At 42.4% G+C, this 528,044-nt stretch overlaps 6 protein-coding genes, 1 non-coding gene and 1 pseudogene across 17 annotated transcripts; 6 read left to right on the forward strand and 2 right to left on the reverse strand.

Moving 5' to 3' along the window:
• The first annotated feature begins 10,823 nt into the window (after window positions 1-10,823).
• Window positions 10,824-11,377, forward strand: LOC103114949 (large ribosomal subunit protein uL11-like; annotated as a pseudogene).
• A 23,746-nt stretch (window positions 11,378-35,123) lies between these two features.
• Window positions 35,124-60,265, forward strand: CHRNA1 (cholinergic receptor nicotinic alpha 1 subunit). The gene is made up of 9 exons (XM_007537522.2): window positions 35,124-35,255; window positions 43,393-43,538; window positions 43,645-43,689; window positions 45,027-45,136; window positions 48,097-48,292; window positions 51,678-51,915; window positions 56,598-56,821; window positions 59,021-59,260; window positions 59,888-60,265. Exons 1-9 carry the CDS (start codon window positions 35,213-35,215, stop codon window positions 60,017-60,019), a joined length of 1,374 nt encoding a protein of 457 aa, XP_007537584.1. The 5' UTR covers window positions 35,124-35,212; the 3' UTR covers window positions 60,020-60,265.
• Window positions 60,266-81,660: 21,395 nt separating this feature from the next.
• Window positions 81,661-384,595, reverse strand: SCRN3 (secernin 3). 2 transcript variants are annotated; one of them, XM_007537527.3, is made up of 9 exons: window positions 384,446-384,595; window positions 381,439-381,474; window positions 380,419-380,587; window positions 377,803-377,984; window positions 376,833-377,032; window positions 373,312-373,524; window positions 366,816-366,978; window positions 366,246-366,426; window positions 361,266-362,793 (listed from the first exon to the last, which is right to left on the reverse strand). In XM_007537527.3, exons 3-9 carry the CDS (start codon window positions 380,572-380,574, stop codon window positions 362,623-362,625), a joined length of 1,266 nt encoding a protein of 421 aa, XP_007537589.2. In that variant the 5' UTR covers window positions 380,575-380,587; window positions 381,439-381,474; window positions 384,446-384,595; the 3' UTR covers window positions 361,266-362,622. The 2 variants fall into 2 exon arrangements, 1 of the variants encoding a protein (XP_007537589.2); XR_009545926.1 differs by lacking the exons at window positions 380,419-380,587; window positions 381,439-381,474; window positions 384,446-384,595 and adding an exon at window positions 81,661-81,698 and having other exon boundaries at window positions 361,489-362,793; window positions 377,803-378,140.
• On the forward strand, window positions 82,817-233,899 carry WIPF1 (WAS/WASL interacting protein family member 1). Of its 8 annotated transcripts, none has more exons than XM_060177681.1 (10): window positions 82,818-82,989; window positions 143,539-143,626; window positions 144,225-144,292; window positions 202,284-202,372; window positions 203,934-204,063; window positions 211,782-211,943; window positions 214,997-215,764; window positions 222,420-222,632; window positions 223,615-223,728; window positions 230,368-233,253. In XM_060177681.1, the coding sequence occupies exons 4-10, from the start codon at window positions 202,322-202,324 to the stop codon at window positions 230,421-230,423; spliced, it is 1,494 nt and encodes a 497-aa protein (XP_060033664.1). In that variant the 5' UTR covers window positions 82,818-82,989; window positions 143,539-143,626; window positions 144,225-144,292; window positions 202,284-202,321; the 3' UTR covers window positions 230,424-233,253. The 8 variants fall into 8 exon arrangements, with proteins under 8 accessions (XP_060033669.1, XP_060033664.1, XP_060033667.1 ...); XM_060177684.1 differs by lacking the exons at window positions 143,539-143,626; window positions 144,225-144,292 and adding exons at window positions 184,542-184,642; window positions 200,411-200,546; XM_060177680.1 differs by lacking the exon at window positions 144,225-144,292.
• Window positions 262,735-262,836, forward strand: LOC132534509 (U6 spliceosomal RNA). Its single transcript, XR_009546217.1, has one exon. It is a non-coding gene; the product is annotated as a U6 spliceosomal RNA (small nuclear RNA).
• On the forward strand, window positions 299,731-358,092 carry GPR155 (G protein-coupled receptor 155). Of its 3 annotated transcripts, none has more exons than XM_060177679.1 (17): window positions 299,731-299,943; window positions 305,560-305,711; window positions 306,007-306,500; window positions 316,499-316,898; window positions 321,675-321,840; window positions 323,527-323,682; window positions 325,246-325,329; window positions 326,579-326,696; window positions 333,615-333,699; window positions 333,789-333,879; window positions 336,676-336,889; window positions 340,145-340,249; window positions 343,312-343,448; window positions 345,770-345,865; window positions 349,812-349,876; window positions 352,709-352,846; window positions 356,163-358,092. In XM_060177679.1, the coding sequence occupies exons 3-17, from the start codon at window positions 306,038-306,040 to the stop codon at window positions 356,452-356,454; spliced, it is 2,610 nt and encodes an 869-aa protein (XP_060033662.1). In that variant the 5' UTR covers window positions 299,731-299,943; window positions 305,560-305,711; window positions 306,007-306,037; the 3' UTR covers window positions 356,455-358,092. The 3 variants fall into 3 exon arrangements, with proteins under 3 accessions (XP_060033662.1, XP_007537586.1, XP_016049999.1); XM_016194513.2 differs by having other exon boundaries at window positions 299,732-299,943; window positions 305,560-305,757; XM_007537524.3 differs by lacking the exon at window positions 305,560-305,711.
• Window positions 384,596-384,671: 76 nt separating the features above from the next.
• CIR1 (corepressor interacting with RBPJ, CIR1) lies at window positions 384,672-428,267 on the forward strand. The gene is made up of 10 exons (XM_060177694.1): window positions 384,672-384,835; window positions 389,125-389,219; window positions 393,176-393,249; window positions 395,893-395,903; window positions 395,990-396,054; window positions 396,536-396,584; window positions 397,064-397,181; window positions 423,097-423,203; window positions 424,587-424,672; window positions 427,242-428,267. The coding sequence occupies exons 1-10, from the start codon at window positions 384,764-384,766 to the stop codon at window positions 427,912-427,914; spliced, it is 1,350 nt and encodes a 449-aa protein (XP_060033677.1). The 5' UTR covers window positions 384,672-384,763; the 3' UTR covers window positions 427,915-428,267.
• A 13,238-nt stretch (window positions 428,268-441,505) lies between these two features.
• Window positions 441,506-444,476, reverse strand: SP9 (Sp9 transcription factor). The gene is made up of 2 exons (XM_007527221.3): window positions 444,336-444,476; window positions 441,506-443,248 (listed from the first exon to the last, which is right to left on the reverse strand). Exons 1-2 carry the CDS (start codon window positions 444,354-444,356, stop codon window positions 441,806-441,808), a joined length of 1,464 nt encoding a protein of 487 aa, XP_007527283.2. The 5' UTR covers window positions 444,357-444,476; the 3' UTR covers window positions 441,506-441,805.
• Between the last annotated feature and the right edge of the window lie 83,568 nt (window positions 444,477-528,044).

Here is a 528,044-nt window from a genome sequence, read left to right on the forward strand (position 1 = left end):
TGGGTATTTGTATGTGGGATGCCACCTGGATCACTGGAGGCACTAGAAAGATTGTGATAAGGAAAGATTGAGGAGTAAGGGACTGGGATAGTCAGCATGTGGCTTCATGATCAATGAGATGCAGTCTCTTCTCTCTGTAGCACAGAGAAGACACTTAAGAGTGAACCCAGCATTCCAAGGCCCTCACAAGAGCCTAGATCTGGACAAGCGGCCTAGAGACTCCTGGACATTGTGTTGACCATGGAGAGGATGGTGGGAGCACAGACACCAGCTCACTCCACAGGGAACATACAGCTCCTCTAGCTGGCTATAAGGACAGAAACAGAATTGTATTTATTTCCTATATGATTTGTTTTGGAATCTGATTCCAGGTCTTGTAGCTGTGGACTCAGGCTTCTGGTTTATTATTATTTTTAAGGTTTATTTATTTATTCCCTTTTGTTGCTCTTGTTGCTTTATTGTTGTTGTTAGTGATGTCATTGTTGGATAGGACAGAGAGAAATGGAGAGAGGAGAGGAAGACAGAGAGGGGGAGAGAAAGACAGACACCTACAGACCTGCTTCACTGCTTGTGAAGTGACTCCCCTGCAGGTGGGGAGCCGGGGGCTCGAACGGGATCCTTACACCAGTCTTTGCGCTTTGTGTCACGTGCACTTAACCCACTGTACTACCACCCTACTCCCTTCTGGTTTATTTTGTGCTTTTTAGGATCCCCTCAGGATCTGACCTGGGTGGACAGTCAGCAAGCTATCCAGAACACTCTTGCTGCTTCTTTGAGGGGCAGCATCCATGCTCTGAGAGCGTCATGTGACCGCAATGAAGGAGCAAGGGTTGCAGAGTCCCTATATTATTATTTGCCCTGTGGGTCTGGCTGTGGACTGAACCCTCATGCCTCCGTTGTTCCAAGTTCACACTCCAATCTCCCCTGTAATTTGAGTCCTCTCATGATAACTCTGTGCTTTCTCTTTCTGCTGAAACCAGCCGATGTTGGTCTAGATTGCTCACCAGCTGATTCTCCAGGACTCGGGGGTTTCTGCCTGCCTTCCTTCCTTCCCACTGCTTCCTGCCAGCCCTCGACCACAGTAGACTCCACATAGCTCATTACAGTAAGATGAAATGGCAGGGTGGGGGGTGGGGGTGGGGCTGCAAATCTGGCACTAGTCTCTACTCTCCTTCCTTTTTAGCCAATTTCCTCTAATCCTGCAGCTTCTTCAGACCCATCAGCTGAGCAGATTGAGGGATAATATATCTGTAGGCACTTGAGGACACCTGAAAGAGCAAGGCCACTAATCAGGGTAAAATGTGACATCCTGAGAAGCCCTGTGTACCAGCCTCATGGTGGCTTCCAATCAGTGAATTGAAGCCCAGCTGCTCTAGTCATTAGGTTATATCTAAATGGGACTTTCATTACTAAAAGCGAGGTGTCCAGAGTGCCTCTTCCAGCATTGCAATCTGCATCACAATGATTAATAATCACCATAATCCCATTATAACAATGAAAAAAAAAACTAGGCAAGAACTTCCTTTTGTGCTTGCCCATTTGTGCTATTTTCTCTCTCTCTCTCTCTCTCTCTCTCTCTCTCTCTCTCTCTCTCTCCACATTTTTCTAGCACCTGCCTAGCAGTTATTTAAGCTGTCAAAGTGGGCCAGAGTATCTCTCTATGCCTAGAAATCACTTGTTAGCTGCTGCTCTTGGGAGAATCAGAACATGATTTCTTAGCCCTTGGCAGAAGGGTCAGATAAAAGAAGCAAAGCATTTCTTCAGTCCACTCAGTGGAAAAGGGGTGATGGAGGAGGCCATGCGGCTATTCTTGAGTTAGGAGCCCATGATTCCCTTTGGGTCTCTCCACCCTTGGAATAAAACTGCATTGCTCCTAGACTTAGGAGACTTGAGTAGACAGAAACCTGTTTCTATGAATCCTGGAGGGCCGTGTACTTCCCACATAAAGGGGGAGGGCTCTGAAATCGATGGAACATGTGGGCTCCAGCTCTCTGTGTCCTCAGATCCCACCTTCCTGATGACTTCCAGATGTGTCACCATGCCAGGGGTCTGATTAGCTGTAGAACGTGCTAGTCCCATGTTTCCAGGATTCATCCAAGTTAACTCACCTGCTAATTGGGTTTGTATCTGGCAGCCAGGACATTAAAAAAAAAGGCTTTGTAGTTAATTATATGCTCCTGGAACACACAGGAAAGGGTTGTCCTGTCCACACGGAGGTGGTCTTTACCTTAATGAGCTGCCTCAACACAGAGGCACAAAAGGCCATTATTGTCCCTGAGTACCTGTCTTATGTGGCTCTGTTGAACAAGACAATGAGCTCTACCTGGGCACTTCAAAAGCTGCTTTGCTGCACTCCTTGCCTGCTTCACAGGGGATGCATACAAATGCCATCAGGTGTTAGATATACTCTTTAAAAACAGTCCCCAAGGAAATGAAATGTACAAATGCTGTCCCTGAGGTCGAATGACAGAGGGTTTGGTTTAATTGCACTGAAGCCAGGGAGGGGATGGGATACGGAGATCTGGTGGTGGGAACTGTGTGGAGTTGTACCCCTCTTATCCTATGGTTTTGTCGGTGTTTCCTTTTTATAAATAAGTAATTAAAAAAAAGGAAATGGACACTTCCTGTTCTTCTGGGCAGTGATGCAGCCACTGACACACACCCGGAGGAAGAGAAATAGAATTCTTTCTGCAAGGCTCTTTGGAGGGAGGTGGGGGGAAAGGAATACAGAACAAATCATTTTTTTTCAAATGTTCTAACATCCTGAGTGTGGGCGGAAGCAACGTTACTTATGCCTTGTGGAAAAGATGGCGTGTTTATAGAAGTATCATCTGGCTGGCGAGGCTGACAGCAGGAAGGGCAGGCAGTCATGCAGGGCACAGCTTTAACTTTTTTTCCTTTGTCTTCGAGGGTCAGTCTCTACCAGTTTTTCATAACACTAGGGGGTTTTCCAGACCTCTGCCCTGAGGACCTCAGAGTCACTTCCTATTCACAGGAAAATGGAAAGGCAGGGAAAACTCCCCATTCGTCGTTCATCGTTTTGAAACAGGCCACCAGAGACTGGGAGTAGTCAGGGAGGAAATGGGCTCTCTCTGGAGCAGAGTCTTCTGAGTAGTGAGGGGGCTCCAGTGGGAACGACCTTCTGAGGAGTGAGCTCTAGTCCCAGGTGCTGGCAAGGGTGAACCAGGCTGAGGTCAGTCCTGGTGAGGCGACGCCCAGCCTGGCCCAGACCCACCAGCCCCCAGCTGCACTGCGTCTACCCCCAGCAACCCCGTGACCAGCCCATGAATGTGATACAGTGTGGCCCAACCACTTCTGCTCTGGGAACTGGAGCTGCTTATTTCCTGCCTTTTATCCCGATGTGTTGGTGATGAATATGTCAAAATAAGCAAACCACAGCACCGTCACTGGGGCAGGGCAGTGACTAGGGGTAGAGGTGGGGGTAGGGGTGGGAGGGGGTGCAGGGAGGGCTCTGAGAGTAGCCAGTGGGCCACCAGAGCAAAGAGCCTGGGGCTATGTCTGGTAGCAGGCACCATCTGCCCAGGCCTGGTCAAGTCAGCCCTTTTGCTGGTCGGGGATGGGGATGTTGTTCAGATAAGGTGCACAGCCTGTGTGGGGACATATGCTGCGGTTGTCACAGCCAGACTGCGAATTCTGGGTTCTTCCTGGGGCTGTGCTGGGAAAGCTTCATGCAGAATTTTATCATTAGCCAGAGAGCATCGGGCCCGCCCTTGATCTCCTGCCAGGGTGGATTTTTTTGGAGGCAAGCCTGGCTTTGAAAAGGCAAATTTAGAGAGCACAAAAGACAGACCACAAACACACTAAGTATAAAGTTTGCTTGATGAAACTGTTTTTTTTTTTTTTTTTTTTTTTAAAAAACCAAAACAACCATATTGGAATGTGTGTTCTCAAACTAACTGTCCTTGTATCATTGCCTTATAGTGGTAGGAAGAAAGAAACCAGGCGGAGGGTTACTGAGGTAAGAGAAGCCTCAGGGGACGGTACAGATAAAGGTAGTCCTAGGGGCCCATTAGGACCAGAGCCACCCGGGTGCTCAGTTTTCTCTATAATCCCAGCTTTCATTCTCTCTCCAGAGCTTCAGCCTCCTCCCCCATCTTTGCCACCACTACCACCACCTTGCACTGGCCAAACTGTTCTGTTTCTTTAGTGCCTCATCCCCAAAGAAACGGATCTCTCACCTTGATGCCAGGCTCCCTGTAATGATTCAGGACACATAGGGCCTCCAGAAGCTCCCTAGTGTTTCCCTTGGACCCCTGACCAAAACTTTTCATTCTCCAAAAATTGCATTGTTAGAGTCTTCCTTAGAATGATCCTGACTGGGAGTTGGGAGGTAGCACAGCGGGTTAAGCGCATGTGGCGCAAAGTGCAAGGACCCGCATAAGGATCCCAGTTCCAGCCCCCCACCTGCGGGGAAGTCGCTTCACAGGCAGTGAAGCAGGTCTGCAGGTGTCTATTTTTCTCTCCTCCTCTCTATCTTCCCCTCCTCTCTCCATTTCTTTCTCCAACAACGATGACATCAATAACAACAACAAAGAATGATGGTGCACCTGGCTGAATGCACGTTTCAATGTGCAAGAACCTGGGTTCAAGCCCCCAGGCCCCCACCTGCATGGGGAAAGCTTTGCAAGTGGTGAAGCAGGGCTGCAGGTCTCTCTCTCTCTCTCTCTCTCTCTCTCTTTCTCTTCCCTTCCCTCTCGATTTCTGACTGTCTCTATCCAATAAATAAATAAAGATAATACAAAAATATTAAAAAACAAAAGAATGATCTTAACCTGATTTCCTTGTTCTCCCTTTCTTAGCTCCCTAGCTTAGCTCCTCTTGTTTTTTCCCTTTGCAAGCCATCTGTAAGGAAGCAGATGATCTGTCTCCACCTCAGGAATGAATTTCCTTGTGCAAAGCATCAGTCCTTGTACACTGTGGTGCAGGAGAGAGCTCTGGCTCAGGGCAAACAGGGAACATACAAGTACTGTGGGACCAGAAGGGCAGGGTGTTTGCCAAGAGCCAGAACCTACATGTTCGCTCTTATCATCCCAATAAATGCACAAGATCCTTCTTAACCAACAAGCCAATTCACCATTCAAATAGAAACAAGCACAGAAGTACAATCCTCCACACCTGCCAATTATTCTTCTCTAAGAAGCACAAGCCAATGATCTGTCTTGGAGAAATTATATTTATAAGAGGCAGAGCTGGAAGGGCTGAGAAGGGTCTCATATCCTTCAGCTTTAGTCCAGAATGAATTACATTCAGGTTGGGTCTGGCCTGGCTGGAGTCAGACGACCACAGTCACTTCTCAGTTGAGTGACCTTGTGGTGCAGGGTCTCCAAAGTGCATTCTGCAGAACCTCCTGCTTCCCCACAGGACTTTAGAGAGGAAGAAGGAAAGGCCTGGAGTCATGCTCTGAGCCCTGTCTAGCGACAGTCTCGTGCTCAGTAGTCTTTCACCTGAGCGCCCATGTTTCTATTGGGGGATGGGGAGGTGGATGTAGAAGGATGGAGCCAAGGCTGTAGTACAAGTTGAGGAAGCCAGGAGGACCCCTGGTGCCCACCCCACTTTTTCAGCCTTCAGGAGGCCCAGCCCCAACCAAAGCTGACATTGTCTTTCTTTTTACTTATATGCTATTTATTTATTTAGATACAGATAGCGAGAAATTGAGAAGGGAGGGAGAGATAGGGAGGGAGAAAGACACCTACAACAAGCTATTGCCTTGCAGGTGGGGACCAGAAGGAGGGAGAAAGCGAGACACCTCCAGCCCTGCTTCTCCACTCAAGAAGCTTTCACCTTGTGGTCTGGAAGGTGGCGCAGTAAGGCTTTGGAGTTTGATCCCTGGAAGCACATGTGCCAGAGTGATGTCTGGTGATGTCTTTCTCTCTTCTCCTATCTTTCTCATAAATAAATAAATCTTAAAAAGAAGAAGGAGAAGGAGAAGGAGAAGGAGAAGGAGAAGGAGAAGGAGAAGGAGAAGGAGAAGGAGAAGAAGAAGAAGAAGCTCTCCCCTTGAAGGTCGAGCCCAGGGGCTTGAATGCAGGACCATGAACATCATAACATGTGCACCTAACTGGGTGCATCACCACCTAGTCCCACCATCATTGTCTTCTCTTTCTTTCTTTCTTTCTTTCTTTCTTTCTTTCTTTCTTTCTTTCTTTCTTTCTCTCTTTCTTGCCTCCAAGGGTTATTGCTGAGGCTTGGCACCAGCACTACAAATCTGCTTTTGGAGGCATCCCCCATTTTATTGGATAGGACAGAAAGCAATTGAGAGGGAGGGGTAGACAGAGAGGGAGAGAGAAAGACACCTGCAGACCTGTTTCATCACTTGTAAAGCAGCCCCCTGCAGGTAGGGAGCAGGGGCTTGAACTCAGATCTTTGTGTGGGCCCTTGTGCTTTGTACTATGTGTGCTTATCCCAGTGCACCACTCTCCAGCTCCCCATTGTCTTTCTTTCTTTTTAAAAACATTATCTTTATTTATTTGATAAAGACAGCTAGAAATCAAGAAGAAGAGGGAGATAGGGAGGGAGAGAGAGAGAGAGACACCTGCAGCCCTGTTTTACCGTTTGTGAAGCTTCTTCCCTGCAGGTAGGGGCCAGGGGCTTGAACCTGAGTCTTTGCACACTGTAACATGTGGGCTCACCCAGGTGTGCCACCAAAGGGCCCCACTCCCTATTGTCTTTCTTAAAATGAAAAAATAAGCAAAATAAATTTGAATTTCACCAAGACAACTTCAAATACTTAAAAAAAAAAACAGAGAAAAGCAGTGAAGACCACCCTGCACACAACTGGCACAGGCATTTTGTGAGTCCGTAGAAAGCAAACCACTTTATACCTTTGATTGGCATTTTGCACAGATTGGGAGAGAGGATAAAGTCACTGCAGGGTGTCCAGCTAGGAGCCAGATGTCTGGCAGTGTATGGAATTACCCTTGATTCTGGCAGGAAACGCGTCCTCAGAAATGCATTGCCTCCAATGAGAGGTAGGACTGGAAGTGTGGGCTGTCTCTTCACACTGCACTGCTGTCCTCTGGAGCTGTGCTTCTTGTAGTCATGACACTCTAGTGGCAGAAAGGGAGAGATGCCCACACTACAAACAACTCTGAGCAGCAACGAACAGTCTTTTCTCTGAGGCCCTGCAATTTACAAATGTATGTGCATTTTGCATTTGTACTTATACAAAAAAAACACGTCTTAATTTCTGCATTGACTGAATGCTGTCAGTGGTCCGAGAGTGAACCACAGGAAGAGAGTTGAAGCCTGGAGCAGGATGAGGGTCAGAGGCAAAGAGTCCCTTACACTGTTCTGATGGGGCCTTGCTGAGCAGAGCTGTGCTGCCCAGTGTGAATGCAGCTTGTAAAGGCCAGGGGGTGTCCTGAGGGGCTGCTAAAGGGTGGTCCCCATTAAAGGTAGGCACTTGAGCACCAGAGCCTGGAAAGTGCCATGGTCAGGCCTAAAAGAGTAATTGGGACAGTTATTTAATATTTTTTATGGTCACCTGGGTTGTTGCTGGGGTTCAGTGCCTGCATGACAAATCTGCCACTCCCAGCAGTCATTGCTGTTTCGGTTTTGTTTTGACAGAGAGGGATAGAAACTGAGAGGGAAAAGAGAAAAAGCACTCTAGCACTGCTTCACCTCTCGTGAAGCTTCCCCGCGCACAGGAGGGCTGGAGGTGAGGTGTGAACCTCGGTCCTTGCAAATAGTAATGCATGTGCCTTTCCTGGGGCACCAACGCTCAGGTCTTTGGGACAGTTTTTGGAGGGTGTTGTGCCCAGCGCAGGCTTCACTGGGGATGGAGGGAATGGCTCTGTCCTTGTCCAACTGGCCCAGGTTTCTCAGCATCTCTCCTCACAGGATGGATCCCCTCCCCTTGATCTGGAGTTTTCATCTCCTTCCTTCTAACCCTCCAGCAGGAGCTGGAGCAGTTTTTATTTTGGTGGGAGGTGGGGGGAGCTGCCCCACCTGCAGGTCAGGTGGACTGTGTTCCATCACTCACCTGGGAGTTGTTATCATGATTTTCTTTTTTTAAAATATTTATTTATTCCCTTTTGTTGCCCTTGTTGTTTTATTGTTGTAGTTATTATTGTTGTTGTCGTTGTTGGATAGGACAGAGAGAAATGGAGAGAGGAGGGGAAGACAGAGAGGAGGAGAGAAAGACAGACACCTGCAGACCTGCTTCACCGCCTGTGAAGCGACTCCCCTGCAGGTGGGGAGCTGGGGTTCGAACCGGGATCCTTATGCCGGTCCTTGTGCTTTGCGCCACCTGCGCTTAACCCGCTGCGCTACAGCCCGAGTCCCCGATTTTCTTTTTTGGTTGGAAGGGTTGTTTGCTTCTTTTTCTCCTCAGAGTCACTAGCTGGTGTCTGGCTTAATCTCTGGCAGCTAAATGGTGGTTATTTTATCACCAGATATACTAGTCAACATTTGCTTTTCAGTCATAAGATATCTAATGCATAATTTTGCCTGTATCACAGCAATAAAGACTTGGTAGTACATTAAGTCAATGGATAAATTGATTTTTTTTCCCCTCAGAGTCTTCATCTTCAAGCAGAGTTGCAGCTCCAAGTAGATATACCACATATATATATATATATATATATATACATATATATATATATATATATATATATATATATATTTTTTTTTTTACTCCAGGGTTATCACTGGGACTCTGTGCCTGCACTATGAATCCACGGCTCCTGGAGGCTATTTTTCCCCATTTGTTGCTCTGGTTGTTTATCACTGTTGTTGTGATGGTTATTATTATTGTTGTTATTGCTGTCATTGTTGTTGGATAGTACAGAGAGAAATGGAGTGAGGAGGGGAAGACAGAGAGAGGGAGAGAAAGATAGACACCTGCTTCAGACCTGCTTCACTGCCTGTGAAGCGACTCCCCTACAGGTGGGGAGCCGGGGGCTCGAACTGGGATCCTTATACCGGTCCTTGCGCTTTGCACCATGTGCGCTTAACCCGCTGCACTACCGCCCAGCCCCCGATGTACCATCTCTTTAAAGGAGCTCCAGATAATTCCGACGTGCCCAGAATTGTAAGCCTAAATCAGGGTCACTGGAGCATTGAGTTGAGGCTCACAGAAGGGACATACAGATACTGGTAACTTAAACAGTGCTGGTAACCGCCACATACTGGACTAGTGCACATACAGAGTGTGATGGATGCAGTAGTGCGTACATGCGATTCATGTTTGTCTGGTCAGTCATTGAAAGTGCTTAGCTAGCCGTCTGGGCTTAGCTGGCCCATCACTTACCTAAAGGGGGGATAAGACTTCATAAATATTCAAGCACATCTATACTCTTTCCCCACTGAACTGCAGAATACCAAATAGTTCTGTCAGTTGTGCTGTAATAGACAAGCCCCATCTCCTAGTCTGTAATTAACAAAGTGGTCCCAAGTCCAAATTACATAGTACTTAAGAAAATGAGTCTGTAAACAGGCTCCTAGCTGGTGGCTGATTTACCCTGCACATGGCAGATCCTCACTGAAGGACACAGCGCGTGCGTGTGACTTCCTCGTCTTGGGACTAAGCTAGAGCAAGCTTTGTCTCGTGAACAGTAAAGTGTCCTCACAGCTAGCCTAAGGATCTGTCAGAAACCCTTTTGGAATTCTCCTTCTTCTTCTTCTTCTTCTTCTTCTTCTTCTTCTTCTTCTTCTTCTTCTTCTTCTTCTTCTTCTTCTTCTCCTTCTCCTTCTCCTTCTCCTTCTCCTTCTCCTTCTCCTTCTTCCTCTTCCTCTTCCTCTTCCTCTTCTCCTCCTCCTCCCTCTCCCCTTCCCCCTCCTCCTCCTCCTCCTCCTCCTCCTTCTCCTTCTCCTTCTCCTTCTCCTTCTTCTCCTTATTATTATTATTTATTGGATAGAGACAGTCAGAAATCAAGTGGGAAGGGGGAGGTAGAGAGGGTGAGAGACACCTGCAGTTCTGCTTCACCACTCGCAAAGCTCTCCCCCTGCAGGTGGAGAGCGGGGGCTCGAACCTGTGTCCTTGCACATTGTAACAAGTGTGTTCAACCTGGTGCGCCACCTACCGGCCCTGCCCTTTTGGAATTCTTTTTCATCTTTACTAAAAGGATACAGAAAGCTTTACTTTGGAAAAGGCCAAAGTACTGCCGGAATTACTACTTCCTTGATACTTGGTCACTCTTTAGTTTGGGGGGTGTGCAAGACTTTGCTAAAATCATGTATTAACCATCAGGGGATAACTAACACCACTAAATCTTAAAGTGCAGGGGGTGGGGTGGGGGAAATTACATTGAAAAATGCCAATGATATTTTTAAATTTCTTGCATTGTCTCCTTGAGAACCATGACAATTTTTTTTGTTGGTGTTGCTCCAGAGTTACTGCTGGGGTTCCGTGCCTGCACTATGAATCCAATGCTCCTGGCGGCCATTTTATCTTTTTTATTGGATAGGACAGAGAGAAATTGAGAGAGAAGCGAGGGAGAGAGACAGAGAGACATCTGCAGACCTGTTTCACGATTTCCCTACCTCCCCTCTGCAGGTAGGGAGCCAGGGGGCTCCAACCCGGGTCCTGGCCTGGGTCCTTGTGCATAATGGTATGTAACCAGGTGCGCCACCCCACCTACCTCCCCCCCAAAAAAAATACGTTTATTTTTGACAGACTATTAGTTGGAAGGATTATTGCTCATCGTTTTCATTGTGCAATGAGTACAATAAGTATGCAGACAGACACGAGTGTTCTAAGGCTATCTAGAGTCGCTGAGTGGATTGCATTTCAAGGACCAATGCACTTAGTTCCACTGTAAGATACTAGAATACCTTTCGGTTTCAGGCTCGGAGGAGGTCAAGGTTTAACTTTTTTTGGTCGTCCCGAATCTGGGTTCATCTGACACCAGATGTCTCCACCATGCCACCAAAGTTCAACCCCAACGAGATCAAAGTCATGTACCTGAGATGCACTGGAGTAAAAGCCAGCGCCACTTCTGCCCTGGCCCCCAAGATCGGGCCGCTTGGTTTGTCTCCAAAAAAAGTTGGTGGATGACATTGCCAAGGCTACTGGTGATTGGAAGGGTCTGAGGATCACAGTAAAACTCACAATCCAGGACAGGCCTAGAATGAGGTGGTGCCCTCTGCCTCAGCCCTCATCATTAAAGCTCTCAAGGAACCACCAAGAGACAGAAAGAAGCAGAAAAATATTAAGCACAGTGGAAACATCACTTTTGATGAAATTGTCAATATTGCCCGACAAATGAGGCACCGGCCTTTAGCTAGAGAACACTCTGGAAGCATCAGAGAAATCCTGGGGACTGCTCCATCTGTGGGTCGCAATGTTGATGGCCGCCGTCCTCATGACATCATAGATGATGTCAACAGTGATGCTGTGGAATGCCCAGCTAGTTAAGAATTACAAAGGAAGATGCTTCAATAAAGGATCATTTGAAAAAAAAAGATACTAGAATACTTCTGTTCTTAAAAATTACATGAAAGATGTAAAATAATGTTTAAGTTACCACTTTACTAATACAACGTTTTACTAAGACAGCTTTGGGAAGACCATTAAAACATTAAGTTATCTGGATCTCTGCTGAGATAGATACTATGAAATACTGTAATATTAGTGCAGTTTTTTTTCTAAAATGAGTTTTTTTTATTGATTTTATTTTTGATAACTTCTGTCACTGTGTCAACAGGAGGATATTCACAGTCCAAATTAAAACTAATTAAAAGTTATTTAGGGAACACGAGTGAATAACAATGTTTAACAGCACCTCTCAGAATAGAAACTCAAGCAGCTGACAAGATGGAAACTGAAAAAAAAAAAAAAACACCTCAGGGGTTTGATTATTATTCCAAGTCATAGCAAAGACTGAAGTTTGCTTATGTAATTAATATAAAACCCAAGGACCTACAGGGTCCACTCCTGACACTGGCCCAAACAAACTGAAAAACCTATTTGAAAATAATTCAGGACTGGGGAGATATCTCAGCCCGTTAGAGCACAGAATTTATGTGTCTCAAGGCCTCACAGGCCACAGGTTCAATATTTTGTGCCACTTTATGCCAGAGCTGAACTCTGTGTGTGTGTGTGTGTCTTTTCTCTCTCCCTCCTTCTGTCTCCCTCTCTCTCATTTTCTCTCCCAGTCTCCTTTCCTATTCTCTCTCAGAAACAAATTCTTAAAAAAATAAAACAATTGAAATCTTTTTTTTCTCTTTTGAGAAAATGACAAAGGTAGGAGTCATTATTCAATAAATCTCCTTTAAAAATAGTTTGCGGGAGTCAGGAGGTAGTGCAGTGGGTTAAGCACACGTGGCGCAAAGCACAAGGACCGGCGTAAGGATCCCTGTTCGAGCCCCCGGCTCCCCACCTGCAGGGGAGTCGCTTCACAGGCGGTGAAGCAGGTCTGCAGGTGTCTATCTTTCTCTCCCCCTCTTTGTCTTCTCCTCCTCACTCCATTTCTTTCTGTCCTATCCAACAACAATGACATCAATAACAACAACAATAATAACTGCAACAATAAAAAAAAGAACAAGGGCAACAAAAAGGGAATAGTAAATAAATAGATATGTTTTAAAATTTTAAAAATGCTGTTTGGACTTATCTCTTTGACTAGTTTTCTCTCTCTTTCTTCTATTTACCCTGATGCTCTGGACACTCTTCCCGAGGACTCACCCTCTCCTCTCTTTTCTCTGCCTTCTGGGTTCCACATTTGCCTGTCAACTTGTCCTCCAGGCTTCCTTAGCATTTCCTCAGGCTGTTATCACCTGGACTCTGCATCTCTACGTGACAAAGAAGAGCCAACACATATTCTGTTACAGAGGGTGGGAGTAGGAAACTTTAGATTTTTGCATGAGATTCATTTTTCTTGATTTGTATCTGTATCAGAGAATTGGAGATGCTGGATGCAGAGGAATTTTGCTGTGAAAGCATTTCCTGAATTAATCAAGTGGTGAGACCCTGAAGCTGCAGGCGCCAAGGATTTTTTTCTTCAGAACTTAAAAACTACAAGAAGGATGAAAAATAACATCTGAGTAATCACTTCACTGATACAAGTAATGCTCTGATGAAAATCATTAAAAAACAAAATTGAAACATTTAAATTTTCTGTGTCTCTGTTGAGAGGGAGAGACTATTAAATCCTGTAATGTCGGCTAGGAGTATGGATCGACCTGTCAATGCCCATGTTCAGCGGGGAAGCAATTAAAGACTCAGACCTTCCACCTTCTGCACCCCATAATGACCCTGGGTCCACATTCCCAGAGGGATAAAGAATAGGAAAGCTATCTGGGGAGGGGATGGGATACGGAGCTCTGGTGATGGGAACTGTGTGGAGTTGTACCCCTTTTATCTTATGGTTTTGTCAGTCTTTCCTTTTTATAAATAAAATAAAAATTATTAATTAATTAAAATATTAAAAAATTAAAAAATCCTGTAATGTCAGCAACAAGGTTTTGTTTTTTCTCGAGTGAGATTTCTATTCACTTTATGAACCTTATTAAGGTTGCTTGTCATCAAGGTTCTCAGTGAGTTCTAGAGTGAGTCAGCTGTGTCAGAACGCATCCGAGACAAGACAGCTTGCAGCGATTTGCGTGCTGTTTTCTCCCTTTTCCTAGATCACTCACACATTCTCTCTCTCTCTCTCCTTATTTTTTTTTCCCTTTTGTTGCCTTTGTTGTTTTATTGCTGTTGTTGTTGGATAGGACAGAGAGTAATGGAGAGAGGAGGGGAAGACAGAGGGGGGAGAGAAAGACAGACACCTGCAGACCTGCTTCACCACTTGTGAAGCGACTCCCCTGCAGGTGGGGAGCTGGGTAATCAAACCAGGATCCTTACCCCGTCCTTGCTGCTTGGCGCCATTTGCGCTTAACCTGCTGCACTACCGCCCGACCCCCCCCCCCCCCATTCTCTCTCTCTTTTTCATGTAAGCTTTCCTTTTTGAGGAGGATATTTGTATACGATTTGCTTTCTTTGGAATCAAGGTGTCATTGCTTTAGATGAAGCAGAGTTGGGAAGAAGCACCACCCTTCCGGCCAGCACTCCTTCCCCACCTGTCCTCCTTTCCATCACAGGAGTCACCTTTGGGGTTTCTTGGGACACAACCTGAATTATGAGTGTAGCAAACCAAGCATCATATTTGGAATCAGAAATATCAGACCCCTATCCTGGTAAGCTCTTCTACTTTATGGCTTAAGTGAATTTGAACACACTCTATTATGTAACACCCACTCAGCTAGGTTAGACAGCAAAAACTCTCCAAATTCTGACTTCCTTCTCCTCCATGAGCTCTAAGAGGGAAAGAGAGAGGAGAGAGTAAATCTGGATGAAGGCAAATCCATCTCTGCCCTTGGGAAAAAATAGTACCAAGATGGTGGGTGAGCAGCAATCTGTTTCACATGGAAAACAAAGGCATTTATGTAATGCAGTGATTGTGGGTGTACACATTACTATCTGAACTGTATGACACTGGGCTTGGGTGAGTATAATAAAGTATCTGACCACTCCTGTCAGACAGAAACAAGGACAAAAGCAGGTGACTTGGTGTGAACAAGATTAATCTCAGAGCTTGAAGAATTCTGGATTTTTCAAATGGTTTTCGTTTGTCACTTGGGTTCAAGAATTCCAGGAAACTCTAAGCCTGAAAAATGGAAAAGCAACGTTGGACTTTTTCAGTGGCTGATTGCTGACCTCCTTCTTGGCTTCTTCTGAGAGGAGACTGCTCTACCGGCCCGTGGGGAGGAGCCTGAGCAGCCCCACCGCAACCCCCAGGAAGGGCAGTTTTCGGGGAGACAGTGTGGCCCCACGGGCTCCTGCAGGCAGTACTCCAGCTCTGAAAACTGCCCCACGGCTCTGTGGCCATTTCAGTGACTAACTGTTGCCACCTGCTGGCCGCTGGGTGAAACGGTTCAGAGGGAGATAGGGTTCTGGAAGAATTTCTTAAACATGAACGCGGGTTGAGGGTTTTCTCAAGCCAAGTGACCTGGGGGAGACCCACAATTATCTCACTTCACTCAGTAAGTCAGACTAGGAAGTGGACTTTTAGATAAAGCAGCACCCTTCATTCATGTAGCATTTAGTTAATTACAAGCACTTTTTATAGGGTAAGAGCAGGTATTGTGAAAGGAGAGATCATCATAGTTACACCTTACTGAATCCCTAAATAGCATTATCCAGTGTGACTTTCTCCCTTATTTTTTACTAGTCATTTAATAATGATTAGCAAGACTTTAAGATAACAGGGGGTACAGTTCCACACAGTTCCCACCACCAGAGTTCCCCTCCATTGGAAGCTCCCCTCTTCTCTTTCGCTCTGGGAGTATGAACCAAAGATCTTTATGGGGTGCAGAAGGCGGGAGGTATGGCTTCTGTAATTGCTTCTCCACTGGACATGGGCGTTGGCAGGTCAATCCATAACTCCAGCCTGTTTCTATCTTTCCCTAGTTCTACCCTTTTTTTTTTTAAATTTAGCAGTACATTTATTCATGAACAATTATTATCTAGAGTGGCTACTCTAAGACCAGCTCTGGGCCCAAAGCTGAAACAATAGCAGTGAACAAAAACAGGCCCAACCTCTGCCCATGGTATCGAGTGGGAGGGACAGGTGTTGACCAGACAGCCATATAAATAAAGTTAACCGTCCAAAATTATGATAGACATATGAAAATCTGTAACTGCTACAAAAGCAGACTTAAACAACCTTGATCAATTTTAAAATGGAGATTTGGGTTGTTGGATATGTGTTAAACTTGTTTTTAAACATCTTTTTAGACTCAGCACTTACTCTTTTGTGAGCTTATCCTCAGGTGACAACAACAACCACACACATATACACACAAAATAAAGCAAAGAAAAAAAAAACTATGGACTAGGGCTAAAGAGAAAGTTCCTTGGGTAGGGCAACCCTGGTTTGAGGCCCAGTACTGTACAGGAGATGGAACTAAAGGAAGTTCCAGTGCTGCTGTGGTCTCTAAACACACACACACACACACACACACACACACACACACACTCACGAAAAAGTTATAGTGGAATAAAGTATGAACGATATATATATATATATATATATTCACTATAGTGGGATAAAGTACGAACAAGGTGCCAGCTCTCTCTCAAAAAAATTGATTGATTTTAAATAAGTAATGATGTCCTCTGCATAATAGTTTTTAAAGGTAAGAGACAAAACAGGAGACTATTCAAATGTCCAGTGACAGGGGTCAGCCAAATATACTGTGATATACTAAGAAAAAAAATAGACTACATGTTAAAAATGAAAATACGGGAGTCGGGCGGTAGCGTAGCGGGTTAAGCGCACTTGGCGCCAAGTGCAAGGACTGGCGTAAGGATCCTGGTTCGAGCCCCTGGCTCCCCACCTGCAGGGGAGTCACTTCACAACTGGTGAAACAGGTCTGCAGGTGTCTATCTTTCTCTCTCCCCTCTCTGTCTTCCCCTCCTCTCTCCATTTCTCTCTGTCCTATCCAACAATGATGACATCAACAACAATGGCAACAAAAGGGAATAAATAAACATAAAAAAATGAAAATATACATCCATGTTATGTGGCTAGGACCATATTTATTGTATACTTTTCAAGTTATAGAAAATTATATATAGTATAGCCCATTTTGAAAACAAAACCCATTTGTATAGGCGCTTTCTTCCAGTTCTGAACAGCATAATCTATTTTTGCATCATTTGTGTCATTTCTGTTGGGTCATTATGATCATCGTGCAAATATACTATTTTTCCCATCCAGAAAAAAAAATACAAAGCAACAACAATAAAAAGTATTATTGCTTTTACTTTTCCTGCCAGCTACCAGTCATTTCTTTTTTTTTACTCCTAATGATAAAATCCTTCTAGTTCTTCCCCCCTTTTATCTTACTTTAATTATATTTTAAAATATAGCTTTTATTCATGACTGAATAATAACTTGCAAGGTTGTATGGCTACAAGGGTAGTTCCACACTGCAACCAACACCAAAGTTCTGTGTCCCTTTAACCCCAACAACTCTTACAAGTGCTAGAGGCAGTTTGGTGGTTTTTTTTTTTTGCAAGTTCATGTTTTCAGTTTTTTAAAAAATATATTTTAATTTATTTGTTATTGGATAGAGATAGAAATTGAGAGGGGAGATAGAGAGGAAGTGAGACAGAGACACACCTGAAGCTTCACCACTCATGGACCAGGACCAGGACCATGGAGAGGGGATTGAACCCGGGTCCTTGAGCACTGTAGTGCGTGCACTTAACCAGGTGTGCCAGTTTTCAGCTCTTTATATTCCACGTGTAAGTGAAAACTTACACAGGGCTGCAGGTGTGTCTCTGTCTCACTTCCTCTCTATCTCCCCTCTCAATTTCTATCTCTATCCAATAACAAATAAATTAAAATATTTTTTTAAAAAAACTGAAAACTGGTAGTTGTCTTACATCTCCTTACTTCACTAAGTAGAATCACCTCCAGTTCCATCTACTTCGATCAGAAGGACACAATACTATCTTTTTAAATTACAGAGTAGTAGTTCATTGAGGTTAACCCCCCTTGTAGATTCCTCTCTACTTCACTGCTGCTTCCTCCTCAGTCACAACTTCGTCAGTCAACTTAGCCTAGACGTCTGCCCTTAACTTCTAAGTCCAATAGTCCAATCCTGCTCAGATTTCTAGTAGGCCTTTTTTTTTTCTGATGATTTTTTTAAAAAAAAATTCATTTATAAAAAGGAAACACTAGGGAGTCAGGCGGTAGCGCAGCTGGTTAAGCGCAGGTGGTGCAGAGCACAAGGACCGGCGGAAGGATCCCGGTTCCATCCTGCCGCTCCCCACCTGCAGAGGAGTCGCTTCATAGGCGGTGAAGCAGGTCTGCAGGTGTCTATCTTTCTCTCTCCCTCTCTGTCTTCCCCTCCTCTCTCCATTTCTCTCTGTCCTATCCAACAACAACAATAATAAAAAACAAGGGCAACAAAAGGGAATAAATAAATACATATTAAAAATTTTTTTTAAAAAGGAAACACTGGCAAAACCATAGGATAAGAGGGGTACAACTCCACACAATTTCCATCACCAGACCGCCATATCCCATCCCCTTCCCTGATAGCTTTCCTATTCTTTAACCCTCTGAGAGTATGGATCTAGGATCACTATGGGGTGCAGAAGGTGGAAGGTCTGGCTTCTGTAATTGCTTCCCCACTGAACATGGGCATTGACAGATTGATCCATACTCCCAGCCTGTCTCTCTCTTTCCCTCATGGGGCAGGGCTCTGGGCAAGCGGGGCTTCAGGACACATTGGTAGGGTTGTCTGCCCAGGGAGGTCTGGTTGGCATTATGTTAGCATCTGGAACCTGGTGGCTGAAAAGAGAGTTAACATATAAAGCCAAACAAATTGTTGAGTAATCATGAACTCAAAGGCTGGAATATTGCAGACGAAGATTTAGAGCCTCTGTTTTGATAATAGCTAGTTATATTCCAAAGGGCCCATGACTATCCTAGTATTTTCCTGAGCCTGACATCTGATATGCAGGTGGATCTAGTAGCCCTTTCAAGCTCACCGTGTCCCTCAGGGAACACATAATCAACACCCCCCCCTCCATTAGATTCACTCCACCCAGATCTTCCTTGAGTTGCTTGCTGGCACCAACACCTTTCCTAATACTCAACCCCAGATGCTACAGATTATCTTTAATCACCATCCTTTCTCTTGCATCCAAAGCCAGGCCTTCAGGAAGTCTTGTTAGTCCTAGTGTCAAAATGTATGTCCCAATTTCAACTACTTCTCATCACCTTGATGCAACCACTCTGGTCCTATAGCTCACTGGATCAATGCAGCTGTCTCCCCTTCAGCGTCTTGTCACCACAGGAGCCCAATTTGTCCTTTTCTTTCTTTCTTCTTAAAAATTTTTTTTCTTAGTGATCAATATTGATTTACAAAATTACATGCCAACAGGGGTATAATTGCACACCGTTCCCACCGCCAGAGTTCAGAATCCCAAGTCCCTCCATTACAAACCACTGCAGTTCTCCCAAGGTTGCAGACACAGGTAACTGTCACCTCTACAACTATCTGTCTACATTAGCACATAATTGCCCCCTTTTTCTTCCATGTCCAGTCCTCTCTTTCCCTCCAAGTCACACATAACCTTATTACTACATCCAAATATCTCTCCCCTTTTTGTCCTCTCTTTCTGGAACCTCATGGAGCTGGAGTTCAGAGCTGCCTTACCCTCTTCCTCCTATACTGGGTATTGAATTTGAAATGTAATACTTGAAAGTACAGTGCTTTATCCATCGTGTTACCTCACAAGTCACAATACTGACGGTGGAGCTGGGGACTGAACCTGGCACCTCAGAGACTCAGGCAGAAAGTCTCTTTGCAGAACCATTGTGCTCTCTCCCCAGCACTATTTGTTTTATTTTTATGAGATCCTGGTGAAAGAGGTTGACAGGAAGAGAGAGAGAGCCCAGAGCCTTGCTCAGCTCTGGCTGATAGTGGTGCTGGGAATTGAACCTGGGACCTCAGAGCTTCAGGCAGGAGAGTCTCTTTATAGAACCATCATGGCTGTCTCCCCCACTCCTACTTATTTATTTATTTAACAGAGACAGAAATTGAGAGGGGAGGGGAAGATAGATAGATAGAGAGATAGAGAGAGACAGAGAGACCTCTAAAGACCTACTTCACCACTTGTGAAGCTTTCCCCCTGCAGGTGGGGACTGGGGACTTGAACCTGGGTCCTTGAGCACTGTAACCTGTGCATTTCTCCCTCACTTGGAGTATGGATCAAAGTTTTTTGGGGGGATGCAGAAGGTAGGAGTTCTCCAGATTTTCCCTTTTCCAACATGTCAGGTCATGTCACTCCTCTGTTCATACAAAGCAAAAGTCTACAAAGTGTGTTATGTCCCCTCTTTGCCCTGTTACTGTCTAATCTTCTCTACCCCATCTCTCTGCTCTAGCCTGACTGACACCCTTGCTCTGTCTTGAGCACATCAGTCAGTCCCATTTCTGCTGGAGACATTCACTACTCTCCACTCTGTCTGAAGTCCTCACACCACAGATATCGAGAACTCCCTCAGTTCTTTGCCCCACACATCTCTCCTCAATGAACCCCACTGATCATGTTCATAATTTCAGTCCCTCTGCAGGTGTCCTTATCTGCCTTCTCCATTCTACTTTTCCTTTCCCATAGAATTTTGCACCTTAAATCCTAAGCAGTTTACTTGTATCCCAAATGCGTGAAACTCTGGTTGGCACAGAGCAAGACCCAGTGGAAAAATCTAGGAAATGAATGCAAAAATATACATATATGTACAGGGGAATTCATTTATAATAGCTATCAAAATCATCATGTCATATAGTTTAAATAGTTTATAATTTGGTTTCTTAATCATACTTTAATAAAACTAAAAAAACGATTGCCAGGCTAGCATCGCCGGAGAGAGAAGAGACCAGGAACTCGTGGCGGAGTGGAATGCAAATCGTTACTCATGCAGATGCCCCAGAGTCAGGTGTAAGCATAACGGGTTTAGGCCACGTGGAGCTAGCAAAATGGCCCCCTCTTGCTATGCACTCCAGCCCTTCTCCAGGTAGGGATGCGGAAGAGAAAGAGAGAGAGAGAGAGCAAAACCAGGAACAGCAGCAGATTTTATAGGGTAAAAACGGAAGTGACAAGTCAGGACGGAATTGGCTAGGGAAGAGGGTGGAGAAAAGAAAAAGGCATTCTGGGAACTTCCTTAGTTGTGGTTGCTATAGTTTTAGCTGGCTGGCGGGAATTAGCAATGCCCTAAGGGGATAACGTGGTGGCAGAGGAATCATTTTTAAAACAAGGCAGAAGACTGATAAGTAAATAATAATACTCACATGGAAATATGGTGCTTTGTGGGTCCTGCCTAACTCAACCACATCTGCACAATTTCCCAACAAACGATAATCTAATGAAATATCATTTTTCTACCTGTGGTTAATCCATGAAAAATTTTAGAACCAATGGGATTTTTTTTTTACTTCAAGTAACATAAAATGGGAAAACAAATTAATAAATAAATACATGGTAAGTGACTAAATGATATAAACTGGACCATTAACCAGGGGGTGTTTCTAAATAAAAGAATAATGAGTAGACATTTTTATTTATAGCAATCTATTTTTCAGTTTTTCTAAAAGAAATTTACTTACTTCAACAGACTTAAAAAAGAACATTGGATTACTCCTAAGCATTAATGCATTCTAATATTTTATTCTACAGTGTCAACTGCTCTCCTATAGAAGAGATGTGACAACATGGTAGCAAAGAAAAGAGAGAGCTGGGAAGACATCATAGTGGCTATGCAAACAAGTCTTTCATGCCTGTGACTCCAAGGTTCCAGGATCAATCCCTAGCACCATCATAAAAAAGTTTCCCCTCAGTTAGAGGGTTACAGATGTTAGCGTGGAGAAGAGTTACGTCAGATGAGGTGAAAACCAAGACACGAGTGGGCACTAAGAAGGACTAAAACCACCCCATGATCAGACTCTTGTTCTGCTCTCTGAGAAGAGGTCCCTTGCCCCTTGCTCTCTGTGATCCAGGCTAAGGTTCCTGGCGGGTTCTTCCTTGTAGGTTCACCTGCATGGCCACATCTAAATGGGCAGTGGAGAAAAGACTCTTCAGGAGACCATGCAAAAATTGTAGCCCGTTTTCTGCTGGTGCATGTTTGGGCACACAAGGACTGTTTTAAGACGTGAACAACAGAGGTTTTTGTTGTCTATCAGTTCCTTCAAATATGCTAATGTGGCTTTTTTTTTTAGTTATTTCCAGTACGCAAACATAGAGTTCCTTACTGAACAAAATTCTCTAAAGACACACACACACACACACACACACACACACACACACACAACCTCTTTTTGTAACTCTCTCTTCTTCCCTCCTTCAGTTTAACAGCAATCATCTTGAAGCCATCTGGGGGAAAAATAGATTTAAGAGTTGAAGAAAGCACCCTTGACCTGAACCTTCTCTTTCTTTCTTCCTTCCTTCCACTCATTCTCTCTCTCTCTCTCTCTCTCTCTCTCTCTGTTTCTCTTTCACCACATCTCCAGGATTATCACTGGGGCTCAGAACCAGCACTACAAATCCACTGCTCCCGTAGGCCACCCCCCCCATATTATTGGATATACAGTGAGAAATTGAGAGTGGAGGGGAGTCAGAGAGCAGGAGAGAAAGATAGACACCTGCAGAACTGCTTCACCGCTTGTGAAGTGATCCCACTGTAGGTGGATAGCCTGGGCTCGAACCTGGATCCTTGCGCGGGCCCTTGCACTTAGTACTATTGTGCTTAACCAGGTGCACTGCCACTCACCTGATCCTTTTCTATGATAATGAAACCTATTTTATTTTATTTTATTTTATTTTATTTTATTTTATTTTATTTTATTTTATTTTACTTCCAGGGTTAATGCTGGGAATCTACACTATGAATCCACTGCTCCTGGAGGCTATGTTTTCCCATTTTTGTGCCCTTGTTGTTTATCGTCATTGTTGTTATTATTATTGTCAGTATTTTTTGCCTTCAGGGTTATTGCTAGGGCTCAGTGCCTGCACCGTGAATCCACTGCTCCTAGAGGCCATTTTTCCCCCTTTTGTTGCCCTTGTTGTTGTAGCCTTGTTGTGATTATTATTGTTGTTGTTGATGTCGTTCATTGTTGGATAGGACAGAAAGAAATCGAAAGAGGAGGGGAAGACAGAGAGGTGGAGAGAAACACAGACACCTGCAGACCTGCTTCACCGCTTGTGAAGCAACCTCCCTGCAGGTGGGGAGCCGGGGGCTCAAACAGGGGGATTCCCTATGCCAGTCCTTGTGCTTTGCACCAAGTGTGCTTAACCTGCTGTGCTACCACCCAGACCCGGATGAAACTCTCTCTCTCTCTCTCTCTCTCTCTCTCTCTCTTTCTCTCTCTCTCTCTCTCTCTTTTGCCTCCAGCGTTATTGCTGGGGCTCGGTGCCTGCACCATGAATCCACTGCTCCTGAAGGCCATTTTACCCCCTTTTGTTGCCCTTGTTGTAGCTTTGTTTTGGTTATTATTTTTGTTGTTTCTGTCAGTATTGTTGGATAGGACAGAGAGAAATGGAGAGAGGAAGGGAGATAGAGAGGGGGAGAGAAAGATAGATACCTGCAGACCTGCTTCACCGCCTGTGAAGTGACTCCCCTTCAGATGTGGAGCCGGGGGCTCGAACTGGGATCCTTACACCGGTCCTTGCGCTTTCGCCACATGCGCTTAACCCATTGCGCTACCGCTGGATTCCCTGAAACTCTTTTTAATGAGAGGTTTTAACAGAATTTTGTTTCTTCTTCCATTTTGTCACTTACTCTTTAGGGTTCCAGATATTTTGATTCATTCTATGCTCTTTCAATTTTGCTCTTGCAATTCTCACCTAAGCTTGATTCTCCCTTGTACTGCATACTAAGCAAAGAAAATAAGAGCCAACGTGCACTAGCTTTGGTCTTCCTAAACTTTTCTAGAGCCACTAGCCAACGTTTTGTTTTCACACATGAAGAAAGCTCGGTGGAAGAGCTCCAGGAAGTCATTCTAGGACCAGGATGTCAAAATCAAAAGTGCCCTTGTGTATTTATTTGGTTTCTAAAATTGTGTTAGCTATCATATCCATTCTGGCCAGTCAGCATGAGTGAGCTTTGGAGGGAGGTGTGTGACTATCTTAAACTTTCTCGTGTTTCATTTTCTTGAATATGGTCACATGGCTGAGACCATGGCAGGTGCAAAGTTCAAGGTGGAGGGATGCGTTTCCTGGCTGGGCAGTCATCGTGCTATATGCCATGGAAGGAATAGAATCCATTTGTTCGTGAAGAAGAGATCTCTCACAGATTAAAGAGGTGGGAAGTCCAAGTTCACCCCATTATTTGAATGTAACAGAATACTGTTACTAGCTGTGATTTCTTAGGTTATATTGTGGGGCTGGGGACACCATTATCATTAATTTATATAGAAAAGTTTATGAGTATTTTTAGACACCCCTACCCCCCCAAAAAAAAACCCTACCAAACTGTACAGGAACATCCTAAGTCTAGATACTGAGAAAGACAGTGTACAGATGTGCTGGTTTTTTCCTACCCCCTAACCCTACGCCAGGTAAATTGTTTGGTCACACTGTAAGGCAGGGGGCTGGCGTTGCCAGGATTTTGTTCTGGGGCTTCAGATGAGGGCCCTTCCTTTCATGATTAGGGCTAAAGCAAGGAAAAGATTAGCAGGGCACCTTTAAATAACTGCTTTCTTCCTTTTGGACAAAAGGGAAAAAAATTCTCAGAGTAAGGAACTACTAATTGCTAGCTTTTAGGACTGTTTTCATGCAGACACTGAAAAGCTGAAGCACTCTGTTCTCGGCTTCCCTGAGTGAGAGTAGGCAGAGGAAGTCGATGTTAGGACGCAGGAACCTAGAACAGCTCCTGGCACAGTGGGACACTTTTTCCACTAATTATTCTTCATTTGAAACAACTACATGGGAGGTGAGTGGTTTACTCCAGCTAGTGGCCCACTGCAGGGAGAACACTGGCTGACACATAGACAGGGGTGAGAGCACTGCTCTAGAAGCCAGCAAAACCAGTTTATACAAAAAGCCACTTTTGCCAAAAACCAAATCCAATCAAATATAGAAAACTCCCCTGTTGTTAAAATTCGGACGGCTCCAGCTGGCCGGGCTAGCTTCACGGGCGGGTAACAGAGACGACCAGACACACGGCTGGGCAGGGAAGCTGTATTTCTTTATTCAGGAACAACGATTCACAAACTAAGACAAACTAATCACCAAACAGAACTCTGCTGTCTCTTTGCGGCGGCACAAGCACTCTTTCTTTTTCTCTCGAACTCAGGAACCCTCTCCCTTACTCTCGAACTCAGAAACTCTCGCACCCTCGCACTCTCCAACTCCGGAACTCAGGAACTCTGTCACTGGGGAACTCAGGAACTCTCGGACTCCGGAACCCTCTCCCAGGGTCCCTTGGGGCGGGGCCAAGCAGGCCCGCGAAATTAACAGGATTCATCCAATTCTCTTGGAGGGGGAGGGCTAGAACAAGCCAATGTAAAGCATACGACAATCTACGGCCATACCACCCTGAACCCCGCCCCTTCCATCCCGGTTTCAGCTCCGCCTGCGTTCCTGAACCCTGCCCCTTCCGTCCCGGTTTCAGCTTCCGTTTCAGCTCCGCCTGAGGCGCCTGCGTTCCTGAACCCCGCCCCTGCCCCTGCTGTCCCAGTTTCAGCTCCGCCTGCAGCTTCCATTTTCCTGACCCCACCCCCGGCCCCTGCTGCCGTGGTTTCAGCTCCGCCTGAGGCTTCCTCGTCCCTGACCCCGCCCCCTGCTGATACATCACCATTAAGAGATCTAGTGGCTGAGATACGAGAGCTAAAGGATATTTTTTCAGCATTTAAGGATTTTAAACCATGTGCAGTCCACCCCGGGAGCTCCGTCCCCGTAGATATGCGTTTAGTCTCCCCTGCAGCCACTACAGCAGTTTCTACTGAACTTTCCACTTCTGTAGCTCCCTCTCCCGCGCCACCGGACCAAATCCACACATTCCCGGTAAACTTGGCCCCTTCTAAACAAAACCCTCAGCCGTGGCAGCCATATTCCTCGAAAGAACTTGGAATGCTCAGGCAAGCAGTCAGGGAGGACGGTATGCACTCTCCATGGACCAAGTCCGTTTTGAGAAGCTTTTACCAGCATTTAAATACACCACAAGACTGGAAAGATCTGGCTCGTGCTGCACTCCCAGACCCTCTCTATCTTCAGTGGCAGGCATGTTTCCGCGATGAGTGCTCTAGGCAATCGCAGGAAAATAGTAACAAACAGATAGAATGGAATTCTGATGCTTTGTTTGGAGCAGGAGCTTATGAATCTGGAGCTCAGCAGGCAGAAGCCAGGTTTCCAACTGGTTATTTTGAACAGATACGCATCTGTGCAACACAAGCATGGGAAAGGGTGACTACACCTGATGTAGATCCATCAGCTCCCATTAACTCTTTTCACCAAGGCTCTGATGAGTCATTGGCGAGCTTCATCTCAAGGGTGAAGAGAAGCTTAGAGAGAAAGGTTTATAATCCTGACGTCCGCACACTACTCCTGCGCTCTATTGTCTGGGAAGGCATGACACCACAATTCCGTCAGGTATGCCTTAATCTTAAACACCTACACCCAGATAATTGGATTCTAGCGACACAGGAGCTTACATCAGGCAATTATGGGACACCCGCTACGACGCAGGTCTATGCAGTTGCCCCACGTAAGCAAAACGGGGCCTGCTTTCAGTGCGGTTGCCAAGGACATTGGCGTAACCAATGTCCTGATAAGTTGCGACCACGCCTCCAGTCAGGGAAACCACGCCTCCAGCCAGAGCAACCCCGCTTTCAGTCAGGGAGCCAGAGACCACATACTGTTTGTCCAAAATGTCGTAAGGGGTTTCATTGGAAGAGAGATTGTTGGTCCCAATTTCATAAAGATGGTTCGCCCCTGAATGGTACAAATTCGGGGCCTGAGATTTTGTGGACCACTCCTGTTTTAGAACAAAGTCACCCTTCTATGACAGTAAAGATTGGCAATATTCCTTTTAAATTTTTGATTGACACGGGGGCAGCAAAGACGATTTTAAGGCAAGAAGAGGTTCCCCAAGATTGGGAACTCATCCCTGGACCCAGTTTACATGGAATAGGAGGGATGACAAGAGCATTTTGCACACGAGACTCGCTTATGTGGGAAGACCCAGAAGGTTCTACTGGACACTTCCGCCCTTTGGTAGCTAATATTAGCACCAACTTACTGGGCAGGGATCTTCTGGAATGTCTTAATGTTAGGATATCCACAGACGCCTCTGCAGAGCGTAAAACTCATTCCCGCGATACCAGGTCTATTCAGCACCCCCAATACTAAATGCCACTGTTCGTAGCCAAACACCCCGCTTAAGCTGGCTTTCTAATGAGCCTGTCTGGGTGGAACAGTGGCCTTTACCTAGGGATAAGCTAAAAATTTTAAAAGAGCTCGTCCGAGAGCAGTTGTCCTTGGGACACATTCGTCATTCTCGAAGCCCATGGAATACTCCTGTCTTTGTGATTAAAAAGCGCTCGGGAAAATGGCGCCTCCTTCAAGATCTCCGTGCAGTAAATAAAACCATGCAGGTCTGGGGCTCCCCCCAAAGGGGTTTGCCTCTTGCTTCTGCAATTCCCACGGGAATTCCAATCATAGCTATTGATATACAAGATTGTTTTTTCTCTATCCCCTTGCATCCGCGAGATTGTAAACGTTTTGCCTTCTCTGTTCCGTCTATTAATAATGCCAGCCCCGCTGACAGATTTGAATGGGTGGTGCTGCCCCAGGGTATGGCCAATAGTCCTACAATTTGTCAGGAGGCTGTTAAATCTGCCCTTGTCCCATATATTCATAAGGGCCTTAATATTTTTCATTATACAGATGATATTTTAATATGGGGAAAATCAGATACAGATCTCTATGCCTTACGTGATTTTCTCATTCCTGCATTAAAGAAAAGCGGCCTTAATGTAGCCCCTGAGAAGATACAGCTAATCCCTCCAATATCCTTCCTAGGTTCAGAGATTTCTCTAACGCAAATTCGTCCCTTAAAACCTAATGTTACCTTCCCTTCTAACCTTACTCTTGCTTCTTTACAAAGTTTTCTAGGAAATTTAAATTGGCTTAGGCAGTATCTCTATCTGCCCACAAGCTGCCTCCAACCACTGTTTGACCTGTTGAAAGGAAACAAACAGCCCTCTTCAAAACGTAAGTTAACTCCCGAGGCCTCCTTGGCACTGGAAAGGGTTAACCAGGCCCTCCAGGACATGCACCTTGTTCGATTCTCCCCCTCCTCTCCAGTAAACCTTCTAATCTTCAACTCCACCCCCACAGTAGTAGGGGCACTGTGGCAAGACCATGGGGTTCTCGAATGGCTTCACACGCCAGTAGGAGGAGCTCCAAGACTCCTCACTGAGATAGATGCGTTAGCATTCATGGTTCGCCAAGGGAGAAATAGGTCTGTGCAGGTCTTAGGGAAAGAACCGGATTTAATCATTCTGCCCTTTTCTCTCACAGATACAGAGTGGCTTATACGCCATCATTCCCGCTTTGCCATAAGCTTCGTGGGGTTTCCAGGACAAATAGATAACCATTTTCCTTCTAATAAATTGATAGCTTCTTTACCTCTTCTGCCTCTACTAGCACCTAAACTTTTCTCTCGGGATCCCATTCCCTCTGCTCCTACAATCTTTACTGATGGCGGAAAAAGGGGAGCTGCTGCCCTTATATATTACCCAGACAAACAATCTCCTAAACCTCTCTTTACTGAGCTTCCTGATAATTCCCCTCAGTACAAAGAACTTTATGCTGTTTTTCTTGCACTAAAAGCTGTACCAGAATCCTTCAACCTTTTTTCTGACAGTGTGTATACTGTTAACTTACTTCCATGGCTTGCTCGTTCGTATGTGAAAATTGATGACAACCCACTTTCCCCTCTCTTGATTCAAATCGCCTCTATGCTCTGTTCTCGAACCCAACCACTGTATATTCAACACCTTCGTTCCCACAGCCCTCTTCCTGGTTCCCTGTCCGAAGGGAATGCCGCAGTTGACCGCCTTGCCTCCACAGGAACTTTCCCAGTCTCTGTCTCTGATCCTGCTAATTTTCACTCTCTAACCCATGTTAATCTTAAAGGCCTTCAAGCTCGATTCCCTGATGTTCCTGTACCACAGTTAAAACATATCCTTGCTACATGCTCTTCTTGTGCAAATCTCATAAAGACACCTGCTATCCAGACCCTTGGGGTTAACCCCCGAGGTTTAAAAGCTAATGCTATTTGGCAAATTGATGTCACCCACATACCAAACTTTGGCAAACAAAAATATGTGTTTGTCTCAATTGATACCTTTTCTAAATTTATGTGGGCTACAGCTCAGACAGGAGAAAGTGCTAAAAAGCTTGTAAGCCATATGCTCTCTTGTTTTGCCGTTATGGGGGTCCCATTACTTTTGAAAACAGACAATGCACCTATGTTTTCAAGCAAACAATTTAAAGATTTTTGTTCCCTCTGGAATATTACTCATACCACGGGCATTCCCTACAATCCACAGGGACAAGGCATTGTCGAAAGGGCCCATCAAACACTGAAGGCTCAACTAAATAAAGATAAAGGAGGAACATATCCCCCCAATATCCAGCTAGCAAAAGCCTTAACTACGTTAAATCTCTTTAATATTTACAATAACTCAGCCTTACCCCCTATTATTCTTCACTGGCAAACACCATCTACCCTCCCATCTATTAAGGTGAAATGGAGAGACCCACTCGATAAAGTTTGGAAAGGGCCTGACCCATTATTGACCATGGGAAGGGGTTTCGCATGCATTTTCCCTCAAAATTTCTCTAAACCTGTCTGGGTTCCTGCCCGCCATGTCCGACAATACCCGCAGGATGGCGCTGTTATTCCTGAAGAACAAGAAATACTACAAGAGGACCAGATGCAGGATACATCCCAGGACCCGTAATACGACATGGCAGAACCTGCAAATCTGGCTCACAGAGACCTCTCTCCTACCCTTTCCCTGTATGTCTTATGTTATAACTGGCCAGTTGTTTTTGTGAATGAGTGTGTTAAATGACAAAATTTTTTTTTCTTTTTTTTTGCATGACCCATCTGCTTGGAGTACTCTAAAAGGTTATTGGCCTTATATAAAAATGCTGGACGCAGCCAAAGTTTCTGGAGACGTCCAGAAACATTCCAAAAAATTTTTTTTCTTTCTCCCTCTTTTGAATTTTATATATAGTATTGGTATATATGTAAGTGTTTAGTCTTAAACTGTGTGACTAATGACAGATTTAAAATTGTTTTTAAATAATGTGTTTTTATAACAAAAGTTCTTTTTCCTCCAGTTTGTTATAACTAAATGTTTATGGGTATGTCTCAAGTTTGGTAACACTAACTTAACGGTCAGAAGTGTAACCCTACAGCTACACTTTTACCAGACAAGGTAAATATTAATTGTTAAGGTAACTTACTATTTAGGTAAAAGTCTAAATGTTCAACGTGACTATTCATTCCCAAAACTAAACTATATAAATTTTATATACAGGACACCTTTGAAGGGCCCCCAAAGGTGCCCTGTAAACTATCTTGTGGAAATTAATCCACAACAGATCTGGCATCAATCTGGCACTGTAAACGTTAAAATCATTGTCACGAATATGCGTTAACTCTCTAAGCAATTTGAGTCTGTTTAAAATACATATTTTAGCTAAAATTGGTCTCAAGATCCTGCGGTAGAGGCTGCTACAGGAGGTCACATTAGATGACCTTTTAATAAATCATAAAGAGATTCTAAACCAATTATAATCATCGAGGTACCAACTATAACAAACCTATAACTTGTTACCAGTTCAAATTAACCACGAGAAGCAGATTGTTTGTGTTTCTTTCACAGGAATCCCGGAAAAACCATCTGAACCCCTGCACACCCTGACGTCACTCACTAGATGGCACGACTACCGTGGCACACCCCCCGAAACCCTAGATGTCACTCAACGTGATCTGAAGAACCTGATACACGAATTCCAAGGACAGAACTTTCTTCATGCCTGGTTACCGTTCCTGCTTCTGACCTGCTTGTTACGTGTTGGCAGTTCCAGCTAGCTATCTACAAAAGAGCAACATTCCAGCGGCTGACCTCCCTCATGCAGCGTTGCATCCCCTGCCAATTCCTCCCCTAGCCATCTACTTCGGACTGAGACTTGTATCGGACTTTCTGACATACCCTATATACATTTTACACAATTTTGAAGCAGCTTATTTCCCTTCACGCTGCTGGTTTTTCATAGACTAATCCTGAGTAATTCATAGACTTTACAGACTGTTGCCTTGAGGACTATACAATGCCAAATAGCCCCTCTGTTTGGTGGGTCATGCCTCCTGCCGCCCCCTCATTATGTACCCTTGCCCTTTTCCCCACTCAAGCAGGGAATGTTCCTTTACACACCAATCCTTCCCTTCACACCCCACTGACTTTTACTTCTCCCCTTCGTGTCCCTTCCTATTTTGTTATGTCATTTAGGCTTATGTCCAAAAGGTTTCTGCCCCATGATAGTCTTTTATAGACTTTGTACATCTTATGCAATTACTAGATAGAAAGATAGAAAAGATGTAGAGATACTGTGAAGAGATGGTTGAGCAGGCTGCGCTTAAACCTATGAGATGAGTCTCTCCAGGTAAGTCTCTCTCTCTGAAGAGGGGTTGAGCACAGGAGGACATTTAAATCTCACAAGGTTGGCAGCCATTTAAGCCTTCCCTCCTCCACAGAAAGTCCTACATCTTCCCACCTGAGCATGGCATTCCTCTAAAACATTTAAGCATGCTCCATTTTTCTTTACTGTGTCCATTTAGATATAAAGGGATAGGAGGAGATGTTGCTGAGGACTTATTCTGATGCAGTCTCCGCCCCCAGGTTTTTCTATGCCCCGCTAAATCCTAGAGTGCCCCCTTTCAACCAATCCTGGCTCCGCCCCCAGGTTTTCCTATGCCTCGCTAAATCCTAGAGTGCCCCCTTTCAACCAATCCTGGCCCTACACGTCACCCCTGGTTGTCGCCCAATAAAAAGCCCCCTCACCCCTCCCCTCGCTCTCTCTGGGCTCTCGGCTCTCCCTCTCTGAGGTCTCGCTCCCTGCTCTCCCCCTGTGGTCGGCCATTGCTGGCTGGCTCCACGTGGTCTGAACCAAACCTCCCCCCCATCCTATAATAAAGATCTGTGTACCCCTTTGCTCTGGACGTCCGCTCTCTTCTCCGCGGTGCAGCCCGACACCAGACCACCTCAACAACACTCCCCAGCAGCAGTGTTTGCACCAAACCAAACTTTTCTCAAATGCATGTAGTCACAAGAACCCGCTGCTTTCACTCAACAGTGAACCAGAGGGCCAAACAGAGGTGCACCTGGTCAGGCACAGGTGGCCATGTGCAAGGACCTGGGTTAGAGACCCCAGCCCCACCTGCAGGGGGAAGTTCCACAAATGGTGAAGCCAGTACTGCAGGTATTTCTCTGTCTATCTCCTTTTTCCCTCTCAATTCTTCTTCTCCTATCAAAGATTAAAAAGAAAAAGGGGGAGCTATGGCTTTTGGAAGCAGTGGATTTGTCTTACAGGCACTGAGCCCCAGCTTGGTGGCAATTTAAAACTTAAGCCTGGTGGCAATTTAAAACTTAAGCCTGGTGGCAATTTAAAACTTAAAAAAATTTTTTTAAAAATATTTATTTATTTTCTTTTGTTGCCCTTGTTTTATTGTTGTAGTGATTGTTGTTGTTGTTATTGATGTTGTTGTTGTTGGATAGGGCAGAAAGAAATGGAGAGAGGAGGGGAAGACAGAGGGGAGAGAAAGATAGACACCTGCAGCCCTGCTTCACCGCCTGTGAAGCGACTCCCCTGCAGGTGGGGAGCTGGAGGCTCGAAAGAGGATCTTAACCCTGGTCCTTGCGCTTTGCGCCACATGCGCTTAACCTACTCCGCTACCACCTGACTCCCTATTTAAAATATTTTTTTAAATTAAAAAATAAAAGCGTGAACTAGAGTGAAGGAACTGTGTAGAATATGGGCTTTTGTGATTTAGGATAAATCAGTATCTTTTTTTAAATTTTGTGTTTATTCTTTTCTAAAGTACACTTGGTTTAGCCTTTCTTTTTCCTTGCTTGTTGACTCTTTGCCACTTTTTAAAAATTTAATTTATCTATAAAATAAAAAATAGAAAATATTGACAAAACCATAGGATAAGAGGGGTAAAATTCCATACATTTCCCACCACCAGAGTTCCATATCCCATCCCCTCCCCTGGAAGCTTTCCTATTCTTTATCCCTCTGGGAGTATGGACCCGGGATCATTATGGGGTGTAGAAGGTGGAAGGGCTGGCTTCTGTAATTGCTTCTCTGCTGAATATGGGTGTTGGCAGATTGATTCATATTCCCAGCCCGTTTCTGTCTTTCCCTAGTGGGCAGGGCTCTGGAGAGATAGGGTTCTGGGGTACACTGGCAAGGTTGTCTGCCCGGGGGGAGTTAGGTTGGAGTCGTGGCAGTATCTGCAACTTGGTGTCTAAAAAAGCATTAAGATATAAAGCAGAATAAATTGTTTAATATTCTGGAACCTAGAGGCAAGAAAGAATATAATAGATGAGATTTGGGGTTTCCATTTTGGAATAAGTTAGTAGGTCTATTTTAGGTCTATTCCAAGGGGCCCATGACTTTACTAATTTTTGCCTGACCCTGACAGCTAACATGCAGGTGGGCCAAAGGTATTATGTGGGGAGGCAGTATCAGGGAACTCTTTATAGTTTTTACAGTGTCTATGAAAAAAAAAGTTGTTTCCTATATTATTTCTTTCTTTTCTATGCTTTCATAAGTGTAGTTTTCTTTTAAAAAACATTTTAATTATCTTTATTTATTGGATAAAGAAAACCAGGAATTGAGAGGGAAGGGGGTGATAGGGAGAAAGACAGAGAGACACCTGCAGCCCTGCTTCACCACTCGTGATGCTTTCCCCCTGCAGGTGGGGACCGGGGGCTCAAACCTGGGTCCTAGTGCTCTGTAACATGTGCGCTCAACGAGGTGCTACCCTGCCCCTATAAGTGTAGTTTTCTTTATCTTCAGAAAATAGTTCTTGGAGTGAGAGTCGACCCAATTATTTTTCAGAATTCAGTGTTGATGGTTAACCCTGAACTCCAGTGAGTAAAGAACTAGCACCTTGAAATCTTTTGGAAAAGCGATTCTGATTTATTTTCCTGTACTCAGTTTGAATCTGTGCTATGTTCTTCTTACAGCTCTGGGACATTGATACTTGATTCATTTTATTTTTCAGTCCTAAACCATGCTCTCAATTCTGTTTAATAAAGAAAGATATATTTTGCCTGAACTTAAAAAATTTTTTTTTAGTGATTTAATGATAATTAGCAAGATTGTAAGACAACAGGGGTGCAATTCCATACAGTTTCCGCCACCAGAGTTCTGTGTCTCACCCCCTCTATTGGAAGCTCTCCTATTCTTTATCCCTCTGGGAGCATGGACCAGAATTCTTTTTAGGATGCAGAAGGCAGGAGGTCTGTCTTCTATAATTGCTTCTCTGCTGGACATGGGCATTGGCAGGTCACTCCATACCCCAGCCTGGTAAATCAGTATCTTATGCGAACAGTGGACTAGCTACTCAGCCCAAATGACACTGATCAAATCAGTTCACATATATGAAAGTCAAGTGTTCACAGAAGCAGTGACTCACCATTCAAAGGAAGACTCGTTCTACTGTAGGAGTTTGCTTGTTTGGATTGGTTTTTGTTACTTGTTTGGTGGAGTTAGGACACCTTACATGCACAATCACACCACTTTGGGGTTAATTTATTATTATAATTAATTATTTTTAAAATCAGGGCACTGCTCAGCTCTGGCTTATGGTGGTGTAAGGTGGACTGAATTTGGGACTTTGGATCCTCAGGCTTTTTGCATAACCATTATGCTATCCACCCCCATTTTTTGTTTTTTATTTCCTATAGAGACAGAAAAATAGCAGTACCCCAACACAAGAGCTCCCCCCAATGCTGTGATACACATCCTACTTGGTAAAATATCTTCTAGTCCTTTTTGTTTTCTTTTTTCTTTTTTTCTTTTTTTGTCCCCAGGGTTATCTCCGGGGCTCCGTGCTGGCATTATGAATCCACTGCTCCTGGCAGCCATCTTTTTTCCATTGTTGTTGTTGCTGTTATTGTTGTTGTTGGATAGGACAGAGAGAAATTGAGAGAGGAAGGGAAGACAGAGAGGGGGAGAGAAAGACAGACACCCACAGACCTGCTTCACCATTTGCGAAGCAACCCTTCTGCAGGTGGGGAGCCAGGGACTAGAACTGGGATGCTTGCACTTTGCGCTATGTGCACTTAACCCAGTGCTACGCTTTTTTAAAAAATTCAGATCTGACTTGTGCACTTAAACACAATGCAACTCACATGTGTTAAGGGACAGCAACTGTGTAGAGGGAAGTGCTCTGTAATAATGTAAGGTTCTCAGCAACTCCCTGGGCTTCAAGGACTCCGGGTAGCCCAGCTGTCATTGCCAGGAACAGGTGGTGTAAGACAATAGCTCAGCTGAGCAAGAATCAGCCTCCCAAATCCTCTGGTAGCCAAGCCTCCAGCCAAACAGTTCCGGCCTGCAAGCAGCACAGGCCACCACTCTGCCACCAGTCCATACCAGTGCCCACAGCCCATGGAGCCCCGGCTGCTGCTCCTGCTTGTGGAGCTCTGCTTAGGTAAGTGATGGGATTGGGGGATTCTTCTTTGAGGCAAAACTTCCAGAAACTCCCACATTAGTGTCTTGCTTCTTTGATGAGTGGGAACCCAAACAACATCAGGGTGTCATCTGCCAAAAGCTGCTCTGTTAGTTTCTCATCCATGATGGCTTGACTGGGCTTGTGAGTGAAGAGATTTCTTTTTGTGTTATCCACAGATTGGAGCTAAGTAATGGGGCAGGTGACCCCGTAGGTAGATCATAGGACTTGCACATCTGAAGCCTCAGGCTTTGATCCTCAACACCACATATGCTGGGCCAGTGATGCTCAGTTCTCTCTCTCTCTCTCTCTCTCTTTCTCTCTCTTTCTCTGTCTCTCTCTCTCTTCCTCTCCTTCCCTGACTCAATAAATAAATATATATGTATATATATATTTAAAAATAGAAAAGGAAATACAAAGCAGAATTTGGACTGGGTTTGGTGTATTACACCAAAGTAAAGGATTCTGGGGTTGGGGGAGAGTTCAGATCCTGGAACATGATGACAGAGGGGGATTTAGAGGGGGTTGAATTGTTACGTGGAAAACTGAGAAATGTTACACATGTACAAACTACTGTATTTGATTTTTATGACTGTATTTTATTGTTGACTGTAAACCATTCATCCCCCCAAATTAAAAAAAAAAGGGAAATACAACTGAAAAAAGAAAAAGAAGCTGATAAATTTTTATCCCTCCATCATGGATCAAGCTCTCCCATAGAATCAACATTAGTATTCCTACCATCACCTTGGGGCTGATTTCATATATAAATAGTTCTCTGGAGTTAGAACAGTTATAATCACAATGTGATTAATACATTAACTTATTGTTTTAGAGAATTCTGATCACAAGAGGATGATTGACAGCTACATGTGGTAGAGGGAGAAACTTATTAATAATTGTAACTAAACTACCCATAAGAGATGACACATTTTATAATGTGTTAACTTTCAAAAGTTAAAAAAAGTTCTTATAAAGTCATGCTACTTAAAAAAATATTTATTTATTTATTCCCTTTTGTTGCCCTTGTTGTTTTATTGTTGTAGTTATTATTGTTGTTATTGATGTCGTTGTTGTTGGATAGGACAGAGAGAAATGGAGAGAGGAGGGGAAGACAGAGAGGGGGAGAGAAAGACAGACACCTGCAGACCTGCTTCACCACCTGTGAAGCGACTCCCCTGCAGGTGGGGAGCTGGGGACTCAAACTGGGACCCTTACACTGGTCCTTGTGCTTTGCACCACATGCCCATAACCCGACTCCCACTACTTCTTTTTTTAAGAGCATTGCCACATGTAGGTAGAATGGGTTTAAGTTGAAAGTATAAAGTCTTTGCACAGCCCTTGGCCTGCATTCATCTCTGGAATGTGTCCCCACACCGCAGCTGAAACACTATTCTGAATCCCAGGCTTCCGGTAGAGGGAAACAGGAGATGCTTGCTGATTGCTTCATGTGAAGGTTTACTAGTGACATCATTCCAACTAAGAAAAACAGGCCACTGACATTCTGCGGTTTCTCCTTTCTAAATTGCTCTGGCAAACACCAAACCTACTAGGCAAAAGAGACAAAGAGCATTATTATTAGCTTTTCTCAATAGCAGAGTTGTAGGAAATAGCCCAAACTCAGATGAATTCTAGCCTGTGAGATTTGGACATGATGTAAGCCAAGCTGGCCTGGTAGTGGTGCTGGTGTGTGTGTGTCTGTGCTTATGTTTGCAAACACTGCACTCAATAAAAATCCTCCAGTGATTCACATATCCAAATCCTTAAAAGCTCTCAGTACATCTAGGACCGCAACAAATATGTGCCTAGCTATTTTTAAACCATAGTGTCTTTCTAGATAGAACTTAGAGTTGCTGGCATTAATTCATATGGACTGTTGATAGACATTTAGAACTGGATGAAGCAATCTAATTTCTTCAGGTTTTTTTTCCTATATAGAAATGGCCATTTATTGATCTGCCCAAAGTCACTGAATTTTGGAATGTGGTCAATTGGAAGCACTATTTTTATGTGCACAGTCAGAAAGTGCAGCCTTAAATGGCCAAAAGCAGTAAGAGACGCAGCACCAGCTGGAGATCAGCATGTCCTGAGGTGTCTCTAACAGTACAAGACTCCTTTTGCTTTACCTGGTGGGGTAATCCTCCTTGGACCAGATTAGACTAGTGTGATGTAACAAGAACACCGAGAGGCTGATTCCCTTACTAAGAATCAGTCCTTTGTGGGCAAATTTATCATTCATACCAAGACACTTTTTTTCCACGTTAACACAGAATTATCTTTGCTCTATTTATATAGTGTCTTAAAAAAAATGTTGCCAGGGTTATCACAGGGGCTTGGTGCCTGCATGATGAATCCGCTGCTCCTAGCAGTTTTCTTCCTTCCTTCCTCCCTCCCTCCCTCCCTCCCTCCCTCCCTCCCTCCCTCTCTCCCTTCCTTCTTTCCTTTCTTTCTTTCTTTCTTTCTTTCTTTTTTTCTTTCTTTCTTTCAATATTTCTTTTATAGAGACAGAGAGAAATTGAGAGGGATAGGGGAGGTAGGGAGAAAGAGAGAGAGGGACAGAGAGAGAGAGAGGAAGAGAGAGAGAGAGAGAGAAAGAGAGACTTGTAGCACTGCTTCACTGCTTGTGAAGCTTCTTTTCTGCAGGTGGCAGTTGGGGGTTTGAACCCTGGTCCTTGCATATGGCAATGTGTGTGCTCTGCTGGGTCTGCCACTGCCTGACCCCTATGTAGTATCTTTTATTGTGACTTTTTCTTTGATTCCATTCCCAGAATCCCAAGTGCTTCATTGCTTTCTTTCTTTCTTTCTTTCTTTCTTTCTTTCTTTCTTTCTTTCTTTCTTTCTTTCTTTTATTTCTTTAATGGGGATTAATGGTTTACAGTTGACAGTAAATACAGTAGTTTGTACATGCATAACATTTCCCAGTTTTCCACATAACAATACACCCCCACTAGGTCCTCTGCCATCATGTTCCAGGACCTGAACCCTCCCCCCAACCCACCCCTCATTGCTACCTTTCTAACAGAGTATCAAGTCCAGAATAATGTATGTAAAGGACAAATGTTAATCTGTATGATGGTAGAAAGACTGGTTCAAGTTTGCCTCTGAATATCTCAGAGCTCTTAAAACAATGCTTTACACAAAGTGAATGTTTTACAAATATATTTTTTAATTTTACTAGTGATTAAATATTGATTTATAAAATTACATATCAACAGGGTTATAATTCCATACTGTTCCCACCACCAGAGTTTTGAATCCCTGGTCCCTCCATTGCAAGCCACAGCAGATCTCCTAAGGTTGTAGACAAGGGTTAACTGTCATCTCTACAGCTATCTGAATTTGTACATAACTGCCCCCTTTTCTTCCAGGGCCAGTCCTTTCTTCCCCTCCAAGGCACTCATGACCCTCTTACTACATCCAAACGTCCCTCCCTTTTTCTTCCTCTCTCTCCGGGTCCTGATGGAGCTGCAGTTCAGAGCCCTCTTTTCCTCTTCCTCCTATCATTTCTCCCCTACTGGAATTATGGATTGAAGTTGTTTCGGGGTGCAGAAGGTAGGAGCTCTGACTTTTATAATTGCTTCTCTGCTGGATGTGGGCATTGGCAGGTGGATCCATACCCCTGGCCAGTTTCCATCCCTTCCTAGTCGGGTAGAGCTCTGGAGAGGTGAGGTTCCTGGACACATTGGTGAGGTCTGCATGCTCAGTGAAGTCAGGATGAAATAATAATAGGTTATATACATATCTTGCCACCTTACCTAGATTTTGGGAGCAAAAAATACAAGGAATTTCAATAAGCCCAATTTAAGAAATAGAGATCTCTTTGGATATTGCTTAGAAATTCATTATGGAAGGAACAAAGCCCCCTTTTTACTGCAACTTGGTGTCTGGGAGATGGCAGGATATAAAACAAGACAAAATGGTTAACGAACAGGAACCAAAAATAGGAACAGAGCAGATGAGGTTAGGGATCATAGGGTAGAAGAAATCTAGGAAGTCCATTTTAGGCATGTTTCTAGGGGCCCACGGCTCTGGTAGTTTTTGCTTGAATTTGACAGCTAACGTGAAGTTGGATATATTGTTGAGAAAATAGTGTCAGAGTAGAGAAAAAGGCTAGAAAGTTGGATTAGGTCAAAGAGTAGCTCCCATTCTTGAAAAAATTCTATGAATAAAATTAACTATTTATCACCATCTACCTGACCCAGGGCCCATATATATCTTTGTATTTATATCTTTATACCTTGTGAATAAAGACTACCAGTAAGACTTTGCTAAAAAGAGACTTTGTTATTATTTATTAAACATTTGCTAGTCTGCATGTTGGCTAATTTCCTCCCTGTCATTTTAAGAAAACATTTACTGCGATTCATTGAAACCATGAGGAACTGGTCCAGCTCTTCAGATTATATTGGAATTAGAAAGAGACTCATTGAATTCTGACTTCAAGCCCTGTAAATTCGTACCACCTTACCTAGATTTGGGGAGGAAAAAATTCAAGGAATTCCAATAAGCTCAATTTAAGAAATAGAGACCTCCTTGGAAATTGCTTAGAAATTCATTACGGAAGGAACAAAGCCCCCTTATTACTGAAGAGGGTGGGGAGGAGGAAGTGAATGTCAGTGGAATGCTGACAGTGTCTGAGTTCACAATCCTCTTTAGTGGAACATTGGCTTGGCCTGCATAGTTTCCCTGCTACATAATGCCAACCATCTGCTTTGTCCATTGCTTTATAGTAGGTTCTTCGCTTCAAGCTGGGAGAAAAACCCAGACATTGAAAATTAAGCATCTCAGAGTAATGCTAAAGTAATAGTTTCAAACTTAGTGGCCAGGGCACTCAGTTCTTCATGCCTGGTGCTGATTGCCCGTTGGGTTGCATGTGGCCCAGCACAGAAGAGCATTCAGGACAGGCCGCTCTGGTCCAAAGACTCAGTGCGTCAACTGTAATGAGTGGATCTCTGAGCAGCACATTCCCTTGAGGAGTCCTGGAGTGCAGCTGGGTTCAGGGACACACTTGCGGAAGCTCCGCATGGCTGTGTAACTTAAATGCTCCTGGACTCTTTGGGGTTAAGAAAACTGGAAACTTGTTATGAAGAGGTAGGCTAGGTCAGGCGTTGCCTACATAGAGTCCAAGGAGGCAATAATGAAAATATTTAAGCTAGACTGAAAGTTTCAAAACTCTGAATGGAAATGATACATTTGCCTTCCCAAAGATGGTAAGGCAATGAGGCCCTGGTATCAGTCTGCCTCCTTTATCCATCTCTAACTAGCTGGGGAACCTAACTAGCCATGGATACATTTCTTAACTATCTAAACCTCAATTTTCACATTTCTACTTTAGAAATAAAGATCTACCTGGTAGGATTGGTATACAGCTTCAAAAAGCTAATATGAATACAGGATCTTTAATAATATGGAATAATCATATGGAATATGGAATAATGGAAACACACATTTGGACTCATGGCATAATACTGGTTGCTTCAAACTGATCCAAAGTTCTGGCTGAGAAATAATAATTTGAAAGCATAGGTGTAGAGCTTCAATGCTGGTTCCAACTTTTATGAAACCTGGGTAAGTCATTTAACTTCTGTCTCAAGTCCCCCATCTGTAAAGTGAGGGCAAAAATAAGACCACTGGGCAGGGGTAGAGAGCATAATGGTTATGCAAACGGACTCTCATGTTTGAGGCTCCAAAGTCCCAGGTTCAGTCCCCCGCACCACCATAAACCAGTGCTCTGGTAAATAAATAAATAAATAAATAAATAAGACCACCATACACAGTTATGAGGACTGAAGTTGCCAGCCTAGCTATAAAACACATGGAAAGAGTGTCTGACACACAACAAGTTGGCTGTTAGCTATTATTTTTCACCATTAATAAAAACAGTAAAAGTATATTTTACTTAACTATTTTGGGGGGCAGACTCTCCCAAACTTACATTCCAAAAATAAAGATAATAAAAGTAATAATGTGTCATAGAGGTTAACATTCTCAGGGAAAAAAGGGAAGGCACCTTACCAATTCAGTTTTTAAAGTTATCTTGGCCCAGGGTAAAGGGATGGTGGTCTTAGTAAATAACCCCACGGAAGTGGGAGATCTGGTTACCGGAGTCAGGGTAAACAGATCCTGTATCTACTTCCTCTCCCAAACCTGAGCAGTCAATCTCCAGTCCACTGAAGGCTTGAATTACAAAGATCCTCCCTAAGGCACTTGTTGGAATCTGGAACACATTTTCTCATACGAATCATGGTGCCTGACCTTGTGCAGTTTCCAGGACAGTGCACAGCATATTTATAACATTATGGTTTAGAACAAGAGGGCAGAGCAGAATGACAGAGTTCTAACCTGAACTTTGCCCCAGTTGCATGGCCTTGGAAGGATAATCTGACCTCTAGATCCTCTGGGGAGAATGCCTTCCTGCTTACTTGCCTCAGTGGAGAGCTGGTAAGGATCACATGACATTGGACATAAGAGGGCCTTGGGCTCTGAGTATTGGATGGTATTATTCTCTACCCTGAGTGAAATGTAGTAAGTTCTCAGGACTCCATCATGCTCCATCTAGGATTTCCAAACTCAATTTTTTTCTGTTTTAGCAACTTAACTCTGGGACATAGACACAAAAGCAATATTTTTTTTAAAAAAATCATGATAAAATATAAATTATGGGAGTCAGGTGGTAGCACAGTGGGATAAGCGCACATGGTACAAAGCACAAGGACCGGCGTAAGGACCCTGATTTGAGCCCCTGGCTCCCCACCTGCAGGGGAGTTGCTTCACAGGTGGTGAAGCAGGTCTGCAGGTGTCTTTCTCTCCCCCTCTCTGTCTTCCCCTCCTCTCTACTGTTCTCTCTGTTCTATCCAACTACAACACCATCAATAACAATAATAATAACTACAACAATAAAACAACTAGGGCATCAAAAGGGAAAATAAATAAATATTTTTAATAAAATATATATATAAATTATATGAAAATACCACTGTCGAGTTCTACAATTGGTGTTTTATATATCTTTTAAAAAAATATTTATTCCCTTTTGTTGCCCTTGTTGTTTTTTATTGTTGTAGTTATTATTATTATTCTCAGATAAGGGAAATAGCACCTGACCTGCTTAGTGTTCTTCAGATTCTCTTCCCTCTCAGTGATGACAGCGTCTTTTTATCTATTTATTTATTTATTTATTTATTTTTATTGTTCTTGGCATCATGAGCTCTGAGACCAGCCCAGCTGATCTCTTATTACTCTGTGACCAGACTGAAATTCTGAGGCCAACTTTTAAAAATTTATTTATTTATTTATTTTTATTTAAAAAAGGAGACTGGCCAACTTTTATGTGAGTCTTTTTTTTCTTTTTAAAATTGTTTATTGTATTGATTTTTCTCTTTTGTTGCCCCTGTTTTTTCATGGTTGTTGTAGTTATTCTTGTTGTTATTGATGTCATCTTTGTTAGATAAGACAGAGAGAAATAGAGAGAGGAGAGGACAGAGAGAGGGAGAGAAGGATAGACACCTGCAGACCTGCTTCACTGCCTGTGAAGTGACTCCCCTGCAGATGGGGAGCTGAGGGCTCGAACCGGGATCTTTACACTGGTCCTTGTGCTTTGTGCCATGTGCACTTAACCCGCTGTGCTACCACTCGACTCTCCTTTCTTTTTTCTTATGTGCCCATTCTTAGCAAACTTCATCCAGAAGCTGTATTAAGGAATGTCATCTGTGGTCCGGGAGGTGGCGCTGTGATAAGGCTTTGGACTCTCAAGCATGAGGTCCTGAGTTCGATCCCCGGCAGCACATGTGCCAGACTGATGTCTGCTTCTTTCTCTCTCCTATCTTTCTCATTAATAAATAAATAAAATCTTTTAAAAAAAAAAAGGAATGTCATCTGTCTGAAATACAAGTGTCCTGGTAACTTGGTATGTTCCACTGATGCCTGAGAAGGGGCCACATAACAGCTGTTCCTGGAAAGGGATTTAAGGCATAAATAATGGCATTTGGGAGCCCTTCACGAGGAGAACTGCATGTCTCCCACTGACCTTCCACTGGCTGGCCACACCAGTTACTCACGTAAGTGCTTGTGGAAGGTGGGGAAGAGCCTCTGACAGCACGAGTGCTATTTTCTCTCTCAGCTGGCCTCATCCTTGGCTCTGAACATGAGACCCGTCTGGTAGCCAAGTTGTTTGAAGACTACAACAGTGTGGTACGGCCTGTGGAGGACCACCGCCAGGCTGTGGAGGTCACTGTGGGCCTGCAGTTGATCCAGCTCATTAATGTGGTGAGCAAAAGCATTCTAGCCTCCCCTCGTCCCTGCACCTCTCACCTGAAGTGTCCCTACCCTACACTCCCCTCTCTGCCTCCTAAACTCCTAACCTTTTTTTCAGGATGAAGTAAACCAGATTGTGACAACCAACGTTCGTCTCAAACAGGTAACCCAGCTAGACATCTCTGTGTTGCCATCTTGTTTTTATTCACCTTAAATTTTAACCTAGACCCAGAAGAAATCTTTTGTGTAACAGGGATATACACCACAATGTTGAAAGTAGATGTTCTGTGGTGGTGGGATCATGTTTGTTTGCTCATTTGTTTTTGATGATGTGCACTGTCTGTGTGTTAGGTTGTTAGCTAAAATGTGGCCATCAAGAGCAGTGTAGTGTGTCACAGTCCTTGGGGCCAAAAGTTCAAAACCAAGGTGTGGATGGAGTTGGCTCCTTCTAGGGACGGTGAGGAGGAATCTGTGCAGGCCCCACGCTTTTGTGTAGTTGTCTGTCTTCATGTCCACAGGCATTCTCCATTAACTGACGTATCACCGTCCTCAAACATTCTCTTCTTAAAAGGACATGCCAGTAGTCGTACTGGATTAAATCACCACTAAATGACTGTGTTTTAGCTTAATTACCTCTGTAAAGACCTTATCCTCAGGGATCCGGTAGTGGCACACCCTGTACAGCCTATAGAGTGTGTACATTGCCAAGCCAAAAGGCCCTGGGTTCAAGCAAACTCCACCAGCCCCACCTACAGAGGGAAGTTTCACAAGCAGCGAAGCTGTGCTTTAGGTGCGTGTTTCCTCTCTCTCTTTCTACCTCCTCCTTCCAATTTCTTTCTGACCTATTAAACTAGAACGAGAGAGAGAGAGAGACAGAGAGAGAAGGCTGCTGGGAGCAGTGGATTCACTGTGTCGGAAACCAGCCCCAGTGATAACCTTGGTGGTAATAGAGGAAATAGAAAAAAGAAAAGGCCCTACCTTCAAATACTGTAACACTGTTACATACTAGAGATTAGGATTGGGTCTGCCACATATGAAGTTGAGGAGATACAACTCACCATAACACTGTGTTCATCACATTTGCTATATTGGGCAAAAACAGCTTTTACAAAGCAGAAAAAACATAAATAAATTTTTTTAAATGTTGCCTGCTTGAAAGTCAGTATTTACAACAGGGTCACTCTCCTTTGCAGGCCTGGGCAATGTGGCGTGGGACTCCTGTAGCCAATTTGGAAGTGTCTGTTTTCTTGACTAATGCAAGTACTTAGAATAGTACCTGCTGTCTGTCAAAAAAAAAAAAAAAGTCAGTGCTATAAAAGCTTTTTGTTGAATGTTATTGCTTACCAAAGTGAAAGCTGAATTCTGAATCAAACTTTTCCTACTGGAGCACAATTTTTGTCAAAATCTGAATCACCATGCCTGTCACAGTTCTTGATAAGCCAAGATTATTATTTTTTGTAGTGTTTTGATATTTTCTTTAATAGAACGTCTTCATTCTAGCAATGGGTAGATTACAACCTAAAATGGAATCCAGATGACTATGGCGGCGTGAAAAAAATCCACATCCCCTCTGAAAAGATCTGGCGACCAGACCTTGTTCTCTATAACAAGTAAGCAAAACAGACAGGCTGGGAAGGGGTACATCTGAGGGGAGGGGGAGACCAGGGGCCCTCACAGAGGGGCTGCCATGCTCAGTATGCTTCTCACCGCTGTTAACATTAAACAACCCCTAAAAACCAAGAGCCAAGTTGACAAGAGGTGCCATATGGCGACTTATGTTATGAATAGAAACAATTATCAGAGCCAAACTGAGTCAGGGCTGATGGGTGAGGAACATTGAGTTCCCAGGAGCTCCTGAAATATATATATATATCTCCCAACTATCCAAGGAAGCCCAACTTTTTATAACCAAGCTCCTCAGCCAAAGATGTCTTTCCCACCAATAGGTGGAAACGCTCAGCTTGTTGGATACGAATGCTTATGGCTTCTCAGGACATGGTGTGGTGCTGATGGCCTGGGTGCCTGCAGAGCCCCTCCACCGGGCTCGGTGACAAGACTGCATGTTGTGAGATGATAATGTGATTCAAGACGCTCTGCTTTAATGACACATTTCATTATCCTACGCCCTTCATTTGTCAGGGAATGTGCATTTCAAAGAGCATCCTTCCCAGGCAGGAGCATTTGCCACCAGCCTGGAGGCCTGGCCAGCTGACACCAGGCAGTGCAAGCGGGGCCTGGGGCCTGCAGGCTGTGCTGCGTATGGAACAGACTCACCGGAAGGCGTTGAGGGTCTGCGAAAGGAAATGATACTCTGTCAGGCCCACCCTCCCCCAACTCTGATTCTCTTCCAATATTTTCCAGTTATGCCTGGGATATGACTTTGAGCCAAATTATCCATTTAAAATTTTTTAAAAATTATTATTTATTTCCTTTTGTTGCCCTTGTTGTTTTATTGCTGTAGTTACTGATCTCGTCATTGTTAGATAGGACAGAGAAATGGAGAGAGGAGGGGAAAACAGAGGGAGAGAGAAAGATAGACACCTGCAGACTTGTTTCACCACTTGTGAAGCAACTCCCTGCAGGTGGGGAGAGGGGGCTTGAACCAGGATCCTTACTGGTCCTTGAGCTTCGCGCCATGTGTACTTAACCCACTGCACTACTGCCCGACTCCCTTCCAATCATTTTTATGACCTTTTCAGATAAATATGCTGATAAAACAGAGCATCTTGTGTTAAGTTTCTCTTCTAGTAAAAGCCTGAGGTGACCAAAGAAGAGACTCCTACCCTTTTGACAGATTCACCAGACAGTGCTGGCTGCAGAGAAAAATTCATTTTACCTGCTTAAAAGGAGAAACTTGGTCCTTGGAGCTTTGGATCTTTGAGGCTCTTTTATTATATTTTAAAAATTAATTAATTTGGGAGTCGGGCGGTGGCGCAGCAGGTTAAGCGCACGTGGCGCAAATCACCAAGACCTGCGTAAGGATCCCAGTTCGAGCCCCCGGCTCCCCACCTGCAGCGGAGTCGCTTCACAAGTGGTGAAGCAGGTCTGCAGGTGTCTGTCTTTCTCTCCTCCTCTCTGTCTTCTCCTCCTCTCTCCATTTCTCTCTGTCCTATCCAACAACAATGACACTAATAACCACAACAATGTTAAACAACAAGGGCAACAAAAAGGAAAATAAATAAATAAAAACTTAATTAAAAAATTAATTAATTTATTAACTTTGTATTTGATAGGATAGACAAATTGAGAAATAGATAAGATAGACAGACATACAGATACCTACAGCTTCCCCACTGCAGGTAGGGAACAGGGACTTGGGACCAGGAACTTGAACCCAGGTCCTTACATGATAATGTGTGCATTCAACTGGGTGCACCACTGCCCAAGCCCTCATTGGGGCTCTTTTGTGAAGGTCCACAGCCATATATTTATCTGGACAGAGCCCCATCTCCATTTCCAGGAGAACAATATTAATGAGAAGGAAATGTCTTCATTTGTGAAGTGATCAGCAGTACATGGCCTCTGACCTTCCTTGAAAGTCCACTGACTGAGCCAGACCCCAGTCCACCTGCCAGACACCTATTGCAATGCCCTGCTCTCTCTCAGTCAAGGACACAGTTGTTTATGGGACTGTCCACTGAATACTGCAGAGTTGGCTTGTTACTATGTACTATGCTTTGGGAAGCTGTTCCTGAGAAATTATTGCCAGCATTTTGAAAACTGGGAAATTACATATTAAAGTCTGGGTTTTTAAAAATAACCTTCTTAGTACAATTCTACATTCAAAAATATGGAAAAATTGGATTAAAAAAAACAAACTAGATTCTGGGAGCTGGATGGTGGTACACTTAGTTGAGTGCATATATTACAATGTGCAGGGACCTGGGTTCAAGCCTCTGGTCTCTCCCTACAGGGGAATGCTTCATAAGCAGTGAGATAATATTGCAGGAGTCAGTCTCTCTCTCTCTCTCTCCATCTCTCTCTCTCTCTCCCTTCACACAGGTTCACACCTTCACTCATTCCTATCCACCTGGCCTCAGTGGCATCTGAGCTTGTGAACCCATCCCACTGAGTTTTAAATAATTCTCTGAAAGAGAGCAGACCCTTCTTGAGCTGGTTATCCCAGTACTGAACCTCTGGAGGTGTTTTCAATTAAACTTCTGGGTTTTAAACAGAAAAGCTAATCATCCCGGGTCTCCCCACTTCCAGAAAATCTTCAAAGTATATTAGAGCATGGAATAGATAGAAATTAAGATGACAAATACCACTGAGGATAAGAAAGATAAAAAAAAATCAGATACAATGGTGGTTGATGTCTTGAAAAAGTAGATTCCCAGGTATTCTGATTTAGCATCAAATGGTGCTCAGGAATCTATGTTTTAAATAAGCACCCCAATAAATATTATTGTAAGACAAACCTGAGAAACATTTCTATGGGTTTAAAAAAAGTTATTACTTGAAAGAAAGCATCTATAATTAGCACCCGAATAATGAACAACAGCTGTCTGCACTTAACAGCCCTGAGCTGAACCCAAGGCTCATCCTCATTCCTCTTTTGTTCCAATTGTAGTGCAGATGGTGACTTTGCCATTGTCAAGTTCACCAAAGTGCTTCTGGACTACACTGGCCACATCACGTGGACACCTCCCGCCATCTTCAAAAGCTACTGTGAGATCATCGTCACCCACTTTCCCTTTGATGAACAGAACTGCAGCATGAAGCTGGGCACCTGGACCTATGATGGCTCTGTGGTGGCCATCAACCCGGTAGGTGGTGAGCTCACCTGGGGAGGTTGGAGCCAAAAAGACGCGATTCGGGTCTCCAATTCTGCCCCTCAAGAATCAGTCCGAGACTCTCAACATGGGTGGGACATGTGGGTATTATCTGATGGTTCTTGATGAGTTGGCAAGTTAATTTCTTTAATTTTTCTTTTCTTTAAAAGTATTTTATTCTTTCTTTCTTTTATTTTTTTTAACAGTTTTTTATTATTACCTTTATTTACTGGATAGAGACATCCAGAAATCAAGAGGGAGGGGGTGATAGGGAGAGAGACAGAGAGACACCTGCAGCCCTGCTTCACCACTCGTAAAGCTTTCCCCCTGCAGGTGGGGACTGAGGGCTTGAACCCCAGCACATTGTAATACATGCGCTAAACCAGGTGCGCCACAACCTGGCCCCCTTTCTTTTCCTTTTTCTTTCTTTCTTTCTTTCTTTCTTTCTTCCTTTCTTTCTTTCTTTCTTTCTTTCTTTCTTTCTTTCTTTCTTTTTTTCTTTCTTCCTTCCTTCCTTCCTTCCTTTCTTCCTTCCCTCCCTCCCTCCCTCCTTTCTTTCTTTCTTTCTTTCTTTCTTTCTTTCTTTCTTTCTTTCTTTCTTTCTCTCTTTCTCTCTTTCTTTCTTGTTTTTTACCAGAGCACTACCCAGCTCTGTTTTATGATGGTGTGGGGGATTGAATCTGGGACTTCAGACCCTCAGGCATTAGAATCTATATGCATACCATTATGCTTTCTACCCCTACATATTTTATTGATGTTTTAAAAATATTTATTTGCTTCCTTTTTGTTGCCCTTGTTGTTTTTATTGTTGTTGTAGTTATTGTTGTTATTGATGTCATCATTGTTGGATAGGACAGAGAGAAATGGAGAGAAGGGGGAAGACAGAGAGGGAGAGAGAAAGATAGACACCTGCAGACCTGCTTCACTGCCTGTGAAGCGACTCCCCTGCAGGTGGGGAGCCAGAGGCTCAAACCAAGATCCTTACCCTGGTCTTTGCACTTCGCGCCATGTGTGCTTAACCCACTGCATTACTGCCCAACTCCCTATTTTATTGATTTTTTAATGAGAGAGATGGAGAGAGAAAGATAACACAGAGAGACCAGAGCACCGCTCATCTCTGGATTATGGTGGTATTAGGGATTGAACCTGGGACCTCAGAGTCTCAGACAGGAAAATCTTTTGCAGTACCATTATGCTGTCTCTATAGCCCCTCTCCCTTCCTCCTTCCCTCCCTCCCTTCCTTCCTTCCAGATCCTTTCTTTATCCTTATTCCTTTCCATTTTAAACATGATGTGTCTTGGTGTCTTTAAGTCTGGGTTAATTCTGTTTGGGACCCTCTGGGCTTCCTGAACCTTTATGTCTTTTATGTTGTCTAGACTAGAGAAGTTCTCAGCTATTATGTCCTGAAGAATGCTTTCTTCCCCTCCTTCTCTTTCTTCCTCTGGTAAGACAATAATGCGTATATTATTTCTTTTGAAGTCATCCCACAGGTCTCTGTTGTTGTTTTCAGAATCTCTTAATCTCTTTTTGAGATATCTTCCTTCTTTTTTAGTTGTCTCTAATTTGTCCTCGATCTTGCTAATTCTGTCTTCAGCCTCATTTATTCTATTCTCTCTGCCCTCTACTGTTCTCTGGAGTTCATTTGTTTTGTTATCCTGTTCTGATACTGTTTTAGCTTGTTCAGCCAGTTGTGTTCTTAGCTCAGCTATTTCAGCTTTCAGCTCTCTAATAACCTTGAGGTAATTAGTGTTTTCTTCCAGGGTCACATTGGTTGTTTCTGCATTTCTGATGACAATTCTTTCAAACTCTTTACTCACTACTGTGATTATTTTCTTAACTAGTGTTTGGATGTTGACCTCATTATTTTGTGCTTCACCCTTTGAGGTGCTGTTAGCTGGACTCTTGTCCTGGTTCATTTCTCCAGTATTTCTTCTTGTTGGTTTAACCATTTTATATACTATGTTATGAGGTCCGTTTCTCAGTACTTTTCAAATTACTGATCACTCTTGCCTGGATTGACTTGTGTCTAAGTAAGGTAATGAAAGAGTTCACAGTTGTGGAAATTGACAGTTGTTTCAATAGTATTTCAATCCCTGAGTTGGAGCTCAGTGGCTAAAAGCCTCTTTTGTTCTTTTTCTTCCCTGTAGGCTATGGGAGCCTGAGGGCTTTTAAACTATAAGTAGACATCTTAGCTTAATCACTGACTTCTGACCAAGAGATAAAGCAGGGTGGGGCAGAGATAATCCAGTGGTTATGCAAAGAGACTCTCATAGCCCCACTGCTAGGCCACTGAGGTGTAGATCTTCTCCTGAGTTTCCTGGTTAGTTCTCTGTCCTCTGGTGTTAGCACAGGGCCTCCCTGCTGCTGCTCCAGATTCTGAGGGCAGTAGCAATGGAGACTCACACTTGCATTTGGTGAGTCTCAGGGGAGTCCTCTCCTCCCTTCAGCTGTCCCCTTGTTGGTGAAACAGACTGGAGGTGGTGTCTCAACTGGTAATCTGCTGGACTGTTACCAGCCACTTAATCTCTCCCTAGGCTCCTCTCTGTCCATGAACCATATGTGTTTTCACTCACCAGTGACTTCTGGGTTCCTGAAGTCGTTCTAGTCCTGTTTTGTTGCAGTCCCAGGTAGTCTCTTTTGGTATTCCTAGTTGACCCAGGAGAGGAGAGGAGAGAAACACAACTGCTGCTGCTGCTCTGTAGCCCTACCTCCGGAAGCCCTCCTTCCTTCCTTCCTTCCTCCCTTCCTCCCTTCCTCCCTCCTTCCCTTTCTCTCTTTCTTTTCTTTTTCCTTTTTTTTTCAATCACTGGGGCTTCACATGTCCAGGCATGTGAAATGTCCATGACATTTTCTGATATATATGGAGAGAAAGAAAGAGACAGAAAGAGAGAAACAGAGAGAGAGAAGATAAGGCAGCACAGCACACAGCATCCCAGTGTGGTGGGTGCTGGTCTCAAGCCTGGGTCATGTGCAGAGCAAAGCAAGCACCCTCCCAGGTGAGCTGATTTGCCAGCCCTGGGGAGGGTTCCTGATACTGGGCATCTGAGAACCACCTGCTGCTTAAATGAATTCCCTATGCCTAGGCTCAGCTCCAAGAATTCTGATTTAATCATTCTAGGGTGTGGCTAGAACACCAATTTGTTTTAAAACTCCCAGGTGACTTGAAGGTGTAGTAAAGAGGGAAAGAGAGTCCCCACAGTCCAACTCCCCTTGTTTAAAGAGAAAGAAGCCAAGACCCATACACAGAAGTGGCCTAAAAATCCCTCCTGATGTGTGATGGACTGTGGAGGGGTAGCTGCTTTATCAGAGCTGGTTCTGAAAGCCTGCGCCTTCTCTGGGTATCCTGGCTATGACCTAAAGGTTCATTCCATTGACTCAGGAAAATGACCAGCCGGATCTGAGCAACTTCATGGAGAGTGGGGAGTGGGTCATCAAGGAGGCCCGGGGCTGGAAGCACCGGGTGATCTATGCCTGCTGCCCCTCCACTCCCTACCTGGACATCACCTACCACTTCGTCATGCAGCGCCTGCCGCTCTACTTCATCGTCAATGTCATCATCCCCTGCCTGCTCTTCTCCTTCTTAACTGGCCTGGTGTTCTACCTGCCCACAGACTCAGGTGGGTGCGTTTGCCGTGGCTATTGCTGACACTGATGCTGCTATTTTGAAGAAAGCCAGGAATGATCATAGGCTGATAAATGCAGACAGATAGACTCCAGTCACCATGGTCAGGAGGATGCCTGGACAGTGGGGAAAGTCACTGAGGGTCCACTTGCAGGTGGGCTGACTACGCAGCAAGTAGATGTCAACATGACCCTGAAGATGCACGTACAGAGCTCCTTCTTAGTTAAAAGTGAATAACTGCCCAAACCTATTTGCTATGTGCTTAGTATTTACAAAGCGGTAGGTTGGGGCCAAGCAGTGGAGCACCTGGTTGAGCGCGCACATTACACTGCACAAAAACCCAGGTTCAAGCCCCTGGTCTCCTAGGGAGTCGGGCTGTAGCGCAGTGGGTTAAGTGCACATGGCGCAAAGCACAAGGCCCGGAGTAAGGATCCCAGTTCGAGCCCCGGCTCCCCACCTGCAAGGGAGTTGCTTTACAGGTGGTGAAGCAGGTCTGCAGGTATCTATCTTTCTTTCCCCCTCTGTCTTCCCCTCCTCTCCCCATTTCTCTCTGTCCTATCCAACAAAGACGACATCAATAACAACAACAATAATAACTACAAAAACAATGAAAAACAACAAGGGCAACAAAAGGGAAAATAAACATTAAAAAAATTTTAAAAATATTCAAGCCCCTGGTCCCCACCTGCAGGGGGAAAGCTTCATAAGTGGTGAAGCAGGTCTGCAGGTGTCTGTCTTTCTCTCCATCTCTCTCACCCCTCCCCTCTCAATTTCTCTCTGTCTCTATCCAATAATCAATAAAAAATAAAAGGTGTTGGGTTAAGGCATGGATGAGAGACATTCCTCATGCCACTGTCACTGTGAAATCTCTTGCTTTATACTTTATTTTTTTGACCAGTTCGGATCCTGCCTTTTTTGCTCACTGTTTGCCATTGGGAAATAGCTTCTGAATCTCAGCTTTCCAGATGGCAGTGGCTTTACAGACAAGGCCACAATCGCCAAGTGGCAGTTCTTTCTTACACATCAGCCTGAACAAATTATACACTTCCTACTGAGTAATCACATCTGTGACATAATTTTACCAAATACCAACAGTCGAGAGAAGAGGGGTAAAGGGTACACATGTCTGCCAGCACTTTTACTGCTCAGAAATAATTTATGGCAGTTACAAGTAAGGAAAAGCAGAGTATGCAGATGGCCCTCAGGCTTATGACAGGTAACACTGTTATTAAACTAAAAAGTTTAAAGCCCACAAAAGTCAAAGCACAACTTTCCAACAAGGGAAAAATAAGAGCCTATGCATTCACACATTCAACATCTCTGTTGAGCAAGTAGCAGGAGCAAGAGAATAAAACAGAATTTGCCCCTGTGAAATGTATGTGCTGGTGATTGTGCTTATTTTCAAACAAAGGTTCACAAATGCAAATGTATGTTCTAATCAAATGGAACTTCTTAAAGAGAGAAAGTGCTAGAACTTCTAAGTTCTTGTGTTGCACCAAAGATCTTGGTGTGTGTGTGTGTGTGTGTGTGTGTGTGTGTGTGTGTGTGTGTGTGTGTGTGCTGGGGGGGGCGGGGATAGGAGGAAGTGAAGAGGTTGGTACATGGTGGAGGGAAAGGCTCTAAGTTGGGAATGAATATGTTTTGCAGAGACCTGTCACAGGTGAGAAGATACTGTATCCATGTGTCAGCAACTAACTACACTGTAAATGATCACCCTCCTTAATTTTTAAAAAAATGTTTTTTTATATTTATTTATTTTCCCTTTCGTTGCCCTTTTTTTTAATTGTTATTGTAGTTATTGTTGTTATTGATGTCGTCGTCGTTGTTAGGACAGAGAGAAATGGAGAGAGGAGGGGAAGACAGAGAGGGGAGAGAAAGATACCGCCTGTGAAGCGACTCCCCTGCAGGTGGGGAGCCTGGCGCTCCAACCGGGATCCTTAAGATGGTCGTTGTGCTTTGCGCCACGTGTGCTTAACCCGCTGTGCTACCACCCAACTCCCAGAAAAAAATTGTTTCTAAAGGGCTGGGGTAAACAGCTCAACTTGCGGAGCACAAAGCGAGTGTGCCGGAGACTCCAAGGTCCCAGTTTCAAACCCTTGTGCCACCATGATCCAGAGCTGAGCAGTGCTCTCCTCTCTCTCTCTCTCTTTTATTAGATTAATCTTTAAAAATTTGAAAAAAAAAAGAATATATTATTTCTCAAGAAAAGAACTTGTAACTTCTTTAAACTCTGATACAGGAATTCAACATGTAAGAAATCATATGAGCTTGCCTTTGAAGATATGCATGTGTTCTTCTGATGTGTGGAGCAAGTTTTTTTTTCTTTTTCTTTTCTTCTTTCTTTTTACCAGAGCACTACTCAGCTCTGGTTTATAGTGGTGTGGGGGATTGAACCTGGGACTTTGGAGCCTCAGACATGAGAGTCTGTTTGCATAACCATTATGCTATCTACACCCACCAGCATTGTTTTTTTTAATTTAATGTCAAATATTCCCATTCTTTCCTGTGCTGGGGAACACCATAGTTACTCAAAGTAACCTTTTTGGTTCTATAGTCTTTAACAAGGTATCTTGTTAAAACAACCAGATGCCTTAGCACCTTAAAAGAAAGAGAGAGAGAGAGAGAGAGAGAGAGAGAGAGAGCACACAAAATACTGTATCCTTAAAAAGTAGACTAGTGGGAGCTGGGCGGTGGCACAGCAGGTTAAACGCACATGGTGCTAAGCGCAAAAACCAGCATAAGGATCTGGGTTCGAGCCCCTGGCTCCCCACCTGCAGGGGGTTCGCTTCACAGGCGGTGAAGCAGGTTTGCAGTTGTCTTTCTCTCCCCTTCTGTCTTCCCTTCCTCTCTTGATTTCTCTCTGTCCTATCCAACAACAATGACAGCAATAACAACAATAATAACAACAACAATGACAATAAACAACAAGGGCAACAAAAGGGAAATAATTAAAAAGTAATAAAAAAGTAGACTAGTGAGACTACTTGATATATGTTAGCTATTATTATCATTATTAACCAAGAAATTTGATATATAACTAAATTGATATTTTGTATTCATAATTCTCTTTATTGGTTGTTGAAGACTTTCCTACCCACCAGCTGTCACTGACAATTTCTTGCTTACCTCCCTATACTCCTAGCACCAAAAGGAGCAGCATGGGGGAGGGCCCACAATTGAAAAGCAGGCAGCACAAGGGTTTCCAGAAAACAAAGGGAGACGGAATGTCCTTTCCAAAGATTCTCTAGCACACCCAAAGGTAGACCGCATGCAAGGAACACAGTCCGAGTGGCATTCGGCTCCTGCCCTTTTCTCTGCCATAGCAGGACCGTCCTGGGAAACCGCTCACCTGGAGATGAATAGGCCTGAAGAAGGAGGTGGGGGTAAGGGACACTTGATACCTTTATATGAAAAGAATATGTCACCCTCTCACATGAAAAAGGAAGTAATATGAAATCATTAACTTTATCCTTGCCCAGTTTTGGTCTTTTTAGCTTGCTCACTCCTAAGTTATATCTCCAGCAACAAATACGATACTATGAATTTGAGGTGTTTTTTTTTTCCTTTTAGGTTTAAGATATTCTGCTGTGACAGAAAAACTACTGTGAGGTCTAAGCTTGCCACCCAGAACCCCTCTTGGTTTCCTGGTTTCTACCAAGAAGAGGAAGTCGGGAACATGAGCTAACAACATAGCTATTTCTTCCTTGGCAACCTCTGGTGGAAATGCCTGATGAGGCCTCTCATCAGCAGCAGAGTTAAGATGTCAGGATCTGGGGTAGACAGCATAATGGTTATGCAAAGAGACTCTACTCTCATGCCTGAGGCTCCTAAGTCCCACGTTCAATCCTCGGCACCACCATAAGCCAGAGCTGAACAGTGCCCTGGTTTAAAAAAAAAATCCCCAGAGTGATGCTTTTACGACATGTCAGTCCCATTCTGCTCACCCTTGGGTACTGGTGGTATATTGGTTTCCTCCCGACTGCCACAACAAAGCACCACAGGTTGCATGACCTAAGTCACAGACAGTGATTTTTCTCACAGTTCTGAAGGTTGGAAGATCTCTTCAGGGCTAGTTTCTTCTGAGGCCTCTTGGCTTAAAGATGGCTGGCTCTCTGCTCCACTCTCCAACGGTCTTCCCTAAATGTATGTGTGTTATAATCTTTCCTTATTTAAGGGCACCAATCATACTGGATGGAGGTCCACCCCAAGATCCTGTTTCAATCTAGTTACATTTTAAAGACTCTGTCTCTAAATACCATTGACCTTTGAAGAACCCAGAGTTGAGATACCAGCAGTTGAACTAGTTTTATTTATTTATTTATTTATATTCATTACCACAGCACTGCTCAGCTCTGGTTTATGATGGTGCCAAGGACTGAACCTGGGACTCTAGAACCTCAGCTATGAAAGTCTTCTTGCATAACCATTATGCTAATTCTCTGGTAGACCCCTGCAGTTGAAACCACCAGCATCCAAGGCTGTCTGACTCCATAAAGATAAGACCCAATGGACAGGAAAAATATCTGTACATAAGTATAACTAGACTCATGAAGTTCAAAACTAGGGTCAGTTGTACAGTCACCGTGGTACTGAGGCTTAGTTCTTCAACATATAATGATCAAAAAGGGAGCAAGTCAGCCTCTGACAGGCGCTCTGTTCCCTCCTCAATTTGTCCAGGGGAGAAGATGACCCTGAGTATCTCTGTCCTTCTGTCCTTAACTGTGTTCCTTCTGGTCATTGTGGAGCTGATCCCGTCCACCTCCAGTGCCGTGCCCTTGATTGGGAAGTACATGCTGTTCACCATGGTGTTTGTCATCGCCTCCATCATCATCACTGTGATTATCATCAACACGCACCACCGCTCCCCCAGCACCCATGTCATGCCTGAGTGGGTGAGGAAGGTGAGCGACTGAGGGCTGGCAAACTTAGCACAGGCCTTTCATTCCCTGCAGGACTTCCTCATGTCTCCCCTTCCATATGGTCAGCGGAATTCTAACACTGTGTGTACTTAAGAACCAGAAATTCTGAGCTGCAGGAAGGAGGTTGTTTTTTTTTTATTGTTATTATCTTTATTTATTGGCTAGAGACAGCCAGAAATTGAGAGAGGAGAGACAGAGAGACATGTGCAGCCCTGCTTCACCACTCACAAAGCTTTCCCCCTGCAGGTGGGGGCCAGGGGCTCGAACCCAGGTCCTGGTGCATGGTTAACATGTGTGCTCAACCAGGTCTCCAGGAAGGAGTTTTCACTTTCTTTTTAGGGAGAAGTAACTCTTTTTCCCCCCAGAGAAAATATCTACAATTTAAGTTAAAAGAGTATGTAGGGGGCCGGGTGGTGGTGCACCTGGTTGAGTGCACGTTACAGTGCAGAGGACCTGGGTTCGAGCCCCTGGCCCCCACCTGCAGGGGGAAAGCTTCGCAAGTGGTGAAGCAGGGCTGCAGATGTCTCTCTGTCTCTCTCCCTCTCTATCACTACCTTCCCTTTTGATTTCTGGCTGTATCTATCCACATAAATAATTAAAGATAATTATTTTTAAAAAAGAGTAACTATGTAGCACTTTGGTTATGTTGTAATACACTGAGAACAAGAAGCTTGGTACACCAAAGAGTTGGTCTCAAGTTGCTATTATTTACTACTATTTTTTAACTTATTGAGTCTTTTTCATAAATCAAAGAAATCAAATTGCCAGAAAGATGTTGGGGTCAAGAAGTCCCCCCCGAAAACTAGATTGAAAACTACTATAAATCTTACTGGAATTCACTGTGAGTTCAAAGGATACTTTTAAGCAAATGAGACCAGAGGTTTTCAGGACAGCACACTGATACTCAAGGAATATGACTTAAGTACCTTTTAATTCCTTAAGGGGCTATTGTTAGGTTTGGTGACCATTCTGGTACTATCTGAATAAGAGAAGCATGATATTCCAGCCTATCTGTCATCTATATTTGTATAAATTACCTATAATAAACTGAGATTTCTGAATTTAACAAAACAAAACAAAACAAAACACAGAGACACTAAAACCTAGTCTTTTGTGCAGAATGGAAAAGTTCTACTACTGCTTGCAGTGTATTCTTCTTAAAGGAGGAACAGTCCCTGTTTCTACAAAGACAGTTAAGAGATGCCTGAGAAGGGGCCTGCTGTGACGCACTCAGTTGAGCTCACATGTTAGAATGCACATGGACCTGGGGTCAAACGCCCAGCCCCCACCTGCAGCAGAGAAGCCTCACCAGTGGTGAAGAATGCTGAAGGTGTCTCTCTTTCTCTGCCCTTCTCTAGCTTCCCCTTCCCTCTCAGTTTCTCTCTGTCTCTATCTGATAAATAAAACATTAGAAAAAGAGAGATTCCTGGTAATACATAAATAGCATTTCTTCAGGAACAACAAATGGAAAAAAATAAAATACCAGGATAGCTTGTGTACTGGAAGGTTATGTATATTTTTATATATTTAAGAGAAAGTGCCCTTCCTTGACGCTGAGTGTTGGCACATAGTACTAAGCAGAAAGACCTGGGTTCAAGCCCCCAGCTCTCTACCTACAGGGGGAATCTTCACAAGCAGTGAAGCAGGTCTACAGGTATCTTTCTCTCCCCTGCTCTATCTCCCCCTCCTATCTCAATTTCTCTCTGTCCTAGCCAATAAAATGGAAAAGATGGCCACCAGGAGCAGTGGATTTGTAGTGCCAGCACTGAGCCCCAGTGATTACCCTGGAGGCAAAGTAGAAGAAGAAAAATAAACAAAAGAGGGGGGGGGGTTGTCCTTGCTTTTGCTATGAGATCAGGACCCGTGGCATTCAAAGAAGCTGATGCCTAGCTTTAGCTGTTTTGGTGAGTCCAATGGCTGCACACAGGCCCCCTCCAGTGGAGAACTGCTTACATTACAGAATCATCCCTGTTAACCATAGGCCATGTATGACAGGCCACAGGGTATGTATGAAGGAGTCTGTTAGGAAATCTAATAAAGTCCTTTTTGTTTTATGGACATAGAGGCTGAGACCCAGGGAAGCTGAATGACTAGTCTAAGGACACACTGCTAATTCCACAGCTGAGTTTGATGTTTGCCCTGCTGACAGTAATCATTACACATTAATCTCTTTTCCGTTAGGTTTTTATTGAAACTATACCCAATATCATGTTCTTCTCCACAATGAAAAGACCATCCAGAGAAAAACAAAACAAAAAGATTTTTACAGAAGACATTGATATTTCTGATATTTCTGGAAAGCCGGGCCCTCCGCCCATGGGCTTCCATTCTCCTCTGATCAAACACCCTGATGTGAAAAGTGCTATCGAGGGCGTCAAATACATCGCGGAGACTATGAAGTCAGACCAGGAGTCCAACAATGTAAGCTTTGTGGCTTGAAATCCATACCCTCAAGGCAGGGCAGATAGCATAGTGATTATGCAAAGAGACTCCCCTGCCTGAAGCTCTGAAGTCCCAAGTTCATTCCCCCACACCACCATAGTCCAGGCCTGAGTGGTGCTCTGGTATATATATATGAAAAAAAAAAAAGAAGTACACACCCTCTGGGTTTAAATGATCAAATGCTTAAGTACCAACAGGTAAATTTGGTATGTTGGCATTCAGGAAGCAGCTACTGATTTAAAATGTGTCTTGGTGAAAGCTTAGTAAGTCATCACAAAATGAATAGTCTGCTTAAAAAATTTTGACAAATCAGGGGGGGGGGCAGTGAAGGCATGACTTGTACCTCTGTGTACAAACTCTGAGGATCTAGGTTTGATTCTTAGCATCACATAACAAGAAAAACAAAATCAAAATAGAATATTATAAATAATGGACCAGCGCTCGAGTCTCTTTCAGTAATGTATGTGTGTGTGTGTGTCACTAAAAATAAAGATCATATTACTAGCCAAGGCATGTCAACAGAGTTGTCCTACAGATGATGTATAGCATGGACATCAAGAATTGAAAGGTCCATGGCAAGGAATCTGACGCTTCCCTCTCTCCCAGGCGGCAGAGGAATGGAAGTACGTGGCAATGGTGATGGACCACATCCTCCTTGGAGTCTTCATGCTTGTCTGCATCATTGGAACCCTGGCTGTGTTTGCGGGTCGGCTGATCGAATTAAATCAACAGGGGTAAGGAGGGAGCTGAGCTGAGCAGAGCTCTGCCCCGGGACCAGGCAAAGTAGGGAAAGGTGACAGAAATAACAATTTTAAACACACACTCGTTGATCAAACATTTCATTTTCTGTCCAAGGACAATGATTTTTGTTTACATATGGTTATGGAAGTCCTCAAGGTGTTTTCACAGTGCTTTCCCTTCAACCCTGTGTGTCTTGTGGAGAGTGAGTCCCTTTCAGTCAATAAAACTGGGTTGCTAGAAGAACTCTTTTTTCCATGGTATCTGGAAGAGTTTTTTTTTTTTTTTTTAAAGCAAAGGATATATCCTTTGCTTAAAAGCCAGTTTTGCATCTATTAGGAAGGTATCATCATCCAGTCCCTAAAAAATAAAGCTTTTGATTCAGAGAAAAAGAAAGCAATAGAAAGGCAAGAGGAGGGCCAGGCAGATAGCACAGTGGTTTGTGCAACACAGCTTCACACACACCGAGGTCCCGTCTTCTATCCCTGACACCATCATCAGTCAGAGCTGATTTGTGTTTTGGTATCTGTCTCTCTATCATCATTCTATTAAAAAAAAATGGTAAGTTGCAAAATGATCACCAAAATGCAAACTGCACCCCAAGACCCATGTTTCAAAGCAGATTTGCAGAGCAGGGAGAAGAGTATTGTCCAGTCTAATCCAGTCCCTTGACTTCGAAGGAAAAGTTCCTAGCTGTCCTGGGTGTGAGGGCTAGACACTGGGTGCCATTTCATGTAAATGGTGTTATCTCATTCTCATAGTTTGCTCAGTGTCCCTCATTTTCAAACAAGAAAACTGAACTTGAGAGAAGTACACTTTATTGTCCAAGCTAGTAAGTGGAAGAGGTGATATTGTGACGTAGACTAGAACGGGGTTCAGACCAGCTCTAGGTTGGCTCAGCTCTGCTCACTGGTTTTCACAGCCATCCCTGACTTTGTCTTGGTCATTCCAGAGCTCTGTGCAGTGTTTACATTTAGAAGTCCTGCTTTAGTGCCAACCATTTTTCTGTCTTTCCAACTAAATTCGACATAGGCCTTATCCTAACCATGTTTTTTATTTTTTTGGCATTTTTTTTTAAATTTTTTATTTAAGAAAAGATTAGTGAACAAAAGCATAAGGTAGGAGGGGTACAACTCCACACAATTCCCACCACCCAATCCCCATAACCCATCCCCTCCCATGGTAGCTTTCCCATTCTCTATCCCTCTGGGAGCATGGACCCAGGGTCGTTGAGGGTTGCAGAAGGTAGAAGGTCTGGCTTCTGTAATTGCTTCCCCGCTGAACATGGGCGTTGACTGGTCGGTCCATACTCCCAGTCTGCCTCTCTCTTTCCCTAGTAGGGTGTGTCTCTGGGGAAGCTGAGCTCCAGGACATATTGGTGGGGTCTTCAATCCAGGGAAGCCTAGCCAGCATCCTGGTGGCATCTGGAACCTGGTGATTGAAAAGAGAGTTAACATATGAAGCCAAACAATTTGTTGAGCAATCATGGATCCCAAGCTTGGAATAGTGGAGAGGAAGTGTTAGGGAGGTACTCACTGCAAACTCTAGTGTAATCCTGCTTTCAGGTATATATTTTGCAGTAGTATTTATGGATACGTGTGCACATAAGCTCTCTCTCACAGAAACTGGTGTATATCTAGGTTATGGGACTTCGTTAGAAAGTGAACTACCTGAGATGAAATTAGAGTGTACTATTAAAGGAAAGGTCTCACCCGAGTAATGAAGCTGAAGGGTTGTCATTCCACATGTGAAGTCTCTGGATACAGTCTGAGGTGAAGCATGTTGAGATGGCAATCGTTGCTCCTAACCATGTTTGAGGTTCAAAATCTATAAGTGAAATCAGAAATATATGCACATAGCACTGCCATCTCTAAAGTTCTGGACAAAGTAATCATAGAAACCTTCACAGCAGGCTGCGGGGAGGTAGCTTAATGGTTATACAAAAAGACTTTCATGCCTGAGATTCCAAAGCCCCAGGTTTAATACCTACCACCCACCCCACCACCCACCTCCATAAAGCAGAACTGAGCAGTTCTCTGGTCTCTGTATTTTTCTACCTCTCTCTTTTTGTCTTACTAGAATAAGAGAAATAATATAGACATTTTAAAAACCTTAACAATAACCATGTAGTTCACCTTAGAACTAGCAAATGTGCAGCTCTGGGCTCATAAATGACCTTAGGCTCACCAGAGCATACCTGGTCAGGAGTGCAAGGCTCGGCAGCCTGTCTGAAACCAGGTGGTTTCCATCTACTTCCTTGCTGGAGTTCCCTGCCACACACCTAGTCTTCATTTCAGAATAAACTTAAGGGAAAGCAGTTTGGTGGTTCCTCAGAAAGCTACACATAGAAAGAGCTTATGATCTCACAATTCTACTGCGAGGTAGATACCCAAAGCAACTGGAAGCAGAGACTACAACAGACACTAGAATGTCAGTATTTACTGTACAGATACACAAGTAATTAAAAGGTGTGAAGAGCTCAAGTATCTCCCCTTGGATAAGCAAAACGCAGTGTGTCATACAATGGGGTATTATTCAGCCATAAGGAGGAATTAAATTCTAATATATGCAGGGCCAGGGAGAGAGAGCATATGGGTTATGCAAAAAGCCTTTCATGCCTGAAGTTCCGAGGTCCCACGTTCAATCCACAGCACCACCATAAGCCGGTGGCTCCATGTGTCTGGAGGACATGGTTGGGCTGGTCTGGGCTGGGCTGGGCCGTAACGCGGTGCTCCTGGGTGGGGAGCGACCAAGTCCAGGCAGGGAGCAGGTGGGAGCCTGCACTCAGAAGAATCTGCAGCACGTGGGCTGTGTGGCATCTGCGACTGAGCTCAGGAGGTTTCTAAGCACAAGGCTCAGGTTTGTTGAGATCAGCTGTAGCCCCCAGCAGTCAAGAGGACGTCTTAGAGGACGAACACGAGTGCGGCAGGTACGGCACTCCTGATTCTCAGCCTCCAGTAGCACCTGTCGTCCTCCTCACCTCACGCTCATCTAACTTCCTTCTCTAAGCTGGCACGGGGTCTAAAGGCACCCAGGCTGTAGGCATTAGGGGTGTGGTCAGGTCCAGAGAGAGGCCGTCCAGGGGGCTCCCCTGGAGTTCTGAACTGGACGTGGAAGGGGCTCATACTTGCAGCTCTGCAAGCCAACACCCACTGCACTCAACTCCTCCACTGCAGGGGGGCCCCTCAGGATAACTGCCAGGTGCAGGCTACTCGGCCTACCTCAGTTCATAGGTTCAGGCACTCAGTATCTACCACAAAGCCGAGGGCAAGCCCAGGCGAGGCTGGCAGGGACAAATCTGGCTCAGGATCTTGTCCCCAGCCTCAATGAGGCAGCCGAAGAGGAAGGCGCCACCTCTGCTGGAGCCCAAAACTATGCCCAGGACCCATCCTCATGAGGCTACTGAGTTCCAACCAAGTGATCATAGGCTGCCTTCACACCATCCTCTGTGTCTTGAGTTTCCCTCAAGCATCATCCATCATGTCTCTGCTGGGACCATGAGCTTTCTTTTGAAATGGTGTCAGTGCAGAGGGGGGCCACCCAAGGCTGCCTTAACAACTTGCTGCTAACAGGACATCGTTCTGTCACAGCCTGGAGGCCTGGAGTCTGACTACAGATTGAACTGTGTTTGCAAATGCACATGCTGAGGCCATAACCCCGGCGTGACAGTATTTGGGAGGTGAGTAAGTTAGAAGAGGTTGTACAGTGGTGCTTCACCGTGGGATCAGCAGCCTCTTAAGAAAAGATCATGAGAGAGTCGGGCGGTAGCGCAGCGGGTTAAGAGCAGGTGGCGCAAAGCACAAGGACCGGCGTAAGGATTCCAGTTCAAGCCCCAGCTTCCCACCTGTAGGGAGTCACCTCACAGGTGGTGAAGCAGGTCTGCAGGTGTCTTTCTCTCCCCCTCTCTGTCTTCGCCTCCTCTCTCCATTTCTCTCTGTCCTATCCAACAACGAAGACATCAATAACAACAATAACTACAACAATAAAACAACAAGGGCAACAAAAGGGACTAAATAAATAAATATTTAAAAAAAATAGAATGTGGGGCTTTTGGTGGACACTTGGTCTTGAGAGCAGAGTGCTCATAGAGGAGATGACGACTCCGGAGAGCTCCTCAGCCCTTGGGCACAGGAAGGAGCCTGCAGTATGTAGCTCTTCCCAGTACAGAAACGAAGGACAGCTGCTAGGTAGTTCTGCTCACATGTGGACTATAAAAGACTCAACCAAATACATTTGAAAACAACAACAACAAAAACCCCAATTGCAACCACACTGACTCTCAGACGCTGTGAGAACTAAGGTGGTTATGAGGGGGTGGGGCATATAACTTGGGTGGAGGGTACAGTTAATTACTCATACATAGGTGTGAAAATAAACATCAGTTAAGTTAGTAACAAAAGAAGATGAAAGATGAACTACAGATTGCTTAATATTTATTGAATTTGGTTGTGAATTGGGGAGATATGCTTTTACTTCAAGATCTCCCTTTATTTCACTCTCAAATGACTGATTCTCAAACACACTAATCACCTTATACTGATACCTCTCACAGACTGTGTGCTCTAGGAGGATACATTTGGCCTAGTAAGAAGGTGAGTATTCCTGTGGGGACACCTATCATTCACAAGAGGACCTGTGGGGTCACTTGAGAGTTGTGGGAGGACATGTACTCTGTGGGTCTCATCTCCGGGCAGGTCGATGCATGGGAGCTCCACACGCTAGGGAAAGCCCTGTCATGTTAGCCACTACAAGGACCAGCCTCAGTCAGAGATGAGGAAAGTGTTCACAGGTGTCCAGAAGTTTGGGGTCACACTTTGAGGGGAGGCTATTGGGGTTGGAGAAGTGTTCCCCTGCTCCCCCCAAGGGGAGAAGGCTTATCACTCTGCTAGGCATTCCTCTGAGCTTCATTCATTCCAAGTCCAGACTGATCTCCCACTCACTGATGCAGGCCATGAGTGTTTTCAGAAGAGTTCCGACCTGACGTCCAGGCTTCCTGCTGAATGTTTCTTCTCCCTGCCCCAAGCAGGAGGAGAGCTACAGCTGGAGTAGACCGCCGAGCAGGCACAGCTCTGCTTTGTTGTCTGTCTTCCTAGTTGTAACTCCTGTTAATAATAAGCCTGTCTATCATGTTTGCTGCACTTTATGAAGAATAAAAAATTCACATACTGAAAAAAAAATCTACACCTTGTAGCCTACTGAGGGTTGCTTTTAGATGTTAACAATGCATACTGTATTGAACAGAAATGGCATCTCTGAAAAATGGTGTGTTCAAGTTCAAGGTTCAAATTTGGTAAATCCAAGACTGGTAAAATGCACAGCACCATTGAACTTGGAGAGAGAGAAAAAAATTGTTGAGAGTCATCTAGTAAAGCAGGAAATCCTTTAAAATCATACAATTACTTGTTAATTTTTTCACAAGTTCTGTGGTTCTAAATGCCAGGTGTTTGTTCAGTTTTGGCTACTGCATAGTCTATTCTTTACCTCTCTAGGTAAAAGAAGTTATACCTCCAGGGTTTGAAGGTGTGGTTTCAGCCAGTATCTTAATTGAACCATGAACCTTACTAAGCTGTGGGTACTTAGAAATGACTGATTACTAAGACTGGTTACCCATACACACTAAGGCTCCAAGACAGTTTTTATGAACAAAGTTTCCACACCTGGTCTAGGGTATCTGTTTTTATTTATTTATTTATTTACTCCCTTTTGTTGCCCTTGTTGTTTTATTGTTTGTTGTAGTTATTATTGTTGTCTTCATTGTTGAATAGGACAGAGAGAAGTGGGGAGAGGAGGGGAAGACAGAGAGTGGGAGAAAAAGATAGATACCTGCAGCCCTGCTTCACCACTTGTGAACCGACTTCCCTGCAGATGGGGAGCCAGGGGCTCGAACAAGGATCCTTACTCCCCTGACTCCCTAGGATATGTTTTTCAGACATTTTAAATTTACCTTTCCCCTACTAACCATATAGTTTAGGAGAAGCTCCTGCTTAGAAAATAATGTGCCATGAATACTAATTTTCTTCTATTCTGATAGCATAGTTTTGGTTAGTGGGTTACTTTCTGAAAATATGGTTTAAGGAGAAATAGTCAAACCTAGAAAATATGGTTTTAGTTAAATAAACTAGGCAGCAGCTCTCTCTTGTGTTGAAAATTAAGTACTGCAGCCATTGACTACAATGTGGGAAGGCATCCCTTAACACACATGAAAGCTATTCACACTCACAGTTGTTAAAGTATTGAGTGTCATTTGTTGTATCCAAGCTGGTATTAGGTTTATGGGGTCTGGCCTCAAGTAAGGGAGGAAATAGTCCTAGGGTTTTAGTGTGGTCTAAGTTAACCTTAAGTTTTATTGCATTTACTTGTTTGATGATTCTAATAAAGGTCGCTATAGAGACAATAATTGTTTTTTAGTTGATATGTGTGTGTATATATATATATATATATTATCTCTTGGCCAATTGTATATAGTGTTTCTTCTAAAGATTATTGGGGCTGGAGGACTTCTGGAGGCAGGGCTACAGAGCAGCAGCAGCAGCTGTGTTTCTCTCCTCTCCTCTCCTCTCCTCTCCTCTCCTCTCCTCTCCTCTCCTCTCCTCTCCTTGCCTCTCCCTGGTCAACTAGGAACACCAAAGGAGGCCACCTGGGAGCACAACAAGACAGGGCTAGAATGACTTCAGGAACCCACCAAATCACTGGTGACTGCAAACACCTGTGGCTCGTGGACAGAGAGGAGCCTAGGGAGAGATTAAGTGGCTGGTAACAGTCCAGCAGTTTACCAGTTGAGACACCACCTCCAGTCTGTTTCACCAACAAGGGGACAGCTGAAGGGAGGAGAGGACTCCCCTGAGACTCACCAAATGCAAGTGTGAGTCTCCACTGCTACTGCCCTCAGAATCTGGAGCAGCAGCAGGGAGGCCCTGTGCTGACACCAAAGGACAGAGAACTAACCAGGAAACTCAGGAGAAGATCTACACCTCAGTGGCCTAGCAGTGGGGCTATGAGAGTCTCTTTGCATAACCACTGGATTATCTCTGCCCCACCCTGCTTTATCTCTTGGTCAGGAGTCAGTGATTAAGCTAAGAAGCCTACTTACAGTTTAAAAGCCCTCAGGTTCCCATAGCCTACAGGGAAGAAAAAGAACAAAAGAGGCTTTTAGCCACTGAGCTCCAACTCAGGGATTAAAATACTATTGAAACAACTGTCAATTTCCACAACTGTGAACTCTTTCATTACCTTACTTAGACACAAGTCAATCCAGGCAAGAGTGATAAGTAATTTGAAAAGTACTGAGAAAGGGACCTCATAACATAGTATATAAAATGGTTAAACCAACAAGAAGAAATACTGGAGAAATGAACCAGGACAAGAGTCCAGCTAACAGCACCTCAAAGGGTGAAGCACAAAATAATGAGGTCAATATCCAAACACTAGTTAAGAAAATAATCACAGGAGTGAGTAAAGAGTTTGAAAGAATTGCCATCAGAAATGCAGAAACAACCAATGTGACCCTGGAAGAAAACACTAATTACCTCAAGGTTATTAGAGAGCTGAAAGCTGAAATAGCTGAGCTAAGAACACAATTGGCTAAACCAGCTAAAACAGTATCAGAACAGGGTAACAAAACAGATGAACTCCAGAAAACAGTATAGGGAAGAGAGAATAAATAAATGAGACTGAAGACAGAATTAGCAAGATCAAGGACAAATTAGAGACAACTAAAAAAGAAAGAAGAGATTAAGAGATTCTGAAAACAACAACAGAGACCTGTGGGATGACTTCAAAAGATATATATGCATTATTGGCTTACCAGAGGAAGAAAGAGAGAGAGGGGAAGAAAGCATTCTTCAGGACATAATAATGGAGAGAAGAGGGGAAGACAGAGAGGGGGAGAGAAAGATAGACACCTGCAGATCTGCTTCACTGCCTGTGAAGTGACTCCCCTACAGGTGGGGAGCTGGGGGCTCGAACCACGATCCTTACCCTGTCTGTGCTTCGCACTATGTGTGCTTAACCCACTATGCTACCGCCCGACCCCCCAACACAGTATTTTCTATCTAGTCACACACCTACACATTCCTGTGGCAAGTAAAACACTAGATGCTACACAGATTTGCTGGTGAATTAGAGGAGGCCATACCTCAGGGAGTTTTGGGTTGAATGGGAAATCAGGTGAGTCGTCTGTGATGGGGTGAGATGGGTTTCCTCACTTGTCCCCACCGGCCTTCTCTCTCTCCTTTGCCTTAATGCTTTAGGTCCCATCCTCCTTAGCACCTGAGTTCTCACGCTGGGAGTTCGTGTGCAAGTTGGTGGGGTAGCAGGAAGTATGGAGCTCCTCCCATGGGACAGAGACACACCCGCAGAGGTGCCTCTGAACAGCACCAGTCTCAGCCCCCACTGCACAGCTCACCTCCCACACACACCCAGTGCACTGCCTTTGCATCTCTAAGAGCAAGGCACAGTCATTGTTCCCATTTGAACAGAAGGAAAACAGAGACTGAAACATTCGGATGACATCCAGGATCTCACAGGCAGACTTCCCTCCAGAGAGGAAATAGGCTATGCGCCAGGTCATCTAGCTCCATGTGCAAGGCACAGGGGCCCTAATCTGGGGCTGGGGAACAGAGAACAGGCACTGACTAGCCGTTACCAAGGTTGGCAGCATCCTGGTTACTGGGCATGGATTAAACTCATTTATCACTGCCACAATCCTATGAGGCAGGGTTTCCAGACAATAAAAGATGCACAGAGAGGTTAAAGAGCTTGCCCAGAATGACACTAGAAGTGGCAGACATGCCTTTGCTTCTGTGCTAATGCTTCCCGAACTTCAGTGTGCACAGGACTCACTGGGGATCGTGTTTGGCTACAGGCTCTGGCACAGTAGGTCTGTCTGTCTACCTGTAGGCCCCTAACAGCACTGCTAATAAGCTCCCACATGATGCCCTGGTCGCTACTCCGAGGATCACATTTCGAGTAACAAGGCTCCATGCTGACTTGTGTCCTGGTAGTCCAGTATCTTTTAAGCCTCAGCTACGCTTTTCCAAATGACTCGTGTGTTAGCAGTAATACTTTTAGGTAACTGTTACTGATCGCTTACCCTGTTTAAGGTCCCATATTACAAATTTTACATAGATCATCTCATTCTTTAAATAAGGTAGAATATCTTCAAATGCACTGCTTTAGCCTGACCTCAGCTACCCCAAAAACCATGTTGGTTTCCTGACCAGGGCAACATCAGGATCCTCTCCAGCTCACCTGTGACTCCCTCACCTGGGAGCCCCTGATGTTGGCATCCATACTCCCTTTGTTCCTCACCTTCATGGAAAGGAACTGAATTCGTTGTAGTATTGTAAATGTTTTCAGACATATTCTATAGTAGTTCTTTCTGTCTAGCGGATTTCTTATCAGATTTGCATATTTAATAATGACTCTGGCTATGGGAGATCTTATAATGGTTATGCAAAAAGACTTTCTTGCCTGAGGCTCTCAAGTCTCGGATTGAATCGTCAGCACCACCACAAACTGGAGCTGAGCAATATTCTGGTAATAAATAAATCAAACAATAATATATAAAATATTAATATGGGGGAAGGTGATGGTGCACTTGGTTAAGTGCACACATTACAACCTGACGACGCAGATTCAGACCCCTGATCTCCACCTGCAGAGGAAAAGCTTCAGAAGTGGTGAAGCAGGACTGCAGGTGTCTCTCTCTCTCTCTATCTCCCCACCCCTCTCCATCTCTCTCTGTGTCTATCAAAATAATAAATGAACAAATAAAGAAAATATTAAAATAGAATATTAATATTATAAAAAAAGGTAGAATACAATTATCATCCCTTCTTTACATATGGGAAGACTGAGGCCTGGACAGTTACCCAGATTTGCTTCAGGTTACAGAACCTGCAGAGCTGGTCTCATTTATTCTCATAACATGTCTCTGAAGAGGAAGTGCAGCATTTCTAGTTCATTTTATGTGTGGAAAACACAAAAGTGTAACACATTCAGCATTTAAAGCAAGACCTGGAATCCATCTGTTTCTCATAATACAAAACCCAAATGCCCTTTCCCTTTCCCTCCCCCTCTCTAATCATGAGCAAACTATTCCAGTAAGAAATTTCTTCCTGCAGACAGATCTGAAGGAGTCCTTATCCAATACATCATCCTCCCTCCCCCGCCCCTGAGGCTGCTTGAACAAACTCTCCATGCTTAGCTCTCTCTCCCTCTCTCTCTCTCTTCAAAGCCCATTATGCTGCTTAGAATCCCAGGAGGCCTGCAGCATCTCTGGGAAGCCTCTGGAGCTCCAGGAAAGGCCTCTCTGTCACCAACCAGAGAGCATCCTCCAGGGTGATTTATTGCAAATTCAGGCCGCAGCAGGGGGCAGGTCCAGCAAGCTCAAGACCTGATGTGAATTTGCAGTGAGTCCAGACAAACACTTCAGGAGCAGGTTGTCTCTGGTCCTTTTTGTCTCCCCCCTTTCTCTTTGAGACTGTGCCCCTCCCTTCTTTAGAGTGCACTCTTCTCTCCTTAGCTCAAGCTAGCTTTGTAGGGGTTCTCACATTCTAAACTGGGGCCTTGTAATATTTAAACAACAGCATTAATGGAACCACGCACGGGGATGGAAGACTTAGAGAGCTAGAAGATGCCTACCTTTTGGGAGTTTGCAGGTGGAGGTGGATAACACATAGATCTAGATTGACTTCCAGTAGAGTGAAATATCTTCTCACAACAAAGGCACCTTAGGAACCCAGGGGGCTTATATGAGGAGGTAATATCACAGGTGGATTTCCCAAGAGTGGATAAATGTTCTAATAGCACACACACACACACACACACACACACACACACACACACACACACACACACATTCTAAACAGACCAAATGCCTCCATCTTAAGACCTGATGCCATAAAATATGTAGGAGAAAATAGCCTATTCATTCCTCAGCATTAGTCTTAGAAATGTGTTTGGGGTCATGGTAGCAACTGCAACTTGGTGGCTGAAAAGCATTAAGATGTAAAGCTGAACAAATTGTTTAATAATCAGGAACCTAAAGGTAAGAGTATAGCAGATGAATTTGGGGTCTCCATTTTGGAAAAAGCTAAGAAGTCTATTTTGAGTATATTCCAAGGGGCCCATGAGAGTAGCTCCCAAATATGGGAAAAAAACATAATTAAGACCTACCTTACTAGGGAAAAATAGAAACAGGCTGGGGGCATGGATTGACCTGCCAACACCCATGTCCAGCAGAGAAGTAATTACAAAAGCCAAACCTTCTATCTTCTGCACTCCATAATAATCCTGGGTCCATGCTCCCAGAGAGATAAAGAATAGGAACCTTTCGGGGGAGTTGGGCTGTAGCACAGCGGGTTAAGCGCAGGTGGCGCAAAGCACAAGGACCGGCATAAGGATCCCAGTTCGAACCCCGGCTCCCCACCTGCAGGGGAGTCGCTTCACAGGCGGTGAAGCAGGTCTGCAGGTGTCTGTCTTTCTCTCCTCCTCTCTGTCTTCCCCTCCCTCTCTCCATTTCTCTCTGTCCTATCCAACAATGACAACAACAATAATAACTACAACAATAAAACAACAAGGGCAACAAAAGGGAATAAATAAATAAAATAAATATTAAAAAAAAAAGAATAGGAACCTTCCAATAGAGGGGAGGGGATATGGAACTATGGTGGTGGGAATTGTGTGGAGTTGTGGCCCTACTGTCCCACAATCTTGTTGATCATTATTAAATTAAACAAGAAGAAGAAATGCACTTGGGGACTCCAACAGTAAGGGAGATAAGAACAAAAATAAGTGAGCAGGACACCAAACCAAATAGATCCTGTACAGTGAGAGAAACTGCTGTCAAAGTAAGAAGATAAACTATGAATGGGAAAATGTGCAAGTCACACACTGGAAAGAGGTTAATATCCAAAATATATTTAATAATTGCTAACACAGGCAGGGATAGATAGTGTAATGGTTATGTAAAGAAACTCTCATGCCTCAAGATCCCAAGTTACAGGTTCAATCCTCTGCACTACCATAATCCAGAGCTGAGCAGTGATCTGGTTAAAAAAAAAAAAGCTAAAACTTAGGTACCAAGAAAAAGGAGAAGTAGGGAGACAGTATAATCATTACATAAAAAGACTTTGATGCTTGAGGTTCTGAAGTTCCTGTTTAACCTCTAGCATCACCATAAGCCAGAGCTGAGCAGTGTGCTGATAAAATCTTCTTCTTCTTCTAGCGTTTGCCCTTCTTCCGTAGCCAGTGAACAGCGTCAGGTTGAGCCTGATGTAGAGTTTCGAGACCTCCTTTGAATCTGGAGAGGTGGCAGTCGTTGACTATGTGGGTCATAGTCTGTCTGTAGCCACAGGGGCAGTTCGGGTCGTCATGAACAGATAATCTGAATAAACACTTCTCCAGAGAAGATATGAAGACTGGGTCAGAGGCAGCCAGTGGGAAAGTCATTCAAAGCAGAAGCAGCAGCAGAAGCCATGGAAAGCAAAACAATGGGGGTTGGGTGGTAGCGCAACGGGTTAAGCACACATGGCGCAAAGCGCAAGCACCGGCTTCCAGTTAGAGCCCCCGGCTCCCCACCTGCAGGGGAGTCGCTTCACAGGCGGTGAAGCAGGTCTGCAGGTGTCAGTCTTTCTCTCCCCCTCCCTGTCTTCCCCTCCTCTCTCCATTTCTCTCTGTCCTATCCAACAGCGAACAGCATCAGCAACAACAATAATAACAAGGCTACAACAACAAGGGCAACAAAAGAGGGAAAAAAAAGATAGATTGGTCTCTAGGAGCAGTGTGTTCATGGTGCAGGCACTGAATAACCCAGCAATAACCCTGGAGGCAGAAAAAAAAAAGAAAACAAAAGAAAATACAACACAGAGTCATGAAACACACCACACATACACGCACACGCACACACACACGTGAAGAAGCAGTCCTGTACTGGTGGGTATAAAATGGCAATGAAGTGGCAAAGCTAGAATGAAAGAAAAAGTAGAGATGATGCCAAGGAAATCCAAGAATGTCATCTCAAGGGGCCTGCACTTGCTTCTCTAGACAGTGATTCTCAAATGATGTGTCAGGGTCCATTATGGAAAATCCAGTAAATCTGAAATCCCACCCTATAGCTTTCAGAGCCCTTTCATCAGAGTACTTTTTTTAATTGGGGGATTAATGGTTTACAGTGAGGATAGCTATTGGTACATTGTGTAAAATTTCTCAGTTTTCTATACATCACTCTCACCCCCAGCCTAAGTCCTCTTCCACCATCATGTACCAGAATCTGAAAGTCCCACTCCCACCAGAGTTCTTATTTTTTTTTAAATTTTTTATATTCATTAATTTTCCTTTTTGTTGCCCTTGTTGTTGTTATTGATGTCGTCATTGTTGGATAGGACAGAGAGAAATGGAGAGAGGAGGGGAAGACGGGGGGGGGGGGAGAGAAAGATAGACACCTGCAGACCTGCTTCACCACCTCTGAAGCGACTCCCCTGCAGGTGGGGAGCCGGGGGCTCGAACTGGAATCCTTCTGCTGGTCCTTGTGCTTCGCTCCACGTGTGCTTAGCCTGCTGTGCTACCGCCCGACTCCCCCACCAGAGTTCTTTACTTTGGTGCAATACACCATACCCAGCCCAAGTTCTACTTTGTCTTTCCCCTTCTGTTCTTATTTCTCAACCTCTTGTCTCTGAATGGGGTCATCCCATATTCACCCTTCTCTTTCTGACTTATCTCACTTCACATGATTTCTTCAAGCTCCATCCAAGATGAGGTAAAGAAGGTGAATTCACCATTTAAAATAGCTGAGTAGTATTCCATTGTGTATATAGACCACAACTTGCTCAGCCACTCATCTATTGTTGGACACCTGGGTTGCTTCCAGGTTTTGGCTATTGGAAATTGTGCTGCTATACACAGATCTTTTTGGATGGTGTATTTGGTTCTTCCTTAGAATCATCAGAGTATTTCTGCCCATGTCTGCTTTACATGACTGATTCTCCACATAACATTGTGTAGAGAAAGTTCTGTCATCACAAGACAAGTGAAATCACTGCTGTACCTAATGAGACATCATCTCAGACAAACTCAGGGTTTGGGGGATTGAAAAGAGAGAGAAAGACTGCACTCTAATTGGTGGCTGCTCAGAAACCACTCCCCACCCCCATCCTGGTGAAAAATGGCTATTGCATTTCCTAATTTGGTTCTCAGATGAGTGAGGAAGCAGGAGCCGCCTCTGTCCACCCCAGTCTGGCCCCACTGACTGCATACCAGCCCTGGTGGCTACCCAGCCCTTTGGTGCCATCCGTGGAGGCTTGCCACTCCAGGTGATCCTTGATATGAAGCTGGAGAGTACAGGAACTAGCAGATCCCTCCTCTTGAAAACTGATTTCGCTGCCTAAACTGAGCTTGTTGATAAACTTTATCTACTTTAAAGCTTTTGGAGACTTCTCTGTGCTATCATTACTCTCCTCCTTTATTTATATCCCCTTTAAGCCAATCTTGGCTCCCCTCCCTTTTTAAATTTTTTTTTATTGTTGTTGTAGTTATTATTGTTGTCGTTACTGACACTGTTGTTGTTGGATAGGACAGAGAGAAATGGAGAGAGGAGGGAAAGACAGAGGGGGGGAGAGAAAGATAGACACCTGCAGACCTGCTTCACTACCTGTGAGCGACCTCCTGCAGGTGGGGAGCTGGGAGCTCCAACCGGGATCCTTAGGCCGGTCCTTGCGTTTCCACGTGTGCTTAACCCACTGCGCTACAGCTGACCCCCTTGAATTTTTTTTACTCTTTCTTTCTCTCTCTCTCTTTCTTTCTTTTTTTATTGTATAGATATAGCCAGAAGTTGAGAGGAAGGAAGAGATAGAGGGAGAGAGACACCTGCAACACGGCTTCACCACTTGAGAAGCTTTCCCCTTATAGATGGGGCCGGGAGGCTTGACCCCGTGCCCTTGTGCCTTGTAATGTGCACTCAAGCAGATGCACCACCACCCAGCCCCTTTCTTGGATGTTCATGTGCTGAAGGTTTGCTTCCCTGGCCTGACTCTCTGTTGGCCAGGCCATAAACACCATAGCATGTTATTTTCTTCATGCAAAGCAAATCCCTAAGTCCTTAAGCATGGCTGCTACTCTGGCAGAAGCTCTACTTCCAGCCGCCTCGCAAGAGCTGCCTCCACCCCCAGGAGGCCACTCTTCAGCGATGCACCATCCAGCGCCCATCCAAGGGTGTTTATCAAGATACCTCAAGGGACTTGTGAGCCTTATGAAGTTTACTTTTTCTATGGGCAACTTCATATATATCATAATAGTAAAAACACTTGATTGTGCATCCCTCCTAATAGACTGATATTGATTTACTAATAAATGTAATCAAGCTTTGCTATAATAATCTATATACCATAATAATCTACATTATTAAGCACACAAAATATGTTTGCTTTTAATTAAAAATGCAATAAGATATTCTAAGAAAATTATAATTCAATATGCTTCATTAAGTTTTTTTTTAATTAATAGACTTTATTTGGAGGGCAGCTCTAGATAATTGACAGGTCAATAATGAAATATTCCTATTAACTAAAGTTCATAGTTTACATTAGGATTCATTTTTTTTGTGTGTTGTACAGTCTAAGATCACAATGATATACAGAATAATTTTATTGCTCTAAAAATTCCCAGTGCACCTCTACCTATCCCTCTTCCCTCTCTCAAACTCTAGGACCCACTGATATTTTTTACTGCTTCATTAATTTTTAAAACCTTGATTTAACTCTGTGGTAAAGTAGATTTAAAGATCCCTCATTTTCTCCTCCAAACCTGAGGACCCACTGATCTTTTTATTGCTTTGTAGTTTTTTTTTTTTAAAAAAAAAACATCAGTTTAATTGTCTGTGGTAAAACTGGACTTGAAGATACCATTCTAAGTTCACTACTTGGTTGTGAACCACATGGCTGGCACAAAAGAAAGGGTCTCACAAAGGTTAGTGGCTGCAGATGGGGAAGGCAAGCTCAGAAACTTACACTTTTTTTTAAGCCCATGCACCTTTTATGTAAAGGCCATTATTGAAATTTGACTGGAAAATTTCTTTCTTTCCTGAGGCCAATCGTTTATTCTTGCAAGCTTACGAGAAGCATATGAATTTTGTAATTTTAACAAAGGACTCAGATGCCTCTATTTCTTCTAAAGTACTTTAGAAAGGCTTAATCAGATCTAATATTGCTCTCCAAGTTTTTAAAGTATAACAGCACACCTTGGAGATATTGTAGGTTTAGTTTCACAGCCATGCAATAAAGCAACACCACAGTAAAGAGAGTCACGTGATTTTTTAACAGCTTCCCAGTGTATATAAAATTGATATTTATACGAAGCCTTAGTCTGTTTCTATTAAGAGTGCAGTAGCAGTTATGCCTAAAAACAGTTCACTATATATGGTTTAATCAAGCGACACAGACATGAAGTAAGCACATGATGCTAAGAATGTGCTAACAGACTTGCTCAATGCAGACTTGCCACAGATATTTAATTAGCTAAAGAAAAAAGCCTATCTGTGAAGCACAATAAAGTTGAGTGTAGTAAAATGAGGTATGCTGATGGGGCCCAAAGATAGCTCAGCTGCTATGCGTTGCCATGAGTGCTCTCCAGGTGCAGCCCTGGCACCGTATGGGAGTGCCAAGCCTATGGGTAGCTACAATGCCATGATGTCTCTCTCACTCTGATTATATATCTGAGCTTTTTTTTTTTTTTAATGAATAAAAAGGTGAGTCCAGGATCAGTAAAAGTGAGTATGTGCAAGGTCCTGGTATTGAAATGAGAAGTGAGGAGGGCCAGGTGGTGACGCACCTGGTTGAGCGCACGTTACAATGCACAAGGACCCGGGTTTGAGCCCCCCCCACCCTGTCCCCATCTGCAGGGAGAAAGCTTTGAGAGTGGCAAAGCAGTTCTGCAGGTGTCTCTCTGTCTCTTTCCCTCTCTGTCTCTCCCTTCCCTCTCAATTTCTGGCTGTCTCTATCCAATAAGTAAAGATAATAAGGGGGTGGGCAGTGACGCACTGGGTTAAGCACACATAGTACAAAGTGTAAGGACATGCGCAAGGATCCCAGTTTGAGTCCCTGACTCTCACCTGCAGGGGGGTCACTTCACAAGCAATGAAGCAGGTCTGCAGGTGTCTTTCTCTCCTTCTCTCTGACTCCCCTTCCCCTCTCAATTTTCCCTGTCCTATCCAAAAAAAATTTTTTTTTAAATGGCCAGTGGAACAGTGGATTCGTAGTGCAGGCACTGAGCCCCAGCGATAACCCTGGAAGCAAAAAAAAAAAAAAAAGAAAGAAAGAAAGAAAAAAATGAAGATGATAAATTAAAAAAAATTTTTTTAAATGAAGAAACTTTTAAGATGAAGAAATGAGGTGTACTTGTCCAGATATATGATTTAAAAAATAAATAGTAGCTTTGTTTGTTAAACAAAACATAGGATAATGGTAATATTTCTAAACACCCGTGTTGAAAAACACTTTTACCATTGTACAAATTTCTTTTCAAAGGCCATTTCCCATTGTGAAAACATCACTTTCATTAAAGGGACAGATTAAGAGGGTTTATTCTTTTATAAACTATTGAATACACAGCACACAATCCTTTATCATTACATGAAAAAAAACAGAAATCTTAGAATACCTGTCTTTTTGAAAAAGAAGGTAGCATAACTTTGAAGTGAAGTTAATTTTTTTTAACATTTTGTCTATTAATATATTTAACTTTTGCACTTTTGGAAGTTTTATTGTAGAGGATTAAGTTCATCAATCTCTTGGATTCACTACACATTCAGTACACTCAGGAAATCTTAGCAAGTGCCCTGGCTGTCTTTTAAAGGGTGATCCTTCAGGGTTGGGAAGTTAGCTCACCGAGTAGAACACCTGCCTCACTGTGCCCAAGCTCCCAGGTTCCAGCATGGGACAGTTATGGGAACACCACAGGAGTGCTGTGGGTGAGGAAGTGATACCATTGTGTCTCTAATTTCTCAGTATGTGTCTCCCTTAAAAGGGGGGAGGTAGAATTGAGAGCCCAGAAGTGAGCCCCCACACCTATAGACATCTAATCTTTGACAAAGGTGCTCAGACTATTAAATGGCAAAAGATGAGTCTCTTCAACAAATGGTGTTGGAAAAAATGGGTTGAAACATTAAGAAGAATGAAACTGAACCACTCTACTTCACCAAATACAAAAGTAAATTCCAAATGGATCAAGGACTTGGATGTTAGACCAGAAACTATCAGATACTTAGAGGAAAATCTTGGCAGAACTCTTTTCCACATAAATTTTAAAGACATCTTCAATGAAACGAATCCAATTACAAAGAAGACTGAGGCAAGCATAAACCTATGGGACTACATAAAATAAAAAAAGCTTCTGCACAGCAAAAGAAACCACTACCCAAACCAAGAGACCCCTCATAAAATGGAGAAGATCTTTACGTGCCATACATCAGACTAGAGGCTAATAACCAAAATAAATAAAGAGCTTGTCAAACTCAACAACAAGAAAACAAATAACCCCATCCAAAAATGGGGAGAGGACATGGACAGAATATTCATCACAGAAGAGATCCAAAAGGCCGAGAAACACATGAAAAAATGCTCCAAGTCTTTGATTGTCAGAGAAATGTAAACAAAGACAATAATGAGATACCACTTTACTCCTGTGAGAATGCCATACATCAGAAAAGGTAGCAGCAACAAATGCTGGAGAGGTTGTGGGGTCAAAGGAACCCTCCTGCACTGCTGGTGGGAATGTCAATTCTTCCAACCTCTGTGTGAGCAGTCTGGAGAACTCTCAGAAGGCTAGAAATGGACCTACCCTATGATCCTGCAATTCCTCTCCTGGGGATATATCCTAAGGAACCCAACACACCCATCCAAAAAGATCTGTGTATACCTATGTTCATAGCAGAACAATTTATAAAAGCCAAAACCTGGAAGCAACCCAGGTGTCCAACAACAGATGAGTGGCTGAGCAAGTTGTGATATATATATATATATATATATACAAAATGGAATAACACTCAGCTATTAAAAACAGTGATTACACCATTTTTAGCCCATCTTGGATGGAGCTTGAAGAAATCATGTTAAGTGAAATAAGTCAGAAAACAGAAGGGTGAATATGGGATGATCTCACTCACAGGCAGAAGCTGAAAAACAAGATCACAAGAGAAAACACAAGTAGAACCTGAACTGGAGTTGGTGTATTGCACCAAAGTAAAAGACTCTGGGGTGGGTTGTGGGGGGAGATTACAGGTCCTGGAAAAGGATGACAGAGGACCTAGTGGGGGTTGTATTGTTATGTGGAAAACTGAGAAATGTTATGCATGTACAAACTATTGTATTCACTGTCAAATGTAAAACATTAATCCCCCAATAAAAGAAATAAATAAAATAAAAAGAAAAAAGGGGAGGGAGTAAAGGGCTGCAGCACATCAGATTATGTTTAAACAGGCCTTTCTACTTGCTAGATGGGATTTATGAATCATTAGAATAGTCAGTTAGATCTTCAAATATATTTGGAGGCAGCACAACAGTTTATGCAACAGATTCATGCCCAAGGCTATGTGGTCCCAGGTTCAATTCCTGGCACCACCATATGCCAGAGCATCTGGTTAAAAAAGAAAAAAATCTCTCTCTCTCTCTCTCTATATATATATACATATATATATATAGGTTGTATGTCATGTACTATGTATTGTATATTACATTAATTATATAATTTTTATATATTAATAGACATATTTGACTCTTTTAGATTGATTTTTTTTAAAAAACAGATTCAGTGCTGTTTAAGGTGGAATCTGAACTTCCTAAGATCTGCTAGTAAATGTCTACAGGTGGGGAAACTCTAACTTCTTAGAGGAGTTTATGATAATGAAGTTGTCTGGGAGGTCTGCACCAGGAGCCTTGCAGCTACTCTAGTCACCAGCTGAGGAGTGCCTGTTTAGGGGCTGAGGAAGCAGTATAGTAGCAGTGTACCTGACTTTTTTTTCTTCACCTTTGTGAAAAAAATTTTTTTTTCTTTACTGGAGGTATTAATGGTTTGTAGTCAACAGTAAAATAGAGTAGTAGGTACATGTGTAACATTTCTCAGTTTTCCACATAACACTCTAACCCCCCACCTAGGTCCTCCTCCGCCATCATGTTCCAGGACCTGAACCCTCCCCCCAGCTCCTTTACTCGGTGCAACACACCAAGGTGCACCAGACTTTTACACCTAAGCCCCAGAGGCTCCAGCTTCAATCCCTGGCACCACTGTATGGCTGAGATGAGCAGTGCTCTGGTCTGCCCCCACCCCTAAATAAAACAAATGAATCTTTTAAAATAAATGTTTAGTAGTCAGGGAAGTGGCATAGTGGTAGAATGCAGGAGTTGAATGCATAATACCCTGAGTTTAACCCCTGGTTAAACAATGGTGCTCTGGTTCTCTCTCTCTCACATATACTAATAAATCAATAGTTTTTAAAAATGATGTTTTGGGTGTGTGAGATAGCATAATGGTTATGCAAAAAGACTTCCATATCTGAGGGTCTGTAGTCTCAGGTTTAATTCCCCACACCACCGCAACCAGAGCTGAGCAGTACTCTGGTAAATAAATAATTTACTAAATAAAAGATATTTTAGCAGTTTCTTCATATAACATTAAATAAAACCCAGCTTTCTCTCCCCTCCTTACATCTCCCAATTGCCATTTCAGCAGGTAAACATAAAAACAACTTTTCTAAATCACCCAGTAATCCACCCAGTGCCCCATGAATGCAGAGACTGAAGAGGCAAGGCCCACTGTGAGTCCCAGGGTTCAGTCCACTTCCTGCTATGATAGAGAGTTTTCACCCTCTCTTAAGAGTGAGGTTCTTGGAATGCATAAACTCAAGAGAGTTCTTATCCTAACAAATATTTGCTCAATTCCTCATAAGGTTCCAAGAGCTCTGCTGGACTTGGGGAGTCAAAGAAAGTAAAGACTCCCTTTCTATTTTCATGCTACTACTCTGTTCATTACTAGAGGGATTAGCACATTAAATTCTAATCAAAATTCTGGAAGGTGAGAACTAATGTTGTCCCAGTTTGAAGCACACAAAGAGTCTTAGTGAGCTAGAAAGGAAACCAGGAAACTCCTGGTTACTGCCTATACCATGCTGTAAGTGCTACTGACACCTTTCAAATCTAGAATAAGATATATACACACAACATATATATTTACTTACCTTTATTTTAAATAAAATATATCATGCATATTAACATATAAATGGTCTTAAAAGAAAGGCTAACATATAATAAACCTTAAAAAGATGTGGTACATAGTGGCAGAACTCTGGACTTGCAAGCAAACCGTCGCGAGTTTCATCCCTGTCATTGAATGTGACAGCACGGTGCTCTGGTTCTCTCTCCCTCTCTTTCACACAGGTTAATAAATATTTTTTTATATTTATTTTATTTATTTATTCCCTTTTGTTACCCTTGTTTTATTGTTGTAGTTATTATTGTTGTTGTCGTTGTTGGATAGGACAGAGAGAAATGGAGAGAGGAGGGGAAGACAGAGAGGGGGAGAGAAAGATAGACACCTGCAGACCTGCTTCACCGCCTGTGAAGCGACGCCCCTGCAGGTGGGGAGCCGGGGTTCGAACCGGGATCGTTATGCCGGTCCTTGTGCTTTGCGCCACCTGCGCTTAGCCCGCTGCGCTACAGCCCGACACCCCAGGTTAATAAATATTTTTGGAAAATCATGTTGAGCAGTATCTTCAGGAACATTTACAAAGTAAGTATTCTGCCGAGAAAGGAGGTGGGGGAGCTGGTGGCGGCACACCCTGTTGAGCACACGTGCAAAGACCTGGGTTCAAGGCGGTGAGTGCTCATTTTCAGAGCTGGTCAGAACCTGGTAAAGAGTTAGCTAGGTCTCAGCTGTTTTCAAATGTCTGTGATTCATTCTACAGTATTTAGGGAGGGTGGGTAGTAAGTGATAACTCATCTTGTCAACAGGAAAACTAGTCAGAGGACCCCAACCGATTGGCTGGAAGCACTGGCATCTTTCCATGGGAAAAGCAACAGTACTGTAGTCTCTACAGTGTGAGCAGGGGGACAGATGAATGCGGCCCTCGGGCCTCTGTGGGTCCCCACTCCATTGTCAAAGTGTCACTTTAGAAACGGACTCTCAATTCTAGGTGTCTCAACGTTGGATTTGGTTTTTGGAGAACAGAGGAAAAGGAGTGGGGTGGCTGGAGAGAACTGCAGACTTTGGCGTGTGAAAACAGAAGTCGACACTCAAAGTCCACAAGACCTTAGAAAACACTTCCAGGACGCCGGGTGGTGGCGCATCTGGTTGAGCCCACATGTTACAGTGCGCAAGGACCCAGGTTCTTAGCCCCGGTCTCCACCCGTAGAGGGAAAGCTTCACGGGTGGTGAAGCAAGGCTGCAGGTGTCTCTCGGTCTCCTTCTGTATCTCCCCCATCTCTCTTGATATCTGGCTGTCTCTAACCCATAAATAAGTAAAGATAATTTTTAAAAATTAAAAAATAAAACAAGAAAGAAAGAAAGGAATAGAAAAGAAAAGGGAAGAAACCACTTCCAGTGCCCGCTCCTCTGCAAACGCCTGTCCTGGGCCTCTGAGTGTCCCCGGGGACGGGGGCGAAAGCACGCACCACCCCAGCACCCTACCTACCCGCTCCCGCCAAGCTCCTCCGCGGGCTGGAGGCGTGAGGGGCGCAGCGCCTCGCAACCAGGGCGCAGCGCTCAGGGCCTCCAACATGTGGCGGGGCCTGGGGGGGGGGGACCGGGAGCCGAGGGGGAGGGTTTACATCGCGGCAAAGTTCCCGGATGGTCGCAGCCTCCCGGCGCTGGGAGCTTTTCCTGCCCTGTCGGCTCAGCCCTACAGACTCCGGAGAAGTTTCCCAGGGGGGGAAAAAAAAATGCCCGGCGCGCCGCGGGGCCCTGGAGTCGCCTGGAGCCGCTGCGTGGTAAGGGACGCGCCACGGGGTCCCGGGGTCTCAAGGCAGCGCCCGTGGGGACCCCCGAGCCCTCCCGGGTCTGCGGGGAGGGGCTGGGCTGCGCGGGGCTCCGGGAGCCGCTTGGCATCGCGCGGGGGCGGCGGGGCTGCGGGCGCGCGGCCTGGGGAGCGGCTCTTCTCGGCCTGGCTGCCCGCGCGCCCTGCCCGCCCTGGCGGCCGCCGGCCTGGGGAGCAGCCGCTGCCCGCGCGCGGGACTCCGGATGCGGGCGCCTCCGGGGCAGGGCGCGCTCCTGGGCTTTGCGGGTGCCGGGCCGCCGGGTAGCTCGGGACCCGCTCCAGCCCAACTTCCCCGCCCCGCAGCAGGACTCGCGGGTTTGCGCAGGGCCCGCATCCATATCCGCTGCTCGAGTGCTTGGGGGGGCTTTTCGGGCATCCTCGGGGCCGCTCGGTGCGCTGGAACCGCCTGCCTCCCTGGTCGGAGGGGACCTTGCCTGGTTTTCAGCCCGGCTTCGAAATCTCCCTCCAGGTGCCCTCCTGGCTCCTGGCGCCTGCATCAATACAGTGCCAGCCTTTCTCGTTTGCATTGACCTGAGCTGACTTGCAGTTAGGTCAGCGCTTTCCCTAAGGGCCTCTCCCTAACTTTCCTAACAGTTTCATTTCACTCTCTCTTCTACTCCCCCCCCCCCCGTTTCTTTCTAATAAGAATGTTTTACTTTAAAAACAATAATAAAGGACAGTTAAATAAAGTGGCAAATGTAACAGGAACCAGTTGGTCCAGTGTGACCTAAATCTTTTAACTCCTGACGTTTGAACTCTGAGGTTAGCAAAGGGTCTGTCTGTGTGAAGAGAAGAACCTGACTAAGTCTCCTGGCCCTGCTGGTCCCTCCGGGGTCACTGGCTCCTGGCCTTACCTCACTTCTTTGGGAAACACCTCCAGTTGTTAGCATTGCTTAGATGGACTTGGTTCCTTTCTCTGATTTCATTTCTTTTCATGATTCCCTCACTATTCTAACCTGGGCCTGTCATTTTTCGTCATTGTTTCCTGGGTCATCTCTTGACCCCACCCTCGCTGGCTGCAGGTGGCTGGCCCAAGACTTCAGGCCATGCAGCTGGACACAGCCTTGCCCTAAGCAGCTTTTATTTTGTCAGTTTCTCAAGGCTGTGTTAAAATAATACCTTTTATTTATTTATTTTTTTTATTTTTGGCCACTGGCGTATTTTTCCTCTTCAAAAATGCCTTTCCAAGGAATGTTCAAGTTCAGTGTGTATAAATCATCTTTTGACTTTGTCGAGGCAAGGGAATTCTGCATAGAAAAGCAGCATGTAATAAATACCTCTTTCCCATCCCACAGTACTGCCTTTTACTCTTGCTGTGACTGTTTACTTGTTTGTCATCTCCACAAGGTGGAGTTTCTCCAGGACCAAATCCCTGGGCACTTGTAGGAGCACTTGCCGAATGACAGTGACAGACTAGATTGTGTTTATCAAGATACAATAATATCATTTTCTTCGTTGGGAGTCACCCAGCCTCTGTTATAACTTTAGTTCTTGAGAAGCACATACACTCTTCCTAGGTTGTGGAATGTAGAGCACAGGGATTTGTAAGCATGCTCAGATCGGATCTTTGGGATCGGATCTTTAGAGACCATGAGATGACTTCCATCTGGAGAGACTCCTGCCTTCTTTCATCTGTTTGCTCATTTCACTGGTTAAGTATCTTGGGTGTGTTCAGTCACTCTCTGGCGCCACGAAGCATGCTCTGCAAGTAGAACCTCACTTTTATCTCAGTAGAACTTGGGTAAATAGCCTTTATTTTTTCTTTCATTCGTGGGCTTGAAAATCCGGTGGCATAATAGAGTGTGAAAAAGACTACACCGAACGTTAGAGAGCCACACAGATACCCTGCTGGGCAGGGTAATAAAGAGCTAAAGTGTCAGGAGAGAGAGAGAGAAATGAAGAGGTGTGTGGGCTACCTTTCAAAAGACAATGTCTCAGGTATTCTGGTTAGGGACAAGACCCCCTTTGTGGAAAGAATTTATTGGGTCTTTGCCACTACCCTTGATATTTCACCTTAGGGTATTCCTAGGGATGGTTATACTTTTAGAGATATAAATGGTTTATACAGTGCACACCAGGAGAACAAACCCTAAATGAAAGGACATTTTTACGTGCTTCTGTCTGTCCTCCCCTGTCTTTTCTGCCATCAGGGTCATCGCTGGGTCTTGGTACCTACATGATGAATCCACAACTCCTGGTGATCATTCCCTCCCTCCCTCCTTCTTTTTTGTTTTTTAGAACAGAGAAATTGAGAGGGCAAGGGGAGATCAGGTGGGGGAGAGATAAAGAGCTAGAGAAATAGATAACTGCAGCACTACCTCACTGCTTGTGAAATTCCCCCCCTGCAGGTGGAGACCAGGTGTTTGAACCTAGACCCTTGCATATGGCGGTGTGTGTGCTCAGCTGGGTGCGCCACTGCCTGGCTGTTACCCCTTCATTTCTTATTATATTTTTTATTACTGATTTAATATTGATATACAAATTTACAAGATAACAGAGGTACAATTCCACACCATTCCTACCACCAGAGTTCTGTGTCCCCATTCCCTCCAATGGAAACTGCAGTGGTTCTCCCAATGCCACAGACAGTGCTTGACTGTTATTTTTATAACTGTCTGTCTGTCTATCTATATTTTTGCCTATTTTTTCCTATGGTCTAGCCTTCTTTGCCTTTCTAAGTCACACCTATACTTATTACCACTTCTGAATGTCTTTCTTTTTTCCTCTTCTCTCTCTGGGTCCCGATGGAACTGGGTTTCAGAGCCCTCTGGTCATCTTCCCCTCACATTTCTCCTTCATTCTGGGAGTATTAACCAAAAATCGTTTTGTGGGAGTTCTGACTTTTGTAACTGCTTCAACTCTGGACATGGATGTTGGTCAATCCATATCCCCAGCTTGTTTCTGTCTTCCCCTAGTTAGTCGGGCTCTGGACAGATGAGGTACTGGGACACATGGTGAGGTCATCTGCCCAGGGAAGTCAGGATGGAAGCATAGAAGCATCAGCAACTCGTTGTCTAAAAAGCAGTTAAGATATGAAGCAGGAAAAAAAAAAGATATGAAGCAGGACAAAATGTTTAATAAGCAGGAACCAGAAAGCAGGAATAGAGCAGATGAGAACAGAGATTTTAGGATAGTAAGAAACTAAGAAGTCTGTTTTAGGTATGTTCCTAAAGGCCCACCCATAATTTAGTAATCTTTGCTTGAGCTTAACAGTTAACATGGGGGTGGACTAAAAATTTTGTCTGGGGAGATGCAGTCAGAGTTGAGAATAGAACTAGAAAGCTGGATTAGGGCAAGGAGTAGCTCCCAAACTTGAAGCAAATATATAAATACAATTGACTGTTTACCACATCAGTACTCATTCATTTTTAAGTATCTCCTACTTGGGATTCTGTCCCCTAGAATGATCTTTCTGAGACCTGCAAGAGTAGGTAGCATAATGGTTATGCAAAAAGACTCTCATGAGGCTCCATAGTCCCAGGTTCGCTCCCCATACCACCATAAACCAGGGCTGAGCAGTGTTCTGGTTAAAAGAAAGGAAAAAAAAAAAAGGAATGGTATCTACTATGGAGAAGCCTTTTTGCTGCTATGTCCCAGCAAGCCACGGTTATGTTCTGATGCCAAAGATGTGGACTTATGCCTTGCTCATAGCTGCAAACCACATATGTGAAACACATCACAGTTGGGATCAAGTCAGATACTTTTCCGGAGTGTCTCTGCCAGGGGGTCAATGCTGTGCCCCCTGTTGGGATGCAGGGTGGGGGGTTGGAGAGTGTCAGGAGAATTAGCTCAGAAATCAATAGAGTTTGTTTATGAATGCTTATCTTCTAGCAGAGATGAGCCCGGTTTCAAATAGCAGGAATCCACAACAAATGTGGTCAGTGAGGTTATTATTTTTTTGAAAGGTACAGATGAAATGCAAGGAATTGAGAGGTGAGTAAAATTACTTCCAGCTGGAGGCAGTCAGTTCTTGAGTCAATTGTTGTCAGTTTAGCAAATGTTTATTAAGTGTCTACTATGTGCGAGACTGAGGAAGATTGATGTATTCCACCTTTCCTGCTCTGGTTGAGTTACCTCAGGTTCCCTTCTCCCTGTGAAAAATGAATATTTCCTCCCTGGGCTTGTTGTATTGCCAGTCCTGACTGTTATCAGCTCCTTACTTTGTAGGGATTATGATGAGGTCAAAATAATTAACTATGTCATTTGTATGCTCTTGAATAATAAAAACTCTGGGCCGCCCAGAGTCCTCAGAACACCTTCCATTAATGAGCAATGCTTTTTTTGCTAGCCACCTTGGTTCATATTGAAGTATGTTGGTTCTTAGCTGTGGGTGCAACTAGAAGTTTATAGAAGCCTGATTCTGTAACTCTGGGTGAGGCCCAGGAAAAGGTCTTTTAAAAATTATTTTTTTTCCTTTTGTTGCTGTTGTTGTGGTTATTATTGTTGTTGTTATTAATGTTGTTCTTGCCTGATAGGACAGAAAGAAATGGAGAGAGGAGGGGAAGACAGAGAGGGAGAGAAAGACACCTGCAGACCTGCTTCACTGCTTGTGAAGTGACCCCCCCCCCACCCTGCAGGTGGGGAGCTGAGGGCTCAAACAGGGATCCTTCCTTCAGTCCTTGTCTGTAGTTAGTTTTTCACACTGGCCATTTTATCTATTCTCATAGCAACTGAGGAATCTCACTGAGAAGAATCTCAGTATTGGGGGATTTATTATTTATAAATCACCATCATAAATCAGAATTGAGTAGTCCTCTGGTAAAACTAGCAAAACAAAACATGTTTCTTAAGAGTAGCCAAGACGCTGTGTTCGTCACTAGTGGTTGAGTCCTCTGGCTTCTCAGTAAGTTCCCATAACTGTTTACTTGGGCTGCACCTGTGGAAACCCACTCTTTTTTTATCTGTATTTATTTATTGGGTAGACACAACCAGAAATTGAGAGGGAAGATGTTTATAGAGAGGGAGAGAGACAGAGAGACACCTGCAGCCCTGCTTCACCATTCGTGAAGCTTCCCCCTGCAGGTGGGGACCGGGGACTCAAACCTGGTTCTCTGCACACTGTAATATGTGCGCTCAACCAGGTGAGCCACCACCTGGCCCCTGGAAATCCACTTTTCTGAAGTATATGTAGCTCTTCTCCCTCATAAGGTTGTAAAGGAGAGAGAGAGAGAGAACGAGACCACAGCACCATACCTTCTTCCAATTTAGTGGGGTCAGGTGGAACCTGGGTTACACACATGGGAAAGCAACGCACAATCCATGTGACCGATTGGGCCTGTCCTGAACATGTTATTGTTTCAGGAAACCCCCCTCACTTCCCAACTGAATTAATTTTAAAAGTAGGGAGCCTTCAAACCTTGGAGAAGATCTTGAGAAAACATCTACTCTGGCTATTCTTTTTCTAAAAATGTGAACCGTGAGATTGTTATCTTGACCATAATAATCTTGTGTTACGGAGATGGATATTTAAATAATGGATGCAGATGAGCCTGAGATGGATGGGGCTGTCGGAAAAATCATGATGTATTTGCTATGCAAAAATGCGCCATGGCTTTTCTGACAACCCAATCAAAGCAAGGAAAGAGCGGGTTTTCTGGAATCGACCCAAATCCCATAAGCAATATATATATATTGGGTGGGGGAGAGAAGAATGTATTCCAGGAAGTGCATAACGGTGAATGAGCAAGAAGAAACTCTCAGGGAAAATAGAAGGACTGAGCCTACAGTCTTCCCCATTACTCTGCAGGAGGTTGATGGGCCCGATGGCAGGCTTTCAGATGGCCCTGAAATTTCTAAGTCAGTTTTTGAGGGCCTAAGAAATACTTGAAAGCTTTTCAAAACCTTTTTGTAAGTAAGCTGGACCCACTCTTATCAATTAGAACCTCAACTGGATTTCTGTGGATGGCTTAAGAAATAACCAGGGAGTCGGGTGGTACCTCAGCGGATTAAGCGCAGGTGGCGCAAAGTGCAAGGACCAGAGTAAGGGTCCCGCTTCGAGTCCCCGGCTCCCCACCTGCAGGGGGGTCGCTTTGGAAGCGTTGAAGCAGGTCTGCAGGTGTCTTTCTCTCCTCCTCTCTGTCTTCCCCTCCTCTCTCCATTTCTCTCTGTCCTATCCAACAACGACGGCATCAATAACAACAATAATAACTACAACAACAATAACAACAAGGGCAACAAAAAGGAAAATAAATAAATAAATATAGAAAAACTCGTGAGAACTATGGTGGTTATCTCTGGGAGGGTAGGCACACAGAACTTTGGTGACGGGTGTGGTGTGGAGCTATACATCATCATCTAACAATCTTGTAGCATGCCATTAATAACAAATAAAAATTATTTATATAACCAAAGTTTTGGTTTAAATATTTTTTGTGAATAACTACAACAATAAAAAACAACAAGGGCAACAAAAGGGAAAATAAATAAATGTAAAAAAATTTTTAAAAAACTAAATCTTTAAGTAAGTGGTACTTTTTCTGTAAGAAATATTATTTCATTAACATTTTATACATTATTAATGAGTAATAATATTTATTAGGGTATTATTAACATGTTACTTTACCAAACATGACACCTTGTGCAGTTTGCATTTTGAGCTATAGTAAAAATTCCAAACACATCTTTTTTTGTGGGCGGGATTCACGTTTTAGAGTCAACTGTAAATACAGTTGTTGGTACATGTGTAAAATTTCTCAGTTTTCTGTAAAACACTCTAACTTCCTGCCTAGGTCCTCCTCCGCCATCATGCACCGGGACATGAAAGTCCCCCCACACACACACACATACACACTAAGAATCCTTTGCTTTGGGAATACCTAAACCCAGTCCTAGTTCTGCTTTGTGTTTCCTCTTGTGTTCTTAATTCTGAACTTATGACCATGATTGAGATCATCCCATATTCATGCTTCTCTTTCTGGTTTATCTCACTTAACATAATTCCTTCAAGCTCCTTCCAAGATGAGACGAAGAAGGTGAATTCATCATTTTTAATAGCTGCATATTATTCCATTGTACACACACACACACACACACACACACACACACACACACACACACACACACACCATAGCTTTCTAAGCCATTCAGCTGTTGTTGGGCATCTGGGTTGCTTCCAGGTTTCAGTTATTATGAATTGTGCTGCTATGAACATAGGTGTACACATTTCTTTTTGGTTGGGTGTTATGGAATCCTTGGGGTATATCCCTAGGAGAGGAACTACTGGGTCATATGGAAGGTCCATGCTTAGCCTTGTGAGAGTTCTCCAGACTGCCCTCCACAGGGCTTGGACCAATTTACATTCCCACCAGCAGTGCAGAAGGGTTCCTTCTAGATTTCTTTTGGCATTGTTTTATGGTGATCAAGGTCATATGCTACTAAGAAACAAACCTGGGGTCAGATGATAGTGAAGAGCTTCTAGTCTACTCCTCTTGTCACTTCACCATTCTGTCTTTAATAGAGTACTCAGTGCTAAAGGGATTCAGGTCAGTGAGCTAGCTGATCTTGCATCTTAACCTAGAAGTGCTTTAATTTTCAAGTATCTAGCATATCTCTTGAGGATGGATGAACATCTAAAGCCAGGGGTAGAGTGAAAATGAAAAGGGAATATATTCCCTCAGGCATCAGCATATGAAGGTTTCAACATACAAGTGCAAATTTCAACGCTAAAATCATGATACATGGAGGCAGGAAAGGTGCCACTTCTCCCTGTCACTGTCCATTTCTAACTCCCTAGGCCACTCACTGACTAAAACCTAAAGCAGCTCCCTGCCAAGGTCAACTCCACATCAGAGCCAACCAGGCACTGGGAGTCCACCCAGCCTAGCTCTAGCACTCTGCCTAGCTGGATTGAAATTAACCTTTTTTCTTAATATTTACTTATTTATTTATTCCCTTTTGTTGTCCTTGTTTTTTATTGTTGTAGTTATTATCGTTGTCATCGTTGTTGGATAGGACAGAGAAAAATGGAGAGAGGAGGGGAAGACAGAGAGGGGGAGAGAAAGACACCTGCAGACCTGCTTCACTGCCTGTGAAGCAACTCCCCTGCAGGTGGAGAGCCGGGGGCTCGAACCGGGATCTTTACACTGGTTCCTGTGCTTTGTGCCACCTGCGCTTAACCCACTGCGCTACTGCCCAACTCCCTAACCTGTGTTTTTAAGTAGTAGAGAATTCAGAACCCCTCAGGACTGGGGCACACATGGAGACCCAAAGTTGAAAGATTTCCCTATTCTCATCAGCTCTTCTGTGCTATTATATATTACATTCTCTGTGAAGACTAACTACATGCAGCCCCTGGGGACTTGGGGGTTTTGCATAAGGACCCAACATTTGAAGGAATTCTGGTCACATCACTTCAGAGCTTCAGCCTTGGTCTCTCTTGGGGACTTGTGCCTTCTTTCTGGTTTAGCATGGCTTCCTTAAAGTCAGTGTGTTCTGTCCAGGGGATTTTCTTAGCATCAGCCCTAGAAGTCTGGAAGAATATGCAAACTCCTCTTTCAAGAGACACTGAAGTGAACAATTAAATCTCATTCTAGTCTTTAGAGGATACAAGTCCAATGAGGCTTCCTAATCTTTAAATACTAACATTAAAAACACAGGCTAAAAGTTTTTTGTTTTTTTTTCCTCCAGGGTTATTGCTGGGCTCGGTGCCTGCACCATGAATCCACCGTTTCTGGAGGCCATTTTTCCCCCCTTTTGTTGCCCTTGTTGCTGCAGCCTCGTCGTGGTTATTATCATTGCCATTGTTGATGTCATTTGTTGCTGGACAGGACAGAGAGAAATGGAGAGAAGAGGGGAAGACAGAGAGGGGGAGAGAAAGAGAGACACCTGCAGACCTGCTTCACCGCCTGTGAAGCGACTCCGGGATCCTTACGCCGGTCCTTGTGCCCTGCGCCACATGCGCTTAACCCACTGCGCCACCGCCCGACCCCCAGGCTAAAAGTTTTTGATGACAGATAAGAACTCAGAGTGTCTTCATTTTTAGTTTTAATTTCTGCTGTGCAGATATGTTTTCCCCCCATCTGTGTCAGGTTAGTCACAAAGCACTGCTATTATTCTGAGCTATACAGTGTTGGCCCAAACTACTCAAACGCTAGAAATTTTGTTGATTGATTTGGTTATTCTGTTCATATAAACGGATCCAGTTGTACAGCTGTTTCTGATTAGCCGATGTACTGCTGAAGTTATGTACAAATAATTTTATAATGAACTCAGCAACTACAAAGATAGAAGTGGAATTTGGTCTCACCTCCCAGAAAAACAAACAGGAGCAACAAGGGAATGGGGCTTTCAACAATGCTTAGGGTTCAAATTCCTATCTGTTGTGATTCACTTTTTCCTCTTTACGTAATTCAGTATGACTTATAACTAGTGATCTCAAAGAACCTTTGTCTTCAGGCTTTTGCGTTCAAAAAGGAAACACAGTTAGCTTTGTAAGTTTGAAACTCCTTTAAAATTTCCCATCTTTGTCTTTTATAGGTTCCCATTTTTCTCATTAAGACATTTATATTTCCTCGGACTACTTCTTAGATAAGAGAAAATTAGGATTGAAAGGTGTCTGTTTCCTGTAAGTAGAAATCAAGAATTTCTGACTCACTTCAGTGCAGAACAATTATGCTCTGTGAGCCAAGGCACAGGTTTTTTATTTTCTAGTTCTAGAAGACAAACCATATGCTCACAAGAAAATGAAGTAAAGTCAAGGCATGCAGAACTCAAATGAGTGGATTTTTTTTTCAAAAAGGTAAAGAAAGTGACATGTGGTCCCTAAAGAAATTATTTTAAACAAGACAGGAAAAAAATATGAGAAAGTTCATACTTCTAAAATGAATTGTGCTGGCAAAGAGATGAGGAAGCCTATTTTCAAACAGTGGTGATGGGTTGGTGAATCGCTATACCTTTTGGAAAGTAATACCACCTTGGGGACTCTAAAAGAAATAAAGGCTTCTGTTTGTTAGCATGTTCAAATGCAGAGAGACAGACGCGTGCGTGCATGGATCCTCAGAGAATTGTTGCAGTAGGGGGCCGGGCTGTGATGCACCGACCAGTTAAGCTCACACAGTGCTAAGCACAAGGACCTGTGCTAGGATCTGGGTTGGAGCCTCCGGCTCCCCACCTGCAGGGGGGTTGTTTCACGAGTGGTGAAGCAGGGCTGCAGGTGTCTCTCTCCCTCTCAATCTCCCCCTCCTGTCTCAATTTCTCTCTGTCCTATTCAATAAAATGAAAAAAAAATGGCCACCAGGAACAGTGGATTTATTTATAGTGCTGGCACAGAGCCCCAGCAATAAACTGGAGGCAGAAAGAGGGAGAAGGAGAGGGAGAGGGAGAGAGAATTGTTGCAGTAGCATAGAACAGAAGTTAAGTAAGTGGTTTATATTAAATAGACTATGGAAAATTAAGCAGCCATTTTATAAATGAGATTTTTAATTTGGAGAGATTGTCTCTGATGTTGTGTTCTGTTGGGGGGGGAGGAAGCTTGTGCCTAGCAAGACGGCATCCACACCCCACATTTTTTAATCATTATATACAATAGCTAAGTTATTATCACGACCTAAGTGTCCATCAGATATAGACGATGTGGTGTTTATATCTAGTGGAATATTGTTCTACCGGGAGAAAAAAGGAAATCCTGCTTTCTGCAATAACATGGATGAAGCTTGAGAGTGTTATATGACATGCTTTACATGTGCAGTGTGAAAAAGTTGCATTCACAGAAACAGTTGATAGCAGTTACCAGGAAATTGGGAAGGGAACTAGACTAGGGAGGTGTTGGGGGATAGGGGTTACAAACGTACAGTTAGAAAATAAGTCACTTCTAGGGATCTAATGCACTGCACTGTGGTTACAGTTAAGAATCTACTTGAGGGGGTCGGGCGGTGGCGCAGTGGGTTAAGCGCATGTGGCGCAAAGCGCAGGGACCGGCGTAAGGATCCCGGTTCGATCCCCCGGCTCCCCACCTGCAGGGGAGTCGCTTCACAGGCGGTGAAGCAGGTCTGCAGGTGTCTATCTTTCTCTCCTCTTCTCTGTCTTCCCCTCCTCTCTCCATTTCTCTCTGTCCTATCCAACAACGAATTGTGTCAACAAGGGCAATAATAATAACCACAAGGAAGCTACAACAAGGGCAACAAAAAGGGGAAAAAATGGCCTCCAGGAGCGGTGGATTCATGGTGCAGGCACCGAGCCCAGCAATGACCCTGGAGGAGGAAAAAACAACAACAACAAAAAAAGAATCTACTTGAAAGTTGCTGAGAGAATAGATGTTCTTACAAAAAAAATAGGGATGATAATTATGTAGTAGAATAATGGAGATCTTAGCTAAGGCTACAGCAATAGTCATACCACAAAGCATAAGTACAGCTAATCAGCACATTGTACACCTTAAGCTTATACAGTGTTTTTATGGAGCTGTTATAGTTAGTCTCTGTTATTATGGAGCGAGAAGGAATTCTGTTAAGTGAGCTAAGTCAGAAAGACAAAGATGAGTATGGGATGATCCCACTCATCAACAGAAGTCGAGAAAGAAGAATAGAAAGGGAAAGTCAAAGCAGGATCTGACTGAGTTTGGAGTAGGGCAGCAAAGTAAAAATCTCTGGGTGGAGGGTGAGGGTGGGTGCTCAGCTTCACTGGGGGGGGAGGATGAGACAGAGTCTTTTGGTGGTGGTTCTTTTTTTTTTTTTTAAAGTAGTCGGGCAGTAGCGCATCTGGTTAAGCTCACGTGGTACAAAGTGCAAGGACTGGCCTAAGTATCCCGGTTCGAGTCCCGGTCTCCCCACCTGCAGGGGAGTCGCCTCACAGGCGGTGAAGCAGGTCTGCAGGTGTCTGTCTTTCTCTCCCCCTCTCTGTCTTCCCCTCCTCTCTCCATTTCTCTCTGTCCTATCCAACAACGATGACATCAATAACAACAACAATAATAATTACAACAACAATGAAAAACAAGAGCAACAAAAGGGAATAAATAAATATTAAAAAAATAAACTATTAGAAAAGAAGAAGAAAGAGTAATCTATAAGATGAGACGACTGAGCATAGAATGTGTTCAGTGCCTGTGAAGGGACAGACTTACCATCTTCAAATAAGGCACTATCTAAACAATGCAGTTTGTTGTTTTTGGTGGTGGTGGTGTGTGCGTATATGTGTGTGTGTAACTAGGGCCTTACGCATGTGTGATTTCACTGATTTGGCCACATTTTTCATTCATTCAGATAGAGGAGGAGACACTACAACATCAAAACTTCTTCTGTTTCTTCTTTTTTAAAAATTTACTTGTTGGGGGTCGGGTGGTGGTGCAGTGGGTTAAGTGCACGTGGGTTAAGCGCAAGGACCGGTGTAAGGATCCCGGTTCAAGCCCCCGGCTCCCCACCTGCTGGGGAGCCGCTTCACAGGCGGTGAAGCAGGTCTACAGGTGTCTGTCTTTCTCTCCCCCTCTGTCTTCCCCTCCTCTCTCCATTTCTCTCTGTCCTATCCAACAACGAATTGCGTCAACAAGGGCAATAATAATAGCCACAACGAAGCTACAACAAGGGCAACAAAAGGGGGAAAAATGGCCTCCAGGAGCGGTGGATTCATGGCGCAGGCACCGAGCCCAGCAATAACCCTGGAGGAAAAAAAATGTACTTTTTATTTAATTATTGTTTTTTTGCCTCCAGGGCTATTGCTGGGGCTCAGTGCTTGCAGTACAAACCCACTGCTCCTGGTGACCTTTTTTCCCCACTGGATAAGACAGAGAGAAATTGAGAGAGTAGGGGGTGCTGCAGCTTTTGTGCCTTTGCCTGTGCAGTTTGTGCGTAGAGGTCACTGTTCACTCTGGCGCTCAGATGCCACAGTGTAGGCCGGTGACTGTCAGTGTTGGCTTTAGAGGATATGTGCCTGTGCTGTCGGTCATGCTGGTGGTCAGTGAGAGGCCGCCGGTGGAGCTTTGCCCTGGGGGTTCTGCCTGTACCCTTGGTTGGTAGTTGTGACCATTGCTGATTGAGTCTCTTATCCTCTCTCTCTCTCTCCTTTCTTTCTTTCCTTCTTTCTTTCTTCCTTCCTTCCTTCCTTCCTTCCTTCCTTCCTTCTTTCTTTCTTTCTTTCTTTCTTTCTTCCTTTCTTTCGTTTTTCCTTCCTACTTTCCTACCTTCCTTCCTTCCTTCTTCCTCCCTCCCTCCCACCCTTCCTTCTTTCCTTTCTTTCATGCTACCAGGATTATTTCTGGGGCTTGGTTCCTACACGAGAAATCCACTGCTCCTGGCGGCCATTTCTCTTTCATCCTCCCTCTCTCCCTTCCTCCCCCACCTCTCTCTTTCCTTCTTTCTTCCTCTCCTCTCCTCTCCTCTCCTCTCCTCTCCTCTCCTCTCCTCTCCTCTCCTCTCCTCTCCTCTCCTCTTCTCTCTCTCTCTCTTAAATAGAGACAGAGAAATTGAGAGGGAAAGAGAAAGAGAGGCACCTGCAACACTGCTTCACCACTTGTGAAACTTCCTTCCGACAGGTGGGGATCAGCGGCTTGAGCCCGAGTCCTTGTACATGGTAACATGGGCACTCTACCTGATGCACCATCGCCTGGGACCCTTAGTTTGTGTTTCTTACCCCTAGATTGAAGAACAACACATTGCTATTTTTTGCTGAGGCAGACCGTCTTGGATGGTATTCAAATTGTGCTCTGCTCTTGCTTCTTGAGATTGATGCTAACTTGCAGGGCTTCCGGTCGTAGATGGAACAATTCTGTACTGGCACACTGGTAGATGGTGTGCCTGTGGACTTTCTGCTTTACAGGGGCCAGTTCTTTCTATCTGCAACTTTGAACTTGAGGACAAGTGCGCAAGAGAATCCCCCAATCATATTGTAATCTGGAGAAAATGCTGAGTTTCAGTTCAGATCAAGAGAGAATGAATCCCCATAATGCTTCTTAGCTCTGACCGTAGCGATACAGAAGGGAGGAGGGAAAGAGAAAAGACTATAGTAGTGGAGAGAGTACGGATTTCAGCAGAGATCACAGGGGAAAGTGTCTGATGGTTCTGACTTGTAGGGAGAGGCATCTAGTAGTGAGATGGGAAGGCAGGCAGTGAGGGGACAGGGATCTTTTTTTTTTTTCTGCTCTGTTACAATTTTTTTTTTATTTAAGAAAGGATAAATTAACAAAACCGTAGGGTAGGAGGGGTACAACTCCACACAATTCCCACCACCCAATCTCCATATCCCATCCCCTCCCCTGATAGCTTTCCCATTCTCTATCCCTCTGGGAGCATGGATGGACCCAGGGTCGATGTGGGTTGCAGAAGGTGGAAGGTCTGGCTTCTGTAATTGCTTCCCCGCTGAACATGGACGTTGACTGGTCGGTCCATACTCCCAGTCTGCCTCTCTCTTTCCCTAGTAGGGATCTTAACTCTTTCTCCTTCTTCTTCTTCTTCTAGCGTTTGCCCTTCTTCTGTAGCCAGTCAACAGCGTCAGGTTGAGCCTGATGTACAGTTTCGAGACCTCCTTTGAATCTGGAGAGGTGGTAGTCATTGACTATGTGGGTCATAGTCTGTCTGTAGCCGCAGGGGCAGTTCGGGTCGTCTCTGGTTCCCCAGCGATGGAACATAGCAGCGCACTGGCCATGGCCTGTTCGATAGCGATTGAGGAGGGCCCAATCATAACTCTTTCTCCTCAGAAGCAAGAAATCCTGTGTTGATGGGCTGCAGGGTGAGGGCCCAGGAAATAATGGAAACTTGGTGGGCTGGACTAAGCTGTGGTCTCCCTTTAGAAACAAATCAACTCTTTTAACATAATACTAAAGTGGGGGTGGGAGTGGTAGGGGTTGATAGCATAATGGTTATGCAAAGAGACTCTCACACCTGAGGCTCTCAAGTCCTGGGTTCAACATCCCTCCACTCTCTACTCCCCCTCCCCCCAACACCACCAGAAACCAGAGCTGATCAGTGCTCTGGTAAAATAAACAAATAAATAAAATTAATTAATTAAATATAACGGGGATGCAGGAGATAGCATAATGGTTATGCAAAAAGACTCTCATGCCTGAGGCTCCAAGGGCTCAGGTTCAATCCCCACCATAAACCATAAATCAGAGCTGAGCAGTGATCTGGTAAAAACAAAACAAACAAGCAAAATAAATAAAGAACACAAACTAAAATGGAAATAAAAAGCCCCCATTCTCATGTTAGCTCACATAAGTTAGGGATGAGGTATTCCTCTTCAAAATTCTAGTAATCATCTTTGGGCAAGTAATAATAGCGTGTAACATAGATATTGTTTACTGTGTGTTCAGATAATGCTCTGCGTGGTCTCCGTGTTACTCTGAGTCTGAGTAACAACTTCAGAAGGCAGGCACTGTGATCTTCATTTTACAGAGGTGGAGTTTGAGGCTAATTTCCTTACCCAAGTTCACAGATTCACAAAGTAAAACAGTTATTCACAAAGTAAATAACTGTTTACCCAAAGTAAGTAACTCTGAGCCTGACTACCCCATCTGCCTCATCAGTAAAGGCCATTGAATTGTAACAGGCCTAGGTGGCCTCAGTTTTGTTTTTTTAAACAGGTGGTTTACCATCAATGCTGTGCTCTGGAGAAGTAACCTGGGCTTTCTGTTCCCGTTGCCCCGCAGGCTTGTAGGTCAGTGCCACCAGCTCCTATGGCAAGGACAGCCAGAGCTGTCCACCAGCACAGCGGTGAATGCCAGGCCAGCAGTTGCTCTGAGAGTCTGCCAGTTATCGCCCGATAGGCATTCCAGACACACATTCTTCCCTCTGCCCCATTTTTTTACTTGTGATTAATAGTGGGATACAAGATTGGGAGGCTGCTGTGTATAGTTCCACACTACTCACACCACCAGTGTTTTGTGTTCTCAAACCTCCCACCTCCCAAAGAGAACCACCATAGTTCTCACAAGTCTTAGAAACACTTTGCTCGCTTCTGGCTGGTTGGTTTGTTTGCAAGTTCATGCACGTCAGTTCTCTAGATTCCACACATGAGTGAGACCATCTCATAGTTCAGATATACATTCTAAATGACCCCTCTAAGCCTTAGTGTCTCTAATGAGAAAGAAAAATAATTCTCGAGTGTCACAAATGCTGCCTGACGCACTGAGGTCATCAACTGGTGCCATATTATATCCCCAAGAATAAATGAGCAAAGGGCTGGGCGGTGGTACACCTGGTTGAGTGCACATGTTGCAGTGCGCAAGGGCCCAGGTTCAAGCCCCCTGCTCCCCACCTGCAGGAGGGAAGCTTCACAAGTGGTGAGGCAGGGCTGCAGGTGTCTCTGTCTCTCTCCCTCTCTCTCTCCCCCTTCTTGATTTCTCTGTCTCTATCCAATAAGTAAATAAATTAAAAAAAAAGAAAATACAGATTTTTTAAAAAGAATAAGTGAATAACATGTTTCATTCAAACTGTGGGGAAAGAGTATAGTGCTAAACTGTAAATGCAGCACTTTTTGGGGGGGGTCTGGGGAGTCATGCGGCAGCCGTGAGGCTCTGGGTTCTATCCCTAGCACCACATGGGAGCCACAAGGAAATCTGCATAGAGGCGGAGGGGTGCTTTGCCCTCTCTCTCTCTCTCTGTCACTCGCTTTCTCTGTTTTTATCTCTCTCCTTCTCCCCATCTGGTTCTCTCTCACTTATCCTAAAAATGGAAAAAGAGTTGGCCAGGGGGAGTTGGGCGGTAGTGCAGCAGGTTAAGCACACATGGCGCAAAGTGCAAGGACCGGAGTAAGGATCCTGGTTCGAGCCCCCGGCTCCCCACCTGCAGGGGAGTTCTTCACAGGCGGTGAAGCAGGCCTGCAGGTGTCTATCTTTCTCTCCCCCTCTCTGTCTTCCCCTCCTCTCTCCATTTCTCTCTGTCCTATCCAACAACAACGACATCAATAACAACAGTAATAGCTACAACAATAAAACAACAAGGGCAACAAAAGGGAATAAATAAATAAATATTTTTTAAAAAGTTGCCCAGGAAAAGTGATTTCGTGGTAATGTACTTGTGTGAAGCCTTGTGTTTGATCTTCAGCACTGCAAGAATCGTAGACCCTTTGTTGAGAATGTTCGAGCTGGGAAGCAAAGTGAAGATGACCATTTTGCTCAGCCTTTCATTTGGGAGATGAAGGAACAGAAGCCTAGAAAGTGAGCTGACTTACTGCAGGGCAGCTGCTAGTGGCAGCGGAATTGAGATGAGCATCCAGGCCTGCTGGATTCCAGTGCTAGTTATTTTTTTTCTGCCCTTCTTAAGACTGCATGACATTATCCCATAAGTGGGGCTGGGCGGTGACACTTAGTTGAGCACATACAGCACAAGGACCCAGGCTCAGCCCCCTGCTCTCCACTTGCTTTGGGGAAGCTTCACAAGCAGTTAAGCAGGGCTGCAGATGTCTTTCTGCTTCTCTCCCCCTCTGTCTCCTCCCCACCCCACCCTATCAGTTTCTCTCTGTCCTATCAAACAAAATAGAAAAAAGGAAAAAAAAATGGCCACCAGGAGCAGTGAGTTCATAGTGTCAACACCAAGCCCCAGTGATAACCCTGATGACAAATTATATATAAAGTGAAACATAGAGTGGTCTGTTTCTGGGCAGGACCATGACTTTGCCTTTAAAGATGTGACGGCGTAAATGGAAGCCACTTTCAGTACAGCACACATTATTCTCAGTGAGGGCAAGGAGAGGCAGTGTGCAAATGGCAGCTGCTCCTGGGGCGTTTGCAGTCTTGACCCTGCCGCCTAGACCATCTCTGGTAGAAGCAGATGCGTCCCTTCTACCGTGCTCAAGTCAGCTGTTTTGGTTCAGAGCAGAGTTTATCAAGCAAGAGGAAAACGACTACTTCCTTTGTTCAAAGAAAAGTGTATTTCAAAACCCAGCTATTCAGAGCAGCTGTCAAACAGTCTGACCCCAGCCAAGTCATGGCTGTGTTGGCCTTGGAGTCAGAGAGGCCTGCAAACTGCAGGGATCTTGCTTATTGCTGTGGTAGAGAATGTTAAACCCTTCCTGGGAGAGGTCCTGGCAGCCTGCAGGGGCCTCCCTGGGAGTTCTGCATCTTCAGCAACCACAACGGGAGGCAAGACTCCCTAAGACTGGGGCCAGAACCATTGGGACTGCTCAGACATTTCTGTGGGCAAGGACAGCTTCAGATGACCTTAGTACCTATAGATCTATGACCCAGGTTCGCCACAAGCAAAAATGGAGAAGTCAGCTCTATCAGACAGAGGCAGAATCAGGGTTGAGAGAGCTTTCAGAGCTGTGTAGCCCACCTCTAGACTGCCAAAGGGGTGGTGGCATAGCAGGTTGAGTGCACATGCTACAGTGTTCAAGGGCCCAGATTCAAGGTGGCCCCTGGTCCTTACCTGCAGGGAGGAAGAAGCTTCATGAACTGTGAAGCAGTGCTGCAAGTGTCTCTCTCCCTCTCTGGCTCTCCCTTCTCTCTCAGTTTCTCTGTCTCTATTCAAAATAAGTAAATAAAACTAAAATTTAAAAGAAAGAATATATAAAAATAAATAAATAAACTGTCTTAATGTTGGGATCAGAGGAGGCTGCAAAATAACTGGAACTGATTTCAGCGCTGGTCTGGTGATCTCACCCACAGTAAGAGAACTTGGGGGAAAGCCAAATCGGAAAGGCAGAGAAGAAACTTAAGGGGCAGAGTGCACCTGGTTAAGGGCACACATTATAGTGAGCAAAGATGTGGGTTCAAGCCCCTGGTCCCCACCTGCAGGGGGAAAGATTCACTAGTGGAGACCAGTACTGCAGGTGTCTCTGTCTCTCTCACTCTCTAGCTCCCCCTTCCCTCTCAATTTCTCTGTCTCTAACAATAATAAACAAATAACATTTTAAAAACTTGTAAAAAAAATTTAAGTGGCCTTTCCCACAACTCCTGCAAAGACTTTGAATATTCTTGCCCAAAATACCCTTTCTAGATTATCAAGGGAGAGTGGTACTTCCTCTTCCTCTCCCTTCAGGTCCCCAAGCACTGTCATCTCTGATGGTGATTTCTCTTTTTAATTTTTATCTATTTACTATTGGATAGAGACAAAGAGAAATTGAGAGAGGAGGGGGAGATAGAGAGATACCAGCACCCTTGGGAAACTCTCCCCCTGCAGGTGGGGACAGGGGCTTGAACCCAGGTCCTTGTGCACTGCAATGTGTGCGCTCAACTGGGTACGCTACCACCTGGCCCCTCTAGTGGCGATTTCTCTGCTGGCAATATATATGGTCTTTATTTATTTATTTATTTATTTTGCCTCCGGGGTTACTGCTGGGGCTTGGTGCCTGCACCACAAATCCTCTGCTCTTGGAGGCCAATTTTCCTTTTTTATTTTTGTTGCCCTTGTTGTTGCACTTGTTTTTATTGTTATTGTTGTTATGATTGTTGGATAGGACAGAGAGAAATGGAGAGAGGAGGGGAAGACAGAGAGGGGGAGAGATAGACACCTGCAGAACCTGCTTCATCACCTGTGAAGCGACTCCCCTGCAGGTGGGGAGCTGGGGCTCGAGCCAGGATCCTTATACCAGTCCTTGCGCTTTGCGCCATGTGCACTTAACCTGCTGCTCTACCGCCTGACTCCAGGGAAAGTATCTTAACAAAATGTGGGACTGTGTGCCTGAGGCTCCTGGTTAGATCCCCAGCAATCATGATGTGTACCAGAGTGCTGTTCTCACTTCTCTCTTTGAATCTCTCTCTCCCTCTCCCTCTCCACTCTCTGTCTCCTCTCAAACATAATAACTGAAATGAAAAAAAAAAAGCTATTGGAACAACAATAAATAAATAAATAAGAAACAATCCAACTCTGTTTTCTCTCTTTCTAATTGCCACAAAGGTTGTTGCTGGAATTCGGTGCCTATACAGTGAATCCACTGCTCCAGGCAGTTTTTTTCCTTCCTTCCTTTCTTCCTTCCTTCCTTCCTTCCTTCCTTCCTTCCTTCCTTCCTTCCTCTCTTTCTTTCTTTCTTTTTTTGATAGGACAGAGAGAAATTGAGAGGGGAGAGGGAATAGAGGAGAGAGATAGAAAGAGACCTGCAAGCAGCACTGCTTTACCACTTGTGAAGCTTCCCCCTGCAGGTATGGATTGGGGCCTTGAACCCAGATCCTTGAAAATGATAATGCGTACACTCACCTGGGTGTGTCTCCATCCAGCCTCCCAACTCTGCTCTTAAATCCAATCTGCAAACCTCTGAGAAGGCTTAGAGAGCAATGTGTTGCTCGCCAGCCCCAGGGGCTTTCTTTCTTTCTTTAACTTAGAAAAACTACTTATATAAGAGAGAGAGGGAGAGGGAGAGGGAGAGGGAGAGGGAGAGGGAGAGGGAGAGGGAGAGGGAGAGGGAGAGGGAGAGAGCTACCAGAATACTACTCAGGTTTAATTCCTGGTGGTGCCAGGAATTAAACCTGGGACCTCTGGGGCCTTAGGCATATGGACCTGATGTGCTGCTACTACCCATGGAACCTTTCCAACTTCAGATCCATAGGTCATTGTTGTTGGTCAGAGGCCAACAGGTTACCTTCATGTTTTATTTGCCTTTTAATTTTTGACCAGAGATATACTCAGCCTTGGTGAAATCTAGGATTGAACCTGGGACCTCAAGTATGGAATCTTTATATATATAATATTTAAATGTATTTTTAATTTTTTTTTTGGTTTTTTGCTTTTCTGATGTGAACCTGGAACCCTTCTAGAACTAATAATAAACCAAAGGCAGTGGAAGAAATGGACGGTTTCCTAGATACCTATGAACTTCCAAAATTAAGTAAAGAGGAACTAGATAACATGAACAGGCCCATCACAGCTAATGAAATTGAAACAGTTATAAAAAACCTTCCCAAAAATAAAAGTCTCAGACCAGATGGTTTTACAAATGAATTCTATAAAACCTTCAAAGAAGAAATAATACCTCTACTTTTAAAAGTGTTCCAGAAGATTGAAGGCACTGGAATACTCCCTGCCAGCTTCTATGAAGCCAACATCACCCTGATACCAAAAGCAGACAGGGACACAACCAAAAGAGAAAACTACAGACCAATATCTCTGATGAACATAGATGCGAAAATACTGAACAAAATTTTAGCCAACTGGATCCAGCAGTCTATTAAAAAGATTGCTCATCATGGCCAAGTGGGGTTTATCCCGGAGATGCAAGGTTGGTTTATCATACATAAATCAATCAACGTGATCCACAACATCAACAAAAGCGAGACCAAAAACCACATGATCGTATAAGTAGATGCAGAGAAAGCCTTTGACAAAATGCAACGTCCCTTTATGATCAAAACACTATAAAAAATGGGAATAGATGGAAAATTCCTGAAGATAGTGGAGTCTATAAATAACAAACCTACAGCCAACATCATACTCAATGGTGAAAACCTGGAAGCATTTCCCCTCACATCAGGTACTAGACAGGGCTGCCCACTATCACCATTATTGTTCAACACAGTGTTGGAAGTTCTTGCCATAGCAATCAGGCAGGAGCAAGGAATTAAAGGCATACAGATTGGAAGAGAAGAAGTCAAACTCTCCCTATTTGCAGATGACATGATAGTATACAAAGAAAAACCTAAGGAATCCAGCAAGAAGCTTTTGGAAATCATCAGGCAATACAGTAAGGTGTCAGGCTACAAAATTAACATTCAAAAGTCAGTGGCATTCCTCTGTGCAAACACTAAGTTAGAAGAAGTTGAAATTCAGACCTCAATTCCTTTTACTATACCAACAAAAACAATAAAATATCTAGGAGTAAACCTAATCAAAGAAGTGAAAGACTTGTATACTGAAAATTATGAGTCACTACTCAAGGAAATTGAAAAAGACACAAAGAAGTGGAAAGATATTCCATGTTCATGGGTTGGAAGAATTAACATCATCAAAATGAATATACTACCCAGAGCCATATTCAGATTCAATGCTATCCCCATCAAGATCCCAGCCACATTTTTTTTTTTTAGGAGAATAGAACAAATGCTACAAATGTTTCTCTGGAACCAGAAAAGACCTAGATTTGCCAAAAACAATCTTGAGAAGAAAGAACAGAACTGGAGGCATCACACTTCCAGATCTCAGATTGTATTATAGGGCCATTGTCATCCAAACTGCTTGGTACTAAACATGAATAGACACACTGATCAGTGGAATAGAATTGAGAGCCCAGAAGTAAGCCTCCACACCTATGGACATCTAATCTTTGACAAAGGTGCCCAGACTATGAAATGAGGAAAGCAGAGTCTCTTCAACAAATGGTGTTGGAAAAAATGGTTGAAACATGTAGAAGAATGAAACTGAACCACTCTATTTCACCAAATACAAAAGTAAATTCCAAGTGGATCAAGGACCTGGATGTTAGACCACAAACTATCAGGTACTTAGAGGAAAATCTTGGCAGAACTCTTTTCCACATAAATTTTAAAGACATCTTCAATGAAATGAATCCAGTTACAAAGAAGACTAAAACAAGCATAAACCTATGGGACTGCATAAAATAAAAAAGCTTCTGCACAGCAAAAGAAACCACTACCCAAACCAAGAGACCCCTCACAGAATGGGAGAAGATCTTTACATGCCATACATCAGACAAAAGGCTAATAACCAAAGTAAATAAAGAGTTTGTCAAACTCAACAACAAGAAAACAAATAACCCCATCAAAAATAGAGAGAGGACATGGACAGAATATTCACCACAGAAGAGATCCAAAAGGCTGAGAAACACATGAAAAAATGCTCCAAGTCTTTGATTGTCAGAGAAATGCAAATAAAGACAACAATGAGATACCACTTCACTCCTGTGAGAATGTCATACATCAGAAAAGGTAGCAGCAACAAATGCTGGAGAGGTTGTGGGGTCAAAGGAACCCTCCTGCACTCCTGGTGAGAATATCAATTGGTCCAACCACTGTGGAGAACAGTCTAGAGAACTCTGAGAAGGCTAGAAATGGACCTACCCTATGACCCTGCAATTCCTCTCCTGGGGATATATCCTAAGGAACCCAACACACACATCCAAAAAGATCTGTGTACACATATGTTCTTAGCAGCACAATTTGTAATAGCCAAAACCTGGAAGCAACCCAGATGTCCAACAACAGATGAGTGGCTGAGCAAGTTGTGGTATATATACACAGTGAAATACTACTCAGCTATAAAAAATGGTGACTTCACCATTTTCAGCCGATCTTGGATGGGCCTTGAAAAATTCATGTTAAGTGAAATAAGTCCGAAACAGAAGAATGAATATGGGATGATCTCACTCTCAGGCAGAAGTTGAAAAACAAGATGAGAAGAGAAAACACAAGTAGAACCTGAACTGGAATTGGTGTATTGCACCAAAGTAAAAGACTCTGGGGTGGGTGGGTGGAGAGAATACAGATCCAAGAAGGATGACAGAGGACATAGTGGGGTTGTATTGTTATATGGATAATCTGGGAAATGTTATGCATGTACAAACTATTGTATTTACTGTCGAATGTAAAAAATTAATTCCCCAATAAAGAAATAAAAAAAAATTTTGAAAAAAAAAAAAAAACCAAAACAACCCAAAGGCAGAAGTAGGATTCAAACTGAAAACTTTCTGAGCCACATGTCTGTGGTCTCCCTGCTTTGTCTTGGTCAAAATGGTGTTTTAGAAGCATGCCTTGCCTTTTGAGACCCCAAAGCTACATCCAGGTTCCTTCCTCACTGCTATTTCTCTCCCTCCTTCAGCCTAGATGGTAATGGCAAACTGCTTCCAGTTCTCCCTGGGGAACCATCAAGGAGTTTGGAAGTGAGCGCTGGGCTGTGTGCAGATGGGGCCCCCTCTTCTATATTTTCTGTCCCAGACCAAAGGCAAACTAATGAACTCTAATGAAACCATCCCTGCCCTCCTTGCTTGGAGGAACTAGAGGGCAGGGTGTGCTGTAACTCACCCTGTTACGTAAGTCAAGGCAGAGGGTTCCGTCTTTTCTTCCTTGAGGTCCATCAGAAGGGTCTGAGGTAGAAGTATTGCACGAATAAATTCAGTCCTTGTGGGGAGACCACAGACAAGGAACTATGTACAGGAAAAACAAGATAGTGGGTCTGGGATATTTTTAAGAGAGAAGATTTCAGTGTAAGAAACTACAGGTGGTTAAAGACTCAAAAAGAAACATGCTCTGAGTAGAGCCCTGTTTTTACATTTGATTTACAGACGCAAAGGATGATGGCATCTGGGCAATGTTTGAAAAAGAGGTACACAAGTTAAAAATGCATTGGGCTGGCAAAATAGCTGCTTTGCCATGTGCTTGATTCAGGTTGAACCTGGCCCTCACCACATTAAAGGATCCTTCATTGCTGTGATGTCTCTGTCATAATAATGATGATGATAATAATAACATTATTATTATAGTGATAAGGCATTCTCTAATTTAGTGTTTTGAAACTTTTCTTGACCATGATCCCACAGTAAGAAGTATATATTTTCATTGAGATCCTTTATAAGGGGGGTCAGGCGGTGATACACCGGGTTAAAAACACATATTACAGTGTGTAAGATCTGGGTTCAAGCCCCTGGTCCCTACCTGCAGGGGGAAAGTTTCACAAGTGGTGAAGCAGTGCTGCAGATGTCTCTGTCTCTCTCCCTCTCTTTGTCTCCCATGCTCTCAATTTCTCTTTGTCTCTATCCAATAATAAAATATATAATTTAAAAAAAAATATTGAGGCCCATTATAAATAAGCAGGAACAAGTTTTATAAATTTCCATTCTTACGAATTGTGATACATTTTCTTTGATTCACTTTTTAAAGTTATCTTTATTGGATAGCGACAGCCAGAAATCTTGGAGTTCACCACTTGCAAAGCTTTCCCCCTGTAGGTGGGAACTGGGGGCTCAAACTGTAACAGGTGCACTCAACCAGGTGTATCACCACCTGGCCCCATAATACTATTTTTTCTTTTTTTTGCCTCCACGGTTATCACTGGGGCTCAGTGCCTGCACTAATGAATCCACTGCTCCTGGTGGCTTTTTTTTCATTTTATTGGCTAGAACAGAGAGAAATTGAGAGAGGAGGGGGAGATAGAAATTCGAGAGAGAGAAAGATAGACTCCTGCAGACCTGTTCCACAGCTTGTGAAGTGACCTCCCCTGCAGGTGGGGAGTCTGGGGTTCGAGCTGGGATCTTTCTCAAATACCAAGCATAATTTCTTTCTGTCCTATCCAATAAAATGGAAAAAATGGCCTCCAGGAGCAGTGGATTCATAGTGTCAGCCAAAGCTCCAACAATAACCTTGGAGACAAAAAAAAATAGAGTATACACTAAGTTCAGGCAGTTCAAGAAGATGAGATTCAGCTTTCTATCTCACAAGCTTCTGTATAGTAGGTAGATTTCTATAGAGAGAAGGTATTTGCAGATCACTCTCTATTAGATCCTGACTGGAGTCTTTGTTTCAAGTTTGGGAGCAGCCCACCACTAATAGGGCATTGGGACTGCAAAGGGTCTTGGGGCCATGGAGATCCTGCCTGAGTCCTAGTGCAGAGAGAGGGGAAGGAGCTCCTCTCCTCCCTCTGAGCTGGGTTTTCTATAAGGTTCTGGTCCCAAGTACTGGCCTTTGACTCCAAGGCATGTCAGTGCAGACTTGCCTGCTACTATAATCGGGAACTTCTCTCAAACAATTCTTGGGCTGAGAAGCAGGGACTTGCAGAGAGGAGGAGGAAATACTATGCACAGCTTGAGAAAAATATTCAGATAGCATGGTTTCCCTCTAAATAAGAAGGTCCCTCTGTAGGACCTTCACTTTGGTGGTGGGTGTGATGTGGAACTCTAAGTCACACCTTCTGAAGAACATAAGAACTTATGCAAAGGCAACGGCCCTAAAAGTGACGCATTTAACATCAGGTAGATCGCTCTCTGTAGTAGACATTTGTTCAGGTTTTACATAGGCCAACATTAAAGAAAACAGCTAAGGGTGACTGGGAACTGAGAGCTGTTTACACTTTCAAAAGGATGCCCTGGCATATAGCCACAAAGAACGGTCAGTGCTTTGCTTCTGCTGTAGCTAGTTGTTGAGCTCTGGGGTGTGTGATTCACTCATTCATAGGATGACTCACCCACCTAGCAGTTTCTGTCTTGGTTTTAGTAATTTGTTTAGCTATTTATACTTATTTAAGATAATAAATTTTCTCGGGGGAGCCAGATGGTAGTGCAGTGGGTTAGGCGCACATGGCAGAAAGCGCAAGGACAGGCTTAAGGATCCTGGTCCGAGCCCCCGGCTCCCCACCTGCAGGGGAGTCGCTCCTCCCTGTCTCCCCCTCCTCTCTCGATTTTTCTCTGTCCTATCCAATTGCAACAACAACAGCAATAACAACAATGATAACAATGATAAATAACAAGGGCAACAAAAGGGAAAAAATGGCCTCCAGGAGCAGCGGATTCATAGTGCAGGCACCGGCACCGAGCCCCAGTGATAACCGTGGAGGCAAAAAAAAAAAAAAAGGCCAAAGGCCAAAGAGCATTCAGAATAAGGCAGGAAGCCCTAGGTTCTAGCTCCAGCTCTGTCACTAGTCTGAGTGACCTTGGACCTCAGCTTCATCTTCCTTAAACTGGGGAAGTTGGAGATGTTGCCTCTGACTTCCTTCAGCACAAACACTCTGTGGCTCTCTCGAGCCTGAGAAGCGGTTTCTAGCAGGAAAGAGAGGCTGCTCAGAACTTCCTTCTCAGGCAGCCAGTGAGTCCACTCTTTCCTGTGCCCACATATGGAAGCAATTTCTAGATTCTTCAACGGACTTGTGCTGCTGAGCTCAACTGAAATCGAGGAGCTGGATGGTGATAAGTGGGAAAAAGAGGGAAAACATAACCAAACAAAGTTGCATGCGTCTTCCTACCACCATGCACTTTCATATCTGGAGTCACCCATGCAATGTGCATTTCCATGCTTTGTCCGTGGTGAGCCAGTGGGTCTGAGCACCAATAAAATCCTGATGGAAATAAAATAAGTGCCGAGGAGTACTGAGCTCATTGCTTCTCCTCTGAGATCCAGGGTCACTTCGCCTTTCTGCCTGGAAGCTTGGAGGGTGGGTCTTGGGTGGGTGGGGATAGGGGACATAGAATCCAGAATTTCCTTTTCTTTCCTTCAGGTTTTTTTTTTTTTTTTTTTTTTTTGCCTCCAGGGTTATCTCTGGGGCTTGGAATCCATTGCTCCTGGAGGCTATTTTTCCCATTTTCTTGCCCTTGTTGTTGTTATTCTTATTGCTGTTGTTGTTGTTGGATAGGACAGAGAGAAATGGAGGGAGGAGGGGAAGACAGAGAAGGAGAGAAAAAGATACATACATGCAGACCTGCTTCACCACTCATGAAGCAACCCCCCTGCAGGTGGGGAGACGGGGACTCGAACTGGGTTCCTTAAGCCAGTCCTTGCACTTGGTACGCTTAACCCACTGCACTACCGCTCGGCCCCCAAATTCAGAATTTTCTTCTTCCACTTATTGTGATCTTTCTCTGATCTGTTAAAATGAAGGCAATTAATGGCTGCCTTCAAGATTCTTTGTAAAATTCAACTGGGAACATGGCCGGCAACTCTGAGGAGGAACACGTTTTATTTTATTTCTTTGCTGCCAAGTGAACCCTTTACTGACATTCCTTTTTTGAACTCCTCAGAGGTTTGGGTGACAGTTGAGGAGTGACCCCTCTACTGGGCGCACCAGGGACATTCCTGTCAGCATTTGGATCACAAGAGTGTCTTTCTTTTTCTAGAACTCAATCATAGTCACAAAACGCAACTGTGACCCTGTCTCCTAGAAATGGGCCTTATTTCCTCCTACCCTCTCTTTACTTCAAACCTTAATTCTTGGGAAAGGCTACTGAAAAGGACATGTTTCTACTTTTGGTTCCCCTTTCAGTTTGTCTCTAAACTTCTTTCCTACCTCAGTCCCCCACTGATATTAAAATTTAAAAACTAGTTTGTAAAGGAGAGATATCCTTCCGACAGCTGAAATCTTGAGTCATGAGGGTCCTATAAATATTTGTCCACACTTATTAAAGCTACTGCTTCAATGTACTCATAAAAAACTGAAGTAGTCCTTCAAAATACTTTCTGGGAAAAAAAGAAATCTCTGGAAATTCAGACAGTAGGGAGGTGATGCATGCCAAGAGTCTCTTAGTAGAGGCCACATTCTTTTGTTCTGTGCAGAGCTTTCTGCTCTAAGCAGTGCTCTTACTCTCTTTAGAGAAGGCATGTTTAGAACTCTGGTTTGTTTCATCTAAGTTGCTGCTGTGAATGGCTAGAAATCAAAAATGACATGAAGATAGAAATACTTATCGGAACCTCACACTTCCAGTCTCCCTATTTCAGGATGCTCAGATTAGCTCTGCCTGGGTACAGTTATGTTTGCAGTTCCAGATATAGATTTCTGCCCTTCGTGGCTGGTTTTTTTTTTTTTTTTTTTTGCCTCCAAGTTATCACTGGGGCTTGGTGCCTGCACTACAAATCCACTGCTCCTGGAGGCTGTTTTTCATATTTTTTTTTATAGGATAAAACAAAGAGAAATTGAGAGAGGAGGGAGAAAAAGATAGATAGGCACCTGCAAACTAGCTTCACTGCTTGTGAAGCTGTAGGAAGCTTGTGAAGCTGTGGAAGCCGTGGGCTCGAACCAGGATCCTTTTGCGGGTCCTTGTACTTCCTACTATGTGTGCTTAACCTGGTGCGCTACCACGTGGCCGCCCTTCTCTTGTTTGTCTTAAATCAGCTGGACTTTGCCATTTTACAGAAGCATAATTAGGAAGGTTGATTCTTTTTAGCATTTTATTTATATTTAATCAGAGACAGAGAGAGAGAGAAACCAGAGCACTGCTCAGCTGGTGTATGGTAGTGCTGGGCATTAAACTTGGGACCTCAGAGCCTCAGACATGGCAGTTTTCTGCATAACCATTATGCTGCCTCCCTAGCTCTAGGAAAGTTTATTTGAAACCCCCATCTCTGTGGGACTCTGCTAGGTGCCTTTCACACTGCCTTGAGAAACATCGGCTCAAGTAAAGGGTTCCTGAATACAGGCCTACCCTCCCATCAAGGCTCAAGTATTAGGCCCAAGTTGGGTGCTGTATGGCCTCTCTCTGCTGAGCAAATGGAGGACAGTTTACTCTCTTCCTTCCCTCAGGGACGCTCCTGCCTCGGACAGAACCCCAGATCCCAGGCTCATGCTGGCCAACAGAATTGAACCCACCTGTTCAAGGTCGTCACCCCTCAACCTCCCCCCTTCTGCATTCTGGTTTTGCCTCGTGTGGCACTTTGGGACTTAAGACTGTGCCTGTCTCTGTGGCATTTATGCTCTAGAGGAGGAAAATCAGGAAACAACTACTTAGAATATTAATTGATGCTTGGATAATTAATATTTTGCTTAGATGCTCCGGCAAGTTAACTAGTAGCAACAAGAGCCACAAGCAAGACCGACAGGGTGGTGTTTGAGGGCTACGTGTGTGACAAAGCGGGATCCCTCTGGGGCGAGCTATCTCGCTAGCCCTAGCGTGCATTTCCTAACGCTGAAGAGACATGTCACTGCTGTGGTTTCCCCATGGTGATCCATACGGAATGTCTTAATTTTGCTACAGTATGATCTAACTTTATCAGCGTATGACAGGCCTATAAATACTTGAAAATAGCTGTCACATTTCTCTTAGTTCCAAACCCATCCACCAACTTCTCAGGAGCCAGTTCTACTCTAGATCTCCTTTTTCCTCCCAGGAAAAGCACAAAGAATGCTTTGTAGTTTCCCATCTGACTCCAGACACTTGTGAGAAGTGAGGGAACACTATTAATTATTATGCTGGGACAACAGGCCCACACGGAGGCTGTCCCAGGCAGACCAGGATGTGGTTCACCCTCGCCCTAGGCCACAGTAGAAATGCCCCCCACTTGGAATGCCTTGTGAAGACTGTGCTCAAGTTGATTGTAAGAAAGTTCAGCTAAATATACACAGATAACGTCATCGTTGGGAAATTGGCTTCTCAGAGCCTGTTGTTAGTCAAACATGGTCCAGTGGAAAAATGCTGGATGGAAAAATGAGTCCCACAGTTGCAAATACGACCTTGAACTTGTCTCCTTGCACCTGAGTTCTCAGTTTTGTCATCTGCAGGGCAGAAATTGAGTCTGGAAGAGCCTTCCTGTTCAAAAACTGCTCCTTGTGCTCAGGCTGCTGAAATACAACTCGGAGCTTTTTATTCCATTTCCATCGCTTCTGCAGCTCATCTCCCAGAATGACTGGAGGTAGATTTTTTTTTAAAGCTGCTCTCTTTCTAGTCTGCTTCTAGAATGCCAGCAAAATTTTGCCAAACACTAAATGATTTTGTTAAATACTGCCTTTCTTCCGAGACAGCCATGGATTTTAATCATACAAGCTGAAAACTGGACCTTCGTTGTTGAAAAGAGTTGTTAACTTACTGATAATTTTCTGTCTTAAATGCAGTTATCCTTTGGGACCAGCAATTAGCTCATCTTTTAGTAGAGTAAGCACTTTGTCGTGCCATAAATTCAAGCCCCAGCTCCACATGAACACCGTGAATGGCAATGAGAGGAGCTCCATGGATGGTGGAGTGCTGTGGTAGTGTCTCTCCTCTTTCCTTCCTTTCCCTCCCTCAGATAAAAAAATTTAAAAATTGTATCCTGCCTTAGATGGTGTTCTGTGAGCATCCCCCCTCCAACCTCCTCCAGGACATGGTGTAAAACAGCCGTCCTGCAGGCGGAAATCGTTTGGTCTGGCCCTACCAAGGCAGCCAGAACTTTTTTCATAGCAACATTAAGGGCTAATTTATAAGTTGATAAGTTTGCATGGTCCTAGAATGATGTCACAAATAGCCAAATGGCCTTTGGTGAAAGAAAAAAAAAAAAAAAGGATTCCACCCAGTATAAACGATCCCAGACTTTTCCAAGACCCCATAAACTGTTTTGCCTATTTCAAGGACATAGCATGCTTGGGGAATTCTGTAGTTTTGTTCTACATGAACTTGGTTCATTGCCTCAACTTTCCTGTAGTTCTGAATCACTTGATAAAACAATTGTGGGTTTCGAGCCCCTGGCTCCCCACCTACAGGGGAGTCACTTTACAAGCGGTGAAGCTGGTCTGCAGGTGTCTGCTTTTCTCTCCCCCTCTCTGTCTTCCCCTCCTCTCTCCACTTCTCTCTGTCCTATCCAACAACAACGACATCAATAGTAACTACAACAATAAAACAAGGGTAACAAAAGGGAATAAGTAAATATTAAAAAAAAAAAAAAAAACACTGTGGGGCTTGTGTCAGCTGCAGGGGCACTCACGTCTTTGCCTGGATTAGCTCCTTCCTCCCTGTCCTCCCCTAACCCTTGACGCTCACTTTCAGTTCTTGATGGTCTCTTTTCTTCTTTTCCTTTTTTTTCCCTCTTGCCACACAGGTTATCAGTGGGACTCAGGACCTGCTTAATGGTGCACCACTCCTGTTGGCCATTTTTTTCCCTCTCTGCCCACCTTTTATTTGGTACGACAGAGAGAAATTGAGAGAGGTGGGGGAGATAGAGAGGGAGAGACAAAGAGAGACACCTGCAGCCCTGCTTTACCATTTGTGAAGCTCCCACTCCCCGCAGGTAGGGACCCGTGTCTTGAATTCGGGTCATTGTACATGGAAACCTGTGTACCCAACCAGGTACACCACTGCCCAACTCCTTGATGACCTTTTTTTTTGTTTTTTGTTTTGTTTTGCCTTGCTTGCAGAATCCTAGTCCCACCCCTACCACTAATGGAATCACCTGCCCTTTCTTGATATTACTCCTCTGGCTTCATCATCCCCATAGTAATAAGCATTATTCAAATACCCACCAACTAAAATCATGTCTAATGACTGGCACGGTAGGAGAATGAGTCCCCGTCTTTGCTGCAAGGCACCTGTGTTGCTTCTTTCCTTGTATGGGAGATGATGTACTAGAACAAGATAATCTCCTAGGTTCCTTCATTTGCAAACATGTATTGCTCCTGTGCCAGCCTGTTGTCTGCCCTGCAAGGTAAACATGGGGCACTCTGATGAATTTCACTGTCTGTGTATCCTGTCCTCTCTATTCAGTGCTTCCATCAAAAGCTACCCATGAAAGAGGAAAAGTTAGAGAACAAGTTTTCCCATTCTCAGATGGGCTGGGTCCCAGGAATTGGTAATAAGTGATACATATTCACAGAGCACCCTCATTAAAGGAAAGAAAAAAAAGAATGAGAAATATTTTCCATTAAAAAAACATCTAGATTCCACTCTCAGAGCAGTGTTTTAAAAGGGCTCATTCTCAGTTTTACCAGATGACAGGACATTGACCTTTGTAGCCAAGGGCAGTTTCTCTCACTGTCTAGAGCTTTGCAAACACAGGAAACTGATATTTCACTTGCTAAAGATGCAGCACACACACTACCAGATCTTTCCTAAAGTTACTTCTTTACTATGTTAGCTCCTACCGCCTCAGATTAATTGAGCTTAGCTTTAAAAGAGATAGGATATATTTCAGATGAGATCGGGCGTGTTCAGGGTGGTGTGGCCGTAGACAATAGATTTCAAAAAGTACATTGGTAATGGTACGTATAAGAGATCGCTCAGAAAACTGAAAACACTAGTCTTGAGTATAAACTACTAGAAAATAGTTTTGACCTTTGAAAGACCTTTACAAAAGGCAGATGTCTTGCTTAGACTACATAGTTCTTATATAACAAATCTTTTTTTCTTTCTGAAAGAGCAGTAATTATTAGAAGCAGGAGTCCAAGGTCCTATCAAGCCACTATAAATTTAGCAGTCTTGCTCCTCATTCTGCTGATTACTTAAAAAAATAATAATTTATCTATATTCGAGGTTATGTTAGTGTGTGTGTGTGTGTGTGTGTGTGTGTGTGTGTGTCCAGGGGGAAGAGAGAGAGAGAGGGAGGGAGAGAGAGAGAGAGAGAGGGAGGGGAGACTGATTAGATGTCTGGACTAAAAGTTTAGCAACTTCTATTTCTACTAGTCATTTTAATCTACTAGTCACATTTGACAGTTCTGTTTGATGGGTGATTTTCACATTCAGCTTTTGGTGCTTAGTTCAGTGTTTCAGCACACTCTCCCCTCCCCCTGTCCCCAGTGCATCAGGTTTGCAGTGCCCACATCCACAGCTGTGGATCTAAACTGCTGTTGAGTAAGAGGAAATGGAACAGCAGGATGGGCTGGCCACAGGCTAGTTTCCATCCGTGTGTTAATGATCACATTGCCTCCTAGGCTGAACTCCTTCATTTTCATGACTGATTAAGACATTTGTTTGTTTTTTTTTTTTCCTTTGAAAAGAAAATAAAAGGAAAATCTTTTCATTGGAAAATGTCTTGAAACCAAAGAACATGACAAAGGCAACTATGATGTGTTGCAAATGAAAGCTGGTGGTGGTGTGTTCTCTTCTGTTTCTTTTTGAGTTTTGTTGCTGTTTTCTTGGGTCTGCCTGTGAGAAGCGTTGCCTTTCCTTGGCATGAAACTTCCTGCTGAGAAATAATTCCATCTTCCATTGTAATCACTTATTTAGTTGATCGCAGTATCATGTTGCTGTGTAAGAAGCATCACAAAGATTAATAGCTTAAAACAATAGTTACTTTACTTGTTCACAACGCTGCAGCCAGGGCTGATCTCCACCAGGCATTGTTCTTGTCTGTGAGCAGTCTGGATCTGCACTCAGGACGGCTTAGCTGAGGCAGGACTTAGCTAAAACATAGGGATGGTTGAGTTTCTCTCTTTCTCCATGTTGTGTGTGTTTCTGTCTCTCTCTCCAAATGGCTTTTCTGTGTAGTCTTTCCTAATGGTCTTGTCAGCAAGGTCACTGGACTTAAAAAATACTATTATTATTTTTAGTATCACCTTATTGGGGGTTAATGGTTTATAGTACAGTTATTGACACATAAGTACAGTTTCTCATCTCACCATGATAGGTGTCTACAAAACACTGTCACCCCCAACTGCACCATGCACCAGGACCCCAAACCCCCCCAGAAACAAAGAACATGGCAGAGGAAAAGTATGATATGTTATCAATGGAAGCTGGTGGTGTACGCTCCTCTGTTTATTTTTAATTCTGTTTCTGTTTTCTTGGATCTGCCTATGAGAAGTGGTGCCTTTTCTTTGCGTGAAACTTTATTCTGAAAAATAATTCCATCTTCCTGTTTATTCATCTATTTAGTCCCCTTCCCTTTCCTCCTTCCCCAGAATCCTTTGCTTTGGTGAAATATACCAAACCCAGTCCAAGTCTTACTTTGTGTTTCCCCTTTCTGTTCTTGCTTCTTAAGTTCTGCCTGCAAGTAAGATCATCCCATATCCATCCTTCTCTTTCTAGTTTATCTCATTTAACACGATTCTTTCAAGCTGCATCCAAAATGAGGCAAAGGAGTTTATTTCATCATTCTTAACAGCTGAGTAGTATTTCATTGCACATATAACTTTCTTAGCCACTCATCTGTTGTTGGTTACTTCCAAGTTTGGCCTATTAAAAATTGTGCTGCTATGAACATAGGTATACATTTTTTATTATGATAAATATAGAGAAAAATAGGGTGTAGAGAGAGGGAGAGAGAGCCAGCCCGAGAGAGAGAACCCTGCAGCCTGTTCCACTGCTTGTGAAGCTTCCCCTTTGCGGGTGGAGACTGGGAGTTTTAACAGTTGCACTACTGCCCAACCCCAGTCACTAGGCTTTTTTACACAGTAGCTGAAATCATAAAGCAGAAGCCTCCGAGTCTTCTTGAAGCTCAGGCCCCAAACCACCAGTCGTTTTGATAACTTTCTGTTGGCTAGAACAAATCACAAGATGGGGGGAGACTACGTAAGAGGTTCACTGGAGACCACCAATAAACTAGACTGCCTCACAGTCGTTCTTTTGAATCCATATAACTGTTTTTATTTTAAAAACGAATTGTGTGTATATGTATTTATTTGTGAGAAAGAGAACCAGAGCATCACTCTAGTAGATGCAATGTTGAGTAGTCAAACTTGGAACCTCATATATGCCACCACCTGGGCCACCCCCACAGTCATTATTCAGTCAACTGATACTCACTGAGTGAATGCTGTATGACAGAAAGTGATCAGACAGTGATGGCCCCTTACCTCATGGAGCTACAGCCTGTGGGAAACACCGGGAAGCAGGACGCAGGAAATGACTATTCACTGTACTGTGTGATGGGATGGAAGGAGTGCAAGGTGCTGTAAGAGGACGTTAGAAAGGATACTTAACCCAGGGCTGGACTGCATGGCTGCTTTATCCTGAAGAGGGGGTGAAACAGATTGCTGGCACAAGAACAGAATGTTTGTAGGCAGGAGACAGAAGTGTAGAGCTTCTGTAGAGCTGAGCAAAAGTCTGAGTGGCTAGAGAATAGAGTGCATGATTAGAACTAGATGGGTGTGCTTAGATGAGGGCAGAGGGGAGTCAAATCTACTGGGCTTTGCCACATGTTGAAGGCCTGGTAAACCATGGTGAGATTAGATTTAATGTGGTCTGGGAGGTGGCGCAGTGGATAAGGCTTTGGATTCTCAGGCATGAGGTCCTGAGTTCAATCCCTGACAACACATGTATCAGAGTGATGTCTGGCTCTTTCTCTCTCTCCTCCTATCCCTCTCATTAGTAAATAAATAAATAAAAAATTTAAAAGATTAGATTTGATATCAGATGTAATAGAAGGAGGATTTTTTAAAATCGTTTTATTGGGGGGAGGTTAGTGGCTTAGAGTACAGTTGTTGACACGAGTCTGATGTCTCATCTTCCCTTGATAGGTGTCTGTAAAACACTCTCACCCCAACTTAGGCGCTTTTCCACCATTGTGCACCAGGACGCCAAAGCCCTTTGCTTTGGTGCAGTTTACCAAAGCCAGAACTTGAAGCAGATCTGCCTTTCCAAAAGATGCAGCAGGCTGAGAATGAAAGGACTTGAACCTGAAGACTCCCACTCTCTGAAACTGTTTTGGGACCGACAAGAGAGAGTGGTAAGTGGTTACAGACATAGGGCTCAAGGAATGGATTCCAGAGCTGCTGGAAGGTAGACCTCTACAAGTATTAGTTATGGGCGTGAGAAGCAAGAGGCCCTCATGTTTGTAGCCAGTCACAGTCTCCAGTAAGTAACCCCAGAAGAGACGCAAAGCTGAATGATACCAGGGTGGCATTGGAAGTACCAGAGATGGAGCTAGCTGGAACATTCAGGCTTGACTCACTTGGGTTTTAGTCCCCTACAACCCCTTTTCAGATTGTATCTTGTGAGATTCTTAGGTGCTTCCTAACTTCTGCTTACTTCCCACCACTCTCATATCTCTGCTCCTTTTTGCCTCTCCCCTGCCCTCCCATGGAGAAGAGAAGAATGATCAGATCCAGCTCAGGTCTACCCAGGAATGCCAATTTTCTGAACCTTTCACTTGGAGGGTCATCATTTCCAGACAATGGTGATGGGAAATTATAGCGTTTGGGATTGTAGAGAGGAACTTGGATCATAGAGTTGAGAAGTAGAAGGACGAAGGGATTTTGGAAGAAATTAGGGGAAAAAAATAAGAAGAGAAAAAAAAACATCTATGCCAGGTAGAGGAAATTTAAGACATGAGTGAAGACATAAAAAGGGCAAGGAAGATGAATCATCTGAGGAGAAAAAAGGAATGGACAGACCAAAAAGGGCAGAGAGGGAAAAAATGACTTGGTAGGCTATGAGATCTGTCTTGGAGGACTCTAGAATCTTAGTGGTTTGTTATTTTTTTTAATGACTCCTTTAAAAAATCTGCATTTTAAAAATTAGGTGACATAAGCCATGTGTGTATGTGTGTGTGTGTGTGAGTGTGTGTGTGTTTTTAAGGTCAATGCCCAGAAAAAGGGGACTTTAAAATAAGCTTTTTAACAAAATGTATAATAAAGGAAATGAACAGTTAATACATCTAGGTAATGCTACCTCTAGTCCTTTTGTGAAGGAAATAAATGAACCCCAGGTAAAGAAAGAGACGATTTAAAGTTAATTTTTAAAGCAAGTCATCTATTCTCAGTCTGACAGAGAAGTATCTGTAGCCTGCAGGAACAGAGGGAGCATGTTCCCGTGATCAATTTTTAATAAACATAAAAGGTATCATGAATTATGCATGGGGCAGTGGCAGAAAGCCTCAGACAATGAAGGGTAAATAATTTAGATGGTTGCAGCCTGCCTCTGCCATACGCTTGACGTAGGAGAGCACTGTTTGAGTTTTCTCTTCAAGGAAATAGAGGAGGATTTTAAAAGAGGGGTGGGTTGAAAACAGTTTTTGAAAGGGGAAAATCCAGTGGCATCAGAGTGAGTGCTGAGCAGAGAAGTGCTGACTGCCATGGTCTCGGAGCAGCTGCTGTCTGGTGAACACCTGAGCAGTATCTGAAGCGTGGATGGTGGGCAGTGGTGGAGGCATCGTCCACTTTTCAGAAGACTGAGACTTGAGACTTTTTTCGGGTATCATAGAAGCTTTGTGAAGGTTCAGAGTTACACAGACCTCTTTTTCATATATAACCTTTTTTTTTTCTTTTATTATCACCAGGGTTATCACGGGTTTGGTACCTGCATGAAGAATCCATTGCTTCCGGCAGCCTTTTTTTTTTTTTTTGACAGAGAGAGGTTGAATGAGGAGAGGGAAATAGGGACACACACACACACACACACACACACACACACACACAGACACACACACAGACACACACGTGCATGCACGCACACACCCCCCTACCTGCTGTACTGCTTCATCAGTTGTTAAGCTTCCCCCGGGAGGTGGGGACTGGAGGCTTGAACCCAGGTCCTTGTGTATGGTAACATGTACACTCTACTAGGTGTGCCACCACCCACCTCCCTCTCATGTAGGTTTAAACTCATAGGATTCTGGAGCCAGAGGCACTCTCCGTATATATCCACTACTTCTGGTCAACTTCCACTTCTACTCCCAAGTTAAAATAGCTGGGTGGGATGCAACCAGAGAAGTGTTGACAAAAGACATTTCCCTTCCTGGTGGGCCACTCATGTATAGTAAGAGGAGCCACATTGATCAAAAGCAAGTAGAATATGCAGTGACTAAGAACATAGGTGTTGGGGCCAAACGTATCTAGATGAGGGCCTATTTTCTCTTACTTACTAACTTTCTCACCTTTGGCAGATCATTTAACCTGCCAAAGACTAATTTCCTTTATTTGCAAGATGGGTCCAGCTATACTCGTCCCAGAAGACTATGGTGCAGTAAGTGAGATACAAATGTCAAAGCTTAGCTCAATACTTGAAACACAGTGCTCAATATATATTTATCATTACACAGCCATATAGTGAACGTTTCTTTTCTAGCCACAGAATGCAAAATAGACAAACAGAACTAAGACCAACCAACCTACCCACCAATCAACCAATCAACAAACAACAACAACACCTAGCTGGCAATTCAGGCCCCAGCAGCACATGGGACTGCCGTGACACTGGGGGAAGAAGCTCTAATGTCTTCCCTGCGCTTTCTCTCTGAGATGAAAAGAATGGGAGCAGTGAAATAGTGGTGCCTGTGTATGAAGCCCTGGAGACAGACTCTCTCTCTCTCCCCCCACCCCAATCAAAGATCATAAACTGTGGTCTAAGAATGGACGCTAGAAAACGCAATTTAAAAAATATTCAGAATCCTAAAAGTATAGGTACATGGACTCCAGTTACTCCAGTCTTCAATATTCCCCTTGTCTTATTTCAGACTTTCATTCCTCTAGCTGCCTAACTCTGCTAAGAGTTTGAGTTTGCTACCTCAAGCTAAATACTTAATTCTATAAGCTTAAAATAGTTTCACCTAAGCTTCCTAGCTTTTTAAATGCTTTAATTTAACTTGGGACATTGGATTGCTACATAGTCTTAATGAAGCCAGAGGGAAATTGTTATTATTATTATTATTTTGCCTAATTTGGTGATTTTGATTGAATTAAAGGCTGGTCATGCCAACAGACCTTCTTCCAGTTGTTTACTTTGTCAGTGCCCCACACTGATATTGGTCTAACATCCATGCAGGTACTATGTTGTCCTGAATTATGACCTTTCACAATTCAGGGGCAGATTATCTGGAAATGAAATTGTGGTCATTTGTGGCTGATAGTCTGTAAACACAATGTTTTTTGTACCAGGAAAAGGAAGTGTTTTAGAAATGGTTTATTGAAAACTGCATTTTAAAACATGGCTGTCAAAATAGGGGGCGGGGGTTAGAAACTGGTGATTGAGTGTGAAAGCCACCATGGACGTACATGTGGAGAGAACTAGGCAGTTGACTCTCCTTGGTCTGCCTGGCTTCCATAGTTTGTAAATCACAACAGATGTGTTGATAACGATCACATTTGTAAGGTCACTTTCCCCAGTAGGGCCAGATAGACCTTTCTCAGTATGTCCAGAGGAGACCTCTTCCAATAACTGCTAACTTGGTTTTGTTATTATTAATTAATTAATTAATTAATTTTTATATTTTGATTAGTGATTAATGATTTTCAAGATTATTAGATAATAAAGGTATAATTCAACACCACTCCCACCACCAAGGTTTTGTGCCCTCGCTCCAGCAGTAACCATGGTTCTCCCAGGGTCACAGATATGGGCTGACTATATATAGACTTTTTCAAGTTTATGTGTTTTACTTCTCTCTATTCCACATAGGAGTAAAATAATGCACTCGCTGTTCATCACTTCCTTACTTAGCTTCACTAAGCATAATTATTGCCAGTTCCATTCATTTCATCCCAAAGGACACAGTATCATCTTTTTAATTGCTAAGTAGTACTCTGCTGCGTATGTACCCCATGATTTATTATTTTTCCCCTTTTGTTGCCCTTGTTTTATTATTGTTGTTGTTATTATTGATGTCATCATTGTTGGATAGGGCAGAGAGAAATGGAGAGAGGAGGGGAAGACAGAGGGGGAGAGAAAGATAGACACCTGCAGACCTGCTTCACCACCTGTGAAGCGACTCCCCTGCAGGTGGGGAGCCGGGGGCTTAAACCAGGATCCATAAGCCAGTCCTTGAACTTGGCACCGTGTGCGCTTAACCCACTGTGCTACTGCCTGATCCCTGATTTATTATTATTTTTTTAAATACTTATAAGACTGAAATGAGTGATTTTTTAATTTTACTCCCAACCCCCTTACTCTAAGTATTCCTCATAGGGTTGGATTTTTTTCCTAGATATTTTAAACTTTTAATCAGTAAAATAGAAAAGCATACACCAGAGAAATGTGGACCATTCAGGCAAAGATGAATGACCCTATGTGGAAGCTGATGCCCATTTTTATTTACTTCTAGAGCCTCACCTTCACAGCCTTGCTAAGCCACACCTTCACCGGTTATAACTTCTGAGTGTGCTCCTTTTTTTCCTTTTCCCACTTGGGTAAGGGGAACATGGCCTGACTTCCTCAGGTGTTCTCCAAATTATCTTCCCTCTCAGTGATGGGTCAAAAACAAAGGTTCGTGGTCACAAAAGTTCTGGGTCCCAGTGGAACTGGAGTTCTGAGCCCGCTGTTTTTGTTTCTTTTTTTCTTTTTTCTGTTTCCCCCCCCCCTACATTTACTCCTCTGGGAGTATGGGCCAAAAAAATTTGGGGGTGAAGAAGGAAGGAGTTCTGCCTTATCTGTAACTGCTTCTCTGCTGGATACGGATGTTGGCTGGTTGATCCATACCCCATAGCCTATCTCTTCTCTGTCTTTCCCTAGGACAGTAGGACTCTGGAGAGATGAGGTTCTGGGACACATTAGTGAGGTCATCTGCCCATTGAGGTCAGGATAGAATTGTAGTTGCATCAGTAACTTAACTTGGTGGCTGAGAGGCAGTTAAGTAAAGCAGGACAAAATGTTTAATAAAAAGGGGCAAAAGAGTAGGATTAGAGCTGATGAGAATAGGCACACTAGGGTGGAAAGAAGTTGGGATGCCTATTTTAGGTATGTTTCTGGGAGCCCAGGACTTCAGTTAGCTTTGTTTGAGCTTAATAGCTAAGATGAAAGTGGACTAAAAATATTACCTGAGAGTATGTATGGTGTTAGAGTGGTGAATGGAACTTGAGAGCTAGATTAGAGCAGAGAGTGGCTCCCATACCTGAAAAAAAACCAAAAAAACAATTAACTGTTTGCCACAACGATCTGACTTGGGGCCTATGTATGTTCATACTTAGCACATGAGCCTGTCTAATTTCCAGGTCCCTGTCAGTCTGAGCTCATAGTCCATGGTCATAGCTGGAGAAATTCTAGGCTGCACACATTATAAAACCAGTCCTCCTCAAGTGGCAGAGTAGGATAAGACAGCCACCCTTCAGAGAGTGAGGCAGTCCTTACCAGTGCTGGTTTGTAGTGAGGGTAAGGTCCTAGGGAGGCCCACAAAAGAGCTAATGAGGACACTCTTCATGGAAGTGATGGCAAACAGAGTTCTAGGCCCATAGTATCTATAGGGAAATCTAGGTATTCCCTGACTAGGCCCAAGGCGGCCTGGGATTGGCCAGAATGTGAGATACCCTCTTATCCCTTTCTAAATTTTGTAGTCCCTTCTTTGTTTGACAACCATAAACTTTCTCCCAGTTATTAAGGCTTTGAAAACCACTTGTCATAGCCAAGCTAGTATTAGATTTATAGAGTCTGGTCTGGAGTTAGGAAAGAAATAGATCTAGATTATTTTAGTGGGATGTAAATTAATCTCAATTTTTTTGTCATTACTTGTTTGATAACTTGGCCAATTGTATATACAGTGCTTCTTCTAAAGATTGGCAAGGGGATAACAATAATGCTGAAGCCCTGCAGGATGAGATTAAAAAATGGAAGAGCAAACCTCATTTATTATCTCTTGTATAATTAGTTGAATAGCTAGAGTGTATGAGGGAAGTGAGATAGGTGTAGGAGAGGAAGATGTCTACAGATAAGTGATAAATGTTTAATTGAAGAATTTATGATGCCTTCTTTAGGCCATTCTACTAGGCTGCCAAGCTAATTAAGTCTAATTACAAAAGGACTACTAAGCACTTTTACTTTAAAGGATAGAATTGCCCACAATTACAGAGACATGTACCATGGGCACTAGCATACATCAAGGACTTTTTTTTTTTTGCCTCCAGGGTTATCACTGGGGCTCAGTGCCTGCACCACAAATCCACTGCTCCTGGAGGCCATTTTTTTTCCATTTTGTTGCCCTTGTTGTGCTTGTTTTATTTGTTATTGTTATTGTTGTCAAAGCTGTTGTTGTGGGATAGGACAGAGAGAAATGGAGAGAGGAGGAGGGACAGAGAGAAAGAAAGACAGACACCTGCAGGCCTGCATCACCGCCTTTGAAGCGACTTCCCTGCAGGTGGGGAGCTGGGGGCTCGAACCGGGATCCTTACGCTGGTCCTTGCGCTTTGTGCCATATGCGCTTAATCCACTGCACTACCACCCAGCCCCTACATCTAGGACTTCTAACAATAACTGTTAATTTGTATAGGGAACTGAAGGTCAGTCAGTTGACCTTTGTAATACCCTAACTCCTAAGTAACACTTCTTCTTCTAGCGTTTGCCCTTCTTCCGTAGCCAGTCAACAGCGTCAGGTTGAGCCTGATGTAAAGTTTCGACTGGTAATGTTACTTAGGACTTCAGATTATTTTAAGAACAGCAAAGACCCTAAAGCCTAAAAAAGAGGCTTTTGTCTTTGTCCTTTGTTCCTTTTCTAATCAAAGATGCAATCAATTCTCCCTCTTTTTTTTGTGACCTAGAAGAATATCCTCTTCATTGTATCCCCAGCTGTATGCTAATCAGTGAACTTCTCTACTAGAGAAATTCATCATTTTACTCTCAGAGTAGAAGTCAAACATTCATTATCATATGAAGTCTGTCTCTGTCTCTCTGTCTCTCCTCTCTCTCCTCAATGTCCCAGGCCTCCCACACATGTCCTACAGGTCTAGTTTGTGCATTTCTGTTTTAGAATCTATAACAATATACATTCTCCTTACAGATGTCATTAAATTTATTTTTCTTTTGCTAAAGTCAGTAATACATTGTTATAGATATGTCTGTGCTCTGGTAAACAGTTCCGGTTGAGTTTTTGTTTGTTTGTTTGTTTGTTTTGTTTGCATCCAGAATTATTGTTAGGGCTTGGTGCTGGCACTAAAAAATCCACTGCTCCTCCTCCATCCTTGGTCTGGGGACTCTGTTACTGATTCTCTGTGTTGTTGAGAGTTGGGACTCCAGTCTAACTGAGGCTGTCAGTCAAGGTGAAAATTCAGTAGGAAGGAACTGCAACAGGGTACTGCCAATGCTCCAAAATGAAATTTACCATAGACTTCAAGATGTCACATGGATCCTGTGCTCGAAGGAGTTCTGTTCATCCTAGGCTACTGGGGATCCACCCTGGGGATCCTGTGCTCGAAGGAATTCCATTCACCTTAGGCTACTGGGGATCCACCCTGGGGCAAGATAGAGACTTTCTGTAGGGATGGGGGTAGTGGGTAGGTATTAACAGGAAACCTCAGAGGTGATACATTTTCTTTGCAAATAAACACAGAAGTCAAGAAACTCCCAAACCCTGCCTCAGGCACAGGGGTGTCATAGTGTGAGGATGAGAATGGGTCCTAGGTCATCAGCACTGTGTTCTCAGCCTCTTGTTTGTTGCTGTTGCTTACTCTGAGGCCAGAGGCATCTCGTGATGTGATCATCACCCTTATCAAAACACAGAAATAAATGTTTATTAAAAAATCAGGGGGTTGGGCAGTAGCGCAGTGGGTTAAGCACAAGGACAGGAGTAGGGATCCTGATTTGAGCCCCTAGTTCCCCACCTGAAGGGGTGTCGCTTCACAGACTGTGAAGCGGGTCTGCAGGTGTCTATCTCTCCCCCTCTGTCTTCCTCACCTCTCTCCATTTCTGTCTGTCCTGTCCAACAACAGTTACAGCAGCAACGATAATAACAATGACGACAACGATAAACAACCAGGGCAACAAAAGGGAAACAACAGCCTCCAGGAGCGGTGGATTCAAAGTGCAGGCACCGAGTCCTAGCGATAACCCTGGGGGCAAATAAAATAAAATAAAACAAAATAAAATAAAAATAAAAATCAAGTGCTCCTGCTGACCATTTCCCCTCCATTTATCAGATAGGACAGAAAGAAAGTGAGGGAGAGATAGAGACGGAGAGAGAAAGAAAGACACTTGAAGACCTAATTCACCGCTTGTGAAGCGTCCCCCTGCACGTGGAGAGCTGGGGTCTTGAACCCCAATCCCTGCACTTAGGACTACATGCACTTCACCAGGTGCACCACTGCCCAGCCCCAAGCCCATGTTTGCATCACACATAAATGAAGAAACCTTCTAGTGGGCAGATTTCCAGCCCAGGTGTTACAGCCTCCAGGTTGTCAGTGGTCCTAAGACCAGAGGTGTCATGGAACAGATTTTTCTCTACTGTGACTGGCATTTCTGAACTCCCAACCCAAACCATCTATGAGAATAGTGAAATGGTGGCTTTGTACAGACAAGTTTTGGGGTTTATTACACAGAGAACTCATTCAACAAGATTGCCCTTGGTATATATTATTGGGTAGTTACTATATAACACAGTTCTGGGTTTGTAAGATTTTGACTGTAAGTACCACCTATTCTCACCAAAATGTGTCACGTACTAATAGTTTCTCTCCCCATGAGGTAAACATGGTACAGTTAGCTAATCAGTTAAGAGGGTTTTTTCCCCCTTTTTCTCTTTCTTTTTGCCTCCAGGGTTATCGCTGGGACTCAGTGCTTAAACTACAAATCCACTGCTCCTGGAGGCCGTCTTTTCCCACTGTCATTGCTGTTATTGTTGTTGTTGCTGTTGTTGTTGTTGTTGGATAGGACAGAGAGAAGTTGAGAGGAGGGGAAGATAGAGAGGAAGAGAGAAAGATAGACACCTGCAGACCTGCTTCACAACCTGTGAAGCAACTCCCACTGCAGGTGGGGACCCAGGGGCTTGAACCAGGATCATTGCACTGGTCCTTGGCTTTGTGCTATATGTGTTTAACCTGGTGTGCTACCACCTGGCCCCCCAGTTAATAGGTTTTTATTGAACTTGGACATAGGGTGAAAGGCAATAAATCAAGCTTTTCTGTGATTCTATAGACTTCTTGAAATGGTGTGGTATTAAGTTCAGCTTAGTTACCACCTCTAAAATAGAAAAACATCTTGTTGATATTGTTGAACTAGACAGTGCATTAAAAAGTACTTAAGAATTAAAAAAACAATATACCAACACCGTTGATACAATCACTTAATGTGATAATTCTCTCAGGTTAATGGATAATAGGAAGAGTTTGGACTCTCCAAACATTGACAGAGCACTGGAACCAGTGCAGGAAGACTAGATTTATTAGACCCCAAGGGTATTTAGGTCTTTAGAAGCAGATGAACTGTCATATTGGCCTTAGAATTTCTATTTGCAACTAGTCTAGTGGTCTCTTTATGAACAGATAAGTCAGATATAATTTTGAAAACTAGTGTGTGGCAAGCTGGAGAACATACCTTTCTTGAGAAGCTGTGTGGAGAAGTCTACTCTTTCAGTCTCTGGTCTTTCAGCCCAGCAAGCAACATAGAAAGTCATTTCTTCTCGGGAGTCGGGCGGTAGCGCAGCAGGTTAAGTGCACTAAGCACACGTGGTGCAAAGCGCAGAGACCAGCCTAAGGATCCTGGTTCGAGCCCCTGGCTCCCCACCTGCAGAGGCAGAGTCGCTTCACAGGCGGTGAAGCAGGTCTGCAGGTGTCTTTCTCTTCTCCTCTCTGTCTTCCCCATCTCTCTCCACTTCTCTCTGTCATATCTAACAACAATGACATCAATAACTACAACAACAATAAAAAACAACAACAAGGACAACAAAAGGGAAAATAAATAAATATTTTTTAAAAAGTCACTTCTCCAGAGAAGCAGAATAGCTTACTTGGATGGTGCATTGCGTTTCTCTGTGTAAGCCCAGGTTTCAGCCCACCCCACTGAAGGAAGCTTCCGTACTGTGCTCTCTTTCATGCTCTCCCTCTGCCCGCCTCCCTTTCTTTTGCTATCCTAAAAAATGAGAAAGTAAGAAAGAAGAGAAAAGGAAAGAAAAGTCACCTCCCTGTGGATCAAACTTCACATCCTCAGCTTAAGAGATAACAACTCCGTAGCACGTGTGATGCTAATTAATTGGACACTGTACACCATACCCTTCTCATCAGTATCATTCAAGTTGTGTGGAGATCACAGACAGGTTCTCACAACACACACCTGTTTGGGTATCTTCTGCCGATCTTCCCATGAGCACAGTGAACCAAAACAAGGGTCCTTAGTGCCAGGCTGACTGAAGGTAGATTGAGTGCTTTCTGTTTGTCAGAGACTTTCCATATTGCATGGATGCCTCTCTCTATTATAGATATCATTTATGTTTCTTCTACAGAAAACTGCAAAGGCTTCATGCTTTTTGAGAAGAACAGTCAGCATGGTATTTTGGTTCTGTGAAAGTAAAAGAACCCAGAAACACTCCTGATAAGTGAACATTGTAGGAAGAACAAAGAGAGTTTTATATCCAGTTTAAGCCTTAAGATCTAGAAGCCACTGGACAGATTATCTGAATCTGAGTCAGCATTTTTTATACCTTTGAAGCCCCTCATCTTTGTTGTGTATATGTAGAGTGGAGATCATTTATGAAACTGGTGAGCTGGACTGGGTTTAGTAACAAGAGATGCCATTGTCCCCTGTTGTTGGGAAGCAGTCATCTTTCATTTGTCGACTAAATCCTTTCAAGGTGCCAGACCCCTTTCGCTCCACAAGAAGATGAGGGTCAACATAGAGCAGGAGGCTGCCTCTACAGTGGAGTTAAGGAGTAGAGGTGGGGCTCTGCCTGCAGCATCTGGAAGGAAGGAAGGAAGGAAGGAAGGAAGGAAGGAAGGAAGGAAGGAAGGAAGCAACCCTGAGCCAAGGCCAAGATTGGCACTGCCAGAAACAGAGCACCTCTCTCCGAGGTGCTTATTGCCATTAGTGCTGAAAGAATTCAAGATTCTTACTTCATCACCTTGGCAAAAGGAGAACCTGAGGGTGGGACTGCCCAGAGGGAGCAGTGTTTTATAACTGAACCTTAGTTCACCACAACAGTGGTTTCTGAACTCTTCTAGTTGGGGCGTGGGGTGGGGTTGGGGGACTAGGCTGAGATAAGGACTCTTGGTTGCAAAAACAAAAGTAACATACACAGATGTTGATTTTTAAAGTTGCATACTTGAAATCCACACAGTGTAAATCAATATTACTTTAACAGCAACAACAAAAATGATACTTGGAAAGAAAGACTTGAGAAGGCCAGGCAGTCACTCTCTGCATTAAGCGCATACAGTGCAAAGTGCAGACACCCCCAGAATGATTCTGGTTCAAGCCCCCGGCTCCCCACCTGCAGGGGAGTCACTTCACAAGCAGTGAAGCAGGTCTGCAGGTGTCTGTCTGTCTTTCCCTCTCTCTGTCTTACCCTCCCTCTCAATTTCTCCATTATATTCTACAACAATAGCGAAGTAGAAAGGGTAGCCGCCAAGAACAGGGGATTCATAGTGCGGGCACCAAGCCCCAGTGATAGCTCTGCAGGAAAAAAAATCATAAAAAGCTAAAAAAAGAAAGAAAGAAAGAGAAAAGAGAAGAAAGAAAGAAAGAAAGAAAGAAAGAAAGAAAGAAAGAAAGAAGAAAAAGAAAGAAAGCTTGAGAGCTTGGCAGCTGGCTCGCTGGTGGAGCACACATGTTGCATTCAAGGACCCGAGTTCAAGCTCTGTGCCAACACGTGAGGGCACCAGCAGGACAGTACACAGTGCTACAGCGTCTCTCCTTCTCTTGCAGTCTCTGTCTCTCCTTCTTGACCTCATTCCATTTCTTATCCTTTAGCTGGAGAAGAGGAAAGAAAACCACCACAAGGAGGAGAAGAATCATGCAGGCACTAAGTCCCAGTGATAACACTGGGGGCAAAATAAACAAAGGAAAATAAAAGAAAGGCTTATCTGAGCCTGTGTAGTTGAGTGAAATTAGGGTTTACAGCTGTAATGTAGACAGCACATCTACGGGAATAACTTTTTTAAAAAACATTTCTTTGCTTATATTTATTTATTTTTATATTTATTTTATTTATTTATTCCCTTTTGTTGCCCTTGTTGTTTTATTGTTGTAGTTATTATTGTTGTTGTTGTTGTTGGATAGGACAGAGAGAAATGGAGAGAGGAGGGGAAGACAGAGAGGAGGAGAGAAAGATAGACACCTGCAGACCTGCTTCACCGCCTGTGAAGCGACTCCCCTGCAGGTGGGGAGCTGGGGTTTGAACCGGGATCCTTATGCCGGTCCTTGTGCTTTGTGCCACCTGCGCTTAACCCGCTGCGCTATAGCCCGACTCCCTGCTTATTTATTAATGAAAGAGAGACAGAGAAAGATACAGAGTGCAAGACCAGAGCACTGCTCACCTCTGGCTTATAGTGGTGCTGGGGATTGAACCTGGGACCTCAAAGCTTAGGATATGAAAGTCTTTTGCATAACCATTATGCTGTCTTCTTGGCGCCTGAAATAACTCTTGATTGTTATTTCCTTTGTTGACCAACAGGATAAAATGACTGGTTGTCTTTTATGTGTCCTGTGTGGTATAGGGGCTTGAACCAGGGCCTCTGGCATGAAAAATCTTGTGCCCTCTCCAGTGAGATAGCTCTGCAGCCCTACATACAGTACTTTGAATGTGGTGTCATATTCAGTACTCTTGAAATCATTCTCACATTATGGTGGAGAAAACAGGCACCGGGAGTCGGGCTGTAGCGCAGCGGGTTAAGCGCAGGTGGCGCAAAGCGCAAGGACCGGCATAAGGATCCCGGTTCAAACCCCGGCTCCCCACCTGCAGGGGAGTCGCTTCACAGGCGGTGAAGCAGGTCTGCAGGTGTCTATCTTTCTCTCCTCCTCTGTCTTCCCCTCCTCTCTCCATTTCTCTCTGTCCTATCCAACAACGACAACAACAATAAAACAATAAGGGCAACAAAAGGTTATAAATAAATAAAATTAAACAAAAAAAGAAAAAAAAAGAAAACAGGCACCTAAAAGAATAAAGCAATTCACTGTGACTAGTAAGTTAAGAACCCTAGTATTTTAAAGGATTTATTTATTTATGTATGTATTTTATTGTTGTAGTTATTCTTGTTGTTGTTGGATAGGACAGAGAGAAATGGAGAGAGGAGGGGAAGACAGAGATGGGGAGAGAAAGACAGACACCTGCAGACCTGCTTCACCGCTTGTGAAGCGACTCCCTTGCAGGTAGGGCGCCGGGGGTTTGAACTGGCATCCTTATGCCGGTCCTTGCGAAAAGGACTTGTTTATTTTATGAGAGAGAAGAGGCTTTGTCACCTGGATCAAACCCCAGAGCTCAGGCATGCTTTAAATGCACTCTATCCACTGAGCCACCTCCCTGGTCCCCTAGACCTCAGGTTTGAACCCAGGTGGCTTGATGACAGAATTCTTCCTTTAGAAGTGACATGAATTTGTTTACCAAGTCTATCCTACTTTGTGTGCTCTTAATGATAGGAAGTAATAGAATAGAAAGATTGTACAAGGTATTCTATTGGTTCCATGCCTCATATGTGTTCAAAGAAAACACAAATCCTGAATAGAGTCACAAAATTCGAAAAATACCTGTCATGATCTTTCCTGAAATCCTAGGTACACTTTTGAATTGTCTGCGTTGTCTTGTGCCCCTGTGCCTCTGGAGTTCTGTATTTATGAAACTTCTCAGAACTCATCTAGGTTCATGGTAATTTTTTCTGTATGTCCCTAACCTTTCTATGAACTAGTCTCTGTATGAACAAGGAGCGGTTTGCTTTATGTTTGCATCAACAACAAAATTGGCTGGGAGTTTAACTATTTGAAATTTAACTTCATGATAATGGAAATAGTCACGTTGGCTGTTGCCATCAAGCCCAAAGAGTGGTTCTATTTAGGTGAGGCTCTGACTTTGAGGACAGCTGGTCAGAGGGTTGGTGATTCAGGCCAAGATTACATCACAATAGTATATATAAAAAAAAAGGTGTACCAGAATGTAATACATCAGAAAGAACTTTTTCACCTCTTACCTTCTTTCCCTTAGCTGCACCAAGAGCACAGAGATGCACTGTGGTGTATCTAATTTTGCGTAGCTAATGAGGAAAGCATTTGGTGTGACATCAGGCTCCAGAAATCCTGCAGGGTCAATGCAGAAACAATTACTCTGGGGTCTGCTCTGGGCTGTTTGACCTACATTGTGAAGTCCTGCCAAGGGCGCGTCTCTATCCAGTTCCTCTCTAAGTAAACGATGTGTGTGTGGTATGCATGGATCTGAGTTTCTCTCCAGTAGACAAGCAGACATTTTGGTGTATGCTAGAAATGACATTAGCTTTGAAGTCGGAATCATAGGGTTCAAATCTCAGTTCTACATATATTCCTGTTGAAACAAATTCCTTTCAGGCTTAGGAAGTGAGTTTCTCGGTATGTGTTGTAGGTAGGAATGATTGCACATACTTAACTCATAAAATGTTAATGCATTGCCCGAGATCCCAGTCCATTCCCCATTGCCCTAGAGAAGGCCTCAGAGCTCTAGTGTCTTTTCCTCTTGTCCTCTGTCTCTCTGTCCTTTTCTCTTTTTATCTCTGGAAGTAAGCCTGGAGTGTTAAAGCCCCAGTGACAACAAAACTAGTGTTTATGAGAGTAAATTTATTTATTTTTTGCCCAGAATTATCGCTGGGGCTCTGTGCCTGCACTATGAATCCACTGTTTCTGAAGGCCATTTTCCCCCTTTTGTTGCCCTTGTTATTGTTGTTGTTATTATTGCTGTTGTTGTTGTCGGATAGGACAGAGAGAAATTGAGAACGGAAGAGAAGACAGAGAGAGGGAGAGAAAGTCACCTGCAGACCGGCTTCACCGCTTGTGAAGCAACCCCCTTCAGGTGGGGAGCCGGGGGCTCAAACCGGGATCCTTGCACCGGTCCTTGCGCTTCACACTATGTGTGCTTAACCCGCTGCACTACTGCCCGGCCCCCTAAATTAAATTTTGAAAAAATTATTTTATCACTTATTTATAGTTCAAACCATGAGAAGAGTCTAATAAATCGAGTTACTGGCAGTTACCTTTATCCCTGTTTCTTTTCTCCTACTCCCCCAGGATTTTTTATGGAAAATCAAGTATGGAATTAATTATAATGCTAACCTTCTTTTAAAGACATATATAAACACATCAATGATATCTGCTTACTTTATGACAAAATTTTTTAAGTGGAAATGGGGACCACATGGTAGCACCCTTTATTGAGCACACACGTTATCATGTGAGAGAACTTGAGTTCTGCCTGCATGGGGGAAACTTCATCTGCAGTAAAGCAGCACAGAGGCGGCTCTCTTTCCTTCTCTGTCTTTCTGTCTTGCCCTTTATCAAAATTAAAGACGAAACACAGATGGTTGGCAGGAGTGGTGGATGTGTCATGTCAGGATCAAGCCCTGGAAATAACCCCGCTGGCAAAAATGGGGGGGTGGGAAAGAGATAAACTCAGTTTTAGGGGGAGAAGTGTGGATTCTGGTTTGTGCTATCATGTTGTTGTTGTTTTTTTTTAAATACATTTTTATGTAGCTCTTTTTGATAGAGACAGAGAGAAATTGAGAGGGAAAGGGGAGACAGACAGACACCTGAAGCACTACTTACTCATGAAACTTTGCTCCTGCATGTGGGGACTGGGGCTTTAAACCCTCATCCTTATGTACTAGACTGTGTGTGCTCTACCAGATGTGCCCTCCCTCCCTCCCTCCCACTTTCCTTCCGTTCGTCCCTTTCTTCCTGATGGAGACAGAAAAAAATTGAGAGGAGAGCAGGGAGAAAGAGAGGGAGGGAAAAACTTCACCACTCATGAAGTTTTCCTCTGGCAGGTGGAGATTGAAGGCCGGAACCTGTACATGTGGGCTCTGTCAGGTGCACCGTCACCGGGCCGAGTCGGGCTTCTTAACTAGGCAGTAGGAGGCTCGGAATTCTAGCCCCTGAGCCAGTCTAACAAGATAGTTTTCTCATTTTGATTCCACAACTCTTTAAATGATATGGTTACATTCCTGTGGTCATATTGTTTAGTTCTTATCTAATTCTAGACTAGATTCCTTCCTTGAGGATGACTTCCAGATGGAAGTGAGGGGGCAGGCAACACACCTCAGCAACAACCTCCCTTCTACAGGTCTCCAAAGTCACTGCACATCTTGGAGTCCAGAATCTGCTGACGCCTTCCCCAAGATGTTCCTGATTATATCCGGGTCACGTGATCCCTGGCCGTTTTTGCTGGCATTTCCTCACGTGATTTGTGAGAGCTCTAACCAGTCCTCCATATGGGATAGTGTGGGTGGAGACCCGGTACCATATTCTTTTAAAAAATTTAATTAATTAATTAATTTTATTTTTATACTATCATATTCTTTTAAAAGGCAACTATACTCAACCACTATCCCACCAACATGGTCATAAGAGAGTTTCTGATGCTTGTGTAGATTCAACATCCACAAGCAAAATTTAGTATTGTTATTAAGATGAACTTACTATTAAACTTAATAGTGGACAGACTTTACCACTTAACGTGGCTCTACTCTGCAGCTCTGTAGTATTTACCACGAAAGATCCCATGTATCTAATCTCTCAAAATTTTAAAAAATTCTGTTTAATAGGACAGAGAGAAATTCAGAGAGTGAAGGGGAGCTCAAAAGGGAGCAAGACAGACACCTACAGACCCTCTTCACCACTCGTGAAATTCCCCCACCTCTAGATGGGAAGCAGGGGGGTGGGTTGGAGGTGGGGTGTGGGGTGGCTCGAACCGGACCTTGTGTATGGTAACGTGTGAGCTCAACTGGGTGTGTCACAACCCGCCCCTACAGTGACTTTTTAAAAAATATTTATTTATTTATTCCTTTTTGTCACCCTTGTTTTTTTTCTTTTAATTGTACTTATTGTTGTTATTGATGTCGTCGTTGCTGGATAGGATACAGAGAAATGGAGAGAGGAGGGGAAGACAGAGAGGGGGAGAGAAGGATAGACACCTGCAGACTTGCTTCACCACCTGTGAAGCGACTAGCCCCTGCAGGTGGGGAGCCGGAGGCTTGAACCGAGATCCTTACGCGGGTCCTTGTGCCCTGTGCCACGTGCGCTTAATCCGCTGCTACCTCCGACTTCCTGCAGTGACTTTTTAAGGCAGCTGGAGATCTAGCCCTTACTGCATGGTGTTCTTCCTCCAAAACCTTTGGATAACCTCAGATCTGCAATCCAAGTCTAAAAGTTTTTGTTTTTTATTTTTTAATTATCTTCACTTATTTACTAGATAGAGATAGATAAATTGATAGGGGAGTGGGAGATAGAGAGGAAGAGAGACAGACACCTGAAGCCCTGCTTCACCACTTGTAAGGGGAACCCTACAGGTAGGGAGGGGCCTTGAGCCCAGGTCCTTGCACACTGTAGTGTGTGAGCTCAACCAGGTGCACCACTGCCAGGCCCCTAAAAGATCATTTTTATTATGAATTTTTCTGCTGTTTTGGCTTACTTCTTTTTAAAAAAATACAATTTTTATTATTGGATAGAGACAGAGTGAAATTGAAGGGGGAAGGAGAGATAGAGAGGGAGACAGACACTGGCAGACCTGCTTCACCACTCATGAAGCCTTCCCCCTGCAGGTGGGGACCAGGGGCTTGAACCTGTGTCCTTGAGCACTGTAACGTGTGCACTTAACCAGGTGCGCCACTGCCTGGCCCCGTCTTGTCTTATTTCTATATCCCATGAGTTAGATCATCCAACAGTTTGCATTTACCTAGCCCCTCTACCATTTCTTATAGATCCAGTTTAGAAGTAATGAATCCCTTTAACTCATGTTTGTCTACAGCACTTGTTGCTCCTTCCAGTCTGAGAGGTAGCCTACCTGAGTAGAGTATTCTTGGTTGGAAGTCCTTTGCTTTCAAAACTCTGAAGATATGCCAGCGTTAGTCTTTTCCTTGCAAGAGTATAGTATGACACCGTGGGGTGGGAGAACTGTACAAAACCTTGACAAGTACTACCTCTGTTTGCTGTTGATGGCCAACCACCATAGTACTAAATCATGTCAGTATAGATGGTCAATAGGATGTGATTAGAAAGCTATTTACTGGGGGCTGGGCCAGTAGCGCAGCGGATTAAGCGCACATGGTGCAAAGCACAAGGACCGGCGTAAGGATCCCGGTTGGAGCCCCCAGTTCCCCACTTGCAGTGGGGTCGCTTCACAAGCAGTGAAGCAGGTCTGCAGGTGTTTATCATTCTCTCCCCCTCTCTGTCTTCCCTTCATCTCTTGATATCTCTCTGTCCTATGCATCAACAATAATAACAACAATAATAGCAATGATAAACAACAAGACAACAAAAGGGGAAAAAAATAGCCTCCTGGAGCAGTGGATCTGTAATGTCGTGCAGGCACCGAGCCCCAGCAATAACCTTGGAGGGGAAAAAAAAAACTATTTTACTTGTGTGCTAGCTTCCTCATTAGAAAAGTAGCATACTCCTCAAAATAGTCAATTTCATTAAAAATTAGGAAAGTCTAAGTAACTGTTATAGCCATGAAGATGTAAAGAGATATGATGAGTGAATGTGAAGTGGGATCTCAGTTGGGATCCTGGGGAGGAAAATAAGCACACTGGCTAAAAACTAAAAAATGTGAATACATTTCTAAGTATTACTTAATAACTACCTTGGTACTGGTCTAGAAATCATTAGTTCTATACCTTACTAGGTGTGAATATTTTTTGGGAGGCCAGGTGGCAGTGCACCCGGTTGAGCACACATGTTACAATGAGCAAGGACCCAGGTTCAATCCCCTGGTCCCCACCTGCAGGGGGAAAGCTTTGCAAGTGCTGAAGCAGGGCTGCAGGCGTCTCTCTTCCTCTTGATCTCTCCCTTCCCTCTCAATTCCTGGTTGTCTCTAACAAATAAATAAAGATAAAAATAGAGATTTTTTTCCCCTTTTTTTTGTTTAACAGAGTTTTACAAAATTATGAGATTGGAGATCAGGAGGTGATACACCCAGTAGGGCACACATTACAGTGTGCAAGGCCCAGGTTCAGGCCCCCGCTTCCCACCTGCAGGGTGAGAGGTTCACAAGTAGTGAAGTAGTGCTACAGATGTCTCTCTTTCCCTCTCTGTCTCTCAATTTCTTTCTGTCTGTATAAAAAAAATAACTTACATCTGAAGCTTATAAAAAAAGTTACAGAAATTATAAATTTCAGGGGTATCATTTCATACACTTACATAATCAGTGAAGTCACCACCTCTTCAGCCAAAGTCTTTTTCCCACTTCCTTTCCATAACCACCATCATTCAAGAAGGAGTTTGGTTACCTTTTATTTATTTATTTTTTCACAAGTTGCTTTGTTGTAGCCATCTATATTCTATTCATGAGTGAAACTATCCAGTAGTTGTTTTTCAATTCTTATGAATTTAGCGTAATCGCCTTTCATTCCATTCATTTAGTTCCAGATGCTACAATCTCATCTTTTTTAACTGCAGAAGAGAATTCTGCAACTTCTTTATCCGCTTATCTGTCATCGGACATTTAGGTTACTTCCGTATTTTGACTGTTGTAAATACTGCAGCTGTGAACATAGGGGCACATATATACTTTTGAATTAGTGCTCCCCTGTCCCTGTCCTTTGGATATTTGCCTGGCAGTTGTGTAGCTGGGTGATAAGATATTTCCATGTCTATTTGTTTAAGGACTCTCCATATTGTTTTCCACAGGGCCGCTCCCTGCATTCCAACCTGCAGTAGTGTATCAGGGTCCCTTTCCCCCTCCACATCTTCACCAGCTTAGTGTGAGATTTAAATTGGAAAGACCGGATGCAAAAGGTTTGGGACTCGGTACTATTTTCTTGATTTTTGGGTGGTGGTGGTGGTGGTAAATTTACCACACTTTAATGCCTAAGTGTGAGGGTGGGAGAAACAGAAAAATACAGACAGGAAACTAATAGATATTAAAGAAAAATATACAGCATTTTGGTAAGACCTTTAAAAATTCCACACAGAGCATGACTTAGACAGAGTATATGTACCTGCTTAGTTGAAAGCTGGGACTGGCAGCTTAACCGAGAATGTGACACTTCTAAGTACGTTCAAATGGAGTCAACATTATTTATCATCTATGGAGTATTTTGTTTTTCCAAGATGGTGGAATTTTACCATTGTTTCTACGTTAGAGCAAACTCAATGCTTTTAGCCACTTTGGCCCAGATGGTTAATCTAGCTGTACAATTCAATCAGAAAAACCAGCCCTCCACTGTCAGAAACAGTAAAGCGATTGTGCTTGTTTTCAAAGCCAGAAATGCTATCATGTGGTGAGACTTCAGAGTTTTACTGTTGTCCAAAGTCATGACTCGCAGGACTTTGCTTCCTTATTTGGTGTTCTCACATGGAAAACTTCACTGGGAAATTATAGGGTGATATTTCCAAGACTTGGAACAGCGAGTTTATCTACAGTTACCTTTAAAAACATGTACACACAAAATCCCTTGACAAGCATTTTTGAAAAAGTATGACTGAGGTAGCCGAACAGAAGGAACTCAGGGGTTTCTGCACAGACTGCACGGTGTTCCCCGGGTCCAGGATATCACTCTCCTCCTCCTCCACTGCACGGTGTTCCTGGGTCCAGTTTAACACTCTCCTCCTCCTCCACTGCACGGTGTTCCCGGGTCCAGTTTAACACTCTCCTCCTCCTCCACTGCACGGTGTTCCCGGGTCCAGTTTAACACTCTCCTCCTCCTCCACTGCACGGTGTTCCCGGGTCCAGGATATCACTCTCCTCCTCCTCCACTGCACGGTGTTCCCCGGGTCCAGGATATCACTCTCCTCCTCCTCCACTGCACGGTGTTCCCGGGTCCAGTTTAACACTCTCCTCCTCCTCCACTGCACGGTGTTCCCCGGGTCCAGGATATCACTCTCCTCCTCCTCCACTGCACGGTGTTCCCGGGTCCAGTTTAACACTCTCCTCCTCCTCCACTGCACGGTGTTCCCGGGTCCAGGATATCACTCTCCTCCTCCTCCACTGCACGGTGTTGCCCGGGTCCAGTTTAACACTCTCCTCCTCCTCCACTGCACGGTGTTCCCCAGGTCCAGTTTAACACTCTCCTCCTCCTCCACTGCACGGTGTTCCCCGGGTCCAGGATATCACTCTCCTCCTCCTCCACTGCACGGTGTTCCCGGGTCCAGTTTAACACTCTCCTCCTCCTCCTCCACTGCACGGTGTTCCCCGGGTCCAGGATAACACTCTCCTCCTCCTCCACTGCACGGTGTTCCCCGGGTCCAGGATATCACTCTCCTCCTCCTCCACTGCACGGTGTTCCCCGGGTCCAGGATATCACTCTCCTCCTCCTCCACTGCACGGTGTCCCCGGGTCCAGTTTAACACTCTCCTCCTCCTCCACTGCACGGTGTTCCCGGGTCCAGTTTAACACTCTCCTCCTCCTCCACTGCACGGTGTTCCCCGGGTCCAGGATATCACTCTCCTCCTCCTCCACTGCACGGTGTTCCCCGGGTCCAGGATAACACTCTCCTCCTCCTCCACTGCACGGTGTTCCCCGGGTCCAGGATATCACTCTCCTCCTCCTCCACTGCACGGTGTCCCCGGGTCCAGTTTAACACTCTCCTCCTCCTCCACTGCACGGTGTTCCCGGGTCCAGGATAACACTCTCCTCCTCCTCCACTGCACGGTGTCCCCGGGTCCAGTTTAACACTCTCCTCCTCCTCCACTGCACGGTGTTCCCCGGGTCCAGGATATCACTCTCCTCCTCCTCCACTGCACGGTGTTCCCCGGGTCCAGGATATCACTCTCCTCCTCCTCCACTGCACGGTGTTCCTGGGTCCAGTTTAACACTCTCCTCCTCCTCCACTGCACGGTGTTCCCGGGTCCAGTTTAACACTCTCCTCCTCCTCCACTGCACGGTGTTCCCGGGTCCAGTTTAACACTCTCCTCCTCCTCCACTGCACGGTGTTCCCGGGTCCAGGATATCACTCTCCTCCTCCTCCACTGCACGGTGTTCCCCGGGTCCAGGATATCACTCTCCTCCTCCTCCACTGCACGGTGTTCCCGGGTCCAGTTTAACACTCTCCTCCTCCTCCACTGCACGGTGTTCCCCGGGTCCAGGATATCACTCTCCTCCTCCTCCACTGCACGGTGTTCCCGGGTCCAGTTTAACACTCTCCTCCTCCTCCACTGCACGGTGTTCCCGGGTCCAGGATATCACTCTCCTCCTCCTCCACTGCACGGTGTTGCCCGGGTCCAGTTTAACACTCTCCTCCTCCTCCACTGCACGGTGTTCCCCAGGTCCAGTTTAACACTCTCCTCCTCCTCCACTGCACGGTGTTCCCCGGGTCCAGGATATCACTCTCCTCCTCCTCCACTGCACGGTGTTCCCGGGTCCAGTTTAACACTCTCCTCCTCCTCCACTGCACGGTGTTCCCGGGTCCAGTTTAACACTCTCCTCCTCCTCCACTGCACGGTGTTCCCGGGTCCAGTTTAACACTCTCCTCCTCCTCCTCCACTGCACGGTGTTCCCCGGGTCCAGGATAACACTCTCCTCCTCCTCCACTGCACGGTGTTCCCCGGGTCCAGGATATCACTCTCCTCCTCCTCCACTGCACGGTGTTCCCCGGGTCCAGGATATCACTCTCCTCCTCCTCCACTGCACGGTGTTCCCGGGTCCAGTTTAACACTCTCCTCCTCCTCCACTGCACGGTGTTCCCGGGTCCAGGATATCACTCTCCTCCTCCTCCACTGCACGGTGTTGCCCGGGTCCAGTTTAACACTCTCCTCCTCCTCCACTGCACGGTGTTCCCCAGGTCCAGTTTAACACTCTCCTCCTCCTCCACTGCACGGTGTTCCCCGGGTCCAGGATATCACTCTCCTCCTCCTCCACTGCACGGTGTTCCCGGGTCCAGTTTAACACTCTCCTCCTCCTCCACTGCACGGTGTTCCCGGGTCCAGTTTAACACTCTCCTCCTCCTCCACTGCACGGTGTTCCCGGGTCCAGTTTAACACTCTCCTCCTCCTCCTCCACTGCACGGTGTTCCCCGGGTCCAGGATAACACTCTCCTCCTCCTCCACTGCACGGTGTTCCCCGGGTCCAGGATATCACTCTCCTCCTCCTCCACTGCACGGTGTTCCCCGGGTCCAGGATATCACTCTCCTCCTCCTCCGCTGCACGGTGTTCCCGGGTCCAGTTTAACACTCTCCTCCTCCTCCACTGCACGGTGTTCCCGGGTCCAGGATATCACTCTCCTCCTCCTCCACTGCACGGTGTTGCCCGGGTCCAGTTTAACACTCTCCTCCTCCTCCACTGCACGGTGTTCCCCAGGTCCAGTTTAACACTCTCCTCCTCCTCCACTGCACGGTGTTCCCCGGGTCCAGGATATCACTCTCCTCCTCCTCCACTGCACGGTGTTCCCGGGTCCAGTTTAACACTCTCCTCCTCCTCCACTGCACGGTGTTCCCGGGTCCAGTTTAACACTCTCCTCCTCCTCCACTGCACGGTGTTCCCGGGTCCAGTTTAACACTCTCCTCCTCCTCCTCCACTGCACGGTGTTCCCCGGGTCCAGGATAACACTCTCCTCCTCCTCCACTGCACGGTGTTCCCCGGGTCCAGGATATCACTCTCCTCCTCCTCCACTGCACGGTGTCCCCGGGTCCAGTTTAACACTCTCCTCCTCCTCCACTGCACGGTGTTCCCGGGTCCAGTTTAACACTCTCCTCCTCCTCCACTGCACGGTGTTCCCCGGGTCCAGGATATCACTCTCCTCCTCCTCCACTGCACGGTGTTCCCCGGGTCCAGGATAACACTCTCCTCCTCCTCCACTGCACGGTGTTCCCCGGGTCCAGGATATCACTCTCCTCCTCCTCCACTGCACGGTGTCCCCGGGTCCAGTTTAACACTCTCCTCCTCCTCCACTGCACGGTGTTCCCGGGTCCAGGATAACACTCTCCTCCTCCTCCACTGCACGGTGTCCCCGGGTCCAGTTTAACACTCTCCTCCTCCTCCACTGCACGGTGTTCCCCGGGTCCAGGATATCACTCTCCTCCTCCTCCACTGCACGGTGTTCCCCGGGTCCAGGATATCACTCTCCTCCTCCACCTCACTTTCCACGTACGCAAATCCCAGTACATCTGGACCTGTGGAGAGTCAAGGGATGTAGGAAGAGACAAGCACTGACCACAGGAACAAGCAAGCTGGCAGTGTGGCATGCTGGCTTCTGCTTAGCCCTGCCTGAGCATTTCTTCACCCTGCTCCCCCCCCCCCCCCAAACCCAGTTGGAGGCATAGAGAGTATGTCCAAGCTCTCTCCTTGGTGCTTCTGTGAGGGCAGTTTTAGGCACCCGTAGCCAGGTGTCCCATACCCCCAGGAGCCTGTCACCAACCCGCAGGAAGATATTAGCCCTTTAAGAGGAAACCAAAAGGATGACATACTGGAGGCTAGCAAGAGGAAAATGCCTGCCAGCTATTAAGTAAGTCCTGAGAGGCACAGAGTACTGTGACTTTGTTCTCTGAACCAAGAATTAGGGCACACCGTCTGACAGCAGGACAAAATAGACTCGATGTGAGCTTGAGATTGTCTCAGGAAATTCAGGTGAATGGCCCTTGTCACTTGCAGGATCCAGTGACGTGAACTGAGCCGTGGGAGTTGTTTGTGGTGACACCCTCCAGAGAGGAGCCTGGAGACAGGACCCCTGGGCTCTGCAGTGAGTACTTGCCCTTTCTCAGCTTCTTCCTCAATCCTACCAGAGATTCTTGGGGCTCAGAGGTCTCACCTTTTCCTCCCCCCACTTTTTGTTGCCCTTGTTGTTTTATCATTATTGTTATCGCTGTCGTTGTTGTTGGATAGGACAGATAGAAATTGAGGGAGATGGGGAATACAGAGAGGAGGAAAGAAAGACAAACACCTACAGACCTGCTTCACCGCCTGTAAAGTAACCTCCCTGCAGGTGGGGAGCTGGGGGTTGAACCGGGATCTTGCCGTTCCTTGTGCTTCATGCCATGTGCGCTTAATCCGCTGCACTACCGCCAGGCCCCCTTCACCTTTTCTTCTTTGCCTCCTTCTCTCTTAGTGGAATCAGAGGTGCCAGAGTTGAGGCCCCACCCCTACAAGCTTATTTCTCCACCTGTGCCCCAGGGACACCCCCAGGGACCCTCGGGGGAGACAAGCATTTCTGGAGACACAGAGCCAGCCCAGAATGAAGCAAGCAGAGAGGCAATCTTATCACATGCTTCCAACCAGTTAGAGAGGCCAGTCGTAGAAGGTGCAGTGAGGAAGTATAATGTCACATGTAATGCTTACAGGAAACTGGTTAGAAGATAGCAGGGGAACTTCAGAATTTGTTCGTTTCCAGAGGATTAAAACGACACAGGTCAGTGCTTTTTGCCCCCTTGGGAAAAAATTTTTTTTTCTCATAGAATGAATACCTAACAGGCTTTGTTTCTTAAACTGTCTTTGACTGGTTTTGTAAGGTGAAGAAATTACTCTGGCTTTGAATGTTAACAGCCGGTTTCTAGCTGGTAACCACACGTTGTTAGAGGAACAAACATCGAGCCATTATTGTGAAAATGAAATTCTCAGAATCTCTTGCTTCCCTGTTGAGAACTTTTCTTCCTTTAAAAGAAAACAAACTTTTAGATGACATTAAATAACTCTTTTCATGGAATTCAGGAAGGCTGAGCCTTCTTTACCTACTCACATAAATCTGAAATGGGACAGACAGTTCAGCTTGTGCTTGCAGTCCTGGGTGGGTGTTCAAACGGGGACAGAAAATACAGAAATATTGTGTGTAGAACATACTGCAAGGCTGCACACAAAAGTTGGCTGCTTTTATGTCCTTTTTGTCTGGTAAAACAAATCCTTGGCTTGTATTTCCTATTCAAAGAATATGTCTTTATAAATTCTCATTTCCTTTTCTATTTGATTTTTTTTTCTACCGCCCCCCTCCTTCCTTTCTGTTTCTCTCGTTTCTCTCTTTTTATTTCTCCTTCTTTTACAAACACAAGATGGGAATAGAGAAGGGAGTTTGAATGTGGGATGAGGAGGTCTCTGTCTGCACAGAGTTTATGGAGAAGCTGGCAAAGCCTGCACAGGCCTTTGGGTCTGAGTGTCGCTGGGGCTTTGTGTTCTTTGCCTGTGCTTCCTGGCCAGAGGTAGATTTGCAGAGTCCAGAGAAGGGGGGGGGGGTGTTGATTAAATGGTTCGAATCCAGAGCCCACAAACAGACAAAAGATGATTCATCCTGGGATCAATAGTATGATAAAAGTCAGTAAAAGGCCATTACAGTGAACTGCTGCTTTCAGGTCTGTATGTTAAAGGGAAATATCTCAAATCTGAGTTAGAGGAAGTAACTACAGACTTAAGCTGTTATTAAGCACCAGGACAGGCCAGCCACAGAGGTTGCCAAGCCCCTTTTCTGGATGTTTTGAAAAGCATGCTAGATTTCTGTGGCTGTGCTAACATGGGAATAAAGGCAGGGAGAGTGGTGAGAATGCAGGACTGAGAGTACCTCACTGAAGCTTCATTCCATCCTGCACAGTTCTACAAAGCTTCTGCGCTGAGAAGCAAAACAACAATGGGGCGAGAGGGTGAGTGGACTCACGTGCTGTTTCTATCTCAGTCTCCAAAATAACCAGAACAGCGAGGAAAATGGAAAGTCATTGTGGATTATACCCTGAGATGGCCACATCTCCTTTCTTCCTTCCCTCCTTCCTTCCTTCCTTCGTTCTTTTCTTTTTTTGCTGCCATGTTGTGCAAGAAAAAGGAGAGGAAGCTACCAGAATTAAGGGAGGGTTCTAAGCTGGAGAAGAGTGCAGCTCTGGTGGCTTCTGCAACCCTGTGCTAATTCTGGCAAAGACAGCCCACATTTCTATTGGGGGTGGGGTGGGGCGGGGGAGACTGGGCTTTATTGCTCTTTCGAGAGTTTTGCACAAACAGATGCTGGAGGAGACACTCAGGGGAAGTGCAGTGGGAAGATAGCTACGCTTGGCAATAGGAACAGCCTGGAGCACCAGGAGTCTTGCAATTGAGCCTGGACTAGACACAAGGGCTTCCCAAGAAGCCTTTCTTTCAGTTTTGTTTTGTTTTGTTATTTGGTCAGAGAGCTTTGGATCAGGAATCTTTGCATTCTACTATTCTACTGTAGTAGCAGAAGATTTTTTTATTTTGTTAACAGTACTTTCCAAATTTCATTTTTGTAAATGATTCTCTTTTCTCTTTCTTTCTTTCTTTCTTTTTATTTATTTATTTTTTAAACTCAGAGCACTGCTTAGCTCTGGCCTATAGTGGTACAAAGGATTGAATTTGGGACTTTGGAGCCTCAGGCATGAGAGTCTTTTGCATAACCGTTATACTATCTACCACCACTTGTAAGTGATTCTTATAAAATGTTTCCATTTCTTCTGGGGGCATGTTTGCTCCCACTAACCATCCCTTACCCTCTGCTCCAGCCTCCCACCTTCACTGTGTTGTTTTGTGCTAGGATGCTTCAAAAAGGCTTATGAAGTGTCACTCCAATGCAGTACTTTTGCTCCCCAAATCTGGAAGTGGTTCTGAACAAAAGAGGAAGGTGCAGAATGACAGAAAATGGCCAGCTGTGTTAAGAGGGTGACAAGCACCTGGAATATTAATCTGTAATTTTTAGACAGGATAATTCCTGCCAAGGAACTCCATGTTCAGTTTAAAGATGGAAAGTAAAAAGAGAAGAGTGGTCACCTTTTATGGAAAAAGTGGTCAGTCTTGTGAGGGAAGCACTGACTGGGCTGAGAAAATAAGGAAAGAAAAGGAGGGCTGACTTTGAAAAATCTTTCTACCCCAGGACCCTGGTGTGTAGGCAGACCTCCTGCAGAGTAATAAAAAATCCACAGATATTTGGATTCTCTGGAGACAAAATGGTGAGAGGTACAGAACATTCATACTAGTAGGGGAAATAAAAATTCTGTGGGGGTGGGGGTAGATAGCATGATGGTTATGCAAAGAGATTCTCATGCCTGAGGCTCCAAAGTCCTAGGTTCATTCCCCCACACCACCATAAGCCAGAGCTGAGAGGTGCTCTGACACTTCCAGGGACTGCCTGTATGCTTGGTAGATTTTTCACTCTGCGTTTCAGTTTCCTTCCATCACTTCGTCAGTTTTAAAGTGGGTGCTGTAATAATAATAATAATAATAATAATAATCTCAACTTACTTCTCCCCCCCAAACATCAGAAAGTAGTAACAGCTGCATCTGTTTGTTTGTTTATAAAGGAACAGAAACAGTTTTTCCTTGAAAAGAATGGATCCTTGTTATGATACAATAAGTTGAACTTCAGAGGCACTTCTCCCAATGTCAGACCCACCAAAAGACACCTATATACCACCAAGATTGTGATATCTTTTGCCACAATATTAATTAGAAGTCACTACTCTAAGACTGTTGAATTAGTTACCAGTGTATCTTTTTCACTTAACCACCATCAGGGACCCACCCAGTCTTTCTAATACTTTCCAGTATGATTTTGTCTTCCTTTCTACTCTTGCTTATTCCTAGAATTTAAATAATATGTCCTATTTTAAATTTACTCCTTTTGTTGGTTTTTAGCCCTATTACGTTTTCAAAACAGTACTTTGTAGAGTAGTTTACATGTTTGCACACATGCGCAGACACACACATATACACATGCATAGATGGAAATTCTTTACAGCATATGCTTCCTTGATTAAAAAGTCAATAAAGTATTTCATGGAACTTCTAATGACTGGAAATACGCTGCTAATTTCAGACTAAGATTTATGTATGTATTGTACCAATAAATTGATTTGATGGGTTTGCTACTGAATTGCTACCTTTTTGGTAAGTCACTAATCTGTTAAATAATAATTTAGAACATCTCCTTTCATTTCTAGACCATCTATGGAAACACTTGGTCTACTAGAAAGACTTTATAGATCTGTAGAGTAACCCTGAGTCCTGGAAACTGGGTGTGGGGCCAACAGAGGGGCTACCCGAAAGGTCCCTGCTGCACAGATGTCTGAACAATGAGAGAGCTGTTGAGGGATGTTTTCGCCCCACCTTTTTTCACTATGGTGGAGTCACTTTCATAGGAAAGTCTCAGTTCCAAAAATCACTGAACTAAATGAACATTCTTTATCAACTACCAGCAGGGCTTTGCCGGAAGCTCTTGGAAAGCAGACAACACATACCATAATTCTTTCTCTCCTTCCGTCTTCTTTCTATCCCTCTCACTCCTCATAACATTTCAGACCAGAACTCACTTGCATAGACAGCACACTCATCTTCTAAGCTGTTAATTCTTTCTTCCAAACATTTAATGGCATTCCCTGCAAAACAAGGACAAATCAAGGCTGGGAGTTACCAGAATAAAGATGTTTGACAGATTTAATCTAAGGAAAAATAATTTGAAAAAAATAACGCTGTTATAGATAAGTCTTGATAAATCAGAAATGGTGCATTTATTATTATTTTTTTAATGTTAAGTAAATTTTTGGGGTGGGGGGGCAGCAGAAAGAAGGGTAATTTAAAAAAAAAAGAAGGCCAGATGATAATTTACTCTACAAAAAACAAAAATGTTAGGTCATTCAGAAACTTTTTTTTTTCCATTCTATTTCAGTGCCAGAAGCCTCTGGTCTTGGGAAAAGTTTAGGAAAGAGGCTTTTAGATACTGCTGTCATTATCTAGCACCTGAATTAGCAAATAAAAATTACAACCCTGGATTTTTAGCTATCACTGAAACCTTCAAAGATTCTAATCATCTTTTCATCTTCAGATTGGAAATTGAGGCCCAGCAAGATTAGATGATTTGTCAGTGGTTAGAATAGCTCTTTGGTGATGACAGAAGACATAGATCAAAGCTTTTGACTCCAGGAGCAATTTTGTGAGGTCCTCCAGGGCTTTAAATCAGGATATAAGTACCCCTCTGGGATCTGCTGTGTCCAGGTACATGCCCAGCGAGAGTAGAAGAGACTCAGTTTATGAACTCCCAAGACTGCAGCTAAGTGCCTTCTGCTTAATTCCTGGAGACTGCATAGCAATATGGGAACAGGTTTGTAAGCATACACCTACCTGAAGATGCAGCGAATGAGAAGGTCTTTATGAGGCAAAAAAGGAACACTTGCCCGTGCTTGCTTGGGATTGCCCAGTAAGAGAGTCTTGAATCTTATGGGCATGGATATTGATTGAGAGGGTTATAAAGTATGGATAAAGACCAGGGGTCACCAGGGCCCAGCTTAAGAAGCTACCAAGCACACCCTCTTTACCTCTCCTTCTAAAATCTCTGAAATACTCCATTAGCTTCCCAGACACCATTCTCCAGAATGGGTACATTCTGGACAGTGGATGTGATCCCTGGAAAGGTACATCCTCTGTAAACTCTGGGGTGTACCCATCAGCCTTTTAATGAACTTGTAATGTGGGTCAGTCATTGTAAATCTAATCCCTCTAGTTCTCAGGTAAAAGAGAGGTTCTGTTGAATAGGAAAGCTTTCAAGGGAGGTGATGGGATACAGACCTCTAGTGGTGGAAATTGTGTGGAATCGTACCCCTTTTATCCTTCGGTCTTGTTGATATTTTTAATTTTACAAATAAATTCATAACAATAAAAAGGGAGGTTCTAGAACCTCTCTTGACAATATCCCTGTGCGTGAAGTATAGTAATCAACCCCTCCCTGGAAATGTCACTCTGGATGGTCTCTCCTAACAAAAAGCATCTCATTACCACCTGCCTGCTCTGTGTCTGTCCTCTTCAAAATGCCACAAACATTACAGAAAGAAAAAAGAAAGGAAAGAGAGGAAAGGAAATCAAATATGTGGGTCCAGCTACTGGAAATCACAAGGCTTTATTTATTTATTGGATACTGTGTACTTTGTAAGTTTGTGGGATTTGGTTCCTTTTTGTTTTGTTTGTTTTTTGCCATTTGTGAAGCATTATTCTCTAAATTCAGAAATATTTTTAGCACCCTCTGTGTGCAATAACAATAAACTAAATAGTATATTGCATAGTGATTTGCAAGAACAAATAGTAGTTAATACCAAAGAAAAGGAAGCAGAGTTGCGTAAGGAAGGTCAGGGCAGAGGTAGTTGTATGGATTTAAGTGGGTGGCTAGGATGACGGTCATGGTGAAGGTACCATTTGAGCAAATGTTTGGGAGAGATGATATGCTTCACCTGTGGATACCTGGGGAGACGCACAGGGCCTTGAGGCACAGGTACACCTGGCATGTTCAAGGATAACAGGACCAGGGTGAGGACCAGGAGATAGCTCACCCAATAAAGTGCGTGCTTTACCATGTGCAAGGACCTGGGCTCAAGGCCACCAGCCACCACATGGGAGCACTTGAATGGAGAAAGCTTCACAAGCAGTGGAGTGGTGTTGTGGTATCTCTCCTCTCAGTGTCTCCTTCCCCCTCTCTATATCTTTATGGTTCTGACCCTACATCTAAAAAAAAAAGTCAGCTAGAAAACAGAGCAGTAATGCAGATGTGGAGCACTAAAGATAACCCCGGTGACAAAACAGGCAAAAATAACAACAAACAAACAAAACAAAAAGTAAGAGCCAATGCTAGTAGAATAAAGGATGTGACAAGGAGAGTAGTAGGATATGATATCCTGGAGGCTCTAGAAAAGTGTTGTGGGACCTTTGGGAGGACTCTGATCTAAGGAGAGACAGTGATGTGATTTTATGGTTTTAAGGGGTCTTCTGGTTATTGCACTGAGAACAACCTACAGGAGAGCAGGTGTAGCAGAGACCATTGTAGCACCTCGGTGAGAGATCAGAGTCCCTGGGAACAGTGTGGCAGCACTACAGGGGATGAGAAGTAACCCAAGCCTGTAATTTGAAGGTCAAGCTACTAAGACTAACTATTGGTTTGAATAACATTAACAAGAGAGAGACGTCAAAGAAAACACCAAGGATTTCAGCCTAAGCAAAGAAAGAATAGAAATGCCATCAAGTTGAGGTGGGGAAGGCTACAAACTGAGCAAGTCAGGATGGAGAGGAGGTAGGTGGAGGTGAGTTTGCGATATATTGATTTCATTCATATGTGGAAATGCAGAGAATTGAAACACATGAACTTGAAAAAATAAAAAAGAGTCAACCCATATCTAAGACCTTGGTAAAACTAAGGTTATCTTGGTAAAACTTGGTGGTTATCACTTGGGTGGAGAGGGAGAGATAGAATTCTGGCGGTGGGAATATACCCCTAATTGTTGCTGAGGAGTTATTCTGATGCAGTCTCCGCCCCCAGGTTTTACTACGCCCTGCGAAATCCTAGCAATGCCCCCTTCAACCAATCCTGGCCCTACACGTCACCCCTGGTTGTCGCCCAATAAAATGCCCCCTTACTCCCCCCCCTCTGGGCTCTCAGCTCTCCCTCTCTGAGATCTCGCCCCCTGCTCTCCCCCGTGGTCAGGTAGTGGGGACGGCCATTGCCGGCTGGCTCCACGTGGTCTGAACCAAACCCCCCCCATCCTATAATAAAGACTTGTGTACCCCTTTGCTCTGGACGTCCACTCTCTTCTCCCCGGTGCAGCCCGACACCAGACCACCACAACAACACCTAATAGTTTACAATATCTGGTGGTGGTGGTGGTGGTATAGGACTATACCCTTACTACCTTACAATCTTATAAATCACTATTACATCACAAATTAAAAAAAAAGAAATTGAGGTATCTTTAGGGAACCAGTGTGATGGTGAGCAGACAGTTGAATGCGCGTCCTGAATGCGGAAGTCAGACTCCCAGAAGAAGTCATCTCTTGATGGTCTTCATGGCTGAATGGCTGAGTCTTCTTTCCCAGTGCATATGTCGCTCCCAAAACCTCTATGAAAACAACATGTAATGGGAATCTTAACAGGGGTCGAACTCATTTCTGGGGCTAAAATCAGAGATACCATTTTCACTTAGGTAAATAAGAGTGAAAGCCTCAAAATTTTAGATATTATTGTTTACGGATTAAGCCTCAGTGATTCCACAAATTCTTATTTTGAGGGAAAAAACTGTAGTAAGTGGGAAAAACCAAAACAGATCAAACTTTGCTGTGTGTGTGTATCAAAACAATTGAAGAATATGGCTTTATCTTTTTAGTGTCTATGTAATTGTCTTGATAATTGAAGTTGCATTTACTACAACTAGTTGTACAAATACTAATGGATCAATATACACGACTTTGTTGGGGGAGTAGGCATAATATTATCTTCATTCAATAGGGAGAACTCTGAGTTTTGTGGTTGAATCTAAGGCTGTGCAAAACTCATATACTGACCACTGAATTCACTTTATGTCTGCTTTTTAGTCAAATTGAGCAAACCTAAGTATCTACTTAAAAATACCTAAATTGGGGGGAGTGCGGTGATGGCTGAGAAGCACCTGCCTGGCTGAGTTCCATTCCCAGCACCATATGAGAGCATCGAAGACAAAACTGAGTAGAACTCCAGGCGTGATGGAGCAGAGCTTTACACTTGCATGGTCCCTCATTCATTTAAAAAAAAAAAATGCCACTAGAGAAAGATAGAAACAGGCAGGGGTTATAGATCGACCTGCCAATGCCCATGTCCTGTGGAGAAGCAATTACGGAAGCCAGACATTCCACCTTTTGCACTCCATAAGGAATTTTGATCCATACTCCCAGAGTGATAAATGTTCAGGGAAAGCAGGGCCATAGAAAAAAAAAGGGGCAAATATATGTGACTGTAGATAGATAGTGATAGAAATAATAGCCAACCCATATCTGTGATCCAGTTTCTCATGGAGGGAATGGGGACTCAGAACTCCTGTGGTGGGAACAGTGTGGCGTTACATATACCCCTATTATCTTACAATTTTGTGAATCAATATGAGATCACTAATAAAAATTTTGAATGGAGATTGGGAGTCAGTAAGGTGATTTTGTGGTAGAGCACATGCATGAGACCCCGAGTCTGACCTCTGGCACTACATGCAATTAACATTTTTAAATTGTTTTATTTTATGTACATTTTATGTGCTTTTGTGTAGCTTTGTAGAATATATATTTTGTGCATTATATATCCTTTTAAAAATAAATAGATAAGATACCTAAATTGGTGCACTATATACTACTGAGAGATTCTCCCCATATTGAAATTAAAGTTGTAATTTTCAATCCTGTGCTCAGTTTTTAAGAGCATTTATCAGGCTTGCCTTGCCTTATAAGATCCTCAGTAAGTATGAATTATATAATTCCATAAAAATACTAAAGCATTACCATATAATTCCATTAGCAGTGTGTGTGATGTGGTGTGTGTGGGGTGTGTGTGTGTGTGTGTGTGTGTGTGTGTGTGTGTGTGTTACGAACCACCATGTCCTGACTCCTGAGATTGGCCCAAGATTGGAGATAGGTAACTGGGAGTCCCAGATTTGATTCTCAGAGAGGGAGGGGCCATCTCAAGGGTGAGGGTCCTCAGTTCTCTCTGAGGAGGGCTTGTAGGCAGTGACCAGAGTGCAGAAGATGACAAGGTTTGGGGCCTATGGAGTACCTAACAGCGTACCACAAGTCAGAGGTGTATTACCAAGATTGCCTGTAGTTAGGCTCCATTGATAAATTAGAGTTGCTCTCTACTCCTCACCTTCCCCTTAGTGGGGGTACTGCTCCTTTGGGGTACTGCTCCCTTTGGAATAGCCCGCAGCAGCTGGCCTACCACTACAGCTGAGCACTTTCTATAGCCTGGGCTGCCATTCTGACGCCCATCTTTCACCAACTCGGCTTATTGCAGTGTAAATGCATACACTGCTTTGATATGTCAGAGTCACGACAACTGTGATACATACGACAAGCAACCTTCAAGTGTGGCTGAGTCACTGGACTGCAGTCCCAGAGCCAGAAGTCAGACCCAGGACTATTTGTATTAAGGCCTCCTCTGCTCTACTTCCTAGAAGCATGAGGCAAAGTGACATGTTCCTGAGCATTTAAGTAAGATAATACAGATGAGGAGGCTATGCAGAATGATCTCTTGAATGATAAACCTAAAAACCACAGAGCTCCATTCAGAAACTTCAGGTAGTTGCTAAGCCTTCCTTGAAATGAGAGGGTAGATGAAAAAGTCTCTTGTTTAGCTTCTGTATTGTAGTAGGATTACTTGGATGCTCTGTAACCTGGGGCTGCATATGTGCCCCTCCAGCAAACCCACAAGGAAACTGAGCCTCTTTGCATAGAAGTCAGCTGTCCCAGGATGCCACTAAAGCAGCTGGTAGTCAGGACACCGCAGCCAGGCAGCCAGGCAGTCCACAGAGAACTGAATGGGGTGGCATGGGATGGGGTGGGGGGCTCTGAGAGCCTTGGAAATGGTCCAGGACCTCTGTGTGCTGCTCTAGGTTCAGAGCTCAGAAAGGGGAGCTGTAGCGTGGCAGGGTCAGCTCCCACAGAGGTAACCCTCCTGGGGGATCTTCAGAGGAGCAGCTCCTGTCATACAGTTTGATAAGGAGTCTTACTAACACTGTTGGAACCATGTAGGTTGCCAAAATACTGAGATGCTTCAAAACGACTGGGTGAATCATTATCAGCTTCAGTCACCCATGTAAACCCTTGGAACCCTCGTAATCTCTGCCATAATTCAATGCCAGGCCGAAGGATTAGTGCCTGGCTTCGCCTGGGGTACTTCTGGACACTGCCCAGCATCAGACATAGTTCTGCTGGGTTACTCTGCCTGCACCTTGCTGGCTGTTAAATATTTTGAATACCATCCCATCTCACCTTCAGTGAGATTGAACACTGCAGGCAGGTGCTGATCAATTACCTACCATGGTTAGGCTGAAAGTGTGGTCAGAGAGAGCGAATAGGCTCCTGGAAATATGATCTGATTCACATTTCCAGACAGCTTCAAGTCTTAGAGATTTGAATTTTGAGGGAATTAAGCATCTTTTTTTTTTATCTTGCTCTCTACACTGTCCTCTTGGCATTAGAATAATGGTAACTACTTAGAAAGATGGGATGTTTACTTCTGTAGATCAGTTAGCAACAATCTGTGCAGAGGTGAAAGGTTCGTTTTTAGGTGAGCTCCAGTAGTGCCAAACACTTGCCATTTGCAGCTGTAGGAAGTTTTCAAGTTGATTTGTTTATTATCTGGACAAGCAATATCACATGATTTTAAGAAAGGGGGGGGATTGTTCACAAACACAGTAAGTGTCCACAGTGGTGTATTCCAGGGACCTGTGAGGAGTCCCTGTGGAGGCCTGGTTCCCATCCACAGAGAATCAGAATGGCTTTGAGATGCTGTAAGGTCTGCTGAGCCCTGTTAACACAGACGATGAACTGGATGAAGGGAAACGGCATCTTAATTTCTAATTGAATTCTATCCTATTGAGCATAGCCAACAAACTGTGGCATTATCCTCACTAGATGCCACACAGCGTTACTTCTTGCCCACAGCCTCCTAATGCTGAGGTGGGACAAAAAGTGGGCATAAGTTCTAATGCCTAGAAGAATTTCATGTCGGTGTCCAAAGTGTGGTTCAGTGCATAGCCTTGTATAATTCAGTGCAATGCCCCCATGAAATGTGACTAGGCCAAATTAAGACTTCAAGGAGCTTAACATTGGGAACTGTCATTTCTAGACTTGTTTTGCTCTCAAGAATGCTCAGTGGCCCTTCTGCAATTTCACTTAGGACTTTAGATTTTTAAATATGTGCACGGTTCTGGCCCATTGAAGAAACCAAATGGAATTATTTTCTAAAATGGTAATATTCAGTGTTGGCAAGAATATGGGAAATGAAGACTGTCCCAGTTTATGAAATGAGAGGAAATGTAAACTTTTCTAGTGGAGTAGTTGTCCTGTATCAAGAGAGTGTAAGTGGCCAGTTATCTGATCTAGAAAATGTGTTCTATCACATGAGAATACAAAAATTTGCATTTAGGGATATTGCTGTGGGAACATTTATGAAATGAAAATGTGTGTGTGTGTGTGTGTGTGTGTAATGAGAGAGAAGGGAGGGAGAGATGTGGGCTAGAAGGAAATATTCCCAAAAGTCAGCAAATGCATATTTCTTTCCAGAAAGATTATCTGCAATTTACTTTAAACCTGTGTCCACCATTTTCCACAGTAGATTTATACTACTATTATAGTTTATGAAAATAGTTGTTTAAAATGTATTAAAGATCCATCAAATGTAAAGATGGGTATTGTGTGGGGTGAAAAGGTGAGAAAAGATAACGTATAGTGCCTTGGAGCTCCCGCACTGTAGACATATAGATACAGATGGCACTTGAGGGGGTTTCAGCCCAGTGGTTTCATTTTACTACTGTTAGAGTTACTGCAGATGGGAATGCAGTGTAGGTGCCGTAAATCACCATGTGAACTGAATCTCAAGATGGATCATCTCATCTTTTATGTCCGCCAGCTAACTGAGTCAGCTGTTGTTTGGGGCTTTGAGTATTTTGTTTTTGGGGTTTTTCCCCCCTCTCATTTCTTGTGTGTTACTAAGTGACTAGCATTCCCATCATTCTCATCTCATCTGAAACAGACTAGGGAGTTAGTATGATGGTTATGCAAAAAGTCTTTTATGCCTGAGGCTCCAAAAGACTCAGGTTTAAACCCCAACACCACCATAAGTCCGAGCTGAGTAGTGCTCTGGTTAAAAAACAAAACTAAAAAAACAAACAAACAAACAAAAAAACCTTCTGAGACAAGAGAAACTGACCGCCTTGTTTGAGCAGATGTTTTGATGTTCAGCCAATTCACATTCATGTGTTCTCCAGCCTTCAAGCTGGCCACTCAGGGGCCATGGTTAGGTTGGGCCCAGCTGTAGTTAGTCTGACATAAAGATGTAGGCACAGAGGAAACTCTTGTAATTAATTGAATTTTAAAATATTCCCAAAAGAGGAGTGGTAGAGTATAAAAGGGTAAAAAGAAAGAAAAAAAAAGACCTTGGTGAAGGGGCAGGATGATATATGGCACTGTTTCCACCTAGCAGATGGCTTAAGTTTCTAAGGCCCACCAGTTACTGTGAAGGCCTGCAAAGGAAACTGTGTGACTAAGAACTGTGGCAATGAAATGAAACCTCAGAGGCCTTTATTGAATCTTGGCCTTTCTAGGTCGTGCCCTTTCCACCTCAGCCTCAGTTCACCTTGCGGCCATCTTTCCCCAATTCTTTTTATGCCCTACACTGGTCAAGAAAACAGCATGGTCCACAAACTGCACAGAGCTGGGCCCTTTAATTCTTTATAGCCAGATGATACCTTTTGAGAAAGCTCTTACGGAGGACACTAACTTTGCATGGTGTGCATTCTCACAGACCACACTGAGTCCTGTTGCTGTACTGCCACAGACCCACATCTCTTGAGCACTGTCTGCATCTTTCTGGGGATCAGAACAGCTCCACCCCCTCCTCCCCCAGAAGTCACTGGTAGCCACTAAGACCACCCTGGTACTTGGGTCAAGTTGGATGGAAATGGTTGTTTTCCCTAATGCATATAGCTCTGTGCAGTACAGACAACAGGAAATAGGTAGGTGGGGTGTGGTGGTCACTGCTGACAGGCCATTTAAGATCAGTGTTCTTTCAGGGTCGTCTCTCTGTTCTTTGATTCTTTGTTCCTTTGATTTGGTATTTCTTCTGGCCAGAGAGTAGCACTGGAAACAGTGAACAGACAGCATTGTAGTCCTTGTTACTCATTACTTTTTTCCCCCAGAGAAACCCCTAAGGTTATGTTGGATTTTATGAACTGCAGAGGATTTCTGTCCGATGTACTCTCTAGAAAGACCAATAGCAGGCTGGGAGGTAGCTTGTTGTTAATATTCTGAGGCTCCAGCCGGCCGGGCTAGCTTCACGGGCGGGTAACAGAGACAACCAGAGACATACAGCTGGGTAGGGAAGCTGTATTTCTTTATTCAGAAACAACGATTCATAAACTAACCCAAACTAATCACCAAACAGAACTCTGCTGCCTCTTTCCCCCCGCGGCGGCGCCAAGCACTCTCGAACTCTGCAACTCTGGAACTCTCTCGGGGTTCCCTGGGGTGGGGACAAGTGGCCCGCGAAACTAGCAGGACTGAACCAATTTTCTTAGCAGGGGGAGAGCTAGAACAACCCAATGTAAAGCATACAACAGTAGCTTGTGATAGAAAACAAGACTTCCGTGGCTGAGACCTCAGACACCCACCACCACCACCACCACCACCACCACCCATGTACAGCCTGTATATGTCGGAGCTGAGCAGTATTCTAATCTCTTAGTCTATACCTTTCTCTCCCTCTACCTGCCTCATAAAAATGGATAAATAAATCTTTAGGGGGAAGAAAGAAAGATAAATGGCAAAAACTGCAAAGTTTGTCACTAACCCTAGGAGTTGGCTACTAAGATGAGACAAAAATCTCTGCTTCTTGTGCCCAGCCTGGATATTATGCCAACTATTGGAGAAAAGTCTCACTGAAAACATTTTAATTGTCTCCACATGTGATCCAGTCCTGGCCATTTTGAACTAAAACTCTCAATTGAAGATTCATGACACAAATTTCTTTTCTTATATTTTCTTTTATAATTTCTACTAATGGTTTGACAATGGGTTACAAAATATTACAACACAAATTTCTGGTAGTAAAGATCAACCATTCTTTCCTGTCTAAGTCAGTAAACAATTAAAAATATAGGCCTCTAGCTATGAGATGAATTTCCTTAAGTGATTAAAACCAAAGGGCTTTTTGACTTTCATGTCTTTCTTTCTTCCTCTCTTTTTTTAAAATTTTTAAAAATTATCTTTACTAAATAATGCATAGAGATGGCCAGAAATTGAGAGGAAAGGGGAAATAGGGAGAGAGACACCTGCAGCACTGCTTCACCACTTGTGAAGCTTTCCCTCAGCAAATGGGGACTGGGAGCTTGAACCCAGATCCTCATGCATTGTAACATGTGCATTCAGCCAGGTGCGCCACCACCCGGCCCCCCTTTCTTTCTTTTCTTTTCTTTTGTTTTCTTTTACTTTATTATTATTATAGCTTTTTTAGTTTCTTTGCCTCACTTATTAATAAACATCAAAATTGTAATACATAACCAGGACTGGAGAAAAAAAACTTGAAGACTTTTACTGACACATTGAAAGATATTTTCAAATGGGCAATTTTAAAAGGACAAACTATCTTGAATAAAATAAATTTTGTCAGAAAAAAATTTTTTTTGATGGCAGTCAAAGTCAAACATACCACTTTCTTTGTCACTGATATGTTAATTTGAAGAATTTTTTTTAAATGCTCTGAACTCATGGGCTGGAGAGATAGCTCACCATGCAGGGTGCATATACTGTGTGCAACCTAACCTAGTTTTGACTGTGGTATCTTGCACTGTGATCTTTGCAGCTTTCTTTCTCTATGACTCGTTATTTGAATGAAAAAGTGGCCCTGTAACAGTGAATGAGCTCATACATGGCTCCATCAACAAAAAAAAAAATGCCCCCAAACTGAAATTTTCATAATGGTCATTTTAAAGATTATATAATAGATTCTGTTTCCCTCTTAACTCTTTAAGAAGAGAACTCCTTTTTGGTTCACACTCCCAGAAGGATAAAGAATAAGAAAGTTTCAAGGGAGTCGGGCAGTAGCGCAGCAGGTTAAGCACACGTGGCACAAAGCACAAGCACCAGCGTAAGGATCCCGGTTCAAGCCTTCTGCTCCCCACCTGCAGGGGAGTCGCTTCACAGGCGGTGAAGTAAGTCTGCAGGTGTCTCTCTTCCTCTCTATCTCCCCCTTCTTTCTCAATTTCTCTCTCTCTCTATCCAATAACAAATAAAAAAAATTTTAAAAAAGAGAAGAAAGTTTCCAGTGGAGGGGATGGGACACATGGAACTCTGGTGGTGGGAACTGTTTGAAAGTATATCCTTGTTAACTTATAATCTTATTAATCATTATTAAATTACTAATAATTTCTTTAAAAAAAAGAACAACACTGCTAGGAGGAATGCACATGGAAAGACCTCAGTGATTGGGGAGACTGTGTTAGAGGCTCACAGTTAATTTCTGATCTACTAGTGGCTTCAGGAAGGGACATCAGACTTGTAGTTCGGAGCCCACCTGTCTCAAGGAGAAAAAGATGTGAAATCCGCTTACATACATGTGATACTGTGTCTGATGCCTGTGGAGAAACCTGCCCTTTCCTGAGAGAGAGAGAGAGAGAGAGAGAGAGAGAGAATATGAGAGAGAGAGAGAATATGAGAGAGAGAGAGAGACGGTAACTGCTGATCATTAGTTTTCCTGCACATGTATATAGCTATGGCCAAGGTAAATGGGTCTCGGGTTTATTTTGAGTTGAAATGAGCTGAGCTGGTGTTTCCTCTGAACCATTTACAGATGCTTTTTGAACTATCTTTGTGTTTGAGGGACTTTTTTTTTTTTCTTGGTATCAGCACACCACTTCCTCAGAGTTGTTGCTTTGAAAGAGTTTTGCAGAAGGAGACATTCCTGCTGGTGTCCAGCCTTGCCAAGCAAAGCAATGATTATTGGGTGGGAGCAAAAATTTACTAGTGTGTTTCATGTTTGTGTATGATTTCATGAGAGGATCTCTCCTCCACCTGCTTTGGTAAATAGGTGGACTGTCATCTGTGCTCCCCTGTAGAAAGCTACATTTTTTGAATATCAGGCATTGCTCTCCCATTTGAATGACACTTAGTTTTGGCTAAACTGGTATCCTCAGATGACCCTCCCTTTGGCTAAGAATTCCATGGAACTCTTTTTGGATGTGGATTTCCACTTAGTCTTCGATAGTTCCAAATTTTCTAGCCTGGTAAATTTTAGAAACCACAAGGTTGAGTGAAACCATTCTTAGCTTTCCTTTATTACACTTTAAATATTTGAGCAGTGAACAATCTCTGAATACTTTTAAATGTCAATACACAAACACAGAAAGGCTTTTACATGCTTTGTAAATATTATTCCTCTTTTCCAGGCTGAGGGTAGATAGCATAATGGTTATGCAAACAGACTGTCATGCCTGAGGCCCTAAAGTCCCAGGTTCAGTCTCCCGCACCACCATAAGCCAGAGCTGAACAGTGCTCCGGTAAAAAAAAAAAAAATATATATATATATATATATATATACATATATATATTATTTCTCTTTTCCAGAAGTTAATAATTTTTTGTCATGAAAATAGTAGTGTCTTCTAGTCTCTCAAGAGTAAATTCTAAACCTGTAACTATGTTAATGCCAATGGAAGCAGAATTAGAGATTTAAAATATATAGCCACAAGGAGTTTATAGTGGCTTTTATATTCCCACATTTATATGTTAAAATTTTATTTCTATCAGATTTTGATTTTACATTCTTTAAAACATAGTTACATTTATGTGGAGTAGGAGAAGTGATACTTAGAGAAAATCACTACTGAGCTGACCTGGTCATTTCACGAGATTTATTTTTATAAAACCTACACTCTACCAAATAATAATGAATACCAATTCTCTAAGAAATACTTCCATGCTAGCATTTACCTTATTTTTATTTAGCATTTCAGAATAATGTCTGTACTTCTTTTTTTTTTTTGACTTTATCAATATTTTACTGCCAACCGAAGGGGAGAAAGAAGGTGGATACAGAACTGTTCTATATCTGAATCTAAATCTCTTGACAATGTAGATAAACCCAAAATATTAATCAATATTTTACACAATAATAAAATGAATTGCTGTGATCTGGTGTTAGCTTCCCTTTCGGTCTAGATTATCTTTTTTTTTTCCCTTCTGATTTTTTTTTATTGGGGAATTAATGTTTTACATTCAACAGTAAGTACAATAGTTTGTACATGCATAACATTCCCCAGTTTTCCATATAACAATACAACCCCCACTAGATCCTCTGAATCCTTCTTGGACCTGTATTCTCCCCACCCACCCACCCCAGAGTCTTTTACTTTGGTGCAATACACCAATTCCATTTCAGGTTCTACTTGTGTTTTCTTCTCTGATCTTGTTTTTCAACTTCGGCCTGAGAGTGAGATCATCCCATATTCATCCTTCTGTTTCTGACTTATTTTACTCAACATGATTTTTTCAAGGTCCATCAAGATCAGATGTACTTCTAAATCCTTTTTCAGGTCAATGCATCCATGCCACAGATAGCAATATATAATAAATCACAAGGGGACTGTATGCTGCTGTTGTTTTACATTGTCTGAACTTCTACCTACTGTTTGCACCTAAAAAGTTGTGGTGTTTTTTGTTTGTTTGCTTGTTTGTTTTGCCTGTAGAGTTATTGCTGGGGCTCGGTGCCTGCACCATGAATCCACTGCTCCTGGAGGCCATTCCCCCCCACCCCCCTTATTGCCCTGCACTACTAATCCACTGCTCCTGGAGGCTATTTTTTCCCATTTTGTTGCCCTTGTTGTTGCTGTTATTGTTGTCATTATTATTGTTGTCATTGCTGTTATTGGATAGGACAAGAGAGAAATGGAGAGAGTAGGGGAGACAGAGGGGGAGAGAAAGATGGACATCTGCAGACCTGCTTCACCACCTATGAAGCGACTCCCCTGCAGGCAGGGAGCCCTGGGCTTGAACCGGGATCCTTACATGGGTCCTTGCACTACTACCCAACCCCCTCTAAAAAGATTTTTTTTTAGGAGACTGGGAGATAGCACACAGGTTATTATGCACAAGGACCCTGGTTTGAGCCCCCAGCTGCCACACAGAAGCAACACTGAAAGGGGGAAGAAGCTTCCTAAGTGGTTAAGCAGTGGTGTATTGCCTCTCCTCTCTCCGCCTCTTTCTCTCCCTCTCTCTCTCTCTCTCTCATTCTTGGCCTAAAAATAAATGAAGAAGAGTCTTCTAGGAGAGGTAGAATTTGCAGGCACAAAATCCCGGGGGGGGGGGGGGGGACCTGGTAGAAAAGGGAGAGAGGAGGGAGGGGAGGGAGAGGCTGTCATCTTTGTGTATCTCCTACTATTTCAAAGAAATTTGCAGCTCTTTTCAGATTGAAGGGAGTTCAGAAGAAATGAGTAGTAGAGAATATTGGAAGCATGCCTCCACAGAGTATTTTGCACTAGATAGGAGTCAGTGTCAGATGAACAGAAAGTTCCATGTACAGAGGTCTTTTATTTTTGTAAAATAAGATTTCACATCAGTGATCTTCATGTTGGTTTTTCCATGAATTCCATGCCAACAAAAGCTAGATATTCCAAGTGTTTTCAGTGTGGTATTCAATTTTTGCTGACGCTTTATTTGGTTCTTGGCTCTGCAATCTTTCACGTCAGAGTGTCATCATCTTTTGGTGGCTGAATCTAAACATAATGGGATCATGGTTTTTGTTCTCACTTGGTCACAGGTATCAGATCTTGCTTTGTGGCCTGGTTTCTCTGAGTTGATTTTGTGCTATCTCTGAAAACATTCACAGGTATTCATTCGTGGTTCCCTTTGTTTACTCCTCAACCACGAGAATAAAGCAGCTTTAAAGAATAAAGGCAATCTTTCATCCGTTGATTGAATGAGATTCCCCAGAGGACTTTTGGATATTTCCTTAGTAAACTGAGGGGTGAAATCCTGCTTTCTGCAAGGAAGAATTTGGAGACAAGGTACTCCCCCATCCTCTTAGTTCTTAGAACTTTAACACATCTAGTGATAACCACCTTCTCAGGTGATGTGAAAACAAGACAGTGAACATATCATTAGTGTGTTAATCTCCATTTCTCCATAACTCTTAGGACAAACTATGTTTTTGTTCTGGGGCAATTTTTTCCCCTGAATTTATATTCATTGATTCTGGCCATCTTTGAGATTATACAAAAATGTAGGCTCATCTGTGAACAACAGTGGAACAGCACAAATTGTGTGGCTCAGTGCTAGCTTTTTGAAATAGGCCTAAACTGATATGAAAACTAGTTGTGGGATTTATATAAAATAGAGAATCTAGGGGGCTGAGCAGTAGCTCACGGGGTTAAGCAAGCACAGTGCGAAGTGCCAGGACCAGCACAAGGATCTTGATTCGAGCCCCCAGCTCCTCACCTGCGGGGGGGGGGGGGGGGTGGTGGTGTCTCTTCACAGGCGGTGAAGCAGGCCTGCAGGTGTCTATCTTTCTTTACTCCCTCTCTGTCTTCCCTTCCCCTCTCAATTTTTCTCTGTTCTCTCCAACAACAGCAGCAACAACAACAATGGAAAAGTTGGCTGCCAGGAGAAGTGGATTCATAATGTAGGCACAAAGCCCAAGAGATAGCCCTGGAGACAAGAAAAAGAAAGAAAGAAAGAAAGAAAGAAAGAAAGAAAGAAAGAAAGAAAGAAAGAAAGGAAAGAAAGCCTGAAATTTCTCATACTCAGCTTTTCCAATATAGCATAGAGAACAAATTCTTCATTGTAAATAAATGGACTTTTTTTTTTAGCCATAGCACTACTCAGCTCTGGATTATGGTTATTCAAGGGATTTAACCTGGGACTTTGGAGCCTCAGGCATAAAAAACCTTTTGCAAAACTATTATACTATCTACCTCACCCAGATAATTTTTTTTTTTTGCCTCCAGGGTCACTACTGGGGCTCGGTGACTGTGCTATGAATCCACTGCTCCTGGAGGCCATTTTTTTCCCTTTTATTGCCCTTGTTGTTTATCATTGTTGTTGTTATTATTGGTGTTATTGCTGTCATTGTTGTTGGATAGGACAGAGGGAAATGGAGAGAGGAGCAAAAGACAAAGAGGGGAAAGAAAGATAGACACCTGCAGACCTACTTCACTGCTTGTGAAGCGACCACACTGCAGATGGGGAGCTGGGGGCTCGAACCAGGATCCTTAAGCCGGTCCTTGCACTTTGTGCCACGTGCGCTTAGCCCACTGCACCACCACCTGGTCCCCCAAATAAATTCTTCATTGCATTGAATTATTCCTCTGTGAGCCAGAAGAGCCACTTTGTCTGCTACATCTTCTTCTCTGCTGAGTAGCACTAGCTGTGGAAAAGCTTAGTCACTTAAGAGTAGCACCGACGACTGATGGTATCAGATGACTCAGGTGTGCCAGATACTTCATCCCAAAGCATATGCCTTTCTCACTGAGATAGATAGATAGATAGATAAAATAAATATTTTTATTTTATCATTTTTAGATAGAGACTGAGAAATGGGGAGGGAAGGGAGAGAAAGAGACCTATAGCATTGCTTCATGGCTCATGAAGCCTCCCCCTCTGCAGGTGGGGAGCAGGGACTTGAACGCAGGTCCTTACACATGGTGATGTGTGTGCTTAACAAGGTGCACTACCAGCCAGCCCCGGTGTAGACCGTGTAAATGGTCTCAAGAGAGAACAGTAGACCTGAGGGTTGTTGACTTGAAAAAAAAGGAAAGAAGAAGACCAGAGGCTGTCACTTTAGCCCAGGTCCTCAGGTGAATGAAGTGAATAAATTATATTCAAAGTTTTCAATTATAAAAAAGTTGTTCCAAGTTAGATTTTACTTTTTCCAAAATATTGTCATAGTGGCTAATGAAGATGGCAAAGATGAAGGAAGCCTAGATATGCATTAGCTCTGTTTGAAGTGCTCCTTAGTTCCTGGGAACTCTAGTCTTGTGAAAGATGGACTAAGGTGACTCAGGCTCTAATGCGTTATTTGCTGTACTGAAGACGTTAGAGGTTTGCACATCTCTGCATGTGTGTATCAGAAATCAGAGCATTCCCACTTCCACTTTGAGGCAGGAAGGGCTGTAGCAAGCTGTTCTTAGACAACTTTACTCCCTCTTCCCAATTGGGGATAGAAACTATTTATTGTTATTGCAATAATCTTGGCTTACAAGACTGTATTTTTATATTTGTCTGTAACAGTGTTTACTTTTAAAATTATTATTAGTGACTTAGTAGTGGTCTGTAAGATTGCACAGTATAGTTCTACACTGCCAAAATTAGATTGCCCCCTTCCCAACAATAAGCACCGTAGTCCTCACAAAGTCTTAGAGATAGTTTGGCTACTTCTGTTTTTCCCAAGTTCATGTATTTCAGTTCTCTCTCCTTGCCCCCGTGTGTGTGTGTGTGTGTGTGTGTGTGTGCGTGTGCATGTGCGTGTGTGTGTGTGTGCGTGTGCGCGTGTGTGTGTGTGCGCGTGTGCGCGTGTGCGCGTGTGCGCGCGCGCCTTGGCCTCCAGGGTTATCACTGGGTCTGGATGCCTCCACTATGAATCCACCACTCCTGGTGGCCATTTTCCCCTTTTTGTTCCCCCCCCTTCTTTCTAATTTTTATTAGATAGTAGAGAGAGAATTTGAGAGATGACAGGGAGATAGAGAGAGGGAGAGAAAGATAAATACTGGCAGACCTGCTTTACCGCTTGTGAAGTGGATCCCTTGCAAGTGGGGAGTTGGGGTTAGAACTGGATCCCAGCGCTTGATAATATGTGTACTTAACCAGGTGCACCACCACCCTCCCCCCATTTCAATTCTCTGTATTTCAGTTATGAGCAAAACCATCTGGTAGCTGTGAGACTGTTTTAAGTGAACCATTTACCTCTCTTCAAGTTGTGTGTTGCCATACCATGTCTACCATCACCAAAGAGTAATTTTATTATTATTTATTATTATTATTATTATTATTATTACACAGCTGGGGCCTTGTGTATATACGATTCCATTGCCCTCAAACTGTCTTTTTCATTCCTTTTGTTATGGATAGAAAGAGTCACCACAGTGCTCCATGGATCTCTTACTGGTTTTACTGGTATTTTTCATGGTGTTCTCTTGTGCTGTCCAGCTTTGAACCCCGGTTCTTTTGCTCTGCCAAATGAACTATCTCGAGGTGCAGATTTCTTAAAGATTTTTTTTTTCACTCTCCCAGAGGGGTAAATGTTAGGGGAAGATAACCAAAGGGCTCTGAACTCCAATTCTCTCAGGAACCAGAGAGAGAAAAGAAAAAAAGAACAAGAAGAAAAGGAAGGACATTTGGAAGTAGTAGGTGTGACTTAGAAAGGAAGAGAAGGCAGGACCATAGGGAAAAAATGGGCAAATACACATGTTGATAGTTATAGAAATCCGTACCTGTGATCTTGGGAGAACTGCTGCCGTTTCCAATGGAGAGAATGGGGACACAGAACTCATTCTGGTGGTGGGAAAGGTGTGGAGTTACACCCTGTTGTCTTCTATTTTGTAAATCAATATTAAATCACTAATAAAAATTTTAAAAAGAAATACTTGCAAACATACCTAAGCTTGTAAAACAACAACAGCAGCAACAACAAAATATTTCTAAATAAATGCAGTGGTTCATCATTAAATAAATAATAAATTAATAAATAGTCACCAAAAGGGTCAAGTAGTGGCACAGCTGGTTGAGGGGACGTTACCATGCTCATGGACCCAGGTTCAAGCCCCGAGCCCCTACCTGCAGGGGAAGCTTCATGAACAGTGAATCAATGCTATCAATTTCTCTCTCCCTGTCTTCCCTTCCCCTCTCAATTTCTCTCCAACTAAATTTAATAAAAAACCAAACAAATAAATGTCAAAGATTATTTTATATCACTAGACTCTAGTCTTTCCTTTGTTTCTTCTACGTTTAAACCTAAATATTACCTAAAAGCTCCAAGTTTCATAAACAAACAAACAAAAATTCTGGCTTCGTGGCAGCTGGGTGTGTAACAGTGACCACTTCTGTGTATTTTTAAAGCCAATATTCAGATATATTCAAGGACTATCTCTATTCTCCACAGATAAACACAGCAGAAAAGGGAAGCACTAAGTAGGAGTTGGACTGGATTTTGTGTGTTACATCAAAGTAAACACTGGGGGTGGAGTGGGAGGGACTTTCAGGTCCTGGTGCCTGACGGTGGAGGGAGAGCTAGCCTGGTGGTGAGAGTGTTTTGCAGAAAATTGAGAAATTTGACATTTTGTAATGGCCCTACCTTCTCTTTTTTTCCAAGTCACACCTACTACTTAAGAGTGTCTTTCCTGGGAGTCGGGCTGTAGCGCAGCGGGTTAAGCGCAGGTGGCGCAAAGCACAAGGACCGGCATAAGGATCCCGGTTCGAGCCCCGGCTCCCCACCTTGCAGGGGAGTCACTTCACAGGTGGTGAAGCAGGTCTGCAGGTGTCTGTCTTTCTCTCCTCCTCTCTGTCTTCCCCTCCTCTCTCCATTTCTCTCTGTCCTATCCAACAACGACGACAACAACAACAATAATAACTACAACAATAAAACAACAAGGGCAACAAAAGGGAATAAATAAAATTTAAAAAAAATTTTTTTAAAGTGTCTTTCCTCTCTCTCTCTCTCTCTCTCCTGATGGAATTGGAGTTCTGAGCCCTTTGGTCATCTCCCCTTAGCTTTTCTTTCTCACTTTCTGGGAATATGGACCAAAATTCTTTATGGGGAGGCAGAAGGAGGGAAGGTAGTTTTATCTGAAATAATTTTCTCTTTTTCTCTAATAACCTTGTTCTACTCTCATTCTGTCCATGAAAACTCTGCCTTTTGTTCAAGCCCTTGTAGAACCTTTCTACTCACCAGTCCCTGGTTCTTGCACCTGGTGAGACGTGTGCTTATAGCTGGGTGCGGCACTACCTGGACCCCACAATTTAAATATTTAACAAAAATATCTACATAGGTAATAAAATGTCCATCAGTAAAATGGGAAGCTATTGACACAGTTAATTCCCCCAATAAAGAAATATTTAATAATAGGAGGAATTGTGAAAAAGGTATATAAAACTTTGTGTGTGTGTGTGTGTGTGTGTGTACATTCACACACATACATATATACCCAAACTATGATTTCATTTCAGATGCGTACACATAGAGAAGATTGAAAGGAAATTCCAAAATATCAGCTAACTTTTTTCTGAGTACAGCTGAGTCATTTACAAAACATTTATATAATCTAAGTATTTTCATGTATGGCTCTTTAATTTTTTTTTTAAAAGTTATTTTTAAATGCAGGAAAAAAGTTAAGTACTTTCATCTCTGAGGTAGGGGAGGGAGATTGTCACCATGGTGGCAGGTAGGTGTGATAATGCAAGTTGCAAAGTGGTGAAATGGTTCAGCTAAAAATGCAGATGTAGTTTGGAGCCTGCAATATAGTCAGTCTGTAGAGCATGCAGCTTACCATGCACAGCCCAGGCTCCAGCCCGGCACCACATGGGGACACCATGGAACAGGCCTGGGGTGGGATGCAGGGGCTGGAGGGGGCAGACACTCCATCAAGGGTAGAACAGTGATGTGGGATCTCTTCCCGTGTGTGTGTGTGTGTGTGTGTGTGTGTGTGTGTGTGTGTATGTGTGTGTCTGTTACAGAATATTTTTTTTTTTAATTTACCGGTTGAACAGTAGAACTGTGCATGTGCAAGGCCCCAGAGCTGAAAGAAACTACACACACACACACACACACACACACACACACACACACGGGCTTATAAGTCAATGTTACGTTGATAAGAAAAAGGAAGTTAACCTCATACTGTGTGATCTTAATACATGTTATTTCCCCCCCCCCCAGCCAAATATCTATCTCAACAAAAAGTCTACTAATTTATCATCACTTGGGTCAGCAATCCTGTTCTCTTTTAAAAGAAAAGGCAGCGACTTGAGGGGGAGATAGGGAGAGAAACAGAGAGACACCTGTAGCACTGCTTCACCACTCGCAAAGCTTTCTACCTGCAGGTGGAGACTGGGGGCTCAAACCCAGGTCTTTGCGCATTGTAACATGTGCGCTCAACCAGGTGTGCCACCTCCCAGCCATAGAGCTGAATTTTTTAAAAAATATTTATTTATTCCCTTTTGTTGCCCTTATTGTTTTTCTTTTATTGTTGTAGTTATTATTGTTGTTATTGATGTCGTCGTTGTTGGATAAGACAGAGAGAAATGGAGAGGAGGGGAAGACAGAGGGGGGAGAGAAAGAGAGACACCTGTAGACCTGCTTCACCACATGTGAAGCGACTCCCCTGCAGGTGGGGAGTTGGGGGCTCGAACCAGGATCCTTACGCCCCAGAGCTGAAGTTTTAAGGTAGTCACATTATGAGTTAAGTAGATATGTGGTCTGAGCTGCCAGCACACCCTTAAATATGTTTTGACAATGCTTCTAAAGTTGAATGACTACCTTCTCCAAGAGCTCTGGAGCCTAAAAGTGAGTCTGAACTAGGCCTTCCTTTGGCATTGATCTTTTTAAAGTTCCTCTGTATAAGGCAGGATGACCTGGGCTGAAACTGGACACTGGCACTGCACAAAATGAGATAAATCTTTTTTTTCCCTTTCATCCTATCATCACCTCAGATATGAATGTAGGATCTGTGAGGGTGGAGAATGGTGTCTGTTTGAACACTATAGCTTCCTCAGTGCCCCAGATTGCAGTCAGCACATAATAATATGCTCTATCTTTCTTTAATGGACCACCACCGTGCAGAGCAAAGACACACACGATGAGCAAATAGAAAGTTATAGAGAATATTTTTATTTCTGATAGCTAATCTTCTTTGTGTTTTTCCTTTTGGCTGAAAAGAACACAGATTTGGAGGTGGGATGGGGCTGTATCAGGGGATGGTAGTAATGCCAGATACTTGAAGTCTTAACTGAAGAGACAAACATGGAAGGAGGAAGCTGCGGTGAGGTGGGAGTGAAAAGGGGGTAGCGTGCGGTCAGGGAGAAAGGGACGTGGCTGGATGCGGACAAGGCTGCTACAGAGGTGGAGGTTATGCCAGACAACTGGTTCTTGACCTTGGCCCTGGTACCCAGACAACTACGGATTTCTGTAGCTTAGACACAACTGCCATCCAGAAGCCAAAGTAGCATCCAAGTTAAGGCTTGTTTACATGTAGTTTCTTTTTATTTTGGCTTTCTGTTTGCTTTTTAAGATAGTGTTAGTGCTGTGGCAGGGAGGAATCACTCAGACTTTTAAAAGAAGGAAGGAAAGAAGGAAGGAAGGGAGGGAAGGAGGGAGGGAGGGAGGGAGAAAGGAAGGAAGGATGGATGGAAACAAGGAAGGAGGAAGGAAAGAAAGAAGGAAGGAAGGAAGGAAAGAAAAAGAAAGAAAGAAAGAAAGAAAGAAAGAAAGAAAGAAAGAAAACTGTCCACTTCCTGAGGTTGACCTACCAAACGTAACACGTCTTGATCATGTTGTTATGCCTCAGTGTTTGTGGTGTGTTAGTCTCAAACCCATCAATATTTAAATATTGTCACAGAGTTGAGAACTGCTCAATTCTGTTTATTAGTGGTGCCTGGAATCAAATCCAGGACCTACCTCATGTAAGGCCTGTGTGTTATTGCTGTGTTATCTTCCTTGCTATAAAGTTACTTTTTTTTTTTAAAATAGAAGCCAGCAACTGATATTATGTCTGAATGGTTCTGAAACAGAAAGAAGTGGTCCAATACTGAATTGAGAAGCATCTGAATAATATTAATTAATAATAATAATATTAATTAATTAAATAATAAGAATATTTAATATGAGCAAAGTGAAAAACATTAAGACGGAAAATGGTGGTGGGAGTGATTGTGTCCTTTCCTGATCCTGTTGCTCCTGCCTTCTCTTGCGAAGTTGAGGGAACAGTGCCCATGCCTAGGACACATTAGGAAGCTCTTTTCACTGCCTTGCCTGTGGCCTGGAAGAGTAGCCAGTCCACTGGAGACAACTAGAAAGTGTTTTTCCAAGTCTGTTTTCCCCATCAGCCATTCAGAGAATCAAAAGAGTCATCATTAAAGTATGCCAGTCTCTTGCCCTTATTCAGCTTTTGCAGTCTGTGCTTTGATAAGGTTAGCTTTGGAGTGAGTGAGAGAACTGTAATAGGAAGTAAGTGAGGAGGGTATCTAAGTCTAAGTAGACACTATTTCATTATGAACTTGATACTGACTCACTACAGACTATTATGTATTGTTGCTTTCAGGTATATTCTCTATCTTACGGGATCTGGTCTATATCTAGGTTTTGGGACTTTGTTAGAATGTGAACCTCCTGGAATGGAACTAGAGAAAGGAAAGGTCTCACCCGAGTAATGAGGGTGAGGGGTTGACATTCCATGCCTGATATCTCTGGACACAGTCTGAAGTGAAGCATGCTGAGGTGATACTCGTTGCATTGATTAAGTTGGGATCGGCAGATGCAATATCATTTGATATGACTTGAGAGAAGCATGCAGGAAAGTGAGTCCCACTCCAGAGGTTCCAGGACTGGGGGAAATACAGGCTCTATAGAGGAAGTGGGAGGTTCCTGCTGTCTTAGGGCTTAAGAAGACAATAGATAGTTATTGTCGTAATCACATTGTTTGGCAATCGAGTTAACTTTGAAAAAACCCTGTTAGGATTTGCTGTATCATACACACCATCACCATATTTTATGTCCTTTGACATTATTTGTATATAGCTGTGCCACCGGTTGCTTCTGTTCTTCCTGGACTAAGCTTTTAAGAGAGTCAACTTACCCAAGACTCAGCCTTTGTATTAAAAAGACTCAGTCTGTGCTTTAAAAAGTTTGAGACATTCAATCAGTTTTTCCTCTCTCAGAGTACTTAAATAGTGATTTATATGACTACAAATTAGTAGGAGTGTACATAAACACCATTCCCACCACCAAAAGACTGTGTCCCACTCCCCCATGAAGCTGAACATCCACCCTCCTCCTCACCCAGGCTTTTTACTTTGGTGCCCTACTCCATTTATTTTCTTTGCCTTGTTTGCCTCTGAGGTTACCACTGGGGCTTGGTGCCTGCATTATGAATCCACTGCTCCTGGTGGCCATTTTTTCCATTTTATTGGACAAGACAGAGAAAAATTGAGAGAGGAGAGAGAGAGAAAGGTATAGTCAGACACCGCAGACCTGCTTGCCACTTGTAAAGCATCCCTCCTGCAGGTGGGAAGCTGGGGTCTTGAACCCAGACCCTTTGAGGGTCCTTACCCCTAGTAGTACTTACTATGTGAGCTTAGCTGGGTGTACCACCACCAGGACTCCTAATAATATTTCATTTCCATGACAGTTGCATTGCCAGGAAATTCTGGCCTTACACAACAGTGCAGTAATTACTTTGAGTTCATAGGGACTTAAGGTTTAGGTCTAGGTAACTATCAGCAGGCTGTATGTGATGATTCTTTACTGCATGGGGTAGTCAGCATGCTGCAGACTGAGAGATGGTCTTCAAAAGAGCATGACTACAACAACTGTTTAGCACAAAAGTTCTTTTTATAAATTGTTATCTATGACCACCTGTGGCCAGTAATTTTGTTTTCTTTAGGTCAGCTCCTTGCAGTGCTTGCTAATCCTCCAGCAGAGACCCTCAGACTCTCGTCCTCCTCTCCTTATTTCGGCAATGGGGAGATTTGAGCTCTGAAGCCCAGCCCAGGGGTGGAGGAGACAGTTCTGTGTCAGGTTTAACAGATGGGAGAAGGGTGAAGGGGGCTGTGCTGCTGCCTGACGGCCACTGTTGGCAGCACGCCCTTTTGCAAAAGAATAAATGCCTTGGGGGTCGGGCAGTAGCGCAGTGAGTTAAGTGCACATGGCTCAAAGCGCAAGGACTGGCATAAGGATGCGGGTTCGAGCCCCTGGTTCCCCACCTGCAGGGGAGATGCTTCACAGGTGGTGAAGCAGGTCTGCAGGTGTCTAGCTTTCTCTCCCCATCTCTGTCTTCCCCTCATTTCTCTCCATTTCTCTCTGTCCTATCCAACAACAACATCAACAACAACAACAACAATAATAATAACTTCAACAACAAAACAACAAGGGCAACAAAAGGGAAAATAAATAATAAAAAACAAAAATTAATTTAAAAATTAAAAAAAAGAATAAATGCCTTGCTTCAAACTCCTTATTTTTTGCCTTGATATATAATTTTAATTGGCCATCATTTACAACAAGTTCATCTAGCATCCCTGGCCCCCAGGTCTGACTGACTCCCAGGAGGGAGCACCCATTTTGCAACATAAATGCGCGAATTTTCTGTCTGCATGGAGAGTGCTTGGGTCTGTCTCTCCTCCAGGAAGAAGCTGTACCAGTGGGACTGGCTTGTATGCTATCAGAGACCCTCTCCCGGGGGGAGTTTTGGGTCACTGAGTGCTTCCTGCAGTGCTCAGATGGGCAGTCAAGTACAAAAGTACAGGGCTGAATGCCCCAGGGAGGGGCTTTGATTTCCACAAGATTCTGTTTTTTGTGGGGAATGCCAAGTAACCGCATAGCAGGGGAGAATTCTGACTTAGCAGCAGTGTGACTACTGCTAAGTAGTAATTGTAAAGATCCCATCCTGGGCTTTATATCGAATGATAAGTCACAAAGGCCATACAGTTTATCTTCAAGCCCGTAGCTTCTCCGTATGTGTGTCTACAGTTACCTACATGGCAGGATGTAGACTTGGGGCTTTCCACTCGTCTGCCCCATGAGTAGTAAGAAACTTCTCTGTATTTTTCACGGGGGTTCCCCCTGGGAACCTCTTATATTGGATATTGCTAACCAGCTGGGAAATCTTGGTATTTTCAGTGACCTAAGGCAGTGCTTTCATAAAAAAGCGTGAAGGGTCTTTCCATATGTGAAAAGCATTTTCCCTTCAAAGAAGTTAAGACGAGTGATGTTCCAACCACAGAATTTATTGTTGTTGTTATTTTCTAAACAAAACACTGCTGAACTGTGGTCCAGGAGGTGGTGCAGTGGATAAATCACTGGACTCTCAAGCATGAGGTCCTAAGTTCAGTCCCTGGGAGCAGATGTACCAGAGTGATGTCTGGTTCTTCCTCTTCTCTCCACCTATCTTCTTCATGAATAAATAAATAAAGTACTTTTAAAAATAATAAATAAAAGCACTGCTAAACTGTCAGTGTGGAAAGACAATGTTCTCCATTGTGTCCTCAGCAGCTATTGTCCTGAGCATTTTTTTTTTTTTTGCCTCCAGGGTTATTGCTGGGGCTCAGTACCTGCCACATGAATCCACTGCTCCTGGAGGCCATTTTTCCCATTTTGTTGTCCTTGTTGTTGTTATTGTTACTGTTGCCTTTGTTGGGTAGCACAGAGAGAAATTCAGAGAGGAGGGGAAGACAGAGAGGGGAAGAGGAAGACACCTGCAGACCTTATTCATCACCCATGAAGCGACTTCCCTGCAGGTGGGGAGCCGGGGGCTCAAACTGCTATCCTTAGGCCAGCCCTTGTGCCTTTGGTGCCATGCGCACTTAACCTGCTGCACTACCGCCCAGCCTCCTGTCCTGAGCTTTTTTTTGGAAGCCTAAGTGACAGGCTGATTGTACATGAATATATGGACCCACTATGGTAATGTTTTTATTATTGCTACTTATTATTGGATAGAGACAGAAATTGAGAGAGGTTGGGAAGATAGAAAGGAGAGAGACACCCACAGCTCTACTTTACCACTCGTGAAGTTTTCCCCCTGTAGGTGGGGACCGGGTGCTTAAACCTGGGTCCTTGTGCCTGCACCATACTATGTGCGCTTAACCAGGTATGCCACCACCTGGCCCCGCAATGTCCTTTCTAGATGGTCCCAATATCTTTTTTTTGTTTTCCTCTCCCTAGATGTGATTTTCATTTACCCTTTCCAAGCAAGTCACTGTTGTGTCACTTTAATAGAGAACCTGACTCATCTCTGACACTAGCAGATAGCCTCACTTGAGAAAGAAAGCTGACAGGGGCCAGGATAGAATCCAATTAATTCAGGTCCACATCCGGCCCTCAGTTGATGCTCCATGTAGTCTTTCCAGTCAGTGTTGAACAGTGTCTCATGCGCCAATGGTTAGATGATGTTGAAAAGCCAGTGTACAGTGGCAGAGGAAGTTCAGGAGGGGATTTTATAATTAAACTTTAGGAAAGGAGAGCACTAGACATTGGTCTCTAGTTTCTAACATATTTTATAACCTACTAAGCAAAGCCAACGTGTGCAGGTAGTGGAATAAGAATGTTGCTGGTCAACCCATGCTGACCTCTCTGGAGAGTTCTTCCTTATCTGTTGTCATGCAAAACTGTATCTTAGAGCGGGGCTGCTCCTTTCCCCAGGCATACACTTTCTGTTCCCCTGGTGTTAGTGGTCTAGAAGGTTGCTTTAGGCTTTGAGGTATCATAAGCTGTTTGGGACCAGTCTTGAATTTATTCTTTAGTACACATTTCGTAGCCTTCTTCAAGCCCTGAGCCCCCATGAACTAATAACCAAAAATGCAAGGCTGTGTCTTGGAATGTGAAATCAGACTGGGACAGGTGAACCTAGCAAGTGAACCTCTTTCACCTCAAACCATTGTAATTTCAATCATCTTTTTTTAAAAAAAAAATTTATTTATTTGCTAGAGACAGCCAGAAATCAAGAGGGAAGGGGATGAGAGGGAGAGAGACAGAGAGACACCTGCAGCACTGCTTCACCACTCGTGAAGCTTTCTCCCTGCAGGTGGGGGGCCGATGGCTCAAACCTAGGTCCTTGTGCACTGTAACACGTGCCCACTGTAATTTCTATCTTGGTCTCTTGACATGATACAGTTTGATCAGGTGCAGTCAGGTATGGTCCACGTAGTATGGCTGTAGACTGTCTTGGCTTAATTTAAAACAATAACCTGAAGTGATATAACCCCTGATACTTTACTCCTTACTGTTGAAAACAATCCCAGTGTCATCCCAAAGAGAATAACACAATATCTTTGAAGGGAAAATTGGAAATCAAGCTTCTTCTATGTTCCAAACTCATATCCTGCTAAAGTTCTTACCTTCGGACCCTATTTTGACTTCAGCATAATTGAGAGAATTTGTTTGTTGTCTTCATTCCTCAAGTCTCTAGATAACTTGCATCAAATTGAAGATTATTGGCAAAAACCAGGAGGGGCCTCTTTAAAAAGATGCATTCCCCCTCCATTTCAGCCCAAGCTGATCTCTTCTCTGTGGCTCTTGTTGCAAGCTACCAAAAATAGCAACAGGGGTCTGGCGGGTGGCGCACCCTGTTAAGTGCACATAGTTCAAGGATGGTGCAAGCTAACTCCCCATCTGCGGGGTGAGGGGGGATGCTTCACAAGCAGCAAAGAAAGTCTGCAGGTGTCTTTCTCTCACCCAGTCTATTTCCCCTCTCTCACAATTTCTCTCTGTCCTGTCAAATAAAATGGGAAAGAAAATGGCCACCAGGAGCAGTAGGTTCAGAGTGCTGAGTGCCGGCAGCAAGCCCCAGTGAAAACCCTGAAAAAAAAAAAAAACACACACGGCTCTCTCCAACATTTACTCTATTTTTCCCCTCCTGAAAACCAGTAGGTGGCAGCATAAGCAACAGTGTTGCTGTCATGTAATGTGGATTGCCTGCACAGCCTTCAAAGCAATCCTCAGTCAGAGCTAGTCACCATCAACACTCACTTTTAGTACCAGTTCCTACATCACCTAAAGGATGTTCATATTGCTAGCGATAGACTAGTCAGACCAGCTTAAATCAAATGGGAAATGCAGTTGCTAAAGTAAATTCCAAGTCCAAAAATGGGTTCAAGACTCAACCAACAATGTCAATAGTTGGTTTCTCGGACTGAGGACATAGAACAGTGGTTATGCAGAAAGACCTTCGTGCCTGAGGTCCCAAAGATTCCAGGTTCAATCCCCAGCACCACCAAAATCCAGTTTAGTGTTGTCCTCTGGTAAATCGAAGGGGGATGAGAGAGAGAGAGAGAGAGAGAGAGATTCTCCACTCCCAACTTTCCACTTTGTTGAGCTCAGTTTCAGATTCTGCCGTCAAAGGCTAAGTGCAGCATTTTCAGCTTCTCCATGCTCACAGCCAACTCTGTCCTCATATCCCAGCAAGAGTTCTCCCTTCTGCTGTAAGTTCCTTTGGTTCTGATGAAATCACAGGCCATCACCAATAAAGGCTCTGGGGCAAAAATGAATGTGATATTCTGCTTAGTCCTTAATCATATGCCATTTCTGTACCCGGAGTAGGAATAAATGTTCCTGGACCCACTGAATCTAAGAAAGGAAGGATAATTCTCTAAGCAAGAAGCAAAGGGCATCATTATAAGTGAGATAATGTCAAAATAGATGAAATATAGTTCAGATTTTTTTCCCAAGATTATGCCAATTTATGTTAAGAGGCCATAGGATAATGTTTGTTTTAATTTCTCTGTGTTTCTGAGATTGTGTTCAAAGGAACAGCCTCCTATGTAACTGTACAAATAATATATGGAGAGTGAGTAATGCTTTTGTTATTTAGATCACATACTTTCCCTTTTTTTTTTAGCCATTTTGAAAGTAATATTCCTTTTACAATGAATGTACATTTTAATCTGGTACTGCTTCTTCTCCAGTCCACCCCCAAGAGAAAACTGGTAGGAGCATTTTGCTACTGAGCAAGGTGTTATAGATTGAGGAGCTAGGCTATAGTATATATATATTTTTCCTCCAGGACTGTCTCTGGGGCTTGGTGCCTGCACTAGGAATCCACTGCTCCTGGCAGCCATCTTTTTTCCATTGTCGTTGTTGCTGTTATTATTGTTGTTGCTGCTGTTGTTGTTGGATAGGACAGAGAGAAATCAAGAGAGGAAGGGAAGACAGAGAGGGGAGAGAAAGATAGACACCTGCAGACCTGCTTCACCGCCTGTGAAGCGACCTCCCTGCAGGTGGGGAGTCGGGGCCTTCAACTGGGATCCTTGAGCCAGTCCTTGCGCTTCCTACTATGTGTGTTCAACCTGGTGCACCACCACCCAGCCCCCTGTAGTATTCTTTCTTTTTCCCCTGTAGTATTCTTAAACATCTTTCCACTAACAGTGGAAAATACCGTTTAACAGGTAGTCACAAAAACACAATTTGAAAAACCAGAATAATTTTTTTTTAAAATTCTCATATTCAAACAGGTTTCTGTACCGATCTGGGGTCTCTACAAAACTCCATGACACATCGGTTGTGATTCTGTCCTTGTATTCCAAGACGAGTAAGAGCCATACTATTCTCTGTGATGACCTTCTATCCACTCTCGGTTTTCTACTTCTGGAGCTAAATATGTAGGATCTGTACTTATTGACTTGAAAACCTATTGATCATGGTTTTATTTTACTCTATCATAAATCTGGGATGGATCTATATATTGAAAGAGGGAGATTTAAAATTTAAAATTTAAAATTCTCTTAGAAGTCCAGAATTGTGATTGTCTTATTTGGGTTTGTAATCTACTTATCTTCTACCTTTTATATTATAAATCATGAAGACAAAAGCAATATAAGCATTGCCCTCTTCTCCCACTCATTATAGCCTCCGATGGTGTTTACAGAATGAAGTTAACTTTTCCTTCCGAACCTAAAATGAGATTCAGTATCCTTACTATAATAGTAAGGATACTGAATCGTGGAGACTAGTTTCTGACACCAGCTCTGCTGCTGCTAGCCTTGTACATGGCAGGTCATTTAACCTGTCTACTGTCCCTTTCTTCATCTTTTGTCTGATCCATCCTTAAGTAGTCTCTCTCTCTCTCTCTTACTCTCTTCTCTTCTCTTCTCTTCTCTTCTTTCTTTATTGGAGAGCTAATGGACTATAGCACAGTTGTTGACACCTGGGTACAATTTCTCATCTCCCTGTGATAGTTGTCTGCAGAACACTTTCACCCCCCAACTTAGGACCTTTTCCACCAACATGCATGAGTACCCCAAACCCCCCCCCCCCAACATCAACACCACCATCCTCCCTTCCTTTCTCTTCTTTCCCAGAGTCCTTTGCTGCAGTACACCAAACCCAGTTCAGGTTTCACTTTGTGTTTTCCCATTCTTTCATAAACTAACACTGATCTGGGAATACCTCTTTACAGACGAAGCCAGAAAGCACTTCGACACTCAACACCTGTGGCATCCATTGCAGAGGTGGCTCCAAACACTCTGAGGCCAGAAATGCTATTGACCCTGCCCTCCCCACCCCACAGGATCTCACCCTTGTTGCCATCTTGTCCTGCCTTATTCCCTTATCTTTTTATTTCCTATTCTTTCTTGACTGTGATTCAGCTTTTAATTTTTTTATTATCTGCATTTATTTGATAGAGACAACCAGATATTGAGAGGGAAGGGGGGAATAGAGAGGAAGAGAGACAGAGAGACACCTGCAGCACTGCTTCACCACTCATGAAGCTTTCCTTCGGCAGGTGGGGCCTGGGGGCTCGAACCCAGGCCCTTGTGCATTGTAGTATGTGTGCTCAACTAGGTGCACCACCAGCCGGCCCCTGATTCAACTTTCATAGCCTATTTTTTTTTCTCCCCACTTGCCAATGTCTCCAGCCACTTACATTACAGAAGAACCTTGCATTCTCGTCTGTGGCATCCTCCCCCTGGTAGAGTTATGCCTACCCAAGAAAAAGGCTGAATCCATTCTTCCTATTTAGTGTCTTGGGGGAATGGTCTTCAGCTCTTAAGGAAATGTTAAGCTTTTAAGAAAGGCTTTTTTGGAGGTAAGGATAGTATAGAGTGTACCAGGGAACAAACCCAGGGCCTTGTTGGTGCAAAGCAGGCACTCTCCTACTTAACTATCTCCCCAGCCCTGATTTCCTTTTTTTTAAAATTTTAAAAAAATTTTAATCTTTATTTATTTGATAGAGACAGCCAGAAATTGAGAGGAAGGGGAAGACAGAGAGAGGAGACAGAGAGACACCTGCAGCACTGCTTCACCACTTGTGAAGCTTTCCCCCTGCTGGTGGGGACCAGGGGCTCGAACCCGGGTCATTGCACACTATAACACGTGTGCTCAACCTGGTGCGTCACTATCTCCCCCCTTCCCCATTTCCTTTTTTATTCAACAAACAGAATTTGTTACTGAGTCTCTGCCTGGTGTCAGATATTGTGCAGGAAACAAAGTCCTAGCATTCTCTGAAGTATTCGATTCATGTAGGGCGACATACAGATAAATCCTAAGTAAATAATTAAATGGAAAAAAAAACCAAGTGGGAACATGTGATGTGCATAAAAGAAAACAGAAGCAGAGGGGGTCGGGTGGTGGCGCAGTGGGTTAAGCGCATGTGGCACAAAGCACAAGGACCGGCGTAAGGATCCCGGTTCAAGCCCCCGGCTCCCCACCTGCAGGGGAGTCGCTTCACAGGTGGTGAAGCAGGTCTGCAGGTGTCTATCTTTGTCTCCCCCTCTCTGTCTTCGCCTCCTCTCTCCATTTCTCTCTGTCCTATCCAACAGCGAATAGTGTCAACAATGGCAATAATAATAACCACAACGAGGCTACAACAACAAGGGCAACAAAAGGGGGAAAAGATGGCCTCCAGGAGCGGTGGATTCATGGTGCAGGCACCGAGCCCAGCAATAACCCTGGAGGGAAAAAAAAAAAAAAGAAAAAAGAAAAAAGAAGCAGAGATGGGGCATGAGGGAAGGCCTTGTTGCTGACAGCTAAGGGATGAGAAGGAAGCAAGAAATGAGTGCACCAAAGGAGAGAGTTTATAAGCCTAGGGCCTCAGATGCAAATGAGCTTTGTGCATTTAAGGAACAGAAAGGGGCAGAAGTTAAATTAGCGAGAGGGGGTGTTATTTGAAATGAGATCAGAGGGCTAGGGTGGGGTCAGAGATGTGGTTCCTTGTGGGCCTCGGCAAAGACTTTGGACTTTTAAAAAATGAAATGAAAAGCTGTTGAGGGAAGGGGTATTAAGCAGGTGGGGAGCATTATCTGCTTTGTATTCTGTGCTGCATGGCTGATATCTCATCAATGAACTCAAATGTGACTAGTTTGCAAGTTGTCATTAAAAATGCAAAGGACCCCAATGCAAGACAGCTGGCTATTCCCTGCAAGGCTCTGGCACGCCAGTCTTCTGAGGGAGTCAATACTACCTTTGAACTGAGTTTTCCCTAGTGGGTAGGAACCATGAACTGGGGGATTAGGGGTGTCTTACTTAGACATTTCAAATTAATTCTGTAAATACTGGCACTAACAAGTGGCTCACATTATCACACACATGGCACTGAGTGTGAGCCCCAGGTCACCCTATGGAAATCCCTGCAGGGGTGAGACTTCAAGAGCCGTGTTGCAGTGTCTCCCTGTCTCTCTACAAGAGAACAAATGGCTGCCAGAAGCAGGGGAGTTGTACAGGCACTGAGCCCCAGCAATAACTCTAATGGTAAAAGGGAAAAAAGAAAACAATACTTAAAGAAGTCATCATATTACCCACATTCTCTTTTTAGACACAACTATAGTTAGACTCCCCACCCCCCAAAGATTCACTCAGGCATTCATTTGCTGGTTGATCAAGTTTTGTTTGCCTGATAGTTACCAAAGGAGGGGGAGATGATAATTATAGTCAACAGGCCTCCACTTCAGCCCAGCCCTGCCTGGATTTATTCATATGTTGAGTGTCCCTTGGACTGCAGGCTTTGTGTTAGGCAAGAGAAAAACAAACCATGCCTTCAAATGTCTTCAGGTAAAGTAGAAGTCTGTCAGTCATTAATTCTCCAAAATTCCATTGCCAGGAATCCTGTCTTGACCTAGCCTCATGAAACTATACTTACTCAGTTAGTGTCACACCTAAAGGAATTTAGAGTTTGAACGCCCTGCGTGCAGGAAGTGACTTAGTAGTGCCTAGAGCACTGGACTTAAAAGCATGAGGTCTCAAGCTTGATCCCCAGCATTGTATGTGCCAGAGTGATATTCTAGTTCATTCTCTCCCTCCTCCTTCTCCCTCTCCCTCTCTTCCTCTCTCCCCCCTCTCTCAATAATAAATAGGTGTAAAAATAATAGTAAAAGAAAAACCACAGACTGTCAGTTACCCCACTATCTCTCAGTAGGAGCTTTCCCAGTGTTTTGACTGACACTGCCCTAGGTATCATAGGAAATTTCACATTTGTGGTTCTGTACATGAATCTTATAGAGCCTTCAGCCCACTGTCTCCCAGCCCCAACTAAAAATGCCACCACACTTTTCTTATGGCTCCTGGGCTAAGAAACACTACTCTACCCAATCCTATCATTTTACAGGTGAGGAAATGTTAAGCAAATTATAGTCATTTTGTACCTGTTTCCTAAAAACCACCAAAATTAGAACTCAAAATTCAGTTAAGTTTGTTTTGGAAATGTGCCTCTGCTTTTCATTCATTCAAGTTAACACTATTTCTCAGAGTCAAGTGGGCAGTTGCAAATGCTCTTGTGAATAAAACAACAGAGAGCATTTCAGATTGTTTACATATAAAGAAGTTTCTGCCTCTTGTGATCCTTTAATAAGAATTCAGACGGCCCTGTGGCAGGTGTGAAAGCGCATCATGTGGACCTCCCTCCCAGGCCTGGTCCCAGCAGTACTGCACTGGGAGAAACTTCAGGGTTACAATATCGTTCCTTCTTTCCCTTTGTCTCTGTTTCCTGTCTGTCTGAAAAAAGTCAGCCCAGAGCAGTAAAGTGCCAGTGATGATGCAAGTAATCATCATAGTAATAGTTGTTTTTACTATTCAGGCGTCTAGGGAGGCATCTCGGTGGGTAGTGTGAAGGCCTTGTATGTGTGTGTGAGGCCTCAGGCTTGATCCTGGCACTGAATATGTCAGAGCTGAGCAGTGCTCTTGTCTTTCATAAAAATGAACATTTAGAGAGTCGGTGGTAACAGCGGGTTAAGCATACGTGGCGCGAAGCACAAGGACCAGTGGAAGAATCCCAGTTCGAGCCCTGGCTCCTCACCTGCAGGAGAGTTCCTTCACAAGCAGTGAAGCAGGTCTGCAGGTGTCTTCCCCCCCCCTACTTCCACTCCTCTCTCCATTTCTCTCTGTGCTAACAACAATGACATCAATAACGACAACAATAACTACAACAACAATAAAAAAAACAAGAGCAAAAAAAGGGAAAATAAATTTTGAAATAACAAATCCAATTCCTTTTGTACTCATGTTTTCTGTGACTTATTTGTTGACAGGGGTTGTTTGCTTGCTTATTTGTTTTTATCTGATCACTTCTAAGTTCCATCTTATGGTGGTACTAGGGATTGAACTTGGGACTTTTGGTGCTTTGGGCATGAAAAGGATTTTATGTATGCACTACACTGTCTCTTCCCATCCCCTATGTGGTTTTATTTTTTTTAATTATCTTTATTTATTTATTGGATAGAAACAGCCAGAAATCAAGAGGGAAGGGGGAGAAAGAGAGAGAGAGAGAGACACCTACAACACTGCTTCACCACTTGCAAAGCTTTTCCCCCTGCACGTGGGGCTTGATTGGGGGCTTGAACCTGGATCCTTTGTGCATTGTAACATATGAGCCCAACCAGGTGCATCACTACCGGACCCCTTCTGTGGTTTTGTTAAGCTTCTTCTGGGAAAGTTAGTTTACCCATTAAGTATGGAGAACAGAAATGAGACATTTCAGGCGTAGAAAACTCTAGACCTCCAGCTAGCTGGAACTATATTTAATTTATCCTGACTTGGACACAAAATTACGTTTCAGACACCAGGCCAGCTCTTTTCACTTGCATGTGTAACTTTCTCCCTACACACTTGAATGCTCTGTAGACGAGGAAGAATGATTTACTCTAACCATTAGTGTTGTTGAGTCCTTTTGAGTAACTTTTCCCCTAATACTAAATAGTACAGTCTTTATGGAGAGTGATACTTTCAAATAGAGTTTCTCTGAATGAATCCCAGGTTCTGTGTTGGACTGTTAATTGGATGGAGGTGCCTCATCTTGTTACTTTATCAGGCAGCTTTGCTTGCTTCTCAAGTAAAACCAATCTAGTTTCTTTTTCTGCAACAAAGGAGGAAGGAACAAACAACAAATTAATCAGACAGGAAGTGAATAACCACAGAAAGACGTCTGCCTGTGACTCAGTATGTTACATTCAACAAGGGGCCAGAACTTGTACAAAATGGCTATACAAAAACGACCTCACCTTTCCCTTAGGAGATGATGCCTTTTTCAGGGATGGTTTTCTCTCAGGCTCCTATCTCGCTTGCCCTGTCTCCTGTATCCCTGAACATGCCTTCCACCAGTATCTTTTAACGGTAAGAAAACTTGCATTCAAACTAAATGTATTTTCTTTATCATTGACAAAGAGGAACTAAATGGCTTTTAATGAATTTACAAGATAAATTTAATTTTTGATAGAGAACTGACCATAGGACCTGTTGTGATGGTACCGAATACTAGTCTACCATTGTGGTGACTATGGGTGGTTCGTAACTTGAGTTTAGAGCTGAAATGTTAAGTACGATTTCAGTAGGATTTCTTTCTGACCACCAGGCTAGTTTGAAATCCACAGGATTTTTTTTTTTGGCCCCACTTTAATGGGGCATTCTTTCAGTGTATGGTGCAGTTGCTCTGTAGTGACCAGCAACAGTGAATGCTTTTGAAGTTTAAAGAGAGCCATTGGAGGCGTCTGTGGAAAGTACTGAGGAACTACATGATTGCCGTATTCTCTTCAGTGACTGCAGACATGTTAGTTGTATTCAAATCCCAAACCAAACCATTTTCTAAGCAATCTTTTAGAAAGACAGTTTGTCTTTTAGGCTTATCCTAACTCAACATCCTGAGAATACAGTGAATGACTGCTATTGCTAATCAAATTCTGTGGCATTTGTTAAAACTCTGTTGAACATGATTACAGTTTTGGTATAAAATACTGTAATTTAAAATGTTCACACTGTGTACCCAGAGACCTACAGAACAAGATTAAGAAAATGTTTGGTGTCAATTTTTTTTTCCTTCTGGGATACATATTTTTTAAAAAATCGATTTACATTCTCATTTCCATGTAGGGAATTTTTTTTTTAATTTTGAAAAATTGAGAGAGTAGGCCAGGTATATAGTTCCGACTATCAGAGAATCAGCTTCCATGTCCAGTGCTCCGGAAGCCCGAAGTTTGATTCCTGGCACACACTTCTATAGGAGTTGAGTGGTGCTCTGCTCCTTTCTCTCTCTCTCCCCCTCATTTCTCGTAATAAGTAGATAAATGTTAGAAAAGAAATTTGAATTAAGAAGGCACATACATGATGATGGCTCTAACTTGAGAATGAGAGTGTTTTGCAGACACTGATCTTGGTGAGGTGGAAAGTTGTGACCATGTGCCATGTGACTGTAGACCATTAACCTCCCAAGAAAAAAAAGAACATGAACAACATTAGCCAGTACGGACGGGTTCTTGTAAATAATTCCATGGTTTAGTGTTTACAGTCAAAAATGGAAAAGTGGTAAAAAAAAAAAAAAAAAAAAAAGGAAAGGTGTAACCGCTTGGTAGGGGAAGAGAGGCAAAACGCAGGAGAAAGAGTAAGGCAGGAGAAAGAGTAAGGCAGGAGAAAGAGTAAGGCAGGAGAAAGAGTAAGACAGGAGGGTGGGGCTAGATGGCATAAAGGTTATGCAAAGAGACTTATTCCTAAAGCTTCAAAATCCCAGGTTCAATCCCCTACACCACCATTAGCCGAAGCAGAGCAGTGCTCTGTTTAAAAAAAAAAAAAAAAAAGAGTAAGGTAGGATAGTGGGAAAGGGAGGTGAGAATGGCCAGAGAATGAAGGTGTCTTTGTGTGGCTATCTTTAACTGTTCACTTAGACAGTGGGTTTTAAACACTGTGTGTTAGGTTCATAATGCTGTTTCTGAACCAGAACATCATCTAGTCAAAACTTGTACTTAGAATCTAAAGAGGTTAAATGATCCATCAAAAATCACAATCAAGTTTTCAAATGCTCTTTGAAAAGTTCACTTGTGGGTTAATTGTTCACAGCTCTTCACTTACTCTAATGTCTAAAGCTTTATGGATTATACGTACTCTGGGTGAACTCAATATTCAAAGAACTCTTTATGGTGAAACTTACTGCCTGGAGCCTAGCAACAAATTCACTGATGAAATCTAATTCTAGATCTGGCCAATGACTGGAACTTTCCCCAACCTCTTACATATTAAAATGTAAAAGGAAGTGAACTGCCTAATTTCTGGACCTTTCAAATGTTATGCCCTTTTGAGGCTCCCTTAGCGCGAATACACCATTTACTTTAGAAGTCTATGACTTTTTGATTTTGATATGTTCCTCTTCTAAGGTTTTGCTGATTTTGAGTTTTCCAAATTGTCACATAGTTACTTCTTATAAGGAAACATATTTGCTCTGGACTAACATAAATACCTTTATCTGTGTTTTGTGACCCTTACGCCTGAAGATTAAAACTGAAAGAAAAAATGATCAACTAGGAAATATATTAATTAGTAAGCTTTTAGAAAGAAAAACTAAATGCACTTGATGCACGCAACTCCTCATGACTCACTTGTAGTAAGAGGTTTGCATGAGTGTACACATGTGGGTTAAGGTTTAAATCAGCTCCTGGCTTGTTTGTTTGTTTTTGTTTCTCTGGCTGTATAGGGGAAAGACAATACCACTTTTGAGCACTTATGAAATGTAAGGCTCTTTGTTTTAGTTTATTTCTTGCCTTTTAAAAGGTGGCTAGTATTTGGAAGCAGGTGGTGGCTCACCTCATTGAGCACACACATTACCATATGCAAAGACTGGGGTTCAAGACCTGGGTCCCCATCTGCAGGGGGAAGGCACTATAAGCGCTGAAGCAGGTCTACAGGTATCTCTGTCTCTCACCCTCTTTTTCACCCCTCCCCATCTCAATTGCTTACTATCCTAGCAACTAAAGTAAATAAAGAAAAACTTTTTTTAAATGACTAATGTTTATTTTTTTATATTTTTAAAAATTTTAAATACGTCTTAAAATTATTTATTATTGGATAAAGAGAGAGAAATTGAGAGGGACAGGGCAGATAGGTAAAGAGACAGAGAGACACCTGCAGCCCTCCTTCACCACTCATGAAGCTTTCCCCCTGCAGGTGGAGACCAGGGGATTGAACCCGGGTCCTTGCACACCATAGTATATGCACTTTCTTACCCAGGTGCTCCACCACCCGGCTCCAGTGTTTAGTTTTTAAAAATCATTTCCTAAGTGTGCTGTAGATGCAAGAAGTGCGGTACTCTTGCTGTCCTGGGAATCTGAATTATACAAGTGCTTAATTTGAAATGACACAGTAACAGTAAATATCTTTGAAGCAAAGAATCTTACTATGATATTTTCCTTTCTAGGTCTTATGACCATTTTAAATGTAAGTTTGATGACATTTCTCCTTATGTTGCCCAGCTACACTTTCAGTGAAAAAGTGTATAAAATTTAGCAAGTATGTAGGCATAAGTGTCAAGTATATTCTTGTATGTGAGCGTGTGTGTGAATGTGAGTGTGCGTGTGTATGAGAGTGTGTGTGTGTGTGTGTGTGTGAGTGAGTGTGTGTGAGTGAGTGTGTGTGTGTGTGTGTGTGTGAGTGAGTGTGTGTGTGTGTGTACATGTGCCCAGTGAACAATGGGCAGATCTTAATCCACTCAGGAACCTAAATGTGTTACTGAGGATTTAGGAAAGCTTTAGTTTTGAGATTTGAGAGTATTTGAAAGAGATGGGAAGGACCTCCAGGGGTGCAGTCAGTTAGCGCGTGGTACTTATGTGAAAGAGATGGGAAGGGGCCAGGTGGTGGCGCATCTGGTTGAGTGCACATGGTACAGTGCACAAGGACCCAGGTTCGAGCCCCGAATCCCCACCTGCAGGGGACTTTGCAAGTGGTGAAGCAGGGCTGCAGGTGTCTCTCTCCCTCTCTATCACCTCCTCCCCTCTTGATTTCTGCCTGTCTCTATCCAGTAAGTAAAATAAAGGTAATAAAAAAATGTTACTAAGAAAGCAGAAAAGAAAGAGATGGGAAGTAGTTGGTGGACAGGTACCACTTTTTAATTATGCAAATCACTTTTTAAAAAATAGTTTCCTTTCCCTTTCCTGCCATTAAAGATATGTAAGCCATCCGGTTCATTCAGTTTATTACTTACTTATTTATTTATTTACATTACTAGGGTTATACTGGGACTTGGTACCTACACAATCCCACCATACCGAGTGGCCTTTTATTTTTTTTTCCAGTTGTTTCTTTCTGCTTTGGTAGAGAGTGAGAGAAAGAGAGAGGAGAGAAACAGAGAGAGACACCTGCAGCACTGCTCCACCACTCTTGAAGCTTTACCCCTACAGGTAAGAACCCAGTAGTTGAACCCTGTACTTGAACCCAGGTGCTCAGGCCTAGTAACGTATGCATTCCTTCCAAGTGCATCACCACATTACCCTGGTTTCCACACTTTTAAGAGGATTTAGATGTCTATGAATTTCCATTAATTCTTAAATATGTATTTACTTATGAAGGAGGAGGGGGTTAATGAGAACACCAGGGTATCACAATGACAAAGGCAAGGCTGGTGGTTGAACTCAGGACCTCATACACTCAAGTCCAGCACTGTGTCCACTGCATCACCTCCCAAGTTATTATATTTGCATTAATTTTTAATTAAATATTATAGTAGATTTTAAAAATAATTGACTTCCTACAAGAATAATTGCAACCTACAAGATACTTTGCTTAAGCTATAATCCTCAGTGATGGCCAGCCCAGAAAAGAGCATGTAAATTTAAGAAATGAAGAGATTCTTTAAGCAGTAAGCTGGTCTTCCAAGATGGACCCAGAGGGAGATGAACAATGAGAACTAGGTGAGGCCATTTCTCTCAAGAAGGAAACTTGGTTTCTCTGCTCTGCTCTTTCCTACTTCTTGGGCTGAACAAGCCTTTTCTGGTTTTACTGTTTGATTTATTGCTTCATCGTCTGCGGCCTTCTGAGCTTGGGTCCAAGAAGCAATAACAGAAAGAAAAAGAAAAAAAAAGAAAAAGAAAAAATCTTTCTGCAAAGGTATTAAAAGTTTCTAAAATGGCCAAAGGTCTTGCTGGGGACAGTGGGGGTGGGGTGGGGTGGGGTGCTGTGACTGGTAACAACTGCAGCTGTGAAAGATTGTGTTAGAGAGGCAGGATGGCTGTGGTTTACTGTGAGCATTTTACAGGAAGTTGAAGAACAAAGGCAACTTCGACTTAATTAGTTGTAATGATTTTCAGACCTTCAATACATTCTAGTAAGTTTGCATTATGAAGGAGTCTCTCTAAAGAATCAGGTGTAATTATAAGTGGGAATCCCTGATCTACAAGTTTTTTAAAGTTCAGGCTTTGGGCAGCGATTGAAGTTGGCTAGGTGATTTTATTTTTATGGTGTAACTTGGAGTAGATTAACTACCTTTATAATGAGTGTCTTTGCAGTAATTTTTATGATTGTCATAACTCAATATGAATCCAAGAGCTTTTTCTTATAAAAAATTTTGAGAAGTATGCATTATAAATTCCCTCAGTTAATATTTATTGGCCAAATGTTGTGGAGTGTGTACGTGTATGGAAAGAGTTCTATATACTTATAAATAAAACTAGAAGGAAATACATCAAAATGTTGACAAGAATTGTCTCTGCTTAGTATTAGCCCCTGGTCCTTTTTCACCTAGAATTTAATTATCATCAAATTCTTCCTTCAGTGGTTAAATACAACTGTTGTATTTTATTTTCATCTTGGTGCATTTTTATTTTGTTTTTTTTTTAATATATTACATTTGGAGGTTAGATAAAAAGTCTTAAGCTAAGATCGTGCAAGAAATGCCCACAATAACAATGAATGAAGAACATCATATTCAAAGTAAAATATAATTAAAGTAAATAAAAAGCAGACCAGAAAAAAAAGGAAGTAAAAAAAAACTTTGGATCTATGGGGGCTGAGTGGTGGTGCACCTGATTGAGCGCACATGTTACAATGAGCAAGGACCCAGGTTCGAGCCCCTGGTCCCCACCTGCAAGGGGAAAGCTTTGCAAGTGGTGAAGCAGGGCTGCAGGTGTCTGTCTGTCTCTCTCCATCTCTATCACCCCCTTCCCTCTTGATTTCTGGCTGTCTCTATCAAATAAATAAATAAAGATAAAAAAAAAACAAGTTGGATCTGTCCAGTGGGTATGATTTCTATGCTACCACACCTCCCCGCTACTACTATACACAAAGAGCATATAAAATACTACTCGACTGAGTCAGTAATTTAAAAAAATACATTTCTCTTCGTTTATTTTATGTATAATAGTATCGAAGGATGACTGTTGTTATGTAGCAAAAAGCTTATGTTTTTGTACAATCCAAAATGGTGAAAAAATAATAACTGGGCAAAATTTACTTCTTACTTTCTCTAGCCTTGTGTTTTCTAGGTCACCCCACCCCCAGGGTTAGGCAGCCTTCTGATGCTTAGAATAATGATTTCATAGAAGAACATTGGAAATTTCTTCCCCTTTTTGTCATTCTGTTGTATGGACCTCATGCAGAATGATGTAAGATGCATTTTGAAGTCGGAGTTAAGCAGCTTGATTCAGTAACTCAGTAAGTCCGTTCTGTTGATTCTGATGAGGTGGGTCATTTGACATTCAGAGATAATTCTGTTTTCGTAGATGAGCACATTGGGAAAGAAACCATGAGGCTCGTGGGGCATGTCCCAACTGAACTGTGGGCTTTTGGAGAACCTCGTCTGTCAATCCTCGGCCCGACTGCGTCTGCTGAAGGCTGGGGAGTGGGCGAAGCAGAGGCAGGGCCAAATGGTGGCATACCCAGTTGAGCACACACATTACCATGAACAAGGAGCAAGGTTCAAGCCTCCTGCCCTCACCTGCAAGGTGGGGGTGTGGTGGGGGGGGTGGGGGGAAGCAGCTTCATGAGAGTGGAGCAGTGCTGCAAGCCTCCCCCCCCCTCTCTTTCTCCCTCCCTCCCTCCCTCCCTCCCTCTTTGTTTCTCTCTCCATCAAGGAATAAAAGAAAAAGCGTCACCAGAATTGGTGGAGTCCCAGCAATAACCCTGGTGGGGAAAACAAAATTAGTAAGTGGCTTTGGGCTACAAGAAATCCTGGCTGCTCTAGGGGCCGTGTGCAAGGCTCTCTGCCTGCTGTTGACTTAATATCATTGTAGTAAAAACAATGAGGAAGTTTCAGACTTGGCAGAACTCTTTTCCGCATAAATTTTAAAGACATCTTCAGTGAAACTAATCCAATTACAAAGAAGACTAAGGCAAGCATAAACCTATGGGACTACATCAAATTAAAAAGCTTCTGCATACCCATATTGGGAGACAGAATAGTGGTTATGCAAAAGACTTTCATGCCTGAGGCTCTGAGGTCCCAGGTTCAATCCCCAAACACCACCATAAACCAGAATTAAGCAAAAAGCTTCTGCACAGCTAAAGAAACCACTACCCAAACCAAGAGACCCCTCACAGAATGGGAGAAGATCTTTACATGCCATACATCAGACAAGAGACTAATAACCAAAATATATAAAGACCTTGCCAAACTCAACAACAAGAAAACAAATAACCCCACCCAAAAATGGGGAGAGGACATGGACAGAGTATTCACCACAGACGAGATCCAAAAGTCCGAGAAACACATGAAAAAAAATGCTCCAAGTCTTTGATTGTCAGAGAAATGCAAATAAAGACAACAGTGATATACCACGTCACTCCTGTGAGAATGTCATACATCAGAAAAGGTAGCAGCAACAAATGCTGGAGAGGTTGTGGGGTCAAAGGAACCCTCCTGCACTGCAGGTGGGAATGTCAGTTGGTCCAACCTCTGTGGAGAACAGTCTGGAGAACTCTCAGAAGGCTAGAAATGGACCTACCCTATGATCCTACAATTCCTCTTCTGGAGATATATCCTAAGGAATCCAACATATCCATCCAAAAAGATCTGTGTACATATATGTTCTTAGCAGCACAATTTGTAATAGCCAAAACCTGGAAGCAACCCAGGTGTCCAACAACAGATGAGTGGCTGAGCAAATTGTGGTCTATATACACAACAGAATACTACTCAGCTATCAAAAATGGTGACTTCACCATTTTCAGCCCATCTTGGATGGAGCTTGAAGAAATCATGTTAAGAGAAATAAGTCAGAAACAGAAGGATAAGTATGGGATGATCTCACTCTCAGGCAGAAGTTGAAAAACAAGATCAGAAGAGAAAACACAAGTAGAACCTGAACTGGAATTGGCATATTGCACCAAAGTAAAAGACGCTGGGGTGGGTGGGTGGGAGAATACAGGTCCAAAAAGGATGACAGAGGACCTAGTGGGGGTTGTATTGTTATTTAGAAAACTGGGAAATGTTATGCATGTACAAACTATTGTATTTACTGTCGAATGTAAAACATTAATTCCCCAATAAAGAAATTTCAAAAGTTAAAAAAATAATAACATTTATCGGGAACTGGTTGGAGGTGCACTTGGTTAAGCACACATGTTAGACTGCACAAGGATCTGGGTTCGACCTTCCAGTCCCCAGCTTCAGGGGGAAAGCTTTGCAAGTGGTGAAGCAGTACTGCAGGTGTCTCTCTTGTCTCTCTCCCTCTCTTTACTATTTTTTCAGTCATGTTCCCCTGTGGAGATTTTTTTTTTTTAGCCTCCAATAAAAAATTCTGGTCACACCATGCTAGGGATGCAGTCCAACAGTCTTGCCATTGCCTCTTGAAATAAAGGGCTTCAAATACAGTCATGGTCTGAGAGACTGACAGTTAATTCGAATTTCAGTATGATTTGGGAGGCACACAATTCAACCCATAACACTGTGTGAGAAAGCAAAAGCCTTGTCTGGATCCCTAGTTTTCTTCGTGCCCCAATAAAGTCAACATAAAGGGCAGAAGGGGTAGATAGCATAATGGTTATGCAAAGAGACTCATGCCTGAGACTCCAAAGTCCCAGGTTCAATCCTCCACACCGCCAAAAGCTAGAGCTGAGCAATGCTCTGGTTAAAAAAAAAAGAGTTGACGCACAAGTGAACATTCTAGAAACATTTGTTTTTTCCTTATGATGAAATGTATTTAAACATCAAAAGTATTATTTTTTAAAAATATATTTTTTATTTATTGGATAGAGAAAGAGACATTGAGAGGGAATGGGGACATAGGAAGAGGGTAAGAGAGACACCTGCAGTCTTTCTTTACTGCTTGTGAAGTTTTCCCTTGCAGGTGGGGAGTAGGGGCTTGAACCCAGGTTCTTACTCATTGTAACACATGCACTCTACTTAATGTGTCACCTCCTGGCTCTGTGAAATCGTTCTTAAGTGAGTTCTTTTTTATTTTATGTAAATATTTAATTTGTTTATTTTAATGAGAGAAATACAGAGAGGAAAAGAGAGACCAGAGCACTAATCAGCTTTGACTGATGGTGGTGCAGGTGATTGAACTGGGGACCTCAAAGCCTCAGGCATGAAAGCCTTTTGCATAACCATTATGCTATCTCCCCCGCTCAAATGAGTTCTTTTTTAAGTATTTTATTTTTATTTATTTATTGGATATAGACAGAGAATGAGCTGGAAAGGGAGAAAGATGGAAAAAGAGATATCAGCAACATTGCTGCACAGCTCATGAAACCTGCCCCCTGCAGGTGTGTGCGAGGGGTTTGAACCCAGGTCCTTGCACACAGTAACAGCTGCACTCAACTGAGTGTGCCACTGTCCGGCCACTTAAATGATTTCTTGAAAGTGTGTATAAGTCCCCAAGCCTCCAGTTCCAGGAGCTGACCTAGGATAGAGCATTCTGAAGCAGCACACAACCGATCTTCACACAAAAGATGACAATCCACACTTTAGGGACACCTCCTTGCTCTAGTGTCCCTCCGGGTCATTGCCATGATTTCCTGCTGTGCTTCCATCTCCCGCAGGGAAAAAAAAATGAAGAGCAAGGCTACACCCTTAGGCTCCCTGGTCCCTGCTTTGTAGGCTCTGCCCATAGGAACTCTGGGCAAAGCTGGTCTCTCTCCTTCCTGATATTGGGGCGGCAGCACTCAAGACACAGCAAGACTTATCACCACCCAGCAGGAAAACACACTCGAGCAATTCCCAGGCCACACGCCGTATCATTTCATTGTCCCCACAATGTCCCATAGGACAAATAGGAAAGGAGCCTCTGAGAGGTTGGGTGCTACTTCTGAGCTACTAGGTGGCACAGCAAAGATGCAAAGTCAATTCTGACCCAGATCTCTTGTTCTCACACGGCCTCTCCTCTTTTTCATGCCACTGACTATATTTAAATGCATAAAGCAAAATACAGAGGGTTGCAAAGGACATTAATTAGTAGCACTGAAATAGATACAACAAAATCCAGCAATGGTCTATATTTGGCTATTATTTCAAAAGACATCTGCAACTATGGTACTATGGTGTGAAAGTATCCTGGGGAGACTATAGGGGGAACTGGCTTATGGCCTGCACTCATAGTTGAAGGAAATGATAAATGTTATTCTTTTCATTTTTAAGTGTGCGTGTGTGTGTGTGTGAGAAAGAGAGAGAGAGAGAGAGAGAGAGAGAGAGCGAGAGAGAGAGAGTAAGAACCAGAGTATTACTCTGCCACATGCAATGCTGTGAATCAAGCCAAGACCTCGTTATTATAAGCCCAGCAGTCTATAGCCTCTATGCTACGTCAGGCCATAGAAATGCTAAGGTTTTCTTTTTATTGTTGTAGTTATTATTGTTGTTGTTATTGATGTCGTTGTTGCTGGACAGGACAGAGAGAAATGGAGAGAGGAGGGGAAGACAAGAGCAGGGAGAGAAAGATAGACACCTGCAGACCTGCTTCACTGCTTGTGAAGTGACCCCTCCTGTAGGTGGGGAGCTGGGGGCTCGAAACGGTATCCTTACACCCGTCTTTGCACTTTGCGCCATGTGCGCTTAACCTACTGTGTTACCACCTGACTCCCAGAAATGCTAAGTTTAAGTGGAGCTTAAGGGAAATAACTATGTACCTTTTCCCCACCCAAGTTAATAAGTCCATGTATTACTTTACATCATTTTAAAATCATTTTTCTGGAGGTTAATGGTTTACAGTACAGTTGTTGACACAAGGGTAAAATTTCTCATCTCACCATGGTAGGTGTCTGCAAAACGCTCTCACCCCCAACTTAGACCCTCTCCCACCATCATGTATGAGGTATGTACATCATCATGTACTCCAAAGCCCCACCACCAATCTCTTTCTTATTCCTCCTCTCCCAGAGTCTTTTGCTTTGGTGCTTTCTCAGTGATTTGTAAGATCAGTTTTTAAGAGATTCTTATTGCATTATAATAATATACGTTTCAGTTATGCATCATTGAAAGTCAGCTTGTATAACCCTATGAATTCCTTTTTAAAACCATTTTATTGGAGGGAGAGTTAATAATCCCATGAATTCTATCCACAGATGCTGCAGGTAAAAGAATCCAGATTAGGAAAGCCTGGCTCAAGGCTCTCTACTCTGCTGTCAGGGCCTTTCAAGAAGGTCTAGTTCTAACTCTGAACTCTACTGTGGGTTATTAACGCCATGAGAGAAGGGACACCCTCTCTCCCAAGACTTTTGGTTCTACTTCTCTGGGGAAGTCAGGCACTGCCAGAAAGGCATTTCCCAGTACTTAATATTAACAAAGTTTCTTGACCTAGGACTAATTATTTGCCCCAAACTCAGGGTTATTTATTTATTTATTTTATTTTTTAGAATGACACTGATTTTTTTTTTCCAAAGGCTAGTATATGACTCCTTGGTGTGATACCTGGTTCTTTCATCCTACAAACATTTAGTGAGGGGGTTGGGTGGTGGCATACCTTGTTAAATGCATGTGTCACAGTGCATAAGGACCCAGGTTCGAGCCCCTGGCCCCCACCTGTAGGTGGAAAGTTTTGCGAGTGGTAGAGCAGGACTGCAGATGTCTCTCTTTCTCTCTCCCTCTCTATCTCCTTCTACCCTCTAGATTTCTGCCTATCTCTATCCAATAAATAAAAATAATAAAAATTTAAAAATACATAAAATTTAAAAAAAATTAATGGGAACCCTACTTTGTCACTATACTCAGAATACCTAGTGGAATTTACAGTCTAGAGAGAAGCTAGCAAGAAGTGCCCTTGGGTTAAGAGAATCCTTGTCAAATAAAATTTTTAAAAAGATATCAAGTTGTGGGGCCAAGCAGTGGCGCACCTGACCTGGTTCAGCGCACATATTACAGTACGCAAGGACCCAGGTTCAAGACCCTCATCTCCACTTGCAGGGGGAAAGCTTCAAAAGAGGTAAAGCAGGTTGCAGGTGTCTCTCTGTCTCTCTCCCTGTATACCTCATCCTTGCCTCTCAGTTTCTCTCTATCTCTATCCAGTAATTTATAAATAAATGTATAATTTTTAAAAACTTTAATGAAAAAAGAGAGAATCCTTGTCTAAAGCAGTCTATTATTGGAAAAAAAAAAATCCCTGTAAAAGCTTGCTGATAAGTTGAGCAGGGAGTGAAGTGCAATCCATTGGAAGAGCAGGGATAGAAAGGACTTGAGTTGAATTGTGGGTTTTTTAGTAAGTGACTTAATTGCTCTCTAGCTCAAAGTTCTCCTCTGAAGAGTCTGCGGACTCATGTTAGCTTGCAATGTCAGAAGAGCAAAGATGATTTAAGTAAAATGCTTTGGACCCAACTGATTGTAATGAACAGGAATGCTTTAGCCGTGAAACTTTTAAGTTTTAATTTTCTTTCTCACTTTCTTTTTTTTTCTTCTTTCCTTTCCTTTCTCCTTTCCTTTCCTCCCTTCTTTCTTGCTTTCTTGAAGTCAGAACACTCTTTTGTCCTATGTGATTCCAGGGATCAAAACTGACACTTCAAACATTAAAAAAAAAAAATGTGTTTTCCTGCTGAGCCACCTACATAACCACTTAGACATCTTAATTCTTGTGTGTGACAAGTCTGGTCATTTCCTTCTAACTTTTCCATCCCATTTCTGTTCACAGAAAGCAAGCCATCTAACAAATATTTTCCTAGAAAGTAGTTTGGGAGTATACTTTTCTATATCAACTAGTAATAGTTTAATTAAATTAATATTTGCAACTATTAAAAATCAATTCGTGTAGCTATGAGGACATTGAGAATAAAAGAAAATTCTGCTGTTTGAAATTCAGTGTATGTGTCCCATAGAAACAATGCGCACAGGCCTAAGATTCTAGCTCTAAAAGGCTACTTGTAGAATTTTAATGTATGTGAGTCCACTAAGAATTTCTTTAAGTGTTAAAACAGAGGGACTGGAAAATAGCTCAGGCATCAGAGTGCACCTGTTACCATGCAAAGAGCCTTTGTTTGAGCCCCCGGCTACCACGAGAACACCATGCAAAGTGGTGTCTCTCCTTTCTTTGTCTCTCTCCCTCTGTCTCTTAACCTCTGTCTGGAGAACAAAATTAACTGGGAGCTATAGAATCATAGACATATAGAGCACTATAGAACCCTAGGTGACAAAAAAGGGGAGGGGGAAGTCAAAACAGGGCTGGCAAAGTGGCTTAGTGGTAGAGGGCATGCCTTCCCAACTTGAGGCCCCGGGTTCGATCCCTAGCATCACTTGGAAGCATCCAAGGATAAAAATGAGTAGGACATGGGAAGGAGACTTTTGTGTCTCCTCCTTTCTCTCTGTCAATATATAGATAGAGAGAAATCATATATCATATATATTAAATATTTACTACATATATATTATATGTGATATATTATAATGTTACATATATGTGATAAAATTGGGCCAAGGAGGGGGTCTGGCAGTATTCAGCAGGTTAAGGGAACATGGCTCAAAGCACAAGGACCGGCGTAAGGATCCTAGTTCAAGCCCCCGGCTTCCCACCTGCAAGTTGATTCACAAGCAGTGAAGTGGGCTTGCAGATGTCTTATCTTTTTCTCTCCCTCTCTGTCCTCTCGTCCTCTCTTGATTTCTTTCTGTCCTATCCAACAGCAACGACAACAATAACAATAATAAAAACAACAACAACGATAAACAACAAGGCAACAAAAGGAAAAAATAGCCTCCAGGAGCAGTGGATTTGAGTGCAGGCACCTAGCCCCAGCAATAACCCTGGAGGCAAAACATAAAATAAAATATTTTTTTTTTAAAAAAATTGGGCCAAGGAAGCATCTCTCTACACTGGATCACAGTAAGTCCCCGGGTTTGTTCCCCCAGCACCAGATTAAAAAAATCCAGTGTGCCACAGACTTTCATGCCTGTACCTTAGAAGTTCCAGACTCAGTCCCTGCACCACCATAAGCCAGAGCTGAGCAGTGCTCTGGTTTTTGTTTGGGTTTTTTTATTTAATTTTTATTTATAAAAAGGAAACACTGACAAAGACCATAGGCTAAGAGGGGTACAACTCCACACAATTCCCACCACCAGAACTCCATATCCCCTCCCCTGATAGCTTTCCTATTCTCTATCCCTCTGGGAGTATGGACCCAAGGTCATTGTGGGATGCAGAAGGTGGAAGGTCTGGCTTCTATAATTGCTTCCCCGCTGAACATGGGCGTTGACAGGTCGATCCATAATCCCAGCCTGCCTGTCTTTTTCCCTAGTGGGGCAGGGCTCTGGGGAAGCGGAGCTCCAGGACACATTGGTGGGGTCATCTGCCCAGGGAAGTCCAGTTTGCATCATGTTAGCATCTGGAACCTGGTGGCTGAAAAGAGAGTTAACATATAGAGCCAAACAAATTGTTGACTAATCATGAACCTAAAAGCGGGAATAGGTCAAATGAAGAGTTGGGGGGAGGTCTCAGTTTTGTAGATAGTAGTCCTATTTTAGTTATATTCCAGAGCCCATGACTATGGGGCCGGGTGGTGGCGCACTTGGTTGAGAGCACATGTTGCAAAGAGCCCATGACTACACTAGGTTTTTGTTTATTTGTTTGTTTTTCTGAGCCTGACATCTATCTGATGTGCTGGTAGATCCAAGTTATTGTCTGGGCAGATGATGTCATGGCTGCATAAAGGACCAGAAAGCTGCATCAGGGAAGAGAGTAGCTCCCTAATACGGGAAAGGGGTATAAATATTGTTGGTGGTAAACCCCATCGATTTGATTTGGTCTGGGACCCATATTCAGCATAGGAGCCTATGTGACCTCTGCATCCCTGTAGATCTGAGCTCACATTCTGTGGTCATGTGTAGGAACGTTTCAAGCTGCCCCAATTTCAGGGCCCATCTTCCTCAGGTGTAGCACAGAGTATGTTGTCCTTCAGAGGATGTTCCTTCAGAGGATGGAACATTCTCTACCATTGTTGATCCTTGTTGGAGGCAAGGTCCTATGGGGGCCCACAAAGGGGTCTGTTGTGTTGTTCCTGATAGAAATGACCGACCGGTAACAATGGTTTTATTTTATTTTTTAAATATTTATTTATTTATTCCTTTTTGCTGTCCCTAGTTGTTTTATTGTTGTAGCCATTGTTAGATAGGACAGAGAAAACTGGAGAGAAGAGGGAAAGACAGAAAGGGGGAGAGAAAGATAGACCCCTGCAGACCTGCTTCACCGCTTGTGAAGGGACTCCCCAGCAGGTGGGGAGCCAGGGGCTCGAACCGGGATCCTTATACCGGTCCCTGCGCTTTGCGCCATATGCGCTTAACCTGCTGCGCTACCTCCTGATTCCCAACAATGGTTTTAAAAACAATTCAGATGAAGCAGAATAAAACAAAGTCATCGTAGGGAGAAGGGTCTAGATTTGATGTTTCTGACAGCTCCTGGAAATTGCTGCCTATGCTGCTGCTAATCACACTTGAAATAGCAAGAACTGGGTGGGAGATGCTGTGGCTCCTTGCAGGGGAGAACTTGCATTGTCTCCTGCTGAGACACGGGAGTTCTGATGAGACACAGGAGTGAAACTTTGAGACTTGCAGGAAAGAAGAGCCAGGTGGTCACTGTTGTCATGGGTGGGCACTTCCTAGCCGTTGCCATAATTACTTTGGCCCCTGACATCCACTGATCTGCTCCATTCACTGCTACTGCCCAGTGGATTACTTGCTCTGCTACCCAGCCACAGAGTCTGACCTCCCTTCTGTTCCATTAAAAGGGCAAAACTGGGAGTCGGACGGTGGCGCAGCGGGTTAAGCGCACGTGGCACGAAGCACAAGGACCAGCTTAAGGATCCCGGTTTGAGCCCCCGGGTCCCCACCTGCAGGGAGGTTGCTTCATAGGTGGTGAAGCAGGTCTGCAGGTGTCTTTCTCCCTCTCTGCCTTCCCCTCCTCTCTCTATTTCTCTCTGTCCTATCCAATAACAATGGCAGCAATAACAACAACAATAATGACGACGATGATAAACAGCAAGGGCAACAAAAGGGAAAAAAATAAAAAGGCAAAAATAGGGATTCGGTTGGTAGCTCAGTAGGTTAAGCGCACGTGGCGCGAAGCACAAGGACTGTCGTAAGGATATCAGTTCGAGTCCCTGGCTCCCCACCTGCAGGGGAGTCACTTCACAGGCGGTGAAGCAGGTCTGCAGGTGTCTATCTTTGTCTCCCCCTCTCTGTCTTGCCCTCCTCTCTCCATTTCTCTGTCCTAACAACGACGACATCAGTAACAACAACAATAATAAGTACAACAACAATTTTTAAAAAAGAGCAAAATTCATGTGGCTTAGGAGGTGCGTTAGTAGTAGCAGGCAGGACTTCCATGCATGAGCCCTCAAGTATAGTCCCTGATACCACATGTGCCTGAGTGATATTCTCTCTCTCTCTCTGCCTATCTATCTATCTATCTATCTATCTCCCCCTTCCCTCTCAATGTCTGGCTGTCCCTATCCATAAAGAAATAAATACAATTTTAAAAAGGAAAAGAAAATCATTTCAGGTAAAACTACCTTCCTTCCTTCTGCACCCCCGATCTAATTTAAGTCCATACTCCTAAAGGGGGGAAGTATTAGGGGAAGATGACTGGAGGGCTCTGAACCCCAGTTCATTCAGGTCCCTGAGAGAGAAGAGAAAAAGAAAGGACACTCAGAAGCAGCCACAGGTGTAAGCGCGACTTAGAAAGGAAAAGAAGTTAGGACCAGGGAGCCGGGTGGTGGCGCACCCAGTTAAGCGCACATATTACCAAGCACAAGGATCTCAGTTCCAGCCCCGGCTCCCCACCTGCAGGGGGTCCACTTCATGATGCGGTGAAGCAGGTCTGCAGGTGTCTATGTTTCTCTCCCTCTCTCTACCTCCCTGTCCTCTCTCAGATTATGTTTCAGATTAGGGTTACTTTTGGAAAAAACTGAAACTGCTTTTAGTTTAGGTATTAAGTCCTAATACCTAATACTTAATACCTAACGTATTAAGTCCCCACCACCACCACCACCACCACCTCAGAATGAATGGCTTCATCACAGACCTGTTTTTAAAACTGTGTTTCCATATCCATCTCCTCCTCTGGAGGACTGTGAGGACTTTGGAAGCAAGAACTGAAATAGATCATACACTCTGCTCCTCCTGTGCTTACCCAGTGTTAGAAATTTCCTGAGACATGAAAACCAGCAACTGTTGAGTGGATTGAGGTGGGAGAGAAGAAAGGATGTTGTCATGAAAATGAGTGAGGAAGAGAAAACACTTGGGCTTCAGATTCTGCTAGGAAACATTTCAAGAAGTGCTGTGATTATGTCTTCTGGTTCACTCAACTGGCGGTGGTCCAGAATGCACCATCCCCTCTCTCCACCTGAAGGCTGGGGAGTGGAGTTGCCTGGCTTGCCATGTGCAGTTTTTTCCTAGTCACTTCTGAGCACTGTGGCTCGGAAGCATCCTCTGCTCCGGCCCTTCCTCCTGAATATTGTTAGCATCCACAATTGCTAGAGTCCATTTTTATCTTATGTGAATAAACGCCATTTTGATGTTTGGCAGGGGTGGAGGATTAGGAATAGAGTGTTACTAAGAAGTTTAACATATGGCCATGCCTTGTCTCTTTTGTTTTTACAGACTTATCAGCAAGACTGTTGAAAGTATAACTGTCCAAGATGCCTGTCCCACCACCCCCAGCACCCCCACCTCCACCAACATTTGCTCTGGTAAGTGTTCCTCACCAGCTGTTATCTGTGCATAGAGCAGCCGAGTGAAGCGGCACCAGGACTTCTGTATTTGTCATAACTGTGCGTATCCTAATCTTCCACCCCTGCCAGACATCCTTCTGTAAATTATCTTTATTTATTGGATAGAGACAGCCAGATATCAAGAGAGAAGATAATGATAGAGAGGGAGAGAGACAGAGAGACACCTGCAGCTCTGCTTCACCACTCATAAAGCTTTCCCCCTACTGGTGAGGGCTGAGGGCTCGAACCTGGGTCCTTGTGCATTGTAACACGTGTATTCAACAAGGTGCACCGCCACCCAGCCCCGAAATGTCATTAATTTATATAAAACATTTTTAATATATAATGACCTAGAAATAATCTACAGTCGTACCAAATAGGTATGTTTTACTTCTGGATACCAAGGGAGACCTTATATTTAAAAACACCTTTTAAAAGGATCTTATATTTAAAAACCTTAAAGATCTTATATTTTAAAAGGCCTTATATTTAAAAACATACCCAACCATTTTAAAATGTCCCCTTTGTGCAGACTGCAAATCTATATGGATTAAACCCAGGGATTGACTATCTGAAACACCTTAGACCAAAAGACAGTAAGATAACTTCTTGGTGTAATGGACATGTTCTTTATCTTGCTGTGGCCATGGTCATATGACTGTTTATGTAAAAACTGATCGAACTATACACTGAAAGGGTGATTTTTATTGTGTGTAAGTTACACCTTGAATCTGCTTAAAGAAAAAGTATCTGACACTATAGACAGAAGGAATTTGTTTTCCGACACACTGTTGGGTTTTTAAAAAAATATATTGCTAGGGAGTCAGGCGGTAGCTCAGCGGGTTAACACACATGGTGCAAAGCGCAAGGACCAGTATAAGGGTCCCGGTTTAAGTCCCCAGCTCCCCGCCTGCAGGGGGGGTGGTTCACAGGTGGTGAAGCAGGTCTGCAGGTGTCTGTCTTTCTCTCCCCCTCTTTGTCTTCCCCTCCTCTCTCCATTTCTCTTTGTCCTATCCAACAACAAAGACATCAGTAACAACAACAATAGTAACAACAACAACAATTTTTAAAAGGGCAACAAAAGGGAAAACAAATAAATATAAAAAATATTGCTAAGCCTTTTTGCTAGAGATGATTCTCTCCTTGAAGAAGGTTTACTCCAAAAAAGAGAAGTGCTTCATTGCACATTCTGGAAAATGGAGCCACCTGGTACCCCACAGGAGACCTTCAGGTTTAAAATTACCTTTTCATTTCTTAGCTGTCCAACCCAAGACTTGGCTCCAGGCAGACTGTGACCTGAGTTTTCAGAGACTTTTATCAAGGACTGACTCTTCCTATATTAAAAATGAGTGTAGTTTACATCTGCTCGAGAGTGCCTGGGTCTTAAAAAGAAAAACACTGCGCCTAAAACTTGTGGAGAATTTACCACCTATCACCAAGCTTCCCATACTGAATCTGTCCCAACCTGAATATTGTAGTCATGCATTATTTTAACTCAAGAGGCAATACAAATCTGACTGTCTTTTTTTTTTCCCCTCAGGCCAATACAGAAAAACCTTCCTTGAATAAGTCAGAGCAGGCTGGGAGAAATGCCCTTCTCTCTGACATCAGCAAAGGAAAGAAACTAAAGAAGACAGTTACCAATGATAGAAGTGCACCAATATTGGACAGTAAGTAAAGAAAAAAAAAGTCTTTTGTTATTGTTGTTGTTGAGATCAATGGTTAATGGCCTAACAATCAGTCCTACCCATCTCACAAAAAAAAAAAAAAAGTGTTTTGCTCACAACAGCTGCAAAGCTACCAGAGTAAGAGACTGTAGCACTCAGTGTGGGCCACAGCTCCCCCTTTAACACTGCGGGCAGCCACTATAATAGTGCTTTGTCCCACACACACACAGCAGTAATTCTCTGAATTATTGACAACACTTTCTGGAAATTAACCCCTGGCTCCTTGCACTCCAGAGAAAGCAGCGGCATGAAATACAAAAAGAACTGTAGCCTTAGAATCAAAGGACTGGGGGCGGAGTCCTGACACATCCACATACTAATCCCCGCCCAACCTTAGCGTTTCACTTGCCATATGAAGACGCTCAGACCTGTCTACAATCCCCACAGATTTGTTATGAGTCTTCAAATGAGACAGTGTTTCTGGGTGGTTTCCTGGAATCTATAGCTCCAGTGTAAGTTGTGGCTATTAGGAGATTGGCGAGAGGAAATGAGATCATTGCTTTGCTATCTACCCACTATAAGTCTGAGATATTTTCTGGACTAAGTCAGGGTATACAGACATAAACAAGTACCCACAGCACTGGGCTACTTATTTAAATTTACATCAGAGTAAAAAAAATTGCCCAAGACTACAATCTACTGGTAGTTAATAATCAGACCTGGAGATGGCTTCCCGACATTTCTAGACCTTTCCACTGCTGGTCAGATGTCCTCAGAATTCATTCTAGATTCCTTTTGGACTCAACTGGAAATAGACCAACCCCCAAGTCACCACAGTGAGTTTTGTAAACTGTATATGGATGGAAAAGAAAAAAAAATGTTTTTGTCATCTCCAGAACTTCACTATTCTGGACCAACTTTTCACACAGAAAGAGCTAAACAGAGAGGTAGAGTGGGGCAGGGAACCTTCTAGACACCAAGTTGCAGATGTTATCATGAGTCCATCCTGACCACCGCTGTGTCCTGGAACCTCGTCTTTCCAAAGCTCTGCCCCACTAGGGAAAGACAGAAACAGGCTGGGGGTATGGATCCATCTGTCAATGCCCATGTCCAGTGGAGAAACAATTACAGAAGCCAGAACTCCTACTTTCAGCACCCTGAAAACTATTTTGATCCATACTCACAGTGGGGAAGAAGTGCTAAGAGAAAGAAGGCTCTGAACTCCCCCTGTAGGTGGGGGCCGGGGATGCGAACCCAGGTCCTTGCGCATTGTAATAATGTGCACTCAACCAGGTGCGCCACCACCTGGCACAGACATGTAATTTTGTAAATCAATATTAAATCACTAATAAAAATTTTAACTAGATAAGTAAATAAATATTTAAAAGAGAAAAAAGGGGGGCAGGGATGGAGTGGTGGTGGTTGGATGGGAGGGAAAAAATCACAGCACCAAGGCTCCCTTCAACATAGCGTTCCGTGTAATGGGGACAGGCTGGAAGCTGGGCAGCACATAGGACGGCACGCCATGCTGACCAAGTGAGCTGTGTTTTTCTGGCCTGGCAAGTCAAATCTGAACCAAAAAGATTAGAAATTCTTAGCAGGAATTTCTGAGAAAAGTGCCTAATGCATAGAGAAGGGAGAAAGATCAGAGTTAGGCAAAAAGCCTTGATAAGAGAGGGGAATGGAGCAGAAAGCCAAGACAAAGGCCTTTGAATGTTGCTGTTATTAAGCAAGAAACAACCTCAAAAAGGAACTGTGGAATAGTTGACTCTTGACCTGACACAGTCTTACTCTTAGGTCAAAAGGCCCGCAAAACTGATGTGGTTATTGTATAATCCCTTAGTGTTCCTGGTCAATGTCGCAAGACTCTTCGGTGAAAACCCAGCACAGTCACTTCTTTTTTTTTTAACTTCTTTATTGGGGGATTAATATTTTACATTCGACAGTAAATACAATAGCTTGTACGTGCATAACATTTCTCAGTTTTCCACATAACAATACAATCCCCACTAGGTCCTCTGTCATCCTTTTCCAAGACCTGTACTCTCCCCCCACCCACCCCAGAGTCTTTTACTTTGGTGCAATACACCAACTCCAGTTCAGGTTCTACTTGTGTTTTCTCTTCTGATCTTGTTTTTCAACTTCTGCCCGAGAGTGAGATCATCCCATATTCATCCTTTCGTTTCTGACTTACTTCACTTAACATGATTTCTTCAAGCTCCATCCAAGATGGGCTGAAAATGGTGAAGTCACCATTTTTAATAGCTGAGTAGTATTCCATCGTGTATATATACCACAACTTGCTCAGGCACTCATCTGTTGTTGGACACTTGGGTTGCTTCCAGGTTTTGGCTATTACGAATTGCAGCACAGTCATTTCTATTTGGAGAACCTTCGTTCATGACACACCATATGGAGCCAGAGGAGCTCTAAAACCTATTGACCACTAGGATAGTTTAGTGACTCTCTTGATTAGAGAGGGAGAGTAGGGCTCAGCAGGGTTGGATCTGAATTGCCCACTGATGCTAACGGAGACTAGACAATTTGGGGCCTATGACTGAATCCATTAGTAGAAATTCATGTTCTTCAAAGCCCACTTCTCTTTCCATTAAGTGGAAACAAAGGTTACTGGCCCCCCCTTCCTACTGCTCAGTAATGTTGAATTCTGTAATGCCACCCTGTCCATATCATTGTTGCCCATGCATTGAGACACCTATGCAGGCAGTCTTTACTTAGTGACCAATTTCTGTTCATGAAACCTATTGATAAATAGATCTGTCAGTAAATGACTAGCTGCCCCTTATCTTACGCACTGATGAAGTCATCTGCCCAGGGAAGTCAGGTTGGTGTCACAGTAGCATCTGCAACTTGGTGGCTGAAAAGCATTAAGATATAGAGCAGAACAAATTGTTTAGTAATCGGGAACCTAAAGGTAAGACTATAGCAGATGAGATTTGGGGTCTTCATGTTGGAAAAAGCTCGGAAGTCTATTTTAGTTATATTTCAAGTGACCCGTGACGTTACTAATTTTTGTTTGAGCCCAGCAGCTAGCATGCAGGTGGACTGAAAGTATTGCCTAGGAATATGGTGTCAGAGTTAGAAATAGGACTAGAAATCTGGATCAGGGCAGAGAGTAGCTCTCAAATATGGAAAAAGTATATAAATACCATTAACTGTAAACCCCATTGATCTGACCTGGGACCCATGTCTATCCATACTTAGCACATGAGTCTGTGCAACCTCTGCATCCCCACCTGTCTGAACTCACATGCCATGGTCATAGCTAGGAACATTCTAGGCTGCACTCATTTCAGGACCAGTCTTCCTGCAGTGGCAGAGTATGTTGACCCAGCCTCCCTTCAGAGAGTGGGGCAGTTTTTCCACTGTTGTTCTACATTGAGAGCAAAGTCCTGTAGAGGCCCACAAGAGGACTTATGATGTTGTTCCTGATGGAGATGACTAGTGATGGTGAAGAGAGGGATCTGTTAGAGGTCTAGGCCCATCATATCTGCATTGGAATCCAAGGATCCCCTGTCTAGGGCCCCGGATGATGGGGTGACTTGGTAGTAACCAAAAGGACCATCATTAAAGTGTATGGATCTCTTGCCCTCAGCCAGCTTTTAAGAAGATAATAATCTTGATTCTCATGCAGATATGAAACAGGTTTGTCAGAGATTTTACTGAGCTTGCTAAATAATAAAGGAACCAGTATTATATTATCAGTCCAGTGGTCTGGGAGGTGGTGTAGTGGATAAAGCATTGGAATCTCAAGCATGAGTTCCCAAGTTCGATACCTGGCAGTACACGTACCAGAGATGTCTGGTTCTTTCTCTCTGTCCTCCTATCTTTCTCATGAATAAATAAATAAAATATTAAAACAAAAACACTCATATATTTCAGTCCAAAGGAGCATTAAAAGAACTACATTATATGTAGGCAAATAAGTATTAAAATGTAATTACAGACTAGTGTAAAACACATCAATAATTAATCAAATTTCACTGAACACCTAACTTTTATTTCTATAGATAAATACCATTTGCGTTTTTGTCATTTATTTACGACTTATGATATTAAAAAAATGAAATCCATCTAAAAGGGGATTAGATAATATATGTTTTAAGTTATAATAGATTCATGGTCTAAATGCAATGCAATGCTTTAAACAAACTTATGCTTTCAAAGATTATTTAGTAACATGGAAAATGCTAACGAAGTGTTAAGTTTTCTTAAAAAACAGGCTAAAATTTGCTTTAAAAATTCAATCTTAATTTTTTAAAAGGTACAAATATAATGAAGAAAAAAGACACCCAAACATTGATTTAATCAAAGCATTAAATTTAGGGCATGTTTTATTTTTTTTATATTTACTAATTTTTATCTTCTCACTTTTTAAAATGCTTCATTTTAAAATTTTTATTTATAAAATGGAAATATTGACAAGACTATAGGATAAGAGGGATACATTTCCACACAGTGCCCTCCCTCATAGCTCCATATCCAATTCCCTCCCTTAACAGCTTCCCTATTCTTCATCCCTCTGGGAGTATGGACCCAGGATCATTGTGGGGTGCAGAAGGTGGAAGGTCTGGCTTTTGTAATTGCTTTTCCGCTGAACATGGGCATTTGCAGGTCAGTCCATACTCCCAGCCTGTCTCTCTTTCCCTAGTGGGGCAGGGATCTAAGGAGGCGGTGCTCCAAGACACATGGCGGGATTGTCTGCCCAGGGAAGTCAGGTGGGCATCATGGTAGCATCTGGAACCTGGTGGCTGAAAGAGTTAACATATGGGAGTCGGGCAGTAGTGTGACCGGTTAAGTGCACATGGCACAAAGCACAAGGACCTGTGCAAGAAACAATGTAAGGATCCCGGTTGAGCCCCCGGCTTCCCACCTGCAGGGAAGTCGCTTCACAAGCAGTGAAGCAGGTCTGCAGGTGTCTCTCTTTCTCTCCCCCTCTCTGTCTTCCCCTCCTCTCTCCATTTCTTTGTCCTATCCAACAACGACGACATCAATAACAACAATAATTACAACAACAATAAAAACAACAAGGGCAACAAAAAGAGAAAATAAATAAATAAATATTTTAAAATTTTATTTAAAAAAGAGTAAACATATAAAGCAGAACAAATTGTTGACTAACCATGAGCCTAAAGGCAAGAATATTGCAGATGAAGACTTGGGATCTGTTTTGAAAAAAGCTAGTAGGTCTATTTTAGGTATATTTCAAGGGGCCTATGACTTTACTAGTTTTTACCTGCGCCTGACATCTAAGATGCAGGTGAACCCAGGTTATTTCCTGGAGAGATGGTGTCATAGTTGGAAAAGGGACCAGAAAGCTGGATCAGGGAAGAGAGTAGCTCCCAAATATGGGGAAAGTATATACATATTATTAACTGTAAACCGCATCGATTTGATCTGGGGCCCATATTCATCACAGGAACCTGTGTAACCTCTGCATCCCTGTAGGTCTGAGCTCTCATCCCATGGTCACAGCTAGGAACATTCCAGGCTGCACTAATTTCAGGATCCATCTTCCTCAGGAAGTAGGCAGAGTATTTTGTCCTACCTTCCTTAGGAGAATAGAACATTCCCTACCATTATTAATCCACATTGAGGGCAAGGTCCTATAGGGTCCCACAAAGGGGTCCATTATGTTGTTCATGATGGAGGTGACCAGTGACAGTGGAGAGAGGGATCTGTTAGAGCTCTAGGCCCATCATGTCTGTGTGGGAATCCCCGACTAGGGCTCCAGGTGATGGGGGGGCCTGGTAGTGACCAAAGAGTCATCATGAAAGTATGTCTGTCTCTTGCCCTTACTCAGTTTTTTGTGGTCCTTACTTTGTCTGACAAGATTAACTTTGGAGTGACTAATGAATGTGTAGTAGGAGGTAGGTGAGGAGGGTATCTAGGTCTAAGTAGAAACTCTGTCTTTTTAGGTCTTTTTACTTGATTACTTCATTTATTGACTCGCTGCAAATTATTGTGTACTTTTGCTTTAAAGTATATATATATTTGCCCTAATTTATGGTTACATGTACATATGCCCTATCTCCTGGGCCCTGGCCTATATCTAGGTTTTGAGGTTTTGTTAAGAAGTGTACCGCCCAATATGAAATTAAGGAGTCCTATGAGCTAGGAAATGTCTCATCAGAGTAATGAAGCTGAAGGGTTGATATTACACGCCTGATGTCTTTGGACATTGATTAGGTTTGGATCAGCGGATGCAGTGTCAGTTGGTATGACCTGAAAGAAGCATGCAGGAAAGTGAACCCTGTCCTAGAGGTTCCAGGACTGGGAGATGTATGGGCTTTATAGAGAAAGGAGAAGATTCCTGCTTAGGATTTAAGAAGGCAATAGATAGTCATTACTATAACCAAATTATTTGGCAATTGGGTTAACTTTGAAAATCCCATGGTTAGGATTTGCTGTGTCGTGTAAGACCTCACCATAATTTATGTCCTTTTATGCTATTTATATAGAGCTGTAGAGCTGTATTTTATAAAGGAACACCACCAGTTGCTCCCCCTGTTCTAAGATTTTAGGAGATTTAATATTTCAAAGAACAAGTTATTATTAGAAATGTATTAACAATCTGAGCCCACTGTTAAAATTCAATCTGATTACTAATTTGAAGTCTTGAGTGCTTAGACTGAAGGAACATATACTCAGCCTATGGTCTTTGCATCAAAAATTTGAGACATTCAATACATTTTCCCCCTCTCATATTAATTAAATATTTATTTATTTAAGACTGTAAATTAATAGGAGTGTATATTAACACCATTCCCACCACCAAATGTCTGTGTCCCTCCCTCCCCCCCCCCCAAGTGAAGCTGAACATCTACCCTCACCCCCCACGCAGAGATTTTTACTTTGGTGCTATACTCCAAAATCTTCGGGGTTTTTTTTTTTTTCTAAATGAGCGAGATTGGCTTATGGCAGTGCTGGGGGTTGAACCTGGGACCTCAGAACCACAGGTATGAGTGCTATTTTTCATAACCTTATGCTGTCTTCCCAGCCCTCTTCTCACTTTTTACTGCATTTCTTCTACCCTTGGCACTGGGGTACAAAATAGATATTTACTCTTATGGTAATTCCCAAAGGGGAAGTCATAGGGACAAGCAAGTCCTGGGGAAATGGCTTGACTTGCTTACCTGCGGCCCCTTGTTCAGCCCCCGCACTGCATGTGTGCCTGGCTTCTCTCTCTCCCTTTCACTGTCTCTTCTCTCTCAGTCACCATCTCTCTCTCCCTTTCACTGTCTCTTCTCTCTCAGTCACCATCTCTCTCTCCCTCTCCTTTTCTCTTCTTTCTTAAGAAAGAAAGAAAGAAATCTCTTATATAAGAGAACCATTCCCCATTCTTCCACAACTGAGCCTATGATAGATAGCTCATGAGTGAGAAGAAGAAGCTCTCTTTACCTGAGTAGGGATGGGGAAAGCCTTATGATCTTGCCTTTTGCCAAAGCCCCAGTTGCCCAGCATAGGGTCAGGGTCAGCCAGGTCCTTGCTTTATTGTTATTGTGTAGTTGCTGGACTGGGGAGGAGCTCTAGTGGCCCCTCTTCCTTCCTTCCTTCCTTCCTTCCTTCCTTCCTTCCTTCCTTCCTTCCTTCCTTCCTTCCTTCATTTCTACTTCTTCGTCTCCTCTCCCTCCTCCTCCTCCTGTTTTCTTGTTTTGTTTTTCGTGGCATTTCTTTGCACTACTGTTTTCTTCCCTCCACAGAGCCTAAAGGAGCTGGCGCAGGTGGTGGAGGAGGTGGCAGCAGTGGTGGCGGTGGTGGTGGAGGCGGCAGTGGAAGTTTTGGAGGGGGAGGACCTCCTGGTCTGGGAGGACTGTTCCAGGCTGGAATGCCGAAGCTAAGGTCCACGGCCAACCGGGATAATGGTAAGGAGTTTCTCTCTCATCACCAAGATAGAAGTTAGTAGGGTTTATTTTTTTTTATTTTTTAATTAATTTATTTATTATTGGATAGAGACAGAGAGAAACTGAGAGGGAAGTGGGAGAGAGAGAGGGAGAGAGACAGAGAGACACCTGTAGCCCTGCTTCACCACTCATGAAGCTTTCCCCCTGCAGGTGGGGACCAGGAGCTTGAACCCGGGTCCTTGCGCACTGTAATGTGTGCGCTTAACCAGATGCACTGCCACCTGGCCCCAGTTAGTGGGTTTTAGACCTGGGGGTCCTTTCTAAGGCACTGAGATCTTTATTTATTTTTTTAATATTTATTATTTTTTAATTGAATAGGATAGATAGACACCTGCAGCACTGCTTCACCACTGCTTCATGAAGCTCCCCCTCTGCAGGTAGAGGCCAGGGACTTGAACCCAGGTCCTTGTACATGGTAATGTGTGCACTCAACTGGGTACACTACCACCTGGTGGCTCTACACGGAGCCCTTTAAAACACTTGGTTTCTGGAAATGTTAATGTTTTTTAGACGAGACTCTAATTAACATCTAAAAAAATAGAAAGAAAGACCCAGGATCTGACAGTTGAATTGAGTTAGTGTTTGCTCAGTGTCCTTAGGGTAACTTGTGCTTTTTTATACTTGTATAAAGGGTGAGCTACAGGGGGAAGAACAGGATGGAGCAAGTGGAACTTTCCACCCCTGCCTGGTGACCTGGCAAATGGAGTTTTCTTTGTGAGGTGGCCTGAGCCAGCTGTGCAGTATAGTTCATTTGTGTGAGCTAATTTTCAAACACAGTATGGAACATGTCAAATAGAACGTAACTACAAACTTCACTAGGCCTAAAAAAAAAAAAAGGGTTCTTTGCACGAAAGGCAGTAGGCTTTCAAGTATTCCCTGTAGTGAGTGAGTGATGGAATGAATCCTACAGGATTGTATCTGAATCTGACTTGAGAGGGAAGAGTTGAATGTGGTCATGAGTAAACAAGAAACCTCTCATGAGACTATCTCCAGACTACTACAGAAGCTCAAGGAATTCTACTATAAAACAGTTTGAATGTTTATGGCATTCAAATTTTATTTCTAGTTCTGTGATCATTTTGAATGGCTACTGGGATATTCTCACGTTCATATGGTGATAGCCACTGAATTTTTAGGGTTACCTGACCATTTTATCATTAGATAATGAAAGTCTAGAAAGACTCAATAATATGAAGACAGTCCATCTTGCCAGATCTGCATTTGAATTTATTTTTCAAAACAGCCAAAAGAATCTGAAATACCAGACAAATGCATACACTTTATACCTTAATAATAGGAGAAATATAGAAACATTTTAACAATAGAAGAGATGAAGGCAAAGACAAATGGAAGTAAAATAATAAGGTGAAGATGGAGTTTGTGTGCACAAAATGGTGTGCTCAATATTTCTGTGTCATGGTGTACATAATAGATGCCATACATGGGATGCATATGCGGATAGTAACAGTATCTTTAATATGAACTTGGCAACTGTAACTTATCATCAGTTGGTGACACAATACTAAAGTCAATATTCTTTAAATTCTTCTAGTGTTCATGTTACTTCACCTTAAAAATCCATCCAAGTATATCTCACAGTGGCTTGTATAAAATCTGAGGCCCTGGGGCCAGGCAGCGGTGCACTTGGTAGAATGCACACATTATGGTGCACAAGAACTTGGGTTCAAGCCCCTCATCCCCACCTACAAGGGAGAAGCTTCACAAGCCATGAAACAGTGTTGCGTGGTGCAATAAATAATGCATTGGATTCTCAACCATAACGTCCCAAGTTCAATCCCGGCAGCACATATGGCAGTGATGGCTGTTTCTTTCTCTCTCTCCTCCTATCTTTCTCATAAATAAAGAAATTCTTAAAAAAAAAAAAAAAAAAAAAAGAGGGGCTAGGCGGTAGCACAGCGGGTTAAGCGCACATGGCACAAAGCGCAAGGACCAGCCTAAGGATCCCTGTTCGAGCCCCCAGTGCCCCACCTGCAGGGAGGGGTTCACTTTTCAAGTGGTAAAGCAGGTCTGCAGGTGTCTATCTTTCTCTTCTCCTCTCTGTCTTCCCCTCCTCTCTCGATTTCTGTCTGTCCTGTCCAACAACAACAACAGCTATAACAACAGTAACAACCATAACAAGGGCAAAAAAATGGGAAAAATAACCTCCAAGCCCCAGCTATAACCCTAGAAGCAAAAAAAAAGGAAGAAAGAAAGAAAAGAAACTGTGTTTCTCTCTCTCTCTCTCCCATATCCCCATTTCCTCTCATTTTCTCTGTCTCTACCCAAAATAAATATCAATAAATAAACTAAAAAGAATTTTTTTAATCTGCACCCCCTCTTCTGGTCTACAAGGTTCTTTTAAGAACTGCTCTTTCTAGCCACTCAGGCTGCATTTCCCAGGGACCTCTTGCATACTCAACATGCCCCAGATTCACGGGCCTGTTTTCCAACTTGAAGCTCCTTCTCCTCTCAAGGCCTTTGAGATAGATGCCAGAAGTACTTTATTCCTAATACTTCTGTCTGCTCTCAGTTCGGATGTTACAGAAGAGCTATCCCCTCCAGAAAGAAAGAAAGAAAGTGAAGACTCCAGGACCATACGGAAAAAAAAAAAAAAGGTCAAAAATCTATAGATAGATACATAGCTAGTTATAGATATAAAGCCAACCCTCATCTGTGACCTTGGGAGAACCACTGTAGTTTCCAGTGGAGGGAATGGGGACACAGAGCTCTGCTGGTGGGAGCGGTGTGGAATTAGACCCCTGCTATCTTACAAGTTTATGAATCAATACTAAATCACTGATCAAAATATAAATAAAGAGCTGGGGGCATGGTAAATGGAGAGTGGGGATGTCCTCCTTTGCCTCCAGGGGAGTCTGCCTAAACCTAATGCCTGGACATTAGCTAACCTGTACTTTATAGCGTCTAAGAAAGCACTTCTGTGCCTGGAAATATGCTCAAGTTCTCCTGTCGCCTTTAACCTTCCTAATTTTCTGACGTTTCTCTCTATTCTTCAGATTCTGGAGGAGGCCGACCCCCAGTATTGCCGCCAGGAGGAAGATCTACATCGGCCAAGCCTTTCTCACCCCCAGGTGGCCCAGGGAGGTTCCCTGTGCCTTCTGCGGGCCACAGAAGTGGGCCCCCAGAGCCTCAGAGGAACCGAATGCCTCCCCTAAGACCTGATGTGGGCTCAAAGCCTGACTGTGTCCCCCCTCCAGTACCTAGTACACCAAGACCTATTCAATCAAGTCTGCACAACCGGGGGACCCCACCAGTGCCAGGGGTTCCCAGGCAGCCCAACCCTGGACCTACGCCTCCCCCTTTTCCTGGAAACAGAGGTGCTGCTTTTGGAGGAGGCTCCATCCGCCAGAGCCCCTCAGGCTCCTCCTCTGCCTTCTCCAACAGGCCTCCCCTTCCCCCTACCCCCAGCAGGTCCTTGGATGACAAGCCCCCACCTCCGCCTCCCCCCATGGGCAACAGGCCCGCCATCCACAGGGAGGCCTTTCCTCTCCCTCCCCCTCAGAACAGCAAGCCCCCAGTACCTTCCACTCCCAGACCTTCCTCCTCACAGGCCCCGCCACCCCCGCCACCACCCAGCAGGCCTGGCCCCCCACCCCTGCCTCCAGGTTCCAGTGCCAGTGACGAAATCCCAAGGCTGCCACAGCGGAATTTGTCTCTCTCTTCCTCGGCACCTCTCATACCTGCGTCCGGACGCTCTGGCCCTCTTCCTCCCCCGCCCAGTGAAAGACCCCCTCCTCCAGTGAGGGACCCGCCGGGCAGATCAGGTTTGGCAACGCTTGGGGTGGGCTGTCTCTCTCTAACACTGGTTTCTTTTGATGCCATAACTTAGGCCTCCTTATTACAGAAAAACACAGAAAAACAGACATAAAAACTATGTATGGTCCTATTACCATCACCATACCGAAATAATTGCTGATAACGTTTTTCATATATTTTTTAAATTACATATATGTATACATATTCCCAAAAGCGGTATTGCTACATGTATTGTGGGGCAGTTTACTTTCTATCTGATAGCATCTCGTTAACATTTTCTTATTCTGCAACCATTTTATTTTTTCAATTATTTATTTATTTTGGATGGAGAAAATGAGAGGGGAGGGGGAGATTAAAAGGGAGATAAACAGACACAGCACTGTTTCATTACTTGTGAAGCCTCCCCCCTTTAGGTGGGGACTGGAGGCTTGAACCCAGGTCCTTATGCATTGTAATATGTACACTCAACCAGGCACATCACCACCCAGCTCCCAACCTAACTTTTTATGATTAATATTAATTCCTAATCCCTTACTTGACTGTATAAAATCATCTCCATATTTTTTCTGTTGCATATAATATATACATTCTTGTAGCTTGATGTTTATACACATCCATCCTTAATACTTATTTCCTTGGGGTGAATTTCTAGAGTATTGGGTACACACTGTAATAGTGAACTATGAATGACCTAAGCATGCAACTTGACCTCTGGAAAATTCTCCTGTATTTACATTCCCACCCAGAGCACATGAAGATCTCAGAGGGTCACCTGTATTTTGAGAGGTTGTTTGGTTTCATTTGTTATGGAGAGTGAACTTGAGAATTTAACAAATCTGGAGTTAAATCCTGACTTTTCCACACATTAACCTTATGACTATTTTTTTTTTTTTTTGCCTCCAGGGTTATCACTGGGGCTCGGTGCCTGCACTATGAATCCACTGCTCCTGGTGGTCATTTTTTTTTCACTTCATTGGTTTTTTGTTGTTGTTGTTGTTGGGTAGGACAGAGAGAAATTGAGAGAGGAGAGGAAGACAGAGGGGGTGAGAAAGACGGACATTTGCAGACCTGCTTCGCCACTTGTGAAGCGACCCCCCCTGCAGGTGGGGAGCCAGGGACTGGAACCCGGAGCCTTGCTTATTGTAGCATGTGCACTCAACCAAGTATGCTACCACCTGGCCCCCTGAGTTGGGTATTTTGTTTTTTTATTGTTTGTTCATAAGCTTTATTTTTTGCAAGCCATCTGTTTTCCAAATAGACCATATTCTTGGCCTTAAACATTCTTCTTAATGTTCTTTCCAACAATGTTCCCCATTAGTTATCTACAAGATTAATAAAGATCTCTGAAATGAAAACACTAATTTAATCTTTGTATATATAATTTAAATTGCTATTGATTATGAAAGATGCATTGGAAAATATTTAAATTTTTAAATATATACTCTTTTTGGAGACTTTTAACACTCAGTCTAATGAGTGTTTCCATCAGTAAGATAGCTTGCTTGATGAATAGCTTATTTGTTTCATTGAGTATTCACATTTCCTCTGTTTCATAATATATTCTTTACTTATTATGATAACATTCCTTATATGATATGGAAATGAAATACTCAACTAGCAATATGCAAGGTATAGAAAATATTTTCCATTGTTACAATTTAAAAAGCAACTTTTTCTTTTTTCTTTTTTTAAATATCTTTTTTAATTCTTATTTATAAAAAGGAAACACTGACAAAAACCATAGGATAAGAGGGGTACAACTCCACACAGTTCCCACCACCAGAACTCGGCATCCCATCCCCTCCCCTGATACCTTTCCTGTTCTTTATCCCTCTGGGAGTATGGACCCAGGGTCATCATGGGATGCAGAAGGTGGAAGGTCTGGCTTCTGTAATTGCTTCCCCGCTGAACATGGGCGTTGGCCGGTCAATCCATAATCCCAGCCTGCCTCTCTTTCCCTAGTGGGGCGGAGCTCTGGGGAAGCAAGGTTTTTTAACCTTCCAACACCTCTGAGGCCTTATCTACTATCTCTGTACCTCTCATGGCTGTGCTAAGAGTTAAATGAGACAAATGTGTACAGTGGTTCTCTTGTTTCCTGGCATGAGGTGGCAACCACTAAATGATTTTTGTATTAGACTGACAATGAGAAAATAGAAAATATCTTCTTCTATTATGCCAACTGAGGTTTAGAGTAGGGAACTAGAAGGTTGGAGTTAGAAATATGAGTTTTTGGGCTGGAGAGGTAGCACAGGGAGTGGGACAATGAACCTAGAGGTATAAGGTCTCAAGACTGGTCCCTGGCATCTTATGTCCCATGTTGATGCTCTGGCTCTCTCCTTCTCTCTCTGTCTCTGTCTCTGTCTCTCTCTCTCTCTCTTCCTCTCTCTCAGTAATAAATAAAATAAAGCAATATTTAAAAATAAATAAGAATATTTACTTAAATAGAGATTGCTATTACCCAGTCACATAATATGAGCCTCAAAATACTGGGCATTTTGTTTGCCACATAGAGACAGTGGTGGCTATACCAGTAAAGTTAAGCCCACAGTCTATGAGAAACTTTTCCCTACAGTAAGTCTACTCCTACTGCCTGGGGCTCCAGTAGTGACAAGCAGATGGCGCTCTAAGTAAACCTTGCCAGGTCAGACACTGAAGACTCAGTGGGAAGCCAACCAAGACTGGGCATGCTTCCCTCCTCCATGTGAGACTGAGCCAAATCTTCTAGGCAGGGGTGGCTGCAGTGGGCAGTTTGTGTTTACATCGAATGTCAGTGTCTTCCAAGTGGAACACATGGCTAAATATCAGGAATGACGCCTAATGCTATTTTGATTTGCATGGGACTAGTGGAGATTCTTAGTTTGTTTTTGTTTTTGTTTTTTTTGTTTTTTAAAGTTACTCATGAGCGAGAATGCCCCTTGCATTGGGGACAAGCAAGATATATAGATATATCTCCAAAAAAAAGGAGGAAGAAGAGGAGAGAAGGAGGGACAAAGGATTTGTTAAGATATATTTTGGAGGGTGCTAGAAATTGAGCCAAGACCTCATACGTGTAAGCTGTGTGCTCTACCACAGAGCTAATCCCTAATGCTCATTCTTTCCAAGGAACTTAAATTGTTCTTATTATACCACAACATTGCATTAAAAGAGAAAAATAGGCACCGGGCAGTGGTGCACCCAGTAGAGTGTGCATATTACCCACCATGAGGACCCAGGTTCAAGCCCAGTCCCCACCTGCAGAGATGAAGCTTCTGGAACAGTGTAGTAATGACACAGGTGTCTCTTTTTCTCCCCACCTCCATCCACCCCCTTTCCTCTCAATTTCTCTGTCTCTACCCAAAAGGTAAAAATAATAATAGTAATAAAGAGAAGTATATAAATAAAAGAAAAAAACAGTTTTGAGAACTTACTATTTCATTTACTTGAGACTATTTATTGCTGGCACCAATGCTGTGAGAAGGGTGAGACTCTGGTACTGTTTAGTAGATGACCCCAGGTTCTGTGGTGCTTGCTCAGCGTGTAAACCTACACCAACATTTAGCCAGGTACAGTCACAGTGGTGAGGTGTTTGTCACTCCCTGTTACTGCGCCTCCCCAGAGAGGAAGAAACAAGAGGGACACCGTCTATCCTTGGGATGACTGATACTGGGTCTCCTGAGGCCCCTAGGCATCACAGAAACACGGTTACGTACTTGGCAACAATACTGTCATTTCAAAGAATTCAGTGCATCGTTCTAGCATATTTGGTGCCAGGGTTCGAATCCTCCAGGCTTCACACTTACAAGTCCTGCACTCTTATTACTGTGCCGTCACCAAAGCCATGTGCTTTTGTTTTAATTTTTTTTTTTTATTTTTAGAGACAGATCGAGATAGAAAGAGGAGAGAAAGAGGAAGAGAGAAAGAATATGGTGGGAAGCCGAGATTGAACCCAGGTCCTCACACATGGTACTGAATATGCTCATCTGCCTGGCCCCTGCGGCCATTTCTTAAACCAGAGCACTGCTCAGCTCTGGCTGATGTTGATGCAGGGCATTGAATGTGGGACCTTGGAGCCTCAGACATCAAAGTCTTTTTGCATAACTACTGTGCTATCTCCAGCCTCATACTTTGTTTTTTTAAGATTTATTTCTCAGAAAGAGAGTGAAAGAACAAAGCACCAGTGCTGGCCATGTAGTGCTGGGGGTCGCACCTGGGGCCTTAAGCATATAAGCCCTGAATTTACTGCTGAGTCACTTCCCTGGCTGTAAAATATTTTTTATATTTTTTATTTATTTTTCCTTTTGTTGCCCTTGTTTTTACTGTTGCTGTAGTTATTGTTGTTGTTGTTGATGTTGTCGTTGTTAGACAGGACAGAGAGAAATGGAGAGAGGAGGGGAAGACAGAGAGGGGGAGAGAAAGATAGACACCTGCAGACCTGCTTCACCGCCTGTGAAGGGAACCCCCTGCAGGTGGGGAGCTGGGGGCTCAAACCAGGATCCTTTGTTGATCCTTGCACTTTGAGCCACGTGCCCTTAACCCATTGCACTACCACCTGACTCCCTTTTTTTAAAAAATATTTTTATATTACAGAATTGCATGTCGATGGGGGTTTGAATCCACGTCATTCCTACCACCAGAGTTCTGAATCTTCACTCTCTCTATTGCAATCCACCACTGTTCCCCTAAAGTTTTAAACATGGGCCAACCATCTTCTCTACAACTATCTGTCCACATTTATACATAGTCGCCCCTTCTTTTCCTGATTCACTCCTCTCTTTCCCTCTAAGCCACTCATGACATCCTAACTCCCTCCAGATGTCCGTCTCCTTTTCCTTCACTCTCTCCGGGGCTGATGGAGCTGGAGTTCAGAGCCCGCTCATCTTCATCCTTTCGCTTCTCCCCCACGGGGAATATGGATCAAGGCTGTTTATGGAGAGCAGGAGGTAGGAGGTCTGGCTTCTGTAGCTGCTTCTCCACTGAGCATGGGCGTTGACAGGTCGATCCATACCCCCAGCCTGTTTCTCTCTTTCCCTAGTGAACCCGAGCTCTGGCGATGCGAGGGTCCAGGACACATTGGTGAGGTCATCTGCCCAGAGAAGTCAGGGTGGAGTCATGGTAGCATCTGCAGCCTGGTGTCTGGAAGGTGGCAGGACCTGAGGCTGTGGGTTTTTTTCAGCTGTAGATTAAGTGTCCAGTTCCATCTCTTGTTGTGTTCAATAGGTGGGTGTATCAGGGAGAGTGAAGGTCTGATTGCAGTTACTCCATAAACCCCGCCTCCCGGAAGTCCCAAAATACAAGTCTTTTCTATTTAATTCTTTTTTACCTATGCTTATTTGTTTATTATTGAATAGAAACAGAGAGAAATTGAGAGGAGAGGGATAGATAGAGAAGGAGAGAGACAGAGACACCTGCAGCCCTGCTTCACCATTTGTGAAGCTTTCTCCCTGCAGGTGGGGACCAGGGGCTTGAACCTGGGTCCTTGCGCACTGTAATACGAGCACTCAACCAGTGCGCAACCACTTGGCCCCAAATATAAGTCTTAAGGGGAGTGGAGGGAGCAAGATAGCTTACCTCATAGGGTGTCTCCTTTACCATGTGCACAGCCCAGATTTGAGCCCAGCTCCTATTGCACTGGAGGAAGCTTCAGTGCTGTGGCATTTTGTCCTGTCTCCCCATCTCTCTGTCTCTGTCTGTATCTAAAAAAGTTGGCCATACCAATAAAGTCCTGATAACGACAACGACAACAAAAATTTCAGTCCTTCTAAAGACCTGAAATAACCTCACAATATTCTCTTCTTTTTATTTTTTTTCCTTTCTATTTTATTTGCTAGGAAAGAGAGAAATTGAGAGGGAGAGGGAAAGACAGGGAGGAAGACAGGTGGCACCTTCAGACCTGCTTCCCCACTCGTGATGCTTCCCACCCCTGCAGGTGGGGAGCAGGGACTCAAACCTGCACCCTTGTGTGTGGTGATGTGTGTGCTCAAGTGAGTGTGCCACTAACCAGCCCCTAAAATTACTTTTTCAAGCATTATTTTACATGTCACGTCACAGTGATTAGTTCAATAGCCATTTTAAAGGACTATAAAGAATATTAGAGCTAAATTTTCAGTTTGAGCAGTTTACCACTCCTTCTCAACTGTGTCTTCTCCAATCTCAGTACTAATTCAAAAAGAAAACAGCCACGTAATATGAACATGTATCTATTCCACAGATGTGTATGTACATATGTTTGTATTTCTCAGTTCAATCTAGAAAGTCTCCACCATTCCTCTATATTGTTTCTTAGCGACCACATACTCAACTGGATAATCTGACTCAGAGGTGGGACCTAAGAAACAAAGCAAAGAATAAGACAGGGTCAAACATCAGTGTACTGTGGGCTATGCTGGCAGTTCCAGGGGCTCTGTAGGGAGTTGAATGGATGGAGAAATAAGAAGGGCTTGGGTACCCAATGCATCATGGTAGGGGAAGATGATAAAGGATCAGGTGTGCAGGCACCAAGACTGAAGATATGTAGAACTGTATCCTTGTGACAAAAATCCTGTAAACCGACACTTCCTCAATGAAGTGAGAAATAAAAAGCATGTATTCAGAAGGCACTCAATGACTGCACATGGTGACAACTGTGATAACAGTAATGTAGAACGTAAGGCATCGCAGTAAGCACCATCTCTTCTTTTGCCCCAGGCCCTCTTCCACCACCTCCTCCAATAAACAGAAACGGCAGCACGTCTCGGGCCCTGCCTGCCACCCCTCAGTTGCCGTCTAGGAGTGGACTAGACAGTCCCCGAGGTGGACCCCGGCCTCCTCTTCCTCCTGACAGGCCAGGTGCTGGGGTGCCTCCCCCACCTCCACCAACAACATCAATTAGAAATGGCTTCCAAGACTCTTCATGTGAAGGTAAGAATGGTATGGGCCCAGCTGCCTAGAAACACAGGCTACAGAGCAGCAAGTGATTGGCACGCTTATATTCATGTTTGCAGTGACATTTCTTTGGTTATTTGATCCTCGTTATTCTTACTCTACAATGGTACTGATCCAACTATCTAACCAGGTTAACTTCCACTATGATTCCAAATTAAAATTAGTAATCCCTCCCCCATTTTCTACTACCCCAAAATGTGGGACAGTAATCCAGGATTTATCTTTCTTGGTGTCTTATTGTTTGTTTGAATTTCATCTTGGCTAATTTTCCAGAGATTCCAGAATTCTGGAAAAAAAAATTTTTTTTGTAGTTTGTCTTCTTTATTGGTTTAATTTTTAAATATTGAACTCAACTTTGAAACATTGGTATGGATAATTGTTTTACTTTGTAAGATTTATCTCTTTGAGAGAAAGAGAGACCCCTCAACTGTAGCAGATGATGGTAGAGGGGCTGAAGCTGGGATTCACTCTCCGGGGCCTCAGGCATGCAAGCTGAGTGTACAAGTTCTGCTCTGTCTCCCTAGCCCCATAACCTGGCTCCTATTACCCGCCTCTCCACACAGTTTCTGTAGGTGAGAAGCCCCATTGTCTGCAGATATATATTCAGCAGTTCTGCCTCTGCTGTCAGTTTCAGAAAATTCCAGTTATTGTGGGGTCCACTAATAGGAAGAACCTGCTTCAGATCTTAGTCTCCATCTCCTGAAAGACTCAGCCTATGGCCTAGTCACTTTAATCAGAATCACGTGGACCTCTCTTTGGTGTTATTTACAGACCAGGATACTGTTTCCTTGTGTTAATCGGTGAGATCTGTAGCACTTTCAGCTTTTATCTAAACTCCTCGCATTAAACTAGAAGTGATCTCTGTGGTTTTTCTGTCTGTATTTCCTCTTGTGCCTTTTACTACGTAAGTCTTCATAGCAGATGGTTATTAAAGATACTGTTTGTTTCTCTCCCTCAGATGAGTGGGAAAGCAGATTCTTCTTCCATCCAATTTCTGATTTACCACCTCCAGAGCCATATGTGCCAACAACCAAAATTTATCCCAGTAAATTGGCAAGAAATGAAAGCCGAAGTGAGTATTTCTGCAAGGGCTTTGTTGGTACATGTTTGAATAATCTGGGATATGTACAACTAAAGAGCATATAGGAAAATCAGGGTTCCTACACTTACGTCTATAACAGTACTCTTTGTAATAACCCAGACATGGAAGCAACCCAAATATCCAGCCACAGTGTGTTGGTTAAGAAAGCTGTTCAGTGCACAAGGACCCAGGTTCAAGCCCCTGGTCCCCACCTGCAAGGGGAAAGCTTCACAAGTGGTGAAGCAGGGCCACAGGTGTCTCTCTGTTTCTCTCTCCCTCTCTACCTCCCCCTCCCCTCTCAATTTCTCTCTGTTTCTAGCTAATAATAAATAAATAAAAAGAAAAAGAAGAAAGCTGTGGTGTATATACACAATCGAATACCATTCAGCTATAAGAAATGATGAAATCCTCTGCTTTGCCTCATCCTGGATGAGACTTGAAGGAGTCATGCTAAGTTAGATAAGCCGGAAAGAGAAGGAATGGCAGATGAACTCACCTCACCTCTAGGCTGATCTTAAGAAACGGGGAAGATGAAGGCAAAACACAGGATGGCACTTGGACTAGCCATGACCTGTTGCAATAAGGCCAAGGCCTCTTGGGGTGGGGAGGGGGTAGCGGAGGGGGTTGAGCAGACATTGGAGACCCCGTCTACTAATGGAGGACTTAAGTTAGTGGTGGGAGCAGTGTGCAGGCACCTATCATGGGGACGAGAAACTGTACCCATGGGCAACAATGTCTTGTAAGTCGTTATCCCCCTCCCCTCACTCCACTTCCCCACCCTCACCCCTGCAAAAAAAAAAAAAAAAAAAAAAAACATTCTTCCGGGAGTGAAGCTGAGAACCTCATTTAGAGTCTTCTGAATTCTGCCCACACTGGGGGCCTGGCAGTGGCGCACCAAGTTAAGTGCACATAGTACGAAACGCAAGGAGTCTGATTCAAGCCCCCAGCTCCTCCACCTGCAAAGGAGTCACTTCACAAGCGGTGAAACAGGTCTGCAGGTGGCATATCTTTCTCTCCCCGTCTCTGTCTAACCCCTTTCTTCTCTATTTCTCTCTATCCTATCTAAAATTTTTTTAAAAGCCCATACAGGAGCAGTGGATTCATAGTGCTGGCGCTGATCCCCAACAACAATCCTGGAGACGATTGATTGATTGATGGATGGATTGATTGATGGATTGATTGATTCTGCCAAACTCCCTTTCCATATATAGTGAGAAAAACAAATACAACCTGTATGCATATCAGAAATGATTATTTCAATATGTTGTCCTAAGCTCACAGTATCTTTGGTTTAGTGATAGACTTAAGTTTTATTGTTCACCTGTTTGGATATCTCCTGCCCTTTCCATTTTTATTTTCCTAAGACAGCACATCCCCTATTTCTACTGGATTTGAGACTGACAAAAAGTCTTATAAATTATAATAAAAGCTCATTTTAACTACCTTGAGATTCTAAATATATTATAGCTCTACAAAGCATATATGATAAATTTAAGTATACCTATCATCGCTTCATGTAAAATTTATTTCCATTTTACAAGATCCTCTTCTAGTTGGTGCCAGTGTAATTCTGGTTAAATTATACATTTATAATTATAAAGGTTTTATTTTTTGGTCACAGGGTTTGTATAACATTGCTTAGTCAAAATGTTTCCATTTTACCACAGTTTTATTTGATTCTATCAAAGAATTAATTAATTAATTAATTTTTTTTGCTAGTATATGTAATGTCCCCATAAAGAAGTAAATGAGTTTTCTCCTGTTTAAAAAAAATGTGAAGAAAGACTAGAGAAACTGGAATTTCACAGCAATATATGTATACAATTTAAAAAGATTTAATTCATTAGCATCATATATATGAGTCTCAGATCTGTGATAGGCTTAGCTTCAGAACCAGACTCCCAGAAATGTGTGGAGAAAGTATGCCTACACAGGTCAAATAACTGTCACAGTGTCCTTAGTCATGTTCTCACTCCCTGGCAGAACTCCTCACATATGCTCAGACTTCTTGACTCTTTCTTAACATACAATTGTCTTTTAATTCTTTTTTTTATTATTATTAGTGGTCTAGCAATGATCTACGAGATTGTAAGGCAGTAGGGCTACAATTCCACACCGTCCCCACCACCAGCGTTCCATGTCCCATTCCCCTCCCTACTCCATAGCCCTCTGGGAGTATGGACCAAAATTCTTTTTGGGTTCAAGAGGTGGAAGTTCTGACTTCTGCAGCTGCTTCTCTGCTGGACATGGGCACCAGCAGGTCACTTCTTACCCCCAGCCTGTTTGTCTTTCCCTAGGAGAGGTAAGACTTCAGGACACATTGGTGAGATTATCTGTCTAGGGAAGTCAAATTGGAATCATAGTAGCATCTGCATCTTGGTGGCTGAAAGATGAGAAGATACAAAGCAGGACAAAATTATTTTTTTATTTCTTTATTGGGGGATTAATGGTTTATATTTGACAGTAAATACAATAGCTTTTACGTGCATAACATTTCTGTTTTCAACACAGCAATACAACCCCCACTAGGTCCTCTGTCATCCTTTTCAAGACCTGTACCCCCCCCACCCACCTCAGAGTCTTTTACTTTGGTGCAATACACCAATTCCTGTTCTGGTTCTACTTGTGTTTTCTCTTCTGATTTTGTTTTTCAACTTCTGCCTGAGAGTGAGATCATCCCATATTCATCCTTCTGTTTCTGACTTATTTCACTTAACATGATTTCTTCAAGGTCCATCCAAGATGGGCTGAAAACGGTGAAGTCACCATTTTTGATAGCTGAGTAGTATTCCACTGTGTGTGTGTGTGTGTGTGTGTGTGTGTGTGTGTGTGTGTGTGTGTATATATATATATATATATATATATATATATATATATATATATATATATATATCTCACAACTTGCTCATCTGTTGTTGGACACCTGGGTTGCTTCCAGGTTTTGGCTATTACAAATTGTGCTGCCAAGAACATATGTGTACATAGATCTTTTTGGATGGGTGTGTTGGGTTCCTTAGGATAAAGCCCCAGGAGAGGAATTGCAGGATCATAGGGTAGGTCCATTTCTAGCCTTCTGAGAGTTCTCCAGACTGTTCTCCACAGAGGTTGGACCAATTGACATTCCCACCAGCAGTGCAGGAGGGTTCCTTTGACCCCGCAACCTCTCCAGCATTTGCTGCTGCTACCTTTTCTGATGTATGACATTCTCACAGGAGTGAAGTGGTATCTCATTGTTGTCTTTATTTGCATTTCTCTGACAATCAAAGACTTGGAGCATTTTTTCATGTGTTTCTCAGCCTTTTGGATCTCTTCTGTGGTGAATATTCTGTCCATATCCTCTCCCCATTTTGGGATGGGGTCATTTGTTTTTTTGTTGTTGAGTTTGACAAGATATTTATATATAATTTTGATTATTAAACTCTTGTCTGATGTAAGGACAAAATTCTTATTAGTGATTTAGTAATAGTTTGCAAGATTCTAAGATTATAAGGCTAGAGACAGTTCTTTAGCACACCCCAAAGTTCTGAGCCCCTGCCCCACCCCAATGACTACCATAGTTCTTACACAGTCTTAGAGATAGTTTGACTACTCTGTGTTTTTGTTTTTGTTTTTCTTGATTTTGGTGACTTTTTCCTGCAAGTTCATGTGTTTTAGTTGTCTGTATTCTACATGTGAGTGAAATCATCTGCTAGTTATCTTTTACTTCCTTATATACTTCACTAAGCATAATCCACTCCAGTTCCATCCATTTTATCCTAAAGAACATAATATCAGGGGCAGGTGGTGGCACACCTGGTTAAGCACACACTACAGTGCACAAGGACCCAAGTTCAAGCCCCCGGTCCCCACCTGCAGGGGGGAAAGCTTCACAAGTGGTGAAGCAGTGCTGCAAGTGTCTCTCTGTTTCTCTCCTTCTCTCTTCCTCCCCACTCCTCTCAATTTCTCTCTGTCTCTATTCAATAATAAACAAACATTTTTAAAAACCTGCTGCTCTAAGAAATATATTATGTAAAAAGAACATAATATATATTTAAACTGTAGGGTAGTATTCCAATTGAATATGTCCTATGTCCTATAACTTCCTTATGTAATTGTTCATCGATAGACATTTAAGTTTTTAAGTTTCTTCCATTCCTTGGCTATTGTGAATAAAGTAATTATGAGCCTATGGGTACCTGTGTCCTTTTGAATTTTCATTTTCATGTCCTCTGGAATCTATGCCTCAGAGTGGTGTTTCTGGATCATAAGCTATTTCCATTTTTATTTGTCTAAAGACTCTCTGCACGATCTTTCATAGAGGGTGCACCAGTTTGCATCTCCACCAGCAGTGTAAGAGTTCCTCTTTCTCTACATCTTTTCCAACCTCACTCAACATTTCCTGATTTGATGATGAGTACCACTTTCATGGGTGTGAAATGGAATCGCAATGTAGTTCTAATTGGCATTTCCCTAAGGAGAACTGAAATGAGACCCTCTTTCACATGTCTGTGTGTCACAGCTTCTTAAAAATAATTGTTTATTCATATCTTTTACCCATTTTTATTGAATTATTTTGGTTTATTGTTGGTTTTGTTCAGCTGTATAATTATGTTTGGCATCAATCTATTGTCAGATGCTCAATCCACAATCCTTTTTTAATCACTTTATTAGGGGATGTTACAGTTATTCATGCATGGGGACAATTTCTCGTCTCCCCATCATAGGTGTCCTCAGAACACTCCTCCCACCCCAACCTGTGTCCTTTTCTACCGTCATAGGTGGAACTTAAAAAACAAGGACAAAGTGGAAACACAAAGTAAAACTTGGACTGGGTGTAGTATACCACCCCAAAGCAAAGGACTCTGGAAAGAGAGGAAAGGAGGGGTGGAGGGCCGCTGGCATCCTGGTGCATGACAGTGGAACACATGATTCTTAAGGAATGTGTTTGATTGGTTCCTGGGATCAGAACAGACTAAAGTCAGCTGAAGTTAAAGATAGATACAACAACATTGCCATCAGAGAGAAGTACTAGATACTGCCATTAAGGTAAGAACACAGTTGTATTGTGTGTTACAACTCATGCCACATGGTTCAGTCAAATTACTAAGAACAGGTTATATTATTGTTTGTGCCTGCAGAACTTAAAGAATTAGAAAAGTATTTTAGGGGGACTCGGGCGGTAGCGCAACGGGTTAAGCGCACATGGTGCAAAGCGCAAGGACCAGTTAGGATCCCGGTTCGAGCCCCCAGCTCCCCATCTGCAGGGGAGTCACTTCACAAACGGTGAAGCAGGTCTGCAGGCGTCTCTCTGTCTCTCTTCCTCTCTATCTCCCCTTCTCTCTCAATTTCTATCTCTATCCAATAACAAATTTAAAAAAATTTTTTAAAAGAAAGTATTTTAGGGAAGAAAAAATAAAACTATGACAGGTGCCCAAAGTAAACAAATATGGTGGAAGTATGTGGTGAAAAATAAGTCTTCATATAAGACAATAGCTTTTGCATTCTGTATGGGTTGAATACTTGAACTAAATATTTCTGTGGTGAGGTCGTCTGCGTTGGCAAAGTTGTATTTTTCCTTGCTTGGAGCCAGAGAAATAGCTCACCAAGTAGGGCATGTGCTTTGCCATGTGTGTGACCCAGGTTCAAGCCCTGGCACTGTGGCACCAGGGCGAGCTCTGGAGCTATGGGGGTGTCTGTCTCTCTGAGTAAATGTTGACCTGGGAAAGGTGAAGTCACACATGCACACAGCCCTGGCTCTACCAAAACAATTGTTTGTGCTCATTCACATTTTCTAAATCTACAATAAACATACTAGATTTGCATAGGAATAAAAACAATGGGTCTTCCTTCTCTTTGACACTTCTTCAGACCCTTCCTTGCTTCTTCCCTTCTCACCTTCTTTAAATTTATTTATTTTTATGTGATATATATCAGAGAGAAGTTGAGAGGGGGGGAAAAAGAGGGCGAGAAAGAGAGACACTTGCAGCACTGCTTCACTGCTTTTCCCTCCTGCAAGTGGGCACCAGGGACTTGAACCCATCCCTTCTCACATTAGCTGTGCTGTGCTGCCATTGACAGCAGTGGCCACAGAGGCTGAGACTGCTGGTGCCTTTGCGAACATCCTAGAGTTATCCCGGTGAGAACTTAACTTCCTTTTTTTTTTATTTAAAATTTTAAATTTCAGTCCTCTGATTTTAATTTTCTCTCTTTAGTGCACACATTGTAGGGGTTTTGTTTGTTTGTTTGTTTTTGTTGTTGTTTTGCCTCCAGGCTTATTGCTGAGACTTATTGCCTGCACTTTGAACCCACAGCTCCAAAAAAAATGGAGGCCATTTTTTTCCTTTTTGTTGCCCTTGTTGTTTATCATTGTTGTGGTGATTGTTGTTGTTATTGCTGTCATTGTTGTTGGATAAGACAGAGAGAAATCAAGAGAGGAGAGAAAAACAGAGAGAGGGAGAGAAAGATAGACACCTGCAGACCTGCTTCACCACTTGTGAAGCGACTCCCCTGCAGGTGGGGAGCCAGGGGCTCCAACCGGGATCCTTATGCCGGTCCTTGCACTTTGCACCATGTGCACTTAACCTGCTGTGCTACCACCTGAACCCCAAGAACTTTCTAACCAAAATTTCTGTGTCTGTTTCTTTTGACAAGGTGGATCCAACCGAAGAGAAAGGGGCGCCCCACCGCTTCCTCCTATCCCGAGGTGATCCTTGCCTGCGCTTCTCCACCCAGACCGAAGGCTACTTCTGTTCTTTCTGTCCGAGTTGTACACACCCTCCTCCACTTGTCTACCTTTACCCCTTTCATATTGACAGTGGGAGAAGGTAGGGAGATGTGGCAATCTATGCGTGTGCGCAGGGTGGGAATCCAGTGAAGAGATACACCTAGCTTTTTATATTGTGTATATTCTCAATGCTATTGCTTGCTTCAGCTATGGCCTGCCAGTGTGGGCTATTTGGGGATTCGCAGATTTTTGTGGCAAGTAGGTAGAGATGAATTGTGTCCCAGCTTTCCAACAACCAAATTCAAACACCCTCACATATACAGGTATAATGGTTAAGAAAGAAAGAGAGAGAGAGAGAGAGAAAGAAGAGAAAAGAAAAGAAAGGAAGAAAAGGAAAGAAAGAGAAACTCATTAATGCACTTATTTGAGCCTTTAATGATTAAAGTCCCTGAGAGCTGCCTTTTTTTTTGTATACTTGGCCTCCAGTCTGTTCCCAAGAACCACAGACCACCTAAGCAAGTTGCTGAGTGAAGGCTCATACGAACATTTAGTTATAGGATGTCCAATCTTGGGCAGTCTGAGATAGGCTCTAGGACAGAGCTATCCAATATAAGTGTGAGCCACTTACGCAATTTCTAAACTTCCAGTAGCCACAATAGAAGAAATATGTGAAATCCATCTTAATATATCTCATATACAAAATATTATCATTCCAGCCTATAATAATCACTATAGCAATTACTTATGAGATTTGTCATTCTTTGTTTTTGGTACGACGTCTCCTAAATTCAGGGTGCAGTTTCTACATAGAGAACATCTCCATTCGAACTGGCTACGTTTCAAGTACCCAACAGCTACGTGTGGTTAGTATCTAGTGGCTGCCATATTGGACAGTACAAGTCTAGTGGAGAGAGGCTAGTGCAAAAACCTCTTGTTCAGAAAAGAAAAGATAGAAGATAGAAGGCAAGGTGAGCTTTAGTTAATTCAAGAGGAAACTAAAATAAAATCAGGACCTACATCTCATTTGGCAGACAGTTTGGCATTAGATTCTGTTCCCTTGCTTTCCCTCTTCTCTTAATGACAATGTAAGTGTCGCTTCACAATCCCAAGGTCAGAAATTGTTCTAACAGAGTTTGCTGTCCTATAGAACAAAGCCATCAGAAAGAAATTTAGATCCAGACTGGGGCTTCTGAGCTCAGAACCACCTGGTTTGTGCATTTACCTGTCAGTCGGACTCCTTCCAGCTTTGCGTGTTTGAAGCAGCTTCTTTCTTCTGCCACCCAGCTTGCTCCTCAGGGCGAGGAGGGTTGTAGGCACTGTAATTTGGGGGTTTGGGGTGGGGTTTGTCTAGAAAAGTTAGCAACTGAGAAATGTAGATGAAGGAAACAGATCTGTGTTGATTAGGCAAAACTCTGCAGATCTAAAGTGCATGTGAATGAGGTTGAGAGAGAGAAAACGGCTACTGGAAACTGAAGCGAACTTGCTTTGAATCTGTCTTTTCTGAAGAATCATTTGCCTTGGGTCTATGCAAATAAAGCTCCACTAGTGGACCATAGGGAAGATCCAGTCTTGCCTTTTTTATATGACTTTGTTTACAAAACTTTTATTGGGACTTTTACAACTAGCTATAAAGCTGGAAAAAATTTTCCATTTAGATATTTTATATGGTTATGTGTAAAATTACTGTTATTTTTTTAAAAGCACATGACCACATATGTATATCTACCTAACTGTGTATCATGATTTTAGTGTACTGTTTGTCTATTACTAGGAGATGCAAATAAGAAATCAATCCAAAGAAATTTTTGAAAGACGCATTCCTATTTATAGAATAACGGTTTCATGTCTGTAAAAGCACAAGGACTTAGAATCCTAATTAATGCACTATCTAATAAATTATGTAGTTGATGATTTGAATATACTGTATTTTTATAACTTTCCTTACCTAAGTTCTGGGTTTAGTACATTAGAGAACTTAGTTTTTCCCTCTCTCCTCTGCAGGTACAGTCCTAAAATGTTGTTTTGTTTTGTTTCGGTTTTAAGAAAAAAGGGTCACAGCTCAAAGTTGCCATTTACCCATTGTAGAATGCTTTAGAATGTATCGTCTAGGTGAATGCTTCATCGATAAGCATACACTCCTTCTTTGAAAGTTTGCAACTAAATTGCACCCAAAGTAAATGCTATCTCAAATCTTCAACTATGGAATATCATATAAGTGAATATTTTATTTCCTGAAATCAGAGCTTGCAAGTGCTTTTTTTTCCCCATAAAATTTTCTGATAAGTGTATTCAAGATGCAATACAGTGTTTTAACATTCACATATCATTTTATATTGAAATGTATTACAGTATTAAAATTCAGTGTTCAGTATTTATTTCACTATGCATTTTATTTAGTAAAAGCTGAAAAAAGTGTTTAATCCAATGGTGCCTTACTTTGTGATTTGAAAGAAATCGATTTTTTTTATGTCTAAGTAGCAGATTATTTGCATTTTTGTAAAAACTGTGAGGCCTTTATCACTTAACTTGTAATGCCAATTTTGTTATTTTAGTAGCAGGAATATGGGATGATTGTTAAAGTGCCCAAAATTTTTTGGCATGAAATAGGTCTTTCCCTGCTTATGTAAAAAAAAAAAAAAAAAAAAAAAGACTGTAAATGAAAAGTGTTTTACATACCACTGCACGATGTAAACATGCACATTTTGGTATCTACGGCATCAGGATAGTTTAAATGGTGGGGTAGAGTCTACTCCACACATCTGGGGTTTTGTAAGTTAGCCAGCCAATAAATAAAAGCAAAATATGAGTGTCAACTGGTGATTTTTATTTACGTACTATCTATGCAAATAGCTAAAAACAAGTGTTTTCTGCTTTTTACTGTAGTAGAAAAAGATAAAATCAAAAGACAAAAAAATAAATAAATAAATAACAGGAGTCAGGTGGTAGCCCAGCGGGTTAAATGCACATGGCACAAAGCGCAAGGACTGTCATAAGGATCCCGGTTCGAGCCCCCAGCTCCCCACCTGCAGGGGAGTCGCTTCACAGGCGGTGAAGCAGATCTGCAGGTGTCTATCTTTCTCTCCCCCTCTCTGTCTTCCCCTCCTCTCTCCATTTCTCTCTGTCCTCTCTAACAACAATAATAACTACAACAATAAAACAACAAAGGCAACAAAAGGGAATAAATAAATATTTTTTAAAAACATAAAAACCAGTGTAAGTAGGTAACTTATTCACTATATCTAATTTCGAATCCTTTGTTTTTTCCTGAGAACCTCCATCTTACTCAGAATCACTGGAAACACGCGCTTCTATCCCAAGGTAAACATGGATGACGGAAACAATGGAAAGTGGAATTACAGAAACTGGCATTGACACTGATGGATATAGGGAAAGCCAGGGCGCTTAAGAAGCCTGAAAATTTTTTAAATTATCTGCTGTGCACACATGTGGGTGTGACTATCTTAATATAGTATAATGGTAAAAAAGGTTAAAAATACCTGCTAAGTCACTTAGCTTTTCATAGCCTCAATTTCTTTATCTAGAAAGTAAGTACATGGTCTAGCACACTTAGCATGTATCCTGAATTGTTCTAAGCACCTTATAACTATCATTACCATTATATGAAACAGGAAATACATATAATGACTACAAATTAACTGACACAAAATTGACTAGAAGAGGACGTACTAGCCTACTTTTAAATGTGAAAAAATGCTCCAGGTCACTGATGATCAGGGAAATGCCAATAAAAACAACACTGTGAGAGTGCCATATATTAGAAAAGGCAGAAACACCAACTCTCTGGAGAGACTGTGAGGGGAAAGGAACTCTCTTACATAGCTGGTGGGGATGTGAATTCACCCAACCCCTTATAGAAAACAGTCTGGAGGGGGCCAGTGGTGCATCTGATTGGGCACACATGGTACTAAGCACAAGGACCCGTGTGAGGATCCAGGTTCAACTCCCTGGCTCCCCACCTGCAGCGAGGACACTTCACAAGCGGCAAAGCAGGCCTTCAGGTGTCTGTCTTCCCCTCTCCCTCTCTACCTTCCTCTCCTCCTCAATATCTCTCTGTCCTATCCAATAAAATGGAGAAAAATGACCACCAGGAGCAGGTGATTTATAGTGCCAGCATCGAGCTCCAGCGATAACCCTGGAGGCGAAAAGAGAGAGAGAGGAAAGAAAGGAAAAGAGCAGGGAAGGGTATGGAGATTCATCAGAACTCTAGAAATGGACCTACCTTGTGATCCAGCACTCCTTCTCCTAGGGATTTATCTGAGGAGAACAAAAGCATCTATCTGAAAAGACCTGTGCACACCAGTGTTGATAGTAGCTCAGTTTGTGATAGCCCCAAACTTGAGAGCCACTCAGATATCCAACAACAGATGGAGACCTAAAAGATGAATGGCTAAAGAAGGTGTGGTGCACGCATACAGTGGAGTATATGTAGCTGTTAAAAACAACAAGGTCGGGTCGGGCAGTAGCACAGCGGGTTAAGCAAACGTGGTGCAAAGTGCAAGGACCAGCATAAAGATCCCAGTTCAAGCCCCCGGCTCCCCACCTGCGGGGGAGTCGCTTCACAGGCGGTGAAGCAGGTCTGCAGGTGTCTATCTTTCTCTCCTCCTCTCTGTCTTCCCCTCCTCTCTCCATTTCTCTCTGTCCTATCCAACAATGAACGACACACAACAATAATAACTACAACAAGGCTACAACAACAAGGGCAACAAAGGGGGAAAAATGGCCTCCAGGAGCAGTGGATTCATGGTGCAGACACTGAGCCCCAGCAATAACCCTGGAGGCAAAAAAAAAAAATGTCATCTCCTTTGCAGTATCATGGTGAGAACTTGCCGGCATCATGTTGAATGAAACAAGTGAGAAAGAGAAAAATTACTTCACTTATAGGTGGAATTTAAGAATAAAGAACCATAAGGGAAAACATAAGGTGAGACTTGGACTAGGTGTGGTGTATTGCTTCAAAGCAGAGGATTCTGGGGAAGGAGGCTATCGGATAGGATAAAAGGATTTGGGGGTCCTCTTGTGTCTCCTAGACACCAGTCAAAGAGATGTGAGAGGTTGTGCCTATCTGTTAAAGACCGCACTGTAAATCATTAACCCCTACCCCTATAAATAAAATGGGGGGGGCAATAGAAGAAAAATCGTTCACATAAGAAACCCAAAGCAAGATCTAGACAAAGATGACTTTGCTGTTTTTAACAGCTATGTATACTCTATTGTGTATACATACCACAACTACCTGAATCATTCATCTGTTGTTGGGCATCTGGGTTGCTTCCAACTTTGGGCTATTACAAACTGAGCTGCTATGAACATTGATGTTTTTTTTTAATTTATTCATTTATTATTGGATGCAGATGGACAGAAATTGAGAGGGGAGGGGAACATAGAAAGTGAGAGAGACACCTGCAGCCCTGCTTCACCACTCGTGAAGCTTTTCCCCTGCAGGTGGGGACCAGGGACTTGAACCTGGGTCTTTGTACACTATAATGTGTGCACTTAACCAGGTGTGCCACAACCTGGCCCCTGAACATTGGTGTTCATGGGTCTTTTCAGATAGATGTTTTTGTTTTCCCTGGTCGAGCGCATATTACAAAGTGCAAGGACCCACGTTCAAGTCCCTGGTCCCCACCTGCAGGGCGAAAGAAAGCTTCACAAAACCTTACCTGTCAAAATGCTATCTATTTCAGTTACGGCCCTGAAACAAGTGGCAGCAAATAACTGGAAAAACCTCATGCATTAAAAAGCTATTATATTCCTTGAGATTCATTCTTTTTATGCTATTCATTCAAACTGCCAAGAGACCTAAATTAAAAAAATGAACTGCTTAAGTAACTCTGCTGTTAAAGCATTGGGAATACAGAAATAGGCATTATACAATAAAAAAAAAAAAAAAGTACTAGTCTCAGAACCAAGGAGCTGAGTTTTAATTCTAGCTCTAACAATAATTTTGGTCAGTAGATAACAACCTCATTCTACCAATGGTTCTGCCATGCTACTCGCCAATAACATAGCATATGAAAGGGAACACCCCCCACCTTGGTGCGCATTCTAGAGACTTACTCTGATAGCAAAGGCATGAATAGGTCCCAAATGGGGCCACTATGGGAAAATTAAAAAATAGAACACCGTTATGAAAGCGCAGTAATTTTACCTCATCAAAATACCTAATTCACTTATTGAGAGAACATTTATATGTTGTCTTTATTTTTCAGATAATCATCTACCATGCCTTGCTGATTGGCTAATGCCAGGCTGGGGAAATAGCATGATGACTATAGAAAACTTTCATATGGGGCTAGGGAAACAGCATAATGGCTATATAAAAGCCTTCCAAGCCTGAGGCACCAGGGGTCCCGGGTTCGATGCCCAGCACCACCATCAGCCAGAGCTGATCAGTGCTGTGGTCTCTCTGTATCTTTCTCTGTGTATTTCATTAAAATAAAATATTTTTTAAAAAAAACTTATATACCTGAGGCACTTGAGGTCCCAGGTTCAATTCCTAGCACTACCATGAACCAGAACTAAGTAGATCTCTGGTCTCTATCTCTTTTTATGTCTCCTCATTAAAATGAATAAGCAAAGTATAAAAAAAGAAGAAGATATTAATGCCTATGTTAGACATTAATGTTGCTAATGTCTATGGCTCACCCATGTAGAAACCAGCCATGGGGGGGGGGGGGCCCAGGTGGTGGCACACCTGGTTGAATGAACATGGTACTTAATCATACAAGGACCTGGGTTCAAAGTCCCTGGTCCCCACCAGGGAAGAAGGTTCCACAAGTGGTGAAGCAGTGAGTGTGCTTCAAGTATCTCTCTGCCTCTCTTCCTCTTTATCCCCCTTCCCTCTCAATTTCTCTTTGTCCCTATCCAATAAATAAATACAATAGTTTTAAAGAAACCAGTCTCGAGTGGATTTGAAATTTGCCTGAAGCCACTTGCATTGAATAGATTCAAATTCATAGCTACCTGAGTCCATTTAAATCGAGAGCCATAAAATCTTGTCATCATTTCATTTGACATCTTTAAGAGAGCACTGACCTTTCATAAAAGCAAAGATGTCTTAATAAGATGAAAACAAAGGAAGAACTAATCTCAAAATGAAAGACTCAATAGAAGGCTTAGTTGAATACACAGTAGACTCAATTGAATAAATGCAACTTCATGGAAAATTCACTATGTCCTCATCTTTCTCACTGAGCTGTGAACTGGTTCTAGTCATTTACTACCTGAAACGAATTGTTTCTTGCAAGTTATCCACCTTATTTCCAAGTCTATAGTTCTTTACTTTGAGATTTTTAAAGGGATGTATGTTATCTACCTGCACTTTTTGGCTCATCTTATCAGGTACCTTCAAGGTGATCTCAGGAAGTCACTGGGAAGCAAATGTACTCTCTGAAAATAGAATATTCGTATTTGGTAGAATGTGGCTGGTTATTGGGGGGGTGGGGTAGGGTGAGGTGGAAGAGGCCTGGGAACCCTATTAACATTAATATGTCATAAAAAGCATGAGTGCTCCCAGATCCAAGAAAATAATCTGCCAAATAGAAATGTTCTACTTTCAGATTGTAGGGGAAACTATAAATTATGGGTTTCAGGGAACTGGGATATTTTTTAAGGGGAGGAAGTTTAAGGTAGGTATCTTCCCCAGGCCAATCTTCTTCTACTTGTTTTGTTTCACTGGAGGAGAGAAAGAGAGGAGCAACACCACAGATCTGCTTTGCCCTTCATAAAAGCTTCCCCCAGTGCCATCCATGGGGTACTGGTGCTTGAACCCATGACTTCATATGTGGCAAAGTGTGTACTCTACCAGGTGATCCACCTCCGGACCTTAATGTTGTTGTTGTTGTTGTTGTTAGCAGCCAGCAGAAACTGACTTCAAGAGTCATCAGGGAGTTGGGTTGCTGAAAATTTCTGATATTAAGGAGGGCCGGCACGAGAGCTCACCAGCCATGTTGGTGACTCAGGTCTGAGCAGGGCTCGCCCTCACCAAAAGGGGGATCACTCTTAGTGCTGTGGTGTCTTCCCTCTCCACCCCCATGCCTCTTTTTCTATCTGAAAAAGTTGACCAGGGGCCAGGCAGTGGTGCACCAGGTTAAGTGCATACACTACTATGCGAAAGAACCTGGGTTCAAGCCCCCACTCCCCACCTGCAGGGGGGAAGCTTCATGAGCAGTGAAGCAGGTTTGCATGTGTCTCTCTGTCTCTCTCCCTCTCTGTCTTCCCCTTCCCTTTCAGTTTCTATCTCTGTGCAATAATTTTTTTAAAAAAAGTTGACCCAGAGCAGTGAAGTCCTAATAATAATGAAAAGAAAACAAACAAACAAAAAAGGGTATCATAAACAACCTTTCTGTGAAGGAGGGTGGACACAAAATTATGACCGTAATGGGAGAAAAATCTATGGATTGTGTGTGAGTGACCTCAGAGGATTTGAGAAAGAGAAAATCCATTTAAGAAGACTATGGAACATGACCTAAACCAAAGTTTGGGTGAATTTGAAATTCAATTAAGTTCCCCTGGGAAACTCACCCTGAAGTTGCTAGTGAGACTAGCCGGTGTTTCACTGTAACCAATGGAAACAGCTATGAGGAGCCAGAGCAGTACTTCAAACCTCAGAGAACTCTCTGGAGGGCTTGTTCAGTCATTACCTCACAACTAATCCTCTGATTCAGTGAATCTGTGAGTGGGCCCTGAGAATTTGCATTTCTTTCTTTCTTTCCTTTTTTTTTTTTTTTTTTTGCCGCCAGGGTTGTCACTGGGGCACAGTGCCTAACTCTATGAATCAACTGCTCCTGGTGGTCATTTTTTCCATTTTGTTAGGTTAGGACAGAGAGACATTGAGAGGGGAGGAGGAGATAGGGAGAAAGAGAGACACCTGCAGACCTGCTTCACCACTTATGAAGTGATCACCCCTGCAGGTGGGGGGCTGGGAGCCTCTAGAATTTGTATTTCTAATAAGCTTCCTGGTGCTGCTGGCTCTCAGGCCACACACTCACTGGCGCTGGTCACTATCTGCGATAATGGGACAGTTTTGTTTGCATTGTCAGTAAGTACTGATAACATCAAACCTATTCATTTCAGAGTTAAAGGAACTTAGAGACTAAAGTAGGAAACCAGCTGGCATGGCTCTAGAAACATGACTGTGATTACCTCATAATCCCCCTTTGACCATTAATCACATCTATTAATCGTTTCATTGCTGTTGCCTAGGCCGTATGTCATGGGGGTGGGAGGCAGAATCCAAATGTTAATAAATGTTAATTAGAAAGTTTTAAAAATCAAATCAAAATAGCAAAAATCATGAGAAAATAATTCATGAAAGCTGACAAGCCTTCACCCTTAATCATTATCTCAAGGTTAAATAATGATCAGAATTCTTTCACTTGAAGTACTTACGTTGCATCTTGATATTTGACTATCATATAAATATAACTATGCTATTAGGCTCTATTTTTCATGGCAGATGAAATTGATGCATCTTTGTGTGGTGTAGTCTGACATAGTAAAATTGTTACTCTCTAGGTAGGATATTCATAAAAATGTAATTATCGTAATCAGAACAGTCTTTAAGCTCATGAGAGGGGATTGCCAGACTCATGATTGGCAGTTTTCAATCACTTCCTGTATAATAAAGAAACTTCTTTACGCACCCTTAGGAATCATTAATGTCAGAGGGGAACTGTTCTGACCAAACAACAAAGAATGTTGGGAGAAGGTGAGGAGAATGCAAGCTGACCCACTCTACCTGGCTTTGGACAGGATTAGACAGAGGCTATTAACACGTATCTCGCTGGGTTTACTCATCAACAAGTTCAACAGCAGCACTATTGGCTGGGAGAGTGTTTTAAAAAGTAAGCTGTCACAGAGTCCAGCCGTAGCACAGTGAGTTAAGCGCATGTGGCGCAAAGCACAAGGACCAGAGTAAGGATCCTGGTTCGAGCCCCGGCGCCCCACCTGCAGGGGAGTTGCTTCACAAGTGGTGAAGCAGGTCTCTCCCCCCTCTCTGTCTTCCCCTCCTCTCTCCATTTCTGTCTGTCCTATCCAACAACGACGACATCAAAAGCAACAACAATAATAACTACAACAACAATAAAAACAAGGGCAACAAAAGGGAAAATAAAGAAATAAATATTAAATTAAAAAAATTTTTTTTCTTTCCTCCAGGGTCATTGCTGGACTCGGTGCCTGCACCATGAATCCACCGCTCCTGGAGGCCATTTTTCCCCCTTTTTGTTGCCCTTGTTGTAGCCTCGCTGTGGCTATCATTATTGCCATTGTTGATGTCGTTTGTTGTTGGATAGGACAGAGAGAAATGGAGAGAGGAGGGGAAGACAGAGAGGGGGAGAGAAAGACAGACACCTGCAGACCTGCTTCACCGCCCACGAAGCGACCCCCCTGCAGGTGGGGAGCCGGGGCCCGAACCGGGATCCCTACGCCGGTCTTTGCGCTTTGCGCCACATGCGCCCAACCCAGTGTGCCACCGCCCGACCCCCTAAATTTTTTTTAAGCTGTCACAGAGAGACCACCACTACAGCCAGAATGCTCTCACTGTCTCTCTTTGCGTTTATAACTTGCTGGAAGAATGGCCCTGGAGTGCTGTCCATGCCCTAACTAGGCCATGTGGGAAAATGCAGTCCTCGATAGATGGAGGTTCCAGTGTTCTTGGTGTCTCAGACACTGGCTTGGGCGGCACACTTCATAAATGTGGTGACGGCCGGAGAGAGAGCTCAAGGGTCAGCTCTAGCACTACCCGGCAGTGTCTTGACAGCAGGAGGAGCTCTGGTGCTGTGGTGTCTCTCCCCCCTTTATCTCTTTCTCTCTCTCCAAATGAGAAAGACATCCTGGGTAGGGTGAAATTGCACATGTACAAGGTCTATCTGTGCAAAACATACATCCATGCATGCATACATACATACATACATACATGCTGAGATACTGAAGCCCAGGTAGAGGCACAGCAGATGGACTTGATGGGGTCCCAAGTTCTATCCGTGTCAAGCATGATGCTGTGGTTCTTTCTTATAAATAAATAGATATATGTTTTTCTAAATGTGGCCATACTACAAACAGTCCTGTATAGTGGACCAGATAAGTATAAACAAAGTCAAGCTGATAGCCTACTCAATGTAAAGAAAAAAGTAATCCACTCAAACGAGAAAACAACTGTGTTTTATTAAAAACACTGACTTTAAAAAAAAAATTATTCAGTGGGAGGATAGTCTTCCCCTAACCTTGAACGAAAACCACTACAGCTCTGTGACTTTTGGGGCTACTTTCCAGTAATAAAAAGACCGACCTACAACTGGGCTGAGGAGATAGCATAATGGTTATGTAAATGACTTTCATGCCTGAGGCTCTGAGGCCCCAGGATCAATCCCCAGCACCACCATAAGCCAGAACTGAGAGTACTCTGGTCTTTCTGTGTCTTCCTCTCTGTATCTCTCCCTCTCATTAAAATAAAATAAATAATTTTTAAAAGCGACTCTGGAAAAAGACCTACAACCACCTCAAGTCCCCAACACAGGCTCTCTTTTTTCCCTTAATTTTTCTTATTATTTTTATTTATTTATTATTAAATAGAGACAGAGAGTGGCTGAGAGGGAAGTGAAGGATAGAGGGAGAGAGACAGAGAGACACCTACAGCCCTGCTTCACCACTCGTGAAGTTTTCCCCCTGCAAGGAGGGACCAGGGGCTTGAACCTGGGTCCTTGCGCACTGTAACCTGTGCGCTTAACCAGGTGCACCACCATCTGCCCCCGCCCCCCAACACAATGTCAATAAAGAAGATAGAATATCCAATCTTGGGAATCAAGCGGTAGTGTAGTGGGTTAATCACAGGTGGCGCAAAGCGCAAGGACCGGCTTAAGGATCCCAGTACGAGCCCCCGGCTCCCCACCTGCAGGGGAGTCGCTTCACATGCAGTGAAGCAGGTCTGCAGGTGTCCATCTTTCCCTCCCCCTCTCTGTCTTCCCCTCCTCTCCGTCCTATCCAACAACGAAGACATCAATAACAACAACAATAATAATTACAACAATAAAAAAAACAAGGGCAACAAAAAAGGGAAAATGAATAAATAAATATTTTTAAAAGTCTTTTAAAAAAGAAAAAAGAATATCCAATCTTATGTCATAGCACCCCTTGAAGTCAGGTTTAAACTCAAAACTGTTTCCTTCATTTATTTAGGGTATTCACGAGCCAAGAAAACAAAAATGGGAAATGATTGATCTTTTCTTTTTCTCTGCCTATTGTTCCATATTTGCCCACATTTCAGAAATCATGTTTCACTCCAGGATCCTTCCAGAAATCATGTTTCACTCAGGATCCCTCCATGAGAAGGGAAGTGGAGGAAGAGAGAGAAATCCTTAATGAAGGCGTCGTCCCATCAGGTAGCAGCTTTCTTTCTGAGCGAGGCTGATACAGAAAGGTGTCTCTTCCTTATGTGACTTGTGCCCACAGTTCTAGACTCCACCATTCCCCGCTGCGGCCGGCTGGCTGGGGCGACTCAACTGAAGCTGGAATCAGCTAGAACTCACAGCTCAGCATCAGAACTCCAGCTTCTCCCTGCTGAAGCTGTAGAGTCCCTCTAGATGGCCCTGTAGGACAGGAGCTCAATTTCGTCTGTCAGTCTTTCTCCCAAGCCTGACCCACCTGGTCCAGTCACCTCTTCTCTGCTCCCACTGTTAGAACTCTCTTGCCATTTAGAGTTTCTTTCTGTTTTAATATTTATTTATTTATTTATTTATTTATTTATTTATTTATTCCCTTTTGTTGCTCTTGTTTTATTGTTGTAGTTATTATTGTTGTTACTGATGTCGTCGTTGTTGGACAGGACAGAGAGAAATGGAGAGAGGAGGGGAAGACAGAGAGGGGGAGAGAAAGACACCTGCAGATCTGCTTCACCACCTGTGAAGCGACTCCCCTGCAGGTGGGGAGCCGGGGGCTCGGACCGGGATCCTTAGGCCGGTCCTTGAACTTTGTGCCACATGCACTTAACCCACTGCTACCGCCCAACTCCAACGCCATTTAGAGTTTCTCTGTGGGAGCCAACCATCAATCTCCACCTTTATCCTCCAAGCAGCAGATGTGCAGAAAGCTTTCTGCCTGAGGTCCCGGCAGTGGGCAACTTCAGAGGATCCCCCTCCAGAGACACTCTCTTCCCAAAGCTTCCCTTCCAGCCTTCAACCCCCTGACATTTTACAAGAAACAGCTGCTCTCTACTTTTAAAAAGGAGGCCTGCACTAGCGTCACCCTCTGGTTTTTTTTTTTTTTTTGGCACCAGTTCCTAAGTCTATTTACTCTCTCTCTCTCTGAACCCTTGGCCAGGCCCTCTTCTTCCTCTTGGCAGAGGTCTGGCCTTCAAGTAGTCCCTAGTCTACTGAAAAGGTCAGCCAACTCCAGGGGGTCATGTACACAGTCACCCCTGGCTGCCACACGCAGCCCTGTCCTTCCCGTCCTTCAACTGGACCTCTGAATAATGAAGATGACATTTCCGTCTTTACCTGCTACCTTTTATTTTTATCTCCCAATTTGTTCAGAACCTGGGTGAGGAAGACACGTTCTATTTATTAATGCTTTCAGCCTCTTACAGCCCTGCCGTCTCTTTACACTGAATGTAGGCAATGAATTTGAGTCATATCGCTTTGTGGATAAGCTCTTTGAAGACAACTATTGTTCTGTGGCTCCTCGATTTGATATATCACGCAGCTGATGTCTCAGTAAGAGCTTTATATATATAAAAAGGAAACATTGACAAACCCATAGGATAAGAGGGGTACAACTCCACATAATTCCCACCATCAGAACTCTGTATCCCATCCCCTCCCCTGATAGCTTTCCTATTCTTTAACCCTCTGGGATTATGGGACCAGGGTCATTATGGGTTGCAGAAGGTGGAAGGTCTGGTTTCTGTAATTGCTTCCCCACTGAACATAGGTGTTGACAAGCTGATCCATACTCCCAGCCTGTCTCTCTCTTTCCATAATGGACAGGGGCTCTGGAGAAGTGGAGCTCCAGGACACATTGGTGGGGTTGTCTGTCCAGGGAAGTCTGGTTGGCATCATGCTAGCATTTGGAACCTGGTGGCTGAAAAGAGAGTTAACATATAAACAAATTGTTGACTAATCATGAACCTAAAGGCTAGAATAGTGCAGATGAAGAATTGGGGGGGGGGGGTTCTCCACTTTGTAGATAGCTAGTAGGCTTATTTTAGTTTTATTCCAAAGGGCCTGTGGCTATACTTTTTTTTTTTTCCCCTGAGCCTGAAATCTGAAATGCAGGTAGATTCAAATTATTTTCTGGGCAGATGATGTCATGGCTGCATAAAGGACCAGAAAGCTGGATCAGGGAAGAGAGTAGCTCCCTAATATGGGAAAGGGGTATAAATATTGTTGACTGTAGACCCCATTGATGTGATGTGATCTGGGGCCCTCAGGAATAACTTTTAACTGAACACCTTGAAATGGGAATAGCTAGCTGGGGCTGAGGAGACAGCCTGATAGCTATGCAAACTGCCTTTCATGCCTGAGGCTCTGAGCTCCTAGGTTCAATCTGTCACCCCTCCTCCCCCTCTAGCACCATCACCAGCCAGACCTGAGCATAGGTATTCTTGCTAAATAAATTTTAGGGGGCCAGGTGGTGGTGTACCTGGCACATGCTATAATGCACAAGGACGCAGGTTCAAGCACCTGGTCCCCACCTGCAGGGGGAAAGCTTCATGAGTGGTGAAGCTGGTCTGCAAGTGTCTGTCTCTCTCCCACTCTATGTACCCCCCCAATCTCTCTGTCTCTGTACAATAATAAATAAATAAAATAAAAAATAAATAAGTAAATAAAATTAATATTTTTTAAATAAAAATAAAAAAATTTAAAAGGAAAATAGGTTAACATTTGTAGAGTTTTTTTGAAAAGTAATTGATGATAGCAACTATTCAGGGACATATGCTACGAGTGAAATAAAGATCTTTGGGATAAAACTTTTAAATGTTTGAGACAGAAAAAAATGGCTTTGAAACAGACCCATTTTCTTGATTTCGCTGGAGACTAGCGATGTAACCTTGCGTGATGTTCTCTCCCCTCCCCCGACTCTCTTTCCCCTCTAATCTTCCACATATAAAATAGTTTGACTTAACTAATGACTGAGATTCTTCCACAACTCTTTTTTTTAAGTTTTTTTAAATTTATTTATTTATTCCCTTTTGTTGCCCTTGTTGCTTTATTGTTGTAATAATTATTGTTGTCTGTCTTCATTGTTGGGTAGGACAGAGAGAAATGGAGAGAGGAGGGGAAGACAGAGAGGGGGAGAGAAAGACAGACACCCGCAGACCTGCTTCACCGCCTGTGAAGGGACTCCCCTGCAGGTGGGGAGCAGGGGCTTGAACCGGGATCCTTACGCCGGTCCTTGCGCTTTGCACCACATGCGCTTAAGCCACTGCGCCACCGCCTGACCCCCTCTTCCACAACTCTTATGTGAGACCTTGAGAGGAAGCGGGAGAACATTCTCATCGCCAAGAAGGCAGTGCTGATAATCTGAGTGTGAAGGTTCCCGTGCAGGATCCCATGAATGCTAATCCACTTACTAAAATTTAAACATTTACTGAGTGCCCACATTTGTGTACTAAAGGGTACTTGACCCGACGAACTTTTAAAGCTGAAGGAAAAGCTATTAGAGTGGTCACAAATGTTGCTAAACAGCACATGATATTTCAGCTAATCCATTTATTCAGCCTCTGCTGTCCTGTGCATAAGCCCCTTGGGTGCAGCAGGCAGGGAGTTTCCTGTCACAACACGACCACTGTACATGCTGGACGGACAAAGTCCACAACCAGGATGGACTGAAAGTAGAGAGAGGGCAGGTGACAATCACACCCATGATGCTGTACTTCTGAAGACAAAAACAAGACTTATTTCTGTCCGAGGAGTGATGGTGGTACTTCTCTTCTTTTTTTTTTTTTTAAAGACTTAACTATCAGTCAGGATTCACTCTGTTTGTACTTTGACTACTTCATAGAAAAAGGTGTCTATGAAACACCTGGTAGTTGTAAAAAGGCTTGGGTAAGGCCTGGAGGGAGGGTGGCAGTTAAATCTGTGGTATTTATTCAGCTGTCCCAAGCCAATACCAATCTCCTTACAGTCAAGGATTGTCTGTCCTTTCCTAAACTTCATTTCTAGTAATCTTGCTACACAGTTGGGGGGGGGGGGGGAATTCATGCCCTGCCTCACTGAAAACTAGCCTCAAATACAAACATTCTTTTTTTTTTTTTTCTTGCCTCCAGTGCCTATCACTGGGGCTTGGTGCCTGCACTATGAATCCACTGCTCCTTGGGCCATTTTTTCGATAGGACAGAGAGAAATTGAGAGGGGAGGGAAAGATAGAGAGGAAGAGAGGATGATAGACACCTGCAGACCTGCATCACCATTTATGAGTCAGTCCCCCTGCAGGTGGAAAGCCGGGGGCTCAAGCCGGCATCCTTGTGTGGGTCCTTGCACTTCGTACTGTGTGCGCTTAACCTGGTGTACTACCGCCTGGCCCCCAAGTACAAAAGTTCTTCATGAAATTTCAGATATGCTTTGAAACTGAACCAGAAAGGTAACTGCAAATGCATGTATCTGGTGGTGCTGCAACCAGCAGGTATAAGTCAAAACTGATGCAGTTTATCAAGTGTGCCCTGAACACCACTGGTGTAGCTGGCTCACAGACGTAAGCTAAGTACATGGGAGTCACCAGAAATCCTACATGTTTTCTGGGTCACAGTGTCAGAGGAAGCAATGGGTTCACTGCCTGATCTACCACTTGAAGACAACAAGTCTACTTCCACTGGACTTGGAGATAGATTCCCCTTGGCTATCATCTGGTCTCCCAAAGCTGATCCTTGGTGCCATCTTCTCCCCTTCAGTGATTCCTCCAAGATATGTTTAAGTGCACAAATGCATCATGTTACATACTTTACTTATTTATTTGTTTATTGCCATCACCCAAGTAGGAAAACAGAGGGAGAGAGATAGAGGGAGAGGAAGAAAACTGCCACAGCACCAAGGGCCAGGCCTGAACCTGGGTCAGATATGTGACAAAGCACACAAATTATCTAAATGAGCATCTGGCCAGCCCTGTGCCGGCCTTGCGTGTCTGAGGCCGCAGGTTCAGTCTCAAGCACTATCTATCTATCTATCTAGCATCTTATGCCAGAGCTGAGCTGTGTTTTAGTCTCTTTCTCCACCCCCCCCACCCCCATCTTCTCTTTTTTTCATTTTCTTTGCCCCCTCGGTCTCTCATATATACAATAAATAAATAAATCTTTCTTTTAAAATAAGCTTTAAAATCTACTATGATGATGGACATTCAATTCTTAGAACTCTATTCAGATATCTTTTCATAGTGTGATAGGATCCCTATTTTGTCTTAATTTTAGTATTACTAAATTGAAATCCCTTCTCAGCAGGCCCTTTAAGAGGGTATTTCCACTGAAGACACAAAGGAGATCTTACTTGTTAGACAAAAGAGAAGGGACACCAGCTAAAGAGGTTGCCAAAGCAATGGGACATGTGAGGAAACCCCCCAGGTGGGCAGAGGAATTAGAAGGGGTTGTGTCAGACTTAAAGTGATCGTATTTCCCAGGACATAAGGCCTGACACATGGTCCAAAAGCAGGACACATTCCTTGAAATCTGGAATGTGTGATCACCATCTTCACAAGGAACAAAGTCAGTAGGAGCCAACAGCTGTTCAGAATGAAAATCATTAACAATGAGTCTCTGTCCATTGAAGGGTTCTGAGGAGTGGGTGGGGAGCCTGCTGATGTCATTCATTTATGAGCCAGGGCTTCCTCACACACAAAGAAGGTTTGTTCCTGAAGGTTCCTGGAGTCACTCACTGTCATCACCTTGTCTGCAAGGGCAAAGGTGCAATCTCTTGACCAAAAAACAATGAAGCTTTGCTTCCAAACAATGGGAATCAAAAGTTCAGAAAGCAGAAGCAATCGCAGGACAGATCATCAGCAGTCATCCTTCTGTGTTTTCAGTTCTATAGTTTCTTATGCGAATTCACTTAGGGCTGGGGAAGTAGCATAATGGTTATATAAAAAGACTTTCGTACCTGAGGTACTGTGGTTCCAGGTTCAGTCCCCAGCACCACCATAAGCTAGAGCTCTGCAGTGCTCTGGTCTCTCTATCTCTCTCTGTATCTTCCTCTAGAGCTCTCATTTAGATAAGTAAGTGCATAAATAAATAAATGTATTCACTCATACATTTTTAATGAGATAGATGCAGTGTTGGGGCTGGAACCCAGCACTTTATGCATGCAAGGCTGATGAACTTCTCCTAAGCCACCTCCTCAGTGATACACTCAGACTATTTTTATTAATGAATTTGGATTGACGTTAAGTTTGGTTTATGGCATTATGTAAGTTGCAGGTGTACAGCATTACAACACGACATGTCTACACTGTAGATCATGACTACTACCATAAGTTTCCACTACTCACTTGTTCCCCATCTTCCTCACCTTCTATCCTCAAGATCTCTTCCTCTCTAGCACTTTTAATTAAATCCTAATCACTCTGTCTGCCAATCTTGTCCATTCAGTTTGGAACTTGGGAATTGTTTCGTTGCAAGGGAAAAGTTTTATAAATTCCATTCCCCCTACTTCATAAAAATATCCTGTCCAGCATAGCGTAATAGGAAAAAGGTTTCCTATGGTTACCAATACTCAAGGTCAACTCTTAGCTATGTGCTTTGGAGATGAGCCTTAGAAAATATTTTATCTCCAATTTCTTTTTTAAAAATTTTTAAATTTTATTTATTTTTTTAAATATATTTATTTATTCCCTTTTGTTGCCCTTGTTTTATTGTTGTAGTTGTTATTGATGTCGTTGTTGTTGGATAGGGCAGAGAGAAATGGAGAGAGGAGGGGAAGACAGAGAGTGGGAAAGAAAGATAGCCACCCACAGACCTGCTTCACTGCTTGTGAAGTGACTCCCCTGCAGGTGGGGAGCTGGGAGCTGGAGCTGGGATCCTTAATGTCAGTCCTTGTGCTTTGTGCCATGTGCGTTTAACCTGCTGCGCTACCACTCGACTCCCCTTTTTATTTTTTTTAAATACTTATTTATTTTCCCTTTTGTTGCCCTTGTTGTTTTATATTGTTGTAATTATTATTGTTGTTGTTACTGATGTCTTCATTGTTGGGTAGGACAGAGAGAAGTGGAGCGAGGAGGGGAAGACAGAGAGGTGGAGAGAAAGAGAGACACCTGCAGACCTGCTTCACCGCCTGTGAAGTGACTCCCCTGCAGGTGGGGAGCCAGGGGCTTGAACTGGGATCCTTATGCTGGGTCCTTGGGCTTTGCAACAATATGTACATATGGAGACAGAGAACCAGAGGACTATTCTGGCACATGTGATGCTGGGGAAACTCATGCTTGAGAAGACGGTGCTCCCAACACTGCCACCTCCTGGGTCACTCATCTCCACTTTTAAACTGCTCTGTGCTCCTTCAACTTATAGTCTATCAAAAGTTGCCTTTGCTTAAAACATCACAAATAAATGCTGAGGATTCAATTTTTTGTGCTATCAGTGTCATCGTTTTAGTTCTTTTAGCATGGATAAGAAAGACTTTGATCTTCTGTTATGGTAAATGCTTATTTTTTTCTCTACATATTGCATTTAATTTTTTATGTTTTTTTATTTATTTATGTTTTTAATGTATTTAATTTTTGAGATAGATAGATAGAGAGAGAGAGAGAGAGAGAGAGAATTACCAGAGCACTGCTCAGCTCTGGCTTATGGTGGTGTGGGGGATTGAACCTGGGACTTTGGAGCCTCAGGCATGAGAGTTTCTTTGCATAACCACTATACTATCTACCCCACTCAAGGTTATTTATTTATTTATTTGACAGAGACAGAGGAAAATTGAGGGGAAAAAAAGGAGCGATGGGGGAGAGAGATACTTGCAGCAATACTTCATCACTTATGAAACTTCCCCCCTGCAGGTAGGGATCAGGGGCGTGAACCTTGGTCTTTGTATATGGTAAGGTTGTGCTTGGCCAGGTGCAGCACTGCCCAGTCCCTACGTCAGGTATTTATGTAAATACTAAACAGAAACATCAGAGTCATCTGAATATGCCTGGTGTATCAGTTAGATTGTTTATAGCTGTAAGTGGCCAATTAAATGTACTATCTTTACAACATAAGAAGTTTGGAAATTGGGGGATCAGGCAGTACTACACCTGGTTAAGCAGACATAGTAGTAAGTGCAAGGACCTGCATGAGGATCGGGGTTTGAGGCCCGGGCTACCCACCTGCAGGAGGAAAGCTTCACAGACCTGCAGGTGTCTATCTCTCTCTCTTGCTCTCTAGCTCACCCCTCCTCTCTGTCCTAGCTAACAAAAATGGGGAAAATGGCCTCTAGGAGCAGTGGGTTGCCAGCACAGATCCCCAGCAATAACCCTGGAGGCAAATAAAATAAAATTAAATTAAATAAATAACAAGTTTGGAAGTTCCACACTAACTAGGGTGTTTATTGCAGTAGTTCAGTGACTTATTGAGGACCTGGACATTTCCTGTTTTCTTTCTTTCTTTTTTTATATTTTACTTATTTTAAAAAATATTTTGTTTATCTATTATATAGCGGCAGAGAGCAACTAAGAAGAAAAGAGGAGATAGAAAGGGAGAGACAAAGAAAGACACCTATGGCACTGATTCACCGCTCATGAGGCTTTTCCCCTGCAGGTGGGAACCAGAGGCTTGAGCCTGGGTTTTTGTGCACCGCCTCCCAGCCCTGCTTCTCATTTTCATCCCTTTTTCCTGGCCACGCTGGTGTTAGTCCTCAGGTTTACTTACTTTCTAAAATCAGAAGGTGGCTATTATAGCCTCAATTAATATCCTACCACTTTACCTAACAACACAAAGATGACACCATCCTCATTAAGAAAGACTGAGTTTCCCAGAAAAATGAATCACTGGCCAGCCTCTGAAGTTGGAGGTGGGCTCTGAAACACATAGAAAATGGGAGGGGGAGTGGCACACCTGGTTGAGTGCACACATTGCAACGCTCAAGGACCTGGGTTCAAGCTCCCAGTCCCCACTTGAAGAGGGAATGCTTTGCAAATGGTGAAGCAATGCTGCAGGTTTCTCTCCCCTCCCCCTTCGTTCTTGATTTCTGGCTGTACTTATCCAATAAGTGAATGAATGAATGAGAAAATGGCAAGAGGACAAACTGTTCAACAGACAGTCCAACAAAATCACCATAGGGAGCACTTCAGAAAAATAATTTATAAAACTGAAAGTTAACAGAGCCTTCTGGTTATTTTCCCAAGGAGACTGACTTTGTGAAATGAGTGTACAACCCAGTTAAGGCAGCATGACAACAAAGAGGGGGTGTGAGATGTGTCCAGGGGTGGATGGGCAGTGTAGCTCGATCGTTGGGTTGAGGGTTGTCAAAAATAAAAGAAGGAAATCTTCCAGACAATGATAATTAGTGCCTGCCAATATCCCATGCCTTATTATGGAATTATACAATGCCACCTATAAAGTAGCTCTTGCCCAAAAACCAAAAACCAAATTAGATGAAAGCTTCAGATCTAAGACTCAAGAAGAACAGGAAACAGAGGACCCTGTTAGCATCACAGGAAGTCAGCAAAATCCAGAAACAACCAAGGAAATTTAAACCTGACTGGATATTTGCTGATATTAAGGAACTTGTGTCAATATTTTTAGAAGTGATAAAGGTATTGTGGTTATGTTTCTTAAAGAGTGTGCACCTTTGGTGTATTGCACCAAAGTAAAAGACTTTGGAGTTTGTGTTGGGGGTGGGGGGAGATAGAGTTCAGGTCCTGGAACATGATGGCAGAGGAGGGCCTAGAGGGGGTTGTATTGTTATGTGGAAAACTGGGAAATGTTATGCATGTACAAACTATTGTATTTTACTGTCAACTGTAAATCATGAATCCCCCAATAAAGACATTAAAATAAAAAGTGTGCACATTTTAGAAACACATATAATTTATAATATATATACTACATGCATGTATGCATACATGTATACAAGGATACATATATGATTTTATGTCATCACCGGGGTTTCACCTCTCCAGGAAGACCTTTTCAGACAGGAAGAGACAGAAAGAAAAAAACTACACCACAGCACAGACGCTTCCTCCAGTGTGCTAAGGGCCAGACTCGAACAAGGGTCGGTCACGTGCATGACAAAGCAACTGCACTATGCAGGTGAGGTGTGTGTGCGTGTGCGTGTGCGTGTTACTTCTGGGATCTCATGGTCCAGGAACTGACTGACATGCATCTAAGTATCATCTGTTTCTTTAGAGGGGCCTCAGCAAAGACGGTTGAGGGAATGTTCTGGTAGCAGTCTGAGAGTGAGTGTTCCACTTTCTGCAATGCCACTATTATAAGAAGACGAACTATTCCCAAGTAAGTACTTCCAAATGAAAGCATTCAATCTAGTTGAATAACTGATATCCAGTCATAATAGTATAAACCCTGCCCACAAGGGCCTAAAAGAAACATACAAACAAAGAAACAAAAACACAGACAAAAATTAAATTCTAGCCACACTTATCATGTATCATTCATTGTTAAAGTTGGTGTCTGAAGCTTACAGTTGTTTGCTAACTTTCAACAAAGCCGCTGTTCTTTGGGGGAAGTGTAAATCAGGTGTACTTACAATCAAGAAATCTAATTTTCAGACTTGATTTGCTTACTATGAAACTCAGCAAAAAAAAAAAAAAATCACACCTCTTGGAGCTGGGCAGTGGCACACCTAGTAAACTGTACAAATTAAATTACCACAATACACAAGGCTTTAGGTTCAAGCCCTCAGTTCCTACCTGCAGGGAGGAAACTTCATGGGTAGTGGAATAGTACTGTAGGTATCTCTCCCTCCTCTGACTCTCTCTACTTCTTTATCCCTCTCTATTTCTCTCTATCTCTATTAGAAGAAGAAAGGAAATGGGATAGGGGAGGCAGGCCCAGGAAGGCATCTGATCAATGTAGGATGCTGCTGTGGTGTGAAACATGTAAGTATATTCCTGGCTACATCCAAGTGTCTCCCATGACTTCTACTTGGGTCATTTTGACATTAGCTCATGAAAGGAGTTAGGGCCTCATTTCTACCAAGATGAATAGTAGCAAAGGGAAGGGAAAAGTTGGGGTGGGGATTTCCTAACAAAGACCATAAGCAACTGAAGAAAATAGCATTTAAAAAATTTTTTTTTATCTTTCTGACTCCATGATCTTTCTTACTTTTCAGCTCCTTCCCTGCCTGTTCCCTATGTGGGCTTTTACTGTGCTTATGCTCTCTCACTTCCTTGAGACTTTTTCATCTGTGCCCTCTCTAAATGTTCCATTAGAAATTCCAAAATTAAAGTTTCCACTGCAGCAATATGTAATAAAACATTATTAGAATTTTAGATTTCTTCAATTCTTTTGCACTCATCAAAATTTTCTTGTTCTCTCTTTATGCTGATCTAGAGTTAGGAGAGCAATCTGATTAAACTACTTCTGACTGACATTCTAAGCTATATTTACAGTCCTCTACTTACAGTCTGTACTATGGTCCTTAGGGCCTATCTCCCTCATTTTCTTTCTCATCAAGGATTGCATCATATAGGTAGGTGTTAATATCCCTCTAATAATATAAAGTCAAGGAGATGATAGAAACGAGGATGTTTCAGGCATGCCTAATCATTCTAACTTAATTCAATGTAATTTTTTTTTAAACCCACCTAATGGCACAGCCTAGTTAAAAGTATTTGAGAATGAGTATTTGGTTCAAGTATTTGGAAAAAGTATTGATTACTGATTGACTTATTCTTCTATCTTGTTGAAAATTTTGTCGTAGAGAAAAAAGAAATTAAGACTTAAGTCTTTACAATGTATGTGACAGTATATATATATATATATGTGTGTGTGTGTGTTAATTTTTATTTATTTGTTTTGGATAGAGACAGAGAATTTGAGAGGGAAAAGAGAGAAAGACAGAGACACTTGCAGCACTGTTTCACCACTCATAAAATTTCCCCCATGCAGGTAGAATCTGAGGACTTGAACCTGGGTCCTTGTGCACTGTAATGTGTGTGCCCCATTATTCATAGAATTTTGATGGTTTCCCAAATGACTTTTTTCACTGTGAATAGCCAAGGGGACCTATGACTTCCCCCGTACTACATATACTCTTCAAGCCCCATACTGAAAATACATTGTAAAATCATCAAAGAGATACAGAAACACTTGAGGCAAAGGTCTACTTCCTCCCTAACTTGAGGTCAGATCCCATGACCTTAATACTTTGGATATAACAAAGGATACTCAAGACTTATCAGGCCACACTATAACTTGGGGTACTAGACAAGGAATCCCTGGATTCCCCCATAGATAATATGGGCCTAGACAACTCCCTCTACCATCACTAGTCACACGCATTGGGAACATCATTATATGTCCTTTTGTAGGTTTCTTCAGGCCTGTAGCCCCACTATGAATTTACAATGGTAGGGACTGCCCCAATCTCTGAAGGGAGGCTGGGTCAGCCTGCTTTGCCACTCGAGGAAGACTAGCTCTGAAATGAGCGCAGCCTAGAATGTTCCCAGCTGTGACTATGGACTGTGAGCTCAGTCTGACAGGGTTCTAAGAGGCAATACAGGCTCCTGTGCTAAATATGAATGGATATGAGCCCCAGGGTAGATCATTGTGGTAAACAGTTAATTGCATTTATATATCTTCTTCAAGTTTGCAAACAACTCTCTGCCCTGATCCTGCTTCCTAGTTCTACTCTCACCTCTGACACTGTCTTCACAGACAATATTTCTGGTCCACCCCCATGTTAGCTGTCAAGCTCAAGCGAATATTATTAAGACATACACTCCTAGGAACATTCCTAAAATAGATTTCCTGGCTTCCTCTGAACCTAAGGTCTCTAGTTTCATCTGCTCTATTCCTTTGTTATGGTTCCTGTTTATTAAACATATTGTCCTGCTTTCCATCTTACTGTATTTCAGCCACCAAGTTCTAGATGCCACTATGATTCCATCTTGAATTCCCTGGGCAGATGACCTCACCAATACTTCCTGGAACCTCACCTCTTCAGAGCCCTAGCCCATTAGGGAAAGATAGAAACAGACTAGGGGTGTGGATAGACTCGCTGACATGTCCAGCAGAGAATAAATCACAAAAGTCAGACTTCCTATCTTCTACATCCCATAAAGAATTTTGGTCCATACTCCCAGAGGGATAAAGAATAGGAAAGCTTCCAGTGGAGGGTATGGGACACAGAACTCTGGTGGTGGGAACTGTGTGGACTTATACCCCTATTATAATTGTTCCCCTTACAATCTTATAAATCAATATTAAATTACCAATAAAAATGTTTTAATTTAAATGAAATTATATGGCAATGTTTTAGACTTGAATTTTCAGGAAGGAATTTATTTTAGAATATAAGTCCTTAAACCTCACTGGTTGTCAGAATCACCTGGAGATTTTTAAAAAATATTTTATTTACTTATTATTGGATAAAGATAGAAATTGAAAGGGGGGGCTGAGACAGAAAAAGAGCCAGAGGGAGTCAGGCAGTAGTGCAGTGGGTTAAGCGCACATGGCGCAAAGCGCAAGGCCTCTATAAAGCTCCCCACCTGCAAGGGAGTCGCTTTACAGGCGGTGAAGCAGGTCTGTAGTTGTCTCTCTTTCTCTCCCCCTCTCTGTCTTTCCCTTCTCTCTCCATTTTCTCTGTCCTATCTAACAACAACGACATCAATAACAACAACAATAATAACTGCAACAATGAAAAACAAGGGCAACAAAAGGGAAAATAAATATAAAAAATAAAAATAATAAAAAAAGAGCCCGAGAGACACCTGAAGCTCCAACTCAAAAATACATGAAGCTTTCCCCCTGCAGGTGGGGACCAGGGGCTGGAACTCGGGTCCTTGCACACTGTAATGTGAGTGCTTAACCAGGTGCACTGCCACCTGGCCTGGGAATTTTTTTTAATAAATATTTCTCCTCTCTCTCCCATTAATAACAGCAAATCACATACTCAAACAGGATGGGTGAGAGTAGAGGCTGGAGTAGAGCTGTTTAATTCCCCATCTTACTCTAACAACCAGTCAGGTTTAGGCACTGCTGTAGAGAAAGCACAGGTACCAACGCTTCCGAAGTCACACCACTCACCTGCTCAGAACTGTACAAAGAAGAGCGGAGAATCTGCGAGGAGCCTCTGCTCCCCTCTCCCCTCTCCCTGACACCCCCCCCCCCAAATGCATCCCTTTTCTGTTCTCAGAGCCCTGATTCCAACGTGAAATCAGGTGATTCTTCCACCAGCTAAAAAGGAAAAAGATTCAGGTTCTGGAACATGAGGGCAGAAGAAGGCCTGTTGGGGTTGTACTGTCATGTGGAAAACTGGGAAATGTTATGCATGTACAAACTATTGTATTTTTTTAAGATTTTACTTTTTTATGAGAAAGATAGGAGTAGAGAGAAAAAACGAGACATCACTCTGGCACATGTGCTGCCAGGGATCAAACTCGGGACCTCATGCTTGAGAGTCCAAAGCTTTACCACTGCGCCACCTCCCGAACCATCCAACTATTGTATTTTACTATCAACTGTAAACCATGAATCCCCCAATAAATAAATTAAAACAAAAAATGAAAAGGTATGCACTTTGTTAGGTCCCTAAGTATTCTGTGTTTCAAAGAGCTGATCTCATCCACCAATCACAACATGCTTGTGAGGCAGCACTTTGTAGTTAATTGAAGAGTTTGAGAGTTGAGACAACCCAGTGCCATTTCCTGCAGGGGTTGAGAGCAGAGGGGGAATTAGGAACCCAGCACTTTAGGACAGTGTAGATTGTCAGTGGAGTGCTTTATACCTGTTCTTATTTCTGCTGAAAACTTATTTGATGAGTGGGAAGGGTCGTTTCCCCCTTCTTCACCTCTAAGGAGGGAAACCTGCCATTTTGCTCTGAGAGTCGGAGCCTTTTGTGCTCAGGTATAAAAGAGCTTTAAGGGCTTCTTGGTGTTTCAAAAGCCACTCCCGAGGAAAGGTCCAATTAGGCCTTGGAGACTTCTTTACTTTTCAAGAAAAGAAACTAAACTTACAGTTAGGGAGGTGGCTCACTGGTAGAATTCAGGACTTGTATGTGTCCAGCCACTACATATGCTAAAGTAATGCTCTGACTTTTTCCTCTCTAAATAGATTTAGGGTTGAGGAAAATAGCTCAATATGTTAGAGTACAATATTGCTATGGTCACAGGTTCAATCCCTGGCACCACCATACACAAGAACCGAGCAATGCTTTGGTGTGTGTGTGTGTGTGTGTGTGTGTCCCATTAAATAAATAAATAAATAAATAAATAAATAAAGCAGAAAACCAGTAACCTAGGTAGGGACCTTCCTTGCCATGTGGGTGACCCAGCTCCAAGCTCTGGCACTACAGTGGAGATCCTATGCACCAGACTAAGCTCCAGAGTTATTTCTTCCTCTCTTCTTCTGTGTCTTTCTGTATCTTTATCTGAAGGTGAAAAGTAAAAGAAAAAAAAAGTCTACCAGGAGTAGTGGGATTGCACAAACATGAGGCCTCAAGACAAAACTCATAAGAACAACACCAAAAATCTGGACTTAACCTAAAATAGGAAGCACATGGAAGGCAATAATTTACAGGGAAACCAAATGTACCTTGACCCCAAGGAAACAGAAGACAGGTTTCCCAGAGGTCAGAGATGATTTCTTGTACCCAAGTGTGTGTGTGTGTGTGTGGAACAATTCAGTTTCCATTCCACAACAACTGCAGAAGGCAAAGAATGTGCCACCCTCAAACAAGGTAGGCACTTGGCCCATATTAAAACCTGATTCATGAGGAGCCCCAGAGAGAGAAAAGACACTGACATTCACTCCACACCTATAGTGTGCAAACTTTTCCCTTGGGGCAGGTGACTGCCCTGACCCTGCCTAGGCAGGTTCTTCCTCCTCTTCCCCACACATCACAGCTGGCTTCTGAGATGCCCCAAAGGTCCTCTTTGTGGGTTCATTCCTGGAGAGCTTTGCCAGCCTCTCAGGGGATGTATCATCTGCTCACAGAGCTATAGTCTATTTGGTTCAGTATTAAAATAAGCAATGAGGAGAATGAATGAAAGAAACTGGACCTGAGAACACACACTGTATGTTCCCTTCATATGAAGAGCAAAAGCTACTAAACTCACCTCTGAGGGGTGAGAGTGGGGGTTGGCTATGACCAGGTATTGACTGGGAGGCAGGTCTGGGTGGTAATTACACAGGTATGCACATATATGAAAAGCCACTGAGCTATACACCAGATACGTGTACCTTCTTCTCATGGAAATGTTATTGGCACAAAATAAATACATAATAAAAGCAAGCAAGCCAACAAACATGGAGACTAAACAATAACCTATAATGATCTGCTAGCTCCCTCCAGCTGGCATATTACTAAAGTCACTTAGTCACATGTGGTTGACCCAGCTGCTTCTCGATTCTTAAAATTAATCTGGCTCCCTACCCCCAAAACTGCACAGGAAGTAAAAAAAAAAAAAGAGTATTTGGGCCAATAGCCCTCACTTTCTCAAGGGTAGCCTGAACATAGTTTTCTATGTGCAGAGATCACAGAGCCTGACTGTCCAAGAATAAGCCCCTGCTCTCTGCCACTTATAGTTACAACTGTAAGCAGCTTACTTACTTCTCCATTCCTCAGTTTCCTGATCTGTGTAATAGGCTTACTAATCAGGATTAAACAAGACTAATCCATGTAAATAGACTCTGCAAATACCCAATACTGTTATATGGTGAACCCTTGATAAGCACTTAACCAACATTATCTTGTTTAATCCCTGCAACAGCCCAATCTGACAGAGCGCTAACCCCAATTTACAAGTGAAGAAATGGAAACACTCACTGGGGCTACATTTGGCTGAGGTTGCAGAGTTGCCAAGGAACAAAATCAAGGTTTGAACTCCTGTCTGTCTGTCTTTCTCCTGCTGAGGGAATCTCCTCAGTGTCTTGGCTGCAATTGCTTCCACCTGAGTCTCCTTAGCACTAATCATGAAGCTGCATTTCTCCGATTGCTGGCTTCAAAGACTGAACGGACCACAAGATTCACTCGTAAAGGAACTTTCTTTTTTCTTTTTTTAATTTAGTTTAATTGGTTTTTATTGTTTTCCTTTTTTTTTTTTTAGATAGAGAGAAATTGAGAGAGAAGGGGGAGATAGAGAGGAAGAGAGACAGAGAGAGACCTGCAGACCTGCTTCATTGCCTGTGAAGCGACTCCCCTGCAGGTGGGGAGCCAGGGGCTTGAACCGGGATCCTGACCGGTCCTTGTGCTTTGTGCATCAAGGAACTTTCTATCCTTTGTGTTCTGCCTAGACTTTTGAGTACAGAACAATCAGACTAAATATTAGGCAATTATTAGCTCAAGAGTCCTTTTCCACTCATTTTTTACAATAACAAGGGGAAAAGTGTCTTTTAAAGAAAAAGATTCACATAGTACTGGTAAACAAGAAAAGGTACTATTATTACAAAAATCTTTTTAAATTAAAAAAAAAAAAAAGAAATATCTGGCAGACAGATGTTAACTGAAAGCAACACTGACAAGAGTTGGTGAGGGGGTGGTAATCCCAAATTTGACTGCAGAAAATTAACTAAATAAATGTTTGAAATCTTGGGAAGATAAGAGCAAACTCAAAGAAATTTCAAACTCAAGGACTTTTATAACACAGATGAAAGCTCTGAATCAATCATTAGGATAATTACAAAAGCACTGTGATCAGCTCATAGGACCTACTGATCATTCCATATCCCTTAACATGGAATATATGTATATAGTGTTTGACCTGAAAAGGGATTGGGGGTAAGAAGTGCATGCACAAGACGCAGTGTTAGAAAATGATGAGCTAACCAACTCAGCAGGGGAGAAAATGAGCAGCCTGCCAGCACAATGAAATCTTGGAGACCTGATTGTAGCATCACAATAAGGAAGTACTGCAGACACTGGTTTTCCATTGCTGCCACAATAACTTACCACAAATGTAGTGACTTCAAAAGAACACCAACTTACTATTTTACAGTCTTGTAGATCAGCAGCCTAGGGCTAAAAATCTTTATGGATTTGCCTATTCTGATTACTTCATATAAATGGAATGATACAATACATGTCAATATGCATTTTGTGTCTGCTTCTTTCACTTATAAGGCTTTCAAGGTTCAGCCATATTATAGTACCTGTCAGGATGTCATTCTTTTTCTGGTTGGAATAGTTTATTTATTTATTTATTTATTTATTTAAAAAGGCACATTTTGTTGATTCATCCATCGTTGATAGACATTAGGTTATTTTCACTTCACTTGTACATGAAAGGTTTTCTTCCCATTGTCTCCCCCTCAATTTCCCTCCCCAGTTATTTCTGTCTCAGTTGGTAACACTACCTGACCCAGTTTTTTTTAAGCCCCACATCTAGACAACTTGACTCCACTCTTGCCCTCAGCCTCACCCCTGACATCCTAAACCTCAACCAGTCCTTGCTTCATCCAGTGCTATCCCGATTTCGGTCACATTTCAACACCTCTCCAGCTATCACCTACTCCAAGTTACTATCCCTCGGCTATAACCAAAGACCTTGCTAATAAATAAAATTTGGGAGGCCAGGCAGTAGGGCAACTGGTATAGCAAATAAATTACCATTCCTGAGAACCAAGTTCTAGTACCTGCCAAGAGGAAGCTTCAGGAGTGAGGAAGCAGGCTGCAGGTCTCTCTCTCTCTCTCTCTCTTCCCCTCACTCATCTTACACCCTCTTCTCCCTGTCTCTATCATAAAAAAATAATAAAGGACTGCATGGTGGCACACCCAGTTGAGCCCACACATTTCCACTGCTGGCACCAAACCCCAGCAATAACCCTAGTAGCAATAAATAAATAAATACATTTTTAAAGCCTACCTCTTGGTTTGAAAAATTGTCACTGTGTCTCATGGTGCTGAAGCAACCTGATATCCAGGTGGAAATGTAAATGGAACAAAATTCAAACTCTTTGTTTTTCAGAAAACTCTAGCAGAGTAGACTTATATTTGTCCAATTCAGAAACAGAGAACCAAAGATCCTCTTCTAACTCAGCAGAGCATCTCTGACACTGTGTATATTATTTAGGAGTTTCAGTGTTAACTATATCATCATCACTAAGGTAACAAGTAAGACAATCTTAACAAAAGTTTAACAAGATGAAATCACAGGTGTCACTGAAATCTCTAGCATCTACAAGACTCCTTTGTTCACGTAATCATTCCAGTGACAGATTTATATTTGAGAGAACAACATGAGCTGGTAACTAGTTGTGAATTTTTGTGCAAGAACAGGATTGGCGCACCTAGTTAAGCCCACACATTATCGTGTGCAAGGATCTGGGCCCAAGACTCTGTTCCCCACCTGGAGGGGAAGCTTCATGAAAATGCTGCAGGTGTTTCCATCTCTCTCCCTGTCCCTCTTTATCTCCCCCTCCCCTCTCAGTTTTTCTCTGTATCTATACTAAACAAGCAAGCAAATAAGCAAGAATCATATCGTAGAAGAGACAAGTCTGGTGTGCTTATGAGAGTTCACTTTTAACAACCTACCTCATGAATCGCTTTTCCAACTTTTTTTTTTTTTGCCTCCAGGGTTATTGCTGGGGCTTGGTGCCTGCATTATGAATCCACTGCTCCTGGAAGCTATTTCTTTCCCTTTTGTTGCCCTTTCTTGTTGTTCATCAGTGTTGTTGTTACTATTATTGTTGTCATTGTTGTTGGATAGGACAGAGAGAAATGGAGAGAGGAGGGGAAGACAGAGACAGGGAGAGAAAGACAGACACTTGCAGACCTGCTTCACCGATTATGAAGCGACTCCCCTGCAGGTGGGGAGCGGGGTCTCGAACTGGCATCCTTACGCTGGTCCTTGTACTTTGTGCCACTTAACCTGCTGTGCTACCGCCTGGCTCCCATCCTTTTCCAACTTTTAAGATGAGAGATGTCTCTCTCTTTGATGATGCAGTAGAGAAGGAACATATTTTTTATTAGACAGCTTTTAAAATTATAAAAGTTTATGTTTTCAGAGTCAGGCTCTGAGATTTCGTTAGTTAGCCTTAAAAGTAGAATTCAGTCCCAGAGGGATAAAGAATAGGAAAACTTCCAGTGGAGGGGATGGGATACAGAACTCTGGTGGTGGGAATTGTATGGAATTTTACCCCTCTTATACCACAAACTTGTCGATCATTATTAAATCACTAATAAAAAATTTAAGTAGACCTCAGACTTTCAGGCCTTAGTTTTAAAATTGGAACAATACACAGAAAATTAGCATGGCCCCTGGGTAAGAATAATACACAAATTCTTGAAGTGTATGATATTTTTTTGAGAAAAAAAAATTCATGGGAAAATTAACTGTTTGGATTCGAGCTGATAATAAAGAGATAGGCGCAATCTACATCTCAGATTATAAACAAGACTTATTTATGCAACAAACATTATTTAAAAAAAACAACTAAAGTTGACATCAAATCTCTCATCAGTGAACATAATTACTTAAACACAGTGAGAAAACACCTACCAACATCTCTGGCAATACGATATAAACTAGACTACTGTAACCAGACAAACACAATCAGTGTGAAGGTGGAATAAAGACTTTTCAAACAAATAGGACCTGGGCCATCTACATCACACATGTTCATTTGGGAGAATGCTATTTGAAGATAATTCTGCAACAAAACTAGGAGAAAAAAGGGAGTGGGTGGGCTTGGGTGGGTGGGGGGAAGACACACACCCCTCACACAGTGTCAGAGGAAACAGTGTGACAAACCCAAAGTGCAGAAAAGGGAAGTTTCAGTATGCCTTTCTTGCTGTGGCCAAGTTGAAAGAACAACCATGAGAGATGGTAAGAGAATGGGGTGCCTAGGAGAGAGAGGACCAGAAAATTAAGAATGGGAGGAGGGCAATTAAAACAGCTGACAGAAGAACAAATGATAAATTATCTGGGAAAATAAATAAGTAAATGATAAAATATCTAGTGGGAGGACAAGTAAAAATGCCAAGAAACAGCCCAAGCAGTTTTAAAAAGGGAAATGAAAGCCAAATGTACGAAAGATTTGTATTATTGGGGTTCAAGGGGAAAATCACCATAGTCTTCTGGGTTCTTCGCAGGTTGGTCAATTACAACATCCCCAGGTGGGTTGACAAAGGAAAAATCAATATAATAATATGCACAAACGGGGGGGGGGGCAGGTTACACTTACTGAGCAGATCCCAGAAATGAGAGTGGGGGGGCAATCGTCCACATAGTATGGAGTGCAAGGACCAGAGCAAGGATTCCAGTTTGAGCCTCCTGGCACTGCCCCTGCAGTGGGGGGGGGGGGTAGGGTCTCTTCACATGCAATGAAGCAGGTCTGCAAGTGTCTATCTTTCTCTCCCCCCTCTGTCTTCCCTCCTTTCTCAATTTCTCTCTGTCCTATCCAACAACAATAATGAAAGCAACAACAACAATGGAAAAAAGATAACCACCAGCAGTGGATTGTTGGGAAGTTGTGAGGAGTCTCACAAAGCACCCTGCATTCCTGATACTATGGCCTATCTACATAATCATTGTTTTGCCTGAAAGATCCCCACCCATTCCATTCCTTTAATCTACCTTCCTTCCATCCTCAAGATCCTCCCTACCTGCAGGGTAGTATTAATCCTACCAGTTAAAACCCTCGAAACTGTTGCTAAGGAAGTTTCTACCTTCCCAGACCCCTTTTGCCTTTCTCCGCCCCTTTCCTAGCCATTTCAGTTTCAGACTTGCCACTTCCAAGTCTGCCCTTTAAAAGCCTGGGCTCTCTGATCAATAAAGAATTGCATTGCCTCGCCACCATGTGTTTGGTTCCTGAGTCATCTCCCTTGCGTTGCTGAGTGAGTAGCAGCCCAGGCTGGCTCCGGTCAAGTTCTCTCCAACCCAGAGAGTATGCGCCCGGGAAGAGGCACCCCCACGCCAGCCCAGCAGTGGATTCATAGTGCAGGCACTGAGTCCCAGCGATAGCCCTGGAGGCAAAATAAAAGGGGGGGTGGGGTGGGGAGGATGACATTAAGGGGCCTGGGGTACCAGAAAGAGAAGGACCTCACATAACAAATATAGGATGACTTCATCCTTACTTTAAATGGAAAGGCAGGTTTCTCAAATAGGAAGGACATGCTTACATATAACCTACATCTGAGCAATCTCTATCTACATTCTTCTAATTCATTTAAAATAAATAAATAAAAATAAAAGGAGGACCAGCCAAATAGCTCCCCAGGGTGATGTGTCTGCTCTGACATGTGAGGCCCAGTTCAGTGCAGCCACCAGTGCACTGGAGGGAGCTTTAGTGCTGTAACATCACCCCCTCTTTCCCTCTGTCTCTCTTTTTCTACAAATCTGAAAAAGTCAGCCTGGAGCAATGAAGTCTTGGTGGTGACAAAATTTTAAAAAGAGCACTTCATCAACTATGGGTAAAGTAAAAGAACTGAGGGGAGAATGGGCTAGGCAGTGAAGGAGCCGGTTGAGCACACATTACTGTGTTCAAGGAATTAGCGTCAAGCCCACTCCCCACCTGCAGGGGAGAAGTTTCAAGAGTGGTGAAGTAATGCTGTTGGTGTCTCTCTTTCTCTCCCTCTCTCTATCTCCCCACCCCCTCTCAATTTCTCTCTGTCCTATCCCATAAAACATATAACAAATAAAATAAATAGTCTTTGCATGGTAGAATATCTTATTAAAAGGAGGAGGAGGAGAATAAAGAGAAAGAGAAAGGAAGAAATGAAGAAAGAAAGAGAGAACAGTGTCCATGTTCAGCGAAGAAGCAATTACAGAAGCCAGACCTTTTGCACCCCATAATGATCCTGGGTCCATACTCCCAGAGGGATAACGAATAGGAAAGCTATCAGGAGAGGGGATGGGATACGGAGTCCTGGTGGTGGAAATTGTGTGGAATTGCACCCCTCTTATCCTATGATCTTGTCGATATTTTTTATTTTATGTATAAATTGATAACAATTTAAAAAAGGAAGTGAGGGAAGAACACAGCCTCACTACTCTCGACTCAAAATAATCAGTATGCTATAAAAGGGCAGTTTGGGATGGCCTGATCTGAGCACCTGGATGAGCCTGGCCTGATAAGCACGAGTTACAATTGGTTCTTAAGGAAGATAATGTCAAATTAAAGACAACATTATTAATGTCACTCTGACAGTAAGGGAGGCAGGAAGCCAAAAGATAAATGTTGCAATTTTCGAGGCATGAGCTGAATGGGGCAAATGAACAACGAACAAGGAAGAAAGAAAATGTCAGGATGGCATTTGAAAAGAGGACTCCAGGACTCAGGCACGGGATAGAAGGGCAGGAATGGGTCCAGTGTTTTCTGACCTGTGGACAAGAAAAACAGAGATGGTGTTTTTACCTATCATAATAGTATCTGTATTATTATTTTTTATTTTAATATCTGTATTATTATATACCTGCCCCTTTTCTCCTGCTTTGCTTCCTTTCCTCTTCTTTTCTGTTCTTCCTTTTTCCAAATTGAAATGAAGCTCCTTGATAGTAAGACTAAATCCTGAGTGTGCTCCCTTGACATAGCACTGGGTCCTGTCACAGCAGCCGCTCAGCTAGAGTTTAGGATTCAGCCTGGATGACGGTGTTTGGTGGTGGTGAGGTTTCAATGCCTCAGAGATAAGGGTTTGGGGGGGCCGGCAGTAGTGCAAGGGACTGGTGTAGGGATCCGAGTTCGAGTCCCGGCTCCCCACCTGCAGGGGAGTCGCTTCACAAGCGGTGAAGCAGGTCTGTAGGTGTCTCTTTCCCCATTTCTGTCTTCCCCATCTCTCTCGATTTCTCTCTGTCCTATACAACAATGACGACAGCAATAACAACAACAACAATAACAACAACAACAATGATAAACAACAAGGGCAACAAAAGAAAAAAGGTGTCCTCCAGGAGCAATGGATTTTTAGTGCAGGCACTAAGGCCCAGAGATAACCCTAGAGACAAAAAAAAAAGATAAGGGTGTTGGGGAAAGCAGACATTCCAGACATAAAATAATAGCAGTGGAACTAGACCTTTAGTAAAGTGAATGTAACCACTACACACTGGCAGACAGAATAAATCCTTTTTAAATACTGTCATTTCTTCTTTATTTAAATGCCTTCCTTTTTTTTTTGTTCCCCTTTTGTTGCCCTTGTTGTTTTCATTATTGTTGTTGTTATTGATGTCATTGTTGGATAGGACAGAGAGAAATGGAGAGAGGAGGGGAAGACAGAGAGCGGTAGAGAAAGACAGACACCTGCAAACCTACTTCACTGCCTGTGAAGCGACTCCCCTGCAGATTGGGAGCAGAGGGCTTGAACCCAGATCCTTATGTGGGTCCTTGCCCTTAGCACCACATGCGCTTAACCCGCTGTGCTACCACCGGACCTTTTTATTATTTACGTAGCTTCATCTATACTTAACGGAATTAAAACTAAGCAGTTTGGGAAATCTGACTACAGCCCAAGAACTCACTTCCAGATTCTCCTTCCAAACCCTTTCCTGACTGATTACTCTCCCCTTTAAGGAAGCAGAGCTATTTAAAAACAAGCTTTCTCCTGGGAGTATGAACTTGTTCCTCTTGTTCTGTTCTTGTTTTTGGTGATGGAAAACTGTTAGTTTTTAGAGAAAACACTAGGTGGCACTTGTGATGTAGCCAATAGTTCTTGCAGATCCCTTTTGGAAAAGCTTTGGTAGGAAAACAGCAATAAATATTAAAATGGGGAAAATCTTCATTACAATAATGAAGATCAGTACCTTATGATTGTGTTTACTGTGTTAGTATGTATGAGCAATGTCATTATGCAGTGCTTGCATTTAAAATCTGGGTTTCACTTCTTTTATGAAACCCGGAAGAGGGGAACCAGAATTTTGATACATGCATGTCAACCCTGCATCTGAAAAATATAAATAAGGGAATACTGTTTCATGTGCAAAAAAGATTGCCAGTAGGTGCCCTTGCAAATTGTAAGTTCTTCTGTATTTTATTTTATTAAGGGTTTATTTCTTTATTTATTTATTCATGAGAGAGAAAGGGAGAGAAAATCAGAGCAGAACTCTGGCATACACAGTGCCAGGGATTAAACTTGAGATCTCTCACCTCATTGTCCAATTTTATCCACTGTTTATCCACTGCACCATGTCCCAGGCTGCTTGCCTATGTTTAAAACATATTTTTATTTGCCAAAAATGCTTCTAAAATAAGCTTTTCCAAGGCAAATACAGATATACATATATATATATATATATGAGATGTCACAAACTTTCTTTTAATATGGATGTATTTATTTGTGTGCTTGTTTGTTTATTATGATAGGAGACAGAAAGAGGAACAAAACACTGCTTAGCTCTCGCATAATAAGGTGGTGTTCATGACTGAACCTTCGACTTCTGAGACTTCAGGCTTACTGGCTGGTGTTCTAACAGGCTAAGCTAGTTCCCAATAAAGCACTAGCTAGAATGGTTGTCAGCTTGGAGTGGGGTTTTTGTTTTTTGTCTAGTACTCTTAAACATCCCACACAACTTGTTTTTCCACCAGAACGTCACTGGAGTTTTGTGTCCACATGATTATTGCTCTCCATGGACTCCCCTGGCCCCACCCCGCCCCCCAATAGAGAGTGGTAGACAAGGATAGAGAGAAGTCAGACACCACAGCATTGCTTCACCACTCATGAGACTTCCTCTCTGTCTAATGCTTCCATGTGGAGGCCGGGAGCTCAAACACAATTTTTTGCTCATGGCAAAATGCACATTATACCCAGTGAGCTATCTCTGGGGCCCCACCAACCACCATCCCCCAACCTTAGAATGTTTCACCACGTTTACAGTGATAACACAATAACTCTGTATTGTCTTCTCTCTTATTTAGTTAGGAGGTTCTTTTTTTTGCAGGTTATTTAGTTCATCTCATGGTCCTACTTGACTGTAAAAAAATATACCATTAACTTTTCCTTTAACAGAGATGCAGATTGAGAAGACACGATTTCAAGCAGAAATACTGTGTTCCCATATACATTGGCAAGAGCCACAGCCCGCACACATGCTCACATCATGAATTTTTCCATACGGCTGTCTGCCTCCACAGTCCTTCTCCTTCTCCGTAGGGCTCAGATGCCTTCCTGCCTCCACCTGATCCTTCTACCCTTGTCTCCCTTTTGTCTCCCTTTCATCTCTCTCTCTTTTTTCTTTAATGTGCCTTTTCTTACTGTAGCTTTATAGGATGATTTAACACAATGAAATCCTTTTTAACCCAGGTGGGTTATAAATAAATTAATAACGATGCTAATATGTCATCTGGTGATTGCACTAATTTGTAGGTTTTGGGGAGAAACTGACATTTTGAAGGTAGTGTCTCATATAGTAGTAAACTCAGCATGTCAGAACTCAGATCTAAATATGCAAAACTGCAGCGCTGCTAAAAAAATGTTGGATCTCAGTGTCACTGTTGAATGTCTCCAGTTGCAAATAGAAGCAGTGGATTCTGGCTTCCTCATGCAAAAAGGCACTTTAGCCAAGGGCTTGTGAGGAGGATGCGTGAGAAGTTAGGGAGCCAGACCTGGACACGAGGCAGAAAGGCAGTCAGCACCTGGAGGTTGGGCACATCTTGTTGGGGTTTTGCTGCTTTGGCTGTTTGCCATAAAACCAACTGCCACGATTGCTGCTACCTTTCCACATCTGCTGCTCCTTTTCTCTTGATTGTGTGTGTCTCAACTCAAAGACTAAAAGCTCTTACGATTTTGTAAATCAGCATTAAATCTCTAATTTAAAAAAAAAAAGATTAAAAGCTCCACAAGTCCAGACTTTTAAACAGTCTCTATATATTTACAGCACTATATGCATTTACAGATTTCTAGTACTAAAAATCATGGAAACTTTAGAATACAATAAAAGCTATGTCCCCCATCCTGACTTTCCTGGGCAGACAACCTCACCAATGTGCCCTGGAACCTCACCTGTCCAGTGCCCTACGCTCCTAGAGACAGGCAGGGAGTATAGAGCAACCTGCCAACACCCATGTTGGGGGCTGGGCCCACTGCCCGGGAAGTCCAAGCCATATTTCCATGAGAGTCTGAGTAGGTTGACCCCAGACCCTTCCCTCTGCGGTTTGAGATATGGCAGGTTTCTCCTGACCTCTGGAATTTATGACTTGGACCCCCAGACATGGATGCCTCTCTATACATGCCACTCTTCCTCCCTTTTTAAACAAAGACCATAAATTACTGTGTATGGCTAACTTGAAAACCGTCAGCAAATATCCTGATTGCTCAGCTGCCTCCCCCATCCCCGCCCTGAAGTGCCTGCAGTCTACCTCCAGAAAAATATTCATTGTGAAGCTTGTGATCAAACCTTATATGGTAACCTTTTACTTGTGATCAAATAGTCTGTAGGTCAAAATGTGACTGTGCATTGTGTTGCTCTGTGTTTGGGTTAATGATGACCTCACCCTTCCCTCTCCCCCTCAGCAATGGGTATATTTGCCTGCTTTTTCCCCCCAACAAATGAGTTGTCCCACTGAGGCTCTCCCAGAGCTGTTTGTCTCTCTGAGCAGTTTGCCCCTGCTGCATGGAGCCACCCCAGGACTCCCAGGGGGCCGCTCTGACGCTTTGCTGCCACTGGCCAGAGGGGTGGGAGACCCAGAGCGAGCCCACACACCAATGTCCAGTGGAGAGGCAATTGCAGAAGCCAGAACTTTCACCTTCTGTTCCCCATAAAGAATTTTGGTCCATACCTACAGAGGGATAAAGAATAGGGAAGCTTCCAGGGCACCAATGTAAAAACACTGTGGTGAAGGGGAGGGTGGCCATTGGGCTTCCCAGCACGGTGGAGGGTGGGGATGGGACACAGTCTTTTGGTGGTGGGAGTGGTGTTTATGTACAATCCTATTAAAGTGTAAACATTACATAAACCACTATTTAATTAATATGAGAGGCGAAAAACTGATATGTCTAGAACTTCTTTTTTTTTTTTTTTCTTTTTTAGTATGATTTTTTTTTTTTAATTTTTTTTTTTTTAAGAAAGGATTAATTAACAAAACCATAGGGTAGGAGGGGTACAACTCCACACAATTCCCACCACCCAATCTCCATATCCCACCCCCTCCCCCAATAGCTTTCCCATTCTCTATCCCTCTGGGAGCATGGACCCAGTGTCATTGAGGGTTGCAGAAGGTAGAAGGTCTGGCTTCTGTAATTGCTTCCTCGCTGAACATGGGCGTTGACTGGTCGGTCCATACTCCCAGTCTGCCTCTCTCTTTCCCTAGTAGGATGGGTCTCTGGGGAAGCTGAGCTCCAGGACACATTGGTGGTGTCTTCAATCCAGGGAAGTCTGGCCGGCATACTGATGATACCTGGAACCTGGTGACTGAAAAGAGAGTTAACATACAAAGCCAAACAAATTGTTGAGCAATCATGGACCCAAAGCTTGGAAAAGTGGAGAGGAAGTATTAGGGAGGTACTCACTGCAAACTCTAGTATACTTCTGCTTTCTTACTTTGGTGCCATACTCCAAACTCAGTCAATTTCTGCTTTGCGTTTCTACTTCTTTTTTTTTTACATGCATAACATTCCCCAGATTCCCATTTAGCAATAAAACCCCCACTATTTCATTCATCATTTTTCATGGACCTGTATTCTCCCCACCCACCCACCCACCCCACAGTCTTTTACTTTGGTGTAATACTCCAATTCCATTTCAGGTTCGACTTGTGTTTTCTTTTCTAATCTTGTTTTTCAACTTCGGCCTGAGAGTGAGATCATCCCATATTCATCCTTCTGTTTCTGACTTATTTCACTCAACATGATTTTTTCAAGGTCCATCCAAGATGGGCTGAAAACGGTGAAGTCACCATTTTTTACAGCTGAGTAGTATTCCATTGTGTATATATACCACAACTTGCTCTGAATGACTCTGAAAATGTCCAATAGTTCTAGGTTATCTATCTCTTCATTTAGCTCCCTTATGTCTTTACTGATTTTCTTCCTGGATGATCTGTCAAGTTGAGATAGTGGGGTGTTGAAGTCCCCTACTATGATTGTGTTACTGTTAATATATTGCTGTAGCTCTTTCAGTAGAAGTTTGATGTATTTAGATGGCTTCTCATTGGGTGCATAGATATTAATAATTGTTAAGTCCTCTTGATTGACTGATCCTCTGAGCATTAAGTAGTGTCCATTCCTATCTTTTTTAATCTTATGTATTTTAAAGTCTATCATGTCAGATATGAGAATAGCTGTTCCTGCCCTTTTTTGTGGGCCATTGGCTTGAATGATAGTTTTCCATCTTTTCACTTTAAGTCTGTGTTTGTCTTGTTGCGTTAGGTGAGTTTCCTGTAGACAACATATTGTTGGGTTGTGTTTTCTGATCCATCTTCCTACTCTGTGTCTTTTAATAGGTGAATTCAGGCCATTCACATTTATTGATATCAAAGATTGAAGATATTTTAATGCCATTCTTGTAGAGTTTTAGAGTGTTTTGATATATGTTCTATTTGTGGTGGTCTGGTTGTTTATAGGAAACCTTTCAGAACTTCTTTCAAGGCAGGCTTGGTGATGGTTGCTTCCTTCAACTGTTGCTTGTCTGAGAAGGTTTTGATGCTTCCATCTAGTCTGAATGACAGTCTAGCAGGATATAGTATTCTTGGCTGAAAGCCTTTCTCATTGAGCACTCGATAGATATCTTGCCATTCTCTTCTGGCCTGTAGTGTTTGTATGGAGAAGTCTGCTGCTAATCTTATGGGTTTTCCTTTGTAGGTGACTCTTTGTTTTTCTCTTGCAGCCTTGAGGATCCTTTCTTTATCCTTATTCCTTTCCAATCTAAGTATGACATGTCTTGGTGTCTTTAGGTCTGGGTTAATTCTGTTTGGGACCCTCTGGGCTTCTTGAATCTTTATGTCTTTGGTGTTGTCTAGACTAGAGAAATTTTCAGCTATTATGGCCTGGAGAACGCTTTCTTCCTCCCCTTCTCTTTCTTCTTCTGGTAAGCCAATAATGCGTATATTGTTTCTTTTGAAGTCATCCCATAGGACTCTGTTGTTGTTTTCAGCATCTCTTAATCTCTTTTTGAGATCTCTTACTTCTTCTTTAGTTGTCTCTAATTCATCCTCAATCTTGCTAATTCTGTCTTCAGCCTCATTGATTCTATTCTCTCTGCCCTCTACTGCTTTCTGGAGTTCATCTATTTTGTTGCCCTGCTCTGATACTGTTTTAGCTTATTCAGCTAGTTGCCTTCTTAGCTCAGCAATTTCAGCTTTCAGCTCTCTAATAACCATGAGATAATTAGAATTTTCTTCCATATTCTCATTTGTTGTTCCTGCAGTTCTGATTACAATTTTTTCAAATTCTTTACTCACTCCTGTTATTATTTCCTTAGCTAATGTTTGGATGTTGAACTCGTTGTTTTGTGCTTTGCCCTCTGGAGGACTTTTAGCTGGACTCTTGTCCTGGTTCGAGTCTCCATTATTTTTTCTTGTTGTTTTAACCATTTTATATAAGTTAAGAGGTTTTTCAATCCCTGAGTTGGAGTTCAGTGGTGTAAAAGCCTTTTTTTTTTTTTCCCTGTAGACTATGGTAGCCTGAGGGCTTTTAAACTATCAATAGGCTTCTTGGCTTAATCAATGACTCCTGACCAAGAGATAAAGCAGGGTGTGGCAGAGATAATCCAGTGGTTATGCAAAGTGACTTTCACAGCCCTTCAGCTATGCCACCGAGGTATAGGTCTTCTCCTGAGTTTCCCGGTTAGATCTCTGTGCCCTGGTGTCCCTCCCTGTTGCTGCTCCAGATTCTGAGGGTAGTAGCAATGGAGACTCAGAGTTGTACTTGGTGAGTCTCTGGGGAGTCCTTTCCTCCCTTCAGCTGTCCCCTTGTTGGTGGAGCAGACTGGAGGTGGTGTCTCCACTGACAAACTGTCGAACTGTTAGCAGTCACTTAATCTCTCCTTAGGCCCCCCTCTCCTCTCTGTCACCAGCCACGCGTGTTTGTACTCACGGGCGATTTACTGGGTTTCTGTGGTCATTCTAGTCCTGTCTTGTTTCGGTCCGGGTGGTCTCCTTTGGTATTCCTAGTTGATCCTAGAACTTCTTAAAACACAGACTGAAAAAAAAATAAAATAAAAAATAAAAAAAAACACAGACTGAGTCTTTTTAATACATAGGCTGTCTTTGATATGTTCTCTCCCAAAAGCCTAGACCAGGGAGAACAGAAGCAACCGACAACACAGCTATATACAAGATGCTGAGTACTATAACCCAAACCCTATCAAAGGGACTTTCCAAAGTTAACCCCATCACCAAATAATGTGATGATAACAATAACTATCCATTGTCTTCTTGAACCCTAAGACAACAGGAACCTCACATTTCCACTATAGAGCCTATATTTCCCCCAGTCCTGGAACCTTAGGGTGGGGCCCACTTTTCTGCATGCTGCTCTCATTGCATCCGCAGATCACAACCCAATCAACACAAAGAGTGCTACCCCAGCATGCTTCACTTCAGACTGTGACCAGACACTTCAGGTGTGGAATGACAACCCTTCAGCTTCATCAGTTGGATGAGACCTTTCCTTTCATAGTATTCTCTAATTCCGTTCCAGGTGTTCCACTCCCCAATAAAGTCCCCAAACCTAGATATAGTCCAGGTCCCCTGAGATAGAGCATAGGTTCACCCGTGCCCATAAACTAGGGGAAAAGTATATACCTGAAAGCAGAAGTACACAAGAGCATGCAGGGAATACCCCCAACATTTCATCTGCACTATTACAGTCTTTAGGTCCATGATTGTTCAACAATTTGTTTGGCTTTGTATGTTAACTCTCTTTTCAGCCACCAGGTTCCAGATGCTGACCAGACTTCCCTGGACAGACGACCCCATCAATGTGTACTGGAGCGCCACTTCCTCAGAGCCCCACCCTACTAGGGAAAGAGAGAGACAGACTGGGAGTATGGATCAACCAGTCAACACCCATGTTCAGCGGGGAAGCAATTACAGAAGCCAGACCTTCCACCCTCTGCATCCCACAACGACCCTGGATCCACACTCCCAGAGAGATAGAGAATGGGAAGGCTATCAGGGGAGGGGGTGGGATGTGGAGATCGGTTATGGGAATTGTGCGGAATTGTACCCCTCTTATTCTATGGTTTTGTTAATGTCTCCTTTCTTAAATAAATAATAATAAAAAAAGAATAGAGAAACTTCCAACAGAGGAGATGGGATACAGAATTCTGGCTGTGGGAATTGTGTGGAATTGTACCCCACTTATCCTATAGTCTTGTTAATTATTATTAAATCATTAATAAGAGAGAGGGAGGGAAGGAGAGAAGCTGTCTTAATAGAATGTCAAAGTTAGTATATAAATTTGGGAAAATGAAATGTGCCGTAAGTCCTGGTACCTTCACTTGGATCACTTGTGACTTCTTGGTTTCAGCAGGGTGAAAAATATTGATTTACTTTCCCAACAAAACTGCCCACAAAGGGGGAGAGGTTACTCCCCAACAGAACACTGAGAATTCGTGGAAGAGTGGTTAGTGGCTATCTGGAAGACAGCCCATGCCATGACACTACAGCAAGAATAAACTTGGTTTCTGTATTATTGCAAATCCCAGTGATGTGTTAAATTGTGATTTCCCTCCCAGAACTGATATTCATGCAGAATATCAAAATATGACCTTGTAAGGGAATAGGGTTATTGTAGCAGATGAACTAATTAAGGAGCCAAGATGAAGTCTTACTGGATTATATACTACACGTAGTGAAACTCTTTATAAGAGGCATGAAAGGAAGAGCTGGGTAGTGGAACACCCAACTGAGCATTACACATCACCATGCGCAAGGACCTGGGTTCAAGTCCCCAATTCCACCTACATGCAGGAAGCTTCACAAGTAGTGAAGCAACACTAGAGGTTTTTCTTTTCTCTCTCACTCTTTACCTCCCCTTCCCTCTCAATTTCTCTCTGCCCTATCAAATAAAAAAAGGGGGAGACACCTGGAGTGGCGGATTCATCATGCAAGCACTGAATCCGAGTCCCTGGACTCAGGGATACAGGAAGAGGTAGAGACAGAGAAAAGGAGTGCAATAAAGAGAAATGTGACTTGGAAATGGAAGCAAAGAAACGGAGAGATAGCTCCACCTGTTAGACTGCCAACTTGCATATCTGAAGCCCCAGAGACTGCAGTTTCAATCCCTGGTATTACCTTATGCTAGAGCTAAGCAATATTCTTCCTCTTTCCTTCTTTCTCTCTCATAACAAACAAACTCTTTTTTTAAAAAGGGAAGAAAGAAGAAAGGGAGGAGGGAGGAAGGAAGGGAGGAAGGAAGGGAGGAAGGAAGAAAGGAAGGAAGAAAATGGAGGCAGAGATCAAAGTGATTTACCTGCATATCTACAGATCACAGAATGCCCAGGATTACTGGCAACCGCCAGGAGCTGGAAGAGAGACAAGGGTTAGCTTCTCCTTCAGAGCCTCCAAACTCTGCCAGCACTTTGCTTTTGGGCTTCTGGTCTTCTAAAGAAGTATAAATTTGGGAGTCGGGTGGTAGCACTGCAGGTTAAGCGCATGTGGCGCAAAGTGCAGGGACCGGCTTAAGGATCCCAGTTCGAGCCCCCGGCTCCCCACCTGCAGGAGAGTCGCTTCACAGGTGGTGAAGCAGGTCTGCAGGTGTCTGTCTTTCTCTCCCCCTCTCTGTTTTCCCCTCCTCGCTCCATTTCTCTCTGTCCTATCCAACAATGACGACATCAATAGCAACAATAATAACTACAATAATAAAACAAGGGCCACAAAAGGGAATAAAAAAAAAATTTTTTTAAGTATAAATTTTGTGAGGGTTGATAGCATAATGGTTATGCAAAGAGACTCTCATGCCTGAAGCTCAAAAGTCCCAGGTCCAATCCCGTGCATCAATGTAAACCAGAGCTGATCTTGGCTCTGGTAAAAAATAATAATAGTAATAATGAAAAGAAATGTAAATTTCTAAAGAGTGGAAATTTTCATTGTTTTAAATGGTGATTGTTACAACATCCCTAGAAAACTAATATAGGACCAGGCAGTGACGTACCTGGTTAAGTGTACATACTACATTGTACAAGGACCCGGGTTCAAGCCCCTGTTTCCCACCTGTAGGGGGAAAGCTTCATGAGTGGTGAAGTAGAGCTGCAGGTGTTTCTCTGTCTCTTTCTCTATCTATCTCCCTCTCCCCTCTCAATTTCTCTTTGTCTTTATCCAATAATAAATAAATTTAACTAAAAGATAAAAGAAAATATAAGCCCCCAATATAGTTTCCTTGTACAAAACTCGAAGTGGTAAAAACATGAGAGTAGAAGCTTAGCAAATGCATTTTACCAGTGAATGAATGAGTTCTTTTTTATACTAAAAAAAAAAAAAATCTATGAATCTTTTATTTATTCTACAAAGAGTTACTGGATGTCTCTTATGCATTGGGCACTGTTCTAGGGGCTGGGAACAGAGTGGTAAACAAATTAGGTAAATTCAGGGAGCTCGAATGGGGGGGAGTGGCAGTTAAACAAGTAACTAACACAGTCTGTGGATATCAGGGCCAGAAAAATGAAACTGGATGAGAGGATCCTGAATAGCATACAGGCGGCAGTGGGAAGCAGTTTATTAATTATGTTTTATTTTATTTATAAAAAGGAAACACTGACAAAAACCATAGGATAAGAGGGGTACAACTCCACACAATTCCCACCACCAGAACTCCATATCCCATTCACTCCCTTGATAGCCTTCCTATTCTTTTAAGAATTTATTTATTTATTTATTTATTCACGAGAGAGAGATAGGAGGCAATAAAGAACCAAACATCACTCTGGTACATGTGCTGCCGGGGACCAAACTTGGGAGCTCATGGTTGAAAATTCAAGGCTTTATCTACTGCACCACTTCACGGACCATAGCTTTCCTATTCTTTAACTCTCTGGGAGTATGGACCCAGGGTCATTGTGGGATGCAGAAGGTGGAAGATCTGGCTTTTGTAATTGCTTCCCCACTGAACTTGGGCGTTGACAAGTCGATCCATAGTCCCAGCCTGCTTCTCTCTTGCCCTAGTGGGGCGGGGTTCTGGGGAATCAGAGCTCCAGGACATATTGGTGGGGCTGTTTGTCCAGGGAAGTCCGGTTGGCATCATGCTAGCATCTGGAACCTGGTGGCTGAAAAGAGTTAGCATGTAAAGCCAAACAAATTGTTGACTAATCATGAACCCAAAGGCTGGAATACTTCAGATGAAGAGTTGGGGGCCGGGGGTGTCTCTGTTTTGTAGATAGCTAGTAGGCATATTTTAGTTATATTCCAAAGGGCCTGTGGCTATACTAGTTTTTTTTTTTCTTTCCCCTGAGTGGAGAACCAGTTTAGACAGAATTGTGAGGCAAGGATGAAAGAGCCAAGAATTAAGAATTAAGAGAGAAAGCGGGCATTCACAACCTGAGGGAGAACATTCCAAACAATGGGAACTGAGAGGAACCAGAGCAAAGGAACCACTCACTGATGGATAAAAAGAGATGAATTGGGGGGGGGGGGTGTTCAGCTAAGGCAGATCACAACATCCATTCTAAGAAAAGTCATGGAAGTGGAGGAATTTAAGTAGATTAGTATCATGATCTCTAAGACATTTAAAGTCAATCTGAGGGCCAGGGAGGTAGCATGGTGGTTATGCAAATAGACTTTAATGCCTGAAGCTCTAAAATCCCAGGTTCAGTTGCAACACCACTACAAGCCAGATTGAGCAGTGCTCTGGTGAGAAGGAAAAAAAAAATTAAGTTAACCTGGTTTCAGTGTGTAGGAAAAATGCAGTGGTTCAGAAGGAAGACTGTGGCCTTTAACTAGATAAAAGTAGGTAGAGTTTAGACTAGGGTGTTATAGCAGAATTGTAGAGAAGTATACTAATTCTGTATGTGTATAAAAAAGCTTAGGGGGTCGGGTGGTAGCGCAGTGGGTTAAGAACACCTGGCACAAAGCACAAGGACTGGCATGAGGATCCTGGTTCAAGCCCCCCGCTCCCCACCTGCAGGGGGGTCGCTTCACAAGTGGTGAGGCAGATCTGCAGGTGTCTATCTTTCTCTCCCCCTCTCTGTCTTCTCCTCCTCTCTCCATTTCTCTCTGTCCTATCCAACAACAAAAACATCAATAACAATAATAATAACCACAACAATGATAGCCTCCAGGAGCAGTTGATTCGTGGTACAGGCACTTGAGCCCTAGCAATAACCCTGGAGGCAAAACAAAAGAAAAAAAAATCGAGAGAGACAGGCTGGGAGTATGGATCGACCTGCTAAGACCCATGTTCAGCAGGGAAGCAATTACAGAAGCCAGACCTTCTACCTTCTGCACCCCATAATGACCCAGGGTCCATACTCCCAGAGGAATAAAGAATAGGAAAATTTTCAAGGAGAGGATGGGATACGAAGTTGTGGTGGTGGTAACTGTGTGGAACTGGACCCCTCTTATCCTATGGTCTTGTCGATATTTCCATTTTATAAATAAAAATTAAAGAAAAAACGCTAGAAGAAGAAGAAAGAAAAAAGAAACCATACAGTATCATCTCTCGCAATACAATGTGAACTAGAAATCAGTAACAGAAAGATAACTGGAAAAGCCAAAAATAATTGGAGATCAAACCACTGCTTCTAGCACACATCCCCCCCACCCTCTATCTCATAGATCAAAGTAAATTTTTTTCTGTGTTGAACAGGACAGGTGGTGGAAGAAGAAGCAGGAGACCTTCCAAAAGTTCAACTACCATAGTGTTGGTTTCTACCAGCTGCTAGATGTGTCCCACCAGCCACTGACACCGCAAACAGTACAGTGTCTACCAGCAACCTCACAGGGCCTGCGACGGGAGAAGTACTTTCTGCTGGGGCACCTGTACAAGGATGAGAAGGAAGCATTAGCCTTAGAGAAGTCTGAGCAGAGAAGACATCTGTGGGATGCGTCCATCTTGCCCCACAAGGCAGGCAGCATGATGGACAACTACAACAGCAAATACTTAAACCAGCCAAGACTCAAGCCTGGGGCCTGGGTGGTAGCGCAGCTGTTAAGCGCACGTGGCACAAAGTGCAAGGACTGGTGTAAGAATCTCGGTTTGAGCCCCCAGCTCCTCACATCGGGGGAGGGATGGGTTCACTTCGCAAGAGGTGAAGTAGGTCTGTAGGTGCCTATCTCCTCTCTCGATTTCTCTCTGTCCTATCCAACAACAACAACAACTATACCACAACAAGGGCAACAAAACGGGAAAATAGCCTCCAGGAGCAGTGGATTCGTAGTGCTGGCACTGAGCCCCAGCAATAACCCTGGAGGCAAAAAAAAAAAAAAAAAAAAGAATCAAGCCTGTGGGTCATTACCTGGGAAGAGTTCTCCACTGCCTACAAGCCCTTAAGACAGAATTGAATCCACAAGACATCAAGACCACTCAGTCCTCTCACTTCACCCTCAACCTGACTAATGAGTAAAAGTACAGATTTATCTCCCTTGTAAAAAGAGGAGGAGGAGACGGAGACAACAAATGACTAAGCAAAAACACAACTTATAATAAAATTCCTGGGGGCCCAGGAAGACAGATGTTAGAGCAGAAAATGTGCATGTCTGAGGCCCCAGAAGTCCAAAGTTCTATCTTGGGCACCACCATAAACCAGATTAAGCAAGACTGTCTTCCCGCACACGCGCTCTCACTCTCTCTCCTCATGTGTTCATAAAAACAAGCAAATAAATGATCTGGGGTGCAATGAAAGTAGTACTTGGAGAGAAGTTTCTAGCAGAGCACACATACATCTGTATGCGGATATGTGTGTGGGCGTGTAGCTCTTCCATTTGCCGTAGTCAACAACCCCACGAAGCTGAGTGAGAGCAGTGCTTTCCCCACCCAACGTTCCAGGACATAGTCTGAGGCAAGACGGAGGGTGTGAGGGGCCCTCACTTCTCTTCATCTCTTCTACCCATCACAGCGTACAAAGCAACTACACCTGGATTTTTCCAAACAACTTTTATTTCCTTAACCCTATGGAACAGGAAGCTGTCACTGAGTAGGGCCCACTATAGGGCCTGCTTTCTTTTCCTACTTCCTCCCCCAAATAAAATATAAATATATTAAAGAAGAAAGAGGAGGGGCGGGGAGGAGGAGGAGGAGAGCAATTTGAATCCAGGTGTCTATTTCAAGAGGAAGAGAAACTCAGACCACCATCCCCAAGGGCTGAAAGCCTGTTTCAGTGAGATGACTGTTTTCTGTTCCTCAGGCGACAATGTCAGTGTCTGTGACTGAGGAAGCAGACTTCTTTCTTTGAGAAAAACAGCTCCCTCTGGACTAGAAAATTTTCCCAGTATGGAGGAAATATCTCTTCCAGTCAGATTTGGCATCTCCCCTCCCCCCCACCCCGCCCCCTTTGGCTGCCAAAGCTTCAGCTTGCTCACTTTCACAAGTCAATTCATTCTCTCTACCAGACAACATGTCCAATCAGACCTGTCTGGCCAATGACAATGCTGACAACTTACTCAAACCTGTATTATTCTGGATGCTACCATGTATCTTTCCTGTTCACAACTTACAGGTAGGCACAACCTGGAATATGATGCAATCTCAGAGCCAACTAAAAAATAGATAATAGGTGTTCATAATTCAGTGTTGAGAGCTGGAGTTTGAAATCCAACAACCAGTTCCAAAGTTGAACCAAGGACATTGAGGGAACAGGTGGAGATAGAAAGTCAGCACAGGGCTTCTAGGAATTCTATCGAAAGATTTTTCTTTGAGGTGGCTGATTTTTTTTTTTAAGACCTGACCTGATAGGAGACTGTAAAGTGACTTTACTCAAGGGTATTTTAGAGGCCCTGCTAGACATTTTGCAAATACAGGGTATGTATATCTCTTAAAGACAGTTGGCAAACATGTGATAAGCATATCCACAGCGGGCTTCAACTCTTTTATAGCTCTAGGAGAAACAGATTTTGACTTTAAGATATATGACTTCTAGAAAATATCCTTTAAAGTTGCAACATAGGAGAATTAGGAAAATAGCACCAAAAAATAACAACTCTGAAAGAAATTTTTTAGAAGAGAATGTAGGTGAATGCTGTTATGACCCTGATGTCAGAGGGGATTTTTTAAAAAAATTCTTTCCCTTTTGTTGCCCTTGTTGTTTATTGTCCTTGTTGTTATTATTGTTATTGTTATTGCTGTCATTGTTGGGTAGGACAGAAAGAAATGGAGAGAGAAGGGGAAGACAGAGAGGAGGAGAGAAAGATAGACACCTGCAGACCTGCTTCACCACCTGTGAATCGACCCCCCTGCAGGTGGGGAGCCGGGGGCTTGAACTGGGATCCTTGAGCTGGTCCTTGCGAGAGGATTTCTTAAATAAGACAATAAGCACAAAAGCTCTCAAAGAAAAGATAGGTGAAAAGCCACATTTTAAAAAATAACATCTCTGAAGAAAGATAAGAGGAATTTTTATTGTTTCTCAACAACTGAAGCTTTAAGTGATGGTAAAATGATTGCATGCAAGTGTTGCTACGTAATCTAGAATATAGTAAAACATATTGACTTAGTTACTAAATACTGCAAAATTACTTCCCCCAGTATCACCCACAACATGAACTTTCTGACTAGGGTTTGATAATGGCACCATATACGAAGACATACAACGAAGCAGGTTTGCAGGTGTCTTTCTCTCCTCCTCTCTGTCTTCCCCTCCTCTCTCCATTTCTCTCTGTCCTATCCAACAAAGATGACCAACAATAATAACTACAACAATAAAACAACAAAGGCAACAAAAGGGAATAAATAAATATTTTTTTAAATGTCTGGTGGGGAGGCTAGGTGGTAGCACACCTGGTTGAGCACACATGTTTCAATGTGCAAGGACGTGGATTCAAGCCCCTGGCCCCTACCTGCAGGGAGAAAGCTTTGCAAGTGGTGAAGCAGTGCTGCAGGTGTCTCTCTATCCCTCTCCCTTTTAATCTCCCCCACCCTATTTCTAGCTGTCTTTATCCAATAAATAAAGTTTTTATTATTATTATTTTTTAACCAGAGCACTGTTCAGCTCTGGCTTATGGTGGTGTGGGGGATTAAACCTGGGACTTGGAGTCTCAGGCATGAGAGTCTGTTTGCATAACCATTATGCTATCTACCCCTCTGCCCAGATTTAAAAAAATTTAAAAAGATGACCATTAAAAAAAGAACCTGTTTGGGGTCTGGCATCTATCACTCAAAAAAAAAAAGGTTATATTCCTCAAGTGATTCTGGTGTGAAGCTCTGACTGAAACTATGACTGAACTTTGGACTCTGGATTGTGATAAATATCTGGCCTCTTACCGCTCTGTACCTTGATTCTTTTGACTGATCCTCCCACCCCCATGTTATTCCCTTTAATTGCCCATTGGTCTTTGATCAGCAGCCTATACATGTAAATCATACTGAAACCACAGGTGAAGCCAACAGGTGGGCTGCTAGCACCAGATCTGTAGCATGTAGAAAAATGAAATACGAAGATAAGGGAACACCGAGAGTGATGGCAAGCTACAGAACTACGGTAATACTGAGGCCTAAAAGAGGAAACATTAGGACAGTTCTTACCAAGCATATGGAACTTCTAAACTCTAGAACCCTCTTCTTTTTATCTTGTTGTGGGTGACTGATGACCTGCATCACAACACCTACATCATCTGTCTCCTGCAGTAATATCCCCTAGTCCCTAGTCCCTAGACTAATACAAAACTTCTCTTCCATCTTTTTAAAGATTTATTTATGGGGCTAGGTGGTGGCACACCCAGTTAAGTGCACATATTCAAGTCCCCCACTGCCTACCTGCAGGGAGGTGCTTCACGAGTGGTGAAACAAGTTTACAGGTGTCCCTCTTTCTCTCTCCCTCTCTATCTCCCCTTCCCTGTCAATTTCTTTCTGTCCTATCAAGTATAATAGAAAAGGAAGGATGGAAGGAAAGAAGGAAGGAAGGAAGGAAGGAAGGAAGGAAGGAAGGAAGGAAGGGAGGAAAGAAGGTGAGAAAAGGAAGAAAGAAAAGGGCCACCAGGAGCAATGGATTCATCGTCCCCATAACAAACCCCAGCAGTAAGGCTGACAGCAATAAAAAAATAAATAATAAAAAAATAAGCAACAATTTTATTAATAATGAAGAGAGAACCAGAGGATCTTTCTGGTACAGGCAATGCAGGGGATCAAACTCAAGACCTCGTGCTTGCTTATAAGTCCAGCACGAGTAACTTTGTCACTTCCCAGGTCAAAAAACTTCTCTTATTTCTCTTATCAGAGCAGAATTATTTCCACCAAGCTTGTGCATTTTTTAAAATTTCTTTATTGGGGAATTAATGTTTTACATTCGACAGTAAATACAATAGTTTGTATATGCATAATATTTCTTAGTTTTCCATATATCAATACAACCCCCACTAGGTCCTCTGTCATCCTTCTTGGACCTGTATTCGCCCACCCCCACCCCCACACAGCCCAGAGTCTTTTACTTTGGTGCAATACACCAATTCCTGTTCTGGTTCTACTTGTGTTTTCTCTTCTGATCTTGTTTTTCAACTTCTGCCTGAGAGTGAGATCATCCCATATTCATCCTTCTGTTTCTGATTTATTTCACTTAACATGATTTCTTCAAGGTCCATCCAAGATTGGCTGAAAACAGTGAAGTCACCAATTTTTATAACTGAGTAGTATTCGTTGTGTATATATACCACAACTTGCTCAGCCACTCATCTGTTGTTGGACACCTGGGTTGCTTCCGGGTTTTGGCTATTACAAATTGTGCTGCTAAGAACATATGTGTACACAGATCTTTTTGGATGGATTTGTTGGGTTCCTTAGGACATATCTCCAGGAGAGGAATTGCAGGATCATAGGGTAGATCCATTCTGAGAATTCTCCAGACTGTTCTCCACAGAGGCTGGACCAATTTACATTCCCACCAGCAGTGTAGGAGGGTTCCTTTGACCCCACACCCTCTCCAGCATTTGCTGCTGTTACCTTTTCTGATGTATGACATTCTCACAGGAGTGAAGTGGTATCTCATTGTTGTCTTTATTTGCATTTCTCTAACAATCAAAGATTTGGAGCATTTTTTCTTGTGTTTCTCGGCCTTTTGGATCTCTTTTGTGGTGAGTATTCTGTCCATGTCCTCTCCCCATTTTTGGATGGGGTTATTTGTTTTCTTGTGGTTGAGTCTGTTAAGCTCTTTATATATTTTGGTTATTAGCCTCTTGTCTGATGTATGGCATGTAAAGATCTTATCCCATTCTGTGAGGGGTCTCTTGGTTTGGGCTTGTGCATTTTTTGAAATGTTTAGCTACCCCATGAAGATCTGTCTTTCTCCAACCTCCTCAACCACACTAACTTTCTGTAACTGTGATCATGTTCCTCCCCTGCTTATCACCTTCCAAATTTAGCAGGGGACTTTTGGATAAACAGGAAAAATGGTCACTTCCCCTATACTCTAGTTTTTATATGCATTGTTGGATGAAATTAAAGTGCTTGTGAAAAGATTTAGTGAGACAGCTCCGAATTTCATTAGGATCACTGAGAATTATGACGTGAGAATTTCTAAAAACTGTTTCAGATGCCCTCAGGAATAATCTTTGTTTGTCTCTAATATAAACAATTGTATCCATTATTGCAAATATTGAACTTTTAATATGTGTTCTTGATCTAACAAAGACTGTTTATATTGTAAAAAAAAAATTCCTTGACTAGTTACTGAGACAACATATGAAATAAAACTTCTGAGAATCTTACAAGAACTTTATCAAATGTTAATACTGCTACAAGCATCTTACATAATAAAATAATGTGAGAGGGTTAGGTCACTAGAACCAGTAATAAACCTGATTTGAGGATATAGTTAATCAAGATTTAAGCTATAAACTATTAACAGAATACAAAGAAAATCATTCCATGCTCCTCTGGGTTCAGCTAAGCAGTTAAATAGTAGAACAAGTAACAGACTGAACAGTAATATTAAAAAAGAAAGCAAGAAAAAAAAAGAAGCTTAATTAAAACACATACACTGGACTGGGAAAAGAATATAATGGTTCTGCAAAAGATTTTCTTAAGTCTGAGGCTCTGAAGTCCCAGGTTCCATTCCCAGAACCACCATTACCCAGAGCCAAGCAGTGTTATGGTCTCTCGCTGTGTGTTTATCTTTCTCTCTGTATCTGTCTTTCATGAAAATAGATAGTTTTTTTTTTTGAAAGATCAAACTGTAAATCAAGAAATCAATTTAGTTGAGTCAGGAGTAGAACTTGGAGAAAACAAACAAATGTACTTCTCCAGTATGCAAGGGAAGGACTCAGCAAGGTATTGAGTGGCTACTTCAGGTGACTTCAGACATTATGCTAAATAACTCCAAAGAAGCTGGTTAAGCACACGTGGTGTGGAAGTGCAAGGACCTGCTTAAGGATCCCAGCTCAAGCCCCTGGCTCCCCACCTGCAGGGGAGTGACTTCACAGCAGTGAAGCAGATCTGCAGGTGTCTATCTTTCTCTTCCCCTCTCTGTCTTCCCCTCCTCTCTCCATATCTCTCTGTCCTGTCCAACAATGACGACATCAATAACAACAATAATAACTACAACAATAATAAAAATTAAAAAACAAGGGCAACAAAGGGGAAAAATAAATATTAAGAATGAAAAACAAAACATTAAAAAAATAATAACTCCAACTAAGAGTCTGTTAGCGGGATAGGGGAGATCAGTTATGGGCAGCTATCAAGGAAGTCATTGTACACAAAATTATAATTTTTATAAAGATTTTAGTTCTACCTTTTCCCCATGAAAGAATGTAAGAGAGGAGACCTGGTGACAGCTCACCTGGTAGAGCACACACTTCATCATGAGCTAGAACCTGGGTTCAAGTCCCCAGTCACCACATAAGAAGCTTCACAAGTGGTAGACCAGTGGTGTGGAATCTCTCCTTCTCCCCCCTTCTCTTGAAAATAAGATAATAAGAGACAAAGACAGGTGCATAGTAACCAAGGGGACAACCCATCATGAAGATGGATAACTAGCATTAGCACCTAGGTACCTGGACTGGGGAGACAGCATAATGATTCTGCAAAAGACTTTCATATCTGAGGCTCTGAGGTCCCAGGTTCAATCTCCAGTTCAACCATAAATCAGAGCCGAGCAGTACTCTGATCCCCCCTCTTTTATTTTTTATTACCTTTATTTATTTATTGGATAGAGATAGCCAGAAATTGAGAGGAAGGGAGTAATAGGGAGAGAAACAGACAGACACCTGCAGCCCTGCTTCACCACTTGTGAAGCTTACCCCCTGCGGTTGGAGACCAGGGGCTCGAACCTGGGTCCTTGCACATTGTAACATGTGCGCTCAACCAGGAGCACTATCACCCAACCCCTGTACTCTGATCTCCATATATGTACTTCTCTTTGTTATCTCTCTCAAAAAAAGTAACTAAACATTAAAAAAAAAAAGCCACTATGTACCCAACACAGATGTACCTAAATGCATATGACACTTAACGGGCCTAAAGTAAGATGCTGACAATGACAGAATCATCGTCAGGAATCTCCACATATATTTACATCAGTAGGGAAACACTCCAGACAGATATAAGAAATGGTAGTCAAAGAAATAGCGCAGCTGGTGCAGTATAGGACTTAGGTGCCTGAAGTCCCAGTCTGATCTCCTGTGCTGCATGTACCAGAGTTTACTCTGGTTCTGGCTTCTCTCTCTCTCACACTCTGTCTCATATTAAACTCCCCTCTCTCTTTCTCTATGAAATAAATAAAATAAATCTTTAAAAAAATGAAGTAAACAATGACATTAAATGAAGTAATAGACCAGATAAACTTAATAGACATAAAGAAATTTACATCACCAAAGAAATACACATTCTTTTCAAGTGCACATACAAGTGTCTCAAGAATATTTGGGGGAAATAGGAAAAAAAAAAAGCCTTACTAATATAGGAAGATCAAAATCATGCCAAACAGAGCTGGGTGGTGGTGCATCTAGTAGAGCACACATATTACCATGCACAAAGACCTGGGTTCAAGCCCTGAATCCCCATGTGCAAGAGGAAAGCTTCACAAGCAATGAAACAGTGGCTACAGGTGTTTCTCTTTCTCCCATTTCCCTCACAATTTCTGTCTCTATTAAAAACAAAATGAAATGGCCACTAGGAGCAGTGGATTCATTGTGCAGGCACCAAGCCCCAGAGATAATCCTGGTGGCAATTTAAAAATAAGAGACTTGAGGCCAGGTAGTGGCACATCTGTTAAGTGCACATGTTATAATGCGCGAGGACCCAGGTTCAAGCCTCCAGTCCCCACCTGCAGAGGAAAGCAGGTGTCTCTCTATCTCTCCCTATCTCCCCTTCCTCTCCATTTCTGGCTGTCTCCAATAAATAAAGATAATAATAAAATGTTTTAAAATAAAAGACTGGATGAGGTAAATAGCATAATGGTCATGCAAAGAGACTCTTATGCCTGAGGCTCTGTAGTCCCTGGTTCAATCCCCCACACCACCATAAACCAGAGCTGAGCAGTGCTCTGGCCACAGCAAACAAACAAACAAAAACCAAACACACACACACACACACACACACACACACACACACACACTAAAATAAAAGACCATATCAAGTATTTTTTCTGACTGCACAGTGTAAAGCTAGAAATTAATCACAACTAGAAAATAGGAGGAAACTCTAGTATGTGAAATTAAAAAACATACTTCTGAATAATTATTAGATAGGTGAAGATATTAACAGAGAAATAAATAATTATCTGTGGACTGGCAAGCTAGCTCCCTGGGAGGAGTCCTGCTTTGCTGTGTGCGTGAGGTGAGGCAGGCTCAAGCCCCTAGTAAATTACAAGTACTGTGGTACTGGGGGAAACTTCATTGCTATTCTCTCGTGTAATCTCTCTCCCTCTCTCTCTCCCTCTCCCTCTCCCTCTCCCTCTCCCTCTCCCTCTCCCTCTCTCTCTCTCTCTCTCTCTCTGCAAGGAGGAAAAAACTTACTTAGAGGGTGGAGTGTGGGGGCATCGAACTTTGGTGGCAGGAGTGGTATGGAACTCTGCCCCTATTATTTTGTAATCCAGTAAACCACTATTAACTCTCTAATAAAAATTTTAAAGAAAAAAAAAAAAAGAAAGCACGTGTCTAGAGTCAAACGAAGATGAAGCAGTGAGTACCCGATCTTGAGGGTGCAACAAAAGTGGTACTAGGGGAGGCAGGCGGTGGTACATCCGGCAGAGGACACACACTACAATGCCAAGGATCAGGGTTCAAGCCCCTGGGGCCCACCTGCAAGGGGAAACTTCATGAGTGGTGACGTAGAGCTGCAGGTGTCTCTCTGTCTCTCTCCTTCGCTATTCCCCCCAACTCCTATCTCTATCCAATAATAAATAAATAAAATAACACTACTTATTTAAAAAAAATAAAAACAGGGAGCCGGGCGGTAGCGCAGCGGGTTAAGCGCAGGTGGCGCAAAGCACAAGGACCCGCATAAGGATCCCTGTTCGAAACCCCGGCTCCCCACCTGCAGGGGAGTCGCTTCACAGGCGGTGAAGCAGGTCTGCAGGTGTCTGTCTTTCTCTCCTCCTCTCTGTCTTCCCCTCCTCTCTCCATTTCTCTCTGTCCTATCCAACAACGAAGACAACAACAATAATAACTACAACAATAAAACAACAAGGGCAACAAAAGGGAATAAATAAATTAATTAATAAAATATTTTTTAAAAAGCCATTCAACTCAATAACAAAAAAACAAATAACACAATTAAAAATCGGCAAGAGATCTAAAAACACACACACACACACACACACACACACACAATTATCCAAAGAAGATAGTCCACAAGCATTAAAATGCTCAACTTTGGAAGTTGGGCAATAGCGCAGCAGGTTAAGTGCAAGTGGCGCAAAGCGTAAGGACCAGCCCAAGGATCCCAGTTCTAGCCCCCGGCTCCCCACCTTCAGGGGAGTCGCTTCACAGGCAGTAAAGCAGGTTTGCAGGTGTCTGTCTTTCTCTACCCCGCTCTGTCTTCCCCTCCTCTCTCCATTTCTCTCTGTCCTATCCAACAAAGACAATATCAACAACAATAACTACAACAATAAAACAACAAGGGCAACAAAAGGGAACAAATAAATAAATATTTTTTAAATGCTCAACTTCACTTACCATACGTTATATACATAGATTAAAGCAAAAAAATGCACCAGAAAAGGAAAGGAAATAATTGGCTGGGTCCTTACATGTGAAATATTTTTTTTAAAAAGTTGATGAACTAGAAAAATATACACCAAAAAAAAAAATGCTCTTAACCTATGAGAAATATGATGGTTACCAGTGGGAAAGGAGACATGGAGGGGATGCATGGATAAAGGAAGTCATTTGGGAGTAATTTTAACACTAGAACTTTGATGGTGGATCCCCTGAGACTTACATAATGGTATGAAGCTATATTCCAAAATTCTTATAGTCCTATACACCAATGGCAAGTGAACAAAAATTTTATTGAGAAATAAATAAACTTGGAATTTATGTGAACACTGGAATATTTATAGAATTAGTAGGGGCCGGGCGGTGGTGTACTGGTTTAAGTGCACATAGTACGAAGCACAAGACCTGTGCAAGGATCTGGGTTTGAGTCCCCCCAGATCCCCACTTGCAGGGGGTTGCCTCACAAGAGGAAGCAGGTCTTCAGGTGTTTATCTTTCTCTCCCCTTCTCTGTCTCCCCTACTCTCTCAATTTCTCTCTGTCCTATCTAATAAAATGGGAAACTGGCCACAAGGAGCAGTGAATTCATAGTGCAGGTACCCTAGCCCCAGCAATAACCCTGGAGGCAAACAAAAAAAATTATTTACTAAGATTTATCGTATCTAGTTTATGTCACAGCAAATGACAAATCCCTCGTGATTTATTCTATTTTAGCTATTTACAGTCACTTAAACAACCTGGTTCCTCTGCTGCCACATAGTTCTGAAACTTCTCTTAACATACTTCTCTTAACAGTTTGTCCTGGTGATAGCTGAAAGTGGCAAACTAAGGAAGAGTAGCTGTTTTGATTTCAAATGATTTTCTAGATGCATAAGCTTCACAAAGTTGTTTAGCTGCCATTTCCAAGAGTTAGTAAGTCAACAAATAATTACCAGGTGCCTACTATGAGCTAAGCATTGTTCTAGGTACTGAGAAAACTATAGAAATTGGTAGAGAAAGTACTTGTCCCTAGGGAGGGAATGTGGTCCGTGGAACTTGTGGAACACTTACTCGACTGCAAGAATGCTTTAAAGATTTGTGATTATTTGCTATGCTGAAGATGTGACTTTTTTTTTTTTTTTAGCTATTTTCTCAAAAGTTCCTTTCATGTTTTGTTTAGCAATCGAAGACGACACTCCAGTCAAAGATAAGTCTGAGGTTTTCTCCACTTCCTCTTTTTTGTTTTAAGAAGTTACCAAGTTAGAGATTACAAATCACAAGCACTGTATGCATTTGTCAGATCTTTATTTCTTGTCGTCGTTCCTGGGGCTTTACTATTCTGGGCTGATTTTTTTCAGACAGAGAGAGACGAAGAGTGAGAGGGAAAGACACTAGAGCACCAAGCTTCCCACCAGTGTGGTGAGGACTTGGATGAAATGTGAGTAGTGGGCATGATGAAGCAGGCGCCCCTCAGCCAGCTCAGCTACTTGCTGCCCCAAGCCACTATGTATTTATGCAAATACAAGCACACATATATGCCCACATATTAAATTAAAAGATAGTTTTCAAAATGTTATCCTGACAGACATTAAGTTATTTAACGATAGGGTTTTTTTTTTTTTAATAATTAAAAAATAACATTGGGAGATAGCTCTCACTCAGTAGGGTGTGCACCTTACCGTGTTGAAGGCTCTAAATGAGAGCCTTGGCAATTCACGGGAGCACCAGGTCTCCAGAGTGGAAACCCATAATGATGGCGCTGTGTTGTGGTGTCTCTCTACGCTCTTTGTTTTATTATCATCTTTATTTATTTATTGGATAGAGACAGCCAGAAATTGAGAGGAAGGGAGACAGAGACAGAAAGACACCTGCAACACTGCTTCACCACTCACGAAGCTTGCCCCCTGCAGATGGAGACGGGGCTTAAACCTGCATCCTTGTGAATTTTAACATGTTAAAACAATTTTAACTCAACCAGGTGTACTACCACCCGGCCCCCTCTCCTCTCTCTTTCATAGAAGAAAGAAAAGATCAGCCAGGGAGCAGAGATATCATACATATGCAAATGTGTGACACTGCAAAAAAGAAATTTAAACAAAATAAAATAATGAAAAGAATTCAATAAAATGAAAGAACAGTTTTAAGGCTATAAAGCAGAGTCAAAAAGCTAGAAAAAATAAGAAATTGACTTACTATAATAAGAACTATACTGCATTGCTTATATCACATCGAATAAAACTATAACATCCTGGATAGTCTTTGGCAATTACGTTTTATTCAGTCATTCCAACAACTACTATGGAAAACCTACCACATGTTCAAGGAAAGCACTATTCATTCTAGGAGTTACTAGGGATACAAAGATTAACAACAAACAAGGCTTTATCTTTGTGTAAGCTCACATAAGCTTATTGTGCTCTTAGACTGTGGATGCATTTTGTATACCTGTCTGGTTTAACACACACCTCTGAATTTTGTCTTGTTTTTAAATTTTTATTTATAAAATGGAAATATTGACAAGACTATAGGATAAGAGAGGTACATTTCCACACAATGCCCACCCCCAGAGTTCCATATCCAATCCTCTCCCTTGATAGCTTCCCTATTCTTTATCCCTCTGGGAGTATGGACCTAGGATCATTATGGGATGCAGAAACCCCTGTTTTTTTTTAAAGACTATCGGGGGCAGGGGTAGATAGCATAATGGTTATGCCTGAGGCTCTGAAAGCACAGGTTCAATCCCACACATCACCATAAGACAGAGCTAAGCAGTTTCCAGTAAAAGCAATCAATAAAAAAATAAATATATAGGACTACTTACTAGTGAAAGAGATAGGAGGAAAGAGAGAAACAGAACTAGACATCACTGAAGTATACAGTATATGCACTGTCAGGGATCAAACTCTGGACTGTATGGTTGAGAGTCCAACACTCTACCCCATAACACCACTTGCCAGATTGCATACACGTGACTTTCAAATTTGACTTTAAAAATAATACTTTTTCTGGGAGTTGGGCGGCAGCACAGCGGGTTAAGCGCATGTGGTGTGAAGCACAAGGGACCAGCATAAGGATCCCGGTTCGAGCCCCCGCCTCCCCACCTGCAGCCGGTCTGCAGGTGTCTGTCTTTCTCTCCTCCTCTCTGTCTTCCCCTCCTCTCTCCATTTCTCTCTGTCCTATCTAACAATGACAACAACAATAATAACTACAACAATAAAATCAACAAGGGCAACAAAAGAAAAAAAAATAATAAATTTTTTAAGTGTTTTTAATAACAATAATAATGCTTTTCTGAGGCCAGCAAGATAGCTCATCTGGGAAGGTGTCTGCTTTGCCAAGTACCAGATACAGGTTCAAGCCTGGCTTCCACTGCACTGAGAGAAACTGGTGTGGTGGTGCTTTTTCTTCTCTATGCCTCTTTCCTTCCCTTCTATAAAAATAAAATAAAATAGTGGTCAGGAGATGGCACAGTGGATAAAGCACTGGATTCTCAAGCATGAAGTCCTGAGTTCAATCCCTGGCAGCACATGTACTAGAATGATATCTGGTTCTTTCTCTCTCTCTCTCCTCCTATCTTTCTCATTAATAAATAAATAAATAAAATATTAAAAATAAAATAAAAACCACTGACCCAAGCAGAGAAGGAAAAAAAAAAAAAAGTGTTGTTGCAGGGAGTTAACCAGACAAGAAGAAGGAGGAAGAGGGAGACTTAAGCAGCAAAAAAAAAAAAAAAAAAAAAGTCATGGTTTCTGTAACCGACAGACATGGTAAACCTGCCCTAGGACCACTCGTGAATGGCCCCAATGCATACAAAATCAGGCCAGAACAGGGAATGTGAAGTTGAGAACAAGAATGATAAGGAGGAAAATAAGATAAAAAGGGACTTTTCTAACCAGTTGAGCACGCACAGACAGACTGCAGCTGACCACCTTATGACATTCCTAGAGCAGCAATAATGCACAGCTCCACCACAAGATAACTGAACATCAGGCTCCATGCCAACACACTGAAAATGCACTTAAATAACTATAGAGAGTTTACATACAAAAAATGGCCGGTAAATTTCCATATGCATGAGGTGGGGGAAGCGAGGAGGTGGGAGGGGGCCCCTTCACCCCCACCCCCCCAAAAAAAAAGCCCTTAAAACACAACAACTGACAAACAGGGGTGCTAATCCTTTCCTTGGGAACAGCCCACTTCCCATTTCTTTGGAGTATGTTATCTGTAATAAATTAATGAGTATTCTTTGCTTTGGCAAATAAATCTTTGGTATGTGCACATCCCAGGGTCCAAGCTCAGGTTCCAGTCCCACCTGGAAATGCCACTACATCTAGAAAGACTCCAGTTTCTCTCTCTCTCTCTCTCTCTCTCTCTCTCTCTCCCTCCCTCCCTCTCTCTCTCTGTCTTTCTCTCTCTCCCTCTGTCTCTCTCTCTCTCTCTCTCTAGTAAAAAGAATAAAATTTTTGGTAAGGGAGCTTGAGGCCTTGACATTGCCTCTCCAAAATATCTGATTGGTTCACATGAATGAGAAGTCTACCAAGAGTTTATAAGAGCGAAAAGTCACTTCTCAAAAAAAAAAAAAAAAAAAAAAAAATCCTATAGCAAAGGGGTTGGAAGTTTAAAAAAAAAATTTTAACTTGAAACCATGTTCAACATATTCAAACAACAGTCTGAAGTCAATCTAAACACTAAAACTGTTTCATTTTCTTCCTGTTATTCAACAATAATTAGAATTTATGGATGCCCAGAATTCCCACTTTTTCATGGAACACCATGCTCAAATTTTCATTTTTCTCTCTTTCTTTCTTCCTCCCTTTCTTTCTTTCTTTCTTTCTTTCTTTCTTTCTTTCTTTCTTTCTCTTTTTTTCCCTTGAGGATTATTGCTGGAGCTCGGTGCCAGCACTATGATTCCACAGCTACTGGTGGCTATTTTTTCTTGTCTTGTCTTGTCTTGTCTTTCCTTTTCTTTTCTTTCCTTTTCTTTTTTTTTCCCTCCCATTTTATTCTATAGGACAGAGAGATTGAGAGGGCAGGGGGTGATAGAGATTGAGAGAGGCAGACACTTGCAGACCTGCTTTACCACTTGTGAAATTTCCCTGCTGTAAGTGGGAAAGCAGGGGCTTGAACCCGGGACCTTACACAATTCCTTGTGCATATTACTAAGCACTGCTGCCCAATCCCCTCAGATTTTCAACAGAAAATACTTACTTGGTAGATGTTTAAAAATATAATATAAATAATATTTATGAATAAAATATTATGATTTATTAAATGAAGATGACTACGAGTATGTGTATACAAATCATGTATTCTGCATTATATTATTTCCCTTGAATAATTACTTAAGTACAGGACAAAGGTATACCTATGATAGTAATGATGTTATCTATAGGTATGGTTTTCACTTTTGTTATTTCTTTGTATTAGCTGGATATTCTATAATTATTACTTTTTTTTTGCTATTTATTTATTCCCTTTTGTTGCCCTTGTTTTATTGTTGTAGTTATTATTGTTGTTAGATAGGACAGAGACAAGTGGAGAGAGTAGGGGAAGACAGAGGGGGAGAGAAAGATAGACACCTGCAGACCTACTTCACTGCCTGTGAAGTGACTCCACTGCAGGTGGGGAGCCGGGTCTTGAGCCAGGATCCTTCCAATGGTTCTTGTGCTTTGCGCCACATGCGTTTAACCCGCTGTGCTACTGCCGGACTCCCTATTACTTTCATAATCATAAAAAGGTGGAAATATTTACATTTGAAAAAAGTAAAATGTGTCAGGAATGCACAGATTTATCAGACCGTCTCCATGTGTGCTCTACCTGCTTTGGCAATAGACAAGCCACGTGCTGTTCTCCTGTCACACTGGTCAGCTGAAGTTAAGGCAAGTAGTGGTACAGTGTGTGTACAGGTAAAGGTTCTATTTAAGTGAGTGTTAAGGTTAGTTTATAGTTCTCCCTCCGTTAGTTTAAATAACTTTTAGCTTTTCTTCCCCTTTTTAGTCAAGAGTATATATAAGTTTACATTTCACAGGGTGATTGACACGAAAGATAATGGGATTAAATGATTTTCTTATGATTTTCACCATTTTTATCTTACTTAACTGAGTTGTGGCCTCACTCAGGTACAATTTCACTGCTACTCAGAAAAAATTTTTTTTCAGGGAGGGAGGGAGAGAGAAAGAAAGAGAGAGAGAGAGATGAAGAAAGTGGTGATAAGTTCAAAAAAAGGAAAGTGAATTAGATAATTTCTCAAGGTTTTTTGGTTTTAGCCTAAAATCAAACCGGCTTCTGCTTCCCTCGCTTAAGACAGTTCTTCTTTTCATTTTCAAATAACAGAATGATAGATAAGGGCGGTGGTAGTGCAGCGGTCAAGTGCACGTGGCATGAAGCTCAAGGATTGGAGTGAGGATCCCAGTTGGAGCAAACACACCCCACCCCCACCTCCCAACTGCAGGGGGGTCGCTTCACAGTCAGTGAAGCAGGCGTCTCTTTCTCTCCTCCTCTCTGTCTTCCCCTCCTCTCTCCATTTCTCTCTGTCCTATCCAACAACAATAACAACAACAATAATAACAGCAATCATGGTAAACAACAAGGGCAACAAAAGGGGGAAAAAAGCCTCCAGGAGCAGTGGATTTGTAGTGCAGGCACTGAGCCCCAGCAATAACTCTTGAGGCAAAAAAAAAAAAAAAGAAGAAGAAGAAGAAGTAATCAGAATGATAGAGAATAGATAGAACCAGGAAACCAGGAAAGATGTTCAAAGCTTTCTAACTCAATTCCTTTTCTTTACTGTATGAAGTGAAAAAAATACATGGGATTATTATCTCCTCCTTTTTCTTTAGCCTTATCAATAATCTTTTTCCATCAATTATCCTTTTGTAAGAGCTCTCAGATTTCACTCCAAAATAGGTCCTCAAGGCCTGATTCTGCCAAAAGTCAACATACTGCCTTCAGTTTCTCCTTCACCTAACCCTGGAAAAATTCAGATTATATATCAGAAAGTAGTGTAATCATACTAACTGTTGGTCAAAGGATAAACTAACCTAAGGAATCTTCTTACAATTGACCATAACTAATTTTCCATTTCTATCCTTCAGTATCCCCATAAAAATAAAATCTCAATGTTATTTACTTAATTAAATTATTATTCATACTTTTTTGGGGGGGGGAGAATGAGAAGGGGGTCATGCATGAACTATTCAACTTCTCCCTATTGACTTGTTCATTTTTATCAATTTCATATAGAGAAGGAGAAATACAGAAACAGAAAGAGGAGAGACAGCACAGCATCACTTCACAGTTTGTGGAAATTCACTTGGTGTCATCCATGGTGATTAACTAGGGTGTCAGGGCTTGAACTCAGGTCCTCATACATGGTAAGGTGTGCACTCTACAAGGGTATCTATCACCATGCCTTTAATTTTCATGTTTTCTAAACAGAAGTACCATAATATTCCAAAGATTAAAAAATATATTCAGGGCCAAATAGCTGGTGACACACCGTTTAGTGCACATGTTACAGTGTGCAAGGACCTGGACTCAAGACTTCAGTCCCCATATGTGGGGGGTGCGGGGGTGGGGGGCACTTCACAAGTGGTGAAGCAAGTCTCTTTTTCTCTCTTCCTCTCTATCTCTCCTTTCCCTTTCATTTTGTCTATTAAATAAAAATAATTTTAAAAATATATATTCAGAATCAGTAGGCCAGGAGGTGACACAATGGAATGCTGGACTCTCCAGTACAAAGTCTGGACTTGTATCTCTGGTATCACATGTGCCAGAGGCATGTTCTGGTTCTCTCTCTCATTCTTTCTCAAATAAATAAATAAATAAATAAATAAATATTTTAAAAATTCAAGTTCAATGGAAACAAATATAAAATAGCAAAGCCCAACCATAATTAGTTTTATAGATCTAGCTGACTTTGTGGTCCGGGAGGTGGCAAAGTAGATAAAATGTTAGGCTCTCAAGCATGAGGTCCTGGTTTTGATTCATAGCAGCACATGTACCAAGTGTCATTCTCGTTAATAAATAAGTAAAATCTTTTTTTTAAAGATTTATTTATTTATTTATTTTTTGAGAAAGATAGGAAGAGAAAGAACCAGACATCACTCTGGCACATGTGCTGCTGGGGATTGAACTCAGGGTCTCATGGTTTAGAGTCCAATGCTTTACCCACTGTGCCACCTCCAGCATCACATAAGAAATATCTTAGATGAAACAAAATAAAAATCTAATTGACTGTTAGTAAATTGAATAGTATTCCATCTAGAAATTAGAAAGGTATTCCCAAAAAACTGTACAAAGTGAAGGTTTTTTATAGGCAGCAAGAAAGGAAATGGCAATTATCTCAAGCTTAGGTAACCTACCTATGGGGAATGACTAAGGGTCTTGAGACAAATTAACTCATTTTCCTTTCAGGAATGAAAAAGATGACCTCATTTGTGCTGGTCAGAATACTTCACAACAACCAATTAGGACTACATTCCAGGAGATGGTAGAAAATGCCTAGGAGTTGAAATTGCAGTTGGTTAGGTATTAGGTTTTGGCACAAACATCTCTGCTTGGGGTCTGTCATTTTCATTATTTAGAACAAGGAAGGCAGTTAAAAGAAGACAGAAACTTAAGCGAAGTGAGACCAACAGGTACAGAATGCATGCCTTTCCCATAATTTCAGCTTCTACTCATTTTCTTCCTCTTAACTTTCAGAGTTTTTAACCTTCTCTCAGTTTAATGGGACTTTTCAAGTTAAGCTTCTGTGTTTTGATATGTTAGGGGAATAAAATTTGCCACCTCAATGTTTCTTTGGATTATCTCATGGAAGGGGAAGTAAAAGCTGAATGAATGTTGCTTTTTAGAAAAAAAAAAAATGTCTCTTCACCTAGAAAATCAAATCTTTAACTGTGTCTATGGGGGAAGGCAGCAATTTTAAACATTTACCCCTGTAGTAAGTGTGACTTCCCAGATAACCTCTTCAAACTACCCTTTCCGTTCCCCTCAACATCCTGTGAAGTTATTTAAAGAAGTGACTGAAGTAATTTTGGGAGATAGTTTTTACTGTTATCTCCCACGTATTTAGGAGACATACATGTCATTATTAAACTTTTCTCTTGTCAATCTGTCTGATGTTATTTGACATTTTGCCTGCCTAGAATCGAGGGGAAGCAGCACCCACAGCCTTTTAAACTGCCAAGATAGTAAGAAGACACTGAAGCTTCCCGGCAGAAAAGTCAAAGATACAAAGCCGAATAAGAGGATAGATGTTTGTGGTATCCAGTTATAAGCATTTTTAAATTTTAAGTAATTCTGATCCCCAAAGTCTAGTTCAAATACAGGGTTTGAAATCTTCCAGTTATAAGCATTTTTAAATTTTAAGTAATTCTGATCCCCCAAATCTAGTTCAAATACAGGGTTTGAAATCTTTAGATTTCAGAATGAAGCTCTCTATATCTGAGTCCCATCATTTTTTTCAAGAGGCTTTAGAAGTTTTCCACTAATACAACCAGTACACTCAAGGGATAGGCAGTTTCGCCCACAGTGGAAACGCTAAAAGTCAAGAGACACGCAGTTTATACTAAATCGAGTATGGCCTTAACTTTCATATTTGAAGCAGTGATTAGGAAGGTCAAGGTCACACTTCCTCGGAAAAGGTGGGAAGGCAGGATTCTGACCCATATCTGACTCTTAAATCCTTGCTTTTTAAATTGTGTTTATAAAAGTAATTCGGCGACCACTGGAAGTTGGGAATAAACAGAAAGATGTTAGGCCGATGCATCGGAGTTTACCAGATAAGCGCAGGGGCAAAGCCCCTGGGCGGCAGCCATCTTGCAGGAGCCGCTGGGCGGGAAACCCCGCCTCCGCCTGGGGCTAGGCGCGGGGCGGGGCTTGGCGCAGCCGGAGGGGCGGGGCCTGGCGCTTCGAGGCACCACGTCCCGCTGTCTGGGGCGGGGTCTGGGGGCGTGGCCAAGAGCCGCGCCGCCGCGAAACTAGCACCAGGGGGCGGGGCTTGAAGGTGAGACGGGGCTTTGCAGCTTCCAGGTTCCCTGCTGGGGGCGGAGCCTGAAGGCGGGGCGGGGGCGGGGCCGGGCGCGGGGAGGAGCTGACCAGGCCGCGATTTACCCGCACCTCGCTTTCTCGGAATTTCACTGAGGTGCTGCATAGGGCAATCGGCACTTCTCCGCCACCAGGGTCGTGGTGGGAGATGACGGTGATTTGCTCCCTGCACGGCCCACCACGAACACCGAATCCCTTCTCACGGCCCTGGAGATGCAGACGTAGCAGGTGAGATGCACCCCTGGGGTTCAGACCTGCTGGGTCCTGGTTTGGCCTGGAGGATCCCCGGTGTCCCCTTGGGTGGCACCTGGGCCTTCAGTCTTTTCTGCACCAGTCTTCCTCTGCCCTGCAGCGCCTGCTTCGGGGACGTGAGGGACCACCTGGGAAGGCTTGATGTGGGCAAGGGACAGCTTGTCTGCCTCCGAGACACTATCCTGGGTGTGAGGAGTGCCTCGTTGCACGTGCGTCCACCCTGACATTCTTGAAATCTTCCCTTAACCCGGGGTGGCCTCTGCGGGAGCTCCTGCCCAGGTACCTGGAGCGGTGCACAACAGTTTCTCCTTTACACACTTTACGGAGTATGCCAGTCACCGTGACGCTGTGATTCCCCTGCCTTGGGAGAAACTGAGGGGCCAACTTTTTTAAATGCCAAGGGCAGACCTCAAGCTGCTTTTCCACTTCCACCGCTGCTAGTCAAGGCACTGGGTGGCAGGAACTCTCTGGGAGGCCTGTTTGTTCAGACGCTCGGCACCAGTATCTTCTGATGGCCAAAGTCTGGATGCAGTGCTCGGCACTCCCCGCCCTGGATCTCCAGGGAGATCATTTGGTCCCCTGCGAGCAGGTGGGGGGTGGGTGGATGGAGTGGGAGAGTGTTTTAATCCTTCCCACGGGATAAAGGCTACTGGGTGCTTTGAGAAATAGACACTCGGAGTATAAAGCTTCCTATTTATTTTCACTTAAATAGCCCTTGTTTACAATTTCATTGATTCCTTGTTGTTATCAAAATCAAATATGAAGTGACCAAAAGTGGTGTGTATCTAGTAATATCTCCTGGTGAGTTGTCAGTGAATGTTATTTTTTACTGTTACAGTGAAATGTTTGTTCTGCAACAAGCCTTGGAGATGAAAAGACTAGGTGTAATTTTTTTTTTACTTCCCTTGGTGTGGCCCCTGTTCATTTTAAAAGAATGGAATAAAAGCATATTTCTCTTCCATGGGGGGGGGGACAGATTGAGATGAGATAAAGCTTTCTGTGTCCTTTTGATTATTTTGAGTTTCCCTCCACAAGCAGGCATTCCTTTTATAATGTTGAAGAACATTAAAAGAAACCTCACAGGAAGAGACAGATTACATTTCATAGTTTTTCTTTTCATTTTAAGCTACTTTGAGGTTTAAGCCTGGACATCATTATACAAACATTTGGTCATTACCTTAAGTAAAAAATGAAGAGCTTCCCACTTCCAGCAATAAGATCAAACTAGTTAACTTCTCTTAATAGTTTAATATGTAAACACAAACGTGATAACGTTATAACCCATCTCCTTCCTCTGTTTTTAGATGGAGATTCCTTGTGTTTGAAGAAATAGCTTAGGGCAAGGCACTATAAAATAGCAATAGCTACCATTTTGGAATCCTACTTTGTGATAAGCTGTGTATAAAATATCCAGTCTCTGCAGTGTCCGTCAAGGGGGTGAGGGGGTATTTATTCATTTACAGCTGAGGAAACTTAGGCCTCAGAGAGACTGAGCAACTTGTCCCAAGGCTCGGCAAGTGAGAAGTCCCCCAAACTGTGTTTAGGACTCTTTTTTAAAAATACTTTTTATTAATTTATTACTGGATAGAGACAGACAGAAATTGAGAGAGGGAGAGAGACAGAGAGATATCTGCAGCCCTGCTTCACCACTTATGAAGCCTCCCCCCTGCAGATGGGGACCAGGGGCTTGAACCTGGGTCCTTGTGCACTGCAGTGTGTGTGCTTAACCAGGTGTGCAACCGCCTGGCCCCAGGATTCTTTAACTCTTCTTTTAACACCTTTGTTCACTTGTTTCCCAGCTCCTGTGGGTATCTGTACCACCAGTAGCTTTCCCAGGTTATAATTTGATAAACTTCAAGTATATGAGTATTTGAGGTTGTGTGATTTTAATTGCTCCTGTCTAAACCTGGTAGAAAAATACTTGGTCTTGATCCAGATCAAATGTAAGCTTTAGTTGATACCAGGTAGTGCAGAGATAATTATCTCGTCCAGCCTGCCATCTAAGTTATTTAAATGTGATGTGGGTGTTTGAGAACTTAGCAGGAAGCATTTTACTTTCTGCTACTTTTTTTTTTTTTTGCCATCAGGGTTATTGCTAGGGTCCTGCACCTGCACAATTCCTCAAGATGTAGATAGAGATGAGATATATAGGCATGTTAGAGGGTAAAAGATAGAAAGGAGAGACAGCACAGCAGTGTTCCACACTCCTGAATCTCTTTAGTGCAAGTGCTCCTACGTAGTGGCTGGGGCTGCAACCTGGGTTACGTACATGCTAAAGTGTGCGCTCTATCAGGTGAAGTGTCCCCTGGGTTACGTACATACTATAGTGTGCGCTCTTATCAGGTGAAGTGTCCCCTGGGTTACGTACATGCTAAAGTGTGCGCTCTATCAGGTGAAGTGTCCCCTGGGTTACGTATATGCTATAGTGTGTGCTCTATCAGGTGAAGTGTCCCCTGGGTTACGTACATGCTAAAGTGTGAGCTCTATCAGGTGAAGTGTCCCCTGGGTTACGTACATGCTATAGTGTGCGCTCTTATCAGGTGAAGTGTCCCCTGGGTTACGTACATGCTAAAGTGTGCGCTCTATCAGCTGAAGTGTCCCCTGCTCCCCCATAAAATCACTTTAGCGAGGGCCAGTGAAATAGCACACTCGGACCATGTGATGCTTTGCCATGTGTGTGACCCAGGTTTGAGCCCGGACCTAACTGCACTGAAGGAAGCTGGTGCCGTGCTGTCTTTTCACCTCTCGGCCTCGGTGTGTCTCTATTAAAAAAAAAAAAAAAAAGAAAAGAAAAGAAAGAAACTAAAATAAAATCACTTTAGATGGTTAGTCCATTGATACCATATAAAATTCAAGTTATTAATAAATGTAGATGGGAGTCGGGCGGTAGCGCAGCAGGTTAAGCGCACGAGGCGTGAAGCACAAGGACCGGCGTAAGGATCCCTGTTCGAGCCCCGGCTCCCCACCTGCAGGAGAGTCGCTTCACAGGCGGTGAAGCAGGTCTGCAGGTGTCTATCTTTCTCTTCCCCTCTCTGTCTTCCCTTCCTCTCTCCATTTCTCTCTGTCCTATCCAGCAATGACATCAACAACAACAAGAAAACAACAGGGCAACAAAAGGGAAAATAAATAATAATTAAAAAAAATTTTTTAATGTGGCTTAGGCCCACTGAACTCAGAACCTAATAGCTAGCTATACCAAGAAGGTAAGAACTGTCAGCAAATACAGGATCATTCTGGCTCTTCCCTCAGGAAGATGGTAAGAAATATAGATACTGGTGAACACATCAGATAAAGGTGTTTTGTCCATAACAAAACCAAAAACCAAGATGAAGAGATAAAATGTAGCAATCTGGCATTCTGGTTCCTCTATAAAACAGGAACTAGTGGTACCCTGACCTACACCACTTCTGCCGCCACAGTCAAGACTATATCATCTGAAGACTGAAGGGATTAAAAGACTAGGAGAAGTGCCATCATTGGAAACATTGCTAACCAAGAACAAATGGGTTGATCTATGTAATAACAGCAACACGAGACAGTTGTCTGCCCTCATGTTCCATGTGCCTCTCCAAGCAAGCAAGGAATCTGATAAGTGTCCTGTTTTTCTTAACATCTTGAGAACATTTTGCAACCCATTTGTGTTCCTTAACATTTTGTGAACAGTTTTTACCACATGTTAACACAGGTTTTATGGCCTCAGGCCTGTTACTATAGTGAAAAAACTTATACTTTATCATTCGGGGGGAAATATATCTGCTCATAAACCACACAGTTCCTAAACAAGAATGTCCATTCATTAAAGAGTGAGAGCCTTACTTAACAGCAGGTTGTTATTTTTGTCACATATATACGAGAAATTGTGTAACTCTTGTACTAAATACTATGGAGGCATTAGGAATGCAGTGAGCTAAAATATACATAGTTCCTGCTTCTGGGACATTTAAAAATCTAGTGAAAGAAATGCACATAAATTCTCACTCTAGTGCATAATATAGTAATGAACTGAGAAAAGTGACCTAAAGGTAAGAAACATGATTCTATTTGGGAAAAAAGTTCGAGCCTGGCTGTGGGATTACAGAAACATTACACAGTGAAGCAGCTCCTGAACTATAAGATTTGGAGGATGAGGAGGTGTTATTATGTAGTGGCCATGGGCTGGTAGCGAAGAGAACATTTTAGAGTGAACTGCATGTGTGAGGTTTCTAGAACTGGAAAGAACTACAGGACATTTAGTCGAGCAACTATGAGAGACTATAAAAGGAGTCAAGGGTAGATTGGTGGAATGCTATTATTATTTTTTTTTTCTTTCTTTTACATCCTACCGAATTTTTTTTAATTTTATTTATTTATTTTTTTTTTATTTCTCTATTGGGGAATTAATGTTTTACATTCCACAGTAAATACAATAGTTTGTACATGCATAACATTCCCCAGTTTCCCATATAACAATACAACCCCCACTAGGTCCTCTGAATCCTTCTTGGACCTGTATTCTCCCCACCCACCCACCCACCCCAGAGTCTTTTACTTTCCTCCGATACGCCAATTTCATTTCAGGTTCTAGTTGTGTGGTTTTTTTTTTTTTTTTCTGATCTTGTTTTTGAACTTCTGCCTGAGAGTGAGATTATTTTATTTTATTATTTTATCAATTTATTTATTTTTCTTCCCCCGCTTTTGTTGCCCTTGTTATTTTTATTATTGTTGTTATTATTGATGTTGTCATTGTTGGATAGGACAGAGAAATGGAGAGAGGAGGGGAAGACAGAGAGGGAGAGAGAAAGACACACCAAAAAAAGAAAGACAGACACCTGTAGACCTGCTTCACCGCTTGTGAAGACCCCCCTGTGGGGAGCTGGCTCCAACCAGGATCCTTACACCCACCCTTGCGCTTTGCGCCACATGCGCTTAACCCGCTGAGCTACCGCCCACCCCCCCCCCGCCAATTTTTGTATTTTACCAGGTATGATTTACAGGAACTCTACTTGAACCATCTCAAGTTCCTAAGAGAAACCTTGCCATTTCACAGATGAGGAGAAGCAAGGCAAAGAAGTTACTGGTTTAGATAGCTCACCTGGTAGAGTTCCCCCTTTACCATGCAGAAGGACTGGGGTTCAGGTCCCTGACACTACAGGGGAACACCATACATGGCACCACAGGGAAGCTCCGTGAATAATGGAGCAGTGCCAAGGGTGTGTTTCCTCTCTTTGTCTCTGTCTCTATCTGAAATCAAAAGGTAAAGAAAGAAAAAAACCAGGGCCAGGTGATGGTGCACCTGGTTGGCTACATGTTACAATGCACAAAGACCCAGGTTCAAACCCCTGGTCCCCACCTACAGAGGGAAAGCTAAGTGAGTGGTGAAGCAGGGCTGAGGTGTCTCTCTGTCTTTCTCCCTCTTTATCTCCCCTACCCTTTCAATTTCTGGCTGACTTTATCCAGTGAATAAAGATAATTAAAAAAGAAAAGAAAAAATACTCCTTTGGTAACAATGGAATAGTACAGGTGTGAGGTGAAAAGAAGGAAGGACGCAAGGTTGGTTACTGGCTTAAAGTTTTTAAAATAATACTATATTTTCTTCCTATTCCTATACTCAAGAATGACCATAAGCTGGAAAGAACCCTCCTGTGCAGTGTGAATCCTTCATGTAGCTCTGAGAACATCTGAAATTTCCAGAGGATCTGGATACAGGTGGACATTCAGCAGACACATCTGTGGGTCCCATGCTCTCCCTACTAAAAAGAACTCAGGTGTGACCACTGGAGAGGACCAAAGAGCATCACTGCTGCTGTATTTGTGGGTGTTGTTTTCTTATGTCTGATACTGACCATAGGACAGAAATATAAATATTCTAAGCTAACCAACCTTTAAGTAAATTACTTACTGTTCACAAATCTTTTGCCTTTTTAACTATCGTATTTTCCCGTCAACAGTTGACAAAAGGGAATATTTATGTTGGTCATGTAACAAGTCTAGGTTTGCCAATGTATCCTTTCAACTTGAATTCTTGATTGTCACATGGATTTTATCCTCCTTTCTTTCCAGAGATCTGTTTGGAGTTGGAAGGTGAAAGAACATGGACTCTTTTTCTGATTTATCTGCAAAGAACCTAACCATGGTAGTTAATATGAACAAGTCTTTATCAACAGAAGCACATGGATTTAATTCTACAAGTGATCCACCTTCAATGTCCATAACAAGGCTTTTTCCAGCCTTACTAGAATGCTTTGGTATAGTTCTCTGTGGCTACATAGCAGGAAGGGCCAATGTCATAACATCAACTCAGGCCAAAGGACTGGGAAATTTTGTCTCCAGATTTGCACTTCCAGCTTTATTATTCAAAAACATGGTTGTACTTAATTTTTCTAATGTGGATTGGTCTTTCCTATATAGTATTTTAATCGCCAAAGCTTCTGTATTTTTCATTGTATGTGTATTAACCTTATTGGTTGCCAGTCCTGAGAACCGATTTAGCAAAGCGGGACTATTTCCTATCTTTGCCACACAAAGTAATGACTTTGCATTGGGATATCCAATCGGTAAGTTATTTTTCAAATTCTTTTTTAAGTGTTTTAGGAGCTAAGAAAAGTTAAGCCGTTAAAGTTATGGGCTAAGCAGTTTTCAAAGATTGATATTAGCTCTGATGCAAATAAATCTTTAGCATATTCTAAAATAGTATGTCTTAGAATGAATTATATCTTTTCCTTCAACTTAGGGATTTGAGGCTCCTTCAAATTTCTACCTAAAATTAAATAGACATACTTATATAAGCATTAAATCACATTTGAGTACTGTTCTTTTCCTTCTCAATTATCATATATGAAAGAAGTTTAATTTCCAAAAGGGATCAACTTCTGATTTAAATTATTTTTAAAAGATATGCATATGGTGGGGAGTGCTGGTGGTGGCACACCTGGTTGAGCGCACATGTTACAATGCACAAAGACCCAGGTTTGAGCCCCTGGTCCCTTTACTCTTTATTTTGGAGGGACAGAGAGGTGGGACATTAGAGCATTGTTCCACCATTTATAATGCTCCCCAGTGTCCTCCATAGTACTCCCACATGGTGTCTGGGTTCGAACCTTAGCGCCATGCACAACAAGGTATATACTCCACTGGCTGAGCTATTTCCCAGACCCTACATTTCCAGATCTGTAAGTGGCTTAAGTTAAGGCTTGTATGTGTATTCTTTGTGAGTCAGTAAACATACTCATTTGAGACACTGAGGTATCTTGAAAGGAGACGGAGTGAATATTTCAGAACACTCTTCCACTGAGAAAAGCTTATGTGGGGCTTTGATCTTTCCTCATAATTTGAGGACCTGATTATCATGGATCCTGTCATTCATTCTCTTATTCATAAGGACCTTATTCGTAAGCCAGTAACTGTGCTAGCTATTGGGAATAAGTCTAAGAGCAAAGTTCTCAGAAAAATTGGTTTTCACATGTTAATGGGTAAAGAAATAAGATAAGCGTCCAAACAGTTCTAGGCAATGACAAGGGGCAGAACAATAAAGTCATGCAGAGGGGTAGGAAAGAGGAGGTGTGGCTTAAGGTAGAGGGGCCAGTGAGAAAATCTGGCGATAGGACTTCAGGGTAGAGTTGAACGGGACATACTGAAATGGACAATTGAAAGCGACCTGATTCTTTATATATATATATATATTTGTTTATTTGTTTTTGTAAGAAAGGCACCAGAGTACTGCCCAGCTTTGACATATGCAGTGGCCTCAGCTTGCAAGACGTAGGCTTTATCACTGAGCTGTCTCTCCAGTCCCAGTTTTCCAAGTTCTCATCTGGTACTATTACCACCCTCCTTTCCCCAAGTTCTCCTCACCAAATGCTTGTAGTGGACTATATTTTTCATATTTCTCCTCTCTAGACCCATCTCCATCTCACAAGAAATAGAGATGTAGATAAAAAGGAGAAAAAAAACATATTTCGTTTTATTTATTTACTTACTTATTGGATAGAGACAGAGAAATAAAGGGGGGGAGATAGAGAGGGAGAAAGAAAGACACCTGCAGCCCTGCTTCACTGCTCGTGAAGCTTCCCCCCTACTGGTGGCGACCAGGGGCTTGAACCTGGGTCCTTACGCTCTGTAATGTGAGCACTTAACCAGGTGCACCATCTCTTGGTTCTCCCCTCCCCCACCCCCGCAAAATACATATAAGTATTAAGCAGAGGATAAATTAGATTCTTACATAACTGAGCTATATATAAATGATCAAAACTAGGTGGGTGCTCCTATAAGGCTATTAAATTTTAAAATTAAAACAGAACCAGGCATTTCAATGAAGAGTTTAGAAGAATAAGAACAAGGAGTTAGTGTGTCTCTTTCTTCAAGTACATTAGTAATGTAGATTTGTTGAGGTACATATGATAGAAGGACTTCAGTGGGCCAGAAGATAGCTGACCTGGCAAAGTGCATACTCTCAGACCTTACCATTCACGAGGAGCCAGGTTTGAGTCCCAGCACCACAAGAGAGCACCACGGCTGGCATTGGGAGAGGCTGCACAGATGGTAGAGTGATACTGTGGTATTTCTCCCTCTACATATACGAAATAAAATGAAAAAAATAAGTTGGCCTAGGAACGGTAGAATCATGCATGTACAAGCACTTCCCCCTCTCACAAGAAGGACATTAGAAGTGACTCAGTATCACTGTTAATGAATATTGTTATATCCTCACTTGACAGGAACTCTTTAAGTATAGAGTTTCATGCTCCCATAGTTTAGTAAACCCATGAGTAGATAAAACTAATATTTGTAACTTTATAGTTTAAAGAGCAGTTTCTCATTTGAGGCAGGAAAGATTAGTATCCTTATTTTCAAATGAGGAGACAGGCTTAGAGAGATTTGTCTTACCCCAGGTCACCCAGCAAACAAGTGACTAAGACTCAAGGTTGTCTGGCTCTAAATCCTGGGCATTCTCTTATCAGAGTTATATAACATGTCCATTTAATCTTCAGGAGACTCAACCGGTCTTTGTGCTAGGTTAGTTTCAGAGGAAGTCAAACTGTAGTGTGTGTGTGTACTGTTTACACTATTCTAAAAATTCTGCATACAATGAGGTTTCATCTGTTTTCACATAGAGGCAGATTCTCAAAGTGAAAAATGCGGCCTCTGACTTCCATCATGGCTTTTCTGATGACCCACAGTGAATAAGTGGATCTGGTAGTAAGCATATTCCCAGCAGTGCGGGAATCTGGTTTCCTTGATGATTGTATTTATAGATTCTGTGTTGTGATTTGTATTTTATTTGTTTTTATTGGATAGAGACAAAGAGAAATTGAGAAGGGAGTAGGGATAGAGAAGGAAAGAGACAGACACCTGCAGCCCTGCTTTACCACTCGTGAAGCTTTCCCCCTGCAGGTGGAGACCAGGGGCTCGAACCTAAGTCCTTACAACTATAATGTGTGCGCTTAACCAGCTGTGCCACCACCTGGCCCCTTTTATTAATTTTTTAAAATTATTTTTATTTACTTATTGCATAGAGACAGACATTGAGAGGGGAGGGGGACATAGAGAGGGAAAGAGACGGAGAGACACTTGCATCTCTACTTCACCACTCATGAAACTTTCCCCTTGCAGGTGGGGACTAAGGGTTTGAGGGGGAAGTCTCAGGTGTGAAAGTCATGTGCGTTACTAGTTGAACTACCTCCTCCGCCACTTATTTTCGGTTTGAATTCACACATACCTGACTGTGTGTTGTAGACAACTGCTTTACCAGAAACCAGTAATGTAGACAGGAATGTTCTCTCCTGTTTCTGCAGATTGGAAGGTATAGCACAGAACTGCAGTGCCATACGGCTGCTTTGATGTGGCTATTTAACTATTGTGGCCACACCCGGCTACCTTCTGGCTTGTTCAGGATGAACAGAGAAAGAACCTTTCTTCCTTCCTCCTTTCCTTCCTTCCTTCCTTCCTTCCTTCCTTCCTTTTTTTCTCTCAAGAATTTATTTATTTATGAGAAAGATAGGAGGAGAGAGAGAAAGAACCAGACATCACTCTGGTATATGTGCTGACTGCGAATGAACTCGGGACCTCATGCTTGAGAGTCCAGTGCTTTATCCACTGCACCACCTCCTGGACCACTCTTTCTTTCTTTTAAATGTCTCTTCTCCCAGGAACTTGCACTCTCTTGTTCACAGATAAGCATCAAAGCTAGTCCTTTTCAAGAATGCATTCATTCCAGGACGTCGGGCGGTAGCACAGCGGGTTAAGTGCAGGTGGCGTGAAGCGCAAGGACCAGTGTAAGGATCCTGGTTGGAGCCCCCGGCTCCCCACAAACAGGGGAGCTGCTTCACAAGCGGTGAAGCAGGTCTGCAGGTGTCTATCTTTTTCTCCCCCTTTCTGTCTCCCCTCCTCTTTCCATTTCTCTCTGTCCTATCCAACGACAGCAGCAACAACAACAATAATAATAATCACAACAATGAAAAAAGAATGCATTCACTCCACAACATTGGTCTAATTTATAGGTGACTCAGGAGATAAATTAATGAACAAAGAAAAAGGATAGTTATGTCTCCTTTTTCTCTACATTATGGCAATTATAACTGTCTTAGAAATGACAGTTAAAATGATTTGCCTCTAGTGAGAGAATACCACAGTGCATTATTACAGACAAAAAGTTCACTGTAGTTTAAAACAACTCTTTTTAAAGGTACTTTTAGAAATTCCAGTGTGTGTGTGTGTGTGTGTGTGTGTGTGTGTGTGTGTGTAGGGAGATGGGGACTCTAACAAGGTGAGATGTTGATTTCAGTAAATCAGAATGGTTCCCTGCCTCTGTCATTAAAAGATACTAATAGGGCATGGTTAAGTCCTATAATTTATTCTTCAAACAATGCTGATAGCATAAGTACCCTGACTAATCATAATTATGTTCTAGTGTTTGAGTTGTAAACAGAAAGGAAATGAAGCATTTAACTATATGCCATTAAATAGCACATCTTGTCAGGGTCTCTGTGTTATTTGCTAGGGATTGAAACCCTGCAGGAATCAAAATAGGGGACACAGTGGGTGGCTAATTTTGCCTTTTAGTTCTTCAAAGCTATATAATAATAATACCCCACATGGGATTCTCCCTCCCCATCCTTATTTATAAGTATAAATTAGTTAGAACTTAATAATTAATATAATGGTTAGAAATCTACTTTGTTAGTATAGGTCACTGCTTTCATTTGCTTTTCAGATTGGTAAAGCATCATCTTATCATGTTTAGAATGATAACAAAGGGAAAGCACTGCCAGTCTGCAGGTCCATATGTAGGATTCAGTGGTGCACGTGAAGAGCAGAAATGGTCTGATATTGCTGAATCCTATTCTCATAATTTATGAGAATACTTATTCCAATTTTACCCTTTCTTGTTAAACTATACTGTTACTTCTTTTTTAAAAAAAGTTAAAGACTTATTCATTAATGGAAAAGAGAGAGAGAAAGAGAGAAAGCATGATCCAGAGCATACCTGCCTTGCCAATGACTGAACTCAGGGTCTCATGGTTGAGAGTCCAACACCCTATCCACTGCAGAATCTCCCAGGCCACTACTTCTACCTGTGTATTTTTGTTCAACTGCTTTAAAATTCCCTAATAATAATCTGCTTTACAAATATTCAGAATAAGAAAAAACTGAATATAAGAGATGGTTTACCAGATATCTATTAGCTGGCAGTGGCTGTGTGTTACAAATGCTTCCTCTTTCCCCCCCCCCCCATTTGAAAGTGTTAGCATTGATTGATGTGTTAACTAATTCCATGCGCAAAGCATTTTCAGATTTTGCTTGGCACCATACTGACTGAGGACTTATAAAATGTCATCAAGGATTTAGACTATAGTGAGGTGGTACTGGTATGAAACAAGATGCCAGAGCAGCCCAGCAAAGAAGTAGTCCATGATGTGGGTTGCTAGGAGACTTGGTGCCTGATACAGGCCTTAAACAGTCAATTTAAGTAGTGCACCTGGATGGGTGGTGCGCCTGCTTTGTCGTGCACATGAGCCAGGTTGAAGCCCAGACCTCACTGCACTGGAGGAAGCTTTGAGATCACTCTTCTCCCTGTCTCACTGCCTCTGCTTTTCTGCCCCCAAAAGTTGCCTTGGGGCGCTGGGCGGTAGCGCAGTGGGTTAAGCGCACGTGGCGCAAAGCCCTGGCTGACATAAGGATCCCAGTTTGAGCCTCAGCTCCCCACCTGCGGGGGGGAGGGGGTGTCACTTCACGAGCAGTGAAGCAGGTCTGCAGGTGTCTGTCTTTTTGTCCTCCTTTCTGTCTTCCCCTCCTCTCTCGATTTCTCTCTGTCCTATCCAACAACTATAACAGCAATAACAATGACAACCACAAGGAAAACAAAACAAGGAAAAAAAAAACCACAAGGGAAACAAAATGGGAAAGATGGCCTCCAGGAGCAGTGGATTCTAGTGTAGGCACTGACCTCCAGCAATAGCCCTGGAGGAGTGAAGCCCCAGCAACAGAAAACAAACAAACAAAAGCAAAATTAGATAAAATTAAAGAGCTCTCAAGAAGTTGGGGCATAGTGATAAGCATATAAAACTAGTTATTATATACTTGTGTTTGTCCCATATAACTATGAGATTAAACTGACCAGTGGAGTCTCTGCATTAAAATCTGAATGTGAGGACTAGAGATGGCATAATGTCTATGCAAAAAGTCTGTCATGCCTAAGGCACCAAAGTTCCAAATTCAACCTCCAATACCATCATAAGTCAGAACAAAGTAGTACTCTGGTAATATCATAATAATGAGAGATAAGTTACATAAGTGAAGGACCAGTTCTGGAGATTGAACTGTGAATGCCAAAAGAAAGATTTGACAGCTGTTTTTGTAGGCATTGAGGACTATTGAAAAGGTTGGGGGTCGGGTGTTGGCACACCTGGTTGAGCACACATGTTATAATGCTCAAGGACCCAGGTTCGCGTCCCTAGTCCCCACCTGCAGGGGGAAAGCTTTGCAAGTAGTGAAACAGTGCAGGTGTCTCTCTCCCTGTCTATCACCCCCTTCCTTCTCAATTTCTGGCTGTCTCTATCCAATAAATAAATAAAGATAACGCAAAATTTAAAAAAGTAAATAAAAGGTTAAGTTTTGAAACTAAAGTTTGAATGATATCACTAGTAAATAAAATGGATAAAGGATAGTCAAGAAAATTCCACAAGAATATCGGTTGGTAAGCACATTAATTTACTTTTGAGATTTTTTTCTTAACTATAGTGATTGTAGTAGGAATTCTGAGGAACAAATACAAAAGGTTCTGTAAAAGGAAAAAGTATTTGATTGCTCAGTTTTGCATAATAAATACTGTTGCTCAGATATGCATTGAGCTTTTTAAAATGATCTACAGTTAAGGAAATGAGTTTGTGTACAGTTAAATCATCAAAGGCAACACTTTACGGTCTTATTTTGATCACTTAGGAGCATTATTATTATTTTTTTTTCCTCTAGGGTTATCGCTGCAGCTCGGTGCCAGCACCACGAATCCACTGCTCCTGGTGGCCATTTTTTCCATTGGATAGTACAGAAATTGAGGGGGGGGACATTAGAGAGGGTGAGAAACAGACACCTGCAGACCTGCTTCACTGCTTGTGAGGTGACCCCCCTGCAGGTGGGAAGCTGAGGGCTCGAACCGGGATCCTTCCTTGGGTCTTTGTTCTTTGTACCATGTGCATTTAACCCAGTGTGCCACAGCCTGGCCCCCACTTAAGAACATTCTTGTACTTCGAAAAATACAAATATCTAATTATAGGTAGATAGAGATATCTTACTCCTAGAGAAAAACTAATAGTCTAAGCAGAAGTAATAATTATCAAAAAATCTGCCTTTTTTACATGAAAAATTAGAAATATGAAAGATCGACTAACAGTCATAGAGCTAGTATATGAAATTTGAAAGTCAGTGGAAAGAATTTGTAGAGTTTTATGTAATCAAACATTTTGGCGATATTATAGACCTCTGTATGTGCTTAGCTGGGAAAAAAAAGGGAATTGCATTCAAGCGTATAACAAACAGATCTTGGCTAATGAGAACAAGGTGAACTTTTAAAACTTATATAATCTAGTTACATAACTTCAGCGGGACCTGTGCATGCCATTAACTGAACTAACATATCCTGAGCAAGTAAACAAACATATTTTTCTACCTGTGTTACCTTATCTTAATGTAAATTGAGAAACCTAATCTTTACATTTTTTCACATGATTGCCTCTCCTTGTGAGTGATTGTGGCTGTTCTCTTTTTATCTTCCTTAACCTATAATCATTTATGAATAGGCCTTTTTATGTACTCAGTTAAATAATTTCAGAACTTGTTGCCAAAAAAAGAAAATAAATAAAAAGAGACCAAGTTGCTTACTTCAGAGCTCCCAGTTGCGCTTATCAGCCCGACACTGGACTACCGACTGCCGCTTTCACCAAGAAACTGCTAGTAATCTGATCCAGCTCCCTCGCAGTGAAACTTTTCTGATATAGTGCTTAGGTTCTGGAGTCATATACAGACCCTTGAAAAAAAAACACTGAAATTACCCATAAAATACAGCATACATTATTTTGTGTACAGTAGGCCATTTCTTATTTGTCTAACACAACTAGATTTCTTTTCTGTTAATGTTGCTTTTCACTAGAGAAGTGATTTTGGAGGGTTCCGGCAGCACAGCGGGTAAAGATCCCGGTTTGAGCCCCCGACTCCCCACCTGCAAGGGGGGTCGCTTCACAAGCGGCAAAGCAGGTCTGTAGGTGTCTTTCTCTCCCCCTCCCTGTCTCCCCTTCTCTCTCGATTTCTCTGTCCTATCCAACAGCAGTAATAATAACGACAACAACAAGGACAACAAAATCAGAAAAATGGCCTCCAGGAGCAGTGGATTTGTAGTGCAGGCACCAAGCCCCAGCTATAACCGTGGAGAAAAAAAAAAAAAGTGATTTTGGGAAGGTGCTTGGGAGAGAAAAAAAGGGGTTTAAGCTTTTGTTTTTCTGAGAGTCTGTATTTGAATTTTCGATAATTAAATTTGTGTTGAGGCCAGAGATGTAACTCAGTAGGAGAATACATCCTTTACACGTGTGAAACCTTGGGTTCAAATCCTGCCACTCAAAAAAGATTTCACTGGGGCAGCCGAGCGGTAGCGCACCGAGTTAAGGGCACATAGTGCAAAGTGCAAGGAGCCTGGTTCAAGCCTTTGGCTCTCCACCTGCAGGGGGATGGGGGGTGAATAGTCTCGCAAGTGGTGAATGAGGTCTACAATTGTCCTCTCCTCTCTGTCTTCCTCAGCTCTCTCAATTTTCCTCTGTCCTATCCAATAGCAGCAGCAAGAACAATGGGGAAAAGATGGCCACAGGAGCTGTGGATTCCTAGCGCAGGCACCAAGCCCCAGCAATAACCCTGGAGGCAAAAAAAAAAAAAAAAAAGATTTCACTGAAATGACCCCATTGCATCCCTCTCTTGCCTTAGCTCCCAAATTTTCCACCATCTCCACTGGTCTTCCCTGAGGGTTTTTATTCCCTTTCACTCCTCTTAAATGGAGGCCTCTCCTTTTCTCATTGCCTGCTGTCCACATAAGCAATGGTAGGCAAGACTGGCATCCTCGTAGCCACCTGGAACCACTGCCAGGCCATTACTCTCTGCTCTTTTGAAGAAAGAAAAAAGAAAGAAAAAAAAAATCAAACTGCTTCCTTGAGATTCATGCTGCCTGGTAGACTTCTTATCTTCATTGCTATGATCTACTGACCTCATTCTAAGCATCTCTCCTCATTCATTGGAGGCTTTTAATACCTTGACTGTTTAAAATTGCTGTTCCAGGAGTCAGGCAGTAGCACAGCAGGTTAAGTGCACATGGCACAAAGCACAGGGACCGGGTGTAAGTATCCCAGTTCGAGCCCCCAGCTCCCCACCTGCAGGGGAGTCGATTTACAAGCAGTGAAGCAGGTCTGCAGGTGTCTATCTTTCTCTCCCCCTCTCTGTCTTCCCCTCCTCTCTCCATTTCTCTCTGTCCTATCCAACAACAGTGACATCAATAATAACTACAACAATAAAACAACAAGGGCAACAAAAGGGAAGGAATAAATAAATATTAAAAAAACACAAAAAAGATTGAAAACCATTTTAAAAAATAAATAAATAAAAATTGCTGTTCCATTCTCCTGATTCCCGTTGCCTAGCTTTATTGTTTCTACCGTAGACATTACCTCCTAACAGACTACTTATTACATTTACTGGCTATTGTCAGTTTTCCCCTACCAGATATTACAAGTTCTGAAAAGCAGAGATTTTTTTTCACTTTTTGTATATTGGTATATTCCAGGCACCTAAAGTAGCATATGGCATAGTGAAATGTTATTTAATATAGTGTTTTTCTCTTCAGCTTTACTCCTAAAATGTATTTTTCCAAAACTGAGATAAATTTCCTTCTGCACTGTTTTCATTAATTAATGTTATAAAGTAAATGTAGAATATAAACATAATTAAAACTTAATAGATAGAATGTATTAATATATTTCTATGGTACTTATTTTAAAAAGCCATTCTGATTCTTGTTTTGCAGTTGAAGCTTTATATCAAAATACATACCCTGAATATCTCCAGTATATTTATTTGGTAGCACCAGTCTCTCTTATGATGTTAAACCCTTTAGGGTTTATCTTCTGTGAAATCCAGAAGTGGAAAGACACTCAAAATGCTTCTCAAAACAAAGTAAAAATTGTGGGACTTGGACTTCTTCGTGTATTACAGAACCCAATAGTGTTTATGGTCTTCATTGGCATTGCCTTCAATTTTATTCTTGATCAAAAGGTACCTGTATATATGGAAAATTTTCTCGATGGACTTGCAAATTCTTTTTCTGGAGCAGCCTTATTTTATCTTGGCCTTACAATGGTAGGAAAAATAAAGAAACTGAAGAAGTCAGCTTTTGTTGTACTGATTCTTCTCATCACAGCTAAACTGTAAGTTTGTTTTACTTATTTAAGAGGGGGTAAAAGTACGGGGGGGGGGCAAACTTTGTGAAAGTCTGTTTGTTGGGATGTGTCTATAACTATTTTTTTCCTTTTATAGTGAACTAGTAATTACATCTAAATGAATGCTTGTTATTTAAAAGAAAATGTGAAGGGTGCACCTGGTTAAGTCACATATTATAGTGCATGGGGACATAGACAGGTTCAAGCCCCTGGTCTCCACTTGCAAGAGGAAAGCTTCACAAGTGGTGAAGCAGGGCTGCAGGTGTCTCTGTCTCTTTCCCTCTCTATCTCCTCCCCTCTCAATTGCTCTCTGCTCCTATCCAATAATAAATATATTAGGGCGGTGGCGCAGTGGGTTAAGCGCATGTGGCGCAAAGCGCAGGGACTGGCGTAAGGATCCCGGTTCGAGCCCCCGGCTCCCCACCTGCAGGGGAGTCGCTTCACAGGCGGTGAAGCAGGTCTGCAGGTGTCTATCTTTCTCTCCCCTTCTCTGTCTTCCCCTCCTCTCTCCATTTCTCTCTGTCCTATCCAACAACGAATTGTGTCAACAAGGGCAATAATAATAACCACAACGAAGCTACAACAAGGGCAACAAAAGGGGGGAAAAATGGCCTCCAGGAGCAGTGGATTCATGGTGTAGGCACCGAGCCCAGCAATAACCCTGGAGGAGGGAAAAAAAAAATATATATATATATATATATTTTTTTTTTAAGAAAGAAAATGTGGTGTTGGCATATTGAGAAGAGTCATTTTCTTACTTCATACAATTTATTTATTACTTTTTCTTATCAAGAGGATAAAAACTATTTGTTTCCCTTCAGTCTTTATGTGATTTTACTTAATATCTCCTGGTTTCTCAGTGCGATCATATTATTAAGGAATTTTACAGGGCTTCCAAGTTTTCCAAACCTTTTAGGTTTCTTTTTTTTAAAAAAAAAAAATTATTTATTTTCCTTTTTGTTGCCCTTGTTTTTATCATTGTTGTGGTTATTATTGTTGTTGTTTTTGGTGTCGTTGTTGCCAGATAGGACAAAGAGAAATGGAGAGATATGGGGAAGACACAGAGGGGAAGAGAAAGACAGACACCTGCAGACCTGCTTCACCACCTGTGAAGCAACCCCCACCCCCAAGGTGGGGAGCCGGGGGCTCAAACCGGGATCCTTAAGCCAGTCCTCGAGTTCCGTGCCATGTGCGCTTAACCTGCTGCATTACAGCCAGACCCCCACCTATTAAATTTCTTAAGTCAAATGCATCTGAATCAGTATTAGAATAATTTTGACTATAAGATTTTATTTTTCATAAATTTGAGTAAAATTTTCTATAATTCTGAGGGTGATTGAACTTACTTTCTTTTCGCTGGTGCTCAATTCCTGACCCATGAATTCACTGCTCCCGGTGACCATTTTGTTGTTACTGTTGAAAGAGAAAGAAAGAAATTGAAAGGGAAGGGGGAGACAAAGAGGGAGAGAGAGACACTTGCAGCCCTGCATCACCACTTGTGATTCTCCCCTCCCCACAAGTGAGTACCAGAGACCTGAGCCCACGTCCTGGTGCCTGGTAACATGTGAGCTCTACCAGGTATGCCACCTTCTGGCCTGTAACTGAGCTTTCTAAATATAGAAAAGTCGTTATTGTCAACCATCTGATCCTATCTTGTCAAATAAAAAGTTGTGTGTGGGGGGCAGGGGAGTCGGGCGTTAGCACAGCGGGTTAAGCGCACATGGCGCAAAGCGCAAAGACTGGCATAAGGACTCCAGTTCGAGCCCGGGCTCCCCACCTGCCGAGGGGGTCGCCTCACAGGCAGTGAAACAGGTCTGCAGGTGTCTATCTTTCCCTCATACTGTCTGGCTTACCCTCCTCTCTCGATTTCTCTCTGTCCTATCCAACAACAACAACAACAACAACTATAATAATAACCACAACAATGATAAAACAGCAAGAGCAACAAAAGGGAAAAAAATAGCCTCCAGAAGCAGAGGATTCGTGGTGCAGGCAGCGAGCCCCAGCAATAATCCTGGAGGCAAAAAAAAAAAAAAAAGTGTGAACTTTCTGTTGCTTTGTCATCAATCACCCAGGCTTCACTGCTCCAAGTAAACTTTTTTCAGGTAGAGAAACAAAAGGAGCGTCACGAGATTCCTTCATTGCTTCAGTGCTCCCATGTGGTGTAGTGGGGGCCCAAACCTGGGTCAGGGACATGACAAACCATGCACCTTCCCAGGTGGGTGAGGCCCTATCAGGTGAGCTAGCTAGACCTCCTCCTTTGAAAAGAAAAACATCTATTTTTACTATGGGGAGAGAGAATGAGAGAGCCAGGTAACTACTTGACTTTGGTATAATGTGGTGCCAGGAGTTGAACTGTGAGGTCTCTGGGGCCTTAGGCAGACAAGTTGGTGCTGGGAACAGACTAAACTATCCGTCCAGTCCCTAAACGAAGTTATTTTAATTAATTATACATTAATGGGAGTCGGGCGGTAGTGCAATGAGTTAAGCGCAAGTGGCACGAAGCGCAAGGACCAGCATAAGGATGCCAGATCCAGCCCCCGGCTCCCCACCTGCAGGGGAGTCGCTTCACAGGTGGTGAAGCAGGTCTGCAGGTGTCTTTCTCTCCCCCTTTCTGTCTTCCCCTCCTCTCTTCATTTCTCTCTGTCCTATCCAACAACGATGACATCGATAGCAATAATAATAACTACAACAATTAAAAAAACAAGGGCAACAAAAGGGAAAATAAATAAATAAATATAAAACATTTTATAAAATAAAATCAATTAATGAGGAAGGAGTAGATAGCATAATGGTTATGCAAAGAGACTCTCATGCCTGAGGCCCAAAGTCCCCAGATTCAGTCCCCTGCACCACAATAAGCCAGAGCTGAGCAGTGCTCAGGTAAATATAAATATATATATATATATATATTAATGAATTAATTATGAGAGTTGAACTCAAGACCTGACGCTTGAGAGTCCAATGTTTTTTTCTCACTGTGCCACCTCCTGGGCCACCAAATGTAAAGTTTTATCAACTCTTTAGTTTGCAAGTTTTCTTAGTCCTGCAAGCTTACTTCATCTTAATTAACTTACTGACCCTGACACTATACCTCATAGTACACATGACAGAATTTTACTGGAAGATAAGACTAAGGAACTTGGTATTGATTTAATTTTTTGGATAGACAGTTAAATTCATGAAACCAATGCAATATGAAATATGTATACATTTTACAATAATACCAACGGGCTTTCTTTATACCAGGGACCTGCTCCTTGGAATTAAAGTAATGATTAATATTAAGACAGTAATAAAATGGCTCCAACAATAGTAATGTTATCAATTTCAATTTAATAAGTACAATTTAGGGCCAGGTGGTGGTGCACACAGCACAGTGCACAAGGACCTGGGTTCAAGCCCCTGGTCCCCACCTGCAGGGGAAAAGCTTCATGAGTGGTGAAGCAGGGCTGCAGGTGTCTCTTTTTTATTTATTTATTTACTTTTTAAATATTCCTATTTATTTTTATTATTGGATGGAGACAGAGAGAAACAGAGAGAGTGGAAGAGACAGAGAGACGCCTGCAGCCCTGCTTCACCACCCCTGGAGCTTTCTCCCTGCAGGTGGAGACCAGGGGCTGGAACCTGGCTCCTTAATGCACTGTAATGTGTGCGCTTCACCAAGTGTGCCACCACCTGGTCCCCTGCAGGAGTTTCTTTGTCTCTCTCCCTCTCTATCTCTCCTCTTCCCTCCTCAATTTCTCTCTGGCTGTATCCAATAATAAATAAATAAATACAGTTTAAATATGTCCATTTAAAAATTGTTTTCTTTTGGGTCTTTGATCCTTCTTGCAGGAATCCCTAAATTTAATCCCCAGCAACATATGTGCCATGCTTCTACTCCTGCTGCCTTAGTTCCCTTTGCTTAACCTTTGTTCCACCATAAAACGAAGAAGTTTAAGTGATTTATTTGTAAGATACCTTTCTCCCTTTTCCTCTCTCTCTCTCTGTAAATTGAACTACTTTTCTGTCATCTTCTGTACCACTTAAGCATAACTAGGACATAAAGATCAACTTTTCCCCAAAAATGTTCATAATTTTCTTGAACGTGTACTAAAAATTTTTTTGTCATTTTAACAGTTCAGTAAAGGGGAATTAAGAAGTCAACTATAGGGAGTCGGGCTGTAGCGCAGCGGGTTAAGCGAAGGTGGCGCAAAGCACAAGGACCGGCATAAGGATCCCGGTTCGAACCCCGGCTCCCCACCTGCAGGGGAGTTGCTTCACAAGCGGTGAAGCAGGTCTGCAGGTGTCTATTTTTTTCTCCTCCTCTCTGTCTTCCCCTCCTCTCTCCATTTCTCTCTGTCCTATCCAACAACGACAACAACAATAATAACTACAACAATAAAACAACAAGGGCAACAAAAAGGGAATAAATAAATAAAATAAATATTAAAAAAAATTAAAAAAAGAAGTCAACTATAAATATAATTTCTACAAGAAAATCATTGTGAAAATGAAAAATTGGAGTCTTTTCACCTCCTAATCCCTGATGTTTGAAGTATTTCTAGAATGTTCTTACACTTTAAGTGATGCCAAGTTAAATTCTTGATTCTTGCCACAAAATATCCTCAAGAAGGTGATAGAGAAGATCCATGTGTACCAATTAAATAATGTCTCCTGTGTAGGAGAACTACTTAAAGTCAAGTTTACTTGAGTAATCTACTGCCTTGAGGACTAGCATGCTTTGATATCAAATGAATGATGAATTTCTTGTTTCTTCAGCTTGGTGTTGCCACTTCTGTGCAGAGAAATGGTGGAACTGTTGGACAAGGGCGGCAGTGCAGTGAACCACACAAGCTTATCAAATTATGCATTTTTGTATGGCGTCTTTCCTGTAGCACCGGGAGTGGCTATCTTTGCCACACAGTTCAACATGGAAGTAGAGATTGTATGTATATACTGTTTCTTTTTTCTTTTTTTATATATTTTTACTAATTTATTATTGGATTGGACAGAGAGAAATTGAGAGAAAGGGGGAGGTAGAGAGGGAGAGAAACAGAGAGACACCTGTAGCCCTGCTTCACCACTTAGGAAGCTTCCTTCCTGCAGGTGGGGAATAGGGGTTCAAACCTGGGTCCTTGCGCACTGTAACATGTGCCCTCAACCAGGTGTGCCACCACCTGGCCCCCGTGTATATACTATTTCTAAGTTCAATGTGTGGTCAATGGAAAAGTGAATTTTTAAGTTACAAAAGTCAGAATGCTTTTTTGAATTTTTTTTTTTTTTTTTTTTTGCCTCCAGGGTTATCACTAGGGCTTGGTGCCTGTACTACAAATCTGCTCTTGTGGCCTTTTTTTTTTTTTTTGATTTTTTTTTTTTTAGAGAGAAGTTGAGAGGGGAAGGGTAGAGAAAGAGAGACACAGAGAGACACCTGCAGACCTGCTTCACCACTTGTAAAACAACTCCAGTGCAGTTGGAGAACCAGGGGCTCGAGCAGGTCCTTGTGCTTCATAATATAGGCGCTTAACCCGGTGTGCCACCGCCCCCTGTCAGAATCTTTTTTTTTGTTTGTCTCCAGGGTTATTGCTGGGGCTCGGTGCCTGCAGTACGATTCCAATACTCTTGGAGGCTATTTTTTCCCTTTTGTTGCCCGTATTTACTGTTGTTGGATAGGACAGAGAGAAATCAAGAGAGGACAGGAAGACAACGAGGGAAAGAGAAAGATAAACACCTGCAGACCTGCTTCACTGCTGGTGATGCCACCCCCTCCCCTGCAGGTGGGGAGCCAGGGGCTCGAACCCGGATGCTTACGCTTGTCCTTGCGTAGCCTGCTGCGCTATCCCCCGGCCCCGTCAAAATGCTTTTTATGAGATTTTGATATTTGTAAATCAGGAGGCATCATTTAGACTATCATTTAGAGATCTTTATTCAGTCGTGTTTTTTTTTTCCACTGATTTTTTTGTGTTTGTTTCAGAGTTTTGTTTTTTTTTTTCTGGCTGTATTTAAGTCTAAAAGTTATCCAGAGAAAGTTAACGTGAAAAAATTTTGAGGGGAATAATGTATTCTATTTATAAATAATTCAATCATCAGATGCAAAACACCACAAAGTCAACTGTAGTAAATTGATAAAATCAATTAGCAGTTGATTGTCGAAACATATTGTACATTTATCTACAGCATTAGAGTAAATATTCTTGAAATCATAGTGTGAAAGAATTAAATCACTTAATGAAGATAAGTTCCATTATTTAACCTGCAAAAATCCTTTGTGGTAATTTTTCTCCTTCAAATTGATTTTACTGGCCTATATTTTATGGTAAAATAATGGGAAGAAAATGGCCATTTATTCAGCTAGATCACGGATAGGGTTCACTCTCTGGAACCTAGAAGATAGTTACATAGTTGTGTTATGCAAATAGAAATTGAGCACAAATCAAAAGAGCTGCAAGGAAACTTAAGTGTTTTCTTTTAAGGACTGTCAGGAGTATGGCATTCATAACAGGTCGGATTCTATGATGCTTCTTTACTGACTCTTGTTTTTGATTTAGAATGCCTTTTTGCTACATAGAGTTTAAGGTAACCGTTTTGCTACATAGAGTTTAAGGTAACCGTTTAATTGATTTCATTTTTGCAGATAACGTCAGGGATGGTAATAAGCACATTTGTGTCAGCTCCAATCATGTATGTTTCTGCCTGGCTACTGACCTTCCCCACTATGGATCCTAAGCCATTGGCCTATGCCATCCAGAATGTTAGTTTTGATATAAGCATCATTAGCTTGGTCTCCTTGGTAAGTACATACAGTTCAGAGTAAAATGAATGAAAACCAATGAATGAGTTTGAGAATAGTCTGGAGGGTGGGGGTAGATAGTTATGCAAAGAGACTCTCATGTCTGATGTTCCAAAGTCCCAGGTTCAATCCCTCACACTACCATAAGCCAGAGCTGAGCTGTGGTGAAAAACAGAGAATAGTCTGGAAACAGAAAGTTAAGAGATGTAAAAATTGATTCATTGTATAATAGAGAGAGCTAAGGCCTGTCCATAAAGTATATCAGCTTTCTGACTTTTTGTTCTCCCAGTTAGATTAGAGATGTCTGGCAGACAAGGCATGAGATTTAATCAGATGTGAATTTAACTCCTGGCCCCGCTATAAACTGGCTATTTTATTCCTGTGGAGTTAAGTTACCTTAACCTCTCCATGATTCAGTTTTCTCAACTATAAAGTAGACACAATAATTTAACCTATTTTCATGGATTGTTTTATGGATTACAGGAAATTATACATATATTAAGAGCATTCTGCAGTTGGTAAATCACTGTAGAATTACTGTTTATATTATGTGAGGGTGGGTGATATTTTTGGGATTATGTCTAACAACCTATTTAATGTTACTAAAACTTGGAATGTATCTAGCTCAAATTAAGTATATAAGCACTTGACAACTAGAGTATCTTATAGTTCAAGTTGCCTACTGAATTCAAATAGCATTCTGAAAAACAACAAGACAGCTGTAACAACTTTTACAGCTAAAGAAATGAATGTGAAGATGAGTATGTATATTGTCAACAGATGAATACATGATTAATATAATATTAAAAACTTAAAAAAAATCCTTGAGAAGAGGGCACTTTGTGGAGAGAGGCAATATAAATTGTGACTGACATTAAAGGGAGAAGGGAGGAAGAAAGAAAGAAAGGAATGGAGAAAAAAAGGAACCAATATCCTTAGTAAGTCATTGTATAGGTGATTTAGAAGCATGATGCTTTTAATTATAAAAAATTCAAGACAATTTATCTCTTTTTTTCTTTATTGGGGGATTAATGATTTATAGTCACCAGTGAAATACAGTAGTTAAGACAGTTTGTCTTATGGTAGGTACTGTGTGTTATTTGATACAAAACTGTCTGGAAATTAGTTGCCTCAAGAGCCTATATGGTGTAATCAAAATGCAAAAGCCATTGAAGTTATTTTCCTAATTATGAACTTAAATTCCTCGAGCCACTGAAGGTAGGAAAAGGTTGTGACCTTGTTCAAGACATTAGTTCTTAAAAACCTGTCCTTTTTTTTTTGGACAGTTAGTTTGTAATAGGACTCTGTGCTTTTTTTTTTTTTTTTATTAAAGAAAGGATTAATTAACATTAAGGACTCTGTGCTTTTAATTTTGCTATGGATATAGTAATTTAGTTTAGTACCTTTTTGGGAATTAGAAAAGTTAAAATAAATTAAATTTTTGGAATTTCTTTCTGAACCAAGACTAAATGGGCTCTTTAAAAAGGCTAACGAATGAGTCATGTAGTAAGTAATTATAAAGATTAATGAATATGACTAACGTTTGAACTTTTTGTCTTTAAGATCTGGTCTTTGGCTATTCTTCTTCTGAGCAAGAAGTACAAACAGCTTCCTCACATGCTTACAATTAATTTACTCATCGCTCAGGTTAGTAACTCTACAAATTTTAAAAACTGTGCTTTTCATATAAATTGTTCCACTTTAGAAGAGAATATTATTTTTATGGGGTTTGAAATTATTAAGACAAATGCATTACCAAACTGAATTATAACTTGACTACAGTTAATTTTTTTCAATTTCACTAAGTATTGAAATAGCTTTAGAGTTAATAAAGGTATTTAATACTAATTTTTCATCTCTAACAGAAATCATTCACTGAGTCACTAAAAAGTAAACTCTTACAATTTTTTTTTCCTTTTTTTTACCAGAGCATTGCTCAGCTCTGGTTTATGGTGGTACAGGGGATTAAACTTGGGACTTTGGAACCTCAGGCATGAGAGTCTCTTTGCATAATCATTATGCTATCTACCACTGCCTGCAATCTTATTTTTCTACTTAAATCTTTGTCTGAAATTATGGTGAAAAGATTAGCATTTGGGGGTAGATAGCATAATGGTTATGCAAAGAGACTTTCATGCTTGAGGCTTCAAAGCCCCAGGTTCATTCCTCTGCACCACCATAAGTCAGAGATGAGCAGTGCTCTGGGAAAGAAAGAGAGAGAGAGGGAGAGGGAGGGGGAGAGGGATAGGGAGGAAGGAAGGAAGGGAGAGAGAGAGAGAGAGAAAGAAAGGGGGGTCAGGTGGTAGCACAGCGGTTTGGGCGCACATGGTGCATAAGATTTCCTGGTTCTAGCCCCAGGCTCCCCACCTGCAGGGGAGTCACTTCACAGGCGGTGGAGCAGGTTTGCAGGTGTCTGTCTTTCGCTCCCCCTCTCTGTCTTCCCCTCCTCTCTCCATTTCTCTCTATCCTGTCCAACAAGGAACGACATCAACAACAACAATAATAACTACAACAATAAAACAACAAGGACAACAAAAAGGGGGAAAAAGTGGGCTCCAGGAGCAGGCACTGAGCCCCAGCAATAACCCTGGAGGCAATAAAAAAAAAAAAAAGAGAGAGAAAGGAAGGAAGGGAAAGATTAACATTTTCTATGTAAATCACTGCTACATGTAAGATTAGTATTGGAAATGTCGTATCTACATCCACTTAATATGTACATTCTTAAAGGCTCTGTTAAATGATTCTTAATTATAGACCTGAATATTTAGTGTAATAGGTATGTAGTAGTTAAAAGTCACTCAGCAATAATTTAAAATAAACAAGTATGATGTATTTGCTATTAATAAAATGTACAGGTATGACAAACTTTTTTTTTTAATTATTTCTTTCTCTTCAGTCTATTGTATGTGCTGGAATGATGATATGGAATTTTGTTAAAGAAAAAAATTTTGTTGGACAAATTCTGGTATTTGTTCTACTGTATAGCTCCCTCTATGGCACCTACCTCTGGACAGGTAAGTTGGATCATAATAGGCATTGAGAGCAGTTTCCTTCTCCGCATCACTAAAAGCCCTCAGTTTCTAGTGAGCCATTGGCATTCACGCAGACAGTTGCACTCACTAGTGTTGGCCAATGAATGGCAAGGTTGAATTCCATATGTACTGTTTTCTGCCCAGGCTCAAGTCCAAAAACATGGTCCTTTCTATAGAGTCACTGGCTTTGGGCCTCGTCAGCACAGTTTCCCTTTGAGAACTGCAGGAGGACTTAAGCACTGGAGGCAGGTGGAGAAAGGAAAAGCAAAGAGCTCTAAGGGGATGTCAGGCGTGTCCCAAAGTTCATGATTCAACTGCATTGGGTGAAAAATTCTGACTCTGCCTTAATGCAAATAGTTTAACCTGTGCAGTCTCGTTTCCCTTATCTATAAAATGGGGTCTATCACATTTTACAAAATCATTTTGAGAATTAAATGAAATATGAGTATTCATGGGACATGGGAAGTAGTCAGTAATAGGACTGTATTATTAAACAGAGGGGGAGTAGACTATGGGAACGGCAAGAGAGTTAAAGGGTGTGGAAATAGAAGTGTACCCAGTAAGAAGAACTATTTCGTGTTTAACATTTTATTTTATTTACTTATTTAAATAAGAGATACAGAGAGTAGGGGGAGAGACCAGAGCACTGCTCAGCCCTGATTTACGGTGATGCTGGGGATTAAGACCTCAGGCGTGAAAGTCTCTTTGCATAACCATTGTCTTGTCTCCCCAGCCCTTTTCTTTCTTTTTTTTTAAGTTCACTTTTCCTTCTTCCTTTCTTTCTTTCTTTCTCTTTCTTTCATCCTCCCTTTATTCTTTTTTACTGTATTGAGACAGAAACTGAAAAGGGGAGGGGAAGATAAATAGGAAAAAAGAGAGATACCTAAAGTCCTGCTTCACCGCTCATGAAGCTGTCCTGCTGCAGGTGGGGACCAGGGGCTTGAACCTGGATCCCTGCCCCCTGGAAGGTGTGCACTTAACCAGGTGCACCACCCCCTGGCCCTAAGAACTATTTCTCATTTCCACTGACTCCAAAAAAACAGGCATTCAAAATGTCTAGCATTTGCTACTATGTTATACAACATCTATTTGGATGAGTACATTCTAGACTGTTTATAAAACATTCTGTGTAGCTGTTTTGTACTCATACCACAAATGTGAACATGTGAAATGTAAAAGGGGATCAGGCAGTGGCGCACTTGACTGGGCACTCAAGTTCCCTCGTGCAAGGACCAAGGTTTGAGTCCTCACTAGCCACCTGCTGGGGGGGCACATGCTTCACAAGCAGTCAAGCAAGTCTGCAGGTGTCTGTATTTCTCCCTCTCTGTCTTCCCTCCCCCCTCTCAATTTCTCTCTGTCCTATCAAAGCAAAAAAAAAAAAAAAGGAAAAAAGGGCTGCTGGAAGAGGTGGATTCATAGCACCGAACCCCAGAGATGAACCTGATGGCAGTCATAATAATGATAATAATTTAAATGACACATAAAAATTGTAGACAAAAAGAAAAGGAAACTAGAATAAAGGGATTAGTTATGGCCACTATTAGTAGGCAGGTGTCAGGAAGTGGCTACAGGAGACAGACCTTTGATTTCACGCCTTCAGGATCAAAAGCAGGGCCATCTAAGTCAATAGCTCTTTGAAGTGGAGAAGAATTACAGAGTGAAAAAGTCATTGCAAACAGAAGAATTATGCTTTATATACTTTGCCTAAGAAGACTTTTTATTCCCAAAACAACTGAGCTAACTTGCTCTCTAACACTTAGGTTTATTAAGGTTAAGTTTACAGTGAGAATAAATCTTGTGTTTCAAAAAGCTCCAAGTCTCTCTGAAATCCTCTTCAAGCATGATGCCAAAATGTGTGAAAGGCTGTTCTATCTTCCCTGACCCTGATGAAGGTGTACTAAAGTTTGTGATTATTATGACATCACAGAATTTTAGACCTTAGGTGCTGTTTAAAATTATTTCATTTGATGATCTCACTCATGGGCAGAAATTGAGAACTAAGAACAGAAGGGAAAACACAGAGCAGAACTTGGACCAGAGTTGCTGCACTGCACTAAAGGAAAAGGCTCTGGGGTGGGGAGAAGGTTCAGGGCCTGGAACATGGTGGCAGAGGAGGACCTAGAGGGGGTTGAACTGTTATGTGGAAAACTGAGAAATGTTACACATGTACAAACTACTATAATTTACTGTTGACTGCAAACCATCAATTCCCTTAATAAAGAAAAAAAATGAAAAGAAGGAAAGAAGGGGGAAAAAAAAAAAAAGGAGGAGGAGGAGGATAGCAAGTTCCAGCACCGGTGCTAAATCTGGAATCTATAAAATAGGGCAGTGCCCTGTGGACAGGACCTGAATTCCCCCAGATGAACAACCACCACTAGGGTAGCATTCTTCTTCTTCTCCTTCTCCTTCTTCTCCTTCTTCTCCTTCTTCTCCTTCTTCTCCTTCTTCTCCTTCTTCTCCTTCTTCTCCTTCTTCTCCTTCTTCTCCTTCTTCTCCTTCTTCTCCTTCTTCTCCTTCTTCTCCTTCTTCTCCTTCTTCTCCTTCTACCAGAGCACTACTAAGCTCTCTGGCTTATGGTGGTGTGGGGGATTGAACCTGAGAGACTTGAGACTTGAGAGCCTCAGGCATGAAAGTCTCTTTGCATAACCATTATGCTGTACCCCCACCTTAGGGTAGCCTTTCTAACAAGGCTCATTCTGCCTAACACTCTTCATTCTAATGAATGGGGGTTGTTAAGCATTTCCCAGTAAAAAGGAACTCATTGCCCAATCCCTCTTTAAAAGGCTCAGCAGAGGTCCTTTGCCAGAGCCTGGGTTGTTGTGTTGGTAAGGGTAACCCAGGCATCCTGAAAAGAGGGCATTTTGCCCCCTCCAGAGACAAAAGAAAGGAAGCTAACAACACGCCCTGTTGGTGCCTTCAGAAATTTCCAACAAGAACAGGTGCTGCCAACCAGCAGGAGGCAGGACCAGCCTCGCATGAACTGACACCCGGACACAAAATGAAATTAAATTCAAATTAAATGATCCTATTCATCCATTTTCAACTTCACTCATTTGCATACTATCCTCAAGATTCTTGCCATAGCTATATACCACTTTTACATTTTTCTTAAAATTGACTTACTTCTTTTTACTTTAATAAATTGAATCTTCTAAAAATTCCCAGATTTCATATGATAGTTAAATTTTTTTCGAACACATGCATACTAGTAAAAAATATATATTACTGTTGTACCTCTACTTACACTTATACTACTTATACTACCCTTGTTTCTACACTTTTGGAAACATTATTCTAGTTTTAAATCCTTCATTTTTTCAGTGGAGAAAAACAAAGCCCCAAGAGTTTCATTAGTTTGGGCAGGGGTCCTCAGTTTTTTCAGTGAGTCACAGCTAATTTGACCCATCTATCTATCAGTATTTTCACAAAGGAAGAATGATGAGCATTAGAGGTTTAAAGTGAGGCCAGGAGGCAGCTCACAGGGTAGAGTTCACACTTTACCGTGTGCAAGGACCTAGGTTCGAGCCTGAGCTACCAGTGGAGGGGTGGGGGGCACACACCATGTGAAGAAGTTTTCTTAGTGCTAGAGTAATAACTATGGTATGTTTTTCTCCTCTTTTCTGTTTCTCACTCTCTATCTGGTGAAAAGTAACAACAAAGAGAGAAGAGGAAAGAAAACATTTTAAAAGGGTCCATCCACAGGATCCCTGGTGACCAAAAACAAAACAAAACAAAACAAAACAAAAAAGCCGGTATAAAGTATGCCCTTGAAACTCTAATACAATTCAGATGTTTTTGTGACAGGTTACTTGATCCACTAGCACTTTGAAAACCAGTCAGTACTGAGTGTGCAGATGTATTTAGGGAGGACCAGTTGGCCGCCTCTTGAGCTTGAGTAATATGTGGGTTGCCCGTAAAGAAACTTAACAATTCTCAAGGACCTTGATGTTGATTCTAGCACAGCGTTATTTAATCTGTACAATCATAGTCTCAAATATGGATTTCTTATACACAGCTAGCACATAACTTTAAAACCAAAGCAAAAGTCCAAGAGACTCAAACAAAACTATACATGTAGTAATCCCAATTAATAACATTAATTGGCTCAGCAAAGGAAAGACATACTGGATTTTGGCTAGGATTTTTTTCAGTTTGCTCTGCCTTTACCTCTCTGTATGAGCTTATGATTAGCTTAGCTCATTGCTTTCCTCTCCTCAAACTAACCCAGAACCTTTATGTAGATTGTGTGTGTGATAACATTTGGCCTTCCTTGGCTCATGCTTAATAGAAACCAAGCATTAAATTCTGAAATTATAAGGTTGTACTTTGGTTGTTACAAGGGCATCTAAATGATTATTAGAAAAAATTAACCAATAATTATTAAATTGTTTTAAATTGTGTTTTCAATATAGTTTTTCTTTAAATCTATTATTTATTATTAGATACAGAGAGAAATTGAGAAGGGGGAAGGAGCTAGAGAGGAAAAGAGACAAGAAGACACCTGCGGCCCTGCTTTACCACTCATGAAGCTTTCCCCTGCCGATGGGGATGGGCTTGAACCCAGGTCCTTGCACATTGTAATGTGAGTGCTTAACCAAGTGTGCCATCACCTGACTCCAAATACTTACATTGTTTTAAAAGTTTATTTATTTTAAAGGAGAGAGTGGGAGAGAGACCAGAACACATTCAGTTCTGATTTGTGAGGGTCCAGGAATTAAACCTGGGGCCTTTGGGGCCTCAAGCATGAAACAAAGACTTGTATCCAGTCACTGTGATAGCACCCACGCCCATGACTACAAATTCTAATGGAAATTTCTAGGTCCTCAAAACCGTCTTGGCCAGCATTTAGACAGGGGTCTTCCAACTCAATCAGTATTTCTAAAACTCCCATCTGTCTAAATGCTAGCTTTCTGGGTCTACTCTGCCCTCTGCTGGTTATATGACTTGAGCATGGCCTTTCCTCATCTACAAAATGAAAGTTTTGTCCTTTCCAATCTGAAATTCTGGGCTTAACCTGGTTAAGTGCACGTATTACCATGCACAAGGACCCAGATTCAATGTCCCATCCCCATCTGCCGGGGAAAGCTTCACAGGTGGTGAAGCAGTGCTGTCGGTGTCTCTCTGCCTCTTCCTCTCTACATTCCCCTCCCTCTCAATTTCTCTCTCTGTTCTATCCAATAAAATTAATAAGTAAGGGAACTGGGTGGTAGTGCAATGGGTTAAGCACACACGGTGCAAAGCGCAAAGGCCGGCGTAAGGATCCCAGTTCAACCCCCTACAGGGGGTTGCTTCGCAAGCAGTGAAGCAGGTCTGCAGGTGTCTTTCTCTCTATCTTCCTCTCCTCTCGATTTCTTGCTGTCCTAGCCACAACAATGGCAGCAATGATAACAGTAACAATAATAACACCAACATGGGCAACGAGAGCAACAAAAATGGGAAAACATGGCTACCAGGAGCAGTGGGTTCATAGTGCAGGCACCGAGCCCCAGCAATTACCCTGGAGGCAAAAAAAAAAATTAATAAAGTTTTAAAGACACATATTACCAATCCTAAATTCTAAGGCTTTATAGCTATGTAGAATTTATAGATGTGTGAATAATTAGATACATATCATAAAGGATGCTCAAGAACTTGATTTTCTAGCTTTTTTAAACATTTTTTTAATTTGGGGGACTGGTGGTGGTGCAACTAGTTGAGTGCACATGTTACAGTGTTCAAGGACCAGGGTTCAAGCCCCCAGTCCCCACCTGCAGGGAGAAAGCCTCACAAGTGGTGTAGCAGGTATGCAGGTGTCTTACTTCCCCTTCCCTCTCAATATCTGGCTGTCTATCAAATAAATAATGATAATTTAATTTTTTAATTTATTTAATTTGATAGGGCAAAGACAATTTGAGTGGGAAGGGGGGTAGAGAGGGAGAGAGAGAGAGAGACGCCTGTAGACCTGCTCCGCTGCTTGTAACACTTTCCCCCCTGCAGGTGGGGACCAGGGGTTTGAACCCAGGTCCCTGTGCATTGAGTATGTGCACTTAACCAGCTGCACCATTGCCTGGCCCAAGAACTTGACTTTCTTTAAGATGTGTTTTTCTGTTTGTTCGCTTTGTTTGCTTGCTTGCTCATTATGTGAGAGAAAGACCAGAAAGCACTGTTCAATTCTAGCATAGGTCAGTGCTGGGGATTGAACCTTCAGCCTCCAGGGCCTCAGACATATAAGTTTCATGATCTAACAAGCTGAACTGTCTCCCTGGCCCACTCAAAAACTAAAACATTTGTTTTTGTGTTATGTTCATTCTATATTTGTATTAAAATGCATCATTTAGAGTTGGGGCATTTTCCTGTGGAAAAGTTACTTATACTTCAACATCAAAGTGTGGGTGTTTTTATTATTATCATTATTATTTTCAATCTATGGAATTCGTTTTTACCATAGTACTGCTCATCTCTCTGTCTTCTGGTAGCAGCAAAGATTGAACCTGGGACTTTGGAGCCTCAGGCATTTGCTATTTTTGCATTACTATTATCCTATCTCACCTTCCAGAGGGTGCTTCTATTTTATTTAGATTTTTTTCTGTATAAACTTGAACATGTTTTTCAAATAGACATCTATTCCAAATATATCAGTAAAAGAAAAAGAATGAAATGATTTGGATTTTTGAAAAAAAAATGTTCATATGTAACATAGAAATTTTGAATAAACAAAAAACGTAGAAGAGAAAACATTAATGATGTTCAAATAGGAACACTGTTTTTCTAAGTATCTGGAGCAGTGTTGGTTTAGGAGAAAGGACTATTAGAGCAACAACCAAAGACTACTATTGAAACAAAGCAGGATTGAAACGTCAACAGTAATGATCAACATCAACAGTAATTATCTGTCTTTTCATCCTTACTTCTTGTTCTTAGGCCTTCTAGCAATTTCTTTGTTTCTTCTGAAAAAGAGAGAGAGGGTGCAAATTCCAGTTGGAATCATCATAATATCCGGCTGGGGGTAAGTCAGTAGTTTTTCATTTGCTTACACTACCTCCACATACACAGTTCCTATTCATTTTCTCTTTCTCCAAACTTTTGTTCTGATAGGATTCCTGCTCTTCTTGTTGGTGTCCTTTTGATAACTGGAAAGCATAATGGAGAGAGCATCGATTCGGCCTTCTTTTATGGAAAAGAGCAGGTGAGAGGAGTATCAACAGTATTGAATCCAGAGCATCTCTTTTTAGTTTGTTAATGCGCCTGGTTACACTTATATTAATGTTAGTTTTGAGGGGCGAGGCAGTGTGCACCTGCTAGAGCGCACGTGTCACCACGCATGAGGATTTCGGTTCAAGCCCCTAGGCCCCACCTACAAGGCAGCAGCTTCATCAGCAGTGAAGCAGTGCTGCAGATGTGTTTCTTTGCTTTTCTTTTCCTTCCTTTTCTTTTCTCCTCTTTTTTTGCAGATGTGTTTCTTTCTCTCCATCTCTGCCTTCCATCTCGATTTCTCTGTCTCCATCCAATAAATAAATTAAATTAAATTGGGAGTCGGGTAGTAGCACAACAAGTTAAGCGCAGATGGCGCCAAGCGCAAGGACCAGAGCAAGGATCCTGGTTCAAACTCCCAGCTCCCCACCTGCAGGGGAGTCGCTTCACACCCAACAACGATGACATCAACAATAACAATAATAACTACAACAATAAAACAAGGGCAACAAAAGGGAATAAATAAATAAATATTTTTAAAAAAAATTAAATTAAATTAATTTTGAAAATTAATTCCAACCTACCACACATCCTATATTGCTTTTTAAAGTCATAGCTTAACCATGGTGAAAATCTGACATGTACAAATTTGGATTTGGCTGTGGATTTACACATGTTTAAAACTTATTAGACATTCTTTTATAATTACTACTACTAATGAGAGAAGGAGAAAGAGACCCGGGACATCATTCTGCACATTCGGTGCGGGGGGTCAAATTCAGAACTTCGTACTTGAGAGTCCAGGCTTCTCTTCACTGAGCCACCGTCTGCGTTAACTTCCTGCATTGTTTGTTTGTTTACCATAGGGCTGCATAGCTCTGACTTATGGTGATGCAGGAAATTAAGCCTGTGGCTTCAGAGCCTCGCATGAAAATCTTTTGCATGGCCATTATGCTCTCCTCCCTGACCCTTATTAGTTTGTTGTTGTTGTTGTTTTGTTTTGTTTTGTTACCAGAGCACTGCTCAGCTCAGGCTTAATGGTGGTTCCGGGGATTGAACCTGGGTCTTTGGCACCTCAGGCATTAGACTCTCTTTGCACCACCATTATGCTATCTACCCCCTTATTGAGTATTCTTAAATGCACTTATGAACTATATTTTCTCTGCTACAGAAAACAGTAATTAATTTTACCATTTAAAAATTAATTTTACCATTTAAAAATTAGTAGCCATAGTAAACACAAGATTCTTGAATTTCAATCCTGTCATAAATATAACTTCAGAACAAAAAGTATCTGGGGATAAAAAAAAAAGTGCTTGAAAAGCAATTAATTAAAAAAAATTATTTGGGGGGGAGTCGAGAGGTAGCACAGTGGGTTAAGTGCACGTGACTCAAAGCACAAGGAAGTAGTAAGGATCCCGGTTCAAGTCCCTGGCTCCCCACCTGCATGGAAGTCGCTTCACAGGCAGTGAAGCAGGTCTGCAGGTGTCTTTCTCCCCCCCTCTCTGTCTTCCCCTCCTCTCTCCATTTCTCTCTGTCCTGTCCAACAATGATAACAATAGTAGCTACAACAATGAAAAACAACAAGGGCAACGAAAGGGAATTAATTAATTAATTAATTTTTTTTTTAATTAAGGAGCTGGGAGTCGGGCAGTAGCGCAGCAGGTTAAGCGCACGTGGCTCAAAGCACAAGGACCGAAGTAAGGATCCTGGTTTGAGCCCCTGGCTTCCCACCTGCAGGGGAGTTGGTTCACAGGCAGTGAAGCAGGTCTGCAGGTGTCTATCTTTCTCTCCCCCCTCTGTCTTCCCCTCCTCTCCATTTCTCTCTGTCCTATCTAACAATGATGATATCAGTAACAACAACAATAACTACAATAATTAAAAAAAGGGAATAGATAAAAAAATTAAGGAGTTGTGTTGTGGTGCACCTGGTTGAACACATATGTTACAATGTGCAAGGACCCAGATTCAAGTTCCCAGTCCCCACTTGTAGTGGGGAAGCTTCATAAGCATTGAAAGCATTGAAACAGTGCTACAGGTGTCTCTCTGCCTTGCTTCCTCTCTATCTCCACTTTCCCTCTCAATTTATTTGTCTCTATTTAATAAATAATACATATTTTTTAAAAGACTAAGGAAAAATTTAATCCTACCTCACCATCCCCTCTCAGTTTCTCTCTGTCCTACCAAAGAAATATATATATAATATATATATATTATATATATGTGTGTGTGTGTGTGTGTGTCAGGTGGTGGCACACCTGGTTAAGCACACACACACACAACAGTATACAAAGACCTGGGTTCAAGCCCCTGGTCCCCACCTGCATGGGGGAAGCTCCACACTGGTAAACTAGAGCTGCAGGTGTCTCTCTGTCTCTTTCCCTGTCTTCTCCTCCCCTCTCAATTTCTATCTGTATCTACCTAATAATGTAGTGTATGTGTGTGTGTGTGTTTGTGTGTGTTCTTTTACTCTGGGGGGGGGGGAGTTAAAAAGTTTCAGTAGTGAAACTCACTCTCAGATGTTGAAAAACAAGATCAGAAAACACAAGTAGAACCTGACTGGAATTGTCATATTTCACCAAAGTAAAAGACTCTGGGGTGGGTGGGGGGGAGAATACAGGTCCAAAAAGGATGACAGAGGACCTAGTGGGAGTTGTATTGTTATATGGAAAACTGGGAAATGTTATGCATGTACAAACTATTATATTTACTGTTGAATGTGAAACATTAATTCCCCAAAAGAAATAAAAAAAGAAAAGTAGCCTAATATCTTTTTTCCCGATGTTGGCAGATGATCATCACGGCAGTTACCCTGTTCTGCAGCATTGTGGTAGCCGGCATATCACTCATGTGCATGAACCGCACCACCCAGGCAGGAAGCTATGAAGGTTTTGACCAGTCTCAGAACCACAAAGCCACAGGGTCTGCAAACACTGCCTTTGAGGAGAATCCAGAGCCTAGCAGTGAACCTGGACAAAGTTTTGCAAGTTCTATCCCAGAAACAAGTATGATCCTCAAATATAAAGAATTCCTTACATTGCTTTTATGGCACTTGTTGTAAACGATTTATTTAAAGAACGGAAACTGTTTTCCATAACACAAAGATGTCTCAAGGAAGAGTTTGAACCATAGTCAACAGTAGAGTTTGCAAGTTCATTGGTCTATTGGAAATTTTTGTGAGAATGATCTTTTATTAATTCTCAAGTCTTTCTCTTATTTGAAAGTGTGGAACAGACAACTGGAGAAATACTTTCTAGGAAACTAAGAACATAATTTGGCCCTGCAGGTGGTGAAGCAGGAATAGCATTTGACTTGTACACATGAGGTCCTGAGTTTGATCCCCAGCATGGCATATACCAGAATGATGTACTGGTTCTCTCTCCTCCTTCATCTCTCTAGTTAATAAATATACAAGTCTTATTTTATTTTATTTTATTTTACTGCCACCAGGGTTATCGCTGGGGATAAGAGCCAGCACTATAAATCTACTATTACTGATAGCCATTATATTTCCTTTAAATATATTTCCATTTTTCTTTTACTTTCTTTCTTTTTTAATTTCTTAAAATATTTAATTATTTTTATTTATTTATTCCCTTTTGTTGCCCTTGTTTCTTTTTATTTTTATAGTTACTATTGTTGTTGTCATTGTTGGATAGAACAGAGAGAAATGGAGAGAGGAGGGAAAGACAGAGAGGGGGAGAGAAAGAGAGACACCTGCAGACCTGCTTTTACTACTTGTGAAGTGACTCCCCTGCATGGGGGGAGCCGGGGGCTCAAACCGGGATCCTTACACTGGTCCTTGCACTTCTTTTTCCTTCTTTCTATCATATTTGATATGACAGAGAGAAATTGATAGGGGAGGGGGAGATAGAGAGCGAGAGAGACCTGCAGGTGGTAAGCAGGGACTTGAACCTAAGTCCTTGCACATGGTAATGTGTGCATTTAACCAGGTGTGCTATCGACTGGCCCTCAACAAGTCTGTTTGTCTGTTTAATTAAAAATATATATATTTTTATTAAATAACATCATATCATATAAGCAAGCACCATAAATAAAATCAACAAAAGCAGGCCTGCTAGATGGATTAATGGGAAAAGTCAGGAACTGGCACAGAGTACTGTGCAAAGGCCAAGTCTGACTCCTCACCTGCAGGTCTCTAGTATGACCCATAATAATATGTTTAAAAACAAACAAGAAGAATATGCCTTAAGCTTTTAAAGGTTGAAGAAATTTCTTAAAAGACAATATATATTTTTTACCTTTAGTAAGACTTTGTCAGTTTTGGCTACCATAACAAATATACCACAGACAAAGTAGCTTAAAGAAAAAGCAAACTGGACTTCCGGGGGATTGAACATTGTGCTCTTGTTCAAGAAAGGAAGTCAACCAAATTCTAAGGTGTACCACCTGCCAGAGAACCTGGTGGGTGGCGACAGGCTGCTCTGCAGGAAGGAAGGAGATTTTGACCTCACAGCAGAGTCCCCAATCTCAGAAAACTGCCTGGGAAGAGCAGAAGGAGGGCTGGGGCCCCTCTCTTCCACACTAGAGTCCATGAAACAGCTCGGCAGTGTCCTATATGTAAAAGGTCTCAAGTTTATCCCTGATTTTACTTCTTTTTTTTTTTTCTCCCCACCCACTCACCCACCCCAGAGTCTTTTACTTTGGTGTAATACTCCAATTCCATTTCGATTTTACTTCTTTTCTCCCTTTCTTCCCCCCCCCCCCATTTTTTATTTCTTTTCTCTGGTCTCTCTTTTCTCATTATCTTTATTTTATTTATTTATTTACTTATTTATTGCATAGAGACAGAGACATTGAGAGGGGAAGGGAAGAAAGGGAGAGAAAGAGCAGGGGTAGGTAGCATAATGGTTATGCAAAGAGACCCTCATGCCTGAGGTTCCAAGTGCCAGGTTCAAGCCCCCATGCCACCATAAACTAGAGCTGAGCAGTGCTCTGGTGTAAAATGTGGGGGGGTGGGGGGGAGAGATTAAGCGCACATAGTATGAAGTGCAAGGACCTGCACAAGGGATCCCAGTTCAAGCCCCTGATTCCCCACCTGCAAGGAGGTGTCACTTCACAAGCAGTGAAGCAGATCTGCAGGCGTCTTTCTCTCTCCCTCTCTATGTCTCCCTCCTCTCTCAATTTCTCTCTGTCCCCAACCCTCAATTTCTCTCTGTTTTACCCAATAAAAATGGAAAAAATGGCCACTAGGAACTGTGGATTCATAAGTGCTGGCACCAAGCCCTAGCAATAACCATGGAGGTAGAGAGAGAGAGAGAGAGAGATCTGCAGCACTGCTTCACCATTTATGAAGCTTTCCCCCTACAGGGGGGGACCAGGGGCTTGAACCTGGGTCCTTGCACACTATGATGTGTGAGGCATGCTTCCTACCCAGCGAGTTATTTTCTGGTCTCAATTAGCCTATTTTAATTTGTAATTAAAGGTTCGGTTAATAAAAGAAGGCTAATTGCTACTTTTATATCCCTAAGGTCAGAGGGGGAAATGCCATGATACTTTTCATGGTGGACATACCTGTATGTATCTGAATTTTTTTTGTACATTATATTTTCTTTTTTAATTTTTTATTGGGAGGATTAATGGTTTACAGTAAATACAGTTGTTGGTACAAGTGTAAAATTTCTCAGTTTTCTGCAAAAGACTCCCACCCCCAGCCTCAGTCTTCCTTCATCATCATGCACCAGGACATGAAAGTCCCTCTCCCCATCCCCAAGAATCCTTTACTTTGGTGCAATATATTAAATCCAGTCCAAATTCTACTTTGTGTTTTCCCTTTCTGTTCTTATCTCTCAACTTCTGTCCATGAATGAGACCATCCCATATTCATTCCTTCTCTTTCTGTCTTATTTCACTTCACGTTCCATCCAAGATGAGGTGAATTCATCATTCTTAATACCTGAGTAGTATTCCATTGTGTATATAGACCACACCTTGCTCAGCCACTCATCTGTTGTTGGACACCTGGGTTGCTTCCAGGTTTTGGCTATTACAAATTGTGCTGCTACGAACATAGGTATATACAGATGTTTTTGAATAGGTGTGTTTGGTTCCTTGGGATATATCCTTAGGAGTGTCTGGGTATTTTTGATAAGTGCCATATAAAAGCATTGCTACGGCGTCTCTAGGGGAAATGTGGGTGTATGAATGAGTTGGGGGGGTTGTTTTGTTTGGCCTCTCTTGAAGTTACTCTTCTGTGTTATGGTCGGGCTTTACCTTCACATGTCACTTTATCTATAAAGGTTGCTGCTCCTGCTCTATGGGAAATGGCGAATTGTGCTGCCCAGCCACAGAGCCAGTAGCCAACACAAGCACCAGTGGGCCTGTGCCTCTTTCCTTTGATAAAAGTAAGTGTCTCTGCTCAGCGAGGGCAGGTCTAAGGAACAGAGGGTTGATCAATAATTCTTAAGACTCAAAAGAACACTGTAAAGACATTTTAATAAAAGCTACACTGAGTGCTGGGGAGATAACATAAGAGTTATGCAAAAGATTTTCATACCTGAGACTCTTGAGATCCAAGATTTAATCCCAGCAACACCATAAACCAGTGCTTAGTAGTGGTCTGGTTTAAAAACTTAAATAAAGTATGACACTAAAGAGGGGGAGGCTGGGTTGCCATGCATAAGGACTTGGGTTCAAGCCCCTAGCTCCTATCTTCAAAAAAGAAGCTTCACAAGCATTCAGCCAGTGCTGCAGCTGTCTTTCTTTCTCGCTCCTCTATCTCCCCTCCCCCTCTCAATTCCTCTCTGTGCTATCAAATAAAAGAAAGAACAAAGAAAAAAAAGGGAAGATTATGTATTTAAAAAAGGAAAAAGGGAATCGGGCGGTAGCGCAGCGGGTTAAGTGCACGTGGTACTAAGCGCACAGACCGGCATAAGGATCCCAGTTCAAGCCCCAGGCTCCCCACCTGCAGGGGAGTCACTTCACAAGTGGTGAAGCAGGTCTGCAGGTGTCTGTCTTTCTCTCCCCCTCTCTGTCTTCCCTTCCTCTCTCCGTTTCTCTCTGTCCTATCCAACAACAACAACATCAGTAATAACTACAACAATAAGACAACAAGGGCAACAAAAGGAAATAAAGAAAAAAGAAAAAAAAATCCAAAAAAAAAAAAAAGGAAAAAAACTATGCTGTTTGCGAACTTATATTCTCAAAATAGGAGAAAGTATTAGTAGGGTAATCATCACGTATCGATAGAAAACTCATTTTTAGAAGAATGAAGCTTTTATAAACTAGTAATAAGTAATATTGTACAGAAACATACTCTACCACTGAACTGTAGCCCTGGTGCAAGGAAATTCTTTTAAATTATAGGGGCATATTAGATTTTCTAATACTATTTTTCAGAAAGTATGTGAAATGTTCACCATCACATAGGAACTTCATCTGCTCATATAATTTTGTCTCACTTCTAAGCCTGAAATACAGAAAATCTAGAGGAAATCAAATCATAGACACGTGAGAAGCCCTAGAGTTTAATAATGTAATTAATTCTTCATTCTCCAAACACTCTCATTGCAAAGTAAAATTCACTCTTATCATTTCTAATTTTTGTATATAACATTTAAAAACCAGGTTTATGGGCCCCAGGTTAAGCGCACTTATGCGACGTGCAAGGACCAGCGCAAGGATCTGGGTTAGAGCCCTCCGCTCACCACCTGTGGGGGAAGGGGGGGTCACTTTATAAGGGGTGAAACAGGTCTGCAGGTGTTTATCTTTCTCTCCCCCTCCCCCCTCAATTTATCTATGTCTTATCCAACAACAATAGTAACAACAATGGAAAGATGCCGCCAGGAGCTGTGGATTTGTAGTGTAGGCACCGAGCCCCAGCGATAACCCTGGAAGCAAAACAAAAAACAAAAAAAAACAAGTTTATAATATATGCTGCTAGAATTTTTCTTTACCAGCATATACAAAAGCCTTTCTTATTACTAGGCCTATATTACAAAGATGGTTGTTTTCTACATAATGATATTGTAAATATTGTCTACCTTTACGTTTACACAGTCTCCGTCTATGTTTCTAAGCTTATATTCTATGTAACAGCATTGTAAGCTTCCCCCCGCCCCCACGCCGCTAGCTCTTTTTTTTTTGCCTCCAGGGTTATTGCTGGGTCTCGGTGCCTGTACCACGAATCCACTGCTCCTGGAGGCTATTTTTTCCCTTTTTGTTGATCGTTGTTGCTGTTTGTTGTGCCTGCAGACCTGCTTGACCACTTGTGAAGCGACCTCCTACAGGTGGGGAGCCAGGGGCTTGAACCGGGATCCTTGCTTGGGTCCTGCACTTTGCGCCATGTGCACTTAACCCGCTGTGCTACCACCCGACCCCCTCCACTATCTCTTATGGTGGTCCATACATAATGATATGCATTCTTTCTCTTCAAAAGTGACTTTAGAAAACACAATTTTTTATTACTAGCTTTCAGGTAAGAGCTATAAAATTACAGTCTGTAATCACTGTCTTTTTAGAATCAAACTGGATGTTAGACATCCATCTTGTGACAACGTTCTCCTCTGCTTTTGATACCATATGCATTTTAGAGCTGGAAACGATTCCTTGGGGACAACCTCACAGCTTTCAGGCTAGAGAAGAATCTTAGCGGTGGCTTGGGCATGATTGGGACAAAACAAAGTATATAATATCTTTTTGAAAAAGAGTAAGAGATAGAAGCAGTGAGGGAAATGAGCCCAATCATTGCTCCACCACTCCTGAATCTTTCTCCCAGCAGTTGGCAACCAGGAGTTTGAGCCTGGGTGATCATGTATATATAATGAAGGCACCAACGTCCAGCACCATGTGTAGTACTTTATTTATTTTCATAAAGGTCTTTCCTATGGCAATATTTTAAAAAATGTATTCATTTATTTATTTAACCAGAGCACTGCTCAGCTCTGGCATATGGTGATGCAGGAGATTGAACCTGGGACTTAGGATCCTCAGGCACAAAGGTCTTTGCATAATAATTTTGCAGTCCCCCTCCCAGTCCTCTAAAGCAAATTTTAAACTCTTTAACGAAAGACAGGAGGTAGTAGTGAATCTGCTTTAAGATGAGCTGAAATAGGGTGTCCATGATTGACATGTAGATTTGTCACAAGTGAAACCTGCATTATTTAGTCTTAAAATATGTATATGTATGGATAGATGTACATACATACATTACATTGTTAACTAGTGTTGAAGGGAATCATCGCATACTAATTCTATTTTTCCAGATTAAAAAAAAAAAAAAAACCCAGCCTGAAAGTAGAACTCTCCTAAAGCAACATGAAAGAGGCCTTCCTCAGATTCCAACTAAAATAATAACTGATTCGGAGCTGAATGCGCATATGTGGTTTGCTTAGGAAGTCAGTTTGAATTTAAAATGCATTCAAATAAAAAGCTCTGATTACAAATTGTTGTACTTACTGTTTTATAGATGATCATTGTGTGAGTCGCTGTAACTCCCAGAGCTGCATGTTAGCCCAAGAGGAAGAGCGTTATCTGCAGAGTGGAGACCAGCAACTGACTCGACATGTGTTGCTGTGTTTACTTCTCATCATTGGCCTGTTTGCTGTAAATGTTTCTTCTGATTTTTGTTTGTGGGACATTTCTTTAAATGTTTGGCAAAGGTTTTTATCCCAGCATCTGGGAGAGACTTCATTCATTACTACTTCCAAGGGTAGGGTGAGGTAGGGGTGGGGATGGGAACGAGACCATCTGAATCCAAATTTTGAACTAAGTGGTTGTTTTTTTGTTTTCTTTTGTTTTGGGAGGGGAAAAAACATGAATAATTTGCATTACTTTGGTTTCTAATCGCTCCAGTAGCTTATTTTGCCTAGAATAACTTACTTGCTGTAAGCTCTGAACCTAGGACCAGGTAATTCTACATTGCATAGAGAACTGCTTCTTCTCAGTATGTTCTTTGACCTTAGTAGATGGTCTCACACGAGATGTTCCTCAGATATGTAAACTTTTAAATTATTGTAATTTATGAAAATAACATAATCACCTCATATAAAAGAATTTACAAAATAGAGAAAAGGGGAAGAATATTCACTATACTATCAGTAGCCTTTTAAAAATATACTTTCAGGGGGCTGGGCGGTAGCACAGCAAGTTAAGCGCATGTGGCGCAAAGAGTGCAGACCAGCATATGGATCCTGGTTCGAGCCCTGGGCTCCCCACCTGTAGGGGAGTCGCTTCACAAGTGGTGAAGCAGGTCTGCAGGTGTCTAACTTTCTCTCACCCTGTCTGTCTTCCCCTCCTCTCTCCATTTCTCTCTGTCCTATCCAACAACAACATCAATAACAACAACAATAATAACAATGATAAACAACAAGGACAACAAAAGGGAAAAAATGGCCTCCAGGAGCAGTGGATTCATAGTGCAGGCATAAAGCCCCAGCAATAACCCTGGAGGCAAAAAAATAAAAATATATATATATATATATTTTTTTTTTCCCATGGTCTAGGTGGTGGCGCAGTGGATAAAGCATTGGACTCTCAAGTATGAGGTCCTGAGTTCAGTCCCCAGCAGCATATGTACCAGGGTGATGTCTGGTTCTTTCTCTCCTCCTATCTTTCTCATTCATAAATAAATAAGAAAAATATATATAAATAAAAATACATTTTCCATGGTTCTAATCATATAGATTTATATCTTGTTTTGCACTTACCTCAAGCATTTTCATACTGCTGTGCAGTTTTTCATACCTGTTACTTTAATAGAAATTCCTCCTCTTTGAAGCATACATTATATTTTAATATGTGTTATATATATGTTTGAGATACATTGTGATTTACTCAACTATTTCTTTGTGTATTCTTTCTATTTTTTTAATGCTCTAGCAAATATCTTCATGCTTTTCTTGTAAAAATTTTATTATTTTTTTACTTTGATTTCTCTTTTAAATTTTTATTTATTTACTTACTTACTATTCGATAAAGACAGAGAGAAATTGACATGAGAGGGAGAGAGAGAAAAAAAACAGAGACACCTGCAGCTCTACTTCACCACTCACAAAGCTTCCCCCTGCAGGTGGGGACCTGGTCATTGTGCACTGTAATGTGTGCACTTAACCAGGTGTGCCATAACCTGACCCTTCTTATGAAAAATTTAATCTAAGAAAGATTTCTTAGTCTATAAGTTGGGAACCTGGATCAAGGACTATAAATATTTCTGTGACTTTAGACACAGGTTACTAAATTGTTTTCCAAATGAGTAGTACAGATCTATAAAGTACTCTCACCAGCTATTATAAACTTTAATGTAGTAATTTTATAAATGAAATACAGCACTTTGTTTTATAAAAGCATCCATTTGATTACTAAAGGGCTCTAAAATTTCACTGTATGGCCGCTTTGTGAATTGCCAGCTTTTATGTAGCTATTTGCAATAGTTGAAGTGTAATTTACCTAGCCGTGTAACTTACCTAGCCAGGGGAGATGGACACATAACTTAAGAAGAAACTCTTTTGTCTTTTGTGCTTGGGTGCTGTTACTTACATAGGATAATACCAGCCAGTACCATTTTAACTGCTCTTTACGAGAAAATCAAAAAAGCAAGAAATACTGCCAAAAACTGCTGCCTAGTGATGATTGTTTTCATTGTGTAGAACTAATTTTAAAATCAGCCTTGTCTTAGGCTAGTTGGCAGTCCTGATGTGTTATGTCAGCTTCTGTGTGATGGTTCATGTCTTCTTGCTTCAAGTTTGATCAGAATAGATGCTGTTTGAATGACATCTGTCAAGAGGAGAGGTTGAAACCTCTTGTTCAGAAGACAGTTCTGTTTTTCTCTTAATCTTTCCCCTCTAATTATTAAGTAGATAAGTGATTTTACTGAGAGATGATTTGCTTGCTCCAGTTTAAAGTACTGTTTTCTCTTCTCTTTACAGAATCTTTCCAGTTGTTTGTGGTGGCTATTTAACCAAGAGCCTGGAAGACTTTATGTTGAGCTACAGTTCTTTTGTGCTGTATTTAACTTTGGCCAGGTATTGATTTACTGGAAATGTTGCAGGGGCATTGTTTTCCTTGATGGGTTGATTGGGGTTGGGGGGGAGTTTCCGGATGTTGTTTTCTTTGAAATCAAAAGGGTTTAGTCTGTTTGCCAGCTGCTGATACTGCATGGCAGCTGACAGCTGCTGCCTATCTCTTCGTAGAAGTGAATTAGTATATTGGTTAAAGTCGTCAGAATGCACACTGTGTGTTTCAATCAGAAATATCAAATGCCTTTTTTGCCTTGGTTTTGAGATAAAGAATGATAATTTAAGTTGGAACAAGATGCTCAAGTTCTTTTAAAATTTTCCTGTGGTTTTTCAGTAAGTCCCTTTGGGAAAATAACTTATCTTCTGAGTCTTTGGTTTAATCATTGAAATTGATGCATATTCCTGGTCCTCACCTGCAGGGGGGAAAGCTTTGTGAGTGGAGCAGTGTTGCAGGTGTCTCTGTCTCTCTCTCCCTCTATATCTTCTCCTTCCTTCTTAATTTCTGGCTGTCTCTGTCCAATAAATAAATAAATAAAATAAATACTTTTAAAATTTTAAAAAGTTAGACAGCATAATGGTTATGCAGAGAAACTCTAATTCCTGAGGCTTCAAAGTCCCAGGTCAGTCGCCTGCCCCACCACAAGCCAGAGCTGATCAGTGCTGTTAAAATAAATAAATAAATAAATAAATAAATAAATAAATAAATAAATAAATCATAGGGAGTCAGGCGGTAGTGCAGCGGGTTAAGCGCACTTGGTGCAAAGTGCAAGGACCGGTTAGGATCCCAGTTCAAGCCCCCGGCTCACCACCTGCAGGGGAGTAGCTTCAGATACTGTGAAGCAGTAGGTGTCTGTCCTTCTCTCTTCATCTCTGTTTCCCCTTCCTTCATGGTTTCTCTCTGTCTCTATTAAGCTAATTAAATATCTAACAATTAATTTTTTAAATAAATCTCACTTTTCATATTGGGAAAATATTTTCATGTGTCAGTTTCAGATCTGCTTCTGTTCACAACCCATTATTTTTTGGTTAGAGACTATGGGAATCCAGTTTTTAAAAATACCATTTGAAAGGGAGTCAATAGCACAGTAGGTTAAGCGCATGTGGCACAAAGTGCAAGGACCATTGTAAGGACCCAGGTTCGAGCCCCCAGCTCCCCACCTGTAGGGGAGTCGCTTCACAGGTGGTGAAACAGGTCTGCAGGTGTCTTTGTTTCTCCCTATCTTCTCCTTCTCTCTCCATTTCTCTCTGTTCTATCTTAACAACAACGACAGCAATAACAACAATAACTACAACAACAATAAAAACAAGGGCAACAAAAGGGGAAAAAATAAATATTAAAATTTTTTAAATACCATTTGAAATTACTGGGTTTGTCCTTTATATCTAAAGTAATTGGACACAGGAGTGAATTAATACTTTTTTTTAATATTTATTCCCTTTTGTTGCCCTTGTTTTATTGTTGTAGTTATTATTGATGTCGTCGTTGTTAGGACAGAGAGAAATGGAGAGAGGAGGGGGAGACAGAGAGAAGAGAAAAACAGACACCTGCAGACCTGCTTCTCCGCTTGTGAAGCGACTCCCCTGCAGGTGGGGAGCGGGGGGCTCGAAAGGGCATCCTTACACAGGCGGTTGCGCTTTGTGCCATGTGCGCTTAACCCTTTGCGCTACCGCCCGACTCCCTGAATTAACACTTCTCAATGCCTAGTCCTACAAGTTCTTCCCCTAACATTTTTTTAAAAAGTAGTTTCAGTTGTTTTTTTACCATTGTTGCAGGATCAACAATGGCTGCGTCTATTTAGACAGATGACTTCAATCAGTTTCTAACAAATGTCCATGAGCACCCTGGAGTTACCTTGCAGTTTACTATCTGGTTTTATACCCGAGAACTACAGAATATCAGCTTGAACAATCAGTGTCTCGGGAGCCAGGCAGGGACACACCTGGTTGAGTGCGTACAAGGACTTGGGCAACTCAAGCCTCTGCTCCCCATCTGCAAGTGGGGTACTTCATCAGCGGTGAAGCAGTGCTGCAAGTGTCTTTCTCTTTCTTTCTCTATCTGCCCCTTCCCTCTCAATTTCTCTCTGTCCTATAAAATAAAACTAGAAAGGAATATAAATAAATAAATAAATAAATAAATAAATAGGAAAAAATGTCCACTAGGAGTGATAGATTCAAGAACCAGCACCCAGCCCCAGCGATAACCCTGGCGGCAAGTGTAAAATACTAGTAATGATAAATAAATAATAGAAGGACACAGTCTCAATCACCATTTTGTATTCAGAAAGTCTACTCTGAGCTGAATCATACTCAGGGTTGGGAGGGAGAAAACTCCACAACAGAAGCGAAGGCCAGCAGTGCTGCTCTGCAATGCTGCCCCCACAGCTTATGGCTCAAATGCATTGCAGGAGGGAGAAAGACAAATACTATTCTCATCCCATTTCCTCTTGGAAAGCTTATGAGAGTTCAGCCCCTTTTGGCTGTTTATAGTTTAGATGTGGAAAAGGTGTGTGACACATTGTATTCTCTGCTCTTCTTCCCCCCACCTGCACTTGGATTTTTTTTATTTTATTTTATTTTTTTGCTATTGCTGGGGCTTGGTGTCTGCACTACGAATCCACTGTTTCTGGAGGGCACCTTTTTATTGTTGTAGCTGTTATTATTGTTGTTGGATAGGACAGAGAGAAATTGAGAGAGGAGGGGAAGACAGAGAGGAAGAGAGAAAGACACCTGCAGACCTACTTCACCACTTGCAAAGGGACCTCCCTGCAGGTGGGGGCTGGGGGGCTTGAACCGGGATCCTTGCGCCAGTATTTGCGCTTCACTCTTTGTGCACTTCACCCTGTGTGCTATCGCCCTGTGCCCACTGCACTTGGATTCTTATCCCACTGTGTCAAATGACAGTTGCCAGTGTCTTGTCTCTACAGGCATTTCCGATCTGTGGCTGGCATTAGGTACCAGTATGTCTCATCACCCCAAATTCTTCAGACACCTGCCGAGCACTAGCCAATTTTATTTCATATAAATTGTGTTCAGTTACTGCATTACAGTTAGATAGTTCAACACTTATAAATTCTGTGATTTCTAAAGTGTTAATGGAAAAATAACAAAGAAATGCTTACCCACGATTTTTTAAAAGTTTTCCAAGGGGGAAAAAGAGGGGTCAGAGAGGTGGCTCAAAAACTGTAGTGCACACACCCTGCATGCATGTGATGCTGGGGGAATGGACCTTCACTGGGCATGAAGGTGCACAATCACATGAAAACAGAACAGACAAGTCTTTGTAAATGAGTGAGTGGTCCAGCAGGTGGCCCTGTGGCGAGAGCTTTGGTCTTGAAAGCATGAGGTCTGGCAGGTGAAATAGCTCACTTGGAGAGTGTGACGCTTTGTCATGTGAGCGACCCAGGTTTGAGCATGGCCCCCAACACTTTGAAGGAAGTCAGTGCTGTGGTGTCTCTCTTTCTTGCTCTTTCCTTCATAGAATCAGAAGAGAGGTGGGGGGGGGGTTCAAGTCCCAGCATCCTATCATATATGTCTGAGTGATGCTCTGTTGTTCTCTCCAAATCTCTCCTGTAAATAAATAGATCTTTAAAAAGAAAAATCACAAGTGGTGGAGAGGTACTTTGATTTCTCTAACTCTCAGGAAAACAAAAGGGATGGGGGGGGCAAAGACAAACTGGCCCCTCAATGTGTTCATTTAGCTTCTGGAAGCTACCATTCACTGGTTTATGCCACCCATCATAATCAGCAGGGCAGATGATTGGGGAGGAAAGCCCAGCATCCTATCTGCCTGCAGGCAGTGAACTGTTTACTGAGGATCTGCCTTGTGTTTCATTTAAATGTTGCTCTAATCACTAGAGGTCTATTTCCGCAAGCACTACATTAAGTAGCTCCCTTATTTATCTTAAAAATGTGTTGTTGAGTTTATAAAATACAACTTTTTTTTCTCCCATAGGGATTTATTACCTTTGGAATCTTCGGACTGGACAAGCATTTAATCATCCTACCTTTTAAAAGAAGGTAAATTTAGTTTTGAAATAAATTTACAAAGCCATTTTCTTAAGATACTGATAATTTGTAAGCTGCTAGTAGCTGCTAGGAGACCACAGAAAGGTTACACTAAACAGCCAGAAAAGTAATCTAGTGATTCCTATATTTGTTGTAAATAATTGCAGAGCAAATATTGGAAAAACTGTTATTAATCCAGCATTGTAATTTGCATTTTAACAAGGACTGATACTGATTTCTGTCACTTCCATGAACTATATCAAGTAAAATGAAACTTGAAAATGTATCTAGAAATAGAAGCAATAGGCGGTATGTCCCCAGAGGCCTATATTTGATTTTCTTTCTCCCCTGACAGTAGCACTTCTCTAGCAAATTGACACTTTATTAAAACCTAAGCTTTCTTTCTTAATGCCTGGGGCTTGTTGTTATTGTTCTTGTTTTAGCTTAGTGAGAAGTATCTTTGAATCTAGGAACTTTTTCATGAAACATAGTGAAGTGGGCATACTCCCACTTGGCTAGAGGTTAAGGAGGGCATTTTTTTCAAAGTCAAAATGAGTAGAAACAAGGCTTGATAACAGAATTTATCTTAACCGTATAAAAAGAACACGGTAAGTTGAAACGGTTCTTTCCTATTTCTCCTCCCATCACCATTAACATTATTCACCATCATTAACATTCTTATTATGAAGATGTAATTGCAGGGGTAGCTAGCATAATGGGTATGCAAAGAGACTCTCATGCCTGAAGCTCCAAAGTCCCAGCTTCATTCCTCTGGACTACCGTAAACCAGAACTGAGCAGTGCTCTGGTTAAATAAAAATTAAATAGATAACTTTAAAAATGTAGTCATTAGGGTTGTCATCTTTTCACTAAGGAGGTTTTGAGCTTTCTTTTATTCTCATTATTTCTTGGATAGAGACAGCCAGAAGCCAAAAGGGGTGGGGGAGACAGAGGAGGGAGAAAGAGAGACACCTGCAGCACTGCTTCACCACTAGCAGAGTTTCCCGCATGCAAGTGGGGACCTGGTGCTCCAATCTGAGTCCTTGTGCGTTATAACAGGTGCACTCAACCAGGTGCCCCGCCATCCGGCCCGGGAGGCTTTGTGTAATAGAAAAAGTTATTGCACTCAGCTGTCAACTTCCTAATGTCGATTAGTTTAAAAAGCCAAATGATCTATTGTCTGAACTGGCAGAAATAGAAGTGTTCTTTACTCCAGATCTCAACATCTGTCTTTTTTTTTGGTAATGCAGTTAGAAAATGACTAAATAAAATATTTGATCTCTGCAAGTTATGTTTCCATAAGACAGGAGCATGGGGTCAGAAAGCTGACACAGAAGCAGAGTGCCTGCCTTTCATGTGTGAAGCCCTCAATTTGATCACTGGCTCCATACATATTTTGAGTAACAAACAGAGGGATCAGTGCTCTATCGAGGGAAGGTGAAGCGTGCTTTGTGCTTTACTCTCCGCTTCATAAAATAAACTAAAATGGAAAACAGAGCACATACATGAAACCCCACGTTTGATCTGTGGCACTGCATAAGAAATAAAATATAGGGAGTCGGGCAGTAGCGCAGCGGGTTGAGTGCAGGTGACACAAAGTGCAAGGACCGGAGTTAGGATCCTGGTTCGAGCCCCTGGCTCCCCACCTGCAAGGGAGTCGCTTCACAGGTGGTGAAGCAGGTCTGCAGGTGTCTCTCTTTCTCTCTTCCTCTCTGTCTTCCCCTCCTCTCTCCATTTCTCTCTGTCCTAGCTAACAACAACAACAACAATTAAACAAGGACAACAAAAAAAAGTAATAAATAAATAAATAAATGTTTTTTTTTAAAAAAAAAAAAGAAAGAAAATATAGGGAGCTGAGTGGGATGCATCCGGTTAAGTGCATGTGTCACCACACGCTAGGACCCAGGTTCAAGCTCTCTACCTGCGTGTGTGTGTGTGTGTGTGTGTGTGTGTGTGTGTGTGTGTGTGTTTGTGTGTGTTTGTGTGTGATGGGAGAGACTGAAGCAAGTACTACAGATGTCTCTCTGTTTCTCTTCCTCTCTGTCTCCTCTATGCCTCTCAACTTCTCTGTCTTATGTAATAGAGGAAAAGAATGAGGAGACTAGAGAAATGGCCTCCAGGAGCATCAAATTCATTGTGTAGACACTAAGCCCCAGTATTAACCCTGGTGGCAATTAAAATAAAAAATAATACAATAAAGAAAAAGTGTGGTCCGGGAGGATAAAGAAAGCATCAAACTCTCGAGCACGAGGTCCTGAGTTCAATCCCCGGCATCACATGTACCAGAGTGATGTCTGGCTCTTTCTCTCTCCTCTTATGTTTCTCATTAATAAATAAATAAAATATTTTTTTTTTAAAAAAAGACTATATGCTTGAGAAAAGTCTTCATATTTATTTGCCTCTTTACTAATTTTTATATGAATCTCTTAACATATGCATCTCAACATATGCATATCTCTTAACATATGTTCAGTACTTTTCATAAATAAATTTAAAAATCTTTAAAGTAAAATAAAATGAATAAAATATGTAATAAAACAATAGAGTATAAACTGAAGGGCTTTTTTTTTTTTTGGTAGAAACTAAAATGAGCCAAACGTGTCTTGGAGGGTTTGTATTTTTTCAGTTCTCCCAACCACCTCCCTCAGATCCACCCCCAACCTCCTTTGAACAGGAAAATGAATATGGAATATGTTTCTGCTTCAGAGAGACTAATGTGTGGATATTCTAGGTGGCATCTTTGGTAAAAGATTACTTTAGACCAACTATATCTAAAGGAGGGGAAGGGTTCTTCTCTCTCAGTGTCCTTCTTTCCATGAAATTTTCCTTAAATTTTGTTTTTCAGGCTTGAATTCCTTTGGAACAATAAAGATACAGCAGAAAACAGGGGCTCTCCTGTTCCTGAGGAAATAAAAATGACGTGTCAGCAATTTATTCATTACCACCGTGACCTCTGTATCCAGAACATTGTCAAGGAAAGAAGGTATGCATGGGTATGAGAGAATTCTAGGTGTTGTTTTTCAACTTAGCATTTTATCAATTTCTTTCTTAATTTTTTAATGAGAAAGAGTCCCAAGCACTGTTTTATCATATACAGTGCCAGGGACTGAATCCAGAGCCTCAGGCAAAACATGTGTTCTACCAGCTAAGACACCTTGCTGGTTACCAGCTAATTATATTTTAGATGATTGGTTTTGGTTTGTAACAGGTTAACTAACCAGGTTGCAGATAATGACATGTTACCAGAGCACTGCTCAGTTCAGGCTTATGGTGATACGGGGGATTGAACCTGGGACTTTGGAGCTTCAGGTATGAGAATCCATTTGTGTAATCATTATGCTATCTACCCTTCACCTCGACCTTATTTTTTCAACATACATGTAACAGTTATAATAGCTATAAGACAAAAAAATGACAATAGAATAGTTATAGGTCAATCTGTAATTTAAGAAACAGCATATAAAAGAGCTTTGATTTTTATGATTTTTAAATGTCATATAATTTCTGATATCCATATAAAATATGAAAACTTTAGAATGAATTAAAATGTAAGCTATTGACATTTATTCCAAGTTGGCCATTAGTATGTAAAAAAAAGAAATCAAATACATTAAATTTAGAAGTGATTCAATTTTATATTCCCCATATCCTCATGGTATGTCCTTTTATATTACTAAGGATGTTACTAAAAAAATTAAATGTTCTGGCTCCTAGTTAATTCTACTGCTTATTTTTCACCACAGTTCCCAATTGTCAGTCTGTGAGATAGTTCTGCTAATCCTCAAAGTTTGGTATATGCAGCAGGAAGTGAATAAACAAATATGATAGTGCCAGTGTTTTTTTTGTTTTTTTATTTTTTTTTATCGGAGCACTGTTCAGCTCTGGCTTGTGGTGGTGCAGAGGGTTGAACCTAAGACCCTTCGTGCCTCAGGCATGGAAGTCTTTTTGCATAATCGTTATGCTGTCTCCCCCACCCCACTGCCAATATTTTTGTCACAAAGAGGAAAATAAGACATCTGAAATTTGTACCAAGACAGGTGCTTTCATATTTATAATTGAAAATTATCATTCAGGATTATTTATCTGCATACTTTATCAACTATATTTCATTATAGGAGAAGGTAAGCTGGTATGGCTATTAAGTTGGTGAGGACTAATACTTGAATTCAAATTCTAAATCTGCCACTTACTACCTATATGACATTGGACACGGTCAAATCTCTAAACCTTAGTTTTCCTCTTTACAGTACCAGATTCTCGGGTCATTTGAATTAAATGACAAAAATTCTGTGATGGGCCTAGCCCAGTTTCTGGAGAAATTAAACAGTGAAGAGAAATTAGTCACCTGCCTGCCACTCAGCTGCCAAACACAAGTCTTCTCACAATGCCATCTATGGATAGTTTCAGCAATTTAAATATACCTTGTAAAATGAAAAAAAAAAAAAAAACTTACTTCATGTTGGGTCCACCAAATGAATTGGGATTGCTGTTCAGGAAGCAGAGCTTCTGCTGCCTGCCAGGCTTTGTAGACTATACAGTGCCATATTACCTGGTGCTCTCTCTTCTCTTTATACTTCTATTATCTTTATTTATTAGATAGAGATAGCCAGAAATCAAAAAGGGAGAGGGTGGCAGAGAGGGAGAGAGACACACACACACCTCCAGCCTTCCCCTTGTAGGTGGAAACTGGGGGCTGTAACCAGCATCCTTACGCATTGTAACATGTGCTTCCAACCATGTGCTCCACCACCCAGCCCCTTACTTTGGCAATCTCTACAACTCCATGGGCAATGGATATTGTTGCCTGATCAGTCACCAGGAAGTAAATATTATTCATAGTCCAAGGTAAAAAATATTAGGCTATAAAAATCAACATATAGGAAGAAAACTCATGCACAGGGTGTAATATTAAGACTTTTGTTCAAAGTGATGTTTTTAGTTGAAAAGCATAAATTAAAATATTGTTTCACTAAGTGAAATGCTTATGTTAAAAGATTATGTAGTGTGGTCCGGGAGGTGGCACAGTGGATAAAGCAATGACCTTTCAAGCACAAGGTCCTGAGTTCAATCCCCAGCAGCACATGTACCAGAGTGATGTCTGGTTCTTTCTCTGTCTTCTCCTATCTTTCTCTTTAATAAATAAATAAAATATTTGTAAAAGACTATATACTTGAGAAAAGTCTTCATATTTATTTACCTCTACTAATTTTCATATGAAACTCTTAACATATATGCATTGTGGTTCAATACTTTTCAATTTCTTGTCACCTATTTCTCATTTCATCTTCATTTTCATTTACTGTTTCCTTTTGTCAAGCACTTTAACTTTTAGAGCTTGACTAATGCTTGTGGACAGATTCCGATTACCACGTTTATAATGAAAATGTACCAAGTTCACTTAATTGGGGCGGGGGTTCCTGCATGTCTCTTGCCCTTGTTTATTTGATCATACCTAAATCACTGCATACTTGCATTAGATCAAATTTTAAATAATGATATAGATTCATAATCAGAGTACATTTAAAATCTTAAATTTGTATCAAGACAAATTTCTTATTTTTGCTTTCAAACGCAGCAAAATTCCTGGCAAATGTATCAATAAGACTTTCTAGACTGCTAAAAGCAAAAGAAAGACTGCTTGTGGGAACCATAGTAAACTGAAAATATAGTTTGATTTGAGTAGGCTCATTAAAAAACAGTCACTTCTGGGTGGGGGTAGATAGCATAATGGTTATGCAAAGAGACTCTCAGGCCTGAGGCTTCAAAGTCCCAGGTTCAAACCCCCCCCCCCCCCATACAACCATAAGGCAGAGCAGAGGAGTGCTCTGGTAAAAAAAAAAAAGTAATAATAAAAATAAAAAATTCTCAATTAAAAAAATAGTCACTTCTTAGGAATCTGTAAAGTATTATTCAATATTCCCAGAACAATGAAACTTACTATAATCAAGGCTATCATTTATAAAACACATAATAATCAGCTGTCTATAGAATGGATCTGATTATGAAAGGCCATGCTACTATAAAAAGGATATTCGTCAATGCATTTATATGTCATTTTTGTTCTTATCCAAGTGTTTCTGTTTTCACAAGCATTATTGGTATATCTCATTTTTCTCTCTTAGGTCTTTCTAGGGTCAGGTGAGTTATCAAACCCTTGAGAATAATTTCATTCCTGTCACCCTTTTAACTGCCATGCTGTCTTTTCCTATCTCTCCTGTTTTTCCTTACTTATCCTCTATCATACAGTGCTGAAACCAGATTTACAGAACATGTGGGTGAATCATTCCTTTGACACACAGGTGTGGTGCAAAGACTTCTGCTGGGACGTTTTGTGGCTGTGACCTGGTGAACTGGCTAATTGAAGTTGGCCTTGCCTCTGACCGTGGTGAAGCTGTAATATATGGAGACAGACTGGTACAAGGAGGAGTCATCCAACATATCACCAACGAATATGAATTTCGAGATGAGTACTTGTTTTACCGATTCCTTCAAAAGAGTCCTGAACAGAGTCCTCCGACTACTAATGCAAACACTTCCCCACAGGAAAGATATAAAGAAATTGAACATTCATCCCTGTCTCCTAAGACATAGATTATGAAGGAAAACCCCACAGGGAGTCATATTCCAGCCCCTGATTCTGTTACATTTTAACTGTGAGAACTTAAGCCAATGACAACCCCTTTGAAAACTTGTTGCCTCTTGTACAAAACTTGGTGTGTTCCTGTTCCATGAAAAATATCACATCTGTGTAATAAGATCCAGGAATCTGACTCAAGGAAAAAGAAGTGACCATCCCAAAAGTTAGTTATAATAAGTAATTACTCTAACTTAATGATGCCAGTATTTTAAAGAACTACTTCCTACAGCTGCTTGCCACAATTTCAAACTTAACATTCAATTTACTGTTCCTTTGATTTGCCAAATTTGGGAGTTGTACAGGTGACAGGAAATGAACCTTCAATTATGACAACATTGCACTTACTAATAGCACCTCCTAAATTTTTTAATAAATGTAATAAGGTGCCTTAGTATGATTTCTCATTTCCTTGAAAAACAAAACTAATCAAATCACTAATAATTAAAAAAAAAAAAATAGAGCTGATTCAAAATAAAAGGCTTTTTTTTAAGGTTCATGTTTTCTTGTTTTTCCATCCAAATACTAATCTATGGAAGGAATAAGAACCTCCATAAATATTACTGTCTCCAAATTCATCAACAAAAGTGCACTGTAATCTTTACCTTTGTACTACAAATAATAATTTAAGCAAATTCCTTTAAAGGTACTGCCAAGCATGTATCATGTCCGGTAGTCACACAAAGGAAAAGGCTAATTCTACTTTATCCCCTGCAGTAAAAAAAAAAAAAGAAGAAAAAACAGATAGGTGGGGCCAGGATACTAAAATTCTAACCCTAACATCCCACTTTTACATTTAGAATTTAGTTTCTTTATGTGTCCATGTATAAAAATCTATAAATCTGAAAATTACTAAATATTGTTCTCAGATAAGCTTTGTCTTTAGTAAAGTAAAAAAAAAAAAAAAAAAAAAAAGGTCTTTGGACCTTTAGCTAATTAGTAGGTGTCATTGCTGGTTTAGTTTATTTAAAACATGTTTCTCAAATATTTATTTATCTCGTACTTTCAGTGTTTCACACATAAAAGCCACTTAGAAGTAATTTATAGGGTTAGGCCACTGTCCTGTCAAGCCAACAACTAAGTAATTCTTCCTGCATGGAACCTAGTGTATTTAGCAAGTAACTTATGCTTTAGTATGTGATGTCAACCTATACCAATACTAACTTATGATTATGGAGTGCAGATGTTTTTCAGCAGAAAAGTCTTGCTGAGGAATTGTTTTTATATGACATTACAACCCTCTGGATGCTCAGGAGTCAAGCTTCGTGGCCGTACCAGAAGACAGAGTTGTAGCAGTTAGCATCTTGAGTCATATGCATGCAAGCAACTCAAACTCAAGTGGAGATTTTGTTTGTCATCTACAAGTTGTACGATATATCTGATGCTATTTGCACGAGGAATCGACTGCATCTTCTTCCTTGGAAGGCACTACAGGGATACTCTGGATCAAAATGATCTGCAGTTTCGGATAATGAAGGCTTTTAAGGAAAGTTTCTAGAATTAAAGATATGCTAGTTTTATTACAGGGAAATATTTGTAACTTTTACTCCTCACTGACAAAAGAAATTTCTCAATAAAGTACTTATTTTAACTTGTATTGTCTATGCTCTTTCTTTCTTTCTTTCTTTTTTTTTTTTCTCTCCAGGGTTATTGCTGGGCTCAGTGCCTGCACCATGAATCCACCGCTCCTGGAGGCTTTTTTCCCCCCTTTTGTTGCCTTTGTTGTTTTATCGTTTTGTTGTGATTATTATTGTTGTTGTTATTAATGTCATTGTTGTTGGATAGGACAGAGAGAAATGGAGAGAGGAGGGGAAGACAGAGAGGGGAGAGAAAGATAAACACCTGCAGACCTACTTCGTCGCCTGTGGAGTGACCCCCCTGTAGTTGGAGAGCCGGGGGCTCGAACCAGGATCCTTATACCGGTCCTTGCACTTCACGCCATGTGCACTTAATCTGCTGCACTACTGCCCAACTTCCTAGATGTCTTTTTTAAAAATATTTTATTCATTTACTCATTAGAAATATAGGACAGAGAAAGAACCAGACATCACTCTGAAATGTGCTGCTGGGAATCGAACTCAGGACCTCATGCTTGAGAGTCCAAAGCCCCATCATTGTGCCACCTCCTGGACCACTAGATGTCTTTTTAAAAAATACTTTTTAAATGGGTTTCCTGAGAGTTTTCTATTCTTCGTGACCCTATGGGACCTGTGTGCAGGACTTTGCTCAGTTAGGCATTCAGTAAGCATTTTATTAATGAACCAGCATTACATTAGAATCAACATTAATTAATCAACATTACATTAGAACCCTTTTCACATCTTCATGATGTTTAATACACAGGGTCACAGCTGGGAAAATGAGCTGATTTTCTTTTTTTTTTTTTTTCCTCCAGGGTTATTGCTGGGCTCGGTGCCTGCACCATGAATCCACCGCTCCTGGAGGCCATTTTTTCCCCCTTTTGTTGCCCTTGTTGTTGTAGCCTCGTTGTGGTTATTATTATTACCATTGTTGATGTTGTTTGTTGTTGGATAGGACAGAGAGAAATGGAGAGAGGAGGGGAAGACAGAGAGGGAGAGAGAAAGATAGACACCTGCAGACCTGTTTCACCGCCCGTGAAGCGACTCCCCTGCAGGTGGGGAGCCGGGGGCTCGAACCGGGATCCTTACGCCGGTCCCTGCGCTTTGCGCCACGTGCGCTTAACCCACTGCGCCACCGCCCGACTCCCATGAGCTGATTTTCTAATTAAACTATGTCACACGTATACTAATATATATTTTTTGGCTCATACTAATCCTTAGCATAGTTTATGCTAAATTACTCAGTGACTAATTCCATGCCTAATTTGTGCTTATACTTCAGTATTTTTAGTACAAAGTAAAGTGCATGTTTGCTATGCAGAATACAGCGCTTAGTGTTTGCTAATATATTAGATTTCTTGGCCCCGCTGCATCGAGGTAGTCAAAGGGTGTACCCTAACTGAAAACACAGTTGAAGATCTGAAATGTTATCAGCATTCTTCAGAAGACGTGACGATAAACGTCTAGAACTGATCTGAGAAACACCTGATGTAATTCATGAAGAAGAGAAAACCAGCCATGCTGTAGAGACTTTTTTGAGAAACTTTACAAGTAGGGACTAAAGTTCCTAAAAAGTGAAATGATACAAACAGAGGGGACAAACAGGCATGGTGAGGTACTGGGTACATTCAAGACTTTGAAAGAACAATGGCGGAAATGGAAGGTCGGATGTGGGCAGCTCAGAAAGATCTCGCTGGCATTTGTCAAGGACTGGAGCTTCATCTCAAGAACACTGAGTTTTTAAAAGAGCTTTAGTCTCAAGAATAAAAACTGAATAGTCTAATCTTTTTTTTATAAATATCTTTTATATTTTTATTTATTTATTCCCTTTTGTTGCCCTTGTTGTTTTATTGTTGTCATTGTTGTTGGATAGGACAGAGAGAAATGGAGAGGGGAGGGGGAAGACAGAGAGAGGGAGAGAAAGATAGACATCTGCAGACCTGTTTCACCGCTTGTGAAGTGACACCCCCTGCAGGTGGGGAGCCAGGGCTTGAACCAGGATCCTTATGCCAGTCCTTGTGCTTAGCACCACCTGCGCTTAACCCGCTGCACTACAGCCCAACTCCTGAATAGTCTAATCTTAAAAGCCAGCGGTTGGTGAAATAGCTCACTTAGGTAGTGCGTTGTCTTGATATGTGCAGGACCCTGGTTTGAGCCCGGCCCCACCGCATGGCAGAAGCTTGGATGCTGTGATCTCTCTCACTGTCTCCTCTAGCCTTCCTGTCTCTCTGTCTCAATAAATTAATTGATTAGTTAATTAAAATGAACAAAAGGCAGAGGAGATAGCATAGTGATATGGAGATAAAGAACAACACTAGGTACAGCTGAACATTTAAGTGCAGTGATTTAGGTGAAAGATTTAATTTATTTTTTTATTTAAGAAAGGAGACTAACAAAATCATAGGGTGGGGGGGTACAACTCCACACAATTCCCGCCACCCAATCTCCATATCCCACCCCCTTCCCCGATAGCTTTCCCATTCTCTATCCCTCTGGGAGCATGGACCCAGGGTCGTTGTGGGTTGCAGAAGGTGGAAGGTCTGGCTTCTGTAATTGCTTCCCCGCTGAACATGGGCGTTGACTGGTCGGTCCATACTCCCAGTCTGTCTCTCTCTTTCCCTAGTAGGGTGAGTCTCTGGGGAAGCGGAGCTCCAGGACGAATTGGTGGGGTCTTCAGTCCAGGGAAGCCTGGCCGGCATCCTGATGGCATCTGGAACCTGGTGGCTGAAAAGAGTTAACATACAAAGCCAAACAAATTGTTGAAGAATCATGGGCACAAAGGTTGGAATAGTGGAGAGGAAGTGTTAGGGAGGTACTCACTGCAAACTCTAGTGTACTTCTGCTTTCAGGTATGTATTTGCCCTAGTTTACGGATACCTGTGAACATATGCTCTATCTCCTGGAACCTGGTCTATATCTAGGTTTTGGGACTTTGTTAGAAAGTGAACCACCTAGGATGGAATTAGAGAATACTATTCTTCTTCTTCTAGCGTTTGCCAGAGAATATTATGAAAGGAAAGGTCTCGCCCGAGTGATGAAGCTGAAGGGTTGTCGTTCCACACCTGAAGTCTCTGGACACAGTCTGAAGTGAAGCGTGCTGGGGTGGCACTTGGTTTCCAGCAGTTGTTGTCGGTACTCAGGCCAGTTGCTCCTTCTCAGTCGCCATCTTGGCTCCGCCCCCTTTAAAAAAATTTTTAATGTATATTTATTCCTTTTTATTGCCCTTGTTGTTTTATTGTTGATGTCGTTTTTGTTGGCTAGGACAGAGAGAAATGGAGACAGGAGGGGAAGACAGAGGGGGAGAGAAAAATAGACAGCTGCAGACCTGTTTCACCACTTGTGAAGCGACTCCCCTGCAAGTGGGGAGCCTGGGCTCCAACTGGGATGCCGGTTCTTGCGCTTTGCGGCCACCTGCTCTTAACCCACTGCGCTACCGCCCAACTCCCTTAGGTGAAAGATTTTAACAGTCAGGTCTAGGGTGGTATCAAAGAAAAAGAAAGAAAATATACTGGCACCAGAAAGAGAAGGATGCAGAAAAAATAAATGATAGAGTAAAAATCTCACTGGTCATCTAAGTCTTAATAAAGAGCATGTCTGAGTTTAATAAAAGTGCATGCATTGAATACATAGTAGTAGGAATTAATGTATAAATCTAGAAGATTTTGATAGAGCTAGTTAATATTTGCTTATATATGGGGCTGGGCGGCAGCCACCCAATTAAGCATACATATTACTAAGCACAAGGGTTCGCGTCCCAGCTCCCCACCTGCAGAAGGTCTGCTTCAAAAATGGTGATGCAGGTCTGCAGTTGTCTATCTTTCTCTCCTTTTCTCTCTCTCCCCATCCTCCCTCAATTTCTCCCTGTCCTATTTAATAAAAAATTAGAAAGAAAAAAATAAAAAGGAAAAAAAATGGCCATCAGGAATGATGGATTCACAGTGCCAGCACTGAGCCTCAGCGACAACTATGGTGGCAATAAAAATAAAATAAAATAAGCTATACACAAAGAACCCACTACTCGAAGAAATATTTTATTAAGAAAATCTGTTTTATTATTATAACAGAAATTACATAATTATAATAAATTTAAGTTCATATATTATTTGATATTTTGATGGTTTTTGCAGCACTGAACACTGTGATTTCTTTAAAGATTTTATTTATTTATTAATGAGAAAGACAGGAGGAGAGAAAGAACCAGACATCACTCTGATACATGTGTTGTCAGAGATTGAACCCAGGACCTCATGCTTAAGAGTCCAATGCTTTATCCATTGTGCAGCTCCAAGACCACATGAATATTGTGATTTCAGAAGATATTATTGCTAAAAATTCAATAACACAAACCTGTTACCTAAAATAAAATTATCTGACTATCCCATAATCAGTGTGTTCAATTTCAATATTATTTTTTCTTGATATTTTAGCAAAGCAATATATAATTGTTAAGATATCACCTGAATACTATTAGAGAACAGTCAAATCTTAAACTAGATTTATGTCATCTACTAAGGAGACTTTGACAAGACTTGATTTATCTCATCACTAAGGGCTAATATTTGACCTATATATTCTAAGTTCATCCTTTGTAGACTCAGGGAAAAGATTAACAATCTTGTTCACATCAAATTGCTTGTTTTGAAGGATTGCTTCCATCTCTTTGAATAATTCTTTCTCCATTTTTCTCATGTTATCCAACATTGTTTTGGCTTTTTCCTAAACAATTGAAAAAATAAACATAAGTAAGCTCATCCACACACAAGTCTAGCCAAACTCCAACCCTCCTAGCTCTATTGACAATGCTCATTCTGGCTTCTACTTCTGAGACTTAGTTCCCTCTTCCTATTCTTAAGTTATAGAAGGAGTTAAGTTATCTATGGAAATTCGCTGTTCTATTATAAGTTGAGTTAATGTGTTAATCTCAATTATCAGGAAGGGTAGAGAGCATAATGCTTATGCAAGCTACTTCCTGAGGTTCCAAGATCCCAGGTTCCATACCCAATACCCAGCACCACCATAAGCCAGACCTGAGTAGTGCTCTGGTTAAAAAGAAAGAAAAAGGGGGTCGGGCAGAGTGCAGCGGGTTAAGCACACATGGCACAAAGCTCAAAGGACCAGCGTAAGGATCAAGGTTTGAGCCCCCAGGTCTCCACCTGCAGGGGGTCGCTTCATAGGCGATGAAGCAGGTCCGCAGGTATCTTTCTTTCTCTCCCCTTCTCTGTCTTCCCTCCTCTCTCCGTTTCTCTCTGTCCTATCCAACAACAATAACAAGAATAACAATAACCACAACAATGATAAAAAGCAACAAGGGCGACAAAAAGGGAAAAAATATCCTCCAGGAGCAGTGGATTTGTGGTGCAGGCACTGAGCCCCAGCAATAACCCTGGAGGCAAAAAAAAAAAAAAAAAGAAGAAGAAAAAGAGGAACAAAAGAAAGAGAGGAAAAAAGAGAAAAAAGCTATCAGTTTTTTTGTTTGTTTTTAAGTAGAAAAACAGAACGATCATGTAGAATTAGCCTATAGGAAAGAGATTAGGAGGCCTGGAAGGAAGCATTTCTTTCCTCCTCCTCCTCCTCCTCCTCCTCTTCCTCCTCCTCCTCCTCCTTCTTCTAAGATTTTACTTATGTATTAATGAGAAAGATAGGAGAGAGAGGAAGAACCAGACATTACTCTGGTACATGTGCTGCTGGGGACTGAACTCCGGACCTCATGCTTGAGAGTCCAATGCATTATCTATTGCTCCACCTCTCCGACCACTAGGAAGCATTTCATTATCATTGAAGAAAAATGAATCTTATATATTGCAGAAACAGGTCATCTCTTGGCAAAACAAGAGTCCCTGCTTCATAAATACCTGAAAATATATTCCAAGTAAATTTAAAAAGTAAATATAGTTTTCAAAAACATTAATACTGTGAAAAAAAAACAGAAGCTTTATTTATTGTAATGCAAAACAGCATTTGTCTGTGGGTAAGTAGTAGAAGAGAAAGGGAAGGCTGGATGGATATTATAAATGGATATTATAAAATGGATATTATAAAACCACCTGTTTGGGGACTGGGCGGTAGCGCAATGGGTTAAGCGCGCATGGTGGGAGGTGCAAGGACTAGCTTAAGGTTACCGGTTCCAGCCCCCCCCCCCCACTCCCCACCTGCAGGGGAGTCGCTTCACAATGGGTGAAGCAAGTCTGCAGGAGTCTGTCTTTCTCTTCTCTCTGTCTTCCCCTCCTCTCTCCATTTCTCTCTGTCCTATCAATAACAACAATGGTAAACAGTAAGGGCAACAAAAGGGAAAAAATAGCCTCCAGGAGCAGTGGCACTGAGTCCCAGCAATAACACTGGAGGCAAAAAAAAAAAAATTGTTCATGTATCTATCTGTCAAAATACATATCTGCTTATTTCTGGAAATGAGATTTGGGGCATGTTAATCTTCTAAAGTTTTCAACTTTAAGATAACAAGTATTTATCACTTTAAGTCCAATTCATTCATGTCTATAGAATATTAAGTCACTTTCAATTACAATTAATCTGAGGCCAAGGTCCAATTGGTGACATAACAAAAACAAACAAACAAAAAAACCCTCACAGAACCTGCAAGAATGAGAGTTTCTGAGTTCTATCTCCAGCACTTCATGTGGCAAAGCAATCACATCTGGTTTCCTACCTTTCTTTTGTTTTCTCACTCTGATTAATAAATAAGTCTTAATTTTAGAAGTTAATCTGAGGGAGCTGGGCAGTAGCGCAGCGGTTAAGCACAGGTGGTGCAAAGCACAAGGACCAGCATAAGGATCCTGATTCAAGCCCCTGGTTCCCCACCTGCAGGGGAGTCACTTCACAGGCTGTGAAGCAGATCTGCAGGTGTCTCTCTCTCTCCTCCTGTCTTCCCTTCCTCTCTCCATTTCTCTCTGTCCTATCCAACAACAACAACATCAATAACAACAATAATTACAACGATAAAACAAGGGCAACAAAAGGGAATAAATAAATAATAAAATATTTTTTTAAAAAGTTAATCTGAAACTGTATGATTAGGAACATTATACTGTCTCCTAGGGGGTTACAATTTCTGGTGTGGGATAACTTATGAATCAAGTTCCTTAAACTCTCTTAGTCTTAGTAAAATATAGATAACAGTGCCTATTTCATACAGTAGTTAACTGAAAATGAAGGAAACCTAGTGTTTGTTGTAATAGTAAGTGCTTAGTAACTGTTAGTTATTATTATGTTGAATATACTAAATTTCTCTAAAAGATTCACTATGTATCTTTATTTGAGAAAGAGACAGACTATACCAGAGTATCACTCTGGCACATGCAATACCAGGAATTGAACTCAAGACCTCATGCTTGAGAGCCTAGTGCCTTAACTACTGCACCACTCACCAAGCTTCAGTGCACATTCGTTAAAAAAAACATTTATTTTACTTATTTCCTATAAAAGTGAGAAGCCAAAGCACCTAGACATGCATACTAGGAGCTGTCCTGGGAACTTCACACATACAAATGTCGCCTCTACCAGCTGAGCAGTTTTTCAGGTTACCGACTACACATTCTTTTTATTATTATTTATTTATTCCCTTTTGTTGCCCTTTTTTTTATTGTTGTAGGCATTATTGTTGTTGCTACTGATGTCGTCGTTGTTGGCTAGGACAGAGAGAAATGAAGAGAGGAAGACAGAGAGGGGGAGAGAAAGACAGACACCTGCAGACCTGCTTCACTGCTTGTGAAGAGACTCCCCTGCAGGTGGGGAGTCGGGGGCTCCAACCCGGATCCTTACGCAGGTCCTTGCACTTTGTGCCATGTGCACTTAACCCACTGCACTACTCCCGATCACACATTCTTAATCACTATCCTTAAACAAAGAAATCTAAGCATTTAAAATATTTTAAAATCTACAGCCTAGGTGGCGGCAAAGTAGATAAAGCATTGAATTCTCAAGCATGAGGTCCTGGATTTTGTCCCTGGTATTTATATGTGCCCGAGTGACACTCTGATTCCCTTTCTCATTAATTAGCAAGTTCATAAATTTTTTAAAATATATTTTAAAATCTGATTATTTGATTAAAAATCCTTTTATATGAAGAAAGAGAAACTAATATTTCAAAGTTCAAAATATGGATTAAGTCAGAGTCTCATTGTAACTAGTCATAAAAAATAAAAATACCATCATACCACATTATTACGTAACAAGTCCAGTGCCTGTTGCTGACTTTGGTAGAGTGGGTGTCTTCTGTCAGGCTTCAGCGTATGATGTGGCTTCTTTTCAACTGGATCATCAAGTTCAAATGTTGGTGAACTGGTGTCCACCAGTTGTGAGATATTTGGTACAAATATGAAAGGCTTAAAAACAGATCTAAAGGAAAGTATTATATTGACATGTGAGGATACAAAAAAAAAATTCAACATTGCTCCAAATCTCTTAAAATCCCCTCTAGTTACAAGCTTTTGTTACAACTCAATTTGTTCCTTTCACATTAGTTATACCTCAGTACACTACACTCTCCTGTGGAGGCAGAGGACCATACATCCTTTAGTTTTATATTCCCGTGAATTAAAAAAAATTAAAAAGGCATAGCACATAAGAAAATGACAGACTAAAACCAGAACAGAAAACTATTATAAATCCATAATAAAGTTAATATAAAATTGTCAATTTTTATAACACATTTTTGCCTGGTAAAATCAATAGCTTAATGATTCTACCCTACCTGTGATGGTTTCCTGTGTATTTTGTGATTTTACCTTTCAGGATCAGGAGTTCCTGTAAAGAAGTGAATGCAAGGAAGACTGGAGTCTTTAGGTAAAATTGAAACCATGCTTGCAGTAGTCAAGAATTCTCCTTCCATATTAATGCCACTTGGTTTATCTCGGAGAATTTCCATCATTGTTTCAACAGTTATGTTTCCTAAGGAAAAAATTTCAAAAAAAATTATCAGGCTGGTATACATACTGCAAGTGTAAAATGCTTTAACTGTGACATAAAACATGAGATATTCACCTACTTAGTATAAACTAAGAGCTCTATAATATTTATGTCACTATTAAAAGAAAAATTTTCATATAAAATGCAGAAAGTCTTAAAACCTTTACAGCAGGCAAAATCTGTGGAACTATGTAAGAAGAAATCAATCAGACAAAAAACACACTCCATTCCACTGTCCTAACAGAAAATTTAAAGAATTTTAATTTGGTTAGCAACAAGCTAATGATGTCAATAATTTATTTCTCAGTCCTGGGGGCCAAGCATTTAAGACAATGTTGTGCTGAGTTTCCAGTATTATATGTTCTCTGTAAAATAACTATTTTTCCTGTAATGATTTATGTGCCTGAAATAAATTCTCTTACATGAAAGTAAATTATAACCTGAGTGTGAATGACGGAGACAAAAGGTTATAGCTTAATAGAATATGTATATACCTAATTCTGATGGACTACTTAAAAATTTAAATTTCCCTGGAGAACTCTCAGAAGACTAGAAATGGATCTACCCTATGATCCTGCAATTCCTCTCCTGGGGGTATATCCTAAGGAACCCAACACACCCATCAAAAAGATCTGTGTACACATATGTTCTTAGCAGCACAATTTGTAATAGCCAAAACCTGGAAGCAACCCAGGTGTCCAACAACAGAAGAGTGGCTGAACAAGTTGTGGTCTATATACACAATGGAATACTACTCAGCTATAAAAAATGGTGACATAACCATTTTCAGCCAATCTTGGATGTACCTTGAAAAATTCATGTTGAGTGAAATAAGTCAGAAACAGAAGGATGAATATGGGATGATCTCACTCTCAGGCAGAAGTTGAAAAACAAGATCAGAAGAGAAAACACAAGTAGAACCTGAACTGGAATTGGCAGATTGCACCAAAGTAAAAGACTCTGGGGTGGGTTGGGGGGAGAATACAGGTCCAAAAAGACTGACAGAGGACCTAGTAGGGTTGTATTGTTATATGGAAAAGTGGGAAATATTATCCATCTACAGACTATTGTATTTACTGTTGGATGTAAAACATTAATTCTCCAATAAAGAAATTTTTTAAAAAATTTAAATTTCCACTGTGTATGTGAAAATAGAATCTGCATTCATGTGGAAAGTTAATTTTTTTAGAAAAATAGGGGGGAAATCTATTTTATCTCTTTAATAAACATATGTCTTTTTCTAGACAGCACCAGAACCACACACTAGGAAGGCATTTCTAGCAGAAAATTTAAAAAACAAACTATGTTATATAATATTCTGTTCTTTGCTATGCATACCTATAATTTAAAAAATATGGTTAAGGATCTAACTACCTTACAGTGAGGTAAACAGTCTTACCCCTATACAGTACGGTCCTCCAAAAGTGGTCAAATCATCATATGGCATACTTCTCTTCCTCAAACAAAACAAAAACTAAAAATATATACACTGCTAAGATAAGTCAACACTGGCTTTAAGGCCTTTTGAGTTTTTGTCAGACTTTTTTTGTAGACTTTCTTTCCTCAGTTTCTTTATTTAGATCCCTGATGACCTGGCCACTTGGTGTTTCATTCTCACCTTCAAACAGTGAGTCTTACTCCAATAGCTTTTATAATTATTCTCAGAGATAGTTATTCTAGTACTAGCTATTTCCTCATAACCAGAGGCAGAAATCACATTCTGAACTTTTATCAGTCCTAAACAGTCGTACCCCCTTATCCACTTATTTCAAGTCCCCCACTAGATGCTACCAAATCCCCCACCTTCAGGGGGACAGCTTCATGATAAGTGATGCAGGCTGCAAGGGTCTCTCCTCTATCTCCCCCTCCCCTTTCCATTTCTCTTTGTCTCTATCAAAAACATATAAATGGGGAGCCTGGTGGTAGCACAGCGGGTTAAGTGCACGTGGCGCCAAGCACAAGTTCCAGTGTAAGGATCCTGGTTCGAGCCCCCAGATCCCTACCTGCAGGGGAGTCGCTTCACAGGCGGTGAAGCAGGTCTGCAGGTAGACGTCTGTCTTTCTCTCCCCCTCTCTGTCTTTCCCTCTTCTCTCCATTTCTCTCTGTCCTATCCAATAACGACATCAATAACAACAACAATAACTTACAACAATAAAAAAATAACAAGGGCAACAAAAGGGAAAATAAATAAATATAAAAATTTTTAAATATATATAAATGATATTTTTAAAAGATTTAAAGAAAAATAGGCACAGTGAGAGATTAATGACTAAGATAGAAGAATTACATTAATACAACATAATAAAATCATTTGCTCTCTGTCTTTCAAAATATCTTATTTTACATAGTATTTACATAATATGGCCACAGGAACCTGAAGTCACAGGAAGCAAAACTAGTGGATAATAGTGTGCTGTTGGGGAGTGGGAGGTGGTGCGTCCAGTTGAGCACACATGTTACCATGTGCAAGGCTCTGGGTTCAAGCACCTGGTCCCCACCTGCAAAGAGGTAAGCTTCACAAGTGGGAAAGCAGGGCTGCCGGTGTCTACACAATACAGTCCTCCAAAAGTAGTCAAAATCTCTGTCTCCCCTTTCATCTCAATTTCTCTGTGTCTATACAGTAAGTGAATAAGTAAAATGCTAAAAAAAAATAATAATAGTAGGGGCTCAGACGGTAGCACAGTGGGTTAAGCGCACATGGTGTGAAGCGCAAGGACCTGCGTTCAAGCCCGGGCTCCCCACTTGCAGGGGAGTCACTTCACAGGCAGTGAATCAGGTCTGCAGGTGTCTATCTTTCTCTCCCCCTCTCTGTCTTCCCCTCCTCTCTCCATTTCTCTCTGTCCTATCCAACAACAACAGTAATGACAACAACAATAATAATGACAGCAACAATGATAAACAACAAGGGCAACAAAAGGGAAAAAAAATAGTCTACAGGAGCAGTGGATTCGTAGTGCAGACACTGAGCCCCAGCAATAACCCTGGAGGCAAATAATAATAATAATAACAACAACAACAACAGTAACAGTGTGCTGCTTTGTCATGTATGTAACCCAAGTTCAAGCTCGGCCCCCAGTGCACTGAAAGAAGCTTGGGTGCTGTGATCCATTTACTCTCTCTCTCTGCCTCTGTCTAAAAACAAACAAAATGTTATGTTTCCATTTTAAATATCAGTCACTGCTACCCAGAAATACTATGAAATTCTTTTTTTTAATCATTTTATTTATTTGTTATTGATAGAAACAGAGAGAAATTGAGAGGAGAGGGGGAGATAGAGAGACACCTGTAACCCTACTTCATCATTCATGAAGCTTCCCCCTACAGGTGGGGATCAGGGGCTTGAACCCTGGTCCTTGCGTACTGTGATGTGAGCGCTTAACCAGCTGCGCCACCACCTGGCCCCTGAAATTCTTAATAATAGTAATGAACAGTGGTGCACCCATAGTGTTAAAAGTAGATAAAAAACAAACAAACAAAAAAAAGCACAGTGGTTGGAAAAGTAACTCAGTGATAGAGGTATGAAGTCCTGAGTTCAATCCCTGGTACCAAAATTAAAACACAAAACTCATCAAATTAGATATATTCAAATACTTGGTATGGAAATGTTTAATTATTTCATTAAAATCAAATTCTAAAGAAGCTAATTACTTTAACGTATTTGATTGACTAGAAGTATTTGAATCTTTTCTCTCAAACTCTACTAAATGACAGTAACAAAATTAAAAAGTGGAAAAAAATCTCGAAGGGTGGAGTCGGGCCGGTGGCGCAGCGGGTTAAGCGCACGTGGCGCAAAGCGCAGGGACCGGCTTAAGGATCCCGGTTGGAGCCCCCAGCTCCCCACCTGCAGGGAGTCGCTTCACAGGCGGTGAAGCAGGTCTGCAGGTGTCTGTCTTTCTCTCCCTCTCTCTGTCTTCCCCTCCTCTCTCCATTTCTCTCTGTCCTATCCAACAACGGCGACAACAATAAAGCAAGGGCAACAAAAGGTAATACATAAATTAATTAATTTTTAAAAAATCACAAAGAGTATATGAAAATCAAGAATTCCCCCATATCTATGATATGGGAATAATCAAAAGAAAAATACAGTGAGACTGTACTCAAATTACAATTTAATATTTCAAATTATAAAATAAAATGAACTTCCTTCAAATAATCTGGTCTTCGGCTCTCAGCTAAGCATACAGGCTATTAATTATTTTATAGTAAATTGTTTAGTAGTAAAGTTTTAGCTTCTTCATAGTAAGTTTTACTACAAATTCGACAGTGTATACATAACTTGTTAAAGAAGCAATATATTCCTTTGAATTTTGAAAAATGCAGGATGGAAAAAAAAGTACATCTGAAACCAGTTCTGAATACGAAGACAAAGCAATAAAGCGAAAGACCACATTCCCTGTCTAATCTGTCAGGCACACAGCTTTAACACCTAGTGAGACTTTAAAATGATTCAAATAAAAATTCATATAAATGGTTTTAATGAAAACCGTGTCAGATCCATAACACTCTGATAATACAGGTATTATGAAAATGTTTTCTGTCTTCTAAACCTACAATTCTCAAAACGAAAGGAGGATTTACATGACCACTTGAGTAAAATAGATATAAGTAATCCACTAGCAAGCATTGAATAAGTACTGAGACTACAGTGACAGGGTTCACTGAAATAAATGCAAAACACAGGGTGCAATTTTACAGCAATTTAAACTAGTTATTTAAGATACATGAGTGAATATAGATACAATTTGGATGGAAACGCAGGCAGTTAATAGCTATCAGGTAGCGAAAAGAAGAGACACAGGCTTTTCCATCTAGAAAAATCATGGGGAAAAATTAAACATAATGTACTAGCAGATTTCCTATGAAGGTATCAAAAAGATATTTCATCTTTGACAAAGTACATATATTACATACACAGAACATATTTTAGCATTTTTCTAAACATATCTATCCATATAAATTTAAATAATCTGCCTGGAAATTAATATTAAGAAACTTTACAGAAAAAATTTATAGGGCAAAATACTTTATAAATTAAAGTGTAAGATACTTCAGCACTTTAAAAACAGTAAGACTGAAATATTGTGGGAAAAAAATCTATCACAAACTTTTCTTTTTTCTTTTTTGCCTCCAGGGTTATCGCTGGGCCTTGGTGCCCGCACTACGAATCCACTGCTCCTGGAGGCTATTTTTTCCCTTTTTTTGTCCTTGTTGTTTATCGTTGTTATTGTTATAATTATTGTTATTGCTGTGTTGTTGTTGGATAGGACAAAGAGAAATGGAGGAGGGGAAGATAGGGAAGGGGAGAGAAACATAAGACACCTGTAGACCTGCTTCACTGCTAGTGAAATGACCTTCTGCAGGTGGGGAGCCGGGGGGAGCAAACCTGGATGCCTAACGCTGGTCCTTGCGCTTGGCGCCGTGTGCGCTTAACCTGCTTCCCTACTGCCCAACCCTCTTCTTTCTTTTTTTTTATAACCAGAGCACTGCTCAGCTCTGGCTTATGGTGGTGCGGGAGATTGAACTAGGACTTTGGAGCCTCAGGCATGAGAGTCTTTTTGCATAACCATTGTGCTATCTACTCCCACCATACAGACTTTGCTACCATACCAAGAACCAGCGTAGGAATCCTGGTTCAAGCCCCCGCCTTCACAGGCAGTGAAGCAGGTCTGCTGGTATCTGTCTTTTTCTCCCCCTCTCTGTCTTCCCCATTTCTCTGTCCTATCCAAAGACAGCAATAACAACAACAACAATAATAATAACCACAACAATGATAAAAACAACAAGGGCAAAAGGGGAAAAAATAGTCTCCAAGAGCAGTGGATTCGTGGTATAGGCACCGAGCCCCGGCAGTAACCCTGGAGCAAAAAAAAAAAAAAAAACTTCCCTGAACAACCCCACCAATGTGTCCTGGAGCTCCCCAGAGCCCCACCCCACTAGGGAAAGAGAGAGGCAGCTGGGAGTATGGATCCACCTGTCAACACCCATGTTCAGCGGGGAAGCAATTACAGAAGTCAGACCTTCCACCTTCTGCATCCCACAATGACCCTGGGTCCATACTCCCAGAGGAATAGAGAATGGGAAAGCTATCAGGGGAGGGGATGGGATACGGAGTTCTGGTGGTGGGAATTGTGTGGAGTTGTACCCCTCTTATCCTATGGTCCTGTCAGTGTTTCCTTTTTATAAATAAAACAAAATTTAAAAAAATATCTTTTTAAAGAATCATTCCTTATACAACAGATTCAATGTATACATTATGTATACATTACATTTGCATGTATTTTTTCATTTTGACACTATTTTAAAAGATTAAATTACCCTTGTATTTATTCAGAAGCTTGTAGCCCTCACAGAATCTGCCTGGTGAAGTGGTCATCTTGGCTGTGTCAAGGTAAGAGTACGTTGCTGCAAAATCAAACTCCTTTTGGCCATCCCACCAGCCTTTCTGCTTAGCGTGGTTTCTCATATCTGGGTGTTCCCGATCAATCTTGGTTGTTATAGAAAGCTGATTAGAAATATTACGAACTCCCTCTATTCTCAAAGAAGAGCAAAAGGAAGAAGAAAAAGATCAACTCTCTTAGTCACCATATGAATACAAATATAGGCTTCTAACATTTGTACCAAGTACATCTAATAACATATTCAAGAAGATAAATTATTTTTACATAAAACTTTATTTTCAGATTCACAGGCAGTTATAAGAACAGAGATCCTGGTAGCATCTTGAATAGTACTGACAACCAGAATCCTGATAATAACACAACCAAGATATAAGATCTTTCCATGTCCATAATTTCTTGTGTTGTCCTTTTAGAATCACATGTTTTGGGGACCAGGTGGTGGTACACAAGGTTGAGCACACAGGCTCACCATGCACAAGGGCTGCAGGTGTCTCTCTGTCTCCCTCCCTCTCTATTACCCTTTTCCCTCTCAATTTCTGGTTGTCTCTAGCAAATAAATAAAGATAATTTTAAAAAATAAATAATAAAAATTCAATCTAAAAAGATGTGGTAGAGTGGGGAGAGGTCAGGTCCTGGAACATGATGGCAGAGGAGGACCTAGTGGGGGCTGAATTGTTAGGTGGAAAAATGAGAAATGTTACGCATGTACAATCTATTGTATTTTACTGTTGACTGTAAACCACTAATCCCCCAATAAAGAAATTTTAAAAAGAAGTAGTAGTAAAGGCAAAACAGACCAGTTGGATAGCTGATTTGCCATGTGAGTGATGCAGATTTAAGTCCAGTGCCAAATGCACTGAAGGAAGCCACCGTGTTGTAGTGTCTAGTGTCTATGTACCTATCTCTCTCTCTCTATCTGTCTAATCTCAACAACAAAGTATGTTGCCATACTTGTACATGTGGCAGTATTCTAGCCAAAAAGTATTGAACTAAAAATCAGGATGAAGACATTAAATTCTAAAAAAAAAAGAAAAGATTAAATTCTAAGTCTTTCACTCACTGCTATGAGTAAATCACTTCATATTGGTGGACTTTCTCACTTGAAAACTGAAAAGAAAATAAGGTAACAAAGAAATTATTTTGAAAAATGTAAGGCATTCTGAAATAATCAAATCATATTATTTTACTTAATGATATCAACACTCCCCTTTCCTCAGTTCCATACCTATATATAATAAAAAATGTTAGAATTCAATCCAAAGTTAAAAGAGTAAGAAATGGTAAACTTAGTAAAAAGTGAAAAAGTGGTGGTAAGGGAGGTGGTGCAGTGGGTAAAGCACTGGACTATCAAGCATGAGGTCTCAAGTTCAATCCCCAGCAGCACATGTACCAGAATGATATCTGGTTCATTCTCTCTCTCCTCCTATCTTTCTCACAAATAAATACATAAAAATCTTTTTAAAAAAAAATGTAGTGAAAAAAAAATGTAGTGAAATAATCTTTTTTCTTTATTGGGGGATTAATGGTTTACTGTCAAAAGTAAAATACAGTGGTTTGTACATATGTAACATTTCTCAGTTTTCCACATAACAATTCAACCCCCTCTAGGTCCTTCTCTGCCATCATGTTCCAAGACCTGAACCCTTCCCCCACCCCAGAGTAAATACAGTCTTAAAAAAAAAAAAAAAGTGAAAAAGTGGAGCATAATGAGACAGCATAATGGTTATTAAAAAAAAAAAAAAAAAAAAGAGGGAGTCGGGCTGTAGCGCAGCGGGTTAAGCACAGGTGGCGCAAAGCACAAGGACCGGCACAAGGACCGGCATAAGGACCCCGCTTCCAACCCCAGCTCCCCACCTGCAGGGGAGTCGCTTCACAGGCGGTGAAGCAGGTCTGCAGGTGTCTATCTTTCTCTCCCCTCTCTGTCTTCCCCTCCTCTCTCCATTTCTCTGTCCTATCCAACAACGACAACAACAATAATAACTACAACAATAAAACAACAAGGGCAACAAAAGGGAATAAATAAATATAAAAAAAAAATTTTTTTTTTAAAAAAGGAAAAAAAGGTGGGGATGGGGCAGGCAGTGGCACACCGGGTTAAGCACATATGGTACGAAGTACAAGGACCCACGCAAGGATCTAGGTTCAAGCCCCTAGTTCCCCACCTGCAGGGGGTCACTTCACAAGCGGTGAGGCAGGTCTGCAAGTGTCTGCAGGTCTCTCTTCCTATCTTCCCCATTAAAAAAATAATAATAATAATGGCCACAGGATCAGTGGATTCATAGTGCAGGCACAGAGCTCCAGCAATAACCCAGGAGGCAAAAAAAAAAAAAAAAAAAAAAAAAACCAGGCCGGGTGGTGGCACACCTGGTTAAGGAGACATGCTACAATGCGCAGGGACAGGTTTCCAGCCCAGGGTCCCCTACCTGCAGGGGGAAACTCTGGAAGTGGTGAAGCAGGGTTGTAGGTATCTTTGTCTCTCCCCTCTGTATCACTCCCTTCCCTCTCAATTTCTGGCTGTCTCTACCCAATAAACAAATAGAGAAAGAAAAAAAGAGAGAGAGAGAGAGAAAAAAAAAACTGGAGCCAAGTGAGAGCTCACTTGGTACACAGTACACACTATAACATGTTTGAGGACTCAGGGTTGAACGCCCAGCACCAAGCCCAGCACCAAGGGAAAGCTCCATGAGTGGTGGACCACTGCCATGATGTCTCTCCTCTATCTCTGAAATTCAAAGAAAAGAAAAATTAGAATGCACTGGGACAGTGTGACTGTGTTGGGACGAGGCCACAAAGGCACCAAAAAGAAATGTGGGGGAGGGCTCAGGGTCTGGAACATGATGGCAGAGGAGGACCTAGAAGGGGTTAGTGTCATGTGGAAAACTGAGAAATGTTACACAAACTGTTGTATTTTACTGATGACTACAAACCGTTAATCCCACAATAAAGAAAATTTTAAAAAGTGGAAAAGTTCTATAAAACAGCCAAGAACTGCTGCATGAAAATACAAATTATATGAAATTTACATTCCTAAAAAATGAAATTTGTATTCATACATATGATAAAGTGATAACACTACTGTTTTGTTTCTTTTTTTTTTTTAAAGATTTCATTTATTTATTTATGAGAAAGGAGAGAGAAAGAACCAGACATCACTCAGCTACATGTGCTGCTGGGGATCGAACTCAGGCCCTCATGCTTAAGGGTCCAATGCTTTATCCTCTGCAACATCTACCAGACCACCTTTTTCTCAGTTTCAAGGAAGCTCTTTATAGAACTTTTTCACTGTATGTTCTTTCACATGTTTTTTTTTTTTTCCTGCAGTTCAACTCTTCACTGCACTGAATCATTAATCTTGAAAGGCAATGAAATGCAATGTCTGTAACTAAGGGGGTATTTTAGTTTGTAAAAAGAAATTAATTCCTGAAAAGGCATCCATACCTTGTACTTTTTCTGCCGCCCAATACTTCCCTGCAGTCTCCAGAATCCAGGCTTCACTCCTGTCAGCTATCAGGAAGCTGTTGTGATAGCTGAATAGCATGGTACCTTCTGAGCAGTTTCCACCCTGGCCATGTTTTTCTAATAAATCAACAATAACATTGAGGGCTTTTTCAGCTGTATCAGCTCTCTCAAGGCCAAGCCTAAAATCAACATAATAACATCAGGTTAAAATAAAATTTCATCATTTTTTCCTTAAATAATTTCATGTACAAAGGATTTTATGTTTATATTCAAAGTGAAACTTCTTTCAAGTTAACAGAAAAACTGCTATACAACTTCTAAGCTATTCTTTCTGAAGTTCATTTGTAATCATGAAAACAAAGTGTTTGGAGTCAAGCAGTTCAAATTCCATATTCCATTTAATTCAGTATTCCATTCCAGTTGTGTAATTTATTGGTCATTTCCTTTACCACCAAAACTCGCCTGTAAAATGAGGATTAAAGTTTATAATGTATAGTTTTTATATACTTCCATACTGTGACAGTTATGGCATGATAAAGTATATTAATATTTCCAATCAAATGTTTCCAACTTGTTCCCTTTCCGAAGTAATGATATTTGGGATATCTATACATTAAAGCATTTTACACCAGCTATAATAAAGTATTATAGTCCAAAGAACAACAATAGGAAGAGTTAGACCAAAATTCAAATATATAAGCAATTTAAAAAAATATTTCATTTAATTTTTTGAGAGAGATGCAGACACATACAGAGAGAGAGAGATGCAGACACATACAGAGAGAGAGAGACGCCAGAATACTGCTCAGCTCTGGCTTATGGTGATAGGGGGATTGAACCTGGGACTTTGGAGCCTCAGGCATGAGAGCCTCTTTGCATAACCATTATGCAGTCTACCCCTACCCTCATGTAAGCAAACTTTATAGTGCAAGAACATAACAGAGACAACCTGACAAGGTCCATGCCCAGCAGTGCCTCTTCATCACAGACTGCTTCTCTCCCCCACACAGCTTCATTCCCAATGCAAACTCCATGCTCATTGGCTCCCATTTCTGCTCCCCATAACCAAGCTGGGCGACTAAGGACAACAGCATATGTTTCAGGAACTTGTTCAATTTCTATGTAGGTACACTTTAAAAAAAAAAAAAAAAGATATAGCAATGAGTAAGATGTGATGCCATATATCTTGGAGAGGTGTGGAACTGAAGACTTGTGACAACCACCTTAATTAAATTAATGTTTTCTAAATAAAGTAATTTTTAAAAAAGTGATAGCAGGGAGTCGGGCGGTGACGCTGCGGGTTAAGCACATGTGGCGCAAAGCGCAAGGACCAGCATAAGGATCCTGGTTTTAGCCCCCGGCTCCCCACTTGCAGGGGAGTCACTTCACAGACGGTAAAGCAGGTCTTTCTCTCCCTCTCTCTGTCTTCCCCACCTCTCTCCATTTCTCTCTGTCCTATCCAACAACATCAGTAACAACAACAATAATAACTACAACAACAATAAAACAACAAGGGCAACAAAAGGGAAAATAAATAAATTTTTAAAAATAATAAAAACAAAGTCATAGCAATAACCCGAAGATTAATGAAGCTGTTGAAGTTCAGAGTCTTAAAGATCAAGACATGATCATTATGAAAGAGATAACTGAAATATAAGTAAATTGAAATTCTCAATAATAAAGACTATTCTTGTGGTCTGGGAAGTGGCAAAGTGGATAAAGCATTAGACTCTCAAGCATGAGGTCCTGAGTTTGATCCCTGGCAGCACATGTACCAGAGTGATGTCTGGTTCTTTCTCTCTCTTCCTATCTTTCTCATTAATAAATAAATAAAATATTTTTTTAAAAAATACTCTTAAAACAGATTCAGAAATTTTTCATTCTGGAGTTACACATCATTCAAATACTTGCTGAATACACACTAAATGGTGGTCTATAAGATGTTTTAGTGACAAAGATGAATCAGATGAAGATCTTGTTTGCAAGAAACTGAGACTTGTAAAATAACTAGTATGTAATAAAATATGTTTAAAGGCAATGAAGACAAGTGAGTGTAAGAAACTACGAAAATTCAGGAGAGAGATGCCTTCTAGTTATGAAACCCAGAAGCACTTTGCAAAGGAAAATGTACATGACTTGAAGCTTAACAAAAAAAGTTCTCATTCTTTTTTTTTTTTTTTAAAGATTTTATTTATTTATTTATGAGAAAGATAGGGGAGAGAGAGAAAGAACCAGACATCACTCTGGTACATGTGCTGCCAGGGATTGAACTCAGGACCTCATGCTTGAGAGTCTAGTGCCTTAGCCACTGCGCCACCTCCTGGACCACAAAGTTCTCATTCTTAATGTTCAGTGTTTCTTAATTATGATGTAAGTTCTATGTGGTATCCCATATGGAAATGGCACTAGGGGGCAGGAAAGTAGCTTCCTTGCATAATACAATGCACTGCTTTGCCATGTATGTGACCCAGGTTTGAGCCTGGTCCCACTGCTTTGAAGGAAGCTTTAGCGTTATGCTCGCTCTCTCTCTCTCTCTCCCTCCCCCCCTCTCCCTTTTTCTCCCTTTTTGTGTCTGTCTCTGTCTGAAATAGTCATCTTGAAGCAGTGAAACCCCAGTGATGACCCCCCAAAAAAGGAAATTATATTAGGGTATTGTCATGGAAGCGTAGATCACATGTAAAGTTATCCCTCTGGTATGTCCACAGCTGTGAGAAAAATGAGAACCATTAGTTGATAGGATAGGATAGAATGAATCACAACAAAAGAAAATAGGCTGGGTATATAAAAACCACATAATATTTAACGTTATAATGTTCATTAAATGAAATATTAAAACTTCAAATATTTGATCAAAGGATTGATAATTAATTTAATAATTATTATTAAATAATATAAATACAATTATAACAAGATTATAATTGTCTTTTCAACTTCCTCCAAGTCACTGATAAAATACTAGATATTTAGGTCTGGCTGAAATTATTTTTCAGGGAGTCCAGCGGTAGCGCAGCGGGTTAAGCGCAGGTGGTGTCAAGTGCAAGGACTGGCGTGAGGATCCCAGTTCGAGCCCCCGGCTCCCCACCTGCAGGGGAGTCACTTCACAGGCGGTGAAGCAGATCTGCAGGTGTCTGTCTTTCTCTCTCCTTCTGTCTTCCCCTCCTCTCTCCATTTCTCTCTGTTCTATCCAACAACGACATCAATAACAACAACAATAATAACTACAATAATAAAAAGGGCAGCAAAAGGGAATAAACACATAAATATTAGTGACCTGGGAGGTGGAACAATGGATAAGCATGAGATCCCGAGTTCAACCCCCGGCAGCACATGTACCAGTGTGATGTCTGGTTCCTTCTCTTCTCCTATCATGCTCATTAATTAATAAATAAAATATTAATTAAGTAAATAAACATTACATATATACATAGGAATTATTTTTCACATTTAAATTCTTGAATTTTTAATGTTTATAATCACTGCCAAATAGATAACTAATGATAGAGATAAAAATAACTTTGATATTTTAAAGACACTTTATTATTAACAAAACATGTATTTCGCTTACCTTAAGACGTCTCAGGCTATCATGAACTGCAGCAGGAAAATAAACTACCTCTTGCACTTCATCACACAGTCTATCTGAATTTTTTCCAAAAATAATTCTGTTACCAACGGTTGCTGGAGGTAAAGCCACAAACGTGTCACAGGAATATGGTTCCATTTTAAAAAAAGAACTGAAAACCACATGCAATAGAAGAATCAAAAGAAAAACATATTTTAATATATACATGAGGTTTACTTGAATAAGAAATATAATAAACTACGAAAAAAATCAATAAGAAAATGAACTGGTGAAGCATTAATGAGACAATGCTAGCGACCTCCTTCTAATCTATAGGTCACATTTACCTACTGCAGTTATGTTTCTCCTGAAGTCGTCCCTGAATTTCCTTACACTGTGTCTACGTAGATTTGGGGGTTCTCTGTATATAACTTCACTACTGAAAAGACTATATGCTACTGTATTGGTGCACATATTGAATCCCCTTATTGGACAGCAAGAGCCTTGCAAGCTGGGAGTCTGTCTTACTAATTCTTGTATTGTTATCACTGGAAATTTCTTTTCTTTTCTTTTCTTTCTTTCTTTTCTTTTTTATTTAAATATATATTTTTAATTTTTTATATTTATTTATTTATTCCCTTTTGTTGCCCTTGTAGTTTTATTGTTGTAGTTATTAATATTGTTGGATAGGACAGCGAGAAACAGAGAAAGGAGGGGAAGACAGAGAGGGGAGCCAGGGCTCGAAAGGGGATCCTTATCCAGTCCTTGCGCTTTGCGCCTCCTTTCTTTCTTTCTTTCTTCCTTCCTTTCTTTCTTTCTTTCTTTCTCTCTCTCTTTCTTTCTTTCCTTCTTTCTTTCTTTCTCCCAGAGTACTGCTCAGCTCCGGCTTATGGTAGTTCAGGGGATTGAACCTGGGATCTCAGGAGACCCAGACCTGAGAATCTCTGCAGAATTATTATGCTATCTACTCTACTCCCATCCTCACTGGAAATTTTCTAATGAAAAAGTCTTAATATCATTTACCTAGTACTTTCCTCAATGAAAGAAAGGAGTCTTCTTCTTTTTTTTTTTTTTTTATTTAAGAAAGGATTAATTAACAAAACCATAGGGTAGGAGGGGTACAACTCCACACAATTCCCACCGCCCAATCTGAAAGGAGTCTTCTATGAGCTGGAAAAGAATACACAAAATTATAATATTAATAAGGCTGAAATTCTGAAACATCATTGAAACAAAAATATAACGATAAGATTCCAAATTATTGCTAGTTCCAGGAAAAAGTCCACATATACAATTGTAAATCTTACTAGTAAAAGAAAAGTTTATCTTTGGGTTCTTTTGCATGTTTGTTTATTTGCCATCAAGGGTATCACAGGCCTGGGTATCTGCACAATGACTTTACTATTCCCAGAAGCCTCTCTTCACTTTTCCTCTCTCTCTTTTTCCCTCACAGAGACAGAAGTAGGGAGAGAAAGTGAACCCTGCAGTAATGTTCTATCACTCGTGACTTGACCCCAGGTCCTCAGCGCATGGTAATGTATGTGTCATTGCCCAGCCCCGTCTATACTTGAAATTTATACAATCTTCCTTTTTAATGGAATAGAGGTATTTCCATCTTTCTGTTAGCCTCCAAGATGCACAGACTCTTTTAAAAAAATATTTATTTGTTTATTTATTCCCTTTTGTTGCCCTTGTTGTTGTTATTGATGTCATCGTTGTTGGATAGGACAGAGAGAAATGGAGAGAGGAGGGGAAGACCGAGAGGGGGAGAGAAAGACAGACACCTGTAGACCTGCTTCACCACCTGTGAAGCGACAACCCTGCAGGTGGGGAGCCGGGGGGTTCGTCCTTGTGCTTTGCACCACGTGTGCTTAACCCGCTGCACTACCACCGAACTCCCAATGCATAGACTCTTTAGACAATTTACATTTTTCCCTTCATTTTTACTTGGAATAACTTTACCTAAGCAAATACTAGTAATTAAAAAATAATAATAATAACTGGGGTGGGCCAGGTCACACATGTTGCATTGTGTAAGGACCTGGGTTTGAGCCCGGGTCCCCACCCGCAGGGGGAAAGCTTCACAAGTGGTGAAGCAGTGCTGCAGGTGTCTCTCTGTCTCTCTCCTTCTCTACCTCCCCCTCCCTCTCAATTTCTGTATTTCTCTATCAATAAATAAAAATTTGAAAAAAAATTATAATAAATGGGGCTGGCGGGGCAGGGGGTGGCGCTCGTAGTAGAGTGTACATGTTACAATGTGCAAGGACCTGGGTTCAAGCCCTAACCTTCACCTACTTTACTGCAGGTTGTCTCTCTCGAGCCCCATCTTCCCTCTCTCTCTATTTCTGTCCAATAAATAACAAAATAAAATATTAAAAATAAATAAATGGGACCGAGGAGATTGCGTAATGGTTTTGCAAAAGGCCTTCATGACTGAGGCACCACAGTTCCCGCTGTTCAATCCCTAGAACCACCATAAACCAGAGCTGGTGATGATGATGATGAAGGGACTGGGAGGTAGCTCACTTTACCATGTGTGAGGACCTCCAGTCCAGCCCTGGTCACCACAAAGTTGTCCAACACATTGCATCAGAGGAAGCTGCTTGAAAGGTGATGGAACAGTGCTGTGGTGTCTCTCTCTGTGTCTCTATCTGAAACTAAAAGGAAAAAAAGCCCACCGGGAGCAAAGCTCCTAAAATAAACATATGATTTTAAGGAGACAGAATTGATTACAGAAAAAAGAAGAAGAAGAAAAAAAAAACAGCTTCAGTGTGAAACTTCTAAAATTCTTTTCTCAATGATGGAAACCGAGGCAACAATTGCTTCTGCTTTGTTCTCTGTATTTTCAACCTTTTAAGTCCTGGAACATCTTCTATTTTGAATGTTCCACTGATGCTTAACCTATTTAACTTCTCTATGCTTCCCGCCTCAAGGTGCTATAACATGAGTTTAAGAAGTCAAGACATAAATATGTTTGCACAGTGCATACAACATGGCAGACACTTATATGAAAGTTCTTTGACAGAAGAGTAAATTTCACACAAAGGGGTTTTATAATTGACCTCATAAACTCCGCCAGAGGGTTTGATCAGCAGATGTGTTACAGTCTTAGCAGCCATATATGCACGCACAACGTTGGAATCTCAAGGGCTGTCAAGCTGCACTAGCTGATCTGAGCTTAACTGCGGTCAAATCAAAGACTGAATGGAGCACACTGTCTAGTGGTGAAGACCCTCTGGCCCATTTAGGCGGGCCCCTACGCCTACACTGAACTTCTCTGTCCCAGACTCTTGGAAACAGAGTTGGCAGTCAGCTGAGGTCAAGAACAAACACCTCATCACAGACCCCTGCAAGCGTCAACCCGGCTTTGACCTAGCACGTTATGATTGGGCCCTCCTCAATCGCTCGAACAGGCCATGGCCGGTGCGCCGCTATGTTCCATCGCTGGGGAGCCAGAGACGACCCGAACTGCCCCTGCGGCTCCAGACAGACTATGACCCACATAGTCAACGACTGCCACCTCTCCGGATTCAAAGGAGGTCTCGAAACTTTACATCAGGCTCAACCTGACGCTGTTCACTGGCTACGGAAGAAGGGCAAACGCTAGAAGAAGAATTTAGGCGGGGAACCAGCAGCGGGACTAAGTCACCGGGCAGGCGCAGCGGATCTTGAGACTCTAGTTCACACCGAGCGCTTTCAAAAACATCACTTCGTATCATCCCCCACAGAGGTGCTACAGTGAGGACGAGAACCTCTTTTCTTTTATATTATTTTATTTATTTATTTTTAACTAGAGCACTGCTCAGCTCTGGCTTACGGTGGTGCGGGGAATTGAACCTGGGACTTCGGAGCCTCAGGCATGAGAGTCTGTTTGCATAACCATTATGCTATCTACCCTCCGCCGGAGGACGAGAATTTCTGTCTTCATAACATTGATGAGGACATAGGTGCAGAAAAGTTTACAGGCACAGACTTAGAGGTCGCAGAGACAAAGCTTTCCAACTTGCAGCACCGCATGCAGAAGCAGCACCAACCAACTCGCATCCGCAGCGATGAGAAAGGAACTCAGCCCGGGAGCCTGCAGCTGCAGCCGCCTCGCTGACCCTGCCTTTCCAGGTCCTGAGCACGCCCGCTCCCCGTCCACGCCCCTCACCTGTCCCCGGGGTACCCAAAGAGACAGACCGAGAGAGAGCGGTACAGGCCAGCGGAGCCGCTAGTTACCGGAAGCTGTTACCTTTGACCCAGGAAGTTCTCGCTGCCACAAGAGGAGTACTTCCGGTTGGGCGCCAGAGTTTGTTTACGTTCGGTAGAGATCTGGCAGCTGCCTTTGTCACACCCAGGCTTCAAGATGGGGAAGTCTTTCGCAAATTTCATGTGCAAGAAGGACTTCCATCCTGCCTCCAAATCCAATATCAAAAAAGTGAGTAAAAGGAGCCGGGGAGGGTTCCGAGTGCCAACGTGCACCGTCGTTGAATGTAGACCTAAAGTTCTCGGGTTCTTGCTTCTCAGTCTTCGCTAAGAAACTCGCTTTTAAAGCTCGGTCTCTACGTTCATACTACACCGCTCACAAGACTAGTGGCCACGTCGTCGCTGTCCCTGTCGCTGTCATTCAGAGCCATAACATCTGGAGACTGGCTAAGACAGCAGAGTCTTTAGCAGATTCTGGTGGCGTTTGTTGGTTTGCTGAGTTTGCCCTGGCAAACAGTGGCAACATAGGAAGCGTTCAGCCTTTGCTGTCATAACTGAACTAGAGTTGCCCTAACACAGTCACTTCCATTCCTCAGACCTTGGATAAAGCATTACATATTCCTGACCCTCTGTAAATTAAGGATTGACCGGTGCTAGTCGCTTTACTTGTTAGATTGTGATGAGGACTAAATAAATATGGCGTGGATAAAAGATTTGGGACTGGGAGTCGGGCTGTAGAGCAGCGGGTTAAGCGCAGGTGGCGCAAAGCACAAGGACCGGCATAAGGATCCCGGTTCGAACCCCGGCTCCCCACCTGCAGGGGAGTCGCTTCACAGGCGGTGAAGCAGATCTGCAGGTGTCTATCTTTCTCTCCTCCTCTCTGTCTTCCCCTCCTCTCTCCGTTTCTCTCTGTCCTGTCCAACAACAACGACAACAACAATAATAACTACAACAATAAAACAACAAGGGCAACAAAAGGGAATAAATAAATAAAATAAAATATTTTTAAAAAAAAGATTTGGGACAAAAGACAGAACACTGCTCACCGCAAAGAAGAAGAGCTTAATAAAATGTTAACTGCCTACACACATACTTATTCTTAGTATGCTGCTAAAATACACGTTTTCCCTAGGTTTTCATTCTTAGCCTACAGCCTGCATACTTTCTGTGCTTCCTACAGCAATGGCATCTGACTTCATGGTTATTAACACACACATCCTCTTTTTTCTACATGGTACTGTCAAATCTAGATCTCTCCCCCTAACTCAAGGCATTTCAAGACAACTGTATACTATACAATTAAATATTGATGTCCTCCAGGTATCTTAGACATATCCTAGCTGAAATGGAATTAACTGACCTAAATCTGCTTTTTTTTTTTTTTTTTTTACCAGAGCACTGCTCAGCTGTGGCTTATGGTGGTGTGGGGGGGTTGAACCTGGGACTTTGGAGCCTCAGGCACCAGAGTCTCTTTGCATAACCATTATGCTATCTATCCACCGCCCCAAATCTGCTCTTTTTATACATTTTTTGTCATGTAAGAAACATTTTATACATTTTGTCATGTAACACAACCCTTCATTCAGTGAACATTCCTTTCCCATAACCCTTTTTTCAAGTCAGCTAATAAATTCTTTATTACTTTTTTTTAATAACTAAATGGTTTTAAAATTTTTTTATTTATATTTTTCCATTTTTGTTGCCCTTGTTGTTTTCTATTGTTGTTGATGTTGTCATTAGGTAGGACAGAGAGAAATGGAGAGAGGAGGGGAAGACAGAGGAGGAGAGAAAGAGATACCTGCAGACCTGCTTCACCGCCTGTGAAGCGAATCCCCTACAGTTGGGGAGCTGGGGGCTCGAACCGGGATCCTTATGCCACAGGCACTTAACCCGTTGTACTACTGTCGACTCCCTATTACTTTTTTTTTTTTCACCAGGCCACTGCTCAACTCTGGCCTTTGGCAGTGTTAGGGATTGAGCCTGTGGTACCTTGGGCATAAAAGTCTTTTTACATAATGGCATGCTACGTCCCCTGCCCAGCTAATAAATTCTATTGGTCTTACCTCCCAAATATCTGTTGAATCTATCTCTCTTCCTGATTTTTCTTTTTTTTAATTTTTTAATATTTGTATTTATTTTTCCCTTTTGTTGCCCTTGTTCTTTAGTTATTATTGTTGTACTTGATGTCGTCCTTGTTAGATAGGACAGAGAGAAATGGAGAGAGGTGCGGAAGACGGGAGAGAAAGGTGGGGAAGATGGGAGAGAAAGACAGACACCTGCAGACCTGCTTCACCGCCTGTGAAGGGATGCTCCTGCAGGTGGGGAGCCGGGGGCTCGAACCCGGATCCTTATATACCGGTCCTTACTTTGCGCCACGTGCACTTAACCCACTGCACTACCACCCGACTCCCCCTCCTGACTTTTCTTACCCCAGTCTTAGTGTCTCTCAAATGCACTCTCTAAATAGCCATGATACCTTTACTGTTACTTAGCAGCTCTATTGAGATATAATTCACACACGCGCATATACACTTGCCCATGTAAAGTGTACAAATTAATGTTTTAGTGCATTCATGGGTTCATAGACTTATTGTAATTTTAGAACATTTTCATGACCACTGACCCGCTTCCTCCCCCCCAAAAAAACGTATTTGTTAACAGTCACTTCCCAATTGTCTTTAATCATACCCCTACTTTTTCCCGCTGCCTGAACCCCTAGAAACAGAAATCACTACTAATCTGCTTTCTGTTTCTGTGAATTTGCCTATTTGGACATTTCATAGAACTGAAATCATGCAGTATGTGCTGGCTTTTCTGACGGACTTCTTTCACTTGATTTATTTTTCAAAGTGCTTATTAGAGAACATATTAGTGTTTCATTCTTTTTTTTTTTTTTTTTTTGCCTTCAGGGTTATTGCTGGGGCTCGGTGCCTGCACCACAAATCCACTGCTCCTGGAGGCTTATTTCCCCCCCTTTTGTTGCCCTTGTTGTTTTATAGTTATTGTGCTTATTGTTGATATTGATGTCGTTGTTGTTGTTGGATAGGACAGAGAGGAATGGAGAGGAGGGGAAGACAGAGGGAGAGAGAAGGACACCTGCTTCACCACTTGTGAAGCGACCCCCCTGCAGGTGGGGAGCTAGGGGCTCCAACTGGGATTCTTAGGCTGGTCCTTGCACTTCTCACCATGTGCGCTTAACCTGCTGCGCTACCGCCTGACCCCCGTTTCATTCCTTTTTATTGCTGAGTAATTCCATTGTATTGATAGAGGACATTTTATGTGTTTATGTGATTAATACTAAGTTACAAGGTTATAAGATTACAGTGTCTAATTCCACACCACACTCACCACCGAAATTCTGTATCCCTGCCCTCCCACCTCGCAAAGTTAATCACCACAGTTCTCACAAATCTTAAAAACAGTTTGCTTGCTTTTTTTTTTTTCTCAAGGTCATCTGTATCTGATCTCTAGATTCCGCATATAAGTGAAACCATCCAGTAGTTCTATTTCATCTCTTTACTTATTTTGCTAAGCATAATCACTTCCAGTTCCATCCATGTTGTCCCAAAGGACACAATATCATCTTTTTGATTGCAGAGTAGTACTCCATGGAAAATATACCCCATAACTTCTTTAGCCAGTCACCTGATGATGGACATTTAGGTTGCCTCCTGTCTTTGGTCATTGTGAATAATGCAGCTTTGAGTCTAATATGGGTTAATATGTCCCTTTCGTTAGTGTTTGAGTGTCCTTTGGATAAATGCCTAAGAGTGGTATTGCTGAGTCATAAGATAATTCCATTTTTATTTGTTTAAGGACTGTTCATATAGTCCAAAGGCTCTACACAGGGGTTGAACCAGTTGACATTCCCACCAGCAGTGCAGGAGGGTTCCTTCGTCCCCACGACCTCTCCAGCATTTGTTTTTGCTGTCATTTCTGATTATGACATTCTCACATGAGTGAAGTGGTATTTATTGTTGTCTTTAGTTGCATTTCTCCATCAGTGACTTGGGACATTTTTTCCTATGTTTGTTGGATCTCTTCTTGGGTGAATATTTTGTTCATATCCTCTCCCCATTTTAGTATGCGGTCATTTTTTTTTTCTGTTGCTGAGTTTGGTGAGCTCTTTATATAATTTGATTATTAATCTTTTGTCTGATGTATGGGTGTTGTTTTCTTTTGCTGTGTAGAAGCTTTTTCATGTGATGTAGTCCTGTTGGTTTATTTTCAGTCTTCCTTGCAATTGGATTTGTATCATTGAAGATACCGATAAAATTTAGATGGAAAAGACTTCTTCCAGTATTATCCTCTAAGTATTTGATGATTTCTGGTCTAACATCCAAGTCCATGATGCAACTGGAGTTTACTTTTGTGTGTGGTGAAATGTAGTGGTTCAGTTTCATTCTTAGGCATGTTTCAAACCAATTTTCCCAACACCATTTGTTGAAGAGGCTGGCACCAAACACATTTTTTTACTGATTACCCCAAATCTCTTTTTTTTCTTTTATTTTACTAATTTAGGTATGGATGGCAGAACAGAAAATATCATATGATAAGAAGAAACAAGAAGAATTAATGCAGCAATACTTAAAAGAACAAGAATCATATGATAATAGGTAAGAAGCTCCACTATAATGATAATTTTAGAATAATTAATTGTAGGGGTCAGGGAAATAGCTCAGTGGTGATGAGAAAGGTTTTCATGCCAGGGCTAATCCCTGGCATCACCTTAAGCCAGAGCAGTACTCTGGTTTAAAAAAAGAAAATCCTCATCATCACTTAAAAATTAGTCTGTTGGGGCTGGGTGGTGGCACACTTGTTTAAGGGCACACATTACAGTGCTCAAGGATCCAGGTTGAAGCCCCCAGTCCCCACCTGCAGGTGGAAAGCTTCACAAGTGGTGAAGTAGGGTTGCAAGTGTCTCTCTCTGTCTCTCTCCCCTTTCCTCTCAATTTCTGGCTGTCTCTAATAAATAAATAAATATAATAAAAAAATTTTTAAATGAATTTAAAAAATTGTCAGTTGTTGGAGAATGATCCCTAACTTAATTAAATCAACTTCGTTCAATTAAATTCCCAGTGATAGGATTTGATTTTTTTTCCTGTGAACAGTCTTTATCTGTAGATTACCATTTTTCCCAATCTAACCCATATCTCATAGTATAAATTGATGTGATTTCACATATAATTTTAGGGAGCAAGTTCCAAATTAGACAAAGATTAGAACAAAAACTATAGGGAGTTGGGCAGTAGCGCAGTGGGGTAAGCGCAGGTAGTGCAAAGCACAAGGATATGCATATGCATCCCAGTTCGAGCCCCCAGCTCCCCACCTGCAGGGGAGTCGCTTCACAGATGGTGAAGCAGGTCTGCAGGTGTCTCTCTTTCTCTCCCCCTCTCTGTCTTCCCCCTCCTCTCTCCATTTCTCTCTGTCCTATCCAACAATGATGACAACAATAACTACAGCAGGGCAACAAAAGGGAATAAATAAATAAATATTAAATAACAAAAAAAAAGAACAAAAACTATATTCAAACTGCTGAAACCTCTTAGAAAAATATTTCTTTCATATACAGTCAAATGAAAACAAGCATATAGTAGCTTCAAAAAATAAAGTGAGGTTTCTCACTCTTGACCTGAATGTGATTGTTCTGTTAATGGTAGATTTGTGGCTAGGATTCATACTGGCTTTGTTCCAGCCTGGCGCCTGACTTTTAGCTATTTTCATTTTATGTTTGCATTTGCAAACCTAACTCTGAAACTGATTTATCAGGCAAATGAATAATAATGCACTAGTTACTTAGACCATACTCTAATTCATTCAGTCCTATTTTTATCAAAACATGAATTTAAACAAAGTAATTATTTTATTATTATTATATTTATTTATTTATTTATTTATTGGATAGAGACAGCCAGAAATCAAGAGGGAAAGGTGGGATAGAGAGGAGAGACAGAGAGACACCTGCAGCACTGCTTCACCACTTGTGATGCTTTCCCCCTACAGATGGGGACCGGGGACTTGAACCTGGATCCTTGCACATTATAACATGTGCGCTCAACCAGGTGCGCCACCACCTACAGTAAACAAAGTAATTCTAAACTATTACTATTCTTTTTTAAAATACTAGTTGCTGGAAAAATTATGATGCATTTTTACATAGAAAATACATCATGACTTTTCTGAAAATCCTATATCTATATATGTATATATATATATATATTAAGTTGAGTCAAAATTAAGGCAGTAAAACTTACCCAGTTCAGAAGAGATAGATCACCCAGTTCAGACCAGCTTACAGGTTCAAACCCCATCACCATATCAGAGTGGGGTATAGTATGGCGGACGTGCTGTTGGTGTGATAGCTCTCCATCCCCATCTCCCCTCCCCCTTCTCTCCCTATGTGTGTTTCATTTCTTGACCAGTGAGGACCCTTTAAATCTACATATCTGTCTAATATACAGTCATCATTATGAATCATTTACCCATTAGTAATCACCCCTCATTCATTTCTTCTCTCAGCCTAAAGCAACTACTTCTAATTGATTTTATTTATTTATTATTATTATTTTTTAACCATAGCACTGTTCAGCTCTGGTTTATGGTGGTGTGGGGGATTGAACCTGTGACTTTGGAGGCTCAGACAAGAGAATCTCTTTGCATAACCATTATGCTATCTACCCTCCGACCTATGACTACACTTTTTAAATGTGAGGAGATTGCATTTACTCTTTAGTTTTCATCTATATAATCAGAACTTTACTTTGATCTGCCAAAATAAAACTTTAATTCAGCCAGTCATTGAATTTGTTGAATTTTTTTCTAACAAGTTCAGCATATCTCTAAATAGAATGTAAGCAGGGACTTTTTTTAAATACTTATTCCTTTTTGTTGCCCTTGTTGTTTTATTGTTGTAGTTATTATTGTTGTTATTATTGATGTTGTCGTTGTTGGATAGGACAGAGATAAATGGAGAGAGGAGGGGAAGACAGAGAGAGAGAAAGAAAGATAGACACCTGAGATCTGCTTCACCGATTATGAAGCGACTCCCCTGCAGGTGGGGAGCTGGGGCTCGAACTATGCAGATCCTTGTGTTCTGCATCGCCATATGCTCATAACCGGCTGTGCTACTGCCCAACTCCCCAGCAGGGACGTTTTGATAAAAGCAGATATTCTGAGGTGTGGCATTAGTTCTATCATAGTAACTAACCTGTTACAGACTGTCTTTAAACTATTCACTTTCCTTTGACTTCACTGTAAAGAATTTAGTTCTTGCCTTTATTTTGACTCTCACCGGCATTAATTGCTTTTGACTTCCTAAAATAAATTCTAGAGGGGGCCAGGTGGTAGCACACTGGGTTAGGTGCACACACTATAAAGCGCAAGGACCGGCACAAGGATCCTGGCTCAGGCCCCCACTCCCCACCTGTAGGGGGGTCGCTTCACAAGTGGTGGAGCAGGTCTGCAGGTGTCTGTCTTTTTCTCTCCCTCTCTATCTCCCCTCCCCTCTCAACCTCTCTCTCTCTCTCCATATATATATATATATATATATATATATATATATATATATATTAAAAAGGCTGCTAGGAGCAGTGAATTTGTGGCATTTGCACCAATCCTCAGCAATAACCCTGGAGGCAAAAGAAAAAGAAAAATTCTAGAGAGAGGCTCCTTTTTCCAAAACCATTTTATTCCTCATAATTAAGGGGAAAAAGATGTTGGTCCTATAGACTTAACTCCACATTTGTGCTGACATATAGGATTTCAAATTTTCACTTTGCCCCCAGCATTCAAAGTTTAAGAAAAGCATATGAAAGTGACCATCAGTAGCATTTTCCCACTTTTCTTTTGGCAAAACTAAAATCCTCAGGTAAAGTCTCGGGATTTACAATTGGTTTCTAAAGTTCAACAGCAGCACTGTTTGAATTTCCATTCAGGACAGGCTGGGGGTATTAGGATCAACCTTCTAATGCCCATGTCCAGTGGAGAAGCAATTACAGAAACCATAACTCCCACCTTCTGCACCCCAAAAAATGTTGATGCATACTCCCAGTGGGGGAGAAATTATAGGGAGAAAACAACCAGAGGGTTCTGAACTCCAGCTCCATCAGGAACTGGAGAGAGAGAAAGAGAAAGAGGAGGAAAAGGGGAGAGATATTTGGATGCAATAATAGGTGTATGTGTGACTTGGAATGGAAGAGAAGCTGGAGGAACTCCCCCATAAAAAAAAGTCAAATACATACAAGTATAGACAGATGATTGTAGAAATATAGTTGACACATATCTACAATCTTGGGAGAACTGTTGTAGCTTCCAGTGGAGGGATTGGGATCAAGAATCCTAGTGGTGGGAATGGTGCAGAGTTGTACCCATTATCCATCTTGTGATTTTGTAAATCAGTATTAAATCACTTAAAAAAATTATTCAGGTATTTCAGATGCCATCTAGTAAGTGTAGTAAAGTTTTAAATCTTTCTCTCTAATTCCACTTGGGATTTTTTTCTGTTTTCAGAAGGGAGTAGTAGCCTGTAATTGTTCCTCCATGAAACCGTTAACTTTCATCTTACTTTATTTAGACTGCTTATGGGAGATGAACGTGTAAAGAATGGTCTTAATTTCATGTATGAGGCCCCACCAGGAGCTAAAAAAGGTAATTTACTCATTTCCATTTTTTTAATGTTGTTCTTCATCTTTTAAAATTGCTAATATCCTGTGAACATAAGAAAGATAATATTATAACCAATACAATAAATACTAAAAATTGTCTAATCTGAAAAGGAAGCAATTCTCAACATGAGCAGAAGTACATTTAATCTTTTATAATTTTTTTTATTATTATTGGATAGGACGGAGAGAAATTGAGAGGGGAGGGAAAGACAGAGAGGAGGAGAGAAAGATAGACGTCTGCAGACCTGCTTCACCGCCTGTGAAGCGACCCCCCTCCCCGCAGGTGGGGAATCTTTTATAATTTTTGTAATTGTTTTTATTTGTTTTATTTTACTGTGATGCATGGGCCTAGTACATATACATTTCTACCACTCCTAGGCATTTTCTTTTTCTTTTTATTATTTCAGCTAGAGAAACAGATGGAGAGGGAGAGCCGGAGGAGAAACACTCCAGCCTGACTCCATCATCAGTGGGGCTTCCCCCAGGGCTTCCCTAGTGTTGGCATGATCTAGGGCTTGAACGCAGGGTTTTGCACATATTAAGGAGCATCCTCTCTCCCTCTCTCCTTTACTCCCTCTCTCCCTCTCTCAATTTCAGGTTTTTTTTTTAAATGTTTTTTTAATATTTATTTATTTGCTCATTTATTTATTGGATAGAGACAGGAAGAAATCGAGAGGGAGAGGAAGAAGGAGAGAGACAGTGAGATACCTAGAGACCTGCTTCAGCACTCGTGCGTGGGGACCAGGGGCTCAAACCTGGTTCCTTGTGCATTTTAATGTGCACTCAGACCAGATGCACCACAACCTGGGGTGAACTGTCTCCTGGTCCCTGGGGTATATTTTTATTTATTTTTATTTTATTTTATTTTTTTAACCAGAGCACTGTTCAGCTCTGGCTTATGGTGGTGCAGGGGATTGAGCCTGGGACTTTGGAGCCTCAGGCATGAGAGTCTGTTTGAATAACCATTATGCTATCTACCCTCTGCCCATATTTTTATTTTTTAAATCTTCCTTACTAAAGTACTTATAAATTGAAAACATATGTCAATAAAAAAAAAGTTGGTAATTTGGAATTGCATTCTTTTTTTCCAAATATTTACTTATTCCCTTTTGTTGCCCTTGTTTTTTTAAATTAATTAATTTATTTATTCCCTTTTGTTGCCCTTTTTTTTTTTAATTAATTTAATTTATTTATTCCCTTTTGTTGCCCTTGTTTTTTTTTTAATTAATTTATATATTCCCTTTTGTTGCCCTTGTTTGTTGTTGTTGTTGTAGTTATTATTGTTGTTGTCATTGATGTCATCATTGTTAGATAGGACAGAGAGAAATGGAGAGGGGAGGGGAAGACAGAGAGAGGGAGAGAAAGATAGACCCCTGCAGACCTGCTTCACCGCCTGTGAAGTGACTCCCCTGCAGGTGGGGAGCCGGGGGCTCGAACTGGGATCATTACAGCAGTCCTTGAGCTTTGTGCCACGTGTGCTTAACCCACTGAGCTACCGCCAGACTCCCTGTTGCCCTTGTTTTATTGTTGTAGTTATTATTGTTGTTGATGTCATCGTTGTTGGATAGGACAGAGAGAAATGAAGAGAGGAGGGGAAGACAGAGAGGGAGAGAAAGACAGACACCTGCAGACCTGCTTCACACCAATTGTGAAGAAACTTCTCTGCAGGTGGGGAGCCTGGGGCTCAAACCAGGATCCTTATGCAGGTCCTTGTGCTTTGAACCGCCTGTGCTTAACCTGCTGCGCTACCGCCCAACTCCCCTTTATTATCTTTTGTTAATTTTTTTATTCTTGTAGTTATTATTATTATTGTTCTTGATATTGTCATTGTTGTTGGATAGGACAGAGAGAAATGGAGAGAGGAGGGGAAGACAGAGAGGGGGAGAGAAAGATAGACACCTGCAGACCTGCTTCACCACTTGTGAAGCAACTCCCCTGCAGGTGGGGAGCCGGGGGCTCACCTGTGCTTAACCTGCTGCGCTACCACCCAACTCCCCTGGAATTGCATTCTTTTTAAAAATTTATTTATAAAATTAAAAATATCAACAAGACCGTAGGATAAGAGGGGTGCAATTCCACACAATTCCCACTACCAGAGTTCTGTATCCCATCTCCTCCTTTGAAAACTTTCCCATTCTTTATTCTCTGGGAGCATGGACCCAGGATCATTATGGGGTGCAGAAGATGGAAGGTCTGGCTTCTGTAACTGCGTTTCCACTGAAGATGGGTATTGGCAGGTTGTTCCTTACTCCCAGCCTGTCTTTCTCTTTCCCTAGTGGGGCAGGGCTCTGGAGAGGTGGGGTTCCAGGACACATTGTTGAGGTCATCTGTCGGGAAAGTCAGGTTGGCATCATGGTAGCATCTGGCTAAAAAAATGGTAAGATATAAAGGCAGAACAAATTTTTATTTGTATGTATGGGAATTGCATTCTTACTACATACTATCTTATTCATCACTTAACCATTGGTTATTTGAGTTTTATCTTGTGAAAATAGGTCAAATTAATAAAGTTTTATAAATACAGTTAATAGCATGATATATTTTAGGTATATGATAACTGATTTTTATGTGGAAGTTTTTAACTTAATCTGCTTTCCCTCCACACGTGTTTTGACACACAATCAAGAAAACAAAGAGGTAAGTACTGTTTTTCTGTGTTTGAAATTACATGCAATAAATTACAATTTTACGGGAAAAGTGAAAACCACTGTGGATCTTTTTAGAAAGAAGAAGCAGAAGGAGAGACAGAGTATAAATTTGAATGGCAGAAAGGAGCACCACGAGAAAAGTAAGGACTGGCTTTCTTTTGGAGTAAAACATGTTATTGAATTTGTCATACGCTGCCGTACACTGCTTTTTAATTCACTAGATAAGGCAAATGATGTGGAAAATAATGTTTTGGGTGTGTGAGCGAGAGAACCAGCCCACTGCTCTGTCAGATCTGGTGCTGGGCTTTAAACCTAGGATGTTCTGTATGCAGAAATGCACACTGCCCACTGAGTCACCTCCCAAGCCACATAAAAGATATTTTGAATGATTTATGCAATCAGTTTGGTTGATTGTAATGATTGTAATCTGTTGTATTGCTTTCAGTTTTAGTCACAAATTATCCGACTCAACACTTAATAATTGTTGTAAATAGATTACATAGTTAAATATATTTATGAAATTATACATTTCATAAATTAATTTTGAATTATAAAACTTTGGGAATAATAACTATTACATTTTTCTTAATGCTGAGTTTGTACATTTTCTCTGTTTAATAGATATGCCAAAGATGACATGAACATCAGAGATCAGCCTTTTGGTATTCAGGCAAGTCTTTATATTGTTGTCCAAAGGGTATTTAAACTGGGGGGAAAAAAGGGGGGGTGCTGTGGTTTTTGTGTCTGTCAGATATTATAAGTACTAAAGGAGAAATTATATTACAGGGGAGTTGGGTGGTAATGCAGCAGGTTAAGCACAGGTGGCAGCGAAGCACAAGGACCGGTGTAAGGATCCCGGTTTGAGCCCCCGGGCTCCCCACCTGCAGGGAGTCACTTCACAAGCAGAGAAGTAGGTCTGCAAGTATTTGTCTGTCTCTCCCCCTCTCTGTCTTCCCCTCCTCTCTCTACTTCTCTCTGTCCTATCCAACGATGATGACAATAGTAACTACACCAATAAACAAGGGCAACAAAAGAATAAATGAATAAAAAAAAAAAAAAGATTGATTTAAATTCTACCAAGGAGTAGAGTTGAATATTTGTTAGAGTTTTAGTATTTTGATAACCAAAATAGTGTCCACTATTCCTCAGGTTCGAAATGTGAGGTGTATTAAATGTCACAAGTGGGGTCATGTCAACACAGATCGAGAATGTCCATTGTTTGGTCTTTCTGGAATCAATGCAAGTTCAGTTCCCACTGATGGCTCAGGTAAGCACTAAACATGCTCTGTTTGTTCTAGAACTTAAATAGAGGACAAATAAGGAAAGAAAAAATAACAGCTATGATTTTCTGGGTATTGTCTTGGTTTAGTTTAATTGTTTTTATTTTGGGTTTTGTTTTTTTTTTGACTGAGTCACATACCCTAAATACAGTAGGTCAACGGTAAACTATAATCATTTTTTGAATTTGTATTGTTGTATAATAGATAAATTGTAATATATACATTTCTAGTTAAGACCCCGGTGAACATGATTTTAAATGCAAAAGGTACATTTAAACTTGGTTTTTCAGGTTAACCACCTACAAGTAGAAAGAAAAATGACTGTTCTCATAGCCATATCCTCTTGAGTTATAAAAATAATTATAGGGAGTCAGGCGGTAGCATAGTGGGTTAAGTGCACATGGCATAAAGCACAAGGACTGGCACAGGATCCCGGTTCAAGCCCCCGGCTCCTCACCTGCAGGGGAGCCACTTCACAGGCGCTGAAGCAGGTCTGCAGGTATCTGTCTTTCTCTCCCCCTCTCTGTCTTCTCTCTCCATTTCTCTCTGTCCTATCCAACAATGATGACAACAATAAAACAACAAGGGCAACAAAAGGGGGGAATAAATCAATTTAAATAACAATAATAATAATAATAATAAACTGGCCATAAAAACCTCAGAAATCGCCTCCTTAGGGCCAACATGGAAGCTTACATGGATAACCCGCCTGCTTTCCCATGTGCTCGACTCAGTTCTGAATTTCTGCATGGTAAATACTGCATCTGTAGTCTGGCTTTCATCACATTGGAGGAAGCTTCTGCACTGTGGTGTCTGTCTCTCTCTCTCTCCTCCCCACTCTGAGAAATTTGGCCTAGAACGTTGAAGTCCCAGCAACAGCAATAACAAAATACATAAACAAACAAAACTTGAGTAAAAAACAAAACTTGAGTAAAAAAACTTTTTCAAATCAAACCTGAGTAAAAAAAAAAAAAAAGATGTTGAATGTTTTAAAGTTGATTTTTACTTGAAAGCTATTTGCTTTCCTGTATATTGTTGCCTATTTAAGGAAAACTGGCCTAACTCAGTTGGAATCATTTGGGTTCTTTTTAGAAAAAGATTATAAAACAGGGAAGTTGTAAAATTAAAACTTAAGTTTTGTTAGTATATTAAGACAACAGGGCTACTCTAACCATATAATAGACCATCATAGAAATGACCTGTTTAATTCCATAACCTTAACGCAAGTCGTTTCACTTTTTAAAAATACTGAATGTTTATTATTATTGCTATTTATTTTTTATTTTTTAATATTTATTTATCCTGTTTTTGTTGCCCTTGTTTTATTGTTGTAGGTATTATTGTTGTCTGTCTCCGTTGTTGGATAGGACAGAGAGAAATGGAGAGAGGAGGGGAAGACAGAGAGGGGGAGAGAAAGAGAGACACCTGCAGACCTGCTTCACCGCCTGTGAAGCGACTCCCCTGCAGGTGGGGAGCTGAGGGCTTGAACTGGGATCCTTATACCGGCCCTTGCGCTTTGTGCCACATGTGCTTAACTTGCTGTGCTACCGCCCGACTCCCTAATTTTTTATTTTTTATTAGTGATTTAGTACTGATTTACAAAATTATAAGATAATGGGTATAATTCTGCACCGTTCCCACCACCAGAGTTCTGTGTCCCCATTCCCTCCATTCGAAACTGTAGTAATTCTCCCAAGGTCACAGATATGGGTTGACTGTTATTTCTATAACAATCTGTATTTGTAAAAAAAAAAAAGAAAAAATCTATATTTGTATATATTTGCCCTTTTTTAATGTATTTTTCCTCTTTACTGGTAGTATTAACAGTTGACAGTAAGATGCAAGTAAGATGTTGGTACATGGGTTACATGTCTCAGTTTTCCACATAACAATTCAATTCCCACTAGGTCCCCTCCTCTGCCACTAAGATCCAGGACCTGAACCCTCCCCCCACCACCGCCCTTGAGCCTTTTACATTGGTGCAAAACACCAACTCCAGCCCAAGTTCTGCTTAGTGTTTTCTGATCTTGTTTTTCAACTTCTGTCTATGAGTGAGATCATCCCATATTCATCCTTCTGTTTCTGACTTATCTTACCTGTGGAGATGAATTACATATGTTTTCAATGAACATTATTTTAGAAGAATTAACAACTTTACATTAAAATGAACAATTTAAAGTTATAATGCTCTATAATGCCTTTAACGTTTGAGCTGAATTTACTGGTACCACTTCACACTACTAGAAATTCTTTAAGGTTTCTCAACAACAAAACTCTACCATATCAAATTGAAAAAAAAACCCCAATAATTATGTTGTATTCTGAATTTGAATGTAGTGAAAAATAAACTGGCCAATTTCTTAATTCACTTACTGATTCAAACTTTAAAAAAAAAAAGCCTTTTCATTTAAAAAAAATCACCTATTGAATAATGTCTCAACAGTGAATAGAGATTATTTTTGCAATAAGGCAATTTCAGTGGACGTGGTTATCATGGGATAATCACACCCCTGGGGTACAGCCTTGTGCCTGGCATCTCCCAGGAGTGTAATTATTTCATGATAACCGCACCCCCTGGCATTGCATTATTTCTATTATGAAATTCTTAGTTTAGTATATCAAGTAAGTTACTTTGATCACTGAAAACTGCAAGGTGCTGTTAGAATGTTCCAGCTGTGAGGTTTGCAGAGACCAGCTATAAGATTTACTTTTCCTTTATAAAGTTAAATTAGGCAATCAAAATGCTTCTTCAGGCTAAGCTGGTTTAGAATCTTCTTTTCTACTGATAAGACCATCTTAACTTTATAAGTTTTTATCCACCCTAAATACATCGAAATTATCAGTGAAATGTGCTAACTTCAGTGGTGATTGACTTATTAATATCTTGATATTACAGTGTAATTAAATGACCAGCCCACCTGCCTTTTATTTACACTCTATAGCCCTATTCTTAGTATACATCATTTACTCATATATTTTTTAAAATGTTTATTTATTCATTCCCTTTTGTTGCCCTTGTTGTTTTATTGTTATTGATGTCATCGTTGTTGGATAGGACAGAGAGAAATGGAGAGAGGAGGGGAAGACAGAGAGGAGGAGAGAAAGAAAAACACCTGCAGACCTGCTTCACTGCCTGTGAAGCGACTCCCCTGCAGGTGAGGAGCCATGGGCCGAATCAGGATCCTTACGCCAGACCTTACGTTTCGCACCACTTGCGCTTAACCCACGGTGCTACCGCCCAACCCCCCCCTTTTATAGTTTTATATACTGTATGTCTATTTCCTTTCATTTGTACTTTATCTTAATCGATTTTAGAGCAGTTTTGATTCGAAATGAGAGGGAAGCAGAGATTTCCTGTGTAATCACTGTTCCTACACATGATTAGCCTTGCTTTATAATCCATGTTTTCCACTAGAGATTTCAGTCATTAGCCCTCAGAAGAATTCTGTTACAATTAATGAGCCTGCATCAACGCGTCATCACTGAGTTTACAGTTTATCCTCAGGCTCGCTTGCAGTGGTGTTCATCTAACCCCTAACAGCCACGATCTTTTTGTTTCCTCCATAATTTTGTATTTTTCTGAAAACCTTTTAGTTGAAATCTTAACAAATTGTAGTCTTTTAAAAATAATTTTATTTATTTCCCCTTTTCTTGCCCTTGTTATTTTTTATTGTTATTGTAGTTATTGTTGTTGTTGTTATTGATGTCGTTGTCGTTGGATAGGACAGAGAGAAATGGAGAGAGATGGGGAAGACAGAGGGGGGAGAGAAAGACAGACACCTGCAGACCTGCTTCACTGCCTGTGAAGTGACTCCCCTGCAGGTGGGGAGCCGGGAGCTCGAACTGGGATCCTTATGAACAATTTGTAGTCTTAAGGTTGGCTCCTTTCATTTCCAATTTGTATTTAAGATTCTTCCATGTCTTTATGTCTTTTCATGAGTTGATAGCTTACTTCTTTTTAGTGCTAAATAATATTTGGCTGCCTGGCTGTTCTAATATATATATATATATGTCATCACTGAGATTTCAGAGTTCTAAGGAGAGTTTTTCAGATAAGGAGACAGACAGAAGCAGAGAGAGGGAGAGAGAGGGAGAGAGACTACCACTCCAAAGCTTGAGAGAGAGAGAGAGAGAGAGGGAGAGATAGACTACCACTCCGAAGCTTCCTCCAGTTTGGTGGGGCCAGGCTTAAGCCTGGGTCATGTACATGGCAAACTAGCTCACTATCTAATTAAGCTGTTTTGTCAGCCCACTCTTTTCTTTTTAGTATTGAATAATATTCCATTGCCTGGATTAGTACAGATTGTTGGCAACTATAAATAAAGTTGTTAAAAACATACATGTGAAGCGCAAGGACTGGTGTAAGGATCCCAATTTGAGCCCCCATCAACAATAATAACTATAACAATAAAACAACAAAGGCAACAAAAGGAAATGAATAAATAAATATATATATAGAAAGAGAAAAGACAGATACATCAAATGTCTTAGAGGCTGTAGCGGGGAAAGGGACTCTCCTACATTGCTGGGGCGGGGTGGTAGTGTAAGTTGGTCCAGCCCCTGTGGAAACCAGTCTGGAGATTCATCAGAAGTCTAGAAATGGACCTGCCCTATAGAGCTGACAATCCTTCTTCTCCCAGGGAAAACAAAGACATCTATTTGAAAAGACCCATGCAAACCTATGTTTATAGCAGCACAATTTATAGCAGCCCCAAAACTTGGAAGCAACCCACACCAACTGCAGATGCGTGGCTAAGAAAGTTGTGGTATACACACATGATGGAATACTATGCAACCATTAAAAGTGATAGGGGCATCTCTTTTACAGTGTCTTGAACCGAACTTAAAGGCTGAGTGAGATAAAGCTAGAAAGAGAAGAATTGATAGCAAACGATTTCACTCATAGGTGGATAGTAAGGGGAAACCTGAACTGTGTGTGGTGTATTGTACCAAACCAAAGGACTCTGGGAAGCAAGGGGAGGGATGGGCTGAAGGAACAGTGGAGTCTTGCTATGTAATGGGGAAGGGAACCCTGAGGAAGGGTAGAGCATATGTCCCAGACACCTAGCAAAGGGAGATACGAGAGATCGTACCTATGTTTCAAAGAGTGTACTGTAAACCCTTAACCCACCCAAAACACACACGAGAGAGAGAGAGAGAGAGAATTAAACTGTCTTCTTATTGAGTTTTAAGAAGTTTTTTGTCTTTTTTTTTTTTTAACTCCAGGATTATTGCTGGGGCTTGGTGCCTGCACTTACGAGTCCACTGATCCTGGTGGCCATTTTTCCCATTTTGTTGCCCTTACTGTTGTTGGATAGGACAGACAGAAATGGAGAGAGGAGGGGAAGACAGAGGGGGAGAGAAAGATAAATACCTGCAGACCTGCTTCACTACTTGTGAGACGACCCCCCTGCAGGTGGGGGAGCCATGGGCTCAAACCAGGATTCTTAAACTGGTCCTGGAGCTTCGGGCCACATGTGCTTAACCCACTGTGCTACCCCAGCCCTCGTTTTTTTGTTTTTTTTTTCCTGTCTTTTAAACAGTTTTTTGTTTTTGTTTTTCCAGAGCTCTGCTCAGCTTTAACTGATGGTGGTACCAGGGATTAAACCTGGGGCCTTGGGGGCCTCAGGCATGAGAGTCTGTTCATATAACATTATGCTGTCTCCCCCCACCCTCAGCAGTTCGACTTCATGTGCATATTCTCCAAATATATTATCCTAGTTTTTAGTTCATCTTTTCGTTTCAATCGAGTGTTCATAGCAGTTTTATTTAGCTTTAAGTTACGTATACAAGATAATCATTTAAAGTATACATCCCATTGATTTTCAGTTTATTTAGAGTTGTACATCCATTGCCATAGTCGATTTTAATTTTATTTTAAAGACTTATTAGTTACCTACTGAGGAAAAGAGAACCAGAGCTTCACTCTGGCACTTAGAAAGCTGAAGACTGAATTTGCAGCCTCATGCTTGAGAGAACAACGCCTTGGGGCCTGGCATTGGCACACCCGGTTAAGCACACACAGCACTAAACTAGACGCAGGGACCCACACAAGGATCCTCGTTTAAGCCCTGGCTCCCCTCCTGGGGGGAGGGGGCTTCACAGGCGGTGACGGTCTGCAGGTGTCTTATCTTTTTCTCTCTCTCTCTATCATTCCTTTCTCTATTTCTCTTTGTCCTAGTAAATGAAAAGTAAAAAAAGTTTTTAAAGTTTTCTTTAAAAAAAGAGTCTAATGTCATATCTACTCTGCCACCTCACAGGTGACATATTTCATAATTTAACTACGTATTTGGTACTTTTTAAAATATGTAGAACTGACTAAGTGGTAAATGGCAGGTTTTACATTTTTTCAAAGACATTTTCATTTAATGAGAGGAAAGACACGAACAGATTTCATCCTGTGTGATCCTGGGGCTGATGAACTCAGGGCCGTCGTAAGTGTGGCTCTGCCTCCTCAACCACAGATTCCACTTTTGTTTTCTTTTCTCTCTTTCCACCAGCACTGCTCAGCTCTAGCTTATGGTGGATTTGGGACTGAGCCCGGGACCTAGGAGCCTCTGACATCAAAATTATTTGCATGACCACTATACTTGTCTCCCTACCCTCAGACTCTCCATTTTTAATCTCAGTAAATAGCACATTATAAGTGATATCACAGGGTATTCTAGACACACATTTTTTTTTATAATGTTTAAATCTGAGATCCAGTTGTATCAAAATGACTAAAATGATGACTGGTGTTTATTTTTGCAAGTGTCTCTCCTGTCTTGTTTACACTATAGCTTTTAGATTCTATTTTATTTATTTACTTATTTATTTACTTACTTATTTTACCAGAGCATTACTCACTGCTGGATTTTGTGGGGAGGGGGGCGGATTGAACCTGGGACTTTGGAGCCTCAGACATGAAAATCTTTGGCATAACCTTTATGCTATCTCCTGAGCCTTACACTATAGCTTTTCTTTTTTTCACTATAGCTTTTAATATGTTTAGACACATTGAAAATGATTGACTACAACATGGATTAAACTGGAAGAGGATCACACTCAGTGAAATTACCTAGTAGGGGAAAGAAAAGTACCAGAAACACTCATCTGTGAAATGTAAGAAGTAGAACTAGGGAAAAGATGGACATGAAGCAAAAGCAAAAACAAACAGAAAATACCTTGGAGTGGTGGCAGTGACACACCTGGTTAAGTGCACACATTATCATGCACAGGAACTCGGGTTCAAGCCCCCAGACTCCACAAGCAGGAAGCAGTACTTCAGCTGTCTTTCTTTCTCTCTCTTTCTTTGTCTCCTTTTTCCCTTCATAGTTTCCATCTGACCAAATAAATAAATAAATATCTGTATTCAAATAAATATCTTGGTCTAAAGAAAAACATATGAAAATAAATAAGTGGCTTAATTCGGATGAAATATTACTTCTTTTTTTTTTTAAATATTTATTCTCTTTTGTTGTCCTTGTTTTATTGTGGTAGTTATTATTGTTCCTATTGATGTCATTGTTGTTGGATAGGACAGAGAGAAATGGAGAGAGGAAGGGAAGACAGAGAGGGGAAGAGAAAGACAGACACCTGCAGACCCGCCTGTGAAGTCACTCCCCTGCAGGTGGGCACTGAGGGCTTGAACCCTGGTCCTTGCGTATGGTAACATGTACACTCAACCAGGTGGACCACTGCCCAGCCCTGTATATTTGTTAGTTGAAGAGAGAAAGCTAGAAGATTCCTTTGGTTATGCTGGTATTGAGCTCAGAATCTTACCCTACTCTCAAGTCCTACTCTGTACCCACTAGTGTCTCCTGTCACTAATCTTCCCTAGCTCTCCATCTATAAGTTTTGTTTTTTTTTTTTCAACAAAACTCCTACATGTTGCTCCTCTGATTGTCACCCTTTCATGTTGAAGACATTTTTTGCCTTTTGGGAGCATGTTTGCTATTTAACAAAACTATTATCTGATCATAGGCTCTAATAGAAAGAGCTTTTTTTTTTCCCCCTTCTTTTTTTTGGTAGGATTAATGGTTTACAGTCAACAGTAAAATACAGGAGTTAGTATATGTGTAAGAACATTTCTCAGTTTTCTACATAATACTCTACACCCCCCCCAACCCCAGAGTCTTTTTTTTCTTAAATTCCTTTATTGGAGGATTAACATTTTTACAGTAAATACTATAGTTTATACATGTATAGTTTATACATGCATAACATTTCTCAGTTTTCCACATAACAGTACAACGCCACTAGGTCCTCTGTCATCCTTTTCCAGGACTCTTCCCCCACACCCACCCCAGAGTCTTTTACTTTGGTGCAATACACCAACTTCAGCCCAAGTTCTGCTTTGTGTTTTCCTTTCTATTCTTATTTTCAACTTCTGTCTATGAGTGAGATCATCCCATATTCATCCTTCTCTTATAAAGTGCATTCGTTAGGTACTTTCCATGGAGAGAAAGATGATCAATTTTTTTTTCTACAAATCCCCCCTGAATCTGCTGGGGAGTTCCATTATGTAACTAATTCCTTGAAGCTTAATCTATCAGCATAACAACTAAGATTCTACATGGCAGAATTTTTTTTTTTTTTTAACCATCCAACATAATTCTGCTGCTGAAAAAGTATCTGTGATACCAGAATCTGGGTCAAGATAAACTCCTGGATTGAAGAGGTGACTCCACAATACAGCTTTATATATATGAAACACTGTGTTTAATCCCCAGCACCATATTTTGCAGGGCAGTGCTCTGATCTCACTGTCTTTCTCGTAAAAGAATGAGTGCTAGAGAGATAACATAATGGTTATACAAAAAGACTTCAGTGCCTAAGACTCCAGTGTGGCAACACCACCATAAGCTAGAGCTGAGTGGTGCTCTGGCAAAAATTCCCTAGGTTCAAGCCCCTGGTCCTCACCTGCAAGGGGTCAGCTTTAAAGTAGTGAAGCAGTGCTGCAGGTGTCTATCTTCCACTTGACTCTTAATTTCTGTGTCTCTCATAAATAAATAAATAAATTTCCAAGATAGGGCAATATTAAACTTAATGAAGTATTAACCTCAAAATAAAGAAGTAATCTTACAGGCTGTAATATATCATAGTGGTTATACAAAAGTTGTTGGGTTTTTTTTGCCTCCAGGGTTATTGCTGGGGCTCAGTGCCTGCACCATGAATCCACTGCTCCTGGAGGCCATTTTTCCCCCTTTTGTTACTCTTACTGTTGTAGCCTTGTTGTGGTTATTATTGTTGTTGTTGATGTTGTTCGTTGTTGGATAGAACAGAGAGAAATGGAGAGAAGAGAGGGAGAGAAAGATAGACACCTGCAGACCTGCTTCACTGCCTGTGAAGCGACCCCTTACAGGTGGGGAGCCAGAGGCTTGAACCGGGATCCTTGTGCCAGTCCTTGCGCTTTGCACCACATGTGCCTAACCCGCTGCGCTACTGCCCGACCCCCAAAAGATTTTTTTTTTTTAAGATTTATTTATTAATGATAAAGATGGGAGTAGAGAAAGAACCAGACATCATTCTGGTATGTGTGCTCCTGGGGACTGAACTTGGGACCTCAGTCCCAAGAGTCTAGTGCTTGAGAGTCTAGTGCTTTATCCACTGTGCCACCTCCTGAACCACTCACTACAAAAGATTTTCATGCCTAAGACACCAAAGGTTCCAGGTTCAGTCCCTAGCATCACCATGAGCCAGAGCTGAGGAGTATTCATTCTAGTTTAAAAAAAAAAGTCACATATCATTTATAATACATAATTGATCAGGAACCAAATTTTTTTTTAGCATAAGAGGAAGCTAATTCCCTGAAAGGAAACATTAATCTATTAAAGGATGATGCAGTACAACCTATGAGGTCATAATGCTTCAAAGGTTAGAATGATGCATTTGATTAGTGCTTTCAATTCAGACTGCTTTGAAGAACATATGAGTGGATAAGTCATTTTGAACTATTTATAAACATGATTATAATTCAGTGATTAAATTTGTTGTTAGAATGACTGTGCCTTGAAATTTCATTGACATTAACAAATTAATTACAATCCTGCTCATCAGTAAATGACTCTGTGTTACAGGTATGGAGGGGGGAGGTCACGTAGCGGGGGCGGGGTGGAGATAGTGATGGCTAGATTTCCCATAATCTCAAAGGGGTATTATGATTCTCAGATCAGTCATAATTCTCTTTTATCTGATTCTTCCTATTGATTCCATTCCAACTACTCAAAATCTGCCAACTTTCAAGTAAAAGAAAAAATTGACCAGTTATTACAGGTAATCACTACAGGAGAATAGATAAAATTTACTTCATCTAGTAAATACGAATTCTTCTATGCAAGTAAGACATAGTGAAGTTACCATGAACCTTCATCATGGTCCACTCACTTAAAATGCCCTGCCTTTTTCCTTTTTTTTCTAGATTCTATGAGAGTTTGAAAATCACCCTCAGTTTCTAGTATTGGAAAGTGTAAACTCTTCTGAGACATGGATTGTATCTTAATTATCTTTTGTATCTCAGTGCCTTGCACAGTATACGTGCTTACAAAACAACAGCTTAGGGAGTGACTGAACTGAAAAAACTTCTCTAGCTAAACCACTCTTTTTAGCATTACCTTCTTTAGCATCACTTTAAAGCACACATTTACTGTGTTTTCTTTTTCACTTTGTTTGTTTTTGCCACCAGGGCTATCGCAGAGGCCCTGTGCCTGCATGACTCCACCACTACTTGCATTGGCACCTTCTTTTTTTTTTTCTTTTCCTTTTTCTTGTAGAGACAGAGAAATAAGGAGAGAGTAGGGGAGAGAAAAGGAGATAACTTGCTACAGTACTCTACCTCTGCTAATGAAGCTTCCTCCTGCGAGTTTGAACCTGGGTCTGTGCACAAGGTAACGTGCTCTCAACCAAGTGTGTTACTGCCTGGTCCGTATATCTTCCTATTCTTTCAAACTCAAAAGAATAAACTTGAGGACCAGGCCGGTGCCTCCATAGTAGAACATACGCCTTGGAGGTAGGGCAGTAGTGCAGCAGGTTAAGCGCACGAGGCGCAAAGTGCAAGGACCTGCGAAAGGATCCCGGTTGGAGCCCCCGGCTCCCCACCTGCAGGGGAGTCGCTTCACAGGCGGTGAAGCAGGTCTGCAGGTATCTGTCTTTCTCTCCTCCTCTCTGTCTCCCCTCCTCTCTCCAATTCTCTCTGTCCTACCCAACAATAACAACATCAGTAACAACAATAATAGCTACAACAATAAAACAACAAGGGCAACAAAAGGGAAAATAAATATTAAAAAAAAAAAAAGAAGAACATACCCCTTACATGCATGAGTAAGGCCCCACAACACCAAAAAGAAAAGAGAAAGAAAAAGAAAGGAAGGAAGAGGACTTGGAAACAAAGACCAAGGTCTCTTTTTAGTTTCTCAAGAGCCTGGTGAGATGAAAGAGTAAACTTTCAGTAATGCATTCTAATATTTTCAAATGAGTGCTTTATTTTGTTTTTGTCATCTACAGCAACTTCACTGCTGACTTTTCCAGACGGATCGATCAGACATTAAACCACTAACCCCCAAAGAAAATAAACCATAAAATAACAAAGACAAGGCAGAGGAGATAACATTGTACAAAAGATTTTCATGCCTGAGGCTCAAGTCCCAGATTTAGTTCCTGACAAAACCAAAAGCCAGAGCTGAGCAGTGCTCTGGTTAGAAAAAGAAAAGTCGGGAGTCGGGCGGTAGCGCAGCGGGTTAAGCGCAGGTGGCGCTAAGCACAGGGACCCGCATAAGGATCCTGGTTCAAGCGCCAGCTCCCCACCTGCAGGATTGTCGCTTCACAGGCAGTGAAGCAGGTCTGCAGGTGTCTGTCTTTCTCTCCCTCTCTCTGTCTTCCCCCTCCTCTCTCCATTTCTCTCTGTCCTATCCAACAACAATGACAACAATAATAACTACAACAATAAAACAACAAGGGCAACAAAAGGGAATAAATAAATAAAAATAAATATAAAAAAATATTAAAAAGAAAAGAAAAAGAAAAGTTGTCTGGGAGGTGGCGCAGTGGATAAAGCACTGGATTCTCAGCCATGAGATCTGGAGTTCGATCCCCAGCAGCACATGTACCCGAGTGATCTCTGGTTCTTTCTCTCCTATCTTTCTCATGAGTAAATAAATAAATTATTTTTAAGAAAGAAAGAAATAGGAAAGGGAAGGAAAGGAAAGGAAAGGAAAGGAAAGGAAAGGAAAGGAAAAGGGGAAGGGGAAGGGGAAGGAGAAGAGTCTGGGTGATGGCACACCTGGTTACAATGCACCAGGACCCAGGTTCAAGCCCCCAGTCCCCACCACTTGCAGGGGGAAAGCCTTGCAAGTGGTGAAGCAGTGCTGCAGGTCTCTCTTCTACTCTGGCTCCCCCTTCCTCTCAATTTCTGACTGTCTCTAATAAAGATATTAGTAAAAAAAAAAAGAAATATAAATTTAAAAGCATAATTAAATATAAAACATGTATTGATTTTGTGAGGGAAGATTGTTTTTAATAAAATTTTTTTTTTACTAGCATACAATGAGAATGGTTTCATCTTTTTTTTTTTTGTGTGTGTATTTTCCAAACACAGAGACCAAAATGAAGTGTTTACTTTTTCTTTTACATTGTATGTTTTAATAGAGATCAAGTTAGCTGTCTTCACTGTGAACTTGGGATAAGGGCAATAAGAAACCCTATTGTTTCTAGCCTCCACTGAGATGAACTGGCAGTGTATCAGGAAAATTCCCAGTGTGGAGCAGTTTTATTACAAGTCAGTACAATTGGTTCTTGCATAACCTTTAGAAAATCATACATAAAACATTCTCAGCTATATAAATAAAAATCACCCACACACTTTATTAATAGCTTTGTTCACTTTTTTTCCCCGGGACTTGAGCTGCATGTTCCTGCTGTGCCCACTTTTTTAGTCTTTTTTAAGATGATTTTCTATATGCTTTCTTAAAAACAAAACAGTTAGGTAATATTAGAAGTCATATATAAGAGTAAAGCAATTCAGGCGGAGGATAGATAGCATAACGGTAATACAAATAGACTCTCATGCCTGAGGCTCCAAAATCCCAGGTTCAATCTCCCGTACCACCATAAGCCAGAGCTGAACAGTGCTCTGGTTAAAAAATAAAAAACAAAAATAAAATAAATAAAAGTTTTTAAAAAAATATTTTATTTAAAAAAAAAAAAGTAAAGCAATTCTTGGGAGTTGGGCAGTAACACAGCGGTTAAGCGCCTGTGGCATAAGGATCCTGGTTCAAGCCCCCGGCTCCCCACCTGCAGGGGAGTCGCTTCACGGGCGGTGAAGCAGGTCTGCAGGTGTCTATCTTTCTCTTCCCCTCTCTGTCTTCCCCTCCTCTCTCCAGTTCTCTCTGTCCTGTCCAACAACGACAACATCAGTAACAACAATAAAAATAAGGGCAAAAAAAGGGAAAATAAATGTAATTAAAAAATTTTAAAAAGCAAGGCAATTCTTAATAATTCGCACTATACGCTGCTCTCCCTCTTGGTAATGCCGTGTAGCTGCTGTATCAGACTGTCCCTTTCATACTTAGTGGCAGGGGTGGGTTATTCACTAGGTGGAGTTCATTTAACTCTAGGAAAGAAAGACTTAATAGGGGAGTCAGGGAGTAGTGCAGTGGGTTAAGCGCACATGGCGTGAAGCACAAGGGCCGGCTTAAGGATCATGGTTTGAGCCCCCGGCTCCCCACCTGCAGGGGAGTCACCTCACAAGCGGTGAAGCAGGTCTGCAGGTGTCTATCTTTCTCTCCCCCTCTGTCTTCCCCTCCTCTCTCCATTTCTCTCTGTTCTAACAATGACGACATCAATAGCAACAACAATAATTACAACAATAAAAAAGGGCAACAAAAGGGAAAATAAATACAAAAAATTTAAAAAAGAAAGACTTCATAGGAGTACAAACCATATTATATTTTATTTTTATCTTTATTTATTTATTGGGCAGAGACAGCCAGAAATCAAGAGGAAAGGGCAGATGGGGAGGGGGACAGAGAGATACCTGCAGGCCTGCTTTGCCTCCTGCACGTGGAGAAGGGGGCAGGTCCTTGTACATGGTAACGTGTACACTCAACTGGGTGTGCCGCTGCTCAGCTCCATAAAATTGCATTTTATTTGTGATAATGTTTGGAGGGCATTATTACACTCACTTTTAAAGTTATACTGTTGTATGCTTTACATTGGGTTGTTCTAGATCTCCCCCGCCAAGAAAATTGGATCAGTCCTGCTAATTTCGCAGCCCACTTGGCCCCGCCCCAGGGAACCCCGAGAGAGGGTTTCAGAGTTCCAGAGTTGGAGAGTTGCAGAGTAAGAGAGGGGTGGGGGGGTGAGGGGGCTTTTTATTGGGCGACAACCAGGGATGACGTGTAGGGCCAGGATTGGTTGAAGGGGGCACTGCTAGGATTTCACCGGGCGTAGTAAAACCTGGGGGCGGAGACTGCATCAGAATAACTCCTCAGCAACATTATACCACTGTTGTTATTGACTATAACAATATGTAGTGAAAGCAAGAAAATATACCAGGTTCAAGTTTGGACCTTTTTTCCTTGGTCTAGTTCATTAGTCAAAAATGTGTTTGTTTCCTGGTGCCATTTTCCCGAATTCAGACTTTAGAAGACTTTTCACATATTCCCCCAAAATATATGGTATTTTTAAAAGTAAGGTTAATATGCCCCTGGATGTAACTAGCAATTTACATGAAATGCAAGGGCTGGCAGAACATGTTACGTGGCATCAGTATCCAAAATGTAGGGGTCCTTTAGGACATACCCTGCTTCTTCACCAGATGAGTAGTAGTAATGGGAATGGAGTGAAAGAACGGGTGAATTGTTTTTGATTGAGAGACTTAAAAGATAAATGAACCAAATATCACGTGTATACCCTGTTTGAATCCTAATCTGAACAAATTAACAGATTAAAGATTCCTGTGAGCAAGCTGAAAGGTGACACAATGGGTAAAACCTTAGACTCTCAAGCATTAGGTCCCAAATTTGATTCCCCAGCTTCAAATGCACCAGAGTGATGCTCTTATGTTCTCTCTCTCTCTCTCTCATTAATAAATAACATCCATTTAAAAATGTTGGGCCTGGGAGATAGCACAGTGAGTAGGGAGGTAGACTTGGACACACGAGGTCCCAAATTTAATCCCTGCCATTGCCTATGCCAGAGTAATACTCTGGTTCTCTCTACCTATCTATCTTGTATTAATAAAGAAATAGAATCTGGGCTGGAGGATAGCATAATGGTTCTGCAAAGGACTCTCATGACTGAGGTTCCAAGATCCCAGGTTCAGTCCCCAGCACCATCATAAGCCAGAGCTGAGCAGTGCTCTGCTATTTCTGCGTCTTTTCCTCTGTATCTCTCTCGTTAAAATGAAATACATAATTTTTTCAATTTTTGAAATAAAGTTTTAAAATCATTTTAAAAAATAGAATCTTTTTTTATTATTGTATTTATTTTCCCTTTTGTTGCCCTTTTGTTGTTGTTGATGTCGTTGTTGGATTGGACACAGAAATGGAGAGAGGAGGGGAAGACAGAGAGGGGGAGAGAGAAAGATAGACACCTGCAGACCTGCTTCACCGACTGTGAAGCGACTCCCCTGCAGGTGGGGAGCCGGGAGCTCAAACGGAATCTTTACACCTGTCCTTATGCTTTGAGCCACGTGCACTTAACTGCTGCGCTACCGCCCAACTCCCAGAAAATAGAATCTTTAAGAAAATTGTCTTACTAGTTTGAGCCCCTGGCTCCCCACCTGCAGGGGGTTGCTTCACAGGTGGTGAAGCAGGTCTGCAGGTGTCTGTCTTTCTCTCCCTCTCTCTCCATTTCTCTCTTTCCTGTCCAACAACAATAATAACTACAATAATAAAACAACAAGGGCAACAAAAGGGAATAAATAAATTATTTTTATTTATTTTTTATTATTATTTATTTTCCCTTTTGTTGCCCTTGTTTTGTTGTTGTAGTTTTTGTTGTTGATGATGTTGTCGTTGTTGGATAGGACAGAGAAATCAAGAGAGGAAAGGAAGACAGAGGGAGAGAAAGACAGACACCTGCAGACCTGCTTCACCGCCTTTGAAGCGACTCCTCTGCAGGTGGAGAGCCGGGGGCTCAAACTGGGATCCTTCCGCTGGTCCTTGTGCTTTGCGCCACGTGCGCTTAACCCACTGCGCTACCGCTGGACTCCCATAAATTATTTTTTAAAAAATAGAAAATTGTTTTAAAAGAGTTGTTGAGGGTGCTGTTTGCTGTGGAAGGAGTGGTAAACTTCAGTTGGAAGGTTTCTCTGTCCTTGGGAAGAGCTGATGAGCCCAAAGCCCACAGCTAAGCTCTCCAGCTGCGGAGTCACAGATACAGCCTTTCTCAGAGCCAGAACATTTGACTTCAGTATAGAACATTCTTACTTCTTTTTTTAAAATCATCTTTATTTGTTGGATAGAGGTGGTCAGAAATCAAGAGGAGAAGGGGAGATAGACACCTGCACCTGAATCCACCACTCCTGGAGGCCATTTTTCCCCTTTTGTTGTCCTTGTTTTATCATTGTTGTGGTTATTGTTGTTATTGATGTTGTTGCTGTTGGATAAGACAGAGAGAAATGGAGGGAGGAAGGGAAATAGAGAGGGGGAGAGAAAAACAGACACCTGCAGACCTGCTTCACTGCCTCGGCCTCGCGTGAGCTTAATGTGCAGCTTGGTGATACGAGAATCCGGCATGAAGCCCAGCCAGTCTATCTTGGCGTTACTCTCGATCGCACTCTGTCATTTCACAAACATCTCATAAAAACTGCGGCAAAGGTGGGCGCGAGGAATAACATCATTGCAAGACTGGCCAGCTCCTCATGGGGCGCGAGCGCTTCCACACTACGATCATCATCTCTGGCATTATGCTATTCCACTGCAGAATACTGTGCCCCAGTATGGTTCCGTAGCCCCCATGTCCACTTGGTCGATTCCAAATTATATTCCTCCATGAGGATAATTTCTGGAACCATCCGTTCCACCCCGGTTCCATGGCTGCCAGTTCTTAGCAACATCGCCCTGCCAGATACTCGTCGGGATGCGGCATCATCTAAGTTCATTTCCCAAGTCTACGCTCGACCGGACCTGCCAATATACGCGGATATCTTCGCCCACCCTGTCTAATGCTTGACGTCTCGTCACCCAATCTGGTCCCCTACGCCTACACTGAACTTCTCTGTTCCAGACTCTTGGAAACAGAGTTGGCAGTCAGCTGAGGTAAAGAACAAACACCTCATCACAGACCCCTGCAAGCGTCAACCCGGCTTTGACCTAGCACGTTATGACTGGGCCCTCCTCAATCGCTATCGAACAGGCCATGGCCGGTGCGCCGCTATGTTCCATCGCTGGGGAGTCAGAGACAACCCGAACTGCCCCTGCGGCTACAGACAGACTATGACCCACATAGTCAATGACTGCCACCTCTCCAGATTCAAAGGAGGTCTCGAAAGTTTACATCAGGCTCAACCTGACGCTGTTGACTGGCTACGGAAGAAGGGCAAACGCTAGAAGAAGAAGACTGCTAGTGAAGCGACTCTCCTGCAGGTGGGGGGCTGGGGCCTTGAACTGGGATTCTTAAGTTGGTCCTTGCACTTTGCACCACCTGTGCTTAACTTGCTGCACTACCATCCAACCCCCAAAGGCTGGATTTTGAAAATATTAGTATTTTTAAGAAAAGATATGTCTCATATATTTATATATATTTCATATATTTATATGAGAGTTAGCAAATCAGATCAAGGGGGTTGGGCGGTAGTACAGCGGGTTAAGCGCACATGGCACAAAGTGCAAAGACCAACTAAAGGATCCGGGTTCGAGTCCCCGGCTCCCCACCTGCAGGGGGTGTCACTTCACAGGTGGTGAAGCAGGTCTGCAGGTGTCTCTTTCTCTCCCCCTCTGTCTTGCCCTCCTCTCTCCATTTCTCTCTGTCTTATCCAACAACAACAGTAATAACAAGAACAACAATAAACAGGGTAATGAAAGGAAAAAATGGCCTCCAGGAACAGTATTGCAGTAGTGCAGGCACCAAGCCCCAGCGATAACCCTGGAGGTAAAAAATAATAACAACAAATAAATAGATATTTTTAAAAGTCAGATCGAGAGAGAGAGAGAAACCAAGACCAGAGTATTCAGCTCTGGCTAATAGTGGTGCCATGTGATGAGCGCACCCTGCCGCCCTGCGTCCCGGACCCGGCCTTTCTGACAAGAGCTAGACTTTGGGCTCCTTGAAAACACTCCATTTTGTACTTCTGAACATCCTCTCAATCACTCTCAGCATAAAAGTAACGTTCTCAATGATCATCAGAGAAAGAGCAGGTGTGAGAGGATTGCTGCTTTATTGCAATCATGGTGCAGAAATATCAGTCACCCGTGAGGGTGTACAAACACCCCTTCGAGTTAATTATGGCTTAGAAATATGAAGCAGATCAATAAATAGAAGGACTTCCAGAGGCGGAGCTACGAGCAGCAGATCGCTTTCTCTCCTCTCCTCTCCTCTCCTCTCCTCTCCTCTCCTCTCCTCTCCTCTCCTCTCCTCTCCTCTCCTCTCCTCTCCTCTCCTCTCCTCTCCTCTCCTTTCCCGGATCAACTAGGAATACCAAAGGAGACCACCCGGACCGAAACAAGACAGGACTAGAATGACCACAGGAACCCAGTAAATCACCCGTGAGTACAAACACACGTGGCTGGTGACAGAGGAGAGAGGGGCCTAAGGAGAGATTAAGTGACTGCTAACAGTTCAACAGTTTATCAGTGGAGACACCACCTCCAGTCTGCTCCACCAACAAGGGGACAGCTAAAGGGAGGAAAGGACTCCCCAGAGACTCACCAAGTGCAACTCTGAGTCTCAATTGCTACTACCCTCAGAATCTGGAGCAGCAACAGGGAGGGACACCAGGGGACAGAGATCTAACCGGGAAACTCAGGAGAAGACCTATACCTCGGTGGCATAGCTTGAGGGGCTGTGAAAGTCTCTTTGCATAACCACTGGATTATCTCTGCCACACCCTGCTTTATCTCTTGGTCAGGAGTCAGTGATTAAGCTAAGAAGCCTATTGATAGTTTAAAAGCCCTCAGGCTCCCATAGCTTATAGGGAAGAAAAAAAAAAGAGGCTTTTACATCACTGAGCTCCAACTCAGGGATTGAAAAAACTGTTAACTTCCACCACGGTAAAACCTTTAATTAAATTACTTAGACACAAGTCAATCCAGGCAATAGTGATCAATAATTTGAAAAGTACTGATAAAGGGAACTCATAACATAATATATAAAATGGTTAAAACAACAAGAAAAAATATTGGAGACTCGAACCAGGACAAGAGTCCAGCTAAAAGTCCTCCAGAGGGTGAAGCACAAAACAACGAGTTCAACATCCAAACATTAGCTAAGGAAATAATAACAGGAGTGAGTAAAGAATTTGAAAAAAATTGTAATCAGAAATGCAGGAACAACAAATGAGAATATGGAAGAAAATTCTAATAATCTCATGGTTATTAGAGAGCTGAAAGCTGAAATCGCTGAGCTAAGAAGGCAACCAGCTGAACAAGCTAAAACAGTATCAGAGCAGGGCAACAAAATAGATGAACTCCAGAAAGCAATAGAGGGCAGAGAGAATAGAATCTATGAGGCTAAAGACAGAATTAGCAAGATTGAGGATGAATTAGAGACAACTAAAAAAGAAGTAAGAGATCTCAAAAAGAGATTAAGAGATGCTGAAAACAACAACAGAGTCCTATGGGATGACTTCAAAAGAAACAATATACGCATTATTGGCTTACCAGAGGAAGAAAGAGAAGGAGAGGAAGAAAGCATTCTCCAGGCCATAATAGCTGAAAATTTCTCTAGTCTAGACAACACCAAAGACATAAAGATTCAAGAAGCCCAGAGGGTCCCAAACAGAATTAACCCAGACCTAAAGACACCAAGACATGTCATACTTAGACTGGAAAGGAATAAGGATAAAGAAAGGATCCTCAAGGCTGCAAGAGAAAAACAAAGAGTCACCTACAAAGGAAAACCCATAAGATTAGCAGCAGACTTCTCCATACAAACACTACAGGCCAGAAGAGAATGGCAAGATATCTATCGAGTGCTCAATGAGAAAGGCTTTCAGCCAAGAATACTATATCCTGCTAGACTGTCATTCAGACTAGATGGAAGCATCAAAACCTTCTCAGACAAGCAACAGTTGAAGGAAGCAACCATCACCAAGCCTGCCCTGAAAGAAGTTCTGAAAGGTCTCCTATAAACAACCAGACCACCACAAATAGGACATATATCAAAACACTCTAAAACTCTACAAGAATGGCGTTAAAATATCTTCAATCTTTGATATCAATAAATGTCAATGGCCTGAATTCACCTATTAAAAGACACAGAGTAGGAAGATGGATCAGAAAACACAACCCAACAATATGTTGTCTACAGGAAACTCACCTAACTCAACAAGACAAACACAGACTTAAAGTGAAAGGATGGAAAACTATCATACAAGCCAATGGCCCACAAAAAAGGGCAGGAGCAGCTATTCTCATATCTGACACGATAGACTTTAAAATAGATAAGATTTAAAAAGATAGGAATGGACACTACTTAATGCTCAGAGGATCAGTCAATCAAGAGGACTTAACAATTATTAATATCTATGCACCCAATGAGAAGCCATCTAAATACATCAAACTTCTACTGAAAGAGCTACAGCAATATATTAACAGTAACACAATCATAGTAGGGGACTTCAACACCCCACTATCTCAACTTGACAGATCATCCAGGAAGAAAATCAGTAAAGACATAAGGGAGCTAAATGAAGAGATAGATAAACTAGAACTATTGGACATTTTCAGAGTCATTCATCCCAAGAAACTGGAATATACATTTTACTCAAATCCACATGGATCATTCTCAAGGATAGACCATATGTTAGGCCACAAAGACAGCATGAGCCAATTCAAGAGCACTGAAATCATCCCAAGCATCTTCTCAGACCACAGTGGAATTAAACTAACACTTAACAATCAACAAAAGACTAGTAACAGTCCCAAAATGTGGAAGCTCAACAGTACACTTCTTAACAACTTCTGGGTCAAAGAGGAAATCAAGGAAGAAATCAAAATGTTTCGAGAATTCAATGAAAATGAAGACACAAGCTATCAAAATATTTGGGACACAGCTAAAGCAGTCCTAAGAGGGAAGTTCATAGCTATACAAGCACACATTAGGAAACAAGAAAAGGCACAAATAAACAGCCTGATTGCACATCTTAAAGACCTAGAAGAAGAACAACAAAGGAATCATAAAGCAACCAGAAGGACAGAAATCACTAAAGTTAGGGCAGAAATAAATAACATTGAGAATAGGAAAACCATACAAAAGATCAATGAAAGTAAATGTTGGTTCTTCGAAAGAGTAAACAAAATCGACAAGCCTTTAGCCAGACTCACAAAACAAAAAAAGGTGAAGACCCAAATAAATCGGATAGTAAATGAAAGAGGAGAAATCACAACAGACACTGCAGAAATTCAACATATCATGTGAGGCTTCTATGAACAACTATATGCCACCAAGCTAGAGAACCTGGAAGAAATGAATGATTTCCTAGATACCTACCAACTTCCAAAACTAAGTAAAGAGGAAGTGGATAACATGAACAGGCCCATCACAGCTAATGAAATTGAAACAGTTATCAAAAATCTTCCCAAAACTAAAAGTCCTGGACCAGATGGTTTTACAAATGAATTCTACAAAACTTTCAAAGGAGAACTAATACCTCTACTTTTAAAAGTCTTCCAGAAGATTGAAGACACTGGAATACTCCCTGCCAGCTTCTATGAAGCCAACATCACCCTGATACCAAAAGCAGACAGGGACACAACCAAAACTACAGACCAATATCTCTGATGAACATAGATGCGAAAATATTGAACAAAATTCTAGCCAACCGGATACAGCAGTATATCAAAAAGATTGTTCATCATGACCAAGTGGGGTTTATCCCAGGCATGCAAGGTTGGTTTAATATACGTAAATCACTGAATATGATCCACCACATCAACAAAAACAAGACCAAAAACCACATGGTCATATCAATAGATGCAGAGAAAGCCTTTGACAAAATACAACATCCCTTTATGATCAAAACACTACAAAAAATGGGAATAGATGGAAAATTCCTGAAGATAGTGGAGTCTATATATAGCAAACCTACAGCCAACATCATACTCAATGGTGAAAAACTGGAAGCATTTCCACTCAGATCAGGTACTAGACAGGGCTGCCCACTATCACCATTACTATTCAACATAGTGTTGGAAGTTCTTGCTATAGCAATCAGGCAGGAGCAAGGAATTAAAGGCATACAGATTGGAAGAGAAGAAGTCAAACTCTCCTTATTTGCAGATAACATGATAGTATACATGGAAAAACCTAAGGAATCCAGCAAGAAGCTTTTGGAAATCATCAGGCAATACAGTAATGTGTCAGGCTATAAAATTAACATTCAAAAGTCAGTGGCATTCCTCTATGCAAACACTAAGTTAGAAGAAATTGAAATCCAGAAATCAGTTCCTTTTTCTATAGCAACAAAAACAATAAAATATCTAGGAGTAAACCTAACCAAGCAAGTGAAAGACTTGTATACTGAAAATTGTGAGTCACTACTCAAAGAAATTGAAAAAGACACAAAGAAGTGGAAAGATATTCCATGTTCATGGGTTGGAAGAATTAACATCATCAAAATGAATATATTACCCAGAGCCATCTACAAATTTAATGCTATCCCCATCAAGATCCCAAGCACATTTTTTAGGAGAACAGAAAAAATGCTACAAATGTTTATCTGGAACCAGAAAAGACCTAGAATTGCCAAAACAATCTTGAGAAAAAAGAACAGAACCGGAGGCATCACACTCCCAGATCTCAAACTGTATTATAGGGCCATTGTCATCAAAACTGCTTGGTACTAGAACATGAACAGACACACTGACCAGTGGAATAGAATTGAGAGCCCAGAAATGAGGCCCCACACCTATGGACATCTAATCTTTGACAAAGGGGCCCAGACTATTAAGTGGGGAAAGCAGAGTCTCTTCAACAAATGGTGTTGAAAACAATGGGTTGAAACATGCAGAAGAATGAAACTGAATCACTGTATTTCACCAAATACAAAAGTAAATTCCAAGTGGATCAAGGACTTGGATGTTAGACCAGAAACTATCAGATACTTACAGGAAAATATTGGCAGAACTTTTTTCCGCATAAATTTTAAAGACATTTTCAATGAAACGAATCCAATTACAAGGAAGACTAAGGCAAGTATAAACCTATGGGACTACATCAAATTAAAAAGCTTCTTCACAGCAAAAGAAACCACTACCCAAACCAAGAGACCCCTCACAGAATGGGAGAAGATCTTTACATGCCATACATCAGATAAGAGTTTAATAACCAACATATATAAAGAGCTTGCCAGACTCAACAACAAGACAACAAATAACCCCATCCAAAAATGGGGGGAGGACTTGGACAGAATATTCACCACAGAAGAGATCCAAAAGGCCGAGAAACACATGAAAAAATGCTCCAAGTCTCTGATTGTCAGAGAAATGCAAATCAAGACAACAATGAGATATCACTTCACTCCTGTGAGAATATCATACATCAGAAAAGGTAACAGCAGCAAATGCTGGAGAGGGTGTGGGGTCAAAGGAACCCTCCTGCACTGCTGGTGGGAATGTCAATTGGTCCAACCTCTGTGGAGAACAGTCTGGAGAACTCTCAGAAGGCTAGACATGGACCTACCCTATGACCCTGCAATTCCCCTCCTGGGGATATATCCTAAGGAACCCATCACATCCATCCAAAAAGATCTGTGTACACATATGTTCTTGGCAGCACAATTTGTAATAGCCAAAACCTGGAAGCAACCCAGGTGTCCAACAACAGATGAGTGGCTGAGCAAGTTGTGGTATATGTACACAATGGAATACTACTCAGCTGTAAAAAAATGGTGACTTCACCGTTTTCAGCCGATCTTGGATGGACCTTGAAAAAATCATGTTGAGTGAAATAAGTCAGAAACTGAAGGATGACTATGGGATGATCTCACTCTCAGGCCGAAGTTGAAAAACAAGATTAGAAAAGAAAACACAAGTCGAACCTGAAATGGAATTGGAGTATTACACCAAAGTAAAAGACTCTGGGGTGGGTGGGTGGGTGGGGAGAATACAGGTCCATGAAAGATGATGAATGACATAGTGGGGGTTGTATTGTTAAATGGGAATCTGGGGAATGTTATGCATGTACAAACTATTGTATTTACTCTTGAATGTAAAACATTAATTCCCCAATAAAGAAATAAATTATTTAAAAAAAAATAGTGGTGCCATGTATTGAACTTGAGACCTCTGGGGTCTTAGGCATACAAATCCTGTACTCTCAAGTGTTGGGCATGGTCCGGGAGGTGGCACAGTGGATAAAGCATTGGATTCTCAACCATGATGTCCTGAGTTCAATCCCCAGCAGCACATGTACCATAGTGACGTCTGTTTTTTTCTCCCTCTCTGCTTATCTTTCTCATGAATAAATAAATTCTTATAAAAACGAAAGTGTTGGGAACCAGGTAGTAGCGCAGCGGGTTAAGCACACGTGGCACAAAGTGCAAGGACCGGAAAGGATCCCGGTTCGAGCCCCCGGCTCCCCACCTGCAGGGGAGTCGCTTCACAGGCGGTGAAGCAGGTCTGCAGGTGTCTATCTTTCTCTCCCCCTCTCTGTCTTCCCCTCCTCTCTCCATTTCTCACTGTCCTATCCAACAACGAATGACATCAACGATAACAATAATAACCACAATAAGGCTACAACAAGGGCAACAAAAGGGAATAAATAAATATTTTTAAAAGTGGAAAAAACAAATTATGGAAAATATAACAGGGACCGGGTGGTGGCATACCTGACTAAGTGCACACATTACAGTGCACAAGGACCCAGGTTCAAGCCCCTGGCCCCCTCCTGCAGGGAGGAATGCTTCACGAGTGGTCTTCTCTGTATCTCTCCCTTTCCCCTCAATTTATCTCTGCCTCTACCCAATAATAAATAAATAAATATTTTTAAAAAGAAAATATAACACATGCCTATATCCAGTTTGCAGTTGCCTATAACAACCCGACCTAATAACTAGAAATTTCAAAATACATGCAAGGTAAACTAAGAACTTAACGGTCAAGCATAGAATAAGCATGTGAGTTTTGTTAATGTCACATAGCACTGTGTTCACTGTTAGTATTTGATAAATAAGGGTGAGGGATTTGAAAACTTTAGTGATAAATTTTCCCTTTTTATATATTTTATCTTTACTTAGAAGTATAAATTACAGAGACAGACAGACATACCAGAGGACTGCTCAGCTCTGGCTTATGCTGGTGCATAGGATTGAACCTGGGGCCTTCGATGCTCAGGCATAAAAGCATTTTTACATCATCATTATGCTGTCTCCTCAACCCAATAATAAATTTTTCGTGTGCCTTTAAGTGCATCTCTTTTTAATTAGAATAACTATCCAAAGCTTACAGGGTTTTTTTTTATTTAATCATTTATCTTTGATCTAGAAACTGCCAAGCAGGTAATATCTAGAGATCTCTTAAGTATGGCAGAGTTACATAAGAAGAGAATCCCCTAGCATATAAAGAAAAATGCAATTATTTTCTATTCTAAATCTCCAGACTGCTGTTTTAGAAAATCATATCTGATTATTTGCTCAGCAGAAGATTATTGAGTTGATTTAGCTGTGATTTTACTTAACAAAGCTTCAGCTGCATTCCTACTGTGGAGTCCGAAAAAGGTAGAGAGATATAAATGATACATTCAGACTGTGATTTTTGTGAACAGGGCCATCGATGCACCCCTCGGAGCTAATAGCGGAGATGAGAAACAGTGGGTTTGCACTGAAACGAAATGTACTGGGGAGAAACTTGACCGTAAATGATCCATCACAGGTAATGATCTTTTTATCAGTAAGCTGAAAATGTCTTTAAATCTAAATGTGATTGCTCGTGATTTGCTACTTAATGTTTTCCAATATGCATATACCCCTAGGAAAGCAAGGCAGACCCAAGGAAAATGCCTAGAGTGTATTTTGGCTTTCCTTCTTTATTATTTTAGCCTAAATGAGGAGTTGTTTTTAAACCTACATTTTACTAAATGAGAGTGCTCCTCTAGGCTTTTGTGAGTATAGTATCTAACCGAACTGGTGATAAAGTTGTTTTTTCCTTTCCTGCTAACTTATCCCTGAAGCGACACTAAATTGAACCAGGAAGAAGTGCATAAAAACAACCCCCCAAAAAGTATAAAAAATCTGTTAAACACAATTTACCTGAAAAAAATTATTGATAGTTTTGAAGGGCTATAGCTAACCTAATACAAATCATTCATGTTACTATATGATTAACTGGAGTTCAGAGAAATTAAGTGATTTTTTTAAGGTCATGTGACTGTTTAGAGATAGAGATTAGATTGTTATCCAGCCTCCTGATGGCCTAAATTGGTACTGCTCTGGGAAGAGGCACATTACTTTTCAAACTGTTTAAAGAGACTGTTGATATAGCTTCTTTTTCTTTTTAATTTTTCTTTTATATTTATTTACTTATTTTCCCTTTTGTTGCCCTTGTTGTTTTTTATTATTGTTGTAGTTGTTATTGTTACTGTTGTTATTGATGTCGCCATTGTTAGATAGGACAGAGAGAAATGGAGAGAGGAGGGGAAGACAGAGATGAGGAGAGAAAGACACCTACAGACCTGCTTCACTGCCTGTGAAGCAACTCCCCTGCAGATGGGAAGCTGGGGGCTCGAACTGGGATCCTTTTGCCAGTCCTTGCGCTTGCCACCTGCGCTTAACCCACTGCGCTACTGCCCGACTCCCCATATAGTTTCTATTATCATCTAATTGTTTGAGATAGTTGATATTTATTTAATAATAATAATATATTTGGTATTTTACTGTTGAAATGGTAAACTTCCCTGCGAAGTTTGTGATCTTCTTGGTTTTAATAGTTTATTAAATAGAAATTTTAACTGTCAGTGTTTAAATTCAACCTCACGAAATAATAAAAAACTAAATTATTTATTTTTTTATTGTCCTCTTCCTAATAAAGTTTGCTAATACTGGCAAAACAGTCACCTTTTTTCAGAGTATTTTATGAGGCTCCTTAGCATGTAGACTACCAAAACAGCGGTTCAATTCTCCCTCCTTCCCTATCCAAAATACTCATCTACACTATGTCCCTAATTTGAAATTTCTTACTTGTGACTGTTTTTTTTTCACATCTCGTAACTGACTTGCCTTACAATCTGACAATTTAACAATACCTTTACTGACCCAGGAATACGTTGCAAGTGAGGGTGAAGAAGACCCAGAAGTCGAATTTTTAAAGTCACTAACAACCAAACAAAAACAGAAACTTCTCAGGTAAATTAGAAGTATATGTTTATTGAATTAACTGTTTGATATTAGACTCATATTTAAGTCTGATCCTAAGAACTCATGTTCATATTTAAACCATGTGTCACCTATGTTCATTTATTCTTCAGCTATGATATATTACTAAATAAATATGTGCTTTTTCCCCCAGTAATATGAAAATGAGTATAAGATATAAATACTCAAAAAATACCACAGAATCACCTGCTTTTCGGAACATTTAATTTAGGAATCAGTGTAACTGTAGGGAGTCGGGCTGTAGCACAGCAAGCAGGTTAAGCGCAAGTGGCACAAAGCGCAAGGACCAGTGGAAGGATCCCCGTTGGAGCCCCCGGCTCCCCACATGCAGGGGGGTCACTTCACAGGCGGTGAAGCAGGTCTGCAGGTGTCTATCTCTCCCTCTCTTTGAATTCCCCACCTCCATTTCTCTCTGTCCTATCCAACAATGACAACAATAGTAACTACAACAATTTAAAAAATTTTTAAAAAAAAGAAAGAAATAGTGTAACTGTAGGTTGGATATATTTTTACACACATTTTTTTCTTAGAGAAGATTATAAACTATGTATTACACCTCTTACATTTTCTGAGGCTTTATAAAGTATGCTCATAGAGTACTTAAATTTAAGGTAGACAGATCTGAATCCTGTTAACAGACTCTCAGGATTAAAGAACCAAAAAAATTTCTGCTGAGACCAATAGAGGGCGCTCATGATATTTTCAGCGTGTGGCATTTTGAGAATGGCCAGACGGGACCAGAGAATAACTGAATACACAAGCGTGTCATTAAGCAAGTTTCTCTTCCTGAGAATGTCAGGTGCCATAGTAGAAGTTCCCTTATTTAAACAAACTGTCGAAAATTAGTGTGTGATTATTTTATATATAACCAAAAAGATAAAAGAAACAGTACATTCTTACTCTGAATTTCTAGAGAATGCCTATTTATCTTTTTGTGGTTTACGAGATATAGTTCTTATAGGATATAGTTCTGCACTGTACCCAACTCTCACTTTTGTGTCCCTACCTTATGAATTATATTCTTTTAATTATTTTAATAATATAGTACTGATGTTTTCATATTTTAAAATAGTACATATAAAACCAGCAAAGTTAATTTATTTATTTTGTTGCCACTAGGATTATCACTGGGACTTGGTGCTTGTGTGACAAATACACCCTCCTCTCTTGGAAGACATTTTTTCTTTTCTTTTTTAAATATTTATTTATTTATTTTGGATAGAGACGGGGGGGGGATTTTGAGAGAGAAGGGGAAAGAGAACGAGGTGCTTGCATCATCATTTCACAACTGCTGAAGCTTCTCCCCTGCTCGTGGGGACCAGGGTTTGAATCTAGGTACTTGTACATGGTAGCATGTGCACTCAGCCAGGTGTGCTGTCTCTAGGCCCCTAGCATGCTCTAGAATTTTCAGTAAGGATTTTCTTACAGTGCCTCGGGAGGTGGTACAGTGGATAAGGTATTGGGCTCTCAAAATGAAGTCCTCTAGGTTTGGTGAATTGTACCAAAGTAAACAATTCTGGGAGCTGGAGGGTGGTTTCAAGTCCTGAAGGAGGACTTAGGCAGAGGATTGGAGTGTTTTACAGAAAAGTGAGACATTTTATACATGTACTAACAACTGTACTTACTGTCAACTGTAAACCATTAATCCCCCCAATAAAAATTTTTTTAAGGGATTTGGGTGGTAGCGCAGCGGGTTAAGCACACGTGGTGCGAAGCAGAAGGATCTGCGTAAGGATCCCGGTTCGAGCCCCCGGCTCCCCACCTGCAGGGGAGTTGCTTCAAAGGCGGTGAAGTAGGTCTGCAAGTGTCTTTCTCCCTCTCTGTCTTCCCCTCCTCTGTCCATTTCTCTCTGTCCTATCCAACAACGACAACAACAACAACAGCAATAATAACTACAACAATAAAAAAATAACAAGGGCAACAAAAGGGAAAATAAATACATAAATATAATTTTTTTAAAAATTTTTTTGAAATTAAGTCCTGGGTTCAATCCTCATCACTGCACATACCAGAGTGATGCTCTGCTCTGGTTTTCACTCTTACTCATTAAAAATTTTTATGTATTTATTTTGCATTATATTTATTTATTTATTTATTTATTGGATATAGACAGCCAGAAATCGAGAGGGAAGAGGGTAACAGAGAGGGAGAGAGACAGAGAGATGCCTGCAGCACTGCTTCACCACTTGCAAAGTTTTCCCCCTGCAGGTGGAGACCAGGGACTTGAATCTGGATCCTTGAGCACTATACCATGTGCACTCAACCAGGTGCACCACACCCGGGCCCCCCACTCATTAAAAACATTTAAAAATTAAAAAAACTTTTAAAATTGTTCAGCAGTTTACTTACGGCATTTCCTTTTCTACTTAATATGTTTTGTGAGCATTTTAAAGGCAAAGAAATGATTGCTTAATAACATGTTTAGGTTTGACTATCAATTTTAATGGCTTCTAATAAAGTATATTATCTGTTCAGAATTTAATGTTTGGCAGTGAAAATACTTTCTCATAATCTGTTACTATTTTTTTCACAATAACAGGAAATTGGATCGACTTGAGAAGAAAGGAAAGAAAAAGAAAAAAGATAGGAAAAAGAAAAAGCTTCAGAAGAACAGAAGTAAACACAAAAAGCATAAAAACAAGTCACCTTCTTCCTCTTCCTCCTCTTCCTCCTCCTCTTCCTCCTCTTCTTCCTCTTCTTCCTCCTCTTCTAGTGAGACTTCAGAAAGCAGTAGTAGTGAAAGTGAGAGTGACAACAAAGAAAAAAGGAAACAGAAGAAAAGAAAGAAAAACAAGTGTTTAAGGAATAGCAGTGGACCTGGAGAGGACAGATCTAAGAAGAGAAAAGTGTATGAAGAATGCTCTGGTAGTCACACGAACAAGGAAAAGCCTAGGATGCTACAACCAGAGAGTTCTGGAGACAGTAGCAGAAGGAGCCATTTTGATTCTGATAGGAAGGCCAGAAGCCATAACCATAGCCCAGAACAGAGAGGATCTGAAAGACATGAGAGAAGCAGCAAGAGCAAGAGCAGGGGTGAGAGAAAGAGGAGAAGCCGAAGCAGAAGTCATGGTAGTTACAAGCAAAGAGAAATAAAGAAAAGGTCACAACAAAGTCCAAGTAAAGAGTGGGACAGAAGAAACAGCAACAGAAGTCACGGCGCAGATAGAGACAGAGGAGGCGACCTGCCCAGGAAGAGCTCAGAAGCATACTAATGGCACAGAGAGGAGGAAGCAAGAGAGACTGTGTGACGATTACCTGGGAATAAAAATATCTCCGCTGTCTTTCTGAGTACCTTTAGCCAAGGGCTAAATTATGTACTCTTGTTTTTCTGATAAAAAGCTGTACTTTAAGTTTTCATCTCTGTAAATTATCAGGTATAACTGTGACTGTCGGATAAGAATGAGCTTTGCAACTTATTTGTAAGCACACTATTTGGGGGCTGTACAAATATTTTTTGTTGGTAAATGTTTCTTGTGCTCTACAGTAGATTAAAAAACCCCATATAACTCTATGATATTTTCTTTATTCTGAAATGCCATTAAAGAATAACAGTGCATGGAATTAATCTGGTTTTGTTAGTTTTCTAATTCAGATATGTTCTGTGACTTAAATACCTTTCCTTGGTGCAAAGTGTAGTACCTTTAAATCCAGCTAGTGTAACTTAAATAATAGATAAGTATTTCTTTTAAAACTTAAACTTCTTTCAGGTGTTCTTATGTCTAGATGATGTGTTTTCATTTTTTAAATATGTATATATGTATATATATTATTGGATATACAGGGAGAAATTGAGAAGGGCGAGGAGGTAGAGAGGGAAAGAGACAGAGACACCTGCAGCCCTGCTTCACCACTTGTAAAGCTTTCTCCCCTGCAGGTGGGGACCAGGGACTTGAACCCTGGTCTTTGCACACTGTGATGTGTTCACTTAATCAGGTACACCACCACCTAGCCACCTTTTAAAATTTATTTGTAATGAGGGATACACACAGAGAGATAGCTCTGGCTGATGGTGGTGCTGGGCATTGAACTTAGGACCTCAAAGCTTTGGGCATGAAAAGGTTTTGCATAACCATTATGCTGTTTATCCAGACCCATCCAAGTATTAGTTTTCTAAGCTAACATAACAAATTATCTCAAGTGGTCCAGGAGGTGGTGCAGGGGACAAAGAAAGCACTGGACTTTCAAGCGTGAAGTCCCGAATTCAGTGCCCGGATGTACATGTACCAGAGTGATGTTTGGTTCTTTCTCCTACTTTCTCATGAATAAATAAATAAAAATATTTTTTAATTCTCTCAAATTTCAAATAATTCAGCTGTATTTTACAGTTCCAGAGATAAGACATCTCTAAGGGATCTCACTAGGCTAACATCAGTGTCAACAATATTCATTTATTCTAGAAGTTTTAGAGGAAAATCAGCTTACTTATTCCAGCTTCCTTGACTAGAAACCCTTTTATCTCCCAGTTTCACCACTAACAAAAACTAGCCAACTCCTTCTCACATATATTTTTAAAATTTTTTTTAATTTAATTATTTTTATTTTATTTTAACCAGAGCACTGCTCAGCTCTGGTTATTGTGGTGCCAGGGATTGAACCTGAGACTTCCAAGCTTCAAGCAGGAAAGTCTTTTGTACAACCATTATGTAACCTACATGCCCACAACCTTAATTCTTAATTCTCCTTTGTCATGTAACAAAACATTCATAGGTTCTAGAGGTTAAGACATGTACATCCTTGAGGGAATAGATTCTGCCTACCACAGAGGCCTTTCTAACTACTCACATAAAGATTTTACTGCGAAAGGGTGAACATTTATATAGAGTCACAAGTAGACTGCTGTAAGATATTTTGATAGGTTCCATGAGCATGGATACATAGTGCATATTTAAACCTAGCTGCAAAGTGTCCCTATGTCTCAAAGGGTATAATAAACGAAGACCATAGACGTTATTAGAAACAGCATGAAATTCCAAGGAGCATACTAAACACCATGGACACACACATTATCTAAGTTTCTCATTTTCAAAAATCTGTTACTGCCGGCCCAACAGGTTATGCAGTGTCTAGACTGCTGCCCTTCAAAACATGAGGTTCTGAGTTTGATCCCCAGCAATGAATATGCTGGAGTGTGACGAATATGCTAGTTCTCTCTCCTCTCTTATTGGTAAGTAAATCTTCGTAAAAATAAAAGTAATATGTTATTATCTATCAAAACAAATATTGATTGCGTGGCTCTGGGAATTTGCAGTCAATTTTATAAATTTCAAGAAAGTACGTAAGTTTGAAAGAGAAGTAAAGCTGCCTCTTGTAGTTTTGGGCTTATGTATATGTACACGCACAAGTCCTCTGATTCGGAAGAAACTAAAGTTGTAAACATTTGAGTAGTTTTTCTAAGGAGAATTGGAGAGAGAGAACTTGAATTCTTTCTACAATAGTCTCAAAGATCTCCATTTAAAAAAAAAAAGCATGAATTTGAAACTGATAAAGACTGCTAATTTACACCTTTGAGTTCATCAGTGTTGCACTGATTATTTTCTGTCTTATGCCTTTTTAGACTTTATAATTTTTATAATGTTAAAACCTATGCAATACTTACTGCCTTAAAGGGTTTCTGAACCAATATAGTGTTCGTGAAGAGAAGTGTTGAAATGCATCCTATAATTAAAAATGAATCAAAGAAGTACATTAGCATTTCTCATACTATTTTCATTTGACTTTCACAAAAGTGTGGTCAACTTTTGCTTTTTTTTTAAATATATTTTATTCCCTTTTGTTGCCCTTGTTTTTTATTGTTGTAGTTATTATTGTTGTTATTGATGCTGTTGTTGGATAGGACAGAGAAATCAAAAGAGGAGGGGAAGACAGAGAGGGGGAGAGAAAGATAGACACCTACAGACCTGCTCCACCTGTGAGGTGACTCCCCTGCAGATGGGGAGCCGGGGGCTCGAACCAGGATCTCTGCACGGGTCCTTGTGCTCTGCACCACATGCACTTAACCCGCGACTTCCCCACTTTTGCTTTTTATAAGTAGCCATAAGAATTGATTTTTAGGGAGTCGGGGTAGTGCAGTGGGTTAAGCGCATGTGGCTCAAAGCACAAGGACTGGCGGAAGGATCTTGGTTCGAGCCCCCGGCTCCCCACCTGCAGAAAAGTCGCTTCACAGGTGGTGAAGCAGGTCTGCAGGTGTCTCTTTTTCTCCCCCTCTCTGTCTTCCCCTCCTCCTTTGGTTGCTCTGTCCTGTCCAACAACAACATCGATAACAACAATAATAACTACAACAATAAAAACAAGGGCAACAAAAGGGAAAATAATTATTAAAAAAATTTTAATTATTTTAATTTCTGATTTAATCATGCTTCATTAAAATTTTTCACTTATTTTTTTTTTTTTTTTTTTTTTATTAATTAACAAAACCATAGGGTAGGAGGGGTACAACTCCACACAATTCCCACCGCCCAATCTCCATATCCCACCCCCTCCCCCGATAGCTTTCCCATTCTCTATCCCTCTGGGAGCATGGACCCAGGGTCATTGAGGGTTGCAGAAGGTAGAAGGTCTGGCTTCTGTAATTGCTTCCTCGCTGAACATGGGCGTTGACTGGTCGGTCCACACTCCCAGTCTGCCTCTCTCTTTCCCTAGTAGGATGGGTCTCTGGGGAAGCTGAGCTCCAGGACACATTGGTGGTGTCTTCAATCCAGGGAAGTCTGGCTGGCATCCTGATGACACCTGGAACCTGGTGACTGAAAAGAGAGTTAACATACAAAGCCAAACAAATTGTTGAGCAATCATGGACCCAAAGCTTGGAAAAGTGGAGAGGAAGTATTAGGGAGGTACTCACTGCAAACTCTAGTATACTTCTGCTTTCTTACTTTGGTGCCATACTCCAAACTCAGTCAATTTCTGCTTTGCGTTTCTACTTCTTCTTCCTTTTTTTGTTTTTTTTACATGCATAACATTCCCCAGATTCCCATTTAGCAATACAACCCCCACTATTTCATTCGTCATTTTTCATGGACCTGTATTCTCCCCACCCACCCACCCACCCCAGAGTCTTTTACTTTGGTGTAATACTCCAATTCCATTTTAGGTTCGACTTGTGTTTTCTTTTCTAATCTTGTTTTTCAACTACGGCCTGAGAGTGAGATCATCCCATATTCATCCTTCTGTTTCTGACTTATTTCACTCAACATGATTTTTTCAAGGTCCATCCAAGATCGGCTGAAAACGGTGAAGTCACCATTTTTTACAGCTGAGTAGTATTCCATTGTGTATATATACCACAACTTGCTCAGCCACTCATCTGTTGTTGGACACCTGGGTTGCTTCCAGGTTTTGGCTATTACAAATTGTGCTGCCAAGAACATATGTGTACACAGATCTTTTTGGATGGATGTGTTGGGTTCCTTAGGATATATCCCCAGGAGGGGAATTGCAGGGTCATAGGGTAGGTCCATTTCTAGCCTTCTGAGAGTTCTCCAGACTGTTCTCCACAGAGGTTGGACCAATTGACATTCCCACCAGCAGTGCAGGAGGGTTCCTTTGACCCCACACCCTCTCCAGCATTTGCTGCTGTTACCTTTTCTGATGTGTGACATTCTCACAGGAGTGAAGTGATATCTCATTGTTGTCTTGATTTGCATTTCTCTGACAATCAGAGACTTGGAGCATTTTTTCATGTGTTTCTTGGCCTTTTGGATCTCTTCTGTGGTGAATATTCTGTCCAATTCCTCCCCCCATTTTTGGATGGGGTTATTTGTTGTCTTGTTGTTGAGTCTGGTAAGCTCTTTATATATGTTGGTTATTAAACTCTTATCTGATGTATGGCATGTAAAGATCTTCTCCCATTCTGTGAGGGGTCTCTTGATTTGGGTAGTGGTTTCTTTTGCTGTGAAGAAGCTTTTTAATTTGATGTAGTCCCATAGGTTTATACTTGCCTTAGTCTTCCTTGTAATTGGATTCGTTTCATTGAAAATGTCTTTAAAATTTATGCGGAAAAAAGTTCTTCCAATATTTTCCTCTAAGTATCTGATAGTTTCTGGTCTAACATCCAAGTCCTTGATCCACTTGGAATTTACTTTTGTATTTGGTGAAATACAGTGATTCAGCTTCATTCTTCTGCATGTTTCAACCCATTGTTTCCAACACCATTTGTTGAAGAGACTCTGCTTTCCCCATGTAATAGTCTGGGCCCCTTTGTCAAAGATTAGATGTCCATAGGTGTGGGTTTCACTTATTTTTTTTACCAAAGCACTGCTCAATTCTGGCTTATGCTGATGCCTGGGATTGAACCTGAAACCTCTATTAAATACCTCAATATTTATTTTATGTATTTATTCTTGGGTAAAGACAGATAAATTGAGAGGGGAGGGGTAGATGGAGAGGAAGAGAGACTGAGAGACACCTGAAACCACTTGTGAAGCTTTCCCCCTGCAGGTGGGGACCAGGGGCTTGAACCTGGGTCTTTGAGCACTGTAATGTGTGTGCTTAACCAAGTGTGCCACCACCTGGCCCCATAACTCAGTATTTTTATGCACTGAATGATGACAAAAATACCTGTAAGGAATGCTAATCAGCCCCAAGGAGCTGGCTTTCAAGTTTTTCAAATTAAAAACTGAAGGGGAAACATTTTCACATGTAATCATAACATGGTAACAAACTAAAGATTCTCACCTTAGGGGCCAAGTGGTGGTGCACCCGGCAGAGCACACACGTTGCCGCAGTGCCCAAAGGTCCAGGCTCAAGCCCCAAGTCCCAACCTGCAGGGGCTCATGGTGAAACAGTACTGCAAATGTCTCTCTCCCTCACTCTTCTTCTCTTTCTCCCTCTATCTCTCTGTCTCTGTAATAAAAATAAGAGAAAGTGGTCAACGGAGTGGTGAAGTCTTTCACAGGCACAGGGCACCATGTGATAACCCTGTGGCAAATAATGATAATCACCTTAGTTGCTCTGTATACTATAATGATCTGGGGGAAAGGAAAAGATTTTAAAATGTATTAGACATCTAACTCTACTTTTGCTCTTGGATAATAAGGTAGAAACCAGAGATAAGCCTCATAATAAGGGATTCCGGGAGTCAGGTGGTAGCTCAGCGGGTTAAGCACATGTGGCACAAAACGCAAGGACCGGCATAAGCCGGTTTGAGCCCCGGCTCGAAGGGAGTCACCTCACAGGCGGTGAGGCAGGTCTACAGGTGTCTATCTTTCTGTCCCCCTCTCTGTCTTCCCCTCTTCTCCATTTCTCTCTGTCCTATCTAACAAAGACTACATCAATAATAACAACAATAATAACCACAACAATAAAAAAGGGCAACAAAAAGGGAAAATAAAATAAAATTTAAAAAATAGAAGGGATTCCTAGTAGGTGTCGATATTACTCTATGTGTTGAAAAACCAAAGGAGAATCTTCCAATGTCAATACATCTATGATTTGAGAACCTTACAAAAGTTCTCAGGAGGCATTTTGAGAAAGCCACAGGAAGCTTAGTTCTTCTAATTCCTAATAGTAAATAATTGTCTGGAAGACATCTCTGCTTGCCTAGACTTATTTGTGAACCTGGAACCTGAACTCAACATGGGTGGGGGGAGGTGAGGAGTGGAGGATCACCTTCCTTCCCCCCCAACATAGAACATAATGTAACACTAGCAAATTAATTCCTGTAGGAGGTGCTGTCGATTTATAAATGGCCAAGCAAGATCGGGTTACTAGGTTAGCACTTTTTTTTACCTGAATGTCTCTGCAGTAAGTCACAGTTTCACTGAACAAATGTGCTCAAATAGAAGATGCTGCCCCCAAGGCAACTGGTCTTCTTACCTTGCATTGTGAGAAAGAGATCTTGTTTGGAGTCACACAGTTTTAACCTGAAGATTTTTTCTTTCCTTTTACCTGAAAGGCTAAAAGAGACTTTCTTGCTATTCTCCAGCAAGCCCTGTCGATGACAGGGAATCAGATCAGTCCATGCTGCAGCGAGCACGGATTTCCTCAGGTTTAATCACCCCACACTTAATGTCCTTTTAGTCTTGAAGCTCCAAGAATTACTTGTGCTCAAGATCTACTTGTGCTGTTTCATGTTCCCACTTACCTAACGACCCCTGAGCTGGGAGTTGGTGGAGGCTTCTCTGCAGGGCCGCATCCTCTGCCGCCTGTGCTCCAGGTCGGGAAGAAAGCTGTCGTTTTCAGCTGGAGTAGCTGAAGACTATCAAAAAGTCTCGAAGCTTTCTGGCCAGGAAACCTTAGTAATTACCATGTCTTGAAAGGAGATAAAGCAAGGTCTGTACTAGCTGCAGGACTGGAGACCGTTTGATGTTGTTTTTATCAAATAGGTAAAAGTGTTTTTTTAAAAAAATAAAAGTTGTGGAGGAAAAATAAGCCAGTGGGAACTGTGAGGTTTGGGGAATGGAATGGCCGCTGAGAGCTCTTCCTGTCCAGGCTCTTGGAAACTGCCTCCTGCTGACCGCAGTGGAAGCAGACTCCTCACCCCTTCCCCCTCTCTCCCTCCTTCTTGCCACCTCCCCTGGGAAGGAGCAGAAATAAAGCTGGGTGTCTGGGTGAAATGTCAGGAGCTGCTTGTGATGATGGAAAGGAATTTACTCTGCCCCCAACTGCCCGGGAGTCGCCTTTCTCCCCAAGGAAAGCGGGTCCCTGGGCTCTGCCTTGCCGGGTAGGGGGCTGGAGGTGGGGGGGGGGCTCCCACGCCCAGTTAAGCAGGGATGCTAAGGGCAGCCCAAAGGAGGGGGACAGAGTGGAGTTACGCTGCCCGCCCCCAGAGGCCACAGCACCTAGGTGGACGCAGTGCTTCTCTGCTAGACCGGGCCTGGTGACCTTCTGAACACTCCGGAACTCACATAGAAGGGTGGAGGGGTCCATCTGCCTCTGAGAAAAATGCTCTCTGGACTCCTCATAAGTGGTGACAAGTCGGGGTCTGGGGCAGCTCGCAGCCCGGCGTAACCCCGTCCCCCTTTCTAGCGCGTACCACCACCCTCGCGCCCTCTTGCAAGTTGCTGAGCTGCGCTCACCCTCGCCCGCGCCCCCGACCCCGCAGCCTCGCCCACTCAGGCCCGAGGACATATTCTCCTTGCGCAGCGGGGAGAGCAAGAGAATTCTCCCGTCGCTGGAGCTCCACAGGTGAAGGGGGCACTTTATGACACCAGTAAGCTCCTGCTCCCTGGGGCCAAAAATGAAAAGGAAGAAAGGAAAGTTGTCTCTCCTCACTGACCTGGAAGCAGAAAGCGTACTAGGGATAACCCCTCTCTTTTTGCACTCACTTTTCTATACGAATCACCCAGAAGTGAGAAGAGATTCGCACAAGAAACAATGCCAAAAATCCCTGGCATAAACTCCTAAGGGGAAAGAAGGCAAGGGTGTTGGAAGCCCTAAGGACTCAAGTGCTTTTCTCTCATGGTCACAGAGAATAGACCCTGGAGGACCGGGTCCCTGGAGGACACTGGGCACCCTCCCCCTTAACTGGAATCACTGGCACGTTGTATAAATTTATGTATTTGTCCCAATGACATATAGGGTAGGCATGTCTGTATGTATTTACCTCATACATATTTCTATAAACTCAAGCGTCTGGAAAGGGTGGGGGGTAAATAACATTGAACGGTTAAAATTATGGAGAAGGGATAATAACTGATTACTAATTTGAAAGTAAATAAACAGGTGACTTTTTCAGATCAAATTCCTCCTTGGATGGTTACAATAAATATCTCTGAAGGAAGCTCTCTATTTATGTTGTCATTGATTAATTCTTCACTACCTCATTTGATTTCGATTTAGAACGATTTGATTCTAATTTAATTAGCATGTAATTTGGATGTACATAATTACTGTAATTATGACATTCAGGTAAGGCAGCTTTAGGCTGAAAGGCAATTTCAAATTTTCGAGCAACCTACTTTGTACTGGGAAATGGACAAGGACTTTGCGCCCTGCTAGCCAAGTAGTAATTAGCACATCTTTGAAATAGGCAGTGCGGCAGGGTTTGTATTAAAACAGCAAATACAAACCCAGCCGAGTTACCCACTGCAAAAGTGGCTGCGAGCTCCCGGAAGCGTGCAGCTTCTCCCGGGCTGGAACTCGGGGAGCCCCGCGCCTCGGCCGCTTCAGCAGCTGCGGGCCCCGGCGCCTCCGCTGCCATGCACGTAGGAATTGCCAGTGTTAGCTTTGCAGATGGAAAATATTAAGAAGGCGGATGGTGGTGCCAGAAAGGAAGGGGGGGGGAGCCACTGCATAACGGAGTGGGCTGGGGTGCAGCAGTAGGAAGGAGAGGGGAAGGAGGTGCACCAGAAAGGAGAGAAGATTGGCCAACGCCCCCCCCAACTGGTACCCGATTTTTAGAGTTGAGTCTCAAAGAGAAAAAGGTAGGGACAATGGGTGGTCGGTTTACGCCCGCCCGGAGTGCAGATCCGTTCGTAGGGGTTGGGGCGAGGGGGTGGGGGGCTTCTGGCCCCCCTGGGGGGGTCCTGTGTGCTTCTCCAGGCTCCAGGCTGCCCAGCAGCCTCCCCCCCCCACACACACACACACGCGCGAAGGGGTGGGATGGCCTTAGGGCGGAGGATTGATTCGACCACCCTTGGCTCGGGGTTGCCTTCGCTCCCTTCACCTTCCACTGGGTATATGGAGCCTTGGAACCGGCCGGCCGCCCGGTGCCACCAGCTTGGCGCCGGTGGGTCCCGGGTGGTCCACGCGGACCACGCCGTCCGCGAGCCTTGGGGTCACTGGGTGAAAGCGGGGGGACTCCCCCACCCTGGGTCCATCCAGGGTGCAGGGTGCAGTCGACGGCGCCTAGCGCCCAACTGGGAGCTATAAGGCGCTGAAGTTGCTTTGAAAGGCACGATGAAGGCAGAGCTTCTAAGACTAAAGCCGAGCAGGGTGCTTGCTGTCTTGTTTTGGTTACATTTGCGGTAGAACTTGCCCCAAACTACCTCCTTTCCTGGGAGAAGTCCTGCCGGCCGCTGCTAAATCGGGTTGCACTCTCTCCACCCGTGTTCGTTCCGTGAAGACAGGTTGTGGGGATATTCCCCACCCCTCGAAATACAAAGAAAAAAAACTGGCCTTTTCCTTTGCAGGATTCTTAGGGTTGCCGCCGCTGAAGGCAAAGGCCGGGTCTCCCCGCTCTGCGCGGCGAGGTGGGCGGACAGCGCGGCCTTCTCAACCAGGGGCTCTAGATGGCGCCAGCGAGCCGCACTCGCCAAGCTCCTCTGCCGGGAATCAAGAGCGACTGTCAAACATAAAAGCAAATCAGAGTTTTCAGTTTTTTTTAATGTGTTAAGAATGTTATTCCTTAAGAAAATTTGTAGCTAAATTATTCTCACTTAAAATAAACACTTAGTATACCAATTACACAAATGGGCGGGATTTATGTGAGATTTACTTCATCTGCATTTTTGTAGTGGGAGAGAGCCTTGGTGAATACAGATAATAGATGCAAATAAGATTAGAGTTAAAATAAATAAAGTTTCTATCTGAATAAAAAAGAAATTCAATTTTACACGACTTACAACGATGTGACGGGATGTCCGTCCAGACACGCCGTCCAGGTGCACCATCTCATCTCGTCTAAATAATCTTTTCCCTTTGGGGAAGGGAGAGAGATTCGTGTTTGTTTGTTTGTTTATTTCTTATTTTCCTTCATCAGGTAGGAATCGATTCTTCCCCCCAGAGGACAGAGCAGCACCCGACAAGGAAGCATCGTGGGGAGGAGGGTGTGGGTGAGGCTGAGTACGTGCAGGGCCGGAGAAAACTTGGTTCCTCCCCTGCGCAGGAAGCTGCGGGGCGGGAAACCGTCTGAAACGAAATCTCGGCTCCCTTTCCCCGGGCCCGAACGAGACCCCGGCGGGGTCTGCGCCCCTGGGCCTCCCCTGCCCTGGCCTGCACCCCAACCCCTAGCGGCCGCCCCCAGCTCGTCTCAATCCGGGGATACTCGACTAGCCCAGCCTGCCCGGCCCCGAGGTGGCCCCGGAGACGCGGCCCCTTCTCCGGAGGAGGCTGCAGCCCTCTCGCCCCCGCTTCCAGCCGTGCAGTCCGGAGGGTGGCCGCCACCAGCTCGGGCCACGATTTCCCACGCGCCCCCCGAGGCCCCTGGGGGAGTTGAGGGGGTGGTCTGTGTTTGCTGTTAGCTTGGGCCCGCAGGTCGGTGCCCGCGACTCGGACCCGGGCAGCCGCCCACCGCCACTGGCAGCCGCGGTGATGGACGTGCGCTGACCCGCGGGGCAGAGGCCTTGATCACTGGGCTGCGGAGGGCGCTGCGCCGCGAGCGGGACCTGCGCCGCCCGCCCCTTTGATCTGCCTTCATTCTCCAGGAGAAACAAAGCTGCCTGCAACCCCAGACCGGCGCCCTGTTTCCTCGGGAAGCCCAGCTACACCCTCACCTCCCGAACACACCCGTGGGCACCCTCCCTGAGCCTCGTCCCAGAGCCCCTGGGTGCAGGCACCCCGCCAGCTCTCACAGGGGACCCCCCACCTTCACCACAAGCCATCGCTGGAGGAGGGAGATGGCTAGCGCGGGGGGGGGGTGAGAAGGGGAAGAGGGCTCCCCAGTTCTGAACTGCTTGAGCTGGGAGGGGGGAAAAATGGCCAAAGTAAAGAAAAGTCCCGAGGGGCATAAGCCAGAGGAACAGAAAGGAGAAGCCACCCGGCCCCGTGGGCGCCCCGCCGAGGACCTGCGCTCTGTATTTTATCGCTCCTTTGCTACTTGTCTTTTCAGAACCCAGTTTGTGACGAAAACATTTTGTTGATTGTTCATAAAGACAATCTTTTTTTTTCCCTTTTTTTCCCATCCGCTCAAAACAAAAGCCTTCATTCAAGTTCCCAAGACGAAGAATAATCGAAATATTTTTTTCCTCCCCCACTGGAGTGACTTTGCTTGAATCGCCTATTGTGTGAGGGAGACTTTTAGAAATATTTTTATTCTGTAAATAATGCACTTATTTTCTAAATTCACATTTTTCCCCGAATTGCTAAATTATCTCCTTTACCAGTTTTCTTTCCGTCTCTCTCCCTTCTCTCTGTCTTTTAAACTGAGCTGTTAAGTTGGTGGTCAGAAGACAAAGAGAGTGAAAATAATTTTCATTTCAATAATTGCCTTCTGGTCAATTTAACTGTGCCTTATTTTGAAAGAGACTGTCTAAATGAGATTCCTGTCCCAAATGTGTTCCCAGGCCTGATCCCAGCCTTTAATTATTCCTGAGTTTTTTTTCTTCAGAATAAGACGCCGCACTGAGTAATCACAAAGAAGTCAGAGAGCATCCTTGAACCTTTTCAGAAGCAGCACCACTGATATTCAAATAACCTGCGAGGGCCATTTGACGGCTGGGGGACCTAGGCATTTCCAATTCACTATTTGCATAGATCAGCCTCTTTGAAAGGAAAGGAGCAGTTGTCTTCCATAACATTAAAAAGCCTAGTTATCAAATCAAGTGCTTAGTTTGGGGGCTTTTAAAACGTTTACATTTTATCTCAGGTTGCCCTTTACCGTTTGACATGCAAATTTGGTGCAGTTAATTTAGACAATTAAAAAGATCTTCAAGGGAGCTTTGTCACGGAGAATATTTGGAGTTTTCCCCGTGGACCAGCTGAGATAAAGTTGGCCAGAACAAATGATGTCTAGGAGATTAATTAGATATTTGATAAGACATGAATCCCTAATAAGGGAATACAAGGCACAGGGGGCTGCTGTGTGCTCTAAGTCAAAATTAATAACATTTAACAAGATTTTCATTTAGGCATGAAATGTCTTTTCCGGGGTATTGACTCTTGCAATTTATTCCCTTGAGTCACCTCCCAATGTAGAGGGGCCTGGGAACTAAAAGGCTTCTTTTTAAAAAGTCTTTTCCTTTTGCAGATTGTCTTTAAATCACTTCTTAAAAACAAACAAACCCACTGGACTTTTCTCTGACAACCTCCAGGAGGTTTAAGCACCTTCCCAGATAAAGCTTCGAGAACTTTAGCTTTTTTTTTTTTCTGTCACCTTTTGAGAACTCTCCCATTAAGTAATACAACTACACAATCTTTAACCCAATTTAATTTATGCTGCTGGTATACAAATAGATTTTAATTTCTCAAAAATCAAATATGGATTATGGCTTTTAAAAATGGACACAACCTTACATTACCTAAAACTAACATTAAGAGAAAAATTTTTCCCAACAAAAAAGTCGACCTATGTAAAGGTTATGAGAGGAAAACAGGATAAAAAAAAAAGAAGAAATGTATTGTTCAGAGTCCTTTAATAATACCAAAATGAAAATATGATGTCAAGATTTTCTTCATACAGATAAACGCATTTAATTTCTTTAAATGACCTTAACTTACGTGTCTGAGCAAAATGATAACTCAACATTTTAAATATCTTTTACATATATACCGACTTTCACAAAGTGCATCAGAAAATTAAAAAAAAAAAAACTCCCTGAATTTCAGGAAATCACAAAAAAACCCTCTATTCGAATTAACATTTACAAGAAAATAAGAGAACACAATCTGTTGAACTCTATTTATACAGATGTTATGAAATACAGAGAAACTGTCACTAGACTTCCAGTTTAATTTCTCACCTTAAGCCTTTTTTTTTTTTTGATGCTTCCTTTTTTTTTTTTTTTAAGGAAAAAAAGTCTCATTGTAAGTAGTATCAAGCAGGACTTGGAGCATTTTATATATAATATAATCCACGCAAAGGCTCTGTTTTTGCAGGTTCCGTTTGTTTTCAAATGTTCTGACAGTCCTTTGCTAGAGTGGTGCCTTGATTTTGAGAAAGAGGGAGGAGGGAGAGGGTGGAGGGGAGAAGGGAGCGTTTGCGTGTATTGCTGTTTGCGTGTGCGCGCGCGAATGTGCGTGCTCATTAACAGATGGTGGTAGGTCCTTGGTGTGTCTGTGCAGTTTTTCTAGGTGTGGTGTCGGACGCTGGTTCGCTTTTGTTCCTGGACCACGCGTTCGATTCCCGCCTGGGCTGGGACAGCAGAGGGGGCGCTGCTGGGGGGCCCGGGGGGGGGGGAGGCCGTTCCACCTCGCTCCGGCCAGGGGCGTCCCCGGAGCCCCCGCCGTCGGTCCCTGCCACGGCCCTCCGCACCTCTCGCTCGCTCGCCGCTCGCGCCTCCCGCCCGGCTTCTAAGAGTCGTTGGGACCCGAGGCGGCTTCTTTGCCTCCCGCCGAGGCCGCCGCCGCCGCCGCGGCCGCCGCCGCCGCCGCCGCCGCGGCCGCCGCGGCCGCCCGGGCGGCGCTGACCCCGGAGTCGTGCAGGATGAGGTCGGGGGACTCGGAGCGCGGCGTCTCCAGGTTGCTGGCGTCCGTGTCGCTGTCGCTGCCCTTTTTGCCCCCGCCGCCCCCGTTGTGCGTCTTAATGTGTTTGCTCAGGTGGTCGCTGCGCATGAAGCGCTTGTTGCACACCGGACACGCGAAGCGCTTCTCGCCGGTGTGAGTCCGCAGGTGCCGCTGCAGCTCGTCCGAGCGCGTGAAGCGCTTCCCGCAGAAGAGCCAGTTGCACACGAAGGGCCGCTCGCCCGTGTGCCAGCGCAGGTGCGCCTTCAGGTGCGACGTCTTGCCGTACACCTTGCCGCAGCCGGGGATGTGGCAGCTGTGCAGGCCCTTGCGCCGCAGGCTCGCCCCGGCCGGGCCCAGCCGCTCGGCCTCCTGGCAGTTGGGGCAGTCGCAGGTGGCGCGGCCCGAGTAGCGGCGGGCGGAGCGCGCCGAGCTCCCCCCGGCGGCGGCGGCCGCGGCGCCCGAGATCATGGCGCTGGCCGCGGCGGCCGCCACGGCGGCGCTGGAGTCCGAGTAGGAGGGCAGCACCGGCTTGAAGCCGTCCTGGGCCAGCAGGTGCTGGCTGGTGGAGAGCAAGTGCGACGCGGCGGCGGCCGAGGAGCCCAGGCCGGTGGAGCTGAAGGCCGAGTGCGTGAGCGAGCTGAAGTCGGGGTTGTAGGTGCCGAGCTGGGAGTGCAGCGAGGCCTGGGGGGCGCCCGAGTGCAGCGAGCTCTGCAGGCCGCCCGCGGGGTTCTGCACCTCCAGCCACGAGCCCGGGCTGCTGTGCACGTCCCACCACGACGACGCCGCGCCGTTGGTCACCTCGCCCGCCGCCAGCGTGGAGTGGAAGCCCGACTTGTACCACGACTCGTACGGGTGCGCCATGCCCACACGCGGGTACAGGCCGTCGGCCGCCGTCGTGTGCACCTTGGAGATGAAGGCCGACTGGCCGCCCGCCTCCTGCGGGGACACCCCCGCCGCCGCCGCCGCCGCCGCGGCCGAGTTGGAGAAGAGGCCGCCGTAGTCGCTGCTGAAGGCGGACGACGTGGGGGACGTGGAGGCCAGGCAGAAGGCGCTGTTGGCGGCGCCCGAGCCTCCCGCCAGGCCGCCCGACCCACGGCCGCCAGTGGCCACCGCGAAGCCCGAGAGGCTGGAGCCGAGGTTGCAGCTGGACGAGGAGCGCTTCCAGGGGTGGAAGCTCCCCTTGGCGAACGCGCTGGACTCTGGCAGGGTGGTGAGAGGGCTTGTGTTCCCGATCTTGTTGCAGGTCGCCGCCAGCATGGCCAACGGGGTGGTTCCGAAGCGTGGCTCTTCCTAGGGAAGGGAAGGGAAGGGAAGGGAAGGGAAGGGAAGGGAAGGGAAGGGAAGGGAAGGGAAGGGAAGGGGAGGGAAGGGAGCAAGGAGAGAGGGCAGGAGGACGTGGGGGTGGGGAGGAAGAGACACAAAGTGCACCCGTGAGCAGGCTCCTCTTCCCCGGGCTAGTCCCAGGGGGTTGGGGTGGGGGAGCCTGTGTCTCCCGGGGTCGCGCCTCCTCCTGGCGCGCTGGCCGAGGCTGTGCCGCGCCCTGCATGGGGCACGGGCGATCCCAAGGGCCCGGGCCCCGGAGCTGCCGGAAAGTTGTTCTTCCGTGGAGCTCCAAGTCAAAGACGTCCAGGTTCTCCTGACTCAGTCTCTGCAACCCCCCGCCCAAAGTTGGACTTGGGTTTCTAGACTTCCGCTCACCGCTCAAGGCCCGTTTCTTAAAATCCTTAGGGGTTGAGAGAGGCAAACACGTCGGCCACGGACAACTGGGCGGAGGAGGCCGAAACAACAACCCGAGGGGCGGGGGAGGGGGGAGTTAGGGCACTCCTCCCTAGAGTGACTACGATTTGACTCCTTTCACTTTATTAACAAAAAATAAAAGCCTTGTTTTCAAATGTGTGCACATACACAAAGATTATGAAAACAATACATCGAGAAGCGACCCGGTGATGGATTGCAAAGTCAGAGGCGAACTGTGGAGCCGGAGAACTGTAAATGTTTGTTAATATGACTATATCGACTGAAAAGAAACAACCGTTTAAGGCTGTTTCCTGAAAATAGCACTGTCGCGAAACTGCACCAAACCCAGAAGCAAGGGTGGGGGTGGGGGTATAAGTCAGGAAGACAAGAAAAGAATCCTCTAGGCTTTCAAGAAACCATATAAAAAGGGACTTGCTCGGTAACAACTGCCTTAAAAGACATCTCCCAGGTCCCAATAGCTTGGAAAGAATCGGTGCTGAAAACGTGGCAAGTGCTAAAAGCAGCTGAAGCTTCAGTCCAGCAGCAACAGTTTTCTCCTACGCCGCAGAAGCAGAGAAGCCATAACGAAAAAATGACTCCAGTGAAAGCAAGCAAGTGCGTTGCCACACTTGGGACTTACCCCGAGTATAGACGTGGCCATAGCAGGTCCCTGGGCGGCGCGGCCGGGCCGAGAGCGAGGCTGAGCCTGGCGGCTGCTCGGGAGAATCGCTGGCGACCCGCGCAGCTTCCGCGTCCCCGCGCTCGCGCCGAGCCGACTCCGGGCTCCCGCCGGCTAAACTCAGCCTAAGTGCCAGGAGCACCCGCTTTGAAGTGCCGCTGGCTGAGCCTCTCGCCCAATGAGGACGCAGACAAAGCAGACGGGAGCTGCCCTGCAGCCAATCAGACGCGCCGAGGGGCCCGAACCCGGGCTCCTGGCGCGTGCCAGTCAAAGCTGCAAGCTCATTGGGGGTGGGAGGAGGGTCCGGGGGCTTGGAACTCGAGAAATTACAGTGCAATTAAAAATTTACACACACACGCACTAAGCTAGGTCTAAGTACCGTTGAGACCGAGCCGTAAGCCCTCCAAACCACCCCGGACTGATGGAAGTTAGGACTGACAGTCCTACTCCACTCCTCACTTATGGGAAAAACGGCTGGAGGGGAGGGGGGAGCCGAGGAGGAGACCACACCAGCGAGGCTCAAGTGTGGATGGAAATGTCAACACTCACTTTGTCCAAGCTCTCCGCTCACCGAGCACAACTTCAGCTGGAATTCATCATTCTCGCTCGCTATACCCCCCCCCCAACCCGGCATCATGGTCCTCTGTCTTCTCCCTAGTGCATTATTTCCCCCTGATTCAATTGTGTTCAACTCTCAGCGTCTCGTAGAGGAGAGGGCGCAAAAAGACTGCTCCTTGGAGAGGAGAGAAGTAGGCCTCTCTCGGTTCAGGTCCACCTACACCCACAGACTTGTGGGGAGAGTCTGGAATCTGTCTGCTAGATCCCACCATTCCCCCCTTCTCCCAGTGGTCTAAGTGACTTCCTAATTGTCATTCTGGCCTCTGACCCGAGGGGGTAATAAGAGTGCCACTCACACCAGAAGCTTCTGCTGGTAATTGAAGGTACCCTTTGTACGTTTTCGCCAGCGCCTAGATACCAGGTTAACCCAGTTGTCAAATATGACTAAACAGTGGGATGTGCTGATTATCTGCCAGGATTCGCTGGGGGCTGGGATGGGGGTGGGAGACATCAGCCCATACAACAAGCTGCACGAAGCCGCTTATTTTCACACTGTAACAACTTTGGAAACAGAGACTGGCGCTAGGCGCGTCCGCCCCCACCGCCACCCCCGCTGAAGCTGCAACTAGCTCGGCTGTTTGTTTAACCCGTGAAGATTTGCATGTCACGTTTCAGCCTGGAGTCGAGTTTTCGTGCCCCCGCTACAACCCACTTCCACTCGAGACCTCCTGGGCCTACAAGTTCCTCTGCGGGGCAAAGGCACACAGTTCCAAGGTGGGATCCCTAGCCCTCAGCGCCCTGTTTTCTTGGACCTGCTAAAGGACCTTCTTGGGGCCTCCATACTCAGTGTGGGGAACAAGGCCACACATAGGCGCTTCCGCATTTTGCAGGCTGGACTCATCCTGAGTCGTCTCCAGATCTTGTCCATATGAAGAGAAATATACTCAGATAACTGCGAATCTTGCAAGAACTCAGCAACCGCGAGCTGGAGTGTGTATGTGTGTGTGTGTGTGTGTGTGTGTGTGTGTGTGTGTGTGTGTGTATCTGTCTGTGTCTGTATGTGTGTTTTGGGGGAGGTCTCCTTTGCTTCTTCGGGGTATCATGCGTGGGTTGCTTAAGAACCAGGAGCACCAAAGCCCAGTACAGATCTGGGTACTTAGGGCTCTTAAAGACCACATTCTCTTCCTAACCTACATCCTGCTTTAAGAAAGAAAATCTTAACCATGAACCCCAAAAGCTCTAGTGCGACAGACAAGTTGTCACGAAGAGGGAGTAGGTGAGGAGGCTGTGGGACTGTGTCCCTCCCTGTTTTCTTATCTCTTTTGCAAGATCCCTTGATCCAAAAGTGCGCCCACCCCACCGGGCTCTTTGAGTTCTCCAAGGGAGTCTGGGTGCACCCTGGACCACTCTCTGGGTGGGATGGGCTATGGGGGTTGCTTTCTTTGCTTTTCATAAGCAGTCTTTTGCTTCAAACACTTGCTGTTTATTTGGGGGTGGGGTTAGCAGTAAAGAAATTAAGGAGAGAGAAGACCCAAGCAGTTCTAGTCAAGCATAAGTTATGGGAGCGGGGAGGGGTGGGGGGGGAGATGCGGCCCAAGGTTAGCGAGGGAAGGTATGGAGAGGTGTGAAATATCCACTGGGACTCGGGGTGAAGGGTAGAGAGGGAAGTCGGGAGTGGCCAAGAAGAGCTGGAGAGCTTGGCAGGGTACCCAGGAGCCTTCTCCAACAGGTGACTTCTGCCCTGGAAGGGGAGACTGGTGCTGGGCTTCCCGTGGAGTCTCTCTGTCGCAGTACTCACAGAGGGATTGTTAAGTGGCAGTGAGGCGTTGCTGGCTCACCCGGTGCAACCCCGGGGAGGAGAAACAGCGGAGGTGTCCCCCACCACCACACACACACACACACACACACACACACACACACACCTCTTCCCCCACCCCCAACACACCCTCTTCTTAAAGAAACCTGACAAAGTAATAAATAAGACCATCCGAAAAGCCACTTAGCACTGCGACATTTCCAAGTCAACCATTTAAAACAGATCACACTGGCACCTAGGGCGCTGACGCTCGTATTGCTTCCCTCGTCCACCGCTCCTCCCTCTCCTCCCCTCTCCTCCCCACTCCTCCCTTCCCCTCCTCTGCCCCTCCCCCTCCGGAGGAGCTTTCAGTGTGGTTCCAGCTGTCAGACTCTCCACCAGAGCTCGCCGAAGTCCCTCTGGAAACACGCGTCTGGATCACAATAAAAGTTAGGGAAATCTCGCAAGTGGACCCAGGGAGACACCCGGGCCACTGAAACTCTAAGGTGGGTCTTTAAGGAAATCTTTCTGAAGAAGTCCAGTTTTTTGTTGTGTGTGTATGTTTTTTTTTTTTTTGCTTTTGCTTTCCTTCTTAGTCTGACAGATTTTTTTTCACTCTCTAAAAAAATCTAGTTTTTAAACAAAGATCAATGTGTTATGCTAAAGTGTTGAGCTGACTGTTAAAACATTTGGGGAAATAATGACAATGTAACAAAGGCCTGGTTTGGAGTGAATCATCACCCTTTTAAAAGTTAAAGCAATTTTCAGGAGAATAGCTTTCAGCAAACGCTTTACATTATTCAAAACGGCCAAATAATGCTCTATTATAGCGCCTGAATGCTGCCAGTCAGCCCCTAAGTGCAATTTGTGCAAAGGCCCCGGTGCCTTATCTCCACTTCTTTATAAAGAGGTGAATATAAAACAATTTCTTCCAAACCCAGACAGAGAGCACGAAAATTGCTTCCCTTTCTGCAATCAGGGCAATTTAACTGGAGTGCAATTAGCACTATTAAATGTCGATTCTGCATAAACAAATCTGACTGAGCAGCGAAAGTGGGGTGAGAAACTCATATACACTGAAACTGATTTTTTAAAATTATGTATCCGGGTCCTTTACAATTGATCCATGACGTTTTCGTCTTAGAATATATTTACATCATAAACACACTATGGTTAGATCCACATAATTTTTCTTGCAAAATAAAAAAAAAATTCCAATCGGAATTCTAATAAAGAAGAATGGAGTGATTGAAGGAAAGAGTTCACTTCCTTTGAACAAACATTATTTTTTCCCCATCCTGGTTCTCCTGGAGCTTTGATCTGAGCAACTACTCAAGTTGCTGCTTTTCAGGAGGCAAAGCTAGGGGGGAAGCAATTCCGGCAGGAGTGTTAAATTAAAGGACTGGGGCTCCTGCACCAAGGAAATGATGTCTCCCCCGAAGCAAGGAAGGCAGGGTGGGGATCCGGAAGATCACTTATCTTCTGAACAAGTCGAAATAGTAGATGACTGCCCAATCTCTCTGGGGCTTTGGACAGAGAGTTTAGCCTTGGTCAGACAGCATGAGGTAGAGTTGAGGAGACTGGAGGATGTAGGCAGGAGGGAGGTTCTTGCTGGGGCTAAGCCGGCTGCAACCAAAGGCCTGGGAACAGGGGGAGAGGAGTCTGTAAAAAAACATTGGTCTGATATGTCCTCCTCCCTCCCACCTACCTTTATTTATTTATTTGCTAAGCCACAGTGCTCCCTTTTTAAATCATTTGCCCAATTAATTACACTTTTCATTTGCATGATCTACACTAGAACAGTGATTATCAGGTCAGCAAGGTGTAGGAGTTGAGAAGATACATTAATAACAAGTGAGAGAGAGAGAGAAAGAGAGAAAGAGAGAAAGAGAGAGAGAGACTGCTCTGTGTGTATCATCATCACCTGCCATGAACAAGGTCAAAAAGGAGCTAGAACAGACCTTAGCCTTTAGTATCTACTGAATTTGGTGGTCGCTTTCCATAGTTGGAGTTTGTAGGTTTTGAGTAAAAATGAAACATAGGTTTTGATTAGCAGGGAATCTTTTATGGTTAACATTAAAATATTTAAAAATTTAAAAGCACCAATCTGGAACTTAATGAGTTGAGAACATTAATTGAAAAATGAGTAATTCTTCCACAATACCCACTGTGCTTTCATCTAAAACGGACTCAATAATACCCCCATTCCAGGCCAGCCTACACAAATAAAAGAACACGGGAGGGTCAGTGGGCCAATGGAACTTTCATCTTTCTCTGTCTCAGAAGTGTTACTGCTGCTTGGAGGTGGCTGAAAATGCACACCCTCACTGCCACATGGACTACTGGCAGAGCCGACAGACCAATACCGTACCCTAGTCTGTTAAGTACACTTCAAACATTTGGCACACAACTAATTTTTTGCTGCTAGATATATCTGGGCCATACATTTTAAGTGTCTCTTGATCTGTTTATCTGAGCCAAAAATTCATTAACAATTAAAGGAGAGACTCTGGTGTGTCAAAGGAAGGAAGGTGACTGTAGACTGTGATGATTTTAATGACTGCAATTATTGGAAGATTATTCAACAAGCATCATAGATTTGTTTAGTGCATTCCTAGGAAACCATGGGTGGGGGGGGCATATTAGCCCTGGGGTTTTATCTTCTTTCTTCTCATCAGCTACCATGGGGGGGGGGTCCTTAGACCTAAGGAAACATGGCATTGTGTGTTGGTCTCTGTTTAGAGTGTTTCTACCAAAATGACACACACTTATTATCTGGCTGAACCTTCTTTGAAGGCATTAAAGTGATTTATCCCATACATATGCTACATATGCCAAGCTAGAGGACTCTGACCATTACTCAGCTTTTCCCAGCCAAAGAACAAGTTTCCTCAATTTTACCCTTTTGCCAGCAGTCTTTGAGGAGCTTTCCACCTCTTTCCTTCTCCATCCAGGAGCCTCCTGAGGCTCTAGAACTGTAAGAAGTGAGACAGACGTTCATACTGGAGAAAGTTTGGTCTGCCCTTCATTTTAGCACACCTCCCCTGCCCCACAATGTTTCCTATCATAGTGTCTGGTGTCACCTTGTTAAAATTAAGTCAATAAAGAATAAATATGGCTAAGAGAAAAAAATCTAGGGTTAAAGACATTTTTACTGAACTACAGACACAGAAAATGCAAATAAATAAGTGGTTTCTTATCTGATAAATAGAAGAAATCTCAGATAACAGCAATCAATAAACCGTAGCCCAGACTCTGCTCATTAGTGAATTACTGACTTGGAAAATGATATCTGAAAAGAAAAGGAATAGCAAATGTAGACCCCCTCACTACCTTGAGACTACTATGACCTGGTCATCTTGCTGCTCTTCTTGGTTCTGTAAACATCCCATCTGGAGATCAAGGTAGACTTCAACTGGATGGAGACCCTTCCTTGTTCAAACATGAGTCTGCTGAACTCTGCAAGTGGCAATTAGGACCCAATTACAAGCCATTAGATTGATCAATGTACCGTAAACAATGCAAATGATTTATATGGCTGACTTCTATGGGGAAGAGAAGGAAAAGAGAGAGAAGACACACATCTCGACAGCCTTCACATCTATCCCACTATTTTGGAGAAGAACTGGGCCCAGTCTCTATTTACCACCATCTAGAACTACCAGGACATTTGCTTTTCAAACTTTTCAAGCAAAGAAACAGGCTCACCAGACTCATCCAGTGGGTGGTGAGATGCACATTCTCTTCTTTCTAAGAAAAGCTTAGGAGCCCAAGGCCAAGGAAAACCTGACAGGAATTTCCCTGTGAAAATTTCCCCAAGGGGGCAGCGAGGGTGGCTGTGAGTCCTCCCTGAACATGCGGAGAACCCCTCTGGGAGCAATTCCCTGAGGAGAATTACTTACATGTCTGTTTAAAGGCCTGATGGAGAGCAGTCAGGCCTCCTAAATGCTGCTCTATTAGCCCCAGAACTTTCAAGCACGACTAGGGAGGGGTGGAGCCCAACTATCTGAGTGCAAATGGTGTATGTGGGGGAGGGGCTAGACAAGGAGGGGACACCGTGGAACAGAACTCTTCACGAGGACTATTTCGACTTATCTACCTGGTGAAGACAAAATTACTACAGAGTTGAAGCAATTAAAGCTGGCCCTGCCATTCCCTCCTCCCTCCTTCCTCCTCCCTCCTTCTTCCCTGTCCAAAGTCCTTAGTTGCCTCCTCTGTCACAGTAGGTCTTTTCACAGGGAAATTCCTGCCAGGTTTTCCAGAGCCTGCAAGAAGACAGGAGAAATTCACACTTCTCAAAGAAGAATTCCCTTTGTCTTGTCTCCCCCCCCTAGTCTGCCACTAGCTTGGAAATGTGGGGAGGCAGTGTCCCTAAAGACATTGGGCAAAGCAGTGGAACCCCAGGTCCAATCTGCACCTGCAGAGTCCTCCTCTCCTCCTCCATTTTTTCCTTTTATTTTTCTTATCTCCCTTCTTCCAAACCCCTAGATTCTCTTGCCACTAAATCATCTCCCCAGTTCCCCACCCCGGGAACTGGGAAGGCAAAGGCTTTTCTTTTCTTTCTTTTTTCTTTGTTTTCCTCCTCCATCTCCTCCTCTTCCACCCTCCTCCTTCCTCTTCTTCTTCCTGGCCTCAGTGGTTCAGTGGGAAAGGGTTTCGTCCAGGCTTGTCCATGGGTGTCTGGGGCAAATCCTTTTGTTTGTTTTTAAGTGTGGAATGGGAAGCATTCCTGACTGATAAAGGAGTTCGGAAGGGAGGGGAAAGCAGAAAAGTCCCATGGTTTGGGACGGTTGCTACCTGTGTCTTTTGCAGTCCCTAAGGGACCGGGTCCAGGACTTATAGATGCTTCTGGGTAGGTCATGCTTTCACACACGTGCGGCTTGGGTTCCCCCACCAGCTGCTCTCACTCGTTCGTTCTTCTATTACTCCATAGCTCCCTTTCCTGATTCCTCTCCTTCAACCTCCCTCATTCTTGTGACTTCTTGGGCTTCCACAGACCAGTGAGAAGCTGAAGAAGAAGGTAGGCTACAGGAAGAAGGTAGGCTACAGAATTCCCACCTAAGATCAGGAGACCCTAGTGGCGTCCCCCAGGAACAGGCGGGTCTCGGGGCGGACACTTCATGCTTTGGGGACTTCGGCTCCACACCGGCTGTCACTCTCGCGCCCATAGGGGAGCCAGACCGGTACCCCGACTTGCTTCTTGGAGTCTGGGGAGCCGGAAGTACAGGGGGCAGCGGAAGACTGCATGCACATTTATCACGTGGCCCCCGCACCCCCATTCCCCACCCCACCCCCGCAGCTTGAGGAATGCAAACACTCACCCCGGGGGGCGCGATGGGCCAGTCCATCCACCCTCCTTCCCGGGCCAGGCGGCGCCCGGACAGCAGGCATGAGGCAGGTGACATCGCCGCAAGGAGGCGGGCTCCGTGCTGCAGGCGCCGCCCCGGGAGCAGAGGTGTTCAGGTCCCTCCTCCCCCCAAAATAAAGAACAACCTGGGGGCTTGTCCAGCCCAGTGGTCCCGCAGCCCCTCTCTGGATGCTGCTTTGCGCCCCGCTGGGCCTCCCAGTCCCCGCCGTCCCCCGCCCCCAGGGGCTTGTTGCCCTCCCGCCTTCCACAGTCTCGGTGACATCTGGGATGCATTGGCCCTTAATTGTCAACCCCATTATTGTGATCAAGTGAACATTGCTAATCTCTACATTTATTGTTTAGGTAAATAGAGGCTGCGTTTAATCAATACCCACGGCCCCAGCCCTCGCAGCGCCAAGTAACTTAAGTCAACGGTGAAGATTTCAGTGTGTGTGTGTGTGTGTGTGTGTGTGTGTGTGTGTGTGTGTGTGTGTGTGTGTGTGTGTGTAGTTAAAAAGAACACAAGGAATATTCACTTCAGCCCAACCCCTCGTCTCTCCTGGAGGGAACTTGAGGAATCTCCACCCCTGAGTCACAGCTGGCCGCTTCCTGCGGAGAAGGCCATGAGTTGGCGGCGGGGACCTCACGCACCCCCGGGGGGCAGAGTGCGCGCGCGGAGGGGGGGGGTGACACTTGGACTCTGGGCAGTTTAGCTTCCGCTGCTGAACCTCTACTCGGCTTTGTCTCTGTGGGGGGCATCTGAGTATAGTCCCCCATATCTAAGGCCGAGATGAGGGAGGTTCCCCTGCAGGCTAGTCCCCAGTGGGAGACTGAAGGCGGGTTCCCGGGACACCCCTACCGCGGAGAGCTGAGTCTTCCTCTTTCCTGGCTCACCCAGGGAGGACTCCCAAGCTTGCCACGCAAGAACAGGGGTGTGCTGAGAGCAGTGTATGTGTTTTCTTAACTGGCCATTGTTTGCTAGTGAAGAGGATTTAAACCCAAAAGCCTGGGGAAGGATCTGGGGTCCACAGCAGAGGGGCGAACAGGCTGGGGAGATGGGTCCCTTGCTGGCTGGTGTCTGCCTTTTACAGCAGCCTGGTTGCTGGAGTGGCCATATAGACAGACTCCCTGGGCCTCCACAGGGAAAGGATTAACAGGAACTCCAGGTTGGCAGCTGAAAGAACCCGGTCCTTCCCAACAACCTGGAGTGGGGCCCAGGAGGCAGACCCTTCAGTTTGAATTTAATAAATTTATTTCATGCCTCGGGCATTTTTTATCTCTAATTTTTCTTTTTTTTCTTTTTTTTACTCAGCTCTGGCTTATGGTGGGTGGGGAATTGAACCTGGGACTTCAGAGCCTCAAGCATGAGAGTCTCTTCGCATAACCATTATTCTGTCTATCTCTGCCTATGATTATTATTATATTTATTAAATAGATAAATCTAGAAATTGAGAGGGAAGCGGGTGATAGAAAGGAAGAGGGACAGAGACACACCTGCAGCCCTGCTTCACCACTTGCAAAGCTTTCCCCTTGCAGGTGGGGACAGGAAGATTGAACCTGGATCCTTGTGCATTGTGTAAAATGTGTGCTCAACCAGGTGCACCACCACCAGACCCTCAGAGTTTCTATTTTTTCTGTTGGTTGTTACCCCCCACATCCCTCATTTTCTTTCTCTGCTCCATCCAGTCTGATAGGAGCAGTTAAGACCTCAAGTTTATCAGTCACCTTGCATGCAGTTGTCCCATGAAAAATAAACTGATTATAGAAACAGCATAATGGGGTGGGGGAAATAGCATAATGGTTATGCAAACAGACTCTCATGGCTGAGGCTCCAAAGTCCCAGGTTCAATCCCCCATACCACCATAAACCAGAGCTGAGCAGTGCTCTGGTATTTCTCTCTGTGTCTCTCTCTGTCTGTATCTCTCTCAAAAATAAAATAAATAAAATATTAAAAAAAAAAAAAGAAAAAGAAACAGCATAATGGTTATGCAAACAGATTTTTTTTTTTTTTTGCCTCCAGGTTTATTGATGGGGCTTGGTGCCTGTACCATGTATCCACTGCTCCTGGAGGCTACTTTTTTCCCTTTTGTTGCCCTTGTTGTTTCTCTTAATGGTTGTTGTGGTTATCATTACTGTTGCTATTGATGTCATTGGATAGGACAGAGAAATGGAGAGAGGAGGGGAAGACAGAGAGGGGGATAAAAAGATAGACACCTGTAGGCCTGCTTCACTACTTGTGAAGGGACCCCCCTGCAGGTGGGGAGCCAGGGGCTTGAACCAGGATCCCAGCTCCAGTTCTTGTGCTTTGTGCCATGTGCACTTAACCTGTTGTGCTACTGCCTAACCCCCACAAGCAGACTTTTATGCCTGAGACTCTGATCTCCCAGTTCAATCCTCAGCACCACCATAAGCCAGAGCTGACTAGTGCTCAGGGGGAAAAAAGAAAGAAAGAAAGAAAGAAAGACTCTAATGTTAACTTATCATTTGTAAGCTTAGGGTGCTTAGGGTGCTGGCACAACCAACAACCACAGAGCTAAATCGTAGTTGGATCTTGAATTAAGTCCCATGGTATTGGATGGCAGCTGGCTGTTTTTAATTTCTGGAATTGAACCATTCTCATATAAGGTATCTTGCTCTGTTTTCTCCTTCCATTAAAACCTGAATAGTGGCATTTAGAACAAGAGCAAAATTAAATACAAATGTCAGAGCAATCCCTGAAAACCTTTTCCCATTTCTTTCTTTCTCTCTTTCTTTCTTTTTTAATTCTTTATACCTTCCCAAGCCTCGCCTCTGCTGGCCCTAAGTTCCTGTCCAAGTCTGTGACTCTTCTTATCAAATCTATGGATCTTCAGCCATGCTAGTTCAGAACAGTTCACTGGACAAATAAATATGACTTTAGACTATATTGAGTGGAGATGTCAACTTAAATTTACTCAGGATTGTTGTTGTTTTGAATCTAGGACAAGACAAAGAAAGGTAAGAGGCATGATGGCTAGGACTCGTAGGTGAGCACAGGCTTGGGGGTGGGGTATGAGGTAGGGATGAAGTCTATGCCTTAGTGCTGTGACTTTGACAGGTCAGGTAACTTTTGATTGTATATATAATTTATTTCAGATAGAAACAGATAAATTGAGAGTCAGGCGGTAATGCAGTGGGTTAAACGAACGTGGCGCAAAGCCCAAGGACCAGCATAAGGATCCCGGTTTGACCCCCCAGCTCCCCACCTGAACGGGAGTCACTTCACAGGCGGTGAAGCAGGTCTTCAGGTGTATCTTTCTTTCCTACTCTCTGTCTTTCCCTCCTCTCTTGATTTCTTTGTGTCCTATCCAACAACAATAACAATAATAACAATAGCAATGATAAACAACAAGGGCAACAAAAGGGAAAAAATAACCTCCAGAGCAGTGGATTTGTAGTGCAGGCACCGAGCCCCAGCAATAATCCTGGAGGCAAAAAAAAAAAAAGCAAACTAATAATAATAATAAAAAAGACAGAGGAAGAGGATAGGAACCAGAGCATCACTCTGGCACATAGGATACCAGGAATCAAGCTGAGAAACTCATGCTTGGGAGTCCATTGCTTTGTCTATGGGCACCATCTCCTGGGCCACTATTTCCTCTTTATTAAAATGAAAGATTCTTATAAATGTTAACAAAAAAAACCATACAGGGAAATTTCTAGCAATGTGTTCTGTATTTATTAGTAGTTGAACTTTCAAAAATTCTTTTCTCTTGCTTTCTAGTGAAATAGTATTCCCGACTGACATTTACTGTGGAATTAAAGACAACATTGGCAGCTACTGTAAAACAGAATGTGTGTGTGTGTGTGTGTGTGTGTGAGAGAGAGAGAGAGAGAGAGAGAGAGGGAGAGGGAGAGGGAGAGGGAGAAGGAGAGAGAGAGTGTGTGTAAAGGTATAGGAAATCCTGCTATGAAGTCAGATTAAGTAAGGATGAATGTAATGACAGCAAGAACTACCTTTTAGGAAGAGAAGAAGGTTAGCTCTCAATCAGATGCAAATTTCATGCTCTGGCTTTCATGTCTACACATGAAAAACAGGAGTCATTGTGTCTAATGGTAATGACAACTAACAGTTATTAAGTGGTTTTTACATGAGATATTCTGCCAAGTACTTCCCCTGTGTGCAGGATCTCATTTAAGCCACCAGGTAACCTCACCATGTGAGAATTATCCATAGAACTCTTTTACATTTTTTAAAAATATTACATTTTATTTTAATGAGAGAGAGAAAGAAGAGAGAGAATCAGACCAGAGTGCTGCTCAGCTCTGGCTTATGGTTGTGCTAAGGACTGAATGTCAAAACCTCAAACATAAAAGTCTCTTTGCATAACAATTTTGCTATCTCCCCATCCCATGATTATAATTCTTTTTTTAAAAAAAATTCTGTGGGAATCTGGTGGTGGTAGAGCAGTGAGTTAATCACACATGGTGGGAAGCTCAATGACCAGAGTAAAAATCCCGGTTCGAGCCCCACTTCCCTCCTGTAGGGGCATCGCTTCACAGGCAGTGCAACAGGTCTGCGGGTGTCTGTCTTTTTCTCCCCCCTCTATCTCCCCTCCTCTCTCGACTTCTCTCTGTCCTATCCAACAGTGGTGGCAATGACAACAACAATAATGACAACAACAAAGGTAACAACAAGAGCAACAAAACGGAAAAATGGCCTTCAGGAGCAGCAGATTCATATTGCAGGTACTGAGCCCAGGCAATAATAACCCTGGAGGCAAAAAACAAAAGACAAAAAAACATTTTGTTTGTTTTATTTGATATGACAGGGAAAAATTGAGTGAAGAGGGATATATATATATATATATATATATATATATAGAGAGAGAGAGAGAGAGAGAGAGACACCTATAGCACTGCTTCACCACTCATGAAGCTTCCATCCTGTACGCAGGGACTGGGGGCTTGAATCTGGGTTCTCACATATGTAATGTGTGTGCTCATCCAGGTGTGTGCTGCCAGTTCCCAATAAAAACTCTTCACACACACACACACACACACACAATGCTGGGGCCACAGATAGTTCACTGGGTAGAGTGTACATATTACCAAGGTGAGAGGTTCAAATCCCCAGATAGCACATAGAGCACCATGCAGAAAGCTTTTTTGTAGCATTATAAAATATTATAAAATTTCTCCTTTTCTCTCTGTTTCTTTTTCTCACCATCTGCCACTCTCTAGAGTAAAAAAAAAAAGCAAAAAAGGTATTTATGATTATATCTAAATACATTTGAAATGATTTCTTAATATTGCTAAACATCTAATAAGTGTTCACATTTCTCCAGTCATATCAAATATTTTTAAAATCACTTTTATTCAAATCAGATCTAAGAAATATATACTTATTATTTGTTTGTTTGTTCATCTTTACTAGAGTACGGCTTAGCTCTGGCTTATGGTGATGCCAGAGATTGAACCTGAGGCTTAAGAACCCTAGGCATTCACATAATCGTTATGCTGTCTCTCTACTCTTGCACACATCTATTTTTTATCTCTGTTTACTGGGAACAGATAGAAATCAAGAGGAAAGGGAGAGATAGAGAGAGAGAGAGAGAGAGAGACTAGGAGACACCTGCGGACTTGCTTCACCACTCGTGAAGCTTTCCCCCTGCAAGGGGGAGAACTAGGGGTTCGAACCTGGGTCCTTGTGCAGTGTAATATTTTCAGTTCAATTAGGTGCACCGTCACCCAGCCCCGCATCTATCTTATTGATGGAGCCAGTATCCTGCGCATGGAGCTTCACCATGCTGGTGACTTTTCCACTTAGACAGAGGAGAGAGACAACACAGCACTAGACCATTTTCCTGTCACAGCAAGAACACTTCCTGGTGAGCTGATTCTGCAGTTGCTTATCTTTCTTTCTTTTTTTTTTTTTTGATATTTACTTATTCCCTTTTGTTGCCCTTGTTTTATTGTTGTAGTTATTATTGTTATTGATGCCATCATTGTTGGATAGGACAGAGAGAAATGGAGAGAGATGGGGAAGACAGAGAGGGGGAGAGAAAGACAGACACCTGCAGACCTGCTTCACCGCCTGTGAAGTGACTCCCCTGCAGGTGGGGAGCCGGGGGCTCGAACCGGGATCCTTACGCTGGTCCCTGCGCTTTGCTCCACGTGCGTGCGCTTAACCCGCTGCGCCACCGCCGGACTCTCTTTCTTTCTTTTCTTTTTTTTAGCTACAAAACTCCATCCATCTATGTTTATTGACATGTAAATAAATTTATAGTTTACTAAGAAAAGCAAAGTCTAAATGAAACATTATGAATTTATGGTACCATTAATGTAAAGATAACTATATAAACCTTTTTTTTTTTTTTACCAGAGCACTGATCAGCTCAGGTTTATGGTGTTGCAGGGGATTGAACTTGGGACTTCAAAGCCTCAGGCATGACAGTCTGCTTGCATAACCATTATGTTATCTCCCCCTGCCCTTGTAAACCTTTTATTTATTTATTTATTTATTTATTTATTTATTTATTTATTTTTAAGTATTTATTTATTCGCTTTTGTTGCCCTTGTTGTTTTTTTGTAGTTATTGATGTTGTTGTTGGATCGGACAGTGAGAAATGGAGAGAGGAAGGGAAGAGAGAGAAGAGAGAAAGATAGACACCTGCAGAACTGCTTCACCGCTTGTGAAGTGAGTCCCCAGCAGGTGGGGAGTCTGGGGCTCAAACCTGGATCCTTAATGCCCATCATTACGCTTTGCACCACCTGCGCTTAACCAGCTGTGCTACTGCCCAACTCCTCTTGTAAACCTTTTAATACATAATACTTTTGGGAAAGAGATAAAGAAGGTGATCTCACTCTCAGGCCGAAGTTGAAAAACAAGATTAGAAAAGAAAACACAAGTCGAACCTGAAATGGAATTGGCGTATTACACCAAAGTAAAAGACTCTGGGGTGGGTGGGTGGGGAGAATACAGGTCCATGAAAGATGATGAATGACATAGTGGGGGTTGTATTGTTAAATGGGAATCTGGGGAATGTTATGCATGTACAAACTATTGTACTTACTATTGAATGTAAAACATTAATTCCCCAATAAAGAAATAAATTTTATATATATATATAAAAAAAGAAGGTTATTATTCTTTTTTTTATTATTTAAGAAAGGAGATATTAACAAAATCATAGGATGGGGAGGTAGGGCTATTATTCTTTTTTAAAAAAAATATTTATTTTATTTATTTATTCCCTTTTGTTGCCCTTGTTGTTTTATTGTTGTAGTCGTTGTTGGATAGGACAGAGAGAAATGGAGAGAGGAGGGGAAGACAGAGAGGAGGAGAGAAAGATAGACACCTGCAGACCTGCTTCATTGCCTGTGAAGCGACTCCCCTGCAGGTGGGGAGCCGGGGTTCGAACGGGGATCCTTATGCCGGTCCTTGTGCTTTGCGCCACCTGCGCTTAACCCGCTGCGCTACAGCCCGACTCCCAGGTCTATTATTCTTAATGTATAATAATACACTTTGAATTATTTGTTAATTTGTTGTTTAGTTTTTACAATTGTTTAATATTTATTTATCTATTCTTCCCTTTTGTTGCCCTTGTTTTTTATTGTTTTAGTTATTATTGTTGTTGTTATTGATGTCGTCGTTGTTAGATAGGATAGAGAGAGATGGAGAGAGGAGAGGAAGACAGAGGGGGGAGAGAAAGACAGACACCTGCAGACCTGCTTCAGTGCCTGTGAAGTGACTCCCCTGCAGGTGGGGATCCGGGGGCTCGAACCCGGGTCCTTATGCCAGTCCTTGCGCTTTGCGACATGTGTGCTTAACCTGCTGCTACCCCCGACTCCCTATTTATTTTTTTTAAACATTTTTTTATCTTTATTTATTGGATAGAGACAGAGAGAAATTGTGAAGGAAGGGGGAGATAGAGAGATAGTGAGAGACTTGCAGCCCTGTTTCACCACTTGTGAAGCTTTCCCCCTTCAGGTGGGGACTGGGGGCTCAAACCCGGGTCCTTGTGCATAGTGACGTGTGCACTCAACCAGGTGAGCCACCACCCAGCCCCCACTTTGAATTATTCATACCAAACATACATTATTTTAACTGTCACATTGAAATGTAGAACAGGGAATCTGGCGGTAGCGCAGTAGGTTAAGCGCATGTGGCGCAAAGAGCAAGGACCAGCGTTCGAGCCCCTGGCGCCCCACCTGCAGGGGAGTCGCTTCACAGGCGGTGAAACAGGTCTGCAGGTGTCTATCTTTCTCTCCCCCTCTCTGTCTTCCCCTCCTCTCTCCATTTCTCTCTGTCCTATCCAACAACGACGACATCAATTACAACAATAATAACTACAACAACAGTAAAAAAAAAAACAAGGGCAACAAAAGGGAAAATAAAACATAAAAATAAAAACTAAATATGAAATGTAGAACAATAATGAGGTTTGTAAAGTAGACTATCTACTGAAATTACTTAGCCTTCTGGGGAGTTGGATATTTAAGATCATAAATATCCAACTCCCCAGAAGGCTAAGTAATTTTCATATAGCCAAATCTCAATGATTGTTTGTTTGACTGAATGAGTAAACTAAAAGGCAATAAACAATCTTTTCATTTATCTTGTGACACCCAGAGCCTTATGCATGTGCAAAACTACCACTGCCAGGACACAGTTTCTCTTTTTTAAATATATATGTGCTGTGGGAAGGAGAGGAGACAGCACAGCATGACATCAGTATCTCTGGAGCTTCCCTTGGTTTGTGATGCTCCCTGTCATGTCAGGGTTCAAATCCAGGGCTTCTGGTTTGGTAAGACACGAGATCTCTGGGAGTCGGGTGGTAGCGCAAGTGGGCGAAGCACAAGGGCCCACTGGAGCCCGGGATTCCCACCTGCAGGGAAGTCGCTTGACAGGCGGTGAAGCAGGTCTGCAGGTGTCTTTCTCTCCCTCTCTCTGTCTTCCCCTCCTCTCTCCATTTCTCTCTCTGTCCTATCCAACCACGACGTCACCACCACCACCAACAATAACTACAATAAAACAAGGGCAACAAAGGGAATAAATAAATAAATAAATATTTTTAAAAGACGTGAGATCTCTATGGTGAGCTATCTCTCATCCTCATATTCAGTTGACAGATATCCCCATATTCAGTTGACAGATATCTCATCCCCATATTCAGTTGACAGATCTCTATGGTGAGCTATCTCTCATCCCCATATTCAGTTGACAGATATCTCAAATATATATTTTAAATATTTAACTTATTTATTTGATAGAAAGTGAGAGGGAAGGGGGAAATAGAGAGGGAGAGAGGCAGAAAGATATCTGCAGTACTGGCTCACTGCTTGTGAAGCATTTCCCCCTGGAAATGGGGAGTTGGGGCTCAAACCCAGGTCCTTGTCCATTGTAATATATGCCTTCAACCAGCTGCACCATTTCCCATGCCCCCTTTCTAATATTTTTTGATCTATAGTTAATGCTTTTTCTTTCCTTATTATTTACTTGGTGAGATAATCTAGTCGTTTGTCTGATATCCTTTAAATAAGTGAAGAAACAGGATTAGAGAGGTTACAGAAATTTATTAAAGTTAGAAAAGAAATTCAATCCTAACTGTGTTAAATTCCAGAGTCTAAGAATTAGTGGCTTTATTATATTCTCTTTATATCAAGTGATGAAAAGAAAAACACAGGAAAAATACATTCATCCATGAAATATTTCAGAACATGCATCACTCCTAGAAGTAACCAGTTCCTTTTATTAAAACTGTATTTATTTATTTTTCCCTTTTGTTGCCCTTGTTGTTTTAGTTATTATTGTTGTTGTTATTGATGTTATCGTTGTTGGATAGAACAGAGAGAAATGGAGAGAGGAGGGAAAGACAGACAAACACCTGCAGACCTGCTTCACCGCCTATGAAATGGCTCCCCAGGAGCTGGGGGCTTGAACCGGAATCCTTATGCCAGTTCTTGCTCTTTGCGCCACTTGTGCTTAACCCGCCGCGCTACCACCCGACTCCCGAAGTAACCAGTTCCTACAGAAAACCAGTTGCTTAAGATCCAGGCAGGGTTTAAAGTATGGAAAGAGAAATTGGAAACAGAATAACTCAGTATCCTCCTTATGTTTTGAATCTGACCAAATAATTCCTGCCTCCAAATGTATCTGTAAAATGGAGAAGAGGCTTTTATATCCAACAAATATTTAGCAGGCAAAAAAAAAAAAGTCTCTTAAATATATCTACCAGTTTCCCTTTTCTCTCCTTTACTTTTCTCATTTTTCTGTCCTCTGGATCTAGATAAGAAGAAAACATCTCTTTTTAAGTAGTTATTTTAAAAACCAGTCAAATTAACAATTTGGTAGTTTGATATGTGATATCTGGCTTTTGTTACAGTAGTTTTGAAACTACAGTTACCCTAGCAACTGAATACATTTTTTCTTTTAAAAATTTTAGCTGTCTGAAGGAGGAAAAAAAGAACAAGAAAACTTCTTGCCAGAGTTTTCCCATAATAGCTTCCATTAGCTGCAGTGACTTCTATTGGAGAGGCCAGCACTGCTGTCTCCTGCTGTCACCAGTCATTCACGGATATAGCAGATGTTTTGTTTGATAAGGCCAATTTGGGCTTTATAAAACATTTATTTTTTTTCACCTCCAAGGAGCAAATACCATTGAGGATGGGATTCACTGTCTATCACTTGATACCATACAAGGACCTCAACCTGTTAGTGGAGCCTCTAGATGAGAACACTAAAACAAACCTAAAGTCTTCAGGTATTAAAAAACAGACAGGAAAATCGGCCTGTAGTGCAGCGGGTTAAGCGCAGGTGGTGCAAAGCGCAAGGACCCGCATAAGGATCTCGGTTCTAGCCCCCGGCTCCCCACCTGCAGGGGGTTTGCTTCACAAGCGGTGAAGCAGGTCTGCAGGTGTCTGTCTTTCTTTCCCACTCTCTGCCTTCCCCTCCTCTCTCCATTTCTCCTTGTCCTATCCTACAACGACAACAACAAGAATAACTACTACAGGGAGTCGGGCTGTAGTACAGCGGGCTAAGCGCAGGTGGCACAAAGCACAAAGACCGGCATAAGGATCCCGGTTCGAACCCCGGCTCCCCACCTGCAGGGGAGTCACTTCACAGGCGGTGAAGCAGGTCTGCAGGTATCTATCTTTCTCTCCTCCTCTCTGCCTTCCCCTCCCTCTCTCCATTTCTCTCTGTCCTATCCAACAACAACAACAACAATAATAACTACAACAATAAAACAACAAGGGCAACAAAAGGGGAAAAAAAAAAGAATAACTACTACAATAACAAAACAAGGGCAACTAAAGGGAGTAAATAAATATTTTCAACAAGGGCAACAAAAGGGAATAAATAAATACATATTAAAAATTAAAAAAAATAAAAATAAAAAACAGAGAGAAGAAGGGTTAAGGAACTTTAGGTAAGTCTCTAGAGACTTAGCAAGAGGAAATGAGTAAAGCCAACAGTGGAATCTTTTGGGAAGCACCCTTCCCAAGCCGGGCAATGATGTTAGTGAGACAAGGGAGTAGGGTAGGTAAGAGGTACACAGATGTGGTTTAATCACCATGATAAACTATGCGTTGGCATTTAGAGAAGTAAATTAGAAAAGAGCCAGCAAGGAAGAAAGGGTACACATGAGGACTTTTTAGAGCAGCTAGAATCTGAGTGTTTGTGAGAATAGGTTAAGTGCACATGGTACCAAGTGCAAGAACCAGCGTAAGGACCCATGTTCGAGCCCCTGGCTCCCCATCTGCAGGGGCGTCGCTTCACAAGCAGCAAAGCAGGTCTGCAGGTGTCTGTTTTTCTTCTTCTCTGTCTTCCCCTACCTCTCTCAACTTCTCTCTGTCCAGCAATGGTAACAAAATGGGAAAAATGGCCTCTAAGAGTAGTGGATTCATTGTGCAGGCACTGAGCCCCAGCGATAACCCTGGAGGGAAAGAAAGAAATAGGAGAGAGAGAGAAAGAAAGAAAGAAAGAAAGAAAGAAAGGAAGAAAGGAAGAAAGGCTAAAGCTGGGCTTGTAAAATCACAAATATCCAATATTCTTTAATTCATTTATTTATTTATCTATTTCTGCCTCCAGGGCTATTGCTGGGGCTCGGTGCCTGCACTAATGACAGCTTACATAAATTTAGTCCTTTTTGGAGATCAGCTCAACAATATGAATTTAAAATACTTAAGTGTGTGTGTGTTTATTAACTCAGTAACTTCACTTTTGAGATTTTATCTTAAGAGATAATCCAGGACAGTTCGAGCCCCCCTCTCCCCACCTGCAGGGGAGTCACTTCACAGGCGGTGAAGCAGGTCTGCAGGTGTCTATCTTTCTTTGCCCCCTCTCTGTCTTCCCCTCCTCTCTCCACTTCTCTCTGTCCTATCCAACAATGACAACAACAATAATAACTACAACAATAAAACAAGGGCAGCAAAAGGGAATAAACAAATAAATATTAAAAAAAAAAAAAGATAGACATTTGCAGCCCTGCCTCACCACTTGTGAAGCTTTTTCCCTGAAGGTGGGTAGTGGAGGCTTGAACCCAGAACCTTGAGCATTGTAACATGTGGGTGTGCTACCACTGGGTGCCCCATTTGTTTATTTTATTTTTTTAAATAATTTATTTATTTATTCATGAGGATGATAGGAGGAGAGAGAGAAAAAGCCAGACATCACTCTGATACATGTGTTGCCAGAGACTGAACTTGGGACCTTATGATTGAGAATCTAATGCTTTATCCACTGTACCACCTCCCGGACCACCATTTGTTAATTTTATTGTTGATTGATTGATTGATTAAAGGTGAGACAGAGAGAGGAATAGAGACAAGTGCAGCACTGCTCCAATTCTCATGAAGCTTCCCACCTGCAGGTGGGGAACAGGGGCTTAAAACCCAGGAGAATGATAAAGTAAATAGTGCAATGTTTTAAAATACATGGAACCCAGTAAAGGGCATATACTAATGTGCTTCTTTATAAGATTTTTCAACTTTCTGTACCCTTGAAATTCTTTCAAAAAGTTTTTTTTTTTTTTTTAAAGAAAAGAAGGGTTGGAAAGTGATTCAGTGATAGAACACATGCTTACACATTGTGAAATGTGTACAATAAGGCTAGTTAATTTATCCATAACTGCACATGATTACAATTTTTATTGTTGTGAGGACGGTTAGAGCATTTCAGATGTACTCTTAGCAACTCTCAAGTAGCCAATAAATTATTGCTACCTACAGCTACCGTGTCATATATATTGCTCCCAACTCCCAGCTTCAAACAACCATTAATCCACTCTGCTTTTATGAGTTTAGTTAAAGTCATTTTTTAAAATGGTTTTTAATTTTTATTTATTTATTTATTGCCTCCAGGGTTATCGCTGGGGCTCAGTGTCTGCACTACGAATCCACTGCTCATAGAGGCTATTTTTTTTCCCTTTTTGTTGCGCTTTTTGTTTATTGTCTCTGTTGTTGTAGTTATCATTATTACTGTTATTGCCATTGTTGTTGGATAGGACAGAAAGAAATGGAGAGAGAAGGGGAAGACAGAGAGGGGGAGAGACAGACACCTTGCGAGTCAGGCGGTAGACCAGTGGGTTAAGCGCACGTGGTGCAAAGCACAAGGACCCGGTTCGAGTCCCCGGCTCCCCTCCTGCAGGGGAGTAGCTTCACAGGCGGTGAAGCAGATCTGCAGGTGTCTGTCTTTCTCTCCCCCTCTCTGTTTTCCCCTCCTCTCTCTATTTTTGTCCTAACAACAATGACATCAATAACAACAACAATAACTACTACAACAATAAAAAAACAACAAAGGCAACAAAAGGGAAAATAAATAAATATTAAAAGAAAAAAAGACAGACACCTGCAGACCTGCCTCACTGCCTGTGAAGCGACCCACTGCAGGTGGGGAACAGGGGCTTGAAGCAGGATCCTTATGCGGGTCCTTGCGCTTCGTGCGATTAACCCACTGTGCTACCGCCCCGCCCCTGAAGTCATATATATATTATCTTTATTTATTTCTCGGATGGAGACAGCAGGAAATCCAGATGGAAGGGGGAGATAGGGAGATAGAGAGACGCCTGGAGCACTGCCTCACCGCTGTCAAAGCTTTCCCCCTGTAGGTGGGATTTAGGGGCTTCTCCCCAGGTCCTTGCACATTATAACAGGCGCACTCAGCCACGTGAGCCACCACCCAGCCATGTTTTTTTTAATTCCACACATAAGTGACATCATACAGTGTTTTTCTTTCTCTGAATTATTTTATTTAGCATAGTGATTCACCCATTATGAACCAGGCAGTGGTTCAACCACCCAAGAATTCACGTTATAAATGACAATTTCCTTCTTTTTTTGTAGTTGATCTTCTGCTTCTTCAATGTGTATCTGTGAGATAATATATTTGGGTCACTTTTTTTTTATCTTCTCCTGGAAGATTCAAATAATATAATGGTGTAAGGCAAACTAACTAAATTTGAAATACTGATGGGATATTCAAACAGAAAAGCTCAGTCGACATTGGGAGTCAAGGGCTTAGAACTCAGCAAAAAGGATGCCAATAAAGATGCAAATTTGGGAGGAGGGCAGTAGTGCATCGGGTTAAGTGCAAGTGGGGCAAGGACCAGCCTAAAGATCCGGGTTCGAGCCTGGCTCTCCACCCACAGGGGAATCGCTTCACGGACACTGAAGCAGATCTGCAGGTGTCTATCATTCCCTCTCCCTTTCTTTCTTTTTTTTTTTTAAATATTTATTTATTCCCTTTTTGTTGCCCTTGTTGTTTTATTGTTGTAGTTATTGTGGTTGTTATTGATGTCATCGTGGATAGGACAGAGAGAAATGGAGAGAGGAGGGGAAGACAGGGGGAGAGAAAGATAGACACTGCAGACCTGCTTTACTGCTTGTGGAACCTGGTGGCTGAGAAAAGATTTAACATATAGACCCAAACAAATTGTTGACTAATCATGAACCTAAAGGCTGGAATCATTCAGATGGAGAGTTGGGAGGGGGGTCTCCATTTTGTAGATAGTTAGTAGTGCTATTTAAGTTATAGTCCAAAGGACCCATGACTATACTAGTTTTTTTTTTTTTTCCTGAGTCTGACATCTGATATGCAGGTGGATCCAAGTTATTGACTGGGGTGATGATGTCATGGCTGGAAAAAGGACCAGAAAGCTGGATCAGGGAAGAGATTAGCTCCCCTTCTTCTTCTAGCGTTTGCCCTTCTTCTGTAACCAGTCAACAGCGTCAGGTTGAGCCTGATGTAAAGTTTCAAGCTCCCCAATACAGGAAAGGTATATAAATATATACATTTAGAGTTTCACCATTTATATAAATAAATGATATTTATATTTATATAAATAAAAAGAAAAAATGTAAAAAAAAAAATACTGTGCTCTTTCTATGCTCTCTGTCTATACATTGCTGCAGGCAATATTTGCAAAAGGAGTTGAAACTGAACCTCATGTTCTAAAGGCACTCTTTACAATTTGGAGTTTCCCTCCTCTCCCTTCAAATTTGACCTAACAGTTGTGACTGACTTAACTAATAGCTCACTACAGAATGATGCACTGTGAATTCTGAGGCTAGACCACAAAATGCCATGTGTTTATTTTTGTCTTCTCGAGACACTTGCTCTAGAAATTCACGTGCATGCTGTGAAGAAGTCTGAACTAGCCACACAGAAAGACCCCATGTAGGTGACTCAGGTGATGGCCAGAAACAACTGCCAGATGTGTGAGTGAAGACTCATCCAGGTGATTCCAGCTCCCCCATTCTGGAGTTACTCCCAGCTTTTGACCTGATTTGATATTCAGTAATAGTAACTAGAATGCTTGCCTAGGCATCATGACACAGCAACTGGAATGATACAGAGAAGATTAGCATGGCCCCATGCTAATTTATTCATGAGGATAGAAGGAGAGAGAAAGAACTAGACATCACTCTGGTACATGTGCTGCCAGGGATTGAACTCAGGACCTCATGCTTGAGAATCCAAAGCTTTATCCGGGGGCCAGGTGGTGGTGCACCTGGTTGAGTGTACATGGTACAACACACGAGGACCCAGGTTTGAGCCCCCAGTCCCCACCTGCAGGGGAAAACTTTGCAAGTGGTGAAGCGGGGCTGCAGGTGTCTCTCTGTCTCTCTCCCTCTCTGTAACTCCCTTCCGGCTTGATTTCTGGCTGTCTCTAACCAATAAATAAATTAAAATATTAAAAAAAAAACAAAAAACAAAAAACAAAGCTTTATCCTCTGTGCCACCTCCCAGATCACTTTAAGATACATTTTGAGGGAATCAAAGAGGTAGTGGTAGCGCAGCAGGTTAAGCACAGGTTGTTGGTATGCTTCTGGATTCTGCTTGTGAAGCCTTCTGTTTTCATCATCACACTGGGTTTGCTTGTGTTGCTTGCTATGTCTTCTGTTTGCACTGTCCACTGTTAGCTGGGCACCCCCTGCCTCCGATATATTGGTTTGGTCTCCCCCCCCCCCCACCTCTGGGACATTTGGTTTAGTCCTCGCTGGTTGCAGCTTCTTCCTTCTCCCTGCCCCCTATGGTACATATTTCCTTTGTTCCTGACTCTTCTGCAGGAGAGAGAGGCAGGACAGAATTGGGTTGTGATTAGATTAGATTAGTTTGTTGAACCACATCCCCACTTGTGAATTAAGATTGAACTGCGTTCTCAGCTCAGCCATGAGTCTCTGGTCATCTCTGTCTCCTGCCCGGGAAACCAGCCTGGCAAAAACGACAGCAGGTGGCAAAGCAGACCAGCATTAAGATCCCGGTTTGAGCCCTGGCTCCCCACCTGCAGGGGAGTCGCTTCATAGGTCTGCAGGTGTCTATCTTTCTCTCCCCCTCTCTGTCTTCCCCTCCTCTCTCCATTACTTTCTGTCCTATCTAACAACAATGACATCAATAACAACAACAATAATAAAAAAACAAGAGCAACAAAAGTGAAAATAAATTTTAAAAAAGATACATTTTGATTGACTTCTTTGATAGAGTGTTGATAAGAGAAAAAAATTAATGCACCGTCTTTTTTTAATATTTTATTTATTTTCCTATTTTGTTGCTCTTGTTTTTATCATTGTTGTGGTTATTATTATTGTTCTTGATGTTGTTGCTGGATAGGACAGAGAGAAATGGAGAGAGGAGGGGAAGACAGAGATGGGGAAAGAAAGACAGACACCTGCAGACCTGCTTCACCGCCTATGAAGTGACTCTCCTGCAGGTGGGGAGCCGGGATCCTTAGGCCGATCCTCAAGTTTCGCTCCATGTGCGCTTAACCCGCTGTGCTACAAGCCCGACCCCCTGCACCATCTTTTATTCATGCATTCCTATTGGGCAGTATGCCAGCTTCCCCCTACTTAACCCTGCATCTATTTCCATAACCACTCCCTTTTTGCTCCGCCCCCTCTCCTAGATACACCCTGATTTCCACCAGTCTCTTTTCGCTCCACCCTCTCTAGGTCTCATCCTATTTCCACCCTACTTGGCGAGTATATATACAGCTGCTCTTCTGTTTGAACACACTTGGAATTGCCTTTCTGCTTTGAGAGTCCCAGAGTCTCGCTCCTGCAACGCTAGCCCCGCACACAAGTTCCTGATCCCCCACACACGAGTTTCTGATCCCTCTCCCACACAGCAGCCAGGCACGAGTTCCTGATCCCTCTCCCACGCAGCAGCCTAGGTTGGCTCCAGTCTAGTTCTCTCCAACCCAGAGAGCACTTGCTCAGGAAGAAACACCCTCAGGCTATCCCGGCACTCTATTCCCTCTTCTTTTTTTTAGTTTCTATTTGATCGTATAACACAAAGATTAGAGGTACAGTCTTGATCTTGGAAGGAGACCTAAATACTCTTTTTGCTACAGGTTTTTGTATATATGAAAAAAGACTGAGGAAATGTTCTAATGTTTGGTTAACAAATTAAAAACCCATGTTTAAATGCTTTAATATTCTGGTCCTGTTACCCTATGTCATCAGGGGTTGATTGACTAGCTGTAAAATTACATAAGAAACCACTTAAGTGTAGAACTGTTGACAATATTTGAACTCCTGTACATATACTGTGATCTTCTGATAATGACTACATCAATTGTGACAGCTTATTGTGGTTTACCCAGAGTAGCTCTGAAGTCAGTGATGCAGTATCAGAGATCTGAGACAGGTCAGAAGGCTGGGTTTGATTTTAGTACCCAAAGCTTGTTACTCATTCAGTAATTTAGTCCTTTCCCAGTCTCCTCCAAATCTCTTCTACAAAATTTATGAATAAAACTCTTCTTTAGGAACTGAACTATTGATGTGTTCAGGTATTCCATCAATTAAGGAAACAGAAAAGATGATTATAGCAAGGAAGATGAGTTTTAGAAGTTGTCATTTAGGGGGGCTGAGCAGCAGCGAAGCGGGTTAAATGCATATGGTGCCAAGCATAAGGACCGGCGTAAGGATCCCGGTTCAAGCCCCTGGCTCCCCACCTGTAGGAGGGTGGCTGTCGCTTCACAGACAGGTGTCTATCTTGTTTCTCCCCCTCTCTGGCTTCCCCTCCTCTCTCCATTTCTCTCTGTCCTACCCAACAAAAACGACAACAATAACTACAACAACGATAAACAACAAGGGCAACAAAAGGGGAAAAAGATAGCTTCCAGGAGCAGTGGATTCGTAGTGCAGGCACCGATCCCCTGGAGACAAAAAAAAAAAAAAAGGAAAAAAGTTGTCATTTAAAAAATGTTAAGCTGGGGCTGTAGCACAGCGGGTTAAGCGCAAGTGGCGCAAAGCACAAGGACTGGCTGGAGGATCCCTGTTGGAGCCCCTGGCTCCCCACCTAAAGGGGAGTGGCTTCACAGAAGCAAGTCTGAAGAAAGTCTGTAGGTGTCTCTCTTTCTCTCCCCCTCTCTGATTCCCCTCCTATCTTCATTTCTCTCTGTCCTATCTGACAACGACATTAATAATAACTACAACAATAAAACAACAAGGGCAACAAAAGGAAATAAATAAATATTAAAAAATAAAAAAAAGTTAAGCTGGATGGAATCTATCTCAGTTAATAATTACATTAAATGAGGACACATCCACTGAGAACTAACCCACATTCCTTTGTCCCTGGCCATTAGAATTGAAGGGAAAGGCAGGAAAGAGACAGAAATATGTGCAAGTTAGGGCATCTTTGACTACATATATCATAACAACCTGAAACTGAGACAGATAGCATTGAGTTAAAGTTTAGGAAATAGAAGTTTATTTCTACCTGAACTCGGTTCCATCAGAGATCTGACCTTTTAGTGGGCAATGCTTCATTTTACTCAGTCTCATAGCTCAGGATGATCAGTTCTGGCTACCAATCTAGTCAGCAGTAGAAAGGACAATGAAAACAGCTCCTTTTCCACTTTTTAAAGAACTTATTTATTCATGAGAAAAATAGGAGAGAGAGAAAGAATCAGACATCACTCTGGTACATGTGCTGCCTGGGATTGAACTCAGGATTTCACGGTTGAGAGTGCAATGCCTTATCCTCTTTGCCACCTCCCAGACCACCCCTTTTCCTTTATGAGAACACTTCCTAGGAAAAAAAAAACAAAAAACAATCCTTTGATTAATATCTCATCTTCTAGGACTTACTCACAAAACAACACCTACCTGTAGGAACGACTCAAGGTTCCTCATGACATTGTTTCTAGTTAAAAATTTTATAGCTAATAGAAAAAAAAAAGATGAGATAGTGAGGGGGAGAAGAGGGGTAATCTAGGAGACAATAAGCTGCTGGCATGAGACAAAAGTATGCTAGGTCAGGCTACTCAGTGTGTGACTGGAGAGCAAAATGATTTAAAACTATCCATTCTAGAACATCAAGAATTACATCTAAATGTGACACAGTAATTTTTTTTTGGGGGGGGCCTTCAGGTTTAATGATGGGACTTGGTGCCTACACTAAGAATTCACTGCTTCTGGAGGCCATCCTTTTTCCCATTTTACTGGCTAGAACAGAGAGAAATTGAGAAAGGAGGGGACGATAGAGAGGTACAGAGAGAGAGACACCTGCAGACCTGCTTCGCAGTTTGTGAAACGACACCTTGCATGTGAGGAGCTGGGGCTAGAACCAGGATCACTAGTCCTGGGGCTCTGTGTGCTCAGCACGACCTCAGTAGTAAACAAAAGACAGGAGTCATTCAACAGCCAAGATTAAAATGAGAGAAATGATCAAACATTTCATTACTGGAATATATCATGAAAAGTTATTTTTATTCATGAGTTGACAGCCTGGTTAAGCAGTTCTCGTGATCTGAGCTGGACTTGGTTGACCTCAGCTGGATTCCCTTGAATCAGTGGTCAGCAGCAGGTCAACTGAGCAAACTGGAATAGGATGGTTGATAATTCATCTCTGCGTATTCTCTTTCTTTAATATTATTTATTTTTAAATGTTTTATTTATTTATTTTAGTGAGAGCTACAGAGAGAAGGAAAGAAGAGAAAGAAAGGAGATAAAGTAGAAAGAGAGTCGGGCAGTAGCGCAACAGGTTAAGTGCACGTGGCACAAAGCGCAAGGACCGTCGGAAGGATCCCGGTTCGAGCCCCGGCTCCCCACCTGCAGGGGAGTCTCTTCACAGGCGGTGAAGCAGGTCTGCAGGTGTCTGTCTTTCTCTCCCCCCTCTGTCTTCCTCTCCTCTCTCCATTTCTCTCTGTTCTATCCAACAATGACAACAACAATAATAATAACTACAACAACAATGAAAAACAAGGGCAACAAAAGGGAAAAATAAATAAATAAATATAAATTTTTTTTTTTAAAGTAGAAAGAGAAATAAAGAAATAGGTGGTCCGGGAGGTGGCACAGTGGATAAAGCATTGGACACTCAAGCACGAGGTTCTGAGTTCAATCCCTGACAGCACATGTACCAGAGTGATGTCTGATTCTTTCTCTCTCTCTTCTTATCTTTCTCATAAATAAATAAATAAATAAAATCTTTTAAAAAAGAAATAAAGAAAAAGGGTAGGGGTAGATAGCATAATAGTTATGCAAAGAGACTTTCTTGCCTGAGTCTCCAAAGTCCCAGGTTTAATCCCTTGCACCACCACAAGCAAGAGCTGAGCAGGGCTCTGGTAAAGATAAATAAATAAACAAATAGAAAGAAAGAAAGGAAGGAAGGAAAAAAGAAAGAAAGGAAGGAAGGAAGGAAGAAAGAAAGAAAGAAAGAAAGAAAGAAAGAAAGAAAGAAAGAGGCCAGGCAGTGGTGCACTTGGTTAAGCACACACATTACAATACACAAGGATACAGGTTCAAGTTCCCTGTCCTCACCTACAGGGGGAAGCTTCCTGACTGGTGAAGGTGTCTCCATTGTTCTCCCTCCTTATCTCCTTCCCCTCTCTCAATTTCTCTGTCTCTATCCAATAATAAATAAAATAAAATAAAAAGATTGAAAATTAAAAAAAAAAAAAAAGAAAGAAAAGAAAGGGAGGGAGGGAGGGAGGGAAAGCAGAAGCCAGAACATCGCAAAGCTCTAGTTTATAGCGATGCTGGAGACTGAACTTGGGACCTCAGAGCCTCAGACAAGGTAATTTCTTTGCATAACCACTATGCTTTCACCCCAACCCCATTTTTATTTATTATTCTCTCTGTCTGTCTATGAGAGCAAGAACCAGAATACCACTCTGGAACATGCAATGTCTGGGCTCAAACTTTGGGATCTCATGTTTTTAGTTCAAGACTTTAGCCACTGCACACCTTCCAGACTGCCTCTACACTCTTTTCTTCCAGCAGACTAACCCCGGCTTGCTATTGTCATGGGGGCAGAGTTCCAAAAGAACAAGCATAAGGTTGTAAGCCTTCCTGAGATCTCAGTTCAGAACTGATCACTTAACTTCTACCACTTAGCAAGGAACTAGACCAGCAGGGAGTCGAAGAATGGGAAGCGATCTACCTCTAGAGGGAAGACTTGTAAAGTCACTTCATCAAAGACATGGTAAACTGGAGAGAGGAGAACTGGGATCACTTCAGTAGTCAGAATACCATATAAAGATGAGACTTTACTAAGGATACTTTAGTGAGAGTGTCCTTTGGAGGGTCTCCAACTAGCCAGCTATATATATATATAACCTATAAAGGGCTTCTACAGTTGAGAAAGAAGAAAGAAGTTTATGGTTGGGTAGCCTGGCAACAGATGTAAGATTTTTTTTTCTTTTCTTTTCTTTTTTTTTTTTCCTCCAGGGTTATTGCTGGGGCTCGGTGCCTGCACCACGAATCCACTGCTCCTGGAGGCTATTTTTTCCCTTTTGTTGTTTAACATGTTTGTGGTTATTATTCTTGTTGGTGTTGATGTTGTTGCTGGATAGGATAGCGAGAAATGGAGAGAGGAGGGGAAGACAGAGGGGGGAGAGAAAGATAGACACCTGCACACCTGCTTCACCGTTTGTGAAGCGACCCCCCTGCAGGTGGGGAGCCGGGGGGCTCGAACCGGGGTCCTAACGCCAGTCCTTGGGCTTCCTGCCATGTGTGCTTAACCTGCTGTGCTACTGCCTGACCCCCAGATGTAAGATTTTTTTACTTACACATAAGTAAATATTTATTTACAAAGTCACTGATAGATGATAAATTTCTGTGCTTTCCAGTTTGTTCAAGCCTAGGAACATGCATTTCTAGCTTCTTAGTATTAAGTTGTTTACATGTAACTCACTGGATTCTTATAGCCACCATATGAAATATCATTATTCTTTTTTTATGAGAGTGACTGTGACTTACAAAGATTAAAGGATAAACAATTTGATCAAGATCACTCAGGTTTTATTTATTATTATTATTTGTTGGAGTATTTATTTATTTGAATAGAGATGGAGAAAAATTGAGAGGGAAGGGGGAGACAGAGAGAGGTGAGAAAGACACTTGTAGTACTGTTTGACCATTCATGAAGATTCCTTCTGTAGGTTGGAATTGAGGGCTTGAACCTGGGTCCTTGTGCACTGTTGTGTGTATGCTTAAACAGGTGTGCTACCGTCCAGTCTCAGCCTCTCAGGTTTTAGAGGGAGGATTTAGGGACCAGGTGGTGCCTCATCTGGTTAAGCATACACATTACAATGCACAAGGAGCCGGGTTCAAGCCCCCAGTCCCCACGTACAGGAGGGAAGCTTCATAAGGGGTGAGACAGTATTGCAGGTCTCTATCTTTCTCTCTCCCTCTTAATCTTCCCCTCCCTTCTCAATTTCTCTTTGTCTCTATCCAAAATAAATAAAGATTGAGAAAGAGAGAGAGGATTTAAATCTAGCCTACTCTGGCTTCAAAGCCGGCGGGAGATATTAAACCCTACCACTCAGTGTCTTCAAATGCTGGAGTTTTGGGTACTACTGCGAATGGTAGTATGTATCTATTGGTGGCTTCAGAAAAAGCTAACAATCTCAATCTAAGTAAGTAGTGGAATTTTTCACTTGCATTAATTATGCTAAAGCAGATTGGGGGGTACTCCATAAAGCAAATTTTTTTTTTTTTTACCAGAGCACTGTTTAGCTCTGGCTCATGGTGGTGCAGGGGATTGAACCTGGGAATTTGGAGCCTCAGGTATGAGAGTCTCTTTGCATAACCATTATGCTATCTATCCTCTGCCCATAAAACAAAATTTTTTCTATAAAATGTTGATACAGGCGTCAGGCTATAGCACAACTGGTTAAGCACTCACATTACAGTCCACAACCACCTGGGTTCAAGCTCTTGGTCCCCACCTGCAGTGGGAAGGCTTTGCAAGAGGTGAAGCAAGGCTGCAGGTGTCTCTATGTCTCTCTCTATCTCCCCTTCCTCTCAATTTCTGGCTGTCTCTATACAATAAATGAAAATAATAAAGAAAAATTTTTAAAAAAGGTTGATACAGTAAGTAGATTCATGCTCTGTGTTGCAAGACTCTGCTCTGCTTCTGTAGCACAAAAATAGTCAAAGATAATGTGTAAAGAATAAGTGTGAGTGTGTGCTATCAAAATTTTATTATAAGAATAGGTGGCCAGCCAGATTTTTCATAGTGAATTTGATACCAAGTTAGCATTTAGCAAAAATGCACTCTGTTCAAAAAACAGTTTGAAGTATTCTTCATATACCCATCCCTCAAAATAATAATAGTAGTAATGCACATTGTAATGATTTGTATGTGCTATTAACAAAATCAAAACTTTGCAAATAGAAAAAGAAATGAGGGAGTCGGGTGGTAGCACAGCTGATTAAGCGCAGGTGGCACAAAGTGCAAGGACCGGTGTAAGGACCCCAGTTGGAGCCCCTGGCTCCCCACCTGCAGGGGAGTCGCTTCACAGGTGGTGAAGCAGGTCTGCAGGTGTCAATCTTTCTCTCCCCCCTCTGTCTCCCCCTCCTCTCTCCATTTCTCTCTGTCCTATCCAACAATGAAGACAGAAAACAATAATAATAACTACAACAATAAAACAACAAAGGCAACAAAAAGGAATACATAAATAAATAAATATTTAAAAAAGAAAAGAAAAAAATTAAGAAAGACTGCAGTTAACTCATTAATGAGTAAGCTATTAGGCAGTTAAGATCCTCTCAAAAGAGAATCCAGAAGAACAAATATTTAAGTAATGGGGAGGATTGAATCTGGGACCTTTGGTACCTCAGGCATGAAAAATTATTTTTGTTAACAGAGCACTGCTCAGCTCTGGCTTATAGTGGTACAGGGGATTGAACCTGAGTCTTTGAAGCCTCAAGAATGAGAGCCTCGGGGGTCAGGTGATAGCGCAACGGTTAAGTGCACATGGTGCAAAGCTCAAGGATCTGGGTTCCAGCCCCCGGCTCCCCTCATGCAGGGGGCGTCACTTCACAGACAGTGAAGCAGGTCTGCAGGTGTCTGTCTTTCTCTCCCCCTCTCTGTCTTCCCCTCCTTTCTCCATTTCTCTGTCCTATCCAGCAACAACGACATGAATAACAACAATAATAATAACCACAACAACGATAAAAACAAGGGCAACAAAAAGGAAAATATATAAAGAAATAAAATATTAAAAAAAAAAAAAAAAAGAATGAGTAGGGAGTCGGGCTGTAGTACAGAGGGCTAAGCGCAGGTGGCGCAAAGCACAAAGACCGGCATAAGGATTCCCGTTCGAACCCCGGCTCCCCACATGCGGGGGAGTCGCTTCACAGGCGGTGAAGCAGGTCTGCAGGTGTCTGTCTTTCTCTCCTCCTCTCTGTCTTCCCCTCCCTCTCTCCATTTCTCTCTGTCCTATCCAACAACAACAACAATAATAACTACAACAATAAAACAACAAGGGCAACAAAAGGGAAAAAATAAATAAAATAAATATATATATAAAAAAAAGAATGAGGGAGTCAGGTGGGCTAAGGGCAGGTGGCGCAAAGCACAAGGACGGGTGTAAGGACCCGGGTTCGAGCCCCGGATCCACGCCTGCAGGGGCGTTGCTTCACAAGCGATGAAGCAGGTCTGCAGGTGTCTATCTTTCGCTCCCCCTCTCAGACTTCCCTTCTCTCCATTTCTCTCTGTCCTATCCAACAACAACATCAACCGCAACAACAATAATAGTTACAACAACAATAAAAAGAAAAAACAAAACAAGGGCAACAAAAGGGAAAATAAATAAATATTTAAAAAAATTTTAAAAAGAATGAGAGTCTCTTTGCATAACCATTATGCTATCTACCACCATCCCTGAAAATCTTTTTTCATAGCTATTATGCAATCTCCCCAGCCCAAATTTTAAAATCTTAACACAAGTTTTATAGTAGGGCATAAAATTAAAATAAATCAAATTCATGATTTCACAGATACTATTTTATTATTATTTTTAGTTTTCTGAAATTGAAATTAAAAAATAAGTGCAGGGTTAGATAGCATAATGGTTAGGCAAAAGACTCTCATGCCTGAGGCTCCCAAGTCCCAGGTTCAATCCCCCACACCACCATAAGCCAGAGCTGAGCAGTGCTCTAGAAAAAAAGAAAAAGAGAGAGGAAAAATTATATTATTAATAGTTTGTTGTAAGAGTGTAATATTATAATGTATGGTTCCACACCACACCCACCACCAAAATTCACAGATACTATTTTTTAAGCCCATATCTATGATAGAGAGACAACATAATGGTTATGCAGAAAGTCTTTCATGCCTGAGACTCTGAGGTTCCAGGCTTAATTCTGTGCCACCATAAGCCAGAGCTAAGCAGTGCTCTGGAAGAAGAAAAATGTCTCAGCAGAATATTCTGAAATTTCAGAACACAGCAGATGAAGAGATAATTCTAAAATACTGTAGAAAGAAAAAAAAATACAAAGAAACAAGAACCAAGCACCAGGCTTCCTGATTATAATATTGGATACTTGAAAACAAAGGGGAAATACCGTCAGAGTTTGGGGTGAATGTCATTTTTAAATGTATAATTTCACTTCAGCCCAACCTTCTCGGTAAAGAATAAAGTGCAGTTATTCTCAGACATTCAGTGGCTCTGAAAGTTCAAGCCTTATGTAAATTCCAGGTAAATTAAAAACATGCTTGTTTCTAACTAAGATGGAGTAACAAAGACCAGATTTAACCTCCTGCTTGAAACCAAAACTTATACCAGAGAGTATATGAAACAGTGGTTTTCAAGACAATATGTATGAGACACTGAAGGGTAGGTAATGTTCCCTAAGTGACTGTTGTGGCTTAGTTAGTACCTGGAGGGTTTCTGCACTGTAGTGCAAGGAACCCATTCTAACAGGTGTGAGACAGTATCTCAGTGTGGTTGCATTTGCTTTGTCCTGGTGATAAAGATGTTTGAGCACCTTTGCATCTTTCTGTTGACTATTTGAATGTCTCCTTTGGACAAATGTCTATTCAGGTCCTCTGCCTCTACTTTTCAAAAATAATAATATAGAGAAGTTGGAAATATACTCTAATGTCTACTACCAACCTGCCAAATAAACAAAAAGGAAATTAAGATTCTGGTCAATTCCATTTCTTGGTGAGGCATGTTTTTTAAAAATTTATTTTCCCTTTTGTTGCCCTTGTTGTTTCTTTTATTGTTGTTGTTAGTTATTGTTGTTGTGATTGACGTCGTTGCTGTTAGATAGGACAGAGAGAAATGGAGAGGGTTCTTTTTTTAACTTAACTAAAATTATTTCAAGGGGGGCTGGGTGATGGCACAGTGGGTTGAGCACACATAGTGCAAAATGCAGGGACCAGCTTAAGGATCCCGGCTCAAGCCCCCAGCTCCCCACTTATAGGGGGGTCACTTCACAGGCAGTGAGGCAGGTCTGCAGGTGTCTATCTTTTTCTCCCCGTCTTCCCCTCCTCTTTTCATTTCTCTCTGTCCTATCCAACAGCAATGACAGCAATAACAATGACAAACAACATAGGGCAACAAAAATGGGGAAAAAATAGCCTCCAGGAGCAGTGGATTCATAGTGCAGGCACTGAGTCCCAGCGATAACCCTGGAGGCAAAAAAAAAAAAGCAAAGAACAATATATATATATATATATATATATATATATATATATATATATATATATATATTTCAACACTCAAATGCTATTGAAATTCATTAGGTTGTACAGTGAAAACTTCTAAATATATATTTTTTCAACTTTTAAAAAAAGTATTATTATCTTTATTTATTTGCTAGAGAAAGCCAGAAATTGAGAGGGAAGGGGTAGATAGAAGGAGAGAGAAAGGGACCTGCAGCCCTGCTTTACCACTTGTGAAGCTTTCCCCCTGCAGGTGGAGACCATTGGCCTGAACATGGGTTCTAGCACATTGTAATGTGAGCACTTAACCAAGTGTGCCACCACCTGGCCCCAGAACTTTTCTTTCTTTTGTTTTTCAAGTGCCAGAATTTCATACATATACATTTTTCTCCCCCCTTCCTTCCTTCCTTCCTTCCTTCCTTCCTTCCTTCCTTCCTTCCTTCCTTCCTTTCTTCCTCTCCCTCTCTCTTTCTTTCTTCCTTTTTTAAAATTACAGATAGAGGAAGATAGAGACATAAAAAGGAGATACCACCCCACCATGAGTGGCTCTTCCCCAAATGTCATCTACACTGCTCTCATGCAGTGCCAGAGCAGGAACTTGTGGTAACAAGTATGGCAATTTGTATACTTTACTGGGTGAGCTAACTCACTCCTGGTCCCTCAAAAGTGAAAACTTGGGAGTCGGGCGGTAGTGCAGCAGGTTAAGTGCACGTGGCACGAAGCTCAAGGACCAGCGAAAGAATCCTGGTTTGAGTCCTTGGCTCCTCACCTGCAGGGGAGTCGCTTCACAAGCGGTGAAGCAAGTCTGCAGGTGTCTGTCTTTCTCTCCCCCTCTCTGTCTCTCCTCCTCTCTCCATTTCTCTCTGTCCTATCTAACAATGACAACATCAATAACAACAACAATAATAACTACAACAACAATGAAAAATAACAAGGGCAACAAAAGGAAAATAAATTTTTAAAAAAGTGAAAACTTCTCTTCCCAGTTCTTGCCTTGTGTGATGTTAGAACTCAATATTGTAGACAAATTAATGACTACATCAACACTTTATTAAATGAAAATGCATCAACACTTTATTAAACACAATTATTAAGTATAGTATTTAGAAAGTAGGTTCAAGGATGAAATAATAGTTTCTTTTGGAAAGAAATTAAGGTTTACATATCAAAATATCCTGATGAAATGTCAAAAAATGTAATATTCAACAGCTAGATGTTTGAAATTTTTCTTAAAGGGTTATTATCATGCAATGTAATTATAGTATTCAAATATTGATTTAAACACAGAGTTAATTCTGTTAAAAGTTTTAGAGGTTTAAACAATCATCTTTACAATTTGAAAATCTATATAATTAGTTTTAATGAAGTATTTGTATTCTTATAATACTCTGATTTTTAAATAGAAAAAAATGTACACAGAATTTAAACAGAAAAAAACACAAAATTCACCTATTAGGTTTATTTAAAAATTCTTTTAAATATTTATTTATTTCCCTTTTGTTGCCATTGTTTTATTGTTGTAGTTATTGTTGTTATTAATGTCATCGTTGTGGGATAGGACAGAGAGAAATGGAGAGAGGAGGGGAAGATAGAGAGGGGGAGAGAAAGACAGACACCTGCAGACCTGCTTCACCGCCTGTGAAGCGACTCCCCTGCAGGTGGGGAGCCAGGGGCTCGAACCGGGATCCTTACTCTGGCCCTTGCACTTTTCATCACGTGCACTTAACCTCCCGACCACAAATTTTTCATTTTTATTGGATGGGACAGAGAGAAATTGAGAGAGGAGGGGAGATAGGGAGAGAGACACTTGCAGGCCTGTTTCACGGCTTGTGAAACGACCTTGCAGGTGGGGAGCAAGGGGCTTGAATTGAGATGCTTGAGCAAGTCCTTGCACTTTGTATTATGCGCACTGAGCCCGGTGTGCCACTGCCTGGCTTCCCAAATTCTGTATCTTATGTTTTGTTTTGTTTTTTCCCCAATTGTGGCTTATGAAAGCATGGAAGTCTCTTTTGTTCTTTGTTTTGTTTTTTCTTAAACTTTGGTGGATGTGTCTCTGTCTTTATCACCTAGATGTTGAGTTTTTGACTTTTGATGATTCCAAACCTGTTAAAGATTTATTCATTTTTATTAGAGAGAGAGAGAGAACACAAGATCATCACTCTGGCATATATATCCAATGCCAGGGCTTGAGCTTATGATCTCATGCTTTAGAGTCCAACGCTTTATTTACTATTCCGTCTACCAGGTCACAGAGCATTTTCAAAAAGCAAACTGCTTAAGTTGATTTTTAATCCCTCATCTGTAATTGTTATTCCAAACATGAGCCAAGCATAGTTTTTAACCAGGAAGTGAACAGTATAGTATCTCTTATGTCTCATTTTGGTGTTGCTTTCTATTTACTTCCCCCCCCATTGTTGCCCTTGTTGTTGCAGTTATAGATGTCGTCATTGTTAGATAGGACAGAGAGAAATGGAGAGAGGAGAGGAAGACAGAGAAGGGGAGAGAAAGATAGACACCTGCAGACCTGCTTCACCACCTGTGAAGTGACTCCCCTGCAGGTGGGGAGCTGGGGACTAGAACTGGGATCCTTATGCAGGTCCTTGTGCTTTGCCCCACTGTGCTACCGCCTGACTCCCTAGTCTCTTGTTTTTTTGGTATTTATTGACTTAGCTTTAGTCAACTGCAGCTGTTAAATTTGGATCCTGTTCTATCACCCATAATTTTTTTCTTACCTGTGTGTAACTATACTTACAGAGTTATTTTGCTCAGAAGTGGTCAATGAAATTACTAATCCTAAAAAAAAAAAAAAAGGAAAGAAATTACTAACCCTAGCAGACAAATTATCTTAAGTGAATGAAATTTGTTGTTACCTACTTTAATTTTGAAATTAGTGCAATTTTTTTAATTTTTATTTTTTTTTAAATATTTATTTTATTTTATTCCCTTTTGTTGCCCTTGTTGTTTTATTGTTGTAGTTATTATTGTTGTTGTTGTTGTTGGATAGGACAGAGAGAAATGGAGAGAGGAGGGGAAGACAGAGAGGAGGAGAGAAAGATAGACACCTGCAGACCTGCTTCACCGCCTGTGAAGCGACTCCCCTGCAGGTGGGGAGCCGGGGTTCGAACCGGGATCCTTATGCCGGTCCTTGTGCTTTGTGCCACCTGCGCTTAACCTGCTGCGCTACAGCCCGACTCCCAGTGCAATTTTTTATGAACGTGATCTTGGTTCGAGCCCCCTGGCTCCCCACCTGCAGGGAGGGGGTGCTTCACAATTGATGAAGCAGGTCTGCAAGTGTCTATGTTTCTCTCCCCTCTCTATCTTCCTTTACCCTCTCAGTTTCTCTCTGTTCTACCCAATCAAAAAAGAAAAAAATGACCCCCAGGAGCAGTAGATTTGTAGTGCAGGTGCCAAGCCCCAGCAATAACCCTGAAGGCAAAAAAAAAAAAAAGAAAGAAAGAAAAGAAAAGGAAAACAAGAAGAAATGATCTGGGAGGTGGTGCAGTGAGTAAGGCACTGGACTCTCAAGCATGAGGTCCTGAGTTCAGTCCTCAGCAGCACATGTACCAGAGTGATGTCTAGTTCTTTCTCTCTCTCCTATCATTTCTCATGAATCAATACATAAATTTTAACAAAAAAAAAAAAAAAGAAGAAGGAAAAAGGGAAAAAAAGGAAACAAAATAAATTAGTGCAATTTTTAATTTAGCATTCCTGGCTAAGGAATTATTGACTGGCTTTGAGAAATGCAACAGAAAAAAAAAAGGCAAATTTAACAAAGCCTCCATATTTCTCAAAGATTTTCATACCTAAGGCTACTCTCCAACCCAGCCTCCATGAAACTGGCATTCTGAAATAAGTAGATGCTGAAAGCAAGAATGTGAATTATTAATGTACATAGTCTTATTACCAACAGACCACAAAATCTATCTTAAAAATTCTTTTACGTACACAGTCCAGACTCTGCAGTGGCCTTGTGTGCTCTAAAAGCTGCAGATCCATTTAGGAAACACTGATGAAGCCATTATTGCTCTACCCATTTGTTCATAGTATATATCATTATTCAAGAACTTTAAGAACCATAATGATGGAAAATCACACAGAAAGAAAAGAAAAGGAACATGGACTGTGTCAGAAACAAGGGCTACATTTTTATTCAAGAGGTCTCTAATGGTGGGAAATCACAGTGAAAGGCAGAGGCAAAATCGGAATCCCATAAAAGACTACACACACAGACACACACACACACCAGTAGCACCAGTAGAACAGTCATAGCAGACATCAAAAAATAAAGAAAAACAAAATTAACGAGAGACAAACTGTACTGGGGCTGGCACATAAACAGCAACTTCTAAAGATTAATCCCAAAGAATCCTCTGAAATAAGTAAGGAGACAGATAGCATCAATATTAATGAATCTGAAATGGAACGCCAAAAGATCCACCGCATAAAATGACATGTGAATGTTTTGTTTTAAATAGATTGTAATTTGGATCACCGGACCATCAGGGAAATAAAGAAACATTCACAAGAACATCATAACAGGGCCAGCTGTGTGATAAACAATTACAACATCAGCGCTAAAATGTAACAGAAAAAACTCAGTGTTGAAATTTAAAAAATAAAAGAAAATGTCAACAGTCCGCAAAGTGAAGAATGAATTTTATTGAAACTCAATAGCCTGCATTCTGTCAATATCAAATGCTAAAACAGATAATTAATAGGCATTAGGGAAAGAAAAAAAAAACACAAAGATCAGAATTTGATTCCATCTTGTACTGCACTAAATTTCCCTTCAGACTGTCAGCCAAGGCAGTCCTAGAATCAGCCCATGGCTCCCACTGCTTGAAGTACTTGCTGGCTGTTAATGCTATGTACATTTGGAGGCTATATAATTCTGACAGGGTCCTAGAGATTGCAGATGTATCTCTCATCCATCCCTATAAATCAAATTGTAAACTAACTAGTTTACATCTGTTTAATAGCATGGGCTACTTTGAGGAATGTTATAATCAATGTTTTTATAAAATGAAGGTGTTATCATTAAGAGGAGATTATTACATCTTTGTTGGTTTTATAGAGTGCTGACCTCCAGTGCTAGGGGCTGAGTAGCCTTAGACATAACAGGTGAAGCAATTCTACTGGGCTTTTCCACTGCTGTGGGATACCACAGAGAGAGAAAATAACACTGTCTGCAAGCTTTTTCCTTTTTTAAATTATTTATTTATTTATTCATGAAAAAGATAGGAGGAGAGAGAGAGAGAGAGTAAAAACCAGACATGTCTCTGGTATATGTGTGCTGCTGGGGATTGAACTCGGGACCTCACGCTTGAGAATCCATTGCTTTATCCACTGCGCCATCTCCTGGACCACTTTTTCTTCTTCTTAATGCTTTTTACATTTATGATTCTAGTTTGTGCAACTAGTTTAACCACTAACTTTTCTGCAGGGGAAAGAGTAATATGGGGGAGATTCACTCCCTATCCACAAGCAGAAAAGCAAATCATGTCTGGTATGAAATAGCTTCTGCTTATTTCCTTATTATTTATTTATTTTTAAATTATATTTATTTTCTCTTTTGTTGCCCTTGTTTTATTTATTGTTGTAGTTATTATTTTTGTTGTTATTGATGTCGTCGTTGCTGGATAGGACAGAGAGAAATGGAGAGAGGAGGGGAAGACAGAGAGGAGGGGAGAAAGACAGACACCTGCAGACCTGCTTCACCACCTGTGAAGCAATTCCTCTGCAGGTGGGGAGCCGGGGGCTCCTACTGGGATCCTTGCGCTGGTTCTTGCCCTTTGAGCCACGTGCGCTTAATGCGCTGCGCTACCACCCGGCTCCCTATTTATTTTTTTAATGAGAGCCAGAAAGAGAGACCAGAGCTCTGCTCAAGTCTAGTATACTCGGGATTGAACCTAGGGATCTCCGGGATCTCAGCCAGGAAAGTCAGTTGTACATCTGCTTTGCTTTTCCTTGGTTCATTTGCCTGACACTCCCCTATTCTGTCCCCCAAATTAATAGTGGTAAAAAGACAGAAAGAGGGAGTAGCGCAGCGGGTTAAGCACACGTGGCGCAAAGCTCAAGGACCCGCATAAAGATCCCGGCTCGAGCCCCCAGCTTCCCACTTGCAGGGGAGTCACTTCACAGGCGGTGAAGCAGGTCTGTAGGTGTCTATCTTCCTCTCCCCCTCTCTGTCTTCCCCTCCTCTCTCCATTTCTCTCTGTCCTACCCAACAATGACAACATCAAGAACAACAACAAAAATAAAACAAGGGCAATAAAAGGGAATAAATAAATATTAAAAAAAAAAGACAGAAAGAGAGCTTGCAAGATAGCTCACCTGGATAGTGTGCCTGCTTTGTCATGCTCATGACCCAACTGCATTGGAGGAAGCTTCAGAGCTATAGCTTCCTTCCCTCTCTCCCTGTCTCTACCTCTCCTGAGAAAGTCAGTCTGCAGAGATGAAGCCCAGGTGAAGAAAAAAAATAAGGGCAGGGGTAGATGGCATATTGGTTTTATGTAAAGAGACTCTCATGCTTGAGAACTTCTCTCTGAAGTTCTAAGTTCAATCCCCTGAACCACCATAAACTGGTGCTCTGACTAAAAAAAAAAAAAAAAAAAAAAGGAAGAAAGAAAGGAAGGAAGGAAAGAAAGTCTAGTGCAAAGGACCGGCATGAGGATCCCGGTTCGAACCCCGGCTCCCCACCTGCAGGGGAGTCGCTTCACAGGCGGTGAAGCAGGTCTGCAGGTGTCTGTCTTTCTCTCCTCCTCTCTGTCTTCCCCTCCTCTCTCCATTTCTCTCTGTCCTATCCAACAACGACGACATCAACTACAACAACAATAAAAAAGACAACAAAGGCAACAAAAGGGAAGATAAGTAAATAAAATTACAAAAAAAAAAAAAAAAAAGGATTCTAAAAAAAAAAAAGAAAGTCTAGTGCAATAAAGCCCCAATGATAAGAAACAAACATTAAGAAAAGGGAAAAATGATAAATAAAATAAGAAATATTTTTAACTTGTTTTGAGGTGACTTTGGCTTAAAAGTCTATTCGTTTAGAAGTATAATTTCTTATTCTTCAAAAGACCTCATCCACAGCAAAGAAAACATTTTGTCTGATTTTTAGAAAGTGACAACTAGGCTATCTTATAGGAGCAGATTCTTTTCCAGATAAAAACTTCCTCTACACTCTTAAAATAAGATTTATTCTCTTATCTCACCCATCTCTTTTAAAATGTAAATACTGAAAGGGAAAGGGAATAGCTCAGTATTAAGAGATCAGGCCTTGCATACCTAAGGCACCAGACATCCCAAATTCATCCTGGCATCCCATGAGACAGAGTTGAGATTACTCTGGTCTCTTTCCCTCTCTCTCATTGTGTAGTTCTCAAAAAAAACTAAACAAGTATACACATCTTTTAAAAATGTAAATGATTTGTGGATAAACATTCTTTTTAAAAAATGTTTTTATTTGTTTATTATTGGATAGAGACAAAGAGAAATTGAGAGGAAAGGTGGAAGACAGAGAGGGAGAAAGACAGACAGACACTTACAGCCCTGCTCCACAGCTTGTGAAGCTTTCTCCCAACAGTTGGGAACCAGGGGCTTGAACCTGCAGCCTTCCACACTCTAATGTGTACGCTTAACCAGGTATACCACCACCTGGCCCCTGGGGGTAGACATTCTTTTTAAAAAATCTTTATTTATTTATTGGATAGATACAGTCAGAAATTGAGAGGGAAGGGGGTGATAGAGAGGGAGAGAGACAGAGAGACACCTGCTGCACTGCTTCACCAGTTGGGAAGCTTTCCCCCTGCAGGTGGGGACCAGGGGCTTGAACCTGGGTCCTTGAGTGAGCACTGTAACATGTGAACTCAACCAGGTGCACCACCACCTGGCTCTGGGGTGGACATTCTTAATCATAAATCCCTTAGAGAGTGAACACATAAAGTCATCGTCACCCCTCCACCCCAGTCTTCGAAAGGATTAGTGGAGTTGAAAAGAAAGCAAGCTATTTGAGAGCTATTTTGTGGAACTAGGATGCCATCAGGGTGCCTATTAAGGTATACCTTCACTTGATGTACTTAAAATATATATTTTATTTAATGAGAGAGACACCGAGTGAAAGATACACAGAAATAGCAGAGCACTGCTCAGCTCTGGCTTATGGTGGTGCTGGGGATTGAAGCTGGGACCTTGGAACCTCAGGCATGAAAGTCTTCTGCATAACCATTATGATGCTCCCTACCCGGATGTATATATTTAATTAATTAAATTATTTTATTTTTTTGCCTCCATGGTTATTGCTGGAGCTTGGTGCCAGCACTACGAATCCACTGCTCCTGGAGGTTATTTTTCCCATTTTTGTTGCCCTTGTTGTGGTTGTTATTGTTGCTATTATTGGATAGGACAGAGAGAAATGGAGAGAGGAGGGGAAGGCAGAGAGGAGGAGAGAAAGACAGACACCTGCAGATCTGCCACCGTTTGTGAGGTGACCCCCTTAGAGGTGGGGAGCCGGGGGCTCGAACTAGTCGGTCTTTGTGCTTTGTGCCATGTGTGCTTAACCCCCTGCGCTACCGACCATCCCCCGCATGTATATATTTTTAAAGGTTTAGTTATTACATTTGAGAGATAGAGTTTCACATAAGACAGAGAGAGAAAATCCAGAGTGTCATTCAGGTCCATGCAGCGCTAAGGGTGCTGCCTGGAGCCTTAGGCATGTGCGTTCAATGCTCTGCCACTTGAGCCGTCTATCAGCTACTTGATATGTCTTTAAAAAAGAGAAAATGCCTCAAACCGTAATTGGAAAATGCCATGAACTGTAAAACACATTTTGATTTCTCAGATATAAAAATGTGAAAAATATGCATATTAAAATAGAAAAAAATTAAGAGTAATTTTGTGCCTGACAACAGTGGTTACCAACCACTTACCTCTGATAGATAAAGGATAAAGTCTAGATAATAAAACCATTTCTCATTTTTGTGTTTCAAGGCGCTAAAGGCTATAAAAAAAAAGTAATAATGAGATTTTAAACCCTTAATGGCATTATTTTTTTGGCTTGTGCTTAAAGTCATGGCAACAATGGAGATTTCTAGTACTGAATTTTTGTGATATTTACAACTTAACAGGAACATATGAATGTGATCACAGTGCTTGTATACTCAGGGAGATTTTCTTTCTGCTTTTGCATGGCCCCTGGGTCCTCAGTAAAGTTAGGAGGATTTTGTGTGGCCATGTTTTTTTCCTGCCTCCAGGGTTATTGCTGGGGCTTGGTGCCTGCGCTACAAACTGCTCCTGAAGACCCTCCCCCCCCATTTTGTTGCCCTTATATAGGACAGAGAAAAGTTGAGAGGAGGTGAGGAGAGAGAGGGGGGAGAGAGAGATAGACACCTGCTTCACTGCTTATGAAAAGACCTCCCTGCAGGTGGGGAGTGTGTGTGTGGGGCTCTAACTGGGATCCTTAAGTGGGTCCTTGAACTTCATGCCATGTGCGCTTAACCCACTGTACTACTGCCTGGCCCCCAAAAAGCAGTGTTTTTACCTAAAGATATACTTATCATTAATGGGACACAATAAAAAAAATAGTAAGTTTTTCCCTACTAAACTTTCTTTTCTTGCCCCCAACCACACACATTTACTTTTTTCTTGTCTTTTTTAATGTTTTATTATTTTTTTTAAAATTATTTATTGGATAGAGACAGCCAGAAATTGAGAGGGAATGGGGTGATAGAGAGGGAGAGAGACACCTTCAGCCCTGCTTCACCATTCACAAAGCTTTCCCTTGCAGGTGGAGACTATGGGCTTGAACCTGGGTACTTGTGCGCCGTAACATGTGCACTCAACCTGGTGTGCCACCACCTGGTCCCCCCAACACATTTTTGTGGAAAGTAGTGGACACTCAATGTCTTAGCAACACAGCAACTGCCTAGTTGTATCTATAAACTTATTTCCCCAATTTTAGTAGAAGACACATCCACCCTTCTGCTCTGAGAGACAAACCACTTCATCTGTGGGATTCTTTTCTGATATCTCAGAAGATTTGCATAAATTATTATTGGTTGGGGACCGGGCGGTAGTACAGTGGGTTAAGCGCACGTGGTGCAAAATAGCCTCCAGGAGCAGTGGATTCATAGTGCAGGCACCAAGCCCCAGCAATAATCCTGGAGATAAAAAAAAAAAAAAAAGATGGTTCCAGCAGTTGAACCTGGTACCCTATTGCCTCAAGCGTGACTGCCAGTTGTAAACCACTGTGCTGTCTCCCTGTCAATCTTCCCTATATCTTACCCAGGACATCTCTTTCCTAATAAACCTATTCCTGAATTATATATTTTCATAATAAAACATTTTTGTTGATTTTTTTCATAATAAAACATGTTTGTTTACTTATTTATGAGAGAGAACCAGATTATCACTCTGGCAATAGTGCTGCTGGGGCTTGAACTCAGGATCTCATGTTCAAGGACCCAATACTTTATTCATTATATCATCTCCAGGTCCACTGCCTTAATTCACCAGAAAAATAGAAGTTGACTTGAAAAGTCCCAGAAAATACTTTTTTTTTTTCCCCCACAGATTTTCTTGTTGTAAAGTTAAGGGAGAAGCAGGTTATATTTATTGGATTGGGATAAACATCAAAAAGAACTGAAATACTTAGCCATTTGAATGAAGACTTCTTCACCATGATTGTTTATTTTACTCTTTTTTTCCAGTAAGAAATGGAACTGGGGGGGGGGGAGTTTACTTCTATAGATTCCTGACATTAAAACAGTTTGATAATGGAAATACAGTCAGGGTTGGTAAAATAGCATAATGGTTATGTAAGAGATTTTCCTGGGGCTCAGTGGCAGCACTATGAATCTTCTGCTCCTGGAAGCCATTTTTTTTTCCCATTTTGTTGCCCTTGTTGTTGCGCTTGTAGTTGTTATTGTTGTCATAGCTGTTGTTGGATAGGACAGAGAAAAATCGAGAGAGGAGGGGAAGACAGAGAGGAGGAGAGAAACATAGATGCCTGTAGACCAGCTTCACCGCTTTCTAATCGACCCCTGGCAGGTGGGGAGCTGGGGGCTCCAACCCGCTGTGATACCGCCCAGCTCCCTGGAACCATCTTAAACCAGAGTAGAGCAGTGCTCTTGTCAAAATGAATGAATGAATGAATGAATGAATGAATGAATGAATGATGTCAGGAACTTTCAAGCCTTTTCCTAACAGGCTGTTCTCCTCAATTTCTGAGTTCTCGGCTAGCCAGAAACTCTGCCATCTGCATTTTGCACTTTTGCTGAGACTTGATTACATGAGCATGATGGATAAAATACAATTACTGACCACTGGTGACTGAAGCCAGTCTCCAGCCCTTTTCCTCTACCTGGTGGTGGGGGGAAGAGGACTGAAAGCTTCAAGCCGCCAATTACAAGCTTAGTTTCACTGGCAACCCATTTGCATGCTTAAGTGCTTTCTAAAAATCATTAACATATCAAAAGACATTCTGAGTACTCTTGACAGGAAATTCCAAGCATTTGGGAAGCTGTGCTCTGTAGCAATGGGTAAAACTAAATATGTATGTCAGTATATTGGCACAAAATAAATAAATAGATTAATGAAATAGAGTGCAGGAATAGGTTAAGAGGCATATGGACTATGGATTTTTTTGACCAAAGTGAAAACACAACGTAGTGGAGAAAGGGCCATCTTTCTAGTAAATTGCGTTGGCAAGTTTGATTATCCACATGTAAGACAATGAATGGGTATATACACATCTCCAAACTTGCTAAATTGTGGACTTCAAGTATATATAGTTTGTTGTATGTCTTTACAGTTTAACGTAACTGTCTTAAAAATAGTAAAATTTGGGAGTTGGGCGGTAGCACAGCAGGTTAAGCGCATGTGGCGCAAAGCTCAAGGACCCGCCTAAGGATCCTGGTTGGAGCCCCTGGCTCCCCACCTTCAGGGGAGTCACCTCACAAGCAGTGAAGCAGGTCTGCAGGTGTCTTTCTCTCCCCCTCTGTCTTCCCCTCCTCTCTCCAGTTCTCTCTGTCCTATCCAACAATAACAACCAATAACAACAATAACAACAACAGCAATAATAACTACAACAACAATAAAAAAATAAGGGCAACAAAAGAGAAAATAAATAAACATAAAAAATATTTTTTAAAAATAGTAAAATTTATTTCAGGGTTGTAGGAGACAGTGTAATGGTTATGCAAAATACTTCGATGCCTGAGGTTTCAAGGTCCCTAATTTACACAGCACCACCATAAGCCAGAACTGAGCAGTGCTCTGGGGGAAAAAATATAAATAATTTTGTCTATGGGATGTAAATAGACAAAACACACACACAGAGAGAGAGAGAGAGAGAGACAGGGAAAGAGATGGAATGATTCCACATCACAGAAGTTTCCTTCAATACAGGGAAGACAGACTAGAACCTGGGTTGCACAAGGCAAAGCAGGTGAGCTTTTCTGCCAGTTTCCCCACCCCAATTATTATTAAATTGGGTGAGAGATGCTGAGATTGAGTCCAGGGCCTCACATGTACATATAAATACATACATATGGGAGTGGGGCGGTAGCGCAGCGGGTTAAGCTCACGTGGCGCAAAGCTCAAAGACTGGTATAAGGATCCCGGTTTGAGCCCCTGGCTCCCCACCTGCAGGGGAGTCGCTTCACAAGCAGTGAAGCAGGTCTGCAGGTATCAATCTTTCTCTCCCCCTCTGTGTCTTCCCTTCCTCTCTCTATTTCTCTCTGTCCTATCTAACAACGATGACATCAATAACAACAACAACAATAAAAAACAACAAGGACAACAAAAGGAAATAAATAAATATAAAAAAATTAAAAATACATACATATACACACTGAGCTACAACCTTTCTCTCAAAATAATTTTTTTCTTTTATTTATTTATTCCCTTTTGTTGCCCTTGTTGTTTTATTGTTGTAGTTATTATTGTTGTTGTCGTTGTTGGATAGGACAGAGAGAAACGGAGAGAGGAGGGGAAGACAGAGAGGAGAGAAAGATAGACACCTGCAGACCTGCCTCACCGCCTGTGAAGTGACTACCCTGCAGGTGGGGAGCCGGGGTTCAAACCGGGATCCTTATGCCGGTCCTTGTGCTTTGCGCCACCTGCGCTTAACCCGCTGCGCTACAGCCCGACTCCCTCAAAATAATTTTTTAAGGAGTATCGTGAGAATCATTTCTGCCGTATAAAAGTTACTGATTTACAACTTCCTCATGTACTAATAGGGATAACAATACCTACCTCACATAGATAGTTTTAAATTAAAATTTTTGGAATGCCAAAGATTGAACCCGACTTCTATGAGACATATGCTTTATACTAGGTAAACTCCCCAACCACATTTCCCCCCCCTTTATTGGGGGATTAATGTTTTATATTTGACAGTGAATACAATAGTTTATACATACATAACATTTCTCTGGCTTATAGTGGTACAGGGGATTGAACCTGAGTCTTTGAAGCCTCAAGAATGAGAGCCTCGGGGGTCAGGCGATAGTGCAACGGTTAAGTGCACATGGCGCAAAGCTCAAGGATCTGAGTTCCAGCTCCGGGCTCCCCTCATGCAGGGGGCGTCACTTCACAGGCGGTGAAGCAGGTCTGCAGGTGTCTTTCTCTCTCCCTCTCTGTCTTCCCCTCCTTTCTCCGTTTCTCTCTGTCCTATTCAACAATGACAACAAAGACAACAATACCAATAGTAACAACAAAGGCAACAAAAAGGGAAAAAAAAAAAGGCCTCCAGGAGCAGTGGATTTGTAGTGCAGGCACCAAGCCCCAGCAATAGCCCTGGAGTCAAAAAAAAGGGGGGGGGGCAGAAGATAGTTCACCTGAGAGAATGTACACTTAACCATGTGCAAGGGACCTGGGTTCAAGGCCCGAGTATGACATGGGAGCACCATGCATGGCACTGAGGGAAATTGAGTGGAATAATGCTGTTTTTCTCTCCTCTCTCTGTCTCTTTCCCACTTGGTTTCTCTTAGGAGTTGAAAGGAAAATAAAAAGAGTTTGCCAGTAGTGGTCGCGTTGGGCAAATACGAAGCTTCATGGAAACCACACTAGGAAAGAAAGAGAAGAAAAAAGAAAGGCAAAGCTTTTTCCTCAGTGTATATAAAATGTTAGAACAGCAAAAGCAACTGCTAGTATTTCCGGAATAATAAGCATTCAGGCCAGTGTAACAGTTCACTTGGGAGCTTTGATGCTGTGGTCTCTTAACTCTCTACCTCTCTATCACTATCTTAAATTAAAACAATAGTAATAATAAAATAAATAAATGAAACAGGGTGGGAAGATAGCATAACGGCTATACAAAAATCCCCTGTACCACCACAAGCTAGAGCTGTGAAGAAAAAGAACACAAACAAAAAACTAGTTAAAGAAAAGGAAAAAAAAAAAAAAGGCATTCACAGACCTTGCAGATGTAGCATCACAACTGAACATCCCAATGACAAAATGAGTAGGATAGGTGTGAGGCTGATGTTCCTAACCCCCAGGAAGGAGCCATAAAGAAGTAATTAGAGTGGTTAGTTAGTATAATGGAGGAGGGAAGCACAGCAAACTTGAACTTTAAATCCAGGTTCTAAGTCCAGAGTCTTTTCCAAAGACAAAACATTAATTACCCACAGAACAGGTGAAATATACGGAAGATCACATGAAGACTTGCTGAATAATATCACATGCTAATTATTTTGGCCCAGATATCCTATTTCCTCACAACTAAAAAGTAACTGCAGCAGGAGGCTGGGAGGGAGGGTTGGGGGGGGGTTGGTTATGCAAAGAGATTCTCATGTCTGACGGTCCAAAAGTCTCAGGTTCAGTAACTCCCATTACCATAAGCCAGAGCTGAGCAGTGTTCTGGTTAAAAAAAGGGGTGGGGTGGGGTGGGTTCAGGAGTTAGCACAGTGGGTTAAGTGTGTATGACACGAAGTGCAAGGACCAGAGTAAGGATACCAGTTTGAGGCTCCAACTCCCCATCTACAGGGGGGTCACTTTGCAAGCGGTGAAGCAGGTCTGCAGGTGTCTTGATCTCCCCCTCTCTGTCTTCCCCTCCTCTCTTGATTTCTCTCTGTCCTATACAACAACAACAATAGCAATAGCAACAATAACAACAAGAGCAACAAAAATGGGGAAATGGCCTCCAGGAGCAGTGGATTCTTAGTGCATGCGATAACACTGGAGGCAAAAAAATAAATAAATAAAGGAAAAGTAGCGGTAGTGTCTCTGTCTATTACAGTTTAGGGTTTAGAGTGTGAATTCATTAGCACTCCTGATATATTTTCAGTAGCTTTGATTGCAGAGTGGGAGCTCCAGAAGGAGGAGAAAAGAAATCTAACACTGATAAGCTCAAAAGGAAGAAGTACCCTGTCCTGTGGTCTCATTTCCACAGCTGTCAGAAAGTCCTGGAGTTATAAAGAGAGGCCAGCCCATTTCTTGACACATGGCTTTTCCTATTGCTTCAATTGCTTATCAACCTCCACACTTTCATTCTACTGCATTTTATATGGGGTAGAAGATGGATAAGGCAAAGTGAGAAGTGGACCAAGAAAGAGACCTAGCCTGATTTTTTGCTACATGCTGAGGACAGTGACCTAAGTAAAAATAAGAAAAATACTGGCAAAAAAAAAAAAAGTACTTTCCCTTTATTATTTCAAAGCCTTTTACAGCAATGATATTAAAACTATAGTGTCTCTCATGCCTTGTTATCTGTGGGAACAATTCCTTTATTCTCTGAGCTCTCTGTTTTGTTGTTGTTATTATTTGTTTTTGGTTATCATGGAGCTTAACTGATTTTGGCTAGCTTTAAAAAATATTTTATTTATGCTCAACAATTTGTTTGGCTTTGTATATTAACTCTCTTTTCAGCCACCAGGTTCCAGATGCTAGCAGGATGTGACCAGACTTCCCTGGACAGACAACCCCACCAATGTGCCTTGGAGCTCTGCTTCCCCAGAGCCCTTCCCCATTAGGGAAAGAGAGAGACAGGCTGGGAGTATGGACTAACCTGTCAACGCCCGTGTTCATCGGGGAAGCAATTACAGAAGCCAGACCTTCCACCTTCTGCATCCCACAATGACCTTGGGTCCATGCTCCCACAGGGGAAAGAGTAGGAAAGCTACCAGTGGAGGGGTTGGTATATGGAGGTCTGGTGGTGGGAATTGTGCGAAGCTGTACCCCTCTTATTCTATTCTTTTTATAAATAAAAAATTTAAACAATTTTATCTGGGAGTCGGGTGGTAGCACAGCGTGTTAAGCGCACATGGCACAAAGCACAACAACTGGAGTAAGGATCCCGGTTTGAGCTCCTGGCTCCCCACCTGTAGGAGGGTTGCTTCAGAAGTGGTGAAGCAGGTCTGCAGGTGTCTATCTTTCCCTCCCCATCTCTGTCTTCCCCTCCTCTCTCCATTTCTCTCTGTCCTATCCAACAACGATGACATCAATAGCAACAACAATAATAACTCCAACAATAAAACAAGGGCAACAAAAGGAAATAAATATTTTAAAATATTTTATTTATATATTTGGATAGAGACAGAGAAATTGGAGGAGAACCTGCAGTTCTGCTTCACTGCTCACAAAGATCCCCCCTCATCCCCCACAGGTGGGGACTGGGAGCTTGAACCCAGGTTCTTGTACATCATAACATGTGTGCTCAACCGGATATGTCACCATCCAAACCCCTTCAGTTGACTTTTTCAGATAGAGATAGAGAGGCAGAGAGGCAGGGAAAGAGGGAAAGGTACCGCTGGACTAAAACTTCCTTCAGTTCAGTGAGGAGTTAACCTTTTCTTAGTTATTATTTTTTATATTTATTTATTCATTTTCCCTTTTTGTTGCCCTTTTTTAAAAATTTTGTTGTAGTTGTTGTTGTTATTGATGTCGTCATTGTTAGATAGGGCAGAGAGAAATGGAGAGAGGAGGGGAAGACAGAAAAGGGGAGAGAAAGAGAGACACCTGCAGACCTGCTTCACCTCTGGTGGAGCGACTCCCCTGCAGGTGAGGAGCCGGGGGCTCGAACCGGGATTCTTATGCCGGTCCTTGTGCTTTGTGCCACGTGAGCTTAACCTGCTGCGCTACCACCAGACTCCCAATTATTATTTTTTTGGGGGGGGGCTCACTTTGAATACTGTGCCTGGGTCTTGAAGCACACTATTCAGATGAACTATTTTGTCAGCCCTTGTTTATTTTTACTTTATTTATTTTTATTTTTTAAAGCAAACATTATTTCCTTTAACTTCTAAAATTTATTAATTATTATTATTTTACCAGAGAACTGCTTAGCTTTAGCTTATGGTGGTACAGGGGATTGAACCTGCGACTTTGGAGGCTCAGGCATGAGTCTCTTTGCATAACCATTATGCTATCTACCCCTGCCCTTTTTTTAAAAAAAAAAAAACTTTATTTATTTAGTTTATCTGCTAAAACAGAGAACAATTTCTGCCCTCAAATTCTATAAATGAAGTGTGTACCAAATTCTCATAGTCTTTAAAATATTAGAATTGGCAACAAGGACAACAAAAGAGAAAGTAAATAAATAAAAAAAATATATATATATATATTAGAATTGAGTCACAGGAAGACTACACAGCCATACAACCAACCTGAAAAGAGCTTGAAGACAAGCTTCAGTGAGAAGGCACCAGCCTCGAACTGCATAGCAAGTACTTGGCTCCCTCAGTGCCTTCATCAGGGCAGAGCTGATCTTCCGGTAGTCTTTTGTGGTCTGCCTGCCTTAAGATGCTCTTTCTGGCTCTAATGAGTGAGGCTACAGATACATGTCATCACTCCTTTCTATCCGCTCCTCTGACCTCCAATATCCTGCCGCCAGATTCTGTCTCCATCATTACTGCAGAAAATGTGATCTTTACAGAATAATGCTTTTTGCAGTCTTGTAAGAACTCCAGCTGGTCTGGCAAAGGTTATGGCCTATTTCATGTCTTCAAGGGGTTACTCTTTCTTTCCGGGGAGGAGGGGGGTCTGTAAAAAAGCAACACTATGCAGCTACCTGCTTCCTTATGGAAAAATCCCTGTGTTTTTTACCATCAAGCTCAAAAACATCCTTTAGGCAGTATCAGTACAACAAATAACATCTAAAAAGTTCAATGTTAACTAACACTGAATTTTTTTTTACCCCTTCCTTATTTAAAAAAAATATTTGTATTTATTGTTGTATAGAGACAGAAAGAAATTGAGAGGGGAGGAGGAGATAGGGAAATAGAGAGACACCTGCAGCCCTGCTTCACTACTTGTTAAGCTTTCCCCCTGCAGGTAGGGACCAGGGGCTGGAACCAAGAAATTTGAGCAATGTATTGTGTTTACTTAACCAGATACACCACCACCTGGTCCCTGAGATGTTCCCTGAGATGTTACAAATGGGATGTGTTAAGATTATTAAAAATCAATAGAAACAGAATATGTATTTACTTATTCTATGAGAGAGAGGGAGAGACCGGAGCAACACTCAGCATACATAGTGCCAGGGACTTCAGGTACCACACATGCAAGTTCTGTGCTCCATTGCCTGAGCCGCCTCCCCAGCCACAAGAGACTTGTTTTTTATTAGTGACTTAATAATGGTTAAAAAGAGTGTAAGATAACAGGGGTACAGTTCCATACAGTTCTCACCAACAGAGTTCCACATCCCACCCCATCCATTGGAAACTTCCCTATTCTTTATCCCTCTGGGAGTATGATTCTTTATGGGGTGCAGAAGGTGGAAGGTCTGGCTTCAGCAACTGCTTTTCCACTGGGCATGAATGTTGGCAGGTTGATCCAAGCGCCCAGCCCATAACAGATTTTTTTTTTTTTTTGCTTCCAGGGTTATTGCTGGGGCTTGGTGCCTGCACCACTAATCCACTGCCCTGGAAGCCACTTTTCCCATTTTGTTGCCCTTGTTGTTGTTGCTATTGCCATTGTTGCCATTGCTGTTGTTGTTGTTGGATAGGACAGAGATAAATCAAGAGAGAAGGGGAAGACGGGGTTTTGGGGGGGGAGAGAAAGATAGACACTTGCAGACCTGCTTCACCAGTTGTGGGGCAATCCCCTCTGCAGATGAGGAGCCAGGGGCTAGAACCAGGATTCCTGAACAGGTCCTTGCACTTTGAACTATATACACTTAACCCAGTGTGCCACCACCTGAACCCTGACCATAATTGTTTCTTATCAGGAAAATAAACATCTGCCCCTAATATATGTTATCTAGAGAGAATCTAATCACACAATAATATAGATGTGACTTTTGCTGCTTTGGGGTTAAAGAAACAACTGTGGCATATAAAACACTGGCGACTGATAAAGGCAGTAATGAGACAGAGCCTGTAGGCATTGCTGAGACCTTTGGAGAAATGAAGCTCCAGTCAGGATGGGCTACTGTTAATAGGAAAATGATCTTAGAGAAGAGCTGGACTAGTAAAGGTAAACAAGAGCTTTTTTTTTTTTTTTTTTTTTTTTTGCATTGTCAGAAAGGTCACAAGACTTTTTTTTGCATAGAAAAGTACATTATGACTTTTCCAACAGCCCGTGGAAGATTCTGGAGGAGTTCAACCTCTGTGGAAATAAAATACATCAGCCTCGGTGGATTCAATGACGGAAATTTATTTCCTCACAGTTCTGGACTGAACCCAAGATCAGTGTGTCAGGAAGGTTGGTTTTTTTCTGAGGGTCTTGCTTTTTAGCTAGTAGGTGGCCATCTTATCTTCATATGACCTGCCTACCTCCTGTGTCTGTGTCCTAATTTCGCCTTCTTACAAAATTAAGTTATAGTAGCTGGGAAGATAGTATAATGGTTATGCCTGAGACTCTAAGGTCCCAGGTTTCATTCCCAGCACCTGAGAAATGCTCTGGTAAAAATAAAATAAAGGGAGTCAGGCGGTAGCGCAGTGGGTTAAGCACATGTGGCACAAAGCGCAGGGACTGGCGTAAGGATCCCTGTTTGAGCCCCCGGCTCCCCACCTGCAGGGGAGTCGCTTCACAGGCAGTGAAGCAGGTCTGTAGGCGTCTGTCTTTCTCTCCCCCTCTCTGTATTCCCCTCCTCTCTCCATTTCTCTCTGTCCTATCCAATAACAATGAGATCTATAGCAACAATAATAAAACAGCAAGGGCAACAAAAGGGGGAAAAAGCAAATAAAAAAAACTAATCTATGATTGAGGGAGTCAGTATAATGTTTTATTTATATTTATTTATTTATTACAGAGCACTGTTTAGCTTTGGCTTATGGTGGTGCATGGGATTGAACCTGGGATTTCGGAACATTAGGCATGAGAGTCTTTTTTTGCATAATCATCCCACTATTTTCCTTGGCCCCAGAATAAAATATTTTAGGAAGCCAAAGGGGCACAAAAAGTTACAGGGAAGAAAAATTATTTAGAAAAAAGTGGAGGCTGGTAGTCTGGGAGGTGGCACAGTGGATAAAGTATTGGACTCTCAAGCTTGAGGTCCTGAGTTCAATCCCCAGCAGCACATGTACCAGAGTGATGTCTGGTTCTTTCTCTCTCTCCTCCTATCCCTCTCATTAATAAATAAATAAAATATATTTTTTAAAAATAAATAAAAAAAAGTGGAGGCTGGGTGATGGCACACCTGGCTGAGCTCATGTTACCACACACAAGGACCTAGGTACAGCCTCCAGTTCCCACCTGTAGGGGCAAGCTTCACAAGCAGTGAAAAGTGCTACAGGTGTCTTACTCTCCCACTCCCTATACTTCCCTCTCAATTTCTCTGTCTCTATCCAAAAGAAATAAAATATTTAAAATAAAATAAAATAAAGCTATAAAGATAAGGAGAAATTCAAATAAGTTTAAATACAGAGGGGAAATAATGGAGTCCTTGACTGATATCTGGATTTTGTTTGTTTTAGTTTTTTGTCTTTGCAGGGAGTACAGTGGGTAAAGTCTTGGACCTAAGGTCAGCAGTCAAAGCTTGGAGAAAGCACTATGGATAGGAGGGGAGTAAAAATAACTTCAAGCCAAGTTAAAATCTCAGCAGAGGTTAGACTCTCATAGGAGTGAAAAGGGACCAGAGTGTGGTTATTCTGGAACAGAGAAACTCAGATGTTTGGATAGCTGATGGGATAGATGAGGCCAAGGCCAGGGTTTAGGGGACTGAGGCCTGATGAGAAAGTGGTTGATGTTTGGGGATCTAGGAGGGAGGGAGAGGTAATAGACCCAGGAATAGACCTGAAGTTTAACAGCCTAAATTATTGGAAGGAAGGGCTGGTGGTGGTGCACCTGGTTGAGCGCACGTGTTTCAATGTGCAAGGTTCAAGCAGGTCTCCCTCTTTCTCTCTCTCTACTTTCCTCTCAATTTATGGGTGTCTCTATAAAATAAATAAAGACAATAATTTTTTTTTTAAATACTGGAAGGAGATATAAGGTTGGAAGCAGGTCTCTGATGAAAGATTCTAGAATAAGAAAAGTTTCAGATAGTAAGGAAATCTTGAAGTCAGTGTGAATAAGTGACAGATGTTTTGAGGTCACACAGATTTTGATATTAGACTTAAAAGGATAAAAAAAAAATTTAAGTGGTCTTATGGCTGTATAGTTTGGGTTTTTAAATCTTTGGGCTTTGCAAAAGATTGGAAACCTCTTTTCCATAAGGAAGATGAAAGTAAAAAGATAGAGCTCTGACTAGCAAGTACATCTGGGGACCATTAATTATATGTAAAAATAAAAACACCTCAAAACAAGAAACAGGACAGGAGAGGTAAACATTTCTACCTCCTGTGATGTTAAATAACTAGCTAGAAAAACTTCCTTGCCCAAATCTTCATAATAAGGCAATTTTATTTGGTTTATACTTCCTGTAAATCTTGAAACAAGAGAGCTTTTATTTAAGTTTAGTCGCATAAATCTCCCCTGCCCTGGACTACAGCTTGAATTTACTTTTATGTTCTTGTCATCCTCCTGGGGTTATGTGTTTGATTAGCAAACTGGACCTGTAATTTCTAACTTCTCACTCTACATTTTATCTAACTATTCATTAGTGCCCAGATTTCTCCCTATAGCAATCAGACTTCTTCTAGACAAATTTATTTATTCTTTCTAAAAATCACACACACACACACACACACACACACACACACACCCCACTGATTCAACATCCATGAAACTTTCCCTGAGTTGAGTACTCCTATGTGGTATATGTGCTCAAATCCAATATCTAATGCTTGGTAAGGTGTGCTCTCCCAAAAGAGTCATCTCCCAGCCCCTTAGATAATTTTCATCTCAAAAATATTGCTGCTAATATATTTTTGAGTTTTTTACCTTGTTTATTTAGGATATTCTTCCCCCCCCCCCTTTGGTTTATAGTGGTATGGGGGACTGTTGTTAAAATTCTGGACGGCTCCAGCCGGCAGGGCTAGCTTCACGGGCGGGTAACAGAGACGCGGAGACAACGGCTGGGCAGGGAAGCTGTATTTCTTTATTCAGGAACAACTAAGATTCATAAACTAAGACAAACTAATCACCAAACAGAACTCGGCTGTCTCTGCGGCGGCGCAAGCACTCTCTCTTACTCTCGAACTCAGGAACCCTCCAACTCTGGAACTCTGGAACTCTCCTACTGGGGAACCCTCTGAAACTCTGGCACTCTCGAACTCAGGAACCCTCTCCCCGGGTTCCTTGGGGCGGGGCCAAGCGGCCCAAGAAATTAACTGGACTGATCCAATTCTCTTGGCAGGGGAGGGCTAAAACAAACCAATATAAAGCATACGACAGGGGACTGAACCTGAGACTTTGGATCAGCCTCAAGCATGAGAGTCTCTTTGCATACCATTATACTACCTACCCCGCCCTATTTAGAATATTCTTTTTTCTTTAAGACTTTTTATTGTTCATTTATTTATTCCCTTTTGTTGCCCTTATTGTTTTATTATGGTTGTTTTTGTTGTTGGATAGGACAAAGAGAAATGGAGAGAGGAGGGGAAGACAGAGAGGAGGAGAGAAAGATAGACACCTGCAGACCTGCTTCACCGCCTGTGAAGCGACTCCCCTGCAGGTGGGGAGCCGGGAGCTCGAACCGGGATCCTTATGCCGTTCCTTGCGCTTTGTGCCACGTGCGCTTAACCTGCTGTGTTACCACCTGAATATTCCCAGAATATTCTTTAGAAGACAGAAAATTCTAGTTTAAAGTGAAAGTATGTAACATTATTCCCGATAACTAAGAAATGGGAAAAAAAAAAAATCTCAATGTCTACTAACTGGTGAATGAACGGATAAAATGTAGTCTATCCATGTAACTGAATGTCAGTGGACAATAAAAAGACTAAAAGTACCGATACATGTTATACTGTGAATGATTCTTCAAGTTATTTTTTTAATATTTATTTTATTTTATTTATTCCCTTTTGTTACCCTTGTTGTTTTATTGTTGTAATTATTATTGTTGTCATCATCGTTGAATAGGACAGAGAGAAATGGAGAGAGGAGGGGAAACAGAGAGGGGGAGAGAAAGACACCTGCAGACCTGCTTCACCGCTTGTGAAGTGACTCCCCTGCAGGTGGGGAGCCAGGGGCTCAAAAAGGATCCTTATGGTGGTCCTTGCACTTTGAGCCACCTGCACTTAACCCACTGCACTACAGCCTGACTCCTGATTCTTGAAGTTATTTATTATGCTAACCAACAAAAGCCAAACACAAAAAAACACGTTTTGATTCTGTTTATTTGACATGCCCAGAAAAAGCAGATTTATAGGGCTAAAAGTAGATTAATTATTTTCAATGGTTGGAGAGCAGAGAGACTGAGATTGTTGATGGTTATAGAATTTCATTTTTGAGTGGTGAAAATATTTTAGAATTTGATTATATTGATGTATACTATGAAATGACAGAAACCAAACAAACAATATCAGGATACACTTTCTCATTTATGTTACATTTCTTAAAGATTGACTGATTGATTGATTGATGAAATTCTGAAAGAGGAGAGATTGATGGGAGTCGGGCTGTAGCGCAGCAGGTGGCGCAAAGCACAAGGACTGGTATAAGGAACCCGGTTCAAGCCCCCAGCTCCCCATCTGCAGGGGAGTCGCTTCACAAGCAGTGAAGCAGGTCTGCAGGTGTCTGTCTTTCTCTCCCCCTCTCTCTCTTCCCCTCCTCTCTCCATTTCTCTCTGTCCTGTCCAACAACAATGACATCAATGGTGACTACAATAATAAGACAGCAAGGGCAACAAAAGGGAATAAAAAAAAAAAGAGGAGAGATTGATGAGGAGAGGAGAGAGAGAGAGACAGAGCCAAAGCATCACTCTGGCATATGTGATAATGCTGTAGTTGAACCTGGGACCTCATGCTTGAAAATTCAAAGGTTTATCCACTGCTCCACCTCCCAGGCCAAGTTCCATTTGCTCCTCCTGTCTTTCTTTTTTTTATACTGTGCCTGGAATTAGTCCAGGGCCTCACACATGCAGGAGTATACTCTACTACTGAGTCACCTCCTTGGTCATAGCATTCTTTACCTAAGACATATTTCAGGAAGCATTGATGGCTAAGAGTGTGTAAGAGGTGGCTCAGCAGTAGAGAATAATTCCTTCATGTGTGAGATTTTGTGTTTTTTTGTTTGTTTTTTGATTTTTTTAATTTATTATATTTATTTGTTTATTTTCCCTTTTGTTGCCCTTGTTGTTTTTATTGTTGTTGTAGTTATTATTGTTATTATTGATGTCTTCGTTATTAGATAGGACAGAGAGAAATGGAGAGAAGAGGGGAAGACAGAGAGGGGGAGAGAAAGACAGACACCTGCAGACCTGCTTCAGTGCTTGTGAAGTGACTCTCCTGCAGGTGGGGAGCCGGGGGCTCACATCGTGTTCCTTATGCCGGTCCTTGCACTTTGTGCCACGTGTGCTTAATCCGTTGCACTATGTAGCCCGACTCCCATGTTTTTTGTTTTTACAAATGACACTCAGTGCTTAAACAGCTGGGAGAACATCTAAGCTCATCAAATAAAAGAAGGGATACAAAGACTGGAAAAGGGCAAGAGACAGACTGGTAACTAAATGGTAGACTCTGGTTACTATAAGCCCAGTCCGTCACCTGGGGCCCAAGTCAAGGAGTCCTAGGACCCCCAGGAGATACGATGGTCTTAGACCTCCTCTAGACCCGTCTCTCCACCATCACTGGTCACTTCCATCAGGAATGTCATCATAAGCCCTTTTGTGGGGCTCTCCAGGACCTTCCCCTCACTAAAAACAGCAATGGTCGGGACTGCCCCACTTTCTAAAGGGAGGCTGGATCATCCTACCCTGCCCCTTGAGGGAAAATGGGCCTGAAATGAGTGTGATCTAGAAAGCTCCCACCTGTGACCGTGGGCTGCGAGCTCAGTCTGACAGGGACTCGGAGGTTATACAGGCTCCTGTACTAAATGTGTATATACACGGGCCTTGCTTGGGTCAGAGTGATGTGGTAAACAGTTAATTGTATTTATATATTTACTTCAAGTTTGGGAGCTACTCTCTGTCCTAATCCAGTTTTCTAGGGGTATGACTCAACCTGCCAACACTCATGTCCAGCAAAGGAGTCATTACAGAAGCCAGAAATCCCATCTTCTGTACCCCAAACGAATTTTGGTCCATACTCTCAGGGGCTCTGAAACTGAAATCCTTCAGGACCCAGAGAGAGAAGAGGAAAAAAGAAGGACATTTGGAAGTAATAGGTGTAACTGTGACTTAAAATTGAGGAGAGGGCAGGACCATAAGAGAGTTATAGAAATAGTAGTCAGTAGGAACATTCCAACCTGCCCCAATTTCAGGACCCATCTTCCTCAGGTATAGCATAGAGTATGTTGTCCAGTCTTCCTTCAGAGGATGGAACATTCTCTACCATTGTTGATCCAAGTTGAGGGCAAGGTCCTTTGGGGGCCCACGAAGGGGTCTATTGTGTTGTTCCTGACATAGATGACTGGTAACAATGGGGAGAGGGATTTATTCGAAGTCTAGGCCCATCATGTCTGTTTGGGAATCTCAGGACTCCCCAAATAGGGCCCCAGCTGATGGGGTGGCCTATAATGACTAAAGAGACATCATTAAAGTATGCCAGTCTCTTACCCTTATTCAGCTTTTGCAGTCCTTGCTTTAATAAGGATTGCTTGGGAGTGAGTGAGGGAAGTATAATAGAAAATAGGTGAGGAGGGTCGCTAAGTCTAAGTAGACACTATTTCATTATGAACTTGATACTGACTCACTGCAGACTATTGTGCACTTTTGCTTTCAGGTCTATATTTTGCCCTAACTTATGGATACATGTGAACATATGCCCCATCTCATGGGACCTGGTCTATATTTAGGTTTTGGGACTTTGTTAGGAAGTGAACCACCTGGATTGGAATTAGAGAATCCTATGAAAGGAAAGGTCTCACCTGAGTAATGAGGCTGAAGGGTTGACATTCCATGCCTGACATCTCTGGACACAGTCTGAAGTGAAGCATGCTGAGGTGGTACTCCTTGTGTTGATTAGGTTGGGATTAGCAGATGCGATATCATTTGGTATGAATTGAGAGAAGCATGTAGGAAAGTTTATCCCACTCTAGAGGTTCCAGGACTGGGGAGCCTCTATAGAGGAAGCGGGAGGTTCCTGCTGTCTTAGAAGGCAATAGATAGTTATTGCTATAATCAAATTGTTTGGCAACTGGGTTAACTTTGAAAAATCCCATTGTTAGGATTTGCTGTATCATACACAACTGATGACCACAGAATGTGAGCTTGAATCTACAGGGATGCAAAGGTCACATAGACTCCTAAGCTGAATATGTGCCCCAGATCACATCAAATCGATGTGGTTTACAGTCAACAGTTTTTTTTTTTTTTATTTAAGAAAGGATTAATTAACAAAACCATAGGGTAGGAGGGGTACAACTCCACACAATTCCCACCACCCAATCTCCATTTCCCACCCCCTCCCCAGTAGCTTTCCCATTCTCTATCCCTCTGGGAGCATGGACCCAGGGTCATTGAGGGTTGCAGAAGGTAGAAGGTCTGGCTTCTGTAATTGCTTCCTCGCTGAACATGGGCGCAGTCAACAGTTTTTAATACCCCTTTCCCATATTTGGGAGCTACCTTTCTTCCCTGATCCAGCTTTCTGATCTTTCTGCCAGCCATGACATCATCTCCCCAGATGGGATCCACCTACATGTCAGATTTCAGGCTCAGGCAAAAAAACAAACAAACAAACAAAAAAAAACCCACACTAGTATAGCCACAGGCCCTTTGGAATATAACTAAAATATACCTACTAACTATCTACAAAACGGAGACTCCCCCCCAACTCTTCATCAGCACTACTCCAGCCTTTAGGTTCATGATTAGTCAACAACTTGTTTGGCTTTATATGCTAACTCTCTTTTCAGCCACCAGGCTCCAGATGCTAGCCAGCCAGACTTCCCTGGACAGACAACCCCACCAATGTGTCCTAGAGCTCTGATTCCCCAGAACCCCACCACACTAGAGAAAGAGAGAGACAGGCTGGGAGTATGGAGCAACCTGTCAACACCCATGTTCAGTGGGGAAGCAATTACAGAAGCCAGACCTTCCACCTTCTGCACTCAACAATGACCTTGGGTCCATACTCCCAGAGGGTTAAAGAATAGGAAAGCTATCAAGGGAGGGGAGGGGATACGGAGTTCTGGTGGTGGGAACTGTGTGGAGTTGTACCCCTCTTACCCTATGGTTTTGTTAGTGTTTCCTTTTTATAAATAAAAAGAAGGAAAAGAAAGAAAGAAAGAAAGGAAGGAAGGAAGAAAGAAAGAAAGGAAGAGAGAAAGAAAGAGAGAAAGGAAGAGAGAAAGAAAGAAATAGTAGTCAGGCTTGTTGTATGCTTTACATTGGGTTCTAGTTCTCCCCCGCCAAGAGAATTGGATCAGTCCTGCTAATTTCGCAGGCCCGCTTGGCCCCGCCCCAAGGAGCCCCGAGAGAGGGTTCCTGAGTTCCAGAGTTCGAGAGTTGGAGAGGGTTCCTGAGTTCGAGAGTAAGAGAGAGTCTTGCGCCGCCGCAAAGAGACAGCAGAGTTCTGTTTGGTGATTAGTTTGGTTTAGTTTATGAATTGTTGTTCCTGAATAAAGAAATACAGAACTTTCTTCACGAGACTGTTTTGCTGTTTCTGGAACATTTATCTCTGGACCACTCTGTGGTTTCCACTCACTCGGGCGAACTCAGAACAGCCAGCGGGAATAGCCAGCGGGCGGGAGGCGAGGCGCGGAGCTGCTGTTTCCACCTGGTTAAACAGCCAGCCAGCCGGCTGCGCCCAGACAACCCCGCGCACCACGCCCACAGCCCCACAGCCCGCAGGAGGCTGACGCCAGCACACATGAGCCCGATGCCAACACGCTGGAGCCCGATTCCACCACACAAGAGCCTGATGCCAGCACGCAGGCCAGCCCACAGGAGCCGGCTCTCCACCGCGTGGCGCAGGGCACTAGACGCGTGATCCCTCCACGCTGCTCCGCCACTGTGAGCAGGGCAGCAGACATGGCAGAGCCATGGGGCAGGGCCGCGGCGGCCTATCATGGCCGCCAACCCTGGGCACCTAGGCCCACGCCTTCTACAAAACTGGCCTGCCTGCCCTCTTGCTATAAATTCTGGAACGATCCCGGACCTCCTGGACCCCCAGGCTCCCTGCCGAAACTGGGCACACGAGATCTCCAGCTGCCGGTCCGGTCTGAAGGCAGACAAGCTGGAGTACGCAGAGATTTGTGCAGAGATCACAAGCTGCAATTCCTAGAAGTGAAGCTGCGCAGGAAGCCACCTCTGGATGGTGAACCCCCCCCCCCAATAACTAAGACAGTACAGATTTAAATTCGTGTTTAAAATGACATGACTTCGTAACAAAGGTTTCTCTCCTTGTGTATTAATGACCATGTTTATGTGTATGTTTAAAGTTTGGTAAACAGTAACTTTAAGGCTAAATTCTTACTAGTCAAAGTTAAATGAAAAAGGTTTTCAACGTAATTCTCATAAAGATAAAATTAACTTACATTTAAAGTCTGAGGTAAAAATTAGTTAACAATCAATATATTTTAACTAAGTTGGTCTAAACAAAAGGTTAAATAGACTTGTTGATGTGTAAAACTCTCCATTACCTTCTCTATTAGAAATGGTAGATTGCACAATGGCTATGCTAATTATTCTCATGCCTGAGGTTTCCTTTCCTGACTCCATCTTGAATGGGTGTAACAAAAGGTTAAAAAGGCGTTGTTGCTATGTAAAAGTCTCAAATTCCTTCTCTATTAGAAATATGCTAATAACAAGTTTTGTTTCATAGTAAGTAAATTGCAGCCAGCTGCCTTTGGGACTCTAGGCTGTTCCCCGCCCCCATGCAAATGCCCGTCGAGGCAAGTAGCCCCCCAGAGGCAAAAAATGTTTTTTTTTAAGCTGATAAAGTTTAGCCCACAGAGGCAGATATGGCCCCCTCAGGCCTTCCCTTGGCAACACGCTGGTTCTTGTTACTTGCTTGCATTTTTCTCCATGTTTGTGCCAGTTTCTTTTTATAAAAATGCCTGTACAATATAGGTTTCTGTTCACCCCACACCCTTGATACTGTAGCCATTTAGTTAAAAGAAAAGGGGGAATTGTTGTATGCTTTACATTGGGTTCTAGTTCTCCCCCGCCAAGAGAATTGGATCAGTCCTGCTAATTTCGCAGGCCCGCTTGGCCCCGCCCCAAGGAACCCCAAGAGAGGGTTCCTGAGTTCCAGAGTTCCAGAGTTCGAGAGTTGGAGAGGGTTCCTGAGTTCGAGAGTAAGAGAGAGTGCTTGTGCCGCCGCAAAGAGACAGCAGAGTTCTGTTTGGTGATTAGTTTGGTTTAGTTTATGAATCGTTGTTCCTGAATAAAGAAATACAGCTTCCCTGCCCAGCCGTTGCCTCCGCGTCTCTGTTACCCACCTGTGAAGCTAGCCCGGCCAGCTGGAGCCTCAGAATTTTAACAACACAGGCTTGTGAGTCGGGCAGTAGTGCATGGGGTTAAGCGCAGGTGGCACAGGACCAGAGTAAGTATACTGGTTCAAGTCCCTGGCTCCCCACCTGCAGGGGAGTCACTTCACAAGCAGTGAAGCAGGTCTGCAGGTGTCTTTCTTTCCCCCTCTCTGTCTTTCCCTCCTCTCTCCATTTCTCTCTGTCCTATCCAACAACAAGGACACCACCACCAACAACAACAATAATAACTACAAGAAAGAAACAAAAGGGAATAAATAAATAAATAAATTTTTTTAAAGAATTAGTTGTCAGGAACTGGGTGGTGGTGCACCTGGTTAAGCGCACACATTACAATGCACAAGGACCCTGGTTCAAGCCCCTGGTCCCCACCTGCAGGCAGAAAGCTTCATAAGTGGTGAAGCAGTGCTGCAGGTGTCTCTCTGTCTCTCTTCCTCTCTGTCCTCCCTTCCCTCTCGATTTCTGGCTGTCTCTATCCAATAAATAAATAAGGATAATAAAAATAATAATAGAAAAGAAATAGTAGTCACCCCATATCTGTGACCTTGGGAGAACTGCAGTTTCCAATGGAGGGAATGGAGACACAGAACTCTGGTGGTGGGAGTGATGTGGAATTTTACCCCTGTTATGTTGTAATTTGTTTATTTATTTACCTTATTATTATTTATTTTATTATTATTTTTTCCCAGAGTACTGCTCAGCTCTGGCTTATGGTGGCTTGGGGGATTGAACCTGGGACTTTGGAGACTCAGTCATGAAAGTCTCTTAGCATAATCACCATGCTATCTATTTTGTAATTTTTTAAATCACTAAAAACAACAAAGACTTTTGTTCTTGTTACGTAGAGTTCCTTGGTTGGCTTAACTCTGTCAAAGAACCTAAGAAAACCTGTTCATCACATCACACTTTCTTAAAGAGCGTATTTGCTGCATAGATATAAAGTATCAAAGAAGTGAACTCTGTTGGATAGGCATAATATTCTTGTAACTTTGAGTTAAAAATAATAACGATTTGAACATTAAGAAAAAAAAAACTTCATATCTTTGAACTTTCTGCTTCAAACCCCTGCTTCTGAGTTGGTTCAGTGGCTAAAGAATAGTAACATTTCTATACTTTCCCAAGATAGTTGGCTTCCATTTAGTCACAAATGATTGGGTGGTTATATTTAGCTAACAATACTATACAAAGGAATCTCTTAGCATTTTCTTTAGCAGTATAGCTTTCTATAAATGGGAGCAACAATTTTGGACAAATTGGTCCTTTTATGTGCTTGCTTTAGACTGCATACTTTCATAATCTGGTCCTTTTTAGGGTCTTTTTTGTTTTCCAGTTTGTAAAGACTTTACTACATTTGGATCACATACATTAACACAAACACTGATGGAGACCAAAGTGATGGAAAGTCTGGTAGACAAATTCCTTTTGGATTTTCTCTGTCCACAGTCTCTGTGAAGCGCTTGCTCTGCCCTAACCACTTGGAACTGCTTATTGCTGACTCTGAGTGGGTTGTATTTTTGCATTTCACTGAGACTTGCAAGTCTCATTTAGCTTCACACTCAACCTTCACAGTTCATCACTGGTCACCCCCACTCCGGGAAACCCTTCAGCTGTGATGCCACCATGCATTTATTTACATATAGTTTGGCCTTCTCTCACTACACTGTGATTCCTCTGACTCCTTTGTCCTTTGTACTAATGGCCCATTGAGGGGAGAACTGGATTTTTGTCACTGTGCCACCTCCCAGGCCAAGGAAATGCAGTCTATCCATCTCTATCTTCTTGTCTCTCAACAGAGGCCAGCATGAGGGTCAGTAAATGTTTGCTAAAGGACACAATGAAAGGGAAGCCTTTCTATTTTAGAGGGGGAAAATTAAGTCTCAGAAAGGCAGAAAATGGGGCCAGGAGGTGGCACACCTGGTTAAGTGTACTCATTACAGTGCATAAGAATCTGGGTTCTAGCCCCTGGTCCCCATCTGCAGGGGGAGAGCTTCATGAGTGGTGAAGCAGGACTGCAGGTGTCTCTCTGTCTTTCCCTCTCTATCTCCTCCTCCCCTCTCAATTTCTATCTGTCTGTATCTAATAAATAAATAAAAATAATAAAAAAGAAAAATAATTTTAAAAAAGAAAGGCAGAAGGCATCTTTAAGGAGAACTGCAGATAAGACAGCATCTTATTCTTTTTCAAAATAATTTTATTTGTTTGTTATTTATTGGATAGAGACAGAGAAACTGAGAGTGGTTCGGGGAGATAGGAAGAGAGAAAGAAAGACAGCTACAGGGGGCCGGGCAGTAGCGCAGCGGGTTAAGCACAAATGGCACAAAGCACAAGGACCTGTGTAAGGACCCTGGCTTGAGCCCCCGGCTCCCCACCTGCAGGGGAGTCGCTTCACAGGCGGTGAAGCAGGTCTGCAGGTGTCTATCTTTCTCTCCCCCTCTCTGCCTTCCCCTCCTCTCTTCATTTCTCTCTGTGCTATCCAGCAACGATGACATCAATAACTACAACAATAAAAAACAAGGGCAACAGAAGGGAATAAATAAATATTTTTTAAAAATAGCCTATAGAAGCAAAGGATTCGTCCTGCAGGCACCAAGTCCCAATGATAACCCTGGAGACTAAATAAATAAATAAACAAATAAAACAAGTAAAATACATTTTAAAAAATAACAACATTCTTCTAGCTCTCATTAGATTTTTTATTTAATACAGTGACCTTCAAATTAAGCGACATCAGAGTTACTTCAGCCTCTGTTAAAGTATAGATTTCTGTGTTCTAGCCTCACAATTTCTGATCCAGTGAGTCTAGAGTGGGCCTAATAATTAGTATTTCTAACAAAACCCCAATGATTTTGTAGATGTCAGTTCAGAGAGCAGAAAATCTTGAAAACTAGCAGATTTACCAATTATCATTTTGCCATATCTTACCAATGAACTCTCCTGCTTCTCTCCTTTCTTCCTTTCCTTTTCACCTGTACTTCCTGGAAGTAAATTTATGATATTTCTCTATAACTATACACTAAATATGCCCCTATGAGCCCTATGTGGCCTTTTTAGATATTTTATAATATTACCACATCTAAATTTCAATATGACTTCTTTTTTTATTTATTTAAACTTCTTCTTTTTTTAAAGATATATTTTCTTTAAAATTTTTTTTTAATTTTGCTTTTCTTCCCCGCTTTTGTTGCCATTGATGTTTCAGTGTTGCTGTAGTTATTATTGTTGTTGTTACTGATGTCGTCATTGTTGGATAGGACAGAGAGAAATGGAGAGAGGAGGGGAAGACAGAGAAGGGGAGAGAAAGATAGACACCTGCAGACCTGTTTCACCACCTGTGAAGCGACTCCCCTGCAGGTGGGGAGCCAGGGGCTTGGACTGGGATCTTTATGACAGTCGCTGCACTTCACACCACGTGTGCTTAACCCACTGCTACCACCTGACCCCCTCTTCTTTTTCTTCTTATTCTTTTTTTTTTTTTTTTAGAGACCAGAACACTGCTCAGTTCTGCTTTATGGTTATGCTGGGAATTGAACCTGGGACTTCAGTGTCTCAGGCTTAAAAGTCTTTTGCATAACCATTATACTGTCTCCTCAGCCCTCAATATAACTTCTTAGATGTCATCCAATTGATAATATTTTTCAGATTTACTCAAAATTTTCAGGCTATCTTAAATACAGTAAAAAAAATTATTTATTCATTCATTTACTTATTTTTGACAGAGAGAAAGGGGAAAGAGAGAACCAGAGCATTACTCTGGTACATGTGATGCCAGGAATTACTCCCGTGGCTGCAAGTCCACCAACCTAGCAACTGCACCACCACCCAGCCCATGAGGCTCCTGCTTTTCTTTCCAAGAATACATGTACTTAAAAAAATTATATACGTGCATATATATTATTGGATAGAGACAGAGAAATTGAGACCGGAGGGGAGGGGAGGGGAAAAGAGAGAAGGAAAGAGACAGAGAGACACCTGCAGCCCTGCTTCACCACTTGTGAAGCTTTTCCCCTGCAGGTGGGGACCAGGGGCTTGATCCTGGGTCCTTGTACATTGTAATGTGTGCACTTAACCAGGTGCACCATTGCCAGGGTTGGAGCTGGGGGCTCCAACTGGAATCTTTATGCCAGTCTTTGCGCTTCACGCCATTTGCTCTTAACCTGCTGTGCTACCACTTGACCCCCATACGCTTTTTTTAAATGTTTGTTTTATTCAAATCATGATTCAGACATCAGTATATTCCTTTGACTATTGCAACTCTTAGGTATTTGTTGTTCTTGTTTCGTGGAACCAGAGTCTGGTACATGTGTGATAACACCAATTCAGGTCATTTCTCCATCAAAGAGAGGAAAAAACACAGCATTGAAATTTCCCATGTCAATGCCTATGTTCAGTGGAGAAGCAATTACAGAAGCCAGACCTCCCATCTTCTGTGCCCCATAATGATCCTGGGCCCATAATCTCAGAGGGATAAAGAATAGGAAAGCTGCCAATGAAGGAGATGGGATACGGAGCTCTGGTGGTGGGAACTGTGTAGAATTGTACTCCTCTTATCTTATGGTCTTGTCAAAATTTCCATTTTATAAATAAAGTTTTAAAAGTTTATTAATAATAAAAAAAAGATTTCCCATGTGACATCAAAGCTTGAAGCTAGGTGGCATACACGGTAAGGTATGTGCCCTACCCAGTCTGTCTATTTTAGTTTTTATTTATTTGCAAAAACCAGAGCCTCACACATATACGATTTTGCTGTTCTTGGGTTATTGTTGCTGTTGTTATTTTGTTGAGAGAGAGAGAGAGAGAGAGAGAGAGATCAGCATCAGAGCTTCTCCTTTGCCATGTACTCTGATGTTGTACCCAGGTTCCAACCAGGGCTGTGCCCATGACAAGACACATGTCCTGCCACTGGGTCATCTCTCCACCCCTCTCAAGTCTATTTATTTATTTTTAGTTTTTATTTGATAGGAACAGAAATAGAGAGGCAGTCCTGAAGCGCTGCTCCACCACTCTGAGACTTCCTCCGCTTCAGGCAGGTGACCTGGAGCTTGAACCCGAGTCCTCTCACTTGATAATGTGTGTGTTCTACTGGCTGTCTGGAGCTCTTTCCTTTCCTTTTCTTTTCTTTTCTTTTCTTTTCTTTTCTTTTCTTTTCTTTTCTTTTCCTTTATTTTATTTATAAAAAGGAAACACTGACAAAACCATAGGATAAGAGGGGTACAACTCCACACAGTTCCCACCACCAGAGCTCCATATCCCATCCCCTCTCTCATGTAGAACAGTAGTCTCTCCATTGTAAATTTCCTAATGCCATTGACATGAGGACAAACCGGGTGAGTTATTCTGTGGAATGTTCTATGTTCTGGGTTTGGATAATTGCTTCCTTGTATAATTGTTAACTATTTGTTTTATTTATTACATGTGAGAGTTTCACATGAGTCAGAGGTAAAGAGGAAGAGAGCAAGAGAGAGAGAGAGAGAAGCTGAAGCACCACTCTGGTATATGTGGTGCCTGGGATAAACCCAGGCATGAAAGTCTAGCGCGCTACTGGTTGAGTTATTTTCCTTCCTAGCTGCACTTCCTTGAATAATTTCACTTGTCCTCCTACCTGCTACATTTCCTATGACTTGGAAGTGAAAACGAAAGATTCAGTTAGATTTGGTTTTAAGCTGTTTAGCAAGAATATCGCATATGTAAGTTATATCATGTTATATCAGGAAGCATATAAGGTCTAGTTGTCCTACCTCTGAAGATAAATCAATATATTTGGATACAAGTGGTAATAGCTGAATCTTATGTTGTAAACTATCACTGTTATCTAATAGTTATATGATCCATTGATTAGCACTGCATAAACTATAAGATGATGGTTTCCTAATTTTGTCGTTCTTTTTATATTTATTGATTGATTGATTGATTGATTGGATAGGACAGATAGAAGCTAAGAGAGGAAAAAAGACAAAAAAAAAGAGGGGAGTCGGGTTGTAGCGCAGCAGGTTAAGTGCAGGGCCCAAGGACTGGCGTAAGGATCCCAGTTTGAGCCCCTGGCTTCCCACCTGCAGGGGAGTCGCTTCACAAGCGGTGAAGCAGGTCTGCAGGTGTCTATATTTCTCTCCCTCTCTCTGTCTTCCCCTCCTCTCTGCCTTTTTCTGTGTCTTATCCAACAAAGACGATGTCAATAACAGCAACAATAACTATAACAATAAAACAACAAAGGCTACAAAAGGGAATAAATAAATAAATATTAAAGAGAGAGAGAGTGAGAGAGAGACACCTGCAGATCTGCTTCACTTCTTGTGAAGCTTCACCCCTGCAGGTGGGGAGTGGGGGTTTGAATCTGGCCTCCAGCTTGGTACTGTGCTTGCTGGATCAGGTGTGTCACCTCCCAGTTCTCTCCTTTTTTTTTTTTTTTTTTTTTTTTTTTTTTACCAGACCACAGCTCTGGTTTATGGTGGTGCAGGGGATTGAACCTGGGACTTTGGAGCCTCAGGCATGAGAGTCTTTTTGCATAACCATTATGCTATCTGCCCCCACCCTCAGCTCCCTCCTTTTACCTTTAATAAATGATTCTCCTTCTTGATTGGATTTTTTCTTTTTCCCCAGATATGCAAATTTTATTTAAAAGAAATAAGGTACTGTGCAGAAACAGGTTTATTTATTTATTTTTTGACCTGGCTTATCGTGATGTGGAGGATTGAACCTGGGACTTTGGAGCCTCAGGTATGAGAGTCTCTTTGCATAACCAGTAAGCTATCTATCCTTACCCAGCAGAAACAGATTTTAAAGTGCAAGCTAGTTTGTGCATAGTCATATGTGGGCCATAGAAACAATTGCCTCCCTCTGAGTTCTTTCCCTTATATAATCTTCAGCCCTGGTCTCACTGGGATTCAGGTTTTCTTTGTCTATTGAGATTATCTGCCTTTTCTATTGGAATTCTGTTTTCTAGGTGTGACTACCTTTCTAAAGTCCTTCCCACAGTGAATGATGCTTCCTGGTGCTCTCTGAAATTCTTCCCACTATTCCTTGGTGTGGAGCTTTTCCTCTGGCGTCTAATTGTCAGAGTAAGGACTTGGTATCTATCATTAAACTGTGTACCTTCCCCATACCCCCCCCCACCCTGTACCCAAGTAATAGTATATTTAGGTCTTAACAGTTTGTATCTATTTTGGAGATAATCCTTAAAGAGGTACTTAAGTTAAAATGAGGTCACTATGGTGGTACCTAATCCAGTATGAGTAGTGTCCTTATAAGAAGAGTGTCATAGTGAACAAAACATAGGATTCACAAGCATGAGGTCCTGGGCAGGGGATATAGCATAATGATTATGTATAAAAGTCTTTTGTGCCAAAAGCTGTGAGGTCATCATAAGCCAGAGCTGAGTAGTACTCTGGTTAAAAACAAGAACAATCATGAAGTCCCAAGTTAAATCCCTGGCATTGCCAAGTGCCAGAGTTCTTTTTCTAGCGTTTGCCCTTCTTCCGTAGCCAGTCAACAGCGTCAGGTTGAGCCTGATGTAAAGTTTCGAGACCTCCTTTGAATCTGGAGAGGTGGCAGTCGTTGACTATGTGGGTCATAGTCTGTCTGGAGCCGCAGTGGCAGTTCGGGTCGTCTCTGGCTCCCCAGCAATGGAACATAGTGGCGCACCGGCCATGGCCTGTTCGATAGCGATTGAGGAGGGCCCAGTCATAACGTGCTAGATCAAAGCCGGGTTGACGCTTGCAGGGGTCTGTGATGAGGTGTTTGTTCTTTACCTCAGCTGACTGACAACTGTTTCCAAGAGGCTGGAACAGAGAAGTTCAGTGTAGGCGTAGGGGACCAGATTGGGTGACGAGACGTCAAGCGTTAGACAGGGTGGGCGAAGATATCCGCATATATTGGCAGGTCCGGTCAAGCGTAGATGTGGGAGATGAACTTAGATGATGCCGTATCCCGACGAATATCTGGCAGGGCGATGTTGCTAAGAACTGGCAGCCATGGAACCGGGGTGGAACGGATGGTTCCAGAAATTATCCTCATGGAGGAATATAATTTGGAATTGACCAAGTGGACATGGGGGCTACGGAACCATCCTGGGGCACAGTATTCTGCAGTGGAATAGCATAATGCCAGAGAGGATGATCGTAGTGTGGAGCTGGCCAGTCTTGCAATGATGTGATTCCTTGCGCCCACCTTTGCTGCAGTTTTTATGAGATGTTCGTGAAATGACAGAGTGCGATCGAGAGTAACGCCAAGATAGACTGGCTGGGCTTCATGCCGGATTCTCATATCGCCAAGCTGCACATTAAGCTCACGCGAGGCCGAGGCATGGTGTAGATGGAAAACAGATGATACCGTTTTTGCAGTGCTAGGGATTAGTCGCCATTTTTTACAGTTATCAGATATCAGAGACATGTCTTTCGTGAGTGTTTCCTCGAGGATGTTGAACTTGGATGCCTGAGTTGCACAGCAGATGTCATCGGCGTAGATGAACTTCCTTGAAGAAGTTTCTGGGAGGTCATTGATGTAAATATTAAATAGCGTAGGAGCCAGAACAGAGCCCTGGGGGAGGCCACTTGAGACAAGTCTCCATCTGCTAGACTTGTCACCCAGATGCACCCGGAATCTTCTGTTTTGGAGAAGAAACGATATAGTGTTGGCCACCCATGGAGGCAGGCATCTTGAGATCTTGACTAGGAGACCACGGTGCCAGACCGTGTCATAGGCTGCTGTGAGATCAACAAAGACAGCACCCGTCTTTAAATTCTTCTGGAATCCATTTTCAATGTAAGTTGAGAGGGCCAGGACTTGTTCGCAGGTAGATCTTCCTGGGCGAAAACCAGCTTGGGCGGGTGATAGGAATTTCTCTGTAAGATGAGAAATACGTGACAGAAGCAGCCTCTCAAGGAGTTTGTAACACACAGAGAGGAGAGAAATTGGTCTATAGCTGGCGGCCAGTGTTGGGTCTTTCTTTGGTTTCAAAACCGCTATAATCTTCGCTCGACACCAAACTTTGGGCATAGACTCAGATTCCAAGATGTGGGACAGGAATGAAGCGAGCCACTTCTTTGCCGCGGGACCCAGGGTAAGAATGAGATCTGGGGGGAGTCGGGCGGTGGCGCAGTGGGTTAAGCGCACGTGGCGCAAAGCACAGGGACTGGCGTAAGGATCCCGGTTCGAGCCCCCGGCTCCCCACCTGCAGGGGAGTCACTTCACAGGCGGTGAAGCAGGTCTGCAGGTGTCTATCTTTCTCTCCCCTCTCTCTCTGTCTTCCCCTCCTCTCTCCATTTCTCTCTGTCCTATCCAACAACAAGGCAACGTCAACAATGGCAATAATAACCGCAACGAGGCTGCAACAACTAGGGCAACAAAAAGGGGGAAAATGGCCTCCAGGAGCGGTGGATTCATGGTGCAGGCACCGAGCCCAGCAATAACCCTGGAGGAAAAAAAAAAAAGAATGAGTTCTGGGGTGATGTTATCATAGCCAGCAGCTGTTCCCGGTTTAACCCTCTTCAAAGCGTCTTCCAGTTCAGACAGTGTAAAGGGAGAGAGTTTTGGAGATGGACAAGATAACCGGAAGTGGGATGACCACTCATGGGAAATTTCTCTTTTCCAGACTGGGTCGATCTTAGCACGTCCAACTTGAGTTAGGTGACTGGCCACTGAGTTTGGAGATACAGGAGGATGGGAGACGGGAGGGGGTTGGCTACCGGCACCCAGTCTGTGAAGAAGCTTCCAGGCCTTCCTACTTGAGTGGGTGAAGTTCAGACTTTCCGTGAGTTGTTGCCAGCGGACTTGGCGTGCTGCATCCAGGGAGGCAATGAGATGGTCAGCCACATCTGGGTCGCCTGACTCATCATACTGCTTTAGTAGTTGCTCGCATTCAGCATCAAGACAAGGCATATAGTTAGCACATCCCCCACGAGGAATGGCTTGGGAAGCTGCTTTGAAGATGGCTTGGCGGAAGCACCTGTAGGAATCTTCAGAGGGGATAGAGTTAATTGGAATTGCAGGAATAGAGTTGTTGGTAAGATCACTGAACAGATGCCAGTTTGCTTTCCGAAAGTTCCATCTTAGTTTCTCCGAGCACAGAATCAGTGGGAGCTGGAGACCAATGTGGATGATAGCTGGGCGGTGATGACTGTGCGGGAAGATCTTGAGAACTTGTCTCGTAGTGGGAAAGGTTTGGCTGTTGGTGTGCTAATCCAGCACAGGTCGGGTGACGAGTCTTTATTCCATCTAGCACTGTGAAAAGAGCCTGGCTGTTTGGGATCGTATAATAGGGAGAGGTCATTCGCTGAAGCCCAGTCGGCTAAGATAGAGCCGTCAGCACGAGTGGAGGAATATCCCCAGTCTTGGTGATGACTATTAAAGTCTCCAACGTAAACGGCTGGGTGATTCGGGCTAGGCAGGACCTCGTTATCCTATGAGGCACTGGGAGGCTTATATACGTTGACGAGCTGAATAGTTCCAATAGTAATGGAGTCGTAGGAGGTCGAAGAGGCCCTATGGTAAACGTCCGCAAGACACGATTTGGCGTAGATGGCTCGGATGCCAGAGTGATGCTTTGTTTCTCCTCTTCTCGCGCTTTGATAAATGAATAAATCTTAAAAAAAAAAAAAAAAAAAACTGTCTCAGGGGCCAGGCAGTGGCACAGTGGATTAAGCACACATGGTGCGAAGCCCAAGGACCCATGTAAAGATCGCAGTTCAAGCCCCTGGCTCCCCACCTGTGGGGTGGGGGTCGTTGATTCTTTGCCCCTGTCTTCCCCTCCTAGTTCCATTTCTCTCTGTCCTATCACAACAATAATAACCACAACAATGATAAAAAAAAAAAAGATAAAAAGGGCTACAAAAGGGAAAAAAATGGCCTCCAGGAGCAGTAGTTTTGTGGTGTAGGCACTGAGCCCCCACAATAACCCTAGAGGCAACAGGAAAGCAAAGAAAGAAGAAAGGAAGGAAGGAAGAAAGGAAGAAAAAGTTAGTCTCAGATATACACAAAGGAAAGACCAAATGAAGGGGCTGGGTGGTGGCACACCTGTTTGAATGCACATGTTACAGTGCACAAGGACCTAGGTTCAAGCCCCCAGTCCCCACCTGCAGAGGGAAAGCTTCATGAGTGGTGAAACAGTGTTGCAGGTATCTCTCTGTCTTTCATCCTCTCTTAACTCCCTATTCCCTCTTGATTTCTGCCTGTCTCTATCCAATAGATAAATAAAGATAATTAAAAAATTTTTTAAAAAAGAACAAATGAAGCTATCAGAAGGAGGTGGTCATTTGTCTGTTGGCCTTTGGGATCTCTTCTTTGGTGAATATTCTGTTCGTATCCTCTCCCCTTTTAGGATGGGTATCATTTTTTGTTGTGAGTTTGGTGAGCTCTTTATATATTTTGGCTATTAGCCTATTGTCAGATATATGGTATGCTCTTTTCCCATTCTGTAAAGAGTCTTTCTGTCTGGGTGGTAGCTTTTTTTTTTCTTTTTTCTTTCTTTTTTTTTTTGCCTCCAGGGTTATCACTGGGGCTCAGTTCCGGGACCACAATGCACTGTTCCTGGAGGTCATTTTTTCGATTTTATTGGATCGTACAGTACAGAGAGAAATTGAGAGAGTGGGTGGTAGTTTGTTTTGCTGTGCAGAAGTTTTTCAATTTGACTTTGTCACTTTGGTTTACTTTTGTTTTTGTGATGCTCTCATTCTTTCATAAAGTAATACAAATGAATATGTGTGCATATACTTTTTTTAAAAAGATTTTATTTATTTATTCATGAAGTAGATAGGAGGAGAGAAAGAACCAGACATCACTCCTGTACATGTGCTGCCAGGGACTGAACTCAGGACCTCATGTTTGAGAGTCCAGTGCTTTATCCACTGCACCACCTCCCGGACCACTGCATGTACTTTTCTTCCCTTATCTATACTGTTAAACTATATCTTTTACTATGTGTAAAATGTTTGGCTATTGTAGGATAATCATGTTTAAATAAAAAGTACAGGAATTCTGCTGTCAAATGGAATTTGTCTTATATAGCCTGGTAGTTACAAACAAGGAGCTGTAATTAAATTGCCTAAACTTTTATGGACATCATTTCTTTAGCTGTGAAAAAAAGGCGGAATAATAACTGAGGCTAGTAAATATGAAGTGGGGTATAAAAGGAGTTTTATAAACATTTTCATCCTCCTAAATATTTCTTTAGATGAACAGAAGAAATAATTTAACATTTTTTATTTTTATTGATTCTCTTTTTTAAAAAGTGCTTTTTATTTGTTTTTATTTTAATGAGAGAAAGATAAAGAGACCAGAGCACTGTCCAGCTCTGGATTATGGTGGTGTGGTGGATTAAACCTGGGACTTTGGAGCCATAGGCATGAAAGTGTATTTGCATAACCAATATGCTATCATCCACTTTTGAAATCATCAAATTAAAAATATTATTATTTTTTTTGCCTCCAGGGTATTGCTTGGCTTTGCTGCCAGCACAGTGAATCCACTGCTCCACCCCTTTCATTTTTTTTTTTCCATTTTATTTCCTAGGACAGAGAGAAATTGAGTGGGGAGAGGTAGGTAGATTGAGAGAGAAAGACACCTGCAGACCTGCTTCACCACTCATGAAGCAGCCCCACTACAGGTGGGAGTAATAATTTAGTCTTTAGGATAACTGTGAATACAGTCTTACAACCCTTAGTGATTTTTTGGGTCACTTTGTATAACCTAAGACTGCCACAGAGAAGCTGCCATCCAAAGCACCAAAGTTTCCTTCCTAAGTCACTATTTAATAGTAACTTTCAAAGACTTGCTTTCCACAGAGCACATACTCCAAGAGAATTTTATGTGTATTATGTGCAAGAAGTATGTGCACATTTAGTAATGCTAAGTTAAAGAGATTGAATAGCAGGCTGGGTGGTGGTGCACCTGGTTGAGTGCACAAGTTACAATGCACAAGGACCCAGATTTGAGCCCCCGGTCCCCACCTGCAGAGGGAAAGCTCTGTGAGCAGTGAAGCAGTGTTGCAGGTGTCCCTCTGTCTCTCTCCCTATCACCCCCTTCCCTCTCAATTTCTGGCTGTCTCAATGCAATTAATAAACAAATATAATAAGAAATACTTAAGAAAAAGAGGTTTAATAGTGCTCTGTTGCAGAACTTCTCTGAGCCTTAAATGGACAAATACATATTAAAGGTCTCTCAGAGGGGATGCCATATATAGGGCTTCCTGCACTTAGACGATCTATGTACCCCTGTGGCTCCACAGAGCAGCTTGGAAAACCACTGTTTCATAGAACACACTCCAGGACAAAATGTCTTTTCTTTTTTTCTTTTTTGTTAAGCAGAGTCTTCCTTATGGTGTTGCTGGATATCGAATTTGGGACCTTGAAGTCTCAGACAGTCTTTTTGTGACCATTATGCTACCTCTCTGGTCAGAAATAATGTCTTATTTTTATTACTTTTATTCACATAAATATGACATTGCTTTCTCTCAGACATACATACATCCATGTATACACAGACATATGCACCTGCGTGTATGTATCTTTTTGTCTTTTTACTCCAGAGCCCTGCTCAGCTCTGGCTTGTAGTGGAGCTAGGGATTGAACTTGGTACTTTGGTGTCTCAGGCATGAAAGTCTTTTTATAAAATTTTTTTATGATATTAAATCTACCAGTCTCAAAGTCTTCTGTAGTTTCTGTTGTACAGGGAATATTTCCATTGAATCAAAATCAGTGAGCTATTTCATCAACCTTGAATCAGAATTTCCATTACATTAGGCTAAAAGCACCTTAATTAATAGATTAATTACAGGGCTAGCAAAATAGCTCACTTGGAAAATGCACTGCTTTGCTATGTGTGAGACCCAGGTGCGAGTCCCAGGTTCGAGTCTGGCCTTCACTACATCTAAGGAAGATGTTGTGGTCTCTTTCACTCTCTTTTTCTCTCTCTGTTTCTATCTGGAAAAAAAATGCTGTGCATTAGACTCTCAGAACTTCTCTTCTAACTGCAGGTCCATAAATCAGTATTTGTGAAGAGACATCTCCACAGCTCCCACTGTGCTTATTTATTTACTGCAAGTAAAATTATTATCAGAACTCAATTTTCCTTTTATGGTAGTTCTTACTACTATTTATTTAAGCAGAGCACTGCTCGGCTTTAGTTTAAGGTGGTGCCAAGAGCTCTGAGCCTCAGTCTGTTGTGCAAATTGCAGTGCTATTTCCCTGCCCCAGTACTATTTATTTTCCCTTTTCTTTCCCCCTCTTTTTTTTTTTGGTTGTCATTAGAGTCTTACCACACCAGGCCTACTTTTTCAGATAGAAAGCCAGAGAAAGAGAGAAAGACTGCAACACTGAGACTTCCCCTGTGGAGGGCCGGCCTGGAACCTAAGTGGTTGTGTGATGAAGAATGTGCACTATTCAGATGAGCTATCCTGTCAGCTCCTTTTACTGTTTTATCATCTGTTATGCCTATCTTAGACGAGTAGGTGAGCCTGGCCAACACATCAGCAAAGCTCTGCAAGCCCATGGTGAACAATTCACTAATCCTATTGTCTTCTTTGCATTTGACTCCCCGTGTACTCTACCTCCTGTCCCTTAGCTTTCTGTGCTAGATCAGTAAATCTCTGGATTTCTGAGCTACTATGTATGGGGGAGAAATTACTTACCAGTAACAAACCATTTTATGTATATATATATATAATCAGAGCACTGCTCAGCTCTGGCTTAAGATGTTGCTGGGGATTGAACCTGGGAGCTTTTGGGCCTCAGTTATAAGGGTCTTTTGGATAGCCACTGTGTACAAGCCTCACTCCATATATCCGCCTCCTTCTTTTTTTTTAAAGTTTTTTTTTTAATATTTATTTTATTTATTTATTCCCTTTTGTTGCCCTTGTTGTTTTATTGTTGTAGTTATTATTGTTGTTGTCGTTGTTGGATAGGACAGAGAGAAATGGAGAGAGGAGGGGAAGACAGAGAGGAGGAGAGAAAGACAGACACCTGCAGACCTGCTTCACCGCCTGTGAAGCGACTCCCCTGCAGGTGGGGAGCCGGGGTTTCGAACAGGGATCCTTATGCGGGTCCTTGTGCTTTGCGCCACCTGCGCTTAACCCGCTGCGCTACAGCCCGACTCCCCCTCCTCCTTCTTTTTAAACCAGAGCACTGGTTAGCTCTGGCTTCTGGTGGTACAGGGAGATTGAAGCTGGGACTTTGGAACCTCAGGCATGAGAGTCTTTCTGCATAACCATCATGTTATTTACTCCCACCCACTCCATAATATTCTTGTGACTCAGATCAACTCACTTGGCCCCTGCTCACAGGCTTATATCTGGGAAGGAGAGAATTCTGAAAGGCTGGTGAGAACAGTGAAAACATGACCTCTGTTTATTTATTCAATTTCATTGATCTTTCCTCAGGAACAACTTTATGTTGAGCTGACTCTACAGTATATTCTCATTACCCTCTAACTGAACTCTTTGCATCAATTTCCATTCCGAACCATTTCCTATTCTTTCCTGTAAGCTTCACTCACTTAGTCACTGGGCCTAAGAGGTATTAAAATAGACAGTCACCTTTGTGCAAAACCACAAGGAAAAACTTTACTATATTCAAAGTCGTTTTACTGGGTCTGGCATTATATCCTATGTGTTAAAATCTTGCTTGTCTCACTGAATATTCATTAATCATGTTAAATAGAAGATACTTGAGTATTCTGAGACCTGCATACTTCATTAGGAAAGAGGGATGATACATAGGATGTTTTCACTATGTGATTCTTGCTGACCTCAGTAAGCTGATTGGACCCTTAGTAGAATTTACCTAGCTTGCACCAGTTCATATTAGTGTGAATGAACTCCCGGTGACTCAATGAGTCACATTTCCCCAGTGAACTGAACATGGCCTGTTATTAGTAACAGTTGGCAGCACCAATCAGCCCCTTCTTAAACTGTCTAGGAACTTTAAGGGTTGTTAAAAGTTTAAGAAAGATGTAGCTGCAAACAGAATAACATGTAATTGACTCAAGGATTTGGCAGTGTGACTTGAAGGTATTGGATAGATCTGAGACATAGAGAGGTCGAAGACATAAGTGCATTTTGCCAAAAGATAGTGATACATTGAAGATGATTCAATTACTCCACAACTGGAAAATATTTTCAATTAGTATTGGAGTGGCTAGCTGTTGGGTTGAGCTGAGTGGGCTCTCTGGTATTTTGGAGTTTTTAAATAATGGTTCTCCTCTGATTCCACAAGCAGTAGTTTAAAACCAACTACAGAACTTCACTACAAAAACATCAGTCAATGATTTAACAATTATTTTGTTAGAGTTATTTACAAGAGTTTGTGTTATTGATGGTATGAAATGTAGCATCTTTCCCTTTCATAGCTAGGGTGCACTCAGATCCCTATTTTACAAATGCATAGTTTTAGTGACAAGGGAAGTCGACTGAGAGAAATCATGCATATTTTGATATTAAGAAAAGCATATAGCCAAAATTAAATCAAGTTACCTGTGTCTTTGAGAGTTTCTAAGTTTATAAAAAAATTCTTTACCTTAAATCATTCCACTTCCTTCCTCCCCCAACACTGCTCAGTTCTGGCTTATGGTGGTGCTGGTTCAGAGGTTCAGAGCTTCAGGTCCTAGTTGTTTTGCATAGCTATTATGCTATCTCCTCAGCCTGCCCCCCCCCCAAAAAAAAAAATCTTAATGCAGTATCATAAATAATGGGTTGGTTGCTGCTTAATGACTTTCTGTTTCAAATAATTTCAGTTAGATTAGGGGTTTTATTTATTTTTTAATCTATTTACATGAGAAAGTGCTTTACCCATTGAAACATTTTTGCAGGCTTAGATTTATGCTTCATCTACATTTCAGGGATTTTTCTTCTCTTGTAAAATGGAGATAACAACCAAATCCCTTCCCCATCCTCTGTTTATTAGCAATTTGCTTCTTTGTAAAAGTTTCTAGAGTCACAATTTTGGACATGTCTTATATTCACTGCAACAATACAAGAATGTTGACCTCGGTGAAATAATAAATCCTTTTACTGTTGGAGTCACTGGTGCATTCTGGAGATTGAAGGAGCATAGAATGAAGCTTTAGGGAGTCGGGCTGTAGCGCAGCGGGTTAAGCGCAGGTGGCGCAAAGCACAAGGACCGGCATAAGGATCCCGGGTCGAACCCCGGCTCCCCACCTGCAGGGGAGTCGCTTCACAGGCGGTGAAGCAGGTCTGAAGGTGTCTATCTTTCTCTCCCCCCCTCTGTCTTCCCCTCCTCTCTCCATTTCTCTCTGTCCTATCCAACAACGACAACAACAATAATAACTACAACAATAAAACAACAAGGGCAACAAAAGGAAATAAATAAAATAAATATTAAAAAAAAAAGAATGAAGCTCTAAAAATTAACAAAAGCCTTTTTATAAATTAATTTAGGGGGGTGGGAGTCGGGCGGTAGCGCAGCGGGTTAAGTGCACATGGTGCAAAGCCCAAGGACCAGCCTAAGGATCCCAGTTCGAATCCCGGCTCCCCACCTGCAGGGGAGTCGCTTCACAGGCGGTGAAGCAGGTCTGAAGGTGTCTTTCTCTCCCCCTCTCTGTCTTCTCCTCCTCTCTCCATTTCTCTCTGTCCTATCCAACAACGACGACATCAACAACAATAATAACTACAACAATGGAAACAAGGGCAACAAAAAGGAAATAAATATTTTTAAAAATTAATTAATTAATTTTAAAATGGCCGACGTGACCATAGTGAAATAAAAAGTTCCCCAGTTCCATAGAGGACAGGCAATCGGGTCGCTGTTCCTGCATTTCAGCAAACCTAGGGGACTAGAAATGTAGCCAATAGGGTTGAATCTTTTTGTTTTACAAAAATGTAGATGTTTTCATTTTGTATTCACTTGTATTTTAGCAGTCCGATGCGGTGTGAAATGTAGCCAATCCACCTCATCCTTTGTCTTATATGCACCTTGATAATTTATAATACGACCAATTCTTTACCTTAAATCATTCCACTTCCCTTAATTTGCATATTACCCTTATACCTGATTGGTGCACCTTGTAACCACCTTTTAACCAATCAAAATGTCTCTTTTCCAAAACCACCCTGTAACCAATCAATGCCTGCAGCTCCCAGCTCTATATAAGCGACTTTCTAAATTAGAGGAGCAGTCTGGCATGGCAGGAGTCCACCGGATTCCGCGGCTGTAATAAAGTATCTCCCTGTTCTCCACTCAGTCTTGGCCTCAGACTCGTCCTTTGGATCTGCTACACCTGGAGTTGTAACACCCTTGAACAGTGAGCTGTGGCACAGAGCTGTAACTCTTGAGGCTTTCTTGTATATATTCTTTTACCTCCAGGGTTATTGCTGGGGCTGGGTGACTGTACTAGGAATCCACTGCTCCTGGAGGCCATTTTCCCCATTTTTGTTGCCCTTGCAGTTACCCTTGTTTATGTCATTATTATTGTCATTGCTGTTGTTGTTGTTGGATAGGACAGAGAAAAATGGAGAGAGGAGGGGAAGATAGAGAAGGGAAGAGAAAGATAAGACACCTGCAGACCTGTTTGTTTTTAAGGCAACTTGGGGCCAGGAAGATAATATAGTGGTCACACAAAATATTTTCATGCGTAAAGCTCCAAACTTCTAGATTAAATACCACCACAAACTAGAGCTAAGCAATGCCCTGACTTTCCTGTTCTTTATCTCTCTAGGAACATGGACCCAGGATCAATATGGGGTATAGAAG

This window comes from Erinaceus europaeus, chromosome 18, assembly GCF_950295315.1.
Source record: "Erinaceus europaeus chromosome 18, mEriEur2.1, whole genome shotgun sequence".
In the NCBI taxonomy this organism is placed as follows: domain Eukaryota; kingdom Metazoa; phylum Chordata; class Mammalia; order Eulipotyphla; family Erinaceidae; genus Erinaceus; species Erinaceus europaeus.

Coding starts and splice junctions, on each gene's coding strand:
- CHRNA1 (XM_007537522.2), top strand. CDS start 35,213: ATGGAGCCCCGGCTGCTGCTCCTGCTTGTGGAGCTCTGCTTAG. Junction 43,690..45,026: donor CCAACGTTCGTCTCAAACAG/GTAACCCAGCTA, acceptor TCTTCATTCTAG/CAATGGGTAGATTACAACCT. Junction 51,916..56,597: donor CTACCTGCCCACAGACTCAG/GTGGGTGCGTTT, acceptor CAATTTGTCCAG/GGGAGAAGATGACCCTGAGT.
- CIR1 (XM_060177694.1), top strand. CDS start 384,764: ATGGGGAAGTCTTTCGCAAATTTCATGTGCAAGAAGGACTTCCATCCT. Junction 384,836..389,124: donor CCAAATCCAATATCAAAAAA/GTGAGTAAAAGG, acceptor TTACTAATTTAG/GTATGGATGGCAGAACAGAA. Junction 389,220..393,175: donor CAAGAATCATATGATAATAG/GTAAGAAGCTCC, acceptor TACTTTATTTAG/ACTGCTTATGGGAGATGAAC.
- WIPF1 (XM_060177681.1), top strand. CDS start 202,322: ATGCCTGTCCCACCACCCCCAGCACCCCCACCTCCACCAACATTTGCT. Junction 202,373..203,933: donor CTCCACCAACATTTGCTCTG/GTAAGTGTTCCT, acceptor TTTTCCCCTCAG/GCCAATACAGAAAAACCTTC. Junction 222,633..223,614: donor CCAAGACTCTTCATGTGAAG/GTAAGAATGGTA, acceptor TCTCTCCCTCAG/ATGAGTGGGAAAGCAGATTC.
- SP9 (XM_007527221.3), bottom strand. CDS start 444,356: ATGGCCACGTCTATACTCGGG. Junction 443,249..444,335: donor TGGCCACGTCTATACTCGGG/GTAAGTCCCAAG, acceptor TCCCTTCCCTAG/GAAGAGCCACGCTTCGGAAC.
- SCRN3 (XM_007537527.3), bottom strand. CDS start 380,574: ATGGAACCATATTCCTGTGACACGTTTGTGGCTTTACCTCCAGCAACC. Junction 377,985..380,418: donor ATAGCCTGAGACGTCTTAAG/GTAAGCGAAATA, acceptor TTTTTTTTAAAG/TGTACCTACATAGAAATTGA. Junction 373,525..376,832: donor GGCGGCAGAAAAAGTACAAG/GTATGGATGCCT, acceptor CTTTGAGAATAG/AGGGAGTTCGTAATATTTCT.
- GPR155 (XM_060177679.1), top strand. CDS start 306,038: ATGGACTCTTTTTCTGATTTATCTGCAAAGAACCTAACCATGGTAGTT. Junction 333,700..333,788: donor ATCATAATATCCGGCTGGGG/GTAAGTCAGTAG, acceptor TTGTTCTGATAG/GATTCCTGCTCTTCTTGTTG. Junction 340,250..343,311: donor GCCTCTTTCCTTTGATAAAA/GTAAGTGTCTCT, acceptor ACTGTTTTATAG/ATGATCATTGTGTGAGTCGC.